Raw genomic sequence first — 576716 nt, 5'->3', positions numbered from 1 at the left:
CAGTGTGGTGCTGATTTTCTTGACTAGTGCCACATAACATAGGGTGTAGTCTAGTGTTATGGTTTAGTGAGGTTTCTTGAGGCCCACTATGGGTCCGTATTACTTAGTTTTGTACCACACTGTTTAGTCTGGTGCCATATTGACCGTGTTGCGCCATCGGGGTATCCAGAGTAGTGCCATTTTGTCTAGTGTGGTGTCATGTTGCTAAGCTGGTGTCATATCATCCATTGGTGGGCCATTGCATTTTGTGTGGTGACATTTTATCTATTGTGGTGTCCTTCTCTCTAGTGTGATGCTGTGCTGTTCATTGTGATGCCATGTTATCCAAAGTTGTGCCATGTTGTTTAATATGGTGCCATCACATTTTCCACTGTGGCTTCATACTTTCTAGTGTAATGTCCATGTTGTGTTGTGCGTTGTGGCTCCATGTTTTAAGTTGTCCAAAGCAATGCTATAATGTGGATCTCTGGTGCTGACCTTTGTGGTATGCTGCCATGTTGTCTAGTGTTGTGTTGTGTTGTCCTGTGGTCTAGTTATTTGCCAACTGTGTCCACTGGCAGAATCGGAGTGGAGTAGGTCCATGCGATAAGTCGTGAGGGGGTGACACCATGAGTTACCCGCACCGGGTGACACCAACCCTAGTGGCCCCACTGGTCTGAAGTACCTTCTAGCATTTCAGTGTTTGCAAATGCGGTAGTTTTCTCTAAATCAGACATCATGTTATTAACAGTTTCAGAGTCCCAATCATCGGAAAGTGTACTGGAAGTAATAATATCACTCAATACAATTTTAAATACAGGAGAAATTTTTAAAAGTCCAGTAGGACCGAATATATTGAAATCAACATTGTCCCAAATTATACCGTCCGGTATAGGAACTGCTGTAAGTTTCACTGATGACAAGTCTCTTTGTTCACAATGAGGAGATTGATGTGGCTTGAGAATCAAATGTACTTTTTGGGCTGCAGAGCTTTGTCGGAGGTATCGTCCATTAATAAGCATGCTAAAAGTTATAACTAAGCTTAGCCAGAAAAGAAAGAACAATATCCCAGTAATTACCCAGAGTTCTACCCAAGGGGATACCAGGTAAGTCTTTTTGAGAAAGTTCAGAAAATCTTTTTTTTTTAAACTTTATTTTCCATTTTCCAAATAACACAATAATCGCAAATATAGGGTTACTGTCAGGAACATCATTATAAAGTTGTAGTACAGCTGTAGTATTGTTAACAATACGGGGCTAAGGAGTTCATCGATAAGAGTCTAACAGAGTCCACAAATAATGGTATTGCCAATATTTCGTCAGTGCATTGTCATTCCCATGTCCTTCCAGTGGCATTTCCCACCGCCCATCCTCCCGGGTTGCAATAAGCATAAGTGGCCTAACGTGTTCTAAAAAACTGCAGTCTATTTACATTTGAAGTATGTTCCTTATCCCACACCCTCAGGTGTAATAACGTGCTCCAGCTGTGTATTCGTGGATCACCGCAACATCTTGATATATGTTCGATAGGGCCCGCAAATGTCTTGAGTCCGAGAGGAACTAGGCACAATACTAACATACACTTCACTGTTAACATTACAATATGCCATGCTGCGCAGCCAGTCCTGTAACGTAGGAACTGACTTGCGGCCCCACTTTAGAGCTATTTCTCTTTTAGCCAGTAAAAGGCTGATAGACGCAAATGGTCTCCATTTTTGGGGAAAGTTGACAGTGTATCCAAGCAAGGCCACTTCTAGTGTAGGAATGGGAGACATGTATCGTGGTGCCTAATGTAGCGTGTATTTGTTCCCAATATCCCTGCAATTTACGGCATGTCCAGGTTAGGTGTGCAAAGTCTGAGAATGGTGCAGTGCATTTCTGGCAAGTGTGTGGTCTGGACTGAGCAAACCTGTTTGCCTTTGCGGGTGTAAAATATATGCGGTGAAAGAATTTAAAATGGAGGAGCTTATGCCTACTACTAAGAGAAACACTTTTGGTTACCTCGCAGCACTTTGCCCATTGTTCATTCGTGATGAAGTGCCCCAGATCAGCCTCCCAATCGCTGTAGACCTTGTCATCATTTACAGGTTTCAGGCTAGCACATGATTTGCACAATTTAGGTATTAGATGAGCACCCTACTTAGGATCAGTGTTAGGGGCGTGAAGGAGTCTGGTTCCACTAGATATGTAGGCAGGGAGGTGCGAAGAGCCGAACGAATCCGGCCTAACACAAATCTGACCTTGAAGGAGATATCGTGAAAACAGGTATCCTTCGACACCGAGAAAATGTGGCCTTCTGGATAGAGATCACCAGTGGTGGCGATATCATATTTAGTTAAGGTACGTTGAACTAGCTTTTCACCAGTTATAGGTAACCAAGTGGGATTAGGCAGGGGCAGCACAGAGGAATATAGTGTAGTGGTGTGGTGTAACGATGAAGCTTATGCTATGCCCAGCTAGTGGTGTATACTGTTTGTATGTCATTGGGATCTCTGGGCACCCACTTGGGGAGGACCGTGAAAAGGCTTTCCGGCAGGACAAAGTCCGCCTCAAGACGAAGAAATGGGATCCTCATGTCTTGATGGTACCACGCGTAGGCATAGTAGCATTGAGCCACCAGGTAATTTAATTGTAGATCAGGGACCCCATAACCCCGTCTCTCATACAAAAGAGTAAGAACCTGCCACCTGACCCTTGACCCTTTGCCTCCCCATATCAGTCTAATAAGGTGGGTATGCAATGTTAAATAGAAACCATTCCTAAGTGGAATTGGGATGTTATTAAAAAGATACAAAAATGTAGGGAGCACCACCATCTTAAGTATCGCGACTCTTCCCGCAAACGACAACGGTAGACGCAGCCATCGATCTATCTGTGTTTCTAATGTACATAATGAATGCTTGTCCACAATTTAGGCAGATTATCTGGGCAGTTTGTAAATGTATATGAATCCCCAAATATTTAACTGAGTCATTGCACCATTCCCAAAGGAATTCACAGTCCCATTTGGTTGTGCAGGACGTTAACGGAAATATCACAGACTTGTGCCAGTTGATACCAAGGCCAGAGAAACGTCTGAATCTGAGGATGTCCCTAACGAGTGGCTCTAAATTTACCCAGGTGTCTCTAACATATAAAATGGTGTTATCGGCATATGGCGACACTAGCAGGGAGCCGGTGTTAAATTGCAATTCTCTTTGTAAATGCTGTTCTTGGAAATGATGGATTAAGGGATCCTTGGCTAAAATAAATAGAAGAGGAGACAGGTGGTATCTCTGCCTGGTGCCTCTAGAAAGAGAGAAGGGATGAGAGAGTGTGCTGTTTAGGCAAAGTTGTGCCGTGTGGCAACTGTATAACAGTATAGTGCTGGCAATAAAACCCCACAGGCATGCCCATTCGGCGCATTACCGAGATGAAGAAGGGCCACTCCAAGGAGTCAAAGGCCTTTTCGGCATCTAAGAGAATGGCAGCGGCGGGGACTTCAGGATTAATTCTGTGCAGTATAGAGAAGAGTGTTCTGAGGTGGAGCGGTGTGGAACAAAGCCCGATTCGGCTGGAGATATGAAAAACTCCATTAGCTGTGATAGACGGTTGGCGATGCTTTTAGCCAAAATTTTATAATATAGGTTTAATAAGGATAGTGGCCAATAGGAGCTGCACAAAGAAGGTATTTGCCGGGTTTAGGGAAGAGTGTAATGACAGCCTCACAGAGTGTGGGAGGAAGTATTTGTTTTTCAAGGGCTTTGGTGTATACTTCTGTTATTTGTGGTGCTAATAGGTCTTCATAAGCCTTATAAAAGTGCCCAGTGTAACCATCTAGTCCAGGCGCAGATGAGCTGCACAGAGCGTCAATAGCATCGGGGATCTCTGTCTCCTATATAGTTTCTTCCAGAAAATCTTGCATGTATTTTTCAAGATGTACCAATGCAATTTCAGACAGGTATGTTTCCTGAGCCATCGGATCAGTCTCTCCTTAGAGGTGTATAGGGGTGTTAAGTATGGCAAGGAACTCATCCTGAATCTCCGAGGTGTAGGTGATAGTGTTATCTGTGGAGGAGCGCAGTGCAGTGATGTAAACCCTGCTTAATGGGGGGCGGAGCATCTGTGCCAGAACCCTGCTAGGACGCTCTCCCTCTCCATACTGTCTAGCAACGTGATACCCATATATAGAAGCTCGCGTTCAGCTGTCTCTCAAAATTCTACTAAGAGGGCCAATCGTCGACCCGTGGTCACCGTATTAGGGGTGTAGAGCAGTTCGGCATCCACTTATGTCAGTTCCCTTTCAATGCATGCAAGCGTAGACCGCAGATCTTTAAGGACTCAGGCATGTTTTGCTATACAGACTCCTCTGATATAGGGCTTGAAGCCCTCCCATAGTACCGCCCATGTGTCAACCGAGACGGTGTTTAAAGAAAACTAGTCTTTGATGGCCTTGCGTACCTCTGTATTGAAGAGATCATCCAGGAGGGCACGGCTCAGGAATCGCCATTTCCAGTTGAATCCCTCAGGACGAGGGACGTTAAGTTGAAGTTGCACTAGAGAGTGGTCCAAGTATGTCCTCGGTAAGGTCGTGAGAGACTCGAACTAGTTAGCGAGGCCAGGGGAAATCAGTTAATAATCTATTCTAGTCCAGGTATTATGTTGGCCGGAGTATTGAGTGTAATTTCTGTGGGTGGACTTATGCTGGATCCAGATGTCCAATAGCAACATTTGCTCGCAAAGGTCTAGTAGCATGCAACGTGCTGTAGGTTTGGAGTCCGTGGATGCGGTGGTGCTGTCTAAGTTAGGATTTGTTAGAAAGGCGATCACGGGGGAGGCAGAAGATGTCTGACTGACCACCCCTAGGTCCACCTCTCCGTCGGGAAGTAGCCGAGCGTTACCGAGAGGCCTCCTGGGTGAGGGCCCTCTCCTAGGATCGTACAGCAGAGTAACCACAACACTAGAAATGGACACCACACAAGAGGATAAGTTCTTAGGCTTTATCAGGAATAAAGGTTGCTTGTTCTTAGCGATATGTACAGGTAGATCGATGGATCTATAAAGTCTCGGAAAGAAGGGATAGGGTAGCGGGACAGTCTTAGTATGGATGCAGGAAGGGATACCCTGCGCACAGCTCTCAATCCTCGAGCCGGGGGTTCCGAGAGGTTGAGCCGCGGCAGTGCCAGCAGGACTCGACAGGTGGTTTTTACGAAGGGGAGGCCGCGGCAGCGCCAGCAGGCCTCGAGGTGATGTCGGCGAAGATGGGCCGCGGCAGCGCCAGCAGGCTCTCAAGATAGTTCAGCGAAGGTGGGCCGCGGCAGCGCCAGCAGGCTCCCAAGATGGTTCAGCGAAGGTGGGCCGCGGCAGCGCCAGCAGGCTCCCAAGATGGTTCAGAGAAGGTGGGCCGTGGCAGCGCCAGCAGGCTCTCGAGATAGTTCAGCGAAGGTAGGCCGCGGCAGCGCCAGCAGGCTCCCAAGGTAGCTTCCGGTTACAGGCAAATTAGTTCTTCTGGTGTCGGCCGTGACAGCGTCAGCAGGGCTTCCAGTCCAGGATACAACTGCCGTCCTACTCCGGGGCTGGCCCAGATATAGGACTGGAGTCCTTTGATGTCCGGACCCTCGCGCCTGGGGGCCAGAGGGGCCGGGATGATGGTGTCCAGACACCCAGCAGGGGGGTGGAGCCAGCGCCCAGGGCGGCCGGAGGGCGATCGATACCAGGCGTCCGGGGACGGCTGGAGGCCCATCGAAACTTCCCTCCTCTCGGATCTGGTTGAGTGGCCACTCGACCACCTGGGTGGATCTTGGCGACTAGATGTCGGGGCTTTGCTGGGGCCTGGGCCGGGGCCAAGGCCACGTGTTCATGACGTGGTGGCCCAAGATGGAGTCGGACGAGGCCTCGTGCTCAGGACGTGGTTCTTAACGTGATGGGCCCAAGATGGAGTCAGGCCGGTAGTGTGGGTCCGGGATGGTGACCGGACCGGCAGTGCTGGTGTTGGGGTGTGCAGGGTCGGGCAAAAAGGGGTCGCCCGAGGCTTGGCGGAGGCCGATGTCGTTCTGGGCCTGCCATGCGGGAGGGGTAGGGCCACGCCATGAGGCCGTTTCCAACAGGATTTAGGAGTATGTTGAAGTCTCCCCCCGGCAGCAAGAAGCAAGGCTTGAGTTTTGCTAATTGGCCATGTAATGTCTGGGAAAAATCAGGCGAATCAGTGTTTGGGCCGTATACACACACCAGTGCCGAATTGTGCCCCATGAGTGACCCCGTAACAATCATATATCTGCCCTCACTCTCTCTACCAGTGTGTATTTGGGTCTGAAAGGAACCCGTTTATGAATAAGTATGGAAGTGCCCCTGGCATAGTTACTGTAATTAGCAAAATACCTATGCGCTCCCCAGTTAGCAGTAAAAAGGGTGGAGTCCGATTTGGGTGGATACGTTTCCTGTAGATAGGCGATGTCTACATTGTGTCTCAGTAGATAGTGAACCACCTGTTTCCGTTTCCTGTTATCATTGAGGACCCTGACATTCCACGATAATAAGGAGAGGGGCCTGTAACGTAACCTAACCTAGCTATCGGTTGTATGGGTGTCGGAGCCGATCATAGCAAAGCAGCTGTAACTAGAGAATACAGTGACAGTAATCAATGTTGTAAACAAATAGAAACAATGAAACAATGAAAATCAACCCCCCCTCCACCACCCGGCCGACCTCACTCCTCTCTAAGCGAGGCAGAACCATATCAGTAATTAGGCCGTGTAGCACCGATATCCTTCACACTGAACTAAATGTGCCTAATAACAGTACAATCATAGTAACCAGTACAATTCCAAAAGTGTACATCGTTGGGGGTGGCAACACCAAACAGCCAGCTATATGACACATTACAGATGTAGGTATGGCATAATCCCCGAGTAGACATGTATTCAACAAATAAGAACCGCTACAGCAAAATTAACCAGTGCCGGAACTAGAAAAGAGTTCAGTGCTAGTATCGGAGCCGCTGTGGGTGGTGAGACGGCTCTCCCCATGGTGCCACAGACCCACTGTTATTTTGTTTGTATGCATGACGGAATTCTTGCACATCACTAGGATTTTAAAAAACTCATACTCGCCCCCAACATCCACCCACAGTCTGGCAGGATACAACATTCCATACTTCGAACCCAGATTACGGAGGGTGGCTTTGACTCCGTTGTACTTCCGGCGAGCATCCTGTACCATTATTGTAAAATCCGGGTAAAAGGAAAGTTTAGAATCCTGCAATGTGATGTCCCCATGCTCTCTAGCAAGGCGCAAGGCAGAGTCACGGTGCCGGAAGTTCATGATGGGTGTAATTATAGGTCTAGGGGGGCAGCCCGGATTTGGTCTGGGACCCAAGGAACGATGGGCCCGTTCTATCACAAACACAGAGGTGAATGACTCTCGCCCGAATAGATCACCCAAAAGAGACGTGGAAAAAGGCACATGCACCCAGTAGCTGGGCTTTCCGGGACACCTAAAAGGCGAATGTTATTACGCCTACTGCGTGCCTCAAGGTCTTCGTTTTTGAGCGCCACTTCTTTGAGGATGCGTTTGACACATTCCAGTCTTTTCAGAGACGGAGCGGTCCCGTCTTCGATGTCAGAGATGCGGGCTTCTGCCCCATCTAAGCGCCGGTCATGTGCTTTGATTTTAGAACCCAAATCTGCCAAGTTCTTGTCCAGTGCATCAAATCGGCCTTCAAGAGTCTTGAAACCAGCTCTCATCTCCTGCAGTTCAATGCCCTGAGTACCTTCTGCCATGTCAGAGCTGTTCCCCGGGGCCACATCCACAATCTTTCCAAAGGGTAGGGTCTTTTGCTTAGTATCTTTACGACCCATGCCGCGGGCCGCTTTGCCAGAGCAATTGCAGAGAGACATGGGTTCACAAATCTGTGCAAGGGTGGCAAATCTATCTAGTTTAGTAATCAAACAGTCTCGGGGCAATGGGTAGGTTAGTGGATCACAGAGCAATCGGTACAATAGTCCCACAGTAGCAAGGATTAGTGGGTGGTATGCCCCAGAAGTGTGTTACTAATGTCCCAGGTGAGGTTAGCTGTAGCAAAAGGGGTAAATATATCCCACGATTCATAGTAGCAGTATCGCCGGTTCAGGGGGGAAGACGGGTGATCAAAAGCACTAGGCCGCAAACTCTGCAAAGGCCGGTAAGTTGGCCCCACGGCTGCAGGATCGGAAGAACGGCAGCCCAGAGCCCACGGAGAGGAGCAAGAGATATGGCGCTTATTTGTAACAGCATACGGGACTCTCCCCACAGCGGCTCCGACGCTAGCACTGAACTCTTTCTAGTTCTGGCACTGGTTAAATTTACTGTAGTGGTCCTTATTTGTTGAATACATGTCTACTCAGGTATAATGCCATAACTACATCTGTAATGCGTCATATAGCTCGCTGTCTGGCATTGCCACCCCAATCGTGTACACCTTTGGAATTGTATGTGTCACTACGATTGTACTGTTATTAGGCACCTTTAGTTCAGTGTGAAGGATATCGGTGTTACACAACCTAATTACTGATATGGTTCTGCTTCACTTAGAGGGGAGTGAGGTAGGGAGGGTGATGGAGGGGGGTGGATTTTCATTGCTTCTATTTGTTTATAGCATTAGTTACTGTAACTGTATTCACTATTTACAGCTGCTTTGCTATAATGGGCTCCGACACCCAAACAACCGATGGCTAGGTTAGGTAATGTTACAGGCCCCCCTGGCCTTTCCTTATTATCGTGAAATGTCAGGGGCCTCAATGATAACAGGAAAAGGAAACAGGTGGTTCACTATCTACTGAGAAACAATGTAGACATCGCCTATCTACAGGAAACGTATCCACCCGAATCGGACTCTACCCTTTTTACTGCTAACTGGGGAGTGCATAGGTATTTTGCTAATTACAGTAAGTAAGACAGGGGCACTGCCATACCTATTTATAAACAGGTTCCTTCCAGCCCGAAATACACACTGGGAAAGATGAGGGCAGATACATGATTGTTACAGGCTCACTGAAGGGGGAACAATACGGCATTGGTGTGTGTATACAGCCCAAACACTGATTCGCCTGATTTTTTCCACGCATTACATGCCCAATTAGCAAAACTCGAGCCTTGTTTCCTGCTGCTGGGGGGAGACTTCAACCTACTAATAAATCCCAGCTTAGACATCACCACCGCATCCACGAACTCCAAACCTAGAGCACGTTGCATGCTACTAGACCTTTGCGAGCAAATGTCGCTATTGGACATTTGGCGCCAGCGTAATCCCATCCACACAAATTACACTCATTACTCCGGCCAACATAATACCTGGACTTGAATAGATTATGGCTGATTTCCCCTGGCCTCGCTAACTGGTTCAGGTCTCTCACGAGTCACCTTACCAAGGACATACTCAAACCACTCTCCAGTGCAACTTCAACTCCACGTCCTCCAAACCTAGAGCACGTCGCACGCTACTAGACCTTTGCGAGCAAATGTCGCTATTGGACATCTGGCGCCAGCGTAATCCCATCCATACAAAATACACTAATTACTCCGGCCAACATAATACCTGGACTTGAATAGATTATTGGCTGATTTCCCCTGGCCTCGCTAACTGGTTCAGGTCTCTCACGACCATACCAAGGACATACGCAAACAACTATCCAGTGCAACTTCAACTCCACGTCCTTCGTCCTTAGGGATTCGAGCGGAAATGGCAATTCTTGAGCCATGCCCTCCTGGATGATCTCTTCAATGCGGAGGTATGCGAGGCCATCAAGGACTACTTTTCTTTAAACACCAGCTCGGTTGATACATGGAGGTACTATGGGAGGGCTTCAAGGCCTATATCAGAGGAGTCTGTATAGCAAAACATGCCGGAGTCCTTAAGGATTTGCGGTCTACACTCGAATGCATTCAAAGTGAACCGACCTAAGTGGATGCCGAACTTCTCCACGCCCCTAATACGGCGACCACAGGTCGACGATTGGCCCTCTTAGTAGAATTTCAAGAGACCGCTGAACGCGAGCTTCTATATATATGGGTAAATATCACGTTGCTAGACAGTATGGAGAGGAAAGGCATCCTGGCAGGATTCTGGCACAGGTGCTCCACCCCCATACTGCAGAACTTACATCACTGCACTGCGCTCCTCCACAGATCAAACTCTCAGCTCCACCTCAGAGATTAGGGATGAGTTCCTTGCCTACTTAACAACCCTATACACCTCTAAGGCGGTGACTGATCAGATGGCCCAGGAAGCATCACTGTCTGAAATTGCATTGGTATATCTTGAAAAATACATGCAAGAATTTCTGATGGAACCTATATCGGAGGCAGATGTCCCCAATGCTATTAACGCCCTGCGCAGCTCTTCTGCGCCTGGACTAGATGCTATCACAGCTAATGGAATTCATCATATCCCCAGCCCAATCGGGCTTTGTTCCGCAATGCTCCACCTCTTTAAATCTCAGAACACGCTTCTCTATACTGCACAGAAATAATCCTGAAGTCCCCGCCGCTGCCATTCTCTTAGATGCCGAAAAGGCCTTTGACTCCTTGGAGTGGCCCTTCTTCATCTCGGTAATGCGCCGAATGGGAATGCCTGTGGGTTTTATTGCCAGCACTATACTGTTATACAGTTGCCACACGGCACGACTTTGCCTAAACAGCACACTCTCTCATCCCTTCTCTCTTTCTAGAGGCACCAGGCAGAGATACCACCTGTCTCCTCTTTTATTTATTTTAGCCATGGATCCCTTAATTCATCATTTCCAAGAACAGCATTTACAAAGAGAATTGCAATTTAACACCGGCCCCCTGCCAGTTTCGCTATATGCTGATGACATCATTTTATATGCTAGCGACATTTGGGTAAATTTAGAGCCACTCATTAGGGACATCCTCAGATTCAGACGTTTCTCTGGCCTTGGTATCAACTGGGACAAGTCTGTGATATTTCCGTTAACGTCCTGCACAGCAAAATAGGACTGTAAATTCCCTTTGTAATGGTGCAATGACTCAGTTAAATATTTGGGGATTCATATACAATTAGAAACTGCCCGGATAATCTGCCTGAATTGTGGACAAGCATTATGTACATTAGAAACACAGATAGATTGATGGCTGCGTCTACCGTTGTCGATTGCAGGAAGAGTCGCAATACTGAAGATGGTGGTGCTCCCTAAATTTTTGTATCTTTTTAATAACATCCCAATTCCACGTAGGAATGGTTTCTATTTAACATTGCATACCCACCTTATTAGACTGATATGGGGAGTCAAAGGTTCAAGGGTCAGATGGCAGGTTCTTACTCTTCTGTATGAGAGACGGGGTTATGGGGTCCCTGATCTACAAATAAATTACCTGGTGGCTCAATGCTACTAGGCCTACGCGTGGTAACATCAAGATGCGTGGATCCCATTTCTTCATTCTAAGGTGGACTTTGTCCTGCCGGAACGACTTTTCAGGGTCCTCCCCAAAGGGGTGCCTAGATCCCAACGACATACAGACAGTATACACCACTAGCTGGGCATGGCATGAGGTTCAACGTTACACCGGCACCACTACACTAGATTCCTCTGCGCTGCAAATGCCTAATCCCACTTGGTTACCTATAAATGGTGAAAAGCTAGTTCAACGTACCTTAACTAAATTTGATATTTCCACCACTGGTGCTCTCTATCCAGAAGGCCACATTTTCCCGGTGTCAGGGTAAACCCGGTTTCAGAATATCTCCATCATGGACAGATTTGTGTTAGGCCGGATTTGTTCGGCTCTTCGCTCCTCCCTGTCTACAAATCCAGTGGAACCGGACTCCTTCACGAACCTTACACTGATCATTGCGTATGAGTCGGGTGCTCATCTAATATCTAAATTGTACAAAGCATGTGCTAGCCTGAAATCTGTAAATAATGACAAGGTCCACAGCGATTGGGACGCTGATCTGGGCCACTCCATCACGGATGAACAATGGGCAAAGTGCTGCGAGATATCCAAGAGTGTCTCTCTTAATAGTAGGCATAAGCTCCTCCATTTTAAATTCTTATGGCGCATATATTTTACACCCGCAAAGGCACACAGGTTGGCTCAGTCCAGGCCACACACTTGCCAGAAATGCGCTAGACCATTTCCAGCCTGGACATGCCCTAAATTGCAGGGATATTGGGAACACCATACTGAGCTCTCTATGTTGATAGAAGAGCTTAATCCAGAGGTTCTCTTCTTGACAGAGACCTGGCTTCAGTTAGGAAGTGATCCGACTACTGTGTGGGCGATTCCCCAGGGCTATACTTTCAAACGATTAGATCGTCAGTCAGGTAGAGGTGGTGGTCTGGCTATTGTTTATAGAGACACGTATAAATGCAGCATCACCTCTTCCACTATACCAGGTTGTGAGATCCTATATTTTATTTTAGAATTTTCTCCCACCATCACTTTTTCGGGCATGTTAGCCTATCGACCTCCTGGTGCCCCTAGCTACTTTGTTTCTAATTTGACAGATATTGTCACCAATGTCTTACTTACCTCGGCAAATTTTACTCTGTTGGGCGATTTTAATATACATCTGGACGACCCTTGTGACGCACCAGCCAACAACCTCCGATCTAATCTTCAGGCCATTGATTTACGTCAAAAGGGCTTTCTTGCAACACATAACAAGGGACACCTTTTGGACCACATTTATAGTAATCTAGATAATTTAAAGGTTGAGACCCCTATTTTACTACCTTGGACTGATCATCTTTTAATACCTTTTTCTTGCTCCATAAGTCCTCTCTCCACACCTCACAATCTCAATAAACACAAAGGAAGGAAATGGTCCTCACTTTCGCTCCCTGACTGGGAAAGGGCCCTCACTAAACACCCACCCCAGAGGTCCACTAATCCCAATACTGCCACGACTAATTTTGATAATTGGATCTGTTGTACTCTCGACCAAGTCCTCCCTATGATTCCCTTGAAATCAATAATAAGATCCAAAGTTGCTCCATGGTATACACCCGATCTCAGAACTATGAAGCTAACCTGCCGCAAATTGGAGAGAGCTTGGAGGCAGAACCGCTCACAACAGAGGAAGGCTGAATACAGAGCTGCCATAAAGCTCTATAAAAATGAAATAAAAATTACACAATCTCATTTCTACGAGTCAAAAATTAATTTGGCCGCTAACGCCCCTAAGGAAATTTTTAAAATAGCAAAGTCTTTAATTTCTCCCCCCTCTGAGCGTCCATCACCAGACGGTGCACAGACCCGCTGTAATAATCTAGCCACTTTCTTTTCTCAGAAAATTCAGGCCATTTACTCTTTATTTACCATCAATAGCAATGTTACAGAACCCGTCTCCCCTACTGTTGCTAACCATCCTTGTCTGCTTAACAAATTTTCACTCCTCGACCTCTCTACATTAGATAGGTTGATCCCTAAGATCACCTCGGGATCCCCCAATGATCAAGCACCCCCTCAGACTCTTATTAAGGTCATGAACATCATCCGTCCGGTCATTCTGGATGTCCTTAATGCTTCCATCACCTCCAGAACTGTTCCTCCTCCTTGGAAGTGTGCGATGGTCAGAGCTTTACTGAAAAAGCCTACACTGGACCAGAACAACTTGGCCAACTATCGCCCCATCTCCTTACTTCCTTGGATGAGTAAACTGCTTGAGAGGCACGTCAATAACATCTTAGTGGACTATTTAGAAGCCAACAGTCTGCTTCGTGCCTCTCAGACAGGGTTCCGTCCTCAGCACGGAACTGAAACTGCTCTTGTGGCGGTGACTGAAGAGGCCAGAGCCGTGCTGGACCAGGGAGGAAAGGCCGCCATCATACTACTGGATCTCAGCGCCGCATTCGACACGGTCAATCATGCCATATTATTACAACGCCTGAGCGGTTTGGGTGTGTCGGGTGCGGCCCTGGAATGGCTTACCTCCTTCCTGGACAATAGATTCTTTCAGGTGTTTGAGGGCGAGACAGTTTCCCCTAAGCATTCACTTAGTTGTGGGGTGCCTCATGGCTCTTCCCTGAGCCCCACCCTTTTTAATGCCTACATGGAACCTCTAGAAAGGATAGTCCATCCCTTTGGTGTGCGTATTGTTACCTACGCAGACGACACCCAACTGGTGGTCTCTCTTGACCACTCCGAGGGGTCGTCTTCCACCTTAGGTCCCTGTCTAGAGGCGGTCGCCAGATGGATGCAATCTTCCTGTCGTAAGCTTAACGGGGAGAAAACAGATATTATGCTGTTGGGCAACCCTTCTCCATCTGCCCTAGCATCCATCTGGCCCACATGTCTTGGCTTGCCCCCCCCTCCCAAATCTCAGATTAAGAGCCTGGGAATTTGGTTAGACAAGGCGCTTGATTTCTCAGCCCAAGCTATTAAAACTGCTTCCACCTGCATTGGGCTGATGAAAATGCTCCGCAAGGTGCTCCCTCTGCTCCCATTCCAGGCTAGGAGAGTCATGGTCCAGGCCCTGATTCTCTCTCGCCTGGATTATGGGAACGCTCTTTACATAGGAGCCCCCGGTAGCAGTTATCCACAGGCTTCAAGTTACACAAAACTGTGCTGCTCGGCTATTGTACAACATCCCCCGCTGGCAGTCAGCTAAGAAAGCTCTGAAAGAGCTTCACTGGCTCCCAGTGGCGGCCAGAGTACAGTTTAAGGCCATGTGCATTGTGCACAAATCATTCCATCGCACTGGCCCGGCAATTCTTCACCCTGTGGTTACGCCTTACGTACCGTCTAGAGCTTTACACTCTAGCTCTCTTCAGCTTGTAACCACAACTAAAATTAACAAGGCCCGCTGGGGCGGCCGCTCCTTCTCTCACGTCGCGGCCAAACTTTTGAATTCCCTCCCCCTCGCCCTTCGAGAGAACAAAAATCGTATGTCCTTCAGAAAGGTTTTAAAAACGCACTTGTACGCAAATACGTGTTGATCTACCCGGTGCCCGCCACAAAAAATTCAGTCTAAAGCGCTGCGAGGCCTCCGGGTAGTTACGCGCTATATAAGTGCAATTTTTCATTTAATTTAATTTCAAATACACCCTACGTTAGGCTCCACGATGCACACCTCTCATCCTACACCAGAAGTGGCCTTGCTTGGATACACCGTCAACTTTACCAAAAAATGCAGATGATTTGCGTCTATCAGCCTTTTACTGGCTAAAAGAGAAATAGCTCTAAAGTGGGGCCGCAAGTCAGTTCCTACGTTACAGGACTGGCTGCGCAGCATGGCATATTGTAATGTTAACAGTGAAGTGTATGTTAGTATTGTGCCTAGTTCCTCTCGGACTAAAGACATTTGCGAGCCCTATTGAACATATATCGAGACGTTACGGCGCTCCATGAATACACAGCTGGAGCACGTTATTACACCTGAGGGTATGGGATAAGGAACATACTTCAAATGTAAATAGACTGCAGTTTTTTAGAACACGTTAGGCCACTTATGCTTATTGCAACCCGGGAGGATGGGCGGTGGGAAATGCCACTGGAAGGACATGGGAATGACAATGCACTGACGAAATATTGGCAATACCATTATTTGTGGACTGTGTTAGACTCTTATCGATGAACTCCTTAGCCCCGTATTGTTAACAATACTACAGCTGTACTACAACTTTATAATGATGTTCCTGATAGTAACCCTATATTTGCGATTATTGTGTTATTTGGAAAACGGAAAATAGTTTTAAAAAAATGATTTTCTGAACTTTCTCAAAAAGACTTACCTGGTATCCCCTTGGGTAGAACTCTGGGTAATTACTGGGATATTGTTCTTTCTTTTCTGGCTAAGCTTAGTTATAACTTTTAGCATGCTTATTAATGGACGATACCTCCGACAAAGCTCTGCAGCCCAAAAAGTAAATTTGATTCTGAAGCCACATCAATCTCCTCATCGTGAACAAAGAGACTTGTCATCAGTGACCATTACAGCAGTTCCTATACCGGACGGTATAGTTTGGGACAAAGTTGATATCGATATATTCGGTCCTACTGAACTTTTAAAAATTTCTCCTGTATTTAAAATTGTATTGAGTGATATCATTACCTCCAGTACACTTTCTGATGATTGGGATTCTGAAACTGTTAATGACATAATGTCTGATTTAGAGAAAACTGCCGTATTTCCAAACACTGAAATTCCTAGAAGGTACTTCAGACCAGTGGCGTCACTAGGGTTGGTGTCACCCGGTGCGGGTAACTCATGGTGTCACCCCCCCGCATGGACCTACTCCACTTCGAGTACGCCAGTGGACACAGTTGGCAAATAACGGGACCGCAGGACAACACAACACTGGGAGAAACATCCTTTTCAACGCAACTTTTACCACGCAGTGCCTTTACGACGCAACTATTACAACGCATGTCATTACAACGCATAGCGCTGGGGGGCGCTCTAGGATAGGGAATAGATTTAATTTACTATCCAAAACCTTCCCTACTATCCACGGGGACTGGAGTAGGAATAGTAAATTAAACTATCCAGCACCCCTTAACGCTATGCGTTGTAACAGCATGCGTTGTAAAAACTGCGATGTAAAGGCATGCGCGGTAAAAGCATGTGTTGTAATGTCGTACATCCCAACACTGGTCAATATGGCACCAGACTAAACAGTGTGGTACAAAACTAAGTAATACGGACCCACAGTTGGCCTGAAGAACCCTCACTAAACCATAACACTAGACTGCACCCCATGTTATGTGGCACTAGTCAAGAAAAACAGCACAACACTGCACAGGCAGGCGCAAGACTAGACTGAAAGACACTGCACTGAACAAAATGGCAGCAACACACTTGACAATATGATGACACAGTCTGGCTTGACAACACGGCACACTCTGGGTGAAACTAACTGCCACGTTAAAATGTTGAAAAAGCTCCTAATACAGTACCTCGAGACTGACAAAGCAAATAGGTACGTAGCTGTTCTTAGTACAGCAGGTGCAGTGGCACCGGGGCTCCTGGGTGTAAAGTGGCCAATCTCACGTCAATTGTCACTATTTTCTGCTCTCGCACAGAAAGATGGTGGTCACATTTCCTCCTGCTTGCACTAGGGCCCATAGTGCCCCACGGAAAGCAACAAAAAAAACAGTAAATAGCCAGAGGAAAAAAGTCCAGATTTTCAAAGCGCAGCCCTTCCTGCGGGCAGAACACACACTTGGCAACCGCTGTTTGTGGAAACCAATATCCATCTAAAACTGTTTCTTTTCTAATCACTCTTCTAATAGTCTAATCGCACCGCGTGCTGCAAAAAACTGCATGTTAATGGGTGCCCTGTCTGAGTTTATTTGCGCCCAGAAAAAAAACACACACATCACGGAGGGCAAGGGGGGACCCAGGGAGAGCCATGCGCGAGCTGGTCTCTCCCTGGGCGTGTTCGCGCGAGAATCAGTAAGCAGGTGGGGTTGATTGGGGGGAGGTATTAAAGGGAAGTCAGGCTGGCGGTTGGGCACGGCGTTAGAGGGAGGCAAGGGAAGGGAGGTTCTTTTTGCCCCGCCCGCTTACTGTTCTCCGTCAGGGGGGCCATGGAGGAGGCGGCGGAGGTCGGGCGGGCTGTCCGGGCGCTTTACGACGCCGGGTGCTAGGACCTCAGGTTGCCTGGGAGTGCCGGCGGTAGGCGTGGGTTGGTTCGGCCGGCCCCTTTCCCCCCCCCCCTCTCGCAAGGCTGCTGAGGGCGGGCCGCGGGCGGCGGCTGCTGGTGTCGCTTGACACGGACGACGAAGGCGGCGGAGGGGCCGCCATGCCGGCGGCTTTCCAGATGCCGGCCCAGGTTCCTGCGGACTCGGGGACCCCGCCGGCGACCCGGGCGCCCGCCAGCAGGTAGGCCTTTGCCTTTGTGAGTTGCTGAATTGTGTGGGGCGCCCGGGGGGTGGGCGGGGTCGCTCCGTGGGCCGGCAGGCCCCGCGTATGTTTGGGTCCCCTCCTGTCAGGACCAGGAAGTCTCCTGTTTTTGCTGGGGGCCCGGCGAGGGCGGATTTTTCGACCCTACGTGCCTCACCGGGACACATGTTCATGCTCCTCTCGCCGGGGGCCCCTCACCCTTCAGTGCCTGGTTTGTCAGGCGGGGCTTCGCCCCATTTGGGTGATTGGGCAGCGCTACCCGCCGCCTCGCTCCACCCCTGTGCTTAGGCCAAGCCCTCCTGCATTTTCCCCAGCACTTTGGCCCAGGGCTGCCCAGAATTGCCCCCACCCCCTTGTTTTGCTGTACTGCTCTTTCTCCCCCCCCCCCCCTCGGCCCCCCCCTGGCTCATGGTTTCTGGTTCCGCTGCCCCCCCCCTTGTTTCCCTCCAGCCTCTGGCCATGGTGGGCGTCCTCTGTCACCAGCCCGGTGTTGTTCCCGGCTTGCCGCGGGATGCCTGCCGCCCCCCGGGGTGGGTTCGGCGCCCGGGTTGGGTGGTGCTCCTGGGTTGGCGCCGGTTGCTGGGTCCTCTTGGGGTGTTTCCCTTGCCTCTGTGGGGTGGAGGTAGTTTTTGCGGATTTTTTCGGTCTGGTTTGAGCGGCCGCAGTTTTCGAGCTGTTCCTCCGGCTGAGCGGCTGAGGACTGTTTCCAGTGGTGGGATCACGGGAGAGGGATCTGGAGCGGATCTTTCATGATGTTGACTGGCAGTTTTCTGATGGGGGAATTGTTGATGGGGCGCTGCCAAGTGGCAGGGCACAAGTTTTCATTTTTTCTGGGAAGATTTCTATTTGGATGTACAAGATGATGAATTGGTAGGTGGGGGAGTTTGCGGGGTAAGGGAATTGGGCTTTTGGCAGCACGGGCCCAGAGGGGTGGGCTGGGGCAACCCCCTGTTTATCGTATTTTTGCAGGAGTCATGTGGGACCACGCGGCGGTAAGTGACACAGGGGGAGTGGGCTAGCTAACTGGATGGTTCAGCGGAAGTCGGCACAGTTGCCGGGAGGTAAGATGGTCCGTGTGGAACCCTAGGGAGAGTCTCCCTGTTACGAGTACCACATCGTTTGGTACAGGGGATGGGGTTCTTGGTGAGCGAGTCGCTCTGGCAACGGGGCTTGAGCGGCCTGTGCGTTTTTGAATGTTTCTGATGTGCAATCTACAAGGGATGTTTCTACAGTTGGGGATGGGGTGGCTGTAAAAAAAAAAAAAAAAAAACTTGTCACGCAGCAAGGGAGAGTCTCCCTGTTAAGAGTATAAGATTAATTGGTGCGGGGGATGGGATTGTTGGTGAGCGAGTCGCTCTGACACTGCGGCTTGAGCGGCCGTGGTTTGAATGTTTCTACTATGCAACCTACGGGGGATGATTTTCTACAGTTTGGGGATGGCGTGGCTGTTCCACACATGGTTACGGAGGATAGTATCCTGCCAAAACGATTGCCACGAGTGTGTGCAGTGTGGGGGGGGGGGCGGCATGCTCTCACACAGTGTTTTCACGGACTGCGGGTTGCAGGACGGGGGAGGGGTTCAGGGGGTAGGTGACAACCTCCGCACTTTGCACATGAGGGCTCCTACTCCTATTGAGCAGCACATTCTGATTCTGCGGTTGGTGGACTATCCTGACTTTGAGGCTGCTGCGATTTTGTTCTGGGTTTTTTCAGGGTTGGGTTTCGGTTTGGTTATCAGGGTCTCCGGGTGGGGTGGTGGTCTGACATTCTGCGGTCGGTGAGGGAGTGCTCTCAGGTTTGTGCAGCAGAAGTTGGATGCTGAGGGATCGGTTTGCAGGTCCTTTTTCTGAGTTGTCCTCTCTCTGATTGGATCGTCTCTCCACTGGGGGGCGGTCCCCAAAAGGCGATGGGGGAGTTTTCACCTCCTCCATCGTCGGTCCTGGCCTGAGGGTGCATCCGTCACCGAATTCATTGACCCAGCTGCCTCAACCGTGCCCTATGCTTCAGGGGATGACGCCTTACGGCTCGTTCGCGGGGCAGGCGTTGGGGGTTTTTTGCTGGCAAAGAGTGTCCTCAGTCGGCTTTCCGGCTCCTTCCTATCCCTCAGTGGTTTTTGTTGGGTTTCTTTGGTATGCATTTTGGGGGATGTTTTATGTTCATAAAGTATTACCCATGGGCTGCTCGGTGTCATGTTCCCTCTTTGAGACCCTCAGTACCCTTCTGCAGTGGCGCTTCAATTTTTGTCAGCGGCTGCTTCTTGGTCTGCCATTACCTTGATTAATTTCTTTTACAGGGGGGGGTGGGGGGTCAGTCCGGGCAGTATCAGGCGGCTTTGGTAATCTTTCAGGCTATGACCGGGGTTTGGGCTTTCCTCTGGCGCCGGTTACGGCCGAAGGTCCCTGTACATCTCTGACTTTCTTCGGGATTGCGATTGATACCGCGACTATGCTGCTGCGCTTGCCTGCTGCTACCGTGCGGGAGATGACTGATTTCATACGCTTGGTGTTGGGAGTCCACAAAGTGGGCTGCGGAACGTACGGAAACTTTTGGGGTGCCTCAATTTTGCTTGTTGGGTCGTTCGGGCGGGTAGGACGTTTTTGTCGACATCTGGGCCTCTCGATGTCAGGCGCCGGCATTCCTCATCATTCGTGTGCGCCTTACAACTGCTGTCCGTGCTGATTTGAATATCTGGTTGCGTTTCCTGCACGATGTCAGTGGCGTGTCCTTGTTTTTTGCGGACGAGGACATGGTGTGGCAGGTGGCAGCTTTTTCACGGATGCATAAGGAGCTCATGGCTTCGGCATATTGGGAAGGTCGTTGGTGCGCGGCTGGCTGGCCAGTGCGCGGGAAAGGATACGGTCGCAGCATTGCGTTTTTTGGAACTCTTCCCGTTGTGGGTTGCTCTGTGTATCTGGGGGGGGGGGGATTCAGATTCGCGCCGTATTGTTTCATGTGGCCAATATAGCGGTAGTTGACCTTGTTCACCAACAAAGAGCCCGCGATTTGCGTGTGCTACAGCTCATGTGCGGCTTCGTGTTGCGGTGTTTCTCAACTGCATATTGCCTTAGGGCTCAGCATGCTCCGGGAGCCATTAGTTGTGTCGCTGATTCTTTATCTCGCTTTCAAGGGTCCGTATTCAGCGAGTGGGCTCCCGGGGCGGATCTGGCACTAACGGCAATTCCACGGTACGTATGGGACTTTGGGAATTGAGGGTCCGCCATTTTGGTAGCACATTCCGTAGCTGCCTCTGCACGGCGGAGTTCTTTGAAGGCCTGGCCTGAGTTTTTTGCAGTTTGGTGGGGATGGCAGGTACGGTCAGGGCTGGGTTAGCTGATGCACAATTTTTATTGCGGTTTGTTTTTACGTTTAGCGAACTAAGGCCTTTCCCTCTCGATGATTTCCGGTTGGCAGGGGTGTCTTTTTATGGTCAGCTTTGGTGGGGGAGGGTTTTTCGGTTGGGGGGGGGTATTGTTTCGTACAGTTCTGAAAGGGTGGGTAGGCTCCGGGCTGGTGGTTGGAAGCTACGGCGGCCGGTGCCCCTTGGATTTGCTTCATTTGCTTTTATCGCACTGGGAGGTGTGCTGCTATGATGCTTTGGAGTGCCACAGCAATTTCGTTTGTGCTTTGTGTGGGTATTCTTCAGGGCATTTCGGGCCTCTGATCTGCTGGGTTTGAGGGGTTGAGTGGGGGAGGGTCAACGGCGAGGTGGTGGGGGGACCATGTCAGGGTACGCCTGTGGCCGAGGATGTCCAACATTGATCAGATGGGGAGGGGCAGGTGGGGTGTTTCTGGGTGCAGCGGTGTGTATGCATGCTGCCCTGTGGGGGACTGGGAGGTTTTTTGTGTCTTCTCCTCGCCGTATCTCAGGGGACAACGTTTTTGTCATACTGATGGCGGTCCCATCCTTGTTTCTCAGTGTTAGCTGTCCTCCGCAAGGTTTTGTTGGAGGAAGTAGTCCGCCTTTGCTTTGCCGGACCTCTCTTTTTCCCCTAGGTCTTTGGCCCCAGTCGCTGGATAAATAAGGGGGTGTGGATCCTGGGCGCTCTTTTGTTAAACTGGCTGCTATAGTCGCTGCGCGTCAGCTTTGTGGGAGATCTCTTGGTTTCAGCAGTCTGACACATGAATTCTCCTGGCATGGCGCAGGGGGCATGCGTTTGGGCGGTATTTTCCTGCTTTGGCTTCTATGGTTTCAAAGGGTTGGGGGGGGCCCTTCGGGTCTACTGGTGCTGCATGTTGGTGAATTTGCCTTAGTTTCTCTATCAGGTTTGACCTTGCTAAAGTTTATGTATCATGATCTCGTAGTCCTCAAGAGCACATGGGTGAGCACCATGGTGATGTGGACGGAGTTCGTGCCTCGATTGCGATGGACTGGGGCAAGGAGCTATTCCGCCATGGAGAAGGCAGGACGCAATGTGAAGAGAACAATACGACGTTTTGTCATCATTTATGTATATACAGTTGGCTCATCATAATTGGAATATTTCAGGGAAGTATGTATTCTGTGTGGACGGGGTCCATCTATCTGCATTAGGCAGTTCTTTTTCCTTCTGGAGCTTAGAGATTTAATTGCCACAGTTCTTCAGGTGCAGTTGTGGGGTGCTCCTTCCCTTCCTTCTTTGGGTGGGGCAGGAAAACGCTAAAGGTTTTCCTGGGTGGCGGTTTTGGCTAGTGGGGTGGGCAGCCTGGAGCGGGTTGGCCATCCTGAAGGGTAGCTCGTTGGGTAATCCTGGGGGTATTAGTCAAGAGTTAGTTTCGGGTTCTGTTAGGTAGGGAGTTTAGGCATAATGTGTAGATTGGAATTTTATGATATAAATAAATAATGAATGTGTTCAAGAAATGTATTATGCACCTGTCTTAAAATAAAGTGGCCTTTCTTGCTCCTTGAAGAAGTGTGGACAGTGATTTCTTGCGCGAGGGGGGACCCAGGGAGAGCCAGGCGCGAGCTGGTCTCTCCCTGGGCGTGTTCGCGCGAGAATCAGTAAGCAGGTGGGGTTGATTGGGGGGAGGTATTAAAGGGAAGTCAGGCTGGCGGTTGGGCACGGCGTTAGAGGGAGGCAAGGGAAGGGAGGTTCTTTTTGCCCCACCCTCCCTCCCTTTATTCCTTAGTTAGGTTTTTACTTGACGGTGCTCTGGGCGCTGCTCTGGTCTTCGGGCCTTGCCACTTTTAGGACAGGTGTCTTTGTTCTTTTAGGAGGCGGTTTTGGCTAGTGGGGTGGGCAGCCTGGAGCGGGTTGGCCATCCTGAAGGGTAGCTCGTTGGGTAATCCTGGGGGTATTAGTCAAGAGTTAGTTTCGGGTTCTGTTAGGTAGGGAGTTTAGGCATAATGTGTAGATTGGAATTTTATGATATAAATAAATAATGAATGTGTTCAAGAAATGTATTATGCACCTGTCTTAAAATAAAGTGGCCTTTCTTGCTCCTTGAAGAAGTGTGGACAGTGATTTCTTGCGCGAAGAGAGAGAGTGGGGTGGGGAGGCTCAGAGGGCTCGAGCCACCAGCATCCTGAAAGGAGCCCAGGCTGCCCCCCTCCCCCACTTCAACGAACCCAACTGCGCCACATGACAGAAACTGGGAGGCAGGGCGGGGATACCGTGCGCAAATAAAAAACATCTAGACAGATGTCGTGTGCAAGAGGGGACTCAGGGGAGGAATCTTATTGCCCCATGTATGTGCACCATACTATTATTAGCTGAGAGAAAACATTATCTGGCAGATGCATCAAAGAAAATACCGGGAGCAAACGGGCAGATTCTCAGAATCTGGCCGTTTGCTCCCGGTATTTTTGCATTTGGGATGCATCATCCCAAATGCAGAAATCGCAATTTAAGGAATCTCTAAATAGCGATTCCTTAAATTGCTCTTGCATTTAAGGAATCCCAAAATGAGATTAATTAAATGCAATGCATGAAACCCAAAAAAATAGCAAATTCGCTAATAGGGGGAGCAAATTACCATGAAGTTGAACTTCGTGGTAATTTGCTAAAACTTTGAAAAATGCACTTTTGTGCATTTTTCAAAGTTACATGTTGCGCACACACATGCCCTTAGGGCATGTGTGTGTGTAACATTTGTGCACAGGTCCATTTCAGGGGTGCAACAGGGTGTCCTTTGGACACCCTGGCACCCTTGAAATAGTGGAACATTAGCGATTCGGTAATAGCTAATCGCTAATAAGGAATGGCTTTCCCATTCATTCCTATGGGCCTTTATGCCCATAGGAATGAATGGGAAAGCCTTTCCTTATTAGCGATTAGCTATTACCGAATCGCTAATAAGGAATCTTTAGGAATCGCTAATAACATTGCGATTCTTACATGCATCCCGTTTTGCGAGTCTTTAATACCGATTCCTTAAAATTCGCTATTAAGGACTCGCAAAACATTGATGCATATGTTTATACAAAATAAATTAGGACAAAAACGAGGAGTCCAGTTCAAGAGTATCAATCTACATCACGTAGGCATTTTTTCAGTCATGCAACCTGCCATTCTGAAATGGCGGTACTATCCTATGAAAGGCACCAAAGTCCGATAAATTACCATCCACATGGTATACATATCGCTGTAGAAAAGTTTTAAGGACTGTGCCAAAACTCTTGCTCAACTCACAGTGACATCTTACCTTTTCTTTAGACTCCACTGTGGTGGTGGCTGGGCCCCTACCGTAGGGGTTCTGCAATTCGCCCAGCAGCACTCCACTGCCGAGACTGTCTCCCCTCAGTCTAAGCACGTGGTGGTGGTGCACGTCAGAGGAGCACAGCGCGGGGGCTGGCCCAGGGCCGTCATTGGTAGCGCTATAAGATTGATGGCCCTGGGACCCACAAACTGGGTACACCGCCGCCGTGCATCGCACCATCACCACTATGCTAGTAGGTGGTGCGTGTGTGGCGTGCACTGCAATATTTGTTGTAAGCAGGTGCGCTTGCACAGTGCACTAATAACTGCACGTAATGTGTGCACTGCGCCGCAGCCGCCCCCATAATAGTGCGGCACTGCCGCCTGGGGCAGACCGCCCCCACCGCCGCCCCCCCCTACCTACGCCGCTGGGGTTAAAGGTAACCAGTAAGCTGCATTTCATGCTCATTATTTTAGCATCTTCCTATACGATTAAGCTAGAAGCAACATTTTTATGGAAATCTGGGAATTGTGCAATATAGAAGGAGATTTAGCCAGCAAGTGAGGCAACTCCCAGCAGTCATGGAATTGCACAATTCCAGTGGCCCTGCTTATAGGCACTAGTGAAAGTTTTGACTGGTTATTTTCTCTGTTTGATGCTTGTAGACCAGTGCAACAACAGCAGTAGCCCTAAGCTTTCTACCCGAGACTTTGTACGCCAGTTTTCCTGTTGCACCTATATTATTATCTCATTTTAGGACACTGGCCTGTAGGAAACCCTTTGATACAGACATCAAGGTCTTCCCTAGAATTGGAAACAAAGCCATGTTGACTCTCCATTGCATTGTTTTTCTCTGAGCTAAACTATGTCTGAATACAGCGCATTCTTTATCATATCGTACTACATACACAAACCCTTGGGAACCTATGTTGTCAAGACAGTGAAGCACAGACGAGGGACAGTTGAAGCCAGTGTTGCCTGAGCCCTAGGGCAAGGAAGACGATTGGCCCTCTGGCCACTGACTGAACTGTGAAATGCAGGGATAGTCGTGGTTCAGTTGGCTCCACAGGCCTCTGTGCTCCGGTGTCACTGCACCTGCTGCACCAATGGAATCTACGCCCCTGTCTAGGGGCAGAAAGACACACTCAAGGGATGGAGGCTAAGGGTCATATGGCCTAGATCCCGATGGGCACAATTTCTTCTTTGGGACAATACATCACTAGGCTATTGCAATCCAAACGGTCAGTGTGTAGCTACTGATAGTGCATCAGGTGTCGTGACACCGGGGATCGGGGCATTGGGGAGCTCACGACACTCCAATTGCATATTTTATTATACCAAGCCACGGGATGGGTGCCCTATTCCTTTGGCTTTATTTGGAACACTTACTAATCCCTTGCAAACAACGACAATGTGCCATTGGAAATAGTAGTCTGTTACTATGACCCAGTGGGGCTCATTTTATCCAACCTGATGAAAGACTGAGCCAGCACTGGTGGGATTTCAACTCAGAAATTTCACAAAGAACCTTGTAGCAGGCGTGCCGGGCCACTGAGCTACAAAACCACCCACTTGCGAACTGACCTCAGTCCAAACCTGCGTAGGATGTAGTCTGTGGCCATTTGCCAGTCCAGGAATGCCATTTACAAACGAGCTCAAGCAGATCATGAAACGTTACAATTTACACATCTTCGCGGCGTCGGCCTTGAGGTGGAAATCCCAGTTCCGGGGCAGCCCGAGGGACATCTTCAGGAGACCCTTAGGGAGGATCGTATCCGACATGGGGCAGCAAACACCAGGATCCGTCTTGCTACAGTGCTCCTCATGCATGGGCAGCACCAAAACAGGAGGCTCACCCATGCACAGTCCCTAGCGCTGTATGAAGCGCATTAAACATCCAATGTAGTCCCCGATAGACTGCTCCCTTGCATGCTTAGACCTCTGCTTCCTCACCCGTACATCTGCGGGCCCTGCCGGGAGCTCCTATAGGGACCCAGAAAGGTGCTATCACCCCACCGGAGGAGCTTGCCTCAAAGCCCGCCCTCACCTCAGCAGGAGGCAGCCTTCCCCTCAGCACTCTTACTCTTCCGTGCTTCAGCAAGGAAATTGGTGTCGATAAAACAATGCTTTCGGCTGTCACGTGTCGCAGCTTTTGTTGCTGAGACAAGACTGGTTCCAGGGGGGATTTCCCAGCCAAGTACAGAACCTCGCCAGAGGAACCTGTAAGGAGACTCGACTGTGTAATTTGCGAGTCACATTGTGGAGTCCTGGCAGGGCTGACTCAGCCTTTCATCCTTCTGAGGGTCAATAAAGTACCGGTGGCTTTGGTAATTACAGTAACATTTGTTATTGGCAGCCCTTGGAAGTCTGAGTGCGATGTATGCTTTATATAAAGCATAGTTATTATGATTATACCATGTGTGCAGGAGCATCGACGCAAGAACACGAACATTCAGTAAAGTCAATTTTTACTGAACAGCTGCAGTCGGGTTCCTCCTGATTATAAAGCAGAGCAGAGGCGAAGCTGCAGAGCTGTGTTACACAGCGTAATCAGATTGGTGTCACCCTATGTGATGGTGTCACCCGGTGCGGTCCGCACCCCCCGCACCTCCCTAGTGACGCCACTGCTTCAGACAATGACACTTTGTAATGGACCATCATTATGGTCATCATTTCTTGCACAAATGTATAACACCTAGAAATGTTTTTGAGTACCATCTGTGGGAACATTGTCCTACACCACCAAAAAGTAGTTTGCAAACATTTGCACAGAAATTTTCATATTTTTCAGAGTTTAACACTTTACTATAAAGTTGCATCCACATCAGCATTGAAAATTATGTTGACAAACACCAAACAGATTTACTCTGCTTCCTTAATCACCCAAATTTCTGAACAGGGTTTTGACCTATGGAAGGACACAATAGACTTAAAATCAGTCTGTGGTTCTAGGACCTGGCAAGTCCAGTGAACAGAAGTGCTATTCAGAGCATGCCTCATTCAATAGCAGATGATGTTTCTGAATTACACCGTGCAACAGACATCCTGTCTTGGATCAGCCAAGAACAAAGACATGTACACACCTTGGTTTCCAACAACATCACGGATGGAGGGGTGGCAAAATTCAACTTCACAGGAAGGGGCAACAGCAGATGACATTTTACAGTGCAATAGATCAGACCCCAATTGGAAGGAATGGTTTGTTTGGCCCTTAGACACAAACATTTGTCAGAAAAGATTATGGGGTATCACTGAAGGGTTCAATATCCATACGACAGACCCACGGTACTTAGTAGTTGGCCTAACGGATAGGGCGCTCGACCTCGGACCTGGGGATCTCGGTACGAGTCTCGGTAACGACGACAAAACCTCCTGTGATTCTGGGCAAATCACTTAATCTCCCCGTGCCTAAAATGAAAGTGTGTCCTCATGTAACGTAACTGGAAAATATGTAAAGAGCTCTGATACCTGATTTGGTTCGGGTCTAGTTCGCGCTATATAAAACTCTGCAAAAAAAAAACACAAAAAAAACCAAAGAGAACATCCAGGGGTAGTGACATCCTACAGTGTTGGGAAGTTGTGCCTTGATTGGCTAGAAACCTCAACACTCACAGAGGTGAAACAGCACTTATCCTTACTCACACAAGACATGGATCTTAGGGATTTTTCACTAAGTCCCAGAAAACCCCTTCAGAAACGTTTCATATATGCTGGCATTGATGCTGCCTATAATGAAATTTGGAAAATATCCCAACAAGTGACTGCAGAGAGAATACTGGAAATAGACCGTTTTATCTTAGAAAAGGCATTAGCTGTAGTGGACAATGGGTTAACAAGTTTAACCTCCTGGGTTTATATCCTTAGGCAACATTGTATCTTCTGCGATAGACATACTGGAACAAGATTTGGCTATATTACAACACGTGCAATCTCAGTTACGTTCTATTATGTTGTCAAGTTGGACGCTGCAATATTTGCGTGCAGGATAAGTGCCTTGGCATTTTATCAACAGTACGTCTCTGTTTTTCGGAATAAAATCTAACAGATAAACAGATAGAAATGGTACAAAGGGGATCAAAATATACAATTCTGCGTATTGAAAAACTGTATAGATTAGCATTTACCGTGGCAGAATCACCATCAACAGAATGGCTAATCCATGGCCACATAACTCTACTGGTCACTACAGTTTCAATATTGCCTTGAGCAAAAGCAGGCAGGCAGATATGAAAAAATGGCTTAGGAATACATTAATGAATCAAGATTTCAATTCCGTAGTGAGGATTGAGAAGTGTTTCTAAGCAGAACAAACTGCTAGAACGCTTTAAGTGGTTCTCACATGTGCCAGGATATTTCACTACAAGGAGCTTGTAATGGTTCAGTAGCAAACTTGTCTTGCTACAGGAAAGGGACTCCAGCGGCTGTGATTACTCCGGTATTGAAGCTGCTCTCGAATGGGAATTACTTAATGCTGAACAATCAAGGTTGCTGTGGGATGCTTCCGGGTATTGCCTATCTGGTCACTGAGTACTCCAGGGTTATTTGCTATATGCAAGTATTGTATCCCCCAATGAATACAGTCAGGGAGGCGCCGTTATGGCCTTCATTGAATGTTTCCTTTATACAGTTTGATACTTTGAGCAGACTGAAAGCCATGCTTTTCCTGCAAACCGTACCCTTAACCTCCGCCCGAGAGACCTTTGATCTTCAAATCACAAGGACCTCGATTGAGATGCAGGCACTTACAAGTACTTACTGCACCTTTCATTTCACAGAAATGATGGGTCGTATCTTTAATATGTCTGATACGAGTGGTTGTGCACCTATTTAAGACTGTAGGGTCAGGATTTCTAAGCACCTTTCAGACAGTCCTCGGAGTTATTCCAAATTTTATACACTCCGTATTGGGAAGCATTTTTGGAGATCTTCTGCTGATCCTGCTCTCAAGAGCAGGAATCCTGATTGTTATTTTTCTGTTACTAAATGGATGGCCCAATCACCAACGAGATGGCAAAAGCACTCCTGGAGCGCAAATACCGTGAATGTGTGATAAAACAACTGGGCATACCTCGCCTACGGTAACTGAGCACCTTTTGGTTCCTATCCTTTAGACCAGTCTGGATGGACTTCATCTTACCTGTTATTTGATGCCTGTTTTGTGGAGAAGAATGCATGTTGAATCTCTGTCTGACATTTCAATCAGACACGCCTACGGACTTGAATACCAGGCTGGTACCCGTGACGTCCCATGCTCGGCAATGTCCCCAGCGTATTCCTGGAAGAGGAGTGGTGCAGCAGCCAGGGCGACTGACGCCGGACGCTGTGGATCACGGTTCGATCCCCGGCACCGGTGGTTGGGGTCTGCCCAGCACCATGTGACTCTGGGCAATAGCTTGCTTAATCTTCCCAGCGCCGGGAAACCTATGGGTAGCTGAGCGCTTTACTAATACAGGATTATTATTATTATTATTATTATTATTATTCCTATATTGATCGCTGCATGCCTCGAGAACCCGCAGGTGCCTTTTGCTACAACTGGGTTGAGCATCAGCTCTTCCACTAACACTGAGCTATCAACTACAGCACCAGCTGCCTCTGCACCAGCTATTGGCAGCTCTGAGTATCATCTGTGCTCCATTGATGTACTCTGCGAGGTGTTATCGGGACCGTCCTCTGCAGCGGCGAGCAAAGACATTGTTGTGTCTCCCAGCCAGGACACTTAATCTATAATTGGCTCATTGTGTGCTGGGAATGAATTCAGCCTTTTTCCTTTTTGTTTCAAAACTCAACTAAATTTGAAACATTTCTTAAAATTGACACTTTCACTGGAAAAGCATGGCCTTCTGACGCTTAAAGTGGTCCGGCCTATATAAACAAACTCAACTAGGACTTTGGCTTAAGTGACAATTCCAATACTAACTTTCCACAAAAATGTTTTCCCCCTCTTAGACTATTTTTAAATAGTTTTAAAGACAATGTTTTTATGAGGCTCACTGATAGTTTTATGCACTTCTACCTAGTAAAAAGAGTAGTTTGCGAGCATTTTATTATTGTTGACTATTCGGAAGAGGAGAGGGTGTTCTGTTCCATATAGGTACTCTAATATAGGCCCTGGTAATATCATACACCTTCACCTACATTACCTCCCGTACACTACACATTAACAAGCCTCTAGGATTGAACCTTTACCTAGTTCTAGTCCTGGGCACAGAAGGATGGTTTTTCCCTGAACAATAGTGTCCTATAACTTCATCAGTAGACTCACACAGAGTATGAATGAATATTCATAAGGGTTCTTGGAACCCAGTCAGAGGCCACACCACCTGCATAATATCTACCTACAAGGTTCATCCCATGAGTCGTCCTCAAATCCAACAATGGCTAATACAAGAAACAAGGGACAAAGGAACCCTAGATACTTTCTGTATAAATACAGCACATCTTACTAGGGTTAAATAGAGGAGATGAGACTTCCCAGCGGACACACTGACCAGAGACGCTGAGGCTCCTGCATGCAGACGCTCCAGCTGACAGTGGTCTAACACATCCCTCGTGGGGTGTCCAACTGGAGAGCAGGACGGCTTCCCAAACTCTAACTGGGGTTAGACTAAATCCTAGAGGGATTCTTGGCTTCACGCCTACTCACATGCGAGGTACACTTAGGCAGATCTAGACAGGCATCGTAGGAGTATGTGCACTCTTTTTTATGCATTTTATATTCATGTATGTATTTCTGATTATTGCAAGATGGTAGAATTGTATTATCTTTTCATTTACATTTTACTGCTAATCCTATATATCTGCTACTGTCTAACGGTTGTTGCAGCACATATTTTACAGTAGAAGAACAACGGTGCCATAAATTCCTATTGTAACGTGCCCGACTGTTTCTTCTGTGTAAACTCTCTGAGACCGAATAAGTGAGCACGAGTGACTGAGCGAAAGGTAGTACATTGTTTGCACGATTCTGAGGGATCAGGGTTGTCATGTTCTGAGGTTACTAGAAACTATTTTCTCCCCTATAGGAGGAGATTCTAGTGGCACTGTGAGCTAGCTGATACAGACAGGTTAACATTCTCGGTGGGGGTGCTTGGAACCAGTCTCCCACCAAACCCACAGTTTATGTTATCCGAACATGCAGACCCTGTATGGGTAATATGTTATAGGAACTACACAACAGATGTCTTCCAGACACGTTTGTCATCTTTCGCCTTTTACTGTAAACCACTCAACTTCACTGATCACTTGTGATAATGATTAATACTAAAATTGTTCGTCTGGGCAAACAAGACAGACACGAGATAGTGAGAATAATCGTTATTTAATTTACAAAACGCTGACACCTAAAGCACCCCAGAGAAAGATTGTTCTTCCTAAGTGGAGTTTTATGATTTCTTAAGGGATGCATTTAACATAGGCTTTGTTTTTTTTTAAGCATTACTTGGTATAGATTTCTGAAATGTCTGACACTTATGCTGTTTATTTAGTCCAAAATGTACCTGGAGGACAAAAATGTTTGTACACTCCTGTTCTCATAAAAAAAAGTCTCCCGGTTTTTGAAGCTTTTTAAAATGTCTGTTAGAATAATCATTTTTATTGGATTTATACTAATGAACATCACTGCTATGGCGAGTGTATAGCCTGGGAAGAGATCATTCACTTTAATCTGCAGTAGAAGGTGTACGTTCCTCAAGTGGGAGAGGTGTGGCGCCGTGGCCAGGGCGACTGACGCTGGAATCTGGGGACCACGGTTCGATCCCCGGCTCCGGCAGCAGGTTAGCCCAGCACCATGTGACTCTGGGCAATAGCTCGCTTAATCTTCCCGACGGCGCCTAGAGACCCTTACGGGTGATTGTGCGCTTTACAAATGTGGACTTTACTTTTACTTACTCAAGATCAACTGCAACAAGCATTTGCAATGCAATAGGTCTCGCATTTATGCAAGCTTAAGCTATTGGAAATGTAAATGACAATGTCTTTTATTTATGTTTTAAAAACCAAAACAAAAATATATACAATGTCAATAGCTCAAACTTTTTAGCTCTTGTTTCATCTCTGTTACATGTTTGGCATTCTCTCTGCCTGCCCTCTGTTTTCTAGAGGTCCTTATTTTATATATCTGTGTGCTGCATGGCAAAATACTTATAAGGTCTCAAAGGGAAGAGCTATTGGCTATGCCCATGCTTGTTAATCTAGGATCCAAACCTGCTTGTATTGTTAGCTTTTGTCCAGGAGGGATGCTTTTGGACACCTGTCTTCTGCAAAAAAAATGGGCCTAGTAATTTTTAACTAATGCTGCCAGCATGAGTGATGCCCGAAGAATCCCACATTTAGACCTGATTCCCCTTAGAAAGAAACTTAGAAATGAAGAATTATAGCCCCATCATTAACTAAAGACAGCTGACTGACGGATGTATGATGTTACAACGCATGCTTTTACCACGCATGCTGTTACAACGCAAGTATTTCAACGCAAACCTTTACAACGCATTACACTTGGGGGTGCTGGATAGTGAATAGTTTAATTTACTATTCCAACTCCAGTCTCCGTGGATAGTAGGGAAGGTGTTGGATAGTAAATTAAAACTATTCCCTATCCTAGAGCGCCCCCAGTGTAATACGTTGTAAAGGTTTTCATTGTAATACTTGCGTTGTAACAGCACTGCGTGGTAAAAGTTTCGTTGTAAAGGTTGTTTCCCTGACTGACAGGAATGGGAGCTCCTTGCGATACTGCGCAGTCTCGTTAGTAGATACCGGCTTAGGGAAACACCATGTCGGCCCACCCCGCATGAAGACATTGACAGGAGACATTCATTTATTAATGATGGACTTCAGCCAGATCTATAGAAAGTGTCACAAACTCAACTTCCCACATGAAATGCTCATCTCGCTACCAAGGGCACAGTCTTATTCCAGGGCGGTCTCAGTGGTCTGTAGTGATTTCTGTGACTTTGAGATACAGAGCTTCCTCTTCACACTTTAGTTTTTGGTCCACAGCTGACAAATTTCACACATGTGGCTCTTGGACCTCGAGATCTTCGGGACAGTGAATAGTAGCTTCTGCTCTAAGAGGGCCAGGACCTGCTTACTATGTGCAGTGGGAAGGAAACAAGCATTTGCAATGCATGAGGTCTCAAATTTGAGCTATTGCGTTGTGAATGAGAGTGGCTTTTATTTATGTTTTTTGAAAACCAACACGCGATGCTTAAACACACACTTTGCACTTATAGTAGTTGCTTACGAGAAGGAAAGCGGTAGATAACAGCGTCTTTTTTAATGGCAGCCTTGCTTCTAGTAAAGAAGGACGATAAGTACAACGTGTGTGTTTACACACTGCTTGCAGGTTTTCAAAACACATAAATAAAAGGCATTGCCATTTACAATGCTAATTGCTCAAACTCTCCCAAATGCGAGACCTATTGCATTGCAAATGCTTGTTGTTCGCTGCAGCCCCATGGCTGAAAGTGCAGCAGGGCCATCAGATGTACTCCAGTGCACCACAAAAGGTAAGAATTGAAAGAATCCAGTGTGCACTTGACTTGTGGAGGAATTCATGACTGAATCTGAGCCTGATTCATGCACTTACCTAATGATTGGTGGTGGGGAGGGCATCAAGGGATCACCTGGGTGGGATTAGCTCAATGCAACTGAGCAGGTGCAGTGCCATAAGTGAGAAACATACCCAGGGTCACTGCCCTGCACACTAAGATGGATTGTGTTGTTTTTAGCACTGCTGTGCTATTAAAAAGTCCTATCTTTTTTGTTAAAAGACAAGCACTGGGCTGTACATTGAAGTTATTGTGTCTGTTGATTGTTAGGTACTGAGTTTGCTGTCAGATCTGGTATGACTAACCTGTGAGTCCGGCCCGGCAGGAATGATGGACAAAGACAGTCCTTTCACTCCCCTGATGGTTGACCGAGAGAACGATAGAACCACTCCCCCAGGTAAGTCCCAGAGGGGAATGGATAAAACATCAAAAGAGAGATAATATTTCTTGAATACTGTTTTTTTATATCTATGTAGAAGATACAGTGTGTGCCGCCATACAGTCACTCTATCCAGTTACTGATAAGTCACCAAGTAAAGTTCACATGTTACATTTACTTGCATTCACATGGCCGTCTAATCATCAATCTCTTCGTTGGCTACTTGTAGATGTACGTTGATGCAAGAGCACACGTCACCTAATTTGCCTTTAGTCTCTTTAGTAAAACTTCCTAGGTGTTTTAGTCACAGGTTTGGGAAATGGGTGCTTTCCCTGGAACGCTTACTTCAGCATGAAAATATCTACTGTTTGTGTCTAACTTGTAGCCTTGGGATTGTCTTAGATCCCTTTCATTTGCTTTCCTGTGCGCACGCATGCGAGGCTTGATTCCAAGGTACTTGTACCATTGAGTTGGGTAACAATAAACATCTGTTGTTCCACGCCAAGATGCCTCCGGGGGAACGTGCGCTTTACAAATACACAACTTATGCTATCTTGGTTTTCTTTCTTGGTGAATAGATGTCCCACTCCAGAAGAGGCAAGAAGCCGCTACCACTAGCCAGGAGGGACCGGATGAATGAACCGCGGTGCTCTGCAGTTCCTCGGATAAGTACTTCACAGAGAGAAGGACCGTCTTCTCCAGGTAGGCAGATTGCCTGGCAGGGGTGTTGTCCAAAGGGAGCAGTATTTATACCTTCCTGGACGTGAGATAGCCGCCAATGTGCTGGAAAGGTCTGGAAGGTTCCAGACAGTTCCGGAAAGTTCCAGAGAGTTCCACAATGCAAATGGTCAATTAAACAAGACCAAAACGCCTAGTAACAGGTGGGGCTCACTGTAAATATATACATTGCATTATCAACATGGGCTACATTAATGTCAACATTGCAAGAATAACTTGGGCCATATTGTATTGTAATTGCATTTGTATAGCGCTTACTACCCCTGACGAGACGTGATCATACCAACTCTTGGAAACCAGCTCGTAGGAGCTTGAGCCATCATTTGTGTATCTGGGTAGTCCACCCTACATTCCTAGTAGGAATACGGGATTTAGTAGGTTCAGGAGGGGACACGTGGCCTGTATTTAGGATGATGATGACACTTGGGTGCCCCAAAGTCTCTCTCTGCAAAGCCTGTGAATGCTCGCTGGCCTGGGAGACAAGTTGGAAAGAGTTCTACTTGGCCCAGAGCCACAGTCGGATGAGTGCTAGCGAGGTCACCAGTGACAGATGATCTCAACCACCACGGTTGGGGCTCGGTGGCCCTTGTATGCCCTCTGACCCCTCCTCCCTCATGCCGGGTCTGACAAATGTTTAAATGCAGTCAACCAATCCTGAACCCAGCAGAACTCCCAGGCCGGCAGAAACCATGCCTTCACTGGTTCTTCCTTCAGACACCCTTCCTGGAGTAGATACATTGTATGCTCTCTCCAGGCCCATGCGCAACACTCCCCCTTCCTCATGGTGTAGTGGCCTTGAGTCCTATGAATCCTGTACAGCAGTTACTGCCTCTGCCACACCGGCTACTCAGACGCGGACTCCGAGAAACTGCTCCAGATCTAGAAAAATGGATGCACATGAATCAAACTGTAAACTCTATATACTATAGCATTATGGCAGCTGGAGGAGTGAAATCGTAATGTAAAGGAACACTGCATTTCCTATGCAGAAAAGATCTTGGTGTGATAAAATGTTTCTTCTGGAAGTTTTTTCCCAAAGAAATGATAAATTGTAGCTTTGCAGGTGCAAAAAAAAAATTCATCGTTTCACAATATTTTGATTAATGGAACCTTAGATGAAGCCTTTGTGCACAATGTTGACCCCCACCCTGATTTTAAAAGACACTCTTGTGTCTCAAGTGTTTGTGTGAACATTCATTAGCAAAAACCTTTTGGGAGGAATTTTATATGCAAGATATGTCATGCAAAGTTGAAAAACTTTTAATCATACAAGCAGTGCAAAGTTTGAAAACTTTGCAGATGAAAATTGTAACTTTGCCCAACTCCAGTTCTATAGACAGCAGAATAGCACAAAAATGTTACAGAGAACATCCTGAACAAGAAGTGAGATATTTGTAGCATCTTACCCAGCCCAGGAGTATGCAAATCAATACACCACACACAGATGTTATGTCTTTACTCCTCAGCATTCCATCTCACTCTGGTATCCGATGATGTCATAACCGTTAATAACCACACCTAATACCTCCCAACGAGTTACGTAATTCCTCTTGTGCCACAACGATCCTAGGACCTATAGTCTTGCGACACTACAGGTTTGTAAAGCTTTGCTTGATTGTCAACAAGTGCAAAAAGAACAATTGATGGACAGAATGCAGAACAATGACATATATTCACCCCAGTTCAGAGATCTGGGCCTAAATCCATTGCTTTTTTGCTCACCATGCCATTCCAGTTTGGACACAGCCATTTGCAAATTAGGCTTGACCCTGAGCCCAATGGGAACAGTCCAGCCTGAACTGCCAGGCCAGGTCCTCCCTGGACTGGAAACAAGCAATCCTAGGACCGGTTTCGGGCTTTCAGCCCTCATCAGCCAAGATAGCTTAACTCCAGTGGCAGTCCATAATTTGTTTGTGTAGCACTTTTCACCCTAAGTGGGATGGGTATGCCCAGACGTGGGTCCCTTGCTCACTGTGCCATTGGAATCAGGCTGGTCTGGCTGATGAATTGTGACATACCCAGAAACCGGTCCTCGGAAGCTTGTTTCTGGTCCAGGGAGGACCTGGCTTGGCAGTTCGGTCTGGACTGTTCCCATGAGACAAAGGGTCAAGACTGATTTGCATATGGCTGGGTCCTCCTTCGTTCGCCCAGAGAGTTTGCGCTGTTCTCAGTGGCCGATTGGAGGCCTCTGGAACGCGGGACTAGGCAGTACCCAAATCATTTTAGGCGCCATATTGAGCGTTCCGCTGGCTCAGCGGGCTAGTGTTTAGGGCGATTAGGCCCTTCACTACATATAGAGCTGGAAACCTCCCGATAGCGTTGATAGCATTAGACTCTTGAGGCGGAAGCCGGGAGTCAGGAATAGCATTTCGTAACTCTGATGTAATTTTAGTCTTCTCTGCACCATTTAGTCGATCGTAAATCTAGTGGGTGACAAGCTAATTTTCGTTTCTCCTTACCCAGTTTGCACTGCCAATAGATCGTAAAACTAAATTAGTGTGTCACTTTTTTCGCGCTGTTCTCAGTGGCCGATTGAAGGCCTCTGGAACACGGGGCTAGGCAGGACCCAAATCATTTTAGGCGCCATATTGGGCGTACCGCTGGCCCAGCGGGCTAGTGTTTAGGGCGATTAGGCCCTTCACTACTTAATGCACCTCCCACCTCGACCGTGCAGCGGACGAGCGCAGTGGGCGTGACAATGGCGCGCCGGAGGTGCGCCAGAGGTAAGCCTGTCTGCGCTCGTCCGCGCTAGGCAGAGCTCAGAGCCAAGCACAATAGAAAATCTTCATCTGCCTACACTCAGATACTCGCGAGAAGCGCTGGTACACATGAAACGAGACATAACAACTCCCTGCCTACATTCTATGTCTGGGGACAATCCCTCTAACCACTGCCATCATTGCCCATACAAGTTTAATGTGAATGAGCCCACGCAAACCACTTACACCCTAATGCGCATGGGCTTAGTCAACTGTAGATCGCTTCCAAAACACTCAGCAGAAATTTATCTTACCTTAGAAAATCTCCAGCTGGATATCCTTTTTCTGACAGAGACTTGGCTGGGACCTGACTCAGATTCCGACATTATTAAGTCCCTTCCACCTGGCTTTCTTATCCAACATGTAGACCGCTCAAAAGGGAAGGGAGGGGGAATTGCCATCATTTATAGGGATCATCTTTCCTGCCGTCTCCAAGGCAGCCCCCTCTCGGACTGTGAAAATTTCCTATTTTCGATCCAAATCTCCCCATGTAGATCTCTCTCTGGACTTCTCATCTACCGCCCACCAGGCCCAACAGGACAGTTCTGTAATTCACTTATGGAACACTCAGGAATACTGGCTGCCACTCACTCTACCTTTATGATCCTTGGGGACCTCAATATCCATTTCGACAAGGGTGAAGACAAACTAGCCTCTGACTTAATATCAGACCTGGAAACCCTCCAGCTTAGGCTGCAAAGCAGGCACCCCACCCACGCTTTGTGTCACTTCTTGGACCCCATTTTTTCCAACATCCCTGATCTTACAACGTTAGGTCCTACCCCGTTACCATGGTCAGACCACTTTCTAATATCGCTGAATTGGTGGCTCCCCACCATCGCTCGCCCCAAAGCTCCAGCTAGCAAACCTACACGCCCTTGGGCCACATTGGACCTAGAAAAATGGAAGTATAATTTAGAGCGCTCCGCCCCATTACTAATCTCGGATCCTGAGTCAGCCGACTCCGAGTTCTCTAAATGGATCGGAGAGTCATTGGATAAGACCTTGCCAAAAAAATCTACTTGCAAACCTCGGGGGAAAATTACCTCGCCATGGCTCACACAGGAAATACGCCTCTTAAAAAAGATCTGCAAAAAAACTGAAAGAGAGTGGAGAAAAAACTTCGACCCTACTAAAAAACTAGAATATAGACTCACGATTCTGAATTATAAAAAGGCCCTTAAAATTACTCAGTCCAAATTTTTTGAAGAAAAATTAAGATATCCACCAATTCATCTAGGGAGACCTTTCAAATTGCTAATAAACTTCTCAAAACCACGGACCCCCCCCCCCTTGAATCCTCGGCCATCCGGTGCAATGAATTAGCTGAATTCTTTGACTCCAAGATCAAGAACATCCTTGACTCTCTCCCCTCACAAATACCAGACACATCCTCCCTTCCTAACCTGCCCAGCTCCACCCCACAAGCAGCAGAACCTCAGCTTACTCGGTTCGCTCCTATGACAATAGACACTCTTTCCCCTATACTTCCCTCAATTAAAAGTGGATCCCCATTGGACCCGGCACCCTTCAACATCTTAAAATTAGTTGCCCCTACTATTCTTCCTTACATGGCAACTCTGATTAACATCTCGCTTGTCCATGGTATCGTCCCACCTAACGAAAAAAGCAATCATCAAAGCCCTAATTAAAAAAACGCACTTAGATCCCCTAAAGTTAAGCAATTTTCGGCCGATCTTCTTGCTTCCAGGTATAAGCAAGATCGCAGAAAAATGTGTAAATCGTCAACTCTCCAACTACCTCGAAACCAATGACCTCCTTAAACCCTCACAGACGGGCTTTAGGCCTGGCCAGAGCACAGAGACCGCGATGTTGGCAGTTGTCGAAGAGGCAAGAAAGATCATTGACTCAGGAGGATCAGTGGCAGTGATCCTCCTGGATCTAAGCGCGGCCTTCGACACCGTCAACCACTCAATACTGGTCCATAGGCTCAGGGACCTTGGTATTACAGGGCCAGCCCTGTCCTGGCTGAAATCTTTCCTGAATGACCGGTCATTCCAGGTAGCAGATGGCATTTTCACCTCCAGGCCAACTGCTATACATTGCGGGGTCCCTCAGGGCTCATCCCTGAGCCCGACCCTTTTTAACGTGTACATGTCCCCCCTTGAGAAAATTGTCGCCCCATTTGGAATTAAACTTTTAACCTATGCTGATGACACCCAGTTAGTGGTTTCTCTTAGTCAGCATAACGAACCCCCCACCGATCTTTATACATGTCTTAGCGACATCACCAAATGGATGGACATGTCCCATCTCAAGCTCAATAGTGAAAAAACGGAGATCATGGTCCTGGGCAACCAGTTACACTTTTGCCCCGAATCTCTATGGCCTCCTTGTATGGGCATACCACCCAAGCCTAAACATGAGATCAAGAGCTTAGGGATTTGGCTGGATGAGGATCTTAACTTCTCTACCCAAGCAAGGAAAACGGCCGGCGTTTGCTACGGACTTCTAGGAACTGCCAGAAAAATTCTTCCCTTACTCCCGGCACAATCCCAAAAACTTCTGACTCAGGGCCTTGTGATGTCCCGTTTGGAATATGGCAATGCCCTGTATTTGGGGGCCACCAAAAAGGTATTGACAAAATTCCAGACGGTACAAAATACTGCCTCCCGCCTTCTTACAGGGACACACCACCGCTGCACAGCCAAACCAGCCCTTAAAGCCCTGCACTGGCTGCCCATCCAGGAAAGAGTGCATTTTAAGGCTCTTTGCACTACCCATAAAATCTTGCAGGGAAAGGCCCCACCCATTTTTAAGGATCTTGTCACCCCCCATAGGACTAACAGAGCTCTTCGTTCTTCACATTGCAACCTGGCATCCGTACCCAGGATCAGGAAGGCCCGCTCTGGAGGCCGACTATTTGCATACAATGCTTCCAAGTTATGGAACTCACTACCCCCTGATATTCTGGCTCAACCCAATCTTTTTCCCTCGGTACGGCCACGACGACGGACATGATCTGACTCCCATTACAACAAGGCGTCTTGCTGACTTAAAGACTACCAGCGCTTTCGGTCTATATATTAACAAAACCGAGCATCCTGATTACAAATGTCGTTTTTGGTAGTTAAGTTATCCATAGATCGGGTGAGGTTTGGAACCCTTCAGTTACCTATCAAGTTTTACCTTCATTTATAATAGTTGTCAATATTATATCAATCATTGGACATAATAGTCGCTGTAGACTCCAGCAAAGTGTAATCCTCACTCTTTATAGAGATCGCATAATATCAAGCTGCAACTAACCAAAGATAAGCGCCCAGCTTCTATTTATCAACGTCGATTTGTCAGCAAGCCTCCCAAGAAACGTATAAATAATAATCACAAGATAATAAGTAATGGAAATGATAACCCCTAACTGAACAGTCTAGTTCGAATATCACCACGAAAATAGTGTGCCTTCACATTTCTATTGTTGTGTCTAAATGTCCCACTGCAAATGACGGACTCCTGAAGAAGGCAAATGCCGAAACGCGCGTAGAGTTTCCATCCACCGCTTTGCTAACTCCACTAGCCCCATTTAACATCGGAGTCATTTGTGTTGTTCCCTTTTCATTTCTCTATTTTTTATTTTTGAAAACAAATATGTTTATCACAGACTTTTAAACCAATATATGTATATTTATATAGAAAATATGTTCAACAAAAATGATAAATAAGATTGAAATAAAACAAAAAAATCAATTTATACTATAACAATAAGTGCTGTTTTTATTAGTTCTCATTACATGTCACAATAATTATGTAGTTAGTTAGAGATTGTCCTTGGGTTGATTGGCATATTAATATAGCTCACTACATACTGTTTTGCAAAAAAGTTCTTATATGTTTCCCTACAAGTAGTGAATGCATCATTAGTAGGGGTCCCCCTTCTTTACAAACTGTCAACCCAATCTTTTTCCATTTCGTAAGGCACTTAAGACCTGGCTGTTTCCATAATACTTCTTCCTCAATTCTTGTCATATCTATCACTAGTGCTGGGACGCTCACGGGCAGCAATGCGCTTTACAAATCTGTAAAATGAATAAATAAATAAATAAACTGGGGTGGCATGGTGATCAAAAGAACGATGGATTTAACCCAGATCTCGTGACTGGGGGGGTGAATGTATTCAGCATTACATCCATCATATGTTTCCGTAGCACATGATTGTCAACAAGGGCAAGCAGTCCAATGGGAACTTCAAATCGACCCTTCATTTAAAGGGAGTCAAGAATTGACTTTTTTAGAACAATTTTTATTTTCCATAATGAATTATTTCTAAAAGTAAGATTCCAGAGTATTAATAAAATATTAAATACAGTAGCTGTCTTGTCAAAAAAGTATTTATTCACCAAATAATTGGTCTCAGAATTAAAAGAAGAATTCTCCACTTAGATCTTGTAATTCAGGCTCGGCATGGGTTTGGATTAATGATGTCACGAGCACTGTTGAAATGAATGTTTAGCTCTTGCAGTGAGTTTTATAATTCATCATTTCTCCAAGTTTGGTTCCTCCTAAACACTCTTCAAACTTTGCATCCATCTCCCGGCTTTGAGCTTCAGAGAAATAGTTTTTCCAGTCTCCGACATCACCTGTGCGGGGAAAAAACAATGAATATTATCTATTGACAAGTAAAGTTCCATCATTTAAGCAGACATGTGATACACATAGTATTGTTACCACCCTTTCACTGTGGCTTACAGTTTACTCTAATATTCTAGGGTTTGAGCTTTCTCTCCTCATAAACAACTACTCAGAATATTAATGATATAACGGTGTTACTATCTATATGTATAATATATATATTAGATATTAAAAAAATGTTAATCGATGACAAGCGCATAAGACCTTAACTCATTTGAGAAAATAAAATGCAGAATCTCAACCTTATGGGCAACAGATAAGTGAAACTCTATTTTGATAATCTTCCAAAATGAGGAAACGACTTTCCTTCTAAAACTTGAGGAAAGTCGACAAAAACACCCGAATAATGGGACATGGAGAAAAATAAAATGGCACAAGAAAGGAGCAAAAGGGACATTATTAACAAAGATGTAGTTACCAGGATAAAGAGACAGGGTATAGCTAGAAGAAGATATTCTAGGGATGGGTAATACACTACGATGCAGGTACTAGAGCTAGAGGTATTAAGGTATAGGGTTCTGTTGAGGTAGCAGGGCACATGTAGAGGGACTCAACTATACATGTAGGAGTATAGGTAGTAAACTATAGTCAAGGGAAGAGGTACTAGGGTGTAAGTAACTTGAAAGTTACTAGGTTGCAGGTAAAGTTACTGTGTTACTGGAGCAGGAGTAGAGGTACAATGGTAAATAGATTTAATAGGGTATGGACAGAGGAAGGGGTACCGCAGGCAGAGGTTTCCTGGTGTAGAAGCAGGGTTGGAGATAGAAGGGTGCTGGCAGAGTTACTGGGGTACAGGCAAGGGTAGAGATACTAGGATATATGAGCTGGGGTAAAGATACTAAAGCGTAGTCCTAGGCTATAGGTACTAGGATAGATGTGTAAGGCTAGAGGTACAAGGGTTGGTAGGTTTTGTAGGATGTGTGTAGAGGTATGATGGTTCAGGGAGCGGTGCAGGTACTAAGGTATCAGCGGGTATGTTCAAGGTGTGAGATATTAGGAATTTTGAGGGGAGATAATTCAACAAACGGCTGGTGTTCTATCATTTCCAGGTGACGGGGATTCATCTCCTATGAGATATCCGGAGGCCCAATGACAGGAGTGTCCTATTGGACCTGAAAGATGCATAACTTATGACACCTGTCTACCCGCTACATCGTAGGTCCCTGCAAATCAGGTGGGGTCTCAAGACGTTCAAATTCATGACCCTCACGTTCGGACTCTCCTCTGCACCTCGGTGTTCCATGAACGTCTTGCACCCGGCAAACATCTCAGATCCTTGGGCAAGAGCAAATAGCCTACCTGGATGACATTCCTAATGGAGCAATCCTTGAGGAAACTGCCAGAACAGTTCCAATGATTGTCGACCTCCTAGAGAGTGTCTGGTTCATTATCAACCACCAGAAATCAGTGTTAGCTGCAACTGAAGAGGTCATGCTCCTGTGGTTCATGATGGATTCCACCCGGTCGATCCTAAATCTTCCTTCGTGAAAGATGGTGAAGATCAGACAAGAGCTACACAGGACGCTCACCAGACCCAATACATGATTGCTCCTGATTGCAGGATTAATGGACTTTCTCTCATCGCCCACACAGCAATCTTCTGAAGCCAACTACCACTGGGCCTACCACGACTGAAAACATTCCACCGTTGTAAGGGACTGGCATACCCACAGGAGGTCCCCATCTTAGAGGAGGCCAAGAGAGAAGATGGTGACATGCCACATGGAGCCCGGGAATGGGAAGCGCTATTTGTCCCCCAACCAGATCTTGGATTTGAATAGGATGCCATTAGATGCGGCTGGGAGGGTCAGATGAGCGGTGATATTCACAGGAGGTGTCAGAGCACACTGGATGCGTACACTGACAGGCTAATACTGCTGGAGTACAGCAGCACGAACAAAACGGGAACTTCAATTCCCAGCAGTACTTTTGTTCGTGATGTCAGATGCACCCTTGTGCACGATGTCAGGAATCCCGTATATTGTCGGGACGAAGCCAGACGGAGCTGCCAATTATTCGTATCTCCAATGTTTGGTGGCATTTTCCTGATCTGGTAAGGGTACTGAATGCACTGAATCATTTCCAATTTACTTAATTTGAAAATCTGTTCAAACTTGGATGCACGCTGAATATTGACTTTTCTGATCCGATCGCGGAGTATCTCCCTTCATTGGCGAGTCAGTTTTCTTGAAGGACTCGTGCGAGGGAGTAAGTGATTTGGCATGACAATTATGACTAGCGTGATTTTACTCCACATACTATCTTGTATTTTCTCTTGGGAGATCGATTATTCTTGTCTTCCCTGTTGGCGAGTCCATTTCAGTCATGTCAGGAGGCAAACGGAGTGTGATGGCAACACTCTAAGTACTACTCCATCTCCTATTTGTGTGAACTACAACCATATTATTTTGTGCAGTACTGTTTGGGAAAAAGGGGTGCTCATATTGTTTGAATTGTTGAAAACAGTGATCACGGAAAGCTACCCTTGAATTTACTTTGAAGATACTTTGATGTTTGCGGAAGTGGTCAGTAGTGGGTGACTGGATTTCGGAACCTCATACTCTTATTGGTTCCTCTCAACCTGATATGGAGGGTAGGTGTGCTGGGTACTGTTCTCTCTCTAGGGGGTATATTGCACTTTCATAAGAAGGAGATATGTATGTTCTTTCTTGTTCCCCCCTTTACAGTATTGGTGTTGAGAATTCAAGATCACCCGCTCATCTCCCCTGTTATGGGGTTACATCTTTTTTCTTTTACAGCTCGTTAAATAGGTGGTTATCACCTCTATTATGGATCATTACAGCTGTCTTGCTTATCAAAGAGTGTATTACAAACATCTCTTTCTATATTCACAGGTCTCCCTCCCTGCAGTCCCCTTCCTTTCCTTCCCCTGCTTGACCATCCTAAAGTCTGCGTATAAATATATATATGTTCATCACAAATGCCCTTGAGCTCACAGAGATCACACAATGCAGCTCCTACCATCCGGTCTGGACACCTCGAGGCTGCTTGCAATTATTTGCATCCATTTAATTTTTCGATTCCTTACTCGATTCCCGACGCGTTTCGAGGCAGAACGCCTCTTCCTCTTGGGCTGCTACACAGGGAAAATTAATGGCTCACCAGTGTTGTTTCCATGATTACTTTATTGAAAACACCACCTACAATGGGCGTGGCACTCAAGAGTTGCCCGATGAGATGCTGGTCCATGTGGTCCCAAAGGTGAGTATTGTATTAAAAACCTTGAGTAGGTTCATTGTCTCTGTGTTCATATTAGAAGCATTTTAAATCCTTTAGTAGGTTGGATTGCAAAACTGCAGGCTTCGTTTTGCTGTGGAGCTGCATGCTACACGGAAAGAAAGGGTTTCTCTCCAAGCCTTTCCAAGTCTCAGTTCATAGGAAATGGTGCTCCTCTGCCACGGCCAAGGCTGCTGTGTATTTAATGTTCATCCCAAATGCCCTTGAGCTCACAGAGGTCACACAATGCAGCTCCTACCATCCGGTCTGGACACCTCGAGGCTGCTTGCCCATATATATATACATTTCCAGATGTGGTGCTGTTGAGAGGTGGACCCCTCTGAGCATCGGTTTGACCCTGAGGATACGCTTGGTACAGGACAGGAGGAGAATGGTCCTCTTACGAGCAACATAACATCACACATCATACATAAACATTAACTGCCTTGAACTGCTTGTGGGATCCTTTGAAGTGCAACGCTGGATGAAGAAAAAGAGCTAATGTGGTGACCTTTTGCAAATGAACAACATCGCGGCAGAGCTAGATATCAATCCCCTAGGGGGATGAGATCTTGGATCCTCTTGGATTTGGCAAGGAATTTCTATGACATTTTGCCTAGAATCCCAAATCTCAGTGATAACAGAGTACCTTCTGGGGTCAGACTGGCATTCGCGACGCATGCAGGACATGAGCATCTGGAAACTAGATCAGAGGGTGTTCAATCAGATCTTATCCAGATGACACTGGCCCACAACATACTTATTTGACTCTGGGCTGGTTAACCAGCTAGTCAGATACTTCAGCAGGAGACCTGACCCAGTGACCCACTGTGTGCATTGCTTTGCAAGGCTTTGTGTCACCTGGCATTGGTTCCGATGCGGCTGTGCATGCAGCGAGGCTTTGCCGGGCTCTGCATCAGGTTTGATGTAACCTTCAGTTAGGCAAGGAGGTTATCTCAGATACCAGCCAAGGGTCTAGGGCCGAGGTCTTCAAACTGTGGGGCGCGACCCTCATGGGGGCCGTGAAGCCCTGGTAAGGGGGTCGCGCATTCCCAGGCCTCACTTCTTGGACTCTTAAAAAAAAACGGCCTGGAAAGTTCATTATGAAATTAAAGTACTTAAAGCTGTAATACCATTCAAGAAGTGTTCACTAGTGCTGTGTTGCATATGGCCATGTCTGAACTGGGGTGGCTGAGTGGGCTAAAGACCGGTGATGGATTAAACCCAGATCAGTTGACTGGGGGTGAGTGTTTGATTTGTTCAAACGCTCCGTCCGTCATCCCCTTTTGTATCGCCGTGAAACCGGAGCAGATCAGAATGCTAAACAATGAGTTCCTTCCAGGATGCTTGCCTGAAATTTATGAAAATATACGCTATGAGTTAATCTAAAAATGCAAAGGGCAATTTGCAGCTGTAAAGAATGATTGGGAGCCGGTACTGGCTTTCAGTGATTGAATCACTGGAAGCTTTGTGATGAGCTGTGAAGTGCTTCTAATTGTAAATACATGTACATAGTGCTTGCTATCCCAGAGGAGGTGTTGAAGGCCAGTTAGGAGCAAGAAAAACTAGCATTTGCAATGCAATAGGTCTCTCATTTTAGAAACGTTGACCTATTGGTATTGTAAATGACAGTGCTTTTTATTATTGCAGGTGTTTTTTCAAACACATAAATAAATGGCATTGTCAATACCAATAGGTTAAAGTTTCTAAAATGCGAGATCTATTGCATTGCAAATCCTTGTTCTGCCAGAGACTGAGTTCACACTATATAAAACTACAAAACAATTAACGATTCTGGAATATGGGTCACTTTTTTTGGGAGTCCCCCGGCCTAATTATGATCCAGATCCCACGCTGATGGCCCATGGTGGCCACATACATTAATATTTGGGGACTATTTTTCATCAGGTTCTGACCCAGAAAAAGAAAAAAAGAAAGGGGAAGACAATAGAAAGTGGTGACAAATGGAGGAAATAAGCGTGAAAATAAACCAGCAAAAGTGAGTTAAAGAGACACGGGAAGAAGGGTGGTGGTAAAAAAAACCTGGTGGAATCAAGACTAGGATCCCTGGTGATCAGTAAGCACAGCATTCGGTATAGCACTAGCTATGGGTTCCTAAGAAAAAATGTGGGCCGCTACTCTTATGTTTATTACAATTTAAGAGCTGACCCAGTGTCCTAAACACAACAAATATGAGACAACAGACTGTGACTCTAAGTTGGCCATTGATTCCTGAGAGCCAAACATGTTTAGCATCAGTGCTCAATTTGAACCGGTGGTTACAGGTGGGGAACATAGGCACTTATTTTTGGATACCAGCACTTATTTTTCTGTACCAGATATTTACAAGTAAGAGGGAAAAGACATGGGGCTCATCACGATGGCAGGCGGAGCTATCGTTGCGGTGCTGGGAACACCCACCAGACATGCAGCGGTCCCACCACTGCAATTAGGATGCGCCCGCCAGTACTTTTGACATTGCAGCACCGCACACAATGTCAAAAGTGCATGCACACTATTTCACTGCACTACGTGGCAGGAACCACGCAGTGCCTGCCACTTGGTGCATGGAAATGAGGGGGAGTGCCATGGGTACCCCCCAGTGCAGCAACACCACCCCCCCAAAGGGGGCCTGCAACGGGCTCTCAAACCCAATCCCTGCCAGCCTTTCCATGGCGGCATCACCGCCATGGAAATGCCTTTTGTTTACACAGATCCTGATTTAGCGAATTGTGCCTGCAAGGCACCGCCACCATTTCAGGCACCCTGCACCCTCCACCAGGCAATAGAGAGGAATACCTTTGGCGATGAAGCAGTGAACAGATTTTACCTCCGCCACAGTACCCACTGCCATCCTAATTTGGCGGTGGGTAATGCGCGGTCCTTCCGCCATTATATTGGCCTCCATAGATTGGGAAGACAGAGGGAAAAACCGGCAAGCAGTCACAAACAGAAAACACGAACCCGCACGTCCGGTCCAGAAAAAAGGGGCAGGGAGTGTCTGCAGTTGCAGGTATTCGGTGCACAAACATTTAATTGTTTTGCCATGGGAATTGGGGACGTTTATGGTTAACGAGGATGAGGAGTACCAGATTCTAGAATTGTTTGTCAGGAGGGGTACTTACGCCTAAACGTGTTTGACAGGGGGTCTTAGCATCAAAAAGGTTGAAAACCTCTTGTCTAGGGCCTGGGTAAGCACATCTCGGAGATCAACAACTTGCTGTGGAGATCAGGGGCTCGCTCCAGAAGAGGCCAGCAAGGTTCAGGCAGGTCCATTGCAGCAGGGTTGACCTCTGAGGAAGAATGTAGTCCTGTAGCAGCAGGGCATTCCTCTGTAGAACAAGGCAGCCCTTCTGTAATGTCACACAGGTTTTGGAGTGTCCTGAAGAGTGATTCAGGAGGCCAAATATTTATACCTGATGCCAGCCTTTGAAGTGGGAGGATTCCCTATATTACCCCCCACACCTAGTTCTGGAAAGATCTCCTATACACCTATCAAGGCTACAAGAAGTCTGGGGTGACAAAAGACTAGTGTCAAGTTCCTTTGTGTGTGCTGGAGGCACACCCTCTGAAATGTAAATGGAGCAGAGAACAGTTCTGCCCCCAAAACATTCTGACAGGATGCCCCACACCCTCAGCTACATCAAGGCCCTATTTTTCACTGCCTGGGCCGAGTAAGCATTGCTGACAGAGGAGCAGTTAATAGGCCTAGACATCTGAAAACTCCTAGAGGCCTTAGAAACAATTAGGAATTAAACTACTAACTTTCTACAACTATAAAAAAAAGTGATGAATGGAATGCTTGAGTTAAATTCAGCCATTGGAAATTTCTTGGTGCCTCATGCCAGTTCATCGTTATTGTGTACACCATGCCACCTCAGTTTGGACCCAACTGTGTGAAAATCAGTCCAGCCTAAACATCCAAGCCAGGTCCATCCTGAACCGGAACACAAGCAACCCAGGACTGGTTTCGCACTTGTTATGGGCTCATTAGGCAGGTATAGATTGGTTCCAGTGATACAGTGTCATCGGACCCAAGTCAGGGCATGCCTTAGTGGCTAAGATTAATTCAAGCTTTCCATCCATCACTTTTTGTATACTTTAACTTTTACGTTTTTAAAAGTGTCATTTTCAAAAATGCAATCTAAAACCATTTAAAATAATTTCAAATTACAATTTTGTTGAGCCTAAACAACATATCTGTACTCGATACCAATCAAAAGTTAGCACTTACTAAATGTAATAAGGTAACCCAATGTTAACTTATGGTACAGGTAGGCTCTGCATAGTGAAAAATGTATGTAGGAGTTTTTCACCACCAGGACATGTAAAACTTACAAACGCATATCCTACTTTTTTAATAAAATGCGCTCTGCACTATGTGCTGTTAAGGGCCTACCACAGGGGTGACTTATATGTATTAGAAAGGAAGATTTAGACCTGACAAAAGATGTATTTTGACAGGTGGAATTTGCAGGTTAAAATTGCACACAGCCTGCTATTGCAGGTTTGAGATATGCTTTAAACTCCTACTTTAGTTGGTGGCACCATGAGTGCTGCAGGTACACTAGTAGAATTTAATTTACAGGCCCTGGGTATATGTAGTACCATAGACAAGGAAATTATAAGTAAATTAAATGTACCAATCAGATGTAGACCCCTCATCAGACAGGCTAGCTTGAATTCAGTGGCACAGTGAGGTTCAAACACTTTTCGCCCAAAGTGGGATGGGTATTCCTAGTCATGGGTCCCTTGCTCACAGCTTGGCTGATATGGGGTAATACCCCAAAACGGTCCTAGGATGCTTGTTTCTAGTTCAGGGAGGACCTGGCTGGACTGTTCCCATGAGGAGCAGGGTCAAGACTGATTTGCAAATGGCTGGGTCCAAACTGGGGTGATGTAGTGAGCGAAGGAATGATGGATATAACCCAGATCTCTTGACTGGAGGTGAATGTATGATTTATTCAGCATTCCATCCATCATTTGTTTGCATAGGACAACACCAGCACAACTGGGAAATTGGCTTGGCACAAACCCACTGGCCTGATGGCGATGGAGTACTATTACCCAGCAATGCAGTCTGCTGTGTCAACAGAGGTACACCACTTATGCGACAGTAAACAGTCTGTCGATGCGGACAGTGGTTCAGCTAGTCCATATCTAAATACGGCGGGCGGGACTTTTAACTGCCGCCACGGAGGGATGATGGGAGGCCCATCAAGATCTAAATCAGGCTCTTAGTCTCTGAAATGGAAGTCGGAAATCTCCAGTAGGACGAAGCAGAGGGCTATAGCTGAAGACCGGTCCACGAGGCCGGCTACCCCTTTGGAGAAGGAACACTGAAATGGATTTGCTGCTATGGAGAACAACATACTGGGAGAAGCTGCAAAGTCAATCCGACTTGCGATACACTTCGGGCGGATAGATTAACAGCTTGGTCCCGGTCTCCTCCTGGTTCTCTTTGCAGTTTTTAGCCCAAAATTGTCAAAGCCACCACTTTTGAATTTTGCCTATATGGGCACCACTTCCAATGGTCGAGGCCTGGAGCGGCACCACTTGGAGGGTCAGGACTCATTCAGGCTGGGTCCAGGTGCGGATTCAACATGGAGGAAGCCTTTTGTGTCCCAGTGGCTCTGAACAGGAGGCCAGAAAACTAGCTCTTGTGAGTCACTCTGGAGGTCCAGGTACAGTAAAAGTCCAGACCTTGCCTCCAGGCAAAACATAGCAGAGCAACAGGACAGCAGGATAGCAATCCAGAAGGGGAGTGGTCCTTCGGAACAGCAGTTTAGCAGAGTGGCAGTCCTTCCAGTAGCACAGCACTCCTTCTTCCTGGCAGAGTATCCACAGGTCCAGAAGTGTGCTGAAGAGTGGGTCTGTAGGTTTTATTTTCATATTCTGGTGATCATCAGGAAAATTGGAAGATGCTTCTAGATAGTCGCTTTGAAGTTCAGGGAATTCCCTACCTCCTCTGCCCTGGCTAGAATCTGGCTACAGTGACAACGTGAGGTTGTTGGCCTCTTTTTTGTGAAGGCAGGGCATAGTCTATTCAGTTGCAAGCGGGACTGTGCTCAGCTCTGCCCCCCACCCTGGTAGCAGAATGCCCATTGAGGCAAACCTAATCCCTCTATTGTGTGACTGTCTGGGAGGAATTCACAAAGGCTAGCTACACCCAGTCATGCGACTCTAGAGAGGCTACAGTCTCAAAACGGCCAATGGCAGAAAATGGCAACTTTCTAAAAGTGGCATTTTCAAAATTACAATGAAAAATTTGACTCTACCATTAAAAAGGCTTTATCATTACAATTTTATAGATCTCAAATGTAACATAGCTACATAAAACTCCCAATTGGCGATTACAGCTTATTAAATGTAATAAGGAATCCCCAATGTTGTCCTATGGGAGGGGTAGGCTCACAGTCGTAGAAAAAATATGTTTTTTTTACTACCTGGACATGTAAATCTTAGTTGTACATGAACAATCGTTTAACTATTACACATCACCCTGCCCTATGGGCTACTTAAGTCCTAACATAAGGGTGATTTATGCACTAAAAGGGGAGTTTAAGGGTTGGCAAGGGCAGGTCAGGGACATTTTTTAAGGTGCTACTTAAGTGGCTGGCACAATAAGTGCTGCAGGCCCATTAGTAGCACTTAATTTAGAGGCCCTTAGTATATGGTATACCACTCCACAATGGATGTATAAGTACACTAAGTATGCCAATTGGGTATACGCTAATTTAACAATGTGTTAGGATGAAAGCACAAGCACTTTAGCACTAGTTTGGCAGTGGGAAAGTGCACAAAGTCCTGAGGCCAACACAAATGAATTCTGCAAAAGTGGAGAATATAGGCAAAACGTTTGGGGTGACCCTGCAGAGAAGGCTAGGTCCAACGATGCTGTTGATATCCGATAGTATTAATGTTTTGAATGATATCACACAGTGATCAGTTAGTAACTGACATACTTTTTAAACAGGGAATGAGACATAAAAACAGAAATGAACCGGGCACAGGGATGGGCTACTGTCAAATAAAAAAAAGAAGACAGGAGCATGACAGGCAACACAGGACTATGAGGAGCAGCCTGCAATATGATTGGTTATGACTTTGTTTGTTCTTTTTCTGAATGTATATGGAAAAGGAAAAGGAGTGTTGTTGATGTTTCAATATGGCTGCTGGGAAATAAAAGTGAAGGAAGTAAACCATAATCCTCGCCTCTGTGTCCTTAATAGAATATAAATTTTCTGTTACAATAGCTAGGAAATTTTTCATTGTACTTAATGCACATAATTTTGTTGATCGTCTCCCATTCCCCGAAGTAAAGTCCAGTGCTCTGTGGCTTCTGAGCTAGGTTCACGATACATAAATACCAATATGTACAACTACATCTAGGGTGGAACAGGCTGCACTTGCAGTTAGTCCTGTGGCCTCTGACAGGTCCTCAGGCTGTGGCCTCCTGCCTCTATCGGTCTTGGAATATCTCTCAATGATTTGCAATAAATGTACCTGCCCAGCGGGGGGTGCTGTATCTGTACTGAGGATGCACTTTGACGTAAGATGCCAAGCATGAAGAATGACATTAGGGGTGGTGCAACTGCCAGGAAACCTCACCGGAAAGTATTAACCGAGACAAAAAGAGGCCACAAGGGAGTAATTCATTTATTTTAAAAATATATGTGTGACTTGAAGGTTTTTCTCCATTTTTTTCCCGCTCGCTCTTCCTTTGCTATCAGCTTTTCTCTCTCTCTTCTCAACATATCATCTCTATGCCCTCCTCATCCTTGATCTCGTTCCTACTTTTTTCTGTTCCCTTCTCCTTAATGTCTCTCTTGCATTCCCACCTTTTTCTCACTTTCACGGTCTTCCTTCCCACTCGCCATCTTTTTTCTCACCTCTCACTTCCCTCTCTAATTTCCTATCCTCTGTAACCTTCTGCTCATCTTTCCATCTCTCTTCCTCATCACTGCGCCTACTACCCCCTTTTTCTTGCTATCCTTTCTACTTATCCTCCAATTCCTTCCTTCATATCCCTCTTTTCACCCTTTCTCAGTCTGCCTCCTCTTCTCTCCCACCTAGTAATAATGATAGAGCTCCTGCCTTTGAGGACCGTCCTTGAGTAAGGAAGGGTAAAGAAGAGACCGTGTAGAACCTGAGAGTATTGAGGAGGCTGGAAATCGATGCGCTTGGTGGCCCAGACAGAAGGGGCAATGCTACTGGAAGAACCCAAAGAATTGTGTGGTAAATTTCTCATTCAGGGTGGGATAAGATATCTCAATCAATTTAGCATAGCGCCCCATGGTGATGCCCTCTGTAGGCATGACACGAGCATTACTGGCGATCTGCGCTACATCACATCATGTGATGTCATTTCCTGTAATGTCATGGTTGGGTTTAAAACCATGTGATGTCATCTTTTTACTAGTTAGCATGCTTGAAACCTTTTGGTCATTGAAAGTTTGTAAGATTGAACTTCCTGGTACAACGTAAAGGTTTCCTAGAAGATATGGCCAGGACTTCTGGTTACCTCAATAATCTGTTCAGCTCTGATCATTGTGAGCTTGAAAGTGGAACACTCACACCCTCCTGGGGGCATCAAAGCAATCCCCGTGAGTCAGGACTAACCATCATTTACCTGCTCCATGCAGAAGAGTCATGTGAGACTCATGTGACGCCCCACCGTCCCCCCACCCAAACTCACCTCTCACCACGGCCACCATACCTCAGAAGATCTTAAACTGAGGAACCTCAGGTCAGTGTTACAAGAACAATCTTCACCTGAATTTGGGCCTCCTCCAGCTGAGGGGCCCTCTGGTTTCCATGAGCCTTGGGGAGGTACTGCTCATAGTTGGACATTTGCACGCCTTCCTCTCTTCAAAGCTACATGGCGTGAGGCTTGTAAAAGAAAGGTCCATCCCAGGCTCCCGACGCAGACTGCTTTTGAAAATACTCTTTGGACACCCATTAAGCCACATTTTACCTTCTACAACAGAGACCACAGGACAAAGTATTACATAATCCATTGTTCAATGCAGACAACCTTGATGGGTCTTCACCAGCCATACACACTCAGGGGCAACTGAGTGGCCCTGCAGCGGGGTCAAGGAGAGTTCACCGGCCACAGTCAGGCATCCCAGCAGCTGAATAATGGTACAAAAGCAGTGGAAAAGCACCTACCCAACCTGGTCGCCATGATACAACTGGCAAAGACAGAAAAATATGTAAACACAGTGTGGCATCGAAGAACATGCAGGCTCCTTGCAGGAAGCCAAAGTCCTTCCACCACCCTGCTGATGTGCCGCAGTACAGAACACGTGCTGTGGAGAAACATCGTCTGGGGGTGGAGGCGAGGGTGGGAGCACAGTGGAGACTATTGAAGGTCTTCTAAATGAGATATGCATGCCCATCTCTTGGCTCTCCTGAAAGGAGAGGTCAGGTCCTCCTTCCAAAGGCAGGCTGAAGGTGCAATGGTGCAAAGCCAAGCAACACAGTGAGAGCCGCAGTGCCTGGCTCTGAACCCAAGCACTATGAAGCCTTTGGAGGTGGTGTAAGGTCTGCATAGACCATTCTTGGCCAAACAGAATTTTACAAACGTACCTTTTCGAAAAATGGTGGAGCCTACGGATCCGTGCGTCTCTGAGGATCTTTCTTTCATAGCTTTGAAGCCGCCTCGTTCGGTGATTAATAGAATCTGCTCTTCGGTCAGATGTACCCCAAAAAACACAGATATCTTCTTTACTGCTGCCTCCAGATCCTAAAAGGAGAAAAGGGTCAGTTAAATCTTAATATAAAATATAAGGCGTATTTTTCCCGTTGAATACACCAGATCTCTTCGGAGTTTCATTTGCTCTCTGCTATAATCAGCTTTTAGCTATCTGTTGTCAGAGACCTGCTGTGTACAGTACAAATACTTGGAGTGTGCTTTGGGTCAACCCATTGCTTATCATTAGTTGGTTTTCTTCTCAATCCAACTTGCTTGCTTATCATTCGATGGCTTCCATTCCTCTTCTTGTGTGTGTCCCTCACCTCACATCAGGAAATTACAATGTTTTCCTTATTCTTTGAGCTCTGAGAGACAGTATATGTTTTTAGCTCTCATCCATGTGCTGCTTTCTCTACTCTTAGTCACTCTGCGGAGGGCATCCGACGGGTCATGCAAGCCAAACTCATTCCTATGCTGAGCTACGGTCACCCTGTTATCCTGGGTCAACTAACTGAAAAACAGGAGCGACTACATATAATGGACTACCGAAAGGTATTCAACCTTCCCTACTCCACCAGGCGCACATTTATCCGGTTGGAGCATAATATTAAACTGCACTACAGGGTGACCAAGGAGAGCCTGACACTATCAGGGAAGCACTAAAAGTAGTCTTCCTGCTGGACAACAACAGCCCCTGGGCTGGGTTACTTCCTAAAGGCCAATGAGACACTGGGCTAGTCCCCAGGGACCGTAATCGATACACCCCTCACAAAGGCCAGCCTGAAAAGCCTGCCAAAGAAACAGGGCAAATGCATCTCAAGCTACAAGACCTCGAACGAATCATTCACATCCCTGGCGTTGAGGGTCTCGTCCATTCACATGAAACCGCAGCAAGTCAACCCTATTTGAAAGCAGGGCTGGGGAGGACAGCCCTACAAAACATACTGAGAACGAGGCTCCTCACATTGCCAATTCGGGACTTCAGGACACTCTGGAAACACAGAGTGCCTGGAAACAAGGGATGTCGCCTGTGTCATTATCACACAGAATCAACTGCACACCTCATTTGCTGCCGCCCAGTGTTGCCGGGACAAAGCGCCTATATCTGAGAACTCTGCTCTTGCAAAGTGGTGTGAGAACATGCAAAGAGGCCCTAATGCTTATTTATTCCATCACGGAGCTGATGGCCCCCATACGAATCGGAAGATTCCACACAGAAGCAGCAAGGATCTTAAGAACTACCCAAGCAATGGAGACATAAACCAGGATCTTAAGAAATACCCCAGCAACGGAGACATACACCAGGATCTTTAGAACTACGCAAGCAATTGAGACATAGCCAGGATCTTAAGAACTACCCAAGCAATGGAGACATAGCCAGGATCGTAAGCACTACCCAAGCAATGGAGACATAAACCAGGATCTTAAGAAATACCCCAGTAACGGAGACATACGCCAGGATCTTTAGAACTACGCAAGCAATGGAGACATAGCCAGGATCTTAAGAACTACCCAAGCAATGGAGACATAGCCAGGATCGTAAGCACTACCCAAGCAATGGAGGCATAAACCAGGATCTTAAGAACTACCCAAGCAACAGAGACATAAGCCAGGATCTTAAGAACTACCCAAGCAATGGAGACATAGCCAGGATCGTAAGCACTACCCAAGCAATGGAGGCATAAACCAGGATCTTAAGAACTACTCAAGCAACAGAGACATAAGCCAGGATCTTTGGAACTACTCAAGCAACGGAGACATAAGCCAGGATCTTTAGAACTACTCAAGCAACGGAGACATAAGCCAGGATCTTTAGAACTACTCAAGCAACGGAGACATAAGCCAGGATCTTTAGAACTACTCAAGCAACGGAGACATCAGCCAGGATCTTTAGAACTACGCAAGCAACGGAGACATAAGCCATGATCTTAAGAACTACCCAAGCAATTGAGGCATAAACCAGGATCTTAAGAACTCCCCAAGCAACAGAGACATAAGCCAGGATCTTAAGAACTCCCCAAGCAATTGAGGCATAAGCCAGGATCTTAAGAACTACCCAAGCAACAGAGACATAAGCCAGGATCTTAAGAACTACCCAAGCAACAGAGACATAAGCCAGGATCTTAAGAACTACCCAAGCAACGGAGACATAAGCCAGGATCTTAAGAACTCCCCAAGCAACAGAGACATAAGCCAGGATCTTAAGAACTACCCAAGCAACAGAGACATAAGCCAGGATCTTAAGAACTACTCTAGCAACGGAGACATAAGCCAGGATCTTTAGAACTACCCAAGCAACAGAGACATAAGCCAAGATCTTAAGAACCACCAAAGCAACGGAGACATAAGCCAGGATTTTAAGAACTACCCAAGCAACAGAGACATAAGCCAGGATCTTAAGAACTACCCAAGTAAGGAGATATAAGCCAGGATCTTTAGAACTACTCAAGCAACGGAGACATAAGCCAGGATCTTTAGAACTACTCAAGCAATGGAGACATAAGCCAGGATCTTAAGAACTAACGAAGCAACGGAGACATAAGCCAGCAACTTTACAGGTTGATGCCCATCAAGAGCCATAATACCCCAATTGGAGGAGTTTCTTACATGAACTGGCTACAATGATCTCACTCATGCACTAGGCATTTCTGATTTCCAGTGCGCACACTGGCATGCAAGGAGGGTGGATCACTCGAAGGGTCCGCATAAGGTTCTGACTTTTCATCAAGCTCCTCACATAATCTCTTGGCCAGGCCCTTTTTCACTTCCACACCTTGTAGAGCATCAGGCGCACACTGGCGCGGACGAAGGTCGTACCACTTTAGGGGCCCACATACGGTTCTGTTTTCCCATCTAGCATCCTACACAATCTCTTGGTGGGGCCCTTTGCACTACCATGCGCCCAACAGACCGATACTTCACTGATCACGCAAATGGCAATTAGAATATTAGATTTCTATCAACCCGGGCGGAGTATCGTTTATTATTTGTCGCATTAACCTGACACTCGCCCTGTATAACTTAACCCCATGCATGATTTCACGCCACAACTATGCACACCCGTGCACTCCATAGTTATGGCTTTGCATAGTATCGTCTCACCCTGTACTCGCTATACAAACCACTTTGACTGCACACCTCTGGTGGCTGTTAATTTTTCTTGGTGACAAATGCTACAACACCTCTAAATTTCAATATGGCATAATTTCATGGCATAACGTATGCTGTCCATTACATTTTTATACTCACTTTTTATGATATTGCTTTTGTAAAAGATTTTAAGTAATCATACAATAAAGAAAGATTCAGACTGGACTACTGAGCAGACTTGATTATTGCCAAATAAAGGAAGCATTCATGCTACAGGGGCAGCCATTGTTTGCGGCTGAGGCTGTACCTATAGTGACGGGAAAGAGGTCTCTTCTCCCTGATGCTCATAAGTCTGGTTCCCCAGGCTGCTGCAGAGCACCAAATGTCTGGAGGATTTGTTCCAGTTCCTAGTCATGCAGAATGTACCTGGCAAGCATTTTCCTTTAAATCCTGGTAATTCCATAGACAGCTGTTATATTTTATCAGGTTCTTGCACTTAGTCCTCTGTGTTATTTTTAATATGGGTCATGGGTAATATGCTTTTTAGATTTTGTTCTGAGTTTCCCGCATGAAATTTGAAAAATATAACTTTCCATTGAATAAAAATCGAAAATATTTTATTCAATGTTCAGTTTCACGATATGTGTTCACTTTTCCTGCAGATTTTTGCATTGTTTTCTTTGACTTTTTATAACAATGCTTTACCAACTAGCAATGGCAAAGTGAAGAATCACAGTGACCATCATTGCAATTGTATTAGTGCTTACTACCCCAACGAGGCATTAAAGCACAGTATGCTACTAGATGTCAAGGTTAGTGGTTGATCCGGTGGTTATTGTTAATTATTGTGATAGAAGTGAAATCGTGCATTCAGTGGCTTCAGCTTACATCACAGAAATTGATGTCACATGATATTTTACAGTGACAGCATTATTAAAAGTGACATTGGACAGCTCGCGGGCTTGTTGACATCAACAGGAGTGGATAAATCCTAATTTCTTAGTGAAAATATACAGAACAAGTGGTTGCTCAGGCTGAGTATGCATTGCATTTCAAACCAGCTGCATCATTTACAGAGCCATCATGACCAGCACCACCAGTTATCTTGCAGACAAGCTCACCTTCTCTGGGGGATCCTGGCACACCCGCAGACAAAACACCATCAAACTGGAGACTAAGAAGTGTTATAAAAGAAGAAAACTAGACTGCAGGCCTTTTCCATCTATGCATCCGGGATCTGGAACAGCATGCGAACATAGCCATCTCGACCGCCACAACTCTGGCCTACTTTAGGAAAGAGATGTAGATTCACTTCTTTAAAGGACACTCCATCACAATGCAGTACTAGTACACAACTCAGCTTTATCTACCATCACTTGTTGACTTTAATGGTTGTCGTTGATCCTGCACAAACCTCTGCAGCCATTTTAGCTACGTAAGCGCTGTGCACATACTACTTATGCACATGGCATAGAGATTTTTTAGGGCAAAAGGTAGTTGAACTAATAATGCCAGTGGGGGCGCTAGGTGGCGCCAAACCAAGATGGCCACACGAGTGTAAGGCTCCAGCCAGACCGAGTGCAAATTCACGATCCTTCATTATCCTCCATTGCACTTAAGGCCTGAATTACACCTCATCTGGTGACCGAAGCTGTGACGAACCCAGCGGTGCTTGGATTGTCAGAAACGGACATCGGGAATGGGTGCCCCGGAGCAGTTCCTCCCTGGCCGGTCGCGGACGCTGGAGCGGAACCTCGCCGACGCCGGATCGGGTGACCAGAAATGTCCGAGGCTATCGGGCCTAATCACGGAGGCCGGAAATTATCTCATGCCCTGAAACCTTGCATGTGCCCCGGCGCCTGTATGCTGCCTTCGAGAGTGAGCTCCGGATGGCGAGAGAGGTACATTTTACCCTGCTGCCCCCACCATATGGCGTGAGAGACCCCGACTGCCGGCGGAGCCACCGCACACTGTGTCCCCGGGGCCTTCATAGACGGCTTGATCCCTGCGAGCGAGGGGGCTCGGAGAAGGCCCGTACCACGCCAGCCACGGCGAGCCGCCCCCCCCTCTTGAAATCGCTTGAGGCGACGGTGTAGACCCCGTCCCGGGACACCCGAGCAGACTGCACTTAAGGCCGCGACCGGCGGCCTACCATTCCAAGACCGGGTGGACCCGCCTGCACACCGGGGCTTCCTCGGGGCTTCCACGAGGCCCACGTCGGCGAGGCCCGCACCATCAGATTACGCCTCGGCTGTCACCCTGCGAGCCCGCTCCCACAAGCTCGCCATTAACCTCAGGGGGCTGGGAGGACCATCTGGCCTACTGGTTCACGATCAAGGCTTCCACCTCGGACGACTGCGACGCCCTTACCAGGTCACCATACTCCACCCCGCACTCACGGGCCCAGTCCGGATTATACCACGGGTCACCGGAGCCGGGAGCGGTCGTGGATGCACTGACGGCCGTCTCGCGCTTGCCCCGTACCCCGAGGGGGACTGGATGTTCGTGACCCCGACCAGCCTAACTCCCCCGAAGCCTGAAGTGCGTACGGATTGAGGGCTCCTCCACACCAGTCGCTCCCCCAGCTCCAGCTTGCCCTACCACTGCCCGCTTCCTGCGCCCTGGCTTCCTCCACCGCCGCGACAGCGCCGACTCCTCGGCGCGAAATGGGCCGCAATGATGCCAGACAGTCCAAAATCCCCTTCGAATCAAAGAAGGCGACCAAGACGCCGTCGGAAAGGGAGGGTAGCCCCACTACCTCAGCTCCCCAGGCAGAGGACTGGAAATCACTCCTATTGGACATGAGACAGAGCCTCTCCACAATTGATGCCAAGATGGACACCATCAATTCACGCATGGACAGCGTCGTGGCGAAACTTGAACATCATGACACGCGTCTCAAAGAGGCAGAGGACAGGATCTCGGGGCTGGAGGATGGCGCTACTACCACTGGCAGGCAAGTCACTCGGATGGACAGGCTACTGAAAATAATAGCGGACAAGAACGAGGATTTAGAAGCTAGGTCCAGGCGCAACAACGTCCGAGTCCTTGGCCTTGCAGAATCCACCAACACTGGAAAGATGGAGATCTTTATTGAAAACCTTCTTGTGGAATTGTTTGGAAAGGAATCCTTCTCTCCGCACCTCATAGTGGAAAGAGCCCACAGGTCTCTTGCTGCCAGACCTCCCCCTGGTGCCCAACCGCGACCCACTATCGCCCGCTTCCTCAATTACAGAGACAGAGATGCGGTGTTGCGCCGGGCGAGGGAGGTCGGAACAGTTACTTATGGCAATACAACGCTCTCCTTTTTCCCGGACTTCACTCCCTCAGTCCAAGAAGCCAGACGGAAATTCGCTGGGGTGAAGAAGAAACTCCAATCTCAAGAAATTCCTTATGCCATGCTATATCCGGCCAAACTAAAGATAACACACCGGGGCTCACAGCATTTTTCAAAATCCGCAACAGGTGGAGGACTTCCTAAAACTCCACAAAAAAGACCGCGTCAGGGAGGAGGCAGAGGCGCGATGCTCTAGGTCGCCATCCCCGATGTCTCAACCGGAGTGACGAACTGGGGTACCACCTGGACCACGCTGATACAGAACTTTGGACATGGAAGGACTGGTCCCTGCATTTCACGGTGAGGTACATTTACTGCTTTAAGCCTAACTGGCCTGTGATTGCTATTGCGCTCGGTCGCCCACCTCCGTCCCGCGCAAGACAGCTAGGTTCTGACCTGGCGTCTGGCGGGTGAAAGTGAGGAGGTGGATGGCAGGTCTGGCGCCCCTAGATCACCGTCCCCGATGGGTGATCCCCTACAAACTTTTGTTCTCTTCTTAGTTTTGGGGTGGTTAACAGTTGGGTGGAGGGTGGGAGACTTGGATGCCCGGCCAGTTGGGGATGCCGGTGTGGGTGGGACTACTTTCCGATTGAACACTGAGGCAGCGATTGCTCTTGCCACACTGTATAGGCATAACGAATCTCATGCTGCTACTGTACTGTATTACCGGCCTGTTGGGGTTGCCGGCTGTGTTGAACATATCAACTGTTATAGTCCCGTCAGCGTAGCCGCTGCGGGCTTCACGGGGACAAAGAGGAATTCTGTGAATAATGTGCTATGTGAAACTCTTGGTGTTGCTGATGTGTGCTGTTTGGAGCCAACTGCTGCATGCCTGTGCAGGGATCTTCTTATGCTGTTGGGATGGGTGACGTGAGCGATTCGCAACCAGCCCTGCAATTTCGCCTGTTAGCATGGAATGTTCGTGGGTTGAATGACCCGAGGAAGAAACGGCAAATTCTGGGGTACTTGGATAGACATGGAGTGTCAGTGGCAATGTTACAAGAAACTCACCTGGTGCCGAATGCGTCCCCGTTGTTTGCTTCCCGTTGGGCCTCATGCAGGGTGTTTTCATCGTATTCAAGTTACTCTAGAGGTGTCACGATCCTTGTCAAGAAAGGATTGGGATTTACCCCATTTGGTACTGAAACGGACCCCAATGGCAGATACTGCATGGTTTGGGGGAGGTTACACTCTCACACAGTCCTACTCGCTTGCTACTATGGTCCCAACATAGATGATCCGGCTACACTCCTCACCCTATGGGGCAAGATACAAACTCTTGGCATATCCCATGTAATCCTAGGTGGGGACTTCAACACTGCACTGCACCCTACAGTGGACAGATCACACCCCAATTCTACCCATTACACCCGCACACAACGCACCTTACTGAGCATTGTCGAAGATCAACACCTGACTGACTCATGGAGGCACTCCCACCCATCAATTAGACAGGGCACACACTTCTCCGCTGTCCACTCCACCTGGGCGTGCATTGACTATGTCTTTCTCACTGCTGGTCTTACCCCTTGGCTAATCAAGACACAACACCTAGCCCGCACCTTCTCAGACCACTCACCTGTCCTTCTGAACCTACGTATTCCCCTTGCTGTTTCCCCTTACCTAAGCTGGAGCCTTAATCCTGCTCACCTAACTGATTCAGCCTTTAAAGCGGACCTAGAGCAAGACATAACAGAATTTTTTGACCGCAATGTCAATTAAGTCTCCAGTCTCACTACGGTCTGGGAAGCGTTTAAGGTTACCGTTTGTGGCTGGTGCATCTCCAAAGGGGGAGGGGTCCTCAAATCTCTACGAGGCGACCTGCGAAAACTTGAAGGAGAAATAGGCGAACTTGAGAACGAAATATCTCTAGGACAGGGAGGGCACACAGCCAAGGCGCATATACGGGAAAAAATTGCTGCCGACAAAGAATGCAAATTTCTGGGGAAGCCCTTTACAGCGCGTACATATGGGGAGGGAGACAGACAGGGCAGAGCGCTCGCAACTGCGGTTATGTTATGTTATGTTATGTTAAAAGAATTTATTGAGCACAGCTAACACCATTAGGTTTCTTGGCGCTTATGTTGAGGGAGCGGAAAGGGAGACGTGGAACAGAATCTGAGAATAGGACTCAGTGAAAAAAGAGGGTTTATTGAGGGAACGGGAAAGGGAACGTGAGACAGCATCTAAGGATAGGACTCAGTGAAAAGGAGGGTTTTGAGGAGTGATCTGAACCCGGAGTATGATGGTGACAGCCTAAGAGGAGAGGGAAGGGAATTCCAGAAATGAAAAGCTGAGGCCACCATGTTTCTTCCTCTTGAATCTGGGAACTGATAGCAGGGCCATCTGAGATGACCGAAGATTGCGAGAAGGAACGTACGGGTGGAGGAGAGAAGAGATAAAGAGGGGGCCTTGGCCTGCAAGAGATTTGGAAATAATGCAGCCGAGCTTGAACTTGCAGCGAGCAGGTACCGGAAGCCAGTGGAGACTTTTTAGGAGAGGACAGACATGTTGATCTCTAGGTTGGTGGTAGATCAGGCGAGCAGCCTGATTTTGGATCAACTGAAGTCTCTTCAGTTGATAGTCAGGAATGCCTACGTACAGTGCGTTTGCGTAGTCAAGCCGCGACATGACTAACGCAAGCAGAGCCAAAGTAAGGGCTTCAGTGGTAAGTAGGCGAGAGATTTTTCGGATTTTCCTGAGTTGGAAATGGCTGGCGGACACTACTGAGCTGATCTGGGGTGTCATAGAGAGATCGTTGCTGATGACAACACCCAAGCTTTTGGCACAGTTAACTGGGGAGGGAGAGCTACCCAGACTAGCAGGCCAAAAGGACGGCTGCCAAGGATTGGAGGATCCCCCGACAAGAATCAGTTCGGTCTTGTCGGGGTTGAGCTTCAGATGGTTTGAGCTCATCCAATTGCTAATGAAGCCAAGCGTGTTTTGGAAGGTCATGATGGAATCATCAGAAGAGTCTATGGTAAAAACCAGTTGTATGTCGTCCGCGTAATTAAACGCGGCGACCTTAAACCCACGGAGGGAGCGAAGTAGAGGAACCAGGTACAAATTAAAAAGAAGAGGGGACAAAGAAGAGCCCTGCGGGACACCACAGGTCAGCGCGACCTGGGTAGCAGAGAACTGGGACAATCTGACGGCTTGTTGCGTTCAGTCAGAAAGGACTGAACCCAGGCCAGGGCGGTGCCCTGGATACCAGCCTCTCTGACACGGCCGACCAAAATACCATGGTCGACCGTGTCAAAGGCGGCCGATAAATCCAGGAGGACCAGGGCCTGACGGATGTTGGCGTCGGCCCCTCTGCGCAATTCATCCATCACGGAGAGGAAGACTGCCTCCGTGGAGTGCGCAGGTCTAAATCCGGCCTGCTGGGGGTCCAAGACACGTGAATCTTCAACAAAGGTGCTGAGTGTGTGAGTGACATGCGACTCCAAGACTTTGCTGAGGAAGGGGCGAAGAGATATGGGGCGATAGTTGCTCATGATGGAGGGGTCTGCCTGAGGTTTTTTTAAGATAGCGACCACCTCAGCCTGTTTAAAAGAGCAGGGGACCTCCCCGATGGCCAAAGAGTTGTTTAAGAGGGCCAAGGGGGGTTCAGGGCAGGAAGTGAAAGCTACCCGAAGGGCCGAGGGGGGGCAACAATCGCGTGGAGAGCCAGAAGAAACTTTGTGCAAAAGGGAAAGAAAGTTAGTTGTCAAGATAGGGGGGATCTGGGTTAGGATGTGAGGGTTGAAAAAGTTGGTAGGGGCATTGGGCGGAGAAGGGGGTGACGGGGCTTGGACAGAGATACTAGTTTTGATTTTAATGATTTTATCAACAAAAAATTGATTCAAAGAATCACACAAGGATTGGGAGGGGGAAGGCGTGATGGTTACTCTCGCCGGGTTAGAGAGTTCCTCCACAATTGAGAATATATCTTTAGATTTATTGGAGGAGCCTAAGATTCTGTTAGAGAAATAGAGGGATTTGGCCGATGCTATAGCTAATTTGTATTTTTGGAGCAGGGAAGAGAATATCGCCTTGGTCTCGGGGGAATACCCCCGGCGCCAGCGCCGTTCTGCCTGGCGGAGACCAAGTTTTTGGGCTCTCAGGTCCTCGGTGAACCACCTCTGGGCGTCGTGGCATCGTCTCGCTCTGACTAGTTTTAAAGGTGCTACCACATCAGCAGCAGAGGTGAGCCAATGAGTAAGGCTCAATGTCTAGGAGTCGATGGAGACAGATGGACCGGTGGTAGGAGGGACAGATGAGCTAAGAAGTGATGTAAATTCATTTAAGTCTGCCCTGTTCCAATTGCGGGCCAGAAAGTTGGTATCTCGGGTCTTAGTGGCAGGAGAGGGCATCGCTAGGGTAAAAGTAATTAAAAAGTGGTCTGACCACAGACAGGGGAGAACAAGGGGAGCAGAGATGTTAAGGCAGGATGTCCAAACCTGGTCTAAGGTGTGACCCTTGGTGTGCGTGGGTGAGTGGATGTGTTGGGTGCAATTTAGACCCAACATGAGGTCTGAAAAGGCCAGAGAGCCTGGGGTTTCATGGGCGTCCGACGGCCAGTAATTAAAGTCTCCCAGGACCAAGACATTGGTGTTATTAATAGTGAGCTGGGAAATAAGATCGCCAAATTGGGCTGGAAAATTGGGCATAGGTCGAGGGGGGCGATAGACCAGGGTGCATACGAGGGATGACCCAGGCTGTTCTAGTCTAAGTACCAGGCAGTCGGTCATAGGGATGCTAATGGTAGGCACAATGGAAAAACGAATCGGGTGCTTAATGATGGCCGCAACCCCCCCTCCAGCTTTGCCAGAGGCACGGTTGGCTTGTAGTATGTAGTATCCAGGGGGAATAGCCGCCAGGATATCGGGGGATGAATCGTCTGTTAACCAGGTCTCGGTCAGGAACAGGATGTCCGGCTGTTCCGACCCCAGAAGGTAAAAAATGTCTGACTGGTGGCTGACCAGGGACCGGGTGTTGAGGTAAGTCAGTGACAGAGAGGATTTTGAGGCTCTTACCGATGGAGAGGTAGAGGTCCTGGACCCCGAGGCTGGAGGCCTGGCAATGGGTGGGGAGTGGGTGGGTTAGACCACCTAGACACAATAATTATGTCACCACACTCCTCGATAGTCGAGGTAAACCCCAGAGAGACCTCCCTGGACAGCTTCGGGTCCTGACCGACCACTACGCTGAGCTCTACACCTCCCATAGACGAGTTGAGCTTGACCTACCCACCTATCTTGATGACACCGCGATAGCCTGGCTCAGCCGGACCCAACAGAAGTTCCTCCACTTGGAATTGGAGGTGGACGAAATTAAGGCCGCGATTATGTCCATGAAATCGGGCAAGGCCCCAGGCTCGGATGGCCTACCGATAGATTTCTATAAAACCTTTATACACCTTCTTGCCCCGATTCTAAAAAATGTATACTATTCGGCCCTTGAAGACGGCATTTTACCGCCCAGTATGCGGGAAGCCCTAATTGCCTCCCTGTTAAAACCAGGTAAACCGCCGGAACACTGCGATTCGTACAGGCCCCTTTCATTATTAAATACGGACGTCAAAATACTAGCGAAAGTCTTGGTGACCCGTCTGAACCTGTTGATGGAACGTCTGGTCCTTCCGGATCAGGCGGGCTTCGTCCCGAACCGCGCCACCTCCCACAACCTCCGCACCCTTCAGGCAGTACTACAGGATATAGACCCCGGATGCGAGGCAGCCGCGGTCTTTCTTGACGCCACAAAGGCTTTTGACTCCCTTGAATGGGACTATTTACTGGTACTTCTGGAACGCATGGGCACCCCCTTCAGCTTCATTGATTGGATCCGCCTGCTATATCATAAACCACAGGCTGCAGTCCTTTTAAATGGGGCCCATTCAAAACCATTTGAGATTCGCAGAGGTACTAGACAGGGGTGTCCTCTCTCCCCTGTCCTTTTTGCAATAGCGATTGAGCCTCTAGCGGCCAAACTCCGGCAGCACCACAATCACCGCTCCCTCATCTGCCCGGAAAGGCAATTACTCATATCACTGTACGCCGATGATATGACCCTATATATCAATAAACCACAAGAAAATTTGAATCCGATCTTACGTGAGATCACTAAATTTGGCGCCATCGCGGGAATACAGATTCACTGGGCAAAGTCGGCCCTGTTCCCCCTTACGGACAAGACCCAGCAGTTCCCTCTTGACTACCCGCTTCTGTGGGAAAGCGAAGAACTAAAATATTTAGGGATCAATATCACTAGGAATCGGGAAACTCTTATACGTGCTAATTACGGTACTGTCATGGATAAACTGATTGATAGCGTCACTAAATGGATCCACCTTCCTCTATCTATGGTGGGGCGTATCTCCTTAATTAAGATGGTGGTGCTCCCAAAGTTGCTATACCTCTTTACCAATATACCTTACAGCCCAGGTGCACATTTCTTTCAGGCCCTAGACTCCCAAATGTCCAGACTTATATGGGGTGGGAAGCAGGCTAGAGTCGGACTCAAAACTCTCATGCTCCCCTACCATCAGGGTGGATTTGATGTACCGAATTTCTGCCTCTACTATAACTGTGCGCAGGGACATTTCGCAGCGTACTGGCTCCACCCTCCTCCCTTTATGGCTCATCTTGCTGTGGAAGACGGATACATGCGGCCCGAAAAGCCTTCGGGATATCTTTATACGTCCTCCCGAGTGATTGATCGCGACCCCACAACGGTGGACTGCACCGTGCGGGCTTGGCGCCGGATAATGACGCGCATGGGCGTTACTATTCTATACTCCCCCCGCATGATATTGGCACATGACCCTAGACTAAGCGTTACCCGCAAAGAGATCGGTCGCAAACTGCTCACTAAATTGGCTATACGCACGTGGGGCGATCTGTACATACAGGGCCGATTTTGTTCGGCCGCACAATTCTTCGGGGCGCATGCACCCTCAATCATGGACACATTCCTATACACGAGATTACGGCAGAATGTCCGTGCGGTCACCCCTGACTTCCCGGACGAACCAGAAATCGTGGCCCCATTGCATGGTCTTCTACTCACTGTTACCCCGATGCATGTAGTCTCTATGCTGTACAAGCAGGCTTGTGCGGCCCTCAACCCCCCGCCTCTCAGAGCTAGGCGAGATTGGGATGCGGACCTCGATGCCCCCCTCTCGGACGAGCAATGGGAGGAGAGTTGCTCGCACACGAATGCTGTGACTGGCAATGCCCGTCTTAGGCTGGTTCATTTTAAGTTCCTGCTCCGGCTTTATCATACTCCCGCCAAATTGTGCCGTTTCGGTTTACGAACAGATGACCGGTGCCTTCGATGCAAGAAGGCTGGAGCTGACTTTATTCACCTAGCCTGGACATGCCTGGGCGTGGCATCGTACTGGAAGGAGGTGTTTCAGGTTATGTCTGAGATGGTGGGAGTGGCGATCGCCCCCTGCCCCAAAATAGCCCTACTGGGGCATTCCTACTCAGCGCTCAAGACGCACCGGAAATTCTTCGCGCTGGGATTCTTACTGGCTAAACGACACCTGGCCTGCAGATGGGGGCGAGGACGCGCCCCCAAATTCAAGACTTGGCTGTCTACTATGTCCACTTGGCAAGACCAACTTCACAATTACGCTGACTTGTTACCCCAAAAAATGCGTCCCAAGGACTTATGGGGCCCCCTTACCGCTTATCTTCTCCGGACTCAGGAGGAGAACCCGGAAGGTCTGAGCCAACAAGTGTCTCCGGCCTGATCTGACCCCCCGAACGTACACGATCACGGGCCCGACCCCCGTTGAATCACCCCTATTGAGCCTCCCTTTCCTCCCCCCCCCTCCCCTATCCCCACTCCCTTGGCCTATTCACCACAACGCTGCCAATATGCAGGGGTAATTGGGACCTGTCGGGAGGTGGGTGGCACAGTCCCAGTGGCAAACTCCGAGGATAGCTCCTGATCTCCCCTCCGACACAGAATGTGTGGGGGCTCGCTGGCCGTCCTCCCACCCCCTCTTGGAGGGGTATCCCACGAGCTCAGGCACGACAGATGCACGATATAGGTACAAGTAGCACACCTTTCAGCTAGCACATACGCTTCCAGACTACACTCCCCCATCCCCGCACCAGTTCCAAGTGGCTATAGGGTTGCAGAGCAGGCCGGATCCTCTACCGACCCACCATAATGGAGGGAAACTACACTCTAATGCTCTGCCCTGTAAATCCCTCTGCTTTGCATGCTGTATGTGGTGCCCACGGTGCTGGATGGGACGGGACACATTGATTTTCACCAGGAATCACTCTCAGAGTTGGGGGGGAGGGGGAGGGAGGGAGGGAGTTACACGGAAAATGACCTCAGCTGTTTAATGCTTATTCTGAAAACTTGCAAGGGAAGCTTGATACAGGATGACGATTTATGATGTGGAGTTTCTCACATTACAACGCGGCCGGCCCGGATGGGTTGTAGGCGACACGCTGTGCTAATTAATTGCACCTCTCCACATCGTAACCGCAATATTGACACCACCTGTTGTTGCTGCCGGCCTGTCATACAAGGTTGTAGGCATGAAGCTGTGTATTAACCACTTGCACCGAATAAAGGTCTTTAAAAAAAATAAAAAAATAAAAAAAACGAATAATGCCAGTGGAGATGACTGCTTCACAGGCACAGATGCCTACTCTATGCTGTCATTCATCACATGATTATGACGTCATACGCTTCACCCATGTTCAACACATCCACAATGTTCGATTATAAAACTAGACTGCTAACAGAGCTCTAAAAGTGTGCCACCTCTGGGCGCCATGATGGCGGACAGCTTAACAGCTTAAGCCTTCATCTTCCTTGGCAGCAGCTCAGTTGGGAAGGATGTGGCGCTTGCCTGTGCTGACACTACAGGCACAAGTTGTGGATGACTTGGGAAATATTTCAACTGTTTTTAGGTCTCTTAAAAATAAATGGAGCAACCCAGTAGGGTTTCCCAGGTGTTTTTGATTGACAGGTTTGAATTTGGTGTGTTTCTTTTAGAGTACACAGAGAGAGCAAGAAGTTGAACTTTCAAGAAAATTTGTATTTATTTTAGATAGCAATATTTGCACCTTTGGGTATGCACAGTTTACAAATTGGTATGTGGTAGCATGTAAACATACGTGACAGGTGCACTTGTTATGTTATCAAACCCGAAAAGATCTATGTAACAGCCAAAGTGAAAACAGCCTGCAGTATTGGCTGTTCTTCAGAACAGAACTGAACCAAGAACAAAAACCCCTTCATGAGATAAAAATGTAATTTAAAGTTTTGAAGTGTAACAAACAGCTCCACAAGAGATACAGTACTACAAAATGAAGACGCAATAGATTGGTGTTCCTTATTGTCACATCTCCGAGGTAGTGTAGTGACCCTCGCATGCAACAAAGGCTTTTGAAGCTTGTCCAAGTGCATTACTACACAAAAGAGAGGATGTAAAGAAAAAGGAAATACTTTCAAATGACAGCTCATTTGGAGGCACCACCACCTCCTTAAGCAGAAAGCAGGGCTTTCTCATCATGTCACATTTACACAAACAACTACCGAAGGCTGTAAAAAAGGAAACCGCATCCAATGCTTTATAACAGAAGTTATAACACAAGGCTGAGAGTGACGCAGTTTAAGGCACACCATGATGGAACTTGGGTTTGAGACACTAAGTTGGTTAGTTGCAGCAAAGGTCTGGAAATCAAAAAGTTCAGAAAAGTTTCTATATCCCACTGCTCTGGAGGAAACTTTTTCTAACTTTCTACTGGTGCCCAAATGATCATAGGAGTACATTTCTAATGCCTTCTATGACCTCTGGGGATCTCAGAAACTCACAGGGTGTCAGGCAGAGGCAAAAACAAGGGTCTAGTCCATTTCCAGATCCAGTGGCCACTGGTCAGTTGGATACTTGCAAGAAAAGACCTCTTGCAGTTTGTTGTTGTCTTCCAGTGGTAACGCAGGAGGTCAGCCAACTGACTCTTGGAGTCTACTTGCCTATTCCTAGGTACAAGAGGGAGAAGGTCCAGTCCTTCAGAGAGCCTATCAGGTCACAGGCAGCAGGTCCAGTCCTTCAAAGAGCCTATCAGGTCGCAGGCAGCAGGTCCAGTCCTTCAGAGCACCTATCAGGTCACAGGCAGCAAGTTTGGACCTTCAAAGCGCCTATCCGGTCTCAGGCAGCAGGTCCGGTCCTTCAGAGCACTTTTCAGGTCACAGGCAGCAGGTCCAGTCCTTCAGAGAGCCTATCAGGTCACCAGCTGCAGGTCCAGTCCTTCAGAGCACCTATCAGGTCACAGGCAGCAGGTCCAGTCCTTTAGAGAGCCTATCAGGTCACAGGCAGCAGGTCCAGTCCTTCAGAGAGCCTATCAGGTCACAGGCAGCAAGTCCAGTCTTTCAGAGAGCCTATCAGGTCACAGGCAGCAGGTCCAGTCCTTCAGAGAGCCTATCAGGTCAAAGGCAGCAAATCCAGTCTTTCAGAGAGCCTATCAGGTCACAGGCAGCAGGTCCAGTCCTTCAGAGAGCCTATCAGGTCACAGGCAGCAGTTCCAGTCCTTCAGAGAGCCTATCAGGTCACAGGCAGCAGGTCCAGTCCTTCAGAGAGCCTATCAGGTCACAGGCAGCAGGTTCAGTCCTTCAGAGAGCCTATCAGGTCACAGGCAGCAGCAGGTCCAGTCCTCTTCTGATTTTCCACATGTCTAGAACGTGCTCTGAAGAGTGTGCCTTTGAGATTCCACCCTTATGACTGCAGGAGTCTCCAATAAATATCGCTAGAGCTACTGGTAGCTCACCAACACCCTCTAAGGGTCTTGAAATGAGCAGAGCTGCCTTCTTGAATATGCATAGACCCTCTGAATAAGGTACTGGGCTTGGCTTCATCTCCGAAAGCTACTCCATGAGCGATTGTGCGGCTACCAGTAGCTCTCAAGCTACGTGTTTGAAACCCCTGGGCTATTCACTGGCGGACTGCAATTGGACAGCGAATAGAAATTAGCTTCCAAAAGGTTTAGGCAGGGAAGAGTTGACTTTTCGCAAGTTACTTTTTTTTAAATAATTGTTAAAAATCCAACTTCAACATTGAATTGGATTTTACTAACTATTCAAAATAATTGTTTTATTTTTCTACATACTCCCTTTCCCGATTGGCAGCTTTGGTATTTTAATCCACACTCTGATTTTCTACATTTAACAGCTAAGCCTGCCACAGTGAAAATAGCTTTGTGGGTGAAGTTGCTGTAAAGCCATTGTAATGTTAATTTTCAACATGCCCCACTTTAAAATACCATGCACCCTGCCTTGAGCGCTACAAGGTTTATATAAGGATGAGTTTCTAATGTTTTAAAGGGAGGGTACCTGTTAAAAAGGGTTATTTCACAGGTTGCACTGCAGCAGTCAGGTTACATAGGAGTGGCCTGTAGCTATTTTGACACTGCCACTATATGGGATGGCACTATAGGTGTTGCAGGTCAAAAGTGGCCTTTAATCCCCAGGCCCTGGGCGCAGGTTCTACGCTAAGGATTTACAGGCAAGTTAAATGTGCCAATCAGGAATAAACCCAATTAACCATGTTTACAAGGGGTGGCACATACACTTTACTACTAGTTAGCTGGGGTAAAGTGCACAGAGTTCTAAACACAGCAAAACTAGGCTGCAGAAAAGGTGAAAAATCCAGAAAAGGTGAAAAATCCAGGACAACCAGGCAGATTTCCTACATGTATTAAGTCTAAGGCTGTGTAAAGAAGGCTCTGGATCACCACAGCCTGAAAACGGTGGACGACAGTGGAGTCGTCTCAATACTTGTAAAGATCAATTAGATGTATTCTTTTAACAAAGTTTCACAAACAATTTGCATGTATAAGCTTGTTCTTTTATGTAAACATTTTAAATAAACAACTCAACACATATGTCTTATATGCTGTAATCACAAAACAATTGCATGTCAATTTTGTGCTGTCATAAATACTTGTTACACAAAAACATTACAATCAATATCCAAAAAGTTGAAATTAGAACAGAAATAATAATAAAGGAAAATCCCAATGCATTTCGGGTTCTAACATATGAACCCTTCTTCAGGATGTTGTTAAGTCTAAGGCTGTAATGAACATGGTGTGTGCGAAGAGGACAGCGGTACTCTCAACATATTACATGCGGAGGGCACACAAATCATGTATATGCTAGGAGGACAGCAGTACCCTCAACATATTTCAAGCCAAGGGGACACAAGTCAAGTATATGTTAAGAGGACAGCAGTACCCTCAACATATTACATGTAAAGGGCACACAAGTCAAGTATATGTTTAGAGGACAGCGGTAACCTCAACATATTACATGTAAAGGGTACACAAGTCAAGTATATGTTAAGAGGACAGCGGTAACCTCAACATATTACATGTAAAGGGCACACAAGTCAAGTATATGTTAAGAGGACAGCGGTAACCTCAACATATTACATGTAAAGGGCACACAAGTCAAGTATATGTTAAGAGGACAGCGGTAACCTCAACATATTACATGTAAAGGGCACACAAGTCAAGTATATGTTAAGAGGACAGCGGTAACCTCAACATATTACATGTAAAGGGCACACAAGTCAAGTATATGTAAAGAGGACAGCGGTAACCTCAACATATTACATGTAAAGGGCACACAAGTCAAGTATATGTTTAGAGGACAGCGGTAACCTCAACATATTACATGTAAAGGGCACACAAGTCAAGTATATGTTAAGAGGACAGCGGTAACCTCAACATATTACATGTAAATGGCACACAAGTCAAGTATATGTTAGGAGGACAGCGGTAACCTCAACATATTACATGTAAAGGGCACACAAGTCAAGTATATTTAAAGAGGACAGCGGTAACCTCAACATATTACATGTAAAGGGCACACAAGTCAAGTATATGTTAAGAGGACAGCGGTAACCTCAACATATTACATGTAAAGGGCACACAAGTCAAGTATATGTAAAGAGGACAGCGGTAACCTCAACATATTACATGTAAAGGGCACACAAGTCAAGTATATGTAAAGAGGACAGCGGTAACCTCAACATATTACATGTAAAGGGCACACAAGTCAAGTATATGTTAAGAGGACAGCGGTAACCTCAACATATTACATGTAAAGGGCACACAAGTCAAGTATATGTAAAGAGGACAGCGGTAACCTCAACATATTACATGTAAAGGGCACACAAGTCAAGTATATGTAAAGAGGACAGCGGTAACCTCAACATATTACATGTAAAGGGCTCACAAGTCAAGTATATGTTAAGAGGACAGCGGTAACCTCAACATATTACATGTAAAGGGCACACAAGTCAAGTATATGTTAAGAGGACAGCGGTAACCTCAACATATTACATGTAAATGGCACACAAGTCAAGTATATGTTAAGAGGACAGCGGTAACCTCAACATATTACATGTAAAGGGCACACAAGTCAAGTATATTTAAAGAGGACAGCGGTAACCTCAACATATTACATGTAAAGGGCACACAAGTCAAGTATATGTTAAGAGGACAGCGGTAACCTCAACATATTACATGTAAAGGGCACACAAGTCAAGTATATGTAAAGAGGACAGCGGTAACCTCAACATATTACATGTAAAGGGCACACAAGTCAAGTATATGTAAAGAGGACAGCGGTAACCTCAACATATTACATGTAAAGGGCACACAAGTCAAGTATATGTTAAGAGGACAGCGGTAACCTCAACATATTACATGTAAAGGGCACACAAGTCAAGTATATGTAAAGAGGACAGCGGTAACCTCAACATATTACATGTAAAGGGCACACAAGTCAAGTATATGTAAAGAGGACAGCGGTAACCTCAACATATTACATGTAAAGGGCTCACAAGTCAAGTATATGTTAAGAGGACAGCGGTAACCTCAACATATTACATGTAAAGGGCACACAAGTCAAGTATATGTAAAGAGGACAGCGGTAACCTCACAAAATCACGTGCCAAAGGTGCACAAGTAAACATAATGAATATATTATATGTGAGGAGGGCGACTGTACCCTCAACATATTACACGACAAAGACACACAGGCTTACAGCGGTTAACACTTCTTACCACTTTCATTTCTTCGAACATCAGGACCATCACATTTTCATCGTCTATATGTTCATTCCAGGCGATGGCATATTCAAACCATGAACTGTAGATCACTGAAACAGAAAGGCATGTCGGTGAACGCAGTTATTTCAAGAAAACGTAAGACCTCTACATGCCACCATTTCTGCCACGCTCTGCCAACCCTCTGGATTAAAGCCAAGAGCTGCTGTTAAATGTTAATGGTGGATCTTACAATATGATACGAGTATACTGGAGAAATAACATGGGTCTAGGGAGGTTTAAAGACGCTGAACAAGGGACTTTGGAAATTCAGCTTCCGGCCATCAGCTACCTCAACTTTCATGAATGGTTGGTCGAACGCATTCGGCATCATCATCAGCCCACAATGATCCCTCAGAAAAAAACATCACCACCAAAGAGCTCTAGCGCCTCAAAGCCACTGACACGGCATTGGTGCCCATTAGAAGGAATAAGCGGGTCCTACCAACAGACATTGATACAACCACCAGCTGCAAATCCACGGAGCAGACATCAGAAACGGAAACATTAATATCCCACTGGCCTCTCGTCTACACCAGGCCCAGCTTGGAAGGGGTCAGAGTCATTCCATGTGGAGTGGTGTGGCTCACTGGTTAGAGGCGGCAGACCCGGAAGCAGAGAACGGCCCGGGACCAGGGTTCATTTCCAGACGCGGCATAGTCGTGGACCAGGGTCAGCGGACTCGACAATTCTCGCCTCGGTGCCTACTCTAACCAGGGAACACACTCGGCAACTCTGGGCATTAAGCTTGCCTCATCTCTACAACGGCCCCCCACAAACGCCGGGGATGCCTGGTTTCACCTTGGAGATACCCAGAAGGGCCCATCTCACAGGGAAAGCCAGGACGGATTCCCCAGCGGTCTCCAGCGCCGGGACGCTTACGGGCAGCCGTTCACTTTACTAATCCAACACATTTACATTTACATTCCAGAATTCAAGAACCCAAGGGCTTCCTCAGCTTTCATCTTCGCGAGAGGATTCTAATCCTCTCTCTCGAATACATTCCGGTTCCACTGCCTCTTTCTTTCTGGGATAAGACCAAAGACCTGCACTCTCTACTGTGCTCCAAGAAGCATCGGGCAACCAACACTCAACCAGGCCTGCACTGGCCCACTCCAGAAGAAAGCACCCCAAGGCTCCCTCTCCTGGTCTTCACAACCCTAGAAAGATCTAAGATCAAACAGCAGAAGATCTGGATCCCAGATGACCCCTGACCCCTTGACAATTTCAAGGAAATCCTGTATAGAAAACCCATTGCAGAAGCTGCACAGATGATAATCAATGACTTTCTCTCCTGCTGTGATACAAAAAAAAGCTCCATTCATTACATCTCTTTACAAAATTCCTATCCCTTACTAACATAACCATGCTATTTACAGATCTATAACAAATGTACAATGCATGCGTGGTAATGCATGCTTTGTAATGTGACCGATCCTGCTTCCTGCAGACGAGGTCGCTCCCCACATCGTAGCGCTAGACTGCCTTAACTGTTTTGCATTTTAACTTATTTGGACATCGTAGCGCTAGACTGCCTTGACTGATTTATCCTTGTATCCACTGAGACTTCGTAGCGCTAGATTGTCAGAGTGCGCTGTTAATAACGTTACATTTGCCTGCTTGTTAATTTAAAGGGGCACCTGTCTGTACCGGAGCCACTACCATTTGCTTCGCATTGGCTTAGTATCTCGTCTCTAGGCTGCCTGCCATTTTGTTTTTGTTGTTGTTGTTGTGTGACTCCCTGCCCGGGTCTCCGCCCCGCTCCCACCTCCCAGCTGCCCCTCCCTCGCCCCTCCCCTCCCACTACCCGTATATGACAGACACCTTTGCGTGCAGCGTTCACGCGCAGCGGACGCGCCCCATGCGCACCAAAGGTGCGCCAAAGGTAAGCCCGTCTACGCCCGTCCGCGCCCAGCGCCAAACCCCCTGGTCCTCGCAGTACACTCTCCTCCCGCATAACGTACAACGCCGCTTCCCTCCTGACCCTCAGCCCCAGACGCATACCACAATGCTGCATAGCCACCCCAGGATACACCCATGGGCCGTTCACCTGCAACTCCTGCAAGTTCTCATGCATCAGAACACTCACCAATTCCACTTCCCCCAAAGACAGCACCGACTCTCACCACCTGAAGTGCATCCTGCTGAACACCCGCTCGGTGCACAGACACGGCATTGAACTCTGGGATCTACTCGACACTACATCACCGGACGTCGCCTTCCTTACTGAAACATGGATGAACGCCTCATCAGCACCCGACATCGCCATAGCCATCCCGGACAACTACAAGATCATCCGAAAAGACCGCACCGTCCAAACAGGAGGAGGCTTCGCCATCGTCCATAAGAACACCATCCGAATTACGACCAGCTCCGACGACAACCTCGCAACCGCTGAACACCTTCACTACCAGATCCACACCGACCCCAAGACCACACTTAGAGGCACCCCCATCTACAGACCACCAGGAACCCGCACACAATTCAACGAAGACATCACTGACTTCATCAGCCCACATTCCCTCACCTCCGAGAACTACATCTTACTGGGAGACCTCAACTTCCACCTGGAAAAGAAAAATGACTGCAACACCACCACCCTTCTGGACAACCTGGCCAATCTCAGACTCAAACAACTTGTCGACACCCTCACCCACTTAGCCGGTCACACGCTCGACCCTATCTTCACCTCCAGCAAACACATCTCCTTCGATCACACCTCAGCTCTTCATTGGACGGACCACAGCTGCGTCCACTTCAGCTACAAGAAGACCCCGACTCACAACCCCCCACAACTTATCCCTCGAAGAAACTGGAATAAAATCACCACCGACCAACTCACCACATCGCTTAACCAAAACCCTCCCGCCATTTCCTCAGACCCAAACTAAGCCGCCACCAAACTCACACAATGGATCACCCTCTGCGCTGACGAACTAGCACCCTTGAAAATCCACCAGATCAAACAAGGTAACAAAAAGGCCCCCTGGTTCAACGATAACCTCAAACAATCAAAGAAGTTGTGTCGCACCCACGAGAAAACGTGGAGAAAAAACCCATCCACTGACAACCTAACCACATTCAAGGACGCCACCCGCAAACACCACCAATTGATCCGATCCACCAAGAAATCAGCTCTCAAGGATCGACTCGACAACAACGCCCACAACAGCAAGGATCTTTTCAACATCGTCAAAGAATTTACCAACCCCACCGCCAACTCCAACGACATTACTCCCTCCCAAGACCTCTGCAACTCTCTATCCTCTTTCTTCCACAACAAAATCGCCGACATACATAACAGCTTTGAAAACCAATCCGAAGAACAGCCCACTCCACCCACATCCGAACCAAAACAGCACTCTCACAACCTTTGCACCTGGAACCCAATCACCACTGAAGACACCATCCGCCTGATGAACTCCATCCACTTAGGCTCTCCAACCGACCCATGTCCCCACCACATCTTCAACAAAGCAGAATCCATCATTGCACCCCATCTCCGCGATGTTATCAACTGCTCCTTCAACTCCGCTACCTTCCTGGAAAGCTGGAAACATGCCGAACTCAGCGCCCTTCTGAAGAAACCCACAGCAGACCCCTCTGAACTTAAGAATTACCGCCCCATTTCACTCCTCCCATTCCCCGCAAAAGTCATTGAGAAAGCCGTCAACAGTCAGCTCCCCGCCTTCCTCGAATCCAACAACTCCCTCGACCCCTCACAGTCAGGCTTCAGAGCCAAACACAGCACGGAAACTGCCCTCATCGCAGCTACAGATGACATCTGAACGCTACTGGACAACGGGGAAACAGTTGCCCTTATCCTACTTGACCTCTCCGCCGCCTTCGACACAGTCTGCCATGGCACCCTCATACAACGCCTCAGCAACATCGGAATACAAGGAAAAGCTCTGGACTGGATCATCTCATTCCTCTCCGGAAGAACCCAGAGAGTCCGCCTCCCCCCATTCAAATCAGAGGCCACCGAAGTCATCTGCGGCGTACCACAAGGATCTTCCCTCAGTCCCACCCTCTTCAATGTATACATGTGTCCCCTTGCATCCATCGCACGACAACACAACCTCAACATCATCTCCTACGCAGATGACACACAGCTGATCCTCTCCCTCACCAAAGACCCAAACACCGCCAAAACCAATCTACACGAAGGAATGAAAGATGTAGCTGAATGGATGAAGAATAGCCGATTAAAACTAAACTCAGACAAAACGGAAGTCCTCATCTTAGGATCATCCCCCTCTGCCTGGGAAGACTCTTGGTGGCCACCGACCTTGGGCAACGCACCCATACCTACAGACCACGCACGTAACCTGGGCTTCATCCTAGACTCCTCCCTCTCAATGACCAGACAAGTCAATGGCGTCTCATCGTCATGCTTCAACATCCTTCGTATGCTCAAAAAAATCTTCCGCTGGATCCCCACCGAAACAAGAAAGACAGTCACCCACGCACTACTCACCAGCCGATTGGACTATGGAAATACCCTTTACGCCGGTACCACAGCCAAATTACAGAATAAACTCCAACGCATCCAAAACGCCTCAGCCAGACTCATACTGGACATCCCCCGTCAAGCTCACATTTCCGGTCACCTGAAGGAACTCCACTGGCTCCCCGTTAACAAGAGAATAACGTTCCGTCTCCTCACCCACTCACACAAAGCCTTATACGACCTAGGACCCGAATGCCTCAACACACGACTATCCTTCTACAAACCCACCCGCCAACTACGATCATCCAATCAAGCCCTCGCTGCAATTCCGCGCATCCATAGAGCCACCATGGGAGGAAGATCCTTCTCCTACTTAGCGGCCAAAACCTGGAACTCCCTCCCCACCCACCTCCGCCTTACCCAGAACCACCCCTCCTTCAGAAAGCAGCTAAAAACCTGGTTATTCGATAAATAACGCACCCACCATCCCTCAAGCGCCTTGAGACCCTCTGGGTGAGTAGTGCGCTATACAAATCTCAGAACTTGAACTTGAACTTGAACTTAATGGTATCATGAAGTAAAAAACTGATTGAAATGGCTGTTTACCATAACAAACAGGTGTAAGGCAGCCGGCACTCAGATATTGGAATTTATTGTAAAAAGTAATAGCGTCTCTCATTCAACGATCAATTTCTGCCCCAGAAATGGAACAGAATTTATCCTGGTCTCAATCACGTAATAACGAAGAACTCTGGATGAGTAAAGGTGGCATTCAACAATCTCAGCTGACCCCCACAAACCACTGACCAGACACCGCAACAAGAGTAGACAGGGTAAACCATGGGTTGGGTAGGCTCTTTCCAGGACAATCCTACACACATCCTCTCTCTACTCCCACATTTCTGAACTTTAAATGTTCCTTAACGCTCAACCATCTCCTCCATCCTTTCCAAAACCACCTTAGCGCTCAGCATGGACTGGCACAATCTTTTGGTCTCACTTGTTGGGTATGACCAAACCATTGGGGCTTCGCACCAACCCTGCGATGATTCTTTGACCAGGCATGCAGGTTTTGTATCGCAATTTATTATCTAGTTCAGTAGTTTTGAACGAGACACTAGAGTAACAGAGTCCATCTAAAAAGAAATGGGCATTACGTTACTATTTTTTGGGGTACAATAACCCCAGTTTAGCATTCTATTGATAGAATTTGACATTTTGGGGGTATCATTGTGATTCTAAACCAATGGGAAAGGGGAGGCCAGTGGGGCTAAGAAGGGAATACAGGATTGTGATGGGGAATGTGCGTCTATGTCATGGGAAGCCTGACCACCCTATGAGCCCATATAGATCTGAGCTTGTGCCATGCTGTGGTCCTCCTGCTTGGAGACTGCCCCACTGTTAGATGCTGTGAGAAACACCACTTTACACGAAGACTGTGTCTGGAGATTAACCCAACAAGGACACTTGAAAGAAAACCATTTTCTGAAGTATGAGACAGTAAATCTACATCCCCTGTCTATGGAATGTGTATAAAAGGCAGATCCAAGCCCTTTCAATGTATTCAGGCTCCACGTTCTTGTTAACCAAGAAAGGAAGTGCAATGCAAAGTACTCAAAGAGCTGCTGTGTAACCAGGGGTGGTGTCGAGCTGCCAGCCAGTCTCCCAGAGGTGAGGGGAGATCACCTGAAGCCTGCACGTTTTGCTGGATGAGTCCAGGGTCTTCCTAGTGGCTGGAAGTCTGCCTCCCAGCTGAGTAGGCGAAGGGGTATGCCTGGCCCTGTAGAAGGAGAGACTGTCTGGGAAGAGAAGCTAGAACGTTCCTGGCATGGGGACACTCGGAGAAAGTGGACAGATTTGGTGGGCAAAGCCAAGAGTGACACAGTGTGTGAGGGTCTCCTGACCTCAGTATACGAGTCTGGCTAAAAACTGCCAACAAAGGCTTGGTCAACTCGAGGTTGTCCATGTCCGCTGAGAACTGGTGCTGGCTCTGAGCTGGTTCTGCCATTTCCAGTTGCAAAGAAGTTGTGCCACCACTGATTGGATCCTTGTTAGCCTGAGGGGCTTTAATTACACCTCACTTTTGAAGAAGCCAGTCTGTCTCAGAGGCCACAACTGCTGGAGAATTTGTGATGACCCACCAACTGAAGGATCTCCCAAATTTCACCCAGAAAGCTTGAACATACACACACCAACTATTCCAAAATTCCCATTCTAAATAGTCCAACCCAATCAAGACGCCACATATGTTATGTAATAAACAAGGAATCAGGCTGTGATGCACCTGCACAGTGCTCTTAAAAATGGCGGCTCACTAGAGCGGCCATTGAAGATAAGCAGTTTTCAAACAGTCGTCGGCCATTTTGAACAAAAAGAAAAATACCTTTTCCGGTCATGAAGTACTCAAAAAACTCATCCCAGGAGCTGTAGTTGGGAAGTAGAGCCAGACTATTATAGAAGTGGAACAGCGACACTGCCGTATCTTTGGGATTTCGAAACACCACCAGAGTCTGTTGGGAAGAAACAAAGAGTGTAGGCAAGAGCTCCAATGCTGTAAAAATGTTGAATCCCATCACAAACTAATTTGGAAACCCAATCATAGTCACAGGACCTTGGTGTAGTATAGTATGAAAAACAGTTGGTCCTAGACCTATTGTGTAAGAACACAAAGTCAAACAAAAATTTTAATGAGTGCTGGCCAAATAATCAACAGCTAGTAATCAATACAGTATAGATCACAAAGTAATCAATGGTTAGTACCCTGAAAGAGAAAAGGAGAAAACACACCCACATTTGGTTTTTCAAATTGTATTCACTTTTTAATTTTCATAACCATGGGAAAAGTTGGTAAAGACATTACCACATATGTTTAAGGATTGAGTAGGCTGCTCAAAGGAAAGGGGTGTAAGGAGAAGAAAGTGCTTGTGCTTGAAATAAAAAAGGGGTAGATTACAGGCTGTAGAGAGTCAAAGTAATATCCATTTGAAGTTGATACTGATTATTTAATGCAACAAAAACCAGTATAACGAGACTTGTCCATAGTATAATTCATACATCAAACCAATCCTCAGTGATGATTGGGGTTACTGCAGCTTCTGCCGCCATGATTGTACAGTGCACAATTTCTTCCACTGTCCTATTCATACCTGGAAACCAAACTTTCGACCGTAGCCATGCTTGGTCTTAGCTGCCCTTGATGTCCTTGATGGGCCAGTTTCACGGCACGTCTCCAGAAACTCCTCTGTACTACAATGTGTTGCCCTTCAGTAGGAGTCCTTCCGAGCTGTCACTCAGTTAATCAGACATCGCAATCGCTCAATTGAATTTCTCTTTCCTCATTGACAAGCCTGCTCACCCCTTTCAAGAAATCCTTCCACTGATGAGCCTTTAGCGCCTCTTTCACCCTACTTATGCAGCTGTCTTCTTGAGTTGCTTCCACCAGCTCCGCTATGGACATGGCTCGAGGGAAGGCGTTCTCAGTTACAACATGTGTGAAGTCTTCTGCCCCTCCATCCATTTCTTTCTGCATCATTGGATCTTCGGCCAATGGGTGTCTTGAAAGATAATCGGCTGGATTGCTCACCCCTGGCCGATAAGCAATATTGACGTTGTATTGTTGCAGTTGTATTGCCCATATTTCAATTCGGGTGGTCCATTCCTGGCTAAACACCTGAACAACGGTACTATGGATTTGTGATCAGTTATCACATCAAACTGGTGCCTGTAGGATAGACATGAAAGTGCTGACATGCCCACCTGATGGCAAGAGCCTCTTTTTTGATCTGGGCATACCTGTTTTCCACTGCCGTCAGTGCTCTGCTGGTGTGAGTGATGGGCATCCACTCTCCTCCTTCATTTTTCTTTAAAAGGACAGCCCTCATATCCACTGGACTGGTGTCTACGATGAGTTCCAGTTTGAAGTAAGCTACAGTAGCTCCTTGAGCAGCGCTCCCATCACTACCTTGGATGCCTTGTCAGTATTACTCATCCACTTCCACAGTGTGTCTTTCTTGGTCAATGCATGCAGTGGCTCTGAAAGTGTTGCCTACTGGGAAATTAACCTTCCACAGTAGTTGGCCCTTCCTAAGAAATTGCGCATTTCCGTGGGGTTCTGGGGAATCACAGCTTTCCGAATGGCTTCAACCTTGGCCGGGTCGACCTGAAGGCCCTCCTTCAAAAATTGATATGCAAAGCATTCTACCACATTGGTGCAGAATGAGCAATTTCTCATGTGGAGCGTGAGCCCATGGTCAACGAGTTGCTGTAATGTGGCCCTCAACCTGGCATGATGCTCCTCCAAGATGCCTGAAAAGATTAGCAGGTCATCACTGACATTGATTACTCCCACAAGTCCTAACAGCGCTTCTCTTATCGGGTCCTGAATACCTCCACTATGGAGTACACCCCAAAGCTAAGCCTCTTGAACCTCATCAATCCCACATGCTTAGAAAATGTGGTTATGTATTGACTGGCCTAGTCTAGGAGCAATTGATAGTGCCCCGAGGTGAGGTCTACCTTTGAAAACCACTTGGCCCCGTTGATGTCCGTCACAATCTCAGCAATTGTCGGGTGATGTGTCTCTCTCTTCTTATCGCCTTGTTCGGCAGCCGCATGTCCACACACAACCTTATGGCCCCTGGTGTTGTAATTTGGCAGCGATCGGGGTTAGCATCTAGCTGAAGCCATCTTGGATTTGGCAGCCATTTTGTGGTGCTCACCATGTGCTCTGTCCTACCTTTCTGTTGTCTACCCTTGTATTTTGCCTAGTGACAGGTTATATTTAGCCTCTTCTGCTTTGCATATGCTCAGTCCAGGGCTTTTCACACCGGAGCTGCTGTCGCCCCAGGAGGGGCTCACCGTCATGGGCTGTGCTGCCAAGATCTGTTGTGGGGGCATTTTGAGCACGGCGCACGGGACTCCAGCGACCAGGAGTCCGGGCGTCCCACCACCTGTGCTGCAGCCCGCCCACACGCCCACACGCCCACAAGAATAGAAATACCTCTTGCGGAACCCGCTGGCGCGGGTCCCGCTTCGCTGTCCAGGGCTTTTCACACCGGAGCTGCTGTCGCCCCAGGAGGGGCTCACCGTCATGGGCTGTGCTGCCAAGATCTGTTGTGGGGGCATTTTGAGCACAGCGCACGGGACTCCAGCGACCAGGAGTCCGTGCGTCCCACCACCTGTGCTGCAGCCCGCCCACACGCCCACACCCCCACACGCCCACAAGAATAGAAATACCTCTCGCCGGAACCCGCTGGCGCGGGTCCCGCTTTGCTGTCCAGGGCTTTTCACACCGGAGCTGCTGTCTCCCCAGGAGTGGCTCACCGTCAAGGGCCGTGCTGCCAAGATCTGTTGTGGGGGCATTTTGAGCACAACGCACGGGACTCCAGTGACCAGGAGTCCGTGCGTCCCACCACCTGTGCTGCAGCCCGCCCACACGCCCATAATCCTTATTTAACACCATCACTTCCCGCTGCGCGGGACGTGCCGGGTGAAGCCCGGGCAAAGGGCGGGCCGTCTGTGGCCGTCCTGGGCTGGGCGAGGCAGGGCAGGGCCCCCCCCCCCTAAGCTCTGACCAAAGATACCATATCTACTGGGAACAAGGTACTGTGGGGCTTTGAAGGGGGAAGCGGGGTCAAAGACATTGTTTGTCGGTGTCATATCACTGCAGTTACAATTTGTTGAGTAGTGACTACCATCTGTAGTGATAAATGGGAAAGAGGAAGGCTACTGAGGGGGGCCTTTCCCAAGTGCAGGCAAAAAAGGGTAAAAAATCTAAAAAAAATCAGCTCTTGCTGCCACTATTGTGCTCTTGATAGAATTTAAAGCATTGTTAGGGACTGTGAGGAGGTTCTGACTGGGGGCCCAAATACGAATCTTGCTGGACCACTTGACCCTCTCTCTGAAGCCTTACTTTTACATCGTAAAAAAGTGATCCCTGCCACCTTCAATAAAAAAGCTCCCTACATACCTCCGATTTGTGAAGTTCATAATCCCCTTGAAGGGCCATCAAACCTCCCGGCCCCTCAACCCAGCGAGAAAACATTACAAGAGCTTGGCCCTGAAGGGGAGGAGGATGAGTTATCTCACAGCCTGGGTATCGACTGTTCTAACAGATTTGCAGTCCTGGAAGGACTTTAGGGCGACCACGTTAAAGCCCCAACGGTTGGTACTAAGGCTTTGGAGTTAACTTTTGCTGGGGGGGGGGGGGGGGGGGGGTTGTGCGAACTGTTCCTATTTAAACAGGTTATTAATGAAGAAACTAGAGAAATTAGAGAATGATGTGGATTTTATTAAAAACACCTTAAAGGGGGTTGTCGACACCCAGAAACGGGCCACGATTAATGATTCGCAAGCTAAAGCATCCTTACTTCCAACTAGGATTATTAAAAAGGGGTTAACTGCTCCCACTACACAACCACAAAAAGGGGAGGGCAGAGTGGGCGGGAGTCTAGTACAGAAACATTCTAATGAAAATAGGGCAATAGGGCAACCCAAATCGAGTACCTATGCGGGAATGGTGAAATCCAGATCGGGAGAAGACATGGGCAGGGGTTCCAATTTAATCAAAGAAAGTACTACAGGAGGAATGAACGTAGGAACCAGGCAGGTCATTCTGCCTATCCATTATCCTCCTTTTAGATTCAACCCTTTAGTTGTCTATATGACGAAAGTTCCAAAGCTAGGTGCAAGTGTTATCAAAGAGGATAGGGAGGCGGTTCACAACAAAGCTATACACTGGCTGCGTCACTTGAGGGGGTGTCGTTCTATCATCAGAGAAGATATGGCCATGGTGGAAAGAATGACCCTCCCTAGTTCTTTGACTGATTGTATTAAAATTGAGTTATACAATAGGGAAATTGCGGAGAATTTGCTGGCCCTTGAGTTCCGGTCTTGCCCTCCCAAACACTCAAATATTCAAATCAGACACATGCCACTCTGGTCTCTTATTGGGGAACAGGTCGACTCTGTGCTTAATAGCGTGGATTGACTACCTAGTAATAGCGTCGTTGTTCCGCCCCCTTTATAGAATCACCTGCACCTGAGAGGAAAGAGACCTTGCCACCTATAGTGCAGTTGACCCAAGGTTCCCTGGGTGATGCATCCTATGAACAAGCTATCCGGGCACCTCTTTTGTGGAGAGTGAGACTGTTAAAGTAATCAAGCTCCTTTCCTGGAATATTGCAGGCCTTGAGAAAAAGATGGTAATCCCGAAATGGAATGGTTTCATCTCCAAACCGACGTTTGCATGTTTCAGGAAACATGGAGCTTGACCCCCTTATACAAGTCAGGGTACACTACTTTTTTTATCTGAGCGACAAGCTCAGGTAAAGGCCGGCCAGCAGGTGGCCTTATTATTTGGGTTAATGTGGCACTGAATAGGTCCATTAAAATGAATGAGTCCGGTTCAGTAGACATTCTACATTTATCAATTAAAGGGCCCCAGAATAATTTTAAGGTGGAGTTTTTAATGTGTATGCCCGAGGTACGCCGGGGGCCCAAATATCGGGCACTATCTCACTCCTAGACTCAGCCCTTGCAGGTATCCTCCCATGGGCTAAAGTGTTGGTGGTAGGAGACCTAAACACTACTTTTGAGCCCCTGAGTGAGGATGATTTTTTGGGAACCAGTGAGGAGGATGCAAAATATTCTATACCCCTGCTGTCCCTGCCCCCAATAAAAAAGTGGTCACCCAGGGCGATCCAAATTAACGCCCTTACTACTGAATATAATCTTCGTGCTCTAAATGGAAGAGGCTAATACCTACAATAGAATTGGTTGACCATCGCAGATTGATTACTTACTACTGGATATGCTCTAATGGGGGGACCTTGTGGATATGGAGATTAAACAGTCACAGAATAGTGACTATAATCCTTTATGTATGGAAATTAGATGGGGAGCTACTGGAGATGCTCCTAAAGCCCCATTTTTGTCATCAAAAGAAGTAGTCCCTTCTAACTGCAATCGTAGACTTAAATGGAACAGGATTGCAAACCAAAAAGACATACTAGATTGCATTAAAGAAACGTTAGATCGAGGAAATATAGATCTTGACATTCTTAATACCTCCCTGGACATTAAACAGAGCTCCCAGGCAAGCAATCTTTACAGGGAAATGGTGGAGAAGTTGGGGTTGTTTTTCTCCGCAAATGGCTCAAAAAGTAAAAATAATAAAGGCTCCAAGCAGGGGAACCTATGGTATACCCCCGCATGTAGGACAAAGAGACAGGCAATATCCCTAGCACTACGGACAAAAAATATGGAAGGAGTAAGAGAGGCTAGGAAGGACTACAACAGTATCTTGAGGGTGGCAAAACGGGAATGGGAGGAAGACCATTGGCAAAATTTAAAAGTTGCAGCTCAAGCAAGAGACTCTTACAAGTTTTGGGTCCTAATTAACATCTCCAGTAGGAAAGGCTCGGATCGCATTGCAAACCACATCACCGCTCAACAATGGTATGTTCATTTTTTGAACTTATACTGTGATGATGGGGTTTTTGAGTTGGACCCTGAGCCTATAGCTGTGCCCTACCAAGAATCTAGCTTGGGAAGCCTCCATGACCCAGACCCCTTCTCCCCTAAAGAGGTTGAGCGAGCCATTAAAATAATGGCCTCAGGCAAGGCTGCCGGCCCGGATGGCCTGCCTGGTGACCTACTCTTACACGACCCAGTGACCTGGGCAGCATACATAAGTCTCTTGTTGAACTTAATTGCTCAGGGCCAGGATGTCCCGGAGTCATGGCAGATGGCCGAGGTGGTGACAATATATAAGAAGGGGGATAGAGAGGACCCTGCCAACTACAGGCCGATTAGTTTAATCGACGTGGTGCAGAAGGTAGTTGGCAGGGTCATTGTCTCCAGAATGGGATCATGGCTGGAGGAAGGAAGTATTCTGTCACACTTCCAGGCAGGTTTTATGCGGGGGGTGGGTACGATAGACCAGGTTTTCAGATTCTTTGCGGTTTTCTGGAAATCTGTGTCCATCGGGAGGGGTTCCCTTTACCTGGCCTTTATTGACCTGAAAACCGCATTTGACCTGGTGCCCCGTAATAAATTATGGCAAGTGCTGCACGACATGGGTTTCCCGATCTACCTCCTGGAATTAATAAAGAGACTTCACAAAGGCAATTATGCCACGCTTAGATGGGGGAGCCAGGGAGACCTGACAGAGAGAGTGACTGTGAATAGAGGGGTGCGCCAGGGCTGTGTGATGGCGCAGACCCTGTTCTTTGTGAATGGGGTGGTGGACCATTTGAGGGAGGACCCGGCAGACGCCCTAGTCCTGGCGGGAGAAAAACACCCACCCTTCTTTTCACAGATGAAACCCTCCGGATTTCAAAGACACCAATGGGCCTCCAGAAACTTCTGGATAAATTCAGCTTGTTTTGTGTAGAGCGTGGCTTAACCATCAACACCTCCAAAACAAAGCTGATGGCGTTGTCCTCATCCTCATCCAAAAAAGTAAAAAGGTTAAACATCTCACTTAATGGGGCGCCTCTAGAGGTTGTCGAGGCTTTCGACTATTTGGGCATAAGAATTAATAATAAAATGACTTGGAACTCCCATGTCTCGAAAATGCTCCTGAACCTCAAGAGACTGGCAGGAGCTATTGCACGAGACCATCGAGGCTCGACCAGCAGACCTATAGCCCCGGCCCTGGCAGTCTATGAAGGGAAGGCGCTGGCCTCAGCAGTCTATGGGTCCGAACCTTGGGGGTTTGAGAACATCAAGGAACTGGTTAGGGCAGAGAACACGTTTTTTCGAGATTTGGTCTCGCTCCCAGCTTCAACTCCTCTAAAACCACTTTTCCTTGATTTGGGCAGACGCTCAATCAAGGATATAGTCCGCTTGCACCCTTTGTTGTTCTGGGTGCGCTTGCGAAGATCAACGGATCTAGTTAATTACGCTGCAGCATTTGATGAACTCATCAGCTTGGGCGGCTGTGGTAAGATACGATGGCTGAGTAAGCTGAAGGAGTTGGTCACGTGGTTAGGATTGGGTGAGCTTTGGCTGACTCAGCCCCGCCCCCCACCAAAAAGTGTTGTTAAGAAATTGTATTGGGACTGGGTTCTGAAAGAGGAACTAGAGGGACATAGGTGGGGACATTTGACCGATCAATTTCTGAACAATAAGTCTGCCAGGAATTTCGAACCATTTCTGGATTTTATCCAATCACCTGGCGACAGAACACTTTTCCTAAAATTCAGATAAGGAAGCCTACCATTAAATTCATTTACTGGAAAGTGGAGACCTTCCCTCCCTGACCATACCTCATGTCCATGTTGCCCATGCCCCAAAGAGTCCTTAGCACATTTTATATTTGCCTGTAGAGCCTATAGGGGTGTAAGAAGACGGTGGCTTAGGCCAATTTGTAGGGAGCTTGGCTTCAGGCAGCACCTTAATGCCCTGCGCATTCTTACAACAGATGTTTCATCATTGGCTTTGGTGTGTGGGGTCGCGAAATATTTGGGAAGAGCGTGGCAGATAAGATCTAAGCAGCTAAAGATGATTTCAATTGGGGGTGCTAAATGATATCTCAGGTTAACTGTGTCTGACTATGCTGCTATTCTATTTCTAACAGTTTTACTGGTTCACCCATTTTTAACTGTATATATGTTTTTAATGTACATAAAATTTGTATCCTGTTTTGCATGAATTTTAAGGGTTGTTGGTACTTGAAATTGGTTTTTACTTTTATGATAAAAAAATGTATCGAATAAAGTACTACAACAACGACATATGCTCGTTGAGCTTGCAGCTGTCAATGCAGCTGTCATTAGTTAGTAACTGTCAGGATGTGTTTACTAGAATTAGCAACTGCTAGCTCCTCCCACTTGTTGATTGTGCTTTTTCTGTATGACCTTATATGTACCTAAACCTTCTTTCTGTACCTATACCGCCTTCTTTTGAGTCCCTGTGTGGGTATAAAAGGTCCATGTTCCTACTGTTCGGTGTACTACTTCATACACTACCGAAGGGTGTTGTGTGAATGTAGTTCCACCTCTTGAGGTTAATAAAGCGCATTGTTTTGTATTGCAGTTTCAGTGCCAACTTCTTCGTATTGGTGCAGAGAAGGGTGAACCCCTAGCACTGGTAGACCTAGCTGAGGCTCACCACGACACTGGCTGCTTGGGTTTTGGTGCTATTACCAAGGGAGAGACCCAAGGGGTCGGTCCCAAAACCTTTTCAATCACTACGGCTCTCTAGTCGTACAGCTCTGCCTCGACCAGAGGCCGCAGATGAAACGGCACCCGTCAAAGTCCTAATGAAACTGATCTGACTGTTTTTATCAACATGTAACTTCACTTTCACATCCCTTGAAACATCCTAATCCTTCAAATAACTGCAGGAATTCTTCCATGATGTCTTCCGCATGAGACCGGTGTACTTGTTTGGCAAATAACACTAACCCTAAGTCCTCAGCTTTGTGACAACCTATCAAAGTGCCTGCACTCTCCTGCGTGACGCAGATTCTTGTTCCCAGCCCTTTTGTTCCATGACTTACTTGTACCTCTATGACTCTTTAGAGAGGTATAGGAGTAGCACCTCCCTAGTTGTATATCTTTGCTTGGGTATTTACCAACAGTAGGTGCGGTTCCAGCCGCAGATACTGCTCAGCGCCTAAGATGTGCACTGACGCCCCTGTGTTAATAAGACTTGTCGTTGGTACACCACCCACGCTCACTCTACACATGGGTGGGGTTGCCTCTTTTGGTTGTGGTGTTCTGTGAAAGATACAGTGAATTCTTCACCCTTGTAGTCCTCGTCAAGATTTGGCAGTTGTTTGCTCACCATGGCCTTCACGCCCTGCTCTTCCTCCACGTCCAAGATACATTTTATTTTTCCGAATTTCTTGAATTTCCCCCCACTACTATTTTGTCTCAAATCTCCTGGGCATACTTCTGCAAAATGGCCTGGCTTCCCACACTGCAGGCAAATGTTTCCCTTTGCAGGACAATTCGTATAGGGGGATGACATGAGAACCCGCAGCTCCCGCGTACTTTTTGTGTAGCTCTGGCCAGGTACTTTCCTCTACCTCGCCCAGCTCCCTTTCGGATGGCATCCACCCGTTCATCTTTAACTTTCTCAGGGGCTGAGTGCAACGGCGTCACTGCGCTGAGCTGTGGCCCAGGGCCGTTTCCATTTCTTCAGCCCTCACGTCAGCTGGTTCATGATATCTGCACAGTATCAGGATTTCATCAAGTGATATGCCCGGATGGCGGAGGATCAGTTTTCTTAGATTGGGGGACTGACATTCTTGAATCAGTTGGGCCCTTATCTCTACCTGCTTGTCGGTGCCAGTGCACGTGCTGGTCAATTTTCATAAGCGCGCAAAAAACATATCTACCGACTGCCCTTCTTGCTGGCGAGCTTGTCTTAATTTAAAGAGTTCATAATCCAGATTCAATTGCGGAACAAAATATCTTCTCCACCCTCCCAATCCACTTTTTTCCATCTCTGCGCATCAGTTGCTGGGTCAGCTCATTGACTGAAAGCTAGTGATGACCGAGAACAACATTCATGCGGGTGCTCATGATCTCTATGGTCCTGCACCAACATTTTATTGCCAATTCAGAGTTGCTGTCTTTCTGCTGGTGTGTCCCTGTTGTATTAGATTGGTAACTTTAGTTCTGATTAGTATATGTCGCTACGTTTCTTCTTTCTTTTTGGTTTCCAGGGACACTTTTTCTGTTGCTGCTCTTTTTTTTTCTTTTATTCACGGGCCTTCCCCCATGGTGGCCTTCTACCAAAAGCGAGCCTTTGCAGGGCACGTGGGGTCTCTTTTTTCCCCCTCCTGCGCTGCGTGCTGCTCGCAGCCTCTTCTCACTCACTGTTGCTTGTGCTCAGGTCTTCAGCCACGCCTCTTCGCCTTCTGATCCCGGGGCCGGAAGTACCTTCTCGTGCTGCCACTCTGCTCATGCAGCCAATGCGTGACCTTGCTCTCTGACCGGCAGCTGCCGCAGCCTCTCACTTCTTGTGCCTTTGCCGTCAGCCACGCCCCTCGGCCACCTCAACGATGGTTTGCCGGAGCCGCACAACGCGGCTGCTCCGTTCCTCTCCAGCGCATGCATGGGCCGATTCACAGAACTAATTTGAGACAAAATCCCAAACTAACTACTTTTGGTATTCACAGAAGGCGTTTAGTTGCAGTAAAGTTAGTATTTTGTCTTAAGTTAGTATTTTGTCTTAAGTTAACATTTTGTCTTAAGTTAGTATTTTGTCTTAAGTTAGGATTTTGTCTTAAATTAGTAGTTTGTCTTAAGTTAGTATTTTGTCTTAAGTTAGGATTTTGTCTTAAATTTGGATGTTGTCTTAAATCTTGGTAATAAGACAAAATCATAACTTAAGACAAACTACTAACTTAAGACAAAATACTAACTTTACTACTACTAAATGCCTTCTGTGAATATCATAAGTAGTAAGTTTAGGATTTTGTCTCAGATTAGTTCTGTGAATTGGTCCCTCTGTGACTTGCTCCGCCTTGTCTTTGCCGTCCGTCTCGCCCCGTGACAGGCTTCATCACGCCATCACGGAGCCTGGTCACACCGCTTATGGCTCTCCTGCCACAGCGTAACTACCCCCTCATTGCAAGTGTGGAGGTGGGGAACCTCTGCATATGCCGCTAGTCAATAGGGCACGGGTTACGCACACACTATGAGATACAATGGCAGTTCCATGCTGGAATCCTGAGTGCAGCTTCATTTATCCCCTCGGAGCCACGCCCGGCCCCTGGGGTCTGTGTTAATACAATGTATGGTAGTGGCCGGCTGGCTCACTACAATAAGTAGGGGTTGTGTGGAGGGTGGTGGGGGTGGGTGGGAGTAGGACATGCACTTTTGTTTCAGTTTGAGGAGTGTGGAAGACATATGTAAAGGGGGGTCTGGTTTTAATAAAAAAAAAGATTTAGATATGGTCAGGGTAAGCAATTTTCAGAGGGTGGTGAGGTGAGTGTCATGGGGCCAGCAGGAAAGGTTACATTTGGCTCTGTCGCGACTCCCCTGCACCTGGGTATATGTTGGAGCATGGGGAGATAATTCGGGTGGGGCAGGCCCTACACAATGTAAAGTTCTAGAAAGTTAAAATGTGAATAAGGGGATGTATTTCACCCCGGGTCTAGAATTCCACCAGATACCTTAGGCTTTGCTCTTCCTTCCTATTTGATGTCCCTCGCAATCCCTCAATGGGAAACATCTCTGTCGTTCATCTATAAAACCTGTATGTTCACCTCCTACCATAGTATTGTCATCAGTGGTGGGTTCAACACTACAATGCTGCAAAATTCAATAAATGCATTTATTAATAGCGCAGAGGTTGAGACTCACCCATCTGAGAGCAGCGCTTACCTTCACTTTGTTCACCTCCATGGACCTGGGGATCTTGTCTCGGTGCAGATGTGTTGTTAGGACTCTTCGAGGAGGGATCTGGTTCAAACTCTGGAAGAGAAGACGCGACCAATGACATGTCTGACGTTACAGCTGCAGGTCACATGGCAAGCACATGAGCTAAGCTGGCAAGATGGCTCAATGAGCTGAATGCTTCACGTTCAATCTTAACTAGAACAACTCAGCCTAGGTTGATAACATGACTATCATTAAAATGGTGATACAACCTTCTACTTATAACACTTCGACACTGGAGAAGATTGGCATGAAGCTCTATCGATAAACAAGTTATTACATTTGTCACTGCAATGTAACCAAGGGTCAGAGCATGAGGGTGGCCATAGCATCTGAATAAGTTATTCAGTCTTAGGTCGCACATTCAAGACATCTTGTATATACTTTAGTATATACCTATATGTGTATGTACTTTGTGGGCTCTGGAGATCAACCCTAGGACGTGTCTGCTTCCGCTTAAGGACTTTTTTTCTGTTCAACTGCCTCTATTTAACTTTCTTGATAGAAAACGACAAGAAGAGAGCAGTAAAATACCAGAATCATTTTAGCATTCTCTAGATTCCAGTCCATAGAAAGTGTCTTCCAGGAACATCCGTAGACAATATTGTTTTTCAAATCTTGTATTTTCAGTGATATGACCACCAAAGGCCCTGGTTTTATATTAAAAACAAAACTTTGTACTGTACCATTTCCCGCTGAAAGGAAATAATTCTTTCCATGTGTTCCGATACCTGGTGTGTCACGCAGTTTAGTGCTTACTTTCCCTCCATGTTAAAGAACAGTAGATGTTTCAGCACCCGGGCTAATGTGCTGCATAGCTAAATACATAGAAGGTCCCAAAGGTGAAACCGATTGCATTGCAAATGCTTGATTTAATAAGAATGTAACAATAGAAAAGACCAATCAAAAGTCATGTCAAAAGAACAGAATTGACTTATGCAGCAATGTCAGTCTATGTAGAACTGAGAAACAAAGTCACAGAAAAGGAAAAAAAAAAGTTATATACATACCACATAAGCAACTTCAAATTCATTTGTGACTGCAACCCCCCCTTGAAGCCAAGCTCCTGATACCGAACCTTGCAAAGAGGGCATGGGGGGTACATCTGAAATATACCACACATTAGTGATTAAGGCCTCCGACTGCCTCACGTCCCACAGGCGAAGATGGGTGGGTGGGTGGATTCCTCGAAGGATACCCATATCGTCTACCGAGAACGGGCCCTATCCCACTACCTCTGGCTGATGAAGTCAAAGTATTTACATACAAAGGACCTCAACCCATTTGCCTATGACACACTGACCAGACCTCGAGCCCCATGTTTAAGCTGTGATACATGTTCAGGCTAGGCCCTTGTATAGAGGGGTACCAGCGCTAGACAGGCAGCGCCCTCTCCCAGGTTCTGTCTTGCATTATAACTGGTCGGGGGGGCCGCGCCTGTTGGTTGGTTTGGGAGCGAGAGACCGGTGGGCTCGCTTAATTGCGAACCATGGAGAAAATGAGCCCTCGGGGACCCACGATCTTAACCACTTCTCCAGGAAATCTGCTGTGTGACCCCGTCCCGCACCGCCCGTGAAGCCCACCAGGCGGAGATTGTTACGCCAGGACCTGTTTTCTGCTTCCTCCGCCCGGCAATGCAGTTCTTGCGTACTTGACTGGAGACTGGCCATCTGCCCCTTGTGTTGTTGGCATCATCCTTGACAGTGGAGATCCGGCTCTCAGTTTACTTCTTCCGAGCTGGGGCGTTCCGGAGGTCCTGCCGGATGAGGGTCACATCCACACACACCATCGCAATCTTGCCTTCAACCGAGGTTTGTGAGGCCTGGATGGCCTGTAGAATAGTGGACAAGTCTGCGGCTGAAGGAGGCTCCTGTTCTGCGGCTCCCCAGGTCGCCTCCCCCCCTCCCCTCGGAGGTGGTGAAATTATCCATTTTTGTCTGGGTGACAGGTGTCTTTGCTGATCTAGCCATTCTGCCCATGCTGGCACCCGGGGAGCCAGAGGTGGATCTCACAGCAGGGGACCAGCAGATTTAATCAGGTAGGCCAGGTTTAGGCAGGTGAAGCCACCAGTGCGCAGATAAGGTCCAAACCAGTTTGCCGCTGCCCGATATGTGCAGCCGAGCCCTCCGCTACGGATGAGACAGCCCCGCAAGAGCAAGTGATGGGAAGCAGGAGGGGAGAAAGAACAGAGTCCAGCACCAGAGCCGCAAGTGGGCCCCTGCCCGCAAAGGCCCCTGCGCCCCCGGCAGGGCCACACCTTGGTGAGTCAGCAGAAGGCCTCACTCCATCAAGGCCAACAATGCAGCAGGCAAAGGCACAGGCTGGGGTCGGGTGACCGTCCCAAGCCCCAGCCCAATGGGAGAGACGGGGGAACCCCCGGCAGAGGTCCTCAAACACCATCGGGCGCTGCTCGATGCACGCGGCTGACAGCCCCAGGTGTCGAATCGCCGGATATTGGTGCGGCCATGGGGGGGGAGCCAGGATGAGTACTGAACTCAGGAGGAAATCCCATTCATCCCCGCCCAGTACAATCCGCAAAGACTGGTCGGACCAGGGGGAGGGAGGTGCCCACACAAGGCCCCCCGGCGCTCGATAAATGCAACTGAGGATCTCCTCCAGTGCAGTCCAGCCCTGGGAGCGCTGTGCGGCCCCAGCGCCTCCCTCCACTACTGGCAGTGTCAAGGGGGGGCCGGTCGAGGCTTCTCCCATTCAGGCAGGATCACAAACACAGTACAGGGACACACGAGGCCGGCTTCACCTCTATCAGCCTTCCGAGCTTGCAGGGGGGGCCCCGTAGCCACCGTCCCGGGCCCGTGCCACTGCCGCCGGTACTCACTCGCACCGCAGCCCTCTGCTCAGCGACCCCAGTACTCTCGCAGGCCCCACCAGCACCAAAGCGATAGCAGCCTCAGTCCACCTCCTCCGCTGCCCGATGCTGCAGCGAATGTCATGACCACACATTTGGAAGCATCTGAGGGGCACGATTCAAGGCCAGGCCGCTCGGATGCCACACACTCAGCCCGCCTCTGCCAGCACCGATTGGGTGGGGGGAGAACCAGGAGGCAGGGAGAGGAGGCACTCAGGGGGGCCCCCAGCAACCGTCCCGGACCCCCACCGTTGCCAGGATTCACCCGCTCCACAGCCTTCCGAACAGCAACCTCCGGATCCTCCGATGACCTCCCGGCATCGATGGGAGTGCAGCCTCCTTCCCCTGCCCTTGCTGCCCGATGCAGCAGCTGAAGCCGCAGCAGCGCCGTCAGGAGGGCCCCCGGCCGCAAGCCAAATCTGGGCAGCCGAGGATCCTCACACTCCAGGCCCACCTTTTCCAGCACCGACGGGGATGGTCAGATGGCGAGGGGAAGAGTCTTTCGGGCCGGCAGCCGCTCCCCGTCAGGATGTGTGGCCGTGGCACCTCACGCACACACAACGGAGCACATGCAGAGCCGGGAAGGGAACCATGGGGGCAGCTCACGCCACAGTCACCAGAGAGGGGCCGCCATTTTGCCGGCGAGGTGTGATGTTTCGGCTCGCAGCGGCAGGATGGCTCAGAGAAAGCCCAGGAGTCCCAGGGGCACAGCCAGGGCTACCACACCACACACAAAGCAGAATTCAAGGCAGGATGGCTCCTTGCAGGTAAGGATTACGGGCTGATGGCGGAGGGGTCGCGGAGCACTCTAAAATTGCGTCCACAATCTTGGCTCGGCAACTGATAGACATTTATTCAGCACATAACTGGGTAAAAGGTCAGTGCTAGAATCATTATGCAGAGCAATGTAGGACAAATATAGGTGAAAGGTCGTTTGCTACTTAGGTCTAGTTTGGAGTACATAACAATATATGTATTTGTAAAACGCATGCTTCACCCAGAAGGGTATTCTTGGTGCTGAGTAACAGATGTTTATTGTTACCCAACTCAATGGTACACAGGCACCTACAGTGGTCGCATTAATCTACTAAGCCACCAGACCCAACAGACTGACATGCTCATCGCCAGCTTTACCATGATCACTGTTTAAGCTGGGGACTACAATGAACTGGCTTGGGACCTGGTTATGATGCAAGCATGTGCTATGCCACCTGTTAGAAGAGAGAATGACTGAGCACATCAACATGCATGTGATCTTACAACAGAACGGAATAGATTTTACTGGTACAATATATAACGCCGCTGTTCCTCTGCACCAACCTCAAATTTGTCCGGTGATCCGAACTCAAGCATGGCCATGAGGGGCGGCGGCTCCTTGCCATGGACGGTGTAGATCATGTCATGCAGAATCTGGACGGTCCAGTTAGTACCTGAAACACAGAAATGCGACTATTGAGAGACGGAGAAGGGAAGGTTACACTCATTGCATTGGCATTAATATTACAAGTTCAGAGGTCATATTATTGCATTTGGTTCACCTTTGCAAACAGCCGTCTCTCTGTCATCGCTTCAGAGGGAGTCGATATATTTTATGATGATTCTACAAGGCCTCAGTAATCATTAGAAATTGGATTATTATTTGGGGTGGGTGACTGGCGGCCTGAGTGAATACTCACAACTCTTTTCAGAGTGAATCCTTAAAGTTACTAAATTCATCTCAGCTCAACCCCCTGGTGGCTATGGCACACAGCAGACAGGTTTACCTTGGGGCAATGTGTAAAGTATTCATGCAGAACTAAATCAGTCATTAAGTCAAAATTGAAATCAATTGAAAATCCAAACTGAACCAGAAAAATAGAGTAAAATTTAAAATTTAGAGAAAATGACAAAACTATATTAGGGGAATGTAGGAGAGTAGGATCTGCTTATTATGGTTTCACTGTTTTTCGACTTTAGTTGGGCTGGGGACCTACTATCCAGTCCTTCAGGGCACATCCCAGTTCACAGACAGCAGCTCCAGTCCTTCAGGGCTCCTCTCCGGTGAAAGACAGATGGCCCAGTCCTCAGGGCTCCTGTCAAGTCACAGACAGCAGGTGCAGTCCTTCAGGGCTCCTTTCAGGTTGCAGAAAGCAGTTCAATTTCTTCAGGGCTCCTCTCAGGTCCCAGACAGGATGTCCAGTCCTCAGGGCTCCTGTCAGGTCACAGAGGGCAGGTCCAGTCCTGAGGACTCATCTTAGGTCACAGAGAGAAGGTCCAGTCCTTCAGGGCTCCTCTCGGGTCACAGATTGCAGGTTCAGTCCTTCAGGGATCCTCTCAGGTCACAGACAGCAAGCACAGTCCTCTACTGATCTTCCACAGGCCTGGAGAGTGTTCTATTCAGGTGTCATGAGGTGACAAATTTAAATGTGGCACCAGCTAGTGGGTGGGGGTCACTCCCAGGCACTCCCTATCCAATGGGGTAAATGTTCCCAGGCCCAATCCTACCCACTTTTTCAACAGTTCTATTTGTCTTACTTCAAACAGGCACAAAATGACATCTGTCCGGGTTTGAAGATGGAGAAGTATTCAGCCGCACTAAACTTGCACTCTGAGACATGGGGTGTAAGTGTGGATTGCACTATGACAGCCCTAGTGTCCTCCCACATCTAACACTAAAATCTAGATTCAAGCAGGCACCGTATCTACAGCAAACCCAGAGACAGACGTCTGGCAGGACAAAAGCAGGATTCTTCAGCAACCAGACAGTGGATCCACAAGAACTGTCTTTGCGTCCTGTCCTCTCCCTTTCAAGTGCAACCCAAGTGTTACGTGTTGCTCAACAGACCTGTCAAACAGGACTTGACAGGGTGAGGCCACAGGATACCCACTGCCCCACTCTGAATATTCTGTTGAGCCAGAGGTGTCATCTCTGCCCAGTCAGATCAGCCCGGCGGCATTTCACACAACTCATTCACACCTATCCAAGGCTTGAGCACTGGCTGAGAGCTGGCAGAGCCTTATACTAATTAGCCTTCAAACAATCCTGGAGTCGTATTATGCATTAGGGCGCATTTTCCCTGTTTGCGCCAGGGAGTGAGTGTCTGAAAGGTTTCAGCAATCCGTCCATCATCTCCTTGTGTTTGCTTTGTACGCTCTAAGTTGGCAGGGTATGCCCAGACGTGGGTCCCTTGCTCACTTTGGCACTGGATTTATCTAACCTGGCTGATGAGCGCTGATAGCCTGAAACCGGTCCCAGGATGCTTGTTTCCGGTCCAGTGAAGACAAGGCTTGGCAGTTCGGGCTGGACTGTTCCCATGAGGCAAAGGGTCAAGACTGATTTGCATATAGCTGTGTCTGAACTGGGGTGGTGAAGTAAGCTAAAGAACGATGATGGATTCAACCCAGATCTGTGACTGGGGTTGAGTGAAAGGTTTCAGCACTCCGTCCATCATCTCCTTGTGTTTGCTTTGCTCGCCCGAAGTTGGCAGGGTATGCCCAGACGTGGGTCCCTTGCTCACTTTGCCACTGGATTCAACCTAGCCTGGCTGAAGAGGGCTGTTAGCCCGAAACTGGTCCCAGGATGCTTGTTTCCGGTCCAGTGAAGATATGGCTTGGCAGTTCGGGCTGGACTGTTCCCATGAGGCACAGGGTCAGACTGATTTGCATATGGCCATGTCTGAACTGGGGTGGCAGAGTGGGCTAAAGAACGGTGATGGATTAAACTCAGATCTTTTGACTGGGTGTGAGTGTCTGAAAAGTTTCAGTGCTCTGTCCATCATCTCCTTGTGTTTGCTTTGTTTGCCATAAGTTGGCAGGGTATGCCCAGACGTGGGTCCCTTGCTCATTTTGCTACTGGATTCAACCTAGCCTGGCTGAAGAGGGCTGTTAGCCCGAAACTGGTCCCAGGATGCTTGTTTCTGGTCCAGTGAAGACATGGCTTGGCAGTTCGGGCTTGACTGTTCCCATGAGGTACAGGGTCAAGACTGATTTGCATACAGCTATGTCTGAACTGAGGTGGCGGAGTGAGCTAAAGAATGATGATGGATTAAACCCAGATCTGTGACTGGGGGTGAGTATCTGATAAGTTGCAGCACTCTGTCCATTCTCTCCTTGTGTTTGCATAGAATGTGCTGCCCTTAGGGCAGCCGCGAACTCGTGTTGCCCTGGAGGCAGCGCATTCAAGTGAAATACGGAGTGGCTTTGAAGCAGCCGCTCTGTGGTTCACTGTGCAGGCGGAAACCTCCCTGCACTTTGAAGGTGGATTAGAGCTCCCCTTGCACAGGTGGGTACAGTCAGTGACTTCACCCTCCTCCTAGGAGATGTCTGGGGGGTCCATAGGACCCCCTTCACCCCCTGCAGAGGGCAGCTCTCAGGGGGAGCACTGACATTGCTTCACCTACCAACAGACCATCACCATGTTACACGCCCAGGTCATATTCATAAATGAAGCCACCTCTGCTCCACCTTCTGCACATGGTGCTGATCTTATTAAGAATATTTTATTGAGTCGCTGTGTAGTAAGGCGGGTACAATGTAAATAATAGAAGTGTGATAACTCAAGCCTTGCAATGCTGGCCATAGTCTGAACCAACGTGCAGTCCACTGACTTATGGGCAGACTAAATATGCCAATAAGTGTGAGAAGTTGGCCTGGCATATGCTGTCCACTATTCTAGTGGGCACATTGCACCAGTCCAAACGACCCTTATTGATGGTAGGTTTAGACAACCTTAATAGAAAGCTATTCTAGTGGTAGCTGTGGAGAGCAGCCTTCAGGTTAAGTCTTGAAGGAATGTAAAGCAGCTTGTTTTACCAGTCTATAATCTCTTGAATGATCAAATGAAAGGAGAACCACACCAGGTATATATATAAAATATATGTATTTATTCTAAAACACATCCCTCTAGTCTCTTTATGAGGCTAGCGGCCAAAGTGCACACATTAAACTTATTAGCACACAGTGAATTAGCACAATATACGTTGAGCCCTAGGGGCGTACCAAACCATATATTAAGAAAGTGGTATAAGAACCACACCTTGTCTAGACACAAGGCCTAGAGCCTTTAGAACCACTGGGGCCACTAGGAACCACCCAAGGTAGTGACACAGGGGACCCACGAGGGACGTGTGCAGTGTGAGAACACAAATGTGAATCACCATTAGCTTCTATGGGGAAAGTCGCGGTTGGAAATTTAAAGAAAAGGGACACTTCGAGGAGGACTTGGGGCAGTCCACTTTAGGCTTAAGGGGTTCTAGAGCCAACACCCATGGGAGCACCGGAGTACTTGAGTTACCTCACCCAGGGAAGCTGGGTGCATAGGTGTCTTTTGGTGTCGGGAATCGTCGTTGTTTCCAATGGCGATCTGCTTCAAAGTGCTACTGCCGTCGAAGAGAAAAGTGTCCGGGGGGATCCAAGCCTGGATCAAAGATGAGAAGAACCTGAAAGCAGCGGGGACAGAGTCTGGGTCACTAGTCAGTGACCAGGAGCACGATAGGCGGATGCCCACCGATGTCAGGTGAAGAAGGTGAAGCTTGACTCTTCAGCCGCGAGGACCAGGAGGCATCGACTACAACCAGGATCTGGATTCGTGCTGTCCCACAAAGGATGTCAAGTGCTCCAGTGTCGGTGCCCGGATTGGACCCAACAAGCCTTGGAAACAGCAACAAACGCAGGAATCAAAGAAATGCTTCGGTGCAGACCAGCAAGGTCTGAGGGACTCACCACATGGTGGGGAAGTCATGACACGTTCGGAGCAACCAGGGAAGCCCAAGGGAAAGTAGAGTTGACTTCACAGGGACCCACCAGTCAACCGACCAGGGATCGGAAAGGAGCCTCGAGCGGAAATGCAAGAAGCAGGCTCACAGAACACTCATGGAGTGTAGGCCCAAAATCTTTGGTGCAGATAGTGCTCAGGGCTTGGGCTACAAGTAACCCAAAGCACAACTTCAAAGAATGTCGAGAAGGTAATGCACTAGCAAATGTGCACGGTGTCCAGGAGTTAAGGTTCCATGTCACTAGTGAAGGCTGCGGGTCTCAGCTTTGCTGGGGACTCGGGTCGGCCTTCAAGAAGTCTGGAAATCCTCTTCCTGGGCTGCAATCACTTCGGAGTCCGGCGGGAGCTTCGGAGATGCAGACTGGCAAATGCTTCATTGGTGTCTGCTTGAACAGGGGAGTCACTCCTTGACCCCAAGGGAGATTCTTCTGTCCTCTAGTCTTTAGTAGAGCACCGAGGTTCCAGGATTCAGTTTCAGAGTTTCGTCCAGGTGTAATCTAAAGTCCTGTTGCCAGGGGTGCCTTACTTTTACTAAAGAAAGGGGTTGGACATACTCTGGGGACCTACCTATGGGAGGGTTTGGAAAGAGGAGTGGATACACCCATTTCCTTTGTCCAATTTCGCACCGGAGCCGGGGTTGAGTGTCTCTGCAACCGGTTTGAACTGGACTATGCATAGGGACACCAAATGTGCCCCAAGTACAGACATCAAGGCACTCTCGGAGTGCACCCACCCAGCCCCACTACATTAAAGCCAGTCTGGGAGGTAGTTACACCTCCCTGTGACAGGAAACTTATTGTGCAGGCCTCCCCTGCCGGAGTTCGGGTCAACAGCAGGAGGCCAGACTCGTGTCTGTGACTGCAACATACATTTTGTGTTGCCAGGGCTCTTTCAAACTATTACCGGGTAGACCAGTGTGTACATGTCTCTCCCTTTAGAAGGGTGGAATTCTACCCCCGCCACCAGGACTGGTGGGGGGTATCATTCCAAAGTGTTTGACACCAAACACAACATGTTTCCATGCAGCCATTCCATATTTAGCATTTACCTCGAGGTTACAATGTTCTTAAGAGTATATGGTCTGGCTGCATCATAGGCCAGCCTCAGAGAATAGATTCCGAAAGCTGCAGAGGGGTCTTGCTCATGCATGGGCACCCTCTCACATGAAACCAAACACCCTAACTCAGGATTGATAAGGCCTGCCATAGGGCTGACTGATAGGTTTCTGAAATGAGGCGTAGCAGAGACTGGAAGTGTTATCTTAAGAAGACGTTTATTTGGAGATGTGTATAGCCGTCCCAGCAGGTAGACCAAAGTACAGATTGTAACTGCCTCTCAGAGAACACTCCTAGAGATGCATTCTCAATGACATAACAAGGTTCCAATGACATAACAAGGTTCCAAGTGATGTAAAACTACATGTCACCACACCTCCCCGCTTTTAATATAAAAAAAACAACAAACAATAAAACGAAGAAATGCAAAACATAAGGTGAAACAGATTGATTAATGATTAAACATAATAATGATTAAACATAATCTTGTAATTTGCTTGGTCTGACAGACACTCTGGTACTTTTCCTGACCCTATCCCCTTCTGAAACATTGTTGAAATTCACATTTCCTGGAGAAGAAGAAGGATCTTTGGCAACTTGTGAAGAGCACCACCAATTTCCATTAGACAATTTTACAGCATTTCTACGAATATCTACTACTTGTTGAGAATCTAGGAATTTTGAAAAGCCTTTTTTTACTGAAACAGGGTTTTTTACTTTAATCCAATCTCCTATTTGAATATTGTGGAAATCTTTTTTCCCAGGTTTAACATTCTTAAAACTAGCATCACAAGATTTTTTGTTTGCATTTTCCCACATGTTTCTTATATCACCACCTTGATGAAAACTTTTTACCATCCAGAAGGGATATACTCGTGAACAAGCTTTTCTCCCTCTCATGAGCTCAAATGGAGTATAATTAGTAGTAATATGAGGAGAAGTGCCATATGACCACACTTAGGGGCATATTAACAACGATTAGCGATATTTATCGCTAACTAGGCTTAGCAACTAATTTTTTATCGCTAATCATCGCCGGAAATTATCGCTGAGATAACGTGCTATTAGCAACATTTATCTCCAAAGCGATAAATATTCCGGCGATAACGTGAATATTGCTGAGAATACAGCGATATTCACACATTAGCAACAAAATGCTCTTAGCCATGTTATCCACCTCCCATTGGATAACATGGCTAAGAACTGGTCAGAGCAGGCGTTAGTTTTTGGCGATAGCGGGAATATTTCCATCGCTACGCCTGCCTTGCTAATAGGCGATAGCGACATTAGCCACTGCTTTCAGTCGGTAACAGGTTGGGTACGCCCACTTTGCATGTCATTAGCGATAAATATCGCTGACATGCAAAGCGGGACCCAAACCGCTCGCTATCGCCTAAAGCTGTCGCTAACTGCTGTTAGCGACAGCTTGCTAATAGAGCAATAGAAATATCGCCGTCTAGCGGCCGAAAACGGCCGCTAAAGCGGCGATAATTGCCTATCGCCCTGCTTGGTAATATGCCCCTAAATCTTTAACTGCTTCAAAAACACAATTTCTGGATTTGAAAGCTGCTTGAACACACTCTACAACAACTCTGTTAAATCTTTCCATCTCACCATTACTTTGTGGATGATATAGGGGAGTTCTAGTGTGTTTAATACCACATGACTTCAAAAAATAATTCATTTCGTGTGAAACGAATTGGACTCCATTGTCCGTTAAAATTTCCTCTGGATACCCTTCTCTCAGAAATTTTTTTATTCAGACAATCAATGACACTTTTTGAATTGGGTACACTGATAGGTTCAACTTCTACCCATCTTGACAAGTGGTCAATGAGAACCAGAAAATATTTTGAGTTGTTGGGGAGAACATGAAATGGTCCTAGAAAATCCATTCCTAACTTTTACCAAGCTCTACCAGGAGTGGATACCTGCGATTCTACAACACCTTCTAAAACTAGTACCTTTTCACTAGCACTGCAACGTGGACATTGTTTAACAAGTTCATCCACCTGAGGATCCATTTTGGGCCACCAAAAATCAGACCTTACTTTTCTTTTGGTAATAGTAGCACCAAGATGACCTGAATGAGCATCTAAAATGATTCTTTCTCTGTAGCACAATCGAGGAACTAATTTATCACCTCTGACAATTTTTCCATTCTCAATTGAAAGTTCATTACTAACCTTCCAAAACATTTGAAGGTCAAGAGAAAGACATTTCTCTTTCGGCCATCCTTTTCTTATAAGTGAAGAAACTTTCTTGAGTACAACATCATTGTCAAGTTCTCTAATCCAATCATCCTCTACAAAAGACTCTTGACTAACATTTGCCACAAAACATTCCTCTACTTTAGTCTCCCAATCTTGTTCAATATTATCAGAAATAGGAAGTCTAGAGAGACAATCTGCCCTGCTGTTTCTTCCTCCCGGAATATATTCTACACTAAAAGTGTATTCAAGTAATTTTGTGGACAATCATGCTAAACGAGCAGTTGTACGTTTGACATTTTTCCCTTTTAAAATATCAACTAATGGTCGGTGGTCAGTTTTGAGGACAAATGACCTACCCCATAAATACGGCTTGAATTTCTTTATACTCCAGGTACAAGCTACGAGTTCCTTTTCAATAACGGAATATTTCCGTTCAACAGGACGAAGAGTCCTAGAAGCAAATCCTACCGGGTACTCCTTTCCTTGAGAATATTGTGAAAGAACAGCTCCAAATCCATACTCAAAAGCGCCAACTGTGACAATGGTTTGTTTACCTTCAACAAACGCTTGTAATGCTGGAGCTGAAATTATGTGACCTTTGATTATTTGAAAACCTTTCTTACATTCTTCTGTCCAATTAAACATAGACCCTTTCTTCAGCAAAGACCTGAAAATTCAGTAGTTTTTGCAAAATCTTTCATAAATTTAGCATAGAACTCACACAAGCCAAGGAAAGACATGAGTTGCTCTCTATTTTGAGGAGCAGGTGCTTCTAAAATACTTTTGACTAATCCTGGTCTAGGTTTTGTACCTTTTTCAGAAATAACATGTCCTAGGTATTCAATTTCTTTGGCTTTAAAAGTACATTTACTCTTTTGTAGTGTTAGACCTCTATTCTCTAGTACCTTAAAAACTTTATCAATTGCTAGATTATGCTCATTTTCTGTTTTTGTGAAGATAAGAATGTCATCTTGAGAGACAACCACGTTAGGATTGTGATAAAACATTTCTGACATGAGTCTTTGAAAGACCGCGGCTGCCGATGCCAGCCCAAAAGGATGACGACAAAACTGAAAAACACCATCAGGGGTGACAAAAGCAGTAAGATGTCGGGATTGAGGGTGTAATTCAACCTGGTGATAAGCGGCTGTAAGATCAAGTTTTGTAAACCACGATGATGACCCCACTTTGGCAATGAGATCTTCCATTCGTGCTAAAGGAAACCCATCAACCCAAATGGCTTCATTGAGGTTGTGCAAGTCAACACACATCCTGAAATCGCCTGACTTTTTTCTTGCTAAAACAGTGGGGGAAAGCCAAAGAGTGGATTCAACTTTCTCAATAATTCCTTGATTACATAGTGTTTTCAAATGTTTTGAAAGATCAGTTCTGATACTTAAAGGAACATTACGTAACTTGTGTTTGATAGTAATGGCATTGTCTTTAACCTTGATAAAATGTTGAAAATTGGTGATTTTCCAAGGTGATCTTCAAAAATGTTGCTGAACTTTTGTTCCCAATCACCATTGACATGGGTAAAAGATAAAGAGTCGGTCACGGATGTTATAGGAAGATCTTGTTTGAGTTGTTTGTCAATGAAGACCGGATTAGGTAATCCAGGTTTAATAGTCATACCTATTTCAGCTTGGTGGAGAAGACCAAGAACATTAATCCCTCGTCTGGCTACATACACTTTCCCTTTAATAATTTCTCCTAAGACATTAATGTTAGCCCAGAAATATCCGAGTAAATCAATTCTACTTAACTTCAAAAGCTTCTGTAAGCACATCTGGAGGCAATAAACTTTTCGCTGACCAAAATTTGCTGTACTTATCTTATGACACAATAGTGATGCGTGCTCCTGTGTCTACAAGCAGTCGGACGTGATCTCTTTCAATAATGACATCCACCTCAGGATCAGAAATATGTTGAAGACTTTCTTTATCATCACAATATTTTACTACAACAACATATTCCTGACTCATGACATCCTCATGTGAAAGATCACCTTCATTAACTTCATTATAGAGATTGTCATTATCATTGACAACTCATCTTACACTTCCTCTTACATTTCCTCTTCTACCTCTTATACAAATTTTGGCAAAATGGCCCATCTAACCACACTGACCACATTGTTGATTGATGGCAGGACAATTCTTAAAAGAAGATACATGAAAAGATGAGCCACATCTATAACAAAACATCTTAGAAACAAACTGTCTGCTTTGTGCGAAAAACCTTCCGCCCCTAGATAAGTAAGGTCTTCTGAAATTGTTACGTGGAACAAAAGGGGGTTTAACAGCAGGTGTACTAGAAACAGCACCAGAAACAGTGGTATTAGATATGGCTGTTTCAAGTTGTTTCACGTCTTCCATTGAAGTTTCTATACTTTTAGCAATATCTATTGCTTTATCTAAAGTAGGATCTTTGCTTTAAATTTCTTTACAATAGCATCGTGCAACAAGTTAATCTCTAATAAGTTGAGATGTAAAATTATCAAACTCACAACTTGCGGCCAACATTTTTAGAACAGTTATAAATGAATCAATACTCTCATCACTTTTTTGCGTCCTCGTGAAAAATGTATACCTGTGTACTACTACATTTTTAGTTTCAGTAAAGTACTTTTCTAATTTTGCTAAAGCTATTTCAAAGTCATCTGGATCCTCGCCATCAGGAGGATCATATGGAGGTAAATGGTCAAAGACATTTTGGCCTTCAACCACCAAATGATAATACATAAGATTTTTTTTCCTTTCTGGTCCATACCTTTGGCCATCAATTGCACCTAAATATGTAATGAATGATCTAATCCAAAGTTTCCATTCTAATGGAGGATAACCAGGTACTTGTAGAAAAGGTGCAGGTGGGGTAACACTTTGCACGTTGTGATATGAAAATGTTTTGTATGACTGTTAATTTGCTTGAAGATCTTGTGTGTGTATCACAGTAGAAACACACAGATGAAAAGCTGAAAGAAGAAAATGTCATGTAAAACTCAAAAATGACCACTAGATGGCAGACTAGGATTTAGTGAAGTGTTAAAACCCCATGGAGAAAATTTGTAGATGTAAAACGAACACTGTTTGAAATAAAAAAAATATATATATATATGACACGCAATGTAACTGAACCTATCAGTGTAATGCCGAAAAATGAATTGATTAGCTTTTAAATCCACTGAGCGTAAAGATTGCTGCTGACACACAGTTGCTGAGAATATCAGTGCATTGTTTTAAAGATGAAGCTGCGTGTATCAGCGTAATCCTTGGAATGCAGTAAAACGTAAAGCATTAACACGCATGTGCCTTTAGCATGGTAGACACAGAAGCTGCCGGTGTTAGACTTACTACAAAGCGATAACAACTGTGAAGTCCGATGACATCTGACAACTCCCACGCAGTCGCGGCCCGATCAACATGCACCTGACTACGGAGTTGCTATGGAAACATTAACAATGCCAGGTTAGAAAATGGCTTCCTGAAGTAACGTCAATGAGCAATGCCATATAGGAAGACTACAATTGGCTGGGGATTACACCGCTTTGCGTAGGTTCTGCGACGTCATCATTTGCGAGGACACAGCACCAGAGAAGGGTCTGTCCGAAGACCAACGATAAGGCGAAACTCAACTAGAATTGGCAATCTGCAATCAGTAGCATACTAGGTAAAAAGTCTTTGTGCTGGTATAAGTTAATGCCAAGGAATTCTTTGAAGAAAATCTCTCGATATAGATTTCTTCCGACTATTCCTTCTTTCTTTTTTTTCCATTAGGGAACAAAAGCGTAGAATATTTCTACTGCTGCTGAAGGGGGGGCACGGCTCTCCACTCGAACGATTGAGTAAATGAGCTCTTGAAATATATATTAAAATGTACTCACAGTTGTGCCAAAAAAAAAAAAAACGCTGAAAAATGTCGGGCGGCGAAGATCAGCACACGTCAAGTAGAGCAGGCTCGCATCCGATCCTCAGTCTCCAGTGAAATGAGGCGTAGCAGAGACTGGAAGTGTTATCTTAAGAAGACGTTTATTTGGAGATGCGGAGAACCGTCCCAGCAGGTAGACCAAAGTACAGATTGTAACTGCCTCTTAGAGAACACTCCTAGAGATGCATTCTCAATGACATAACAAGGTTCCAATGACATAACAAGGTTCCAAGTGATGTAAAACAACATGTCACCACAGTTTCTTTGTGCAGTGATTTAAGGTAGATATAGGTTACCTATATCTTAGTAAGGGGTGCATGCACCACCTTACCCAGGCTGCAGTAGCAGTCCTCTGGTGTCATTTTGGAAGGCTTCCCAGGGTTGGCATAATACATGCTGCAGCCCCTGGTAGGCCTCTGGGGTACCTATGCCCTTAGTAACTAAGGTACCTACCATATAGTAGGGACTCACAAGGGTACCCCAGTAACCAAACTGGAGTTTACCTAAAGTACATGCAATCAATTTAGAGAGGAAGAGGATAGGCTAGGGTCCTGGATAGCAAGGCCCAAGCCAGACTAAAGTCTAAGAACAGTACACCAGCAAAAAGTGGGGGTAACCATAGTAAGCAGATCCTACTCTCCTACAATAAGGGAATATCCAATGTAGCCATTGTTAAAGGGATAGCACATTCACTTTACTACTGGTTAGGAGGGGTAAGTCAACAGTATTCTAAAGCTAGCAAAGATAGCGTCCAGAGAAAGGCAAACAAATCAATGCCAAAAAAAACAGATTTCCTACACACCTGCTTGAGGAGGGAGGCCTTCATTAGGAGAGGTTGTGGCAATGCACAAAAGAAAAATTGCGTTTGCCTGACCCACAGAGACCTGAAGTGTCACTCATTTCGAGTAAGACTCATTCACTTTGAGGTCAGGTATGTCTCCATATGCTAAATGTTATACATGGTGAGAAGATATCAAACTTGAAACCTTTATGTGGCTCTATTCAGAGCTCTATTGTATGCAGGGGAGGCCGTATCCCAGCATGGTGAACCACAACCTTTGGCTTCTACAGTGGATTGGACACACAAGAGTGCTTTTGAGCTAGTGCTGTATGCCAGGAGTCTACTCTAGTGAGGATTTGGTGTTAAAATACTGAGTTTACATTTAAATAACATTATTCATCTTTTCACATCGATGATGTAACATTTCGTGTTATCAATGATGGCAAAGGTCATGTAACATCACTTCCTGTGATGCCACCAAATATGGTAATTGTTTCTCACTCATAAGAAGTTTCAAAATCTCAGAGCTATGGTTCCAAGCTCCATGTTACTGAATATGGGATCTATCACAAGCATACTGTACAACACTTCCTGTATGCGGATAGGAAAAGGCAGGAAGTGAAGGAAGGAAACAAAACACATTCTCATCCAGGATAGCACAGGGACAGCAGGGGTGGAGACAAGCTACCCCTAGAAAAACAGGAACCAATGGGACAGAGAGAGCCCCTGAAAGTATAGGTCAGTAAGGTGAAAGTGTGATAATGTACCTGTTGTTCCTGATGACAGAACAGAAAGGGCATGTACCATATGGATCTTGGTAAGAAACATTGCTGAGGTGGGTTGACTTTGGCACCAGGACTACATATCCCAGCATGCAGGGCCCCAGGAGATGGTCCCTGCTCCAGCTGCATCCCATCAGTGGTGCTAAATAGCGCAAGAAGCTCTCCCGCAGCGCGGGATGTGCGTGGGCCAAGCCCGGGCCAAGGGCGGGCCCGTCCCACTCCCTTTGGCCTTGCCTGTAGTGCCTGTCTAGGGTCTTTTGGCCAATGGTTTCCGGCATTCCTGGATCATGGGAAAAAGAAAGAATAAGGTGAGCTCTACGGCTGGGGACAACATAACTACTCTGGATTATTTTCTGGTACGTGCAGCAGGGGTATTGACAAAAGAAATAGAACTTACAGAGAGGCGTCTATCATTGGAGGTGGCCAGGAATAATTTTTCCTCAAAATGTAAGTGGGACGATCAACGGGTAAGAACTGAGTCGGAGGATTCTGTCCAGCATCAGGGTCTCTGGGCGATGCTGGCCCAACACAAGCTGATATTCCCTCGCTAACTGCCCGCAACTAATTAACCCTCATGACCGTGAGTTGGAGGGGGGGGGTAAGCCATTAATGGGGTGGGGGGGTCTGTGTCTTCACAAGTTTCTGTTTCAGAGGCCCCTAAAGTTCCTAAGCCCCCACTCTTTATGTGCCCAGATTTGCTCAAAATCAAGCAATTGACCACCCCACCCCTGAGCAAGGAAATCCCAGTAAGCTGATAAATCAACCCGTCAAAAAGGGCCTTGGGCATTCTACCGTGCTCCAGGGGATTGTAGTATCGTGGGATACGTTCTAGTGTTCCAGCATGTTGTATCACACACTGGACACCCACCCACCACAGGCGTCATCAGCCAGATGACCCTGCAAATAAAAGGGGCTGAGCGCACGTGCTCATGGCCAGTTATCCAACTACCACCTCTGTGTCTGTGTCACCTCATTTACATAGTATGAGGGCCTAGGGCCCAAATATCACAGGGATCACTCACGGGGGATTACCAGCCCTCCATCAACCCTTGGCTCCGGAGTCTCAACATGTGTACCTTATGGAAGGGATGGTGAGTGCACGGATCTCCTTAGGAAAGAGCGAGGGGTGAGGCAGGGCTGTGTACTCGCCCCCTTCCTCTTCTCTCTGTACATGAACAGAATCAAATCAGTTCTTACCGCGAGATCTAGAGACACTCCCCATGTGGGAACTCGTCCCCGGCCGATCCTCCTATATGCGGATAATGCTGTTTTAATTGCAAGAACAGGGAGGGCGTTGCAGGATTATATTAGTTTCTTGAGGGGCTTTGATCTAAAAGTTAATGAAAGTAAAACGTTCAATATGACGTGTGGGAGGAGACCTAAGACAGACCTTCTTTTCCCATTAATAACATTAGAGGGGCTGAGACCGAGTCCTTCTCCTGTTTAGGTGTCCTCTAACACTCAATACGAGTAGAGCCCAATGGTATCTAGTAGACTCGCCAAGCTTGAAAAGACGCTAGTAGGGACACAGAGTTTCTGTAAGAAGTTGGCCACCAAACCTGTGAAGGGGCTGCTGACTATTTGTTGAGCAAAGTCAGTCTCGACTGCCACATATGGGGGATACCACGGCTGAGAACTCTTTCCTCAAAAAACTCCTAGCAGTTCTGCGTGGCTGTCCTAATTCAATGTGCCACGATGAGCTTGGTATCCCTCACAGAGGACAAAATTAAGTGCACCCCACTTTTATTGGGGGTATCTATCTTGGTCAAGGATTCTGTCCCACTAACTTGATTCATGATTGAGGATTGTTTAATACTCCACGGAGCCCTTGAGATACCCTGGCAGTCGCACATTAAAACTAGGGGTGGGTGTAATTTGCGTAGTCGCGCCAGGCAAAGCTCCGCGAAACGGTAAAAAATCCACAAACACGCCAAATTGCTTGTTCTGCCCATTCGCAATGCTTTTTTCCTGTTCGCGAATGCTGTTTTTGTGCTTGGGGGAAATATCTCACAAACACACATTTGGAAAGCGCGAGCAAGCAAAAAATTCTGCGAAGCCGCGGATTGCGGAATTTTTGGCAAATCTGCGTTCACCGCGGAACGCAAAATTACCCGAATTCCGCAAATCCCGCGGAATTTACCACCCAGGCCTAGTTAAAACCGCTCTGGAGCAGATCGGCCTATCAGAGCTATTCACCTCTCCCTCAGCTTGCGGGGGTTGCCCAAAGGTCATGCTGATAAAAAGGCTTTTGGCCAAGGCTATGTCAAATAGAGTAGCCGCTGATAGACACAAGAATAGCGCGCCCTTCTATAAGTTGGTTCCCACACAGGAAGGCATCCAGTTTTATTTATCTTCCTTTCAGAACCAACAGCATCGTTTTGTATTAACAAGATTCGGTTTTAATTACCTCCCCCTCAAACTGCTATTCGATAGCCGGGCTTCACCCCTGCCCTTGTGATGGTAAATCCATCCAATCCAATTTGCATCTCCTTTTTTTCCTGTCATTTTTATAAAATTCCATAGAAAAAGGTGATTTTAACACTTTTTAAATCCTTCAAAGTTCATCAACAGCTGCCCTGCCCTCTGGTGTGGTATGCTAGGGCGTCTTTTATACGGCAGATATTAAATATCAAAAGGAATGCTGATTGTGGCCAGGTAACTGGGTCAGTGTTGCACTGGTTTATGGATTTTATTGGGTTGTTAACTTTTTATGAGCTGGCAGCTGTATGGACACAAGGAAGGGGTGGTTAATCTTGGTTGAACATGCTCTGTTTGTCCTCATATCTAACCCTTTGCACTATTCGTCTGTACGACGAAACTATGTGCTAGGAAGTTATATTGGGTGTATTTTTATGTTTTTTATTATGATCTCATGTTTGTGATGGTCATGGAATGCAGTTTATTTTCTTCTTTTTTACTCTCAGCTATGCTTTTTGTTATGCTGCAGAAGTGCAGCAAATAAAGATATTTGACGGTTTGATACCTTGTAAATTTGCATAAGTTATATCAAACTTTGTAAGATTTGTGAAGCACAAACATTTTGAAATTTGTTTAAAAATAGTAGGAGGTCATTGTACAAAGCTGGGTTTTTGTTGCAATAACCCCATCTCCCCCACTTATTGCCAGACTTCTGATGCACTTTGACTCGATGAGCCCTGGGTCCCTGCCAATAAGGTTCCCAGGACCTGTGTTCTTTCCCAAAACTGTACCTTGTACCCTCAGTTGGCACCTCTCTGGCCACATGTCAGTCCCTTGTAAAAGATACCATAGGTGCCAAGGGCACTGTGACCAGGGAGAGCCTCTAAGGGCTGCACCACATATTGTGCCACCCCAGGAGGCCCTGCACCTTTACACGCTCACACACTGCCACTGCAGGCTGTGTGTTTTGGTGCAGAATAAAGTGAAGAGTTGACATGGCACACATCCCTGTGTGCCATGCCTACAACCCTCTGCCCTGGCATAAGTCAGTCACCCCTCTAGCTGGGTGCACTCTGCCCGTGGTGGGGGTACAGGAGCATGAGCCCTGTACCCCTACAGTTTCTAGACCAATTCTTAGATACTGTAAGTGCAGTGTTGCCATTCAGAGTATATGGTGCTGAGAGTTTGTCATTACACAGAGCAGAGGAGATTGCAGAGAACAACTTACTTGGCCCCAGCTCTATCGGCCCGTCTGCAGTTTCCAGGGAGCCTGTGCCAAAAGTCGCCTTGTCCTGCAGCCAGTGACCTCCAGAACCCCTGGGAGGACTGACTGCCTTCAACAAAGACTGGACCTCCTGTGAGCAACAGCTCTGTTCAAAAGAAAGTCCCAAGACTGACTTTGAGCCTGCTGAGGTAAAGAAACCCGACTCCTGGAAGAAGCACTGCACCCGACACCTACAGCCTGAAACCGGGTGGCCCACTGGTCCCAGCGAGGTCCCAGAGTGCTTCAGAGTACAAGTCCACCAGGGGTTGACCCCTCCAGGACTCCCTGATGTCACCTGCAGCCTCTGCAAAGAGACCCCCCAACCGAAAGTGGCACGTAAGGTGAAATGCGACCTCAAAAGACACCCCTGCATCCATACACCCGCGCCCTGGAGAAGAGAAACCAAGGTGCACCTATGTCCCCGTGCCCTCTAACTTATCTGCCCAGCTGATGGTTCCCCCCGGCAGTCTTTCTGGACCAAGCCTGCTGCCAAAATCCAAAACCAACAACACCCCTTGAAAACAACAGGGCACCCAATGCCAAAACAGCTCCCTGCACCAAGCCAACCTTGTGCTGCTACGAACGCACCTTGTGTGCTAACTCGAAACGCTTTTTGCCTTGAGCCTAACACCAGGAGCTTTGGGGCATATTACCAACAACTAGCGATAATTTTTGTCTCTAACTTGTTTAGAGACAAAAATTATCGCCGCAAATCGGCGATTTTTATCGCAGATAAACCTTGCTATTAGCAAGGTTTATCGCAAATGCGATAAAAAACGGCCGCAATGCATGAATATCGCTGAAAAGTCAGCGATATTCATGCATTATCGAGCAAATGCTCTTAGCGATGTTATCCACCTCCCATTGGATAACATGGCTAAGAACTGCTCAGGGCAGGTGTTAGCTTTGGAGATATTTGCGCTTAGCGCGAATATCTCCAAAAGTTGGTAATAGGAGATAGCGATGTTAGCGACTGTTTCCAGTCGCTAACATCTTGGCACACCCACTTTGCATGTCATTAGTGATAAATATCACTGACATGCAAAGTGGGGCCCATGATGGTCGCTATCTCCTATTAGCTGTCGCTAACTGGTGTTAGCGACAGCTTGGTAATAGGGAGATAATTTTATCTCTGCTTTCTTGGCTTTTAAAGCCAAAAAAGCGGAGATAAAACCCCTTGATAATATGCCCCTTTGTTTCCACAACCTTGTGGCCGGCTCGTGAGCAGCCACCAACCGGAGGCCCCCTATCCCCCATTGGGCATTAGCACTCTGCACTCAGCCACCCTAGTGCAGCTGAGGGGGTTCTGAGAGTGCATACTCGACCCTGGAGGAACCAAGGTTCTAACCCCAGAATACCAACTCCCACAAATAAGTACTTACCTGCAAAATGTTTACTTAATTCCTTCCCATAGGATTGCCTTGACCTCTTTTCCTTGAAAATTCTTCTGTGTGGAGTTGGTTTGTATGAAATATTGAAAAACTGCAAATGTACTAAAAGTGACTTACTTACCTTTTGTCTAAGAAATGTCCCAGTGTGATATCTAGGCATATCACACTGATTAGCAAAAACTAAATCAAAAAGTAATCTAAAAAGTAACGTGCACAGTAATCTGTAAAGTAACTGAAAAGTAATTTCAAACTGTTGACTTACCTGTAATTCAACCAATTGCATTTAAACCTGCATTAAACTGTAAATCACTGCATAAGATTTTGCAAAGTATTATTTCACTTACCTGCACCAGTCTTGGTTCTAGAAATAAAATAAATAAATCATATTTTTGATTCAAACAAATTGGTTTGAGTTCAGTCTTTGAGTGTGTGATATCATTCCTTGCCTGAGTGTGTACAACAAATGCTTAACACTACCCTATTATAAAGCCTTATTGCTCACCCACACTACCACAAATAGAGAGTGCGGTGCTATCTAACTTTACCTCTGCCTACCTTTGGGGTTCCACTGGACTCCGTGCACACTATACCTCACTTTGGTATAGTATACACAGAGCCAGCTCCCTACAATCTTCAGCAGCCTTTCTGCCAGAGGAAATAATTTGGAACATAAGCCTTTGGTGACTCCCTATTCTGGAGTCTGCCTTTTATCTGAAAGATAATTGAGCAAAGTTGACACCTACTCCTGTAAGACCCTCCTGCGTTGAGTGGAGGCACCCGAGTGCCTGTCCGAGCGATGGAGGCGCCTATGGTGGTCTTCACAGCATTCGGCCATGCACAGAGAAGGGGCACATCATGGTACAGGAGACCTCCACCTGAGATACACAGGATCCGTGCCCCGCAGGCCGAGGCTCCCGGCCAGCACCAGTTCTAAGGCGGGGTCCAAAAGCGCGAATAGTCAAACCTGGAAACAAAGCAAAGGCGGATGCTCCACCTTACTTGAGTAGTTAGCATTCCAAAAATCAGAATATTGAGATTTGAATATCGATCAACCAAAATACTGAGGCCAAAATGTAGTCTACCAGTATGTTATGAAGGTAAGTATATGTAGGTAAATATAGGTTTACTAAACTTCACATCCATGTCCCTCATGACCTATGTATCTTCAACATGCACAGACACAGGACTACAGAAAGTCAATCACCACCAGCTCCTGTTCACTTGTTTTCCTGATGTTCTGGAAGACAATATTATTGTCCTTGACGGTCTGACATTTAACCAGTTATTTACCCTTTGTATGTCTATTGTAGTATGTTCAGTTTGACCATTATTGATGTTACTTACAATGTTTGCTGGGACTACACTTCTGCCCCCAACACCCCCGGTGGTATCTTTGGGCAGTGGCTGATTTGATGCCTTCATGCGCTGAATATTAGGTTCAAGTCCCTCTTTTACTGCGTGTCTCACCCTTAGGGGAGTCTTACCCATTTTCCTTTGGTTCTCGTCCCTCCCTGGAGTTGAAATGGGTCAACCTAGATCTTCCATTCCCGTTAATGGTTCAAAACTATTACAAAGTGGGATATTCTTACCTCCTACATATCCCGTGTGGGGGTCCCTTATGGATTTTCTGACATAGGGGCCCAAAACAGATAGTATTCCGTCGGGCCTATATGGACGCAGGTATGGTGGATAAAAAGCTCCTAATGGCAATACATTGATTGCGTCATTCATAAAGAAAACATTTCCTAACTTGTTTAGGATTGCATGCACTAACCTAGGGTCACTAAACGTCAGGACTACACAATCTCCCTGAAGCTCTTTTCTTTTTTTACCCACCCATGCAACCCGCCTTGCCATTTTGAAAGGTTTCAATAACACAACCGTAATAAGGCCACTATGCCTTCCCAACCAGTAGGGAGACTTATTATGGAATCCTATCCAAATTTCTGATTCAGGTGTCTTCGGTGCTGGGGCATTAGCCAAGATTACCACATATGGTGTGGCTTCCGGTGGCAAATCAAGGTGAGTGTGTGTTTGAGACTCTTTGGTTGGCCTTAATTCCATGCAACTTGTCCCTGGTCCATTAGTATATCTGTTCTTCTCCCCCACCAGCCTATATACCTCAATGAGGTCATGTTGTTCACACATATCTACATTGTGTCCACAAGTTGGGGGTCCAGAAGTGATTTCCCTAATTACTGGGTTTGGGGTAACTGTATGGGTCGCACTTGTCGGCCCACATATACGAGTCTTTAACTGGGCATGTGTCGAACTACCCTCATAGTTTGTGCAAATTTTTCCCATTAGGTTCCCCTTCAAATTTGCCACTCTGTCTGTCACTTTACCAAGGGCGCTCTCTATATAGCTATGCAATGCCTCTATGCTTTTAGATATGTTTTACAGTGCCAGTGATGGGCCCTCTAACTGGGCATGCATAGTAGGTTTTCCTGTGCCCGCAGAACTTTTACGAGAAATTGTTTTTGAGATGGCAGTTTACCCTGAGTTGCCCTTTTCTTGCCTTGGGAGCTCTTTTTACACCTCCCCGAACCTTGCCCTCTGGGTTTCTGAATAGGTATACCCTCCGGGCTTCCGGGTTTTTGGCTTCGCTTCAGGGGCGGTTGTATATCCTCCACCAGGTCACTCCGATCAATCTGGACCATGTGACCCGAGATATCTTGTATAGAGCCATTTCGTGGGCCCTGTGCAGGGTTATTCCCACTTAGGGGTGTTAGGTTGTTAGAGCTGAAACCTCCCTCCTCCCTTGCTGGGCCGCGCCTTCCTTTCGATTAAGACTCGTCCACAGTACTAATTTGCTCTTCAATGGCCGCCTTAGCCCCAGTAAGATAAGACAATAATGATGTTTGACCCACCACCTTTGCCTCTGCATTTACAGCAACAGCTGCATGACTCATCTTCCTTTTAGGCATGGTTCAATATTTAACGAAGAGGACACAATAAGAATTAACAGCAAAAACACTCTAACAGGCTTACTTCTGCAGGTAGCAGTCCTTAGTCCAACAGAGTGTCCATTGTGAGGGCTTGGGGGGGTGGCCCAGCCAGGCCTCTGTCAGTCCCTGATGGGCACAGACGGGCCCGCTCTTGGACTGGGCTTCGCCTGGGCACGCCCGCGCGTGTCCCGCGGTGTGGGAGGGCTGCTCGATATTTCATTACCTCCTGCGCTGAGGTGACGCGATCAGCAAGCGTCACCCAGTGCCTGCTGGGATTTGGAGTTTTCTTTGCGGGCCGTTCCCCTCACGGCATGGCCCGATGGCAAATGGACCACTAAGCCGTTCCCCTCGCGGCTGGGATGGCAGCAAGGGCAAGAGTGTTGCAGGGTAAAGCCGTTCCCCTCACGGCTGTCAAGGCAGACTGGTGAGCATGTCCTATGTTAGGATTGTAACTTCTGAACTGCAAGTAACATAAGAATCTCTGTAACAAAGGCAGTAACCCACTGAGCTATCCACATAAAATACAGATAATCTGCATTTCAAAACTACCAACAGGCAAAGGATTGCTCTTCAGCAGGACCATTAATCACCAGTTATCCGGACATTTTTATTGTTGTCTTGCATCCAAGGCCATGATAATGATAAACATTATTTAAATGAAGCATACTCAAAGAATGTGCCTTGCTGTGCCTGTGCAGATTTTAACAAATAGTAACACATTCTCGTACCTACCAGGTTAGTCAAACTTTGGGTCACAGCCTGATCTGATAAGCAGCTGCAGGGGTCAGAAAAGGTAAATCAATCAATCAAAACATTTATAGAGCGCGCTACTCACCCGTGAGGGTCTCAAGGCGCTGAAGGGAGGGGTGGGGGTGCTGCTACTGCTCGAATAGCCAGGTCTTGAGGTGCCTCCTGAAGGTGAGATGGTCCTGGATCAGTCGTAGGTGTGCGGGGAGGGAGTTCCATGTCTTGGCCACCAGGTAGGAGAATGATCTTCCTCCGGCGGTGGTTCTGCAGATCCGTGGGACGGTGGCGAGGGCGAGGCTGGCGGAGCGGAGTTTGCGTGTTGGAGTGTAGAACGTGAGCCGGTTGTTGAGGTATTCGGGGCCCATGTCGTGGAGAGCCTTGTGTGCGTGGGTGAGGAGCCTGAATGTGATCCTCGTGTTGACGGGGAGCCAGTGCAGGTCTCTCAGGTGGGCGGATATGTGGCTATGGCGAGGGATGTCGAGGATGAGTCATGCGGAGGCGTTCTGCATGTGTTGTAGTCATTTCTGAAGTTTGGCGGTGGTTCCTGCGTGTAGGGTATTTCCATAGTCCAGTCGGTTGGTGACGAGGGCCTGGGTGACCGTCTTTCTGGTTTCGGTGGGGATCCACCGGAATATTTTTCGGAGCATGCGCAGGGTGTTGGCTTGCTTGGTCATCGTGAGGGTGGAGTCCAGGATGAATTCCAGGTTGCGTGCGTGGTCCGTGGGTGTCGGCGCGGTGCCCAATGCTGAGGGCCACCAGGAGTAGTCCCAGGCGGAGGGGGATTGTCCAAGGATGAGGACCTCCGTCTTGTCGGAGTTCAGCTTCAGGCGGCTGAGCTTCATCGATTCTGCGACGTCTTTAATTCCTTCATTAAATCAGAATAAACAAACTTCTTTTCTCCAGCGCAGAGTAGAAAAGGAAATATCCCCGCAGCAGAACGGGAGGCAAAAGTTACTCTGAGCCAAATAAAGAATTTGTCCCATTCGCCATTCGACCTGCACGGCACAGCCCACCTTTCTAAAAGGAAAATGCGTGAATGGGGGTGCCTGTGTGAAAGAGCTCAGGCCCAATCACACAACTCCCAGAACAGGAAGGAAGACAAAGTTTGGAGGAACGCATTAAATTAAAGTGCCCATTTTCTATTGCCATTTGCGCCGTCACTGCGAGGGCCAACGGTCATGTTTGGGTGGGCCTTGCCCACCGCTAGAACAGGGCCTGGAGAGAGCACAAGCACTTTAGCACTGGTTAACAGAGGTAAAGTGCACAGAGTCCTAATGCCAGCAAACACGGTTTCAGGAAACAGGAGGGATGAAGGGAACAAGCTTGTGGGTGACCCCACGGAGATGGCCAGTCCAAGGCTGGAGCTCCGGGTCTGTTTGTGGCTCACCTGTCCTTGGTATGAGAACCTTTAGAGATCCCGCGGTCACCTGTCCAAGAGGATAAAGGTCCTCAGTTAGCTGGATGTTTTTCCAATGTGTGCATTGTGTGTCACATGTTCTTTTATACTTGTATGGCGGTGTGACGTATAGTTGTATAGTTTCAGTTCATGGAGGCCGTGGCCAGAAGCGCATTCGCCTCTTAAAATATTTGTATCTGTTTGCAGTGATTTAAAGTGATCGCACAATACATTTATAACAACAATAGAATGTTTATGTTGTGCGCGTAGAGCAGCTTGTAAGTTACTGCAGTGAGCAGCAAAGGTGGGAACAGCAGTGTGCAGTCTGGCAGAAGTGATGTCAGTGGCAGAGGCCTGGAGGTTGCGTCATCACGCATCTCATGGTCGCATGGGGCAAACTAGCCCAGGCGTATTATGACAATATGTCATAAACAACAAGAGAGTGAGGAAAGGAGAAATGGAGCTATGTCCTCTTCCCCAGATTAATAGAATAAACAATGTGGACACGCCCACAAAGAAATATGGTGACTTCAGGTGACTCAGTAACCTTTACTGGAGCACAGACATCCAGTAGATGTGTAAGAAGACCCCTCACCCACCAACCTGGTTGGTGGCATGCTTTATCATTGGGTCCCAGCTGGGCTGCCGAATGCAATCTAACTGTGCCACAACGCCTGATTACAGCGGAGCGGGTTTTGTGAGGTGAGTGCTCTGTGTGATGTGAAGAAATGTTAAAAATGTCTCTAAGAAATACCCTTCTGAAAAACTTTAATAAAAGGGTCTTAGGACATGATTAAAAACTCTGGCGGGATATGATGAAGGTACAATTTGTGCTTCGATATCCCTGAAATACAGGTCAACTAGTTTCAGCCTTCTACGTGGATCGTGAGGCTTTCATCAGGACCATCGTGAAGTGGCTAAGAAAGTAGAAGTAGCCACGGGAGTGCAATATCAGCACACATGCTAAGGTGTGCTGTGAGTGTGGTGGGCACGATGCACTTACGGACCCATTGAAGGTAGGTACTTTCACCCTTAGTCTATCGGACACACTGATCCTGCCAGGGGGAACCTCCTGTGCCAGGATACTCTGTTAGTAATAGAGCACGTTATAAAACAGCTAAAATAAAAATAAAATAAATAGTCACACATTCATCAAGGAATGGTTCCCTCCTATCAAATCATCCTGACCAAGCACAATGCAGGAGGGAACCATTCCTTGACGAATGTGTGACTGCAGGAGGTTCCCCCTGGCAGGATCAGATGTCTTGGAGTAGCTCGCGGCCTGTCTTGGAGCAGCGCGCAGCCTGTCTTGGAGCAGCTTACGACCTGTCTTGGAGTAGCTCATTGCCTGCCTTGGAGTAGGGTGCAGCCTGTCTTGGAGTATCACACAGACTGTCTAGGAGGAGCTGGCAGTCAGTATTGGAGTAGTTTGCAGCTTGTCTTGGAGCAGCACGCAGCCTGTCTTGGAGCAGCGCACAGATTGTCTTGGAGTAGAGTGCAGCCACTCTTGGAGTAGGTCGCAGCCTGGCAAGGAGCAACTCGAAGCCTATCTTGGAATAGTATGCAGTTTTTCTTGGTGTAGCGTGCAGCCTCTCTTGAGGTAGCTCGCAACCTGGCAAGGAGTAGCTCACAGCTTTCTTGGAGTAGCTCGCAACCTGGCAAGGAGTAGCTCGCAGCCTGCCTTGGAGCAGCATGCAGCCTGTCTTGGAGCAGTGCACAGCTTCTCTTGGAGTAACTCACAGCCTCTCTTGGGGTAGGTCGCAGCTTCTCTTGGAGTAGCTCACATCCTCTCTTGGGGTAGCTCACAGCCTCTCTTGGAGTAGCTCACATCCTCTCTTGGGGTAGCTCACACCCTCTCTTGGAGTAGCTCACATCCTCTCTTGGGGTAGCTCGCAGCTTCTCTTGGAGTAGCTCACATCCTCTCTTGGGGTAGCTTGCAGCTTCTCTTGGAGTAGCGCGCAGCTTCTCGTGTAATAGCTCACAGCCTCTCTTGGAGTAACTCACAGCCTCTCTTGGAGTATCTCGTAGCCTGGCAAGGAATAGTGCACAGCCTGTCTCGTAGCAGCACACAACTTGTCTTGGAGCAGCTCGCAGGCTCTATTGGAGTAGCGCAAAGTCTCTCTTGGATCAGCTTGCAGTCTCTCTTGGATCAGCTCACAGTCTGTCTTGGAGTAGCTCACAGCCTGTATTGGAGCAACGCGTACCCTGTCTTGGAGGAGCTCGCAGCCTCTCTTGGAGCAGCGCAAACCCTGCCTGCATCCTGTCTTGGAGCAGCGCACATCCTGTCTTGGAGCAGCGCACAGCCTGTCTTGGAGCAGCGCACAGCCTGTCTTGGAGCAGCGCACAGCCTGTCTTGGAGCAACGCACAGCCTGTCTTGGAGCAGCGCGCAGCCTGTCTTGGAGCAGCGCGCAGCCTGTCTTGGAGCAGCTCTTAGCCTGTCTTGGAGCAGCGCGCAGCCTGTCTTGGAGCAGCGCGCAGCCTGTCTTGGAGCAGCGCATAGCTTGTCTTGGAGCAGAGCACAGCCTGTCTTGGAGCAGCGCGCAGCCTGTCTTGGAGCAGCTCGCAGCCTGTCTTGGAGCAGCGCGCAGCCTGTCTTGGAGCAGCGCACAGCTTGTCTTGGAGCAGAGCGCAGCCTGTCTTGGAGCAGCGCGCAGCCTGTCTTGGAGCAGCTCGCAGCCTGTCTTGGAGCAGCGCGCAGCCTGTCTTGGAGCAGCGCACAGCCTGTCTTGGAGCAGCGCACAGCCTGTCTTGGAGCAGCGCACAGCCTGTCTTGGAGTAGCTCTCAGCTTGTCTTGGTGAAGCTTGTTGCTTGTCATTTCATTTCAGGAAATTCAGCTTTGAGGCCAGAAAGGTGACTCTGCAAGAGCAATATGCAGCCTTCTTTCTTCTTAAACAAGCATTGGCATAGCCAATAGGTCTCGCTTTTGGGACTTTATAAGTGTTTAGCCATGCAACAGTTGATGTTGTTGCACCAAGGATATTGTGCTGCATAACTAAATACTTATAAGGTCCCAAAAGGGAGACATATTGGCTATGCCAATGCTTGTTTGCAGGGGTGGATGATTGTGTAGCCAGGACCTGACACTACGAAGGTTGCTGATTTTACAAGATGCCTGGGTTCACAGTTAGCACCAATTCATCCCAAGACTGGAACAAAGATCAAGGAGGAGGAATTATTCCAAATTCTCACATTCCCGTGGCAGGAAGGAACATTGAATATTGATTGTAGGCATACATTTGTGCCAGAACAGAAGCTGGAATGAAGGAAAAAAACGACAATAGATTTAAAGTGGCCCTTAAAAATGTCAAACTCGTTCAGAGCACAGTATGTGCTGAAATGTGACCACGTAAAAAAAGGATGTGTTCCAACAGCCGCAATGGATGTCACCTGATAACAGACCGTCAGACCTTTCAATAAAATCCCAAAATCTAGTCTGTGAAAGGCAAAGCCAGTATGAAAAGCAGCCGCTGGCTACTATGGCAACATATAAGCTCCACTGCATGTATTTGAAAGCCTCGTGAGAAGAAACATATCGGACGTTGCTCTTTTGTGGCGCCGAGTGCTGGCTCTCAGGCTGTGCAGGCGCTTTTTAAAAGCTGCATTTTGTTCGGAACAACGTGAAAGAAAGATTCATTATTGCGATGTATTCACAAGGCCTGCACCTGATTGGAGGGGAATTCAGGTAACTCAGATAACAAGTTACCCTGGTCAAAGACGTGCTCTGTGGTGAGGGAGGGGGAGGGAGTTGAAGCGCGGGTGGGCTGAAAGTGAAAATACATGCGATCTTGCGGTGAGGGAGTGGGGTGGGGTTGAAGCACGGCCGGGCTGCTGGCTCCTATGGCAGCATATAGGCCGGACGTTCCACTGCATGTATTTGAAAGCCTCGTGAGAAGAAACATATCGGACATTGCTCTTTTAAAAAGTGAAAATGCATGCCATCTTGCGGTGAGGGAGGGGGGGTCGCTCTGTGGTGAGGGAGGGGGAGGGAGTTAAAGCGCGGGCGGGCTGAAATTGAAAATGCACGCGATCTTGCGGTGAGGGAGGGAGTGGAGTTGAAGCGCGACCGGGCTGCTGGTTACTATGGCAACATATAGGCTGCGATCAAAGAAGCCAAATGCCAGCTGGTGGCAGGCAAGGTAGCACTTTTAAAATCAGCTACTAAGGGGCCGATTCCGATCCTGGAAAAACGCTGTACAAATCGTGGTAGGGAGGGTTTTCCCCTTACAACTCGTACTTGTAAGGAGGCCCCTACAACCTAGGAAGTACGATCTGTACAAATAGACGCACTCCATACAAATTGTAAAAAAGACCATACAACTCGTATATACAAGCGATTCCGATTGCTCTGTACGCAACGTTCCCATGTATTCCCGGCAGCAGTTTACAACCTGGCAAGTACGATTCGTACAAACGGCACTCCGTACGGCTCTTTTTTTACAAGAGCCAAAAAGTGCCCGAAAAACCTTGTACGCCCAGAAAACAGTACGAGACAGCCCCCCTCATGTACACGTCGTACACCCCATGAATACAGGGGTACGGTGCGTATGTATGGTGTGTACGGATGACACGGAAAGTGGGGTACGGTGCGTACATACGTGATGAAGGGGTACTGGTCGTGTACGCACCGTACAAGCACTGTACCCCAAAATCGCATATGTACGCACCGTACCCCAAAATCGCGTACGTACGCACCGTACCCCAAAATTGCGTACGTACGGTGCGTACATGTGCGATGTTGGGGTATGCACCATACACATGCCTCGCATGTGGGGGGACCCCTGTACGCCTCGTACCCCTATACGACCCGTACCCGGGTATGAGTCGTACCCCCAGTACGAGTCATACCGGGGTACGAGGCGTATAGGGGTTCGCTTCGTTGCCCGGTACGAGTCATTCCCCGTATACAGGCCATTTTTCATACAAATCGTTTGCTGACAACCCGGTACAAATCGTACTTGACGGGTTGGACAGCCTTTTTACAAATTGTATGGTCTTTTTTACAAGTCCATGTCGTACAGCTTTACCCGATCTGATTTGTAAGGATCGGGCCAATCTGTATGTACTTTTCCCGTACGAATCGTACTACATGGGTTGGAAAATAAAAATCCAGGATCAGAATCGGCCCCTAAATTTCTTGCCAGAAAAGCGCATACGCAGGCTCAGGCGAGACCTAATCAAAATACATGAGCTGGTGAGAAGCCTCACATAAATCACTAATGCCTGCTTCCCATCAGAATGCACTTTTTAAAAACAATCGCGGGGAGTATTGATAGACTCCGTGATGACAAGTCTCAATGGGATATATTTCCTCAAAGTCACAAGAAGTAAAATGATTGGAGAGTCGCGCTGTATTTACAGTTTCTTTCTAACCTTTTCTTTCTTGCTCCTTCTGTTTTTTTCATTCCTTTTTATTTTTCATTCTTTTTTTCTCTTTTTTTTTATCATTTTTTTATTTCATTCTTTTTCCACTCCTATTTTCTTCTTATTTGTTCTTTTATTCATTCCCTGTGTCCTATATTGTGATTCCTATGTTCCTATCTTTCTACTGTGCCTTTCTTTCCCCTTTCTTCTTTTCTCTCCTTCTTTGCTCTGCTTTCTTGATTCCTTCTTTTTACAATCCCTCGTTTCTTCTGCTCCTTCCTTTCCGCCCCCTTTTTCTGTCTCTTTATTCTCCATTCCTCCTTCTAGTCTTTCCTTAACTTCTTCCGTCATCTTTTTTTCAAAAAGTCCCCTTTATTTCTTTCTCAATCTCCTCGTTTCTTTCCCGCCTTTTCTCCTTTGTAGGTCCTCTGGGTGGTTTGTCACGGATCACGAGAAGCTCTCACTATTGAACAGATTGGGGGGCCCTGGTCTAGAGCAATGCCGGTCACAGGCCACTCACTGCCTTGTGCTAAGCAGGGTGCACCAGGGTATTTTATTAATTATTACACATGAACACAACAAGCTCAAAAAGACGAATTACTATTAAAAAAGTGCCTTTTACTCACCGCATTTAGGGTAAGAAACCAAGAGCAGGTCGTCAGCCCTGAGCTGGAAAGCGTCTAGCGCCTGGAAGGTCTCCGGGCTGCACAGCATACTGGGGTACAGCACCCCCTTGTGGGTGAACACCAGCTCCTCCGGGGTCTTGTCCTTCGCTGCAGCCGAGAGCTTTTCGTTTATTTCCACCAGACGCTTCAAGTTTGACATCTCGGTGCAGACTGTGCGAGGCGCTATGCCGAGAAGGGGAGGGCTGCGAGGCGCTGTGCCAAGGAGTGGAGGGCTGCGAGGCGCTGTGCCAAGGAGTGGAGGGCTGCGAGGCGCTGTGCGGAGGAGAGGACAGGAGGGCTGCGAGGCGCTGTGCGGAGGAGAGGAGGGTTGCGAGGCGCTGTGCGGAGGAGTGGAGGGCTGCGAGGCGCTGTGCGGAGGAGAGGGGGGCTGCGAGGCGCTGTGTCAGATTAGGGCTGCGAGGCGCTGTGTCAGATGAGGGCTGCGAGGCGCTGTGTCAGATGAGGACTGCGAGGCGCTGTGTCAGATGAGGACTGCGAGGCGCTGTGCACAGGAAGGATGCGAGCCTGTGAGTGCCGAGAGGGTGGCCTGAGGACACACAGCCTCTTCTGTCCTTCACATAAAAGGTGCCAGCATCGATTGTGTGACAGTCACGTGAGCAGTGCCAGGGTGTGTCTGTGCCCTCAGGAGAGGGTGTGCGGGGCTGGACAGCGCCAGCGGTCACAGCTGCCTGGAGCAGACACCAGACAAGGCTTGTTTTTACACCCTCAGCCCGGTGCATCCTGGGGCTTGTAGTTTGAACTGCATGCAAAGGGCTGTAGGCTGCGATACCGGGGCTGGTTAACCCCCCCCCCTGGCAGCTCTGGGGCTCAGCGGGGGTTGTGTTGTATTTACAAAGAGCCTTCCTCCCCCTTGAAGCCCAGGCTCGAGCTGAGCTGGTATTTAAGTCCTGTCTCCTGGCTTCCATCATCTGCAACATACCCTGGAATACAGCGGTATATACGGGCCCCTGTGTGCCGTGTGTGGCCCCTGTGTGCCACGTGTGGCCCCTGTGTGCCGTGTGTGGCCCCTGTGTGCCGTGTGTGGCCCCTGTGTGCCATGTGTGGCCTGTGAGCCGTGTTTGGCCCCTGTGTGCCGTGTGTGGCCCCTGTATGGCCCCTGTGTGCCGTGTGTGCCCCCTGTGTGGCCCCTATGTGCCGGGTGTGGCCCCTGTGAGCTGTGTGTGGCCCCTGTGTGCCGTGTGTGGCCCCTGTGAGCTGTGTGTGGCCCCTGTGAGCCGTGTGTGGCCCCTGTGTGGCCCCTGTTTGCCCTTTGTGGCACCTATGTGCCGTGTGTGGCCCCCTGTGTGCCGTGTGTGGCCCCTGTGAGCAGTGTGTGGCCCCTGTGGGCCGTGTGTGGCCCCTGTGAGCCATGTGTGTCCCCTGTGTGATGTGTGTGGCCCCTGTGTGCCGTGTGTGGCCCCTGTGAGCAGTGTGTGGCCGCTGTGTGCCGGGTGTGGCCCCTGTGAGCCGTGTGTGGTCCCTGTGAGCCGTGTGTGGCCCCTGTGAGCCGTATTTGGCCCCTGTGTGCCGTGTGCGGCCCCTGTATGGCCCCTGTGTGCCGTGTGTGGCCCCTGTGTGGCCCCTATGTGCCGTGTGTGGCCCCCTGTGTGCCGTGTGTGGCCCCTGTGAGCCGTGTGTGGCTCCTGTGTGCCGGGTGTGGCCCCTGTGAGCTGTGTGTGGCCCCCGTGTGCCGTGTGTGGCCCCTGTGAGCCGTATGTGGCCCCTGTGTGGCCCCTATGTGCCGTGTGTGGCCCCCTGTGTGCTGTGTGTGGCCCTGTGAGCCGTTTGTGGCCCCTGTGTGCCGCGTGTGGCCCCTATGTGCAGCGTGTGGCCCCTGTGAGCCGTGTGTGGCCCCTGTGTGACGTGTGTGGCCCCTGTGTGGCCCCTGTGTGCCGTGTGTGACCCCCTGTGAGCTGTGTGTGGCCCCTGTGAGCCGTGTGCGGCCTGTGTGTGGCCCCTCTGTGCCGTGTGTCCCCTGTGTGCCGTGTGTGGCCCATGTGAGCCGTCTGTGGCCCCTGTGTGCCATTTGTGGCCCTGTGTGCCGTGTGTGGACCCTGTGAGCCATGTGTGACCCCTGTGTGCCGTGTGTGGCCCCTGTGATCCGTGTGTGGCCCCTGTGTGTCGTGTGTGGCCCCTGTGTGCCGTGTGTGGCCCCTGTGAGCCATGTGTGCCCCCTGTGTGTCATGTGGGGCCCCTGCTGACAGCCCTGGCACTGTATCCAAAAGCGCATTGCATACTGGGACGTGCAGCTCCACTTTCATGAACAGTCTTAAAAAATCAGGCATGCACATGCCTACTGCATATGAAGCCAGGACTTGTGACCTTGGGCTGAGCATCACGTGGTCTCAGGCTTAGCGTCAGGTGACCCAAGGCTCGTTCACATGCCTTTGGTTCAGCTTCACATCCATCAGGCTCTGCTTCACGTGACCTCAAGTCCAGCATCATGTGTCCCAAGGCTCTGCTTCACATGACCTCAGGTCCAGCCACATGTGTCCCAAGGCTCTGCTTCACGTGACCTCAGTTCATCATCACGTGTCCCAAGGCTCTGCTTTACGTGACCTCAGGTCCAGCATCATGTGTCCCAAGGCTCTGCTTCACGTGACCTCAGGTCCAGCATCATGTGTCCCAAGGCTCTCCTTCATGTGACCTCAGGTCCAGCATCACTTGTCCCAAGGCTCTCCTTCACGTGACCTCAGTTTAGCATCACGTGTCCCAAGGCTCTGCTTCACATGACGTAAGGTTCAACATCACGTGTCCCAAGGCTCTGCTTCACATGACCTCAAGTCCAGCACCACTTGTCCCTAGGCTCTCCTTCACGTGATCTCAGTTCAGCATCATGTGTCCCAAGGCTCTGCTTCACGTGACTTCAGGTTCAGCATCATGTGTCCTACAGCTCTGATTCACATAACATCAGTTTCAGCTTCACATGAAGTCGGGTTTGGCTTCACATGACCTCAAGTTCAGCATCATGTGTCCCCAGGCTGTCCTTCACATGACCTCGGGTTCATGAGTCTCCAACAGGTCAACCGTGAGCTACCAGTAGCCTGTCTTGGAGTAGCGTGCAGCCTGTCATGGAGTAGCGTGCAGCCTGTCATGGAGTAGCGCGCAGCCTGTCATGGAGTAGCTCGCAGCATGTCATCGAGTAGCGTGCAGCCTGTCATGGAGTAGCTCGCAGCCTGTCATGGAGTAGCGTGCATCCTGTCATGGAGCAGCTTGCAGCCTGTCTTGAAGTAGTGCGCAGCCTGTCATGGAGTAGCTCGCAGCATGTCATTGGAGTAGCGTGCAGCCTGTCATGGAGTAGCGTGCAGCCTGTCATGGAGTAGCAATCAGCCTGTCATGGAGTAGCTCACAGCCTGTCATGGAGTAGCATGCAGCCTGTCATGAAGTAGCTCGCAGCCTGTCATGGAGTAGCGTGCAGCCTGTCATGGAGTAGCTTGCAGCCTGTCATGGAGTAGCGTGCGGCCTGTCTTGGTGTAGAGCGCGGCCTGACTTGGAGTGGCATGCAGCCTGTCTTAGAGCAGATAGCTGCCTGTCTTGGGGCAGCTCACAGCCTGTCACAGAGTAGCTTGTTGCATGTCTTGGAGTAGCATGCAGCCTGTCATGGAGTAGCGTGCAGCCTGTCATGGAGTAGCTCGCAGCCTGTCATGGAGTAGCGTGCAGCCTGTCATGGAGTAGCAATCAGCCTGTCATGGAGTAGCGTGCAGCCTGTCTTGGTATAGAGCGCAGCCTGTCTTGGAGTGGCATGCAGCCTGTCTTAGAGCAGATAGCGGCCTGTCTTGGGGCAGCTCACAGCCTGTCATGGAGTAGCATGCAGCCTGTATTGGAGTAGTGAAAGAAGTGACCGATTAGAGCCAGCGGGTCACCAGCGACCACCTCTCAGCCTTCCAAACAAATGAAGAGTAGGTCAGACAGTAGGGAATACAAACCAAGTTATTTATTAGTATTCACTCGAGCGGAGTCCTGTATGACTAGCCTCCTAAGATGCTACTGAGGGGACTGACCCTCACCAACATTACATCAGGTGTTATACATTTCCAATGCCCAGCAAGACCCACCTAAAACTGTAAAATTCCAGTTGGAGCAGGTTAACAAAGGTGTTAGTCCTGGCACCATTGGCGTGGGTCTCCCTTCCATTTTTGCTGTTTGCCTCATGTATTTTTGCTGGTGTTTAAATGCTTTGGGCACTGTGCCACTGCTATTCAGTGACACAGTGCAAGTGCTCCCTTCTGTAAATTGATATACTAATCAGTGGTTCCATGTTTGGCTATTTGGTTTACTTGTCAGACCCTAGTCTAGTGCACTGAGTGTGCACAGGGCGTGTAAATCCAAATGCTGCTGGTGGGCCTGCAGCACTGGTTGTGCCACCCACAGAAGCAGCCTTGTAAAATGAGTCTATGGTCTGCCATTGCAGAGCCTGCGTGCAGTCTGGTACTGTCATGCTGACTGGGCAAGTGCACCCACTTCCCAGTCCCTAAACCTTCCCTTTTCTTCATATTAGTCACCCCTATAGTAGGCCCAAGGGCAGAGTGCATTGTAAGTATAAGGTAGGACAAGCCCTGTTGTGTGTGTGGCATGTCCTAATAGTGAATTACAGTCATTTTCGTTTTTCACTATTGCAAGGCTACCTGTTGTCCATAGGCCAGAATGGGCTGTTAGAATTGTTACAGTTTATAATCCTAACAGGCTCAGAGAACATGGTAGAAATTCGAGTTTAGTATGCCTAAACTCAGAATAATAAAATACATCTTTTAGTAAAGTTAATTTTTAAATTCTGTGTCTGCAAATACCACTTTTAGAAAGTAGGTATTTGCTTGTCTAACCATTCAAACCTGCCTCTGCTAGTTTGTGTATTCCCATGTCTGGTTTTGTGAGTGACAGGGCTGGGGAATTCCTGGAGACAGGCTGAGTCACCCAGTGGTGAATAGAGAGATCTGCATCTAGATGGGAGGGAGGAGTGCACCTGAACTCTGAATAGGGCTGTGCCTGCCTTCCACAATGCTGACTCCACCCCCGGGGGAGCGGCTGATGTCTCTGCCCTACACACTGAAAGAAGAGAAGGAGTCCTGTAAACAGAGTGCTCCAGGACTGTGCTTGACTTCCACAATGCTGGCTCCACCCCCTGTGGGGTGTCTGATGTGCATGCCCTGCACTGTGAAAGGAAAGGAGAAGTCTGGTAAACAGAGGGCTTCAGAACTGGTTTGGACTGGGAAAAGCCCCTCTCCCCTCAGAGAACAAAGGTTTTCTGGGTATACATTTTGGGACCCTGATCCCATGAAATTAGATCACTTTGGACTACAAGAAGAAACCTTACTGAGGAGAGAAACCTGAAGAAACTGAGGAGAGACTATTCCCAAGCAGAAGTGCTGCTTGGGGGATTCGCCTGCAGTGGTTGCCTTACTGCCAAAGGAAGGAGAGAGGAACTTTGTAACTTTGCTTTCAACTTGTGAAGGATCTCCAAGGGCTTGGAAAAGAGCTTGCCTCCTGCTGAAGTCTCAGGGACAACAGATTTCACCCCCAGCTCCCCAGAGTTCTTGTGGAAGTGCCTGCTGCTGTTTTGGGCCTTCTGAGGAACTGCATGTCGCAAGGAGCTGGAAGAGCGACTCAACGAGAAGAAGCATGTTGCCGTCGCTGTGCCTGCCGTCGCAACTCTGGACAAAGGATGGTGTCGCCGCTGGAACTGTCGCACTGCACCGCATCGGAGAGAAGCGTGCCGCAACGAAGAGGAAGCGTGTCGCCGTCGCTGCTGCTGCCGTCGCAACTCCGAAGAAGAAGGGTGTCGCCGCTGTGGTTGTCGCACTGCACCGCATCAGGGGAAGAATCTCACAACGAGGTCGGAGCGTGTCGCCGTCGCTGTGCCTGCCGTCGCAACTCTGAAGAAGGAGGGTGTCGCCCCTGGAACTGTCGTATTGCACCGCATTGACCAAGAGCAACTCGCATTCCCGAGAAGCGCGCCGCCGCCGGAGCTGCTGCAGTCGCATCTTGAATGTTGCCGCTGTAGTTGTTGCATCGAGGGGAAGCTTCAGGCATCGTGGAGAAGAGCGTCGCCGCTGGAGCTGTTGCCGTCGCATCGTAAGGGTGTCGCCGCTGCAGTCCATGCATCGAACCGAGTGCTTCTCGCATCCCCGAGAAGTGCGCCGCATCTGGAAGATCTTCAAGTCTTTATTTCTTTGTATCTGAACTTTGCCGCATTTCCCATCGCTGCGACATTCCTTGTCGTGGAAGCGCAACGCAACTTAAGGTACATTGACGCAGAGTGTCGCATCTAAGAACTGAACTGAACTAAGCTTAAATCTACCATCTTAAAGTAATCATAGTGTGTATTTTTGTCGTTTATGGTCTTGTGGTAACTCTATATAAAGTCTACTTATTTTTTATATAAAACCTGTGTAGTGTCCATTTGTAGTGTTGTCACCGGGTTACTGTATGTGGTCACAACTGCTTAACTTACAACACCTCTGAAATAAGCCTTGACTGCTCGCGCCACGCAACCTAGAAGGTGAGCAGGGGTTATTTTAGGTGTGTAATCCCCTTGTCCTGACTAGAGGAGAGGGTCCCTGCTTGTCACAAGTACCTACCTGTGCCAACCAGAGACCCCCAAATCTAACAAAAGGAGACACAGAAGATGAGTTACGCTCCTGGGATCGTGTACATGTTATCTCTACCTCAAGGTTATGAGGAAAAGTGTCCTTCTTGTCGGCCTTTATTTTGTGTCAGGACTCCATTATTTTTGCATTGCCATTTCGTGTCAAACACCTCTTTACGGCCCTCCTGGTCGTTTCTGCTGATGTCTTATGAAACTCTAAACTTTCACGACCACCCTACCCTTCCTGCTCCTTGTGGTTGAGCCAATTTTGAAAAAGGGAACAAAGAATTGGCCCCACCACCCTCAGACTGAACTCCTGCACACATCCCCCCTGTTTTGCAAGACTTGGCCACGCCACCATCCCAAAACTTGTTTCTTTCACATATCCTGTTGTTCAAGATTTGTCTGTTCTCTCATGTACATATCCTGTTTTGCAAGACCTGTCCGTAATCTTTTGTACCATCTGTTGCAGCACCGTTCTGCCCGAACAAAGAATGGTGTAACTGCATTTTGACTCGGGAGCGCCAGGCCCCCACCCAAACTGGTTTCTTAAGGTGGGAAATGTGTATATAAGGCCTGTAAGCTGCGGAGTGAAGCAGCAGCCTCCTCTGTCTTGTCTCAGACGAGCTTGGGACTCTGTTCCATAGCTTGGGCTATTCAAATAAAACTTGGTTCCTCCTGCAGATGAAGGCTCCTGTGTCTCCTTTTTCTATATAAGGAGGGTATGGAAGACTTGGGCGGATCCCCCGCCGCCGAGACCCAGTAAGTGGGTATAAATGGTTCTTCAAATGGCGCCTGAACAGGTACTCCATGAGCACGAAGGTCAGGCCAGGTGGATGTGAGGAGGTGCACGGAGAGACTCCGATAGAGGTACCCTACCTGAGGGATTCTTGCAGTCCGGTAGCCGAACGACTCGCCCGCTGTTCCTCCCCATCCGGTCTGGGCCACATGACTGCATCCTCGCTGGAGTCCCCTAATAAAGTTATTTCTTGAACAGGACACAGCCCTACGTCTGCAGAAGAGAACTACCCCTGTCAGGTAGGGGTGGACTGATCACCCACCGAGAGCTGTATGATTCTGCTATTATTGACTTTTGCAAAAGCCAAGCCAGCGAGGTGAGTTTTTTGGAGTAGTGTGGCTCACTGGTTAGAGGCGGCAGACCCGGGAGCAGAAGTTGGCCCGGGACCAGGGTTCAATTCCCGACGCGGCAGGGTCATGGACTTGGGTCAGCGGACTCGATAATTCTCGCTTCGGTGCTTCCTCTAATCAGGGGTCCCACTCGGCAACTCTGGGCATTAGCTTGCCTAATCTCCACAACGGCCCCATCAATTCCGGGGATGCCTTGCTCCAACTTGGGGACTCCCAGCAGGGACCATCCCACAGGGAAAGCCAGGGTGGGTTCCCCAGAGTTATACAGCGCCAGGAAACCTACGGACGGGTAGCAGTGCGCTTTACAAGCTCAAATACATACATACATACATACATACAACCCGCTGTTGTCTGTTATCTGTTTACAAGCACGCCGGCCAGTAGTAAGTTTAAGGAATTATGTTGTTGTATGTGTGCGCAGGACTCCCAGCTGTAGGTGGCCTGTCCGCTTCCTCCAGAGGGTACCCCTAGCCACACCATGTATACTAAACATGGTCCTTCTGCTATAATGTTTTCCCCTTTTTGGACCAAATACACTAAACAAAGTAACTCAGAATTACAATGGCAAATCTAGAGGAACAGCTATTTAAACTGAAGATTCGTCCCTCAATGTTTGAGTCTGTCAGGTTGGGGAGAAAGGAAATTGAGCAGAGAGCAAAGAAGGAAAAGGCACTAGAAAGGAAGCAGGAGCGGATGTCAATTGCTCTGCGGTCAGCTTTTCGTCCCTTCAAGAAGATGACCTGCAAAAGCAACAGTGTGAATGTTGGATAAATAGCGGGAATATTTATCCATTTAAAGAAATATGGTCCACCTTTTCCAAATGGATGTTTATGGAACAGACCACCTGGGCTGAATACATGTGTACCTTGGTTATGCAGAGATTCGAGAATTCATTTATGCAGATACCCGCGGGATTAGTGGACCTCAGGTCACAAATAAAAAGAGCCGTTGTGCAGGGAGAGGGGATGTTTGGCGCCATGTCTGCTTTGATAGCTTACCGTGATATGACCGCCTTCCCCAAACCCCCCTCTAGAGACAGCTATGCCAATGAGAGAGGCGTCCCCTGTCTTTGTTAACGCACTCACCAATGCCCAAAATAATGGCCACGGGCCTGTCAAAGCCCACTGACGTAGGCTAATGGGTTCATGTACCTTGGAAAAGGTCAGAGGTAATGCAGTTGAAAGGGTAGTTACCAGATCCTCGAAAAAATCCGGCGGCCTTTTACAAAGAAGTAGGCCAGATAATATCTGCTGGTACACTTATTATTGAAGACATCGACTTGCTCTTTGGTACAGTCGTTCCTATTGAAATTTGGGATAAAATTCGACATACTGACCATGAAGTAGACCTGGAAGGTAAATGGGCTAATCTGGAAGCTATGGAAGACGCAAGGGCAGGGGGGACTAAGCCAGAAGCTGCCATCCTGACTTTGCCCGGTAAGATAATAACACTTATGAAAACATTTTTGCCAGAAACAGTCATTAAGTGGGATAAGATAAATGCCTGTAGGCAACGAAAAGATGAAAGTGTGTCTGACTTCTTTACTTGTTTTGAAACAGAATACAAGGGACATAGTAACTTGGATCCCCGGATCCCAGGCTCTAGCCCAGTGGTCTGCCCAGGCTATGACTGGTATCTTGGCTATGGCACAGTATCACGAGAATAGGGAGAATGAAGATAGAGAAAGGGAAAGTAAGAGGGCTAGGGATCTTCTACAGTAGGCTTACCCTCCCCAAGGTCCCGATGCCCGCGGGAATTTCAGACCACAGCCCAAACCCCCTCCGAGGGCTCGCCAGTCTGCCCCCTCAGGCCCTCAATGCACGGGACCCCTCCAAACAGATCAGTGTGCTTATTGTAAAGGCTACGGCCCTTGGATAGATGAGTGTCCCGTATTAGCGGAAAACATCCGAACAGGGAAGACTCGGCCTCGTGCTCCTTGGGAGGGGAGGCCAACCAGGGACCATGGCCCGCCCCATCCGCAGGATAAAGAGCATAGTTCCAGGGATGACGCCCCTATCCAGCAACGCCCGGCCAATAGGTTTGATGGATACGAAGCAACAAACACTTATTACAATGATGATTATGATGAAGTTGATGAGACAGGGTTCTATCAAGCATAGGACAGCCAGGAAAAAGGTATTACTAGAGGGCAAATTCCAGTGGATCAAAGGGGCCCGTATGTTCAAATGTCAGTTATGCGGAACAATCAGAATTTTCTTCTGGATACTGGGGCCACCAGGTCTTCTATTGCACGTCTGTCAGTCCCGGAGGCACCCCTTTCTGGCAACATGAATGTCTCCGTGGGTTTTGCAGGAACACCCATGACCAGCCCTGTCTCTGAACCCCTCCAGCTCGAAATTGGCCCGCACATGTTGACGCTCCCTTGGTCCTCACTACAGGTTGCAGTGAAATCTTAGTAGGCCTGGATTTACTGAAAGCTCCTTATGCGACCATATCATGTATTCCCCAAGGTGTATCTTTAACAATTTCCCCCACCACAGCCTCTTATATGTATCTGTCTGGGCCCCACCCACCAGAGTTGCAGTCTTTACCTTCCTCCCTCTGGGCATCATCAGACACTGATGTCGGCTGTCTCAATATACCCCCTCATGTAAACACATGCTTTAGATAAGTTTTAGTGCTTAAATGTTGTAATGTCGAACATAATAAAGTGGAGTGGATGTTGTATAGCATTTTAGGACCCTAGTGTAATTTTCCCAATTCATTCCCTTAAATAGGTATAAATCACCTTGTCCTTATATAGGCATAGAAATCATAACCATATTTAGACATAGCCCATGCAGTCCAAATACGGCATGGCTACTTCCACTAGTTCCAAAAAGCCACAACGATTTCCTGGAAAACTCGGCTTCAGCAGTCAGGGACTTCCCCTTGCTTGAATATTGATTTGTCCAAGTGCTCATGGGGTTTTCAAAGAACTGAGACTCTTTGATGACATTATTATGTCCACCTTTACGTCAAACTCGGCACCTTCAAGGTATAAATATGCCCACACTTGCCCAAGCAAACACACGGTGGTTTGGAGCAGTTCGATTATCTACTTGCCCGATGCATCTCGCTACAGTAAGTGCCGAAGGAAGCCGACCCTCCAGCTGATGCACTGAGAGAGACGCTGTCTTTTCTCTTGCCCGAAATCCAGCTCCAGTGTTTCCAAGCTCCCCTTGCGGGGTGTTGGGAAATTGAGTCCCGAGACAGAGAGATACTAGACCTCCTTCATTCTAAACCAAGGTACGGAGCTGATTAGACCCTAAGAGAAATCTTGATAGGTTCTTGGCAAAAGAATACTAAACTTATGCTACACCACACTTACTTCTTCCCTCGTAGTAGACTTAGGTTAGGTACATCGGGGTAGGCGTATTTGTGAAGCACCAGTTAAGTACTTTTAGTCCTTTTTAGGGCTCGCCTGCTGATGCGCTTCTGCGCATAGCTGGCGAAGCTCTATTGCGGCTTATCCAGATTTTAACCACCACTGGCGATTCTACTGGCGATTCCTTAAAGTGCATGTGCTTTTTAGGTCATTGCGCAAGCGCAAGCCCTAAAAAGCGCGTGCACAATGCCACCAGCCGCCTGCCTGCCTGCCTCGCATTACCACATCAAAGGCAGCCCTCCCAGCGCATTTCTCACCCACTTAATTATTCACGTCCGCTTGGCTGTGTCTCTCCCTCATCGCCGTTCTCCCCCCCCCACAGCAATGCCCTCCGTCTTGTTTTATTGTAGCTTGTTACCAAATGGTCACTCCCACAGCCTTTTGCTTGCAGGGGCGTGCAGGCTGGCAGTTGCATTCCTCTCCTCGTGGGTCAGGTTACACGCACAGCACCGTGAGGAATTTCCGTGCCTTGTGGGGCTCTTGTATTCACTGCACTGGGTGATTTATGAACTTTCCGGAGTAATGTTGCAAGGACTGTAACTTAAAAACTTGAAGCAACAAAAGAAGTGTGCTTTGCAGCAGGGACATTAACCCTCTGTGCTACGTTATAATGAGTCAAACCTTTGATTAGACAAAACATAGATGTCTGCATTGGGTACATTAACCAACAGATTTATTTTGTCATTATTAGTAATCTTTCTTCTCAGGCTGGGCATCAGGCCAGACGTGTGACATGAAAGCGCAGAAGAGGAGACTTTCTCTTTCAGTCCCAGTCGCAGCCAGGCTTGACTCTCGTTTTAGCACCATTCACCCCGCTCACTGGAGCACGTGCACACACTGGGCATGCGGGGCAATTCCCTACAAACGGGGCCATCATTGGCAGCTGAATTAGAATGACAGCCTCGCGACCGAACACCACCGGAGGATGCTGTCCCCAGTGACACAAGTAGTAACATTTAGGCGCACAGATTGCCATCGCGCCTTAATGTAACTCCTTCTGTCATGACTGTGTGTGTGCCCGTGTTAGCCTGCTACTGCCTCAGAGCATGGGATGGGAGAGGGGGGGCTACAGCCTGCCTACGGTAGGCACTCACAATGAGCATAGCAGCAATTGGTTATCCTCAGGAGAGAGTGCACCATACAATCAGACATTCATAAGGCACCAAACAACACGCACACAGAGCACAAACCAGCCCAAACATCTCTCCCTTGCGAGGTGTTTTTTTTTCTCGCACAAATGGGAAAAATGGCACCCATCTGTGTGGGAAATAGCCCAACCTGGCAACCCTGGGAGCTGCTTTCCTTCTTAGATGGCATCACGTCAGCAGCTATTCCGGGTCCCTGCCACTCCGGGTCCCAGTTCAGGCCTTTCTTTTGAACGTCATTGTTTTCGGGCAAATTGGTCCAATTTTCAAAAGGGTAGGGGGTGCGGGGGCACACTGCAGGTCAGCATTACATACCGCAAATCATTATGGCAGATGCAGTTCCTGTTGTTAGATGTGTTTTAACATATGTGTTTGCACAGCCAATGCTTGCTTTTCAGGTATCTGTGGTGACCTCCGTTGGTGTGTGCGTTCGTGTTTTTGTTTAGGATGTGATATGTGACTTTAAGTGTGTTTGAGGTCTTCTTTTGCTTGTTTCGACTTGTTGGTAGAGTCAATTAGTAATTTGTAGAGCGAGGAGACGAGCTCCTCCCCGAATGTCTGCCTTTCAATTGAAATGACGTCAGCCCGAGTTAAAATGCAGTCTGGCACTTTGAAATGCCCTCAGTGAAACCTGGATTCTGCTGAGGCTGTTCCTCTGAGCTCTGTGTACAGAAACCAGGTCGGCCCAGCTGCCCACGTGGGTGTCTGTTTTACCAGACATCTAAGTTCACGGTCACTCAGCACATACTAGCTACCACACCAATGTCTTTCTTTCTTTCTTTCTTTCTTCCTTTCTGTCTTCCTTTTTCTTTCTTCCTTACATTTCCTTCCTTCCTTCCTTTCTTTCTTTTTCTTTCTTTCTATTTGTTTGTTTCTTTCTTTCTTTCTGTCTTTCCCTTTCTCTCTGTTTTTCTTCCTTTTTCTTTCTTTCTTTCTTTCTTTCTCTCTTTCTCTTTCTCTCCCTTTCTCTTTCTCTTTCTCTTTCTTTCCCTTTCTTTCTCTTTCTCTTTCTTTATTCCTCTCTTTCTCTCTTTGTTTCTCTCTTTCCCCTATTTCTTTCTTACTTTCTCTCTTCTTTCTCTTTCTTTCTCTCTTTCTTAGTTTCTCTTTCCCTATGTCTTTCTTTTTATTTCTTTCTCTTTCTTTCTCTTTCTCTATCTTTATTTCCCTTTCCTTCTCTCTTTTTTCCTTTCCCTTTCTCTCTTTCTTTCCCTTTCCCTTTCTTTCTTTCCCTTTCTCTCTTTCTTTCTTTCTCTTGAGTCAATGGGTTTAAAGAGTAGATAAGAGGGTGGGCAGGTGGGATAGAAGTGGTGTCACCACACTGTAAGACATACTGACGCATGTTTCTATTCCACCAGCTAAATACAGGGTCTTTCCTGCGTTCCAGTCATGCACTAGTGGGGTTCAAGCGAAGTTCAGAAAAGTGACACCCACTCTATCTATTGCCCTCACTCTATCTGTCTATCTATCTATCGCCCTCACCTTATCTACCTATATCGCACTCACTCTATCTATTGCCCTCCCTCTATCTATCTATTGCCCTCCCTCTATCTATCTATCGCCCTCACTCTATCTATCTGTCTAGCTATCGCCCTCACTCTATCTATCTGTCTATCTATCTATCTATCTATCTATCTATCTATCTATCTATCTATCTATCTATCTATCTATCTATCTATCTATCGCCCTCCCTCTATCTATCTATCGCTCTCCCTCTATCTATCGCCCTCACTATCTATCGCATCACAACAGCATCACTCAGCAGCATCACTCAGGGGCACCTCAACATCACTATGCGCTACTACAGCATCACTGAACGCTACAGCATCACTCGTCGCCACCACAACATCACTCCGCGCCACCACACCATCAATCTGTGCAACCATTCAACAACAGCTGGTTCAAATATGTTCTCTCAATGTTTCAAGCTTTATTACAAATGTCACAAAAAGATGTTACTATTTCACTTCTGTTATTGGATTTTCGTCGCAATATTATGCACTGAACATAATCTTTACAAAAGTTATTTACAAAAGTTTAAGCTATTGCCATTATAAATTACAATAACTTTTATTTAACCCCTTTGACGCTCATGACAAGCTCAGCCCGTCATGAGTTACGCCTGTCGTACCGCGGGATTTAAAAAAAGTCAGCGCACAGCGGGAAAATGTGTAGCGCGCATGGGGTTAAGTATTAATTATTTAAAAAAAATTAAAAGCCATTGTTATTTGTAATATCAATACATCTAAGTCACGTAAATGCAACACATATTGCATTACAAATGCGATAGGTGTCACATTTGCAAAAGTTATAACTATTGGCATTGTAAATGACAAAGCTATTAATTTAGCTATTTTCAAAAATAACACATAAATAAAAAAAAATTAATTTATAAGACCAATAGCTCAAACTTTCCTAATGCGAGCCCTATTGCATTTCCAATGCTTGTTTATTTATGTATGTATTTTATGGCTTAGAAACCATGCCATGCGTTTACAGTATTTAATACTCTTCCTGCTGTACGCATTATACTTTACAGCCAGTATTACGATTGTAGCAGTTCATTTCTTCTGCATGAGAAAGAAGACTGTTCAATAAATACTTTTATTGAAAACGCCCGTCTCTCTATTTCTCTTCACCTCTGATGAAACGAAGCATGCACGATTGACTGAGTGAAATATCTATCTATTGTTTCCACGACTCTGAAGATACGTTTTATCTTAGGGAAACAAAGTTGTCATGTTTATGCGGTTGTCAGAAACAAATCCCTTCTTGTTCATTCGAGAACGTTTCTAGTGACCTCTGAGCTAGCTGGCACTCACAATTAAGTTTAATATATTTGATAGCGACCTAGTAGACATAAGTCCTACGTCACATTTATAGGATATATTATTCCAATGCCTCAGAGCCTATTGGGAATATAGGAACTACACTACAGTAGCGTGCAACCTGTCTTGGAGTAGTCTGCAGCCTGTCTTGGAGTAGTCTGCAGCCTGTCATGGAGTAGTCTGCAGCCTGTCTTGGAGTAGTCTGCAGCCTGTCATGGAGTTGCTTGCTGCTTGCCATGCCTGTCGTTTCATTTCAGGAAATGCAGCTTTGAGGCAGAAAGGTGACCCTGCAAGAGCAATATGCAGCCTTCTCTTTTCTTATATTAAAGATATGTATCTGGTGAGAAGCCTCACATAAATCACTAATGCCTGCTTTCCATCAGAATGCACTGTTTAAAAACAATCACGGGGAGAAATGATAGACTCCGTGATGACAAGTCTCAATGGGATTTATTACCTCAAAGTCACAGTTAAATGAGTGGAGAGTCGCGCTGTATTTAAATTTTCTTTCTAACCTTCTCTTTCTTGTTCCTTCAGTTATTTTCATTCTTTTTTCTTGAGTTTTTCCTTTCATTTTTCTTTTTCATTCTTTTTCCACTCCTATTTAGATCGCACCTACACAGCACTTGCATTGCAGGCGATCTGTTGTCTATACTTTATGGGGTCTGACTCCTCTCTCACTTAGGATTGGCTTTTGTGTTTGTCCTTTAAAAAGTGTAGCCTGCAAATGGCCAATAGTGAGTGCATGCCCCACCTTCTCTGGCATGTTCACGCCTATGGAGTATTACCCCGGGAGCGAGCAGGGACGTGCACTCTGCTTGTGTGCGGCCTCCCCCCTCCCTTCTATTTGTTTGGCAGCGTGTTTCTGTTCTGTCCCTGGGAGCCGCGCTAAACTTTCAGCATTAACAACACGGGCGCCATGCTTAATATTTTAGCCGCTTATTTCTGAGAAGTGCCGGCACTCTCCAATTAAAAGTATAGCATTTCTCTTGAGAAGTGCCGGTACTCTGTAACGGAGTACCTGCTTGTTTCTGAGAAGTGCCAGTACTCTCCAATTAAAAGTATAGCATTTCTCTTGAGAAGTGCTGGTACTCTGTAATGGAGTACCTGCCTGTTTCTGAGAAGTGCCGGTACTCTCCAATTAAAAGTATAGCATTTCTCTTGAGGAGTGCCAGTACTATGTAACAGAGTACCTGCTTGTTTTTGAGAAGTGCTGGTACTCTCCAATTAAAAGTAGAGCATTTCTCTTGAGAAGTGCCGGTACTCTGTAGCGGAGTACCTGCTTGTTTCTGAGAAGTGCCGGCACTCTCCAATTAAAAGTATAGCATCTCTCTTCAGGAGTGCCGGTACTCTGTAACGGAGTACCTGCTTGTTTCTGAGAAGTGCCGGTACTCTCCAATTAAAAGTATAGCATTTCTCTTGAGAAGTGCTGGTACTCTGTAATGGAGTAACTGCCTGTTTCTGAGAAGTGCCGGTACTCTCCAATTAAAAGTATAGCATTTCTCTTGAGAAGTGCTGGTACTCTGTAATGGAGTACCTGCCTGTTTCTGAGAAGTGCCGGTACTCTCCAATTAAAAGTATAGCATTTCTCTTCAGGAGTGCCGGTACTCTGTAACAGAGTACCTGCTTGTTTCTGAGAAGTTCCGGTACTCTCCAATTAAAAGTATAGCATTTCTCTTGAGAAGTGCCGGTACTCTCCCTCTCAAAATAGAAAAGTGCTGGTATTCCGAACCGGACAGTACCGACCCATTTAAAGCATTGGGGTAAGGGATGGGGTAAAAGATTTATTCTGAAAAAGAATTTGCATTCAGGAGTGACGAGGCAAACACACTGACAAAATGTAGAAAATCTGTGGACATGGCTTATGCGGGAAATCCAGTGTATCTAAAAGAACAGACTAAGCTAGGTGTTAATAAGCCGGCAGTGAGCACTCAAAAGGTACATTCCGTCCCCCACTGGTGTGAAATCTTGAGGCACTAACTCTGATCCTGCCCTGAGATGGAAACCTTGGAACTGTCTAGAAAGGCACCTGAGTGTCATTGTCTTGTCTTAAAGTGCATGCACTTAGCGGTATAACAGCTTGGGTTGTTATCGGAAGTTGGTAAGTCCCAAAGCGGTGCAGAGAAGACGCTGCACAACTTGTGATAATACAACAGAGACACCTACGCTACTGGGTTTTTCAACCCCCACTCTTCCATTAGGAGTCCCTGTACCTGAGCTCTGGCCACAGACTGGCCATCAGACGAAAGGAACCTTACAGAGCCCATATTCCTCGCGCTCCCACACATGTGAAACACTTCTGTCTGTAATTCGGCATTAACCCCATCCACGTGGAGCTAATTCTCCCATGGTTTGGGGGAGAGGGGGGCCGCGCGCAGCTCCGCGGTGCTCGTGACGAGCTCAGCTCGTCATGCTGCACAGTGGAGGTGTGCTCATAATGAGCTGAGCTTGTCACGACTCCGCCCACTCCTGTAGAACGCCCGTGCAGGAGGGGAACTAGCCTTGTGTGGGCGTTCCGCTGCAGTTAGCTCGTCATGAGCACAGCTCCACTGTGCCTCACGACGAGCTGAGCTCGTCATGAGCGTCGAAGGAGTTAAAACACGTAAGTGCGCCGGGAAATTGACGGAGAGCACATGAAGGGGACACCCATGGAAACCACTCCCTGCATAAGTTGTGCTTTCCACAACAGCGCAAATGCTGGAACTATTCTGCATGTCCATATATGCTGTTCTTTATCAACAGAAAGGGTAAGTGCATGCCCTCATCACCGCCACAGACGATATCAGGCGCCAACTAGACAACGGTGAAACTTCTGCCCTCATCCTCCTGGACCTCTCAGCAGCCTTCGACACGGTATGCCATCACACCCTGAAGACACGCCTCCAAGAAGCCGGAATTCAGGAAAAAGCCCTAGACTGGACCACATTCTTCCTCTCCGGCAGAACCCAGAGCGTCTGCCTACCACCCTTTCGCTCAGAAGCCACCAACATCCTCTGTGGCGTTCCCCAGGGCTCTTCCCTCAGCCCGACGCTGTTCAACGTCTACATGGCCCCCCTCGCACAAGTGGCCCCCCACCACGACCTCAACATCATCTCCTACGCCGACGACACCCAGCTCATCCTCTCCCTCACCAAGGACCCCCACACAGCCAAACCAACCTCCACAAGGGAATGAAGGCCGTCGCAGACTGGATGAGGAGCAGCTGTCTGAAACTGAACTCTGACAAGACGGAGGTTCTCATCCTCGGACCTTACCCTCAGCCTGGGACGACTCCTGGTGGCCTACCACACTGGGAACAGCACCGACACCCACGAACCATGCACGCAACCTGGGATTCATCCTCGACTCTTCCCTCTCCATGTCCAAGCAAATCAATGATGTCTTCTCCTCCTGCTACAACACCCTCCGCACTCTCCGCAGGATCTACAAGTGGATCCCGACCGAAACCAGAAGAACAGTGACACAGGCCCTCATCAGCAGCAGACTGGACTACGGCAACACACTCTACGCAGGAATCCCAGCCAAGCACCTACGACGACTACAACGCATCCAAAATGCCTCCGCCCGACTGATCGTCAACGCCCCCCGCCGCAGCCACATCACCCCCCATTTGAGAGACCTACACTGGCTCCTTGTTGACAAGAGGATCACCTTCAAGCTCCTCACCCACGCACACAAAGCACTCCACAATGCCGGACCAGCCTACCTTAACAGCAGACTCAACTTTTACACCCCCACCCGCCAGCTCCGCTCCGCCAGTCTCCCTCTCGCCACTGTCCCCCACATCCAACGAAACACCTCCGGCGGCAGATCCTTCTCCTACCTCGCCACCAAAACCTGGAACACCCTCCACACCCACCTGTGACAGACCCAAGACCTGCTCACTTTCAGAAGACTCCTCAAGACCTGGCTCTTCGAGCAGTAGCAGCCCCCCTCCCCATAGCGCCTTGAGACCCTTGCGGGTAAGTAGCGTGCTTTACAAATCCTATGATTGATTGATTGATTGATTGATTGGTAAGGGGTAAGTGCATACCTGGTAAGGGGTAAGTGCATGCCTGGTAGGGGTAAGTGTGTGCCTGGTGCAGGCCTTTCCCGTGCACGTGAATTCACTGGTGCTTTGTTGTGCTGCCTTGGTCTAAAAACGAACCGCTCAGAATTAATAGAGTATTTAATTGCAGTGTTTCTGTAAAGCGCTTCTTCACCTAGATACATTAAAGCGCTGTTCATTATAACAATAAGTGCATTTTGAGTACGAGAATATGAATAGAGAAAAGATGTCACACAGATAACTAACCAGAGAGTTGTTAGGTAAGTGGGTAATGAGAGTGGTACGAGAGATTAGGTTTAAAACACATCAATACAATTATTAAATATTTTACATCCAGAATATTAATGGTCAGCACCTCTACCTTTAGTGCGTTCTGTGGCTGCGGCGCACGCCTTGTAATTATGAATTTACCCAATTTTCCCCATAGTTTGTCACTCAATTTGCAGTATTTTCCCAAAAATATTTTGTTTAGCTCAAATGGATGAAATGAATTCTGCCAGAACGTGCTGCATAATTTCGTGTCAGATTATTTAGATACATTTGCCACATAGTTCCAGACGCCCTGGCAATGGTTAAGCCGTACAGAGTGGTTTGTGGGCTGTCGTTATTCTGATGTATCCGTATTTTATAGGGAAACAGCGGGTGAGGAACAGCTCACAACTTCCCTTTACTAATCCATATCAATGAATCGATCCCTTTCAAAGCCACTACACTAGAAACCGGCCATCTCAAGAGCTCAAACTTACCTCAACTAACTCACAAGATAAACAAAAGAACATATTACAAATTGTGCTGCCTATTTAACTCCAACCTTACCTTCCAGAGTAGCCAGCGTCCTGCTGCAAAGTTCCTCCAGGCTACATCAGGGGTAATAAGCGCTACATAAATGCAGTTTACAATCCCTCATATTTTTCATATTTCACAGCTCTTTATGGAATGCGGCGGGACACTCTTCGCAGTAGCCGCGCGCGCTATAAATGCATATAACAATAACAATACCACCTTAATTTTGTGCAGTAAAACAGCCATTTGTGTGTGTACCATGCACATATAGAGAGATAAAAGGTGGGCAGACATTCTTTTGCAGTTCATTTAACCCCTTCGCCGCAGGGCTAATTCCCCCGCGGTGAGGAGGGGAGGGGGGGCGAGTGCAGAACCGCGTCCTTGTGCATGCAGCACGTTGGCGCTGAGCTCGTCATGACCACGCCCGCTTAATGGAACGCCCAGCACAGCAGGGGAATTATCCCCGCGTGCAGTTATGACGAGCTCTGCTCGTCACGAGCGCCGAAGGTGTTAAATGTTAAACAACGCTGTAAATGTAGGGCTCTTTGCCTGGCCTACAAGGCGCTACATGGACTATGGCCGGATCATTTTAGAGAGTGACTCAAATGGTACATTCCAGCCAGGACACTGCGATCTGGCTCCGCAGTGAGTTTGATCGTTCCCCCCTTTACGAGAACCAACTGGGGAGGAAAGAGCTTCTTCAGGACCACAGCAGTGCTCTGGGACAGCCTTCCAATGGCACCGAAAGTTGCGCGCTCTCTCCTCACGCTCAGAAAGGCCCTAAAGACCTGGCTGTTCCCCCAGGAGACTTAAGGCCGCCCGGCCCAAGCTAAACATGATGAGGTCATCTAATGCAGCAACTTTTTCAGGTCCTATAGCGCCAAGACGCCTAACGGCATGAGTTGTGCTTTACAAATTATATAAATAAATAAATAAATAAATACTACAAGATGTTTTTCAGCCCTCTCTTTGTCTGCATAGTACAGTGTAGACGGGGCAGAATGCCGGTTGTCATGTGTCTGTCTGCCTCCTCCCAGCAACCACCCCCAGCACCCCCTCTCCACAAGATGGATGGCACAAGGCAAGTTCTCTGTGAATGCCAAGATCACAGGATTGTCCAGCTCCCACGGGGTATTGCATAGAGCAAGTGCGCATGGGCGTGGGGTGGAGAAGAATCGCAGGATTGCACTGAGCAGCGCCGCCTGCCAGCGCGTTCCTCATGTGCAACTGCTAAAGGCAGGCTTTTTTTCACTTATCTCTGGAAACAACGTAACAAAAACCAACATCTGAAGAATGCGGAGCTGTTCAACCGTTTGGATTTCAAGGAGCAGTGAAGAATTTCAAATAAACCAAGGGATGTCTATTCTCTGTTGATTCTCCCCTAGGGTCCGTCCACTGCGCCTGTGGTCGTTCAGGTACCATTTCCCAACCTCCACCCTCCCGTTGTTTATGCCCCCCATAACAAAGAAAAAGCTAAAACAAACAAGCATTAGAACAGGCAGGATGACGTTGCCAGCACTGAAAGGACAAAAAACAAGTAGACATTTTTTATGTTAATTCATTTTTCAATCAGTTCGTTCAGTTGTTTAGAATGTCTTCTTGGTTATATACATAGCTTAAAGACATTAGCTTAAAGACATTAGCAAAGCCAATAGCTCTGGCTAAACACTTATAAGGTACCAAAGGCGAGACCTGTTGGCTATGCCAATGCTTGTTATCTTTCCTTTTACTTTTGTTTCTTTGTTTCTCTTTCGTTACGTCTTCCATTTTTCTTTCTGACCTTTTCTTTATTCCTACTCTCATTTTCTTCTCTCCTTTCTTCCTTTTTAGGTCTCGCCTGACGTTGCAGCGCACAAGCGCTGCTAGTTTGCGAGGTATACAGTATACACTATAGCGAGGAAGCTTGGTTTAAGCTCCACCCACTCTCCGCCCATCTTTTGAATTGGCTTACATCCTAAATGATACCTTCTGATTGGTTTTTGGCTTGTTAGTCCCTCCTCCTGATGGCCATGTTGTGATTTGTAACCTTCCCTGGCTATTGGTTCCTTTACTCCAACACTATTTTCTGCCTTGTGTTCCCCCCACCCCCTCCAGCAGTCCGTGACTTTTTGCCCACCCCCCTCACCACCCCACTCCCGTTTGTGCCTTCCTGGACACCCGCCCTCCCGTTTCCAATGCAATAAGTCTCCCGTAAATACGAGTCCTATTGCATTAGAAATGCTTGTTTGTCGTAGGTTTGGCTCGGTGATCGCACTCTTTTTTGGTCGCATGGGCTGCTGACGGCTATCTTAAGCATGCGCACTGAACACCTCTCCTCCCTCAGCTGTTTTTCCTTTCCTCCCGGGCCAGGTTTCAGAACGAGGCGAGAGACTCAAGCAACTTGCAGTTAAACGCGGAAATGAGAAGGGCTGTCAGAAGAAAACATGCATGTCGGTCGTGTACATTCCCTATCATAGCGGCCATCTTTAAGTGCAAACTTTTCTTATAAGATGGTACTAATAGGGTCCTGTTGTAATTATTTGAAGCGTGTGCAGGCGCATTTAAAGCACCGGTTCACGCTATATAAAAAACATGCATAATGCTTTGATAAAATGGCGCTTTGGGGCAGTGCGCTTCCTAACCAGCCCTGATTCATTCATAAAGCCAACTTTAACTTGGCGCTATTGTCATGCCGGGCAATAACTGACTTATAACTACCAGTCAATTTGTAAGTAGTAGAGAGTCAGGGCTGATTGAGGCAATGGGCCCTCTTTGAGGCAGTGCAGTCAAAGCCAGGCAGTAACACGCATTAGGTTGGGCAGCGAATCTATCGGCTGTTAATCCGTACCGCTTCTCTCCCCCAAGGCACCAGGCCCCCCAGGACAGGTAGGAGAGAGGCAGCCGGAGGGGGCAGAGCTGGCATGTAACCGGCTTTTGAAGGTTCACTGCTGGGAGGAAAATGTGAGATACCATGGTGAGGCGTAGCTCAAGGAGGACAGACAGGGAGCCAAGGAAAAGTCATTTCGCAGATTTGACAGTGTCACAATTAATCAGCCCATTGTTCATTGTCGCCACAAAGCATGACTATTCATAATTGGTGCGAGAGTAAGCAGTTTGCTAATGACCCAATCAGGGGCCTTTCCATCCAGCCGTGCCACGGGATAGTACCCATAATATTTTATTACTGCGGCTCTGCATGTTTTTATACAGCCTGTAGGGTGTTTAACAGCCATGCAAAGCAAAGACATTCTCCCATTCGTTATTGTGGGATGCAAGATAATTAACCCTGTTAGCAGTTAAAGTCAACACGTGCCAAATATACTGCTACACTTATAATCACTGCCACATAGTTCATTACGTCCAAGATTTTTTGGACTGAATTAATCAGTGAAGAATCATTAGTTACACAATTTTTGAGCATGAACATTGATCTGCTCTATACATTAATGCAAATATTCAATACAATAATAAGGGCATAAAACAAGCAACAGTATCAACACAGAGCAATATTTTTAATCCATTGTCTCCTGGTCACATAAATACCATAATTTATAGCTGCAAAACATTACAGATCATAGTGGTTGCCCCAAGCGGAGCGTGCAACATAGCAAAAAGAGGTGCAGAAAGGATGTGTAAAGTGATTGGAAAGGAAAAAATTCAAAAGGTAGTGGCATAAAATATTCAAATTGATTAGCGACACAGTGACGGATCCACATTCATCCTGTCCTGCAGAAACCTGACCACTGAGTTATTTGAGTGAAACTTATTTTCTCTGTTTCAAGGATAAATATATCATACATTTTGCACATCAATACAACGAGCAACAGGGTCCAGGTTTGTTTATATGTACAGCGTCGACGTTTCGACTCGTCCTAGGGCCATACGGTCATTTATGCCTGGGCCATGTGAGTCTTCATCAAGACAATAAAAAGAAGTGTGGGGCAACCAAGGGACTATAGATGACCCCACAAAAAAGAGAAGATGGATATTTATTTAAACTGTTGCGAGACCTTAGTGTCTCTGAGAGTATGCCCATTTTAAATTTACTTACCCTTAACGGTATAAAGTGGTGATAATTCCCACGCGAAACAGGTAGTTTTCAGTCCTATAAAAATGAACAGTGGAATTTTGTCAGGAACCAGTTTTGGGTTCAAATAGTTGTCGATGGTAACTGGAAAAGGACTAATCATATATACCTTATAATCTCCAGTTAAAGTATGGGCGTCAATGTCCATTTCCTAGTCGATGCGTTTCTGAAAAAGTATCAACAGGAAATTATATCAATTGGAGCCAACAGGTCCCCATAAACACCACACAGTGAGCTAGATATAGTTAGTGGACCTCTGAGGAGCTGGTTACCTGTTAATAAGTCCAACCATATTCAAAACATGTCCTCCTCTTCTATTATCAACCGAGCCAAATGGAGGATATTAGTGTACTCCAAATTCCCAAAGGTATTCAAGCAGCTGAAAAAGGGGGAAACATGGCTGTTTATGAAAAACCGCTAGGATTATACGGAGGACGTAGTGGAACTGGGGTGGTGCTTCTCAGCGCTTACCGTATGCGTCTGCTTGCAACAGTTCAATCACTGTAGTGGAGGCATCAAGCACGCATAGGAGAGGCAGTTGTTACTAAGTAAACCGCCGGAGAGGTAACAATGTCGAAAACGGAGCCAATCTACCCCATCGGGTCTGTGTTTTTCGATGATCGGAAACTTTCATATAATTCAAGACCTGTGATAACAATTCAGTTATTATTCGGCCGTTATCTTATTTAACAAAAAAGGGTTGGCGGGGTGGGTGAGGGGGGGGGGATGATTTCAAAGAATAAGTTCATTAAATTGAGGACGCGGCTCTCGGTAGTGCGGTGTCAGCCATCTTGGTTTGGGTAAATAGTTTAATCTAACTGAGGCTAGATATTCGGGTATAATTATTATTCAAACTCAAATTCCACAGTAAAACATATTAACCAGGTCAACGGGCATAATTAGAAGGGAGACATATTTGTCAGAGATTACACCGCTATATTCCCTTATTTACAGTGGCTATCTTGGATCGGTCACACCCTGTATAACTGTATCCACAGATATATTAGCGCATCGAAAAAATATCGAAAAAATTGAAAAAATAATGATGGTCCAACTGTGATTTTTTCACACGCCAATGATGGTTATGTGCAGTGTAAACTATCGTACCATCAATCATCAATAATCACATCTCAGTTATTGGCACATTGCTCATAGTCCAACTGTTTATGCAAGGCTGTGATTGTTGTGTGCAGTACCATCAGCCATCAAATTATCAGATCACAGCCATTGGAACAACTGTACCAGCACATGTTCACTTAATTTATTCAGGGACACCATCGTTTTTCTAGAGTTGCTGGCATCCCATTGAGACAAACATAAGGCATCAGATTTTTGCTTACCCAGAATTACTGACATCCCATTGAAACAATCAAACGGTATCAGATTCAATCACCATACTCACTCATTAATGAGTACCAAAGAAGTAAGCAATCAGAGATGCAATCCACCTCTGAATTAAAAACAAATTATATACATATATACATTCCACGTATTATTAGCAGATTATTGATGGACAACAGCAACACCTACTAGTTGTCTATTTTACATTCCAATTAGAACACATTGAAAGGAGCATATCAGACAGTATACTCAACTTATACGGGCTGATGTTCTATCCCACCCAATCCAGAATTCATAAGAGTGACACCTGTCTGTTGATTTCCTCCAATTCATTGAGACCCCTATTGACCGTATCAACGAGGTGTATCCATTTGCATTCTCTTCTACTAAGGGTACTATTGAGGTCTCCACCTCTTGCATTCGCTCTCACCTTTTCAATAATCCACCACTTAATGCTGTTTGGTTCGTGTTCAAAAGTGGTGAAATGTTCCACTAACGGGGCTCCTACTGTTTTGCAGCGTATGCAGCTAGTATGCTGAAGAATACGGCATTTAGCTTTTTGGATAGTCTGCCCAACATACATGAAACCACAGGGGCCCACGATGGCATAGATCACCCCTGTGGTGTTGCAGTTGCTATGTTCTTTCAATGTGTATGTCTGGTTGTTGTAGGTGAATGTAGTACATTCCATAGTGAGGGAGCACGCTTTACATGAACCGCATTTTTTATGGCCTCACACTGGGGGGAGGCCCCATAGCGTTGTTTGGGTAAGTTTAACCAATGTCGGTAGGAGAGATTTTATCAGATGATCTCGGATGTTTTTCCCTTTCCGGAATGCATGTAGTGGGGGCGGAAGACTCCCTACAACTTCTTTTACCAAATGCCAATGGCGATTTATCACTTTTTTGATGGCATTGCTTTTTGTGTTAAAGGTGGTTACACACACTAATCTCTCCTCCTGTGGACCCTTGTCTTGTACAGTTAACAGATGTTCCCGGTGATTATGCCATGCATGTTTTCGTGCCTTTTTTAGCAGGCGCACAGGGTATCCTCGTTCACTCAATCTTGCAATCAGGAGAGAGGATTCATCAAAGAAATCCTCTTTCTTAGTGCAGTTACTCCGGAACCTCAGAAATTGACTAAAGGGTAAGTTATCTCTGAGGTTGCGGGGATGATGACTCGAGTATCTAAGAAGAGTATTTCGTTCACTGCTCTTTCTATATAAACTAGTGAACAAACAGCCTGATTCAACCTTTATTTGAATGTCCAAAAAGTTAATTGTAACATTGTCAGATTCAACGGTGAATTGAATGTCTTCACTACAGAGATTTAACCACTCGTGAAATTTTATCAGAGTCTCTTTACTCCCTTCCCAAATCAATAGGACATCATCGATGTACCTGGCCCACATCGAGATATGGTCATAATATGGATTGTTGTTATTCAAAACATATTTATGCTCATACTCGCTCATAAAGATTATCGCCAGGTTTGGAGCAAAGCTTGCGCCCATTGCTACACCCTTTGTTTGCACATAGAATTTCTCTTGGAACAAAAAAAAGTTTTGTGTCATGGCTATGTTCAGAAGTTTAATAATGAGCTCAGTCGGGACCCTGTGTGGAGACTGCCTACGATTGAGAACAATTTCTATGCAGTCTAGGGCTGCCTGCTGGGGGATGTTCGTATAAAGGGTAATAATGCCCATAGTAGCTAGTAAACATTTGTGTTGATCATGTAAACGTCCATCTACCAACTGTATCGTAGCAGTAGTGTCACGTAGATAGGTAGGTGTTGTAATTGCTATAGGTTTCAAGAACACATCAATATATTTACAAAGCGGTTCAAGCAAGGAACCGCACCCCGATATAATAGGTCTTCCCGGGGGGGGTCCTCAAGCCGTTTTTGCACTTTGGGTAGGGTATATATTGTGGGTATCCGTGGATGTTTGTTATTCAGAAAATCATACTCGTGTTTAATAATGAATCCATCCAGCAAGGCTTGACTGGTTATTACACTAATCGTATGACTAATGGTCTTGGTGGGATCACTTTTCATTAACCTATAGTTCCCTTCGACTTCCAACTGTGACAAAATCTCAGCTCTGTAATTATCAATACTTTGAACAACAATAGCCCCACCCTTATCGGCGGGCTTGATTACAATATTGGGGTTGCTCTTTAGAGAAAGGAGGGCTGCTTTTTCTTGTTTGCTTATATTATACGGGACATATTGCCTCGTTGACAATGCCTGGTTCACATCCCGCAATACCACTTGTTCAAAAGTTAAGATTCGGTTATCAACCAAATGGGAGGGAGGATTAAACTTCGATGGGGGTCTCAAACCACTAGCTGAAAAGGAAGGGTTGTAGGGTATCTTGTGGAAATAGTGCTTAAGGCGCACTTTTCTAAAGAACTGCTGTAGTCCAATTTTCAGATTGAACTCATTCGGCATGGAAGTGGGAACAAAAGAAAGCCTCTTTGATAGGACACTTTGTTCATCAGATATTAGCTGATAAGTCGATAAATTGATGATTGGATTATCCGGCTTATGTACTACCATCTGTAGTGCTGGCGGCTTGTCTTGATTTCGCCATGGGAGTCTTGTTGGAATTGTGGTTGTTTCTTCCCCCTGCCTGTTCCTTGATTCCAAGTTACCCCACCATTGGTCCTCGCCTAAAAAAGATTCTTGTCCTTGGTAGTTCTGGGCCTGAATATTAGCAACGGAACCTGTGCTAGTACCAGGGAGTTCCGAATCGCTATCAGAGCTACTACCAAATGAGGAGCCTGAAAAGGTGTTATATCTCTGATAGCCCCCTCGTCCAGTACCTTTCGGGTTACCCCATTATCTTAATAGTTACCTTTGAGCAGTTTTAATAATGGCACCACATGATAATGACGCCTCAGAAGAAAACGCGTCATTATCATGTGGTGCCATTATTAATTCCATCGCCTCTACATTGCTTCGAGGCTTCAATACAGAAATTTCGCTATCAGACATGTGCTGTGTTTAATTTTATCATTACCGTGACTCAGGAACATGATGATATGAACTACTGTATGTTATCACTCGAACCTTGTCCAATGGGAGCCTCAATTGCTCGTACTTACTGAAAATACCTGAAACGGTTTTGGAGTTTATATATATTATTTCCTGAATACGAGTGGTTAAGTCCTTTCTGTGTTACAGTTCATATTTATACTTTGGATCAACCTAGTGGACAAGTTGGACCTTTGTTCTCTACTTTGATTCCTGAGTCCAACGACCACTACTGTCATTTCTATATGACATTAGGTAACACGCGCCGTGATATTTCTATCTCATAGCCTTGAAAAAGTCTGAGTACTGATTGTTAGTACTGACGAAACACGTGTCGGCTGGTTCTATCAACTTTGTACAAAAAATAAAATATATATTCTTTTTGGGATCATCAAATAAAGAACAACGAAAAAATGAACATGAATTTCATCTGCTCCTTTATTTTGTCCTGAAATTGAAAGTACACGATATATATAGTTTAGATATTGTGGACATTATATGATTTATTAGTTTTTATTCACACATGCCTCAGGATTGTGCTCTCCTTGACCTCTTCTCTTTGGCTGCATATTTGTCACTCTCTTGATTGACATTGATCCCTCTTGGTAGTGGGGGATAGTGGTCTATGTAGCACTCCGTTCTCAAAATTACTAAAAAGATTTTCTGTAACTGTTTCTTTTTTGATATTGTGTCCATTTTACTTTTGTTGGTGTATGTGCGGGTCTATCCAATTTTTGGATACACTACTACCATTTCTCTCATGCTTAGCAATCAAGCAGTAGGCTGTGGTGGAGGATTATCCTCAGTTGTGAAGGTAGGTAGAGATTGGTGAGACTGTTTTGACCATAGTACCTTGTGCACCTAGTTGAGAAATATATAACTGGTAGAATTATAAGAAGGCGGCCTGGAGGTGGCTTTCTCCCATTTAACTTTGTGAGACTTCTTTGAGAATTTATTATAAGGCAGAGGATGTCGCTGAAGCCTTATTTGTCATCTAATCTGGATTTCCTGTTCTCACAGTGTGCAATGATTTTGGAGCGGGGGAGCCAGAATAAATTGATTAGGAGTTAACAAAAGAAATTGCCCTAGATAACTGTCACACTTGGCAGACCAAATTAATTTAATTTAGAGGTTGCTTTGGTGTAATGATATTCTGATTTTCTTTGAAGGAGGCTAGATAATCCGAGTTAAACTGTGCCACTCGTAATGCATCCAATTTTGAAAGGGTGTGTCAATATTAACTTATTATAGAGTTGCTTCGAATGATTCATGATGAGGGCAGCTCTAGTAATAAAGGTTATGGTGCGGGGCACCCACCGGACTCACCTTGGTCGATGCAATTACGGAGAGCTTGAGAATCCTTTAGACCTCTTTCAATTTCAGTCTGATTGTAGAGGGCTTCTGGTATAGAAGTCTCTTTTTTATGTCCATGAGCAAATTGGGCAAGAACCGAGAGTGCGGGCATTCCGAGGGAGTCCGATTAAGCAGATTGTGGCATATAAAACTTTGGGTAATACAAAACAAATAGATGATGAGTTAGCAGTCAGCCTTTTGGCTTTGTCAGTGGTTGTTTTGTTTTCTCGTGGTTTTTGCAAAGCATTATTGTCGGGGAATCTGCCTGGCTCGCATCAGACTTTAAAAAAAAGAAAAAAAGCATTGGCATAGCCCAATATGTCTCGGCATTCCGTACTAAGACCCTCACCCCCCCAAAACCCTCTTTTGACGGTCGGGCTCGCTCGCCATTGTCATCAGCCACCACTGCCAAGAACCTGACCTTTGAGACATGTAAGTATGCATGTCCAGGTAATGTGTGTATTTTGTAGTAGAACGGATAGGCCGAGATGAGAAGTTAGCCGAGCAGAGTGAAGGGACATGTTGAGGAATATTGTAATGTAAAAATGATTTGTACAGCGCACGGACACCAAGCGGTTTCATGGCACTAGGAGCGGGAGGGCGATGATGGGAGGCAGTGTGCAGTTGTTATTCATAGACTTGACAATACAGGTGAGTTTTCAAGGATTTCCTGAATAGCGTATAACTGGAAGTTGACCTAAGTTCATGTGGGATGAGATTCCATAGCCTGGGTGCCAGAAATGAGAACCTAAGGCCCCCATGTTTTTTCGGTTTGAAAGAGGGAACGGAAAGAAGGTTATGGTGGGAAGAGCGAAGGTTTCGGGAGGGAACATACCGATGAATCCTGGAAGTGATAAAGGCAGGGCCCATACCAGATAGTGACTTAAAGATGGTGCAGTCAAGTTTGAAAATACAGCGTTTGGTCACCGGGAGTCAATGAAGGTTCTTCAGCAAGGGGGAGACATGTTGATGTTTAGGTTGGTGGAAAATCAGTCTCGCTGCTTGGTTCTGAACCAGTTGTAATTGGTGGAGCTGATATGCCGGGATGCCAACGTAAAGAACGTTGGCATAGTCGAGGCGAGAGGTGACCAGGGCCATGATGACAAGTGTAAGGGCCTCAGTGGTCAGGAACGTGCAGATTTTCCGGATTCTCCGAAGATGGAAAAAACATGAGGAAGTTACTGCGTTAAGTGAGGAGAGCCCCAGGAAGATGGCCAAAAACTGGGTTTCCAAGGAATGAGGGGCCCTCCAGTTAAAACAAGCTCTGTTTTGTCAGGGTTAAGCTTCAATTGGCTTTGACACATCCATTCGCCGATAGAGAGCATGATCGATTGAAAATTGGTGATGGATGCAGGGGTGGAATCGAGATTAAAAACCAGTTGAAGGTCATCAGCGTAGTTGAAAATGGTGACCGGGCTATTGCGTAGAGAGCAGATCAAAGGTTGCATGTAAAGATTAAATAGAAGAGGCGATAGGGCGGAGCCCTGGGGGACCCCTCAGGTCAATTTCATTGGAGTAGCTGAGAAGGTGGACAAGTGGACAGCCTAGGAGCGACATTGTAAAAAAGATCTAATCCACTTGAGAGCCAAACCTTGGATGCCAGCATTGTTGACACGGTCGATCAAGAGATCATGATCGACCGTGTCAAAGGCCGGCGATAGATCCAACAGCACCAGTGCCTGGGTGATGTTATTATTGGCTCCCCTCCTAAGCTCATCCATCACAGCCACAATGACCGATTCATTAGAATGTGCCGGCCTGAAACCTGCCTGCTGAGGGTCCAAAAATTGGGAAAGCTCTATAAATGAGCAAAGACAATTAGTCACATGAGCCTCTAAGATTTTACTGAGGTAAGGGAGCAGAGAGATGGGACGAAAATTGCTCAGCACCAAGGGGTCAGCATTAGGTTTTTTCAGGATAGGCACTACTGCGGCACATTTAAAGGTGTCCGGGACGATGCCTGTAGCTAGAGAGTTGTTGAGGAGTGAAAGTGGGGGATCAGGGCAAGCGATGAAAGCTTCTTTCAAGTGATTCGGAAAGAACTTCAGTTATCATCCTGGCAGTAGGTTCCAACCAGGCGAGTATCAGATGCATGAAGGAAGCAGCTTTATTATGGCTTCTAACATTGTCTCTATTTCACCTAACATCACATCTGCATTCTTCTGCAACCTCCTTTTTGTTTCCCCGTGGACATGAACCTGACCTTTCTAACAGTTCCTTTGAGGCATGGAAGTGTGCAGGTCCGGTCAGAGTGTGCAGGTCCGGTCAGAGTGTGCAGGTCCGGTCAGAGTGTGCAGCTCCGGTCAGAGTGTGCAGCTCCGGTCAGAGGATGTAGGTCCGGTCAGAGTGTGCAGGTCCGGTCAGAGGGTGCAGGTCCGGTCAGAGTGTGCAGGTCCGGTCATAGGGTGCAGGTCCGGTCAGAGTGTGCAGGTCCGGTGAGAGTGTGCAGGTCCGGTGAGAGTGTGCAGGTCCGGTGAGAGTGTGCAGGTCCGGTGAGAGTGTGCAGGTCCGGTGAGAATGTGCAGGTCCGGTCAGAGTGTGCAGGTCCGGTCAGAGTGTGCAGGTCTGGTCAGAGTGTGCAGGTCCGGTCAGAGTGTGCAGGTCCGGTCAGAGTGTGCAGGTCCGGTCAGAGTGTGTAGGTCCAGTCAGAGTGTGCAGGTCCGGTCAGAGGATGTAGGTCCGGTCAGAGTGTGCAGGTCCGGTCAGAGGGTGCAGGTCCGGTCAGAGGGTGCAGGTCCGGTCAGAGGGTGCAGGTCCGGTCAGAGTGTGCAGGTCGGTGAGAGTGTGCAGCTCCGGTCAGAGTGTGCAGCTCCGGTCAGAGGATGTAGGTCCGGTCAGAGTGTGCAGGTCCGGTCAGAGGGTGCAGGTCTGGTCAGAGGGTGCAGGTCTGGTCAGAGGGTGCAGGTCCGGTCAGAGTGTGCAGGTCCAGTCAGAGTGTGCAGGTTCGGTCAGAGGGTGCAGGTCCGGTCAGAGTGTGCAGGTCCGGTCAGAGTGTGCAGGTCCGGTCAGAGGGTGCAGGTCCGGTTAGAGGGTGCAGGTCCGGTCAGAGGGTGCAGGTCCGGTCAGAGGGTGCAGGTCCGGTCAGAGGGTGCAGGTCCGCTCAGAGGGTGCAGGTCCGGTCAGAGTGTGTATTTTGCAGTCAAACGGATAGGTCAGGATGGGAAGGAAGCCGAGCAGAGTGAACTGAAGCTGATGTGAGAGCAGGAACCTCAGCTTAAGTGGCAGTAAGCCCTGTAATGTGAGTGCTGCCAGCCCCCACAGATCCATTCTACATTCAGCCACACTCATGGCTAGTTGTGTGGATATTCTATATTTTCGTTAAACCTTTAACTGCTGCTGGTTTTTGGGGAGCATGGTGCTTGCATACTCAATAGGATCAGAGTTGGGTGTCTCACTACATTGCTACCCACTGTAGATAGACCCTGTGACTGGTCTGGATGGCCACCCTAGTCAGGCAAGCTCACGCAGGGAGAAAGATAGTACTTTAAAAGCTGACTTCGAGCAAGCTTGGGTCCTAAACCATACCCTTGGCTATGTGCTTCCCTAGACTTTGGCTACCCATGTTTTTTGAATGGTGTGGACTTTGTGCGAGGCACACTTGCTGGTTTAACACTTTTCCCACAGTTATTACCTTCTGGGTGGGAGTCTGCCACTCTAGGATTCCATCTACTCCAGTGATCTCTGTTGGATCAAATCCCCTCTCCTTGGGGTTGGTGTCCAGTAGGACCTTTCTGAACCATGCCGCATTGCATGCGTCACCTTTGCCATTTGCCAGGGCGACACTATGTTCCCTTGTACCTTTTCAACAGTGGAAGGTTCAGTCTTGAATAATGTGCTAAATTTCCATCGTGTGTGCCGATCCCTGATCAGCACCAGATCACCCCCCTGAATATCAGGGGCCGGAGCCCTCCTGGCTCGGCTGGCTTGGTCATTATTGTCCCAGAGATGGCACTGCACCTGGCCCACATTTAGAAGTGTCAGGCACGAGTCATGTGCCGCAGGGGTACTCTCTCCGGTGGGCTTCATGAACGTTAGGGCCATGGGCGAGCTCTGGGTGGTGCTGTGAGGAGTGTTTGGGGTTAGCCTCTGGAGGTTGTGCAGGTCCCACTCTCAGTCCTCTCTTTGCCCAACCCCCTGCCTGAGTGCCTTGTTCAGAGTCCTCATGACTTATGGTCACTGTGGGATTACTTTTCAGTGTCCTACCCCCATCTGACTCAGATAGTCCTTTAATTAAGCCCCAAGAAACAGAGGTCTTTTATCTCTCTCTACCTCCACCAGCAATCAAAGGATGCAGACTTCTGTCCTTTTCCATCATCCTTGAGAATGTCATGGACGCTGTTACTTCCAGTATCAGGAGTTTTGAGTGGCTGTCCTTCAAAGCACAGTTATTCTTTCTTCTAGAATGTCGACAAAGTTCATACTTCTGTTTGCCTGTGGGCTTTAGCATGGATCTTCTGCCATCAATCCGGCAGGTTAGGTTGCTTCCCTCACCATCTGGCAGGCTGAAGAGGTGCTTATCTTCTACCTTCTGTGTCTTATTGGTATCCTTGGGATGGTGTTAGATCCCTTTCATTTGCTTTCCTATGCGCGCGCATGTGAGGCTTGATTCTAAGGTACTTAACTTTATCTTGGCTTTCTTTCTTGGTGAATAGATGCCCCACTCCAGAAGAGGTACAAAAGGGGGTGGTGATGGACGGAGCATCTGAACCAATCAAACACTCACACCCAGTCAACAGATCTGGGTTTAATCCATCACCGTTCTTTAGCCCACTCTGCCACCCCAGTTCAGACATGGCTGTATGCAAATCAGTCTGACCCAGTGCCTCATGGGAACAGTCCAGCCCGAATTGCCAGAAGAGGCAAGAAGCCGCTACCGCTAGCCCAGAGGGACCGGATGGATGAACCGCGATGCTCTGCAGTTCCTTGGATAAGTACTTCAAAGAGAGAAGGACCGTCTTCTCCAGGTAGGCATATTGCTTGGCAGGGGTGTTGTCCCAAGGGAGCAGAATTTTTTTTTTAAATTTAATTTATTTATATCATTTTGCACACAATAATAACAGTACAGATTCATACATCGTGATGAAAAGCCATTACATAGCATATAGACTGGATTTATAGGCGTTCAATATCAATCATTAATTTCATCTTCAACATTTTGAGTCCCATTAAACCATATCTCAGAGAGGGCTGTTCAGCATCTAAGAAGGTGTCCCAGGAGTCCGGTCAGTGGAATCACAAAGTGATCACATATAGCAAAGCCGTAATCACGTCATCAGGTGGCATGTCCCTTCCACCCCATTGCATAACACAGAAGTGAAGCAAAAAACAAACTACATCAGCAGTAATCAGGTACAGAATTCCTGTCAGGATTATGCTTGTTGACTACGATATCAGAACGAAACATTTAAGTCCTCAGTCCCAAGTTCACCTTGCATTGCAGGATCAACAGAGCCAACCCCGTCATAGCTTAGTAAATATGTCTGCAATGGTCCCCAAATATCATTCGTCCGAGAAGCCTTCGGTAACAATTCTGCATATATAGAAGCTTGTTCCTGACAGTATACGGAATCTCGTAACCATTCTTTAAATTTTGGAGCCCTCCCCGTCTCCATTGGCAAGCCACCCTACGTTTTGCCAATAATAGAGCAATGTCTAAAAAGTTTCTACTTTGTTTGGGTATGTGTGCTGTGTATCCCAGTAGCATCATCAAAGGGTCCTTTTCCAGTGTAATGCCCAACATTTGTTCCAAAGCCTCATGTATCTGCGTCCAGTACTCACAGATAACTGGACATTCCCACGCTAGACAAAGGAAGCCTGCCCCATCCCTCTGACACCTGTCACATCTGACATTGTCCGAGAGATGAAAGCGATATTTTTTGGTGGGAGTGTAATACACACGTTGCAAGAATTTGTAATGTATAACCTTAAATCTACAACTAGAGGACACATTTTCTGTAACGCTACAACAATACTACCATTGCTCATCCGATATCTCTTGGTACAAGTCTTCCATCCAGTGAGTACGAGCTGAGCTGTTGTACGGTATAATCCCAATACTAGGTGTTTCCCGTCGGGGGAGCTAAGAATGAGATGCAAGGGATCAAGGGTTTCCGGCTCACAAGGAAAGTCCGGGAGTAACGCCCTCATTCCCTGTCGTAATCGGAGATATAAAAAAATCTCTAATGGTGTTGAGTGGGTATCCTGAAAGAATTGTTCCAGTGATCCAAACTTCCCACCACAAAACAAATCCCCCATGTAGCGACCTGCAGACGCTTACACATAACGCGGAAGCCCATTTCCTGTAGGAGGGCAATTTCTGGGTGGTACGTGAGCGGGAGCTTTGGCGAATATAAGAGATGTATTCCCAGAAGACGTGCAATGCGCCTCCAGGCATCTATCGTGCAGGTAACTGTAGTAAAGGGCGTATCAACAGCAGTGAGAGGCCCATGAATAACGCCACTGAGGAGGATAGGTCGAGCCACCCAGTCTTCGACAGCTATCTGGGGCATGAATGGCGTAGGGGCCATCCAATGATAAGCATAGTGTGCCTGGGCGCTAAGATAATAAAGCTCAAAATCAGGGACATCAAAGACCCCTTTATCATATGGCTGTGTAAGAACTGCCCATGTTAGTCCAGGCTGTCTACCACCCCACACTAATTTGATCAATTCAGCGCGTAACGTTTAAAAAAAAAGGCACCAAGGTAATATGGAATATTGAGAAATAAATATAAAAGTTGGGGGAGCACCACCATCTTCACAAGAGATGCTCGTCCTGCCAAAGACAGCGGCAAAGATATCCACCGGGTAATCTTAGTCGCCAGCTTTATTATTGCAATGCCATAATTCAATCGGAGCGTTTCCTCCCTATCCCGAGATATCTGTACACCCAAGTAGCGCAGATCTGAGACACACCATTCTATAGGATAGTCTAAGGGGAATTTAGAAACAGCAGGCGTAAGCGGGAAAAACTGAGATTTTACCCAGTTAATATTACCACCTGAGATCTGTCCAAACACCAGAAATTCCCTCAAGAGGGGGTTAAGATTTTTCTCAGGGTCCCTGATATATAACGTGATGTCATCTGCGTAGAGTGATATCAAAAGTTGTCACTGATAACACTGAAATGCTCTATCGCGATGAATTTGAGACGCTAAGGGTTCAACTGTTATTGCAAACAGCAATGGTTAGAGCGGGCAGCCCTGACGCGTATCCCTCGAGATATCTATGGGAGAAGACATATGCCCATTCATTAAAACCTTAGCAGAAGGTCGACACATACAGCAATTTGATGCAGGATACAAATAGTGGTGGGATGCCCATACGCTGCAAGACTTTGAACAGATAGCTCCACTCCACAGAATCAAATGCCGTAGAGGCACCTAAAAAAACAGCCGCTACCGGAAATGCTGGCGCCACTGTTTGAATCAAGGAAAACAATGTGCGTAAATTATGCGTGGTGGCCCTGCCCAGTATAAAACCCGATTGGTCAGGGAGAATTATCTTATCCATAATTAATGTGAGTCGGGTAGCTAGTACCTTTGCCAATATTTTAGTGTTGCAGTTGATTAGCGACAAGGGTCGATAGGAATCAGGCTTCCGGGGAGGCTCATCAGGTTTTAGCAAAGAGGTGATAACCACTTCTCGCATCGGAGAGGGCAGGACTCCAAATTCCAAGGATTCCTCAAATATTTCTCTCAGGACTGGCGCCATAATATCAACATAACACTAAAATTCAGCGGGCAGACCATCCAATCCCGGTGCTTTCCCATTCTTCAATGACATAATGGCCTCCCTGATCTCAGCAGTCTCTAATGGAGCACTTAGGAACTGTCTATGGACATCACTTAGCTGACAGATTGCCACGTCACCTAAAAAATCATTCAGGTCCACCTCGTCTGTTCTTTGCGTTGAGTACAGAGCTGCATAGTGTGCCTTATAGGTGTCTAAGATGCCTTCCGTATCATGGCGTAGTGTTTCCTCCTGTGTTTCTATCTCCAGGACTGTATTGTTGAATCTTGGGCATCGGATAATCTCCTCTAAAGCCCTCCCCGGGCGTTCCCCTTCTCCATACCTACACGCCACCCAATGTAGCCCTCTAAATTTGACTTCCCTGTCAGCTTCTTCCTCAAATGCAGATAGCTTGTCCCTGAACTCCTTCTGCACCCTCCCAGTCTCCCCCTCTACCATTCGGTCTTCTAGACGCTTCATATCCTGTTCCAAAGTACAGATCCCTTATTTCTTATGAAAAAATATTTTATTTCTTCCCCCAACTCTGTCCTAAATACTAAATCCAGTAGGGCTTTCGGTTGCATCCTCCACATAGGCCTCGGCCTATCATACCCAGGTAGATTGATTGTAATGCTTAATGGGCAATGGTCGGAGTATGAACGCGGGAGATGCACAGCTTGCCTAAGACTTATGCCCAATCCTCTGGACAGTAAACAATAATCTAGTCTCGCCCACGTCCCAGTGTATGAGGTGAAATGCGTCCCTTCCTTCCCCTTCGGGTGTAGTCGCCACCATCCATCCACCAAGTTCCCATCCTCCATTATGCTAATCAGCATTTCCCGCGACTTATTATGATAGAGCATCGTACCATCCGCCCTATCTAGTGCAGGGTCCAAAGCAACATTAAAATCCCCTCCCCATATGATATGCATAGATCCTATGTTCACTATGTGTCCCCATAAAGTGGCAAAAAAATCTGGTGTATCCACATTGAGAGCATAGAAATTTGCAAAAGTCACTGTGTCCCTACCCAGCCTCCGCCATACAAGAACATAACGCCCCTGAGGATCAGTTATGGAACCCACCATCACAAAGGGAACTTGTTGTTTAATTAATATACAAGTCCCTCTTGCATACGAAGAGTAAGAAAAGAACACCTTGAATGACGCCCATTTATTAGCGAATGTGTTATGTGCCTTTGGATGTGTATGTGTCTCCTGCAGCATTGCTACCTGAATCTGCTGTCTGTTCAAATACACCAGCACTTGCCTACATTTACGGGCATTGTTTAGACCCCGGACATTCCAGGACAGAATATTCAGATCCGAGCTATTACCCTTCCTCGCCATACCGTCCGTTGCCTCTATATCGATATTCCAGCCCCGTGATGTGAATCATCACGTATTGAATCCGTACATTCAACTCCATCACTTCAGAACACCCCAACTTGCCATCAACATTACAACCCCCCTCCCTCACCCATCCCCCCACCCACTGAAGCATCCCAATCATGCCAGTATCCCCCCAGCCCCCAACATCAAAGTAACTGAACTTGGTAGGGGCACTCCCATTTGGGGAAACCCTCCAGGTGGCTCACGTGTTCCTCGCTCTGGTACAGAAGACTGTAAGCTTTCATGCTGTCTCCCTTCAGGCAGCGAGGTTGTCCGGCGTGTTTCTTCCACAATGTCCTGCTCAATCATAGATCTAATATATGTCCACACCTTGTATGAAACAATATGTGGAAAGACTTTGTCTAATCTCCCGGTGTTGCAAATGACCATTCTCCGTGTATCAGACCAATCTTTTGTAGTGCAGGAGGAGCATCATTCTACATCAGAAAAATGTGCTTCGCAGGTGTCATCTTGCTCCAAAGTCATTTCCTCCCGTCGTTTAAGTTTTCGTAGGAAGTCTTCCACTTGTTGCGGTTTTGTATATATCATTTGTGTACCTTGGTATTTGATTCAGAGGCGCACTGGGTACAGCAGGGCATATTCCACTTGTGCTTCTCACAATTTTTGCTTTACAGCATTAAACTTTCATCTCTCTTCCTGCACAAGTGGGGTAAAGTCAGGGTAGATGGTAAAGGCCACTCCATCGTAGTTCAGTTGGCGTTTCTCCCTGGCAACCCGAAGTACCGTATCCCTATCCCTATAATTAAGGAGGCATGCTATAATGGGCCTAGGCGTACAGTCGGGCGGAGGCCTAGGACCAAGGGATCTGTGTGTCCGTTCAACCACAAATTGCGGGGATAGAGCGTCCTTGCCAAGTACCGTTTCCAGCATCTTCTCGACATAGCCTCCAGTCTACCAGTGTTTGTGCTTTCCGGCACACCCAAAATTCGAATATTATTTCTCCGGCTGCGGGCTTCAATATCCTCATTTTTAGCATTTATAACTTTCATCAGTTTGTCCATCTGGGACACTGCAGTTTTCAGTTGTTTAGTGATATCCCCGTGTCAGAAATCCTTTGCTCCGCTTCTTTTAATCGCGTGTCATGTCCGTCCAACTTGCGTGCAATAGCGTCCATACGCGTCATGATAGTATCCATTTTGTCCGCCATTGTCGCGAACCCTTGGCGCATCTCAGAGAGGAGCGTGCGCATATCACCAGTTGCGTCAGCATCTGTCTCGGTGGTGGATTCCTCTACAGTTTGTTCTGATTCTGTAGTTGGTGGGCGCGTGCTCTTTTTGGAGTCAAACGTGAGGCGCGGCTGGCGCGCATCTGTCCGCCCCATCGCGCAGCTCTTAGTTGTTCTGACCTTCTGTGCAAGCCCTTTAGGCAACAACTACTTCTGTGGTATCAGGTGCAGCCTCCGTCACGTGTAGCAAGCACCAGGTCAGTCACAGCACACATCGGCCATTGACAGAAATCACAGCATCAGGACGGTTATTGCACCAATTAAGGCTCCAAGGTCTCTAATAGGAGCTCTCAACCAAGTTAACTGGCCTCCTAAATGTCCATGTAATTCTCCCTAGGCACCATATTGTTGCAGGTAGGGCTCCTCCTACAATGCCTTTATCCGCGCCAGCCAACAGTCGGGCAAATGGAGTTAGACGGGCTCTAAGCCTGACTCAGTGTCCCGGCCCGTGGCACTGCGGCCCCTTATACTTGGCTCCAACCTTACTCCCAGGCTAGTTCCGCTGTAGGCTATTTGCCCTGCGCCTAGCTCATCAGTAGGTGAACATTCAGTTTATCTGTGAAGGCTAGAAGCGTGTGCACCTGATAGAGCGCGCAGGTCACCCGGCCAACAATTTTACCATATATGTATCGGGCCCATAAACTTCACTTTATCATATATTAATCGGGTGACCTAACACTCTACTACCAGTATCCCAGCTGCCTTCCTATTTTCATTTCCAGTGTACCCGACTTACCATTCCACCGCTACGGGTACCTAATGACCACAATGGATCAGGGAGCTAGCTGTTAAAGAAAGGCAGACACCAAATACTTATACTTTATATATTCTATTTGTACTTTTATAATAACCACAAACTCAGGAAGTTTTGAAAACCTTTATCTAATATTCTTCGATCTCGGAAAGCATGAGGTTTACAATGAACAAACAGTCGATAACCAAATCATAAAGAGCACATATCCATAAAGGAAATAGATCAGGCCAACCATTTAAGAGTCTACAGTAAGGTAAGAATAAGGAATATGCTAGGCAGTAATTTCAGACTAAAGGACGGGGAAGAATAAAGAGCATACTAGAAACATCACATTGAAATATTTCCCCATGAATAGGAACTACAGGTAAGGTGCAAATAGACCGTACTAATAAAGCGGTGCAATTACTTGAATCAACTAAAAGATGGGTAAAACAAAGAACATCTGTATATCATGACCTGAAAAGGAAATGTACTCAAAGGATGGGGAAAAAGTGGAACATGCTAGAATAACGACAATTTTAGGTATGACTTGTTCATTCAGAGATGCGAAAAAGCATGAAAAATCAATTTTGCAAGAGTATGACTTTATTAAAGCAAAAGAAAGGAAAATATAGGAGGTGCAGAATAGACTTTCAGCACTATATTTACCTAAAGTGGTGTGAAGACCAACCCTGGCCACGGGTCAGTTAAGGGCAGGAGGAACCCCAAGGAAGGACAGTCGCCAATAGGACAGCAGGTGCAGAATGGACACCCCAGGACAGGACAGGAAACCCAGATTAGAATCAGGACAGGACCACCAAGGCACGACCAGCACCCGCAGTTCGGAAGCAACGCCTGCGCTCCACCCTCTCTGCAGCTATCAGCCAGAACCCCGATTGGGTTATCGATCTCCCCAGCAAAGTGCTCCGCCAACACTTAAGGTTTCTTTAACAAAACCCTTGAGTCTATGGAAATTTCGGACAGAGTGCTCCGCAGCCCTCTGTATCAAGTCACCTATTGAGTGCGTTGGGTCAGTGACAGGTCAGCTATTCGGACAAGTCGGACGATTTCTCTAGCTAAACCTAGGCTAGTTATACTGTTTTCGGGTCAGTGTACCACCCCCCAAATGTTGCAAGTGTCAGAATCCCCAATTTCGATTGGTCCTCAAGTAGGATAGGTCAACACACCAATCACATTTCAATTCTACAAGCCTATATTAGCATATTCTGGGACCGCCTATTGATTTTGGGGTTCCCATGACATACTCTACAGAATACAATGAATAAAATAAATGTGTTGCATTTGCGGGACAGTTTAGCTTCTTCTGCTAGGTGAGGGTGCATCTTCCCAGGCACATCTTGGCTGAGACCTCTGGTTGGCAGGGATTCAATGCCGCCGGCAGAAGACTGTCATGCGCAGAAAGGTTGTTCAAGATGGATTCACGAGTGTCTCTCAGACCCTCAAGAATGCGGTACATGAAAAATAAGCGAAAACAAATTAAAACACAGAAATAAATGATTACACTGTATAGCATGAATTGCTACTCTATACCCCTTATTTTATATTAACTATAGCATTAGGATTAGAGGCATACAAACAGTAGCGCAAAAGCAGCAGCGCAAGCATCGGCATGTGAGAACACAAAGCAGCCATCTTAATGCTAGTGCGCAAGTGCAAAAGATTCCCACCAGAACTGCGAGTACGTCACATCACGTGATTGTGACCGACGCATGCGCAGAAGAAAACCCCGCCAAGCAGTGGCCATTTTTAATGACAAGCGTTGTTAAGGTTAATACATACATAAGCAAGCATCTCTCCGATACCCCAAATGTCAGAATAAAAGGGAAATTAGTAAGACAAACAGGTTGAATTAATATATTATAGTTATTCGAGGTTCATGAGTACGAGCAAGTCGCATAAGGTGCGAAATCTTGCTCCATCACACCATCCCAATCCCGCCCTTCCTGTGATATTCACTACTAGCTCTATATGGCCATCAGCTGTAGCAGCATGTCATGCGCCGTCAGCCTTCCAATACAGTCGTTTATGCAGTCACCCTGCAGCCAGCAGTCCTGTGTCACTTCGAGAGAGGCTGCCCTCACCACACGTCAATGATCTGCCATTTTGTGCCAGCAGTGCAGCATATTACTCCCACCAGTCCAAGTATGCTGCAACTATTCTGGGAGCGCCGTTACTCACAGTTCTGCCCCGCAATCACCGCCCGTGCCTCCGTATGCCAGCCTTCAATCAGCCCCCTTACTGCAGGAAGCCTCCAGGCGCCGTCCAGACGTCAGTCTCTGCCGTGCGGCCCATCCACCACGTGGCCGCCGCGGCACTCGCGTCGCCGTTCTATCCCAGGCACAGTTCCAGGGCTGTCGCAGGGTCGCACCGCTCAGCTGGTTGTAGCTGTCGGAATTCCACCGCCTCTGCTCTACGGAACACGGGAGCCGCACCAGCGGAACCACGACTGCTTCAGAAATCCTCTGCAGGTGCCCTTATCTCTGTAGCAAGCAGGAATGTAGGATAATTAAAGGATAAAGGCGCCGGACTTCGGGAGCCTCACAGATGTGTGGCCATTCCATACCTGCGCCACCTAGCGCCCCCAAAGGGAGCAGTATTTATACCTTCCAGGACGTAAGATAGCCACCAATGTGCTGGAAAGGTCTGGAAGGTTCAAGACAGTTCTGAAAAGTTCCAGAGAGTTCCACAATGCCAATATTCAATTAAACAAGGGCAAAATGCCTAGTAACAGGTGGGGCTCCCTGTAAATATCTACATTGCATTATCAACATGGGCCACATTAATATCAACATTGCAACATTAACTTGGGCCATATGATAATACCAACTCTTGGAAACCAGCTCGTAGGAGCTTGAGCCGTCATTTGTGTATCTGGGAAGTCCACTCCACATTCCTAGTAGGAAAACAAGATTTGGTAGGTTCGGGACGGGACATGTGGCCTGTATTTAGGATGCTCATGACACTTGGGCACCCCAAAGTCCCTCTCTGAAAAGCCTGTGAATGCTCACTGGCCTGAGAGTCAAGTTGGAAAGAGTTCTACTTGGCCCAACTTGGCCCAGTTTGCAGAGCCACAGTCGGATGAGTGCTAGCGAGGTCACAAGTGACAGATGATCTCAACCACCACGGTTGGGGCTCTGTGGCCCTTGTATGCCCTCTGACCCCTCCTCCCTCATGCCGGGTCTGACAAATGTTTAAATGCAGTCAACCAATCCTGAACATAGCAGAACTCCCAGGCCGGCAGAAACCATGCCTTCACTGGTTCTACCTTCAGACACCCTTCCTGGAGTAGATACATTGTATGCTCTCTCCAGGCCCATGCGCAACACTCCCCTTTCATCATGGTGTAGAGGCCTTGAATCCTATGAATCCTGTACAGCAGTTACTCCTTCTCCCACACTAGCTACTCAGACACAGACCCCGACAAACTGCTCTAGATCTGGAAAAACTGAAGTACATGAATCAAACTGTAAACTCAATGTAGCATCATGGCCGCTGGAGGAGTGAAATCGTAATGTAAAGGAACACTGCATTTCCTATGCAGAAAAGATCTAGGTGTGACAACATTTTTCTTCCGGAAGTTTTTTCCGAAAGAAATGGTAAATTGTAGCTTTGCAGGTGCAAAAAAACCTTTAAAAATTCACAGTTTCATAATATTTTGATTAAGTCATCGTGAACAATGTTGATCCCCGCCCTGATATTAATAGACACTCTGCAAAAAAGTGTTTGTGTGAACATTCTTCAGCAAAAATGTTTTGGGAGGTTTTTTTTATATATGCAAGATATGTCATGCAAAGTTGGCAAACGTTTAAAGTTGGAAGCAGTGCAAAGTTTTAAATCTTTTCAGGTGAACATTTAAACTTTGCCCAACTCCAGTTGTATAGACAGCAGAATAGCACAAAAATGTTACAGAGAACGTCCTTAACAAGAAGTGAGGTTTATGTAGTGTCTTACCCAGCCCGTGAGCATGCAAATCAATACACCACACACAGATGTTATGTCTTTAATTCTCAGCATTCCATCTCACTCTGTTCTCCGATAATGTCATAACCGTTAATAACCACACCTTAATACCTCCCAACCAGATACATAATTCCTCTTGTGAGTCCACCCAGAACCACAACGGTCCTAGCACTCATTGTCTCGCAACACTACAAGTTTGTAAAGTGAATCTAAGGCCATCATGCGTTAGTAGTATTTAGAGATACTTTCACATCAACTCCGGCCTTAAATTTGACAGGTCTGGCCGCAAACTGCTGGCAGAAAATGTGACAGGTCTGGTTTTAAATTTGACATGTCTGGTCTTAAACTCTAGCCTTAAATTTTGACAGGTCTGGCCTTAAACTCTGGCCTTAAATTTGACAGGTCTGGTCGCAGACTGCTGGCCACAAACACTCTGGTTTTAAAATGGGTGACATGTAGGGTTAGTCCCAAAAGTGAGAGGTTTGGCTGCAAAACATGGGGTAGTTGTGTATGTTTTTAAAAAGTGCATAGAAAAAGTGTGTGTGCATGTAGTAGGGAAATGTCTGGGCATGTTTAAAACTGGGGGGGGGGGTTACATACAGCTGTTGTTTGAACAGTTGCTGAGCAGTCCTGAGTCCCCATCCCAGGACCTGGGAGGTGTTTTTATTTTTGAAAAAAGGGTCTTTCTTAAGAAGCAGCTGATGGTGAAAGGGGAGCTTTAAAATGTGGTTGGTGGGAAACCCATAGTATGTTTTAAAAGCACAACCAGGGTCAGTTTCCCAGGAAGGCTTGGGCATGTTATAAAATAATAAACCACAGCCACCCCTGAGCTTTGAGATGCGAAAAAAGACAGGTGGTCTGTAGAGCCAAAGCTTCCCATGAGACCCCTGAAACAGGGTGACAGCGGTTAGGATGTAATAAACACATCGCAAAGCCCAGGGTTCCCAAAATTGACAGGCCTGGCAAGACAATTGACAGGCTAGTCCCAAAATTGACATGCCTGGCAGGAAAATCGACAGGCTAGTCCCAAAATTGACATGCCTGGCAGGAAAATTGACAGGCTAGTCCCAAAATTGACAGGGCTGGCAGGAAAAGTGACGGGATGGCAGGAAAATTGACAGGTCTGGTCTTAAACTGGTGGCCTTAAACAAAATGACAGGTGGTGGGGTTTGGGACTGGAGATAGAGCCTGTTCCCAGGATAAGGTGACAGGCCTGGCAGGAAAATTGACAGGCTAGTCCCAAAATTGACTGGGCTGGTAGGAAAAGTGACAGGATGGCAGGAATATTAACAGGTCTAGTCTTAAAATGCCGAAAAAGTGCCTTTGACAATCTGACATATTCTGTTTTAAGAACCGCACAGATAAGGATCAGATATAATAGAGATTCTGATTTCGCTCCACAGAGACAACAGCGACATTTTGTAACTGTCCCACTCTTCCAAACTGCCCCTTGTAAGCTACTAATGACAATAACAATCTAAACCTCATGAATTATGAATTTCTATCCTGTAGGTACCTATGCAGCATTTGTTACATGTACCTGAGGAAAGAGGCTATATGTTTCTTGCACCAAATATGCTCTTTTACGAGTACTGCATTTCTCCAACTCCCTTCAAAAGAAGCAATTTTAATGTTGTTCTTCACCGCTTTCTCTAACATGCATATGAAATAGTGCCCTAGCACCCATATCTTTTCATAATTCGCTTTTGACAGACAGTTCACCTCTGCACATGTTCTGAGTTTGTAATTAACTTAGATCACTCTAAGTTCTTCAGAGTGTTGCTAGTGACCCTATGAAGAGCATGGCAATATTTAATGAATGAAGCATCTACTAGCACTCAATTTTCATTAATCCCAACTCGACTCTCAAATGCCTCCGTAAGTAAGACCTAAGTCAACAGAAAATATAAAGTTTTACCAGTCCTGTTCTCATCTGTTCCCAAATTGTCAAGGAACCATATAAAAACAATGGTACCAGATCCATAACAGGCTGGACAATGTCGTTGTGTGATACAGATTGAAATGTAATAAAGGGTGTGGTACAGGAATGCTGTCTTAAACTTTGCTGCATGTAGTTGAGATTTAAAGCTTGCGGTTCTTTCCTGTCACATCTCCAAATAATTATAGTTTATCAACCTGATCAAGCCTGGTTGACCATATTCTCCAGTAAAATGCATGTTCTCTCTTCCATAATTTTTGCTGCACCTATTAAATTGATAGCTTCATTCTAGCCATTGATCATTCCCATGCTACATTTAATTCCATCAGAGTAGTATGCTTTATAACTGTGTCTTCAGCATATTGAAACATGGAAATATTCTGGCCACCCACTTTAGTTGGAAAGTGCCTAAACCATTTTTGACTGAGTCCCATATTAACAGTATATGGATTAAAGTACGAAGGGGCCCTACTTCTACCCTTATTTGATTAGCATTCATTGTTGACCATAGAGACATCGCCAATCTTACACAATATTCACATTTTCCAATGGGGGAGATGTATTGTCTGAACTTTTTAATTTGTTCCATAAAATCTTCTGAATTATGGTCGAAAACATATGAATACAATTATGTTATCAAAGGTTGCTGATCCTTTTTGAAACCTAGTTCGTATTGGTAGAAATGTTATGTTCTAACCATACTTTTAATGATCCAGCAACATTTTTTTTTTAGAAAGCTTTTTCTTACTATGTAATAATTCAATCCTCCTTTTGATGTGGATTTTGTTGACCCCCCTTTTTAAATAAAGGGTGCAATGCTAAGCCTTTCTTGGAATCACATATGGCTTGTGATTCTACAGTAGCTAAAACCATTAGGTGTCCTCCTTCAATACCCCCAAGCTGCGCCATCCTCAAGCGGGCTCGGTGCTTATTTTTAAAACGGGGGCCTCAGGCCCCACACCGACACCACGACCTCTGGAGCCCACCCAAATACCCCAGAGCAGCGCCATCCTCAAGCGTGCTCAGGGCTTATTTTTAAAACGGGGGCCTCATGCCCCACACCACAACCTCTGGAGCCCACCCAAATACCCCCAAGCAGCGCCATCCTCAAGCGGGCTCTGGGTTTATTTTTAAAACGGGGGCCCCAGGCCCCACACCGACACCACGACCTCTGGAGCCCACCCAAATACCCCAGAGCAGCGCCATCCTCAAGCGTGCTCAGGGCTTATTTTTAAAACGGGGCCTCACATCACAGGCCACACGGTCCAGAGCCCTCCAGGGGACCCAGAGGGCTCAGGGGTCATTTTTATTTATAAATAAAGGGGTTGCAAGCCACATACAGACCCAGACAACCATGGTCACACTACAGCCTGGCCATACATACTGGAGGAACATCCTGCAGGATCTCCTACAAGGACAACGTACCACTGCTTCTGACACGCCCATAACAGAGGCTTGGTGAGTACAGACCTGTATTATTTATTTTGACATGTATGCATTGTATATTATATAGGGTACTCGCTCACTCTTACACTACTCCCACCATCTGTTTCACAGACGTAACAACCCTTTACACCTTTTTAAATACATCTACATTGCAAATTGTGCCTTTTAAAAACAACTTCATTGACAATATTATTCACGTTAAACATATCACATCACCTTAAAGATTAATTAAAACAGCGTACATACCAGCCTACATAGTACTATTTAGCATTTTTTTAAACTACAGCTTTCTTAACCCTGAATGTACACCCCTAATGCTTTAAATAACACCCATAAACATACAGCATTGCGCCATCCCATATTTACCTCCATTACACTGTAGCAGGCGGCGTCAATCTGGGATAAGTGGCTCAGGTCCATTCTTGCCTTAGGTTCCTGGGGTGGCTCTGTGCAGCAAAACAATCCAGGCAAGTCGCTCCCCAAGGTCTTTTGAATGGGTGTTTGTGCAGGAATCCTTACTAATGGGCCTCAGGTGTTAAAGCTGTTTGGCCCTTATCCTGGGAACAGGCTCTATCTCCAGTCCCAAACCCCACCACCGGTCATTTTGTTTAAGGCCACCAGTTTAAGACCAGGCCTGTCAATTTTCCTGCCATCCTGTCAATTTTCCTGCCAGCCCTGTCAATTCTGGGACTAGCCTGTCACTTTTCCCGCCAGGCATGTCAATGTTGGGACTAGTCTGTCAATTTTCCTGCCGGACCTGTCAATTTTGGGAACCCTGGGCTTTGCGATGTGTTTATTACATCCTAACAGCTGTCACCCTGTTTCAGGGGTCTCATGGGAAGCTTTGGCTCTACAGACCACCTGTCTTTTTTCGCATCTCAAAGCTCAGGGGTGGCTGTGGTTTATTATTTTATAACATGCCCAAGCCTTCCTGGGAAACTGACCCTGGTTGTGCTTTTAAAACATACTATGGGTTTCCCACCAACCACATTTTAAAGCTCCCCTTTTACCATCAGCTGCTTCTTAAGAAAGACCCTTTTTTCAAAAATGAAAACACCTCCCAGGCCCTGGGATGGGGACTCAGGACTGCTCAGCAACTGTTCAAACAACAGCTGTCTGTAAACCCCCCCCAGTTTTAAACATGCCCAGACATTTCCCTACTACATGCACACACACTTTTTCTATGCACTTTTAAACACATACACAACTACCCCATGTTTTGCAGCCAAACCTGTCACTTTTGGGACTAACCCTACATGTCACCCATTTTAAAACCAGAGTGTTTGTGGCCAGCAGTCTGCGACCAGACCTGTCAAATTTAAGGCCAGAGTTTAATGCCAGACCTGTCAAATTTAAGGCCAGAGTTTAAGACCAGACATGTCAAATTTAAAACCAGACCTGTCACATTTCCTGCCAGCAGTTTGCAGCCAGACCTGTCAAATTTAAGGCCAGAGTTGATGTGAAGGTATCCCTATATACTACTTGCGTTGCTCTATTGACAACAAGGACAAGCAGTCCAATGGAAACTTCAAAGCGACCCTTCACTGTAAGAGAGTCAGGAATTTACTTTTTTTAGAACAATTTTTATTTTCCATAATGAATTATTTCTAAAAGTAAGATTACAGAGTATTCATACAATAATAAATACAGTAGCTGTATTTCCAAAAAGGTATTTATTCACCAACTAAATGGTCTAAGAATTAAAAAAAATATTCTCCACTTAGATCTTGTAATTAAGGCTGGGTGTAGTTTCTGACTAATGACGTCACGGGCAGTGTTAAAACGAATGTTTAGCTCTTGCAGTGGACTCAGTAATTCATCCTTTCTCCAAGTTTGGTTCCTCCTAAACACTCTTCAAACTTTGCATCCATCTCCCGGCTTTGAGCTTCAGAGAAATAGCTTTTCCAGTCTCCGACATCACCTGTGCAGGAAAAGCAATAAATCAATATTATCTATTGATAAGTGAAGTCAAATCACTTGCTAACAGCAGCCATGTGATACATGTGATACACCCAATATTGTTACCACCGCAGACACCAACAATCTCAGCGCCGTGATATCCTGCTTAGGATGTATGCTGCGCTTTAGAAGTAACATAACATAACATAACATAAATGTAGGAGCAAAGGTAGTTAAGTATAGTCAAGGGTAGCGGTCCTACAGTGTTACTAGAGCAGGAGTAGATGTACAAGAGTAAGCAGATTTAATAGGGTATGGACAGAGGTAGGGGTACCCCAGGGCAGAGGTATCATTGTCTAGAAGCAGGGTGGGAGATAGAAGGGTGCTGGCAGAGATACTGGGGTACAGGCAAGGGTAGAAATACTAGGATATATGGTCTGGGGTAAAGAAACTAAAGTCTAGTCCTAGGGTATAGGTACTAGGTTAGAGGAGTAAGGCTAGAGGTACAAGGGTAGGTTGGTTTTGTATGATGTGCTTGGAGGTATGAGGGTTCAGGGAGAGGTGTAGGTACCACGGCATTAGCGGAGGTACTAGGGTATGTGCAAGGAGCAAGGGATAATTCAACAAATGACTGGTGTTCTATCATTTCCAGGTGACGGGGATTCATCTCATTGGAGATATCCAGAGGCCCAATGACAGGATGGTCCTATCGGACCTGAAAGATGCATAACTAAGGACACCTGCCTGCCTGCTACATCGAAGGTTCTTGTGATTCAGGGGGGGTCTCCAGACTTTCAAATGCATGACCCTCACGTTTTGACTGTCCTCTGTACCTCAGTGTTTCATGAACGTCTTGCACCCGGCAAACATCTCAGATCCTTGGGCATGCACCAATAGCCGTCCTGGATGACATTCCTAATGGAGCAATCATTGAGGAAACTGGCAGAACCGTTCCAATGATTGTCGACCTCCTAGAGAGTCTCTGGTTCATTATCAACCACCAGGAATCAGGGTTGGCTGCAACTGAAGAGATCTTGCTCCTGGGGTTCATGGTGGATTCCACCTGGTCGATGCCATATCATCTGTCACGAAAGATCAGACAACAGCTACACAGGACGCTCACCAGACTCAATACATGATTTCTCCAGATCACAGAATTAATGAACTTTCTCTCATCATCCACACAAGCCATATTATGAGACCAACTACCACTGGGACTACCATGTCTGAAAATTTTCCACCATTGGAAGGGACTGACATACTTACAGGAGGTCCCCCTCTTAGAGGAAGGACAAGGCAAAGAGAAGATGGTGACATGCCACATGGAGCCCGGGAATGGGAAGCGCTATCCGTCCCACAACTAGATCTTGCATTAGAATTGGATGCCAGGAAAAGTGGCTGGGAGGATCAGATGGGGGGAGTTACTCACAGGAGGAGAATGGTCCTCTCATGAGCAACAGTTAAACATCAACTGCCTAGAACTGCTTGTGGGATCCTTTGCAATGCAATGCTGGATCAAGGAAAAGAGCTAATGTGGTGACCTTTTGCAAATGGACACCATCACAGTAGAGCTAGATATCAATCCCCTAGGGGGATGAGATCTTGGATCCCCTTGGATTTGGAAAGGAATTTCTATGATTATTGCCTAGAATCCCAAATATCTGTGACAACAGAGTACCTTCTGGGTTCGACGAACCAGGGGTCAGACTGGCATTCGCGACCCATGCAGGACATGAGCATCTGGAAACTGGATCAGAGGGTGTTCAATCAGATCTTATCCAGATAGCACAGGCCCACAACATACTTATTTGCCTCCAGGCTGGATAACCAGCTAGTCAGATACTTCAGCAGGAGACCTGACCCAGGGACCCACTGTGTGGCATTGCTTTGCAAGGCTTTGTGTCACCGGGCATCGGTCCAGATGCGGCTGTGCAGCGAGGCTTTGCTGGACTCCGCTTCAGATTTGATCTAACCTTCAGTTGGGCAAAGAGGAGTTCTGTCTGATACCAGCCAAGGGACCAGGAACTGGGGAAGCACATCTTGGAGATCAGGAACTTGCTGGGGAGCAAAGGGGCTCACTCCAGAAGAGGCCAGCAAGGCTCCGGGAGGTCCATTACAGCAGTCAGTTGGGCAGTTGGAGGGTGGCCTCTGGTGCTTGTTGTGTCCTTGTAGCTTAGAACAAAAGGTCAGTCATCTGACCCTTGCATTCAGTCAGGTTAGCTTGGGATGATATGCAGCAGGACAGTCCTCTGTGGGGACCACAGCAAGCCGCAAGCAGGAGGACAATTTTCTGATTGCAGCGGAGCTGTCCTCTGGGAAAGAAGGCAGTCCTCTAGCAGCAGGACATTCATGTGTGGAACAAGGAAGCCCTTCTGTAATGTCCACAGGTTTTGGAGTGTCCTGAAGAGTGACTCAGGAGGCCCAATATTTATAACTGATGACAGCCTTTGAAGTGGGAGGGTTCCCCATATTACCCCTGTCAAGGCTCCAAGAAGTCTGTGGTGACAAAAGACTAGTGTCAAGTTCCCTTGTGTGTGCTGGAGGCGCACCCTCTGGACTGTAAATGGGGCAGAGAACAGTTCTGCCCGGAACCATTCTGACAGGATTGCCCCGCCCCCAGCTATATCAAGTTCCTATTGTTCACTGTCTGGGCCCAATAAGCATTGCTGACAGAGGAGAATAAGCCTAGACATCTGAAAACTCTTAGAGGCCTTAGGAACCATTAGGAAGGAAATTACCAACTTTCTACAACTATGCAAAAAAGTGCTGAATGGAAAAAAAATTCAGCCATTGGTAATTAATTGGGGCCGCATCAGAGTCTATCATTATTTTGCACACCATGCCAACTCAGATTAGACCCAGCTATATGAAAATGGGTCTTGACCCTGCTTCAATAGGAACAGTCCAGCCTAAACATTCAAGCCAGGTCCACCCTGAACCGGAACACAAGCAACCCAGGTTGGCTTTGTCCTTGTTATGGGCTCATTAGCCAGGTATAGCTTGGTTCCAGTGATACAGTGTTCATGGGACCCACATCATGGCCTACCTGTTCCGCTTAGGGCGACATACCACATTATAGAAAAAGGAAGACTTGACTGTTACCATTGAAGAAGGGTCATCATTGAGGTGACATGATGTGTAAAATAACGATGGACTGGGATGCGGCCACAAGAGGTTACTAGTGGCTCAGATTAATTCAAGCATTCCATCCATTACTTTTTGTATACTTTAAATTTAGAGTTTTTAAAAGTCTCATTTTCAAAAATGAAATCCAAAATCTGACTTTACCATAAAAATCTATTTCAAATTACAGTTCGGTTGAGCCTAAACAACATATCTGTACTTGTTGCAGAAACCACCACTCTAGTCAGGGCAAGGAAGTCACCCGCCAAAGATAACCCCTGCTCACCCCCTTGGTAGCTTGTCACGGGCAGTCAGGCTTATCTCGGAGGCAATGTGTAAAGCGTTTGCGCAGGCACCCAGCAACAACACCCAAGGCCCACCACAAAGGCAACTCCACACAAGGTTATAGGTAAAAATAGCCTTTGTATTATACCAAACACATTAGATAATAAACACACAATTTACACTGTGCCACTGGCACGGGCGGAATTTACAGGGGATTATGTACACAGGACAGGGCCACAAGGACCACTGTCAGGAATAAGCACTTTTAGAACTAGCATTTGGAAGAAATAGCACTTTTTAGGAATAGCACTTTGTAGGAATAGCACTTAGAACATAGAATAATTGTAGCACCAAATAGCAAATGTAGCACACAACCAGTAACCATTGGTAAAAGGTAAGTACACCATACGCAATCCTAATCACTTTAAGGGAACCATGAACTCACTAGCGAAACCTATATTAGGTAAAACAACCTCCTAGGCAGGAAAACACATGTAGAGGTATAGGCATAAAGCATTGCATAAATCACATTAGGCAAGTATCACATTTGCACCAAAAAGTACACAGAACTGACCCCAGGCCAACTTGGCCACTCAGGGGCTTGCAGGCCCAATGTCCAGAATGTCTGGGCTGGCTGCGCAGGTAGCCAAAGATGATTCAAAAAGGGCCTAAACGAAGCAGCTGCCCACTAAGTGCTGGGCAGCTGGAGAACTGAGCCTGGCACCAGCGTGCCTCCTGGCTCTCTTCTGGGGCTTTTGAAATAAGCAGTAGTGCCCAAAAACAACGTGTGAGCCTTGTGGGCTCTAGAAGGCAAATGCCCCCTTTGAGCCTCGAGGGCTCGAGAAACAGATATGGCCCCCTTGGAGCCTCGTGGGCTCGACGAAAATGCTGCCCACTGGGGGAGCGGCCCGCTGCCAACCGAGGCCGCTCTACCCTCAGAAATGCCCCCAAACTGGTGGAGCTTCTCGGGCTCGAACAACAATGCCGCCCTTTACTTTGGACCCACGGGGCTCTGAACAACTACCCCCTTCGTTGGAGTCCCGCTCGGGGGGACTTGAAATACCAAAATGGCCCCCGTGCAGGTGGAGCCTCGTGGGCTCTAACTAACCAAATGTCCCCACACGTTGGGGCGAGCCCCTGCCTCGAGACGCCCGCACTCACCGGTCTCGCGGGACTCCTCTGGTGGTCCTCTGGACGGGTCTTTCTCCTTTGAGCAGCGTGGGGCTTTCCTTTGCCAGTGCTGCTCACCATGTGCCAGGTGGGGCTTTCCCATTCCTCAGGGGAGCCCTGCTTGAGCCGGCACTGGCGTCCTCCTTTCTCTTCTCTCTCGCAACGGAGCGCGGGGTGGGCTCCCGTCAACTTCCGGGTTTGGAACAGTATTTCTGGGTCGCGGTAGGCAGCGGCCCAGAGGTAATTCTTCCCGCAGCTCGGGCCGCGGCGGTTCCACCTGGGGTAGGCACCCGGTTTAAAACAGAGAGTCCCTATATAAAAAACACACGGGAACAAGGTCCCTGGCGAGGTGGGCACCCGCTAGGACCATAAATCGGCAAAATTGCGGGGCAAAATGCAGGGTGGGCACCTGCTTCGAAAATCAGCAAAGGGGGATCCCCATGCTGGGGAATCCCTCAGGGCTGGAATCGCAGCTCCGTGCTGCTGTTCAAAAGAGGGAAGCACTGCTCAGGGAAGCACAGCGCTCCCCAGGACCATAACCAAGCGCTCCCAGGCGCTAGATGCTCAAACGTCCTGGGCAGTCCTTTAGAAAGGCAGGGGGGGCAAAGGGGCCAGCTCACAGGGCCCTCCAGGCAGGGAGGCAGTCCCCAGTGGTGGTCCTCCTGGCGCCCAACAACAGCAGGCCCCCCTCAAGCTTGGATCAGGAACAGAACATTTTGCAAGGGGTCTCAGCCCCTTTTTATACTCATAAATCTTTTGTCTAGGGTGCAGGGTTAAGGGAAAAACCAGACGCAGCTGGTTTTGGAGCACTCTGTTGTGCTCAGCCCCTCTCCCCAGTCACTGGCCAGGCTAGGGTCATTAGTCGCACCACAGGGGGCAGAGCCAGCATTGTGTGGGGAAAGCCCAGCCCTATTCAGGTCCCAGGTGCACTCCTCCCACCCATCTGGCTGTCAATCTCTCTATTCACCACCGGGGCAGACCCATCCTGACTCCTGGAGCCAGGCTCACCAGCCAGCTCCAGCCAATCACAAGCCAGACAGTCATTTCACCTTTATTACACATATATGCCAACTTCTAGAAGTGGCACTTCCACACTAGCCACATTAAAGGCACACATCATCGCGCAGCATTTACTCTCACGAGTTCGCACATACCAAACTTAACCCTGCACTCCACATGCATCAGGAACTACCATGGACACACACATTCCCCATGCATTCCTATGGGAGGGCAGGCCTATCTCACAACCTGCACTCAGAGTGTGAACACACTTTACACTGGGACACAGTGTTAAAGTGCACAGAAGCCAAAAATAACTAACACCAAGCCCCTAGCCCAACAGGGCTCATATCTAACACCAGTTTGGTGGGGAGACCTGGTTGGAAGTATGCCACTGTCATTCCCTGCAGCAGTGCTTTTGCGGCCTCACTTGTCCACTGCAATTTTACTTCCTTCTTGGTGAGTCCCGTCAAGGGTTCCGATATCGTAGCCAGTGTGGTACTGAAAATTTTGGACCTGTGTCATAAACATATTCGTATCACAACGATTTTGACATCAGAAGACCGAGAATGGCTAGTACACTATGCACAAGCATTTTCACCATATTCGAGTGACGATTTCACCTTGAAATCGAAGTTTTCGTCCTGAACCCTCGGGTTCCATTTTGTGTACGTCAGCCATTTTGTGAATTGCCATCACATAGGCCAATGATTAAGGCCAAACACGATCCTGAAGGACACGTACACCTTTCCTGACTTCTCTGCGACCCGGGCAAGCTGACTCCACTGCCCAAGGCCAAACCTGTTCGGTCAGTTCCTCTCCCAGTGGCCGAACGAGATAGTATCAAGGCACAACGTGCCATAAAACCTTTCACCGCACACAAACCACGCCTAATCTTGCACACATCTGTCCCTGTTTCCTACTTTACGACCTGCTTTACGAGGAGGAGGTGCCCGTTTTTATTGGGGGTCCGTCGATATCTGATGAAAATACTGGACCTTGCCGGATAATTGATTGTGGGCTGAACAAACTGAAATGTGGGATTGTCATCATGACTCTGCTTTTCCTTTGTAGTGAAAATATGTGAATGGTCAACTATAAACTAAAGAATGTTTGCCTGAAGCATAATATTTTGTATAAAAAGAGAAGACTCGCCTTGTAAGATTGAGCAGTCTCCTGAGAATATACACCGTGTTGTACTTCTAGGATACATGTTACTTGGTTGCAGCCAATAAATTCGATCTTTGACTTCACCTAGAAGACTCTGTGTTTCTGTAATCTGAAACAGGAAGGACCCGAAGTCGTAGGGTGTGCCCCTGGCACCGCTGGGTTACCGGTTCAGTACCGGTTACGAAAAACCCAGTACTTCACCAGGTGGGGAATTAACTGGCCACAATAATTTGCCATTCCCAAGAAACTCCTCAGCTCCGTCTGATTTTGGGGAATCGCTGCCACTCGAATTGTGTCAACCTTCGCCGAGTCCACCTGTAACTCATTTTTAAAAAAAAGTAGCTAAAGAACTCTACTTTGTTGCCATAGAAATTTACCTATTTTTTTTGTCCAGAGTTAGTCATTGGTCAACCAGCCTTTGAAGTGTTGCTTGCAGGCGCTCATGGTGCTCTTTGAGGAACTTTGAAAAGATCAGCACATTATCACTAACAATTATCACCCCTATCAGCCCAGAGAAAGCTCCTCAAATGACGTCTTGAAACACTTCCGCCGCTGACGACACCCCAAAGCTGAGCCTCTTGAACCTTCTCAATCCTATGTGGGTGGAAAATGTAGTGAAGTAGCAGCTAGACTCATCCAGCAGCAGCGTGTGGTATCCAGAATTAAGATCAACCTTGGAGAACCACTGTGCTCTGTTGATGTCAGCCACTATCTCGTCTTTGTAGGGGTGAGGTGTCTTTCTCTTTTGACGGCGTTGTTCGGCAAGCGCATATCCACACACAACCTTATGGCTCCTGTTTGTTTTGGCTTCAGCGCGATTACGAGCGGGGACACCTGTACGGTTGGTCCAGATACCTTCTCGATCACCCCTACCTTCTCCAGCTTCTACAACTCCACCTTGACAAATGGCCACAGGTGAAATGGCCCTCTTTGGTGTCTCAGAGCCACTGGCTTGATGGTTTTGTCTATGTGTAGCTTTACTTTTACCCCCTTGAGGCACCCTAATCCTTCAAATAGACTGGGAAACTCTTCCATGATCTTGTCCGCATGGAACTGATGTATTTGTCGTGCAAACATTACGAGCCCTAAGCCTTCCGCAGAGTGGCAACCCAGCAAGGTTCCAGCGCTGTCCCTTGTCAAGTGAAATCCGGTCGTAGATGATTGGTCTCTATGAGTGACCTCTACTTCGATCATTCCTTGCAATGGAATGGGGGTGTCTCCTCCATATGTGAAAATACTCGCCTTTGTGGTTTGGAGCAGAGGTCTGGGATTGAGCTCCTCGTATTGCATGGCGTCTAAGATATTCACTGATGCCCCTGTGTCAATCAGCGCCGTGAATTTATTGTCCCCTATGCAGATTTGACACATTGGCTGCGGTCTCTTTCGGGAGATTTTTCTCCCTGTGTATGATGTGACAAACACTTTGCCTTCATCGTCATCCTCTGTTATCGTCATCTTTTGGAGTCCGCTTTCCACCTTCTCCGCGACATCCGCCGCATGGATTGTCTGCTTGTGAGACCCAAATTTCTTTGTTTTGCTGCCCAGGGCCGGCACCCTTGCTGCACTCCTGCATACCTTTGCAAAATGTCCGAACCTTTCGCACTTCAGACACGGTTTCCCTTGTACAGGACACCCTCGGCGCAGGTGGCTGTCCTGACCGCAGTTTCCACCTCCACGGCTACTTGTGTGTCCCCTGGCACCTCCGCTTCCTCTGATTGACCCTCTCTGGATTGCATCCACCTTCTCCTCCTTGACCACTGCTGTGAGTCCCTGTGCGCTTCCGGTTGATCTTCGCACCAGTGCTGACTCCATTTCCCCAGCACGTGTATAAGCCAATTCATGAGACCTTCCTAGGACTAAGATGTTATCAAGGGATATTCCTGGCTGTCACCAAATGAGCTTCTGTAGGTCTGATGACTTGCAGCCCTGAAATCTAATGGCTTGTTGATGCCTGTGCATGAACTTGCCAACTTGTGCAGGCGCACAAAGAACATGTCCACGGACTCCTCCCCTCTTTGTTTCGCCTGTCCCAATTTAAAATGCTCAAAGTCAGGATTGACTTGCGGATCAAAGTAATGATCCAGGGCGCTTACTGCTCAGCCATAGTCATTGCAGTTGCCTGTGTCTGGCAAGTCTTGGAACAGTTTGAAAAGTTCATCCCCTCCCATGTGAAGCATGGTTGACCTCTTTACAGCACCATTTGTTTCTCTCAAGGCTATAAAGTAGTTTTCTAGTTGTCCTATTCAATTGCGTCATCTCGGCACCGCTGTGGCTGGATCCGCCAGTTGACTGAATGGTGGAAGTGCGTTTAACGTGGTGCGCAGGCTTTGTTCCGCCGCCCCTAGGCCACCTCCCTCTGCCTGCGTTGACATATTGTTTGCCTGGTCGTGTCCCTTGCAGTGCTGTTCCTACCACCCGGGTCTCCTGACTCCCTGGATGTGAATGTGTGATTGCTCTCAGCAGACCACCCTCTGTTGTGCTCTTTCCTTATTTTTCCTCCACAGCGTGTATCTCCTTCCCTCTCTGCTGCCCTGCTCCAGCCTCTGGGGCTCTTGCACTCACTTGTGGCCTCACCCGAGGCTGTGCCCTTCCTGATGTCCTTTCAGTTAACTCCTGTGACGGTGGGTGTCAATGTGCACACTTCAACTCTAATGCCTGAGGGCCAGTGAAGCTACCTCCTCCCACCTGTGTGCTCGTGGGGGCAGTCTTCTCCGCCCTGACTGCAGCCCACCTTCGATGAGCGAAGTGCTGGTCTGTGCCCCCTGGTGTCCTCTGTACCTGTCGTGCTAGTGCACGTGTTCACCTGACCTCCTCCTGGTGGCGGCCTCACCAGGGGACACGATCATGACCCGCTGACCGGCCCACAGATGCCCCTCTTGCCCTCCACGTGGTGCGCACAGGACTGCACTCCGTTCGGACCACATCCCGCACCTCGCTGCAAGGAAACCGCACACCAGAGACACGGTATGCACGGCTCCTCGCACATCGGCGGCCCGCCCCGTGTCATCAGTGTAGTGGGGGGGTGGGGTAACAGTGGTCCTAAGGCCTACAATTATGAGCCACGCAATGACGGGACAACCACACAGGGAAACGGTCCATGCTGTCACCCACGAGCGCTGACATCCCCCTTTATTTATACCTCCTGGTCCGCGCCCATCCCAGGAGGGTGCAAGTGCTACAAAGTAAAGTATGAGCCGGGTGGCTCACTACACATGGTGTGATTTTTGGCCAAACAGAATTTTAATAAATTTACCTTTCCGAAAATAGGAGTTGCCCACAGACCCATGCGTCTCTGAGGATCTTTCTTTCATGGCTTTGAAGATGCCTCGTTTGGTGATTAATAGAATTTGCTCTTCGGTCAGGTGTACCCCAAAAAAATCAGCTATTTTCTTTACTGCTCTCTCCAGATCCTAAAATGAGAAAAGGATCAGTTAAATCTTAATATAAAGTACAAGCCGTATTTTTCTCACCACTAGAATACTTGATCACTTTGGAGTGTCTTTTGGTCTCAGCTATAACCAGCTTTGAGTTGTCTGTTGTTGAAGACCTACTGTGTACAGTACAAATACTTAGTGTGGGCCAGATTCATAGAACTAACTTAAGACAAAATCCTAAACTTACTACCATTTTGATATTCACAGAAGGCACTTACTAATTTTGGTATTCACAGAAGGCACTTACTCATTTCGGTATTCACAGAAGTTAGGAGTCCTAACTTTAGGACTCCTAAATGCCTTCTGTGAATACCGAAAGTCTTAAAGTTAGGATTTTTCTTAGTTTAGGAGTAGTAAATTTAGGACTCTTGACTTTAGGACTCCTAAATGCCTTCTGTGAATACCGAAAGTCTTAAAGTTAGGATTTTTCTCAGTTTAGGAGAAGTAAAGTTAGGACTCCTAACTTTTGTGAATACCGAATTGAGTAAGTGCCTTCTGTGAATACCAAAATGAGTAAGTGCCCTCTGTGAATACCAAAATAGTAGTAAGTTTAGGATTTTGTCTTAAGTTAGTTCTGTGAATCGGGCCCAGTGTGTTTGGGTCAACCCATTGCTTATCATTAATTGGTTTTCTTCTCAATCCAACTTGCTTGCTAATGATTCGATAGCTTGCATTCCTCTTCTTGTGTTTGTCCCTCACCTCACATCAGGAAATTATTCTTTTTCTTTTTCTATGAGCTCTGAGAGACAGTATATGCGTTTAGCTCTCGCCCATGTGCTGCTTTCCCTCCTCTTAGCCTCCCTGGCACTCTGTGTTGCTTCCCACCCCACTCAGATCATGCTTAAAAGCTAAGCAACATGTATATTTTTAGCAGGTTTGTCTACTGAGCAGACTTGATTATTGCCAAATAAAGGAAGCATTCATGCTACAGGGGCAGCCTGTGTTTGCGGCTGAGGCTGTACCTATAGTGGCTGGAAAGAGGTCTCTTCTCCCTGATGCTCATAAGTCTGGTTCCCCAGGCTGCTGCAGAGCAACAAATGTCTGGAGGATTTGTTCCAGTTCCTAGTAATGCAGAAAGTACCTGGCAAGCATTTTTCTTTAAATCCTGGTACTTTCAAAGACAGTTGTTATATTCTTTCAGGTTATTGCACTTAATTCTCTGTGTTATTTTAAACATGGATCCTGGGTAATATGATTTTTAAATTCTGTTCTGAATTTCCTGCATGAAATTTGAGAAGCATACCTTGCCATATGTAAAAACGAAAAATGTTATTCAATGTTCTGTTTCAAGATATGTGTTTGCTTTTCCGGCAGTATTTTGCATTTTTTTCTTTAACTTTTTTTTAACAATGCTTTACCAACTAGCAATGGCAAAGTGAAAAATCAGCAATTATCATTGCAATTGTATTAATATAGTGCTTACCACCCCCGACAAGGTGTTGAAGGACTGTACGGAGAGTAGAATGCTACTCCAGATGCCAAGGTTAGTGATTGATCTTGTGGTTATTTTGATAGAAGTGAAATCGTGCATTCAGTGGCTTCCAGATAACATCACAGAAAGTGATGTCACATGATTTTTTACAGTGACAGCATTATTTAAAGTGACATTGGACAAAATGTGGGCAAGCTGACATCAACAGAAGTGGATAAATCCTAGTTTCTTAGTGAAAACATACAGAACAAGTATGTAGTAAGTACAGAAGCCACACGATGAGAATTAGCTCTGGTAACTTTGGGCCCGATTCACAGAACTAACTTAAGACAAAATCCTAAACTTACTACTTTTGGTATTCACAGAAGGCATTAAGTAGTCCTAAGTTAGGATTTTGTCTTAAGTTAAACTTAAGTTTAACTTATGTTTGTCTTAAGTTCAACTTAAGACAAAATCCTAATTAAGGACAACATCTTAATTTAGGACTAAATCCTAACTTAGGACAAAATCCTAACTTAGGACAAAATCCTAACTTAAGACAAAATCCTAACTTAAGACAGAATCCTAATTTAAGAAAAAATCCTAACCTAAGACAAAATCCTAATTTAGGACAAAATCCTAATTTAAGACAAAATCCTAATTTAAGACTACTAAATGCCTTCGGTGAATACCAAAAGTAGTACGTTTAGGATTTTGTCGTAAGTTAGTTCTGTGAATCGGCCCCTTTATTGTTGACAGGTGACTGTGCAGCACAAGGCACACAAGAGGCACAAAACAGTAACTGACAAGAATTCAAACACGAGAACACCGAGTTCTCAGGTGGAATGCTCACCTCAGGAATAGCCATGACGTGAGCATTCCAAGCAAATACAATGACAAAGAGTGAAACCACTACATTATCCTTCCCCTCTTAAAAAATACAAAAGCAGAAAAAAAGAGGAGAGAAACCAGAAAGAAAAGAGAACAGAGAAATAGAGAACCAAAAGGAGAAAAGAAAAAGAGAGAAAATTAACTAAATCTACTGGGAACAAAACGTTGTCTCTTGATCCTGCACAAATATACAGGCGAAGGAGCATTGGAGAGGAAATAGTCAGTATCAACAGAAGATCTGAAATGTAAATTTTCATTGTTAACATACCCAGACAACTTGACAACTCTGGAAACATTTCACCCATGTTTGTTGTTCACCCTGACAGCATTGCCACATATTTTATCCAAAACCATGGGTTCAGAGAATTTCAAATCTCCCTTCTTACTATGTATAGGGATTTTTATACGTACAGTGTCACCAACATCAAACGTATGAGTTACAGTTCTTTTTCTGGCATCAAAGTAAGATTTTTGTTGTGACTGTGATTGAGAGACTGTAAGAAACTGGCTCTATAGATACTGCACCAAAGTCAGGTACAGTGTGTATAGAGTCCAAGGGTCTCCAGAGGTTTGGCAGAGGTTAAAGTTAGATAGAACTTTACTCTCTAAAGTGGTAGCTTGGTCGAGCAGTAAGGCAGTATCAGAGGACAGTGTTAAGCATTTGATGTACACACTCAGTAAGCAAATGAATTTACACACTTAAGAAACTGAACTCTAGGCCAATTGTTTTTGTATACAAAATATACTGTTGTTTTATTTCTAGAACCAAGCAAGCCTGGCACAGGGAAGCCTAAATATACTTTGCAGTAGTAAATTGCTTGTATGAACACAGTTAAAAATTGCAGTATAACTTGTACTGGTTTTGGTTACAGTTTTAAGTAAGCAGTTTGCAACACTTAGCAGGTATAGTACATTCGAATGAATGTATTTTAAAGTAAAATGCAGTTAATTACTTTTTAGATTACTTTTGCTAACACAGTGTTGAATCCTAGATTCAGCACTGGGACATTTCCTGAAAACAGTTGAGTAAATGTGTTTTAGTTAGAGATATGATTTTTAAGGAATATTATTGCATTTCAAAAGTTGACACTTGAAAACTTTTTTACATAGAATCACCAATGTTATCCTATGGGAGGAAATTCATTTAGCAGGTAAGTAATGTTATCAATACTTTTTCTAACTCAGTGCTGGTTACCTAGATTCAGCACTGGGACATTTCCTGAAAACAGTTGAAAAAATGCAATTTATTTATTCGGCTGATTTTTAAGGAACATTTTTAGTTTTCAAAAGTTGACAAACTTTTTGGGAGAAAAGTGTCAATGTTATTCTATGAGGAAAACAAGGTTATCGGTTTCCAGGTAGGTAATCAAGCTTTGGAGTTAGGGTCCTGGGGTGAGACTCAGGAGTCCCACAGGGTCAGTGATGCACTATTGTTGCACCCTCAGTGGCAGTAGGTAGGCCTGGTGCAGAGTGTTGAGGCCCAATGTTATCCTATAGAGGATAGGGGAACTCCGGTTGGTGGCTGCTGGCAAGCAGGCCACAGGGTTGTGAGAGCAAAGCTCCTAGGGTTCAGCTCAGAGCAAGTTGGGGACCAAGTTAGCACAAAATGGGGACCCTCAGCGGCACTAGGGAGGCCGGGTTTAGGGTGCTGTTTTGAGGTCGGGTGCCCTGTTGATTTCAATGGAGATTCTCCGGGACAAAAGAAACACTGCAGGTTCAGGGACGAGGATCTTTCAGGAGTGACCACAACTTCGAAGGGTAAGTTGGGATGTAGAGGGATGGTTAGGCACCGCTGGGTTGAGCACACAAGGCCGTGGGGCGTCCGGTGCAGGGGTGCCTTTGGACATTGGATTTTCTTACACGCTCTGGTCGCGGTAGGGGGTCCTCTGGATTGAGACTGCAGGCGTCGTCTGGAGGATTGGGCAGGTCAGGGGTAACCGGATCTCGGGTCAGGACGCCGGGGGACCTCCTCGTGGTATTTTTCCACTCAAACTCATGCCGGGCTCGGCGGGTGCAGAGTGGGCTGGATTCGCGGTTTCTGTCTGGCACCAGAAGCTGCAGTTCAAACACGTCCAGTGTTCACGGGAGAAACAGCTTGGAAAGTGAATGCGGGCAGGTCCTCCGGGGTTTTTGAGGTTGCTGGTCGCTGCACACACCAGGGTTTTACAGGAGCAGGTTCGAGGGGAGACAGGCCTGTAGGGCTGGGGACAAGTCAGTGGGCTTCATCCTCTTAGCTCTGCACAGCTTCTCGTCCTTCTTCTTCTCTTCTTTTTCTTGTTGTTGCTGGATCTGAGGAAGGAAGGTTCAGGGTGCCCATACATACTAAATGTAGGGGCTTTACAGGAAGGCAGAGGGCAGGGACCAACGGGTCCCTTCCCTGAGGTGGGTACACCCCCTATTCTGCCATTCTCCAGTGGGAGGGGGGCAGGAGCCGGTCCCTGGTTGGCTGGGTCCCCCCATTCTCAAGATGGGGGGACTCAAGGTTGTGCTTCAACTTGCCTCCCCACCTTAGGGGTGGAGATGGCAGAGGTGGGCACACCTCTGTTCCTCACTTTGTGTTTCCCGCCTGGTCTTCCGCCCAAAGTGTGGGGTAGAACCAGTGGGGACCTGTTGCTGAAAGCAGCAAATGGTCTGGAGAGGCTCAAAGGCGGCATGCCTTTGAAGCTTCTCCTTCATGAACCATGCCCATGGCATCTCGTCTATGGGTCCAGAAACATGTCTGGTGGTGGCAGCCTAGGCAGTCACTCAGTCAGGTCACTGGGAGTTGGTCCAGTTTCAGGGGTCATCTCTAAGATGCCCTCTGTCGTGCATTTTACATTAAATCCCACACTGGCATCAGCCTATTCAGGTGAAAGTGAAAGACTACCACCATCCAAATGCAGATCAGCTCTATTCAGCCCAGCGATGAGTTATCCAGGCAAGGCAGGATGCTGAATACACAAACAGCTGGAGGCACACAGAATGGTAAAGCAAGAAAATTGCCAATTTCTAAAAGTGGAATTTTCAAACACGGAATTTAAAAACCACCTTCACCAAAAGGTGTGTTAATAAATTCTGAGTTCAGAGAGCCTAAACTCAATTTTTCTATTTTGTCCCTTTTGGAAGTTACACATGTAGAAAGGTTACAGTGTAGCCCCAATGAAACGCCTATGTGACAGATAGCCTTTCAATAGTGAACAATGAAATACACTGTATTTCACTATCAGGACATGTCACAAACACACATACATGTCCTACTTTAACATACACTGCATACTGCCCATAGGGGTACCTTGGGCCACCTTCGGGTGCCTTACATGTAAGGAAAGGGAAGGTTTGGAACTGGCAAGTGGGTGCACTTCCCAGGGTAACATGGCAGTTTACAACTGCGTGCGCAGACACTACATTGCTAAGTCTGGGAAACATTTACAGGGCTACTCATGTGGGTGGCACAACCGGTGCTGCAATCCCACTAGTAGCATTTGATTTACAGGCCCTGGCACACACCATGCACTTTACTAGAGACTTATCAATAAATCAAATATGCCAATTATGGATAACCAGTCATATTCCATTTTATACAGAGAACATATGCACTTTAGCACTGATCAGCAGTGGTAAAGTGCCTAGAATCCTATAGCCAAGAAAAACAGGGTTGAAAAAATAGGAGGCAAAAGGTTTGGGATAAACCTGTCAAAAAGGCCAGGTCTAACATTCATAGACCCTCTGAATAAGGTACTGGGCTTGGCTTCATATCTGACAGCTACTGCGAGGGTGATTGCGCAGCTACTAGTCGCTCCCAAGCCTTGTTGGAGGCCCCTGGGCAATTCACTTGCGGGCTACAATTGTACAGCAAATGGAAATTAGCATCCAAGAGCTTCAGGCAGAGAAAAGTAGACATTTTACAAGTTACTTTTCTTTAGTATTTATAAAAAAAAATCCAACTTTAACATTGAGCTGGATTTTAGTAGCTCAATGTTAAAGCAAGATGGCCGCGGGTCAGACACAGGAGTAGGTCACTCCTACCTCCCTCTCCCGTTGTGAGAGAAAGGAGAACAAACGCATTGGGAGAAATGATGAATAAAGAATGACGAGAAAAGAATGGCTTAAGAACACCCTATGTAGTGTGCTACCGTTGATGAGGACGAAGATACTCAGCAAGATTTTTCACAGTACGCTTGTCGATTTTAAGGACAGTGTGATTCGCCCAATAGCTGAGACCTTGAGAGTAAGTTGGAGCGTCAGGAAGCCACCGCGAGTAAAGACTAAAGACTCCAGGGATTGCGCAAGCGAGGTGGATACCAGTATTCCGTCGGATACTCACACCATTACGCGAATGCAGGCAGCCAAAATGAGCAGCGCCATCACTGATACAGCCCCCCAAGCTACTAAAGCGAAAGAAAAGCAGAAAACAAAAGACAAAGTTAGAGACCCTGAGATGAAAGCGGAGCTAAGAGCTGAAAGGGCTGAGAGGAAAGCGGCTGCCGCCACGAAAGGAAAACAGTTGAAAGCAACCCCAAAATCTACAGAAAATAAAACTCTAGCATGCGGCAACCTACCCTACAGGAAGCCTTCACAGCATCTGTGACATCTGCAGCTGGTGATGGAGTAGGAGCCGGAGCCGGAGATCTCGTGGTCCATGGCGGCGATACGGAGAGGCTGCATAGCGAAACTACGGAGTCATCTCTCCCCGCTGCGGAGGTGCGTGCGCAGGGAGTACCGCGCAGGTCCCACTCGGATGTGCCGACCTCAGAACAAGACGAGCAGGCTCCAGGAAAGTTAGCGACTCCTGGAAACGGGAGTATTGCAAAAAATGATGCCGGAGAGACTGGAAAAGCGCCGGGAGGGTTAGAAGATGTAGAGCTATTAGAGGTAAGCCGCACAAAGGGCACAACGCAAATAACTGAGACTCCAAATACGTCTCTAGATGCTCAAAGCAAACATTTGGCTGAGACTCTGTTGGAAAGGGGATAGTAATGGTACAAATGCAGTTAATGGTGCTTTCAGTATAGACCCCACTGGGCCTCCCCTGATTAGGGATACGGAGGAAGGAGCTCAAGGCGACCCGGCAATCCATACTGCGCCAGTAAATGCAGAGGGGGGGCAGCAGGCCCCAGGGACCCCAAATGAGGAATGTATTTTTTTCAGTAAACGACGAGACAGGCGCCTCAGAAACGTCAGAAGGGGCTATAACTGGAAGCGAGTCAGGGAGTGAGTCTGCTGAAAGCTCTGATGCAAGCCAATCTATAAGGAAAGACTCAGAACTGGAGTCATCGGGCTCAGGGTCAGAGGAATCGATCCAGCAGGTCTCCATAACGCAAAAAAAGAAACAGCAGCAGAGGAGTCGACAACGTCATAAGAGACATGTGCCCGTTAGTCCAACACAAACACAAACTGAGGTGACAAAGAAGCTAGTATGGGACTACTCGGCTACCTCGAGCTTGTATCAGGAAGATGACCTGGCTCAGGGGGGTTCTAGAGGCCAGCATAGGAATCAGCACAGTGACGCCCCCACAATGAACTTGCTATACTCTACCCTGAAGCAGATGCAGGGAGAAGCGAGGGCGGAAAGCAAGAGGACAAAGCAAGTGAACAAGAAAATTCAGAGCTCGCTCAGTAAGACGTATAAGCTATACGCTGAGATGGCAGGCAGGGTCACAGAGGTGGAGGAAAGAACCGGGAAATTGGAGGATGAGGTTTCTAGGTGGCAGGAGTTCAAGGAGGCACAAGTTAAGGTTACTGAGGATATGCACTGGAAACTTGAGGACTTTGAAAACAGACAGAGGAGAAACAACATCAGACTTTTGGGAATTCCAGAGGGAGCAGAAGAGCAAGATCCTTTGTAGTCATGCTTTTCAAGGGGGCATTCCCCGAGATGGAGAGATGGAACTGGGATATGGAGGTGCAGAGGGCTCATAGGTTCCCTTTAACACAAAAGAAAACATATAGCGGCTCTCAGAAAGATAAACCAAGAGCCATGCTGGTGTTCATGGGGAATTTCTTGGCTAGGCAAGAAATTATCGACAGAGCTAAACCACAGGATCGTTGTATGTTTAAGGGAATAACCTGTTTAGCACACCCAGACTTCTGTCACGTCACCGTCGAAAGGAGGTGGCGGTTACGCCAGATGATCGATCCATTTCAAAAACTAGGATGTGAGACGTATTTGCTGTTCCCGGCAAGACTCAAAATAATAGTAGACGGGCAGACAAGGATGTTCTTCTCTGAGATTAAGGCACAGGCCTTTCTGGATGAACTGAAGGAGAAAAAGAGACGCAGAGATTTCTGAACTCGGATACTAAGTTGGACACAAAGGGACACAAACTAGAATTGATCAGATGGGGTGAGGGTGGTTCTTTTTGCTGATTCTGGGATTATTGTGTAGGTAGGAAAGGCACACTCTAAAAATGCGGTAAGGCTTTGTAAATAGGAGGGGGAGGGATGCGACACTCTGAGGGTCTAGGAAGCAGCCACGCATAGGTCAGGACTGACCTATTTGCCTGTAGAGGGGGGGAGGAAGGGTTGGGAGTCAGGGGAACACAGGACGAGGGACAGGGGTAGGTTTAATCTGGGGCAAGCGGATGCATATGATTGTCATGTGGAACTCCAATAGTGCAGTGAAGGTTGCTTCAGGAGCAGGAAGGAAAGTTATGACCGGTGTGATTATATCTAGCTGGAATGTGCACTAATACTAATGCTAAGGTCAATATTAAGATATTGACACTCAATGTGTGCGGCCTCAATGATAAGGGCAAAACGCAGAAAGTCGCACTGATGCTTAAGGATACGCGGGCAGATTACATTTGTTTGCAGGAGACTCATATAGAGGGGAACAAGCCGTTTTTGCTCCAACAGTTAGGGTTCCATGTGTTAGCCTACTCCAAGCAGGGCGCAAAGAATAGGGGGGTGGCCATTTTAACTAAGAGGTTTGACACATTGACAAGGAAAAAGCTAGAAGACCAATGGGGAAGATGGGCTCTGATAGAATCCTGGATTGGGGAGGAATGGGTCACACTAGGTTCAGTATATGGCTCTACACAGGATGATCCAGAAGTAATAGACTTTCTGGATATAGAGCTAGCAACTTGGGCCCCAAAAATAATCTTAGCCGGTGACTTTAACATAAATGGAGCTGTGGGGCTAGGACTGGATATGAACGGACAGTATCTAGTCAGGAAAAAAAGAGTTTGCCGGGCAATTCAGAGGATGGCCAGTAACAATTCCTTAAGTGATGTATGGGGGAAGTTAAAGCCATTGGAACCAGGATATACCTATTACTCAGCGCCACATAAGATCTGTGTCAGGTTAGATTATTATTTCACATCTGGTGTCCATCTTTCTAAACTGCATATAGAGAGACTTCCACGTATAGTATCGGACCATAACCCACTTATCCTGACAGTTAGCGGAGAAGGCTTTAGGAGACAAGAAAGGGCCTGGACATTTGAAAAGGAGCTCTTGGTAGATTCAACTTATTTAAATCACATGAATAAATGGATAAAAGAATTCTGGGACAATAATAGGGGTAGTACCACGTCAGGAAATGCTTGGGACGCGTTCAAGGCAGGGGTCCGTGGTGAGACACTGAGCTATAGCTTGGCTAAGCAGAAAAAGGAAAGGGATCTATCAGAACAGTTAAAGAGAGCAGTGGTAGAGGCAGAGCGGGAGCTCGAGCAAGCTACTATGGATAGACTAGACATAGAGCAACAGGTCTTAAGGGTTATGGTAGTAAAGATGGCGGCAGAAGAAAGAATAGCAAAAAAGGCTGCTAAAATATTTGATACAAGACGGGAGAACTGCTATGAATATAATGAAAAGGTGGGCCATACTTTTGCAGTAAGAACTAGACAGAGAGTAGCTAGGGGAGTAATTAGGGAAATACGGGATACAGGGGGCAATATTGTTTCGGATGAGCAGGAGATTTTGGAGGTCTTTAGACAGTTTTATCATAAATTATACACAGCGGACCAGGACATACTACCGGAGGGAATAAACAGATATCTTCAGGATATATCAATCAAAGAAATAGCTGAGGAAGATAGGGATGAGTTGGGGACACCGCTGAGCGAAGATGAAGTTCAGGAGGCCATGCTGAGTCATGATACCAGGAGAATTCTACAAAGTGTTCTTTAAGACAATGATATCTGATTTAATAAATACAATACATGAGGCACAGAAAGGTGCATCAGTCCCAGCAAGTTGGGCGGGCCTGATATAATAGTAATTCTTAAGAAGGGTAAGCCACCGACCGAACCGGGTTCATATCGACCAATAACCCTAATAAACTCGGATGTTAAAATATTCTCTAAATCCTTAGCGACTAGACTTTCTGGGGTAATCCGAGGATTGGTCAGCAAGAACCAACATGGGTTTATTCCAAACAGGGGCACTTGACAACATAACAGAAAAGTAATTACTTTATTTGATGTCCAGGGGATGGCACAGGGGGAGGGTGGGGAGGGGGGGCAGGGGGTCCCATGGCAGTTCTCCTTTTAGATGCCGAGAAGGCTTTCGACCGCGTGGCTTGGGAGTTCTTATGGGCGGTATTGAGGAAATCAGGGTGCGGGGAAAGTTTTGTGAAAGCAATACAATCATTATACAGGGCTCCAACTGCACGCATAAGGGTAAACGCGGGACGCTCAAGCCCAATTGAAATTTCACGTGGTACAAGGCAGGGCTGTCCGTGTTCACCTTTATTGTTTGCAATGTATATAGATCCGCTAATCTCTAAATTAGAACAAAATGAGCATATACAGCCAATAATAACAAAGATGGGACCGTGCAAAGTCTTAGCGTACGCAGATGACGTGGCAGTTATCTCACCCACACCCACGAAGGCTATAAGAGGAAACCACATTTAAAACAGTTGAGGCAGCCTACAAGATCTGGAGGGCCTTCAAGAAGAGTTTTGGCTTGGGTAGATTTAATGCTCACACCAGATTGGCTAATAATCCCACAATACCGCAGGATATCTTCGGGGATGCAATTTTTGGGGAGTGGGAAAGATTGGGGGTTAAGAAGGTGGGGGATCTCATAGGGCCAGAGGGTATACGTCAATTCTCTGCACTCCAAGAGGTATTTGGAATGAACTCAAGAAGCTTTTTTAAATATCTACAGGCAAGAAGTTTCTTGTCGGGCAAGACAGGGGGGCAGGTGGATTTGTATTCAACACGATATTGCAGGTCATTGAGGAGGGGCAAGGCTGCACAATCAGAAGGTTGTATGCGGAGCTAATTAAGAACAGAGAAGATGATCTAGAAAAGGTTGAATTGAAATGGATGTACAGAATAGGGATACCACGGGGCATATTCGGGTGATCATTACAGCTGGGTCATGAAATCCTCTGCTCATCAGCTTAGCAAGCACAGCATTTTAAAACCTTGTACACATTGTATTATACACCTGCTAAAATAGCTCAATGGGGGGGAACACAGGGGATAACGTGTCCTAGATGTGACAGCACGGAGGGCGATACAACCCATATGTTTGCTACTTGCCCAGATTTGCGGCCCCTCTTAGAAGCCATGGAGGTATTTATGGACAGGTCTTTAAATGTGAAAGTTAAGCTAACACCAGAGCTGATTATGCTGGGGGTCTTAAGTGAGATCTCTTGCTGCAATCAGGAATACTTTCTATTTGGCAGTATTTCGTCTGTGTATTGCTACGGCCTGAAAGGATAGAACACCCACTACGATGCAACAATGGTTAGCCAGGTTGTTACTCAGCTGTAATTTAGAAAACTCGATTTATGCTAGGAGGGGGAAAAAGGGTAGAGTAAAGGGGCAGCAAATGTGGTCTCCGATAAATAAATGGAGGGAAAGGGTGGGGTAGTGTCTACAATACATATATGATTTATTCTTACTTGTCTCTCTCTTCCTGCTCATTAACGACATAAACGTCTATCTTCTTTTTCTTTTTTCCCTACTATTTCTGGGTTTCTTTGCAAAATGCATTGGGAATGTAATGAAATGTGTATTGCTTACTCCTGATCTGAGTTTAAATGGATTTGTTCTGTGGGGGAGGGAAGTGGGGGGGGGGGGGGGTTAAAAAAATTGTTGTAAAAACTTCAATAAAAATATTTTTTTTTTTTAAAGGAGCTGGATTTTAGTAACTATTAAAAACAATTGTTTAATTTTTCAACCTACTACCTTTCCCGATTGGCAGCATTAGTATTTTAATCAGCGCTCTGATTTTTTACATTTGACAGCCAGGCCTGCCACAGTGAAAATAGCTTTATGGGCATAGTCGTTGTTAAGCCATGGTAATATTCATTTTCTATATGTCTCACTTTAAAATACCATGCACCCTACCTGGCCTGCATCACATTTACCTTGGGCACCATTTACACCCTACCTTGTGGGCTGCAAAGTTTACATAGGGGTAAGTTACAAAGTTTAACAATGCAATGCAATCGGTCTCGCCTTTGGGACCTTTTATGTATTTAGCTATGCAGCACATTAGCCTGGGTGCTGAAGCATCTACTGTGGTTTAACATGGAGGGAAAGTAAGAACCAAACTGCGTGACACGGCAGGTATGGGAACACATGGAGAGAAATATTGCCTTTCAACGGGAAATGGTACAGTCCAAAGTTCTGTTTTTAATATAAAATCAGGGCCTTCGGTGGTCATATCACTGTAAATACAAGATTTGAAAAAAATATAGTCTATGGGTGCTCGTGGAAGACAATTTCTAGGGAGTGGAATCTAGAGAAAGCTAAAGTGATTCTGGTATTTTACTGACCTCTGCTGGTCGTTTTCTATCAAGACAGTTAAATAGAAGCAGTTGAACAGAAAACAAAGTCCCTAAGCAGAAACAGACAAGTCCTAGGGCTGATCTCCAGAGCCCACAACGTACATACACATATAAGGATAAAATAAGTATAGTAAAGTATAAAGGGGTCATGAATGCTAGACCTGCAAAGGACAAAAGCCTATCACAGACATAATAGTGGAAAACAGAGTTTATGTTATCTAGTCCAAGATGCTTGAGAGTCTGTTTTCAATTTTAAACTCGCTGCCTCAGTGCTCCTCTGTAGCCATCTTCCTGCTCATCCTAACCATGCATGAAAGTTATGTTCACCTATCACATGCAATGCCTCATTTCCATGCCAGGCACATGAAGCGAGAACGTTCAGTAGCTTGCTCAGCAACGACAGCTTACAATTCTTTTCCTACCTGAATGTATTTGAATCCCATGAACCTACATAGGAGCCATGTACATAACTGAGTCTTAGCTCTGCCTGTGCATCGTATGCTCATTCGGGGTGTTGCCTGTCTTTGTGATTCACATATATATATTTTTTTTAACAAACACTCTGCTGATTTCGAATTGGCATCTGGGTAGATTTTCTTTAACACCCTCCAATCACCTGACAGCCAAAGATAACATTGAAGACCCTTACAGGTTGATATGCCACTCAGAAATTCAGATTTCTTTTAATACTTCTTTGCTTACACCTAGAGATGGGTGCACTCCTAACCTAGCATGCATCCTGAGTTTCATTATTGCAAAGGAGTACAGAGTGGTACTTCACTTTTATTACATCATTACAAGGATGCTGTCTTTCCTTTTGCATTCATCTTTATGCTATTGAAGGTGCAGGCCCATGCTAACAAGAATACTGCTGCACCCTTTACTACGATAAAGGTACAACTGGATAGAAAGATAAGCTGAGGGTCTGGCGCAGAGGAGGAGGCCCCAGGAGGGGAAGAACGGCCGAGGGAATGAAAAGTGGGCAGAAGCAATAATTCAGTGTTTCAGAATGAGGGGAAAATGAAGTAATATGAGCACAAGAAGGGTTGGGCTGTACAGAGTTGGATGAGGGGGAGAGAATAACCTGTGGCGAAAGTGACGAGGGCCAGAGAATGTTTGGAATGGAAGAGAGTGAGGAGATAAGGAATTAAGAGGCCGCAAAGGAAGGGGGCCTTGAGGGCCGGTGCCATAACGGCCGCCTGAGCCCCTGGGGAACGAATCCGGTTGGCGCGGGTTTGCGTTGCTCGGCGAAAAGCGCAGAGGCCTGTTCCCTTCCCCCTTCCAAGGACAAAAGGAAGAGAGGAAGGGGGAACGGGATATAAGATGACCCCCAGCTCCCCAGGCTGCGGTTGAAGATGAAAAGGCTTTTGCTGCCGAAAGCAGTGGCAGGATAAGGACTCAAGGATGAAGGAGTGGCGGCGTTTCAGGCCGGTCACCCTGCGAGTTATCATCGTCCTGCTCTCACTGTCTTAGCAGTAGAATTATGTGCGAGATATGAGAAAGTAAATCATAGTAGCAACAATGGTTGCGGATGCTGGAAACCCAGCAGCGGGCTGAGAGCGGGACTAATGCATCAGAAAGCCAGCACCGGTGGGTGCCCTACCTCCATTTACCCTGTAACAAACCCTCCTTAGCGTCTATGCTTAGAGGGTATGTCGTTGTCGTGTTGTGCTGGTCACTGGCAGCGCATGGAACACAGGACACCAGGTTTGTGGTTATGCCTTCTTTATTTGTTGGGTGGGAGCGTGTCGCCGCACGTCTGTCCTCTTCGTCGTCTGTGGGTTTACTGTCCACTTCCTGTCCCTACAGGATGTGGTGTCCAGTGACCTGGTCACTGCCCTGCGACCCACAGGGTCCTAATGCCCTACGTCTGTGGTCACCCTACTGTCAAGCTATTACAATCGTGAAAGCCTGCACCATGATAATCAGTCCTAACGGTGATGGATCAAGCCCTGATCTTTGGACTGGGTAAGAGTGGTCTGCTTAATTCAGACACTCTGTTCATCACCACCCCCTTTTCTGAATCGTTTTTGGCCACTATAGGTGTGGCAGGGTATACTCAGACATGAGTCCCTTTCTCACTGCTCCATCAGGATTCAAGCAAGCCGGGCCGACGACGCCTGAAATGGCAGAAACCGGTCCCCGGAAGCTTGTCTCCTTTCTGGTGAAGAATTGGCTTGGTAGTTTGGTCTGCCCTGTTCCCATGATGCACTGGGCCAGGGACAGACAAATTTGCATATAGCCAGGTTCTGAGCTGGGATGGGGCAGTGAGCTAAATAACGGTGATGGATCAAGCCCTGATCTTTGGACTGGGTAAGAGTGGTCTGCTTAATTCAGACACTCTGTTCATCACCATCCCCTTTTCTGAATCCTTTCCCGGGCCATAGTCATAAGCATGGCGGCCCAGCAGCAAACCTGGTCCCTGTTCGTCTGCTGTTTCATTTACCAGATGTGTGTGTTTGCATCATTATACGGCAGTGGTTCCCAATCTGTGCACCCTGTTGTGCCCTCCAAAGTAGCCAGGGGGGCCACGCTTCAAAGGTTTCAGATTTTCCAATTCGTCATAAATTGCCAGTAACATCTTTGAAATGTGCAGTTATTTAGTAAAAAAGCATAAAACCTCTGTCCACCAGATGGCAGCAGAGCATTTGTTATTGAGAGGTCAGAACCTAATGGATTTCTCGCATTTCCTGCTTAAGAAGCCAGCAACAAAATGCGTGGGAAAAACGAGTGGAAAGATTATGGTGAGCGGAAACCTGGCGTGAACGGGGGAGAATGGGACAGGATAAGGAGAGAGAAAAGGGAGGAAGGTGGGAAGCGAATTTTGGGAGAGTGTCTAAAGCACAAAGAGAAACAAGCATTGGCATAGCAGCCAATAGGTCTCGCTTTTGTGACCTTATAAGTGAATAGCCATGCGACACTTCTCCAAATCAATAAAGCCACTGAAAATGCTGCAACCAAATCAGACCTGTTAACATCGCTTCCTTCACCCGGTCCAGGGTCTCCCAATACTTGATACACTGTTCAACAGCAGCTCAGCGGGTGGGCTGTTGCAGATGTCTACCCCGGCTTACTGCGAGGGCTCAGAGGAGGGGTGCTGGCACTGCACATCACTCATGCATGCTCTGTGAAGCCTCAGTTTATGGTCCCCTGCGGCAAGGTTGGGTGAGGGTGAGAGGGTGTGTGAGGGTGAGAGGGTGGGTGAGGGTGTGTGAAGGTGAGGGTGTGTGAGGGGGTGTGAGGGGGAGGGGGTGTGAGGTTGAGGGGGTGTGAGAGTGAGGGGGTGTGAGGGGTGTGTTATGGTGAGGGCGTGAGGGTGTGTGAGGGTGTGAGGGTTTGAGGGAGAGGGGTTGTAAGGGTGGGTGTGTGTGAGGGTGAGGGGGTGTGAGGGTGAGGGGCTGTGAGGGTGAGGGGCTGTGAGGGTGAGGGGCTGTGAGGGTGAGGGGGATTGAGGGTGAGAGGGTGTGCGAGGGTGAGACGGTGGGTGAGGGTGAGAGGGTGGGTGAGGGTGGGTGTGGGTGTGAGGGTGAGGGGGTGTGAGGGGGTGTGAGGGTGGGGGTGTGTGAGGGTGAGGGTGTGGGGGTGTGAGGGTGTGGTTGTGTGAGGGTGAGAGGGTGTGTGAGGGTGAGAGGGTGGGTGAGGGTGTGTGAGGGTGTTTGAGGGGGGGTGAGGGTGAGGGTGTGTGAGGGTGAGGGGGTGTGAGAGTGAGAGGGGTGTGAGGGGTGTGTGATGGTGAGGGTGTGAGGGTGTGTGGGGGTGTGAGGGGGTGTGGGGGTTGTAAGGGTGGGGGGAGTGTGAGGGTGAGGGGCTGTGAGGGTGAGGGGGTGTGTGAGAGTGAGGGTGAGAGGGTGTGTGAGGGTAAAAGGGTGGGTGAGGGTGAGAGGGTGGGTGAGGGTGAGTCGGGTGGGTGAGGGTGAGTCGGGTGGGTGAGGGTGGGTGAGAGGGTGAGTGAGGGTGAAGGGGTCTAAGCGGGTGTGAGGGTGAAGGGGTGTGTGGGGAGGTGAGGGGGGGGTGAGGGTGAGGGTGAGGGGGTATGAGGGTGAGGGGGTGTGTGAGGGTGAGGGTGTGAGGGTGTGTGAGGGTGAGGGTGTGTGAGGGTGAGGGGTGTAAGGGTGAGGGTGGGTGAGAGGGTGTGTGAGGGTGAGATGGTGTGCGAGGTTGAGAGGGTGGGTGAGGGTGAGAGGGTGGGTGAGGGTGGGTGAGAGGGTGAGGGGGTGTGAGGGTGAGGGGGTGTGAGGGTGTGGGGGTGTGAGGGTGAGGGTGTGTGAGGGTGAGAGGGTTTGTGAGGGTAAGAGGGTGGCTGAGGGTGTGTGAGGGTGAGGATGTGAGAGGGTGAGAGGGTGTGTGAGGGTGAGAGGGTGGGTGAGGGTGTTTGAGGGTGAGGGTGTGTGAGGGGGTCTGAGGGTGAGGGGGCGTGAGGGTGAGGGGGTGTGAGAGTGAGAGGGTGTGCGAGGGTGAGAGGGAGGGTGAGAGGGTGGGTGAGGGTGGGTGAGAGGGTGAGTGAGGGTGAGGGAGTGTGAGGGGGTGTGAGAGTGTGTGAGGGTGAAGGGGTGTGTGGGGTGTGAGGGTGAGGGTGAGGGGGTATGAGGGTGAGGGGTTGTGTGAGGGTGAGGGTGTGAGCGTGTGTCAGGGTGAGGGTGTGTGAGGGTGAGGGGTGTGAGAGTGAGGGTGGGTGAGAGGATGTGTGTGGGTGAGAGGGTGTGCGAGGGTGAGAGGGTGGGTGAGGGTGAGAGGGTGGGTGAGGGTGGGTGAGGGTGAGAGGGTGGGTGAGGGTGGGTGAGAGTGTGAGGGGGTGTGAGGGTGAGGGGGTGTGAGGGTGAGGGGGTGAGGGAGGGTGAGGTGATTTGAGGGTGATGGGATGTGAGGGTGATGGGATGTGAGAGTGAGGGGGTTTGAGGGGGAGTGAGAGGGTGTGATGGTGAGGGTGTGTGAGGATGTGTGGGGGTCTGAGGGGGTGAGGGGTTGTAAGGGTGAGGGTGTGTGAGGGTGAGGGGGTGTGAGGGTGAGGGGCTGTGAGGGTGAGGGGGTGTGAGGGTGAGGGTGGGTGAGAGTAAGTGAGAGGGTGTGTGAGGGTGAAAGGGTGGGTGAGGGTGAGAGGGTGGGTGAGGGTGAGAGAGTGGGTGAGGGTGGGTGAGAGGTTGAGTGAGGGTGAGGGAGTGTGAGGGGGTGTGAGGGGGTGTGAGGGTGAAGGGGTGTGTGGGGTGTGAGGGTGAGGGTGAGGGGGTATGAGGGTGAGGGGTTGTGTGAGGGTGAGGGTGTGAGCGTGTGTCTGGGTGAGGGTGTGTGAGGGTGAGGGGTGTGAGAGTGAGGGTGGGTGAGAGGGTGTGAGAGGGTGTGCGAGGGTGAGAGGGTTGGTGAGGGTGAGAGGGTGGGTGAGGGTGAGAGGGTGGGTGAGGGTGGATGAGTGAGGGTGAGGGAGTGTGAGGGGGTGTGAGGGGGTGTGAGGGTGAAGGGGTGTGTGGGGTGTAAGGGTGAGGGTGAGGGGGTATGAGGGTGAGGGGTTGTGTGATAGTGAGGGTGTGAGCGTGTGTCAGGGTGAGGGTGTGTGAGGGTGAGGGGTGTGAGAGTGAGGGTGGGTGAGGGTGAGAGGGTGGGTGAGGGTGATTGAGGGTGAGATGTTGGGTGAGGGTGGGTGAGAGTGTGAGGGGGTGTGAGGGGGTGTGAGGGTGAGGGGGTGTGAGGGTGAGGGTGTGAGGGAGGGTGAGGGGATTTGAGGGTGAGGGGATTTGAGGGTGAGGGGATGTGAGGGTGAGTGGATGTGAGGGTGAGGGGGTTTGAGGGTGAGAGGGGGTGAGAGGGTGAGTGAGGGTGAGAGAGTAAGTGAGGGTGAGGGTGTGTGGGGGTGAGGGTGTGTGAGGGTGAGAATGAGGGGGTGTGAGGGTGATGGGGTGTGAGAGTGAGGGGGTGTGAGGGTGAGGAGGTGTATGGGGGTGAGGGTGAGGGTGTGTGAGGGTGAGGGGGGGTGAGGGGGTGTGAGGGTGAGGGGGGTGAGAGTGAGGGGGTTTGATTGGGTGTGTGAGGGTGAGGGTGAGAGGTTGAAGGTGTGAGGGGGTGTGGGGTGTGAGGGAGTGTGGGGGTGTGAGGGGGTGAGGGTGAGGGGGGGTGAGGGTGAGGGGGTGTGAGGGTGAGGGGGTGTGAGGGTGTGAGGGTGTGTGATGGTGAGGGGGTGTGAGAGTGAGGATGAGGGGGTGTGAGGGTGATGGGGGAGAGTCAGGGGGTGTGAGTGTGAGGAGGTGTTTGAGGGTGAGAGGGTGAGGGTGTGTGAGGGTGAGGGTATGTGGGGGTATGAGGGTGAGAGGGTTGTGAGGGTGAGGGTGTGAGGGTTAGGGAGTGAGGGTGAGTGAGGGTTTGTGAGGGTGGGTGAGGGTGAGTGAGGGTGTGTGAGGGTGAGTGAGGATGTGTGAGGGTGAGAGGGTGTGAGGGTGTGTGAGGGAGAGGTGGGGTGAGGTTGTGTGAGGGTCCAAAGTAAATGGTGGCAGGGCAGACATCATAAGACAGAGAGAAGAGACTGCATGGTGACTGCGTTCGTCAGTTTCAGAATCAGGAGGGGCAGAGTCAGCACAGTCTGCGAGGGATCAACATGTCTAGAGGCAAAGCATAGCGGATGTAGCCTTGCAGCTAGCAAGTCGAGTATTTTCAAGCTGAGTGTCCCTACAGAGACGGCAACACAGCAACAGCATTTTAGGAGCAAGGCTACTATAAATAAGCACGGTAGGCTTTCACTTTCGTCCAGAAAAAAACATAGAAAGGTGTAGAGAACGCCAAACAAATACGGCTTCCCCGCGAAATGGATGCAAAAAAAACCAAGCTCTCGGCATTGCTGTGGCGGGGGGGCGGGGCAGCGGGAGCGCATTCCTTTTATGTCTGAAGCCAAGGCTCAGACAAACTGTGGTGTGCGATGTGCACGCGGGGGCGGGCGAGCGGCAGCCTTTGAAGTCTGATGCAGAGGCACAGACAAATGGTAGTGTGTCTTGTGGCTGGCTCTGTGCACACGCATAGCTCACTTGAACTGTACGCGATCCGCAGGCTAGGTAGACTTTTCTTTTCCCCTTACCATAATCTCACCTATATATCCCTGTGGGATATAATAGGCGAGACCTAAAAATGGAAGTGTTGGCACTGGGAGCGCGACAGGGTGGTATTCTTTCTTCCATTGAAGTTTAGCTCTAAATCAGGCCTTAGGCCTGCCTACATCCAGGAGCAAAACAAGCCCATTTATTTTCGAGGCTCGCCTTTGAAAGCATTTGGAGCTTAAGGTACTCATAAAGAGAGACCCCAAGCCACGGCTAGTGCAGGAGAATGGTGCCCACCCGCACATGCCAGGACCCATCACAGCAGCCAATCATTCCTGCCGATCTGTATGTGTATTGTGGGAAGGGTGTGACTGTCATTCAACACGTTCATTCCCAGTCTAAAATCTTTCACCAGCAGAGGGGTACATAGTAGGAAGGAAGAACACGCTCCCACAATAGCTGCTATGGGCATCGAGCATGCTAAAAAGGCATTAGCTAGTGACCGGGCAGAGGCCCTTCAGGAGCGCTGTAGAGTTTCTAAGGCGTCTCTAGACCATCACAGTGATCTAGACACTTTCTTAGTAAAACTGGCTAAATATAATTAAATTAACATAATTAACATAATAACTTACTAAGGCAGTGTCTAGATCACTGTGATGGTCTAGAGATGCCTTAGAAACTCTGCAGCGCTCTTGAAGGGCCTCTGCCCGGTCACTAAAAAATGTCACATAATAATAGGGAGCCGAGGCCAATGATCAATAAGCCAAGGAAGCCATGGGTTGAAAAAGTTTGGGAATCACTGTTATACGGGACCTGCGCCAACGTTTGAGGATTCTTTTCAGGCCATCTATGTCCCTTGGGTGGGAAGGATGGTGCGATTTACTCATCTCTTACCATAATTGTTGCTTTCTTCCGCTTCTGTGTGTTACCCACCTAAGCTTTTCAGTTCTTCCGCTTGGAGCTGCCACTGTTCTGCTCGGTCTTTCCAAGGTCTGTTACGAGCAGAGGTGGTGGGCATCTGCAGTGCAGGTCAGTGCTGAGCAGTGGGGCCGGTGAAAAGGGAACTGGCCACAGCTAGCATCATAATGTGACTCCAAAGGCTGGAAATGTTAGCACACCAATCCGAAAGCCCGGTCACCAGCCTTACTCCCTTCACTCTAAAAGGCAGTCTTCTTTCAGGAGAGCTGCAGGGGGCTGCACCAGCAGTGTTGGAGGTCAGTCCATGAAAGAGGATTGTCTGCCAACTGTGCGCGCATATTTTGCTGAGGTGTAATGGCATTGGTGCTCATGTGAAGCGCTCCAATACCCTCAGGTCGAAAACCTGCAAACAAGCACTGGCGTTGCCAATAGGTTTCGCATTTGGAAAGTTGGAGCTATTGGTTTTGTAAATGACATTTTATATTTATATATTGTTATTGACAATGCCAATAACGATATATAAATACAAGCATTTGCAATGCAATAGGTTTCGCATTCGTAAATGTTGGGGCTATTCGCGTTGCAAATGACACTGTTTTTTAATTATGTTTTTTGTTTGCAGTGGAGGGATAATTTGACCTATATATGCAATTACACCACTGCACGAGACAATCAGAAGAGCACATATGGGTGACTTACCTGAATATTGTATGCATGCCCAGATTGAGACCAATATGTGTAAAAAAGGAAGTAATATTCACCCCCAGAGTATGGATCCATGCTCGGGACACACACGCGATGTAGGGAACGACGAGGAAGCTTCTTCAAACCTTAGACATCATGTAAATACCAAAATCATTGATATGGAAAGAGAATTTGAAGTTAAAAGTCACGTTAGGATCGGCCATCAATGGTGGCCATATTTGAAAAATATATAAGCTCACGATTTGTGGTTAGAAATACAAATGTGCACATTAATGTGGCCAGCAGATTCCTGCAATTATGGATTTTTTGCCCAAATTCAAAGTAGTGCTATATTATGTATAACCTACATTTAAAAATAAGAAAATAAAAATCGTATGTAGAGGGCAGTATTGTAAAATAATAAAGGCTCAACCTCAAAACGATAATATAAAGTGTGCTTGTTGCTCTCTAAAACAATGTATTAATGGTGCACCTGAAGCACCAGCTGATGCAATTCAAAGGTTTGAGAACATCTCTAAATATTGTGACAACGTCTCACCACTTATATAACGTCACTTATGGTATTCCCGTGCAGCAGCGAAATGATGTGCCTGGAAATTGTGACAGATTGCCTACAGCATGCTCAAGTTTGCAGGACAGCTTGTGATTGGCTGCAAGTATACCTGTATAGGGATGTGGCGCAACAAAGAGAGCTGCCTACTTTGAGCCTGGGGAACAGGGTTCGCGTCGCAGCGCTATAAAAAAAAATGCAGATGTTAACAATTAAATGTAAATGCATCCAGGCTCCAGTGAACAGACATTCTGGAGCATTAGAAGAGAAAGAAATGCAAATGCTGTTCGAAAGCCAAAGCGGGAGGGAGAAGTGCATGGAACAGATGCCCTCATACTGCTCTGATGAAAGGTAAAAAGAAATACAAATGCCCCTTTAAAGCCAAAGCAGGAGGGGGAAGTGCACTGAACAGACGCCCTGGGACCGTGCCTGATTAGCAGCACCATGGGACCACGTCTGATAAGGACACAGAGAAATGCAAATGCTGTGTGTGTGAGCTCAAAATGGGAAGAGCCTACCCAAAAAACAGTGCCCACGAGGTAGGGTAAATAACATGAACGCGTAACAGCACGTGTAAGAGAGGCAGTCCTCATGGGAGATTACAAAAGTAAAACATTGTCAAGCTGTGGGCGGGGGAGAGCTCCTGGCAAATGGCCTCGCAATGCTGGCAAATGGCCGGAGGGAAGCCGGATGGGGGCGGGAGAGCCTGGGGGGGGGCGGGAATGCGAGCGAGGGGAGGAGAAGTGTGGCAGGTGGATTAGGGAGATGCACGGAGGGAAGCCGGATGGGGGCGGGTGAGCCTGGTGGGGGGGCGGGAATGCGAGCGAGGGGAGGAGAAGTGCGGCAGGCGGATTAGGGAGATGCGCGTGCTTGTGTGGTCATGTGACCCGCTTTTGTGGTCACGTGACTCACATGCACTGTGGAAAAACCGCAGTGGTTTGACGAGTCGATGGAGCACTTGAATTCTCGCCTATTACATTCGAAAGCGAATGAGAATAGGCGAAACCTAAAAATGAGTAAATAAACCCACAGTTCTTATGGTTTGCTACCATACACTAGAGGTGACCCTTTGCACGAGGCACAATATCATTAAAAAGTGAAAGTTTTAAACATGAACATGGAAGCATTCATGTCTTCCGCCCTGACGGCCAGGTCACTATACACAAGGTGGGCAATCGAATTCACCCATCTAATTGCCTTTATGGAAGATTGATTCAAGCGGGTGCATACATATATCGAGGATGTGGTCCGTCTGCTTGACTGCCAACATTGGGGCTGTCAACCCGGGTTCAAGCCCGGGTTCGCATCCACCTCCTGTGATTCTGGGGAAAACACTTAGGGGCAGATTTATGATAACTGGCGCATCCCCAGGGATGCGCCAGTTATCTTGCGCCGCTTCTCTGCCACCCATGGTGCGCCGCATTGTAAATTCGGCGCACCATGGGGCAAAAACGACACAGATGCGTGACGCATCTGTGCCTTAAAGGTGGCGCATTGCTGGAGTTGCGTCGCAAGCGTGACGCAGCTCCAGCAAGGCTCGGGCGTGCCCCATCTTCACAATGCTGCGTCAAGACCTACGCCTGCTTCAAGCAGGCGCAGAGTTTTGACGCAGCATTGTCCTGAAAGTGACTGAGTGAAATCTTATAGATTTCACTCAGCCACTTTTAGGAGACGTTCCTGCGCAGGAACGGCCCCCCCTGCGCAGGAACGCCTCCTTATGGCGCAGGGCTTTACAACGTGACGCATCTCCTAGATGCGTCACGTTGTAAATAGGGCGCATTGTTTGCGCTGCCGTTGCGTCAAATAAAGTGATGCAATTGCGGCGCAAGGGCCTCATAAATCTGCCCCTTAATCTCCCCGTGCCTGAATGTGTAGTGTAAAAACGGTGCTCAGGTAAAGCGCTCCAATACCTCGGGTCGAGTTTGCGCTATATAAATATGCAAGAAGGAAATATAAATTTTAAATCACGGCCGGGAACGCCTGACCCTGTTTTTCAATTTGTTTTCGAGCCCAGCGGGTGTCAGCGAGCAGCAATATGCTCTTTGCATTCATTCCAATGGTGTTGACTGGGTGTAAATAAATATTGTTAAAGTACAAAGTTATGCTTCATCAATAATTGCCGGGGGCACTGCTGCACACTGAATTACCGAACTATTGTGTGAACGTGAGCAAGCAGCATATACACTCTTCACATTTACTCCAATGTTGTTGACTGGGTGTAAATGAAGGTCTGCTATGTACAAAGTTATGCTCCATAAGAAGTGGCAGGGGAACACTGTTGTACGACCGAATTGTTGTGCACGCGGTATTTTGAGCCCAGCTAGTGTGCTTCAGCCTTCACTGTGGTGTGCTGAGCCGATGTGACGCATCACAACAGCTGCAGCATCTGCACTATAGTATGAAATGAAGCGTCATAAATAGTTGCCGGGGAGCACTGTAGTACACGTAATTGTTGTGCAATTGGTATTTGAGCTCCACATTTCTATCAAGAGTCCGGATAATTAAAAAAAAAGAAAAAATCAGAGCAGGAGTATAGGGGCCATTAGTAAAGGTCCCTCGCTTGCCGCAGTAACATTCTGTCCTGCATGTTCCGAAAGGGATAATTTCCCCTTGGAGATATTGGCTACTCCATAAATGAAAGGCAGTGATGCCCCTGTCTATCGCGGCATAGCCTCGCAAGTTTAGTCACAGTACTTTAGTGGGGAAAAAGGCGGTGTCGCTAAAGCAGATTATTGTGAGTAATGCATTACACTCCAGGTGTAACAGTGCTGTGGTCTATACTCAGAGGATTAGTTGGATATTAAATTACGCAGGGGTGAGCGGTGACCTAGCGGTACATCAGAAGTCAGCTGAGTTAAGACTAAAGAGTATAAAATCTTCGAGCGACGACTGAATCAAACCGGACCACTGAAACTTGCGATTCGCAGTGAGGACCCTCAAACCAACCAGTTGTTAAAGTAAACCTAAGTTGCGGAGCGTGGGAGAGGTTGGGGGCAGCGGCCAAAGCTTCCTGACCCCGGACTAAGGGATTCACGGTTTGAGCCCTGGTGTGGAAACTAGCTGCAATGGCTGTTAGCATCAGCTGCAGCCATTTTGTTTTTGGCAGCCATTTTAGTGAGCCATGTGGTCGCCATGTGCTTCTCCCTCTTCACTATTGCCTGCCCTTGTATTCTGCTTAAGTCATCAGTTACAGTTAACTCCTTCAGTACTGAGCCAGAGCACTGCACATGCTCAGAAAGGCCTAGCTGGTAGAATGCACCTGCTCTTAGAATAACTGTCAGGCCATTTTAACTGATGTCTGCAACTCTGTTACTCAACCTACTTTGCTGACTAAGTATTTTCTGTTAGTCCTTATATGTGTAATAGCTAGTTGTGTGTACACTTGTACTGCCTCTTTTTGAGTCTTCATGCTAACTCAGCAATAAACTGGGCATAAAAGACCCAGGGTTTCTGTACTCATTGGACTGCCTCCTACAGTGGCCTGAGGGTACCGTATTGACGCAGTATCCCTCATGTGAGGTTAATAAATGTAATCTTTTGATATTACAGCTCCCGTGCCAATCTCTTCTTTGTTGGTTTAAGGACCAGGTGCATCAGTAAACCCCTAAAAAGGCTTTTTATTCTATAAATTGGCGCCCTTTGTAGGGCTCATCGGAGACCCGGCCATCCAAGAGTGCGGTCGTGATGGAAGGCAGGAATCTACTGAGGAAGGTACCTCTGCATGAGGAGAACCTTTGTCTTTGCAGACCGACGTGTTCTCTGGTTTTCCTGATCTGACCCTCTAGGTGATGGGCAGTCCCGACTGAGAACTTCTTTGGTGTGAGTATTTCAAAACGACCATTAGGTCACACAGAACTTGGCAGTTAGAAGCTGGAGGCTTTGGTTTGGTATGGTTACTGTAGCAACACTTTTGTTTTGGAATGACTTGGCCAAGATTCTAGTTTGTTTGTTTATTTGCTGCAGCAAATGAAGGCAGGTAATGAGGAGATTTTTCTCTAATTTTTGAATTCTTGAACGGAACAGTTTAAGTTAAGTACCACTTTGTTATAATTAAGTATTTGCGGATTTTCCGCAATTTTGCGATCCGCGAATCTCGCGAAATTGCCGCAAAATTAGCAAATTTGCTCGCGGGCGGATATATATATTTTTTTATGGCCAGCTCACTCAAGGGACCAAAGTTACAGGCACACACGGTCACTGGAGGCAAATCTTCTGGCCCTTTACGCAGCTGCAGTGTAGGAAAAGCACTATACATTTACCCAATGAGGTAATAGCACTTACTGATTGATTAGCCAGTAGAAAGTACTCCAGTTGAGTAGAGGTATTGCACAAAATGGTGGCATCTTCGTGGATAACTATGCAGGGCAGGATTCATTCTGGCACGAGGCTCCTGTCACAAAAATTAAACTTCAACAGGAAGCACTTACAGATGTAAATAAAGCAGGTGCCTGATTTGAAGCTCAAATTCAGTAATGTTTTAATCAGCCCAAAACATTAGTGAGCACGGTCGAGGCTGGGCAAGTGTGCTTTAACCCCATATCTGCAGTCGAAAATTAGCTGTAATACTCAAGGGAGGTCTTTGAATCCATGAGTTTCTCGAGCGCAATCCCGTGTAGTACCTGTGACCAGAGGCTGCTTTCTCCTCACCTGCTGCCCTGCTTGCTCTCTGACCCTTTATACACAAGAGGCATGTTGCCACGCATAGAAGCCCCGCTCGTTTGGCCCTGCACCACACACTACCAGTATCAAACATCTTCCCGCCCTTTCCCAACTATAATGGACGGCTCACTCAAGGGACCTCGGCGCCTTTTGGGGCGGTGGCAAAGTTACAGGCACACACGGTCACTGGAGGCAAATTTTCTGGCCCTTTACACAGCTGCAGTGTAGGAAAAGTACTATACATTTACCCAACAAGGTAGCACTTACTGGATTAGCCAGTAGAAAGTACTACAGTGCAAATTGCAAAAATATCCGCGAGTTCGCGGGAAAATCTGCGAATTCGCTGATTTTTTGCGATTTCGCGTGAATTTGCCGACTGCAGATCCACAAAATTCGCCCATACTTAGTTATAATATTGTATATGCTATAATATTTTGGCATGCCTGCTCCTAGCACACTTCGTAGAAAGTGTTGCTGTCTTGGAGATACCAATATGGATTTAGAAAGTACTCAGATGATTCCCCTAGAGAGGATACCTAAATAGGTTTAGGTATATTAAAAATGGTATTTCTTCCATGATGACTAGTACACCATGGAACAAATATATTACCTACTGGCGGTCGCCAGTAGGTATATATAGTTAGGATTTTTTCTCTATGGGATTTTTGAAAATTCTATGTCTAATAACTTTGGCGTTTGTGGACGGAATTGGCTGAAATTTTCAGGAAAATGGCACATTTTGTTTCTGAGCAGCCCTTGAAAATTTGGGGGGGGTTCGTCAAGGGGGGGCCGAGAAAAAAGGGGGGTCCCAAAACGTGTTTTTAACATTGAGTTTTCCATAGGGCGGTTGGCCTCACTTTTAGCCCGAACGGCTGAATGGATTTGCACGAAACTTGGCAAAATTGTAGGGACTGGTAGCCCGATGTGCCTTTTGTAGGTCTCAATATATGTGCTACAGTGGATTTTGAGAAATTAACGTTTAAAAAAAGATATATATCTGTAACAGCGGACCGGGCAGCGCTCCAGTACGCGTACTTTTCGCGCAACGGAGCTTTGTGAAGCGAAGCTGATTGGTTCTCCGGCGTCTGTAAACATTCCAAACAGTCCGTAGCGGCCGCCATCTTGTCTCTCGGTAGGATCGAGAGAGAAGAGGAGGCCAAAGCGAAGGGGAAAATGACCATAAGGGGGCATAGTAGATCCTCGCTAACCCCCTAGGTTTGATGTGGAGGTTTTAAAAGGGCCCCGCGGGGCAAAAAATAATAATAATAATAATAATCGAACGGCTGAATGGATTTGCACGAAACTTGGTAAAATATTAGGGACTAGTAGCCCGATGTGCCTTTGCTAGGTCTCAATATATGTGCTCCAGTGGATTTTGAGAAATTAACGTTCAAAAAAAGATATATATCTGTAACAGCGCTCCGCTTCGTGTACTTTTCGCGTTACGGAGGTTTGCGAAGCTGATTGGTTCTTCGGCGTCTGTAAACATTCCAAACAGTCCGTAGCGGACGCCATCTTGTCTCTCGGTAGGATCGAGAGACAAGAGGAGGCCAAAGCGAAGGGGCAAATGACCATAAGGGGGCATAGTAGATCGTCCCTGACCCCCTAGGTTTGATGTGGAGGCTTTGAAAGGGTCTCGCAGGGCAAAAAAAAAATATACCGTTTTTTTAGTTTTTTTGCGTGGAGTGCGCCCGGTTCGCGAACCGGGAAGCGTTCTGGGGAGCGTACTTTCTTGAAAATTAGTGAAAAAAGTTAGAGTAAAATAATAATTGTGAGTGATCAGATGTAGGGTAGCTCTGAGAAGAGCTTTTGGGTTTATGGTACATTTAGGTACTTATAAGTAGGTACCAATGCACAGTCTTAAATTCAGAGTGAAAATTCTGTTGCCCTCATCTGAGAAGTGAACTCCATCTCCTCTGTAGATATCTTGCATGTAGTAACGCAAGTTATTGTTGTACAGGGAGCCCATTCCATGGTCTCTCATGTAAGCTGAAACAGATTTGTTTACATGCTTCCTCGATTTCTCAATTTGTGGACAAAATTGGTTCGACCACCTCCATTTTTGTCTTTGGCATATATTTGAATATACCAAGGCAGTCTGAGGAAAAAGTGCCATCAATTGCTCAAAGGTGTCCTTTAAAAGCATTTCCAGACCTACCCCAGTCAAAGTGCCCAAATCATTACCTCCACAGTGCACAATTAACAGGTCAGGTTTTGGCAAATGCATAAAGGTTTTCACCAATGGTATCAATTGGTGACATTTTAATCCTCTGTGGCCAAACCACTTAATTTCCACATCTTGTAAATTGAGGTTAGGTAAATTCCTGTTTTCAGCGTACCTTTGAGCCCAATAGATATAACTATGTCCAACAATCCAGACAGAAAACATGGCGAGAGAAGGTTCTCCTGCAGTCAGATGAAGTGTGGCAATGAAATGGCAGTTGAAAAAATGAGAGTGTAAAATGAAAAAAACTGAGGAGTTTCTGTGTTAATGAAGCAGTAAGAGTGATTGGTGGATTTTGATTGCTGAAAACAGAAAGTTAGTGTGCATGGATGAGTTCGTTGAAAGATGTATTTTGAGTGGCGAAGAAAAAATCATTAAATGAAAGAATGCTCTGGATATGCAGGTGCACTGAGAGTTCAGAGTTCAATTGCAACATTGTTGTGTGAACTTGGAAACACCAGAGGTCTTGCAAGAGGTGGTTGCTATGCAGAAAAAGCAGAGAGGGGGCAGGGTTTTGCTTTGAAAAAAAGTGAGGGAAGAGTTTTGATTGGTGTGACATGAGAGATATGTGTGAGGAATTACAGCATTTCTGTGCTTTTGATAGCTGCAGACTCTGGAGTGCATACCTTTTGCTCTGCTGAAGACAAATTGGTGTGTTTCTGAGACTGTTTTGAAACTCAAAGTATGAATATATAAAAAAAAGAAAATCGTTTTTGAGGTAAAGGAATGTTTTCAAAATTTATGTGCGCCATATGCCCCCAAATTTCTTTTTCGGGGGTGCAGCAGGGTGTTCTTGAGACACCCCTGCACCCTCGGAAAAATTCGTAATTTGCGATGAGGTAATTGCTAATCACAAATTGCACCTTCATTCCTATGGGCCTCCTGCTGCATGGAAATGAATGGGTAATTTGTAATTAGCAAATAGGTCATCGCAAACTAGGAATGGTAAAGAATCGCTATTTATTCCTTAAAGTTCGCTATTTAGGAAATGCAAAAAACTTTGATGATACATATGGCGGTTCATCTCTAACAAGATAAGAAGCATAGGGATAGATTTATGATGACTGGCGCATCACCAGGGATGTGTTAGTCATTCTGTGCCGCTGTTCCGTCACCTATGGTGTGCTGCATTTACAATGCGGCGCATCATGGGGCAAAAACAGCACAGATGCGTGACGTATCTGTGCCGTAAAGGTGGCGCATTGCTGGAGTTGTATCGCAAGTGTGATGAAGCTCCAGCAAGGCTCAGGGGTGCCCCTGTCGCAGGGTTTCTGTTCTCACACAGAACTGTGGACAGAGGATTGGAACCTCGGCGAATTAGGGTGTCCCAAAACTCACCTTAGTAATCAAAACCCCTTAGCAAGCTAGGTACAGTGTCACATTGGATATAACAAACTCTCAATGTTTAGACAATCCAGAATATGAACTTATAGTACCTCAGGATACGTGGAACTCATGAACAGTCGGTCGTTATATATTTCTTAGAAACCAGAACATGGAGTTAAGAAGAACACATGTGTATTTGAAATGTTTATTTACTAATGCCGTCTTCTCAGGCGTAGTATGTTAGATAATACAAGTACACATATTATCAGTAGCAAAATTACCAGCATAGTTACTAGTACATAAAAAGCGAATGGTGACAGTATGTTAACATGCTGTAAATGAATAAGAGTTAGCAACACTTATAAGCAGCCGCGGGCCGTGGAGGGAGTTACGGTGGGGCAGGGAGGCGGGGAGGGGGAGGGGCAGGGTGGAGAGGGAGGGGGAGGGGCAGGGTGGAGAGGGCTCCACCCTGCCCCTCCCCCTCCCCGCCTCCCTGCCCCACCGTAACTCCCTCCACGGCCCGCGGCTGCTTATATCTCACCCTCCCTAATACACATATTATATTATTTGCTAAGAAGGTCTCTTTGTGTTGGTTTAGGGCGTGCCCATACTTTAGTGTCTTAGATTTGAAGGAATCACATCAGCATACACCAGCTCTCTCTTCATGTGAACCGCATCAACTGTTGTGTATGTGTGTTCGGCAAAGCAATATAAAACCCGCCTCATGCCCAGAATTGGCAGAAGTTGCACTTATGTTATGAGTATGAAGTCGTGGAGATCAGACCTCATAACAATTCTATATCGTGTTGTTCTTGAAACTTCAGCACTCGCTGTACAGATATAGTTTAACAAGCAAAGCAGATAGTAGAGCAAGAACATATTATTCTCATGTAAACCACGATGAACTACTAGGTTGAAAGCTAAAGCAACAACTAAGTGTCGTGTGCAGAAGTTGCAAAAAAGGAAAAATGGCGTTTAAACCGGTAATGAGCCCATGCTAACTTAACACGGTGTAAAGATATCCAGGACCTAGATGACACCTCCCCATGATCCGGAAACGAACTGAATAAGATAATAGAAGTGCCATCTCATGAGAGCAGATTGCAAGTTTATATGTGGACGGTCCGCAAGGTAAAGCATTAAAAACTAGGAAAATTTAATGCTAAAGAAAAATAAAACAGCCAAGTACTTTATCGAGTCTTAAGCCAATAGGCAAGCTAAATAATAAAAACTTGACAAATAAGTCAATGAATTGTCAATGAAATGCTAGTACTCAGCATATCAAACATGAAAAAGGTCTATGACATAACTGTGTATGCAAAATAAGCTGCAACAGCCTCCAATAGGAAGTCACCGTCTTCATCCGAAAAGAGTTCAGCCATCCAATTTAAAAGCGGAAAAGAACATACGTGCTCTCCCAGCACCGGATCCTCTATCACCATCAGAGGACAGCTCGGTGGGTTTTCAAGAAAGCTCTGTTCCAAGAAAGACTGTGTTGCCGCCAGTAAATTCCAGGGACCAATTAGTCCATGCATCAATGCCACAGCCATAATCCTTTCGCCAGGACAAACCAACTCGTGAGTAATGATAGGAGTCATCAGCTGATTAAAGTCGACGTCAGGAGAAACCGGTCCGCAGAGACACAAATCAATGGCCCAATCGAAATCACAGGTCAGGCAGTGAAATACAGGCTGGACACAGGTGAAGTAGGAGAATCGAAAAGATAATCCATATGCCGTGCTTAATATCGCCAACGGCATTGTGCCATAATATTCTAGCATGCGATTGCGGAACAGTGTCAGCAGCTGCAGGGCGGGAGCTTGCACAGGAGGGACATCCATATTTAAAAATGTAAAAAAGCACAAGAGCGTCCGCTGGTAATGCAAGTAAAAATGGGAATCCACGAAGCAGAGTGGAAAAAATAGAATGAAAGAAAGCAGGGATGACTCCAAAGATTTTCTCAAATGAAGTCACGAGACCACTGGTAACAACTTTAAAAAAGTGCGCCAGGGCCTTTGTGGAGGACGCGTTAAAGATAGTCCGAACCATCTTGCTGAAATGGAAAGGCAAATCTGTATTGAAAAGGGTCTGCACCTCTGTACGGGTGTTCGCTATGTGAAGCACGAAAGTTTCACGGGCCGAACTCAAGGCCACCTCTCTCTGAGACAAAAGAGCTCTTATTCTTGCCATGCCGTTGAAATCTGCTCCCAAGGTTGGTATTTGTGGCGAGATTGAAAACTCCCTATGTTCATGTGTGGGAGGAAATAGAACATTTCTGCAGCAAATAACCCGTTCACTTACTGTTACGATAAAAGGAATACTTTTAATTAACCCAGAACAATCTTCATTATTGAGCATCAAATAACTACCATTTTCCAACAACTTGAACGTGGGGATGATAGCAGGAACTGGCGTGCCTTGCAACACGCAAGCCATATTTGGTCGGTGTTTGTTGCATGAACCGTGTAACTGTATGTGCCTACACATTAGTGAATGATGTGGCGTCTCAGTGCATTCCTCTCCATTCAGATAAACTTCTTGATCATCTTTGAAACATCTGTATGTGTATGGAAGCGACCAGACCTCATGAAGAAAAGCACTACCTAAAGGTTCATAACGACCTATTGGTATATATTTCATACAATTTGAAAACTTATATAAAGCAAAAGGCAGCGTTATTAAACCGTGGATAAGGCACGTTGCCAAAAAACCCGCAATCCTCTGCTGATGATGTCACTGAGCATGTCATGAATGATGTAATATGTGACATCATCAGCAGTGGATTACGGGTAATAGTATCTCTAGTTTACTCCCTTATAGCTGTCTTTCTTTTAACATAAGTGTCTGTTTCCTTCCCTTATACTTACTGTTCTTTTTTTTTAAAAAAATTTTTGGTTCACTTCCGGTTCGCGTACCGGCGAGCGAACTGGGAAGCGAACTACGAGAAATAGAGGTTGGCACAGTTCCAAATATTGTACCAATTTTTTAATAACGGGGAGGTAGTTCTGAAAAGAACTTTTTTTTTTATTGTTTTTGTTGTTTTATATTTTTTTTATTATTTTTCGGAACATTTTTTTACTTTTTTTGAATTTTTCTGAACAGTTTTATATTTTTTTGGGTTTTTCTTGGAGGGGGCAATGAAAACGATTCATTGTAAAGGGCTCAACAGGAGCAACAAAACAAAAAAAAAGTATTTATTATTTTGGGCGTTTCGTACAAACTTGCATATGATAGTCAATAGCTCTGTTGATCAGAGTGATGCTTCTTTCTCCGTAGCAAATGAATCCATCGCAATGTACGCAGACGTGTTTTACTTCACCAAATCTCATTTGTATATTTGGCACCACCTCCCTGCCCTCTGGTCCCGTTACTTCCGGTACAACAGATCTTCTGGCCATAATAGGGAGATTATCTAGGTCGTTCCGAAACTGTGCAGCACTGTAGTTGTTAGGATGCCACCTAGTCATATGGCGATGCATTGTGTAGTTTCCGAAACTGTATTTTTTTCGGTCCCTCTGGACAGTCTATCTTGACATATAAGGCAAGTTACGTATCTTGCATTTACTTTTTTCTGACCTTTGGGAATTTTAAAAAATTGCCAAATGAAGTTTTCTTTCCGGTGAGACGTCCTGGGCTCCTCAGGCAAAAACTGCCTCTCTTCGTGCTCGTCGTCCTGTTCCTCTTCTTCCTCTTCTTGTTGAATTATAACTTGAGCAGGTGGTCCACTCTTCCTTGGATGTGGTGGAGGTGGTGGGGAAGCACCAGCTGAAGCTACTAAAGAAGCCATTGCTCACTGGTAACAAAGGGTCTTTCTCTCACAATGATGAAAGTCAGAGTGAGGAAAGAAGGAGGGATTTTCATCATTTGGGAAAAACAAGAGTTCTCAACCAATGAAAAGTGTTCATTTTAGATTATATGACCTAGTCTTACATCATTAGGAAACCAAAAGTGAAATGAACCAATGAAAAGTGTTATTACCAAGTCACATGACCTGCTGTGTTTACGTTAAGCGCTTTGCAGGGCCTCCCGGTTTGCTTCCAGAAACCTGCGCTTTGCGACTCGCTTCGCGTACCAGTTCGCTAACGTAGCACGTCATATGACGTATCACGCGACAACGTGAAACGTCATGCGGACGGGAGGCGTCACGATGTTGTTTTCTAACGCGGCAGTTGCGGTAAAGAAACGTTTACCGGCTCGCGGTCTATTTCGCGGCATCAAGGTCAGCTAACGGGAAGCTTCCCGATTCGCGAAGCGGGAACGAAGAAAAAAAAATATTTAAAAAAAAAATTATTCATAAACATATAAAATATATTTTGGGATTTAAAGAAGAATACATTTTACAGCTACAGATATTAGCTGTTAAAAAACCAATGAAATTCACTGAAAAAACCATAGGTTATAGACCATATATAGTTAGGAATTAGCATTTACAAAACCTTGAAAATTCACTGAAAAAACCATAGGTTATAGACCATATATAGTTAGGAATTAGCATTTACAAAACCTTATTTTACTCACACAAAACCATTGAAATTCCATATATAGTTAGTTGCACTAACTATATATCGCGCACCCGCAATCCACTGCTGATGATGTCACATATTACATCATTCATGACATGGTCAGTGACATCACTGATGACATCACTGATGACATCTCAAATGACATCACTGATGACATCTCATTTGACATCAATGACCACATCACTGATGATATCATTCATGTGACAATACAATGCATCTCCTCACATTTTAATATAACCTCTGTTTCACCCAGTGTTAAATACAGAGTATAATTTTTGAAACCATTGACACACCAATACTAGTTACTACATACGCACTCACTGATTCCTATGTCTACACACACATTCACTCATTCACCCATACAATCATTCATACATACAATCACTCATCTTTACAACACTATCATATGCACTCATACACCTATACAGACACTCACAGTCTGCCACTCATCCATGGAGTTACTCACACACCTAGTCAGTCCTGTAAAGAATCCATGACACTTCCATTTTCTTGTCTATACAGTTAAACATAGAGCACCTTACATTTTCAAACATATACTAACACATACTTACCTTCTTATACAATCATTGATACAAGTACACATTGATCTGCACAGAGTCACACACCTCCCAGCCAGCCACACACACACTCAGTCTCCCATACAAATACTTGGACAATCAATCAGTAACCCATATAGTTAATCATATAGCTACTGATCAACACATGCAGCAGTTTACAGAACAACAGACATAATGATGCACAAATTAAGACAGTTTAGTCACTAACCCATGCACTCAGTGAGACACATTTAATCACTCACTCATACATTCAGTCATGCACCTACTAAATCCTTTGTCCACACACTTATACTTCCACTCATTCTTCAATATGTAAGACACATTTTAACTTTACAGAAACATACAGTCACTGGATGTTGTCATCAGTGATGTCATCAGTGATGTCATTTGAGATGTCATCAGTGATGTCATCAGTGATGTCACTGACCATGTCATGAATGATGTAATATGTGACATCATCAGCAGTGGATTGCGGGTGCGCGATATATAGTTAGTGCAACTAACTATATATGGAATTTCAATGGTTTTGTGTGAGTAAAATAAGGTTTTGTAAATGCTAATTCCTAACTATATATGGTCTATAACCTATGGTTTTTTCAGTGAATATATATATATATAAAGGATCGTGATCTGCACACTCAGTAAAATTCATAAGTGGTGCTTTTGAGTGTTCTATTAGCCAAACTGATAATTTGGTGTATTTTGGCTTCTTGAACATGTAAAGGTCTTTGGGCTGTTTTGGTGCAGTCTTTGGACTACTTTTGAGAGCTCTTTTTGTAAATATGACTTACAATTGGTATTTACAAATGGTTTGGTTTGAGTACAGACTGTTGGCTGTCTCTTACTTTGTCCTAAGTGTTGATTTGTGGGTTAATTGTTTTTTTGAGTCTCTATGTGGTTGTGGATTGACACCGGTGGTGATGCTTGAAAGTACTTGTTTCAGTAAGAAGTGACTATGTTTTTTGTGTAAGAATGGCTTGCCTTAACTAGCAGTGTTGTGGGTTCTGAGTGTATGGCCCCCTTCTTGAAAATGTCTGGAATGAGCTCAATTTGGTTTGTTGTCGCTATTGTGTTCTGCAAATGTCATTGAAAGAATTACATTTTAAAATTCAAGGAATGAATTATATAACATATACTAAATAGCTGCACACTACCATTAGAAGTAAAACAGTAACAAAGTATAGATGTGTAAATATTGCCACAATGGTAAATAAATTAGAATTAACGCTCAATAGGAAAAAAATAGGCCTCATTGAAAGAAAACAAAAAAACAAATTTGTGTGCTTTGCATAACTAGGACTCAATATAAAATGTTACAGCACTATCCTTAGATATTAATATTAAAAGGCAGTCACATAATCTGAGTAACTGGTTGCTGCTGAAATAAACGCACCTTTTTTTTCCACATTACATGACGATAGATTTGTGCTGGCTTGGAATGCCTGTGTTTTAAAAAGACTAAGCTGTGCTCATTCCCAGCGCTAAAAAAAATAGAGCTTTAACAGCTGTTCAAAGTTGTCTGTACCGAAGGAAGCTGTCTGAACGGCAGAGGTTAGAAATGGTTTGCAAACTTTTCAGGACACTGCAATACAGCAAAGGGTTTTTCTCCTGAAAAAGGCATGGAAATTGAGGCCTGCTGGTAGTAAAAGCAAAGCTGAGTAAACAACACATGGCTATGCTGGCCACAAGCTACAGATCACATTGTGGGAACTAGAGCCTGATTCACAGAATTAACTTAAGACAAAATCCTAAACTTACTACTTTTGGTATTCACAGAATGGATTTACGACTACTAACTTTACGTCCACATTTGGGCTAGAGATACTGGCCCGGAGGTGGAGTTTCTGGCCTGGAGGCAAAGCTTCCGGCCAGGAGGTGGAGCTTCTGGCTTGGAGGCAGAGCTTCCTGCCTGGCGGTGGAGATTTCAGTCATGGCTAAATCTCCACCACCGGCTGGAATCCCCACCTCTGGGCTGAAAGCTCTGCCTCCAAGCCGGAAGCTCCACCCCTGAGCAGGAATCTCCGGCCCGAGTGCAGACATGAAGTTAGTAGTCGTAAATCCATTCTGTGAATACCAAAAGTAGTAAGTTCATTCTGTGAATACCAAAAATAGTAAGTGCATTCTGTGAATATCAAAAGTAGTAAGTTTAGGATTTTGTCTTAAGTTAATTCTGTGAATCAGGCCCACTGTTTTAAATTAGTACAGCATGATATGAAGGCGTCCGTTAAAAGACTGCTGATGTTGAAAGATAGAAATACAGATTCATTATTTTGGATAAAAGAGAAAGGATTCATAGTAGGGACTTTCTTTCTTGTTGCTTTTTACATAAGCACATCTGTGGTTCTGATGTTAAATAATTACTGCCCTTTAAAAGTGGCACAAACTATTTCATGTTTTAGTACAGCTTCTGTGCTTAGTGTTATAAATACATGCATTTAAAAGCAAAAGGAAAGGAATGAGGCTTGCTTTTCATATGTGGAAACATCAAACGAGTTAGTGATCATTATTAAAAGAGAAAAGAGACTACATGAGAAATAAAGTATTAAAAATAATTGCACTAAAATAGTTTTTCTCTTGATTTTTATAATGTCTAATAATCCTACTGTGACAAATATATAAACTCCTAGCATCAAAGTGAAATTTCACTATACCCAGGCGTATAAAAACTTATTTTATAAGGGTGTACCTTATACATTTCTGCCCCCACCCCCGGGATATCTAGAGGAGACCCTGGGGGTCCCTAAAATGCAAAAACATTCTAGGTTATTCATTTTTAAGTGCCCCTACTCGAAAGTCGAGTATGGGCACAATTTAATTTTTAAAAACTGTCCTGGCACCCAAGGGCTGTTTTCAAACTGATCTCAGGCTTCAGAAATGCACACATGCACGTGCAGAACAAGCAGCTGGCCTCTAAACCGCTAGAAAGCAACCCACACACTGCATACGAATAAAAATAGGTATAAAAAACCAGCAGAAGTTAGATCCTACCTTTAAAATTATTAGCACACAGGTACGGGACAGGACTGCCTTTCAGCTGTAATTCTCCAGAGTTACTTTGAATTGAAAAGACCACATGGAATAGCCTTTCTCAGACAGGGGACAACAGGTTTAAGGGTCAGAGGCCAAGTTCTGTATTTAGAACTGACCAACTGAATGTAAAAATGTGATTTCTACATTACACTATGAAAGCTTGTAACCACATTTAAGAAAAGGAAGAATTTACTTAGTTGTTTCAATACACTTGTGGCCCGCAGGTCACGGGGAACATGGCGGCCGGAAGCTAACGGTCGCGGCAGAGAGCTCATGAGATGTGCTGTATGAGGAGGAGGACGCCTGACTTCTGATGCTGCGTTTCCTACTGTTTTTTTTAATGTTTTTGTTTTTTTTACCGATTTGCCCTAAGATGCTGATTTCAGCGTTTTTAGCGTCTTTAGTTTTAGTCCTGTCTCGATAAGGAAAATATCAATTTCCCAGTTCCAGCCCTTTACTTGCTGGCTCTCCCGCCTCCTGTCTTCGCGGACTCATTCCTTGCCCGTCTGCCCGCCCGGTGCGGCTTGCGCTTCTTTCCACATACTGTGGCGCTGCGGTCTGGCGTGGATGGAGGGCGGCTCTCTCTGTTGCCGGGCTGAGGGGGCTGGCTCTGCGCTCCGCGTCCGAGTGCCGGAGTTCTTCTGTCCCGACTCTGCCGCCTGTTTGCTGTGTGTTCCTTGGGCTATCGGGGGCTCGGGTGTGTTCTGGGCAGGGACGACCTGTCCGTTCTGGGGCTTTGGTTGACTCCGGTTTGTCGCCCCCCCATTTACCCGGCTCGCCTTGCTGCCTCCTTGGTGCCTGCCTGGGGTGGGAACTGTGACAGCTGGTATTTCGTTTTTTTTTTTTTTGTATTATCAGCATCGAACTCTGCCCCCACCTCTCCCTCCTTAATCAAGGTGCAGAGTATAGAGATCGCCGATGGTGCAGGTCGGAGAGGAGAGAGCGGTCACGAAGTTCCCAAGGAATCATGTCCTTGGCGCTGCTAGGGAGTGGAGGAGGTGGGCCCTTCTGATACAGCCCGGCTTCTTTTGGGCGCAACGTCGATCTCTTTTTTGCCCTTATTTCGGCAAGTTGCAGTGGATTCATCGGCTTCACAAGACTTTAAATCAGCACGGAATAAGGTAGGAGCCGGATGCGAAGCTTCATGGGGTGTGAATGTGCCAAATAAGGCGACCTTAAGCAGTATATGCTCACCATCGGGAGTTCACAAGGAGGTATTGAACTGCACTCGTCAAAAAAACCTTGTACATCAATTTATTCACCGTATGGAGAAGTGTGTGGGCAGTAAACCTGACAATAACATGTATTTAGTTAAAGAAACCTATGAGCCCTCGGTCTGTTGCTATACGTTGCGTAATAGACCCCCTAGTAGGCTGGCTGTGATTTCTAAACCTGGGGTTGTTTCTCCTCCAGTAGTGGTAGTAAAGGCTAGCACTAGGCAGGCAACAGGCACCTCTGTAACTGAGGGATCTCCCCTAGGTAAGGGAAAAGGTTGAACTACAGTTAAAATTACGCCCTCTTTGAAATCATTCTACAAGGTTATCTCCACTAACACTGTGGTCTGTGGGCAGAATACTAGCACGAAGGATAAGGATAAAGTGGCGGCTCTGAATATGACGACCATTTCTATTCCCCCTGATATTGCCACTACAACCACTACAACTATAACCACTGTCACAGCAGCAAGCCTGGTGGTTAGTGATTTGAGCCCGCAGCACTCCACTGATCCCACTGTTATTGTGAAGAATCTGCCCACACAGGGCCATTTAGCAACTATCCACCCGTCAGTGGAACTATCAAATAGCTTTTCGGCATTGGAGATTCAGAACACAGATCAGGAAGACGCCTCTATTGCAATTTCAGTGAAAGGGCTGGAATTTCAGTCTCGGGCTCAGACGCTTGGAACCCCTGAGCCACTCCAGCAGTCTTTTTTGTTATCATCACCATCCTCGCCATCTGTCCAGTCCGTCATTGGCCGATATCCTGTTAAGTCTGAGAGATGATATCGGTAGGAGGTTCACGGTTTCAGAGGCCAATCAGGCAGCTATTCAGGCCTCCTGTGAGGTGCTTGCTCAGAAAGTGGAGGAGGTTTCAAAAAGAACGGACGTACTCGAGGCAGAACTACCAAGAATTAAGGATGCTTTGAATGTGTCTGTGGCTTCAATAAGTAAAATGGCCAAGCAGAATCAAGACTTGAAAGACGACATAGAGCGGCTGGAAAATCATTCCAGGAAGAATAACCTCAAGATTCTAAATGTTCCGGAAGATCTGGAAGGGAGCGATATTAAGAACTTTGTCGTCTCCCTTCTGAAAGCTACTATTCTTAAGGACTCTGATGATGTAGGCCTGGACTTGAGCATGGACATCCAGAGGGTACACCGTGACCCATTTAGGAGGGTTCAGGGGAGAGAGCGTCCCAGAAAAATCCTGGTGAACTTCCTAACGTATACCATTAAGGAGAGGATCTTGTCTCTCGCTCTGAAAGCTGGTCAGTTAAAGTGCAGCTCTTTTTCTACTGGTTTCTCTTTCTCAATCCATTCAGATGTCTCCCATATCACCGCCACTAAGCAGTGGGAACTGGGGAAGAGAATGACGATACTGAATGCGCTGGTAGCCAAGTCCCAATTGAGATTCCCTGCATCATTGCGCATCATGTGGAATAATCACATGTATAACTTGAGACATATTGATGAGGTTGATTCCTTAATAGAGAAAATTAAAGAGGAATGCGGGGTGGAAGCAGTGGTGGAAGTGGTTGTGTCAGCAAGGTGTAATCAACGGGTATAACCAGTGTAGTGCACGTCCGTCATAGAATATTGAAAAGGAAAAGGATAACATAAGGAGGATAAAACAAAATAGGACGAGTCGAATTGGAATAGTAAGTGGAAGTATGCTGTGCAGGAAAGAAGTCAGTCTACTAAACGTAGCAGTATTGGTTCACAGTCACATCTCGGGTGCTCCAACCCAAGGGCATATGCCCGGGAAAAAAGGGAGGGTTCCCCTTGGGTGTAGATGGTTGAGGGGGGGTCACGGGGGGGAGGGCGGGTGGTTGTTGGGTGGAGCATGGATGGGGCTGCAGGGGGAAAAAATCTACAAAAAATGTCCTCTTTTTCACTATAAGCTTAAGTGTATATGCTTCTCTAGTCTGTCTAATTTTGGAGGGAAACCTGGTATCGAATGACATCCAATAACAATAACATAAAGTTCCTATCTTGGAATGTTAATGGACTGCGATGCTCCCGTAGACAGAGGTTAATTATGAAACATCTGGAGCAATCCTCTGCACAGGTTATCCTGTTACAAGAAACCCACCTGAGCAATTCCGAATCTAGAGTTACTTTTAGTAAATATAAGTGGGTGGAGTGCTTTTGTTGCTCCGACCAAACAATACACGGTAAGGGTGTAGCGGTTCTGTTTAGATATAACCTAGGAAGCACCATAAAGGCTACATTAACTGATCAATCTGGGCGGTGGATCTTGGTGCAGGCAGTGATAGGGGGCGGAACTCGCCATAGTGTCCTACTATGGCCCTAACACTGACGATCCAACATATCTTCTCAGAATACAGGCCAAACTAGCAGAAGTCAGTGTCCCAGTAATAATTGGTAGGGACTTTACTGTCCTCCTTAATCCCTCTAAAGATAGGTCCAACCTTAGCCGGTATGTGTCACCTCAACGTACACGCCGGACAATGATTAACCTGATGCACGAGCTTGGATTAGTAGACCTATGGAGATCGAAGAAGGAGGACGAACCAGGTTTCACTTTTTTTAGTAAAAAGCATGGCCACTCCTCTAGACTAGATTACATTCTTACAGATGGGTCATCTTTAAAGTATTTAGTAGATATCTCTATCCTGCCTTCTATTTTATCCGACCATGCCCCAATAACTGTTTTGTACCAAAGTGGGATTCCGAGAGTTGCCCCGAGGTGGACTTTGAAAAGGGCAATGTTATTAAATGAGGAGTTAATTAGATTCATCAAAATATCTACTGTGGAGTACTTGACCGAGAATTTGGGTTCAACATCCCTTGAGTTTGTTTGGGATGCGTTTAAGGCTTCATAGCTGGATATGCTCCAAAAACAGGGTAGAGATGTCCGAATTTAAGGCAAGAGAAGAGACTAGAGAAGGCAAGATCCAGCTGCTTACCTGACCAATTGCCACAAATTCATACGGATTTGGAGCACCATCGCTTGGCATATAGGGATAAATTAGATCAAAACCTGAGGGCCCAATGGGCAGTTCATAAAATGGAAAATTATGAATATGGAGAAAAGGCAGGAGCCACCCTTGCACGGAAGATCAAAGCCGATAGAGCGAGGAATAACTTCAGGAAGATATGCAGAGGTGCCTTCTGTCCTTATTTTCAAAGCTTTTTAAGGAAGATAAGGCCCCTCCCACAGATTCTATTCATGATTGGCTCAAAACCAAGGCACTATCTAGTTTTTCAAGGGAAGGCTGGGACCTGTTAGAAGCCCCAATTTCTGATGAAGAAATAAAAAGCTGTCATAAGAAGATTAAAAATAATAAGGCGGCAGGGACAGATGCACTTCCGTGGGAGGTGTATAAGATTTTGGAAGATGCGATAGTGCCTAGATTTAGAGAGTTGTTTAATTTTATCTATAGCCCTGAAGGTAGGATCCCCCCCGTCATGGAAGGAAGCAATAATAGTGCTAATTTTGAAACCGGGTAAAGACCCCCTCCGAGCAGACTCGTATAGACCTATATCCCTGCTGAATGCAGATTATAAGATCTTCACTTGCATTCTGGCAGGGAGGCTGGCAAGGGTAGCGCCCCAATTGATTAATGAAGACCAAAAGGGCTTCCTGCCGGGAAGGTACATTCAGGAGCAAACCTTACAGTTAATTGGGTGTATCGATCTGGCGGTGGCACGGTCGGAACCGTTGGCGGTGGCTGCCTATGACGCCGCCAAGGCATTTGATCGTGTTAATTGGTTATTTCTCTGGGAGACCTTAAAAGTAATGGACTTTGGTCCTCTGTTTATCAATACTCTTACTAGATGTTATGTGGGGCCTCCGCTGTTATTCTTCTTAATGGTTTATTGACACCAAGTTTTAGTATTGAAAGGGAAACGCGGCAGGGGTGCCCTATTTCACCCCTGCTGTTTGACATCTATATTGAGCCCTTGGCTCAAGCTTTGAGACTCGATGAACAGATCACCCCATTTCAGATATCTGACTATAATTGTAAGCTGGCCCTATACGCTGATGACCTGCTGGTTTATACCAACTACCCAGCAGAGGTATTTCCCAGGGTGGAGGACACTTTGGGTGAGTTTGGCCTTTACTCTGGATCCTCGGTCATTCCATCTAAGACCGAGATTATGTGTTGGGGCATTGAGGGCTATTCTGGGAGGCACTGCGGGGAGTTTAAGTATTTGGGGATCACTATAACACACGATATCGATGATATCCCCATGACTAACTTGAAGAAAGCGTCTAAGGAAATCGATCATCTCCTCTTGAAATGGCAGAATCTCCCCCTCACTATCTTCGGCAGGGTCAACCTGGTTAAAATGGTTATACTGCCAAAGTTGACGTATCTGTTTGGGGCTGTCCCACTAGACTTTCCCGGAAAATTATTGGGTAAAATCCAAAGTAAGATAGGGAGCTTTATATGGGCCAATAAAAATTCCAGGTTATCTTGGAAGAAGTTAAAACGGAGGCTAGTTAAGGGAGGCCTTGCGCTCCCGGATGTCTTTCTTTATTCTCTGGCTTTTCAGTTTAAAAGCATTTGCTGCCTTCTTTCTAGGCCCCCCGGCTCTAATTGGGGGAAAATCTTGAATACCATGGTCCAACTCGAGGGAGGCAATACAGAGTTTTTATACAAATTTGGTGCTCCCAGATTCTTCAAAAAGGTATGATTAAAAGTATTAAAGTCAGCTCTTGTGTTATGGCAAAACTTGAAGAAGAAGTGGGGAATTAGATATTACTCTGATTTAGCCCCTATTTGTTTATTTATATTTATTTATTTATTACAGACTTGTACCGCGCTGGGAATCGACTCCCGAAGGAGTATCTCCGCGCCCCTGGCGTCATCTTTGAACAGAGCAGGTCCTACAGTGTAGCATTATTTCCCTTTGTCGGATAAACTAGTATTGAAAAAGGAAAGTTTTTAGTTTCTTCCTAAAAGGAAGATGTTCCCTACACTGTCTGATCTCTCTGGGGAGACTGTTCCACAGCTTTGGGCCAGCCACAGACAGGGCCCTACCCCCTTGCCTAGCCTTCTTAATCCTAGGAACACATAGGAGTTCTTGATCTCCCGATCTAAGAGATCGGGAGGGAGCATATGCATTGAATTTTTTTGTCAGATATTCGGGGCCTTTCCCTGTGAGGCACTTATGGATGACACAACATGTCTTAAACAATACCCTCTGTCTCACTGAAAGCCATTGAAGCTTAATTAACAGGGGTTTCGATGGAGTACGTGCCGAGGCATTGAGGACAAGGCGTGCAGCAGTGTTTTGCACAACCTGCAATCTGGAGATGACCCCCTCGTTGGCAGCTAACAGCAATCCATTACAGTAAACAAGCCTGCTCAGCACAAGCGCCTTTACCAAGGTTTATCTAGTGGTATCAGGGAGCAGGGGGAACACTTTTCGGAGAAGCCCAATGATATGGAAACAGGAGCCAACCACTTGGTTTCCATGTTGTTTCAAGGAAAGCTCCTGATCCAGTTTTACTCCAAGATTTTTCACGCACTGTTTAGGTTCAGGGACTGGGCCCAGATCTTGCGGCCACCAGTCAGGAGTCCACAGGCGTTTAGCTTCCCCAAAGAGCATCACCTCCGTTTTGGAAACGTTGCACTGTAAGAAGTTCGAGGCCATCCACTGGGCCACTTCTGTCATACCCCGGGCAAAGGAGTTTCGCACTTCAGATGTCAAAGTTTTAAACGGAAAGAGGAGTTGTGTATCGTCCGCATACGATACCGGAATAAAACCGTGGGATCTCATGATGTTCGACAGGGGGGCCACATAGATGTTAAATAAAGTAGGGCTCAGACATGAGCCCTGTGGCACCCCCTTAGAGATCTCCACCTCCTCCGACCGATACGTCCCCATGATGACACTTTGGGTACGCTTAGTGAGAAAACTCCTTAGCCAGGCCAGCACCCTGCCTTCCAGACCGATGTCAATTAGTCTGGAGGTCATGATGTCATGTGACACCGTGTCAAACGCCGCTGACAAATCTAAAAGCACCAGGATAACGGAAAACCCCCCATCCTGTAGCATAAGAAGATCGTCAGCGAAGGACAACAGGGCAGTCTCAGTGCTGTGCCTAGGCCTAAACCCAGACTGGGAGGGATCCAGCCCCCCTGCACTTTCGATGAAATTTGACAAGTGCCGATTGACAAATTTCTCCGTCAGCTTCCCAAAAAATGGAAGGAGTGAGATAGGTCTTAGATTTGTCAATTCAGTCCAGGGGATGGTGTTGTTTTTCCTCAGTGGTTTCACCAGTGCCCGCTTCCAATCTAGGGGGACTTCCCCTGTGCTCAGGGACAGGTTGATTACATGCTGGATTCCTGTAGCCAAAACATTAGCCACTAACGGCATAATGCGTGCCGGGATGATATCAGAGGGGCACCCGCTTTTTGTCTGGCTAATTAAAGTAATTACCTCCTCCGTTGTTATGAGAGGGAATTCTGCCATCTTGTTAGGGCAATTGATATTCATATGTGCTCCAGTGGCTAGATGAACCATGTTGTCCACTATGGTCTTATTTTTGGTGTTATCTTTGGTAGCTATTATTTTGTCATATATACCCTCGATCTTTTTGGTAAAAAATTGGGAGATGTTGTCACAGAGTTCCTGGGATGCTATCTCGATGGTCTCACAGGCAGCAGGTTTAGTGAAGGTTTGAAGAACTTGATACAAAACCCTTGCATTGTTTCCTGCTGCTGATAGTTGTGCTGCTATGTGTTGTTTTCGTGCAGCCCGGATGGCTTTGTGATAGATGTTTTGAGAGATCTTATAATTCTCCCTATCCTCTGCCTTGTGAGTTCCCCTCCAGAATTTTTCTAACTTTCTTGTGGTTAGTTTTAGCAATCTTAAATCCTCTGTGAACCATACTTCTTGTTTAGAAGCAGATCGGGGTTTAAAAGTTCTCAGAGGTATAGCCTCCTTTATGGCCACTGTCACTGCTTCCTCGAGCTTGCATAACGCAGTAGTCACATTGGCTACACATTCACCACAGCTGGGTTCAATGTATTTCCCCCTAAAACCGTCTGATGTTAATTTGTGCCAGGGTCTCCTGGTATCTGCCATCACCCTCTGTGTGGCTAGCGGTTTGTGGTTAATGCGGGTATGAAATTCAATGATGAAGTGGTCTGTCCATTCCACCTGGATAGGAGGTATGCATATTATAGCATTTGAGTTAGACAACACCAAGTCCAATGTGTGACCTGCCCGGTGTGTTGGTCCCTGATTAATCTTTTTAAGCCCCAAAGTGTCCAGATCTGTCAGTAGGGTCCTAGCCTCAACACAGTTATTTAATTCACTGTGGATGTTGAAATCCCCTACCAAAAGGAAATCTGAGTTCTCCTGTACATGTGGTGCCAGGGCCTCAACCAACTGTATGGAGAAGTTTTCACATGGGCCTGGGGGGCGATAAACTAAAGCTCCCTTTCTAGTTTCCTTTGAGCTAGAATTAAGTCTAAAAATTAGAAGCTCCATCTGGGGAGTGCACACTGTCTCAATGATAATAACGTCTAGCTCCTGTTTAAACACAATGGCTATCCCTCCTCCAGTTTTGATTGGTCGGTCCATCCTCACCATTCTTATAGCCTAATGGAACCCCCAGGGCTGCCCGCCTGCCTGAATGATATCTTGGCTATCCCTATTAGGAGGGCGGGAATTGTTACCTGGTCCGATTTGATATCCTCGGATGGAGTTCATCCATGGGAGGTGTTAAAGGGGAGAATAGGGCAGAATTTTTCCCGCTTTAAATATTTGCAAATATGTTCTTAGTTTGCTGCTGAAAGTGAACTTATAGGTGGAAACTGGGAGATTGAAAACAAACTCCAAAATGTAAACCCCATAAACAAGCATTTGCAATGCAATAGGTCTCGCATTAGGAAAGTTTGAGCTATTGGTCTTGTAAATGACAATTTATGTGTTGGTTTTGAAAATAGCTAAATTAATAGCTTTGTCATTTACAATGCCAATAGTTATAACTTTCACCAATGTGACACCTATAACCTGGGGTTGCGCTGAGTGATGCTGTGGTGGTGCTGAGTGATGCTGTGGTGGTGCTGAGTGGTGCTGTGGTTGTGCTGAGTGATGCTGTGGTGGTGCTGAGGTGGTGCTGAGTGGTGCTGTGGTGGTGCCGAGTGATGCTGTGGTGGTGCTGAGTGGTGCTGTGGCGATGCTGAGTGATGATGTGGTGGTGCTGAGTGGTGCTGTGGTGGTGCTGTGGTGGTGCTGAGTGGTGGTGGGGTGGCGCTGAGTGATGCTGTGGTGGTGCTGAGTGATGCTGAGTGATGCTGTGGTGGTGCTGAGTGATGCTGTGGTGGTGCTGAGTGATGCTGTGGTGGTGCTGAGTGATGCTGTGGTGGTGCTGAGTGGTGCTGTGGTGGTGCTGACCGATGCTGGGGTGGCGCTGAGTAATGCTGGGGTGGCGCTGAGTGATGCGGGGGTGGCGCTGAGTGGTGCTGTGGTGGCGCTGAGTGATGCTGGGGTGGCGCTGAGTGATGCAGGGGTGGTGCTGAGGAGCTGTCCTGGGCAGCACTGAAATAATGAGGACTGGAAGTTAGAACGGGGAGTGTGAATGAAGGGGGGAGTACAATAGTTAAAAAATAAAACAAGGGGCAGTGTGCGAGTGGAACGGTCGGAACCTAAATAGGGTAGTGGGTGAGCAGAGATTGTAAGAGTTTTTAAGCATAGTGGGCAGTATATGTGCATATGTGCATAGGCCAGTGCATGAGTAGAATGGTTAGCATGCACACAGTGTGTGAGCAGCAGGAACAGGGAGTGCAGCGTGGGATCTGAGGCTTTAAGGAGCTATGGGAGCAAGCTGCTGGAAGGAGCATGTGAGCACAAGGGACACGCACACAAAGCAGTCTGAACAAAACAGACAGGGAGCAGAAGAGGCTGAGCGCATGCAGAAGTAACAGGGTGCAGAGGGGACAGGGTGCAGAGGGGGCAGCGTGCAGAGAACGAGCAGAGTGCGGCATGAGGAAGAGGGACAGGGAGCAGAGATGGCAATGTTTGAGTTGAGAAGATAGAACACAGAAGGGTCAAACTGTGTGACAGGCAGGGAGAACAAAGGACGCGGTATAAGCAGAAGTGGCAGAGATCTCTGTGTTTGGGCAGAAGGGGCTAGACGCAGAGAGGGCAGAGTGTAAGCAAGAAGAATGGGCACGAAGCCGAGAGGGGTGTGTGTGAACAGAAGAGTGTGAACAAAGTGAACAGGGTGCAAAGGTAGCAGTGTATGAGTAGAGGAGGCAGGGTGCAGAGGGGGCGTGCATAAGGTGGGAGGCAGGGGCAGTGAATGCGCAGAAGGGACACAGAAGAGGGAGCAGTATGTCAGTTTAAGGGGCAAGGTCTGGCGGCTATGTGAGCGAAGACGGCATTAACTGAATACGAAACGTTATTTTGCCATGGAATTGACGGCACTGCAAATGTTGCAATTAATCAAACTGCATATATCTTTTAGGTTGCGACACTCGGGTCAACTTTGGAGGCAAAGGGCTGTCTTGTCTCCGAAAGTCACAGATCAGGTACATGTGAGCTTGTGTGTATGTATGCATGTATAAAACACCCATATACGCGAAAGTCTGTAAAATGGGGTATACACAACTTTCAGAACCAGCATGGCATTCATGAAACGGGTGCAACGCTGCTGGTAAAAAAAAATACATGACCACGGGGAAGTCTTCCAGGGTGGATGAGGGGTGTGGGGTATTGAAATGCCGTCAGCTGCTCGTTCATTTGCAAACGCAAAACATCTCGAGCTGCCGACTCTGCCGAACTAAGATGGCGTTGGGAAGGAAGCGTGATGCCTGAAAGAAACCCAGTGCACAAAAGAGGTGTTGTGCTTGAATAAATAAAATAAACCAGTTTTTTGTGTTGTCAGTATGTTTAAAAGCAGCTCACCACACAGAAAACAAGCTCTTGGCATTGCTGTGGGGGGGGCGGGATCGCATTGACGGGGAGCAGCAGCCTTTGATGTGCGAGCGCGTGAATGGGAAGAGCGGCCGTGGGAGGTGGGAGGGGAAGTGTGCAGGCGGGGGGTACTTACCATTTCAAATTTCACATTTTTGTAATGTTCACAAATGTTGGGCCCTCTCTACACACTCCCCTAGTTTCTCCTTTCTTCTTCCTAACTTTTGACAAATACCAAAATACATCCCCCTGAATTCCTTTTCTGTTCCTGCACTTGTCTCAAGCCCCCTTAACTGGCTCTTTTACAGAAGCCTGAATTGCTTTGTGATCTGCATGGCCCCTAAAGGCTGCTGCTGAGGAAATGGCATTAAAGAGTTTCATGCATGATGCTAACCTACGGTACTCACAACAAAGTAATTGGCCCTAAGTTGTGCAAGCTACTGTCCGTTACAGAAATACAGAAAATAGAGATAAAGGAGGTGTGCGAAATGTGTGTATTTCGCTTGCAGATGGCTTTGATGTGGACGCGCGTGGCAGGCGGATGGAAAGCGCGTGCAGCAGGGGGCGGAGCGGATCGAAGTGAAGCTGCTGGTGGCAATGATGCGAGGCAGGCGGATGGAAGCACGTGCACGGACACATGCACTCGTTGAAATCCGCCGCCTGGTTTAGCTTTCCTGATCCAACCCTATAATTCTCCCCTATCCATTCCTTGCGGAATGAGATAGGCGAGACCTAAAAAGGAGGTAGGGTTATGGTATAGGTCCTTAATCGATGCAGAGGTTTTAGATCTTCCCCCTCCTTACACAGTATGGAATTCATTAATCCTGGTAAATGCCTAATTGATTTGTTTTTTTCTTCCCTTCACAATGTATATAAATATGATAAGTCAGCCTCTTTAAAGAAAAATCACTTTTTTGTGGTAAGCAGATTATACTATACACCACAGAAGATTGCTAGGTTTGCTCCAAATTCAGTTACGAAGTGCCCGAGGTGTGGTCTGAAGGAGGCCGACGACTTACATATGTATTTGAATGTGTACACCTAAAGGTCTTCTGGGAGAATGTTGAGAGGGCATTGGAGGGAATCTTTACAGTTAAAATCAGTCTTACCTTGTCTTTAGTTGTATTTGGTATTGAAAATAATCCTACAAATCAACTCTCTAATAAATCAATTGGGTTACTCCTCTGCTTGATATTATCGGCCCGTAGAGAGATTTGCAGGTTGTGGAAAGACCCTGAGCCTCCGCTCTATGAGATCTGGCTGAGAGCAGTATTGAGTATGGCAAGACTGGACCAAGGGGAGGGGAACATCTGGGTACCTTTAACTAGCTGGGGTACAGAAATGAGGCTACTTTAACTTTCCTATGGTCCAATGATTACACCAAGCCTCGTACGAAGAAGCTGGCCTGGTCAGCCTAACACCGTATGCAAGAGCATGGAGCCAGGGTACCTAGCTTGGAAGTTGATCCTTATGCGAAAATTGCCGATGCTTAAGGTGAAATGAGGACAAAAAGAAAAAAAAATACACTTGTGGCCCAGATTAAGTCTTCGTGGAACTTCACAGATCTGTTTTAGGTAACATTAGCTAAAGGACATATTGCATATTCTGTTAGGAGCACATGAGATTGTCACTGTTGTCTTGTGCAATAATACAAGTGTAGGAGATATGCATGCAGGGTTTATCCTACTGAATAACATTATCAAGGGATAGCAGCGTCTGTAGGCCATATGTAGAGAATAGCTCTGCCATACATACAGAAATGCTGCTTAAAATTGGTGTGCCAGGGACAGATCAAAAGGCAATGAAATAAAGTTTGCATTAATGTGATATTATGTTACACAGCTCAATGAGTTAAAAAGGAATTGGTAGTTGGTTAAGGATTGATGTCTTCTAGTAAAGTGGTACAGTGCTATGGCCTCTTTGGTGTGGTTTCTCCTAGTTATTTACCTCCTACAAGTTTGTTTGTGCCCAGCTGCCACAAATAGGTGTAGATAGTGTCGACAGAATTTATTTATTTATTTATTTGGACATTTTTAAAGCGCCTGGTGACGCCAGAAGGCGTGTCCCCGCGCTATGGTAAGTGAGCAGTTGCCATCCCCCCCTCCCCGAGGAGCTACCTGCTAAAAAGGTAAGTTTTTAATTTTTTCCTAAACAGGGCCTCTGATGGCTCAAGACGGAGGTCTGGGGGCAAGACATTCCAGCACTTGGGAGCAAGGTATCTGAAAGATCTCCCCCCCATCCGTGCCTTCCTAACTCTGGGCACCACAAGTAGTCCCGTCTGAGAGGACCGTAAATTGCGGGTAGGCTCATAGTGAGACACCAGACTCTGAAGTGGCACAGGGGCTTTGCCGCTCAGAATGCGATGGCACGTTGCGAGGGCCTTAAACTCAACTCTCTTCTCCATCGGAAGCCAATGGAGAGCTTGGAGAGCGGGTTTAGAGGGAGACCTTCTCGGGAGTCTTAGCACAAGCCGTGCTGCGGCATTTTGGAGCACCTGGAGGCGCCCCATGACCTTGCCTGAAGCCCCCAGATAAAGCAGGTTACCATAGTCTAGGCGCGAGGTGACCAGGGCGTGCACCAGCGTCCTACGAGCCGAGATGGGAAGCAGATCTAAAACCTTCCTCAGAGTTCTCAAGACACCGAAACACACCCCCGTCACCCGGCCAACCTGCGGGCCAAAGGCAAGGTCCTTATCAAGCCACATGCCAAGATTCTTGGCCTCCAGGCTGGGAGTGGGGGCCTCACCTAGGCAGGATGGCCACCACGCAGGCGACCACGCAGAAGGCCCGCCCCCCACCACGATCACCTCGGTCTTGTTGCCGTTCAGTTTTAAACAGTGTGCGGACATCCAGGCTGCAAGATCTTGCATGCAGTTCCTGAAGATGTCCGCCGCAAGGCCGGGGGAACGAGATAGGGAGACGACCAACTGCGTGTCGTCGGCGTAGGACACCAGGTGGATACCGTGGCCCTCCGTGATGGCTGCTAACGGGGAGACGTAGATATTGAATAAAGTTGGGCTCAGGGACGAACCCTGTGGTACGCCCTGGCCCAACTCGATCTCCCTCGAATAGCATTCTCCCATCCTGACTTGGAAGCACCTATCAGACAGGAAGGACTTAATCCAACCAAGCGCAGCACCTGTGACCCCTCCTTCACTCAGACACTGTAGCAAGATGGTATGTGCTACAGTGTCGAATGCTGCACTTAAGTCGAGTAGGATCAGAGCCATAGTCTGGCCCTCATCCACACCCTGTCGGAGTGCCTCCACCGCCGCCAGAAGTGCAGATTCCGTTGAGTGACGGGGACGGAAGCCAAATTGTGAGTCGTGGAGTAGCGATGCCTCCTCCACGAACTGCATCAGTTGCGTATTAGCAATTTTCTCCGCTATTTTGGCCATGTAAGGCAGAAGGGAAATGGGGCGGAGATTGTCGAATTTCTCGAAATTCACATTAGCCTTTTTTTGCAGGGGGAGTACAACTGCCCGCTTCCAAGCCTTGGGGACACTCTGGGACAAGAAAGAGGAATCAAGTAGATTGCGAACATAAGGTTCAAGCACCTGCAAGCTGCCCTTAAGCCGACTAGGGGTCGTCGGGTCTCTTGGAGAGCCAGATTTAATTGACCCGCAGATGCGGATTAGCTCTTCTGTGGGCGGGGTGAGGAAGGAGGTAAGCTGTCGTACTCCCGTCTTTTTGACACCCTTCCCCCATATGGGAGCGTTTGTTGCCTGCCGAGGAAAGGAATTGTAGAGGTGAGTGACCTTGTTAGTAAAAAACTCTGCAACACGGTCACAGCCCTCCACCGTGCAGAGTTTCGAGGGGCATACAGCGGCCTTGCCTATGGTGATAGACTTATAGATTGAAAAGAGTTCTTTGGTGGACTGCTCAGCTCCTTCAATCCTAGTGCAGAAGTACGCCGATTTGCCCTTCCGTAGTAATTTATAGTAACTACGCCTACGGTTAGTATACTCTGCTTTAGCGGAGGCGGAATATGCTACTCTCCATTGCCTTTCAGCCCTTTTGCACGCTGCTTTTGCCACCCGCATATCGGCATTAAACCAGAGAGCAGATCTCTTTGCTCGGCCCCCCAATTTAGCCGCACCAAGTGGAGCAACCAGATCCAAGGCCTCTGTAATGCGTTGGTCTAGGTTGGAGTTAATGTCTGCCACACCTATTCCGCCAGGATGGCCTTTGGCCGTTAGAGCCAAATCAAATGCGGGTTGGGAGAATGCTGCCCATCTCCGCCTAGGGTGTTTATCAGCTGGAGGGTCAATCGAAGCAGGTTCTTGGTTCCCTATGGTAAAGGGGACAAGATGGTGGTCTGTCCATGGGATGGGGACCGGTGTGCATGCTTCCACTTGACTCCAATTCGCAAAGATTGGGTCAAGAAGATGACCCAGGTTGTGGGTAGGATGCTGCACCTTCTGCTCAAATTGTAAATTAGCCATTGTGAGACAGAGATCGATAGCTGTCTTATCTGATAGAGTATCCAGATGTAGGTTCAAATCACCTAAGACTAGATACCTATCAGTGCTCAGAGCGGCTTCAGTAACAGCTTCCACTAGTTTCTCAATGAAAGCTGTGGGGGAGCCCGGTGGGCGGTAGATCAGGAAGCCTTTTAAGGTGGACTTGCCATTCAGTGAAATGGAGAAGGCACCCGCTTCACTACCTTCAATAGTGGTGCGTTCCAGCTGGCATTGGTATTCCTGTTTTGCCACTATGGCGATACCCCCACCTCTCCCTCGAAGTCTGTCTAATCTTTGAAGGCAGTAACCCTCTGGGATGGCCTCGATGATTTCTGGCATGGAATCCGAGTCCAGCCAAGTCTCTGTGAGGAAGAGTAAGTCCCATCGCTTTTCAGCAAGGAGATCATGGATGTCAAGACAGTGCTTTCGCAGGGAGCGGACATTTAGCAAACCACACATCAAAGGATGGTGGGCACTGGTTTTGGTTTGCCCTGCGCAAAAGGTGTAGCCGCAATAGTTGCAGTCCACGCTCTTGTCCGCCTCCATGCCATGTGAGCAAGATGTCAGGTGGCCATGGCGGAGGAGGAGTAGTTCCTCTCGGCTCCAGCGAATGTGTGATGCAGGAGGACCAGGGGTTCTGGCCCTGGGCCGCAGTCGGCCGCGGACGGGCGCAGACGGGCTTAACTCAGGCGCAACTCCGGCGCGCCTTCGTCGCGCCCGCTGCGCTCGTCCGCTGCGCTGCCTGCAACACATCCGCCTTATATCCCCCCCAGCGCCCAACAGCTAGAGCGCTGCAGGCAGCTTCCGGAAGTGCTGGCTCGGACCTGTTTCAGGTTACCTACTGTTGCATGGGGGAAGAGATTAGGGAGATTAGCCCCTGGGCAAATAAAGGGTAATTAAAATTAAGTAACACATTTTAATTTTTCTTGATTTATGTGGTCTCTCTCTTTCTCTCTCTCTCTCTCTCTCTTTATCTCACTCTCTCTTGAGGCTGTCTAAGCTGTTTAGGAACGGCCATGAGACGTTTAATTAGCTATTCAGTAATACTGTTTTAAAATTCTTAGAATTAATAAAATGAACAAAAAATACGCCATGTTACTGCCCATCCTGTCTGATGAAATTATGAAAGGATGAATAGTCTAGATTGCTGGTCCCTTATTTGACCTTCAAAGAGGAACTATATGTGAGTAGGTTTTGTACTAAAATTCTCAGGTGAAAACACCATTGTTGTTTATGTTATTCTCATGCTACAAACAGATTTGCAAAGTCATTACTAGTCTCTTAATAGTCTGTGTAATTGAGCCGACAGCCCTTATTTGAGCTGGTGAATAGCTAGAGAAATTCATGTACCCACTATGTTGAGGTTTTGTTAGTTATTTTTGTACTCGCTAATGGATCCAGGACGTTTTTTACTCTCAGATAGATGAAGTGGTTCTTGGGTGCCTTGCTAATGTATAGGGCGCCCCCAAGACTAAAATAGAGTATCTTCTCTGTTGATAGATTATTTGTATGCCTTGTCTAAAGATTTCTTGTTCTGACCACCAATAGATTTCTGCTGCCCTACAACCATTGCCACGGGGTCCGGACATCAGATCCAGGCTGGGGAGTCAGCGCCAGTCCAGCTTGAAGCCAAGGTGAAGGGAACCAGCACAGGCGTTGCTGGCAACTATAACATCAGTGAAGGTAGAAGACTGGAAGAAGTGTGTACCTCTGCTACTGTCTTGGGCAAAAGAAGGGGTCACAAATCAGGATGGAAAATTCTTTGCGTGGATCCAGTTTTAGATGCCCAGCTGAGAGAGTCACAGACTGACAACGACGGTAAGGAGGCTTTGCTTGAGGTGACCCCCTTTGAAACAAGGGTTGCTTCAGATATCCCAGCATCAGGCCTCTGGGGCCTGGCCCTAGTGAAAGCAAGTCTGCACCTCTGTTGATCAAGAGATGCCTGGGCATACTGGGTGCAATCTGTGGCCCCGACAAAAGAGCAGTGCGCCAGCTGAGCAACACAGGAGTTAGGGAAGGACTTGAGTTCATGGTACAGGTGCTGTGCCCTTGGTGCCTGTTAGACTAAAGTGAAGAATACTGGTGCACTGCCTGAGATACTGGACAAGATAGTGGTTTTCTTCTTCAAACTGGGCCGTGATTGTTTTCTTGAGTTGCAAGTTGTGCAGCTCCACCGTTGGAAAATAACTTTTTGACCGATAGGAGCCTGTCTGTGAGACTCAGACGGACACAGCGAGAAGACTCCCCTCTGGCTGGTTGTACAGCGGCTTCTATTTCTTCAAGTACTTTTTAGCAATGTTCCCCTTTGGGCGTCCCAGTTATGAGGAGGAGCAGCCCTTTGCGGCTCCTCGTCCTAATTCCTATGGTCCTGTTTGGTCCACCTGGTCCCCTGGAGTGAAGATTGTTTTTGAAACAATATGTCTAATTGCTTTAATATTTCATTAGGCATATTTATTCTTCAAGAGAAACGTTTTTTTGAACAGTTGACAAATATTACGTTGCCCTCCTCCTGAACTTATTAATTGGTACTCTAGCCCTCATGAAAATAACAGCGGGAAGGTGACTGAAATACATCAGAGCCCTGAAACATAGAATTGGACTGGATGGTTTTGAGATTTGCTTTCTGCTTGGGGTTGGAAAATATTGATAGTTTTGTTTGTAATAATAGTCATTATTTCCTTCTACTATCTGTCTGTTCATTATGACCCAATGCTCTGTTCCCTTTCTGCTCCTGCCGATACCTTATATATACTCGTTCATCGAAATGTTTAGGATGTAATTCCCACCTAGCATTGGATCAGGATATTAATAAATTTATGAAAAGAAATGTGCAAAATATTTCCTGTATTCCTTCTAGATCATAGCGGATGTCTTCAGCTAATGCTAAAACGGCCATCTGTGGAAACTAGCTGCAATGCCTGTTAGCATCAGCTGCAGCCATTTTGCTTTTGGCAGCCATTTTAGTGAGCCATGTGTTCGCCATGTGCTTCTCCCTCTTCACTATTGCCTGCCCTTGTATTCTGCTTAAGTCATCAGTTACAGTTAACTTCTTCAGCACTGAGCCAGAGCACTGCACATGCTCAGAAAGGCCTAGCTGGTAGAATGCACCTGCTCTTAGAATGACTATCCGGCTATTTTAACCCCTTCCATGCTCATGACGGAACGGTTCCGTCATGAGCGTCGGTTGAGCTGTGCTCATGACGGAACCGTTCCGTCATGACTCCGCCCGCACAAGGCGGAGTCAGCATGGGCGGGGAATTCGCGCCGCACGGAAGCGGTTAACTGATGTCAGCAACTCTGTTACTCCTCCTACTTTGCTGACTAAGTATTTTCTGTTAGTCCTTATATGTGTAATAGCTATTCATGTGCACTCTTGTACTGCCTCTTTTTGAGTCTTCATGCTAACTCAGCAATAAACTGGGCATAAAAGGCCCAGGGTTTCTGTACTCCTTGGACTGCCTCTTACAGTGGCCTGAGGGTACCGTATTGACGCAGTCTCCCTCATGTGAGGTTAATAAATGCATTCTTTTGATATTACAGCTTCCGTGCCAATCTCTTATTTGTTGATTTAAGGACCAGGTGCATCAGTGAACCCCTAAAAAGGCTTTTTTATTCTACACTGGTGCCGGCGGCAGGTTAGCCCAGCTCCATGTTACTCAGGGTAATTGCTCATTTAATCTCCCCGACGGCGCACCAAGCCAAAAAAAAAAAACCTATTTGGAGGTGGCTGCGCGCTTTGCAAAAAGGCTGGTATGTCATTTCTGGTATCGGTTTATGTTTTCAATCAGCATCAAAGGACAACCTCGCTATACCACAATGCCAGATAGTGCTAGTGTACTGAATATTGGGCAGGCGGTCACCGTCCTTCAACGGACACTACTAATTTAGAATGGAGAGGGATGCAAGAAACCAGGGTGTGTGCCATCCCGGGAGGTTTGGCCGGGTGCAATGTGCAGTGGTGCTGGCATAGAATCATGTTTCTTGCTCACTGGGATTACCGAGGAGGCGCGTTTCGGGCAGTATAACGCAGGTTATCTTCCTCCCAGTGTAAGAATTAGGCACAGCGGATTGGGTAGTACAGCCGGGCGAATATCAATCAGGCTCACTGATTTTGCAGGAGTGCTCCCCGGGGGGACCCTGCCAGGAGCATGGGCGTAGTAGAGGATGTGATTTAAGTAATGTATGTTGTATCATGCCACCACAAACGGTATCTGATTGTCTCCCAATTTTGTTTTTCATGAATGATCCATGGGTGAGAAGACAGTGCTGTAAGACTCCGTACAGGACACAAGCGTCCCACCGCATAATGACGAGGAAGGACCAGAGCACCATGGCGTTTGTGGGAAGATTGCCGTCAGAGCCTACCGGACGTCAGCTTCCCCGAAACACAGCTAGAGGTTGGTAGCCTAGCGCTTGAATGGGGCAACAGCAAGGGCAGGCTACACCGAGAGCAGCAGCAGGCGCACGGGATGACATAGGGAGGAGGGAGCCGCAAGAAGACGGGAGCCTCCCTGGCGGCGTGTGGGAAACAAAAGGTATTGGTTTAGTTATGGAAACACACCGACAGGGCGGTGTGTAGAAGGAGGGCCACTCACTCTGGGATGCCTTACGGCTGGGTGAGTACGCCTGACAAAAATCAGGGTAGCAAACGGAGATGGCACTCGCAGCCCAGCCCCTGCCAGACGTCAGGGCACAAAAGGAGACCAACAAGGTAGCGAGTTGGGGCCTAACTCCGGGGAAAGGCTACCCCCCACATGCAAAGGTACGTGGAAAACAACAAAGAACAATCTATGAGCTGTCAGGGGGATTTACGACCCAAGGAGATACAAATGAGCAAAAGACAAACCAGTGATTTATGGCCAAACGATGATTTATGGCCCATGATTTATGGTGCCCATGCAGAATGATTTATAACAACAGAATAATGACAGATTGTGACCGGATGATTTATGACCACTATTTATGGCCGATGATTTATAATGATCAGGCAGAGTGATTTATGACAGCGAAATAATGTCAGGTTGCGGCAGGATGATTTATGACACCCGATGATTTATGACCCATGAGTTATGATGTCCAACAACGCCGAGTGATAATTAATTTGTGATGATGTATGATAATGATTTATGACCCCGGCCACCAGAAGGTGTCCAGGGGAATGGACAAATATGATGTATGTAATGAGTAATAAAAACTGCGGTCAACAACCACCCCAAAAAATGCAATGACTGTTGGCTGTGTTCGTAATGCAGATGCATAAGTATGGTACAGTTCCCGGAATGGGCGCAGTGCGGGGGTTATAGCAGAGGCCACCCCCGAAGGATGCCTCGAGGGTCGGTGCCATGGCGGCCGCCTGAGCCCCTAGGGAACTAATCCGGTTGGCGCTGGTTTGTGCCGCTCGGTGAAATGCGCCAAGGCCTGTTCCCTTCCCACTTCAAAGGACAAAGGGAAGAGAGGAAGGGTGAAGGGGATATAAGGCGATGCGCCCTCTGGGCAGCTCACCTTTGCATGAGGGAGCTGGGAGAGCAGCAACGGAGAATTGCGAATTCCCCCTCGCCCAAACTTATGACAGCAGCGTCGCAGGCTAACAAGAACGAAAAGTGCTGACGGGACAATGGTCAGCTATGGAGATACACCGGGTGGTGTCTAGGAGTAGGCCACTCACTTTGGGATGCCTCACATGGCTAAGTAAAGTGGGGCCACTCACTTTGGGATGCCTCACACGGCTAAGTGTAGTGGGGCCACTCACTTTGGGATGCCTCACACGGCTAAGTGAAGTGGGGCCACTCACTTTGGAATGCCTCACACGACTAAGTGAAGTGGTCTAATAAGAGGGGGCAGCAAATGGAGACGTCACTTGCAGCCTAGCCCCCGCCCGAAAGCAGAGCACAAGAGAGTGACCCTCTGGACCTGCGCCAAAGCGGTCGCTCCCCCACGCTCCCTGACTCCAGATTACGATCGTGCTGCTACACCTTTCGCCCTCAGCTGAAGCGTGATGCTAATATCGTTGCTGGAACTGGTATTGTAATTTAACTGTACTTGCTGTGTGTGGTATCGCTGTGTCTGTTATCGTAGCTTTATTTGATCAGTGCTTTCACCCGCATTTAGCGCCTTGCAACACAGAGCCACACTTTCCGCTCTGCCTAACAGCGCGACATTCCTGAGCCTCTGATTCTGCGTGCAGATACATTTGCAGATTTCTCGGTGTTACTAGACATTTGCTGCCTGTGCCCCGGTTTCGCTTTCCCTCTGACCTCCATTTTGTTGTTGGGATTTCCCCTGGCCCGCCTTCTCCTCCCCGCTACTGCCTCCCAGCTGCCCCTCCCACCCACGAATAGAGGGCTCACCACCTCCTCTGACGAATTGTGACCCTCTGGACCTGCGCCAAAGCGGTCGTCCCCCCACGCTCCCTGACTCCAGATTACGATCGTGCTGCTACACCTTTCGCCCTCAGCTGAAGCGCACTGCTAATATCGTTGCTGGAACTGGTATTGTAATTTAACTGTACTTGCTGTGTGTGGTATCGCTGTGCCTGTTATCGTAGCTTTATTTGATCAGCCCTTTCACCCGCATTTAGCGCCTTGCAACACAGAGCCACACTTTCCGCTCTGCCTAACAGCGCGACATTCCTGAGCCTCTGATTCAGCGTGCAGATACATTTGCAGATTTCTCGATGTTACTAGACATTTGCTGCCTGTGCCCCGGTTTCGCTTTCCCTCTGACCTCCATTTTGTTGTTGGGATTTCTCCTGGCCTGCCTTCTCCTCCCCGCTACCGCCTCCCAGCTGCCCCTCCCATGCTCCGCCCCCTCCTACCTCCATTTATGACAGATGGACCTACGCGCAGCGTCCACGCGCAGCGGTCGCGCCGAAGGTGCGCCAAAGGTAAGCCCGTCTAAGCCCGTCCGCGCCTGGACCGCGCCCAGCGCTAGACCCCCTGGCCCCCGCAAATCCCAGCCCACCCGCATTACATACGACGCCGCAACCCTCACTGCCCTCAACCCCGGCCGTCTACCAAACTGTTACCAAGCTGCACCGGGACACATCCATGGACCCTTCACTTGCCTCTCCTGCAAGTTCGACTGCACCAAGACCCACACCAAATCCACTAACACCAAACAGAAATCCGACACTACCCACCTGAAGTGCATCCTGCTCAATACCCGCTCGGTCCACAGACACGCCATCGACCTTCGGAATCTACTAGACACCATTTCTCCGGACGTCGACTTTCTAACAGAAACATGGATGAACGCCTCTTCAGCTCCAGACATCACCATAGCCATCCCGGACGGCTATAAGATCATCCGAAAAGACCGCACCAACCAAATAGGAGGAGGCATCGCTATCGTCCATAAGAACACCATCCGCCTCTCAACCAGCTCAGACGACAACCTTACTATCGCCGAACATCTTCACTTCCAAATCCACTCCGACCCCGAGACCACACTCAGAGGCACCCTCCTCTACAGGCCACCAGGACCCCGTACTCAATTCAGTGAAGACATCACTGACTTCATCACCCCACACGCCCTCCCTTCCGAGGAATACATTCTACTGGGAGACCTCAATTTCCACCTGGAAAAGAGCAACGACAGCAACACCACCATCCTTCTGGACAATCTCGCCAACCTCGGACTCAAACAACTTGTAAACACCCCCACCCACTACGCAGGACACACACTCGACCCTATCTTCACCTCCAGCCAGCACATCTCCTTCAATCACACCACAGCACTTTATTGGACGGACCACAGCTGCGTTCACTTTGACTACAAAAAGACCACAATCCACAACCACCCTCAACCGACTCTGCGAAGAAACTGGAACAAAATCACCATCGACCAGATCTCCACATCGCTTCTTCAAAACCCCCCTGCCTATTCGTCGAATCCTAACCAAGCAGCCATCAACCTCACACAATGGCTAACCCACAGCGCCGACAACCTAGCACCCCTGAAAAAACGTCATATCAAGCTAGGCAGCAAAAACGCCCCCTCGTTCAACGATGACCTTAAGAAATCAAAGAAACTCTGTCGTTCCCTTGAGAAAGCCTGGAAAAAAGATCCAAACACCAGCACCAGAGACGCCTTCAAAAATGCCACCCGTAAACACCACCAACTTATCCGGTCAGCCAAGAAATCCGCATTCAAAGACCGACTAGACAACAACGCCCACAACAGCAAGGAACTATTCAACATCGTCAAAGAGTTTACCAACCCCACTGCCAACTCCAACGACATCACTCCCTCTCAAACTCTTTGCGACTCCCTAGCCTCATTCTTCCACGACAAAATCGCCGACATCCATAACAGCTTCGACAACCAACCCAGAGATCATCCCACACAACCTACCTCCGAACCTAAACCCCCCTGAACATCCTTTATGACTGGAACCCAATCTCCACTGAAGACACCATCCGCCTGATGAACTCCATCCACTCAGGATCCCCCACAGACCCATGTCCCCACCACATCTTCAACAAAGCAGACTCCATCATCGCACCCTACCTCCGAGACTTCATCAACTGCTCCCTCAACTCCGCCACCTTCCCGGAAAGTTGGAAACACGCCGAACTCAGCGCCCTTCTGAAAAAACCCACAGCAGACCCCACCGAACTCAAAAACTACCGCCCCATCTCGCTCCTACCATTCCCGGCCAAAGTCATTGAGAAAGCCGTCAACAACCAGCTCGCCGCCTTCCACGAAACCAATAAATCCCTCGACCCCTCACAGTCCGGCTTCCGAGCCAAACACAGCACCGAAACCGCCCTCATCGCAGCTACAGACGACATTCGAACACTACTGGACAACGGAGACACAGTCGCCCTCATCCTCCTTGACCTCTCCGCAGCCTTCAACACAGTCTGTCATAGCACCCTTATACAACGCCTCAACAACATCGGAATTCAAGGAAAAGCTCTGGACTGGATCACCTCGTTCCTTGCCGGAAGAACTCAGAGAGTCCGCCTCCCACCGTTCAAGTCAAAGGCCACCGAAGTCATCTGCGGTGTGCCACAAGGATCATCACTCAGTCCTACCCTCTTCAACGTATACATGAGCCCCCTCGCGGCCATCGCACGCCAACACAACCTCAACATCATCTCCTACGCTGATGACACTCAAATGATCCTCTCACTCACCAAAGACCCAAACACCGCCAAAACTAACCTACATGAAGGGATGCAAGAAGTAGCCGAATGGATGAAGCAAAGCCGTCTAAAACTGAACTCGGACAAGACTGAAGTCCTCATCTTAGGTACTTCCCCTTCCGCCTGGGACGACTCTTGGTGGCCAGCGGCCCTAGGAAAAGCACCCATCCCAACGGACCACGCACGGAACCTGGGCGTCATCCTGGACTCCTCACTCTCGATGACCAGACAAGTCAACGCCGTTTCATCATCTTGCTTCAACATTCTTCGCATGCTCAAAAAAACATTTCGCTGGATCCCCACCGAAACTAGAAAAACGGTCACCCACGCACTGGTTACAAGCCGCCTGGACTACCGAAACACCCTGCACGCCGGTACCACCGCAAAACTTCAGAAAAAACTCCAACGCATCCAAAACGCTTCAGCCAGACTCATACTAGACATCCCGCGCAAAGACCACATTTCCGGTCACCTGAAAGACCTCCACTGGCTCCCCGTCAACAAGAGGACAACGTTCCGCCTCCTCACCCACGCACACAAAGCCCTCTACGAACTTGGACCCGAATGCCTCAACTCGCGACTATCCTTCTACACCCCCTCCCGCCAGCTACGTTCTTCCAACCAAGCCCTCGCTGCTGTCCCACGCATCAACAAAACCACCATGGGAGGAAGATCCTTCTCCTTCCTAGCGGCTAAGACCTGGAACTCCATTCCCATTCACCTCCGCCTTACCCAAAACCACCTAGCCTTCAGAAAACAGCTTAAAACCTGGATATTCGACAAGTAATTCTCCACCCTTCTATAAGCGCCTTGAGACCCTCTGGGTATGTAGTTCGCTATATAAATCAATTGAATTGAATTGAATTGAATAGAGTCCCGCAAGGTAGCGAGCTGTGGCCTAACTCCGGGGAAAGATGCTGCCCACCAAAAAGGGTGGAAACAAAAGGTATTGGTTTAGTTATGGAAACACACAGACAGGGCGGTGTATAGAAGGAGGGCCACTCACTCTGGGATGCCTTACGGCTGGGTGAGTACGCCTGAGAAAAATCAAGGTAGCAAACGGAGACGGCACTCGCAGCCCAACCCCCACCAGACGTCAGGGCACAAAAGGAGTCTAGCAAGGTAGCGAGTTGGGGTGTAACTCCAGGGTAAGGCTACCCCACCCCGCAAAGGGGCGTGGAAAACAACAAAGAACAGTTCACGAGCTGTCAGGGTGATTTATGGCCCAAGGAGATGCAAATGAGCAAAAGACAAACCAGTGACTTATGGCCAAACGATGATTTATGGCCGATGATTTATGATGCCCATGCAGACTGATTTATGGCAACGGAATAATGAAAGATTGTGGCAGGGTGATTTATGACAGTCCGATGATTTATGACCACGATTTATGGCTGATGATTTATGATGCCCATGCAGAGTGATTTATGACAGCAAAATAATGGCTGGTTGCGGCAGAATGATTTATGACACCCGATGATTTATGACCCATGAGTTATGATGTCCAACAACACCGATTGATAACTAATTTGTGATCAATGGTTAGAGCGGCAGACCCTGATGCAGAGGTCTGGCCCGGGACCAGGGTTCAATTCCTGCCTTGGCTGTCTCGGCAGATCTTGGGCTCATAATTCCTCGGACCCGATTTCTCGCCTCGGTGCCTACTCTAAGCATGGGTCCCGCGCTGCAACTCTGGGCAATAGCTTGCTTAATCTCCACAACCGCCCCCTACAGTGCTAGGGATGCCTGGTTGCACCCTGGGGATGTCCAGGAGTGGACATTTCACGGGGAAAAACCAGGAAGGGTTCCCTAGCGGTATGAGTACAGCGCCAGGACACTCAGGAGTATCAGTGCGCTTTACAAGTACGCCTACATTTACATCATGTATGATAATGATTTATGACCCCGGCCACCAGAAGGTGTCCAGGGAAATGTACAAATATGATGTATGTAATGAGTAATAAAAACTGCGGCCAACAACCACCACAAAAAATGCAATGACTGTTGGCTGTGTTCGTAATGCAGATGCACAATTCTGGTACGGTTCCCGGAATGGGCGCAGTGCGGGGGTTATAAGTGGGCGACTACAGTCTGTGGGGATGAGATCAAGAGGAGTGGCTCAGGGGCGGTGGAGGTAAACTGCATTCTGAAAAATTACTCCTGCTGATGTTGAAAATGTGCAACTTTCACAGCTAGAAACCAGTTCCAACAAATTCCGAGAAGAACTAACTGCATAACTCAAGAGGAAAGCAACAGCATATAAATAGTATTTCACGTTTTTATGTCACATTTTGCGCAGCCTGAAATACATTGTACATTTCTTCATACTCCAGTGAGTGCATTCTCAAGAAAAGTAGCCCATCTGAACCACTTTCAAGGCGCAAGTATGATTTTCTGTTGTTGTGTCACTTTCATTCAATTTAATCGACCTGAGAAGGATAAGAGGCTGCAGTCTCTTACACAGCAGCTATTTCATGACTAACAGTGTGTCCTCAACTCGCTAAACCATTGAGAGTTGCTTATCATTCATTCACTGGTAGTTTAACCCTATAAAGGTGGAGCAGTCCCTGGGGCTACAGACTGAGCACCTTATTTAAAGCTCAGCAGAAATGGAGTGAAGGAATAAAAATGCTAATGTTGGCAGCGTTGATCTGCACTGAAGAAATGACCTCTAAATAAAGGCTCTGGGGAGGCACCGCTGTTTAGGGGGATTACGGTACAATGACTTTCCTGATCACAGGAAGATTGTGTCTGGCTGCTGTCAGGTAGGTGAGAGTGACATACTTTTTGTAGTTTGTGCCTTATTTAGAGGAGGGTACCGATATGACACCCACCAAAAAAGGCAGACATTCCCTCCACCCTCCTCTCTGTTCCCCCATCTCGTTTAGTTTGAGAAGGAAAGCATTAGCCAAACGATCACATGGCTGGATGGTTCTACATACACATAAGAAACTAAAACCCCAGCTCTACCTGAATACGGGATTAAAAATTAACATCAATGAAAAATTCCTAAACTTCCGACTGGGGGTAGGTCCCTTTAACCAATTCCTGCCTCCTTGGAAGAGAAAGGAAGGAGCCCAGCAGTGTCGTTTATGCGGCAGCGGTGTTGAGGACGCAATCCATGTTATATGCCTCTGCAACATGTTAAAAGATATAAGGGTTACCTTGTTAAAGCCAGCATTCAAACAGTACGGAGCCAGAACCTGCAGACAAGCCTTAATGATGTGCGTCAAACCCGACCTGGTTCAGCTACATTGTCGGCGAATTAAATTCCTTGCTATAACTGCAAAAAGAACAATACACTGGACTGAGTGGCAAAAAAACTAATTATTACACGAGCCAACTGGAATGTAATAGGAACAGCCATAGTTAAGATAATATTGGTATCGAACATGGCGAACATACAGAGCATTTTAATTATTTGTGCTATTTTAAATACCATTTATTATATTTTTAATACCAACCATGAGAAATGTTATCCTTTGTATGCAATGGTTTTAATTAATCAAGCAAAAATAAATAAACTTCAAATTTCAAACAGCATTGCTTCCTGTGAGGAAACAGCAGAGCCGCAATGGACACTTTGCCATTGAGAGGCCACACAATGTAAGGGAGGCCCTCTGCTGGCATCTCTACTGGGTGTGACCGCCATGCAAACTACTTGGGTCAAAGATAGAAACATCCTATAAATGTCCCCCAACACACACGGTGAGACACCTGTCAGCGGGTAAAGGGCATTCATTTATTTCTGACAAGAGGCGCCCGCCTAGGTATCTAGCTTCAGGGAGCAGAGCTGGTACACTAGGCCAGCATGGCTGTGCAGACCTGCCGCCACACCCTTAGCTCCAGCCAAGAATCATCTTTACGAAAGTTCAACAGAAATCTCAAATCTTAGGTTTGAATAGTTCCAATGGAGTTTATTTTGTATATAGAAGTTCTTACTTCTTGACACATTGTATTTTTCTGGATCACTGTTTAACAAATTATGTCCAATTTTATGATAAATATCCTCTAGACAGGATTCATATGGCGTCAAGAAGCTATAGCGTATGTGGACTGGATGAATAAACAAGCAAAGTACCATGAAAATGGGAACATGTTTGTCAAGAGGGTGCATGGCCTTCCAATAGACAGCTCGGCCGGGGCTAGCGTGGCGGCGGCTCTGCTTGTCTGCACCAACCGTGCAGCGGTCCGGCTCCTACCTCGCAATGAACCCCTGAAACTATTTTCACAATATTTATGGTGAATCACAGAAATGCAATGTGTTACACCGTTTTCTGTGACGTCACTGGATGAGAAAGTCAAGTCAAGTCAGAGAATCTTATATAGCGCGCATTTCACCGGTAGGTCTCATGACGCTTGCGGAGATTCCAGAGACTAGAGGACATATCCAATTTGCGTTATTTCTGGTCAAACAGCCACATTTTCAATTCGTTACCGAAACGCTGGTTGTCCGCAATAGAAAGAAGCAGAAATGGCAGCTTGTTCCAGAGATGGGGGCGAGAAAGGAAAAGGATCGATGATGTCGACGATCAAAAGATGTCGGGAGAAGGCGCTCCCTGTGATGTCACCTACGTTGCATCTATTTATTTCGGACAAGATTCCGGACCCTGCTTGGGGCTCTTCCCCACAGTTCATGTCCAAAGCCTGGGCCTGGACAGCGCTGGTGCCTGAGGGACAGCTCTGCCGCCTAAAGCCGAGCCTGTAATGTGTGGTATTTGAGGATATCCCTGCTATAGGAAGCGGTGTCCGGTAACTTTGTGCAACCTTAGGAGTAACTGTATCTGCTGCATGAAGCCTGGGCCTGCTGCCATCTAGGAACCAACCAAGAAGCAGCTGCCTTTCATTTATTGATTTCTTTGTCTATACTATATAAACAAAACTGTTGGCATAGATTGACCTCCCTTGTGTTTTTGGGTACTCTCACTCATACATTACCCTAACCCTTACTATTGCCATTGTGTTGACCTTTGTACTAGAAATAATTCGGTATCATGTCACAGGAGCCATTGTTTCTTGTTTATCAACTTAATCACCCAAGGCTCCGTTGTGAGTAGGGTTCCCATGTTTCTCTTTTTTCTGACATATTAACCCATTCGCTGCGGGTGTCTGCTGTTCTGTGATGCAGCCAGACCATATGCTCTTATGTGCATTATAACCCCGCGGTAAATGCTAACTCTGCATGGAAACATGTTGTGTTTGGTGTCAAACACTTTGGATACACCCCACACCCTGCCAGTCCTGGCGGTGGGGTAGAATTCCACCCTTCTAGAGGGAGAGACATATACACACCGGTCTACCCGGTAATAGTTTAAAAGAGCCCTGGCATCACTAAATGGATGCTGCAGCCATAGACACGAGTCTGACCTCCTGCTGCTGGCCGAAACTCCGGCAGAGGAGGCCTGGACAATAGGTTTTCTGACACAGGGAGGTGTAACCACTTCCCAGACAGGCCTTAGTGGATTGGGGCTGGGTGGGTGCACTCTGAAAGTGCTTTAAAGTCTGCACTGGGGGCACATTTCCCTGTGCATAGCCCAGTTTAATCAAGGTTGCAGGGGCACTCAGCCCCTGCTCTAGCGTGAAACTGGACAAAGGAAATGGGTGTAGCCACCCCTCTTTCCAGACCCTCCCATAGGTGGGTTCCCAGAGGATGTCCAACCCCTTTCTTAGGTATAAGTAAGGAACCCCTGGCAACAGGACTTTAGATTACACCTGGACAAAACTCTGAAACTGAATCCTGGAACTTCGACGCTCTACTAAAGACTAGAGGACGGAATAACCTCCCTTGGGGTCAAGGAGTGACTCCCCTGCTTGGCAGGCACCAATGAAACATCTGCATTTCCAAAGCTCCCGTCGGACTCAGAAGTATTTGCAACACAGGAAGAGGATATCCAGACTTCTCAGAGGCCAACCCAAGTTCCCAGCAAAGCTGAGACCCACGGCCCTCACGAGTGACGTGGAACCGGAACCCCTGTACACCATGCACATTTGCTAGTGCATTAACTTCTCGACATTCCTTCAAATTGTCCTTTGGGTTACTTGTAGCCCAATTCCCGAGCACCATCTGCACTGAAGATTGTGGGACTACACTCCACGAGTGTTCTGTGAGCTTGCTTCTTGCATTTCCGCTTGAGGCTCCTTCGCGATCCCTGGTCCTTTGACTGGTGGGTCCCTACGAAGGCAACTCTGATTTTCTATGAGCTTCCCTGGCTGCTCCTGACGTGCCCTGACTTCCCACTGCGTGGTGAGTCCCTCGGACCTTACTGGTCCACACTGAAGCATTTCTTTGATTCCTACAAGGGTTGCTGTTGCCAAGGCTTGTTGGGTCCAATCCGGGCACCGACACCGCAGCACTCAACATCATTTGTGGGACAGTTTAATTCCAGATCCTGGTTGTCATCCACGCCTCCTGGTCCTTGTGGCTGAAGAGTCAAGCTTCACCTCTTTTACCTGAAATTACCCATCGGTGGGCATTCGACTATCGTGCCCCTGGTCACTGGCAAGTGATCCAGACTCTGTCCCCTCTGCTTTCAGGTTTTTCCCATCTTCGATCCAGGCTTGAATCACACCAGACACTTTCCACTTGGACGGCAGCAGCACTTTGCAGCAGATTGCTATTGAAAACGACGACGAATCCCGACACCAAAACACACCTATGCACCCAGCTTACCTGGGTGAGGTAACTCGAGTACTCTGCTGCTTCTGTGGATGTTGGCCCTAGAACCCCTTAAGTCTAAAGGGGTTTGCTCAAAGTCCTCTCCTGAGTGTCCTTTATATTAAAATTTCCAACCGCAACTTTCCCCGTAGAAGCTAACGGAGTCTTGCGGCTGTGTTCTTACACTGCACACATCCCCCGTGGGTCCCCTGTGTCACTACCATGGGTGGTTCCTTGTGAACCTGTTATTCTATAGGCTCTAAACCTTGTGTCTAGTCAAATCGTGATTCTTATACCACTTTCTCAATATATGGTTTGGTACGTCCCTAGGGCTCAACGTATATTGTGCTAATTTACTGTGTGTTATTAAGTTTACTGAATGCACTTTTGCATCTAGCCTCATAAAGAGACTAGTGGGATGTGCTTAGAATAAATACATATATTTCATATATATACCTGGTGTGGTTCTCAAGTTTATAGACTGGTAAAACAAGCTGCTTACATTCTTCCAAGACTTAGCCTGAAGGCTGTTTTCTATAGCTACCATTAGGATAGCTTTCACTAATGGTTGTCTTTAACCTATCATCAATAAGTCGTTTGCACTGGTGCAAGGTGCCCACTAGAATCGTGGACAGGATATGCCAGGCCAACTTCTCACATGCAGGAAGTACCTCCTATACTACATTATACCCCCCTAATCTCTCTAAAAAGGCAACAAAAACCTTTAAACATAACATACTGAGAAAAAAACCAGAAACTCTCATTTCTGATTTCTCCTTTAACATAAAAAATCGTGCTATTATTAACAACCTAATATTTTTCGCTAATAAAATGCCAGGTTGGCACAATACTCTGAATAAATAGCTAAACATACAGGAATGGAGAAACATTCCATACGGCACAAATATGTTGATAACACCCTCTCTGAATCTAAGAGCTACACTGGACATAACACGCTATAAAAATAGCCGATACTTACACAAGCAACCTACAAAGATCTAGAACAATTTAACGAATACTTCACTGTTTTAAAACAATGAGTTCTTAACAGCCCTCAATGAAAAACTCAGCAATACAATATCTCACAAGCCATTACCCTACCTAGGAGTCACTCAAAACGCCAGCAAAACAACAACTCACAAGATGTTAGCCCACCCATGAGTCAATCTGCTAAGATAGAATCTTTCATCGCTCAAGAGTCGAAACAGGAATCCAAAATCCGCAAAGCTATAAACAATAGCCCCTAACAGCCCTGAATCACCGAAGCTAGGAACAACAGCCTGCAACACTGTAAAGCAACACTACTTCTCAATAGTCCCCAGGCCCCTATCCCCAGTACTAGCCCCAACTCCAGGCCATGCATTATTTTGGAAAAATACGATAGGACGGAGTCAGCAGCCATTGCCCAGGACAACAAGAGGTGTAAACATATTTTCAATAATAAGAATCTTGAGACAGTTCTAACGAATAGGAGAATATATCTACAGTAAAGACAAAAAGTAGCTACAACATGCCAGGGATAGATTTACCCAGCAAACCTACAGGCGCACTACAACAACCACCCATCTCTCCCCCTTCCCGACTGGAGCTAGAATATCTCAGCTCTCAATCGAACAAGACTTACAAGGCCTTGCAACTCGCTATCAGAGATATGAAGAACATTTTAAACCTATCAGATAAATATCTCTCAAAAAGTTTGTTTTTTCAGAAATCAGTACACGAACCCCATAACAAGCTAAATGTCCTTGACAAACAGACTATACTGACCTCGCAATCAACTTAGATACCTGACAGATACTGAGATACAAATCCTATTGCCACCATATGAGTCATCACCCAATTATCTCCCTAAGGTAGACAAACATAAAATCCAATCAGTCCTAATCAACACAAATAGAACTTCAAAAGCTAACTACAGAAAATCAAACATCAACAACCTGAAAAAAGTGGCTTTCATTGACAAAAATCAAGACTCAATAGGAGTATTCCCACAGAAACCTACTTCATGCCTACTTCTTGACTGTCGTTCAGCAAAGAAATATGCCGCAGATGTAGCAGACCTCATCTTAAACGTAACTATCCTAACAGAATCATGGCTATTGGAATCATCTTCCCCATGCCTTGATGTATTGGTCCCACCGAACTACAGCATTGTGAGACTAGACAGGCTAAAAAAAATGGGTGGATGCATCGCCTGTCTACATAAATCTGACATCAACATCACAAAAGTACATTCGGCCCCCAGGAGTCATGTGAATACCTCGGTCTATCTTTAAGATCCACAGATAACCAACTTTGCAAACTACATGCGTTTTACCACCCCCCAGGCAAAAACACCATGTTCATAGACCAGCTGATAGAAATCATCACAGCAAACTCTGCTCCTCAATCCAACAATATTTTCTTAGGAGACTGTAATCTTCACTGGGAAGATCACAATGATACTCAGGTTAATATGCTCAAAGACTTCCTTGAAGATCAATCTTTGATTCAAGAATGCAAGCTACCAACCCACACAAAAGGCTCTACATTATATTGGATCATCTCCAAAGAAGCTGCTGATGCAATCAAGATCATCCCTTGTGACTGGTCAGATCATCACATTATTACCTCCCAAGTACTAACCCTGAGAGTAGTTTGCATAGTAGCGCTATGCGTACCTACGCGAAGTGTACTTCGCACTACACAAGCTACGCGAACTGCGTAGTGCACTGTGCAAAATGCTGTTCACACTGAGTGCTGGATGCTTGTCTGCACGGTGCAATCAGTGCAAACCGCATCTTGAACAGTGCAATCGGTTGTTTTCTGCCGCTCGAGTAGATTTCTACTCAAGCGGCAGCTTTCTCAACGCGGACTGGTTGTTTCTCATCGATAGCGGTAGCGAGCATACGCGACCACTCGCAATGAGAAACCTGACCTCCCCTCATTGAGAATCTCGCTGGGAGGTTTATTTTCCATACTTGCGATCGGCAACTTGATGTTGCTGATCGCGGACGAGGATACAGTCTCGCCGGGATGTCATTTTGCTCGCTCGCGGTCACCAACTTGACGTTGAGGACCGCGAGCAAACAAAAAAAGACTGCTACACGTGTTTGCACTGTGCTACGTGTAATTCATGGAGTGCGAAGTAGTGCAAACTACGCAAGCATAGCGTAGTACTTCGCCCAGGGTTATCAAGTACCCTACATATAAAGGAAAACATCCTCACAATCAATAAAACCCAGACAATGGGTTTGTGACACAAAGGTCTCAATATGGAGAATCTTGAAGCACGATGTGAGAAAGAACGGCAACCTCCTAATAACCTGGCAGAAGTCAGCAAACTCACGGAATACTACAACACCGCAATGACGAAAATAATTGATGACATAGCCCCTTTAAAACCCAAAAGAATACCAGACAAAGATAAAAAACCTTGGTTTAACGGATCCCTCAATGAAGAAAAATGGTCACTCAGACTAACAGAATGAAAATGGAGATAACACCCATTCTCACCCCATATAAAACTACTAAAACAGGCCAGAAACGCCTACAATAAAAGTATGCTAAAATCAGAAAAAGACTGCTTTAGAAGAAAACTAGATAAGGCAAAAAACAGACCGAAGAAACTCTTCAAAACTGCTAAAAGATCAATCTAACAAAACGGCTAAATCCTCTCTAATAGCAAGAAAATCAAACATCAGCTGTGAATAATTCACTTCCTCTTTTTACAGCCAAAGCCAAGGCCCTGGAGGAGGAGCTCAATGAAAGCCGCAGAGAAATCCCTAAAATCCAAAAGAGCACTACAGCTAAGCTTCAGTCTGAACCCGCTCAGGCAATGCCAAAAATAATACTCTATGGCCAGAATTCAAGTTATATGACCACAAAGAAATTGCAACAACGCTATTGACCATAAACCCGAACAATCATTACAATGACCCTCTCCCCTCAAATTGCTGGTTTACAACAAACCATTTGCTCATTCCCTCGTGAACCAAGATTAGTAATGCTTCGCTATCGCAAGGCTCATTACTGGACTACCTAGAAACAGGGCAAATCATTCCAATCTTAAAGAACCCCTAAGACCCTAACAACTTTCGACCAGGAACAAACATTCCCATGCTAGCCAATGTTTTTGGAAAAATGGGTTCAATAACTGAGCCAACCCATTTCTGAATTCAAACTTCTGAATGACTGCCAATCGGGGTTCAGACCAAACCACAGACTTGGAACAGCAATTCCGCACATAGTGAATGACGCGCTACTTGCGCTAGACTGCAATGAAACCTGTCTCCTAATTCTGCTCAACCTTTCGCCTGCATTCAACACTGCAAACCATGTCAAAATACTAGACCGAATGGAGGAAAAGATGGGATTAGCGGGCACAGTCCTTGAGTGGTTTAAATCCTTCTTAGAGAACAGATCACAAAGATTCATGGTGAGCCAAACACTATCAACATCATCCCCAAATCTTACTGGAGTACCACAGGGCTAAACACTATCCCCTGCTCCACTCAATCTCTATGTAGAACCACAAACATACATTTTACAGCAGGCAAACATCTCCTTCCACATCTATGCAGATGACAAGCAGCTATATATAATGATTACATTATTGGAAGAGATCATCATCATGAACCAGGCTCTAAAGAGGACCATTCATTAGCTAACTAATAATCATTGCAAGCTTAATCCGCATAAAACAGAAATCCTTCTGATTTCCCTCCAGAAAAGCTCTACGTATATAAAGGAATGGACCAAGCTGATCACTGCGCTAAACTATACTCTCTTGGAATTACTCTAGATAAGAACCTGAACATGCAAACCCACGTTAACACATTGGCAAAAAATGCCTGCTTCCATCTGACCTAGCTTAGGAAATTGAAACCTTTCATAGATACATCAGACCTAAAAACGGCACTACAAGCATTAGGCATCTTGAGGATTGAGTACGGATGCACAACTTTATCTGCACTACCCAAGATTTCAACATCCCCGCTAACAGCTAGTCTAAATGCGGCCATGAGACTTATAACAGGCTCCAGAAAGTTTGACCACATCTGAAAGTGCTTAATTGGCTAACCTACGAAGCAAGAATCCAACTACGGATGGCATGTATCACCCACAGAGCGATACATTGCAAAACACTGCTACACCTCGCCCAGAAAGCCACATTATCAGGAGGCAGAAGAGTCTCTCAGACCAATGGAGATCTCTTTCTGAAACCGGCCCCCTTTCTAAAGAAGACAACTTATGACAGCATTTTCTGGTGGGGCACCAAGAATCTGGAACTCACTCCCCCGAGCATTCAAAGAATATTGACCACTTCAGCTGTCAAAAAAGAAGCCAAGACTATTCTTATGAGCAAATTCCTCCCATAATAACAGTAGGCGTGATACTGTTAGGATACTTTCCTAATCATATACTATGTAATACAAAGCAATCTCTAGTAGTTGTTGCGTCATGTATATATGTTTTTATAAGCACAAATGTCTCTCTCTCAAATTGATTTTTGCTCGTTACTTTTGCTTAAAGGTCGTTATAAACCTGCTGTCGAAAAAGTAAGGCTATGTAAATGTGAAGCGCTCTGATATCCTAACCGGGTCATGTCTGCGCTATATAAAACAATGAATAAATAAATAAATACAGTTAAGAGGGCAGCCGTTCCCGCAACATATTACGTGCCAAAGGTGCACAAGTAACCATGATGAACATAGTATACGTGTGCAGGGCGACTGTACCCTCAACATACTACATGACAAAGACATACATGCTTACAACGGTTAACACTTCTTACCGCTTTCATTTCTTCGAACATCAGAACCATCACATTTTCATCATCTATGTGTTCATTCCAGGCGATGGCATGTTCAAAATACGAACTATGGCCCACTGAAACAAAGAAATGTCAGTGAACACAGTTACACTGCTGGCATATTTCAAGAAAGTGTAAGACCTCTACGTGCCACCACTTCGGCAAAGCTTTGGCAACCCTCTGTATTAAAGCCAAGAGCTGCTGTTAAGTGTTAATGGTGGATCTTCTAATATGGTATGAGCGTACTGGAAAAATAACATAGGTTTGGAGAGGTTTAAAGACTGCTGTACAAGGGCCTTTGGGAATTTTCATTCATGCGAAAAAATATAGGCAAATGGTCCACACTAGGGCAAATTGGAGCAATTACTGCAGTACAATATGAGGAAGGAAAGAGCAATTTGTATCTCTTTATACCCTGAGCCTTTCAGCTTCCGGCCATCACCTAGCCGCAACTTTCGTGAATGGTTGTCAAACGCATTCGGCAACATCATTCCACAACGATACCCCAGAAAATACATCAACACCAAAGAGCTCTTGTGCCTCAATGGCACTAACAGGACATTGGTGTGCATTAGAAGGAATAAGCTGCTCCTACCAACAGACATTGATACAACCACCAGCTGCAAATCTACAGAGCAGACATCAGAAACGGAAAAGGCTATATTATTCCTCTGGCCTCTCGTTTGCACCAGGCCCATCTTAGAAGGGGGCTGAGTCATTTCAGAATTCAAGAACCCGAGGGCTTCCTCGGCTTTCATCTCTGCGAGATGATTCTAAACCTCTCTCGCAATACATTCTGGTTCAACGGTCTCTTTCTGGGAAAAGGCCAAAGCCAGTTCACCTCCCAGCTGTCCAGCCCTCCCTGAACCCTACTTAATGGCGGCTGCAGTAGGGGATAGGCGAGCAAGACCACTGACTCATTCTCAGTGAAATTGCTCTCCCACCCTCGCAGCTCCACCATTAAGTGAGGCCTCCCCTGCACTCTAGAGTGTCGGTGTTGGAGGCCCTCCTCCACCCGCAGGTTATACCTGCACCTCATCCCTGGTGGCCCAATGGACCTCTGTCTCCTTCTCTCGCTCCGCTTTTCCTCTCCTGCTCCATTTTACTCGTTTTTTACCCTCATTCTTATCTCTTCCTTTCACTCTCCTTTCTATCTCCTTCCTCCACTTTTCTTGTACTTTTCTTTTTATTCCACTTTATTCCACTCTTTTTTGCCTGTTTTTCCTGCCCCTGCTGGCCCTGCGGTCCCTCCCCCAGCACAACCAAAGCAACCGCCCAAGCCAGTTCCCCTCCCAGCTACCGCCTCCCAGCTGTCCAGCTTACCCGACCTCTACTTAATGGCGGCTGTGTGCAGCAGGTGCACTGCTGACATGCCAAAGGCGCGCCAAAGGCAAGCCCGTCTGCGTCCGTCCATGACCCAACCATGATCGGCGCCAGGAACCCTGGACTTCCGTATAGCCAATGCCATGCCCCAGCAGCACTCAACGCACTCAACCCAGGCCGCAACAACAACTGCAAGCTTGCATCACCAGGCGACACCCACGGACCCTTCAGTTGTCACCGCTGCTGGCACACCTGCAGCACCTTATAAGCAAAAGAGTACTGAGTTCCCCGCCAGGAACACGGACCCAGCACAACCCACCAGCAAGAAAAAGCCCGAACCGAAGACCCTACAATGCATCCTCCTCAACGTCAGATCACTCCACAAACACGCCACAGAAATCTGGGACCTCCTTGACAGCACCACCACAGACGTAGCATTCTTCACAGAAACCTGGACCAACAACACTTTGGGAACAGACATCGCCATCGCCATTCCCCAGGGATACAAGATCTCTCGGAATGACCACCCCACCCGCCCAGGAGGAGAAATCGCCAACATCCACAAATCCACCCTCCGCCTGAGCACACTCCCTGACGATCCCACAGACCTGATGGAACACCTGCACATCAAAATACTGGCGAGCCCTACCACCACCCTTCCTGGAACCCTCATCTACTGGCCACCTGGACCCCGAGGACCATTCGCCAAATCCATCACAGATTTCATCTCCCTGCAACCCATCACATCCACCAACTACACCCTGCTGGGAGACCTTGACTTCCACCTCGACAACCAACAGGACACTTACACCACATCCCTCCTGGACAACCTCCACAACATTGGACTCCGCCAGATCGTGACCGAACCCACTCACTCAGCAGGCACACTCTCGATCCCCTCTTCACAACAGGAAACTCCATCACTTTCAGCCACACCACCGAACTCCCATGGACAGACCATCAATGCATCCAATTCACCTTCAGAACATCCACCATCAAGAGACACCAGCACATGCTCCCACGAAGGAACTGGAAAACAATTACTGACAACCAGTTCACTTCCTCAATCAGCAACTCCACCATGAACACCATGGAAGACGACAGCCCCAACACTACCGCCCGAACCCTACACAGATGGATCACCAACAGCATCAACACCATAGCATCCATCAAGAAGAACACCAACGCACATGCCAAGAAGGCCAGATGGTTTACCCCCGAACCCCGAGAGTCCAGGCGCACCTGCCGCCGCCTCGAGAAGCCCTAGAGGAACACCAAATCCATAGAAGCCCACAAGAACTTCAAAGCCGCCACCACCGCCCACCACCAGTTCATCAGAAACACAAGGGAAACTGCAATTGAAGGCAGTATCTCCACACACACACAGCAGCAAAGAACTCTTCAACATCATCATTGAGTTTGCCCAACCCACCAGCGAGTGGACTGACATTCCCCCCTCACAAGACCTCTGCAACAAACTCAGCACCTTCTTCCACCGCAAAATCAAGAACATCTACGACAACTTCGACGAAGACAACCAGCACACCAAACCCCCACCAGCCACGCCCGACAACCTGAAGCCAACTATTGACAGCTGGACAACCCTCACCACCAAAGACACACTGACACCATCGCACCCATACTTCGCCACACCATCAACCGCTCCCTGGCGAACGCCTCCTTCCCCGACGACTGGAAACACGCCGGGATCAACCCCCTCCTGAAGAAGCCCTCGGCGGACCCCACCGACCTCAAAAACTACAGACCCATCTCCCTGGTCCCGTTTCCAGCGAAAGTCATTGAGAAAACCCTCAACAGCCAACTTGCCACCTTCATCGAAGAGCACAACATCCTCGACCTGCCACAATCCACATTCAGAAAAAACACAGCACAGAAAGCACCCTCCTCGCAGCAACAGACGACATCCGCTCCCTACTGGAAAAAGGAGAAATAGTAGCCCTCTTCCTCCTCGACCTCTCAGCGGCTTTCGACATGGTAACCCACCGCACCCTAATACACACACTCCATGACACAGGTATCCGGGACAAGACCCTCAACTGGATCTACACTTTCCTTTCCGGCAGAACGCAGCGGGTCAGACTGCCCCCTTTCCTCTCGGAACATACATCAACCACCTGCGGAGTCCCACAGGGGTCCTCCCTCAGCCCAACGCTCTTCAACGTCTTCATGGCTCCTTTTTCCCCCATCGGCAGAACCTACGGAGGCAACATTATTTCATACGCAGACAACACCCAACTCATCCTCTCCCTATCCAGCAAAGCCAACGCAGCCAAACACAACTTCCAAGAAGGCATGGAAGCTGTCACCAAATGGATGAAAAGAAGCTGCCTACAACTCAACACAGACAAAACAGAAGTACTCGTCATGGGCCCACACCCCGACGCCTGCAACAACACCTAGTGGCCCCCACCCTCTGTAGCCCACCCAGCCCCACGGACCAAACACGCAACTTTGGAATCATCCTAGACTCCAAGCTCAAAATGGACCGCCAGATCAACTCCGTCACATCCTCCTGCTTTCACATCCTCCTCCTCCTAAGCAAGACCTTTATATGGATCCCCCTCGAACACAGAAAAACCATCACCCACGCCCTTGTCACCAGCAGACTCAACTAGGGCAACACACCCTATGCTGGAATAAACAAAAACCTCACCCGCAAGCTACAAAACATCCAGAACACTGCAGCAAGACTGATCCTCAATCGACCACGACACTGCCACATCTCCCGACACCTGCACACACTCCACTGGCTCCCCATCGAGGCTAGAATCACCTTCAAGATCCTCACCCACGCACACAAAGCCCTCCACAACACCGGACCAGTGTGCCACAACAGCCGAATCAACTTCCACGCACCCCAAAAAACCCTATGATCAGCCCAGTTCTCTTACACCATGGTTCCTCGCGCCAGAAAGTCCATGGTTCCTCGCTGCCAGAGCATGGAACGTCCTACTGCTCCACCTCAGGCAGACAGCATCACTTCCCATCTTCACAAGAAACATCAAGACGTGGCTCTTCTACAGACCCCCTCCTTGATGGACTGGAGCCTGCATCTCCCCTTCTCCTCAGCGCCTTGAGACCCTAATGGGTGAGTAGTCGCGCTTAAAAAAATCCATGATTGATTGATTGACGTACACTCTACTGTGCTCGAAGAACCATTGGGCAACCAACACTCTTAACCAAACCTGCACCGTTCCACACCAGAAGCTAGCACCCCAAAGCCCCCCTCTCCTGGTCTACACAACCCTAGAAAGATCTAAGATCAAACAGCAGAAGATCTGGATCCCAGATGACCCCTGACCCCTTGACAATTTCAAGGAAAACCTGGATAGAAAACCCATTGCAGAAGCTGCACAGATGATAATCAATTACTCTATCTCTCTTGCAATGATACAAAATAAAAAAGCTCTATTCATTACATTTCTTTAAAAAAATCCTAGCCATCACTAAAAGAAACATGCCAATTACACATCTATAACAAACAGGTGTAATGCAGCCGGCACTCAGATGTAGGAATTCATAGTAAAAAGTAATAGCGTCTCTGATGCAACGATCAATTTCCTTAACGCTCAACCATCTCTTCCCTCTTCAAAATCCACCTTAGCATTCTGCAAGGATTGGAGCAACCTTTTGGTCTCACTTGTGTAACACTAAAACAATGGGGCGGCACACCAACTGTGATGATTCTTGGACCAGACGTGCAGATTTTGTATAGCAATGAATGATCTGGCTTAGTAGTTTTCAACAAGATACTTGAGTAACGGCATCCATCTAAGACAACATTGTCATTACTTTAACATTTTTGTGGTACAATAACCCCAGTTTAGTATTCCATTGACAGAATTTGAAAGCTTTGATGTGTCATTGTTAGAAATGGGAATTTCTGGCTGTCTGAGGCTTGTGCCAAAGCAAGGCAAAAACCACCACTCTAGTCAGGGCAAGGAAGTTACCCGAACAGTCTTGGCAGGCTGCGCAGGCAGCCAAAGGAAGATTGCACAGAAGAACCAGGCCTAAACGTGGCAGCTTCCCACTAAGTGCTAGGCAGCTGGGAACTCGAGCCTGGCACCAGCGTGCCTCCTGGCTCTCCAGTGGCTCAACTAACAATGTGGGCTCAACAACACAATGGTGTCCCCAAAAATCACGTAGGGGCCTGGGAGCCTCTGGGCTCTGAAATACAAATGTACCCCCTGAGCCCTCGTGGGCTCTAAACACAAAATGGCCCCAACGTTGGAGGGTAAGAGCCTCTCAGGGCTCGAACAAAGAATGCAGGGACTAAGAAAAAGACGACGGGTGAGCCTCGCGGGCTCTGATTCTCACAATGCCCCCGGGAGCCTCGTGGCTCCAAACAAGAATGCCTCCAGACATGGGAGCCTCTCAGGCTCAACTTAACAAAATGCCCCCGAGCCGCGCAGGCTCTATTACAGCACCGGCAAAGGGCAGGAGGGGAGGGGCGGGCACCGGCAATGTGCCCCGACGCCCCCCTCTTCAACCAACAACCCTGGGCCCCACTCACCGGTTTCTCTCCTTCCGGCGGGACCCGGGGCTTGCGGGGACGTCCTGGGAGGCGGGGTAGGCTCCCGTCCTCCCTCTTCCAATGCGGCTGTCAGCGGGGCTCTTCTCTGGCGCTGCTTCCTGGGGTGGTGCTTCTCTTGGGATGCGGGGCTCTCCCTTCTGCACAGGAGCCCCTCCAGCCACTCTAGCACACCGTCTCTCTCGCGGCGGTCCTCGGGAGCTTCTCCTCTCCAGGGGACGCTCCGGCTGCCCTGCTCTTCCTGTTTCTGAGTCAGGCCCCGCCTCTGTCTCGAGGAGTCACAAGGGAAAAAACAAGGGAACCCTACTCGCAACGGAACCAGGGCGCTTAGTTTATCAAGGGAAAACAATGGTTCCTGCGGTATAGTATTTGTATGTTGCAAAGTCAATACAAAGCATAATAGCAATTTTCAAAAAACATTAGGGGGTTTAACAAGGGATGGCAAAGAGAGAAGCAAGGCACAACTCATAATACATGTAGTTTATATCAAGGTTTTTGTATTTCAAAACATTGATTCCATCAATAATATACAATTTATACACATAGTAAAGTGAAGAAAGTGCAATGTGTCCCAAGTGTTTTTGGTGAGAACCAAATAGTAATTAAGTGACAATAAGTGAGTGTTCTACAGGTTTCTACTGGGTATATATACAGACAAGGGAATTTGACCAAAAGCAGTAATACACTAATTATCTAGTACAGTGGCTATCTATGTTTCTAGGCACTGTCTTGCGTGGTTCATTCCCACTTGCGTCTTTGCCATCCCTTGTTAAACCCCCTAATGTTTTTTGAAAATTGCTATTATGCTTTGTATTGACTTTGCAACATACAAATACTATACCGCAGGAACCATTGTTCTGTCTCGAGGAGGGCTGCCTGACTTCCGGTTTTGGCTCCTCACTGGGTCGCGGCGCTGATTCCCTTCTCTGGCATTGAGAGGGGTAGGCTCCCTCGATTACGATGCACCAGAATACACAGGCACAAGGTCCCTGGCGGGGTGGACACCCGCTAGGGACATAAACCGGCAAAATTACTGGGTAGGCTCCCATGCCGATTATAAGCACAAAGGGGCAGAAGACCGCTTCAAATGCGGGCGAAATGCAGGGTGGGCACCTGCTCTGCAGTACCAAAAAATCGGCAAATATGCGACGTGGGCAGCCGCTTTCCCCTAGAACAAAAAGGGGCAAATCAAGTGCTCCCAGGCGCTATTGGCACCAAAGTCCAGGGACCAGCACAGCACAAAGTCCTTCAGGAGGTGGGGGGCAAGGCTGGGCCTGCCAGGGCCTGCTCACAGGGTCCTCCTAGGCAGGGAGGCAATCCCCAGTGGCGGTCCTCCTGGCGCCCAGCAGCAGCCCCCCTCAGCAACAGGATCCAAGAAGAGAACATTTTGCAAGGGGACACAGCCCCTTTTTATACATTAAATCCCTTTGGCTCAGGGTGCAGGGTGGGGGAAAACCAGTCGCAGCTGGTTTTGGAGTACTTTGTTTTCCTCAGCCACCATTTCCTTTCACTAGGCAGGCTAGGGTCATTAGACGCACCACAGGGGGCGGAGCCAGCATTGTGTGGGGAAAGCCCAGCCCTATTCAGGTCCCAGGTGCACCACTCCCTCACATCACACATGCTAATCTCAACACTCACCACCGGGGCAGACCCATCATGACTCAGGGAGCCTGGCACCCCAGCCAGCTCCAGCCAATCACAAGCCAGCACATTCACTGCACAGACAGGCACACTTCTAGAAGTGTTGAGTGCGCTACGGAGGTGTAGGCGCATCCCTGTGGTGGGCACACTTATGTGGAACTGTGTGTGGTGAGACAACACAGTGGTTTCCAGGTAATTGTAATCAATAAAGTTCCATAGTTGAATGTAGCAGGTAAGTTTTTAATCCAATTTTGCAATAAATCATATTGAGTTCATATGAATTAGCAGACCATCCATTCATTCATAACGACTGAAATTGTACATGGCTCCGATGCATTTCGGACAATGTTGTCCTTTCTCAAGGAGCTCTAAAACAAAAAGGATATATGGCCTCATCAATATCATTTAGAAAAGATATACAAACATGTAATACACTTCAAAGTTGATTCAACATGCATCAAAACGTGAGGCAAGCAGGCTATAAACGTAATAACGAAATGATGGTGTGAGGAGCCTGAGTAGGGGAACGTGAAACCAAAAAAAAAAAAAGGAGGTATGATAAGACAGTGGGTAATGCTGGCTTAGTAAAATAGGTTTAATAACGAGGACGGCAGAATGCTCGAGTTTTAACACGAGAGCAGGTATTGATTGGTAACAAGGTTCGCGAGCAGCGGGAAAGCGGCTCAATCAGCTAACAGTCCCCCGTGGGGTAAATGGAGCGCTAAATCACTACTGAGTAGCGCGGTTCGCTGGTTGTAAGGAAAATAGGATTAATCCAACTCACCGGGTCAGTCTTATCAGCGGGACCGGTAAATGCGGTCTGTGTGGCTGAAACTCCGCGGAGTGAATGCGGAGTTGTAGGGAGGGTGTGTAAAAACAAAAAACAGACTGGGTAATGAAGTGAATGAGTTTGGGTGTGGGAAACGAGGGTGGCCATCTTGGAAAGGGGATTGGGAACGAGTCTTCCTATTTCAATGAAGTGGCACAAACATAATGACGATATCTAGCGTGGCAGCAGGACAATGTTACGATGCATCAACAAATGCCCAAGGGCGGCATTATAAATAGCAGCTTAATTCGGTCCGGTCATTAAGACCAAAAGGTTTCTGTGATTGTAGCCTGTACATCCAGGCTGTTTCTCTCTGCAGTAGTATCTTGTTGTTGTCTTTACCTTCTCTTGGTTGGACGATTTCAAGAACCAAATATTTGAGTTGGGATATATTGTGATTCGCTTCGTTAAAGTGAAGTGCAATGTTAGATTTCGAATTCTTGGTCCTGATATTGGACTTGTGTTCGTTCAGTCTTGTTTTTATTTTCCTACTTGTCTTTCCCACATATGTTTTGCCGCATGGGCACTTCAGAAGGTAAATTAAATTTGTCGAGTCGCATGTGGCATCAACAGACAATTTGATGTTAAACCCTCTCATGGGGTGGCAGATCGTGTTACCTTTAATCACATTGTTGCAATTACTGCAATGATAACATGGTCGAGTTCCAGTATGGATGGTGGATGTGTTTGCATCAGCGGGCTTGGATAGGATTTCCTTGAAGTTCATTGGCCTAGTGTAGGCAAAGATCGGGGGATCGTGAAAGAGATTACCAAAATCCGGTTCTGATGACAATATTCGCCAGTGTTTCATGATGATCTGTTTATACTGGTTGCTTGAGGTTGAATACCTTGAAACCAATACCATTCTCTGGCTTTCTTTTTTGGGTTTGCTGGTTAAGGCCTCAGTTCTTGAAATATTGGATACACGGTCCATAGCGTCTTTAAGGATAGTTTCAGGATATCCTCTCCGTTGGAATCTGGATGACATGTCAATGATTTGGTTCCTTCTGATGGTGGGATCAGAAACGATCCTGGTTACTCTTAGCATCTGGCTATAAGGTAGATGTTTCTTAAGGGAGTCACGATGAAAGCTGCTGTACAGTAACGCATTGTTACGATCTGTGGATTTCCTGTAGAGATCCGTCTGTATGCCTTGTGGGGTTATTTGAATAAGCACATCCAAGAAGGCAATTTCTTGGTGGTTAATGTTCCAGGTGAAATCTATTCGGTCGTCCTTAGTGTTAAGGTCCGTTAAGGCCCGTTCTAGACTTTCTTGGGAGCCTTTCCAAATGAAAAGTAGGTCGTCGATGTAGCGTGTGTAGAGTTTGAGGTTGTCCATCCATGTTCTGTTCTGATAAATGTGGCTATGTTCAAAGTTACCCATGTACAGGTTCGCATAGGTAGGAGCCGCACAATTCCCCATAGCCATTCCGGACATTTGTAAGTACCAGGTTTGGTCGTGTTCAAAGTAACTATGGTACAAGGTGTATACCATCAGTTCGAGGATGAAAGGTTTCATGGAATCACTAATTCCTGATGAAAGCAAGGCTTGTTCCACCGCGTTAATGCCTCCTTCATGTGGGATGGAGGTATACAAGCTTCTAACATCTGCGGTGCAAAGTATCAATTTCTCATTCTCAACAAAGTTCAGTTGCAGTAATTTGTTGAGCAGTTGTGTGGTGTCCTTAATGTAACTGGGTAAAGATTGAACCATTGGTTGCAGATATCGATCGATGAATTTGCCAGTGGGCTCATGAATTGAGCCTCTGGTGGACACGATTGGGCGAAATGGTGGATCCAGCAGGTTTTTATGTATCTTCGGGAGCATGGTGATTGACGGGCTCCGTGGATGTTCGACAATTAAGTATCTTTTTGTTCTTTCTTCAATCACTCCATCAATGGTGGCTTTGTCAACGATATACACTAATTCCTTTTTATACTCGTGCGTGGGATTACCGTCTAAAGGTAAGTAGATGTTCCTATCCATCACGTGTTCTGTGATTCTCTGTCTGTAGAGATCCGTATTGAGGATGACAAGAGCGCCTCCTTTGTCAGCTTTCACACATTTTATCGCCGGATTTTTAGCAATATTTCTGAGTGTGTCCATGTCTTTAGTCGTGATATTTTTGTGAGTTCTTTTACGAAAGTTAATTTTGGAGATGTCTTGTTTCACTAAAGTTTCGAACGTGTCGATACTCTTGTGGCTGACTGGTGGTATGAACGTGCTAGAGGGTCGTAGGCCCAGAAGTTCATCAGGTTTTGGATTGATGGCAGGGTCTAAAACTTTTTCAAAGAAATGTTTGAGACGAAGTTTCCTTGTAAGTTTGAATGTACTGACATCCAATTCAAGGAGGTTGGTGTCACTGGTGGGAACGAAAGTCATGCCTTTTTGCAGAATCTTGGTTTCATATTCAGTCAGGATAGTGTTCGAGATATTGATCACTAGCGGTGCTTCCTGGTTTTTTTGTTGGGCTTCTGAGGTTGTTGAGTTTCTCCGTTGCCTTTTTCCAGCTCTCTTCCCCCGTCGGGGTCTGCGATTTTGTCTGTGCCTTCCCCTAAAAAAGACTCAGTGGAGGTTAGGTCGAGGTTTTGAGTTGTAGGTGTTTCACTAGATGCTTGTGCAGACGTAGTTGGTCCTGCAGGTGTTCTTCTTGGTGGTCTGTTGGTGTTGTCACTCCCTGAGGATGAGGTATCTGTGTTGGGATTAAAAGGTTTGTTTCTCCGGCGTTGCGCATAAACGTCAGCCCATGTATATACCTCCCCTAGCTTGTAATCCAGGGTGTCCCGTCGAAATTTGCGTATCTTCCTCTCATTTATCTCTCTTGTATGTCTGTCCAGTTGAGCAGAAATTTCTTCTAGTGTAGTTTTCAGTTCTTCGGGGGTACTCAGTTCTTTTAATTCACTTTCAAGAGTTGTGATCTCCTGGGTGAGATCAGTTAATATGCCAGATAATTCCTCCACTATTAGCAAAATCAAGTCAAGGCTGCACTTATTGAGAATTGCATTCCATCTCTCTATGAATTGTTTGGAGTTTTTACAGAGTGACGGTTTCAATGCGATCCGTAGGCCACGGGGAATGCGGAGTACCTTATGGTATTTTATCAAGGTGTTTGCGTGTAGTTTCTGGTTAATTTGGCGTCTTGAAAGATAAAGCAGTTGCTTGACGCATTGTTCCTTCGTTCTGCTGGTCGCAGTTTGTGTTAGATCATCACTAATCAAGGCGTATATCCTCTCTGTGGCATCTGTGTCAAAAGCTAGGGTTTCTGCCCGTGCTTCAGTGGATTTGGATATCTCTTCGTACTGCATGCTGTAGAGTGCGTGCTGCCCGCCCAGCGAACAGTGGGGGAAAGTATACCAAGTGAAATGGGCGTGGCGCACAGCTATATATTAAAGTTTGTTTGAGGAAGGTGAACAAAGTATCAAGGTTAAGGTGCTCCTACAGGCGGCGTAACTGTTCAGGTACGTCCTGGAATAATTGAAGAGTTGAGTGCGCTACGGAGGTGTAGGCGCATCCCTGTGGTGGGCACACTTATGTGGAACTGTGTGTGGTGAGACAACACAGTGGTTTCCAGGTAATTGTAATCAATAAAGTTCCATAGTCCATCTGCAACCAATGGTTCAATCTTTACCCAGTTACATTAAGGACACCACACAACTGCTCAACAAATTACTGCAACTGAACTTTGTTGAGAATGAGAAATTGATACTTTGCACCGCAGATGTTAGAAGCTTGTATACCTCCATCCCACATGAAGGAGGCATTAACGCGGTGGAACAAGCCTTGCTTTCATCAGGAATTAGTGATTCCATGAAACCTTTCATCCTCGAACTGATGGTATACACCTTGTACCATAGTTACTTTGAACACGACCAAACCTGGTACTTACAAATGTCCGGAATGGCTATGGGGAATTGTGCGGCTCCTACCTATGCGAACCTGTACATGGGTAACTTTGAACATAGCCACATTTATCAGAACAGAACATGGATGGACAACCTCAAACTCTACACACGCTACATCGACGACCTACTTTTCATTTGGAAAGGCTCCCAAGAAAGTCTAGAACGGGCCTTAACGGACCTTAACACTAAGGACGACCGAATAGATTTCACCTGGAACATTAACCACCAAGAAATTGCCTTCTTGGATGTGCTTATTCAAATAACCCCACAAGGCATACAGACGGATCTCTACAGGAAATCCACAGATCGTAACAATGCGTTACTGTACAGCAGCTTTCATCGTGACTCCCTTAAGAAACATCTACCTTATAGCCAGATGCTAAGAGTAACCAGGATCGTTTCTGATCCCACCATCAAAAGGAACCAAATCATTGACATGTCATCCAGATTCCAACGGAGAGGATATCCTGAAACTATCCTTAAAGACGCTATGGACCGTGTATCCAATATTTCAAGAACTGAGGCCTTAACCAGCAAACCCAAAAAAGAAAGCCAGAGAATGGTATTGGTTTCAAGGTATTCAACCTCAAGCAACCAGTATAAACAGATCATCATGAAACACTGGCGAATATTGTCATCAGAACCGGATTTTGGTAATCTCTTTCACGATCCCCCGATCTTTGCCTACACTAGGCCAATGAACTTCAAGGAAATCCTATCCAAGCCCGCTGATGCAAACACATCCACCATCCATACTGGAACTCGACCATGTTATCATTGCAGTAATTGCAACAATGTGATTAATGGTAACACGATCTGCCACCCCATGAGAGGGTTTAACATCAAATTGTCTGTTGATGCCACATGCGACTCGACAAATTTAATTTACCTTCTGAAGTGCCCATGCGGCAAAACATATGTGGGAAAGACAAGTAGGAAAATAAAAACAAGACTGAACGAACACAAGTCCAATATCAGGACCAAGAATTCGAAATCTAACATTGCACTTCACTTTAACGAAGCGAATCACAATATATCCCAACTCAAATATTTGGTTCTTGAAATCGTCCAACCAAGAGAAGGTAAAGACAACAACAAGATACTACTGCAGAGAGAAACAGCCTGGATGTACAGGCTACAATCACAGAAACCTTTTGGTCTTAATGACCGGACCGAATTAAGCTGCTATTTATAATGCCGCCCTTGGGCATTTGTTGATGCATCGTAACATTGTCCTGCTGCCACGCTAGATATCGTCATTATGTTTGTGCCACTTCATTGAAATAGGAAGATTCGTTCCCAATCCCCTTTCCAAGATGGCCACCCTCGTTTCCCACACCCAAACTCATTCACTTCATTACCCAGTCTGTTTTTTGTTTTTACACACCCTCCCTACAACTCCGCATTCACTCCGCGGAGTTTCAGCCACACAGACCGCATTTACCGGTCCCGCTGATAAGACTGACCCGGTGAGTTGGATTAATCCTATTTTCCTTACAACCAGCGAACCGCGCTACTCAGTAGTGATTTAGCGCTCCATTTACCCCACGGGGGACTGTTAGCTGATTGAGCCGCTTTCCCGCTGCTCGTGAACCTTGTTACCAATCAATACCTGCTCTCGTGTTAAAACTCGAGCATTCTGCCGTCCTCGTTATTAAACCTATTTTACTAAGCCAGCATTACCCACTGTCTTATCATACCTCCTTTTTTTTTTTTTTTTTTTTTGGTTTCACGTTCCCCCACTCAGGCTCCTCACACCATCATTTCGTTATTACGTTTATAGCCTGCTTGCCTCACGTTTTGATGCATGTTGAATCAACTTTGAAGTGTATTACATGTTTGTATATCTTTTCTAAATGATATTGATGAGGCCATATATCCTTTTTTTTTTAGAGCTCCTTGAGAAAGGACAACATTGTCCGAAATGCATCGGAGCCATGTACAATTTCAGTCGTTATGAATGAATGGATGGTCTGCTAATTCATATGAACTCAATATGATTTATTGCAAAATTGGATTAAAAACTTACCTGCTACATTCAACTATGGAACTTTATTGATTACAATTACCTGGAAACCACTGTGTTGTCTCACCACACACAGTTCCACATAAGTGTGCCCACCACAGGGATGCGCCTACACCTCCGTAGCGCACTCAACTCTTCAATTATTCCAGGACGTACCTGAACAGTTACGCCGCCTGTAGGAGCACCTTAACCTTGATACTTTGTTCACCTTCCTCAAACAAACTTTAATATATAGCTGTGCACCACGCCCATTTCACTTGGTACACTTCTAGAAGTGGCACTTCCATATTAGACACATTCATGCCACACACATCATTGCGCTGCATTCAATCTTACGAGTCCACACATACCAAACTCGAGCCTGCACTCCCCACACATCAGGAACTAACATGGTCACATACATTCCCCATGCATTCCTATGGGAGGGCAGGCCAACCTCACTACACGCACGCACTTTACCCTGGGACACAGGGAAAAAGTGCACCAAGCCAGAAATCACGAACGCCAGGTCGCCATCAAAAGCAAAAAAGTTCAGGGGTGAACCAGCCAAAAAGGCCCGGGTCCAACACAACCCCCTTCCAGCCAAAACGCAGGGTAGACCGATCATCACCGTGATGGGATTCCCTGCTTTGGGCGATAGAACATGGACACGGGCCCGCCATTGCCAGGACACCCTCCTGTTCTACACCACTGTGAACCCCTGGGATTCCTTCTAAAACCACCATCTGGAACAACTGGGCTACCCCACTGGTACTCCCAAGCTGTCCGCGGCCAGGACCAGGCCCTGGGCCACCCAGGTGCCACCGGTCCTTGCCTATTCACAGAGTGGGGCGTAGTAACCCCTGGTACATAGTAGCCACTCTCCACTCTTCCTGTCTGCAGGACAAGGCAAGACTGCCACTGGTTCTCCAGCCTAGGGTCTACACCCATAGGCGGACCAAAAGTCACCAGGGAGGCTCTCCTCCCTCTACCTCTCCTTCTAGGGTTCCTCCACCTCCTGCGAGAGGTACCCTTAGAACACCACTCTCCCAACCTAGGGTTTAACCCCTCAGGTCGCACCAGGGTCAGAGGCGGGCTCTCCCACCCTCTGTACCCCCTTCCAGAGTTCTGCACCCTCCCAACTGGAGTGGCACACCTGGAAGATGAACTGGTCAGGACGCTGGTTACAGACGTCCTACCCTTCAGGTCAGGCGGATCCTGAACCTGGCATCCCAACCTCTGGTCTAAAACCTTTCGGGGAATAATTGCCTGGCACTCCAGGACTTCTGGGGACTCACACACCGTCCCCCTGAGGGTAACACATGACTCAGGTGCTGTGTGACTGTCTGTCTGGCGCAGATCTTCCGTCCCCTGTCCACCTGACAGTGCGGAAAGATCCCCCAGAACTGAAGTGGTGTCATCATGGTCACTACACGGGAACTTCCCCCAACTGGGTAGTCCCTGACCCACTGGTTCTCCCACTGGGGAGCACATCCCCCATTCACTGCTCACTTCGGAATTCTGTGCCCTCCCAACTGGAGTGATACTGCCGGACACTAGAACCACTGGACCTCTATTTACAGATGCTCCAGGTTCTCTAGACACTAGGAGATCCCCCTCAAGGGGTCTAACAGGACAGCCTAGGTCCCCAACCTGGTGTTCCCTCAAGAAAGCATCCAGGTTCTGAGACTGGGTTTCGGGCACCTGGGAACACTCAGTCCCCCACTCACTCTTACTCCGCTGAGACAAGACGTGAGCCCCTACACCTCTCTTGCTACACTGGGACCTAGCTGGGCTACTCTGAGCCTCTTCCACCACGCTGGGCTGGAAGATACCTGAACCACAGTAGTAATGTACGGACGTTCCTACAGTGGCCTGATAATTCAATTCCGCAATTCTGTCTATAAATTTCCAAAACAGGTGACACAAAACAGATAATGTACCAAAATTATTCAAAACATATAAAAGTTTATTTTTTTCTCTTTTTTACTTTTAGTTCTAGTTCATATAGATCCTGTTATCAATCAGAAATCATGATAAAGACATTGTTCAATTCATATCAAAAATACAGGACAAATACAGATAAGTCATAAATATCTACAGCAGCAATGAACAATACAAAATTATTAAATAATACCCCTTGGTAACAACTATATCTCTCACCATACTCTCGTGCTAACAATCATACCACACTCAACCTACAAACTAAGATGGAGAAAGGAACTGAATTAGTGATTAGCAAGATGACAATGCTAAACACGTGGGCCAAGATGTAACTTTGGGCTCCCGCAGCAGGTCTACACGCGTTTCGGCAGCTTTAAGCCGCCTTCATCAGGACCTTTTTCATCGTGACTGTACAAATACCAGGGGATCAGTTACATCAAGCAGCAGTGGAATCACCAAGAGCGTCTTCAGTGTGTATCAAGGAGCAGGGCGTCCTATGTTGCCAATAGGTAGCTTTTTTACGTTAAGAGACGCGTTGAAATGCTTGTGAAGAACACGATTAAACAGCTTGTTCGCAGATGATTATGATCAGAAGGAGGCTAGGGCTGCGACAGTCAGCGGACATGATTTACACCATAGTCAGTTGCATCAAGCAGTAGTATAGTCACTAAAAAGCGTCTTCAGTGCATATCAGGGGGCATGGCGTCCTATGTTGCCAGTAGATAACTTTTTTTACGTTATGAGACGTGATGGACTACTTGTAACGACCACGATTTCACAGCTTGTTCACAGAGAATAACGGTCGAAAAGAGGCTAAGGACTGCGACGGTCAGCGGGCATGATTTACACCATAGTTTCAATTTGCGAGGGGGGTCCTTTATCTACGTAAAAACTGCTCCACAGTCAGTAACCCTCGTCAGACCCGCAATGAGGGCCGTGTATCCGCACCGCACAACGCCTCCTCCGCCAGAAGTGGCGTTGTGCGGTGCGGATACACGGCCCTCATTGCGGGTCTGACGAGGGTTACTGACTGTGGAGCAGTTTTTCGTAGATAAAGGACCCCCCTCGCAAATTGAAACTATGGTGTAAATCATGCCCGCTGACCGTCGCAGTCCTTAGCCTCTTTTCGACCGTTATTCTCTGTGAACAAGCTGTGAAATCGTGGTCGTTACAAGTAGTCCATCACGTCTCATAACGTAAAAAAGTTATCTACTGGCAACATAGGACGCCATGCACCCTGATATGCACTGAAGACGCTTTTTAGTGACTATACTACTGCTTGATGCAACTGACTATGGTGTAAATCATGTCCGCTGACTGTCGCAGCCCTAGCCTCCTTCTGATCATAATCATCTGCGAACAAGCTGTTTAATCGTGTTCTTCACAAGCATTTCAACGCGTCTCTTAACGTAAAAAAGCTACCTATTGGCAACATAGGACGCCCTGCTCCTTGATACACACTGAAGACGCTCTTGGTGATTCCACTGCTGCTTGATGTAACTGATCCCCTGGTATTTGTACAGTCACGATGAAAAAGGTCCTGATGAAGGCGGCTTAAAGCTGCCGAAACGCGCGTAGACCTGCTGCGGGAGCCCAAAGTTACATCTTGGCCCACGTGTTTAGCATTGTCATCTTGCTAATCACTAATTCAGTTCCTTTCTCCATCTTAGTTTGTAGGTTGAGTGTGGTATGATTGTTAGCACGAGAGTATGGTGAGAGATATAGTTGTTACCAAGGGGTATTATTTAATAATTTTGTATTGTTCATTGCTGCTGTAGATATTTATGACTTATCTGTATTTGTCCTGTATTTTTGATATGAATTGAACAATGTCTTTATCATGATTTCTGATTGATAACAGGATCTATATGAACTAGAACTAAAAGTAAAAAAGAGAAAAAAATAAACTTTTATATGTTTTGAATAATTTTGGTACATTATCTGTTTTGTGTCACCTGTTTTGGAAATTTATAGACAGAATTGCGGAATTGAATTATCAGGCCACTGTAGGAACGTCCGTACATTACTATTGTTCTTGTTCCCCTCTGTTCCTTGGCCACAACTAACCTTTTTGAGGGGGTCCCTTCGTACATGTTGCAGATACCTGAACCACTACTTTCGGGATCACTCACCAATGACGTATCAGAACCTCTGGCATTTTCCCAGCGGTCTGCTTCCTTTGCAATGTCCCATGGACTAACGTAGTCATACCTCGACAGGTGTCGGCGCAACTTTGGCGCAAAACAATTGAGCAGCTGCTCTCCGATAACTAGGTTGAACAGTCCATCAAACTCAGATTCCCCGTGAACCTCTAACCAATCAATCAGTGCATCATGACAATCATCCGCATAATCCCCCCAATCCTGGTGAGGCAGTCTCCTACTGCCCCTGAACTTCAACCGGTACACGTCCTCTTGGGAACAAAGTACTATTCTTTGGAAACAGGAACTGGGACCTCCTGCACTGGACTCTCTATTGCTGCCACCACTGGATCCAACCCTCCCTGGGGAATCCAGAAAGCTATAAATGCGGTCAGGGGATAACCTACCCTCTAGGGCTATCTTATCCCTGGCCAAGGCCCTCTCAGCCTCTGCAATCCTCTCCTGCACATCCAGCTGCGTTATCTCATTGGCATGCTCTAACCTGAGCTTCTCCAAAGCCAGCTGGTTCTCCCTCTCTTCTCTCCTATCCAACCACTCATCTGGGGACAGGGAAAGGAATGGGGTGCTGCATCTGACACTGGACCCAGCAAGGGACTCCCTATCTATGGGGTCTTCACTATCTGCTGGTGCCCATTCACTGTCGTCCTCATCCTCCTCTCCAGTCTCTCCGGAGGCGTGGGTTCGAATCCCACCGCTGCCACCAATGTTAGAAATGGGAATTTCTGGCTGGCTGAGGCTTGCGTCAAAGCCAGGCAAAAACCACCACTCTCGTCAGGGCAAGGAAGTTACCCGCCAAGATAACCTCTGCTCACCCCCTTGGTAGCTTGGCACAAACAGTCAGGCTTATCTCAGAGGCGATGTGTAAAGCGTTTGAGCGCGCACCCAGCAACAACACCCAAGCCCCACCACAAAGGAAACTCCACACAAGGGTGTATATATAAAAAATAGTCTTTGTATTAAACCACAAACATAAGATAATAAACATGTACTTTACAAGGTGCCATGGGCACGGACAGAATTTACAGGGGATATATGTACAGGACAGGGCCACATGGACCACTGTCAGGAATAATCACTTTTAGAATTAGCACATAGAACATAATCATACTGTAGTACCAAAACTAGCACAAGTAGCACACAACCAGTACTCACTGCTAACAGCTAAACACTACCCACGCAATCCTAAAACACTCTAGGTAAATATCACGCAGGGCACCATGACCTCACTAGCATCACTCTTCTAGGGCAATCAACCTCATAGGCATAAAAAAACATATTTAGAGGCATGGGCAAAAGCATTGCATCAATCACATTAGGCAGGAAATCACATCTGCGCAAAACACATAGGGCCAAACATGTACCCCCCGCAAGGGCACAACACAAGAACTGTCCCCCAATCCAACTGGCCTCTCTGGGGCTGAAACGCCCTGTGTCCCAAACAGTCAGGGCAGGCTGCGCAGGCACCCAAAGGAAGATTGCGCAGAAGAACCAGGCCTAAACGTGGCAGCTGCCCACTAAGTACTGGGCAGCTGGGAACTCGAGCCTGGCACCAGCGTGCCTCCTGGCTCTCCTGTGGCTCAACCAACAATGTGGGCCCAACAACACAACGGTGTCCCCAAAATCACGTGGGAGCCTGGGAGCCTCTGAAATACAAATGTACCCCCTGAGCCCTCGTGGGCTCTAAACACAAAATCGCCCCAACGTTGGAGGGTAAGAGCCTCTCAGGGCTCGAACAAAGAATGCAGGGACTTAGAAAAAGACCACGGGTGAGCCTCGCGGGCTCTGATTCTCACAATGCCCCCGGGAGCCTCGTGGCTCCAAACAAGAAGGCCTCCAGACATGGGAGCCTCTCAGGCTCAACTTAACAAAATGCCCCCGAGCGGCGCAGGCTCTTTTACAGCACCGGCAAAGGGCAGGAGGGGAGGGGCGGGCACCGGCAATGTTCCCCTATGCCCCCCACTTCAACCAACAACCCCGGGCCCCATTCACCGGTTCCTCTCCTTCCGGCGGGACTCGGGCTTGCGGGGACGTCCTGGGAGGCGGGGTAGGCTCCCGTCCTCCCTCTTTCAATGCGGCCGTCAGCGGGGCTCTTCTCTGGAGCTTCTTCCTGGGGTGGTGCTTCTCTTGGGCTGCGGGGCTCTCCCTTCTGCACAGGAGCCCGGCCAGCCACTCTAGCACACCGTCTCCCTCGCGGCGGTCCTCGGGAGCTTCTCCTCTCCCAGGAAAGCTCCGGCTGCCCTGCCCTTTCTGTTTCCGGGTGAGGCTCCGCCTCTGTCTCGAGGAGGGCTGCCTGACTTCCGGTTTCGGCTCCTCACTGGGTCACGGCGATGATTCCCTTCTCTGGCAATGAGAGGGGTAGGCTCCCTCGATTACAATGCACCAGAATACACAGGCACAAGGTCCCTGGCGGGGTGGACACCCGCTAGGGACATAAACCGGCAAAATTACGGGGTAGGCTCCCGCGCCGATTATAAACACAAAGGGGCAGAAGTCGGCTCCAAATGCGGGCGAAATGCAGGGTGGGCACCTGCTCTGAAGTACCAAAAAATCGTCAAATATGCGGCATGGGCAGCCGCTTTCCCCTAGAACAAAAAGGGGCAAATCAAGCGTTCCCAGGTGCTAGTGGCACCAAAGTCCTGGGACCAGCACAGCACAAAGTCCTTCAGGAGGTGGGGGGCAAGGCTGGGCCTGCCAGGGCCAGCTCACAGGGTCCTCCTAGGTAGGGAGGCAATCCCCAGTGGCGGTCCTCCTGGCGCCCAGCAGCAGCCCCCCTCAGCAACAGGATCCAAGAAGAGAACATTTTGCAAGGGGACATAGCCCCTTTTTATACATTAAATCATCCCTTTGTCTCAGGGTGCAGGGTGGGGGAAAACCAGTCGCAGCTGATTTTGGAGTACTTTGTTTTCCTCAGCCACCCTTTCCATTCACTAGGCAGGCTAGGGTCATTAGACGCACCACAGGGGGCGGAGCCAGCATTGTGTGAGGAAAGCCCAGCCCTATTCAGGTCCCAGGTGCACCACTCCCTCACATCACACATGCTAATCTCAACACTCACCACCGGGGCAGACCCATCATGACTCAGGGAGCCTGGCACCCGAGCCAGCTCCAGCCAATCACAAGCCAGCACATTCACTGCACAGACAGGCACACTTCTAGAAGTGGCACTTCCATACTAGACACATTAAGGCCGCACACATCTTTGCGCAGCATTCAATCTCACGAGTCCGCACATACCAAACTAGAGCCTGCACTCCCCACACATCAGGAACTAACATGGTCACATACATTCCCCATGCATTCCTATGAGTGGGCAGGCCAACCTCACTACACGCACACACTTTACCCTGGGACACAGGGAAAAAGTTCGCCAAGCCAGAAATCACGAACGCCAGGTCGCCATCAAAAGCAAAAAAGTTCAGGGGTGAACCAGCCAAAAAGGCCCAGGTCCAACAGTCATCATAGTGATTATAATCAAATGGGAAAGGGGAGGCCAGTGGGGCAAGGAAGTGAATACGGGATTGTGATGTGGAATGTGTCTATATGCCATGGGAAGCCTGACTGTCTTATGAGCCCATATAGATCTGAGCTTGTGCCTTCTTGTGGGTCCTCCTGCTGTGGAGACTGACACACTGTTAGATGCTGTGAGAAGCACCACTTTACACAAAGGCTGTGTATGGAGATTAACCCGACAAGGACACTTGAGAGAAAACCAACCCAAACTGGTTCAGAGGTTTGAGACAATAAATACACATCTCCTGTCTATGGAATGTGTATAAAAGCAGATCCAAGCCCTTTCAATGTATTACAGCCCCATGTACTGGCTACCTTGGCACAGAAGTGCTATGCAAAGTACTCAAAGAGCTGCTGTGTACCCAGGGCTGGGTCTAGCTGATAGCCAGTCTCCCAGAGGTGAGGGGAGATGACCTGATGCCTGCATGTTTTGCTGGATAAACCCAGTGGCTAGAAGTCTGTCTGCCACCTGAAAAAGGGAAGGAGTATGGCTGGCCCTGTAGAAGGAGAGACTGTCTGGGAAGAGAAGCTAGAACGTTGCCGGCATGAGGACACTCGAAGAAAGTGGACAGATTTGACGAGCAAACCCAAGAGTGACACAGTGTAAGAGGGTCTCCTGACCTCAGCATACGCATCTGGCTAAAAAATGCCCCCAAAGACTCTGTCAACTCAAAGTTGTCCACGTCCGCTGAGAACTGGTGCTGGCCCTGAGCTGGTTCTGCTGTGTCCAGTTGCAAAGAAGTTGTTCCATCCCTGACTGGATCCTGGTTAGCCTGGGAAGCTTCAATTACTCCCCACTTTTGAAGAAGCCAGTCTGTCTCAGAGGCCACAACTGCTGGAGAATTTGTGATGACCCCTCGCCCTTCTGTGTAGTGATCATCCAACAAAGCTGACGTGTTGCTACTGAGTCGAGCCAGACCACCAGAGAGGGTACAATTGCTGATGGAGCCATGCTAGGACAGCAGGACCTGCAGCACTGCAATCATTGATCAAGGCAGTTGCCGAGATGATGTAGCCACCAGACCGAAGGCGAAGACTTCGCAATAAGTGCCTCTTACCTGCAAGATCATCATTTAGAGAAAGCAGCCAATTCTACGCCAGCAATGTGAACTGGACACACACTGAGAGAGGACCTGATTTACAACAACCCTGGTCCAGTGTGCCTTGAAAATAAGTATGGGCTGCTCGATCTGCTGCAGCGATGGCTATTTAGCCTAGGCGAGGTAGAGCGAGAATTCTGCTTCAGGTGATCCCTTAATTTGAAGGCATTGCAGGGAGTCAAATTTACTACAGCTTGTGCCCTGGTGGATATGTGCATATATATAAATTAGCCTGATGGCCAGACTTACAGGTACTTTGGTCTTTCTAGTCCTGATGAGGCCTGTGAACCAAGTTGGGTCAAAAGGCGTCAACAATATCAACAGTCGGAGTTGCTTGTAAAATATAAAGTACAATGGAATTATATGGACTTAAAAATATAGATAGGGCATGCATGCCTAAAAATGTGATTTTTGAGGATTACCTCCATGGAGTTTGCACAGTGTATGAATTGTTCAACCACATTGTTTTAAAATACAAGGAAGGAAGAAGATATCCTTAAAAGAATTTAAGATTTGGTTTAGTTTTGTGATATTTATGCTGAAAGGTGATGGGTTTGATAACATTTATGTATCTGGTTTTACACTTTTCTCCAGGGACTTGTTTATTAAGCGGAAACAGTATATAGAGAATCAAATAAAAATAATCAAATACACTCTATGATCTGATTGATTCTAAAGACCCAGTGTTAAATTGAACTATTTCACTGCGGCAAAAGTGAATTCTGTGATTTATTCCGGCGGGATACCATGTTGCTGTTTTGAATGTTTGCAGCCCAGATATTGTGGGGATCATTGGGCACAACCCCATAAGTTTTTACATGACATCACAACGTGGAAAGAATTGGAAGGCTGTGCCCCATCTAGTGACATTCTTCAAGACCAAGTCTTTACGAACAGAAAAGAAGTGAGACCGGACGCAGTGTATGTGGGAGTGAAATAGTTCTGAATTTAAAGTTCAAATTCAAGTTCAAATTGTCGTCTCCTGACATCCTGGCACAGCTTATTCTGCCCTATGTTCCCTCCCGCCATCTTCGTTCCCAGGGCCAACATCTGGTAGTTGTCCTCCGAACACAGAGAGCCCGTGCTGGCGGCCGTTACTTCCGCCACAGAGCCGCCCTTCTTTGGAATTCACTTCCATCTCAGATCCGGGGCCTGAACAGCCACCTGGAGTTTAGGAAGGCCATTAAAACCTATCTGTTTCCTAAACCATAGTCCCTCCCTCTCGCCTTTCCGTCCTGTCAGTAGTGTTGCTGCTAGCACCAGGATGCCCCTTTGCTGGGGCAGCTGTTTTGCGCTTTACAAGTATTGCTAACATAACATAACATAACATAACAAATAGATGCAATATATAAACTGATGCTAGACCAGAAGTCACAGCAAACAAACATACCTGTCTTGGAACAATGGATAACACATCTGAAGCCAATGACAGATTTAACATTCTAAAGTTGGATCTTGTGCCCGAGTGCAATGCGGTCTAAGAGAGGAGTCTCACAGTATACCGTGAGTCAAAGCTTCTTCGAAGAAAAACAACCTGTGATGGCCGAGCCAAACACTAGATTGTAAGAGTATGCAAAGCATGTGTATCTACAACCGCACATGGTACAAACAATTGTGTTACAATTGAATTAGAACAAAAGATGTGACTCCACGTCTTCTGTTCATTTTGGTTTTTTAGGATGAGTAACAACAGCAAAGGAGCATTGTATTACAAGAGCAAGATCAGAGCGGAACGCAAGCTTTCGCCAATCGCGCACACCAATATTCCTATTCCAAAATTCCCATTTTTTTTCTAAACAGTCTAATGCAATCAAGACGCCACATATTTTATGTAATAGACAAAGAAGGAGGCTGTGATGCACCTGCGCAGTGCTCTTAAAAATGGCGACTCACTAGAGCGGCCATTGAAGATAAGTGGTTTTCGAACAGTCGTCTGCCATTTTGGACAAAAAGAACAATACCTTTTCCGGTCATGAAGTGCTCAAAAAACTCATTCCAGGAGCTGTAGTTGGGAAGTAGAGGCAGACTATTATAGAAGTGGAACAGCGACACTGCCGCATCTTTGGGATTTCGAAACACCACCAAAGTCTGTTGGGAAGAAACAAAGAGTGCAGGCAAGAGCTTCAATGCAGTAAAAATGTTGAAAGGCAGACAAGCAAAAAAAAACAATAATGCAAATGAAAAGATCACACTACCAGGTGTGAAAAATGTTTGCATGTTTCCATTGAGATCTGGAGCAGTATGGGTACATTCAAGTAGAACATTGTCTCAGGCTCGGTTTAGATCTTGGCACATGGGTTACTCCGTGACAACGGTGACGGGTATCCCGTCCACTGAAACATAAATTCTTTAATATCCTGAAGGCATTTGTATCCCAGCAGACTGGATATCTGTCATAGTTGTGGCACAGTAACCCATGTCTAATTCAGGCCCTTGGTCTCCTTAACAAACATAGACCAATTTAGTTTCCACCACCACAAATGCACCCCACCTAAGGCACCCAACCACACACGTAGCTTAGCAAACCCCCACCCCCATCTTTGAATTAGTGACGCAAAGGTCTCTATTTGCCAGTCCTGTGTGTGGCTTCCATAGGAAGAATCTACTGGATTGAAATTGATTATTGACGTCAGAGACCTCCTACATATGGGGAAACAGGGTAGTCATAAGTGTAGAGGTGGGGAACTCTGCATAGGCCGCTAGTCATTAGGGCACAGGACACACACACACAATGAGACACTATGGCAGTTCTGTGCTGGGATCCCGAGCAATTCCACGCACCTTTATTCATCCCCTCGGAGTCACGCATGGCCCCTGGGATGTGTGTTAATACAATGTATACTAGTGGCCGGCTGGCCCGCTCATACCTCATAACCTTGAGGGGAAAGAATTGCAAAGTCTCAAAACAAAATTTGAAAATGAAATGCCAATAAACAAGACTAACAGTTTGCATAGTTCTTCATTTTGGATATTCTTTTTGTACTTTGGCTCCGTTAGCAGACAAAGTCTCATAGCCTTTGGTTTGGTCTCGGAATTTGTCTCAGACAGTAAGGATGACCCTGATGGATTCCAGGAGCCTCCTTATGGCGCAACAAGCTTCCAGGAGTAGTTCTCTCTTCCCGACCAGATGCCGGCCGAAGACTCCGCTCACATTTGTGTTCCCCCCGGCCATTGGCCTACAGTTCTTGATTCACCACGCTTGAACTTTCCGATCTCATCTATTGCCCCAGGACATCACCTGACTCCGGAGCTCTCGTGGCCTTCTCGAACCATGAGGCATTTCATGATATCATTACTTTACTCCTCTTGGCCGGGATCATGGTTACTTTCATTCTGACAACCTCACATGTTTCTCTTTCAAACGGAGTCCTCAATTTCCATCCAGGATGTCAGTCTTTTATCACTACTTCATCTCCAAGTTATATCTCAGAATCCTTGGCATTCCTTCTTTTACTGGCCCACTCATTGGTTGCCTTTCTTTTGCTCTGCGCTGCGTCCTGGTTGAGAGTCGCAGGTACCCACTCGGAGCTAACTGGCACTAAGTCCCTCACCGGTCTCTTCTTGATTAGTTCACTCGGTGCACATCCTGTAGTGGAATGTGGCGTTTGTCAATAAACTCCCAGAAATTGTTGTAGGCACACGCCAAATCCGCTCCTTGATCCACACCTATTCCCAAGGCTTTGTTCAGTGTCCTCATAAATCTTTCCACTTCCCCATTTGCCTGGGGCCACAGGGATGTGATTTTTCTGTGTTAAATGTTGAGGTGATGTAGATATTACTTGAATTCAAAACCCTGAAATGGCAGCCCATTATCAGTTTTCACCTCGCCTGGCAGTCCCAGCATAACAAATATCTTTTCTAAAGCAGGCTTTACAAACTCAAATGCCGTGGACCGGATGAGCTCAACTCCCTGAAACTTGGTGGTGCTATCTGTTACTGCCAGAGTTAATCTTCCATCTGGAAAACTCCCGAAGTCCATGTTTACCTTGTACCAAGGCTCATCACAAGGCTCCTCAGTGATGATTGGGGTTACTGCAGCTTCTGCCGCCATGATTGTACAGGAGTGGCATCCCGTATGATTTCTTCCACTGTTCTGTTCATACCTGGAAACTAAACTTTTGACCATAGCCTTGCTCGGTCTTAGCTGCCCCTCATGTCCTTGATGGGCCAGTTCCACGACTCCCCTGTACTACAATATGCGGCCCCCTCAGTAGGAGTCCTTCAGAGCTCTGCCACAGGCTTGTTCGAATTTCTCACTCCTCATCGACCAGCCTGTCCACCCCTTTTAAGAAATCCTTCCACTGATGAGCCTTTAATGCCTCTTTCACCCTACTTATGCAGCTGTCTTCTTGAGTTGCTTCCACCAGCTCCGCTATGGACAGGGCTCGAGGGCAGGCATTCTCAGTTACAAGATGTATGAAGTCTTCTGCCCCTCCATCTGTTCCTCTCTGCATCCTTGGCTCTTCGGCCAACGGGTGTCTTGAAAGGTAATTGACTGGATTGTTTACCCCTGGCCGATAAGCAATCTTGAAGTTGTATTGTTGCAGTTGTATTGCCCATCTTTCATTTCGGGTGGCCCATTCCTGGCTGATCCACTGAAAAATGGTACTAGGGATTTGTGATCAGTGATCACATTAAACTGGTGTCTGCACAGATAGATATGAAAGGGCTGACATGCCAACCTGATGTCGAGAGCTTCCTTTTCGATCTGGGCATACCGGGTTTCCACCACAATCAGTGCTGGGCTGGTGTATGCGATGGGCATTGCTATTGTTATTGTTAACTACAGCTTGTATGCTCCCATCACTACCTTGAATGCCTGGGCAATATCACTCATCCACTTCCACGGTGTATCTTTCTTGGTCAACGCCTGCAGTGGCTTTGAAAGTGTTGCCTACTGGAAATTAACCTTCCACAGTAGTTGACCATTCCTAAGAAACTGCGTATTTCCGTGGAGTTCTGGGGAATCGCAGCTGCCCAAATGGCTTCAACTTTGGCAGGGTCAACCTGAAGGCCCTCTTTCAAAAATCGATATTCGAAGCATTCTACCATGTTTGTGCAGAATGAGCATTTGCTCTTGTGGAGCGTGAGCCCATGGTCAACGAGTTGCTGTAATGCGGACCTCAACCTGGCATGATGCTCCTCCAAGATGCCCGAAAAGATGAGCACGGTATCACTCACATTGATTACTCCCACAAGTCCTAACAGCACTTCTCTTATCGGATCCTGAATACCTCTGCTGTGGAGGACACCCCAAAGCTGAGCATCTTGAACCTCCTCAATCCCACATGCATAGAAAATGTGGTTGTGCATTGACTGGCCTAGTCTAGGAGCAGTTGATAGTACCCTGAGGTGAGGTCCACCTTTGAAAACCACTTGCCTCGTTGATGTCTGTCACAATTTCATCAATTGTCGGGGTGATGTGTCTCTCTCTTTTTATTGCCTTGTTCGGCAGGTGCATGTCCACACACAACCTTATAGCCCCTGGCTGCTTGGGTTTTGGTGCTATTACCAAGGGAGAGACCCAAAGGATCGGTCCCAATAACTTTTCAATCACTCTGGCTCTCTCTAGTCAGTCCAGCTCTGCCTCGACCAGAGGCCGCAGAGGAAACATCACCCGTCAATGTCCCAGTGCCACCAGTCTGACTGTTTTTATCATTATGTAACTCACTTTGACCCCACTTCAAACATCCTGATCCTTCAAATAGGGGTGGGAAATCTTCAGTGATGTCTTCTTCATTAGACAGGTGTACTTGCTTAGCGAATAACACTAACCCTAAGTCCTCAGCTGTGTGACAAGCTATCAGGGTTCCTGCACTCTCCAGCGTGACGCAGAATCTTGTTCGCTGCTATATTGTTTCATGACTTACTTCCACCTCTATTACTCCTTGGAGAGGTATAGGAGTAGCACCTCCATAGTTGTATGTCTTTGCTTTGGTATTTACCAACGGCAGACGCGGTTCCAGTCGCAGATACTGCTCAGTGTCTAAGATGTGCACTGACACCCCATAGTCAATAAGAGCTGTTATTGGTACACCACTCACGCTCACTCTACACATGGGTGCGTGTCTCCTCTTTTGGTTGTGGTGTTCTGTGAAGGATGCAGTGAATACTTCACCCATGTAGTCCTCTTCAAGATTCTGCATTTGTTTGCTCACCATGGCGCTGCACCCTGCTCTTCCTCCACATCAGAGCCAAATTTACTTTTCTGAATTTCTTGAACTTTTCCACACTACTATTCTGTCTCAAATCTCCTGGGCATACTTTTGCAAAATGGTCTGGTTTCCCACACTGCAGGCAAATGTTTCCCTTTGCAGGACAATTCTTCAGTGTATGACATGAGAACCCACAGCTCCTGCACACTTTTTGTGTAGCTTTGGCCAGGTACTTTCCTCCACCTCAGCTAGTCGCCTTTCGGAAGGCCTCCGCTGTTCATTTTTAACTTTCACAGGGACCGAGTGCAACGGTGTAACTGCGCTGTGCTGTGGGTCAAGGCCAATTCCATTTCTTTAGCCCTCACGTTGGCTAGTTCGTGAGATCTGCACAGTATCAGGATGTCATCAAGTGATATGCCCGGATGGCGGAGGATCAGTTTTCTTAGATTGGCGGACCGACATCCTTGGATCAGTTGTGCCCTTGTCTCTACCTGCTTGTCGTTGAAGGTGCACGTGCTGGCCAATTTTCGTAAGCACGAAAAAACCATATCTACCGACTGCCCTTCTTGCTGGCGAGCTTGTCTTAATTTAAAGTGTTCATAATCCGGATTCATTTGCGGAACAAAATATCTGTTGAGTGCTTCTACCGCCGTGTAATAGTCATTATCATCGCCAGTATTCAGTAGATCAAGGAAGAGGTCGTACAGTTTATCCCCACCCATGGGTATCAAGGAAGACCTTTTCACTGCACCGTCCATTTTGCGTTCCTTGCGAAAGTAGTTCTCCAGCCACCCAATACACTTTTTCCATCTTGTCGCAGCAGTTGTCTGGGTCAGCTAGTTGACTGAAAGGGGGTAGTGCAGCTAGTGATAACGGAGAATAATGTTCTCACGGGTGCTCTTGATCTCCATGGTCCTGCACCAACATTTTAGCGCCCATTCAGAGTTGCTGTCTTTCTGCTGGTGTGTCCCTGTTGTACTAGATAGGTAACTTTAGTTCTGATCGCTATGTTTCTTCTTTATTTTTTGTTTCCAGGGACTCTTTTCTGTTGCTGCTCTTCTTTTATTTTCTATTTACGGGCCTTCCCCCACATTGGCCTTCTACCCAGGTGAGCCTTTGCTGGCCACGTGGGGTCTCTTTTTTCCCCCTCCTGCGCTGCGTGCTGCTCGCGGCCTCTTCACTCACTGCCACTTGTGCTCAGGTCTTCAGCCACGGCCCTTCGCCTTCCAATCCCGGGGCCCGCAGTACCTTCTCGTGCTGCCAATCTGCTCACTGCAGCCAGTGTGTTACCTTGCTCTCTCACCAGCTGCTGCCGCAGCCTCTCACTACTTGTGCCTTCGCCCTCAGCCATGCCCGCTGCCACCTCAACGATGGTTCGCCGGAGCTGCACCACGCGGCTGCTCCGTTCCTCTCCGGTGCAAGCAGGGGCCGATTCACAGAACTAATCTGAGACAAAATCCTAAATTTACTACTTTTGGTGTTCACAGAAGCATTTAGTAGTAGTAAAGTTAGTATTTTGTCTTACGTTAGTATTTTGTCTTAAGTCAGCATTTTGTCTTAAGTTAGGATTTTGACTTAAGTTAGGATTTTGTCTTAAGTTAGTATTTTTTCTTAACTTAGGAATTTGTCTTAAATTTTGGTCCTAAGACAAAATCATCATTTAAGACAAAATACTAACTTAAGACAAAATACTAACTTTAGTACTACTAAATGCCTTCTGTGAATATCAAAAGAAGTAAGTTTAGGATTTTGTCTCAGATTAGTTCTGTGAATCGGCCCTTCTGTGACTTGCTCCCCCTTGTCTTCGCCGTCCGTCTCGCCCGTGACCAACTTCATCATGCCATCATGGAGCCTGTTTTTTACAACAAGGGGTGGTGATGGACAGAGTCTCTGAATTAAGCAGAATACTCTCACCCAGTCAAGAGATCAGGGCTAGATCCAACACCGTTCTTTAGCTCATTGCACCATCCCAGTTTCAGAACCTGGCTGTATGCAAATTAGTCTGTCCCTGGCCCAGTGCATCATGGGAATAGGGCAGACCAGACTACAAAAGCCAATTCTTACACTGGGAAGGAAACAAGCTTCCGGGGACCGGTTTCTGGCATTTCAGCCGTCTTCGGCCCGGCTTGCTTGAATCCTGATGGTGCAATGAGCAAGGGACTCACATCTGAGTATACCCTTCCACGCTTAGGGTGGACAAAATTATTTACAACAAGGGGTGGTGATGGACAGAGTCTCTGAATTAAGCAGAATACTCTCACCCAGTCAAGAGATCAGGGCTAGATCCAACACCGTTCTTTAGCTCATTGCACCATCCCAGTTTCAGAACCTGGCTGTATGCAAATTAGTCTGTCCCTGGCCCAGTGCATCATGGGAACAGGGCAGACCAGACTACAAAAGCCAATTCTTACACTGGGAAGGAACCAAGCTTCCGGGGACCGGTTTCTGGCATTTCAGCCGTCTTCGGCCCGGCTTGCTTGAATCCTGAAGGTGCAATGAGCAAGGGACTCACATCTGAGTATACCCTTCCACGCTTAGGGTGGACAAAATTATTTACAACAAGGGGTGGTGATGGACAGAGTCTCTGAATTAAGCAGAATACTCTCACCCAGTCAAGAGATCAGGGCTAGATCCAACACCGTTCTTTAGCTCATTGCACCATCCCAGTTTCAGAACCTGGCTGTATGCAAATTAGTCTGTCCCTGGCCCAGTGCATCATGGGCACAGGGCAGACCAGACTACAAAAGCCAATTCTTACACTGGGAAGGAAACAAGCTTCCGGAGACCGGTTTCTGGCATTTCAGCCGTCTTCGGCCCGGCTTGCTTGAATCCTGATGGTGCAATGAGCAAGGGACTCACATCTGAGTATACCCTTCCACGCTTAGGGTGGACAAAATTATTTACAACAAGGGGTGGTGATGGACAGAGTCTCTGAATTAAGCAGAATACTCTCACCCAGTCAAGAGATCAGGGCTAGATCCAACACCGTTCTTTAGCTCATTGCACCATCCCAGTTTCAGAACCTGGCTGTATGCAAATTAGTCTGTCCCTGGCCCAGTGCATCATGGGAACAGGGCAGACCAGACTACAAAAGCCAATTCTTACACTGGGAAGGAAACAAGCTTCCGGGGACCGGTTTCTGGCATTTCAGCCGTCTTCGGCCCGGCTTGCTTGAATCCTGATGGTGCAATGAGCAAGGGACTCACATCTGAGTATACCCTTCCACGCTTAGGGTGGACAAAATTATTTACAACAAGGGGTGGTGATGGACAGAGTCTCTGAATTAAGCAGAATACTCTCACCCAGTCAAGAGATCAGGGCTAGATCCAACACCGTTCTTTAGCTCATTGCACCATCCCAGTTTCAGAACCTGGCTGTATGCAAATTAGTCTGTCCCTGGCCAAGTGCATCATGGGAACAGGGCAGACCAGACTACAAAAGCCAATTCTTACACTGGGAAGGAACCAAGCTTCCGGGGACCGGTTTCTGGCATTTCAGCCGTCTTCGGCCCGGCTTGCTTGAATCCTGATGGTGCAATGAGCAAGGGACTCACATCTGAGTATACCCTTCCACGCTTAGGGTGGACAAAATTATTTACAACAAGGGGTGGTGATGGACAGAGTCTCTGAATTAAGCAGAATACTCTCACCCAGTCAAGAGATCAGGGCTAGATCCAACACCGTTCTTTAGCTCATTGCACCATCCCAGTTTCAGAACCTGGCTGTAAGAGTATTCTGCTTAATTCAGAGACTCTGTCCCTCACCACCCCTTGTTGTAAATAATCATGGAGCCTGGTCACACCTCCTCACGGATGTGGGAGAGACTCTTTGTCACCCCCATGCTGTCCGCCCACATCACGGTACGGCTCTCCTGCCACAGGGTAACTACCCCCTTGTTGCAAGTGTGGAGGTGGGGAACCTCTGCATAGGCCGCTAGTCATTAGGGCACGGGGCACACACCCAATGAGACACAATGGCAGTTCCATGTTGGAATCCCAAGTGCCCCTTTATTTATCCCTTCGGAGCCGCGCCCGGCCCCTGGGGTGTGTGTTAATACAATGTATAGTCAGGGCTTGAGTCAGGGGTACACGCAGGTACACGGCGTCCCCCACTCTTTTCACAGGGTGGACACCGTCCCCCCTGCCAAGAAGCTGAGCTCCACAGAAATAAGCTGAATGTGTCTGGGACACGTTCAGCTCGTGACGTCATGAAGTCATTTGCATATTGTCAATCCCCCCAATTCTTTTTATTTTTATTTATTGTGCCCTGTGTATAGTAGTGGCCGGCTGGCTCACGACAATAAGTAGGGGTTGTGTAGAGGGTGGTGGGGGTGGGTGGGAGTAGGACATGCACTTTTGTTTCAGTTTGGGGAGTGCAGAAGACACATGTAAAGGAGGTCGGGTTTAAAAAAAAAAGATTTGGATGTGGTCAGGGTAAGAAATTTTCAGAGGGTGGTGAGGTGAGTGTCATGGGGCCAGCAGGAACAGTTACATTTGGCTCTGTCACGACTCCCCTGCACCTGGGTATATGTTGGAGCAGGGGGAGATAATTTGGGTGAGGCCATACACAACATAAAGTTAGAGAAAGCTAAAATGTGAATGATGGGATGTATTTCACCGCTGGGTTTGGAATGACGTCAGACACCTTAGGCTTTGCTCTCCCTTCCTATCTGACGTCACTCACAATACCTCAATGGGAAACATCTCTGCCGTTCATCCATAAAACCTGTGTGTTCACCTTCTAGCATAGTATAGTTGTCAGAGGTGGGTTCAACACTATAATTCTGTAACATTTATTGATAGCGCAGAGGTTGAGACTCACCCATCTGAGAGCAGCGCTTACCTTCACTTTGTTCACCTCCATGGACCTGGGGATGTTGTCGCGGTGCAGATGCGTCGTTAGGACTCTTCGAGGAGGGATCTGGTCCAAACTCTGGAATAGAAGAAGTGGCCAATGACAAGTCTGACGTGGCCGAGGGCTGGACCTCAGAGGCCCCTCTTTACCAGCTCGTCACAGCTGCAGGTCACATGGCAAGCACACAAGGAGCTAAACTGGCAACATGGCTCAGTGACCTGAATGATTCACTTTCAACCTTGACTAGAACAACTCAGCCTGCTATCCTACTAAGGTTGATAACTTGACTATCATTAAAATGGTGATACAACCTTCTATTTATAGCAATGAGACACTGGAGAAGATTGGCATGAAGCTCTATCGATAAACATGTTATTACATTTGTCACTGCAATGCAACCAAGGGTCAGAGCATGAGGATGGCCATAGCATCTGAATAAGTTATTCAGTTCAAAGCTTTATTCGATTTGTAAAACAAACCATACAAGCAGAACAAAATTACCTGTGTAACATACATTGCTAAAAATACATCAAGGTCACTAAATTTAAAAACAATCTAAAAACCATCGTAGACATAATAATAAAAATGTTCTAAAAAACATGATTTGACCGGAAAAAATGGGTTTGGACAATACATATTCTGTTGCCTAATAAAACTAAATTCATTTATAATACATTATACATACACAAACAAATATACAGACAGGAAGCCAAAGTTAAAACAAACACAGTCAGATGTATCAAATGACTATGGCTTTCCTGGCAGCTGTACATTTTAATATATATGATGCTACGAAAAAGCAGGTATCCATATCCTTTAAGGAGCATAGTAGCTGTAAAGCATTCTTCGTAGAACGAACATTGTTTTTTAAAAAGACGGGTTTTAAGTATATTACCCCATTGTGATTATGGCACAGCCTTAAACAACTTAATAGCGAAATTAGATCTAGAACTCTTAACTGCACCAAGAGAAGGGGAAATATTAAATGCCCAACTTTCACAGGCAGGAATGCCAATACTAATATTGACCACATCCTGATCTCCTGTAATATCGATTATTCCAATTTATGGATTACGGAACAGGCCGTAAGCAATCACAACAGTATTTTAATATAGCTGTTATGCTGGGGAAACAAACAACCCATTAATAGTTCCCGCATTACCAATATTGCCGCTATAAGACCTAACGGCATGAGGATTAAATGGGCTGGTGTTGATCCACAGAAGATGCAAAGGGATGTGGTAAAAAAATGTAGCAAAGAAATAGATTACTGCCTAAGTGATGAGGCTAACTCAAACACATTGCTTTCTAGTTTTTTAAGATAAATACAATTATAGAAGGTCTATTAACCAAAAGCAATAGTATAACTGAGCAGGCGCATATAGGCTAGTTCGATAGAAATTGCACCCAAGCCTTACACAACCTGAAACAGGCCCTATATATTAAACCACGAAATATAACACATATTCAAGCTCAACGTTATAAATATAAAGTAACTATAGAGGCCCGAAAAAGAGAACTCCAGGCGGAGGCCTGGAATAAACTAAGCCTAGCAGCAGACACAAACAATAGTAAATTATTTTGGGAGACCATAAACAGTCCCTTTCTAAAGAATGATTGTGTACCTGAACTAACTTCGCATGTAAATTGCAATGCATGGATCGAACATTTTACAAATATTTTTAACCCGGATAGGTTGGTTTTAGATTTATCATTGTGCAATGACTCTATATGGTCAACACTACCCCTGCTAATAAGTCTAGATGAAGTGTACGGAGGGCTAGCTAATAGTAAAGGAGGTAAAGCTCCTGGTCAGGATGGGGTGCCAGTGTACTTATACAAAAGTGACATGAATTTATGGGAACTGATTTTAGCAAGGATTTTTAATGTTGCGGCAGTAGGCCATTTCCCGTTGTCCTGGGGCCAGTCATTCATTATCCCCATTTTTTAAAAAGGTTCAAAATCAGAAGCATGTAACTATCGTCCAATTTCATTGTTGGATTAATCTATTAAAATTATGAGTATGATTTTGTTAAAAAGGCTGGAAACCTGGGCATTAGAAAACGATATTTTATCACAAGCACCATATGGGTTTAGAAAAGGCTTAGGAGCCCTGGAGAAGTGCGTTAATCTTGACCTTCTCATTAATAAATATACATCTGTGAAAGAGGGCAATTTGTTTTTATGTTTTGCAGATTTGAGCAGCGCTTTTGATCTAGTAGACCATTCTATTTTGTGGTCTACACTACTCGGTTCTGGTGCCCCCAAGGAAATTGTATATATTTCTTAGCAAGATTATATGAGAGGTTATCCAGTAAAGTGCGTTATGGACCTGCTGGCGAGTGTATCCCTCATTTTAATGTAAAAAGAGGGTTGCGTTTTGGCTCCACTTTTATTTTCATTATTTATTAACCAAGTCAACGCAATACTAAGACAGATACCCGCAGACGCCCCAATAATAGACGGAAAAGCGGTTCCAATTTTGTTAGATGCAGATTGTTGGACAGGCCACATGAAGGGCTCGCTCCCTCCCCGCAGGACAGGGCCCGGGCCACCGTCAGCACCATTGCCCGGCCCAGCCGCCATCTTGGACACGGCACCACGCGGCCGCGCGGCCTCAGCCCGACCCCAACCCTGGGCCTGGCCAGGCCCCGACATCCCGGCACCACCCTCCACCCAGGAGGTGAACGGCCCACTTGGCAGGTCAATGGGAGTACGAAGTGTCGATGGCTCTCCCCCGCCAGGTGCCGAGCACCCCCAGCCTCCTTGGGCGCTGGCTCCGCCCCCCTGCTGGGTGTCTGGACTCCCTCATCCCAGACCTCCCGACCTCCAAGAGCGAGGGTCCGGACATCAAAGGGCGCCAGACCTATAACTGAGGCAGCCCCAGGACAGGAAGGCAGTTGTATCCTGGAGTCGAGAGACACCGCGACGAACTCATCCTTGACGGACTGTTGGCGCTGCCACAGCCCTGCCTTGTGAACTATTGTCCTGCCTGCTGGTGCTGCCGCGGCCCTCTGTAACCTTCATCCTCGTGGGACCTGCTGGCGCTGCCGCGGCCCGTTGCAACCTGCATTCTCGTGGGACCTGCTGGCGCTGCCGCGGCCCGTTGTAACCTTCATCCTCGTTGGGACCTGCTGGCGCTGCCGCGGCCCGTTGCAACCTGCATTCTCGTGGGACCTGCTGGCGCTGCCGCGGCCCGTTGTAACCTTCATCCTCGTTGGGACCTGCTGGCGCTGCCGCGGCCCGTTGCCACCTACGACCTCTTCGGGACCTGCCGGCGCTGCCGCGGTCTGACCCATCCGAACACCGAGCTCGAGGATTGTGAGCTATCACCGTTACACACCCGTACCCGTGGGTACCAAGACTGTCCCGCTACCCCCTTCCCTTACTAGAGACTAGAATTGAGAGGATCATCGTGTCCTGATCGCCTTGTATCGTGCCACCCTACTACCCGAAGTGCCTATAAAAGGTGTTACCCTAATCTTTGTGTGGTGTCCATCTGTGGGGGGGAAGTTACCTGTCTGTGCGATCACTGTGCTCGGCCGACCCTCCAGGTCTCCGTCTAACATTGGTGGCAGCGGTGGGATCCGAACCAACGCGTACCGTACAGACAGTAACTCACCCTACGACTAAAACCACAATGACGACCAAAGAGAGCGGATCGGCGGAGAAGTTCCAGATGGAAAAGCTGGAAGAATACAACCACCGAGAGCTCAAACAATTTTGCATGGACTTAGGCATTGCTACCACCGGGCTAAGCACAAAAGAAGACTTCAAAAACGCCCTAGAGGCCTGGACAGAGACAAATACCGCAACCCCCCGGGACCCCGCAGCCCCGGAAGTCAACACCACCCGGACGGAGGAACGGAGAACAGGCCCCTCCCATGAAGAGATCCAAGAGCGGGAAAAAAATAGATTACACGAGTTAGACTTGGCACGACTCAGATTAGACGGAGAATTGAAACTGGCGGAACAAAAAATAAACTTAGAACACTTACGGCTCAGAGAAGAGCGAGAGGAAAAACAGAGACAGAGAGACCTCGAAGAAAAAAGACTGGCATACGAGCACGAGTGCAAACTAGCGGAGATAGAAATACGCAAACTGAACAAAAACCTAGGGGTGCCCGAGCAACCGCACTCCCCGGGTCCTACCGAGCAGAAGGTCCACATCCCCAAGGATGTGGTCCGAGAATATCACCGGAACGACGACATACAGCAGTGGTTCAAGGCCTATGAGATTGCCATGACCGCCCACCGGGTCGCTCGAAGTGACTGGGGAGCCGGTCTATGGGGGAGATTCGTCAACGAGGGTCGTGATGCCCTGCTGCAACTTCCGGACCATCAAATGACGTCCTATGACCACATGAAGGCCGCCCTCCTCAGTCGATATGGACTTACACCCGAAATGTACCGCCAGAGGTTCCGCAACTGCACCCGGATCCCAGGTACGACGTGGTTGGAATACGTGAACTATTTCAGCCGAGCCTTCGAGGGGTGGATCAAGGGTAACAACGTAACCACTTACGAACAACTCTTCAATCTCATTGTGTGGGAGCACCTCTCCAACAACTGCTTTGTCGAGCTCAGGCAGCACCTCCTCGACAGTAAATTGACTGAACCCCGGCAGCTCGCCACCGAGGCTGACCGGTGGGAGAGCACCTGAGTGGCCCGGAGTGGGCCGAATGAGCAGAACAGAACCAACCAAGGTCACCATCGTCCCCGAGGAGGAGGAGGAGGCCCGGGCCGGGGCAGAGACGCCGCCCCGGCCGCACCCACTAACGCCACCCCGGCCCCAGCAGGCCGGGGAAACCCCCCGATGCGCCCGGGGTTCCGAGCTAACGTGACGTGTCATCGATGCCAGCGAGTCGGCCACTATGCCAGTGACCCGACCTGCCCGAAGAACCAGGCCCCCGGGCCCCGCCAAATGGCGGCCGCCGCCCTGGGAGAAGAACAAGTCTCCGAAGACACGGAGACCTATGAGTCGGAGCAGTTCGAGTGGGAACCCGCCGCCATGACCCTGGCATGCCTAGGAGGAAGAGACATGGTCCCGCGGACTCCCCTGCCCGCCAACACTCGGAAGTACAGCCAATGGGTGAGCATCAATGGGCGCAAGGCCGAGGCCCTGCGTGACACCGGGGCCAGTGTGACGGCCGTCCGCTGTCACCTGGTAACCCCGGAACAAATCCTACCAAACGTACTTTGCCCCGTCCGATCGGCAGATAACTCAGAGAGCCTGTGTCGGATGGCCTGCGTCCCCTTCGAATGGGGAGGAGTGTCCGGCATGCTGAAAGTAACTGTCCGTGACGATGCCCCCGTAGACTGCCTCCTGGGGAACGATCTCGAGAGCTCCCCGTGGGCCGCTGTGGAAAGAAGAGAGCATCTGGGGATGTTGGGTCTCCCGGACTGGGCGTGCGTAACCACCCGGTCCATGGCCACCCGCACCATCCCTAGACCAGAAGAACCAGAATGGGCAGCACCTCCGCCCTCGATCACTCCAGAAGAAGACTTCCTCCAGACCGACCACCCGGACCCCACCCCAGAGGGGTCCACACAGCCCCCCGAGCTTCCCGACCTGGCTCAGTGGCGTCAAGAAGGGGGGCCCACCCAGGAACAATTCCGGCAGGAGCAAAAAAGACCTGCCCCTCCCTCGAGGGATTGCGACAGCAAGCGCTCGCCCAGAGCCAAGGAGACACCACCGGGGCCCACTGGGTTTATTGGGACAATGATCTCTTGTACAGCGAACAGAAAATCGGAGAACTGGGGGCCGGGCGAGTGCTGGTGGTGCCCCTCCACTTCAGAGACTTCCTGTTGAACCTAGCCCATGATGTCCCCCTGGCCGGGCACCTGGGCCAAGACAAGACCTACCACCGCCTGGTGACTCACTTTTTTTGGCCCAAAATGAGAAATGACGTATCCAACCATTGCCGGTCCTGCCCGACCTGCCAGGCCAGTGGGAAGAGCGGCCGCAAACTCAAGGCACCCCTACAACCATTCCCCGTGGTGACCACCCCGTTCGAAAGGGTGGGAATAGACATTGTGGGGCCCCTGGACCCCCGAACAGCACAGGGACATCGCTTCATCCTGGTCCTGGTGGATCACGCTACCCGCTATCCTGAGGCGGTCCCCCTTCGTACGATAACAGCCCCAGTGGTGGGTCGAGCCTTGATGGGGATCTTCTCTCGAGTGGGCTTCCCCCGGGAAGTCGTCAGCGACAGGGGTACGAACTTTATTTCAAAGTATATGAAATCCCTCTGGCAGCAGTGCGGAGTCACTTACCGTTTCACCACCCCCTATCACCCCCAGGGGAACGGACTGGTCGAGCGGTTCAACCGCACCCTCAAGGGGATGATCATGGGGCTGGAAGAACCCCTACGCCGCCAGTGGGACGTGCTACTACCGTGCCTCCTCTTCGCCTACCGAGAAGTCCCCCAGAAGTCCCTCGGCTTCAGCCCCTTCGAACTCCTGTACGGACACCCCGTTCGCGGGCCTCTCAGCCTAGTGAAGGAGGAATGGGAAATGGCCCCCCTAAAGACCCCTCCGGACGTCTACAAATACCTCCTGACCCTCCGTAATCAGACCCGGAAATTCAGGGAGATCGCTAAAGCCAATCTGGAGGCCAGTCAAGAGGACATGAAGAAGTGGTACGACCAACATGCCTCCTCCATCGAGTTTGAACCGGGTCAGCAGGTATGGGTGATGTCCCCCATCGAACCATGTGCCTTGCAGGACAAATGGACGGGGCCCTTCAAGGTGATCGAGCGCAGGAGCCCCGTCACCTATCTCATCGACCTGGAGTCCCCCCGGAACCCCCTCCGGGTCCTCCACGCCAACCGACTCAAACCCCACTTCGTGCGCTCAGAGCTCAGCCTGCTGATGGCTACCGACAGTGGCGCAGAAGGAGACTCCGAGCCCCTCCCTGACCTACTGAGGACCCGGGAAAGAGATGGTTCGGTGGACGGGGTCCGACTCTCTGAGGCCCTGACCCCAGAGCAGCGTCAAGATTGCCGGGCCCTCCTGCTGCCGTTCGCAAACCTGTTCTCTCTCGCACCCGGAGTCACCTCCTGGTGCCTGCACGACGTGGACACGGGGGACAGTCCTCCTGTTCGACACCGGGCGTACCGAGTACCGGATCGGGTACGTACATGCATCCAAGAAGAAGTCTCCAAGATGCTCGCCCTCGGAGTCATCGAACCTTCGGACAGTCCCTGGGCCAGCCCGGTCGTCCTGGTCCCCAAGGCCGCGGCCCCGGGCACCACCCCTGAACTCCGGTTCTGCATTGACTATCGGGGTCTGAACGCGGTCACCCAAACCGACGCTCACCCTATCCCCCGAGCAGATGAACTAGTCGACCGCATGGGGGCAGCCCGCTACCTAAGCATCTTCGACCTGACAGCGGGCTACTGGCAGATCGGCCTCACCCCCAGAGCCCAAGAACGTTCCGCTTTCTCCACCCCGGATGGGCACTACCATTTCAGAGTGATGCCCTTCGGCATGAAAAACGCTCCAGCCACTTTTCAAAGACTGGTGAACCAGGTATTGGCGGGCCTCGAAGAATTCAGCGCCGCCTACCTGGACGACATCGCGGTATACAGCCGCCACTGGGCGGATCACCTCCACCACCTCAGAGAGGTCCTGCAGGCCCTCCAACAGGCCGGCCTCACCATAAAGGCCAGCGTCCGTACAGAGAGACGGCGACCGGGAACCACAGGAGGAGGGATTCCAGAACACAGCGCACCGCCTGTTGAGAGACGCACCCGTCTCCAGCGAGTCCTAAGTAAGACGGATCCCCTCCCGGCTACCTCCTGATACACCAGGAGCCAGAGTGAACAAACACAAAGATGTGTGACATTCAATAGGCAGACTGCCACTGTTTAAGCACTTTCTACGTGACTATCTTAAAGGAACAGACCGTTTCTGTGTAGTCACATTTGAATTGTGTCTCTCTCCGACAAGTAACGTCCAATACATGGATAGTAGCCCAGACCTAACAACAAGCACCACAAACATACCAATTTTCAAGCCCTGAAGAGTCGTGTTGACTCAACTGTACACGACGAAACACGTGTCGGCTTTGCATTACATTTCTTGAATCTGGAGAGAATAAACCAACTTCTTGCTGTATCAAGAACACACCAAAGAATCTGCTTCTGTCTCCTTGAATACTCATCAGTCATTGTACTGTTTGTAATACTTTTTTGTAGTAGCGAGAGCACAATTGTATATATCTGTATAGTCCCTTGACTTTTTAGACGGTTAAGGGTGTTTTTCCGCCTGCTCTTCACGCACTACATTGCTACCTGTCAATCTACACTCTGTAACGTTTAACCGAGGTAGTGCGCCTGAGTGATCTGAATTTCTAAAAACCCCACTGAAGTGTTTCTGAAGTGCCAAATCGGCCAGGGGTCCGTGACCTACCTCGGACACCAAGTGGGGAGCGGTCTGGTGGCCCCCCTCCAACTCAAGGTAGCTGCCATTCAGTCCTGGCAACCCCCCGAGACACAAACCGAGGTCCGAGCCTTCCTGGGGCTCACCGGATACTACCTGCGGTTTGTAAGGGACTATGGCAGCATTGTGGGGCCCCTCACGGAGCTCAAGTCTAGGAACCACCCAAAAAGAGTCAACTGGACTCCCGACTGTCAAGCAGCCTTCGAGACGCTGAAGGCCGCCATGTGCACCGCTCCTGTGCTCCAGGCCCCCGACTACAGCCGCGAGTTCATCGTGCAGACCGATGCCTCCGACCATGGTATTGGGGCCATCCTCTCCCAACTGAACCCCGAAGGAGTGGACCAACCAGTGGCCTTCATCAGCAGACGCCTACTGCCCCGAGAACAGCGCTGGAGCACCATTGGGCGAGAGGCCTTCGCGGTGGTATGGGCCCTCAAGAAGCTCCGGCCATACCTCTTCGGAACCCATTTCCGGGTACAGACGGACCATCGGCCCCTGCAATGGCTCATGCAGATGCGGGGGGAGAACCCCAAACTATTGCGATGGTCCATCTCCCTGCAGGGGATGGACTTCACTGTGGAACATCGCCCTGGCCAAGACCACGCCAACGCGGATGGCCTGTCCCGCTTTTTCCGCCTCGACGAGGAAAGTCCCCAAGAAGATGGGTGACTCTCCCCGCCTTCAGCTGGGGGGGACGCATGTTGGACAGGCCACATGAAGGGCTCGCTCCCTCCCTGCAGGACAGGGCCCGGGCCACCGTCAGCACCATTGCCCGGCCCAGCCGCCATCTTGGACACGGCACCACGCGGCCGCGCGGCCTCAGCCCGACCCCAACACTGGGCCTGGCCAGGCCCCGACATCCCGGCACCACCCTCCACCCAGGAGGTGAACGGCCCACTTGGCAGGTCAATGGGAGTACGAAGTGTCGATGGCTCTCCCCCGCCAGGTGCCGAGCACCCCCAGCCTCCTTGGGCGCTGGCTCCGCCCCCCTGCTGGGTGTCTGGACTCCCTCATCCCAGACCTCCCGACCTCCAAGAGCGAGGGTCCGGACATCAAAGGGCGCCAGACCTATAACTGAGGCAGCCCCAGGACAGGAAGGCAGTTGTATCCTGGAGTCGAGAGACACCGCGACGAACTCATCCTTGACGGACTGTTGGCGCTGCCACAGCCCTGCCTTGTGAACTATTGTCCTGCCTGCTGGCGCTGCCGCGGCCCTCTGTAACCTTCATCCTCGTGGGACCTGCTGGCGCTGCCGCGGCCCGTTGCACCTGCATTCTCGTGGGACCTGCTGGCGCTGCCGCGGCCCGTTGTAACCTTCATCCTCGTTGGGACCTGCTGGCGCTGCCGCGGCCCGTTGCAACCTGCATTCTCGTGGGACCTGCTGGCGCTGCCGCGGCCCGTTGTAACCTTCATCCTCGTTGGGACCTGCTGGCGCTGCCGCGGCCCGTTGCCACCTACGACCTCTTCGGGACCTGCCGGCGCTGCCGCGGTCTGACCCATCCGAACACCGAGCTCGAGGATTGTGAGCTATCACCGTTACACACCCGTACCCGTGGGTACCAAGACTGTCCCGCTACCCCCTTCCCTTACTAGAGACTAGAATTGAGAGGATCATCGTGTCCTGATCGCCTTGTATCGTGCCACCCTACTACCCGAAGTGCCTATAAAAGGTGTTACCCTAATCTTTGTGTGGTGTCCATCTGTGGGGGGGAAGTTACCTGTCTGTGCGATCACTGTGCTCGGCCGACCCTCCAGGTCTCCGTCTAACACAGATGATGCTGTTTTATTATCACGCACTCAAATTGGCCTTCAGCGACTTATTGATAATTTTGCTCATAATAGGGAGGCCAGGGAGAGATTGACTGGAAAGCAACCTACTTTTGGATTTTATCAGCAATTAAACCTTAGAAATGACTTTCAGACATAGTTCAAGTTCAAGTTCTAGCATTTGTAAAGCGCACTACTCACCCAGAGGGTCTCAAGGCGCTAACTTACTTAACTGAAGTGACAAGAAATTCCCATCGCTTTGTATTGGCGCACCTTAGTTTAGGAATTGTTCACCATCTTGTGGCCTTCCCGCTTATGAAAAAAAGCACTAACTCTGCATGTCCATGTGATAATATTTCGAAACAAAGCTATTTTTTAATGTTTTGTAAATTTTATTCTTTTATAAGAAAGTTTTCTCTGAAACCTATCTTTTTAAAATATAATGTTCGATCCCCTAAAAATGAAATGAAGTTAATGGCCTCTTTGGAAAGCACAGATATCTGTTTTTATGTCGCTTCATATATTTTAAAATGTATAGCTGCTAGGAAATCATCCTTTGAGCACATATATTTTTTTTATCTATATGGCAAAATGGTAGTTTTACTGATATTCTGGTACTCAGTAACAGTAGCACAAGGCACCTTTAGCAAGATTTACACAATATGTATGTTGTTGGCATGTGGTACTTTATTGCGAAATTTGCACATGATGCATTAATTGCTGCCACTTGGCACTTTGTGAAATGCTTACTACCTCTATATGGTACTGTACTGCTTTTTTTGCACATTGTGTACTATAGGAAGCACATGGCACTTTCATGCGGTTTTGCACTTATTTGCACAGGATGTTTTAGAAACACTTGTTGTAAGAAGGGGCGATCCCCGAGGGTCAGGTGGTGCTCACCCGACCACACCAGGGCCCACCTCTCCCACAGAACTTGCCGAGTCTTGATTGTGAGGTCCTCACCGGGGAGGACTTCGGGTCTAGGATCGTACACACTGAGCTCACACCACACTACGAACAGACACCACACCGGTGGGTTTTAGTAACAATATCTTCATATAAGCAAATAACGAAGGAAGCACTCTTATATACACAGTGGTCAAGGGACCACAAAGTCTTGGAGGATTCGGGAAGGGGGAAGCGGGACAGTCTTTTAGTCTCTGGGTTAGTACGAGCCGTACCCTACGCACAGCTCTCAATCCTCGAGCCGGGGGGTACGAGATGATAGTCGTACTGGTTGCCTCACCTCCGTCGAGTCGGCTCGGTCGTGACGGTGCTCTCGATGGTCCAGCCGGACCAGAGTATTCCTCGAGCCGCGACGAGGTCAGCAGGGCTCGGTCTGGAGAGGTTCGGGGGAGCCGCGACAGCGTCAGCAGGGCTCCGATGGTTCAGTTCAGCTTGAGCCGCGACAGCGTCAGCAGGGCTCCGAGGTTCAGTTCAGCTTGAGCCGCGACAGCGTCAGCAGGGCTCCGATGGTTCAGTTCAGCTTGAGGCGCGACAGCGTCAGCAGGGCTCCGAGGGTTCAGTTCAGCTTGAGCCGCGACAGCGTCAGCAGGGCTCCGATGGTTCAGTTCAGCTTGAGCCGCGACAGCGTCAGCAGGGCTCCGATGGTTCAGTTCAGCTTGAGCCGCGACAGCGTCAGCAGGGCTCCGAGGTTCCAGATGAGTTCTTCTTAGGGTCAGCCGCGATCAGATCAGCAGGGCTTCAGGTCCAAGATACAACTGCCCTCTAGTTGTCGGGCGGGCCCAGTTATAGTCCTTCTGCTCTTTGATCTCCGGACCCTCGCAGGCGGAGGTCTCAAGCCCTGGGGGCTGGTCGTTGGCGAGGTCCGGCGGTTGGCTCTTTGATCCCTTTGAAGGATGGGTCCGAGAATTCCCAGACGCCCAGCGGGTCTGGAGCCAGCCCCCGGGGAGGCCAGAGGGGTGATCGAAACTGGGCCACAGGGGAGGCCCAAAGGTGTGACAGATACCGGTCTCTCAGGGGAGGCCGGAGGTGCCATCGAAACTCCCTGGCTTATCTCACTCGGGAGCCCTTTACCCCCCGGCTGGGACTGGCGCGCCTTTGGAGTCTGGGTTTCGCTGGGGCCGGGGTCACGCTAGGCCCAGGGAGACAGGGATGTCGGAGAGGGAAGATGGCGTCCGGGCCTTGTGGGGCATGCCAGGTCTAGGCGCTCGGAGCCGGGAGTGGGACGGGGACATGCGGCCTGGTCGTGGGTTTACGGGGGTTCGGGCTCATCGGGGTGAGACGACCAGGCGGCTGGGTGCAGGCTATTCTTACGGGGACGCTGCGCAGGGGCTCAGGGTACAGGCCTACGCTCGCAGGGTTATGAGGGACAGAGACGGGCCACGCCACGAGGCCGGGTCCAACACTTGTGTAATACTGCGAAATTTGCATGGAGTGCATACTATTGGCACATGACACTTTATTGTGAAATTTACACATAATGTATTAATTTCCTGCACTTTAGAAACCTTTTTTGCTGGGGATTTGTATGTAATGTTTATAAGGTATTGTAATGTGATATTTGTACATTTTGTAATATAGAGGGCACTTTGGCACTTATCTGTGATTTTTGTATGAATTCTATTTAGGTTGTGTGGTGTATATGCATTATATCTCAGTGCACTTATTTTACATAGAATTGTTGGAATATTACTTTGTACTTGTCAAGGTATTCCACGTATTACTTATTTAGAATGTTAGGGCCAGGGACTGGAATTGCTTCCCAGGCAGTTGGAGCTCCCACCTTGAGCCCTCTACACTTGTAAACCTGTGTATCCTGTTGCCTGCAATAAATCTTCTCAAAGAGTGAAGACTCCTGGCCTATTTGAATTGCTGTACAACTTTATTGAAGAGAGCACACTTCAATTTTGGCGACAAGCTTGGGATGAACATTTTTTTTTCAAAAGAATAAAAAGAGGGACTTTCTGCTTTCCTGCTTTAAGAAGGTACTGTAACCTCTTTTGCCCACATGCATCAAAGTCAATTGCATTCGCAAACGGTGCGAATCGCAATTTTCGGCCGTTTGCGAATGCAATTGACTAATTTGGAATTCATCATGCATTTTGCAATTTTAGGAATCGCAACCATGTTGCGATTTCTAAAATTGCGATTGCATTTAAGAAATCGCAATTTCAGATTTTTTAAATGCAATGCGTGATCATTTTTTTATTGCGAATTTGCAATTTGGAAGTGGTAAAATAGCATGAAGTTGACCTTCATGCTAATTTACCGAAAACGTTCAAATATGTACACTTTGCATTTTTGAAAGTATTAATTTACACACACACATGCCCTTTGGGCATGTGTGTGTGTAAATTGCATTTGAAGTTACATTTCAGGGGTGCATAGAGGGGTTCTTTGGACCCCCCCCTGCACCCTTGAAATTGCATTCACATTTTGCGAATCGCAATTTGAAATTTGCAAAATGTGAATGCCTTCCCATTCATTCCTATGGGCCTTTTGGCCCATAGGAATCAATGGGAAGGGTTTTCCTTAATTGCGATTCGCAAATTGTGAATCGCAATTAAGGAAAAATACCGAATCGCAAAAAAAATGCGAATTTTTCATGCATTGCAGTTTGCGATTTCTAAATTGCGATTCCTTAATTTTCGCAATTTAGGAATCGCTAACGGGTGCAATGATGCATGTGGCCGTTTGTTACTTCTGAGGGCTCAAGGACTTACAGCTAGATTCATCAAACACCCGTTTTGCGAGTCTTTAATAGCGATTCATAAGGAATCGCTATTAAGGACTTGCAAAACGGGATTCATGTAGGAATTGCAAAAAACATTGCGATTCCTACATCTTCCTTATTTGCGATTAGCAAATTGCTAATCGCAATCGCAAATAAGGATGCGATTTCAAGGGTGTCAGGGGTGTCCAAAGGACACCCTGTAGCACCCCATAAATGCAAATTTACACAGGTGTTGCGCACACACATGTCCAAAGGACATGTGTGTGTGTAACATGCAACTGAGAAAAATGCACTAAAGTGCTTTTTTCTATTTTTTCGCTATTTACCACGAAGTCAGACTTCGTGGTAAATAGCGACCAAAAATTGCGAATTCGCAATTTAAACTTGGTTACTGAATTGCATTTAAGGAATCTCAAATAGAGATTCCTTAAATACCATTCCTCGCAAATATGCGATTTCGCAAATAGCGATTTTTGCATTTGGGATGATGAATCCCAAATGCAAAAATTGCGCTTGCAAAGGGCCAGATTCTGAGAATCTGGCCCTTTGCGAGTCGATTTTTGAATGATTAATCTAGCTGTCATTTTCTACCAATTCGCACCCCTGTGACATTTCACTGTCACTTATTCACAGTTAATGGGCTGCGCAAGGACTAATTCCAGTTGAGTGACAAGAATTTCAGCTAATAAGCGTGTGAAGTCAAGTTTCAGTCATTTAAAATATTCATCACCTGCTGTGCGTTTTAAAGTGAATACCTGCAGTGCTTGTATAAAGCCCTGCAAAGGAAGCCCATTAAACTGTGAAGAAAGGCTGGAAAATAAACAATGCCTGCTCATCCGATACAATGGAGTGTGGCTGTGAGGAGGAGAACAATAAACATAGCGCAAATTAAGCTGCTGGTCCTTCTTTGAAAAGCAAACAGTCTAATTTAAAAGTAAACATTTCCAGCTCGTGTGACAGAGTGAAAGAATCCGAACGGTTGATTGAAAAATAAACATCAGCCCGTGATCTTTAACTCCTGCGGCGGCACGTGCAGTGAAGTTCAAAAGTAAACAAACACTTTAACTTTACTGTGCTCAGTCAAGCTTGAAGGGAAAGCTCTTATCTCTTCCATGAATCATTCCCTTCAGCTCTCCAAGCACTAAGCAGTTTCATCTTTGTTTGAAAATAAACTCGGCTCCCCGCAATGTTTTTTTTTTCCATTAAGCTAATGAGAACATGAAATAAGAAAATAAACACGGCCTCCAGCTACAGGAACTTTTATTTTCAAACTGACAATTTTAACGCGAAGTGTTTTCACTCATTATTGAAATAAATACAGGGGCATATTATCAAGGGGGTTTATCTCCGCTTTTTTGGCTTTAAAAGCCAAGAAAGCGGTGATAAAATTATCTCCCTATTACCTAGCTGTCGCTAACACCAGTTAGCGACAGCTAGTAGGAGATAGCGACCATCTTGGGCCCCGCTTTGCATGTCAGCGATATTTATCACTAATGACATGCTAAGTGGGCGTGCCAAGATGTTAGCGACTGGAAACAGTCGCTAACATCGCTATCTCCTATTACCAACTTTTGGAGATATTTGCGCTAAGCGCGAATATCTCCAAAAGCTAACACCTGCCCTGAGCAGTTCTTAGCCATGTTATCCAATGGGAGGTGGATAACATGGCTAAGAGCATTAGCTCGGTAACGAATGAATATCGCTGACTTTTCAGCGATATTCATGCATTTCGGCCGATTTTTATCGCTTAGGAGATAAAAATATCGCCGCTAAACCAACATTGCGATAATTATCGCTAGTTGTTGGTAATATGCCCCACAGTTTTGATAGAGCGCGTGAGGTCACCCAGCCAATGATTTCGCCGTTTCCGGCTTCAGGGCCCATATACTTTCGATTCACACTATTCATTGACCAGGCGACTTCACGGGCTGCTACCAATTGTGTGTGTGTTCCCTACTGTTATTACTTAGTGTACCCGACTTACCATCCACCGACACGGGTACCTATGACTTCAATGGATCAGGAGCCTAGCTGTAAAAGGAAAGGCAGCAAAATGCAATTTCAAAATAACATTCAATACTGTTGTAAAATGACCACGGACAACTGGAAGTTTTAAAATGTTTATCTAAAGTTCGTTTTCTGAAAGCATGAGATTTACAAGAATAAGGCAATCGATAATCAAGATAATGAAAAGTACATAACTATAGAGAAATAAAGTCAGGGTAATCATTAAAATGCAATAATGAGATGCGAAGGAAATATGCTATGCATTCAAGGCAGGAATTCTTTAGAAAATCTAAGTAAGGTCGTTCTAGACCATATCAGAAAATGACAAACTGCAATGCAAAATATGATCTCTAAAAGATAGGGTAACATGAGAACATATCAAGAAAATTATGCAAATGACTTTACGTTTTAATAGTTTGCGGCAAAAGCATGGAAAAATCAATGTATGCAAGATGTCTTTTATTAAAGCAAAAAGACTGAAATATAGAAAGGTGCAAGTTTTAAGGAACTTAGAACAGTATTTACCTAGACTGGTGTGGAAACCAAACCCTGGCCACGGGTCAGTTAAGGACAGGAAACCCTCAAGGAAGGATACCCCTCAAAGGACAGCAGGTGCAGAATGGACACCCCGGACAGGACAGGATACCCTCAGATTAGGAATCAGGACAGGACCTCAGGACAGGACAGCAAACCCTCAGGATAGGACCGCTCGGGACAGGACCGCACCCGCAGTTTGGAAGCAACGCCTGCGTTCCACCCTCTCTGCAGCTATCGATCAAGACCCCGATTGGGTCAGCGAACTCCCAGCAAAAGTGCTTTGCCAGCACTTTAAGGTTCAGTAAAACCTTAGTCTATGGTCAATTTTGGACAGAGTGCTCCGCAGCGCTCTGTATCTTCAGTCACCTATTGAGTACGATGGGTCAGTGACAGGTCAGCTAAACCAGACAAGTCGGACAATTCCCTAGGTGAACCCAGGGTAGTTATACTCTTTGGGTCAGTGTACCACCCCCAAATGTTGCAAAGTGTCAGAATCCCTCAATTTGGATTGGTCCTAAGGTAGGATTTGGGTAACACACCAATCAGAACATGCTATTTAGATGCTTCATTATCATATTTGGGTACCGCCTAGCAAGATTGGGGTTCCCATGAGAAACTGTGCAGAAATATGAGTGACAATATACATTGTTGCCGAGCTAGGACAATTGTCTCTGTTTCCTGGGTTTTTCAGGTCCGTTCTCAGGAGCATCTTGCCCATCACTGCCAGCTGGCTAAGTTCCATCAGCCAAAGTTGTCAGGTCCCTGGAAAAGTGATCATGCGCAGAAGGGGCCTCCAAGATGGCTCATCGGTACAAACAGACCCCCATTCCCCGCGGTACATGAAAAGTAAGCGAAAACAAATTAATACATAGAAATAACGTTATGAAAACACATCATTTGGGTTTGAACTTTCAACTTATCACTACAAAATATACTTATGCAGTCTAAATGTTAGCTACACATAACATACACAAGAGCAGTGGCACGAGCAGTACCACGTTATAGGCAAAGCTATGAATTACGCATGCGCATACATTTCCCTCCACTTCTGCAGACCCGTCAGGACACGTGAGTGTGGCTGACGCATGCGCAGTAACTAAATACAAGCGGCGGCCATTTTACAGACACGGATTAAAGTAGTTAGGAATACACATAGGCAAGCTTCTTAACCCTTATCCAAACTTAATATAAACGTTAGTAAGACGTACACTTATTACCTTGTTACACATAAACGAGGTTCATGACTTCGGCAAGGTCGCAAAATATGCGAAGCTTTGCTTCATCAGTTTCTGGCAACACAAGTTCAAGCATTTTACTCGCTATTCTATGCAGTGTTTTCCAGACTGATATCGTTGTTCAGGAAACAAAGTGTACAGCAAACTTTGACGTTTTTATTTCCATTACCTTGTTTTACTTCATGAAAGCTCACCTTTCATCCACTTCATCCAAATTTCTCCGAGGATTATAACCATAGATGTGTTCAACAGACTTTTCAAAGGAAGTGCTCTCCAACAAGAACCTTTCCATATCTTGTTTATCGTATTCATTCTGTCACAGCGCCACCTATTGGAATTACAGGTCATTTTTCTTCATCAGCGATTAACTCGCTAGATATATATATATATATATATATATATATATATATATATTACCTACTGTCGCTCGCCATTACGTATTTATAGTTAGGACCTAGGGCCATATGTATCAAGCAAATTAGCATTCGCAAAGGCCAAAATTCGCAGAATTTCGGCCTTTGCGAATGCTAATTTGCTAAATGGTAGGTATGAAACATTTTTGCTGCAAAATAAGGAATCGCAAAATTTGCTATTCCTTATTTTGCGATTGCACTGAAGGAATCGCAAATTTTGCGATTCCTTAAATGCAATGTATCAAAGTAAAAATTATCAAAAATGCCCATAAGGATTTGCAAATTACCACCAACTTCTACTTGGTGGTAAGTTGCGAATTCTTTTAAAAAATTCATTTAAAAAAAAACCAAAGGTGCCATATGACGCTCAAACATGCCCTCAGGGCATGTATGTGCGCCACAGGCCCCCACATGTCATTTTCAGGGGTGCAGCAGGGTGTTCTTGAGACACCCCTGCACCCTTGAAAATATTCCTAATTTGCGATTAGCAAATTGTTAATCGCAAATTTCCCCTCCATTCCTATGGGCCTCCTGGCCCATAGAAATGAATGGGTAATTTGCGATTAGCAATTTGCTAATCGCAAATTAGGAATGTTAAGGAATCGCAAAAAAAAAGCGATTTTGTACATGCATACCGTTTTGCGAATTTTAAATAGCGATTCCTTAGAAATCGTTATTTAGGATTCGCAAAACGGAACTTTGATACATATGGCCCCTAGTTTCCATAGGAAATCCGCAACATTCTATTGGGAATAACTTTGGTGCCAGTTAATGAATCTTCGCGAATTTCTCAAAGAAGATGGCCCGCTCCGCTCAGCTCCTTCCCTGAAAGTCTTGGGAAGATTCGTCAAGTGGGGACCGAGAAAAAAGAGGAGTCCCAAAACGTGTTTTCCCCATGTTAATTTCCATAGGACAATTAGACACAGCTACAGCCTGAACCGCTGAACGGAATTACACCAAATTTAAGAAAATGGTAGGGTCTGGTACGCGGATCACCCTTTTGGTTAAATGGTGTAAATCCCTCCAGTAGTTCCTGAGAAAATCAAAAGAAAAAATATATATATATCTGGGCGGAGCCTAACCACACATCTCATCGTGAGATCTGATTGGCTGTCAGCACTTCATCTAAGAAGTGTTGGCAGCCATCTTGGGACCAATGTACATGAAGGCACCTCATTAAAAAAGCATTGCAGTTAATAGAAGGTTTTAGGACTTTAGTTACATTATAAATCATTTGTTGATGGTACAATACTCATTTTAGGAATTGTGGTGTGTTCTAAGGTGATTTTACCATGTGAAAAAGCCTTCTGCTGGGATATCATGAATCATGTTTGAAAGAAAACTATTATCTCATGCTTTTCCCACAGTGGTTTGGAAGGGGATCTATAAGCTAAACTGAAAGCATATTTTCTGTAAATTCACATTATCTTTCGCAGTCATGTGAGAATGAAGTCTGACATTCTCAGTAAAACATGTACATCCAACAAGGACAAAGACTGTCAGTTGATTCCTTTGTGTTCTACTGCAGCTTCCCAGAGTGTTCTAAAGAACAACTAGAGCGCTAACAGTCCTACATTTTACAAAGGTATGGCACACCTGAAGCCATCTTGATTGGAATAAAGTGGTAACTCTTAAAACATTTAATTTAAAAAGGAACAACATGAGGGGGTATATTTTGCCATAGAAAGTACGATTAGTGCTGCAGAAAGAAAAATTAGGGCACATTTTGAGTGACTTCTCAAATCCTCTTCTATTTCATTAAAAAATTCTGACATGCAGTCTCCCAAGATGGCCACCAGAGACAAAAGAGCCCAAATGTAGCCCAAATATCACCCAGATGTAGCCCAAGTATAGCCCAATGACAGAATCTCCCAGAGTGTTCTAAAGAAGTGTTCGGAATATCGGCGTTTGGGCAGATATAACCCACGGACACGGTTTATGACTTTTCTTGAGAAACATTTGGATTTGGATTATCATGTTCTATACTTTGGAATTTTTGAAAGACTGACTTTGAGGATGCTATACATTACTCAAGTCCATGGATGCTGCTGGGAACGCCCCCAGCAACACCCATTGCACGCCCTTTTAACGCTGGACATTGCGTTAAAGGGACTGATATTTATCAGGCAGGATTACGCCACAAAAAGTGGCTTAGTCCTGCCTGAAGAATATCACTCAGTCTTCCGCGCCACCGGAACGTCACAAAAAGTGACGTTCCGGAGCCGCAAGGGGCTCGTAAATAAGGCCCCATAGGTTTCACACTCGTTATAGTTAGGAATTAGCATTTAAAAAACCTATGAAATTCACTGAAAAAACCATAGGTTTCACACCAGTTATAGTTAGCTGGACATTTTACTCATACAAAACCATTGAACTTCCCCCGTTATAGTTAGTTGTACTCACTATAACTCGCGCACCCGCAATCCACTGCTGATGATGTCACATATTACATCATACATGACATGGTCAGTGACATCACTGATGACATCACTGATGACATCTCAAATGACATCACTGATGACATCATCCAGTGAATGTGGTTTGCTTTGATATTTAAATATGTATTATAAATACACTACTTTGCATTGAAGAATGAGTGTATATATAAATATAAATGTGTGGATGGTGGATTTAGTAACAGTGTCATTGATTGTTTCCTTGACTAATTTGTAGAGTCTCACTATATATAATGTGTAGTTACTAAACTGTGTGAAAGTCTTTATTGCTTTGTCTTAATTGCTATGTTAAAGACTATATTTATTATTGGTTTCTTAACTGAGTATTTGTATGGGTAAATGAACGTCTATGTGGTTTGGTGGGGGGTGTGTGATTGCCCAAAAATGTGTGAATAGTTCATTCAGTAGGTATATGAGGTTAAGACTACATGTTATAACAGTTGTTTCAGTGAGTGTATATGTTTATGGGTGTGGTGGTGATGAAATATTTCTCTCAATGGTACATCTCCATTAAACATGAAAAAAGGCAGTGTATGTGACAGTTATATCTAATTAAGTGTGCCTAAGACTTAGTGATTGTATGAGTCACTATATGGATAACTGTATACTTGTAATAGTGATTTTATAACACACTAAGTGTGAGTTACTATCTATATAAATAGATGATGTGGTGTTTGTATAAGTGTGTAGGTGAGTAAATGTGAGTATAATCAATTGTTTGCATAAGTCAGAAGGATGTCTTTATAAGTGAATACAATGTGGGCTGGTGTGTAATGTTGAAATAGGCGTATAAGTATATTTGATAGTGTTCTGTTGATTATTCACTGCATTTAACACTGAATCTATAGGTAAGTGATTAGATGTGTGTATAGTTCTATGAATAACAGAGTGGGTGTTTAGAAATTTCTATTGGTGTGTCAATGGTTTCAAATATGGCACTTTCTATTTTACAGTGAGTGATGAAAGATTATACTAGTGTGTGATGAGGTGTATTTGATTGTCACATGGATGATGTCATCAGTGATGTCATTTGAGATGTCATCAGTGATGTCACTGACCATGTCATGAATTATGTAATATGTGACCTCATCAGCAGTGGATTGCGGGTGCGCGGATTATAGTGAGTACAACTAACTATAACGGGAGAATTTCAATGGTTTTGTATGAGTAAAATGTCCAGCTAACTATAACTGGTGTGAAACCTATGGTTTTTTCAGTGAATATATATATATATATATATATATATATATATATATATATATATATATATATATATATATATATATATATATATATATATATATATATATATATATACATATATATATATATAATATATATATATATATATATATATATATATATATATATATATATATATATATATATATATATATAATTACCTACTGGCGGTCGCCAGTAGGTATATATAGTTAGGATTTTTTCTCTATGGGATTTTTGAAAATTCAATGTCTAATAACTTTGGCGTTTGTGGACGGAATTGGCTGAAATTTTCAGGAAAATGGCACATTTTGTTTCTGAGCAGCCCCTGAAAATTTTGGGGGGGTTCGTCAAGGGGGGGCCGAGAAAAAAGGGGGGTCCCAAAACGCGTTTTTCCCATGTTAAATTCCATAGGGCGGTTGGCCTCACTTTTAGCCCGAACGGCTGAATGGATTTGCACGAAACTTGGCAAAATTGTAGGGACTGGTAGCCCGATGTGCCTTTTGTAGGTCTCAATATATGTGCTCCAGTGGATTTTGAGAAATTAACGTTTAAAAAATGATATATATCTGTAACAGCGGACTGGGCAGCGGCCCAGGACGCGGACTTTTCGCGCAACGGAGCTTTGTGAAGCGAAGCTGATTGGTTCTCCGGCGTCTGTCAACATTCCAAACAGTCCGTAGCGGCCGCCATCTTGTCTCTCGGTAGGATCGAGAGACAAGAGGAGGTCAAAACAAAGGGGGAAATAACTATAAGGGGGCATAGTAGATCCTCGCTGACCCCCTAGGTTTGATGTGGAGGTTTTAAAAGGGCCCCGCGGGGCAAAAAAAAAAAATAATAATAATAATCGAACGGCTGAATGGATTTGCACGAAACTTGGCAAAATATTAGGGACTGGTAGCCCGATGTGCCTTTGCTAGGTCTCAATATATGTGCTCCAGTGGATTTTGAGAAATTAACGTTCAAAAAAAGATATATATCTGTAACAGCGCTCCGCTTCGCGTAACGGAGGTTTGCGAAGCTGATTGGTCATTCTGTCACTGGGCTATAGTTGGGCTACATCTGGCTGATATTTGGGCTACATTTGTTTTTTTGTGTGTCTGGCGGCCATCTTTGGGCTACATTGGGCTACATTGGGCTTCATTGGGCTACATTCGGCTAATTAGCAAATAGCTCATCGCAAACTAGGAATGGTAAAGAATCGCTATTTATTCCTTAAAGTTCGCTATTTAGGAAATGCAAAAAACTTTGATGATACATATGGCGGTTCATCTCTAACAAGATAAGAAGCATAGGGATACATTTATGATGACTGGCGCATCACCAGGGATGTGTTAGTCATTCTGTGCCGCTGTTCCGTCACCTATGGTGTGCTGCATTTACAATGCGGCGCATCATGGGGCAAAAACAGCACAGATGCGTGATGTATCTGTGCCGTAAAGGTGGCGCATTGCTGGAGTTGTATCGCAAGTGTGATGAAGCTCCAGCAAGGGTCGGGGGTGCCCCTGTCGCAGGGTTTCTGTTCTCACACAGAACTGTGGACAGAGGATTGGAACCTCGGCGAATGCATTGCTGGAGTTGTATCGCAAGTGTGATGAAGCTCCAGCAAGGGTCGGGGGTGCCCCTGTCGCAGGGTTTCTGTTCTCACACAGAACTGTGGACAGAGGATTGGAACCTCGGCGAATTAGGGTGTCCCAAAACTCACGTTAGTAATCAAAAACTCCTTAGCAAGCTAGGTACAGTGTCACATTGGATATAACAAACTCTCAATGTTTAGACAATCCAGAATATGAACTTATAGTACCTCAGGATACGTGGAACTCATGAACAGTCGGTCGTTATAGATTTCTTAGAAACCAGAACATGGAGTTAAGAAGAACAGATGTGTATTTGAAATGTTTATTTACTAATGCCGTCTTCTCAGGCGTAGTACCTTAGATAATAAAAGTACACATATTATCAGTAGCAAAATTACCAGCATAGTTACTAGTACATAAAAAGTGAATGGTGATAGTATGTTAACATGCTGTAAATGAATAAGAGTTAGCAACACTTATAAGCAGCCGCGGGCCGTGGAGGGAGTTACGGTGAGGCAGGGAGGCGGGGAGGGGGAGAAGCAGGGTGGAGAATACAAGTACACATATTATCAGTAGCAAAATTACCAGCATAGTTACTAGTACATAAAAAGCGAATGGTGACAGTATGTTAACATGCTGTAAATAAATAAGAGTTAGCAACACTTATAAGCAGCCGCGGGCCGTGGAGGGAGTTACGGTGGGGCAGGGAGGCGGGGAGGGGGAGGGGCAAGGTAGAGAGGGCTCCACCCTGCTTCTCCCCCTCCCCGCCTCCCTGCCCCATCGTAACTCCCTCCACGGCCCGCGGCTGCTTATATCTCACCCTCCCTAATACACATGTTATATTATTTGCTAAGAAGGTCTCTTTGTGTTGGTTTAGGGCGTGCCCATACTTTAGTGTCTTAGATTTGAAGGAATCACATCAGCATACACCAGCTCTCTCTTCATGTGAACCGCATCAACTGTTGTGTATGTGTGTTCGGCAAAGCAATATAAAACCCGCCTCATGCCCAGAATTGGCAGAAGTTGCACTTATGTTATGAGTATGAAGTCGTGGAGATCAGACCTCATAACAATTCTGTATCGTGTTGTTCTTGAAACTTTAGCACTCGCTGTACAGATATAGTTTAACAAGTAAAGCAGATAGTAGACCAATAACATATTATTCTCATGTAAACCACGATGAACTACTAGGTGGAAAGCTAAAGCAACAACTAAGTGTCTTGTGCAGAAGTTGCAAAAAAGGAAAAATGGCGTTTAAACCGGTAATGAGCCCATGCTAACTTAACACGGTGTAAAGATATCCAGGACCTAGATGACACCTCCCCATGATCCGGAAACAAACTGAATAAGATAATAGAAGAGCCATCTCATGAGAGCAGATTGCAAGTTTATATGTGGACGGTCCGCAAGGTAAAGCATTAAAAACTAGGAAAATTTAATGCTAAAGAAAAATAAAACAGCCAAGTACTTTATCGAGTCTTAAGCCAATAGGCAAGGTAAATAATAAAAACTTGACAAATAAGTCAATGAATTGTCAATGAAATGCTAGTACTCAGCATATCAAACATGAAAAAGGTCTATGACATAACTGTGTATGCAAAATAAGCTGCAACAGCCTCCAATAGGAAGTCACCGTCTTCATCCGAAAACAGTTCAGCCATCCAATTTAAAAGCGGAAAAGAACATACGTGCTCTCCCAGCACCGGATCCTCTATCACCATCAGAGGACAGCTCGGTGGGTTTTCAAGAAAGCTCTGTTCCAAGAAAGACTGTGCTGCCGCCAGTAAATTCCAGGGACCAAGTAGTCCATGCATCAATGCCACAGCCATAATCCTTTCGCCAGGACAAACCAACTCGTGAGTAATGATAGGAGTCATCAGCTGATTAAAGTCGACGTCAGGAGAAACCGGTCCGCAGAGACACAAATCAATGGCCCAATCGAAATCACAGGTCAGGCAGTGAAATACAGGCTGGACACAGGTGAAGTAGGAGAATCGAAAAGATAATCCATATGCCGTGCTTAATATCGCCAACGGCATTGTGCCATAATATTCTAGCATGCGATTGCGGAACAGTGTCAGCAGCTGCAGGGTGGGAGGTTGCATAGGAGGGACATCCATATTTAAAAATGTAAAAAAGCACAAGAGCGTCCGCTGGTAATGCAAGTAAAAATGCCAATCCACGAACCAGAGTGGAGAAAATGGAATGAAAGGAAGCAGGGATGACTCCAAAGATTTTCTCAAATGAAGTCACGAGACCACTGGTAACAACTTTAAAAAAGTGCGCCAGGGACTTTGTGGAGGATGCGTTAAAGATAGTCGGAAACATGTTGCTGAAATTGAAAGGCAAATCTTAATTGAAAAGGGTGTGCACCTCTGTACGGGTGTTCGCTATGTGAAGTACGAAAGTTTCACGGGCCGAACTCAAGGCCACCTCTCTCTGAGACAAAAGAGCTCTTATTCTTGCCATGCCGTTGAAACGTGTCCCAAGGTTGGTATTTGTGGCCAGATTGAAAACTCCCTATGTTCATGTGTGGGAGGAAATAGAACATTTCTGCAGCAAATAACCCGTTCACTTACTGTTACGATAAAAGGAATACTTTTAATTAACTCAGAACAATCTTCATTATTGAGCATCAAATAACTACCATTTTCCAACAACTTGAACGTGGGGATGATAGCAGGAACTGGCGTGCCTTGCAACACGCAAGCCATATTTGGTCGGTGTTTGTTGCATGAACCGTGTAACTGTATGTGCCTACACATTAGTGAATGATCTGGCATCTCAGTGCATTCCTCTCCATTCAGATAAACTTCTTGATCATCTTTGAAACATCTGTATGTGTATGGAAGCGACCAGACCTCATGAAGAAAAGCACTACCTAAAGGTTCATAACGACCTATTGGTATTTATTTCATACAATTTGAAAACTTATATAAAGCAAAAGGCAGCGTTATTAAACCGTGGATAAGGCATGTTGCCAAAAAACCCGCAATCCTCTGCTGATGATGTCACTGAGCATGTCATGAATGATGTAATATGTGACATCATCAGCAGTGGATTACGGGTAATAGTATCTCTAGTTTACTCCCCTATAGCTGTCTTTCTTTTAACATAAGTGTCTGTTTCCTTCCCTTATACTTACTGTTTTTGGTTCGCTTCCGGTTCGCGTACCGGCGAGCGAACTGGGAAGCGAACTAAGAGAAATAGAGGTTGGCACAGTTCCAAATATTGTACCAATTTTTTAATAACGGGGAGGTAGTTCTGAAAAGAACTTTTCTTTTTTTTTTTTCTGAACATTTTTTTACTGTTTTTGAATTTTTCGGAACAGTTTTATATTTTTTTGGGTTTTTCTTGGAGGGGGCAATGAAAACGATTCATTGTAAAGGGCTCAACAGGAGCAACAAAACAAATAAAAGAAGTATTTATTATTTTGGGCGTTTCGTACAAACTTGCATATGATAGTCAATAGCTCTGTTGATCAGAGTGATGCTTTTTTCTCCGTAGGAAATGAATCCATCGCAAAATACGCAGATGTGTTTTACATCACCAAATCTCATTTGTATATTTGGCACCATCTCCCTGCCCTCTGGTCCCATTACTTCCGGTACAACAGATCTTCTGGCCATAATAGGGAGATTATCTAGGTCGTTCCGAAACTGTGCAGCACTGTAGTTGTTAGGATGCCACCTAGTCATATGGCGATGCATTGTGTAGTTTCCGAAACTGTATTTTTTGTCGGTCCCTCTGGACAGTCTATCTTGACATATAAGGCAAGTTACGTATCTTGCATTTACTTTTTTCTGACCTTTGGGAATTTAAAAAAATTACCAAATGAAGTTTTCTTTCCGGTGAGACGTCCTGGGCTGCTCAGGCAAAAACTGCCTCTCTTCGTGCTCGTCCTCCTGTTCCTCTTCTTCTTCTTCTTGTTGAATTATAACTTGAGCAGGTGGTCCACTCTTCCTTGGATGTGGTGGAGGTGGTGGGGAAGCACCAGCTGAAGCTACTAAAGAAGCCATTGCTCAGTGATCACAAAGGGTCTTTCTCTCACAATGATGAAAGTCAGAGTGAGGAAAGAAGGAGGGATTTTCATCATTTGGGAAAAACAAGAGTTCTCAACCAATCAAAAGTGTTCATTTTAGATTATATGACCTAGTCTTACATCATTAGGAAACCAAAAGTGAAATGAACCAATGAAAAGTGTTATTACCAAGTCACATGACTTGCTGTGTTTACGTTAAGCGCTTTGCAGGGCCTCCCGGTTTGCTTCCAGAAACCTGCGCTTTGCGACTCGCTTCGCGTACCAGTTCGCTAACGTAGTACGTCATATGACGTATCACGCGACAACGTGAAACGTCATGCGGACGGGAGGCGTCACGATGTTGTTTTGTAACGCGGCACTTGCGGTAAAGAAACGTTTACCGGCTCGCGGTCTATTTCGCGGCATCAAGGTCAGCTAACGGGAAGCTTCCCGATTTGCGAAGCGGGAACGAAGAAAAAAAAATATTTAAAAAAAAAATTATTCATAAACATATAAAATATATTTTTGGATTTAAAGAAGAATACATTTTACAGCTACAGATATTAGCTGTTAAAAAACCAATGAAATTCACAGAAAAAACCATAGGTTATGGACCATATATAGTTAGGAATTAGCATTTACAAAACCTTGAAAATTCACTGAAAAAACCATAGGTTATAGACCATATATAGTTAGGAATTAGCATTTACAAAACCTTGAAAATTCACTGAAAAAACCATAGGTTATAGACCATATATAGTTAGGAATTAGCATTTAAAAAACCTTATTTTACTCACACAAAACCATTGAAATTCCATATATAGTTAGTTGCACTAACTATATATCGCGCACCCGCAATCCACTGCTGATCATGTCACATATTACATCATTCATGACATGGTCAGTGACATCACTGATGACATCACTGATGACATCTCAAATGACATCACTGATGAGATCACTGATGACATCTCAAATGACATCACTGATGACATCACTGATGACATCTCAAATGACATCACTGATGACATCACTGATGACATCTCATTTGACATTACTGATCACATCACTGATGACATCATTCATGTGATAATACGATAAACCTCTTCAGACTCTAATATAACCTTAGATACACTCAGTGTAAACAGACACTCATAGACTGTCACTCATCCATGGAGTTACTCAGACACTTAGTCAGTCATGCAAAGAATCAATCACACCTCCATTTCCTCAACTATACAGTTATACACACCTTACTTATTCAAACATATACTAAAACATATTTACTCACTTATACAATCCTGGATACAAGTTCACAATGATCCATACAGCCACTCACACATTCACTGGCTCTTATGCACAGTTATTTATATATGGTAACTCTCACATGTACTGTGTTTTACATATGTACTTACTTTGACATGTAGCACTGAGATATCCATTCACTCACCAATACACTCATGCACACAGTCAACCGCCCATACAGCTGTTTCCACATGCACTTTTGAACCCATACATCCAGTCAATCAACTGCTCACACATCTATGCAGAGAGTCATACACCTCCCAGCCACCCACACACACACTCAGTCTCCCATACAAATGCTTGGGCAACCAATCAATAACCCATACAGTTAATCATATAGCTAATGATCAACACATGCAGCAGTTTACAGAACAACAGACATAATGATGCACAAATTAAGACAGTTTAGTCACTAACCCATGCACTCAGTGAGACACATTTAATCAGTCACTCATACAGTCAGCCATGCCCCTACTAAATCCTTCATCAAGACACTTATACATCCATTCATTCTTCAATATGTAAGACATATTTTAACTTTACAGAATTATACAGTCACTGGATGACGTCATCAGTGATCTCATCAGTGATGTCATTTGAGATGTCATCAGTGATGTCATCAGTGATGTCACTGACCATGTCATGAATGATGTAATATGTGACATGATCAGCAGTGGATTGCGGGTGCGCGATATATAGTTAGTGCAACTAACTATATATGGAATTTCAATGGTTTTGTGTGAGTAAAATAAGGTTTTTTAAATGCTAATTCCTAACTATATATGGTCTATAACCTATGGTTTTTTCAGTGAATTTTCAAGGTTTTGTAAATGCTAATTCCTAACTATATATGGTCTATAACCTATGGTTTTTTCAGTGAATATATATATATATATATATATATATATATATATATATATATATATATATATATATATTCTCATGTGTTAATGCAACATTATTTTTTTTTGCTTTGTTCTGTTTCAAGAATAATCTCCAACAACAAACTTTATTTCAATTTCAATGTTTATTTCTATTATTGACATTTAGTTAATATTTTCATTTCCAGGTACTGCTGCATTATTTCATTGTCCTCACTGCTAGTGTATTTTCAACATTATTTTCTTACTTTTCTGTTCACATTATGCAAACTGTTACTCCTCCTGCCCTGTTTCTACAGGATCCTGGGGAACCACCGTTAAAATGGCATCTTTGGTTTAGATCTTTTGAAGCTTATATTGGTGCCATTGATGGTTTAAAATTCAAACCAGAAAGAAAACGCAGTCTTTTGTATTAGTATTTAGGTGTTGAAGGGCAAAATGTTTTTGACCACTTACCTGTATATTTGGGCCAATATTTAGGTGACCTTGATGAATATCAACTTGCAGTTAAAAAATTAACTATTTATTTTGAGGGAAAAGTCAATTTAGTGGTACACCGTCACAAATTCTTTACTCGCAACCAGGGTCCCAATGAGTCTATTGACATTTATATTACAGCACTAAAAGTTATGGCTAGTTATTGCGATTTTGATCACTTCACTTCACATAATTACAGATCAACTAGTTTCTAGATGTTATTCGAAGAAAATTCAACAAAGACTTTTATCTTGTAAGAATCCCTCATTGGATGAAGCTATATATTGTGAAAAGCATTGAAACTTCTGAAAGTGATTCTAAAATTTAACAAACTCAACCTTCGCCTACAACCACACTTGGTGCGCTTTCAACAAAGCCGACACACACAACTGATAATGTAGCAAACAAACCCAGAGGTCCTTTTTCCAATTTCAGAAGTTTCAGAGCTACATCTTTTGGTCGCGGTAAAATACAATGTTTTAGGTGTGGTTTGAATTCTCATGTATCAAGTTTTAAAAATTGTCCAGCTGTTGCACAAGAGTGCTGGAAATGCAAGAAAATGGGTCATTTTGGCAATGTTTGTAGAGGAGGCAATCGTCATCCTGTTAGATTTGTTCAAGACTCTGATGTTGATACTGATGTTGTAGAAAACAAACTTGAAGAATTAATGTTAGCTGTAGATTGTATTGACATTAACAATGTACATTCTGATAACACAATTTTAGATCCCTTGGTTCAGATTTTTATTGATAATGTCAACATTCCGCTACTCATAGATTCTGGGGCAAGAATCACTATCATTTCTATTGACAAGTATAAACAAAGCTAGGCACATAAGGTATTATTGCCCCCTGATGCTATCACTACAGTATTTGAAGGCAGCAGAATTGATTTAGCCGGATATTTTTGTGGTAATATCACTTTTGAAACTAAGACCATTCATGGTAAGATTTATGTGGCGTACAAAGGTATTAATGTACTAGGTTGGTGGCATCAAGCAGAATTTGGGATGATCATCAAACCTGGTCATAAACATCCGGTTTCTCTTACCAATTCAGTATCTGACCATACAGCCTGGAAAGAGAAATTTAAAAATGTATTCTCAGACAAAATTGGTTTGATTAAAAATGTTCGCCACACAATTAAGGTTAAAGAAGGTGTGCAATCAGTCAAGCATAGGCTACGCAATGTACCTCACTGTGTTAGAAATGAACTTTCTTCTGTGTTAAATAACATGCAGACAGATGGTATCATAGAGAAAGTTAATGCTACTCTGTGGCTTTCTCCAATTGTTTTGGCCAAAGAGAAAAATGGCGAACTTCGCTTATGTATTAACTTGCGCACCATCAACAACGCAATTTGGGTGGAAAATTTTCCTTTACCCCGTATTGAGGACCTTATCACTGCAGTTGGCCAATCCAGGTGGTTTTCCAAGCTGGACTTACGATCTGCGTATCATCAGGTGGAACTGGACGAGTCTTCAAGGCATTTCACAGCTTTTGTTACACCTGATGGTACATTCCAGTTCCGCAGGATGCCATTTGGTTTGGCGTCAGCTGCATCTGTTTTTCAGAAAGTTACGACCAATATCTTTAAAGATATTTCTAACGTAGTTGTATTTGAAGATGATATCTTGGTGCACACTGTTTCAAAAGAGGAACACAATGTCGTACTTGTAAATGTACTTACCGTATTACAAGACAATTATGTTACAGTCAGAGAAGACAAATGCATCTTTTCAGTAAATGAAATTGAGTATTTCGGACACGTTCTTTCCAAAGATGGTTTCAAACCTAAACCTAGTATTGTGGATGGCATTGTCAATGCGTCTCACCCAATTGACAAAGATCAGCTTTGTTCGTTCATTGGGCTTTGTGAATTCGATTCCAAGTTCATAAAGAATTATGCAAATCTCACTGAATGTTTCAGAAGTCTTTTAAAGAAAAATTCAGATTTTATATGGACAGCCACTTGTCAAGACCATTTTCAATGCATCAAAGAGAGTATTCTTTCTGGGCGAGATACATTTGTTACTGTGGATGCCAGCTCTTATGGCATGGGTGCTGTGTTATCACAAATGGCAGGCAATAATGAGCTCACAATTAGTTTTGCATCAAGACGAATGAAAGACGTTGAACTGAGATACTCAGTTATTGAGAAAGAGTTGCTTGCTTATGTATGGGGAATTGAGAAATTCAAACCATACTTGTGGGGAAGAAAATGTTGTTTGAGGACCGATCACAAGCCATTAGTTGATATACTCTCTGGCAACAAAATCAAAAAGGCAACAGCTAGGTTAGCTAGGTTATCCACCAAGCTTTTAGAATTCTATTTTACTGTACAATACATAGCTGGAGGAAAGAATATCAAAGCTGACTTCTTGTCCAGACATCCTGTGCACAAGGATACGTCTAATGAATCTGAAGAAGATATTGAAGAATGTATCATTGCTAGCATTGATGACACCGTAATTTGTCCTGACATGGTAGAACGGTGTAAAGCATTGGAAAGTGATTCACTACTTAAACAAGTTGTGGAGTTTGTGGTTAAAGGTTGGCCTAAGGAAAGATCTATTGAACCTGAGTTGCAACCATTTTGTAAGGTTGCAAATGAGTTATCTCTTGAAGGCAAACTTTTAGTCAGAGAAGGCAAATTGATTCCTCCATTTTGTTTTCGACAAAGAAGTTTAGAAACTGGGCATTCAGGTCATTTGGGTATGACTGCCACCAAGCGCAGAGTACGTAATGATTTTTGGTGGCCGTCTGTTGATCGAGATGTGGAAGCACTTGTTAATAATTGTACACAATGTTTATACAGTGACAAGCATTTAGTTACATATTCTCCATCTCCCAAACCTTCAATTTCTCCCAACAGAGTATGGCAAATGGTTGCAGTAGATTTTCTTGGACCATTTAATGTATTACCCAATTGTATGAAATATTTCATAGTTCTAATTGATCACTTATCCAGGTGGGTGGAGGTCAGAGGTTTTTCTGAGCCAAATACCAAATCTGTTATTCGATTTCTTCAAGATGTATTCAGCAGCGGGCACACCTGAGGAATTACTTACAGATAATGGAGTTCAATTTACTTCATAACTCATGCAAGATTTTTTGACAAAGATGGGTATCAAACATTTACGCACTCTTTTGTATTTATACTCAGGGAAACGGCAAAGTTGAAAGATTCAACAGGGTTCTTGTTGAATGTATTCAGAGTGCCATCAAAGCAAAAGTAGATTGTGAGTTTGCTATCAGAGATGTGGTATGGGCATATAGGACCACTCCTCACTCTGTATCTGGTTGTGTTCCTTTTGAATTGATGAGAGGGAGGAAAGTGGTATCTACGCTCAATCCGTTTTGGAAATTGAATTGCCTGGATAATAAATGTGATGTCACAAAGAATTCTTTCATTGCTAAAAATCGTAGTGATGAAGCCAGTCTTAGCAGATGTAATAAACTCATCATGCCTGTTTCCAAGAAAGAAGTCAAATTTGTTGTTGGTGATCTGGTTCGTATCAAGGATCCTCTTATGCTACAAAAAGGTAAATCAAAATTCAGGGATCCTGTATGTATAGTCACAATTAAAGGTAACAGTGCAAAATTAGAGAATGGTGAGTGGTGGAATTTTGGTCGCTTGACCAGAATCAATTCTGTTGATAATCCAGTTGTAAATATTGGGCAGCATTTTCCTGATGTCAGAAGGAGTTCAAGAGTTAGGAGGATTCCTAGTAGGTACGTTCAGTAAGCATCTTGTTCTCTGTTTTGTTAAATGTGCAACTTTCCATTTTTGTTAAAAAGAGGGAGATATGTGGTGTCTATGCATTATATCTCAGAGCACTTATTTTACATACAATTGTTGGAATGTTACTTTGTACTTGTCAAGGTATTCCACGTATTACTTATTTAGAATGTTAGGGCCAGGGACTGGAATTGCTTCACAGGCAGTTGGAGCTCCCACCTTGAGCCCTCTACACTTGTAAACCTGTGTATCCTGTTGCCTGCAATAAATCTTCTCAAAGAGTGAAGACTCCTGGCCTATTTCAATTGCTGTACAACTTTATTGAAGAGAGCACACTTCAGGTTGTTATGTAACTTTTGTGAACCTACTATGAACAGATTACAATAGTATTGTATTTTAATGACTGCTTATATGGTTGTAATTTACAAACCGAATAAAGCATTGAAACTGGGCAGATGGTAGTTTAGGTGTATGGATACTCCAAATTGTCTGGCAGATGGAAGTTCAGGTGTGTGGATACTCCAGTTGTCAGGAAGATGGTAGTTTAGGTGCATGGATACTCAAGCTGTCAATCAGATGGCAGTTTAGGTGTATGGATACTCAAGTGGTCAGGTAGGTGGTAGTTTAGGTGTATGGATACTCCAGTTGTTGGGAAGATGGTAGTTTAGGTGCATGGATACTCCAAATTGTCAGGCAGATGGTAGTTCAGGTGTATGGATACTCCAGTTGTCGGCAGATGGTACTTCAGGTGTATAGATACTCTAGTGGTCGGGCAGATTGTAGTTTAGGTGTATGGAAACTCCAGTTGTTGGGCAGATGGTAGTTCAGGTGTATGGATACTCCACTTGTCTAGCAGATGGTAGTTTAGGTGCATGGATACTCCAAATTGTCAGGCAGATGGCAGTTTAGGTGTATGGATACTCCAGTTGTTGGGCAGATGGTAGGTTAGGTATATGGATACTCCAGTTGTCTAGCAGATGGTAGTTTAGGTGCATGGATACTCCACATTGTCAGGCAGATGGTAGTTTAGGTGTATGAATACTCGAGTTGTCGATCCTGATTGAGGTTTGGATACTCCAAATTGTCTGGCAGATGGTAGTTCAGGTGTATGGATACTCCAGTTGTCTAGCAGATGGTAGTTTAGGTGCATGGATACTCTAAATTGTCAGGCAGATGGTAGTTTAGGTTTATGGATAGTCCAGTTGTTGGGCAGATGATAGTTTAGGTGTAAGGATACTCCAGGGTCGGCATATGGTAGTTTAGGTGTATGGATACTCCAAATTGTCTAGCAGATGGTAGTTCAGGTAGATGGATACTCCAGTTGTTGGGCATATTGTAGTTTAGGTGTATGGATAATCCAGTTGTCGGCAGATGGTAGTGTAGGAGTATGGATGCTCCAGTTGTTGGGCAGATGGTAGTTTAGGTGTATGGATACTCCAAATTGTCTGGCAGATGGTAGTTCAGATGTATGGATACTCCAGTTGTCACTTGTCAGGCAGATAGTAGTTTAGGTGTATGGATAATTAAGCTGTCAGGCAGATGATAGTTCAGGTGTATGTATACTCTAGTTGTCAGGCAGATGGTAGATTAGGTGTATGGATACTCCACTTGATGGGCAGATGGTAGTTTAGGTGTATGGATAGTGCAAATTGCCTGGCAGATGGTTGCTCAGGTGTAAATATACTCCAGTTGTCGGGCAGATGGTAGTTCAGGTGTATGTATACTCTAGTTGTCAGGCAGATGGTAGTTTAGGTGTATTTATATTCCAGTTGTCAGGCAGATGGTAGTTTAGGTGTATTGATACTCACGCTGTCAGGCAGATGGTAGTTCAGGTGTATGTATACTCTAGTTGTCAGGCAGATGGTAGTTTAGGTGTATTGATACTCACGCTGTCAGGCAGATGGTAGTTCAGGTGTATGTATACTCAAGCTGTCAGGCAGATGGTAGTTTAGGTGTATGGATAATTAAGCTGTCAGGCAGATGATAGTTCAGGTGTATGTATACTCTAGTTGTCAGGCAGATGGTAGATTAGGTGTATGGATACTCCACTTGATGGGCAGATGGTAGTTTAGGTGTATGGATACTGCAAATTGCCTGGCAGATGGTTGCTCAGGTGTAAATATACTCCAGTTGTCGGGCAGATGGTAGTTCAGGTGTCTGTATACTCTAGTTGTCAGGCAGATGGTAGTTTAGGTGTATTTATATTCCAGTTGTCAGGCAGATGGTAGTTTAGGTGTATTGATACTCACGCTGTCAGGCAGATGGTAGTTCAGGTGTATGTATACTCTAGTTGTCAGGCAGATGGTAGTTTAGGTGTATTTATATTCCAGTTGTCAGGCAGATGGTAGTTTGGGTGTATGGAAACTCAAGCTGTCAGGCAGATGGTAGTTTATTTTGTATAGATACTCCAAATTGTCAGGCAGATGGTAGGTTAGGTGTATGGATACTCCAGTTGTTGAGGAGATGGTAGTTTAGGTGCATGGATACTCCAAATTGTCTGGCAGATGGTAGTTCAGGTGTACGGATACTCCAGTAACTGGGTGGATGGGAGTCTAGTTGTATGAATACTCCAGTTGTTGGGTAGATGGTAGTTTAGGTGTATGGATACCCCAGTTGTCTAGGAGATGGTCGTTTAGGTGCATGGATACTCCAAATTGTCTGGCAGATGGTAGTTTAGGTGTATGGATACACCAGTTGTTGGACAGATGGTAGTTCAGGTGTATGGATACTCCAGTTGTTGGGCAGATGGTAGTTTAGGTGTATGGATACTTCAGTTGTCGGGCAGATGGTAGTTCAGGTGTATGGATACTCCAAATTGTCTAGCAGATGGTAGTTCAGGTGTATGGATACTCCACTTATTGGGAAGATGGTATTTTAGGTGTCTGGATAATCCAGTTGTCGGCAGATGATAGTTTAGTTGTATTGATACTCCAGTTGTTGGGCAGATGGTAGTTTAGGTGTATGGATACTCCAAATTGTCTGGCAGATGTAAGTTCAGGTGTATGGATACTCCAGTTGTTGGGCAGATGGTAGTTTAGGTGTATGGATACTGCAGTTGTTATATGGGTACTCTAGTTGTCTTGCAGATGGAAGTGTAGTTGTATGGATACTCCAGTTGTCAAGCAGATGGTAGTTTAGGTGTATGGATACCCCTTTTGTCCGACAGATGGTAGTTCAGGTGTTTGATACTCCAGTTGTTGGGTAGATGGTAGCTTAGGTGTATGGATGCTACAGTTGTTGGGCAGTTCTTAATTTACTTGTCAGGTCGTTTGTAGCAAGCCTCAAACCATTACATGTGGGATAGATTTTCTTAGTTGAAAACAGCTTAATGATGTTCTTTAGTCTGACAAGTAGTTTATTGGTAGCCTCTACTTTCCTGATTTGAATGAAAAGACATCCATGCAATTTTTAGTTTGTAGATGATGTGTATTCCATATGATGTAGATCTGGATTGCAGAGCGCACATTATGTAGTAATGAAGCACAGAGCTATACAGGTATTTTTGGGCTTATTGTGGTGCTTAGCCAGTAGTATTTCTACCACAATGGACCCTTACTGCTCCATTTACGGTCTGGTGTGTAATCTACAAAATTCTGAAAGTAGATCTTGCAACAGGGAGCCTGTGAAGGGCCTTCAGAACCGCAAACATGTGGATTCATTGTGTTACTGCAGAAGTTGTCTCACTCACTGCTGTGTTGTGAAAACTTCGGAGCTGTCACATGATTACAATTCCTTGGCACTAGCTATTGACTGGAATAGTCCAGTCATTATAAGGCGATTGAGGTAGTTGCCTGGATCTTCGCTGAGAATTTCCAGTGTATGAGACCAGGGCATGCCATGCCAAATTTGTGTGGCAAGAGTTGGAATCCGATTGTGGCATACATGGTCACTGGGGTAGTAGGTAGCAGGCACTGACTGTTTACCTAGTGGTTTCTGCACATTCACTACTGCTGTGTAAAGGGCTGCCTGGGGAAAGTGAGGGGGCTATGAAGAAGAGAGAAAGGCGCCTCTTTCTGACTAGGTCTAAAGGAAGGCAGAGCTCTTTTAATCAGCTGTGTTTGGAACAAGTCAGAGAGAGGAGGCACATGACTAACAGAAGTGTTCATTGACTCTGTCCTGCTGCAGACCAGGCATACACAGAGAAATGTGGTGGGGATGTTGATAGACTCGAAGACAGGAGTATTCGTCAAGGATACAAATATCTAAAGTTAACCCAAATGAAACTCATTCACAAGAACTCGACAAAGGATGCGTGTATCTAAAATAAAATCAAATTAAACTGATTCGCAAGAGCTCTACAAAGGATATGTGTGTCTAAAATGAACACAAACTAAACTCATTCGCAAGATCCCCACAAAGGATACATGTACCTTAAGTCCCCCAAAATGTAACTAATTTGCAAGATATCTACAAATAATGCATGTATTTGCAAACGGTATTCATACCTAAAATTAACCCAAAAGAAACTCATTCACAACATTTCTACAAAGGATACAGTGATCTAAAATTAACCCAAAAGAAACTCAATCACAAGATTGCTACAAAGCATACATGTATCTGCAAAGTATACACACACCTAAAATTAAACCAAATGAAACTCATTTGCAAGATCTCTACAAAGAATACACAGATTTAAAATTAAGACAAATTAAACTAATTTGCAAGATCTCTACAAAAAATACACGTATCTAATATAAACCCAAATAAAACTAATTTGCAAGATCTCGACAAAGGACAGACACATTTAAAATAAACACAAATAAATTTCATTCACAGGAGCGCTACATAGGGTACAACAATCTAAAATTAACCCAAATTAAACTCATTCACGAGATATCTACAAAGGAAACATATATCCAAAAAGGAATCAAAATGAAACCCATTTGCAAGATTCCTACAGAGATTACACATATCTAGAATGGATTCAAATGAAAGTCATTCGCAATATACATTTATCTAAAATGAAACTCATTTACAAGAACTCCACAAAGGATACATTTATCTAGAGCTTTTCACAAACTGCATTCTCATTAACTGCAGATCTGCCTCAATGCATGCAACTGAACTAGCAGAAGCCATCCTCTCGTAGGACATAGACATTGCGTTCATCACGGAGACTTGGCTCAATGATCTCTCCACTCCATGCTTTGATATGCTTGTGTCCCCGGGTTTTACCATTATTAACAAAGGCAGCAAAGATCAATGAGGGGGAGGTGTAGCTATCATTCATAAGGACAACATCGCCATCATGGAAATGGATGCTTGTAAGTACAGCTCCTTTGAATGTCTTACCGTCAATATCAAAACTAAGGATAATGGATCATTACTCTGCCACCTTCTCTATCACCCACCAGGGAACACCACCGCATTCGGGGAACACTTGGCTGACCTGATTGCCCACTGCACACTAAGGGACACTCACAATCTAATTCTTGGCGACCTATGTTGGAATGAAACAGACAACCCATTAATTCAAATGCTATCCAACCTTCTCCATGACAACAACTTATCCCAACACTGCTCAGGGGCATCGCACTATAAAGGAGCAACCTTAGATGCCATTATTGCTCAACAAGACTCAATTACAATCAACCACATTCTCCCCGTGGACTGGTCGGACCATCACTTGATCCTACTCCACATTAACCAAAAAATTCTTTCTCAGCCACCCACGCAAGACCCTCCCAAATGGGCCCAAAACCTCTCCCAGATTCCCATGGCCGCTACAGAAGAAAGGATAAGCTCGCTCCTTCCCAGCGCCAACGACCACCTCACCACAACGGAACTCACCTCACTCTACAACTCAAATTTGGAGACCATGCTTGACCAAGTAGCCACCCTGAAGCTAAAAAAAGCAGAGCCATTCCGTCCAGATCTTGGTTTAACAATGACATCAACTCCGAAAGGAGAGAACTAAGAGCCACAGAAAGAGATTGGAGGAACAATCCTACAAACACTCTCCGAGAACAACTCAGAACAGCTCGCAGGAAGAATAACAACCATGTCAAGAACAAAGAATCCTCATTCTTTCGTGCCGCGCTGGATACCGCAAAAAACAGGCCCAAAGAGCTATACAACATCATCAGGCAACAAACCTCCAACCCAGCTACTTCTTCAATACAGGCATCCAAAGAACTTTACAACAACTTCGCCAACTTCTTTAACAACAAGATCACTAAGATTGAACTCTCACTAGACAACATCACCCCCCTCACAAAGAACAGCTTGTCCGAGGTAGATGACTTTGCCCCCACTCCCTCTACCACACCCTGACTAATCTTCTGCTCCATGCAGGAAATCAGGATAATCAATCTCATCTCCACCCCCAAACCCTCATCTCATATCCTAGACCCCATCCCAACCCAACTGACCAAAAAGCTGAAGCTCTCACTTGCACCGCTCTGGTGCATGATCATAAACAGCTCCATGAAAAATGGAGTTGTACCAGATTCCCTTAAAGTTGGGCAATACACGCCTCTGTTGAAAAAACCCAGCCTTGACACAGAGGATCTAAATAACTTTAGACCAGTCCCTTAACCTCTCTCTTCTGTCCAAAACCCTAGAAAGATGCGTACTCCAACAACTAACCCAACACTTGGACAATATCGAACTCCTCGACGTCCATCAGTCTGGCTTCAGAAAAGGCTGCAGCACGGAAACCGCGATCCTCAACATCATCGACGACATCCACAATTTACTCAACTCTGGCCAATGCTACCTTCTCATTCTCCTTGACCTATTGGCAGCATTCGACATGGTAGGCCACAAACTATTCATTAGAACTCTCCAAGAAAGAGCCGGTTTTGGTGAGGTGGTCCTCCAATGGTTCTCCTCTTTCCTACACAACTGCACCCAAAAAATCAAAATCAAGAACTTTACGTCCGACCTGCATCCAGTCAATAAGGGTGTCTCCCAACGCTCAGTGCCCTCTCCGTAACTTTTCAACATCTACATGGAACCCCTCACCAAACTACTTAAAAAAGCCAACATTCGCGTCCATCTTTATGCAGATGATACTCAGATCTACTTAGAAACCGCCTCCATAAGGGAAATTCAACGACTCAATGACGTACTGAGAGATTTCCAACAGTGGCTGTCAAGTAACCACCTTAAACTAAATCCTGACAAAACTGAAGTACTCCTCATCTTGAACAAAGGGGAGAACCCCCAAATTGTTGAATGGCTACAAGCTATTGATGCGCTCAAAGGCAACCTCACCCTGGCCGGCTCAGTCAAATCTCTAGGCATCACGCTAGACCCAAAACTCAACATGACCATACACATCAAGAACTCAGCTAAAAGCGCCTGCCTTAACCTAAAACTACTGAACAAAATAAAACCTTTCATCCGGCCCAATGATCTCAAACAGGCCACCAAAACATCGGTATTATCAAGACTGGACTACGGAAATGCAGTCCTCTCAGGAATAGCAAAATCACATCTTGCTCCACTCAAAACAACGCTCAATGCGGCAGCCAAAATGATCACCAGAATCAAGAAATTCAACCACATCTCTCCTGCACTCAGAGAACTCATGTGGCTCCCAGTGGCAATGAGGGCTAGTTTCAGAACAGCCTGTCTCACTCACAAAGCCTTGCACACGGGCTAACCCGAATATTTGGCGGCTAAACTAAAAAAAGCTGGTCAGGCCAGAAACCTCAGAAGCTCGAACTCTCTTCTACTCATCCCACTGAAGACTCGAAAACAAAAAACTGCAGCTCGATCCTTTGCAGGGCGTGCGCTCAAAATCTGGAACTCCATTCCCCCCCACATCAGAACTATCCCCTCCTTTGTAAAATTCAAGAGTCAACTCAAAGCCTTGTTCCTCGGGAACCATTACGAGCAGTCGGAGACCGGAAACAGGTCCTATGTCTGCAAGACATCGAAGCAGATCTCTCCGCCGCCGACCTCACTATTATTGATCTATGTGATTATCTGCATTGTATCTTATGTAAAGTGCTCCGATACCCCCGGGTCAGGCCAGCGCTATATAAAACTTCGTAAATAAATAAATACAAAATAAAATGAACCCAAGTGAAACTCGTTCACAAGATCTCCATGGAGGATATACGGATCTATAATGAACCCAAATAAAAAAACTCATTCACAAGATCCGTACAAAAGATAAACTTTTCTACAATGAACACAGAATAAACTCATTCACAATATCTCTACAAAGGATTCACATACCTAAAATTAACCCAAATTAAACTCATTTACAAGTTCTCTACAAAGGGTACACATATCTAAACTTAATTCAAATGAAAGTCATTTGCGAGATACATGTATCTAAGTACGAACTTATTTACAAGAACTCCACAAAGGATACACTTCTCTAAAACTAATCCAAGTAAAACTCATTCGCAAGTACTCTTTAAAAGATATACAGATCCAAATTGAACACAAATGAAACTCATTTGAAAAATCTCTACAAAGGCTACACAGATCAAAAATTAACACAAATGAAACTCATTCGCAAGATCTCTACAAAGGATACACAGATCTAAAATGAAGGAAAATTAAACTCATTCACAAGAAGTCTACAAAGTAAACACATACCTAAAATAAATCCAATTGAAACTCATTCGCAAGATCTCCACAATGGATACACGTATCTAACGTCATCCCAAAAAAAACTCATTCACAAGAAGTCTACAAAGTAAACACATATCTAAAATGAATCTAATTGAAACTCATTCGCAAGATCTCCACAAAGGATACACGTTTCTAAAGTCATCCCAAATGAAACTCATTCACAAGAAGTCTACAAAGTAAACACATACCTAAAATGAATCCAATTAAAACTCATTTGCATGTTCTCCACAAAGGATACATGTATCTACAAAGAATACATATATCTCAATTTAACCCAAATGAAACTCATTTGCAAGGTCTCTACAAGGATACATCTATCTAAAATTAACCCAAATGAAACTCATTCACAAGACCTCTACAAAGTATACACATATCTAGAATTAACCCACATGAAACTCATTCACAAGATCTCTACAAGGATACATTCATCCAAAATGAACCCAAAATAAAATAAATTTCCAAGAACTCTACAAAGGATACACAGATCTAAAATAACACAAATGATACTCATTCGCAATATCTCTACAAAGGACCCCGGAGCGCTGGAGTGCTGAGGTACTTATTTTGCTCAAACCTTTGGTTCCACCTGCTCCTGTTCAGCACGCAGCAGAACTGCGGGCGGGCGAAATGCTACACGCTGACCTTCGCTGACCCTCGCTGCAGAGTAGAGCCTCATTACCGACACCCCCTCCCCCTCTTTTGGAACTTTTGGGGCCTCGGAGTTGTTTGGGGCAGGGTTCTCATACAAAGGGGAGGGCAGAGCGACGGACAGAGGTAAAACGGCCTGAGGCTCAGAAGATTAAGATCTTCCCTTTAATTATGGCAGGGAGAACAAAGGCCAAGCAGGCTAAGCCGGAATTGGGAAGGGAGTTATTGAAATCTCCAGCGGTAATTAGATCTCCACCGGCGGCCAAGGGAGAGAGAAAAAATAGAAGGAAAACACAATAAGAAATGCCCTGAAAAAAAACCCAAATGAAACTGCTGCTGAGTCATGCAGAAAAAATAAATATAATGTCTTGAGAAAGCAAGTTGAAGAAGATCTCGATATCGATGACGACTTGGAGGAGGGCGCGGAGGATGGGGGCAGAGAGAGTTTTTCTATGTCGGAACTATCAGCAGAATAAAGTATGCTGGCTGTTGGTGAGAAGGGAGAGGCAGTCAGGAAGGACAAGGGAGTGGAGACAGGCCAAGTGGATAAAGTGGTGGACAAAGGGGTCAAGGCTGATAAAACACCTATAACTAAGGGCTCTGAGAGTCAATCAACCCCTAAGCAATACCCTCTATTTTCTAAACCCCTTCTCCAACAGGGGCAATTGTCGAGTACCCCCGCGCCGGATGAGACCAACCAAGAGGGGGGAAATGGCATGCCGGAACGAGATGTCTCTAACACCGGAGGGAATATAAATAGCCTCATAACGCCTGAGACCCAGCGACAGTGCAAGGGGCGGCAGTAGGCTCAGAAGATGCAATTCCAGCTGCACAATCTACATCAACCATGGCCCCCCTCTGTGCCGCCCTCTCTCAGTCCCTCCCTCAACCACAACCACCTGCTTAGCTGATCACTAGCCCGAGCCACAACCAAACAACGAAAGCTTCCGGACAAGACCTTAGTCTACAAGCATCTCAGGTCTCCCAAGAGGACGGTTTGTTCTCCCTTCCGAATGCCACAAAAGTGAATGGTATTGAAGACATGCTTGGAACCATTCTTCAGGAGCTAAGAGATTTTAAGAACTCCCAGGCTCAGGAAATATCCCAGCTGCATAGTAGGCTCGCGAAAATGGAGGAGTGCCTCTGCAGTCTTCCCTTGAGAGTCTCCGAAGCTGAAGCTCGGATTTCGACTTTAGAGGACTCCTTAATGGCAATGCAGAAAGTTCTTTCAGAGTCTAACAAAGAGAAAGCTCAACTAGCGGAAAAAATGGAGGACCTTGAAAACTACAATAGGAGGTCCAACCTATGGCTAGTAGGCATACCCGAGGGGCTGGAAGAGAAGGACGTATTTAAATGGTCAGAGTCCCTCTTGAAAAAAGCCATACCTGAGCTCCAGGGCGATCTAACGATCACAAGAGCGCACAGAGTCCCTGCGTATAAACCTAAGAACTTGAAATATCCCCGTAAAAGTTTGCTCAATTTTTCAGACTTTAGGGTGAAAGAGAAAATTCTAAATACTGCATTTTCCAAGAGATCATTCAATCATTCAACGTGGAGGGGGTGCATAACTTTCGGATTTTCTCTGATATGTCGGCGGCATCTGCCCATAGTCCATAAATTCGCAGCTGAGTTTTCAACTTCTTGAATGGCGGACACACGGTGGAGACAGGAAGCACACAAGGATGCAATGAAATGGCATCCCAAAAGAAGAAATATCAGAGAAGGACGGAAGTGGGACACGGGGGGTTACCGTCCACTCTAGGGGGGGAGGGAAGGGAGGTAAAGGGGGTGTCGCAGGGGGGAAAAAGAGAGTTCATATATTGAAGATTTATTTGTTTCAACACAGCGATGGTACGGACAATGTTATACTTAACGGGGCTTTTAATTTCATTATTCTGCACTTGTCACTTTAAAGACCAAGTTATATGCTTTCACTCTTCTCTTCTTTGCTTTGCTGCTATTATTCAATTGCGCTGCTTATTTGTATATTTGCACAAGGTGAGGCTTAGAACTACATGTGTTGCTGCAATTGCACTACTGCGCTGGTTACGTACTCGTCTGCCCTTTCGCATAAAAATGCTGCTGCTGTTTTTCATTGACAATTTGCTGCTTTCATATACCTATGCTGCTTAACATACATCTGCACATGATGAGGTTTAACATTGTTTATCTGCGTATTTGCACAAGGGGAGGTTCAGTCCAACATCTTTCGCTGCTAGTGCACATTTGCGTATTTGCACAAAGAGAGGTTCAGAATATTGTAATGTTGATCTTTTTGGGGCTTTCTTACCTCTACTTTAGACTTGTGCTGCTCTTCTGCGTATTTTGCACAGGGAGAGATCCAGAACAAATAATGTGCTGTAGCTCTTTTTTGATTAAATACGATTATGTATGATCAATTGCTGCCAGTTTATGTATATGCTGCTTATTGCTTCTTGCTTTTTTTGCACATGCTGAGGTTTAAGACTTCCGTGAATATATTGATTTATTACTGGTTGTTCTTGATAGATGCTTTTAATACTTTAAAGAACAAATAGTATGTTGAAGTTTATTTCTTTCAATGCAAATGGTCTTAACAATGTTCGAAAAAAAAATGCTATTGAGTGTTGGCTAAAAAATCTTACTCCAGACGTTATCTATTTACAAGAGACTCACCATAGAGTTCAGGCTGAGTCAGATAAAATTTTCAAGAGCTGGGTTGGCCACAAGATATCGTCAACAGCTGGACTGGCACAGCGAGGAGTTTGTATTTTAATTGGACGACATGTAGGCTTTAGTCTGGAAGGGACACTAACAGACCCCAGAGGTAGATGGGCAGTTGCACATGGTAAATTAAGAAACGCAAACATAATCTTTGCAACAATCTATGCACCTATTCTTGACGACCCACTACCAATTTTACAGTTAAAGAATGCTATAACAGGACTTCCTGGGCCTATAATATGGGGGGGAGATTTTAATCTTCTACAAAACCCTTTATTGGACTCTTCCAAAAAAGATCGCCGCCAAAACAAACCTCAAGTCGCTATGGCCATTCAAAGCTGTACATTCGACCTCGATGTTATTGATTATTGGCGTGTCTCCAATCCCCTCAAACGAGAATATTCATGTTATTCAGCTAAGTACAATTCTGCATCTAGACTAGATTTTTTTTAAGTTCCCATGTTTTAGAGCCACATTATTATGTCCACCTACCAAATGCTTTCTCGGATCACGCGGCACTCTATATGGAGGTAAAATTGAGATTACAAGATGCAAGGCCTTTAAGAAGATGGTTTTTTAATAAATTGAACCTCCTAGACCAACAATGGTGTATAGATGTTGAAGGAAATATTGAGCAGTTCTTTGTGCAGAATAGAGGTACTGCCCCATTAAACACGACTTGGGATGCATTTAAGGCTACCCTGCGAGGGCTAATTACATATAAAGAAATGCCAAAGCAGAAGGCAAGAAAGGAGGAGAAAGCCAATCTACAAATCGAACTCACTGAGGCAACCCAAGAACATTACAGGGTTAGATCTACGCTTTCTGGGCAAAAGTTGACTGAGGCAAAGTCCAGGATGAAGGACTTCTACTATAATTTAGGCGAGACTACTAGCAATCTGTATGCCCAAAGGATATATGAGGAGAGTGAATACACAGGGAAGCTCTTGGCCTGGCAAGCCAAAGAAAAGCAGGTCCAAATAGGATAGATCAACTGATTGACCCTATCACTAAATTACATGCTAAGACCACCACCTCCATTGGTGAGCTGTTTTTGAAACATTATGAGGGAGTTTACCAATCAACTGAAGGGGCTACATCTGATTCCATTGGGGAGTTTTTAGAGCTACTTGCAATACCTAAATTAGATGATGGGGGCAAGAAATTCCTCACAGAGGACTTAACAATGTTAGAATTAGATGAGGTGATTGCCTCCCTCCCCAACAGTAAGGCTAATGGTGAGGATGGTCTTCCTATTGAATTTTTAAAAAAATTTGAGGAACCCTGCGTAAAGAAATACTGCTTTTAGTTAACCATTTACTTAAAGGAGGGCCCCCTCTGGACTCTTTTCACTCAGCTGTGGTGGTCAGCATTTTAAAAAAAGGAAAGGACAAGGAAAACATAAATTCTTATAGACCCATAAGTCTCTTCAATACGGATTATAAAATGTTTACAAAACTTTTAGCAAACCGATTGAACAAAATAGTAGGATCTCTAGTAGCCCATGATCATTGTGGTTTTATTGCAGGTAGGCATCTTGATTCAAATACCAAATTTTTATTGGAGGCACTAGATTAACAAGATGCACTAGATTAACAAGATGAAGGCTCAAATTTGGCTTTTAGATGCAGAAAAAGCCTTCAATCTAGTGTCATGGGACTGCCTTTTTGCTATTTTGCACAGTTTTAATTTCCCAATTGTTTTAATTTCTCTTTTAAAACAACTTTATATGAATTCTAGGGCACAGATTATCATTAATAATACTAACATTGGGATGTATCGGGTCACTAGAGGCACCCGTCAAGGATGCCCCCTGTCGCCAATTTTATTTGCGTTATTTATTGAACCTTTGGCAATCGTGATCAGGGACATAAGGTCCGACACAGCCCCAGTAGCTAGTATGACAAATATAAAATTGTATGCGGATGATATTGCCCTTTTTTTATATTCTAAACCCGCAAGTCAATTGAAAATAAAAAAAAAAAATCTGACTTCCAAAGATTAGGGGGCTACAAGATTAATGTTAACAAAACAGAAATTATTTTAGCCAACTGCACCATGGACACTTTAATTCAAGAATTTAGGCAGATATACAACACATCCCCAAAGAGATACCTGGGAATATTCATATCGGATAATTTGGAAGATCTGTATTCATTGAACTACTTACCTCTATTAAAGAAGGTGGTGTCTCTTTTAGATCGCTGGAATTTATTACCCTTCTCTTTAATGGGATGGGCAGCCTTAGTACGTATGTCGGTTCTGCCTCTTTTTAATTTGCTTTTCAGCGCCGCATCCTGTGCTATTCAGGTCTCCTTTTTTAAAACAGTAGACGCTTTGATCTCCTCTTTCCTTTGGGCTAAAAAATCTCCTAGGCTCGCACTTAGAACTTTATATCTTCCATCCGCACAAGGAGGGCTATCTCTTCCGAATATTAGAGAATATTACTTTGTGTCTTTTGCACACCACAGTTTTAGTTTTTTTTTTCAGAAACTCACGAGGCAGACAATTTTTTTATGAAGAGGATGTTGTCAAAATCTAAAATCACCGACCCAGTTAGAATCACGAAAGATCCAAAGAAAGTCCGTTATAAGTCCCTTCAGTGGAGTTTTAAACAGAAATCTCAGTTTCTGAAATTTTATTGTATCCCTATCATAGGGAATACAACGGATTTAATCAAACTTAGCTTAGTAGAAGAGGGCTGTATGGACAATAATACAATAAATCTCTGGAAGGAGAATGGCTTCGTGAAAATCGAAGACTTCCTTATGGGGAACAGGTGGAAGTCTTGGGATGAAATTTATAGACAGATACAACACTCCCACAGAATTCTAAATGGGTCTTTTCTCATGCTCATTTCAAAACTTAGAGAGCTTGATATAGGAAATCTATTTCAAAAAAAAAATGTCTCCAATACAGAAGAAGTTGAGCAGTTGGATTATAGTTCTAAAGGAAAACAAAGGGCAGGAATCCTCCAATAAGATCATCGAGAGGTGGAAAAAGAGGGAAGATATTGAAATTAGCCCGCAGTTATGGGATAAGACAAATAAATTTAATAAAACCATCTTCCGCGGTGCTAATTTTAAACGCATGCAATTTTACAATAAATGGCTAATTTATAGAACTCCCTCTTTCCTTCACAATATCTTTCCCCAAATTGCCGACAAATGCTTTCGGTGCGAAGAAAAAGGTACCTGTAAGCATATTGTCTGGGAGTGCTCAAAAATTCAGCCATTCTGGAAGGAAATTGAAAAATACCTCTCTATCGAGCTCAAAGACTCTATAGTATTTGAGGATTTAATTCCTATCCTAGGCTGTTCCTCAATCCACACTCCACACGACGAGCCCCTCTTCATAGCTTCTCTAATAGCTAAATCCCTTATTTTGCAGTCCTGGAAAACAGATCTAGTACCAACATTTCAGGCATGGAAGGCAAAATTACTACGAATCCAGGGCAGGGAAAGAAAATATGCATTGCGATCAGGGGCTGTTAAAAAATACGAAAAATTCTGGAGTGTATTTGAATCCTAGTTTGTTCTCTGACAATATCCAATCTGAATCACATCTTCTTAATACTAGTCTGCTAGATTGTTTTTACCTATGCACATTGCACTTTAAAATTAAGATCTGAACTGATGAAATTTTAACATGTTTCTGTATTTATGTGTTCATTACTGTATGATCTTTTTTTATCAATGTGTTTTGAAATGTTGATTCTGTCTTCATGAACTCTCAATAAAAAATTAAAAAAAAAAAAAGATCTCTACAAAGGATACGTGGATCTGAAATTAACCCAAATGAAACTCATTCGCAAGATGTCTACAAGGATACATGCATCCAAAATGAACCCAAAATAAAATTAATTTGCAAGAACTCTACAAAGGGTACACAGATCTAAAATAACACAAATGATACTCAATCACAAGATCTCTACAAAGGATACACGTAGATCTAAAACAAATCCAAATCAAGCTCATTAGCAAAATTTCTACAAAGAATACACATATCCACAAAGGATACACATTTCTGAAATTAATTCAACTGAAACACGTATGTGAGATACATATATCTAAAACGAAATTCATTTACGATAACTCATTCACAAGTTCTCTACAAAGGATACACTGATCTAAAATTAACCTAAATGAAACCTAGTCACACGATTTCTACAAGGTGTAGTGTAGTTCCTATATTCACAATAGGCTCTGCGCATTGGAATAGTGTATCCTGTAGTTTAGACGTAGGACTGAAGTCACCTAGGTCTCTACCGAATATACTAAACTTAATTGTGTGTGTGCCAGCTAGCTCAGAGGTCACTAGAAACGTTCTCGAATAAACAAGAAGTGATTAGTTTCTGACAACCGCTTAAAAATGACAACTTTGTTCCCCAAGAATAAAAAATATATCTCTAGAGTCGCGGAAACAATAGATAGTTATTTCACTCAGTCAACCGTGCATGCTTCGTTTCACCAGAGTTGCAGAGAAATAGAGAGACGGGCGTTTTCAATAAACCGGTATTTATTGAACAGTCTTCTTTCTCAAGCATAAGAAATGTACTGCTGCAATCGTAATACTTGCTGTAAAGTACAGACCATACAATACGAAGAGTATTATAAAATAATACTGTAAAAGCACGATATGGTTTCTAAGCCATAAGATACCTAAAATGCATAAAATACATACAGTGATAAATAATGACTAAAAGTACTCAACTGGTGCTTCTAAAATACGCCTACCCCGGTGTACCTAACCTAGGTCTAGTACAAGGGAAGAAGTAAGTGAGGTGTAGCCTAGCTTTAGTATTAGTAGCCAAGAATCTATTACAAGAATTCTCTTAAGGTCTAATCAGTTCCGTACCTTGGTTTTAGAATGTAGGAGGTCTTGTATCTCTCTCTCAGGACTCGATTTCCCAGCAACTCACAAGGGTAGCCTGGAAACACTGGAGCTGAATTTCTCGACAAGAGAAAAAACAGCGTCTCTCAGTGCGTCAGCTGGAGGGTCGGCTTCCTTCGACGCTTGCTGCAGGGCGCGTCGGGCAAGTAGATATTCAAACTGCTCCAAACCACAGTGTGTTTGTTTGGACAAGTGTGGGCATATTTATACCTTGAAGGTGCCGAGTTTGACGTAAGATTGGACATAAGAACGTCATCAGAGACTTACAGCTAGATTCATCAAGCTTAATTGCGCTCGCAAAGGGCCAGATTCTGAGAATCTGGCCCTTTGCGAGTGCAATTTTTGCATTTGGGATTCATCATCCCAAATGCAAAATTCGCTAATAAAGAATTCGCACATTTGCGAGGAATTGCATTTAAGGAATCTCTATTTGAGATTCCTTAAATGCAATTCATGAATCATTTTGAAATTGCAAAATCACAATTTAGGACCGCTATTTACCACGAAGTCAAACCTCGTGGTAAATAGCTAAAACTTAGAAAAATGCATTTAAATGCATTTTTCTAAGTTGCATGTTACACACACACATGTCCTTTGGACATGTGTGTGCACAACATCAGTGTAAATTCACATTTCAGGGGTACCACAGGGTGTCCTTTGGACACCCCTGCACCCTTGAAATCGCATCCTTATTTGCGATTAGCAAATTGCTAATCGCAAATAAGGAATAACTCCTCATTCATTCCTATGGGCCTTTAGACTTACATGGGGAGTTATTCCTTATTTGCGATTAGCAATTTGCTAATCGCAAATAAGGATGCGATTTCAAGGGTGCAGGGGTGTCCAAAGGTAGCTCAGAGGTCACTAGAAACTTTCCTATGGCCTTTAGGCCCATAGGAATGAATGGGGAGTTATCCCTTATTTGCGATTAGCAATTTGCTAATCGCAAATAAGGAATGTGTAGGAATCACAATTTATTTAGCAATTCCTACATGAATCCCGTTTTGCAAGTCCTTAGTAGCGATTCCTTATGAATCGCTATTAAAGACTCGCAAAACGGCCCTTTCATGAATCTAGCTGTTAATTCTCTGAAAACTCCATGATTTCTTGGATAACTTAATATTCATGCAGGGGGAAGTCCCTCACTGCTGAAGGCGGGTTTTTCCAAGAAATCGTTGTAGATTTTCAGAACTGGTGGAAGTAGCCAAGCTGTATTAGGACTACTTGAGCTTTGTCTTAATATGGTTATGATTTCTATGCCTATATAAGGATGCAGTATTTTATACCTATATAAGGGCATGAATCGGGAAAATTACACTAGGGTCCTAAAACGCTATACAACAAAGGGATACACGGATCTAAAACTAACACAAATGAAACTCATGCACAAGTTGTTTACAAAGGATACACTAATCTAAAATTCACCCAAATGAAATTCATTCACAAGATCTCTACAAATGATACACATATCTAATCTTAACCCAAATGAAATTCATTCACAAGATCTCTACAAAGAATACACATATCTAAAATTAACCCAATGAAACCCATTCACACGATTTCTACAAGGGATACAAAGATCTAAAATTAACCCAAATGAAATTCATTCACAAGATCTCTATAAAGAAAACATGTATCTAATCTTAACCCAAATGAAATTAATTCACAAGATCTCTACAAAGAATACACGTATCTAATCTTAACCCAAATGAAATTCATTCACAAGATCTCTACAAAGAATACACATATCTAAAATTAACCCAATGAAACCCATTCACACAATTTCTGCAAGGGATACACATATCTAGAATTGACCCACATGAAATTCATTCGCAAGTTCTCTGCAAAGGATACATGTATCCAAAATGAACCCAAAATAAAAGTAATTTTCAAGATCTCTACAGAAAATACAGGTATGCAAAAACAAACACAAATAAAACTCTTTTGCAAAATTTCCACAAAGAATACACATATCTACAAAGGATACACGTTTCTGAAATGAATTTAAATGAAACACGTTTGTGAGATACATGTATCCAAAACAAAACTCATTAACAAGAACTCATTCACAAGTTCTCTACAAAGGATACACGTTTCTAAAATTAACTCAAATGAAACCCATTCACACGATTTCTAAAAGGAATACACCGATCTAAAACTAACCCAAATGAAACCCATGCACAAGTTCTCTACAAAGGATACACTGATCTAAAATTAACCCAAATGAAATTTATTCACAAGATCTCTACAAAGAGTACACATATCTAAAATGAACCCAAATGAAATTCATTCGCAAGATCTCTACAAAGAATACACATATCTAAAATTAACCCAAATGAAACCCATTCATATGATTTCTACAAGGGATACATGGATCTACAATTAACCCAAATGAAATTCATTTACAAGGTCGCTACAAAGGATACATGTATCTAAAATTATCCTGACTGAAAGTGATTCGCAAGATCTCGACAAAGAATACACGTATCTAAACAATATCCCAAATTAAACCCATTCACTCAATTTCTACAAGGGATACACAGATCTAAAACTATCCCAAATGAAACTCACTCACAAGATCTCCACAAAGGATACACAGATGAGTGTGAGGTAACAAGTCTACTGCCCTTCAATGAGAGCTGTAAAGAACCTGCCATCATGCTCTTCGGCTAAGATTGTGCCACACCCAGTTGCCAACCGCCGCGGTGGAGAGCTCAGAGTGATGTCAGGGAGCTCCTTGTGGATTCCAGCTGGAAGCCACAGGTGTTGGCAAGGTCACAGGATCATGGGCGGGCACCAGAATATAACCAGCTGAGGTTGTATTCTTGCCCCCACCATCGCTCCTGAGTTTCTATTTTGAGATCGAGCTGAGGTGCCACACTGAGTAACGAAAGCACAGGCCAGGCACTGGCTATCCAGTCATGGAAGCCCCGAAACATCTGTTTTGTTTGTGAATCTTCCTAATCCTACATCTGCACCTACTGCTCATGCAGGGCAGTGAGATGCTGCTGAAGTGGAGAACCATCGAGGAATAGGGGGAAGCAGTTGTCGTGCAGTCCAGCGATGCAATTGTGGATACTCAGACTGTCTTGAGCCGGGCTGTGGAGTAAGCAGGAGCTTACGGTCTTAAAAGCTCTGACTGTAAGGTAGGAGGCGGGGCTTTTGGGGGTTTTCTGGGCTGTTTTTCTTTTTTTAGGTGTACTGCTCAGACCTTGTCTGGGAGTGCCTTACGCCTCTAGCCAGGGTGGCGAGCCAGCCTGGTAGTGGAGGTATCCCTCCTAGGTGTTAGGTGCGGCTCGTTGCCACTTGGCTCACATTCTCCCCTCCCCCGCCATCCACCTATAGCGCTTCAAGATTTTTCTAAGAGCTTTCATAGATAAAACAGAAAAGAAATTGCTTCTGGTTGACCGGATCACAAGTAGGAATCATGAGGCAGTTGCTTGCACAAGATGGGACTGTGAAAGCCGGCACCCCTGCCAAGAATTGAAGATCAAATAAAGTGCTAAAAACTTGGGGGAACCAAAAACAGATCGAATCACTGAGCCCTGAGAACCATGGAGAAAATACTGGGGACAGCAACGAAAGTCTAAACTTGATTAGTTCACTTACGGACCATTGGTCTCAACCGAATTGGGAGAAGCAATGTGCTTGCTGAGCCAGGGCAATGAGCTCCTAAAGTTTCAGAAAAGACCTTTGTTGGAGGAGGTAGCAGCTCTAGGCAATATACAGCCCGCTGAAGCACCAGCGACTTTACAAGCTGACAGTCTTGGGCCTGAAACCTCATATCTTTGTTTGGGCTGAAGAGGGTTAAGTCAACAGTACAGATAGTGCTTGGCCCTCTGGAGGTGGTCCCAGATACAGACAGCAGAATTCTTCCCATCAGCAAGTCCATTGCCCGAGGAAAGCAACTCTTCCATTATTGAGATTAGGACACTTCTAAAGGGCAGTCAGTAAGTCAAAACGTCGCCCCCCAAAAAAAAACAAAAAAAAACAACAAAAAAAAATCTCACAGAGTGAAGGAACATTGCAACCGGAGTTCTGGATGAATAAAGAATTTTTAACAGAGGAAGCTGTGCATAATTTCCAATCACAAGTTAACTTGAGCGAAATTTTGCAGGAAATAAGACAATTAGGAAATCCACAGAAAAAAACCTACACAGAAGTGAAGAGCAAGCTAGAAAGGATTAACGAAAACCTTTTGCAGCTAAATCAAAGACTAGCCCTTGCAGAGCAGCGGATCACTGATATTGAGGATGTCCCGTAAAGATATGAATATTTTCAATCTAAATATAATAGAGCGCTGGAGGAATCGCAGATCAAGCTCGAAGAGTTTGAAAATAGGTCGAGGAGGTCAAATCAATTTTTTTGTGAACATCCCAGAAAGGCAGGAAACTTGGCAAGATCCAATCAAATATATTTCAGATCTCTTTCAAAAGTATGAGATACCAGGTGAGCTGTCCAACAGGGACTGTAACTCGATCATGAGAGCTCATCGTGTTCCATTCCATCAGCCGGCTAATGCAAAATATCCATGCACGTTCCTTTTTAATTTTTGTGACCATCACATAAAGGAGTCAATTTTAGCCGCTGCCATCAAACTAAAGAGCTTCCAAACAGAAAACAAGTCTTGGATCAACATCTTCTCTGACATGTCAGGAGCAGCCGCAGAAAGTCATCGTGAATTTAGATCAATGCTGAAGGAATTTAAGAATCAAGGATTTCAGGTATCCATAGTCAAACAGTCAAAACTAAACATACACATCAAAGGACAGTTTCAGATTCTACTGTTATGTATCTTTTATGAACCTATTGTAATATTCCCGATTCATGCCCTTATATAGGTATAAATCACATTGGGACATATGTAGGTAATTCACATTTTGCAATTCTCAAATAGCGATTTTTAAGGAATTGCTATTTGAGAATTGCAAAATGGAATGTAGGTGAAAAATCGCAATTTTTTTGCGAATCTCAAAAATTCCTTAGTTGCGATTAGCAAATTGCGAATTGCAATTAAGGAATGAGTGTCCAATTCATTCCTATGGGCCAAGAGGCCCATAGGAATGAATGGGGATACATTCTGAAATTGCGATTTTCTATGAGAAAATCGCAAGTTGAGAATCGCAATTCCAAGGGTGCCAGGGTGTCCAAAGGACACCTGTTGCACCCCTGGAATGTGCCTGTAAGTACATGTGGTGCACATACATGCCCTAAGGGCATGTCTATGCGCCACATGGCACTTTGAATTAAAAAAAAAATTTAATTTTGAAAGAAAATCGCAAAATACCATTTACTTGGAGTAGGTGGTATTTTGCGATTCCTTAAGACATATTTGCAATGTCAAAGGCACTCCTACATAGCATTTAAAGAATCGCAAAATTGCAATTCCTTAAATGCTTGAGCAAAATGAGGAATCGCAATTTTTGCAATTCCTTATTTTGATATGTGGCACCTACATACCAAAAGGCCGTTTGCGATTCGCAAACGCCGGAATTCTGTGAATTGAGGCGTTTACGAATCGCAAACGCCTACCTACATATGCCCCCATATCCTTATATAGGCATAGAAATCATAACCATATTTAGGCATAGCTCATGCAGTCCAAATACGGCAGGGCTACTTCCACTAGTTCCAAAAATCCACAACGATTTCTTGGAAAACTCAGCTTCAGCAGCTAGGGACTTCCCCTTGCTTGAATATTGATTTGTCCAAGAACTCATGGAGTTTTCAAAGAACTGAGACTCTTTGATGACGTTCTTATGTCCAATTGTACGTCAAACTCGGCACCTTCAAGGTATAAATATGCCCACACTTGCCATAGCAAGCACACGGTAGTTTGGAGCAGTTCGACTATCTACTTGCCCGACGCGTCCTGCTACCGCAAGTGCCGAAGGAAGCCGACCCTCCAGCAGACGCACTGAGCGAGACGCTGTCTTTTCTCTTGCCGAGAAATCCAGCTCCAGTGTTTCCAAGCTACCCTTGTGGGTTGTTGGGAAATCGAGTCCCGAGACTGACCTTCTTCACTCTAAACTAAGGTACGGAGCTGATTAGACCCTAAGAGAAATCTTGGACAGATTCTTGGCAAAAGAATACTACATTTATGCTACACCTCACTTACTTCTTCCCTCGTACTAAGCTTTGGTTAGGTACATCAGGGTAGGCGTATTTTAGAAGCACCAGTTGAGTACTTTTAGCCTCTGTTATTTATGTATGTATTTATCTATGGTTTAGGATACGATGCTCTTACAGTATTATTTTATTCTACTATTTATACTGTCTGCATTATATTTTACAACCACTTTTACGATTGTAGTAGTTCATTTCTTATGCTTGAGAAAGAAGACTCTTCAATAAATCCTTTTATTGAAAATGCCCGTCTATCTATTTCTCTGCACCTCTGGTGAAACGAAACATGCTCGATTGACTGAGTGAAATAACTATCTATTGTTTCCACGACTCTGATCAGTTTTATCTTGGGTAAATAAAGTTGTCATGTTTATGCGGTTGTCAGAAACTAATCCCTTCTTGTTTATTCGAGAAAGTTTCTTGTGACCTCTGAGCTAGCTGGCACTCACAATTAAGTCTAGTATATTAGATAGAGACCTAGTAGACCTCAGTCCTACGTCTAATCTATAGGATATATTATTCCAATGCGCAGAGCCTATTGAGAATATAGGAACTACACTACATGGCGCCCAACGTTTGGTAAGGCACTAATTTAACGCTAGATACTAGAGTAACTCAGTCGTGCTTTTCACAGAGACCCTTTTTTCCCGAAAATAAATCTCCATTAGAAGTTTGTAGTGGGTTAAATTATAAAATATCCGCCTTCAACTGAGTAGGATGTATTAGTTTTTTGGTTTGTTCAACGTTGAAGGGTACAGTGTTCCAAAATATTGCGCACCTTATCTGTATTTCCTTGAAACTTGCTCTGCAAACTTTCATTAAACAAAAATGAATAACGACAACACCAAGGCCGGTGGATCTGGAAATCCTCGACCAGGTTTTGAAACGTCAGGGTTTAATGAAGATGACGTGTATGCTATAATCATCCTGGAAAACATAAGGAAAGCCATAGCTATGAAGCTTATAGACAATGGCCTATCAGCAAGAGGTGGTTAGAGTCCTTTTTGTCATAGAGGCACATTAATATCAGCAGACAGAGGTATTCTATTTATGGATTGTTTTTCCACAAGCAAATCCAACAACACATCTGTTCCACTTCTAAAGCATAGAGGAACATCCAGCTGAATACGTTCCTTTCGAGGACATTGAAATTCCACTAACTTACCAAGAGCATCAGCTCTGGTTTAAAGGCGCCCTACAACATCAAAATCACATTACCAGTGTTGGTGCACTAGGTAGACCAGGAGCAACATGGTCGGTACTAGCCAGCTATACACCACATCCTGAAATTGAAAGAATGTCAGATGTAGAACTGTTAGCTCAGCTAAAACAATTAATTAAAATACATAGACAATTGGTACAATATGTCATGCGGACTCTAACAGTCCAACCTGCTATTAGAATTCCACAGCACACCCCTCATGAGGGGAATACAAACAAAATCACACAACAGACTATACAGTCAGTAATCGGTAAGTTGCCCGCAAAAAGAGAACAAATTCCATTCTGGTTAGCCCAGAAAATTACTCAAATAGAGGCAGTATTTTCCGATAGTACACCTCATGAGAAACACAGGATTCTAACAATCTGTTTACCAATGGAGATTGCACCACACATGGAGGACTGTGACACTTAGGGTACAGTCTTTGCTCCAATATACACAAAAACATATTATGTCCGGTCTATGGCAGTAATACCAGACGTTCTGAGACAGATTCAAAATGAATACGGTCCAGAACCAGCCTTGAATCTTGGTATGAAATTACTGAAAGGTTTCCAACAGGTCTCAGCTATCTTATTAGCTAACATTAAAGGTGAAGCAGCATCAGTGGCAATCCGCCAAAAATTAAAAGAACTTGATATTACTGAGCAACCGTATGAGCTTGCCAGAATGATTGAAAAACTCCTATGAAGAACTAGGAAGAGATGGTTTGGCAGGGAAACCTGTAAAGCCTGAACTAACAGAAAATCCTGAAAAAGTTTTAATAAAAAATAATCTTACTACTCCTAAATAGAAATGGGAAAATAGTAGACAGTCACTTCCTAAAAAGAAGCGCTTTTAGTCCAGAGGTAGATCTCCTCAAAAGGAGCACTCTGAAAAGAGATATAACCTTAGAAATAGGGATAATATAAGAAAACCTGATAGATATCAAGATACTGATACACGTTCCTCTCGTACCTTTCAGAGTTCCTCACAGAAATCCAAAAGAAGAGGACGATCAGAAGACACAGAAGAACGCGTGAAGTCCAAAGACGATCAGCACGTTCCAAAAAATATGAAAACTCAATTCACCAAAAAGAAGGTAGGAAGTCTTAAAATCAGACATGCTGAGGATCTTGAGGACACAACTCAAGAACGGGGAGTGGGCCCAGTCAATACTGGACAGCACAGCAGAGGTCACCATATCCCTTTCAGGGATAAAAGGCACTGGGAACTCAGCCACGTTGTGGTGAGTGGGCGGTGGCAGCGCCCTGGAACTACTACGTATGGCGCCTGGTTATAAATCTGCATTGAGAAATTTTAAAATAAGCTCTTAGCGCGTTTAGCACAATTTGTGTGTGTCAGCTCCATTTTTTTAACATTGTTTTTTTAACAATCTAAGCTTACCTGTTCGGGGGGCTGTTCACTCTGACCAGAGGCCTGTGCTCGATTTCCTCCTTCCCGCCCCGGTCCGACGCGGTGATTAGCACCGTTGCGGGGAGGGCGAGGAAGGGTAGAGACAGGCACTTCCGGTTGGCTGGGGGGCCGGTTAGTGGTCTGGTGCTCTTTCCCTGCAGAGCCTTTCAGGGATAAAACGCGCATGCTTAAACAGCCACGCAGCAGACGCGCGCAGCAGCGTGCCAAAGGCGTGCAAAAGGCAAGCCCGTCTGCGCCCGTCCGCGGCCGGACAGGGACCGGGGCCAGAACCCCTGGTGGGACAGCAGCGGTAAGAACAAAATATAATGCGGCAGAACTACGCAAACTGAGCCCTCTTATAGCTAGGGATTGCAGGCACAATATGATGTTCAATAAAGATGGCGCCTGCAGACGCTGAGCGTTTAGGTGGAACATAGACTATATAAGGCAGCTAGAGAGTGTTGAACTCTGTGGTGGGCTACTGAATTGTAGATCCCTAAGTAAACACAGAATTGAAATCTTTGATTTGCTCTCAGACAGGAAACTTGATCTCCTGTTTCTCTTGGATACTTGGCAAGACACGGATTCTGAGCCAGACATTCTTAAGGCACTCCCCCCAGGCTATACGATAGACAGAATAGATAGGACGACAGGTAGAGGAGGTGGGATAGCGGCCATTATTAAAAACCCCCTGGAGTGCTCCCTTGAACCATTTATGATATGTGAGATTGAGACGGGTCTTTTTACACTTAAAATCAACCCCAACCTCACGGTGAGAGGGCTCCTGGTCTATAGACCCCCTGGCCCTCCTACACGTTTTCTGCCCGGTTTTGTTGAGGGCATTGCCCATCAAGCTTTAATATACGATAAACTCTTAGTATTAGGTGACTTGAATCTTCATCTGGAGGATCCTATGAAAAAAGAGGCCTATGACCTACGCCAGGATCTTATGGCTCTTCATCTGAACCTGAAATCATGTGCCCCTACACAGCATGGGCACTTACTCGATCCTGTGTTTTCCAGCTGGGAGTATGTAGAAGTTACCTCCCCCATCCCCGTTCCCTGGTCAGATCATTTTCTGGTTCCCTTTGTAGTGAGGATACCAGAGACGGGAGTGCAGGAAAAAGCTACCTGCAAGCACCCACGCAGGAAATGGAAAAATTTTGTGTGGGATGACTTTAACAGGACACTGGTGCAGGGGGGGCCTCAGGTGGCACAGATAGCGAAACTGCCTTCCTGAATTTGGAAAGGCGGATAGTTAACACTCTCAATAAGGTGGCCCCACTGCTCCCCAATAAACCATTGGGGAGGGCACATAAATCTGCACCCTGGTTTACCACAGCTTTGCATACTGCAAAAGCTGAATGTAAACGTTTGGAGAGGCAGTGGAGGAAAGGATTCTCATGCCAAGATAGATCGAAGTATAAGGTAGAATGGAAAAATTACTATGGTCTCAATAGGCGGGCAAAGGCCACCTATTATCAGGCAAGAATTGGGACAGCGGAAAACTCTACTAAAGAGCTCTTTCAAGTCTATAAGGAGATCTCCTCCCTTGCAGCCATGGCTACCCCAATAGTTGGCTCGGTTGAGTCCTGCAACCGGGTTGTGAACTATTTCTCGGAAAAGGTGGAGAAAATCTACTCCTCCTTTCCTGGGATAGTAAGGAGGGGCATGGGATTTGAGGAAATGGCCGGCGAAGCTGAGGCAGGGTGGAGACTGAGTAATTTTACTATTCCTCCCCCGGAGCTGCTCAGTAAAATTTGTCTCAGCATCAAATCTGGGTCACCAAGAGACCCCGCCTCACCTAAGTTGCTGGGCGAGAGCATGGAGACTCTTGAACCGTACATTAGGCATGTGTTGGAGGTCTTGTTTGAATTGTATACGGTGCCTGGGAGATGGAAAAGAGTGGTTGTTCTACCACTCCGGAAGAAGCCAAATATGAGTCAGGATATATTAGAAAATCTAAGACCTATCTCGCTGTTGCCATACTTAGCGAAGGTAGCAGAGAAGGTGTTTAACCAACAGCTCAAGACCTATATTGAAGACTCTAGCCTTCTACATCCGTCTCAATCTGGCTTCCGGGCTTGTCATGCTACAGAGACAGCACTACTGCTTGCCACTGAATCCATCAGGAAGGGGGCCGATGCTGGACATACCATGGCCTTTATTATGCTGGACCTGAGTGCCGCCTTCGACACTGTAGCTCACTACACCTTGCTACAGTGCCTGAATAAGGGCGGTGTATCAGGCCCGGCCCTGAAATGGCTGAAGTCCTTCCTTGTTGAGCGTAGTTTTCAGGTTAGACAGGGAGCACACTACTCCAGGGATTTTAAACTGGAGCAGGGTGTACCTCAGGGCTCGGCCCTCAGCCCGACCCTGATCAACCTGTACGTTACTCCGCTGGCGGAGATAGCACAGGGTTTTGGTGTGGGGGTCGTCTCTTACACCGACGATACCCAGTTGGTGATCTCCCTGTCTCAGGCACCGGACGTGGCAGCCTCAGCTTTCAGGGCATGCATGCAGGAGCTTGCCTCCTGGATGGCTAAGAACTGCCTGAACCTCAATGGCACAAGACAGAGGTGCTTGTGGTAGGGGGTGATCCGGCAGGTTGGACGTCGGCTTGGTGGCCTCCGAGCCAGGCGAAAAATCTTGGGGTTTGGTTGGACCCCACTCTTTCCTATGAAGTACACACAAGACGCGTAGTGGGGAAATGTTTTGGAGTTCTAAAAAACCTAGGCAAAACGTTGGATCTACTTCTGAAAGAGGCAAGAAAGACGTTGGTCCACACCCTTATAACATCTTGCCTAGATTATGGCAACATACTTTATCTGGGTGCCACTGCTAAATGTCTTGGTAGATCGCAGGTTATGCAGAATGCCGCCGCACATCTGGTTCTTATGCAGCCTAGGAGGGCTGCCTCCAAAAGAGCCCTGGATACCTTACATTGGCTCCCAGTAAGGAAAAGAGTAATGTTTAAGGCACTCTGTACTTGCCATCACATCACCAAGGGTACTGGTCCCTCTTATTTGAGGGATCTTGTTACCAGCTACATGCCGGGAAGGTCCCTGAGATCGAGCGGGACTGGCCTGTTGAAGATCCCGAAGGTGAAGAGGGCCAGAATGGGAGGTAGATCCTTCCGGTTCTTGGCAGGTCAGAACTGGAATAAACTCCCGCTAAAACTCCGGATGGAGCCCTCTGAAGTTAAATTCAGAGCAGCGCTTAAAGCCTATCTGTTCTTAAGTTAATCCCGCAGTTGCCTTGTAAACGTAGCACGGGCTGCTTCTTCTGTTCTCACCTTAGCGCGGTGACACGCCGAGATGGCGTAATCATGTGCTTTACAAATTCCTTTATTATTATTTTATTATTATTAGGATCCTGAAAAATCATCTGGGGACAGTGGATCTGAATGAATGAATTCAGGTAGAAACTGCCGACACCAGGGTTAGTGTACCCCATAAGATATATGAAGTAACACTCCGTATAGAGGGGGACGTAACTAGAAAAATAAAAGCACTCTTTTGGGAAAAACTATCTAAGGGTTATGACATCCTTTTGGCTGAAAAAGACTGGCCACCTGAATTTGTCAGGGAGTGCCCACATGGCGAATAAATCATTATACAATAAACAAATGGAGAGAGTAAAGGGATTTAATCCACCAAAGTGGACGGACAAGTACTCCTGGTCCCCTAGGCTAGGTATTTGTATAACAAAAAGGAGGAGTACCACCTAAAAAAATGCTCGAAGAGCGATTTTGGTGGGATGATTTTCTAATGCAACACAAGGAAGAGAGTCCTTCTTTGGTTTTTAATAAACCCCTCACTCACCGACCTGGTCGGTGACATGCTTCATCATCGGGGCCACCTTGACAGCCGAGTGCCATCAAGGTGTGCTGCGACACCTGAAATACAGTGGAGCTGGTATATGAGTGATGAGGGCAAGAACAAAAGTAGGTGTGTTAAAAATTGTCCTGGTATGGCTTATAGGTGACATTTTTTTTTATTCTTAAGACTACTGGACAATATTAAAAGGTATGTGTCGATACAGTAGTAGGTTTAATTATGACCAGGTGTATCTGTAATGTAAGTGGATGGTCTATATGTTTCAAACCGTAATGGGAATTACCGGTTTTTCTTCAGGACCAAGAAAGGAAATGGGTGGTCAGGGTACACTAACACCCTGCCATACCGTCATTCCTTTGTTCCCCAGCAACAAAATAGTGTTACAGGGCAAAAACCAAGTGTAACCCCGTAGTTAAGGGTCATTAGGCTGCACGGGGTTAGAGGGAGGGGAGGCCACTGTTTGAAAACATATTAGTTTTCGTGTGGTATAGTCAGCCGGTAAACCTAGTATGCCCCTCCATGCGCCCGCTCTCACAAATACGCGACAATGTACGCAACCTTGTAATCCGAATCATTCCAGGGAGATGCGGATTCACATACCTAACCTTTAACGAAAGTGAAAAGGTACCAATAGCTTACAAGTCACACTTGTACACACAAGCTGAAATGAAATTCACTTCAACAGAAAAAATTCTGACAGCGGTTCAGGCTGTTGTAGCAAAGGAGAGAGCACTTGCACAGGGTAAACACATTAAAGTTGTTACACCTGTACCTGCCTTAGAGGCAGTGACAAAGGCAAGCATTCCTTATGCATAAGCTCTACATCAAAGATGGATTCAATGGGTTAATTCTCTTGCTGCAACAGACGTTGAAAACGTTTTTGACCCTTACTTGAAGACACAAGAATTTCTCCAATACGAACAAGAATGTCCTCTGCCAACTGAAATTCTACCTCTAGAACATTACAGCTGTATAATATATACAGACGGATCAGCACAGCACACGATTGGGATAAAAAAGCTATAGTGCAGCGTGCGCAATTGTCAAAGGTCGCTGGCGCGATGGTAAATTCAGACCTATGGTAACAAAAACTCAATCACTAGGAGACTGTACAGCTCAGCGAGCTGAACTTCAGGCTTTCAAGATGGTGCTTGAAAATACCGATCGCGAATTCCCCACACTCATAGTGTGCGATTCGTATTACTGCATCCAGTCTTACAATGAATATCTGCAGAACAGGGTTCAAAATGGATTTAAGGACGCAAAAGGTGGCAAAATCAAGCATAAAAAACTTTGGGAACAAGTAGTTCTTTTGCAGAAAGAACTACAAAAGACTCACGTGATCCATACACTGAGTCATCAGCGTGATGGCGTTCACGTTGAAGGGAATTCATTGGCTGATGAAGCCGCGAAGGCAGCTGTGCAAACGGTTTCCATAGCTATAATCAATCGTTCAAAAACAACAATAGACGGTGAAACCATGCTCGCTGTCAATGCCACGAGCAAAGACAGTGGAGCCGCGTTACCTCTAAATTATCCACTCGAGTATAGATACATAATTGGTGAAACTCTGTTCCTTTTGCTCAAACGTCTGGAGTGGGGGATAGGGTAATTCCAAACAGGAACCGAGGAGGTGCTCTCATTTTCAAAGCACATATGGGAGAGGGTCTGATACATCAAGGGATCTCTAAATCTCTATTAGATTTAGAAGGGATGTACTGGTGGCCAGGGATGAAAGCTCACATAAACAAATTAGGAATTAATTGCGATGACTGTTACAAATACCACAGCTTTGAACACCACCAGATTTCTGACTACAATGTAGCCAGCTCAGTACAGACACCACTGTTAGACAGTATAAGGCTATCTACATGCGGACGTCCAAATGGACTGATACAGTCCCACAAATATTAAGACCAGATTCATTTTGATGTGGCCTCAGCGCTCGGCTAACGCCCGAACTGTTATAAAAGATTTGCGAGTCTTTATCGGCACATACGCAATCGGCACGCTACATTCTAACCAGGCTCTTGCGTTTAGCTCTAGGGCTACAAGGAGGCCATGGCCAGTTTGGGCGTTGCATTGCAGTTTTCGAGTCCATCCCATCCGGAGGGAAATTCGGTTGTGGAGAGAAAAAAACGTGACATAAAGCAATCTATAACAGCTAGGGTATTAGGTTCGGGTGATGGGTGGGTCAAACATCTAATAAATGTCCAACGTAGTCTTAATAACCTGCCAAGAAATTCTCTGGGTGGAATCACTCCATATGAAATCCTTTTTGGTACTAGAATGTTGGTTGAAGACCTCGATTGTCACCCTTCAGTGGTGAAACAAAAACTATTTGATATCAGAGATCGTTTGGCTGTTTTACAGGACTTAAATGAAACAAAAAGAAGTCTAAGCAATACCAGCGAAAAGCCAACAACCACTGAAGAAATACCACCGGTCCCAGCAAGACCTGTATGGATTCCAAAGATTGGGGATCCGGTCAGGGAGAAAATAGCGGATAAGAAGGAATTTGGGCCTTCTTACAGAAAACCAGTACCTGTACGGATCAAGAACAGTGCTACTGCCGCCCCTTGCGGTCTGTATCAATTGACCTGGTAAAACCACACCATGTGGCTGATAATAAGTAGTAGGCGCAGTGGACTCCCAAGATGTAGCAGAAGACCAAATCTTGCTACTATCCAATAGGTTCATCACATTTGAAAATTCTAAAGTGAGAAAAGAAGGACTATGCAATAAAGCCATGGAACTTGTGCCTCTTGAAACCCAAATAACAGTTTGTCAAGAAACTCCCGTCTACAATGGTGTAGTATCAGACTATGCAAACATGTCAAGGGAACAAGCAGCTCCAGCGATTTCACAGAATCCGGATGCAATACCAACTATTGACAGAACTGCCTCTGGCTATTTTTTCAATTTTGATAACTTTTCTGAGGATCCCAGTGAACCGGAAACTACGCCAGAAAACACATCTTTCAAGGAAAAAGTAAAGGAACTTGGTCAAGAGCTTGCAAATACATATCTGGTTTCACCATGGGTTGAACTTTGGATTGTGTTAGGTGTACTTTATCTCCTGCTATGGCTCATTCTTGTTTTAAGTTTGGCAAAGCTGATAGATGGAAAACACATTAAAATGGACACAGCAAGTAAAAACATCAACTTGCTCCTGAAGCCACACAAATCATCTCATTGTGAACAACGAGACCTGTCATCAGTAAACATCACAGCGGTCCCACTACCTGGTGGAATTGCTTGGGATGCAACTGATTATGACATTTATGGCCCTGTCGAGCTGCTGAAGATTCCACACCAATTTAAGGTTTCCTTGAGTGATTTTGTTTCACCCAGCACATTTTGGATGATTGGGACTTTGAGACTGCTAATAACATGATGGCAGACTTAGAAATGTCAGCAAAATTTACAAAATATTAATACTTCGAAGGTTCATCAAATTATGAAGAAATGTATTGTTTTAATCATTTTGGCCATCATTACTTGCATAAGTCTGCAAACCCTAGAAATGTTTTAACTTATAATCAATGGGAACATTGTCCAACACCTCCAAAAGGTAGTTCTAAAACATTTCTTAGAAAACTTCCATATTTTACAGGTTTTAATGTTATAAACCCAGAAAGTTTTTACTTTAAACATGTGAATAAGACAGGCATGAAAAGTATGTTGACAAATACTAAACACATTTTTTCTGCTGCCTTTTATGCTCAATTGTCCACCTTAGGCTTTGACTTTTGGAAAGACAACATTGAGACAAAAACTGTTTAGGGCACAAAAGACTGGCAGGTACAAGGTTTAGAAACATTGTTCAGAGCCTGCATCATCCCAGAACAAATGATGTTTTTAAATGACACTGTTCAACAGACATCTTGTCTTGGCATTGCTAAGATAAAAGAATTAAACAAACCATCCATACCTAAGGCCACACCTGATAGTAATTCAACTTCAAGTGAGGAGGTAGACATAAATTATATTTTACAACAGAACAGAACGAATCCTGAATGGTAAAAATGGTTAATCTGGCCCACAGACACGAATAACTGTCAAGATAGATTCCTGAACAAGACACAAGGGTTTACAGTAACTCGGCCAGATCCAAGATATGTCCAGAGACAACATCCAGTGATAATAACAGCTTAAAGTGTAGGGAAACTATGCCTTGAATGGCTGCAGAAATCCACACCTCCAGAAATAAAACAACACTTATCTTTGCTTAAAGATGGCGTTGATTTACGAGAATTCTTACTGGGACCTCATAATCCACATCATAAACGTTTCATATACGCCGATATATACGCTGCTTACAGTGAAACATGGAAAGTCACGCAAATGGAAACAGCTGAAAGAATACGAGAAATTGATCGTATTAATTTAGAGAAATCACTCTCTGTAGTTGACAATGGGTTAACAACTCTGTCGTCCAGAATATATTCTTTGGACAGCATTGTATCCTCTGCCTTACACATAATGGAACAGGACTTGCTAATGTTACAACATGGCCAGTCTCAATTACATTCTATAATGCTTTTAGGCTGGACGTTGCAAAACCTTCGTTCTGGCTATGTGCCTTGACGTCTAATCAACACTATGTCACTGTTTACTGTATTTAACCTTACAAATCTCGTTGGCACAGAGGGGAGCAGACTATACAGTGCTGAGCATAGAAAAATTGGAGAGATTACCATTGACCGTTTCTGAGAAACAATCAGTTGAATGGATAATACATGGCTCCATCACGATACCAGTGACGACTTTCCAATTTCAGTATTGCTTAAAACATATACCAGCAGGCCTGTATGAAAGGTTGGGTAAAGAATACATTAAGTCAACCTGGGATTTACCATACACACACAAATGTTGGAGTGGGGGAAAGGAAGTATTTCTTAGTGGTAAAAATTGTGAAAACTCACTTAGCGGTACACTATTGTGTCATGGTATTAATTTACACAGAGCCTGCGAGTGTTCTTCCAATAACCTTTCTTGCCACCTGCAGGGTTCGCCCATAGCGGTGATAGATCCAATTTTCAGGCAGCTTTCCAATGGTAACTACATTATGTTAAATGATCACAGCTGTTGTGGAATGATGCCAGGAGTAAGCTATCTCGTTACTGTGTCAGCCAGGGTCACTTGTTGTATGCAAGTATTTTTTCCTAAAACCAAGACAGGCGGGGAGTCGCCACTATGGCCTTCACTGAACATCTCTTCTATAACAATTCATACTTTAAGCAGAATGAAAGCCATTCTTTTACAAAAAACTGTGCCACTGACCTCGTCCAGAGAGACGTATGATCTGTAAGTTGCAAGGTCCTCTGCAGAGATACATGCATTATTATCAACAAACTGCCCAGTACATTTCGCAGAAATGTTAGGTTGTATTTTTAACATGTTTGATACTGGCAGTATTGCACATGTATTTAAGACAATTTTTCGGGACTGTTAGCACCCTTTCAAGCAATCCTGGGCATCTTTCCATCCTTCGTACACTCTGTGTTCGGCGGCCTGCCTCTCATTTTGGGACTCATAGCAGGGATCTTATTTGTATTCCTCCTGCTCCATTATGGCAAATCCAGCTACCAACGACACCCAAGTCAGCAAGGAAAATGCGCTCCATGCTATGAGGTTTCATGAGAGAATAACACAGAGCCTTGGCTTGGCTCGTTTGAGAGATCTGAATACCACATGGTTCCTGTCATTCAGACCAATCTGGCAAGATTGCATCTTACCTGTTCTACGATGCCTGCTTTGTTGAGATGAATGCGTGTTAGATGTCTGTCTAACACTACCATCGGCTGACGCTGACGGCGATGCTTCACATCCGTGCACAATTGACCTTCTTAATGAAGTAGTCGAACTTTCATCTACTGTGGTAGATGATTTCTTTGCCAGCCTTGATGACTTGTTTTCTCCTGACACCAAGAATAACTTTTAAAATTAGCACACAGCGTTCTTTCGAACTCTGAAATTCGTCCTTCACTTTTTTCAAAACAAAAACTTCCAAGTTTAGAACTCTATTTTCACAACAGATTTATTTGACTTTTTTTTCTAAAAACAAACTGATCTTTGGCATAAAAAATAATCTGCTTAAAGTAGAACTATTCTTAGAGGGCAAGAATTCTTTGAACACTTCCAAGATACAATATTAGCCTAATCCACAAACCAAAAAAGTTTGTATATTCTGCTATGGGATGGTCTCGACCCTTTTCTTCTCTAACTAAGAGCCATTTCATAAATGTAAAGTTTGTGATTAATTCGGTTAGCATTGCTAATATCCTATCATATGCTTACAATGAAATCATTGCCTTTAAATGTGTACTGTACAAAATGCTCATTTTTCCATGTGCAACCATTTCAAATGCATTTTATATGATTTTTTAGGGGTTGTAAACGCATGCTCTAGATTATATGTTTTAGTGCTTGAACTTAGATGACATGATAACGTGGAGTGGGTGTTATGCATCTTTTAGGACCCTATTGTAATTTTCCTGATTCATGCCCTTATATAGGTATAAATCACCATATCCTTATATAGCCATAGAAATCATAACCATATTTAGGCATAGCTCATGCAGTCCAAATACGGCAGGGCTACTTCCACTAGTTCTGAAAATCCACAACGATTTCTTGGAAAACTCAGCTTCAGCAGCTAGGGACTTCCCCTTGCTTTAATATTGATTTGTCCAAGAACTCATGGAGTTTTCAAAGAACTGAGACTCTTTGATGACGTGATTTTGTCCAACTGTACGTCAAACTCGGCACCTTCAAGGTATAAATATGACCACACTTGCCATAGCAAGAACACGGTGGTTTGGAGCAGTTCGACTATCTACTTGCCCGACGCACCCTGCTGCAGCAAGTGCCGAAGGAAGCTGACCCTCCAGCAGATGCACTGAGAGAGACGCTGTCTTTTCTCCTGCTGAGAAATCCAGCTCCAGTGTTTCCAAGCTACCCTTGTGGGTTGTTGGGAACTCGAGTCCCGAGACTGACCTTCTTCATTCAAAACTAAGGTACGGAGATGATTAGACCCTAAGAGAAATCTTGGACAGATTCTTGGCAAAAGAATACTACATTTATGCTACACCTCACTTACTTCTTCCCTCGTACTAAGCTTAGGTTAGGTACGTCGGGGTAGGCGTATTTTAGAAGCACCAGTTGAGTACTTTTAGCCTCTGTTATTTATGTATGTATTTATCTATGGTATAGGAACCATACAATGCTCTTACAGTATTATTTTATTCTACTATTTATACTGTATGCATTATATTTTACAACCAGTTTTACGATTGTAGCAGTTCATTTTTTATGCTTGAGAAAGAAGACTGTTCAATAAATCCTTTAATTAAAAACACCCGACTATCTATTTCTCTGCACCTCTGGTGAAACGAAGCATGCACAATTGATTGAGTAAAATATCTATCTATTATTTCCACGACTCTGAAGATCAGTTTTATTCTTGGGGAAACAAAGTTGTCATGTTTATGCGGTTGTCAGAAACTAATCCCTTCTTGTTTATTCGAGAAAGTTTCTAGCGACCTCTGAGCTAGCTGGCATTCACAATTAAGTCTAGTATATTCGATAGAGACCTAGTAGACCTTAGACCTATGTCTAATCTGTAGGATATATTATTCCAATGTGCAGAGCCTATTGGGAATATAGTAACTACACTACACTACACTACACTCGGTGCAACAGGCAAAATAAATCTTGCCGTAGAAAGATTCAGACAGTAATTGCATGGGATCTGGCTATAATGATTATAAATGGACAGCAAACTATGTGTTTTTGCTTTTATAGATCTAGTTTATGGTGGTTACCACTGATGTGATGACCTAAGGGCCATACCAAGGCACATTATTCTTAATACCACAAGCAAGGGAGTGAGACGGGGTCTCCTTTGCCCATTCAGGGTCTTTTTGGGGTGCACAGAGGTTCTTAAGGGGTGCAGCCAGGGTGGAGTGGGGAGCAAATTTTAGCTGGAAAAATAAGCAGAGGTAATGAGTACAGAAAACAACTACCAAATGAAATTCATCTGCAAGATCTCTACAAAGGATACATGCATCTAAAATTATCCTGAATGAAACTCATTCACAAGATCTCTACAAAGGATACCAAAGTCTCTACAAAGGATACATGCATCTAAAATTATCCTGAATGAAACTCATTCACAAGGTCTCTACAAAGGATACATGGGTCTAAAATTAACTTGAATGAAACTCATTCACTAGATCTCTACAAAGGATACACGCATCTAAAATTATCCTGAATGAAACTCATTCACTAGATCTCTACAAAGGATACATGTATATAAAATTATCCAGAATCAAACTCATTCACAAGGTCTCTACAAAGGATACATGTATCTAAAATTATCCTGAATGAAACTCATTCACAAGGTCTCTACAAATGATACATGCATCTAAAATTATCCTGAATGAAACTCATTCACTAGATCTCTACAAAGGATACATGTATCTAAAATTATCCTGAATTAAACTCATTCACAAGGTCTTTACAAAGGATACATGTATCTAAAATAATCCTGAATGAAACTCATTCACAAGGTCCCTACAAAGGATACACCTATCTACCTATCTAAAATTATCCTGGATTAAACTCATTCACTAGATCTCTACAAAAAATTCATGTATCTAAAATAATCCTGAATGAAACTCATACACAAGGTTTCTACAAAGGATACGTGTATCTAAAAGTATCCTGAATGAAACTCATTCACAAGGTCTCTACAAAGGATACACCTATCTACCTATCTAGAATTATCCTGAATTAAACTCATTCACTAGATCTCTACAAAGAATACATGTATCTAAAAGTATCCTGAATTAAACTCATTCACTAGATCTCTACAAAGGATACATGTGTCTAAAAGTATCCTGAATTTTATGTTATGTTATGTTATCTTAACTTATACCGCGCTCAGCTGCCCCAGCAAAGGGGCGTCCCGGCGCAATGCAAGGCACCCAAAACACAACACTGTTAAAAAGCTAAAGAAAATGGATCAACGAAAGAATCAGATAGAAAAGAACTTAGACAAATAAAATAGTCTTGATAGCCCGTCTAAACAGCAAGAGATCTCCAAGGGCCCGGATGTGAGGGGGGAGAGCATTCCAGTACTTCGCCGCGAACACCCGGAAAGAGCGACCGCCGACTCTGCTCAGTCTGAAGCAAGGAGCCGCTGCCAGATTTTGGCCCAGGGATCTATGGGTCCGTGAGGGTACATATGGCCTCAACAAATTCTCCAATATTTGGGGAGATGAACCCTTAAGGATTTTAAAGGCAAGCCATAACACCTTGAATTTGATCCTCTGGTTCACCGGAAGCCAGTGAAGAGAGCGCAACGCATTAGAGACCGAACAGTACCTTGGCAAGCCAATCACCACTCTGGCTGCAGTGTTTTGAACTCGCTGCAGCCGGGTGAGTTCCGACTGATTAATCCCCACCAAAAGCGAGCTAGCATAATCCAGCCGGGACAGCACTGACGCTTGGACCACTAGCTGCCTAGTGGGGGCGTCGAAAAATTTCATGATAGGTCTTAGGCCTCTGATGATACCGTAACAGGTAGCCGCCACCTTCCTAGTATGGCCAATGAAACTGAGCGTCGGATCCAGCCAACCCCCAAGATTCTTTATCTCCGATGCTGGAGAAGGGGTCTCACCCAGTTCAGGAGGCCACCACCTGTCCCCCCAAACTCATTCACAATTTCTCTACAAAGGATATATGTATCTAAAAGTATCCTGAATTAAACTCATTCGCTAGATCTCTAAAAAGGATACATGCATCTAAAAATTATCCTGAATGAAACTCATTCACAAGGTCTCTACAAAGGATACACGCATCTAAAATTATCCTGAATGAAACTCACTCACAAGGTCTCTACAAAGGATACATCTATCTAAAATTATCCTGAATGAAACTCATTCACAAGACCTCTACAAAGGATATATGTCTGTAAAAGTATCCTGAATTAAACTCATTCACTACATCTCTACAAAGGATACATGCATCTACAATTATCCTAAATGAAACTCATTCACAAGGTCTCAACAAACGATACACTCACCTCAAATTATCCTGAATGAAACTCATTCACAAGGTCTCCTCAAAGGATACACACACCTAAAATGATCCTGAATGAAACTCATTCACAAGGTCTCTACAAAGGATACACATACCTAAAATTATCCTGAATGAAACTCATTCACAAAACCTCTACAAAGGATATATGTATCTACAATTATCCTGAATGAAACTCATTCACAAAACCTCTACAAAGGATATATGTATCTACAATTATCCTGAATGAAACTCATTCACAATTTCTCTACAAAGGATATATGTATCTAAAAGTATCCTGAATTAAACTCATTCACAAGGTCTCTACAAAGGATACATGCATCTAAAATTATCCCGAATGAAACTCATTCACAAGTTCTCTACAAAGGATACACGCACCTAAAATTATCCTGAATGAAACTCATTCACAAGATCTCTACAAAGGATATATGTATCTATAATTATCCTGAATGAAACTCATTCACAATTTCTCTACAAAGGATATATGTATCTAAAAGTATCCTGAATTAAACTCATTCGCTAGATATCTACAAAGGATACATGTATCTAAAATTATCCTGAATGAAACTCATTCACAAGGTCTCTACAAAGGATACATGTATCTAAAATTATCCTGAATGAAACTCATTCACAAGGTCTCTACAAAGGATACACCTATCTAAAATTATCCTGAATAAAACTCATTCACAAGGACTCTACAAAGGATACAGCTATCTACCTGTCTAAAATTATCCTGAATTAAACTCATTCACTAGATCTCTACCAAGAATACATGTATCTCTCAACAAAGGATACATGTATCTAAAAGTATCCTGAATGAAACTCATTCACAAGGTCTCAACAAAGGATACACACATCTAAAATGATCCTGAATGAAACTCATTCACAAGGTCTCTACAAAGGATACACCTATCTAAAATTATCCTGAATAAAACTCATTCACAAGGTCTCTACAAAGGATATATGTATCTAAAAGTATCCTTAATTAAACTCATTCACTAGATCTCTACAAAGGATACACCTATCTAAAATGATCCTGAATGAAACTCATTCACAAGGACTCTACAAAGGATACAGCTATCTACCTGTCTAAAATTATCCTGAATTAAACTAATTCACTAGATCTCTACCAAGAATACATGTATCTCTCTACAAAGGATACATGTATCTAAAAGTATCCTGAATGAAACTCATTCACAAGGTCTCAACAAAGGATACACACATCTAAAATTATCCTGAATGAAACTCATTCACAAGGTCTCTACAAAGGATACACCTATCTAAAATTATCCTGAATGAAACTCATTCACAAGGTCTCTACAAAGGATATATGTATCTAAAAGTATCCTGAATTAAACTCATTCACTAGATCTCTACAAAGGATACACCTATCTAAAATTATCCTGAATGAAACTCATTCACAAGGTCTCTACAAAGGATACATGCATCAAAAATTGTCCTGAATGAAACTCATTCACAAGGTCTCTACAAAGCATTCACGCACCTAAAATTATCCTGAATGAAACTCATTCACAAGGTCTCTACAAAGGATACACGGGAAACATCCTTTACAACGCAACTTTTACCACGCAGTGCTATTACAACGCAGGTTTTACAACGAAACCATTACAACGCATTTCGCTGGGGGGCGCTCTAGGATAGGAAATAGATTTCATTTATTATCCAACACCTTCCCTAGTGTCCACGGGGACTGGAGTTGGAATAGTAAATTAAACTATTCACTATCCAGCACCCCAAAGCGCTTTGCATTGTAATGGTATGCGTTGTAAAAACTGCGTTGTAACAGCATGCGTGGTAAAAGCATGCGTTGTAACGTCATACATCCAGGATACACGCACCTAAAATTATCCTGAATGAAACTCATTCACAAGGTCTCTACAAAGGATACACGCACCTAAAATGATCCTGAATGAAACTCATTCACAAGGTCTCTACAAAGGATACACGCACCTAAAATGATCCTGAATGAAACTCATTCACATGGTCTCTACAAAGGATACATGCATCTAAAATTATCCTGAATGGAACTCATTCACTAGATCTCTACAAAGGATACATGTGTCTAAAATTATCCTGAATGAAACAGATTCACAAGATCACTACAAAGGATATATGTATCTAAAAGTATCCTGAATTAAACTCATTTGCTAGATCTCTACAAAGGATACATGTATCTAAAATTATGCTGAATGAAACTCATTCACAAGGTCTCTACAAAGGATACACTTTCTAAAATTATCCTGAAAGAAACTCATTCACAAGGTCTCTACAAAGGATACACCTTTCTAAAATTATCCTGAAAGAAACTCATTCACAAGTTCTCTACAAAGAATACACCTTTATATAATTATCCTGAATGAAACTCATTCGTACGTTCTCTACAAAGGATATATGTTTCTAAAATGATCCTGAATTAAACTCATTCACAAAGTCTCTACAAAGGATACATGTGTTTAACATTATCCTGAATGAAACTCATACACAAGGTCTCTAAAAAGGATATGTGTATCTAAAATTATCCTGAATGAAACTCATTCACAAGGTCTCTACAAAGGATACATGCATCTAAAATTATCCTGAATTAAACTCATTCACAAGATCTCTACAAAGGATACACCTTTCTAATATTATCCTTAAAGAAACTCATTCACAAGATCTCTACAAAGGATATGTGTATCTAAAAGTATCATGAATTAAACTCATTCACAAGGTCTCTACAAAGGATACATGAATCTAAAATTATACTGAATGAAACTTATTCACAATGTCTCTACAAAGGATACACCTTTCTAAAATTATCCTGAAAGAAACTCATTCACAAGGTCTCTACAAAGGATACACCTTTCTAAAATGATCCTGAATTAAACTCATTCACAAGATCCCTACAAAAGGTATATGTAACTAAAATTATCCTGAATTAAACTCATTCACAAAGTCTCTACAAAGGATACATGTGTCTAAAATTATCCTGAATGAAACTCATACACTAGATCTCTACAAAGGATACATGTGTCTAAAATTATCCTGAATGAAACTCATTCACAATTTCTCTACAAAGGATACATATATCTAAAAGTATCCTGAATTAAACTCATTCGCTAGATCTCTACAAAGGATACATGTATCTAAAATTATCCTGACTGAAACTCATTCACAAGGTCTCTACAATGGATACATGTATCTAAAATTATCCTGAATGAAACTCATTCACATGGTCTCTACAAATGATACATGCAACTAAAATTATCCTGAATGAAACTCATTCACTAGATCTCTGCAAAGGACACACGCATCTAAAATGATCCTGAATGAAACTCATTCACAAGGTCTCTACAAAGGATACATGCATCTAAAATTATCCTAAATGAAACTCATTCACAAAATCTATACAAAGGATATATGTATCTACAATTATCCTGAATTAAACTCATTCACAAGGTCTCTACAAAGGATACATGCATCTAAAATTATCCTGAGTTAAACTCATTCACAAGGTCCCTACAAAGTATACATGCATCTAAAATGATCCTGAAGGAAACTCATTCACAAGGTCTCCACAAAGGATACACGCACCTAAAATCATACTGAATGGAACTCATTCACAAGGTCTCTACAAAGGATACACGCACCTAAAATTATCCTGAATTAAACTCATTTACAAGGTCTCTACAAAGGATACACGCACCTAAAATTATCCTGAATGAAACTCCTTTACAAGGTCTCTACAAAGGATACACGCATCTAAAAGGATCTTGAATTAAACTCATTCACAAGGTCTCTACAAAGGATACACGCATCTAAAAGGATCTTGAATTAAACTCATTCACAAGGTCTCTACAAAGGATACACACACCTAAAATGATCCTGAATGAAACTCATTCACAGGGTCTCTACAAAGGATACACGCATCTAAAAGGATCCTGAATGAAACAGATTCACAAGATCACTACAAAGGATATATGTATCTAAAAGTATCCTGAATTAAACTCATTCGCTAGATCTCTACAAAGGATACATGCATCTAAAATTATCCTGAATGAAACTCATTCACAAGGTCTCTACAAAGGATACACACACCTAAAATTATCCTGAATGAAACTCATTTACAAGGTCTCTACAAAGGATACACGCACCTAAAATTATCCTGAATGAAACTCATTCACAAGGTCTCTACAAAGGATACACGCATCTAAAAGGATCTTGAATTAAACTCATTCACAAGGTCTCTACAAAGGATATATGCATCTAAAATTATCCTGAATTAAACTCATTCACAAGATCTCTACAAAGGATACATGCATCTAAAATTATCCTGAATGAAACTCATTCACTATATCTCTACAAAGGATACACGCATCTAAAATTATCCTGAATGATACTCATTCACAAGGTCTCTACAAAGGATACACCTTTCTGAAATTATCCTGAATGACACTTATTCACAAGGTCTCTACAAAGGATACATACATCTAAAATTATCCTGAATGAAACTCATTCACTAGATCTCTACAAAGGATACATGCATCTAAAATTATCCTGAATTAAACTCATTCACAAGGTCTCTACAAAGGATACATGTATCTAAAATTATCCTGAATGAAACTCATTCACAAGGTCTCTGCAAAGGATACATGTGTCTAAAATTATCCTGAATGAAACTCATTCACAAGGTCTCTACAAAGGATACATGCATCTAAAATTATCCTGAATTAAACTCATTCACAAGGTCTCTACAAAAGATACATGCATCTAAAATTATCCTGAATTAAACTCATTCACAAGGTCTCTACAAAAGATACATGTATCTAAAATTATCCTGAATAAAACTCATTCACAAGGTCTCTACAAAGGATACATGCATCTAAAATTATCCTGAATGAAACTCATTCACAAGGTCTCTACAAAAGATACATGTATCTAAAATTATCCTGAATAAAACTCATTCACAAGATCTCTACAAAGGATACATGCATCTAAAATGATCCTGAATTAAACTCATTCAATAGATCTCTACAAAGGATACATGTATCTAAAATTATCCTGAATGAAACTCATTCACAAGGTCTCTGCAAAGGATACATGTATCTAAAATTATCCTGAATGAAACTCATTCACAAGGTCTCTGCAAAGGATACATGTATCTAAAATTATCCTGAATGAAACTCATTCACAAGGTCTCTACAAAGGATAATTGGTTCTAAAATTATCCTGAATGAAACTTATTTACAAGGTCTCTAAAATTATCCTGAGTGAAACTCATTCACAAGTTCTCTACAAAGGATACATGTGTCTAAAATTATCCTGAATTAAACTTATTCACGAGATCTCTACAAAGGATACATGTGTCTATAATTATCCTGAATGAAACTCATTCACAAGATCTCTACAAAGGATACATGCATCTAAAATTATCCTAAATAAAACTCATTCACAAGGTCTTTACAAATGATACATGCGTCTAAAATTATCCTGAATTAAACTAATTCACAAGGTCTCTACAAAGGATACATGCATCTAAAATTATCCTGAATGAAACTCATTCACAAGGTCTCTACAAAGGATACATGCATCTAAAATTATCCTGAATTAAACTCATTCACAAGGTCTCTACAAAAGATACATGTATCTAAAATTATCCTGAATAAAACTCATTCACAAGGTCTCTACAAAAGATACATGTATCTAAAATTATCCTGAATAAAACTCATTCACAAGGTCTCTACAAAGGATACATGCATCTAAAATTATCCTGAATGAAACTCATTCACAAGGTCTCTACAAAGGATACATGCATCTAAAATGATCCTAAATGAAACTCATTCACAAGGTCTCTACAAATGATAAAGATATCTAAAATACATTCAAATGAAACTCAACCACAAGTGTAATGATACAGGCAGTTATACAGTGTGAGATCATGTATTCACCATTGAATCCATTTTGTTAATAGAACACCAGTGCACAGAGGTCCGTAATGAACACCGTCCCTGCAATCCCGCCGGATTGCAGGGACGGTGTTCATTACAGACCTCTGTTAACGCTGAGGTTATTTGGGAACTTATCATGGCTCCACACTAATATTGTTACTGTGAAGATTGATTCGCTACACTACATGTCTGAAGTGAATAAAGGGATCATGCAATAATATAACAATTGTTCAGACTAAGATTAGCTGGATAAAGAAATAAAAGTAGATTTTACAAATCTCACATTGATACAGGAATTGAGATTTGAGATGATACCATAAAAAGCCTTGAGAAAGCCCGAAGGGGGCGAAACGCGCCTCGGCTGTGGATCATAACGTTTGAAAAGTAAAAGCTTGAATTTTCTACACCGTCTGGTTTTTGGAAGTGGCTTCTGATCAAGGATATGGACTATCAGTTAAACGCTATAACAGCGAAGGGATTAAAGTGACTATTTTGGAGGTGCACTGGTGTTCTATTAACTTTGTGTTGACCTACAGCCTGAATTGAGGTTTGGGCAGGTGGTGACTTTTTGAAGCCCTAGGTGGATGTGCATCCAACGCCAAAGTAGCACTCCGTACTGCTCAGTGTGTGTAAAATTGAATTGATTTTTGACTAATGAGAACTAATGTTGATGTGCGGGTCAAAATAGCAAATCCACCATTCTTTTGTACTAGATTGAATCCATTTTGCTTTAACAGTTTGCTTTTACTACATTTTGTGAGCACAGTTTGATCTAGTGTCTGTCTGACCCTGCCTTTCAGCTTTGAATGTAGCAGGCCCAGGTTACTGGCGCACACAGTTTGTTTATGTTTCGCACTTCACTGAGCAAGAGAGATACGCTGCTAGAACAGAAGGTGTGGGATGCGTATGATGCCCAAGGATGAGAGTGTGAAGAAATCTGCCTCAGCTCTCACCGGAGCCTGGCCAGCTCTGTTGAGTGACCTCAATGCAGATAGTGTAGCCAGCACTTACAGTGCAGATGAAGTTAGGTGAAGCTTCTAGAATTCTCTCTCCATGTTAGTAAAGTGTATAAAGGCAGAGACCTCTTGGCGCTTTGACAGGAATTCTTCTGGGAGCGATGGGCTGCCCAGAGCTTTTGTGCTCGGTTGAGACCTCCTGCCTGAGATAGTCAATGGGTTCCCCAGTCGTGCTGGCAAGGATGATGTTAATCAGACAGCCAGTGAAGAATTCCAATTTTCAATTACTTATTCTTGTGTTCATGCAGTTATCTTTCTATACATGTATTCTTGTGCAGATACATGCAGTAAATGCATTTATTTTACATGTGCATTATTGCGATTTGATGATTGTGAACTTACTGCAATAAATATTCCCCTTTACTTGGCAAATGAGTGTTGAGCTTTGTTTCTGGAGTATTCTGGTATTCTGGTGTGTATAGTCCTATTTTGAAGAGTGTTCACATTGTCTCCTGGTTTTTTTAAGTCTTGTTCAGATATTCTGAAGAAAAAGCAAGATGGCGAGATACATGTATCGAAAATGAAACTCATTCACATGAACTCCACAAAGGATGCACGTATCTAAAACTAACCCAAGTGAAACTCACTCACAACATCGCTGCAAATATAGTTTTTGCTGCTCTTCAGACTAAATAAAATAAATCACTCAGAAAAAAAGTTATGTATACTAGTTAACTATTTTCTGTGAAATGTTTTATATTAGGTTCTAGTGACTCTAAGCTTTAGACTCTGCGCTACTGGGACAGCTTGCGTCCATGACTAACATCCATTGAACATGCCCTTGCATGCTGGGACTTGCATTTTTCCTTAATCTCAGAAAATTAAAAACATTGATTTGTGATAGGAAAGCCAAGGTCTAAAAACTCTGTGCCCCGGGGACATGGATGGATCCTAAAGTGATGTGTGAACAAAGCCCCATCTTTATTTTCCCTTGCTTAATACTCTGTTGCTTGCCCAGTATTTCAATCATACCTTGTGCTGGCAATGAAATTCAAGCCAGAGTTCATGGGGTCTGACATTGACAGCACATCTCCGACTTATGTAAGAGCATCTTCATCTAGGACTGAATGCCTCTGGGTCGGCATCTCAAATGATGCGGTTAGAGGTGGGAGCGATAAGGTATATGAGCACCACATTGATGCTGTTTCTAGGAGCTATAAAGAACAGATGTTACTATTACCCAACTTATGGTCCTCAAAGCACCCACCTCAAAAGGAAGGAGTAGTGAATAGGCAGGGTGTGACTTCCAGCTCATGACTTCCTGAGCACCACCTCGAATTTTCAGTGGGATGAGACACCCTGCCTTATAGCAGCACATGCGTTTCTTCTGACCTTTTGTCTTTATATGCGTAAGGGGGGCTTATCACAACCACCTTTACAGGCTTCTGATGCAGAGGGTACAGTGCAAGGCAGTGTGGAAACTGTGAGGTATGACACAAAGGCATGCTGTTAGCGAGGGTGATGACAACGGGGCGAGGGGGTGGTGTGGCTAGACACAGCTCTGAACCTAAGTAGTCACCGGCCAATAACTGGAGCATTAAAACAAACACTTCAGGTACCAGAGAGTAAAGTGCTTTTACCAGCTCTGTGGAGTTTTCTCTTTAGTTGCACACTTTGGGCTGTTTTCTTCTGCCTCTTTTGGAGTGCTTGCATTGCAAAGCATGAGGGACAGTTCTAGCCGGCCACCACCCTTTCCCACGCTTGCTAATCACCATCGCTTGCTATGCTCCTCCCTACCAGCCCCCTTGTGTGTTGCCATAGGTCCCAGCACCTTCTCACAGCTGCCATGGAGCATGGAAGGCGGCCTAAATCAAAGGCTCCCTTCCCTTTAATGCAGTCCTATAGAGGGATCTCAGGAGCTGTGTGACAAGATCTCCACTTTCTTCCACACAAAAATGGGGGACATTTATACTCCTCTTGAGTCTATCAACCGCGACCTGGGTGCTCCATCTTTTCCTGCACCTCCCACTTCCGAACGTCAGGTGCATGAACCTTGTAGCAGTTCCCTCAACGTCCCTCTTCTCACCTCCGAACAGTAAAATCTGCTACTTGATAAAACAAAATTAGGATCTCCTTTGGATCCCTGTCCTCTTAAGATCTTCAAGGACTGCAGGGAGGTAGTGTTGCCTCCTCTCTTAGAGGTGATGAATTCAGCAATTACGGAAGGTATCTTCCCCGCCTCTTGGAAAATGGCGGTTGTCAAGCCCCTTTTAAAAAAGGCCACATTGGACCCCGGGGTTTTGAAAATCTTTCGGCCTATATCTCTGCTACCTGACCCAGCAAAAATGCTTGAGGCTCATCTTAATCAACATCTGAGCGTCTTCTTGGATGACTCTAGCCTGTTGGATCCTTCTCAACATGGCTTTCGAAGAGCCCATAGTACTGAGTCTGCCCTTACGGTGGTCATCAATAACATCCGCTCGAAAGTCAACAGGGGCCAGACTACTCTTCTGGTTCTGCTCGACTTGACAGCTGCCTTCGATACCCTGTCCCCCTCTGTCTTGGTAACACGTTTGAGGGAGATGGGAGTCGAGGGCCCAGCACTGAGCCTCCTTACCTCCTTTCTTAGCCAACGAGAACAGAGTGTTCAGTTGGGTGAATTTCTGTCTCCCGTTAAATCTGTGCAGTGTGGGGTCCCACAGGGTTCTTCCTTGAGCCCTTACCCTCTTCAATATCTATGTGACTCCACTTGCCAGGCTAGTAAGATCCTTTGGCCTGGAAGTGTTGTCATATACTGACGACACCCAAATCATGGTCTCCCTCTCCCAATTAGTGAATATCTCTGCTCTTAACTTCAGGAACTGCATGGAGGCAGTTTCTCAGTGGATGATTCAGAACTTCCTGAAGCTAAACGGAGAGAAAACCGAGGTTCTGATTTTTGGAGGTAAACAGGACATCTGGTTAAGTGACCTCCCTCCCTTGGAGCGTGCCCCCTGCCCTCTCCGTCCGCCCGGAATCTGGGGGTGCTGATAGACACCACGCTCTCCTTTGACCGTCAGGTCAGCCGGACTGTTTCAACCTGCTGTGGTGTCATCAGGATTTTGAGAAAGATCGCACATTACCTCTCTCCAGAAGCCCGCAAGCAGGTTACTGTTACTCTCGTTGCCTCGAGACTAGATTATTGTAATGTGCTTTATTCAGGCATCAATAAAAAGCTCGTTCAGCGCCTTCAGATGGTGCAGATTGCGGCGGCTAGGCTCGTTCTTGACGTCCCTAGACTTTCCTCAGCCTCTCTTGCCAGGAGAAAATTCAATTCAATTCAACAAAGCTTTATTCGGTTGTGAAAAAACAGCCATAAAAGCACAATATGTTAACAGATACATAAAAAATGCGATTAAAAAGATGTAGCCAGCATGATAAAATATCATAAGGATAACAAATTCAAAATTAGCACCATACAGTTCTCTTGAGCTTCCATCATTTGAAGAGCAGACAAATAGTTTTCTTAGGGTATGACTCCTAGCAAGAGAGCTACAATGTAAAATGTATAAAGTGCTAATTGCGTACACAGAAAAATGACATTGTTCTTAAAAAACAGGAAATTAAAAACAAGATAAAAGTTCAGTACACCAGTGTTAGTGGAAAACACAACCAGGACTCGTGTTTATCAGTTACAAAGAATCTCAAGATAGAAAAGGAGCAGCCCATACTCCTTGTAAGTTACTCAACGTTCTGTCTATGTTTAACAACCAGCTTCAGGAATTTTGCTATCTGTTTGGCAAAAGGTTCAGCGTCTAGAAATTAAAGCGCAAGGAATGCCGGGCGGCACCTGCGTAGGCCAAAGACTTTTAAAAGCGGTATTAACCACTGTTTCCTCAGATCCTGATAACATTTACAAAATATGGATTGTCGTTTGAGGAGAAACTTCATCACAAGGACAAAGTTAAAACGGTTTTTGCCAGGTGTTAATTTTTGGAAAAGTGACCAGGTGATGAAAGATGTTTAGTCTGAACCTAGTTAGCAAGAATCTATCGTAACCCGATAGATTGTAAGTTGTTTGAATTTGTAGCGAGTGTTGCACTGTAACTTTGCAGACCTCGCTAGACAGTCTGAGAGATTCTAAGTGAGCCAGGCAGATCTTTTTAAACTGTTTTCTCGGTATTACTGTGATTAAGGTAGGTGAATGATAATATTGTAACATGCCAAGGTCGCCAAGGAATTTCTTAATATAAGCGATCCAGGCAATCTTTTGGGCCTTATCTAGGGAAATACAATCCTCTATGAACCCCTGACGCAGAGTAGTTTCGCTAGACGACCAAATGCGATGCCATAAGAGAAGGGGTTGGATCCTGATCAAGTCTGTTATGTAAGGCAAACCCACTTCCAGATGACATGCATAGGTCGAAGTACCCCGCGGGAGTGCCAATAGAAATCTCAGAAAGATGTTTTCTATCCTTTGCACCTCCTCGACCTTGGCGTATCCCCAAACGCCAGCCCCGTACGTCACACTGGATATACATTTTTCCCTGTAGATTTCCAAAAGTTCTAGCGTAGGACGTCTACCTAATTTATTAGCAAAGTTAGCTAAGGCAGCTGTTGTCCTCGTAAATGTAAGTTTTCTGGATTCGATGGCATACTTCCAGGAACATTTATGGTCAAATACAATGCCTAAATAAGGATACGTGCTTGTTCTCTCTAATTTTTGGTTTTCGATGTACATGGCCTTAATGTTCTTACTTTTGATCCTCGAACCAGCGGACATAACAAACGATTTTTAATGTTAATCTTCAGGTCGAGGTTGGCCATGAAGGTATTGTATTTCACGAGAGCACGCTGTAGTTCCATGGGCGTACGGGCTAGGATTACAGCGTCGTCCGCATAGAGTAAAACCGGTATAGGGCGATTGTTTATCTTGGGCAGATCCTGAGACCCTTTTATCATGGCTTTTTCCAGGCCGTTAGTATATAGATTGAATAGAAAAGGGGCCAGGACACAGCCCTGCCTTACCCCACGCTCCACTCTGGACGACTTTTAAGCTCCCCCCCCCCCCAGGCCGTATCTGACTCTAGCTGTGGCGTCTGAGTAGAGTTCACGTAAGAAAGTTATAAGTGACTTCTCTATTCCCATGTCCGCTAAGATTCTCCACAGCTTGTTGTGGTTGACGCAGTCAAAAGCTGCTGAGAGATCGACGTATGCCATATACAGTGCCCCCCCTTTAGCGTTTACATATTTGCCTATAATTAGGGATAAATTAAGGGCTAGCTCTGTTGTTCCAAAGCCCTCACGAAACCCAAATTGCAGATCGGATAGAACTTTGTTGTCTAATGCCCACTCTTGGAGGTGCTCTAAAATAACGCGGCCATCCACTTTCCCCAGTGAATCCAACAGGGAACTAGGCCGGTAGCAAGATGGTGATTGGCTGTCCCCTTTTTTAACGATGGGCACAAGTATTGATTGGGACCACGAGTGATTAAGACCCAGGGCACAGGACGCTTGAAGGACCCTAGTTAGAATTGGCGACCATAGATCCTTGTTAAATGTGAAAAGATCGATTGGAACCCCCTCGGGTCCTGGCGCTTTACAATTTTCACTGGCCATCAGGGCAAGCTCCACATCCTCATGGGAAATATGAATAGACAACAGAAAAGGTGTTGAATTTAACCCAGCTGCAGTTGACTGTGTTGCGGTTGGTGGAAGGCTGAATATCCGCTCAAAATAGTCAGCCCAGAGCTGTTCATCAATCGCAACGTCAATCCTGGGATTAACATTTGTATCTGATAAAAATGGGGACTTCACAACCTTCCAGAAGGCGGCGCTGTCCCTTAGGGTACATGATCCATGCACTTGGTCCCAGAGGTCTTTTTTCAGAGCGTTCTTCCTACATTTTAAGGCCTGATTATAGTTCTTCCTGAGAGCTGCAATTTCCTTAGTATCTCTGTCCTTTTTGTTTAAGGCTACTTTAAGGTTCTGATAGGCTTTGGTGCAAGAGCTATCAAACCAGCCCTTAGTTCTAGCTTTGCCAATTTTTGTTTTAACGAATAGGATTTCCCTCATTGCTACCAACAATTTAGAAAAATTTTCCAAAATACCCTCGTTGGTGGTGACTGGGTCAAGGCATTTATCGATCGCTGGTCTTAGATTTGAGATCAGTCTTGCTGTGATGCTTAGCGGATCCACTTTTTCCCACCTTAATGAGTAGCCATTTAATCTGTCTAGTGTTAGGTTGTTTTGGCCGAGGGTCGTCTTGATGTTAAACCTCTCACGTTTCTTAATGGTTTTTAGGGTGATACTGTTTGGGTAGTGGTCGCTGATAGTGATGTCATGGGTTTTACAATTAAGTAGTTCTTTTCCCGCTATCACAGAGATGAAAATGAATTCAATTGCACTTGGCCTGCCTCTACCATAAAAAGTAGGTGTAACGGGTATAGGAGGGTACAGCAAATCATTAACAAGGGCAAGATCTAGGCCACACATGGTTTGGTTCAGGCAAAGCCCGATAAAAGTATGGGGAAAGTGGGTAACCGGGTCGCCGTTTTCATCAGCGATGCCACAGACTGTATTTGTGCTCTGTGTACAAAGAGTTTGGTTAAAAACCCCACCCCATTGTTGAAATCTAGATTGCGGCATAAACATTATCGGCGCCATCTTGTCCCTTTTTAGGCTCATATGTGCGCGTAAGTAGCAGCCATTTTGAATTCCATGGCCTCTCTGCCCACTGCCGATAGCCAGCGCGTCTCTCTCTCCCTCTCTGACCTCGCAAGCACCCCCCCCGCGCACTGACAGCCCCCGCTCTCACATGCTTGGGCCATAAACCACCCCTTCAGCACGGCCCTGCCTCGGAGCCACATCCCGTACCCGGCTAACACCTCCCTCCATCTCTTTCATGATCACTCATCCTTTGATGAACCTACTTCCTCTGTGCCCGACTGTCCGGCCCGATCCCAGGCCATCACCTGGCCCTGCTGATGCAATTTATTGCCCCATACAGTAGGAATCTGTCCCTCTTCAAAGGATCTCCGACTGATCAAAGCCCCCACCCCATGAGATCCGATCAGCCGCACACATTCCGGGAATCGGCGGAATATCCAGCTGCGCGATAGTCATTACCTACTGAGATCGGGGTGGGAACTTCTACTGTAAATGTGTGTGGGAACGGGCTTGAAGCGGGGATTCCGAGGATGTCTTTCCGTACTTCAAAGTATTGACAAGAACATGTTTCATGCAATAAAGCCATAAACCTGTGTATAAGAGGCCAGGCCTCAGAGATGCGATCAGAGAGCACCTCGAGAAGATACCCTGTTGTCTGATTTGACGTGTTCTGCTCCGTCGGAATAAACTTCTGTTTCCTGCCTTCCAGTCTCCAGTGCCCGCCTCGTTGTTTGATAATTTCGAGTGGTATGAGAGGCGACTAAAGCCGGGCAATACTTAAAGGTTATCGGTTGAAATCTGCCTACCCTTTTATAATTGGCGTCCCAAACGTGGGGCCCATCAGCGACACGTGGATCCAGTGGGAGAGGTCCTGACGACAGAGTGAACGACTGCAACGATCGGGAAGTGCACCTGCCCGATAGACCCTCGTCTGGCAGCCGATCATCCGAACTTCACCGGTTCCGAGCAGAGCTCTCTCGAGTGATCTACGGTCCTGACTGGGAACCATCAGGAGTGCCGGAGCAATTACGGAGAATAGAGGACGATCGGGCGCTGGAAGCGGAAGATGAGAAACTGTCCTTGCGGTCCGGATAAGGTCGTGTAACACGACGAATTGCGAAACGATTGTTTGATTGTTTGATAATACTAGTATTACTCATTGATTGTCTTTTTGAGATATTCTCTGCCTGCAAACGGGGAAGAATAGAAATATTCCCTCTTCCTTTGCAGATAGTGAAGGATAGGTAACGCGGACCTTTGTCCCCCTTTGTAATCTGTCGTGCCTATTTTTCTCCCCACCGATTGATTGATTGTCCGAACATTGACTGTTCGAAGTTGGTTCTTTTTGAGGTATTCTCTGTTTGCAAATAACGTAGAATAGAAATATTCTCTCTAGTCTTTGCAAGTAGTGAAAAGATAGGTAGTGTGGACCTTTGTCCCCCTTTGTAATCTGTCATGCCTATCTTCTCCCCACTGATTGGTAGTTGGTTCAGCCCGGACCGCTTATTAGAGATAAACCATCCAGCTCCACTGGAAGGCACCCCTAATAAGGACATGTTCACTAAATATGGACTAGTCGCCGTAGCTTATAGTAAACTATGGCATAAATATACAAGAAAGGATCAGGAAAGTCAGTGGCCACTGATAGGATCCTTTGATGACGATAAAATAAACGTGCTGGAAACAGCCCTTCGTAACAATAAGACAACGCCTACTATGCTTGATAGTTTCGGCATGTGGCGCAAAGAAGCAGAGCAACGGAAAAAGAGAAACGAAGTCAGATTAGAGAAAGAGCTACGAAGAGCAGCTCACCTAGCTGCTAAAAAGTTAGAGCAAGAGATAAAAGAGAGAGAGGAAGCCAAACAGAAGCAAGAGTCCGAAATATCGGGCCAGTGTCCCGTTAGAACACCCTCTACGCTCTACCCTGAGTTACCCTTGAAACAACGAGCGAACGATGATTTACTACTACCGGTAGGTCCCCCAATCATCTACATGCCTCCTCCATAGGCCCCTTCCCAACCCTTAGTACAACACCCGCAACCCCTAAGAACAGGCGAGAATAGTGCCAAGACCTCGGTCCTCACTGCCTCCGCGCCGGCCGAGCCCCTTGTACTCAATGCAGCGCAAACAGTAACACTAGATGACCCTGAAACTAGAAGGAAAGACCCCACGAGAATGAACCGATTAAGCAAAGATGAACGAGCAGGGATCGATAAGATAGTGAAGACACTGGTGGAATGAAAGGAAAGTGAGGAATATGTAACGGATATGTACAAATCATATGCCAATAGCCACAGACGACACTTTGTTGTGCGATTATGCTACCACACCCTCAATGCCTATGAGGATCGATACCAAGATAAAGGTCCTGAGAGCCTAACGACTCTATATAGGAGAGTTGATATTGGGGATGAAAGTGAGTGTGATGTGACGGACCTCTTCTCGCGCACGCTTGAAGTTTTCCGCCACCTCACTGAACAAAGGCCAAAGACTAACGCTACAACTCCTGTAGCTAACGAACCTCGAACAGAAAAAACTGACACAATGATGCCTATAAAGGAGGCCGCTCCCTACTGGGTCCCCCCAAGAGGACAGGGAACACACGATGACATCAACCACCAAGATGCAAGAGGGAGAGTAGTTTATAACTGGGTCTACCAACCATGGGATCGGCAAGACATCCTGACTTTCCGAAAATCCTTGCCTGATTTACGAAAGAACCCCACTGCCTATTATACTGAATTAGACACGGCCTTGGGTTCGACAATTATGACCCTAGCGGACATAGATTTGTTTTTCGGGCTATGTCTGCCGGCTGATGTGTGGAAGCAAATCCGGAAAGTTGACCACCTTGAGCTGTTCGGACATACCTGGTCACAACTCGATGGTATAGATAGGCAACGAGAGCCCGGACAGAAACCTTTAAAATCCATTCTAGACCTCCCAGACAAGATCGTCCAGAAATTGAAAACCCTGATCCCAGAGAAGAAGGTGGACTGGTCGATGGTAACGGCCTGCCGCCAGAAACCTCAGGAAGAGGTATCAGAATACTTCTCCCGGTTTGAGACGGTGTTCTCCGATTACAGCGGCCAGGACATGACCACTGCAACCGGACATCATCTGTTTGTCCAGAATTATGTCAAGGGTCTGTCGCAGGAAGTCTCGCAGAAACTACAGACTAGCGAGAGTAGTTGGGCGGCCTCCAAACCTGCGGCTATCCTTCAGATGGCCCAGTACTACGAACATCAAAAGAATGAGAACGATAGGGCGACTGAGAAAAAGAAAAAGGACCTAAAGGAAAGGGTAATGATTGCACAGTTGCAAGGGGTGACAATAGGAAGGGAACAGTACAAAGGTAGTTACCAATCGAATGCTCCTAGAAATCCACCCCCTAGAGACCGCACATCCCCACCCAACGCTCCACGAAAAGACATCGATGAAAACCAGTGTGCGTTTTGCAAAGGATTTGGTCATTGGAAATCCCAGTGCCCGGTTTTGCAAGAAGCAAACAAAAATAGGGACACAAGAGACGTAACGAGTGGGCCAAGAAATAGAGGACAGGGACGAGGGTACACGAACAACACCAACAACGACAGACCAGGGAGACCGAACACGTTTGACCGTCCCTGACAGAACCAGTACCAACAGTCTGACTGCGACGACGCCCGCGACTTCGCATAGGACCGCCAAGGGCAAGGGAGGGATCCAGTCGAGCTCCATGTTGACCAGCAAGGTCCTTATGTCACCGCTAAGGTCCTGGGTACGAAGTCTCCATTTTTGGGAGACACTGGCGCAACACGTAGTGCGTTATCTAAACGACTGATTCCAAGGGCACCCTTGTCTGGCTCACATGTAACATCAATAGGTTTTGATGGAACGCCCTCCACTAATCCCTTGTCCACACTAATCTCCTTTGACTTAGAAAATAACACCACTGACACGATGTTTTTGCTCTCATCCAATACCCCCGATGCCATTATGGGACTTGACTTATTGAAACATTTCCGAGCTACTATTAGGTGTTCACAAGACGGAGTTCGGGTCCTTCTGTACGACAACCCGACTTTGCTCAGATCCTGTCCCACACGACGTATGTTTTCCATCACTGATGCTGACTTGTCCCTACTTGACACTCTACCTCTGTACCTATGGGCCAAAACTGACTCGGACGTAGGACGCATGATGATTGACCCTGTGCATATAACTGTTCGACAGGACGCAGTACTCCCAAAACTTCCACAGTATCGGGTATCACCCGAAGGCGAGAAGGCATTGGTAAAGATCATCCAGTCCCTGATAGATGCAGGAGTGGTAGAAGAAGTAGTTGGCAATGTTTGCAACAACCCTATTCTACCCATTGTAAAGAAGCAGGGGGAGGGAGATGAGAAAGCGTACCGCTTCATCATCGACCTACGAGAGGTCAATAAAGTAGTTGTACCTCAGTACCCCATAGTCTCAGACATCACCACCATTCTGACTCTGATTCCTTCCACTGCCACCACCTTCACGGTAATCGACCTCAAAAACGCATTCTTCTCCATCCCCATCCACCCAGACAGCCGGTACCTTTTTGGCTTCACCTTAAAAGCCCGCTCGTATAGATTTTGTAGAGCTCCCCAAGGCTATACTGAGAGTCCCAGCATCTATAGCCAGGCCCTCAAGAGACAGCTGGACGCAGTCCAGTTACCGGATGGAGTGGTGTTGATACAGTACGTCGATGATATCCTTTTAGCGGCCGACACCACTCCACTTGCAGTCACAACCACCATCCAACTCCTACACTTCCTCGCGGAAAATGGCCATAAGGTCTCCAAGAAGAAGTTGCAATTCTGCCAACCCCAGGTCACTTACCTAGGCCATCTCTTGTCCAAAGACGGGAGGAAACTTACACCCGATCGGATTCAGACCATCCTAGAAACCCCTGTCCCTAAGACACAGAAACAAGTTCGCCCCCTGGTAGGCCTCACCTCTTTCTGTCGACAGTGGTTGCCAAATTTCAGCCTCATTGTGAAGCCACTACTTTCCCTGCTGGCTAAAGATGTCCCCTTCCCACTCCCTTGGACCCCTGAATGCCAATCCTCCTTCAAAGAACTGCGAGACGCCCTTTGTTCTGCACCAGTCCTAGGAACCCCCGATTACACAAAGCCCTTCTCCCTCTACACTCATGAAAGGGAGGGGTGCGCTTTGTCCGTCCTGACTCAGTCCATTGGTCCCAAGCAATGCCCATGTGCCTACTTCTCTGCCACTCTTGACCCCGTAGCCAGAGCTTTGCCTGCCTGCCTTCGAGCTGTAGCTGCCGCTGCTATCTCTATACGACAGAGTGAAGGGATCGTGCTCTCGAACCCCCTTATGGTGTTAGTACCCCATGCGGTCGACACCCTTCTAAACCAGACTAAGACGCAGCATCTGACTAGTACACGACTGACTGGGTACGAACTGACTCTGCTTCCACCGCACATCACACTGAAAAGATGCACCACGCTGGACCCAGCCACCTTGTTGCCCCTACCTGAGAACGACCCCAATGTGTCCCCTATACATGACTGTGTGACCCTCACGGACGAACAGACTAGGAGTAGAGTTGACCTCCGAGACACTGCTTTTCCAGATCCGGACGGAGAACTATGGGTGGATGGCTCTTGTATCAAACTCCCCGATGGTACCACCTCAGCTGCTTATGCAGTTACCACAGCCCGAACTGTAGTTGAGACCGCCCGCATCACACAACGATCTGCACAAGCAGCGGAACTGATTGCCCTCACACGAGCGTGCATCTTAGCAGCAGGGATAACAGCAAATATTTACATGGACAGCCAGTATGCCTTCGGGGTGGTTCATCATTTCGGGCTCTTGTGGAAGGAGAGGGGATTCCTGACCTCACACGGCACACCCATCCTACACGGAGAGCTAGTCTCCGCTCTGACTGAAGCGGTACTCCTTCCCAAGCAACTCGCTGTAATCAAATGCCAGGCACACAAAAAGGTGACGGACATCATTGGGCAGGGGAATGCACTGGCCGACATCACTGCCCGAACCACAGCCGAGAATAGGACAACGACACGCATGTACGTGACCAGGTCACAAACAGAGAAATGGAAGGACGCTAGGGAAACTATTAGGGACATCCAGATGGCCAGCTCACCACACAAACTAACTGAATGGGCACGTGTGGGATTGAAGGACGATGAAGGCTGCTGGCGGACAAAAGACACGAACAAATGGTTGTTACCCAACTCGTACCTGATCCCCATACTGACCATGGCACACTCCCCTGCACACATAGGATCTGCCCCTATGACCGAACTTGTCTCCAAAGTTTGGCACAACGACAAGATCGCAGACTCTGCTAAACGTCTGGTCCAGCAATGTCTGATATGCCTGCAACACAACCCTGGGAAAGTAACTGTTGTACCCCGGGGAGGGTTTGGGGTCCCCAACCACCCATTTGAATTCCTACAGATGGACTACATCCAACTAGAAAGATGCCAAGGTCTGAAGTATGTACTGTGTGCGCATTTAGCAAGTGGGTGGAAGCCTACCCAACTCGCGACAACACTGCCATGGCTACTGCTAAAGTATTACTGAAGGAATTCTTCCCTCGCTACGGCCTTTGTCGAATTTTGTGGAGCAACAATGGCCCCCACTTCGTAGCCGAAGTTATCCAACTCATCTTGAAAGGGTTGGGTGTAAAACAAAAATTCCACGCAGTCTTCCACCCCCAATCTGCTGGACTAGTTGAGCGACATAATGCCACACTGAAGCTCAGACTCGCTAAGATAGTGGCTACCACAGGACTGAAATGGCCAGACGCCCTCCCACTGGCATTGCTATCAATGCGTTCCACCCCCACCAAGCACCATCTGACTCCTTATGAGGTCGTTTTCGGCCGACCCATGAGCGTTTGGTCTGCACCGCTACCGACATCCATTCACGACGTCCCGGACGTCCTAATGTCTGACTATTTGTACAATCTGACTAAAACATTGTCTATCATCCATCAACAGGTGCTGCAGGCCATCCCCGATGCTTCCAGGGGCCCCGGACACGACCTCCAACCTGGTGACTATGTCTTAGTCCGAAATTTCCAGCGTGCAAAGAGTCTGGATCCTCGGAGAAGAGAGGCAGGGAGAGTAGTGGGACACTCTTATACCCCAGTATGAATCAAATAAACAAAACAAGAGTGTTCCAAGGTAGTAACGAACCACCGGTTTGGAGCAAATAAACGACTTCACCTAAGGCGTTAAGGAAAGCCCTCACTCACCACCTAGTGAGGACATGCTTCATCATCGGGCCCCACAAAAGAGACCTAGCATCTCTTTCGTGTGCTTCAACGCCAGATCTACTGCGGAGCGGGTTGGTGATATAAGGCAGTGTTGTGCAAAGAAAATTAAGTGGGTGGTGAGAGGTTAAAAAGAAGTCAGTAGTTTATCAAAATGAACTTTATTATTATGATCACTAAGGACTTAAAGATAAAAATTATGTGTAGGAAATTCGTCCACATTTAATTAAGTGGTAGTTTCCTAAGTCAGTCGACATGTTTCAGCCATGAAACGGTATGAATTTATCTGGCATTCATCAGGACTCAGTGTGAAATAAAACCCTGGCGGTATGGGCTCTCTAAGGCCCACCCTTACCTAGAGGCTTGAATGTGAAAATTAATTAGTGAAAAAGTGCAAAAAAATTAGGAACAAAAATTGTCTTCCTAATTACTCCTGGTTTAGGAGGCTTCCGACTTTTGCGGTTTCTGCACCTGTGGGAAAAAGAGTTACACGGACAAATATAAAGGACAGAACAAACAATGAGCTACGATGCTGGTCACTTAATGTCAGTCCATTGTGCTCCAGTTGGTGGTTTCAAAGGCATCGTGTGGCAGAGTAACAGTATAGTTAACACCACCTAGGTCCCCAAGTTTATAGAGCGCTATAGATGGGTAGTGATGTGTACTATACGTGCTATATACAGACAGTGCTATTTACAAAGGGGTTTTGTGCTTGAAAACGCTATCAAACTAAAATGTCGGCGCGATCACGATCGTGCTAACAAATTAAAAAATTCCTCACTTTTAAGGTGTAAAATGTTCACACCATGGGTCACAGGGGGGGGTGGAAGCGTAATTGGCACACTCTGCAAGTGTAAAGAACAAAACAAAACAAAGGGGATTGACACAGGGTCAGTCCCTCGGCTTGGAATGGTACTTAGCTTCGTAAAGTAGACAGTAGAGAGGTTACTCCTTTTGTACTCACGCCCTCGACGCTCGGCACCCGTAGTGTACCTGTAGCGACCCTCCGCTGGACCCCGAAGATGTGAGCGCGGGGCAGCGGGAGCGTTAAGTAATCGCTTTGCGGTACTTTGCTTCCGGGTGGGCGTGGTTGCACCAGGTCGAGGCATGGGTGTGGGCCAATCGGTGTTTGATGATGAAAATGACGCGTAGGTCACAGAGCAAGAGCGAGGTATTCCGGTCGTTGTTATGAGCAACCAGCAAAACAAGTCGGGTGAATCCTTCTCACTCGGTTGGTTGTAGAGAAGGCGATTAAAGGATTCAGCAATTCTGGTTTTTACTCATGATCGAGGATAATAGTGCGGAGATAGCCAGTACAAGATGTGGCTGGAAATGTAGCGTGACGATAAATCGTCATGTCGTTCACATTGGCCAGTCGGGAATGATCAGGACGTGGTTATGGACGACACAGTCTGACGCTAAGAAGGAGTAAGAAGTCAATTAACCACTAAGCAGCACAAAAATTGCTAACCATTGGCGATCAGTAGTTAACACTGGTCATATTACATTCACCGAGTACCACGCAGCAGAGGTGTGCGGGTATATACAAAGTTGGTTCCCAGATGGTGACAAATATTGTTAATAGCAGTGATTGTGGTTTAGTGGAAACTGAGTTTGTGACTAGAGGGTGTATGGTTTCCTTTACTTAAAGACAGAGTTCCATTAAATGTCGTCGTTTAGCCCGAGAATGTGGGTCCCAAGTCTGTAGACCCACCTCTGTTCCTTCTCAAAAAGGCGGTGGTTGATGTTGCTGCCACTTCAAATGTGTTCTATTACCGTCCAGTGCATGTCATTAGTGGTATGGTTGAATTCCAGAAAATGTTTGCTCATTTTGGTGGTGGATTTTTTACATCTGACGTTGGACCGATGTTCACAAATTCTCTGCTTGACCTTTCTACTGGTCATACCTACATAATGTAGATCACAGGGACACGTGATGAGATAGACTACGTTCTGTGTATTGCAGTTTGTATGATCTCGTTGTGTCCATGTCCTGCCTGGTTCTAGTGCTAGCAATTTTGAGTGTGTTGTTAGGTGGCAGACGCTACAATTGGAACAAGGGTAGTGGCCCACCACCTTTGGAAGACCCCAGGTGTCGGTTACTGATCTCGGTGCTTCTTTGATTTTGGGTCTCGGTCGTGTGTGGACCAATGCATCTTTTATGCTTCTACCTTTCTTAAAGGAGAAGAGAGGTTTTTCCCAAGTCCTATTGGTGCTGGACAAAATTCGCCAATTTTTATTTATTGATTTTTTCATTATGTTTGACAGTGTGCTATATGTTGTAACACAAGTTAGAGGGATGTCCTTTTGGTTGTGCTCCCTTTCTTCCAGGAGAGCCTCCCTTGGCTGGTTGCGAGCTCTTTTATTGCCTTTGGTCAGGATTGCGGTAGGGTATCCCCTGGCCTTGAGTTTGGTTGATAATTCCGCAGATTGTGCCTTAAAGTCCTGTAAATCAGAACAGTTACGTCTCAGCCGTAGGTACTGGCCGTAGGGAAGATTCCCTCTCAAGGGACGAGGATGAAAGCTGGTATATTCTAGAAGATTGTTTTTGGCAGTTGGTTTGTGATAAGTCTTGGTGGTGAGTTTAGTTCCAGAGATGCACGCCACTGCAAGAAAATCTCCTCAACTCTGACGACAACCGAAGACGTGACCACCCAAGAAGAGCTCCTGAACAAAGATCGACCATCCCTGAGCTGCTACCCTGACACAGAGACACTTGAACTGGCAGAATTTCCCGATCCCACTGTGCCATCCAGAGAAGGGTATAACCTGCGACGAAAGGAGGGAGCTTCGGCTAAGCAGACCACTGACTAAGTCACAATTCTCAGAGCGGTGGCCTAACACTACTAAGGCTGCCAGGAGAGAAACCAAATGAAGTCTGTGGTTCTGCCTGCTACCGAGCCCCTTGAAAATGATGGAAGCGCCCGATATGAAGGTGATGGAAGCAACCGGGCATCCGAAGACCCACTACAGAAACCCAAAGACTGACAGGTTACACAGCTCAAAGACTATTGCCCTCTTTATCGCCCTTCTCTTTTGCCTCCTCCTCATGACTACCCTCTGGATCGTGGAGGAGAGCACACCAGCTCACAAGATATTTCTAACTACTGTACAGCCTACCACCATGAAAGAACACTACTTGGTCTCTCTTTCACCTCAACTCCGAGAAAGACGTAAGGAGTTCTGGAACAACTCCTTCGTGCAGTTGCTGCACCAACACAACCTTGCCGCCAATGCCACCAATTGCTGGATCTGTGGTGATACCACACGCCACCGGACATTCCATCCCCTTCATCCCTTCACCTTTCTCTGTCCATGGTTCCTGCCTTGCTTGGCAGATCCTCGTGCAAGAGAGTTACAGGGATAATGCCACTTCCAGCAAAACTATGTCGCACTTTTATCATGGGGTCTGGCTGAACAAAACAGGAAGAACTGCTGCTCCCTTTTGCCCTCTGACATCCAATGCCTCTGTTCACATGGACATCCCTGCCAAAGAACGGATTGAAATGCAGGTGTTCAACAACCCAGCCAGACCCACCTTCTCTTACCTCTAAAAACGAGCAGCTGCCACCCTGACTGTAGCCCTGTCTGTCGTCAACATCTCGGGCCTTGTATGCATCGAAGGCCTTGGGACACAGTTGGTGGGCCACAGCACTTGCCGCATCCCCAGAACTTTGGACTCAGCTGATCCGCCCTCTTTTGTCACCTCTCAGAACATGTACTTTGTCTGTGGTACGAAAGCCTACACCTGGCTCCCAAAGGGCTGGGGAGGTACCTGCTACATTGCCTTCATCCTTCCCCCAACCTATGTGGCCCCAGCAAACCATCACCGACAAAAATGAGCGAGAGACATTGAACAAGCCGACGCCACCGGAGCACAGTTCCTAGACACAATGAAGGGACTTGTTCCACTCTGGGGTCCGATGGCGAACAGCCGTGCCATCCGACATTTGACCCAGGCAGTCGAAACAACAATGAACATTACAGCTGGCATCCTCACAAACAATACAGCTGAGCTTCAGGCAGTCCGCCTGGTGGCCCTTCAGAACCGTCTTGTTCTAGACGTCGTTCTAGCAGATCGTGGAGGAGCATGCCGTATCATTGGGTATAGCTGCTGCACCTACTTACCAGACAAATCGCCCTCATTCTACAAAGCCATTGAACACCTCCACAGACTTTCCTCAGAAGTTCATCAGGAACAAGAAGAATGGTCGCTTGGGAGTTGGTTCTGGAATGCTGTAAAGGACTGGGGGTGGAGGTTGTTTATGATTATATTGATACCAATTGTCGTAATATGTGGATTCTGCCTGGGTGTTCAATGCTTGCCGCCCCTGTGCTCACTTTTTGCTAACTGTATCTGCCCTAAGACTCTGGACTTCGAAGCCGAACGCATGAAAGCTTTGTATGAAGTGGAAATCCGTAATATGATGGGAATAGATATAGATTGACAAGCTGGCTAGATATGTTAAAAAGGGAGGACTGTTGAAATCTAGATTGCGGCATAAACATTATCGGCGCCATCTTGTCCCTTTTTAGGCTCATATGTGCGCGTAAGTAGCAGCCATTTTGAATGCCATGGCCTCTCTGCCCACTGCCGATAGCCAGCGCGTCTCTCTCTCCCTCTCTGACCTCGCAAGCATCCCCCCCGCGCACTGACAGCCCCCGCTCTCACATGCTTGGGCCATAAACCACCCCTTCAGCACGGCCCTGCCTCGGAGCCACATCCCGTACCCGGCTAACACCTCCCTCCATCTCTTTCATGATCACTCATCCTTTGATGAACCCCCTTCCTCTGTGCCCGACTGTCCGGCCCGATCCCAGGCCATCACTTGGCCCTGCGGATGCAATTTATTGCCCCATACAGTAGGAAGCTGTCCCTCTTCAAAGGATCTGCGACTAATCAAAGCCCCCACCCCATGAGATCCGATCAGCCGCACACATTCCGGGAATCGGCGGAATATCCAGCTGCGCGATAGTCATCACCTACTGAGATCGGGGTGGGAACTTCTACTGTAAATGTGTGTGGGAACGGGCTTGAAGCGGGGATTCCGAGGATGTCTTTCCGTGCTTCAAAGTATTGACAAGAACATGTTTCATGCAATAAAGCCATAAACCTGTGTATAAGAGGCCAGGCCTCAGAGATGCGATCAGAGAGCACCTCGAGAAGATACCCTGTTGTCTGATTTGACGTGTTCTGCTCCGTCGGAATAAACTTCTGTTTCTTGCCTTCCAGTCTCCAGTGCCCGCCTCTTTGTTTGATAATTTCGAGTGGTATGAGAGGCGACTAACGCCGGGCAATACTTAAAGGTTATCGGTTGAAATCTGCCTACCCTTTTACACCATAGCCAACTCTTTGTGTACCTTATTAGATACGTCCTGGACGCAGGAATATATTTCCTTTATAACTTTTATTAGATCGTCCACAGGGATGTTATTATAAAAATTCACAATTACTAGGGCATTAGTGTTATTCTGATGGGGAATAAGTATTTGGAAATTTAAATCCAATCTAATGGGAACTATGCTTGTAAATTGAAGGATATTAGATACAAAAATGTTAAGTCCTCTTTTTGCTCTGCCAGAGATAGAAGGTAGTGCAAGAGAGTAATACGTCTTGTAACCCTCAATGTGTAATTCGGATGGCGCCCATGTTTCCTGTAGGCATAAAATACTAAAGTTGTGAACGAAATCCAACCAGGTGTCATTCACAACCTTTGCACGAAGACCAGCAACATTCCAGAATAGTATTTTCAGGGATTGGTCGTCCTTGTTTATTACAGGTTCGAGATCCATTCCCATAATTTCCTTATGATGGCTGATCTGGGTGATATTAATGGGATCTTCGTTATTAGCAGCACCAAGTTTATCCGAATTCTCTAGGCGTACACAGGGGGTAGATATGGTGGTCGTGGTATTAGAAAACAGACCCTCCGACTGAAGTCAGTCCACCCTTTCCAGTTTGGAGAGCTTATCAAAATAATTAAAAGTTGGTATGTTGTATCTAATTCTAGTCCCTTCCATCAATTCCGCGTTTGCTGAACCCCTGTAGCGGATGTTAGTCGGCAAAGGGATGGATTGGGGATAAAAATAACTCAGATCCCTAGTGCGGATTTCGCTTCCACCAAACTGGGCAGGCCAGTTACATATGTGTTGGACCACCCGCCTGTCCCTAAATTTGATAACAATACAGTCTCCAGGGAAATCCTTTCTTCTATGGCCCAGCCAGCTTAACCTTCTAGCAAAAAGTATTTCCCCTAGTGTATCAAAACGGAGGGGCATATTCTTGTTTAGCCAGTATGCGGTTTTGTTTCTTAGCTCAAGGTAGGATTCCGATTTTTCTTGGGGCAACTCCGGGACACCAACTAGGACTACGGTGTATGGTGCTGATTGTGGGGGTAAGTCAATGTGTGGAAATAACCTCTTTGGTTTAGTAGTCAGGGAAGAGTCCTTGGCTACACAGATGTTAATATTCGGCATTCCCGGAGAATCTGCGACATTGTGCTGTGGTGCCTCCCCTATTTCCAAGTCTTTAACTTCAGCCGCCCTCGGAGCACCCTGTAAAGGCCTGCCCGTGCTTTCAGTGTTCCTAGTTGTTTGAACAGCTAGGGGCCTACGATCAGGTGTTGGCTGGATAGTTTTATTAGTACTAGTTGTTTGGGCTCTAGGGTGCGACTGAGGATCCGTAGCCTTTAAATGCGTGCTATTTGTTTGTTGCCCTGGGGTAATAGGGCTGTTTTTTATTACTTGCTCCAGACCATCTATTTTTTCGCCTATGCGCTTTACCCTTTCCAGAAGTGGGGCCATGTGGGGAAGGGGTTCGGGCGGACGGGAATAACAGGCGAGGAGGCCGGATGAAGTGTGCAATGATTCACAGTATTTATTGTCTTGGACACAAAGGTTACGAAATGCAAGGAGCAAAGGTCAGTAGGTTGGTTCGAAGTCTTCCCCCGGAGGGACGTCGTCAGAAGGAGTTCCCGGCAGGATGAGGGTGCTCAGGTCCTGTGTTGTCCCCTGGTGTCCCTCGGAGGCATGAAAGAGAGAGAAAGTACAGGGCCCTTAGTCCTTGAGCTTAGGACGGTTGAAGATCTGCCACCGACACCGGGAATGTGTATGACCGGAAAACGGACTGTGAGGGTAGGACGGAGGGGAAAGATGTGAGAGAGAGAATCAGAAAAGGGGGAGGGAAGTGGGTGATACTGTGAGGACGGGCACAGGGGTCTTTCTACAGCGAACGGTGCAATTATATACAGTGAGGCGGTGATATCTCAGGTGCTTTAACATTTACACTATTTACAACAACGTACAGAGGGGACACGGAGACGATGTAACTGTGTACTCACGTGCCCCGCCGTAACTCTCCTGTGAGTTACGGTCGCTCTCCAGCCACCTCCTGAGGACGCCACCAGTCTTCAGACCAGACTTCGTCTTCCTCGTCCTCGCCACGAATCTTCTCCTTGTCTTCGCTCTCGGTCTCGGGTTCTTCGCTTGCTTCCTCCTGCCACGGGTCTGCTGCTCGGAACGTCTTCTCTTCCTGTTTGCCGTCTTTTCTGTCTTCCAGGGATGCGCTTCCGGGGTCAAGGGGAACTGCTTCCGGTCCTGCGCACTCCGTCTCTGGTTCCTGTAGAGGGAGAGAGAGGGGAGGAGTCCGGGATGACAGGGACGCGCCATGGCTGGGTTCGTGACCTAAGGATGTGGGGCTGGCACGCCGCCCTGCCGAGGTAAGGGCCGCTTCCTTTCTACATCCCCTTTCCCTAGCAGTCTTTCTTGTAGGGGTGGAGGGATGTGGATAATGGGAGAGATAGTCCGCGTTACCCTGTTCTGTCCCTTTCCGATGGAGTGTCTTGAATCAATAGGGTTGCAGGGACAGGAACCAACGTAGCACTCGGTCGTTGTGGCCCCTGTTGTGGGCCATCCATTCCAGTGGGGCATGGTCGGTGTACAGGATGAATTCCCGCCCTTCAAGATAATACCTAAGACTCTCTACTGCCCACTTGATTGCTAGGGCCTCTTTCTCAACAACTGCGTAATTCATCTCACGGGGAAAGAGCTTTCGGCTGAGGTAGAGGATGGGTCGTTCTGCCCCTTTTGGGTCCTTCTGTGAAAGGACTGCACCCAAACCCTGATCTGAGGCATCCGTCTGTAGGATGAAGGGCTGTGTGAAGTCAGGGCTCAGGAGTACAGGTTCGGAGATTAAGGAGTGTTTGAGCCGGTGAAACGCCTTTTGCAACAGGGAAGAGGGATGTTGTAGAGACTCTTCGGTTCTGGTGGTTTTTTTCAACAGGTCAGTCAACGGGGCGGCAGTCTGGGACATCTCTGCTACCTGCCCCAGCAAAAATGCTTGAGGCTCATCTTAATCAACATCTGAGCGCCTTCTTGGATGACTCTAGCCTGTTGGATCCTTCTCAACATGGCTTTCGAAGAGCCCATAGTACTGAGTCTGCCCTTACGGTGGTCATCAATAACATCCGCTCGAAAGTCGACAGAGGCCAGACTACTCTTCTGGTTCTGCTCGACTTGACAGCTGCCTTCGATACCCTGTCCCCCTCTGTCTTGGTAACACGTTTGAGGGAGATGGGAGTCGAGGGCCCAGCACTGAGCCTCCTTACCTCCTTTCTTAGCCAACGAGAACAGAGTGTTCAGTTGGGTGAATTTCTGTCTCCCGTTAAATCTGTGCAGTGTGGGGTCCCACAGGGTTCGTCCTTGAGCCCTTACCCTCTTCAATATCTATGTGGCTCCACTTGCCAGGCTAGTAAGATCCTTTGGCCTGGTAGTGTTGTCATATACTGACGACACCCAAATCATGGTCTCCCTCTCCCAATTAGTGAATATCTCTGCTCTTAACTTCAGGAACTGCATGGAGGCAGTTTCTCAGTGGATGATTCAGAACTTCCTGAAGCTAAATGGAGAGAAAACCGAGGTTCTGATTTTTGGGGGTAAACAGGACATCTGGTTAAGTGACCTCCCTCCCTTGGAGCGTGCCCCCTGCCCTCTTCATCCGCCCGGAATCTGGGGGTGCTGATAGACACCACGCTCTCCTTTGACCGTCAGGTCAGCCGGACTGTTTCAACCTGCTGTGGTGTCATCAGGCTTTTGAGAAAGATCGCACATTACCTCTCTCCAGAAGCCCGCAAGCAGGTTACTGTTACTCTTGTTGCCTCGAGACTAGATTATTGTAATGTGCTTTATTCAGGCATCAATAAAAAGCTCGTTCAGCGCCTTCAGATGGTGCAGAACGCGGCGGCTAGGCTCGTTCTTGATGTCCCTAGACTTTCCTCAGCCTCTCTTGCCAGGAGAAAATTCAATTCAATTCAACAAACCTTTATTCGGTTGTGAAAAAACAGCCATAAAAGCACAATATGTTAACAGATACATAAAAAATGTGATTAAAAAGATGTAGCCAGCATGATAAAATATCATAAGGATAACAAATTCAAAATTAACACCATACAGTTCTCTTGAGCTTCCATCATTTGAAGAGCAGACAAATAGTTTTCTTAGGGTATGACTCCTAGCAAGAGAGCTACAATGTAAAATGTATAAAGTGCTAATTGCGTACACAGAAAAATGACATTGTTCTTAAAAAACAGGAAATTAAAAACAAGATAAAAGTTCAGTACACCAGTGTTAGTGGAAAACACAACCAGGACTCGTGTTTATCAGTTACAAAGAATCTCAAGATAGAAAAGGAGCAGCCCATACTACTTGTAAGTTACTCAACGTTCTGTCTATGTTTAACAACCAGCTTCAGGAATTTTGCTATCTGTTTGGCAAAAGGTTCAGCGTCTAGAAATTAAAGGGCAAGGAATGCCGGGCGGCACCTGCATAGGCCAAAGACTTTTAAAAGCGGTATTAACCACTGTTTCCTCAGATCCTCATAAAATTTACAAAATATGGATCGTCGTTTGAGGAGAAACTTCGTCACAAGGACAAAGTTTTAACGGTTTTTCCCAGGTGTTAATTTTTGGAAAAGTGACCAGGTGATGAAAGATGCTTAGTCTGAACCTAGTTAGCAAGAATCTATCGTAACCCGATAGATTGTAAGTTGTTTGAATTTGTAGCGAGTGTTGCACTGTAACTTTGCAGACCTCGCTAGACAGTCTGAGAGATTCTAAGTGAGCCAGGCAGATCTTTTTAAACTGTTTTCTCGTTATTACTGTGATTAAGGTAGGTGAATGATAATATTGTAACATGCCAAGGTCGCCAAGGAATTTCTTAATATAAGCGATCCAGGCAATCTTTTGGGCCTTATCTAGGGAAATACAATCCTCTATGAACCCCTGACGCAGAGTAGTTTCGCTAGACGACCAAATGCGATGCCATAAGAGAAGGGGTTGGATCCTGATCAAGTCTGTTATGTAAGGCAAACCCACTTCCAGATGACATGCATAGGTCGAAGTACCCCGCGGGAGTGCCAATAGAAATCTCAGAAAGATGTTTTCTATCCTTTGCACCTCCTCGACCTTGGCGTATCCCCAAACGCCAGCCCCGTACGTCACACTGGATATACATTTTTCCCTGTAGATTTCCAAAAGTTCTAGCGTAGGACGTCTACCAAATTTATTAGCAAAGTTAGCTAAGGCAGCTGTTGTCCTCGTAAATGTAAGTTTTCTGGATTCGATGGCATACTTCCAGGAACATTTATGGTCAAATACAATGCCTAAATAAGGATACGTGCTTGTTCTCTCTAATTTTTGGTTTTCGATGTACATGGCCTTAATGTTCTTACTTTTGATCCTCGAACCAGCGGACATAACAAACGTTTTTTTAATGTTAATCTTCAGGTCGAGGTTGGCCATGAAGGTATTGTATTTCACGAGAGCATGCTGTAGTTCCATGGGCGTACGGGCTAGGATTACAGCGTCGTCCGCATAGAGTAAAACCGGTATAGGGCGATTGTTTATCTTGGGCAGATCCTGAGACCCTTTTATCATGGCTTTTTCCAGGCCGTTAGTATATAGATTGAATAGAAAAGGGGCCAGGACACAGCCCTGCCTTACCCCACGCTCCACTCTGCACGACTTTTAAGCTCCCCCCCCCCCAGGCCGAATCTGACTCTAGCTGTGGCGTCTGAGTAGAGTTCACGTAAGAAAGTTATAAGTGACTTCTCTATTCCCATGTCCGCTAAGATTCTCCACAGCTTGTTGTGGTTGACGCAGTCAAAAGCTGCTGAGAGATCGACGTATGCCATATACAGTGCCCCCCCTTTAGCGTTTACATATTTGCCTATAATTAGGGATAAATTAAGGGCTAGCTCTGTTGTTCCAAAGCCCTCACGAAACCCAAATTGCAGATCGGATAGAACTTTGTTGTCTAATGCCCACTCTTGGAGGTGCTCTAAAATAACGCGGCCATCCACTTTCCCCAGAGAATCCAACAGGGAACTAGGCCGGTAGCAAGATGGTGATTGGCTGTCCCCTTTTTTAAAGATGGGCACAAGTATTGATTGGGACCACGAGTGATTAAGACCCAGGGCACAGGACGCTTGAAGGACCCTAGTTAGAATTGGCGGCCATAGATCCTTGTTAAATGTGAAAAGTTCGATTGGAACCCCCTCGGGTCCTGGCGCTTTACAATTTTCACTGGCCATCAGGGCAAGCTCCACATCCTCATGGGAAATATGAATAGACAACAGAAAAGGTGTTGAATTTAACCCAGCTGCAATTGACTGTGTTGCGGTTGGTGGAAGGCTGAATATCCACTCAAAATAGTCAGCCCAGAGCTGTTCATCAATCGCAACGTCAATCCTGGGATTAACATTTGTATCTGATAAAAATGGGGACTTCACAACCTTCCAGAAGGCGGCGCTGTCCCTTAGGGTACATGATCTATGCACTTGGTCCCAGAGGTCTTTTTTCAGAGCGTTCTTCCTACATTTTAAGGCCTGATTATAGTTCTTCCTGAGAGCTGCAATTTCCTTAGTATCTCTGTCCTTTTTGTTTAAGGCTACTTTTAGGTTCTGATAGGCTTTGGTGCAAGAGCTATCAAACCAGCCCTTAGTTCTAGCTTTGCCAATTTTTGTTTTAACGAATAGGATTTCCCTCATTGCTACCAACAATTTAGAAAAAATTTCCAAAATACCCTCGTTGGTGGTGACTGGGTCAAGGCATTTATCGATCGCTGGTCTTAGATTTGAGATCAGTCTTGCTGTGATGCTTAGCGGATCCACTTTTTCCCACCTTAATGAGTAGCCATTTAATCTGTCTAGTGTTAGGTTGTTTTGGCCGAGGGTCGTCTTGATGTTAAACCTCTCACGTTTCTTAATGGTTTTTAGGGTGATACTGTTTGGGTAGTGGTCGCTGATAGTGATGTCATGGGTTTTACAATTAAGTAGTTCTTTTCCCGCTATCACAGAGATGAAAATGAATTCGATTGCACTTGGCCTGCCTCTACCATAAAAAGTAGGTGTAACGGGTATAGGAGGGTACAGCAAATCATTAACAAGGGCAAGATCTAGGCCACACATGGTTTGGTTCAGGCAAAGCCCGATAAAAGTATGGGGAAAGTGGGTAACCGGGTCGCCGTTTTCATCAGCGATGCCACAGACTGTATTTGTGCTCTGTGTACAAAGAGTTTGGTTAAAAACCCCACCCCATTGTTGAAATCTAGATTGCGGCATAAACATTATCGGCGCAATCTTGTCCCTTTTTAGGCTAATATGTGCGCGTAATTAGCAGCCATTTTGAATTCCATGGCCTCTCTGCCCACTGCCGATAGCCAGCGCGTCTCTCTCTCCCTCTCTGACCTCGCAAGCACCCCCCCCCGCGCACTGACAGCCCCCGCTCTCACATGCTTGGGCCATAAACCACCCCTTCAGCACGGCCCTGCCTCGGAGCCACATCCCGTACCCGGCTAACACCTCCCTCCAACTCTTTCATGATCACTCATCCTTTGATGAACCCCCTTCCTCTGTGCCCGACTGTCCGGCCCGATACCAGGCCATCACCTGGCCCTGCTGATGCAATTTATTGCCCCATACAGTAGGAATCTGTCCCTCTTCAAAGGATCTCCGACTGATCAAAGCCCCCACCCCATGAGATCCGATCAGCCGCACACATTCCGGGAATCGGCGGAATATCCAGCTGCGCGATAGTCATTACCTACTGAGATCGGGGTGGGAACTTCTACTGTAAATGTGTGTGGGAATGGGCTTGAAGCGGGGATTCCGAGGATGTCTTTCCGTACTTCAAAGTATTGACAAGAACATGTTTCATGCAATAAAGCCATAAGCCTGTGTATAAGAGGCCAGGCCTCAGAGATGCGATCAGAGAGCACCTCGAGAAGATACCCTGTTGTCTGATTTGACGTGTTCTGCTCCGTCGGAATAAACTTCTGTTTCCTGCCTTCCAGTCTCCAGTGCCCGCCTCTTTGTTTGATAATTTCGAGTGGTATGAGAGGCGACTAACGCCAGGCAATACTTAAAGGTTATCGGTTGAAATCTGCCTACCCTTTTACAATTGGCGTCCCAAACGTGGGGCCCATCAGCGACACGTGGATCCAGTGGGAGAGGTCCTGACGACAGAGTGAACGACTGCAACGATCGGGAAGTGCACCTGCCCGATAGACCCTCGTCTGGCAGCCGATCATCCGAACTTCACCGGTTCCGAGCAGACCTCTCTCGAGTGATCTACGGTCCTGACTGGGAACCATCAGGAGTGCCGCAGCAATTACGGAGAATAGAGGACGATCGGGCGCTGGAAGCGGAAGACGAGAAACTGTCCTTGCGGTCCGGATAAGGTCGTGTAACACGACGAATTGCGAAACGATTGTTTTGATTGTTTGATAATACTAGTATTACTCATTGATTGTCTTTTTGAGATATTCTCTGCCTGCAAACGGGGAAGAATAGAAATATTCCCTCTTCCTTTGCAGATAGTGAAGGATAGGTAACGCGGACCTTTGTCCCCCTTTGTAATCTGTCGTGCCTATTTTTCTCCCCACCGATTGATTGATTGTCCGAACATTGACTGTTCGAAGTTGGTTCTTTTTGAGGTATTCTCTGTTTGCAAATAACGTAGAATAGAAATATTCTCTCTAGTCTTTGCAAGTAGTGAAAAGATAGGTAGTGCAGACCTTTGTCCCCCTTTGTAATCTGTCATGCCTATCTTCTCCCCACTGATTGGTAGTTGGTTCAGCCCGGACCGCTTATTAGAGATAAACCATCCAGCTCCACTGGAAGGCACCCCTAATAAGGACATGTTCACTAAATATGGACTAGTCGCCGTAGCTTATAGTAAACTATGGCATAAATATACAAGAAAGGATCAGGAAAGTCAGTGGCCACTGATAGGATCCTTTGATGACGATAAAATAAATGTGCTGGAAACAGCTCTTCGTAACAATAAGACAACGCCTACTATGCTTGATAGTTTTGGCATGTGGCGCAAAGAAGCAGAGCAACGGAAAAAGAGAAACGAAGTCAGATTAGAGAAAGAGCTACGAAGAGCAGCTCACCTAGCTGCTAAAAAGTTAGAGGAAGAGATAAAAGAGAGAGAGGAAGCCAAACAGAAGCAAGAGTCCGAAATATCGGGCCAGTGTCCCGTTAGAACACCCTCTACGCTCTACCCTGAGTTACCCTTGAAACAACGAGCGAACGATGATTTACTACTACCGGTAGGTCCCCCAATCATCTACATGCCTCCTCCATAGGCCCCTTCCCAACCCTTAGTACAACACCCGCAACCCCTAAGAACAGGCGAGAATAGTGCCAAGACCTCGGTCCTCACTGCCTCCGCGCCGGCCGAGCCCCTTGTACTCAATGCAGCGCAAACAGTAACACTAGATGACCCTGAAACTAGAAGGAAAGACCCCACGAGAATGAACCGATTAAGCAAAGATGAACGAGCAGGGATCAATAAGATAGTGAAGACACTGGTGGAATGAAAGGAAAGTGAGGAATATGTAACGGATATGTACAAATCATATGCCAATAGCCACAGACGACACTTTGTTGTGCTATTATGCTACCACACCCTCAATGCCTATGAGGATCGATACCAAGATAAAGGTCCTGAGAGCCTAACGACTCTATATAGGAGAGTTGATATTGGGGATGAAAGTGAGTGTGATGTGACGGACCTCTTCTCGCGCACGCTTGAAGTTTTCCGCCACCTCACTGAACAAAGGCCAAAGACTAACGCTACAACTCCTGTAGCTAACGAACCTCGAACAGAAAAAAACTGACACAATGATGCCTATAAAGGAGGCTGCTCCCTACTGGGTCCCCCCAAGAGGACAGGGAACACACGATGACATCAACCACCAAGATGCAAGAGGGAGAGTAGTTTATAACTGGGTCTACCAACCATGGGATCGGCAAGACATCCTGACTTTCCGAAAATCCTTGCCTGATTTACGAAAGAACCCCACTGCCTTTTATACTGAATTAGACACGGCCTTGGGTTTGACAATTATGACCCTAGCGGACATAGATTTGTTTTTCGGGCTATGTCTGCCGGCTGATGTGTGGAAGCAAATCCGGAAAGTCGACCACCTTGAGCTGTTCGGACATACCTGGTCACAACTCGATGGTATAGATAGGCAACGAGAGCCCGGACAGAAACCTTTAAAATCCATTCTAGACTCCCAGACAAGATCGTCCAGAAATTGAAAACCCTGATCCCAGAGAAGAAGGTGGACTGGTCGATGGTAACGGCCTGCCACCAGAAACCTCAGGAAGAGGTATCAGAATACTTCTCCCGGTTTGAGACGGTGTTCTCCGATTACAGCGGCCAGGACATGACCACTGCAACCGGACATCATCTGTTTGTCCAGAATTATGTCAAGGGTCTGTCGCAGGAAGTCTCGCAGAAACTACAGACTAGCGAGAGTAGTTGGGCGGCCTCCAAACCTGCGGCTATCCTTCAGATGGCCCAGTACTACGAACATCAAAAGAATGAGAACGATAGGGCGACTGAGAAAAAGAAAAAGGACCTAAAGGAAAGGGTAATGATTGCACAGTTGCAAGGGGTGACAATAGGAAGGGAACAGTACAAAGGTAGTTACCAATCGAATGCTCCTAGAAATCCACCCCCTAGAGACCGCACATCCCCACCCAACGCTCCACGAAAAGACATCGATGAAAACCAGTGTGCGTTTTGCAAAGGATTTGGTCATTGGAAATCCCAGTGCCCGGTTTTGCAAGAAGCAAACAAAAATAGGGACACAAGAGACGTAACGAGTGGGCCAAGAAATAGAGGACAGGGACGAGGGTACACGAACAACACCAACAACGACAGACCAGGGAGACCGAACATGTTTGACCGTCCCCGACAGAACCAGTACCAACAGTCTGACTGCGACGACGCCCGCGACTTTGCATAGGACCGCCAAGGGCAAGGGAGGGATCCAGTCGAGCTCCATGTTGACCAGCAAGGTCCTTATGTCACCGCTAAGGTCCTGGGTACGAAGTCTCCATTTTTGGGAGACACTGGCGCAACACGTAGTGCGTTATCTAAACGACTGATTCCAAGGGCACCCTTGTCTGGCTCACATGTAACATCAATAGGTTTTGATGGAACGCCCTCCACTAATCCCTTGTCCACACTAATCTCCTTTGACTTAGAAAATAACACCACTGACACAACGTTTTTGCTCTCATCCAATACCCCCGATGCCATTATGGGACTTGACTTATTGAAACATTTCCGAGCTACTATTAGGTTTTCACAAGAAGGAGTTCGGGTCCTTCTGTACGACAACCCGACTTTGCTCAGATCCTGTCCCACACGACGTATGTTTTCCATCACTGATGCTGACTTGTCCCTACTCGACACTCTACCTCTGTACCTATGGGCCAAAACTGACTCGGACGTAGGACGCATGATGATTGACCCTGTGCATATAACTGTTCGACAGGACGCAGTACTCCCAAAACTTCCACAGTATCGGGTATCACCCGAAGGCGAGAAGGCATTGGTAAAGATCATCCAGTCCCTGATAGATGCAGGAGTGGTAGAAGAAGTAGTTAGCAATGTTTGCAACAGCCCTATCCTACCCATTGTAAAGAGGGAGATGAGAAAGCGTACCGCTTCATCATCGACCTACGAGAGGTCAATAAAGTAGTTGTACCTCAGTACCCCGTAGTCTCAGACATCACCACCATTCTGACTCTGATTCCTTCCACTGCCACCACCTTCACGGTAATCGACCTCAAAAACGCATTCTTCTCCATCCCCATCCACCCAGACAGCCGGTACCTTTTTGGCTTCACCTTAAAAGCCCGCTTGTATAGATTTTGTAGAGCTCCCCAAGGCTATACTGAGAGTCCCAGCATCTATAGCCAGGCCCTCAAGAGACAGCTGGACGCAGTCCAGTTACCGGATGGAGTGGTGTTGATACAGTACGTCGATGATATCCTTTTAGCGGCCGACACCACTCCACTTGCAGTCACAACCACCATCCAACTCCTACACTTCCTCGCGGAAAATGGCCATAAGGTCTCCAAGAAGAAGTTGCAATTCTGCCAACCCCAGGTCACTTACCTAGGCCATCTCTTGTCCAAAGACGGGAGGAAACTTACACCCGATCGGATTCAGACCATCCTAGAAACCCCTGTCCCTAAGACACAGAAACAAGTCCGCCCCCTGGTAGGCCTCACCTCTTTCTGTCGACAGTGGTTGCCAAATTTCAGCCTCATTGTGAAGCCACTACTTTCCCTGCTGGCTAAAGATGTCCCCTTCCCACTACCTTGGACCCCTGAATGCCAATCCTCCTTCAAAGAACTGCGAGACGCCCTTTGTTCTGCACCAGTCCTAGGAACCCTCGATTACACAAAGCCCTTCTCCCTCTATACTCATGAAAGGGAGGGGTGCGCTTTGTCCGTCCTGACTCAGTCCATTGGTCCCAAGCAATGCCCATGTGCCTACTTCTCTGCCACTCTTGACCCCGTAGCCAGAGCTTTGCCTGCCTGCCTTCGAGCTGTAGCTGCCGCTGCTATCTCTATACGACAGAGTGAAGGGATCGTGCTCTCGAACCCCCTTATGGTGTTAGTACCCCATGCGGTCGACACCCTTCTAAACCAGACTAAGACGCAGCATCTGACTAGTACACGACTGACTGGGTACGAACTGACTCTGCTTCCACCGCACATCACACTGAAAAGATGCACCACGCTGGACCCAGCCACCTTGTTGCCCCTACCTGAGAACGACCCCAATGTGTCCCCTATACATGACTGTGTGACCCTCACGGACGAACAGACTAGGAGTAGAGTTGACCTCCGAGACACTGCTTTTCCAGATCCCGACGGAGAACTATGGGTGGATGGCTCTTGTATCAAACTCCCCGATGGTACCACCTCAGCTGCTTATGCAGTTACCACAGCCCGAACTGTAGTTGAGACCGCCCGCATCACACAACGATCTGCACAAGCAGCGGAACTGATTGCCCTCACACGAGCGTGCATCTTAGCAGCAGGGATAACAGCAAATATTTACACGGACAGCCAGTATGCCTTCGGGGTGGTTCATCATTTCGGGCTCTTGTGGAAGGAGAGGGGATTCCTGACCTCACACGGCACACCCATCCTACACGGAGAGCTAGTCTCCGCTCTGACTGAAGCGGTACTCCTTCCCAAGCAACTCGCTGTAATCAAATGCCAGGCACACAAAAAGGTGACGGACATCATTGGGCAGGGGAATGCACTGGCCGACATCACTGCCCGAACCACAGCCGCGAATAGGACAACGACACGCATGTACGTGACCAGGTCACAAACAGAGAAATGGAAGGACGCTAGGGAAACTATTAGGGACATCCAGATGGCCAGCTCACCACACAAACTAACTGAATGGGCACGTGTGGGATTGAAGGACGATGAAGGCTGCTGGCGGACAAAAGACACGAACAAATGGTTGTTACCCAACTCGTACCTGATCCCCATACTGACCATGGCACACTCCCCTGCACACATAGGATCTGCCCCTATGACCGAACTTGTCTCCAACGTTTGGCACAACGACAAGATCACAGACTCTGCTAAATGTCTGGTCCAGCAATGTCTGATATGCCTGCAACACAACCCTGGGAAAGTAACTGTTGTACCCCGGGAGGGTTTGGGGTCCCCAACCACCCATTTGAATTCCTACAGATGGACTACATCCAACTAGAAAGATGCCAAGGTCTGAAGTATGTACTTGTTGTCGTGTGCGCATTTAGCAAGTGGGTGGAAGCCTACCCAACTCGCGACAACACTGCCATGGCTACTGCTAAAGTATTACTGAAGGAATTCTTCCCTCGCTACGGCCTTTGTCGAATTTTGTGGAGCAACAATGGCCCCCACTTCGTAGCCGAAGTTATCCAACTCATCTTGAAAGGGTTGGGTGTAAAACAAAAATTCCACGCAGTCTTCCACCCCCAATCTGCTGGACTAGTTGAGCGACATAATGCCACACTGAAGCTCAAACTCGCTAAGATAGTGGCTACCACAGGACTGAAATGGCCAGACGCCCTCCCACTGGCATTGCTATCAATGCGTTCCACCCCCACCAAGCACCATCTGACTCGTTATGAGGTCGTTTTCGGCCGACCCATGAGCGTTTGGTCTGCACCGAAACCGACATCCATTCACGACGTCCCGGACGTCCTAATGTCTGACTATTTGTACAATCTGACTAAAACATTGTCTATCATCCATCAACAGGTGCTGCAGGCCATCCCCGATGCTTCCAGGGGCCCCGGACACGACCTCCAACCTGGTCACTATGTCTTAGTCCGAAATTTCCAGCGTGCAAAGAGTCTGGAACCTCGGAGAAGAGAGGCAGGGAGAGTAGTGGGACACTCTTATACCCCAGTATGAATCAAATAAACAAAACAAGAGTGTTCCAAGGTAGTAACGAACCACCGGTTTGGAGCAAATAAACGACTTCACCTAAGGCGTTAAGGAAAGTCCTCACTCACCACCTAGTGAGGACATGCTTCATCATCGGGCCCCACAAAAGAGACCTAGCATCTCTTTCGTGTGCTTCAACGCCAGATCTACTGCGGAGCGGGTTGGTGATATAAGGCAGTGTTGTGCAAAGAAAATTAAGTGGGTGGTGAGAGGTTAAAAAGAAATCAGTAGTTTATCAAAATGAACTTTATTATTATGATCACTAAGGACTTAAAGATAAAAATTATGTGTAGGAAATTCGTCCACATTTAATTAAGTGGTAGTTTCCTAAGTCAGTCGACATGTTTCAGCCATGAAACGGTATGAATTTACCTGGCATTCATCAGGACTCAGTGTGAAATAAAACCCTGGCGGTATGGGCTCTCTAAGGCCCACCCTTACCTAGGGGCGTGAAAGTGAAAATTAATTAGTGAAAAAGTGCAAAAAACATTAGGAACAAAAATTGTCTTCCTAATTACTCCTGGTTTAGGAGGCTTCCGACTTTTGCGGTTTCTGCACCTGTGGGAAAAAGAGTTACACGGACAAACATAAAGGACAGAACAAACAATGATCTACGATGCTGGTCACTTAATGTCAGTCCATTGTGCTCCAGTTGGTGGTTTCAAAGGCATCGTGTGGCAGAGTAACAGTATAGTTAACACCACCTAGGTCCCCAAGTTTATAGAGCGCTATAGATGGGTAGTGATGTGTACTATACGTGCTATATACAGACAGTGCTATTTACAAAGGGGTTTGTGCTTGAAAACGCTATCAAACTAAAATGTCGGCGCGATCACGATCGTGCTAACAAATTAAAAAATTCCTCACTTTTAAGGTGTAAAATGTTCACACCATGGGTCACAGGGGGGGGTGGAAGCGTAATTGGCACACCCTGCAAGCGTAAAGAACAAAACAAAACAAAGGGGATTGACACAGGGTCATTCCCTCGGCTTGGAATGGTACTTAGCTTCGTAAAGTAGACAGTAGAGAGGTTACTCCTTTTGTACTCACGCCCTCGACGCTCGGCACCCGTAGTGTACCTGTAGCGACCCTCCGCTGGACCCCGAAGATGTGAGCGCGGGGCAGCGGGAGCGTTAAGTAATCGCTTTGCGGTACTTTGCTTCCGGGTGGGCGTGGTTGCACCAGGTCGAGGCATGGGTGTGGGCCAATCGGTGTTTGATGATGAAAATGACGCGTAGGTCACAGAGCAAGAGCGAGGTATTCCGGTCGTTGTTATGAGCAACCAGCAAAACAAGTCGGGTGAATCCTTCTCACTCGGTTGGTTGTAGAGAAGGCGATTAAAGGATTCAGCAATTCTGGTTTTTACTCATGATCGAGGATAATAGTGCGGAGATAGCCAGTACAAGATGTGGCTGGAAATGTAGCGTGACGATAAATGGTCATGTCGTTCACATTGGCCAGTCGGGAATGATCAGGACGTGGTTATGGACGACACAGTCTGACGCTAAGAAGGAGTAAGAAGTCAATTAACCACTAAGCAGCACAAAAATTGCTAACCATTGGCGATCAGAAGTTAACACTGGTCATATTACATTCACCGAGTACCACGCAGCAGAGGTGTGCGGGTATATACAAAGTTGGTTCCCAGATGGTGACAAATATTGTTAATAGCAGTGATTGTGGTTTAGTGGAAACTGAGTTCGTGACTAGAGGGTGTATGGTTTCCTTTACTTAAAGACAGAGTTCCATTAAATGTCGTCGTTTAGCCCGAGAATGTGGGTCCCAAGTCTGTAGACCCACCTCTGTTCCTTCTCAAAAAGGCGGTGGTTGATGTTGCTGCCACTTCAAATGTGTTCTATTACCGTCCAGTGCATGTCATTAGTGGTATGGTTGAATTCCAGAAAATGTTTGCTCATTTTGGTGGTGGATTTTTTACATCTGACGTTGGACCGATGTTCACAAATTCTCTGCTTGACCTTTCTACTGGTCTTACCTACATAACGTAGATCACAGGGACACGTGATGAGATAGACTACGTTCTGTGTAATGCAGTTTATATGATCTCTTTGTGTCCATGTCCTGCCTGGTTCTAGTGCTAGCAATTTTGAGTGTGTTGTTAGGTGGCAGACGCTACAATTGGAACAAGGGTAGTGGCCCACCACCTTTGGAAGACCCCAGGTGTCGGTTACTGATCTCGGTGCTTCTTTGATTTTGGGTCTCGGTCGTGTGTGGACCAATGCATCTTTTATGCTTCTACCTTTCTTAAAGGAGAAGAGAGGTTTTTCCCAAGTCCTATTGGTGCTGGACAAAATTCGCCAATTTTTATTTATTGATTTTTTCATTATGTTTGACAGTGTGCTATATGTTGTAACACAAGTTAGAGGGATGTCCTTTTGGTTGTGCTCCCTTTCTTCCAGGAGAGCCTCCCTTGGCTGGTTGTGAGCTCTTTTATAGCCTTTGGTCAGGATTGAGTTAGGGTATCCCCTGGCCTTGAGTTTGGTTGATAATTCCGCAGATTGTGCCTTAAAGTCCTGTAAATCAGAACAGTTACGTCTCAGCCGTAGGTACTGGCCGTAGGGAAGATTCTCTCTCAAGGGACGAGGATGAAAGCTGGTATATTCTAGAAGATTGTTTTTGGCAGTTGGTTTGTGATAAGTCTTGGTGGTGAGTTTAGTTCCAGAGATGCACGCCACTGCAAGAAAATCTCCTCAACTCTGACGACAACCGAAGACGTGACCACCCAAGAAGAGCTCCTGAACAAAGATCGACCATCCCTGAGCTGCTACCCTGACACAGAGACACTTGAACTGGCAGAATTTCCCGATCCCACTGTGCCATCCAGAGAAGGGTATAACCTGCGACGAAAGGAGGGAGCTTCGGCTAAGCAGACCACTGACTAAGTCACAATTCTCAGAGCGGTGGCCTAACACTACTAAGGCTGCCAGGAGAGAAACCAAATGAAGTCTGTGGTTCTGCCTGCTACCGAGCCCCTTGAAAATGATGGAAGCGCCCGATATGAAGGTGATGGAAGCAACCGGGCATCCGAAGACCCACTACAGAAACCCAAAGACTGACAGGTTACACAGCTCAAAGACTATTGCCCTCTTTATCGCCCTTCTCTTTTGCCTCCTCCTCATGACTACCCTCTGGATCGTGGAGGAGAGCACACCAGCTCACAAGATATTTCTAACTACTGTACAGCCTACCACCATGAAAGAACACTACTTGGTCTCTCTTTCACCTCAACTCCGAGAAAGACGTAAGGAGTTCTGGAACAACTCCTTCGTGCTGTTGCTGCACCAACACAACCTTGCCGCCAATGCCACCAATTGCTGGATCTGTGGTGATACCACACGCCACCGGACATTCCATCCCCTTCATCCCTTCACCTTTCTCTGTCCATGGTTCCTGCCTTGCTTGGCAGATCCTCGTGCAAGAGAGTTACAGGGATAATGCCACTTCCAGCAAAACTATGTCGCACTTTTATCATGGGGTCTGGCTGAACAAAACAGGAAGAACTGCTGCTCCCTTTTGCCCTCTGACATCCAATGCCTCTGTTCACATGGACATCCCTGCCAAAGAACGGATTGAAATGCAGGTGTTCAACAACCCAGCCAGACCCACCTTCTCTTACCTCCAAAAACGAGCAGCTGCCACCCTGACTGTAGCCCTGTCTGTCGTCAACATCTCGGGCCTTGTATGCATCGAAGGCCTTGGGACACAGTTGGTGGGCCACAGCACTTGCCGCATCCCCAGAACTTTGGACTCAGCTGATCCGCCCTCTTTTGTCACCTCTCAGAACATGTACTTTGTCTGTGGTACGAAAGCCTACACCTGGCTCCCAAAGGGCTGGGGAGGTACCTGCTACATTGCCTTCATCCTTCCCCCAACCTATGTGGCCCCAGCAAACCATCACCGACAAAAATGAGCGAGAGACATTGAACAAGCCGACGCCACTGGAGCACAGTTCCTAGACACAATGAAGGGACTTGTTCCACTCTGGGGTCCGATGGCGAACAGCCGTGACATCCGACATTTGACACAGGCAGTCGAAACAACAATGAACATTACAGCTGGCATCCTCACAAACAATACAGCTGAGCTTCAGGCAGTCCGCCTGGTGGCCCTTCAGAACCGTCTTGTTCTAGACGTCGTTCTAGCAGATCGTGGAGGAGCATGCCGTATCATTGGGTCCAGCTGCTGCACCTACTTACCAGACAAATCGCCCTCAGTCTACAAAGCCATTGAACACCTCCACAGACTTTCCTCAGAAGTTCATCAGGAACAAGAAGAATGGTCGCTTGGGAGTTGGTTCTGGAATGCTGTAAAGGACTGGGGGTGGAGGTTGTTTATGATTATATTGATACCAATTGTCGTAATATGTGGATTCTGCCTGGGTGTTCAATGCTTGCCGCCCCTGTGCTCACTTTTTGCTAACTGATCTGCCCTAAGACTCTGGACTTCGAAGCCGAACGCATGAAAGCTTTGTATGAAGTGGAAATCCGTAATATGATGGGAATAGATATAGATTGACAAGCTGGCTAGATATGTTAAAAAGGGAGGACTGTTGAAATCTAGATTGCGGCATAAACATTATCGGCGCCATCTTGTCCCTTTTTAGGCTCATATGTGCGCGTAAGTAGCAGCCATTTTGAATGCCAAGGCCTCTCTGCCCACTGCCGATAGGCAGCGCGTCTCTCTCTCCCTCTCTGACCTCGCAAGCATCCCCCCCGCGCACTGACAGCCCCCGCTCTCACATGCTTGGGCCATAAACCACCCCTTCAGCACGGCCCTGCCTCGGAGCCACATCCCGTACCCGGCTAACACCTCCCTCCATCTCTTTCATGATCACTCATCCTTTGATGAACCCCCTTCCTCTGTGCCCGACTGTCCGGCCCGATCCCAGGCCATCACCTGGCCCTGCGGATGCAATTTATTGCCCCATACAGTAGGAAGCTGTCCCTCTTCAAAGGATCTGCGACTGATCAAAGCCCCCACCCCATGAGATCCGATCAGCCGCACACATTCCGGGAATCGGCGGAATATCCAGCTGCGCGATAGTCATCACCTACTGAGATCGGGGTGGGAACTTCTACTGTAAATGTGTGTGGGAACGGGCTTGAAGCGGGGATTCCGAGGATGTCTTTCCGTGCTTCAAAGTATTGACAAGAACATGTTTCATGCAATAAAGCCATAAACCTGTGTATAAGAGGCCAGGCCTCAGAGATGCGATCAGAGAGCACCTCGAGAAGATACCCTGTTGTCTGATTTGACGTGTTCTGCTCCGTCGGAATAAACCTCTGTTTCTTGCCTTCCAGTCTCCAGTGCCCGCCTCTTTGTTTGATAATTTCGAGTGGTATGAGAGGCGACTAACGCCGGGCAATACTTAAAGGTTATCGGTTGAAATCTGCCTACCCTTTTACACCATAGCCAACTCTTTGTGTACCTTATTAGATACGTCCTGGACGCAGGAATATATTTCCTTTATAACTTTTATTAGATCGTCCACAGGGATGTTATTATAAAAATTCACAATTACTAGGGCATTAGTGTTATTCTGATGGGGAATAAGTATTTGGAAATTTAAATCCAATCTAATGGGAACTATGCTTGTAAATTGAAGGATATTAGATACAAAAATGTTAAGTCCTCTTTTTGCTCTGCCAGAGATAGAAGGTAGTGCAAGAGAGAAATACGTCTTGTAACCCTCAATGTGTAATTCGGATGGCGCCCATGTTTCCTGTAGGCATAAAATACTAAAGTTGTGAACGAAATCCAACCAGGTGTCATTCACAACCTTTGCACGAAGACCAGCAACATTCCAGAATAGTATTTTCAGGGATTGGTCGTCCTTGTTTATTACAGGTTCGAGATCCATTCCCATAATTTCCTTATGATGGCTGATCTGGGTGATATTAACGGGATCTTCGTTATTAGCAGCACCAAGTTTATCCGAATTCTCTAGGCGTACACAGGGGGTAGATATGGTGGTCGTGGTATTAGAAAACAGACCCTCCGACTGAAGTCAGTCCACCCTTTCCAGTTTGGAGACCTTATCAAAATAATTAAAAGTTGGTATGTTGTATCTAATTCTAGTCCCTTCCATCAATTCCGCGTTTGCTGAACCCCTGTAGCGGATGTTAGTCGGCAAAGGGATGGATTGGGGATAAAAATAACTCAGATCCCTACTGCGGATTTCGCTTCCACCAAACTGGGCAGGCCAGTTACATATGTGTTGGACCACCCGCCTGTCCCTAAATTTGATAACAATACAGTCTCCAGGGAAATCCTTTCTTCTATGGCCCAGCCAGCTTAACCTTCTAGCAAAAAGTATTTCCCCTAGTGTATCAAAACGGAGGGGCATATTCTTGTTTAGCCAGTATGCGGTTTTGTTTCTTAGCTCAAGGTAGGATTCCGATTTTTCTTGGGGCAACTCCGGGACACCAACTAGGACTACGGTGTAGGGTGCTGATTGTGGGGGTAAGTCAATGTGTGGAAATAACCTCTTTGGTTTAGTAGTCAGGGAAGAGTCCTTGGCTACACAGATGTTAATATTCGGCAATCCCGGAGAATCTGCGACATTGTGCTGGGGTGCCTCCCCTATTTCCAAGTCTTTAACTTCAGCCGCCCTCGGAGCACCCTGTAAAGGCCTGCCCGTGCTTTCAGTGTTCCTAGTTGTTTTAACAGCTAGGGGCCTACGATCAGGTGTTGGCTGGATAGTTTTATTAGTACTAGTTGTTTGGGCTCTAGGGTGCGACTGAGGATCCGGAGCCTTTAAATGCGTGCTATTTGTTTGTTGCCCTGGGGTAATAGGGCAGTTTTTTATTACTTGCTCCAGACCATCTATTTTTTCGCCTATGCGCTTTACCCTTTCCAGAAGTGGGGCCATGTGGGGAAGGGGTTCGGGCGGACGGGAATAACAGGCGAGGAGGCCGGATGAAGTGTGCAATGATTCACAGTATTTATTGTCTTGGACACAAAGGTTACGAAATGCAAGGAGCAAAGGTCAGTAGGTTGGTTCGAAGTCTTCCCCCGGAGGGACGTCGTCAGAAGGAGTTCCCGGCAGGATGAGGGTGCTCAGGTCCTGTGTTGTCCCCTGGTGTCCCTCGGAGGTATGAAAGAGAGAGAAAGTACAGGGCCCTTAGTCCTTGAGCTTAGGACGGTTGAAGATCTGCCACCGACACCGGGAATGTGTATGACCGGAAAACGGACTGTGAGGGTAGGACGGAGGGGAAAGATGTGAGAGAGAGAATCAGAAAAGGGGGAGGGAAGTGGGTGATACTGTGAGGACGGGCACAGGGGTCTTTCTACAGCGAACGGTGCAATTATATACAGTGAGGCGGTGATATCTCAGGTGCTTTAACATTTACACTATTTACAACAACGTACAGAGGGGACACGGAGACGATGTAACTGTGTACTCACGTGCCCCGCCGTAACTCTCCTGTGAGTTACGGTCGCTCTCCAGCCACCTCCTGAGGACTCCACCAGTCTTCAGACCAGACTTCGTCTTCCTCGCCCTCGCCACGAATCTTCTCCTTGTCTTCGCTCTCGGTCTCGGGTTCTTCGCTTGCTTCCTCCTGCCACGGGTCTGCTGCTCGGAAGGTCTTCTCTTCCTGTTTGCCGTCTTTTCTGTCTTCCAGGGATGCGCTTCTGGGGTCAAGGGGAACTGCTTCCGGTCCTGCGCACTCCGTCTCTGGTTCCTGTAGAGGGAGAGATAGGGGAGGAGTCCGGGATGACAGGGACGCGCCATGGCTGGGTTCGTGACCTAAGGATGTGGGGCTGGCACGCCGCCCTGCCGAGGTAAGGGCCGCTTCCTTTCTACATCCCCTTTCCCTAGCAGTCTTTCTTGTAGGGGTGGAGGGATGTGGATAACGGGAGAGATAGTCCGCGTTACCCTGTTCTGTCCCTTTCCGATGGAGTGTCTTGAATCAATAGGGTTGCAGGGACAGGAACCAACGTAGCACTCGGTCGTTGTGGCCCCTGTTGCGGGCCATCCATTCCAGTGGGGCATGGTCGGTGTACAGGATGAATTCCCGCCCTTCAAGATAATACCTAAGACTCTCTACTGCCCACTTGATTGCTAGGGCCTCTTTCTAAACAACTGCGTAATTCATCTCACGGGGAAAGAGCTTTCGGCTGAGGTAGAGGATGGGTCGTTCTGCCCCTTTTGGGTCCTTCTGTGAAAGGACTGCACCCAAACCCTGATCTGAGGCATCCGTCTGTAGGATGAAGGGCTGTGTGAAGTCAGGGCTCAGGAGTACAGGTTCGGAGATTAAGGAGTGTTTGAGCCGGTGAAACGCCTTTTGCAACAGGGAAGAGGGATGTTGTAGAGACTCTTCGGTTCTGGTGGTTTTTTTCAACAGGTCAGTCAACAGGGCGGCAGTCTGGGATATCTCTGCTACCTGCCCCAGCAAAAATGCTTGAGGCTCATCTTAATCAACATCTGAGCGCCTTCTTGGATGACTCTAGCCTGTTGGATCCTTCTCAACATGGCTTTCGAAGAGCCCATAGTACTGAGTCTGCCCTTACGGTGGTCATCAATAACATCCGCTCGAAAGTCGACAGAGGCCAGACTACTCTTCTGGTTCTGCTCGACTTGACAGCTGCCTTCGATACCCTGTCCCCCTCTGTCTTGGTAACACGTTTGAGGGAGATGGGAGTCGAGGGCCCAGCACTGAGCCTCCTTACCTCCTTTCTTAGCCAACGAGAACAGAGTGTTCAGTTGGGTGAATTTCTGTCTCCCGTTAAATCTGTGCAGTGTGGGGTCCCACAGGGTTCGTCCTTGAGCCCTTACCCTCTTCAATATCTATGTGGCTCCACTTGCCAGGCTAGTAAGATCCTTTGGCCTGGTAGTGTTGTCATATACTGACGACACCCAAATCATGGTCTCCCTCTCCCAATTGGTGAATATCTCTGCTCTTAACTTCAGGAACTACATGGAGGCAGTTTCTCAGTGGATGATTCAGAACTTCCTGAAGCTAAATGGAGAGAAAACCGAGGTTCTGATTTTTGGGGGTAAACAGGACATCTGGTTAAGTGACCTCCCTCCCTTGGAGCGTGCCCCCTGCCCTCTTCATCCGCCCGGAATCTGGGGGTGCTGATAGACACCACGCTCTCCTTTGACCGTCAGGTCAGCCGGACTGTTTCAACCTGCTGTGGTGTCATCAGGATTTTGAGAAAGATCGCACATTACCTCTCTCCAGAAGCCCGCAAGCAGGTTACTGTTACTCTTGTTGCCTCGAGACTAGATTATTGTAATGTGCTTTATTCAGGCATCAATGAAAAGCTCGTTCAGCGCCTTCAGATGGTGCAGAACGCGGCGGCTAGGCTCGTTCTTGACGTCCCTAGACTTTGCTCAGCCTCTCTTGCTAGGAGGAACTTCAATTCAATTCAACAAAGCTTTATTCGGTTGTGAAAAAACAGCCATAAAAGCACAATATGTTAACAGATACATAAAAAATGTGATGAAAAAGATGTAGTCAGCATGATAAAATATCATAAGGATAACAAATTCAAAATTAGCACCATACAGTTCTCTTGAGCTTCCATCATTTGAAGAGCAGACAAATAGTTTTCTTAGTGTATGACTCCTAGCAAGAGAGCTACAATGTAAAATGTATAAAGTGCTAATTGCGTACACAGAAAAATGACATTGTTCTTAAAAAACAGGAAATTAAAAACAAGATAAAAGTTCAGTACACCAGTGTTAGTGGAAAACACAACCAGGACTCGTGTTTATCAGTTACAAAGAATCTCAAGATAGAAAAGGAGCAGCCCATACTACTTGTTAGTTACTCAACGTTCTGTCTATGTTTAACAACCAGCTTCAGGAATTTTGCTATCTGTTTGGCAAAAGGTTCAGCGTCTAGAAATTGAAGGGCAAGGAATGCCGGGCGGCACCTGCGTAGGCCACAGACTTTTAAAAGCGGTATTAACCACTGTTTCCTCAGATCTTGATAAAATTTACAAAATATGGATCGTCGTTTGAGGAGAAACTTCATCACAAGGACAAAGTTTTAACGGTTTTTCCCAGGTGTTAATTTTTGGAAAAGTGACCAGGTGATGAAAGATGTTTAGTCTGAACCTAGTTAGCAAAATCTATCGTAACCCGATAGATTGTAAGTTTGATAGGGCTGAACCGCCAAAGTTGTTTGAATTTGTAGCGAGTGTTGCACTGTAACTTTGCAGACCTCGCTAGACAGTCTGAGAGATTCTAAGTGAGCCAGGCAGATCTTTTTAAACTGTTTTCTCTGTATTACGGTGATTAAGGTAGAGGAATGATAATATTGTAACATGCCAAGGTCGCCAAGGAATTTCTTAATATAAGCGATCCATGCAATCTTTTGGGCCTTATCTAGGGAAATGCAATCCTCTATGAACCCCTGACACAGAGTAGTTTCGCTAGACGACCAAATGCGATGCCATAAGAGAAGGGGTTGGATCCTGATCAAGTCTGTTATGTAAGGCAAACCCACTTCCAGATGACATGCATAGGTCGAAATACCCCGCAGGAGTGCCAATAGAAATCTCAGAAAGATGTTTTCTATCCTTTGCACCTCCTCGACCTTGGCGTATCCCCAAACGCCAGCCCCGTACGTCACACTGGATATACATTTTGCCCTGTAGATTTCCAAAAGTTCTAGCGTAGGACGTCTACCCAATTTATTAGCAAAGTTAGCTAAGGCAGCTGTTGTCCTCGTAAATGTACGTTTTCTGGATTCAATGGCATACTTCCAGGAACATTTATGGTCAAATACAATGCCTAAATAAGGATACGTGGTTGTGCTCTCTAATTTTTGGTTTTCGATGTACATGGCCTTAATGTTCTTACTTTTGATCCTCGAACCAGCGGACATAACAAACGTTTTTTTAATGTTAATCTTCAGGTCGAGGTTGGCCATTAAGGTATAGTATTTCACGAGAGCACGCTGTAGTTCCATGGGCGTACGGGCTAGGATTACAGCGTCGTCCGCATAGAGTAAAACCGGTATAGGGCGATTGTTTATCTTGGGCAGGTCCTGAGACCCTTTTATCATGGCTTTTTCCAGGCCGTTAGTATATAGATTGAATAGAAAAGGGGCCAGGACACAGCCCTGCCTTACCCCACGCTCCACTCTGAACGACTTTTAAGCTCCCCCCAGGCCGTATCTGACTCTAGCTGTGGCGTCTGAGTCGAGTTCACGTAAGAAAGTTATAAGTGACTTCTCTATTCCCATCTCTGCTAAGATTCTCCACAGCTTGTTGTGGTTGACGCAGTCAAAAGCTGCTGAGAGATCGACGTATGCCATATACAGTGCCCCCCCTTTAGCGTTTACATATTTGCCTATAATTAGGGATAAATTAAGGGCTAGCTCTGTTGTTCCAAAGCCCTCACGAAACCCAAATTGCAGATCAGATAGAACTTTATTGTCTAATGCCCACTCTTGGAGGCGCTCTAAAATAACGCGGCCATCCACTTTCCCCAGTGAATCCAACAGGGAACTAGGCCGGTAGCAAGATGGTGATTGGCGGTCCCCTTTTTTAAAGATGGGCACAAGAATTGATTGGGACCACGAGTGATTAAGACCCAGGGCACAGGACGCTTGAAGGACCCTAGTTAGAATTGGCGACCATAGATCCTTGTTAAATGTGAAAAGATCGATTGGAACCCCCTCGGGTCCTGGCGCTTTACCATTTTTACTGGCCATCAGGGCAAGCTCCACATCCTCATGGGAAATATGAATAGACAACAGAAAAGGTGTTGAATTTAACCCAGCTGCAATTGACTGTGTTGTGGTTGGTGGAAGGCTGAATATCCGCTCAAAATAGTCAGCCCAGAGCTGTTCATCAATCGCAACGTCAATCCTGGGATTAACATTTGTATCTGATAAAAATGGGGACTTCACAACCTTCCAGAAGGCGGCGCTGTCCCTCAGGGTACATGATCTATGCACTTGGTCCCAGAGGTCTTTTTTCAGAGCGTTCTTCCTACATTTTAAGGCCTGATTATAGTTCTTCCTGAGAGCTGCAATTTCCTTAGTATCTCTGTCCTTTTTGTTTAAGGCTACTTTTAGGTTCTGATAGGCTTTGGTGCAAGAGCTATCAAACCAGCCCTTAGTTCTAGCTTTGCCAATTTTTGTTTTAACGAATAGGATTTCCTTCATTGCTACCAACAATGTAGAAATTTTTTCCAAAATACTCTCGTTGGTGGTGACTGGGTCAAGGCATTTATCGATCGCTGGTCTTAGATTTGAGATCAGTCTTGCTGTGATGCTTAGCAGATCCACTTTTTCCCACCTTAATGAGTAGCCATTTAATCTGTCTAGTGTTAGGTTGATTTGGCCGAGGGTCGTCTTGATGTTAAACCTCTCACGTTTCTTAATGGATTTTAGGGTGATACTATTTGGGTAGTGGTCGCTGATAGTGATGTCATGGGTTTTACAATTAAGTAGTTCTTTTCCCGCTATCACAGAGATGAAAATGAAATTGATTGCACTTGGCCTGCCTCTACCATTAAAAGTAGGTGTAACAGGTATAGGAGGGTACAGCAAATCATTAACAAGGGAAAGATCTAGGCCACACATGGTTTCGTTCAGGCAAAGCCCGATAGAAGTATGGGGAAAGTGGGTAACCGGGTCGCCGTTTTCATCAGCGATGCCACAGACTGTATTTGTGCTCTGTGTACAAAGAGTTTGGTTAAAAACCCCACCCCATAGCCAACTCTTTGTGTACCTTATTAGATACGTCCTGGACGCAGGAATATATTTCCTTTATAACTTTTATTAGATCGTCCACAGGGATGTTATTATAAAAATTCACAATTACTAGGGCATTAGTGTTATTCTGATGGGGAATAAGTATTTGCAAATTTAAATCCAATATAATGGGAACTATGCTTGTAAATTGAAGGATATTAGATACAAAAATGTTAAGTCCTCCTTTTACTCTGCCAGAGATAGAAGGTAGTGCAAGAGAGAAATACGTCTTGTAACCCTCAATGTGTAATTCGGATGGCGCCCATGTTTCCTGTAGACATAAAATACTAAAGTTGTGAACGAAATCCAACCAGATGTCATTCACAACCTTTGCACGAAGACCAGCAACATTCCAGAATAGTATTTTCAGGGATCGGTCGTCCTTGTTTATTACAGGTTCGAGATCCATTCCCATAATTTCCTTATGATGGCTGATCTGGGTGATATTAACGGGATCTTCATTATTAGCAGCACCAAGTTTATCTGAATTCTCTAGGCGTACACAGGGGGTAGATATGGTGGTCGTGGTATTAGAAAACAGACCCTCCGACTGAAGTCAGTCCACCCTTTCCAGTTTGGAGAGCTTATCAAAATAATTAAAAGTTGGTATGTTGTATCTAATTCTAGTCCCTTCCATCAATTCCGCATTTGCTGAACCCCTGTAGCGGATGTTAGTCGGCAAAGGGATGGATTGGGGATAAAAATAACTCAGATCCCTAGTGCGGATTTCGCTTCCACCAAACTGGGCAGGCCAGTTACATATGTGTTGGACCAACCGCCTGTCCCTAAATTTGATAACAATACAGTCTCCAGGGAAATCCTTTCTTCTATGGCCCAGCCAGCTTAACCTTCTAGCAAAAAGTATTTCCCCTAGTGTATCAAAACGGAGGGGCCTATTCTTGTTTAGCCAGTATGTGGCTTTGTTTCTTAGCTCAAGGTAGGATTCCGATTTTTCTTGGGGCAACTCCGGGACACCAACTAGGACTACGGTGTATGGTGCTGATTGTGAGGGTAAGTCAATGTGTGGAAATAACCTCTTTGGTTTAGTAGACAGGGAAGAGTCCTTGGCTACATAGATGTTAATATTCTGCAATCCCGGAGAATCTGCGACATTGTGCTGGGGTGCCTCCCCTATTTTCCAAGTCTTTAACTTCAGCCGCCCTCGGAGCACCCTGTAAAGGCCTGCCCGTGCTTTCAGTGTTCCTAGTTGTTTGAACAGCTAGGGGCCTACGATCAGGTGTTGGCTGGATAGTTTTATTAGTACTAGTTGTTTGGGCTCTAGGGTGCGACTGAGGATCCGTAGCCTTTAAATGCGTGCTATTTGTTTGTTGCCCTGGGGTAATAGGGCTGTTTTTTATTACTTGCTCCAGACCATCTATTTTTTCGCCTATGCGCTTTACCCTTTCCAGAAGTGGGGCCATGTGGGGAAGGGGTTCGGGCGGACCGGAATAACAGGCGAGGAGGCCGGATGAAGTGTGCAATGATTCACAGTATTTATTGTCTTGGACACAAAGGTTACAAAATGCAAGGAGCAAAGGTCAGTAGGTTGGTTTGAAGTCTTCCCCCGGAGGGACGTCATCAGAAGGAGTTCCCGGCAGGATGAGGGTGCTCAGGTCCTGTGTTGTCCCCTGGTGTCCCTCGGAGGTATGAAAGAGAGAGAAAGTGCAGGGTCGTTAGTCCTTGAGCTTAGGACGGTTGAAGATCTGCCACCGACACCGGGAATGTGTATGACCGGAAAACGGACTGTGAGGGTAGGACGGAGGGGAGGGATGTGAGGGAGAGAATCAGAAAAGGGGGAGGGAAGTGGGTCTTTCTACAGCGAACGGTGCAATTATATACAGTGAGGCGGTGATATCTCAGGTGCTTTAATATTTACACTATTTACAACAACGTACAGAGGGGACACGGATACGATATAACTGTGTACTCACGTGCCCCGCCGTAACTCTCTTGTGAGTTACGGCCGCTCTCCAGCCACCTCCTGAGGACTCCACCAGTCTTCAGACCAGACGTCGTCTTCCTCGTCCTCGCCACGAATCTTCTCCTTGTCTTCGCTCTCGGTCTCGGGTTCTTCGCTTGCTTCCTCCTGCCACGGGTCTGCTGCTCGGAACGTCTTCTCTTCCTGTTTGCCGTCTTTTCTGTCTTCCAGGGATGCGCTTCCGGGGTCAAGGGGAACTGCTTCTGGTCCTGCGCACTCCGTCGCTGGTTCCTATAGAGGGAGAGAGAGGGGAGGAGTCCGGGATGACAGGGACGCGCCATGGCTGGGTTCGTGACCTAAGGATGTGGGGCTGGCACGCGGCCCTGCCGAGGTAAGGGCCGCTTCCTTTCTACATCCCCTTTCCCTAGCAGTCTTTCTTGTAGGGGTGGAGGGATGTGGATAACGGGAGAGATAGTCCGCGTTACCCTGTTTTGTCCCTTTCCGATGGAGTGTCTTGAATCGATAGGGTTGCAGGGACAGGAACCAACGTAGCACTCGGTCGTTGTGGCCCCTGTTGTGGGCCATCCATTCCAGTGGGGCATGGTCGGTGTACAGGATGAATTCCCACCCTTCAAGATAATACCTAAGACTCTCTACTGCCCACTTGATTGCTAGGGCCTCTTTCTCAACAACTGCGTAATTCATCTCACGGGGAAAGAGCTTTCGGCTGAGGTAGAGGATGGGTCGTTCTGCCCCTTTTGGGTCCTTCTGTGAAAGGACTGCACCCAAACCCTGATCTGAGGCATCCGTCTGTAGGATGAAGGGCTGTGTGAAGTCAGGGCTCAGGAGTACAGGTTCGGAGATTAAGGAATGTTTGAGCCGGTGAAATGCCTTTTGCAACAGGGAAGAGGGATGTTGTAGAGACTCTTCGGTTCTGGTGGTTTTTTTCAACAGGTCAGTCAACGGGGCTGCAGCCTGGGAAAAATTGGGGATAAATCTCCTATAATAGCCCAACAGGCCGAGGAAGGCACGGAGTTCTTTCTTTGTGTGAGGAAAGGCTATGGCCTGGATGGCTTTTATCTTGTTGTCCTGGGGTCTGATAACCCCTTCTCCCAACAGGTATCCCAGATATTTCACGCTTTGGGCAGCTAGGGTAGTCTTAGTGGGGTTAATGGTGAATCCATGGTTCTTAAGCGACGATATGACAGCCTGCAAATGGTCTAGATGCTGTCCCCAATTATCACTGTAGATGATGATGTCATCTAGGTAGGCGCCGGCATAATGGAAATGGGGCCGTAGAACCAGGTTCATTGCCCTCTGAAATGTAGCCGGGGCTCCGTGGAGCCCGAAGGGCATAACCTTGAACTGGAACAGGCCTTCAGGGGTAGAAAACGCGGTTTTCTTTTTATCATCCTTTTTCAGTGGGATTTGCCAATAACCCTTGCATAAGTCAAGGGTGCTTATGTATTTGGCCTTGCCTATGCGCTCGACCATCTCATCTACTCGGGGTAGGGGATAGGTGTCGAAGCTAGAGACCTTATTCACCTCCCTGAAGTCTATACAGAACCTGGTTGAGCCATCGGGTTTGGGAACCAGGACGATTGGCGAATTCCAGCTGCTGATGGACGGTTCTATGATGCCCATCCATAACATCATATCCGTCTCTTCTTTGATGACAAGTCGGCGAGCTTCAGGGATCCGATAGGGCCTTTGTCTCACTGTTTTGCCTGGCTCCGTGGGTATGGCATGTTCAACGATGGTGGTGTGACCTGGGAGAGAGGAGAAACTCGCTTGTAGGGAGCTTAAGGACAGTCTGAGGTCCTCTTTTTTTTTTTTTTTTGCAGAGTTTTATATAGCGCGAACTAGAACCGAACCGAATCAGTTATCAGAGCGCTTTACATAGCACCAGTTACGTTACATGAGGACACACTTTCATTTTTAGGCACGGGGAGATTAAGTGATTTGCCCAGAATCACAGGGGGTTTTTGTTTTTTTCCGGTAAATCTGAGTTGATGCAAACATCAAATGAGAGGGGTTTTTGTGTTTGTGTCATCGAGAGGACGGGACGGGGTCCCTCCCATTTGTTTAGGAGGTTCACGTGGTATATCTGGGTTAGAGCTTGAGTAGCGTCGGTTTCGATCTAATACGTGACAGGGGTCACTTGTCTTAAGACGGAAAATGGGCCCTGCCACTGCCCTAGTAGTTTGTGGTCGGAAGATGGTATAAGTAGCAGCACTAGGTCCCCGGGGACAAAGGAACGGGCTTTGGATCTTTTGTCATACTGGAGTTTTTGGGTGGTTTGGGCGATTACCATATTCTGCCTCACTATCTCACATATCTGCCCTAAGTGGGTCTTTAGGTTGTCCACGTATTCGGGCAAGGGCCTAGTTCGGTCTGGTTCTGCGTCCCACGCCTCCCGAGCCATGTCCAACAGTGTGTGTGGTGACCGCCCATACAGGAGCTCATAAGGGGAGTACCCGGTGCTGCTTTGGACTTTACACCGAATCGCAAACAGCGCAAGGGGAAGCATCTCTTCCCATCTCTTACTCTCTAGACCCAACAGTTTCTTGAGGGTGGTTTTCAGGGTGGCGTTGTAGCGTTCCACTAGCCCGTCGGTTTGGGGGTGGTAGGCTGAGGTTCTTATTTGTTTAATACCTAGATGGGAACAGACTTGCCGCATGAGAGAGGAAACAAAAGGGGTCCCCTGATCCGTTAGGATCTCCCGGGGAAATCCTACCCGGGAAAAAATGGAAATAAGGGCTTTAGCGATGTTCTGCATGGTGGGTTGGCGTAGTGGGACTGCTTCAGGGAAGCGGGTGGCGTAGTCCACCAAGACCAGAGCATACCTATGTCCACCTCTAGAGGGAAGCAGGGGTCCTATGAGGTCCATACCTACTCTACTAAAGGGTATGTCGATAAGAGGAAGTGGTTGTAAAGGAACTCTAGGAGGTCGATAACGACTGTTCTTCTGGCACACCGGGCACTCCCGGCAATATCGTTTTATTTGTCCGTACACCCCAGGCCAATAGAACCTCTCCAGGATTGTTTGTCCCGTTTTTTTGTCACTAAAATGACCACCCAGTAAGTGACTGTGAGCTAGGAACAGTACCTTGTCCCGGAAAAGGCCGGGAATGATCAATTGGGGTTTTTGCTGGGGCCCTCCCTTCCTGTATAGTAGCCCATTCCTTTTGAAGAAATAAGGACCTACTTGTAGAGGGTCCTCGTTATCCAAGGCGCGCCCCCAGGCGTCCTGTAATATAGGGTCCTCTTGCTGGGCTGCACGGAACTCTCTATCGGTTTCCAAGAATGAGTGTCCACTTGAACAGGATAGGCCATGGCATAGTCCCTTTTATCTTTCTTCCTTTGGCTCTTGGTTTTAGGGGCTTTAGGAGGTGGCCCAAACGCGGAAGGGTTTTGGGAAAAAGGGGCTTCGGCCCACCACTTTTACAGGGAGTCAGTGGTTTCCTGAAGAAGGCGGGGAAGACCACTATAGTCACTGCCCAGGATGACTTGTTCTGGCAGATTGGGCACTAGGCCGACTGTTAGCGAACTTCCTTCATTGGCGGGATCTTGTACTCGCACTCTAACTGTTGGATAACTCTTCGTATCGCCATGCTCACATTTAATGGCCACCGTGCCGGTCACGGGGCCGACAGGGGTGGGTAATTCCTGGGGCCGTAAGACGCTCTGTCGACATCCAGAATCAGCCAGGGCCATCACTTGGTGTCCGTCTATTCTCACCGGACACCTGTAAGGGGGAGGAGCAGCTTCGTTGGTGAGACACACATAGTTCCGGACATATCCAATGTCCATGGGTTCCTCCTTCTGTGGGCATGTGCGGGCTATATGTCCGTACCCACCACAATGGTAGCACTGAGGTCCTGGATGGATCGGTCGATGGGGTACTGGATAATGTACCAATGGAACAGGATCTGGCTTCTTGGGTAAGGAAGGTCTTTGGGGCCGGAGGTGACTACCAGGTGTTGCCCGGGAAGGGTGTTCCTCCTTACTTCTGTTGAAGTCTTGTGCCCTGCTGTGGGCGCTGGCTATCTTGACGGCACTCTCCAGTGTTAGACGGGCGTGCTGTCGTACCCATTTTTGGGTAGCCGGGTGAAGAGAGGTTAAGAACTGCTCTATGTAGATTTTCGAGAGGATATCCTCCTTCGAGGCCGTTGCAGGCTTCAGCCACCTATTTGTTAAGTCCTGAATACGGAACGATAAAGCCCGGGGTGTCTCCTGGGGTCCTTCCCGTACTTGTCTTAGACGAACCCTGTATGCTTCGTCGTCTATCCCCAGACGCTCCAGGATGCATGTTTTTATGTCCTGATAAGGGGTTTGCCCCTGTACGTTCGCCTGTTGATAAGCTGCTTGTAGTTCCCCGGTTAACAGCGGACCCAAATAATGGCCCCAACGATCTGCAGGCCAGGCGGCAGCTTGAGCTAGGCGTTCGAAGTTCGTAAAAAAGAAATCAGGGTCTTCGCCCGGCACGTACTTCTGCAATACGACGGAGGGCAGCGAGGTAACTGGTCTTTGTTGTCCCATGACATCGGTGAGACGTCCGATGGCTTGATCCTGAGCTGTGCCCTGGCCCTTTAGGACGTTGTGTAGCTGTCCGCGATCATCCTCAGCTGTCTTCAGGAACTGCTCCATCATTTTTCCTAGGACCTCTTGGCTTTCCGCCAGTTTCTTAACAGCCTCCTCCATGCCTCCGGATGATCCCACTTCTGACACCAAACTGTGGGGAAGGGGTTCGGGCGGACCGGAATAACAGGCGAGGAGGCCGGATGAAGTGTGCAATGATTCACAGTATTTATTGTCTTGGACACAAAGGTTATGAAATGCAAGGAGCAAAGGTCAGTAGGTTGGTTTGAAGTCTTCCCCCGGAGGGACGTCGTCAGAAGGAGTTCCCGGCAGGATGAGGGTGCTCAGGTCCTGTGTTGTCCCCTGGTGTCCCTCGGAGGTATGAAAGAGAGAGAAAGTACAGAGCCGTTAGTCCTTGAGCTTAGGACGGTTGAAGATCTGCCACCGACACCGGGAATGTGTATGACCGGAACACGGACTGTGAGGGTAGGACGGAGGGGAGGGATGTGAGGGAGAGAATCAGAAAAGGGGGAGGGAAGTGGGTGATACTGTGAGGACGGGCACAGGGGTATTTCTACAGCGAACGGTGCAATTATATACAGTGAGGCGGTGATATCTCAGGTGCTTTAACATTTACACTATTTACAACAACGTACAGAGGGGACACGGAGACGATATAACTGTGTACTCACGTGCCCCGCCGTAACTCTCCTGTGAGTTACGGCCGCTCTCCAGCCACCTCCAGAGGACTCCACCAGTCTTCAGACCAGATGTCGTCTTCCTCGTCCTCGCCACAAATCTTCTCCTTGTCTTCGCTCTCGGTCTCGGGTTCTTCGCTTGCTTCCTCCTGCCACGGGTCTGCTGCTCGGAACGTCTTCTCTTCCTGTTTGCCGTCTTTTCTGTCTTCCAGGGATGCGCTTCCGGGGTCAAGGGGAACTGCTTCCGGTCCTGCGCACTCCGTCTCTGGTTCCTGTAGAGGGAGAGAGAGGGGAGGAGTCCGGGATGACAGGGACGCGCCATGGCTGGGTTCGTGACCTAAGGATGTGGGGCTGGCACGCCGCCCTGCCGAGGTAAGGGCCGCTTCCTTTCTACAGGCCATTAAGGATTTCATAAGAATTTCGATTTTATCCAGGAGTCCCTCATTGGGTAAGGAGTAGGGTGGGAAAGTAACTGGCTTTTCTATGATTGAAACATAGGGACCCCTGTCAGTGGTTGATGTAGATGCAGTGTCAGGAACGTTGTTATTAGCATTTTTCCCTTTTGTTACATTATGTTTAGTAGTAACTTTCTTCTGCTTGTTGGCACCTGCGTTCCCCTTAACCTTTGTTACAGTTAAACTTTCACTGTTTATGTGGTTTAAGTTTCACCTAGCCTTCCGTCCTCTAGTTGTTACCCGCGAGCCATCATTATTCATACTCGGGGATGAGGCAGAAAGCGAGATTAAACTTAATGGCGTGTCACAGGATCCGATACCTATCGGGTCCTCTGCCTGGAGAGGTGAATCAGGAGAAGTCTCGTTTAGGAAAGGAGTGGGAGTCATGGATAGCCTTGTTGGTAGGGGCCTGGACCCAGGTGACACATTGACCATTGTAGGGGCGGTATCCTGGGTTATTGAAGTGTGGTGAGTCCTTGGGAGAGCAACAAAAGATGGCGCCAATATCGAGTCCTGAGAGTTAATAGTGAACATCGATATATTAGTAGATGGCAAAGGTGGAAGGGAACCAGCAGGGAGCGAAAGGCGGCGTTCTGTATTTTCAATGACGTTAGCTACCACCACGATGGTTTTCTGCAGCATACGATCTATTGCTGTCAGACTGGGTAGCGGAGGGTTTGGGACTGGTTTTTGCTTTGGGACAGGGACAGGTAACACAGGATTAATCTTCCCCATTTTTTACCACTACGTATACGGGAGTTAGTATTGTTGGCGCACGTGCTGTGGTGTATATAAGGGCTAGCAAATACAACTCTCTGAAAAATTACTCAATAAAAAGTACTAGAAGATAGAACTCATTTTCCAATATACGACGATAGTTATATGTGTTAAATAACTCCTTTTACACTGATTACTAGGTCACAGAGAACCTGCCAAAAGTAACAAGCGTAACAGACTATAGAAGCACCAGTTCACAAAACTTAGAGGGGTGGCCCGACCCAACCTCTCCCGGCCACTAACGTCCACAAACGGTCCCGCCCTTGTCCCGGGCTTCTCCCGGCGCGTCCTGTCCGCTTCCTCGCGGGGCGAGGGACCTGACGAGTCTTTATGCGCCTCCTGGCGCGGTCACTGGTCACGTTGGCGTGCCCCAAGAGATACTGGGGCTTGTAGGCAGGAGGTGGACCGGCGGAGCAAAGCCCGGCCGGTCGTTCGGTGTGCAGGGGGGGCGGAGCCAAGCCCGGCCACAGGGAAGGAACAGCGGACACAACAAGTGGCGGAAGGCAAGGAGCAGCCCCAAGAGTAGCGTCTAACAAACACCGGGGTACTCGGCCCCTGACGAGTCTTTATGCGCCTCCTGGCGTGGTCACTGGTCACGTCGGCGTGCCCCAAGGGATCCTGGGGCTTGTAGGCAGGAGGTGGACCGGCGGAACAAAGCCCGGCAGGTCGTTCGGTGTGCAGGGAGCAGCCCCAAGAGTAGCGTCTAGCAAAACCACCGCGTGCTATGCTCCTCCCTACCAGCCCCCTTGTGTACTGCCATGGGTCCCAGCACCTTCTCACAGCTGCCATGGAGCATGGAAGGCGGCCTAAATCAAAGGCTCCCTTCCCTTTAATGCAGTCCTATAGAGGGATCTCAGGAGCTGTGTGACAAGATCTCCACTTTCTTCCACACAAAAATAGGGGACATTTATACTGCTCTTGAGTCTCTCAACCGCGACCTGGGTGCTCCATCTTTTCCGGCACCTCCCACTTCCGAACGTCAGGTGCGTGAACCTTGTAGCAGTTCCCTCAACTTCCCTCTTCTCACCTCCGAACAGTAAAATCCGCTACTTGATAAAACAAAATCAGGATCTCCTTTAGATCCCTGTCCTCTTAAGATCTTCAAGGACTGCAGGGAGGTAGTGTTGCCTCCTCTCTTAGAGGTGATGAATTCAGCAATTACGGAAGGTATCTTCCCCGCCTCTTGGAAAATGGCGGTTGTCAAGCCCCTTTTAAAAAAGGCCACATTGGACCCCGGGGTTTTGAAAAACTTTCGGCCTATATCTCTGCTACCTGACCCAGCAAAAATGCTTGAGGCTCATCTTAATCAACATCTGAGCGTCTTCTTGGATGACTCTAGCCTGTTGGATCCTTCTCAACATGGCTTTCGAAGAGCCCATAGTACTGAGTCTGCCCTTACAGTAGTCATCAATAACATCCGCTCGAAAGTCAACAGGGGCCAGACTACTCTTCTGGTTCTGCTCGACTTGACAGCTGCCTTCGATACCCTGTCCCCCTCTGTCTTGGTAACACGTTTAAGGGAGATGGGAGTCGAGGGCCCAGCACTGAGCCTCCTTACCTCCTTTCTTAACCAACGAGAACAGAGGGTTAAGTTTGGTGAATTTCTGTCTCCCGTTAAATCTGTGCAGTGTGGGGTCCCACAGGGTTCGTCCTTTAGCCCCACACTCTTTAATATCTATGTGGCTCCACTTGCCAGGCTAGTAAGATCTTTTGGCCTGGAAGTGTTGTCATATGCTGACGACACCCAAATCATAGTCTCCCTCTCCCAATCGGTGAATATCTCCGCTCTTAACTTCAGGAACTGCATGGAGGCAGTTTCTCAGTGGATGATTCAGAACTTCCTGAAGCTAAATAGAGAGAAAACCGAGGTTCTGATTTTTGGGGGTAAACAGGACATCTGGTCAAGTGACTGGTGGCCTCCCTTCCTTTCGAGCGTGCCCCCTGCCCTCTCAGTCTGCCCGGAATCTGGGGGTGCTGATAGACACCACACTCTCCTTTGACCGTCAGGTCAGCCGGACTGTTTCAACCTGCTGTGGTGTCATCAGGATTTTGAGAAAGATCGCACATTACCTCTCTCCAGAAGCCCGCAAGCAGGTTACTGTTACTCTCGTTGCCTCGAGACTAGATTATTGTAATGTGCTTTATTCAGGCATCAATAAAAAGCTCGTTCTGCGCCTTCAGATGGTGCTGAACGCGGCGGCTAGGCTCGTTCTTGACGTCCCTAGACTTTCCTCAGCCTCTCTTGCCAGGAGGAACTTACATTGGCTTCCTATTCAATCTAGGATCAACTTTAAGATCCTGTGCCTTACTCACGGGGCCTTGTATGGGGCAAGTCCAGAAGGTATAACGTCCCTTCTACTACCCTACTTGCCTAGTAGAGCTCTCCGCTCTTCTAATAAAAACCTCTTGTCTGTCCCCCGGGTCCTTAATGCCAGGTGGGGAGGAAGGGCCTTCGCCTCCCTGGCCCCGAGGCTGTGGAACGTGCTTCCCCCTGAATTAAAAGGGCAACCATCTATCATGCTTTTCCGTAAAGCACTAAAGACATGGCTCTTTGTAGAGGCCTATCTGTAGTCCTGCATCGTCTCATATCTCACGCTGTACCATCACTTAGGCGTCTTGATGCCCTTGGGTTAAGTTGCGCATTACAAGACCTCATTCATTTATTCATTTATTCATTTCCTCATGATGTTGCTGTATTTGGGATGGGGAGTGTTGCTGATATTGGCACTATGATCCAGAGTAACTGGGGAGGTGGCAGAGATGCTCCCCCAAGCACATGTATGTGTATCAACATACGACTGGTCAAACATGTAGACTCACCGGAACAAGGGGGATTGCTAACAAAGCCCACTGCCGGGCACAAAGGGGGGGCAGCCACATGCAGTACTCGCGCTCCTTGGACAATGTCTGCATCAGAAGCAGAGTGCCTAAAAGGGGGCGTGGCCTTCTGCCCTGGGCCCTTTCCCTGTCTAGGCCCAAATATGACAGGAATTCACGAGGCATCCGCCCCAGCATGCTCCCAACCTCAATTATTATTATTAGGTTTTTTTACAGTTATTAGGAACAGATTTGCATGCATGATAAGTATGGGAACGCTGTTCCCACCAGTTCCTACCCACTTCGACCTCTGCTTTTATGCGATGGCCAGCTGAGCACCTGCTGCTACACAGACCTCCAAAGCCCACGTGCCTTTAATGAAGATTGGAAATCAGGACCTTTGTTTCTACAGATCACAGGTGTGCCCTATTCACACTTTAACAGGGTTCACTTCGTGTTTTATCCTTATTGCCAGGGAAAGGGCTTTCATGAGACAGGTGGCACTCTCTGCTGGGTACAGACTCAACTCCTTTCAGAGACTGTCTCACAAACACTCTCTGAGCAGAGGCAGAGAGACTGCCTAACAGTCCACCAGGGTAAACCTGACCAGCAAATGCAAAGCGAATGTTTGCAATTCAAATAGTGGCGGGCCCTTAACCCAGAATTATGTTTACTATACCTTCACCTTTTGTATTAGTGGTTCACTCGGGCACAGAATCACACATAGCATTTATGTATTTGTGAAGCTCACACATCACACAAAAGGGTATCTTAGCGCTGAATAACAGATGTTTATTGTTACCCAACTAAATGGTACTCATTTTATCGACCTCAGAAGGATGTAAGGCTGAGTGTGAGCACCAGGATTTGGATCTGTGACCATGTGGTCAAACACAGGCAGGGCAGGACTGGGAACTAAAACCGGCCCAGGCAAAGTGCTCGGCCGCCCCCGATCCGGGGGTTGTGGGTGCCGCCGAGCTCTTTGCTGGGGCCGGTTTTCGGCCGATTTTGTCACAGGGACGATTTTGCAGCTATACTGCAAAAACGGCTCTGTAACAAAACCGGCCCCCAGGGGCCCAAAACTGGCCTCCCACCTGTGCGGCACACCGGGGGATTGCCTGGTGCCCGCTACGGCCAGTCCGGGCCTGAACTCAGGCCCCTACAGTGGGCGCATTAGTCTACTAAGCCACCAGACCCAACAGGCGGGGGTGCTCACCGCCAACTCTACCATTAACCTGGGGACTGCAATGAACTGGTCTGGGACCTGGTTATGATGCACGCACATGCCATGCCACCAGTTAACAGAGACCGGGCACTCTCTACATGGATGTGATCTTACAACAGAACAGAATAGGTTTTACTGGTACAATATATATTGCCGCTGTTCCTCGGCACCAACCTCAAATTTGTCGGGTGATCCAAACTCAAGCATGGCCATGAGGGGCGGCGGCTCCTTGCCATGGACGCTGTAGATCATGTCATGCAGAATCTGGACGGTCCAGTTGTTGCCTGAAACACAGAAATGTGACCATTGAGAGACAGAGAAGGGAAGGTTGCACTCATTGCATTGGCATAAATACTACAAGGTCAGAGGTCACATTATTGCATTTGGTTCACCTTCGCAAACAGCCGTCTCTCCGTCGTCGCTTCAGAGGGAGACAATATATTTTAAGATGATTCTACGAGGCCTCAGTAATCATTAGAAATTGGATTATTATTTGGGGTGGGTGACTGCCCACCTGAACGAATACTCACAACTCTTTTCAGAGTGAATCCTTAAAGTTACTAAATTAACCTGAGCTCAACCCCTGGTAGCTATGGCACACAGCAGACAGGTTTAACTTGGGGCAATGTGTAAAATATTCATGCAGAACTAAGGGCTCGATTAGGATCGCGGTTTTCCCGCATCCTCCGGGCTGGCGGAAGCCACCACCGGCCCGGAGGATGCGGGAAAACCGCTGGGGAGGTACAAAAGACCCCCCGCCAAATTAGGAGGGCGGTGGGTCTCAAAATCCGTCCGCAGCTTTACCGCCGCGGTCGCCTTCCGACCGCGGCAGAAAAGCTTTAACATGGCTGGCGGTGTCTATCAGACACCGCCAGCCATATTAGGATGGCGGAAATCATATGTTTTTCTACGGCGGCTTTTCCGCCGTGGAAAAGCATACGGACATTGACTTTGGGGGCCCGTTGCGGGCCCCCTTGGTGAAGGGGGGTTCGGGGGGTGCACATGGGGGGTACCTATGGTACCCCGCTGCATTTGTATGCAGCAATCGGCAGGCACCGCACGGTGCCTGCCGCTTTCTGCACACAAATGCAATGTATGCATTTTTTACCAATGCGGCGGGTGCAGCTTGAAGCCGCACCTGCCGCAATGGTAAAAATAGAGGATGTGACCGCCAGGGTGGCGGTCACATCCTAATTGCACAGGAGGGAACTTCGTAGGCAATGCGGAGGTTCCCTCCTACTCTATGGTGGCGGACGGACTCAGGTCCATCCGCCATCATAATCGGCCCCATAATCAGTAATTAAGTCAAAATTGAAAGCTATTGAAAACCCAAACTGAACCAGAAAAATAGAGTAACATTTTAAATTTACAGAAAATGACAAAACTATATTAGGGGAACCGAAGATGTGATTTTTTAAAGTTAAAAATTGCCATGAAAAAGTGAAGAGCCAGTGATAGTCAATAGTCGTGGTAGACGGGACCAAGAGAAGTTTGGGGGCGAGTGCGATAGAGCCTGGTCAGATATACTAACTAGCTTGGGCCAGGTGAAAGTCTGGAAATCTCAAAGTTCTAAAACGCTCCACTGGTCTGGAGCAAACTTTTCCACGCTTGCTTCTAGTGCCCTGACAACCATGGGAATGCACTTCTCAGGCAGATGCCACAAGTAGGGTCCAGTCAAGAGCTAGCTGCCACTGGGCAGCCCACTGCTTCCAGCAAAAGGCATCTTGCAGCTTGCTCCCTCCCTGTAACCAGACATGAGGTCAGCCAACTGACCCTTGGTGTGCACTTGTTCGTCCTGGGTACAAGAGGGAGCAGGCACAGTTCTTCAGGGCTCCTCTCATGTCACAGACAGCAGGCACAGTCCTTCAAGGCTCCTTTAAGGTCACAGATGGCAGGTCTAGTCCCCGGGGCTCCTCTCAGGTCCCAGACAGCAGGCACAGTCCTTCAGGACTCCTTTAAGGTCACAGACGGCAGGTCTAGTCCCCAGGGCTCCTCTCAGGTCCCAGACAGCAGGTGCGGTCCTTCAGGGGTCCTCTCAGATCACAGACAGCAGGTCTAGTCCCCAGGGCTCCTCTCAGGTCACAGACGGCAGGTCCAGTCCTTCAGGGCTCCTTTCAGGGATCGGAGAGCAGGCTCAGTCCTTCAGGGCTCCTCTCATGTCACAGACGGCAGGTCTAGTCCCCAGGGCTCCTCTCAGGTCAAAGACGGCAGGTCCAGTCCTTCAGGGCTCCTTTAAGGTCACAGACGGCAGGTCCACTCCTTCAGGGCTCCTCTCAGGTCACAGACGGCAGGTCCAGTCCTTCAGGGCTCCTTAGGTCATATACAGCCAGTCCAGTCCTTCAGGGCTCCTCTCATGTCACAGACGGCAGGCCCAGTCCTTCAGAGCTCCTTTAAGTTCACAAACAGCAGGCACAGTCCCCAGGGATCCTCTCATGTCACAGGCACAGTCCTTCAGGGCTTCTCTCAGGTCACAGACAGCAGGCACAGTTCTTCAGGGTTCCTTTCAGGGATCGGAGAGCAGGCTCAGTCCTTCAGGGCTCCTCTCATGTCACAGACGGCAGGTCTAGTCCCCAGGGCTCCTCTCAGGTCACAGACGGCAGGTCCAGTCCTTCAGGGCTCCTTTAAGGTCACAGACGGCAGGTCCACTCCTTCAGGGCTCCTCTCAGGTCACAGACGGCAGGTCCAGTCCTTCAGGGGTCCTTAGGTCATGGACAGCAAGTCCAGTCCTTCAGGGCTCCTCTCATGTCACAGATGGCAGGTCCAGTCCTTCAGGGCTCCTTTAAGTTCAACAAATAGCAGGCACAGTCCCCAGGGCTCCTCTCATGTCACAGGCACAGTCCTTCAGGGCTTCTCTCAGGTCACAGACAGCAGGCACAGTCCTTCAGGGCTCCTTTCAGTGATCGAAGAGCAGGCTCAGTCCTTCAGGGCTCCTCTCAGGTAACAGATGGCAGGTCCAGTCCTTCAGGCCCCCCAGGTCACAGAGGGTAGGTCCAGTCCTCAGGACTCATCTTAGGTCACAGAGAGAAGGTCCAGTTCCTCAGGGCTCCTCTCGAGTCACAGACGGCAGGTCCAGTTCTTCAGGGATCCTCTCATGTCACAGACAGCAGGTCCAGTCCTTCAAGGCTCCTCCCAGGTCACAGAGAGCAAGTGCGATTGGACGGTGTTGGCAAGCAGTGCCATGTAGACTTTAAAAAGGATTGGGCTGAGGAATGATTCTTGGGGTACGCTGCAGGTGAACTTGGTGGCTTCTGAATGGGGGGCGGGGTACTCTCTGGGTTTTGCCGGTGAGGAAGGAGGTGATCCAGTCCAGGGTTTTGTTGCGGACCCCTGCGTCGTGGAGGCATTGGCGTAGGATGTGGTGGCAGGCGGTGTTGAAGACGGCCGAGAGGTCCAGGAGAATGAGGGCCGTGGTTTCACCATTGTCCAGCAAGGCCCTGATGTCGTCAGTGGCAGTTTCTGTGCTGTGGTTGTTGCGGAATCCAGATTGGGACAAGCCCAGGATGTTTTTCTCCTCAAGGAAGCAGGTCAGTTGCCTGTTGACAGTCTTCTAGATGACTTTCGCCGGGAACGGGAGCACGGAGATGGGCATGAAGTTCTTGAGGTCCTTTGGGTCCGCCTTGGGTTTCTTGAGTAGGGCGTTGATGTTGGCGTGTTTCCAGCTCTCCAGGAAAGTGGAGGTTTCGAAGGAGCTGTTGATGATGTTCCGGAGTTGGGGTGCGAAGATAGAGCTCGCTTTATTGAAGATGTGGTGAGGGCAGGGGTCAGATGGTGAGCCAGAATGGATAGTGTTCACGCTTTTGGTGGTGTTATCATCGTTAATGTGGTTCCAGGAGAGCAGAAGGCAGGTGTAATTGGGGGCGGTGAGTCTGAAGTGTTTGCGGCTCTCGGGGGGTCTGGGTGTTGAAGCTGTTCTGGATGTCTGCGATCTTGCAGTAGAAGACGGTGGCTAGGGAGTCGCAGAGGTCTTGAGACGGTGGGATGTCTTTGAAGTTGGAGCTGGGGTTGGCGAGTTCTTTCACGATGTTGAAGAGCTCTCTGCTGTTGTGCATGTTGTTGTTGATACGTTCCATGAAGAAAGTACTTTTGGCAGTTCGAATGAGTTGGTGGTGCTTGCAGCTGGTGTTCTTGAGGGCTGCGTTGTTGTCCGGTGTCCGTTCGTGGCACCACAACTTCTTCTCGAGTCTTTGTCAAGTCTGCTTGGCTGCCTGGAGGTCGGTGGTGAACCAGATGGCTCTCCTGTCGGTGCATCTGTTTGAAGGTTTCCTGATCAGGGCAAGAGTGTTGGTGCAGTTGTTGATCCATTGCCTGAAGTTGCAGGGGGCTGTGTCGGTGTCGGTGGGGTTGGTTGGCAGATGTCCATTGGCGCTTTCCATGCCATGGCTATTTTACATTGGTCGAGGCCCAGAGCTAGATCTAGCAATTTGCTCAGGCCTTTCCGAGAAGAGCTGCGTTTTGTAACGCCCAATAAGAAATGAAGAGGCTTTGCCTCCACCTGTGTGTATGCTGCCTCTGTGAGTGTGGTTGCTATATCAGTCCAGAATGCCTAGATGCTGGTACAGGTCTATATTATGTGTGCGAATATGGCTCCCGGATCCCGACCCATGGGGCATATGTCAACAGTAGTGGGGTACATGCATGCCAAGCTATGGGGTGTGAGATACTAATCATGTAAGTAATTGAATTGGCTATACTTCAGTCTGGTGTTGGTCAAGATAGTTTTCGGGTGATTGAGAGATTGCATCCATTGCTTATCAGAGAGGGTGGTGGACAGCTCGGCATCCCAGTACTCATGGAGTGTTGTCAGTGCTGGTGGATCGCCCAGTCTAAAAGAGGTGTAAATGGTCGTTACGGCATGTCTGCCCCATCCGTGCGTGATCAGCGTTTACAGAAGGTGTGATGTCGGAGGTTCGGAGTGGTCGTTATCCCACGCTCGTAGGGAATGGAGAGTAAGCAGGGCGTGTAGTAGGAAGGAGCCCTGCTGTACCTCGTAGGCGTCTACTAGCTCCTTGAATGTTTGTAGTTGTGAGTCCATATATATGTCTCTCCATGAGTCTGACCCCCTTACCTTTAAGGGCCCCAGTTCCGGGCGTCCAAGGCAGTACCTCTAGAAGCAGACCAGGGTCCTAAGGGTTGGCCCGGTCCTAGGGCAGCACGTATCTGGACCAGCACCACCTGGTCGCTGCCATTAGAATGTTACCCTGGTGTTTCTGGGTCAAAGTTAATGTGCCTGACATCCGTTCCAGTAATGCCGGGAGATCCCAGGACAGGGCCACGTGGCCAATTCGGTATTCTTAGCAGGCCATCTCATTGGCCATTGCAGTTGTGCTGCAGCAGAGTATCGCTCATAGTTTGGGGCACCTAAGCCGCCATCCGATGGTGGCAGGTATAGTATGTGAAGAGCCACCCTGGCCCTAGAATTCCCCCATATCAGGGAGACTAAGAAGGATTCCAGTGCCTTGAAACTTTTTTTAGGGCAGGCAGTGGGGAAGTGTGTAAAAGAAGTACAATAGGCGTGGGAGGACTAGCAGCTTGGAAATAGCCATCCTGCCCATGGGAGACAAGGGGAGGCCTAGCCAAAATGGGAGAGTTGAGCGGGCCATGGTGATGGTCCGACATAGGAAACAGTCTATAGTATCTGCCCCTGAGTGATAGACTTGGACCCCTAAGTATTTAAAAGTATCAAACGACCATGCCAACGGTGTGTTTGTGCCGCCTGTCTCTGGGCTGGCGAAATAGACGTCATCGGAAACACCATAGATTTAGACCAGTTGACTAGGAGTCCGGAGACCCGTGCATGTTTTACCAGTCTATAATCTCTTGAATGATCACAACCCCTCTAGTCTCTTTATGAGGCTAGAGGCAAAAGTACAACACAAGAACTTCAAATAGCACACAGTAAATAGCACAGTATATGTTATGCCCTAGGGGCCTCACAAACCATATACTAAAATAGTGGTTTAAGAACCACGTGAGGGATAGAAGTGAGGCCTAGGGCCTGTAGAACCACTGGGGCAACCAGGAACCACCCAAGGTAGGAGTGCAGGAGACCCACGATGGACGTGTGCAGTGTCTAAACACAGCCGCGAATCACCATTGACTTCTATGGAGGAAAAGCAAGTTACAATTTTAAAGATTAAGGACACTTCAGAGTGAACTACGATGGAACCCCTTTAGACTAGGACACTTCGAGAGTCAAGACCCATGGGAGCACCAGAGTTCTCGTGTGACCTCACCCAGGGAAGCCGGGTGCATAGGTGTCTTTTCTTGTCGGGTTTGTTCGTCGATTCCAATGGAGAGCTGCGAAGAAGTGTTGCAGGCGACCAGAGGAAAAGTGTACGGGTGGATCCAAGGGTGGATCGAAGATCTGAAGAACCTGAAAGCACAGGGGACAGAGTCTGGGTCACTAGCCAGTGACCAGGATGGGGACAAGAAGATGCCAGCTGATGTCGGCTGCTTTAACCGCTTCAGCGCGGCGCGAATTTTCGCGCTGTGCTGAGCGTTCTAAGAAACGGGTGTGGTCGTGATGGAACGGTTCCATCATGAGCACAGCTCAACCGTCGCTCATGACGGAACCGTTCCGTCATGAGCATCGAAGGGGTTAAGGTGAAGTAGGTGAAGATTGACTCTTCAGCCACGAGGACCAGGAGGCGTCAACGATGACCAGGAGGTGGGTTCCAGCTGTCCTACAAAGGGTGTCGAGTGCTGCAGCATCAGAATCCGGATTGGACCCAACAAGCCTTGGCAACAGCAACCCATGCAATATGCAAAGATTGGCTTCGGTGCAGACCAGCAAGGTATGAGGGACTCACCCATGGTAGGGGAGGCAGAGCACGTCTGAAGCAACCAGGAAAGCTCAAGAAACAAAGGATTGTCCTTCGTGGGGACCCACTAGCCAATGGACTAGGGATCGCGAAGGGGCCTCGAGCAGCGTTGAAGAAAGTGGGCTTACGGTGTAGAGGTGAGCCTCAGCAAGGCCTACCAGTGCTAGGGGTTCTCCCTTCTCTGCACAGAGTCGTCAGACCAAGAGAAAGAAGTTGGCACAGAAGCTGGAATAGAAAAGACAGAGTTTATTAAACCTCATGAGGTGGAACTACGGTCACACAACACCCTTCGGCAATGTATGAAGCAGCACACTGAATGGAAGGAGCTTGGTCCTTTTATACCCACACAGGGGCTGAAATGAAGGCGGTACAAAGTACAGAATGCTGGTTTCAAATACATCTAAAGTCATACAGAGAGTGTGCTGGCAACAAGTGGGAGGGGCTGACAGTTAGCTAATTCTGGTGGACACATCCTGACAGTTACAAGTTGAGGACAACTGTAGGCTCAACTGAGCATGTGTAAGCAGAAGAGGCTAAATATATCTTGTCTCTAGGCAGATTTCAAGAGCAGTTAACAGGAAGGTAGGACAGAGCACATTGCAAACAAAATAGCCGATAGAAATACAAAATGGATTCCGTAAAACTGACAAGATAGTCTCTAAATACAAGATGTCTTCCGCTAATGCTTAACCTAATCGCTGCTAAATTACAACAGACGACCCTTTCAGCATTAGCTGAAGACATTCGTGTATCTAGGGTTATCTAAATATGCATCTTGTACATTGATATTTATCATCTCAGTAATTTCATTCTTTAACATTTGCTGTGCTTTTACATCTGCAATATGTATTTTGGCAGGTGTACAAGCAGTGATGCACATGGAGCAGAGCATAGGACCACATTGTATACAAGTACAGCATGTAAATAGTATCACCAATAGTATAGATAGAATAGTCAGTAGCTTCCAGTCCCAAGTAGCAAAGAGTGTCCATATCCAGTCTGAAAATGTCTATGTACCAGTCTGTGGGTGAATTTCTGCAGCAATCTTATGCAGTTTAGAGATTGCATCATATACTGATGGTGAGTGGTCGTGTATAAAAACACAGCAACTGCTACCGATGATGCGACATGCACCACCTCGATCAGCCAAAATCACATCAAGTACCATCCTATTTTGGAGTGCTACAATTCTTGCAATTTATAGTTCCTCTGTAATTTTTCCAAGTGCCATGGCTGTCTGATTGGTGACAGCCTCCACAACACGAGTCAATCGTCTGATCTTTCTGCTATTCAATGCAGCACCCACAAAAAAGAACAAACCCAAATTTAAATCGACATATTGTTGCAAAGTGGTATCTGTCTCGTCAACTTCATTTGTACTTATTGTTCTTTTAAATCTATTCTTGGAAATGTCATTGTACAACTTTAAATTCAGGTGATGTGATGGAGGGGCCAAGAACACAGGGGGTAACAAAAATTATATGTAACATACCCCGGGCCACCCAACAGGCAATTGATAGTATTCTTTATTGCCACAAACAAAATACGAATTGTGTGAAGACGTAAAACTACTATTGATAGCTCCTTCAATAATCAATGTCAAAATACATTCACTCTGTCCTACTGGAATTCTCCCAACACTACTTATACATAGTTCTGCTTTAGCTCTGGTCACAGAAATTACAAAAGGTCCATTGTCTTTAATGTTCCGCATATTCGTGAAGACATATGGTGTCGAAATATTGTCCGGTTGATACTCTTCCCATTCCCATTTAGTCCCTTTAGCTTGAGGATAACCATCTTTATCTTGATAGCATACTTTATTCAACCGAAAAATGATTCCACCTACTGAGGGCTTTCCGGAAGCAAACAAATGGGCATACCAAGCTTGACATGAACCATTATGGGAAAACCGTAAAGGAATAAAAGGTGTTCCTCCTTTCTTTGGTGTGCAGGTATCATTCCACACACCCAACAGTTGGTAGCATTCGTAGCCTTGTGTGTATGATGGAACATCTGGATGAATGTGTTATTTAGGTAGGATTGTCGATGCTTCTGCTCATGGTCGGGAAGCGTAAAACAATTATGTTCCACTGAAGCTGGAGTAGTGGCAACAAGAAGCTGTCGAGCATGAGCCACTTTCTCAACACACCAGGTGATTATCGCCAGAACCACCAGAGCAGCAACAAACTCTACAGCACAAATTATTCTTTTGTTATTCATTTCAGCAACAGTGATCAATCAATCACAATCACAAGAATTTGTATAGCGCGCTACTCACCCTTAAGGGTCTCAAGCGCTGAGGGGGGGGGGGGTCGCTATTGCTCAAACAGCCAGGTCTTGAGTTGTTTCCTGAAGGAGAGGTGATCCAGTTTCAGCCGTAGGTGAGTGGGGAGGGAGTTCCATGTCTTGGCTGCCAGGTAGGAGAAGGATCTTCCTCTGACGGTGGACTTCCGAATTCGTGGGGCGGAGGCGAGTTCGAGGCTGGCGGATCGGAGCTGGCGGTTGGGTGTGTAGAAAGAGAGACGGCTGTTGAGGTACTTCGGGCCCATGTCGTGGAGAGCCTTGTGTGCGTGGGTGAGGAGTCTGAACATGATCCTCTTGTTGACGGGGAGCCAGTGCAGGTCTTTCAGGTGGGCCGAGATGTGGCTGCGGCGAGGGATGTCCAGGATGAGTCGTGCTGAGGCGTTCTGAATGCACTGGAGTCTTTTCTGGAGTTTGGCTGTGGTTCCAGCGTAGAGGGTGTTCCCGTAGTCCAGACGGCTGGTGACGAGGGCCTGGGTGACCGTCTTCCTGGTTTCTGTGGGGATCCATCGGAAGATCTTTCGGAGCATGCGCAGGGTGTTGAAGCAGGATGATGAGACTGCGTTCACTTGCTTGGTCATCATGAGGGAGGAGTCCAGGATGAGGACCAGGTTGCGTGCGTGGTCCGTTGGTTTGGGTGCGCTGCCCAAGGCAGGGGGCCACCAGGAGTCGTTCCACGCGGAGGGAGATGGTCCGAGGATGAGGACTTCCGTCTTGTCTGAGTTCAGTTTCAGACGGCTGATCTTCATCCATTCTGCGACGTCACTCATTCCTTCCTGGAGGTTGGCTTTGGTGGTGGGGTCATTGGTGAGGGAGGTAGGAGATGATGTTGAGGTTGTGTCGGCGGGCGATGGCTGCGAGAGGGCTCATGTAGACGTTGAAGAGGGTTGGGCTGAGTGAGGATCCTTGCGGGATGCCGCAGATGACTTCGGTGGTCGCAGATCGGAATGGGGGGAGGCGGACTCACTGGGTTCTTCCGGCGAGGAATGAGATGATCCACTCCAGGACCGCTCCCTGGATTCCTGTGATGCTAAGGCGCTGTATCAGGGTGCGGTGGCAGACGGTGTCGAAGGCTGCTGAGAGGTCCAGGAGGATGAGGGCAGCCGTTTCCCCGTTGTCGAGCAGGGACCTGATGTCGTCGGTGGCTGCGATGAGGGCGGTCTCGGTGCTGTGGTTTGCTCGGAAGCCAGACTGTGAGGGGTCGAGGGATCCATTGGTCTCGAGGAAGGCGGAGAATTGTCTGTTGACTGTCTTCTTGATGACTTTGGCTGGAAAGGGGAGGAGCGAGATGGGGCGGAAGTTCTTCAGGTCCGTGGGGTCCACGGTGGGTTTCTTGAGGAGGGCGCTCAGCTCTGCATGTTTCCAGCTCTCCGGGAAGGTGGCGGATGCGAAGGAGTTGTTGATGATGTTCCGGAGTTGGGGTGCGATGATGGAGTCAGCTTTGTTGAAGATGTGGTGTGGGCAGGGGTCGGTGGGGGAGCCGAAGTGGATGGTGTTCATCACGTGGGTGGTGTCTTCGGTGTTGACAGGGGTCTAGGTGCAGAGGGTGGTGGTTGGGGGCGCTGGTTCGGCGGTAGGGTGCGTGGTTTGTGCGTCGAAGCTGTTGTGAATGTCGGCGATCTTGCGGTGGAAGAACGAGGCGAGAGTGTCGCAGAGGTCTTGCGAGGGAGTGATATCGGTGTTGCAGGCACTGGGATTGGAGAGCTCTTTGACGATGCTGAAGAGCTCCTTGCTGTTGTGGGTGTTGCTGTCCAGTCTTTCTTTGCATGCTGTCTTCTTGGTGGTGCGGATCAGCTGATGGTGTTTGCGGGTGGCGTTCTTGAGGGCTGTCATGTTTTCTGTTGTCTGATCGTGGCGCCAGGCTTTCTCGAGGGTGCGGCAGGTTTTCTTGGAGTTTTTGAGGTCGGTGGTAAACCACGAGGCTTTCCTGCTGCCGGGTCTGCTGGGAGGGTTCTTCAGTGGTGCGAGTTCATTGGCGTAGTTGGTGAGCCACAGTGTGATGTTGCGGGCTGCTTCGTCGGGTCCGTCGTGTTGGTGGGCGGGTTCTGGCTGAGGGTGGTGGTGAGCTGGTCGGCGGTGATCTTGCTCCAGCTTCTGCGGGGAACTTGTTGCAGGTGGTGGTGGGTCGTGGTTCTCCTGAAGTTGAAGTGGACGCAGCTGTGGTCTGTCCAGTGTAGTCTGGTGGAGTGGCTGAAGGAGATGTGGTTGCTAGAGGAGAAGACTGGGTCGAGCATGTGGCCGGCATAGTGGGTGGGGGTGTTCACCAGTTGCTTGAGTCCGAGGTTGGCGAGGTTGTCCAGCAGGGCGGCGGTGTTGCAGTCCTTGTTGTTCTCCAGGTGGAAGTTGAGGTCCCCTAGGAGGATGTAGTCTGAGGAGGTGAGGGAGTGCAGGCTGACGAAGTCTGCAATGGCTTTGCTGAATTGTGTGCGTGGTCCCGGGGGTCTGTAGATGAGAGTGCCTCTGAGGGTGGTCTTGGGGTCGGTGTGGATCTGGAAGTGAAGGTGTTCGGCGGCGTTGAGGGTGTCGTCGGAGCTGGTCGTGATGCGGATGGTGTTTCTGTGGACGATGGCGATGCCTCCTCCGGTTTGGTTGACGTGGTCCCTCCGGGTGATCTTGTAGCTGTCCGGGATGGCTATGGCGATGTCGGGGGCTGAGGAGGCATTCATCCAGGTTTCCGTGAGGAAGGCGACGTCTGGTGAGGTTGTGTCGAGGAGGTTCCAGAGTTCCACGGCGTGCCTGTGGACGGAGCTTGTGTTGAGCAGGATGCACTTGAGGTGGTTGTTGCTGGTGCTTGGCTTGGCGGGTCCGGTGCCGGTTCGGAGGCAGGTGAAGCGGCAGGTTTGGCAGGTGAAGGGTCCGTGTTTGCACCTCAGGGTGGCTTGGTAGCAGGCGGCGTTTTGGCCGGCGTTGAGTGCGTGAAGGGTTGCTGCGTCGTAGGTCCGTCGGGTGCGCTGGCATCGTCGAGGACCAGGGGTCCTGGTGCTGGGCGCAGCCCAATCGCGGACGGGCGCAGACGGGCTTGCCTTTGGCACGCCTTCAGCGCACAATCGGCACGCCCACTGCACGTGAACACTGCGCGTATGCGCGGGCTCCATTTAAGGCGAAGTGGGAGGGAGGAGCAGCTGGGAGGCGGGAGCAGGGCGGCCAATGGGGGAACAGAAAGGAAAAGGGGACGGGGCCGCGAGGGAGCAGCGGCGGGAAGCGGGGAGCGGAGGGGGGTCACACCAGGGGTATAGTAACAAAAGAAGCGCAACAAAACCTAATTATAGAAGAAAAGCACTAATACAGTAAATACAATACAAGAACGAAGGCACAGAAGGGAAAAACGGGCAAAACGGGTGAAAAAGAGCGAGCAGCAGCAAGGGGGCACCGAGGTCAGGGACGGACACTCCTCCAGCTGGTGGGCCGTGCGGCATGGGGGTGTCCCGGGGTCAGTGATAACTGATCTTTATAAAAAAAACTCATTGAAAACCATTGTTGGAGGTCTTATCCCTTGGGCAGCCGTTGATTTCTTCACCACTGGCCAAGACGGGTGTCACTACACTAATGCAGGGCTGATCCCCCCCTTGCCACATTGGCTCTCCATTTCGCTAACCCAGGGCGGTAGCTCAACCAGTCTGGGTCAACACTGCAGATTCTTTCCTCGGTCTCAAATGGTATCGCGATGCTCCAGGAATCGTGTGGTCCGGAAAGACTTCTGCAGATTCGTCAGGTGAGATAGTTTGACCTTTCTCTGTCTCCAGAATCTCTCGATGGTCGGTCAGCACAGCAGGTTCCACCAAGGCAGGCGACACATGCTTACAGTGCGTGCTGTGGAACCAGTTCTTCTTGTTCGTCACTCGAACGGCTGTCCTTGTCGCAAGGAGCACCTGCTCCGGACCTTGCCACCTCGGTTCCAAGCTGTTCGATCTGTCGAAGACCTTGACCATCACATAGTCGCCAGGACGTAGTTCGTGGGCCTCACCTGTAGATCTGTCCGGAAGCGCTTCTCAAACCTGTTGATGAATAGAAACCAAACTGTCCGTTAACTGTGCCAAATAATCATTCATCAGAACACAAGGAACATCATGTATGGGGCGTGGCTTAGGAACTCCCCAAATATTCATCGGCCTCCCAAATACCACCTCATATGGTGTAAGGCCTGATCGTGAGTGTGGCACCGATCTTATGGATTATAATGCCAAAGGTAGTGCATCTGGCCACTTTAAGGACGTGGTAGCCAGTATTTTTGCCAGCTTCAATTTTAAAGTAGCATTGTATCTTTCCACTAATCCTGCTGCTTGCGGGTGGAAGACTGTATGGAAATTCTGTTTGATCCCTAACCCTTTCAGGACATACTCAACAACTTGCCCAATAAAATGACCGCTTTGGTCGCCATAAGTTGGCAGGGTATGCTCAGACGTGAGTCCCTTGCTCACTTTGCCATTGGATTCAAGCAAGCCTGGCGGAAGACGGCTGTAATGCCAGAAACCGGTCCTAGGAAGCTTGATTCTGGTCCAGGGAAGGCATGGCTTGGCAGTTCGGGCTGGACTGTTCCCATGAGGAACAGGGTCAGACTGATTTGCATATGGCCATGTCTGAACTGGGGTGGAAGAGTGGGCTAAAGAACGGTGATGGATTAAACCCAGGTCTGTTGACTGGGTGTGAGGGTTTGATTAGTTCCGATGCTCCGTCCATCACCACCCCCTTTTGTACCGCTTTGTTCACCCTAAGTTGGCAGGGGATGCTCAGACGTGAGTCCCTTGCTCACTTTGCCACTGGATTCAAGCAAGCCTGGCTGAAGACGGCTGTAATGCCAGAAACCGGTCCTAGGAAGCTTGATTCTGGTCCAGGGAAGGCGTGGCTTGGCAGTTCAGGCTGGACTGTTCCCATGAGGCACAGGGTCAGACTGATTTGCATATGGCCATGTCTGAACTGGGGTGGCAGAGTGGGCTAAAGAACGGTGATGGATTAAACCCAGATCTGTTGACTGGGTGTGAAAGTTTGATTGGTTCAGATTCTCCGTCCATCACCACCCCCTTTTGTTCCACAATAAAATGAGATCCGTTGTCACTCCACAAAAGCTTGCACACACCATATCTAGGGAACTACTCCTTCAGAAGCACCGTTGCTGTAGTGAGGGCAGTATTATGTGTGGGTGTACTTGTAAAGCGCACTACGACTCCAAGGAGTATCTAGGCGCTGAAGACCGCAGGGGAACCCGTCCTGGTTTTCCCTGTGAGATGGTCCCTTTCTGGGTATCTCCAGTGTGAAACCAGGCATCCCCGGCGTCTGTGGGGGGCCGTTGTAGAGATGAGGCAAGCTTAATGCCCAGAGTTGCCGAGTGTGTTCCCTGGTTAGAGTAGGCACCGAGGCGAGAATTATCGAGTCCGTTTTGACCCTGGTCCACAACCCTGCCGCGTCGGGAATTGAACCCTGGTCCCGGGCCGTTCTCTGCTTACAGGTCTGCCGCCTCTAACCAGTGAGCCACACCACTCCACCATTATCCTTCGTAGGGTATACCTCTATCCATTTACTAAAAGCACATACCACCACTGGGACATATTTTAGATTATTACAGCGTTCAAGTTGGATGTAATCCATCTGCAAGACTTCAAAAGGTGCGGTTGGTGTAGCAAACCCTCCTCTCGGAGTCCGTGTCCCTTTTCCAGGATTATACTGCCAACAAATCAGACAGGACTGTACCACTTTTTTAGCTGTGCTGGCAATTTCAGGATGCTCCCAAACTTGCGTAAGCAATTTAGTTATTGCTAGAGCTCCAACATGTGGCAGCCCATGTGCCATTAGAACCATAGGTTGTAAATAGACTGCAGGCAATTTCCATTTATTCATTTCTTTGTTGTGCCAAAAACCCTCATCGTCTAACATTCCTTCTTTAGACCATTTCTCAAGCTCTTCCACAGAGGCAGATCTCTGTATATCCAATACTTCCTCTCTAGCGTCATGCCAATGTTCAGCTTGTGATTTCACTACGTACATAGATGTAGGGCTGCGTTGCATCGCAGTTTCACAAGCTACGCGATCTGCAAAAGCATTGCCTTGTCCTATTTTGTCAATGATTTTCTTGTGTGCGCTACACTTCATAATAGCAACTTTCTTTGGGTATGTAAGTGCAGTCAAGAGGCTATGTACTAATTCTATGTGCATTATCTGCATCCCGTGGGATTTAAGAAAGCCTCTTTCCTTCCAGAGTAGAGCCAAAATCATGAACCACTCCAAAAGCATAGCGGCTATCCGTGTAAATGTTCACACACAAGTCAGTGCTAAGCTCACATGCTCGTGTCAAAGCTATTAGTTCAGCTGCTTGAGCCGACTTCTGTGGTATGCGAACTGTTTCCACTACTGTCTGAAGTGTGGTGATTGTATATGCAGCTGAGGTTGTGCCATCTAGTAACTTCAAACAGGACCCATCAACCCACAGTTCCCCATCTACATCTGGAAGGGGTGTATCTTGCAAATCGACACGACCCTTTGTCTGCTCCTCAGTAAGGAATATACAATCGTGAGGCTCCTTTGACTGGGACTAAGTCACAGGATATGGCAACAAAGTGGCTGGGTTGAGTGTCGCGCACCTCTTCAAGGTAATATGAGGTGCTAACAGAGTCAGTTCGTATCCTGTCAAATGAGCACTAGTTAAGTGATGTGTCTTAGTCTGATTCAAAAGGGCATCTACTGCATGGGGTACTAGCACCAACAGTTTGTGTGACAAAACTATCCCTTCACTCTGACGTATGGACGCTGCTGTCACTGCCACTGAACGGAAACATCCATGGAACGCATAAGCAGCAGGATCAAGAACTGCAGAAAAATATGCACAGGGATACTGCTTATCACCGTGTGTCTGTACTAAAACTGACAATGCACATCCATCTTTCTCGTGTACATAGAGTGTAAAGGCCTACGTGTAATCTGGTGTGCCTAACACTGGTGCAGAGCAAAGAGCTTATCTTAACTTGCAAAAAGCATTTTGACATTCATCTGTCCATGGAAGGGGGAACGGAGTGTTCTTAGTCAAAAGTGCTAGCAGGGGTTTAACAATGTGTGAAAAACCCAATATCCATTGCCTACAAAACGAAGTCAAACCAATAAATGCACGGACATCTTTCTGTGTGGAAGGTACTGGGGTGTCTACGATTGCTTGAATGCAAACTGGTGTCAGTGCACGGCCCTCCTTACACAGAAGGTGTCCTAAATAGGTCACCTTCGGTCTACAATATTGCAATTTCTTTCGTGACACTTTATGATGGTGCATAGCCAGAAAAGAAAGCAAAGACAAGGTACATTTTTCACACTGCTCACGTGTATCAGCTGCCAACAAGATGTCATCGACATATTGTACGAGAGCCATTCCTTCAGACAAAGTAAAGGAATCGAGTTGTCATTTTAAGGCTTGACTATAAATACTCGGACTCTCAGTGTACCCTTGAGGAACTCTACAAAATCTGTATGATTTATTATTCAAAGTGAAACCTAACACTTTTCAGCTATCAGGATGAATAGTAATCAAGAAGAAAGCATTCTTCAGGTCAATTACAGAGAATGTAGTTGCTGTTGGAGAGACCAGGGTAAGCAATGTCGTTATGTCAGATACTACAGGGTACTGCGGTACTACAATCTTGTTGATTTCTCTCAAATCGATGATAAATCTATAAATCCTAGTGTCAGTATCTTTTTTCAAAATGGGAAGAATCAGACTATTGCAAACATTGTAAGGAACTTCTTCCACAACCCCCACCTTAATCAAATCCTGTACAATACGAGTGAGTGCTTCTTCTCCTTCTTGAGAAATGTTATACTGAGGCGCAGCGCTATCGAGGCTTGAGCTGGTAATTCTGAAGCACCGTGGGACATCGTAGGTGCTGAGAGGCACCTCGGGAGGCATTGTGAACTGCGGAGGATTTGTGTGCGGGGAAAGACTTTGACCACCATCGCCAGTGGGACTCGAAGTTCCAGGAGTTTTCTGGTTTCACCCACACCTGCCTCCCCTTGTGAATCCCGCCCACAACCGGCCGGCTCCTCTTAACGCCTCGCCGCACCCGCTTCGTGGGTGCCGCAGCGCTATCGAGGCTTCCGCTGGTAATTCTGAAGCACCGTGGGACATCGTAGGTGCTGAGAGGCACCTCGGGAGGCATTGTGAACTGCGGAGGATTTGTGTGCAGGGAAAGACTTTGACCATCATCGCCAGCGGGACTCAACGTTCCAGGAGTCCGCTGGTTTCACCCACACCTGCCTCCCCTTGTGAATCCCGCCCACAACCAGCCGGCTCCTCTTAACGCCTCGCTGCACCCACTTCGCGGGTGTCTCAGCGCTATCGAGGCTTGAGCTGGTAATTCTGAAGCACCGTGGGACATCGTAGGTGCTGAGAGGCACCTTGGGAGGTGTTGTGAACTGCGGAGGATTTGTGTGTGGGGAAAGACTTTGACCACCATCGCCAGCGAGACTCGAAGTTCCAGGAGTCCGCTGGTTTTACCCACACCTGCCTCCCCTTGTGAATCCCACCCACAACCGGCTGACTCCTCTTAACCAACCACCACACCCGCTGCGCGGGGCGCGCCAGGAGCAAGCCGGGAGAAGCGCGGGACAAGGGCGGGACGGTCTGTGACCGTCCGGGGCCGACCGCGGCCGGGCTGGGCCACCCCCCTAAGATCTCTCATTCATTCCGTTACTGACTGGTATTTAACAAGACTTGATCTTTCCTGTTGGCATACACCCCAAATGTTTTTATACTAAGTAGTAGTCATAGTTGACCTTTTAATGAGTAGGCATAGTAAGGGGGTTTCTCTCTAATTGGTGCTAATTATCATTGTGCACAATTTCTGATTTTTAACAAATGTGTAGTTTAATTCGTTCTTAACGGTAACTTGTGTTTAGTCATCAATGGAGCGCACACCGCTAGCCCCTCCTCCGGATCGCCCCTCCGGACTCTGGTACTTGTCGTTCTTTAGTGGATCACCCAGGTGGGTGCAAGTCGGTACTTATTGGACTGATGACTCTCTAGACCCGATACATGTCCCGGGTTTCAGGATATCGCCCGAGACATGTCTCAGGTTTCGGGATAACTTCCCTCATCAGTAGAGAAAGATCGTTAGGGGTGGAAGAGAAGGCCGCCACACAACAGTCAAAGGCCTCGATGCCAGAACCGGCACGCAGGTGCGTCGTCCAAGAGCCCGTCGGCCCAAAGCTCAAGGGAGCCATATTGTGTTTAGTCATCAATGGAGCGCACAGCATTCGGACATACTATTTATACAGGCTCCCTTGAGCCGGTGGAGGTGACGACCTCGAGATAACGCACCTGCGCGCCTTAAGAGGTATCTGGACCTACAAATATTTTCGGCAGCCCACGCAGCAACCCCGTGCACACGCCTAATCCCTGCTGATGAGCGTTAATGAACGCGAAACACATGTCCAGGGATGGCAAGCAGACCAGTGAACACCCTCAAGATTCAACACTCGGGTAGAAGCGCACCCGCTTATACCGACTACATCGACTATCATGCTCCGGGGTCACACCCTGATGGGACGAGCAGACATATTAACGGTAACTTGTACCTCAGCTAGGCTTTTTAACATTATCCTCTCTTTTTCTACCTTACCATTTTTTAATTCTATTTGTTTTAACTACCGTTGAACAACATGGGTCAAAGAAACAACGGGCCCACTTCACGTCCAGTGACTAGATAGTTAGCAGCCTCGAGCCAGTCGCTACCCACCCTCACTGCAATAAATAATATGTTACAAAAAAAGATTTGAGTTGTCTCAACTGCAATTGAAAATACTGAGAGACGATTTTCACTCACATCAGCGATAATTCCTCCCCAGCCTGAAGGGGATTCCCGTGAAACTACAGTCAACCCCTTTGAATCCACTTCCCTTCTTATGTAAGCATGGGCGGATTTAGCGAATCTGGCGTACGCGAACTTGCGTATTTAGAGATTCGCAATCCGCAAAATCCGCGAACTCTCGCGAATTTGCGGTTTTTGTGTTTTTTTGTGTTCGCAAGCGTTTCTGCCAGTTCGCGAGGTTTGTTTACCAGTTCGCAATTGCGAACTTACTTTTTGGCTCGCAACGGCCGCGACTATGTTGTTTCTACGTCTGGTTCATCATCACAGGTTCACAGCACCCTCTGTTTCACCACTGCCACCCTCTGGTACACCCATGCCACCCTCTGGTACATCCTCACTGCCACCCTCTGGTTGGTTTATCACTGTAGATTATGGGGGTGAAAAAAAGCAAGCACACCTGCCCTGTTTCAACTGCCATGAATTAATTTGGGGTTGATTAATGTGTCACTGATTTTTAAACTTCCAGTCTGGCTGGCACCTGCTTCCTTCCTTATCTGTAATTTGCTTTCTGTTGCAGTGCATTTTTTTTCACAGAACCTTTATGGCCTACTTGTAGCTATTCTATGAGCCTGCTGTGAGGGTCAGAGCAGAGTCATAGAATAGTTGCAAATAGGCAACTGAACTCTGGAGGGGCCCCTCAGGAAGCACTAGAGTGAATGGTTACTAATGTTAAGATTGAACTTTTGCACCTGCTGATTGCTTTCAGTTTTGCAAAAATCTTTTTTCTGCAATGTCGCGCAATTTGCGGGGCGCGAATCCGTGCGAGATCGTTTTCGGAAGCCGCGAATTCGTGCGAATACACGATTTGTGTTTTGCTGCGTGTTTGTTCGCGTGATTTTTTGCATGTTCGCAAGCCGCTTGTAGCGCAACGTTTGCGAAGTTACCCTAGCGGTCGAACATGGGCGCGGCCATCTTGTTTGCGTGACGTAATTCCGTTTCGGGGCGCTATGTGTAATCTCGCAAAGTGTGCGGCTCGCTCGTACATGTTCGCGTGTGATCGCGAGGAAAATCTCGTGCAAACTTACCCACGCGGTCGTGAACGGGCGCGGCCATCTTGTTTCTCATTCATTGCTATGGTTCTGGGCATGCTCTCTGTATCCTTTCTTAATCTCTGCCATCCTTTGCTTGTTTGAAGTTTATTTTGATCTATTTTACTCATTATCTATCCCTCTATTTTTCTAGCTCTATATTTTTGTGTTTTCTGCTACTTTTTTGTTCATTTTAAACTACTTTTTTTAATGCTTTTCTTTTCTTCTTCCCTGTTCTATTTGTTATTTCTTATTTTGCTTCCTTTCTGCCCAGACCATGGCAAAGGGAGCCGGGAAGAAGCCCGCAAAGGGGAAGGGTCCCGCACCCCGTGCCCGTCTCCCGTGCGGGCGTTTGAGGGGGGAGACAGTTGTAGCTCGGGAGATTTTTAGTGCGGAGGAGGTGGCCACACTAGTCTTTCACGTCCAGCGCCGCCTCCCCAAGACCATCATGGGAGGTGGCAGGATCGCTACCGGCTACGGGATCCGGGAGCGCCGGAAGCGGTGGGAGAAGGTGTGCCGGGCCATGTTTGAACACTTTGGGGTCCGGCGCACCTATAACCAGGCCACCCACCGCTGGACGGATCTCATGGACCGGGAACGCGACTTGCTGGACGTGCTCGGCGTAGAGATCCCCGGGCTTGGTGAGTAGTAGTAGCTATTTCTATCTATTTCATCACTACTCTGTTTTATCCCGCTCTGTGTGTTATTATATTGCAAATTTTTGTTTTTTACCAAGAGCAATAATGCTGCCGATTACATTGTAGGTAAATTATATTTCAAAATCTTCTATGCATTTCAGGTGCACTGCTCTCCTTCTCAGTAGCCTTGCTACTATGCTTATTTGTTTTCTATTTTGTGTTCATTTCATTGGCCTGATAAATTATGTATGAGTGTAGTGTAAAGAACTGCATAATGCTAGACACTAAGGTTCAGATTTTCAATTACCGGCGCATCCCTGCAAAGTAGCAGGGATGCGCCAGTAATTGTGCGCCATGCCACCACCACCCATGGTGCGCCGTATTTACAATGTGGCGCACCATGGGCCCAAAACGTCACAGAAGCCTTACGCATCTGTGCCATAAAGGCGGCGCATTGCTGGAGTTGCGTGCCAACGATGGCGCAGCTCCAGCAATGCTCTGGGGTGCCCTATCTCCCCAATGCTGCATCAAGCCGTACGTCGGCTTCAAGCAGGCGCAGGGTTTGACACACGCATCATTGTCCTAAAAGTGACTGATTGACATCTTGTAGATTTCCCTCGGCCACTTTTAGGATTCGTTCCTGCGCAGGAACGTCCTCCCTTGCGCCGGAACGCCCCCTGATGGCGCAGGGCTTTACAACGTGATGCATCTCCCATATGCGTCACTTTGTTAATATACGCCGCACCATGGCGCCTCTTTTGTTCTGCCGCTGCGTCACAAAAGTCACGCAACAATGGAGCAAAAGAACTGCAAGGGGCTTCAAAATCAGCCCCTACAGACTCAAGTCCAGTCCTTCCTTTAGACACATGGCTATAAGAAGAAATAGTGGTGGTGGTCGGTGTATTGCTAGTTTGAGTATTCACTGATCTGCAAGCACGATGGACTTTGTCTGTCACTTCGCGTGCTGCGGACTGCTGCCTGCCAGGCCTAGGCAAACCTTTTAGTAGTTTGTTTAGTGAGTTACATAGGAACTTTCCAAGTCAACGGTCCGCAAATCAATAACGTAGTAGACCACATGAGATCGGTCAATATATCCTGTGGAATAGTTGTCTATTTGCTATTTCGCCAAAATATTTTGTTATTGTGAAGCGTGGCTCAGTGGTTAGAGGCGGCAGGCCCGGAAGCTGAGATCGACCGTGGACCAGGGTTCAATTCCCCGCCTCGGCGGGTCTCGGGCTCAAAATTCCACGGACTCGACAATTCTCGCTCTGGTGCCTACTCAACTCACGGGGTCACACTCTGCGACTCTGGGCAATAGCTTGCTTAATCTCCACAACGGCCCCTCGCGGCGGGATGCCTGGCTTTCACCTTGTGGACACCCTGCCGGGGTTTCTCACAGGGGAATACCAGGACGGGTTCCCTAAGCAAGCGCCGGGACGCTTACGGGCAGCTGTGCGCTTTACAAGTCCAACACATTTACACATTTACATTTACATTGTTCTTTTGAAATGTTTGATTTGGTTGACAAATATCATCCATGTTTTCTGGTCTTTCTTTCTTTCATGTTGTACATCAGCTCACCCCAGGGGAAAGAGGACACAGGAGGAGGAGGAGGGTGTTGTTCAGGATGCAGGCCAGGAGCGATCAGGCGAGGGCTTCTTTGCTGGCCCCAGTAAGTTTTAATTTTAATATAGAGTGCCTATTTTTTCCTAGCGTTCCTCATTCGATTTTTTCTAAATCGTCTTTGATCTTCTTGTAGACTTTTGGTTTGGCTAGTAGGACAATCCATTCTACTACTGTTGCAGGGACAAATCTGCACAAACAGAACTATGGACACTAAATAATGCATTGCTTAGCTTATCAATTATAATAGGTGCTGTTAGACTTTCCACATACCTCAGTGATAACAGACTTTGTAGTTGAACCCCCAATCTCCTTACTGACTAGATAGTGTGGCAGAGTCATTTAGCTCCCAAAGTCACCGATGATTGATCCCCAATGATGATTAGATTATCCAACGCAGGAAAAGAGTACGGAGTCAGAGTCAAGAAGTGTCAGCGGCACGGACTCATGCTTGCAAAAATTCCACAACCTTTAGCTCATCCACTCTAGTCTGGAGGACCAAAAACCACAGAGTCTATTTAAGTTTAAAAGCTTTATTAAAACTAAACACATTTCTAAAAATCAACTTTGTCATAAAACTAAACGTTTAACTGAAAATGGAAAAGTGCTTAGTGCTGACGATTAATTGGACACATTTCTTGTGGTCGAGCCGAGCTCTCACCTGGTTTGAACTTGATCCTGCTCGTGTTCTTAGAAGTCAAGCTTCAGTCTGTTTGGAGAAAAAGTGGTGCGTGTTAAAAATAAAAAGCAAGCATTCATCAGTTGTGCCAAAAAGTGCAGCAAGACAACAGCCTTCCCTGGAAAAAGGGACATTTTTACTTTAGAGTAGACAGACACAAATTATTACATTGTATTCTGTTTTTTTCACATTTCTTTATTCCTCCTAGACCAAATATTATATAGTAGTGAGTAGGTGGAACATCTGGTGGCGGGGTCAGCGCGGAGGTGGTGGTATTGGACGAGGGGGACAGCTCTGGGGAGGAGGCGGTGCAAGTGCCGGCCGTGCCTGTGAGGGTTCACACGGTGGTGGCGGACAGAGGTAAGCTATATATTCCTTACTTATTGAGATTGAAGACTGCATAGTGTGCTTTCTGCATGGGTGTATTATAAATCAACCAGGTAGTAGCCTCCTCTAAATGTACTTCGACGTAGCTGTGAAGTTTTTGGCGAGAAGAATCCCAATAAGATCTGAGATGAAATTGATGGATGGGATGAACGAAAAGCGAAAGAAGGGTGTAAGTAAGTGTGGAAGGACGAGAAATTTAATGATGACTGGCAAAGGAGAATGATATGTGTTTGCTTGGCCCCGAGGTGGCTGGGAAGGAAAGAATATGGTATGGTGCATGGCTGGGTGAATGATGAAGCAAGGAAGGGTGGAAGGAGAACAGCCTGGGTGGGTGAAACAGAAACTGTATGTGTGCATATACTTTGAATGGATGGATGCCTGGATCATGGTATTATCGGACTCTTAGATAGCATATGTGTATCTAGAGAGAGTAGACGGTCACTGGATGAACTAAGTGTTACTTTGAAGAGCATGTAACACCGCAACCGCACGTCCGTTCCAGTGTAGGAAAGGCAAGGAAAAGAAGTTGTAATTTTCTCCAAATACTACCATGAATAGTAGCAGTAGTTTGTATTGCAACTGCCAGCACAGCATATATCTGGTTATTACGGTGGACACTCCCTACCTCTCTTAATAACTTTAGTTTAGTAGTAGTACGTCATTCATGTGTGGGCACACTGTTCACACAATAATAAGCAAAGCACCTAAAGTCATCCCATATGTCATCAAATTCATCCCATGTGAAGTGATAGATAATCAGATTTAGCTTCTTCATTTTCCTTTTCTAGTACTCATTTGCACTGTAGGGTGAAAGCTAAATTAATTAAGCAGTAGCCCTTTTACCAGAGTATTCTCAGTGCCACCTGTAATAGAAAAGTAAGAGCTTCACCACCTGCATGTACTAGACCGGTACAGTAACGCAAGTCTGTCTCACTCATCATGTTGTGCGTCAGTTTTTCTCGGGTGCAAGTTCACTGCGCTGGCATTATGCCGGCTTGCATAAGATAACGTACCAATTTTCCTAAACAAGAGAGAAGAAGAAGAATAACTGGTGTACTGTCATAGTCGACTGTAATGGAAGTCCATAGTGCTCGTAGAATTTGTTCCTTAAACTCCCACTAATGTTAGAGCAAGGATGAAGAAGTGGGAGGTTAGATAGATAGTGTCCTCAATAGTTATGTACTGTGCTTTCAATTTGCTACTTGTACTGTGACACAACTTTCTGCTCAATCATTTTGTGTTAATCTTAAGGAGCTTTGGTTACAGAGTGACTATGTCTTTCTTTCTTCATATAGTTGCTCCTTCCAAATCAACCAGAAGACCATCAAGGAGGGAGCTGGCTCAAATGGCCCGGCAACGGAGGCTGGATGCCATTGTCGCCGAATATCGGCGGCTGGTGGCCCTGGAGGAGGAGGAGACGCAGTCTACCGGTACAACATCCACTGGTACAGCTGCATCCTCCTCCGTGCACCCACGGGCTGCCAGCCAGCGCAGTGCTCCAGCGGTACTGAGCCGGGCTACCAAAGCCACCGCCGAGCAGCAAAGACATCAGCTGCCCCCCACAGGAGTTGCAAGGCACGCCAGCGCCGCTTATCCCTAAGAGTGTCCTACCTGGAGCAGGAGGTCCATACCTACAAGAACTTGGTGGAGGGCCTCCGCTTCGACCATGCCACCCTCCTCAAGGAGTATGATGCCCTGGCCGCTAAAGTCAACAGCACCCTCCCGTAGTGTAGTGTCCCTTGCCCCTTTTTTAGAGACTTTTGGGGGGTGGGAATTGGGAGTTGGGTTGTGGGACTTTTGAAGGACAATCGTTGGGGTTAGGGAGGGTCTTGCAGGAGATTATTTTGTTAGGGCTACAAAAATATACTTTTTGAAACTTTATCTGACCATACCTGTTTTTTACTGCTTTTGAGTCTGGTGGGTGGGGGTTTAACAGTAAGTTTGTTTTCCTGAAGAGTCCTAGGACTTTAGTAGTACTACCGTCAATCTCTCGTCTATTCCTAATACTCCATTATACTACCTCCAACCAAACGCTTATCTTACCTGTAATTTGTGTTTGAAAGTAGGGCTAGGCCCAGGACTGGCTCCACGGGAAATGGCGATTAAGGTTGGCAATCCTGGGCGGATGAAATGTCCTCATTGCGGTGGTACTAGTGGTGTGACACAGTGGCAGTTGCATGCCTATGGAAAAAAAGAAAATGAAACCTGGTTTGTCCTTACTGTAGCATTACAACGGTACGATAGAGAATATAGCAGGTGACCGTGCACTAGAACAGTGCCACACAGAGCCTAACAAATGGTAAAGTATTGGAAGTATAACTAGTACTTGCGTTGAATTTCTTTGACATTGGCTACTACTACAAGAAATAGTACTGAAGCTGAGTAAGTCTAGAATATATCCTCGGATTCCTTCACCAGCCTGTTGCTTTGACCTTATCCTCCCCCAGCAAGTGTGTGGAATTATTGATGTCATTTAGTCACACATCAAGCAAAACCACACAGCCCGGGGGAAGAGGGTTAGGGTTTGGAAAATGGATGGGAATGGGGGTTTCTTTTGGGTAGGTTTTGTTGAGAGAAAAAAAAAAGCACAGCATGGACAAACAATAATTCAAGATAAAGAAATCTTTGGGTACAAAGCTAACCATAAATCTTTTTAAGTGACATAAAGGAAGTGCATGCCCTACTGCATGCATTGTTACTGAAAAGTAAGTAGTACTAGAATGCGACAGTACAGGGCTGCAGCGTTTTCACTTGCCTATCTCTGCACTCAGAGAAACACTTCTTATTCTTACATTAAATTAGGTTTAAAAAGTAGCCGAAGTAAAACCTATAGAATGGCTGTAGGGATCAATTTAGAAGCAGAGAGAGATCCAAGAAATGGGGTCACACTCATAGAAGAAAACAATGGATACTGTATCTGTATGTTGTTGTAGTTGTCCTGTTGAATTTGGTAAGTAAGTTGCATGCAGCAAACAATTCCTCTTATTAGCGGCACTCCTCCATTCCAGCTGACGCTTCGTCCATCAATGTTGGTGACCAGAAGACACCCTGTCCACTGCTTGCCTGGCGGATGCTGAATTGCGGCTCGCTAATGTGAAGCCTGACTCACTCCATCCTTTTTTCCCCATTGCACAGACTGAAACCCGGCCTGTAATTATTGAACGAAAAATAGGAAGTGCTATTAAAACACCACTGATAAATAAATACAAGGTGTGTACGCTGTGTAGTGCAAAAAGTCACACTTTGATTTTCCAAATAGACAGTACAATATTTTTGAAAGTGCGTACTCTGTCTGAGTCACCTTTTGAAGGATAAATAAGTATGGGCAAATTAATTTAGCGGATCTTTCCCCTCAAGCTAGGTGTACTGTAAACTGTGTTTTAGAACAAAATTAGACCTTCCCAGCAGTGCTCCCGCCTCCCACCCAGACCCTTACTAAAGCCAGTCGCAAAAATGTAGAAGACCCCCAATCAGATCTCAAAAAAAGAGGCCTAGCAGAAAACTGGTGACAAAACGTACTTTGAAAGTAAAAGTAGGCTCAAATACCCCCTTACCCACCGTGGATTGTATTTCCAAACCACTTGCAAGCAAGCAAAAGTATCCATAGCCAGCATCGCTCCAAGACTCGAAGGCCCCTCCACCCAAACACATGCAATAGAAATACTGCTAACCCTAACGAGCCCTAAGTTAAGAATAGTGGCAAACTGGCAAAGGCTTTCTTTAACTATGCCAAATCCCCCCTTTCCCACCATACTACTGGTTTAGAGTCTGGTGGGTGGTGGTTTAACAGTAAGTTAGTTTTCCTGAAACTTAAGTCTGTGTCATTTTCTTCCTTTAAGTGTAAATGGCTAAATGTTTTCAACAGTAAGTGCCTCTCACCGAGTAAGTGATCCCCCCTTTCCCACCATGGATTTTCTTCAAATCGCTTGCAACAAAAATTACACATTCCCACGAGTGCTCTAAAACCCCAGAACTCAGTTGCAAAAATCAAGAACACCCAAACACAGGCAATCCTGCTGCTAGGGCTAACCCTAACGAACCCTAAGTTACAAAAAGTGCCAAAACCTTTTTCCTCATGGATGTTGTTTAAACCAGTTTTATCCGGTATTAGACCTTCCCAGCAATGGCCCCAGAGCGTCAACCCAGGCGAAAACAAGTAGAAGACCCCCAAACAGCCAAAAAGCAAAAGTACAAAAATGTGGACTTTGTCACTTTTGTGAAAATTTCCAAAATCACTCAGCGCGCGCTCTGCAGCTAGGCCCTAACTCCCCTCTGCCTCCATGGATTTCCTTCAAACCTCTTGCCATCTACACTATCCATACCCAGTAGTGCTCCCAGACCGCGAAACCCACCCACAAACACCAGGAAGCCCCCCAAACAGGCCCCTGAAAACGCTACATTGAGCAAAAAGTCAGAAAAGGCAAAACCTTTTTTCCTCATGGATGTTGTTTAAACCAGTTTTATCCGGTATTAGACCTTTCCAGCAATGGTCCCAGAGCCGTCAACCCAGGCGAAAAGAAGTAGAAGACCCCCAAACAGCCAAAAAGCAAAAGTACAAAAATGTGGACTTTGTCACTTATTGTGAAAATTTCCAAAATCACTCAGTGCGCGCTCTGCAGCTAGGCCCTAACTCCCCTCTGCCTCCATGGATTTCCTTCAAATCTCTTGCCATCTAAACTATCCATACCCAGTAGTGCTCCCAGACCCCGAAACCCACCCACAAACACCAGGAAGCCCCCCAAACAGGCCCCTTAAAACGCTACATTGAGCGAAAAGTCAGAAAAGGCAAAACCTTTTTTCCTCATGGATGTTGTTTAAACCAGTTTTATCCGGTATTAGACCTTCCCAGCAATGGCCCCAAAGCCGTCAACCCAGGCGAAAACAAGTAGAAGACTCCCAAACAGCCAAAAAGCAAAAGTACAAAAATGTGGACTTCGTCACTTTTGTGAAAATTTCCAAAAACACTCAGCGCGCGCTCTGCAGCTAGGCCCTATCTCCCCTCTGCCTCCATGGATTTCCTTCAAACCTCTTGCCATCTAAACTATCCATACCCAGTAGTGCTCCCAGACCTCGAAACCCACCCACAAACACCAGGAAGCCCCCCAAACAGGCCCCTGAAAACGCTACATTGAGCAAAAAGTCAGAAAAGGCAAAACCTTTTTTCCTCATGGATGTTGTTTAAACCAGTTTTTTCCGGTATTAGACCTTCCCAGCAATGGCCCCAGAGCCGTCAACCCAGGCGAAAACAAGTAGAAGACCCCCAAACAGCCAAAAAGCAAAAGTACAAAAATGTGGACTTTGTCACTTTTGTGAAAATTTCCAAAAACACTCAGCGCGCGCTCTGCAGCTAGGCCCTATCTCCCCTCTGCCTCCATGGATTTCCTTCAAACCTCTTGCCATCTAAACTATCCATACCCAGTAGTGCTCCCAGACCTCGAAACCCACCCACAAACACCAGGAAGCCCCCCAAACAGGCCCCTGAAAACGCTACATTGAGCGAAAAGTCAGAAAAGGCAAAACCTTTTTTCCTCATGGATGTTGTTTAAACCAGTTTTATCCGGTATTAGACCTTCCCAGCAATGGCCCCAAAGCCGTCAACCCAGGCGAAAACAAGTAGAAGACTCCCAAACAGCCAAAAAGCAAAAGTACAAAAATGTGGACTTTGTCACTTTTGTGAAAATTTCCAAAAACACTCAGCGCGCGCTCTGCAGCTAGGCCCTATCTCCCCTCTGCCTCCATGGATTTCCTTCAAACCTCTTGCCATCTAAACTATCCATACCCAGTAGTGCTCCCAGACCTCGAAACCCACCCACAAACACCAGGAAGCCCCCCAAACAGGCCCCTGAAAACGCTACATTGAGCAAAAAGTCAGAAAAGGCAAAACCTTTTTTCCTCATGGATGTTGTTTAAACCAGTTTTTTCCGGTATTAGACCTTCCCAGCAATGGCCCCAGAGCCGTCAACCCAGGCGAAAACAAGTAGAAGACCCCCAAACAGCCAAAAAGCAAAAGTACAGGTGATTAAAGTTTTAATTATATTAACTTGTGCAAAACAAAGAAAGACAGAAACACAGGAATAAAAGTCAATAAGTACGAAAAAGAAAATGTCTGAATTCATTGGCTCATTTTCAGGCCTCGGTGTCAGGGAAGAAGAGTTCATCCTCATACTCTGCGAAATCATCAGGCAGGAGTAGGTCAGTGTCACCTAACACAGAAGAAATTCCCTCATCTAAGTTGTCTTCTTCCAACGTGCGATCTGGTACTTTGAAATCTGGTGGTATGAGGTGCTCATTCATCTTGATCATTGTCAATATCTCCACATTTTTGGGCGAGAGGCGGGTCCGTTTGCAAGTTACAATGCCACCAGCAGCACTGAAAACACGTTCAGAAGACACACTTGCGAGTGGGCAAGACAAGTAATGTATAGCCAGGCGGGAGATCTCTGGCCACAATTCTTTTTTCCCATGCCAATACGCCAATGGGTCAGCATTAACATAGACCTCTGTTGAGTCATTCAGATAGTCCTGCACCATCGACTCAAAGTTCTCCACGTTTCCTCCACTTTGCTGAATTTTCGCTCGGACCTTTTCAGAACCATAACCAATCTCAGCTAGCCAATCCTCTTCATCACCCGATATGTCTGTTGTGTCTGGTGCAGATAATGCAGTTGCCGGTGTCTTTAACGGCTGAGAGGTCACTTCTGCCACAGCCACAGGTGCAGAAGTGGAGTCTTCTGACTGGGGATGGCCTGCTGATGCTGATGTACTGCCTTTTCCTTCAATTTGCTTCCGTTCTCTTTCAAACCTGATGGCTGATCAGGCTACCCAACGTTTGTACTTTGTAGCAACTTCATCACTAAAAGGAAATAATGCAGAGCCTGCCATCGCCTTTTTGTAGCGTGGATGCAGAATAGTAGCACAAATGTAATGCTGTTCTGAGTGGATCTTTTGAAGACGTTCATCGCCACGTAGACTAATAATTTCTCCGCCAAAAGAAAAGCTTGTTGCTTTTCTTCATCATTTTGAAACTTTGAAGACACCGCCTTCAGTTTGTGCTCCAGCATGCGCAACAATGGGATAGCTTTTCCCAAATTACAGTCCTCCCTGCTGACTGCACGCGTGAAGAACTCAAAAGGAAGAAGCATGTCTGTCAGGCTTTTAACTAGCTCCCATTGCGCCGCATTTAACCTCAGGTCCTCCTTCACAGCTGTACCCATTGTTAAGAAATACTGATCGAGTACCGTAAACTGCTCATACAGATGCTCAAGCATATAGAACGTTGAGTTCCAACGTGTTGGCACCTCCTGGATGAGTGCTTTCACTGGCATTCGACGTTCATGTAGCAGGCTCCTCAGATGCTTCCGGGCCTTAAAAGAATGGCTGAAATGGTTGCACATTTTTTGGCAGGTGACCACTAACTGGCATGCTGGACTTTCTTTCTCCAAGAATTTTTTAACAACCAGGTTTATACAGTGCGCCAAACACGGCACTCTGAAATAGTCACCCAGTTCCATGGCCTTAACTACATTGGCGCCATTATCCGTGGAAACATAACCAATGCCGCGTTTTTTGGGAGACAGCCAGTGAAAGACCTTTGTGTTGAACTCATTCAAAATGTTTTCTGCTGTATGACGTTTCTCCAAGCCAAACATGGCTAGTGTTGCATGTTTCCGAGCAGCTTTAAAAACTTGGTCCAGGTCAGCACCTGCGTTTAGCTTTGCTTTAACCCCTGAAAAAGAGACCCAGTGTGCAGTGATGCACATGTAATCAGTGCCTGCGCCACTGGTCCACATGTCTGTTGTGAGATGTATAGTGTGAACAGCACTCTTCTGCAAAGCTGCCCCAATCACCTCCAGCACATCTTCATGTAATGCTGGAACCGCAACTCGGGCAAAATAGTACCGGCTAGGAACCTTCCATTTAGGGCAGAGCGCTGCCACTAATTCGAGAAAACCAACCCCTTCTACAAAAGAAAAAAAGGTAGAAGATCCAGCGCTAGCATTTTAGCCAGCTTAGTGTTATACAGACGCACCATTGGGTGGTTGCGGTCATATGGCGCGTCTGAAAACAACATTGTTTTAATGTTGCCCTGGACCATTTTACGGGATGATGATAATGACTTCTTCGACCAAGTTACGCTCGCTGATGAACTTTTTCGCATTGGTGTCTCACTCTGTCCCACACTCTTAGTGTGGCTCCCAGGGGTACTGAGTGTAAGTGAAGTGTGTGACACTTCTTCCTCCTCGTCATCATCAGATGGAACATCAACGTTTTCTCGACTTGCAATTCAGGCTTCCTTGATCTGCTTTAGGTGCTCCAACCATTGGACAGTGTGCTGTCTCTTAAGATGACATCTCTGGCCTCCAGTCCCATAGTTGGTACCAAGCTTACCACGACTAACTGCAAGCTTACAAATGCTACAAATGGCTATGTTTTCCCTTTTTGTGGAAACACTAAAGAAGTCCCAAACTGCGGACTTGAAATGTCTGTGGGGGCCGGAGGAGGCGATACTGGTGGTGGCCGTGTTGCTAATGCCAGATGAAGTGGAGGATGTGTATTGCTGAACTTTACTATGTTGTGCACTTTCACCACCACTAATTGAGGTCGAGGTGGATGGAGGTCCCTTCTGGCGAGTAAGAAATATGGAAGCGGCACGTTGTGGTGTACTAGTTAACATCAATGATTCTGGTGTTCCCATTGCCTCCTCGTCGACTTCATCATCACGCTCAGAAGCTTGTCGGGCTAGGGTCAAAATGTCTGTTTGCTGCATGCCCGCTGGGGCTTCAGTGACGTTAGTGATGATGACTGCGTCGTCGTCGTGAGAGTCTTCAGCAGCAGGAGTATACGGCACTTCTTGTTGAGCGTCATCACACTCCATAACTTTGAGAGTTTCGACGACCTTCCTTTTACGCTTTGCTACCTTTGTCAGATCATGGTGTGCCTCCTCAACCTCACTCTCAGACGGCAGTGGTGCTGGTTCCCAAGTAAGATCCATATCATCAGAAGGAGGTGGGCTTGAAGAAGATGTAGACACCAACACCCTTGATCTTTTCCTTGCTCGGGATGTGGACGACAAATGAATGATCATCAGGAGGAGTGGCTTCCTCGAATGATACCTCGGCTTGATTGTCGATTTCCAGATGTGCCCCTACTTCTGGAGGAACAACTATTGTGGCCACTTGTTGTGCCCCTCCATGCACCTCTGCTTGCTCCTCTCCGTGCGCCGCCTCCTCTCCTTCCACATGTACTTGGGCTTGTACTACTTTCACATGTGATTGTTGTTGCGGCTGTGGTTGTTCAACACTCGTCAGATGAGTTATAACAACCTGTGTTGATTCTTGAGGGACATTGCTGCTACTTTCTTGCGATGAGCCAACATCACTGGTCGATGGTGATTGAACAACTATACTGGCTGCCTCTGCAGCACTCAAGGGCTTGGACCTAAGTTGGCGTGGTGGTGGTGGCACTGAGCCCAATGGAGCGGAGGTGCTGCTCCCAGCTTGGTCCCCAGCAGACCCCGCTGCTGCAGCAGGCGTACTTTTTGTTTTCCCAAAAAATGTGGCGGTCGTCATCACACCAGTCTCCTTGGCAAGTGGCGCCACTTGCTTCTTCTGCTCCTTACTGGCAACTTTCTTGCTAGAGGAGCTACGGGCAACTTTTTTTGGGGCCATCTTCTTCAGATGTCACTCTGAACAGCAGGCCGCAGTTGCACAAGTTGCAGAGTTGTCTGTGGCCACACGTGACGTTGTGCTGCACACACCGCAGCAGGACTTCTTCCTGGCACTGGTGGTTCTCTTGTGCACCTACAAGCAATGGAAGACAGAGGAACATCAGTTATACACCCCAAAAAGTCGAAAAAACACACAAAAATCAGCACAATCCCAGCCCATCCATGGCCTCAATGGTGTTTAAATTCAAGAAGACAACCCACAGAAAGACTAGGCCCATGCACCACTCACTACCCCTGGGCATAATGGATGAAAGCTAGGCAAAATAAGTGCAGGCCTCAGACACTGCCTCTCTTCAAAATGGCCCCTTGCACCCCAAGCACATATTGCCTGTACCAGCACTCAAGATGGCCACCACCCACATGGCCAGTCCAAATCAACAGTAGCACCCCAAAAAAAACGAAAAACACACAAAAATCAGCACAATCCAATGCCATCCAGGATGTTTACATTAAAGAGAGTGAGACCACCACACAGGCAGACTCAGTCCATGCACCACCCACTACCCCTGGGCAAAAGGCCCCACCAGCAGCCCCAGAAAAACGACAAAAAACACAAAATTCAGCACAATCCCAGCCCATCCATGGCCTCAATGGTGTTTAAATCCAAGAAGACACCCCACAGAAAGACTAGGCCCATGCACCACTCACTACCCCTGGGCATAATGGATGAAAGCTAGGCAAAATAAGTGCGGGCCTCAGACACTGCCTCTCTTCAAAATGGCCCCTTGCACCCCAAGCACATGTTGCCTGTACCAGCACTCAAGATGGCCACCACCACCACCCACATGGCCAGTCCAAATCAACAGTAGCACCCCAAAAAAAACGAAAAACACACAAAAATCACCACAATCCAATGCCATCCAGGATGTTTACATTAAAGAGAGTGAGACTACCACACAGGCAGACTCAGTCCATGCACCACCCACTACCCCTGGGCAAAAGGCCCCACCAGCAGCCCCAAAAAAGCGACATAAAACACAAAATCCAGCACAATCCCAGCCCATCCATGGCCTCAATGGTGTTTAAATCCAAGAAGACACCCCACAGAAAGACTAGGCCCATGCACCACTCACTACCCCTGGGCATAATGGATGAAAGCTAGGCAAAATAAGTGCAGGCCTCAGACACTGCCTCTCTTCAAAATGGCCCCTTACACCCCAAGCACATGTTGCCTGTACCAGCACTCAAGATGGCCACCACCACCACCCACATGGCCAGTCCAAATCAACAGTAGCACCCCCAAAAAAACGAAAAACACACAAAAATCACCACAATCCAATGCCATCCAGGATGTTTACATTAAAGAGAGTGAGCCCCCACAGGCAGACTCAGTCCATGCACCACTCACTACCCCTTGCCAAAAGGCCCCAACAGCAGCCCCACAAAAACGACAAAAAACACAAAATTCAGCACAATCCCAGCCCATCCATGGCCTCAATGGTGTTTAAATCCAAGAAGACACCCCACAGAAAGACTAGGCCCATGCACCACTCACTACCCCTGGGCATAATGGATGAAAGCTAGGCGAAATAAGTGCAGGCCTCAGACACTGCCTCTCTTCAAAATGGCCCCCTGCACCCCAAGAACATGTTGCCTGTACCAGCACTCAAGATGGCCACCACCACCACCCACATGGCCAGTCCAAATCAACAGTAGCACCCCCAAAAAAACGAAAAACACACAAAAATCACCACAATCCAATGCCATCCAGGATGTTTACATAAAAGAGAGTGAGACCCCACAATCAGACTCAGTCCATGCACCACTCACTACCCCTGGACAAAAGGCTCCAACAGCAGCCCCAAAAAAATCGACAAAAAACACAAAATTAAGCACAATCCCAGCCCATCCATGGCCTCAATGATGTTTAAATTCAACAAAACAGTTGTATAATGCATGCACCCATAACCAACCCTGGTCCTACTGGATACTGTGGCTACCCACAATATATTTTATTTAATGTTCTGAAAAAGTTCCAAAATTGTAGTTGCAGCAACTGTAATGCCCCAACAAACTTACTTGTGAAAGTTGATTTCTAATCCAAAGGTGATCCAAAGAAAGTCAAAAAGGCCTCAAATCCAAATATCCAGCAGCACCCACAAAAAGTATTCCTTCCAGGTCAAGGTCCAAATGAAAGTGACCAGCACATGAAGAAAGCACTGGGAGGAGCCTGCTGGACAGGAACAGGAAGTTGGAGACTGTGGGGCACTTCCTTCCTCTCCCCCCCCCCAAAAAAATGGACTCCTTGCAACAAAAAAGTGCAGGCAAATGTCAACCTGAGGAGTGATTCCGATAAAAATCATCATTTTCTGAAGGTTTATGCTGTTTGCTGGTGGATTTCTTGTGCAGAATTGCAAAATCTCTATTTCGCGAGTGCGAGATTGTTCCTGCCCGCCGCGCCTACGTGTTCACAATTGCGAACTCTCGCGATTCGTGCTGTGCAAGGTAAGGTGGTAAGCCGCGATGACGTATTCGCGGGCGCCAACTCCCGCGGGATCCCGCAGCAAGATCCAATATGGCGCAGCACTCGCAAAATATCGAGAAAAAGAACTCGGCAAACGCTGAATGACGGAAAGTGAACGCCGTGCGCCACGCCGCGCGCCGCAATATTGTATCACCAAGCAAAAAAATCCGCCGCGTGCGAATCGACGGATTTTCGGCAAATTCGCTAGAGTTCGCGGATTGCGAATTTACCGAAAATCCGCAAATTCCGCGAGCGGAACGGATTTTACGCCCATGCTTATTCTTATGTCCTTCTCAGAGCTACCCTGCGCACAACAGGTACCTGGAGCTTTAGCTTCTGAAGTAGATCCCCCGCAATATTACCCACCCCTAGATACAAAGGCCCCTAAACCTCGCCCTAAACGCAGGAAGACGAAACCCTTTCGCAAACCTGTGAATAACACAAACACAACACACGTTCCCATACAGTTGGATCCCGGCCCTCACCTACCCCCCACTGGACCCCCACTGTGGACAACACACTTATTTATTTATTTATTTATTTATTTATTTTATGCAATTTTTAGAGCGCGCAAATACCCCCAGGGGTGTCTCGGCGCTATACTGACAGAACTCTCATAAATTAAAAAGATTCAGTTTGAGAATAACCATGTTTTGAGCTTTTTCCTGAAGTTGATCAGGGTAGGGGCTGTTTTTATTTCAAGAGGAAGAGTATTCCAAAGCTTGGCAGTGGCGGTGGTAAAACATCTGTCTCCCCAGTTAGCTTTCCTTGTCCGTGGAACCTTTAGAAGATGCGCAGTGGAGGAGCGCAAGGTTCTTGAGTATTCAGGTGGGCTGAATGCTGTTTTTAGGTATAGTGGTCCCAGATTATTGATAGCTTTGTAAGCAATGCACAGAGCTTTGAATTTGGTCCGATTTCTTACTGGGAGCCAATGAAGCTGTCTGACAGACGAGGAGATGGATGAAAACTTGGGGATGTTCAGTAAGGTTCGGGCTGCGGCGTTTTGAACCGTCTGCAGTTTGTTGATGACCTTTTCTTGGGCGTTTAGAAGGAGGGCGTTGCAATAGTCTGTTCTCGAAAAGACCAGAGTACTGACGAGGGTTTTTCCCACGGAGGAAGGAAGGTATGGAATTAATTTTTTTATCCTCTTTAGGGTGTGGAGAGATGAAGAAACCACAGAGTTGGCGTGTTGTTGGAATGTCAATCTGTCGTCGAATATGACGCCCAAATTGCGCACCTTAGACACTGGCTGAGGGGGTGGTCCCATCTCAGGTGGCCACCATTGGGGGGACCAGGTGGGCTCTAGTTTCCCGAATGTCATCACTTCCGTCTTATCGGAATTCAGTTTGAGACAGTTTTATGACATCCAGGAACCTATCGCCCTCATTCCCTCTTGGAGGTTGGCGGCGACCTTTGTACCATCGTTATGCACCGATAGCACCAATTGAGTGTCGTCCGCGTAGGTTGTGAGGGCTATTCCATAGGATTTTATGACCCTCGCTAAGTCCGACACATATATATTGAAAAGTGTCGGACTCAGCGAGGAGCCCTGGGGTACTCCGCATGGAAGAGAGAAAGTCTGGGAGGTGTAATTTCCCATCTTCACTGTCTGAGGGCGGTCTGCCAAAAATGAGGCAAGCAGTGTTTTAGCTTGTTTTTTTATTCCTATAGCTGAGACACGGTCGATCAAAGTGACATGATCGACCGTGTCAAAAGCTGCTGAGAGGTCCAGAAGTATTAATATTGCAGCTCCTCCCTTGTCCATTGCAGCTCTTATCTCATCGGCTGCTTTTAAAAGAGCTGTCTCTGTGCCATGACCCTGTCTGAACCCGAACTGGGTATCGTCAAGCAAATTATTTTGGTTTATGAATTTAGAAATTTGTGAGTTCATAATTTTTTCAAAACTTTTGGCAGGGAAAGGGAGACAGGCAATTGGTCTGTAACTGGCCGGAAGGGAAGGATCTAAAGTGGGTTTTTTCAGAAGAGGTTTGATTATGGCCTCCTTCCAAACAGATGGGTAAACGCCAGATGAAAACATTGCATTGCAGATGGAGGTAAGAGCGGGAGAGATGGCTTCCGGGACAAGATTAAGAACAGCAGCGGGGCAGGGATCGGCTGGTGACCCTGATTTGGTCCGGGCGACCAAAAGTTCGATGTTTTCCTGCGAAGTAGCTTCAAAGATTGAAAAGGTAGGTGCCTGGATGGGGGAAATTTTCTTGGGCGAGACGGAGGAAGGGGAGTGGGTAAAAGTGGTGAAGATGGCTCTGACTTTGTCTTCAAAGTAAGTGGCTATTGAGTCTGAGAGCAACTGTGATCCATCAGTTGGTGGTGCAGGCGGCTCCGACAAACGAGTAACTGTCTGGAATAATTCTCTTGTGGAGTTTTTGGCTTTATTGATTTGAGATGTGTAGAAATTAGTTTTTTCCGCGATAATAAGCTTTTTATAATTTGAAAGAGAGCATTTGTAAGCAATCTTATCGGTAGGAGAGTAATGTCGGCGCCATTGCCTCTCTAGGTTTCTGCAGTGTTGTCTTAGCAGTCTTAGGGATTCGGTGAACCAGGGGGCTGAAGGAGACTTTCTAATGCGGTGGATGGTTTTTGTGGGGGCCAGTTTGTTGCATGCGGTGGTTAAGTTACTCAAGTAGTTGGTAGACGCTAATGTCGGGTCTTGTTCATTAGGAGTGGTGCTTTTAAGCATCAGTTCAGCGAGAAGGTTGGTATTTATATTTAGCTGATCTACAGGTTCACATAGACCAGGTCATATCTTCTCACTTTAAAACACTGACATCTAGGATAGATAGATTGGCATCCTTTATCAACCCAAAAAGTCTGGGGAAAGTCCTGGCAGTTGACGCAGTGGGGAATACCGCTCCTAGAATAAGTCCTGGACCCACAGCGTCCACTTATCATGACATTGGACGGTGCCCTCTTTCCTATAAATCACACACAACCTCTGGCACCCGCAGCTGTGAGGAAACCTCCCACACCAGCGGATACCACTGGTCCCTGTAGGAATACTACTCTTACTGTACCAGGTGGGATTGCTCCTGGTGTGCAACCCCAATTGTCCTCCTCAGTGCACCAGCAGCCAACCGGGAGTAAACCTAATCCTCTTCCCCTTCCCAAACGCAAACCTCCACCATCATCCAAACACCTGGAAACCAAACACACGAAGCGGCCACCTAATCCCCAGCTCCCCCCAGAAGTGGCCCCATATGTAGTGGTGCTTACGGGTGTGCCACCATTGAATGACCCGAGGGTTTAAACCTATCCCGAGCTTAAGAACAAGGTCATTCATTGGTTAAGTAGGCATTGAACCCTTATGGGCAGAGGACAGGGGGAGATTTTGTTTGCCCGCAGGGTTGACTGGCTGGGCACTAAAAGAAAAGATGTGAGGGCGATTGCATCATCGTCAACTTCAGGGATCCTGTAACAGTCAAGTAATTGCTAAGGAGCAGTAGCCCAGTTTTCCCAGGCTCTATTAATACCTGTCATCTGGGGTACTTCTACAGTCGGAACCAGGCCATGCCCACACTGGAACAACCCCTGCCTCCCCTTAGTAACATCCTCCCTGAGTTTACAATCCCAGTAGCTAATTGATTCAGGGCTTTGAGCAGTTTGAGCAGTGTGGATTGACAATCGCTAGGTGCCCGTAATGAAGTTCCTTTCCCAGTGGCACCCCCTGAGGTCGGAGGCCAAAGCAAGGAAGTAGGGCCCCAAACACAGGCGCCCAACTTAGGGAGTGATGGCCTGTTACCACTACCCGACACCCATGAAGGATCTTCGGATGGATGGGACTTGGTCTCTCAAATACCGGCAATATCGACCCCCAATGGCCTAGTACACCCCACTGTGGCTCTCCCTGGACCACTGGCCTCTCGTCCCACTCTGATTGCCTCCTGGAACGTGGCCGAGTTGGGGACAAAGCTACAAAACCCTGAGTGGGGGGAGCTGGTGGATGGGTATGACCTTTGCTTATTTCAAGAGACCTGGTTGGCATCTGTCCCCGCGAGGGTAGGCTTTGCGTCATACTTTAGAGCAGTGGTTCAGGGACCTAGGGGAAGGCCCTCTGGAGGGCTGAGCATCTGGGTGGCAGTCCACCTGGGGTGCATAGTCAAGGTAATCGACACCAATTGTCAGGACATCCTGTGTATCACACTAACATTTAAGGGGGGTTTGGTTCTGGTAGTGATTAACATTTACCTTTGTCCCTTTCCCCAACCACAAGGTCTATCTATTCTGGATGCCCCGGAGGCTATCCTTTCTTCCTTTCCCCCCACGCACCATAAAATCATTGGGGCTGACTTCAACTGCCAATTTGAGCCTCTCTCAGGGATTCCCCCAGTTACTTCTGAGGAGGACGAGTTGTGGCACATCCCTGAATGTTCCACGTATCCAGTAAACCGTCTGACGCCATTGGCACTTGCCATTAATAAACTGCTCGTAGCTTTTTCCCTAAGGGCCTGCAACGGCAGGCTCCTCCCAGATATACCAGGCGCACGCACTGATAACCGACTGGGGAAAAGCATGACAATAGATTATATTTTGACCAACGTGGAATTCTGGGCCCAATTAAAATCGTTCGCTGTATTGCCAAGAATCGACAGCGACCATAACCTACTGTCAGTTGAGTTACTCAGTCACCTGGGGAACTTGACTACTCAGGATGCACCTGGGACTCCCACCAATCGGCATCTACTCTTATCAGGGGGAGGTAGGCGGGCCAGGTGGGAGAGGGTGGCTCAGGCACCGGATAAGTTGGCAGAAATCTACAACAAGGTAGCAGGGGCCTTAGTTGAGGTCAGTGACCTGAGGAATGGGATTTCTGGGCTTTCGTATCTCCCGGCCATCCAGTCCATCCATAATGAGCTCTTCACCTCCTTGGCTGACCTTTTTAAAGCTCCCGAGCCCGGTAGGGGGAGACCCTATAAGAGTGAGAATTGGTTAAAAAAAAATGTAGGGAGGCAAAAGCAACCCTCAAAAAGGAGGTGAAATCGGGAACCCAGATGTCGATTAGAAATGCATGACAAATTTATACTAGCATGACCCAAGCCGCCAAAGCGGAGTGGGAAAGTCGACAGATGGAAGAAAACTAAAGCAGCCCTAGACGCCCGTGACTTTAGGGCTTTTTGGAACCTGGTTCGGGGAGGGCCGGCCTCGGGGACGCATGCAGTTGTTCCCAACCTTTGTGAAGAGGTTTGGCTTTCACATTTCAAGCCCCTCTATTACCTCGACCCTGAGCGACCCCTAGTGGAATCATCGGAAGTAGATAGTCTGTCTGACCCAACCTGCATTGAGGGAGGTGCCTCAGACAGCAATCCCTGCACGATCTTGGAAGTCAAGGCGGCCATAAGGAGTTTGATTCCGGGGAAGGCATTGATAGGATCCCTGGGGAACTTTATCGGTCTGAACTAGGGGTGTGGGCACCTTATATCTGAACCTTCTTCAATGCCATGATGCAGGGTTTGGTTATCCCCTCGAGCTGGTTGGGAGCTGTAATCATACCCATCCATAAGAAGGCTTCTCCCCTGGACCCGGCCAACTACCGCCCCATAAGCTTGATTGACGTCCTCCAGAAACTCTTCGCCCGAGTCCTACTAACCAGGTTGCAGTGTTGGATGGAAGACAACCACATCCTAACCTCCCTGCAGGCGGGGCTTCGGGCGGGGGTTTCTACAATCGACCAGCTGTTCAGGCTACAGCTTGTGTATTGGAAGACGGTCACTTTGGGAGCGGGTAGCCTGTATTTAATATTCGTGGACCTCCGATCCGCATTTGACCTGGTCCAGAGGGACAAGCTTTGGGCTATCCTAAAGGGGATGGGAGTGCCGGCCTATCTGTGTGACCTCTTCAAACGGATGCACAAGGGCACGTACGCTAGGGTGAGGTACAGGAGGAAAGGCGCTCTTTCAACCTCATTCCCGGTGGAAGGCGGAGTAAGGCAGGGGTGCATCCTAGCAACCACACTTTTCTCCCTATTCCTCAACGGTTTGATCGCCTTTCTCTTGGGAGCAAAAAATCTAGACTCACCAATCCTAGCGGGACGGAAAATACCAGCACTAATGTTCGCCGATGATACCCTCCTATTGTCAAAATCATCGGGGGCATCCAGCGCACATTGGAGGCCTTTGCCAGGTTCTGCAAGGAGAGGAACCTGGAAATCAATTTCACCAAAACATGGTATTTAATCTGAAACGCCCCAATTGCCCTCATCCGCATTTGGATGGCCTGGCTCTAGATCGTGTGTCGATCTTTGAGTACATGGAGGTCACCTTAACTGATAGGATGGATTGGGGGCCGCAGATTGCTAAAGTCAACCTAAGGCTTGCCCAATCATCGGGTGGCATTTTAAAAGTTTTTAATGAATCTCCTCTTAAACAGGTGGGACCCCCGTTGAAGTATACAGAGCTCAGGCGAGAGGGGGCGCACTTTATGGTGCGGACTTGTGGGGACACGTAAGTGCGGCGCCCCTCTCCATTACTGAGAACAGTTTTATGAGGCGTATCCTGAGGTTACCCCAGAGCTCACCCCTCATACCTCTAAGGCTGGACCTAGGTTTGGTTCCTATACAGGACGTCGCCACAAATCGTCCATTGTTATTCTGGAGACGACTTTGGGCCACCCCTGAATTGGAGACCTGTAGGGAGGACCTACGGGACCTGTTAACTAGCAGGAGCGCAGGGAAAATATCCTGGCTAAGGCACATTCGGTGCCTCTCCAAGGCGTTAGGTAGGGAGGACTTATGGTCCTCTCCTGAGGTGACCTGTGCCGCTTTACCCAGAAAAAGTCTGAGCAAAGCTTTGAGAGAGCATGGCTTGGCCCTTTTAGCTTCTTATTCGTCCCAGGGCAGGTTGACTCTTTCCTGGAAATTAAGGCACTCCCTGTCTTTGAGAGATTCCTAGATGATATCCAGCCCCCCTGGCCAGGAAACTGTATATCCAGCTCAGACATGGCTCACTCCCTTTCAGGGACGTTACAGAAAAGTGGAAGAAATTTACACCCCCAGCGGGCACTTGTCCTGGATGCCGGGGAAGCAGAGAGACAGATCTGCACGTTCTGCTCTTCTGCCCCTCGTATTCTAGGCCTAGAGCAAAATGTATAATCCCTTTCTGTAAGTCCAGGGGTCTTAGAGACTTTAGGGAGACCTATAGAATTCTCAAAACTGATACTGCATTTATGACAGTATATGCAACATCTAAATTTTTGTTGTCCATGTGGTCTACTAGGTGTGCTATACTAAAAAAAGGCACTCCACACTAAATACCTTCCCTGGGCATTTGATGCAAAAAAATGGGGAGGTCCCCCTTTTGATACTGCAACTTGATACAGCACTTATGGGACTCGTTATAGCATTTTTGAGATTTTTATTCTTGTACCTTCCCTTTTTTTAACTTGGAAATTTTGTATGGTGATTCTATGATGCTTTTTAACGTTTTTTATAACCATGTATAAATAGCACTGCATGTAATATGCCTTTTTATGGTTTCTAACAAAATAAAAGTGTTTGACTGACTGACTGACTATTACAAACATTGTAAGGAACTTCTTCCACAACCCCCACCTTAATCAAATCCTGTACAATACGAGTGAGTGCTTCTTATCCTTCTCGAGAAATTTTATACTGAGGCAGTTTTGGCAATCAAGCACCCTCCTTGACACTAATATGCAGTGGTGGAATAACCATTTGTCCTACATCGGTGTCTGAAGTAGCCCACAAGGTACTATGGAGTGAAGCTAATGCAATGTCCTCTCTCAATCACAGGTTAGTTGTCATTCAAAATAACCCGCACTCTTTCCGGAGAACATCGTATCATAGCCCTGAAATATTTGAGCATGTCAAGACCCACAATATTGTCTGGTGTGTTTGGAGAAAACAAAAACGGACATGGAGCAGTAAACTTATCAACATGGAATGCGAGTGGTTGTGACAATGGGCAGAAATACAAAATTCCACACAACGGACAAGATAGTCTCTAAATACAAGATGTCTTCTGCTAATGCTTAACCTAATCGCTGCTAAATTACAACAGATGACCCTTTCAGTATTAGCTGAAGACATTTGTTTATCTGTGGTAATCTAGATATGCATCCTGTACATTGATGTTCATCATCTCAGTAATTACATTATTTAACATTTGTTGTGCTTTTATGTTTGCAGTATTTCCTTTGGCAGGTGTACAAGCAGTGATGCACATGGAGCAAAGCATAGGACCACATTGTATACAAGTACAACATGTAAATAGTATCACCAGTAGTATACATAGAATAGTCAGTAGCTTCCAGCCCCAAGTAGCAAAGAGTGTCCATATCCAGTTTGAAAATGTCCATGTACCAATCTCTGTAGCAATCTTATGCAGTTTTGAGATTGCATCATATACTGAAGGTGAGTGATCTGGTATAAATACACAACTGCTACCGATGATGTGACATGCACCACCTCGATCAGCCAAAATCATGTCTAGCACCATCCTATTTTGGAGTACCACAATCCTCGCAATTTGTAGTTCCTCTGTAATGTTCCCAAGTGCCATAGCTGTCTTATTGGTGACAGCTTCCACAACACGAGTTAATCGCCTTATCTTTCTGCTATTCAATGCAACATCCACAAAGAAGAACAAACCCAAATTGAAATCAACATATTGTTGCAAAGTGGTATCTGTCTAGTCAACTTCATCTGCACTTATTGTTTATATCTATTCTTGGAAATGTCATTATATAACTTTAAATTCAGGTGATATGATGGAGGGGCCAAGAACACAGGTGGTAACAAATATGATATGTAACATACCCCGGACCACCCAATAGGCAATTGATAGTATCCTTTATTACCACACGCGAAGTATGTATTGTGCAACGATGTAAAGCTACTGTTATTGGCACCTTCAATAGTTAATGTTGAAATACATTCACTCCGTCCTACGGGAATTCTCCCAGCACTGCCAATTAAGCATGGGCGGATCTAGCGGATCTCGCGTACGCGAATTTGCGGATTTACGGATTCGCAATCCGCAAAATCCGCGAACTCTCGCGGATTAGCGGATTTTTCCGTTTTTTTGTTGGCGAGCGTTCGCGAGGATTTGTGGACCATTTCGCAATTGCGAACTTACTTTTCGGCTCTCAACGGCCGCGACTATGTCGTTTCTACGTCTGGTTTATCATCACAGGTTCACAGCACCCTCTGTTTCACCACTGCCACCCTATGGTACACCCATGCCACCCTCTGGTACATCCTGACTGCCACCCATTAGGTTTGTTTATCACTGTAGATTATGGGGGTGAAAAAAAGCAAGCACACCGCCCTGCTTCAACTGCCATGAATTAATTTGGGGTTGATTAATGTGTCACTTATTTTTAAACTTCCAGTCTGGCTGGCACCTGCTTCCTTCCTTATCTGTAATTTGTTTCTGTTGCAGTGAAAGCAAGCACACCTGCCCTTCTTCAACTGCCATGAATTAATTAGGGGGGGATTAATGTGTCAGTAATTTTGAAACTTCCAGTCTGGCTGGCACCTGCTTCCTTCCTTATCTGTAATTTGCTTTCTGTTGCAGTGCAATTTTTTTTCACAGGACCTTTATGGTCTACTTGTAGCTATTCTATGAGCCTGCTGTTTGGGTCATAGCAGGGTCATGGAATAGTTGCAAATAGGCAACTGAACTCTGGAGGGGCCCCTCAGGAAGCACTAGAGTGAATGGTTACTAATGTTAAGTTTGAACTTTTGCACCTGATGATTGCTTTCAGTTTAGCAAAAATCGTTTTTCTGCAATTTCGCGTCATTTGCGGGGCGCGAATCCGTGCGAGATCGATTTTGGAAGCCGCGAATGCGAGCGAATACACTTTATTTTTTTGCGGCGTGTATGTTCGCGTGATTTTTTTCGTGTTCGCAAGGCGCTTGTAGCTATACGTTTGCGAAGTTACCCTAGCGGTCGTACACGGGCGCAGCCATCTTGTTTGCGTGACGTAATTCCGTTTCCGGCCACTATGTGTAATCTCACAAAGTGTGCTGCTCGCTAGTACAATTTCACACGTGCTCGCGAGAAAAATCTCGCGCGAACTTACCCACGCGGTCGTGAATGGGCGCGGCCATCTTGTTTCTCATTCATTGCTATGGTTCTGGGCATGCTTTCTGTATCCTCTCTGAATCTCTGCCATCCTTTGCTTTTTTTGAAGTTTATTTGATCTATTTTACTTATTATCTATCCCTCTATTTTTCTAGCTCTATATTTTTGTGTTTTCTGCTACTTTTTGTTCATTTTAAACTACTTTTTTAAACTCTTTTATTTTCTTCTTCCCTATTCTATTTCTTCTTTATTATTTAACTCATTTCTGCCCAGTGAGAAGGGGAAGGGTCCCGCACCCCGTGCCCGGCTCCCGTGCGGGCGTTTGAGGGGGGAGCAAGTGATGCCACGGGAGATCTTTAGCGCGGAGGAGGTGGCCGCACTCATCTTCCACGTCCAGCACCGCCTCCCCAAGACGATCCTGGGAGGCGGCAAGATCGCAACCGGCTATGGCATCCGGGAGCGCTGGAAGCGGTGGGAGAAGGTGTGCCGGGCCATGTTTAAGCTCTCTGGGGTCCGGCGCACCTATAACCAGGCCACCCACCGCTGGACGGATGTCATGGACCGGGAACGGGACTTGCTGGACGCGCTCGGCGTAGAGGTCCCCGGGCTTGGTGAGTAGTAGTAGCCATTTCTAGCTATTTCATCACTAATCTGTTTTATCCGGCTCTGTTATTTGCAAATGTTTGTTCTTTACCAAGAGCAATAATGCTGCCGATTACATTAGGTAAATTATATTTCAAAATCTTCTATGCATTTCAGGTGCACTGCTCTCCTTCTCAGTAGCCTTGCTTGCTACTATGCCTATTTGTTTTGTATTTTGTGTTCATTTCATTGGCCTGAGAAATTATGTATGAGTGTAGTGTAAAGAACTGCGTAATGCTAGACACTAAGGGTCATATTTTCAATTACCGGCGCATCCCTGCAAAGTAGCAGGGATGCGGCAGTAATTGTGCGCCATGCCACCACCACCCATTGGCCCAAAACGTCACAGAAGCCTTACGCATCTGTGGCGTAAAGGCGGCGCATTGCTGGAGTTGCGTGCCAACGATGGCGCAGCTCCAGCAATGCTCTGGGGTGCCCTATCTCCCCAATGCTGCATCAAGGCGTACGTCGGCTTCAAGCAGGCGCAGGGTTTGAGTCACGCATCATTGTCCTAAAAGTGACTGATTGACATCTTGTACATTTCCCTCACCCACTTCTAGGATTCGTTCCTGCGCAGGAACGCCCTCCCTTGCGCCGGAACGCCCCCTGATGGTGCAGGGCTTTACAACGTGATGCATCTCCCATATGCGTTTTTTTTAATATATACGTCGCACCATGGCGACTCTTTTGTTCTGCCGCTGCGTCACAAAAGTCACGCAACAATGGAGGAAAATGAGCCGCAAGGGACTTCTAAATCAGCCCCAACAGACTGAAGTCCAGTCCTTCCTTTAGACACATGGCTATAAGAAGAAATAGTGGTGGTGGTTGGTGGATTGATAGTTTGAGTATTCACTGATCTGCAAGCAGGATGGACTTTGTCTGTCACTTTGCGTGCTGCGGACTGCTGCCTGTCAGGCCTAGGCAAACCTTTTTAGTAGTCTGTTTATTGAGTTACATAGGAACTTTGAAAGTCAACAGTCCGCAAATCAGGCAATACGATTAACGTAGTATAGCACATGAGATAGTGGAGTAGTGTGGCTCACTGGTTAGAGGCAGCAGGCCTGAGAGCAGATGTCAGCCCGGGACCAGGGTTCAATTCCCGACGCGGCAGGGTCGTGGACCTTGGTCAGCGGACTCGATAATTCTCGCTTCGGTGCTTACTCTAATCAGGGGTTCCACTCGGCAACTCTGGGCATTAGCTTGCCTAATCTTCACAACGGCCCCACCAATTCCGGGGATGCCTGGCTCCACCTTGGGGATTCCCAGCAAGGGACCATCCCACAGGGAAAGCCAGGACGGGTTCCCCAGAGTTATACAGCGCCGGGACGCCCCGTTGCTGGGGCAGCTGTGCGCTTTACAAGTAAACTACATTTACATTTACATTTACAACTATTCCATGGGATATATTGACCTATCTATTTGCTATTTCTCAAAAATATTTTGTTATAGTTCTTTTGAAATGTTTGATTTGGTTGACAAATCTCATCCATGTTTTCTGGTCTTTCTTTCTTTCATGTTGTACATCAGCTCCCCCCAAGGGCAAGAGGACACAGGAGGAGGGTGCTGTTCAGGAGAATGCAGGCCAGGATCGGGCAGGCGAGGGCTCCTTTGCTGGCCCCAGTAAGTTTTAATTTTAATAAAGAGTACCTATTTTTTCCTAGCGTTCCTCATTCGATTTTTTCTAAATCGTCTTTGATCTTCTTGTAGACTGGATCTAAATTCTTATCCTGCCTCGACTATGACTCCCTGTGGTATTACTAGATTATTCTTATTAGTCTGTGTGTGTAGCTAACTAAGATTGCACATTTGGCAATTCCATTGGACTCCCATTCTAGTCAGCAATAGCTCTATGCACTGAGTGCAGTCCTCTGGGATTGTCCATAATGTCTTTTCAAGTCTTCTAAATGTTTATGCTTTGACAATTGCCAACAATAAAAAGGTGAATGACCACCAAGAAAGAATAAGATACTACTTTACTTTTGTTTTGGATAGGAGGACAATCCATTCTACTACTGTTGCAGGGACAAATCTGCACAAACCAAACTATGAACACTAAATAGTGCATTGTTTATCAATTATAATAGGCGCAGGTAGACTTTCTTTCCACATACCTCAGTGATATCAGACTTTGAAGAACCCCAAATCTCCTTACTGACTAGATAGTGTGGCAGAGTCATTTAGCTCCCTAAGTCACCGATGATTGATCCCCAATGATCATTAGATTATCCTACGCAGGGCAAGAGTACGGAGTCACAGTCAAGAAGTGTCAGAGGCACTCATGCTTGCAAAAATTCCAAAACCTTTAGCTCATCCACTCTAGTCTGGAGGACCAAAAACCACAGAGTCTATTTAAGTTTAAAAGCTTTATTAAAACTAAACACATTTATTAAAATCAACTTTGTCATAAAAGTAACCGTTTAACTGAAAATGGAAAAGTGCTTAGTTCTAACGATTAATTGGACACATTTCTTGTGGTCGAGCTGAGCTCTCACCTGGTTTGAACTTGAGCTTGACCCTGATCGTGTTCTTAGAAGTCAAGCTTCTGTTAGGAGAAAAAGTGTTGTGTGTTAAAAATAAAAATCAAGCATTCATCAGTTGTGCCAAAAAGTGCAGCAAGACAACAGCCTTCCCTTGAAAAAGGGACATTTTTACTGTAGAGTATACAGTTACAAATTATTACATTGTATTTTGTTTTTTTTAACTTTCTTTATTCCTCCTAGACCAAATATTATACAGTAGTGAGTAGTGTATTCTAACATTCTAAAAATGTACTTTGTAGGTGGAACATCTGGTGGCGGGGCCAGCGCGGAGGTGGTGGATGAGGAGGACAACACTTCTGGGGAGGAGGCGGTGCGAGTGCCGGATGACACCGATGTGCCTGTGAGGGTTGACACGGTGGTGGCGGGCACAGGTAAGCTATATATTCGAAAAGCGAAAGAAGGGTGTAAGTAAGTGTGGAAGGACGAGAAATTTTATGATGGCTGGCAAAGAAGAATGATATGTGTTTGCTTGGCCCCCGAGGTCGCTGGGAAGGAAAGAATATGGTATGGTGCATGGCTGGGTCAATGATGAAGCAAGGATGGGTGGAAGGACAACAGCCTGGGTGGGGGAAACATACACTGTATGTGTGCATATACTTTGAATGGATGGATGCCTGGAGCATGGTATTATCTGACTCTTAGATAGCACATGTGTATCTAGAGAGAGTAGATTGTCACTGGATGAACTAAGTGTTACCTTGAAGAACATGTAACACCGCACCCGCACGTCCGTTCCAGTGTAGGGAAGGCAAGGAAAAGAAATTGTAAATTTGTCCAATACTACCATGAATAGTAGCAATAGTTTGTATTGCAACTGCAAGCACAGCATATATCCGGTTATTACGGTGGACACTCCGTAACTCTCTTAATAACTTTAGTTTAGTAGTAGTACGTCATTCATGTGTGGGTGTATCACTGTTCACTCAATAATAAGCAAAGCACCTAAAGTCATCCCATATGTCATCAAATACATCCCATGTGAAGTGATAGATAATCTAATTATTTAGCTTCTTCATTTTCCTTTTCTAGTACTCATTTGCACTGTAGGGTGAAAGGTAAATTAATTAAGCAGTAGCCCTTGTAACCGAGTATTCTCAGTGCCACCCGTAATAGAAAAGTAATAGCTTCACCACCTGCATGTACTGGACCGGTACAGTAACGCAAGTCTGTCTCATTCATCATGGTGTGCGTCTGTTTTTCTCGGGTGCAAGTTCACTGCGCTGGCATTCTGCCGGCTTGCATAAGATAACGTACCAATTTTCCGAAACAAGAGAGAAGAAGAAGAATAAGACTGGTGTACTGTCATAGTCGACTGTAATGGAAGTCCATAGTGGTCGTAGAATTTGTTCATTAAACTACCACTAATGTTAGAGCAAGGATGCAGAAGTGGGAGGTTAGATAGATACTGTCCTCAATAGTTATGTAATGTGCTTTCAATTTGCTACTTGTACTGTGACACAACTTTCGGCTCAATCACTTTGTGTTATTAATGTTAAGGAGCATTGGTTACAGACTAGGTCTTTCTTTCTTCATATAGTTGCTCCTTCCAAATCGACATCACGGAGGAAGCAGGCTCGAATGGCCCAGCAACGGAGGCTGGATGCCACTGTCGCGGAATATCAGCGGTTGGTGGCCCTGGAGGAGTCGGAGGACACGCAGTCGACCGGTGCAACCACAACATCCTCAACTGGGACAGCTGCATCCTCCTCCGTGACCCCACGGGCTGCCAGCCAGCGCAGTGCTCCAGCGGTACGGAGCCGTGCTAACAAAGCCAACCGCCACCGCCAAGCAGCAAAAAGACCAGCTGCCCCCCACAGGAGCTGCAAGGCACGCCAGCGCCGCCTAGGAGTGAGAATGTCCTACCTGGAGCAGGAGGTCCATAGGTACAAGAACTTGGTGGAGGGCCTCCGCTTCGAGCATGCCACCCTCCGCAAGGAGTATGATGCCCTGGCCGCAAAATTCACCAGCACCCTCCAGCGGTGGAGTGTCCCTTGCCCTTTTTTTAGAGACTTTTGGGGGGTGGGATTTGGGAGTTGGGTGCTTTTTGGGACTTTTCAAAGACAATAGTTGGGGTTAGGGAGGGTCTTGAGGGAGATTATTTTGTTAGGGCTACATAAATATACTTTTTTAAACTTTATCTGACCATACCTATTTTTTACTGCTTTTCAGTCTGGTGGGTGGGGGTGTAACAGTAAGTTTGTTTTCCTGAAGAGTCCTAGGACTTTAGTAGTACTACCGTCAATCTCTCGTCTAGTCCTAATACTCCATTATACTACATCCCACCAAACGCTTATCTTACCTGTAATTTGTGTTAGAAATTAGGGCTAGGCCCAGGGCTGGCTCCAGGTGAAATGGGGATTAAGGTTGGCAATCCTGGGTGGATGAAATGTCCTCATTGCGGTGGTACTAGAGGTGTGACACAGTGGCAGTTGCATGCCTATGGAAAAAAAGAAAACGAAACCTGGTTTGTCCTTACTGTAGCATTACAACGGTTACGGTACGCTCGAGAATATAGCAGGTGACAGTACACTAGAACAGTGCCACAATGTAGCCTAACAAATGGTAAAGTATTGCAAGTATAACTAGTACTTGCGTTGAATTTATTTGACATTGGCTCCTACTACTACAAGAAATAGTACTGAAGCTGAGTAAGTCTAGAATATATCCTCGTATTCCTTCACCAGCCTGTTGCTATGACCTTATCCTCCCCAGCAAGTGTGTGGAATTATTGATGTCATTTAGTCAGACATCAAGCAAAACCACACAGCCCGGGGGAAGAGGGTTAGGGTTTGGAAAATGGATGGGAATGGGGGTTTCTTTTTGGGTAGGTTTTGTTGAGAGAAGAAAACAAGCATTGGAAATGCAATAGGTCTCGCAGCATTAGAGTTAGTGCTTTTAGAATTGTTTATGGGTTTTTTTTGTAAATCTTTAGCATTTTTGTTTCCTGTAGCCAATGCTAAAGAATTACAAATAAAAAAAGCCATAAACAATTCTAAAAGCTCTAACTCAAATGCTCCGAGACCTATTGCACTGTGTGAGGGTGAGGGGTTGAGGGTGAGGGGTTGAGGGTGGGTGAGGGTGAGTGAGGGTGGGTGAGGGTGAGTAAGGGTGAGTGAGGGGTTGAGGGTGAGTGAGGGGTTGAGGGTGAGTGAGGGGTTGAGGGTGAGTGAGGGGTTGAGGGTGAGTGAGGGGTTGAGGGTGAGTGAGGGTGAGGGTGAGTGAGTGTGAGTGTGAGTTAGGGTGAGGGGTTGAGGGTGGGTGAGGGTGAGGGGTTGAGGGTGAGTGAGGATGAGTGAGGGTGAGTGAGGGGTTGAGGGTGAGTGAGGGTGAGTGAGGGTGAGTGAGGGTGGGTGAGGGTGGGTGAGTGAGGGTGAGTGAGGGGTTGAGGGGTTGAGGGTGAGGGGTTGAGGGTGAGGGGTTGAGGGTGAGGGGTTGAGGGTGAGGGGTTGAGGGTGAGTGAGGGTGAGGGGTTGAGGGTGAGGGGTTGAGGGTGAGTGAGTGAGGGTGAGGGGTTGAGGGTGAGTGAGGGGTTGAGGGTGAGGGGTTGAGGGTGAGGGGGTGAGGGGTTGAGGGTGAGGGGTTGAGGGTGAGGGCGAGTGAGGGTGAGGGGGTGAGGGGTTGAGGGGGTGAGGGGTTGAGGGTGAGTGAGTGAGGGTGAGTGAGGGTGAGTGAGGGTGAGGGTGGTGGCCCGATGGGAGAGAGCAGCCAGGATGGGAGAGAGTGTGAGAGAAATGGCAGGATGAGAGAGAGATGGCAGGATGGGAGAGAGAGATGTCAGGAAGGGAGAGAGATGTCAGGAAGGGAGAGAGATGGCAGGATGGGAGAGAGAGATGGCCGGATGGGAGAGAGTGTGAGAGAAATGTCAGGATGTGAGAGAGATGTGAGAGAGATGGCAGGATAGGAGGATAGGCGAGAGGGCGTCAGGCAGACAGAGAGAGAGAGTGGGAGGAGCAGTGACTCTGTTACAGACAGATCGAGGTAAGTAGGGAGAGAGGTGAGGGGAGGGAGAAACGGCGGCCGCGATTACTGACACTTCAGGAGAGAAGGCGCGTGAGGAGAGCTGAGAGTGACAATGTCAACAAAGGACGGGAGGGCATGAAGAAAGGAGACCCCCTTGCAGAGGTGACGGGCAGAGAAGAAGAGACAGCGACTGGTGAAGGGTCATAGACAGAGGGCAATGGGAGAGAAAGGCGACATTGGCAGGGAGAGAGAGCAGTGATGGAAACACAGTTCATTAGACAGGAAGCGTAAAGGGTGTGAGGCTGGAGGGGGTACCAGGTGCGGCCCCCGCTCGGGGAAACGAGGTGGAAACAGAGAGAAGCGCTCCACAGCCAGAGGCAAAAGACGGGGTCCGGGCACAGGCGAGGAACGAGGGCACATTGGGTACAGGCAGCATTCATAACAGGGCGCGCTGGTGAGCGCCAAGCCTTCCTGCCCCCCAGGCCTGGAGAACAGACAGCAAGGCCCAGCTGCAGCCGCCCTGGCCTCCCGCCAGCCCCAGGAGATCAGCCACCTGCAGGAGGAGTGATTCACCGCGGCGGCACAACGGAGCCTGTGTGCAGCGGCAGCGGCGGGCCGAGGGCCTGCTTGTTTTGGAACAGACGTATTGCATTGAAAAAATAAAGTTTACGAGGGCTTGAACCGGAGCTCAGCGACCGCTGCTCTATTTTAAGAAGCGTCTCGCGCTGTCACATAGACGCAGGCAGCGCGAGGCGCGTCTTTGCTCGCTGAAATGGTTTGTGAGATGTTTGTCACGAGCAAATGTAGCGCCTTGAAATAATAACGGGACACTGCGCAGAAATATTGTGTAAATCCGTGTGCATAAAAAAGGTGGCGTTCTGAATTGAAAATGTACATACTGGCTGGTTTGTCACTCCTTGATTCTGGTGGTGAAAACCCTAACAAGACGAAGAGAGCGAGAGTGAGCTGGCCCTGGAAACGCCTCCCCTCCCTGCTGTTTGTTTCAACAGAAAGAGGAGAGGAAGCAGCGCTGCTTGCCAGCACAGCCGCCCATAGGCAACAAGACGGAGGGAAGAGAGGGGAGGGGGGAGGAGAAATGCGACACGGCGGGAAGGGGAGGGGGCGGAGCGGGTAAAATAAACAAGACGGAGGGAAGAGAGGGGAGGGGGGAGGAGAAATGCGAGGGGGCGGAGCGGGTAAAATAAACAAGACGGAGGGAAGAGAGGGGAGGGGGGAGGAGAAATGCGACACGGCGGGAAGGGGAGGGGGCGGAGCGGGTAAACAAAGACGGACGTGCACGCGCTTTTAAGCTCAATGCGCATGCGCATTGAGCTTAAAAGTCACGGGCACTGCAAGGAATCGCCACGATTCCTTGCAGTGTGGATAAAGAGTGGATAAGTCCCAATACTCTCGCCTTGCTCGATGCGCATGCGCATCGACAGGCGAGACCTAAAAAAAGCACAGCATGGACAAACAATAATTGAAGATAAAGAAATCTTTGGGTGCAAACTAAAGCTAACCACATGCAGTCACACTCATAGAAGAAAACAATGGATACTGTATCTGTATACTGTATGTTGTTGGAGTTGTCCTGTTGAATTTGGTAAGTAAGTTGCATGCAGCAAACAATTCCTCTTATTAGCGGCACTCCTCCATTCCAGCTGACGTTTCGCCCATCAATGTTGGTGACCACTGACAGAAGACACCCTGTCCACTGCCTGCCTGGCGGATGTTGACTGAAACCCGGCCTGTAATTATTGAACGGAAAACAGGAAGTGCTATTACAATACCACTGATAAATAAATATAAGGTATGTACGCTGTGTGGTGCCAAAAGTCACACTTTGATTTCCCTAATAGACAGTACAATATTTTTGAAATTGCGTACTCTGTCTGAGTCACCTTTTTAAGGATAAATAAGTATGGCCAAAATATTATAGCGGATCTTTCCCCTCAAGGTAGGTGTACTGTAAACTGTGTTTTAGAACAAAATTTGACCTTCCCAGCAATGCTCCCACCAAGACCCTTACTAAAGCCAGTCGCAAATGTAGAAGACCCCCAATCAGATCTCAAAAAACGAGGCCTAGCAGAAAAATGGTGACAAAACGTACTTTAAAAGTAAAAGTAGGCCCAAATACACCCTTACCCACCGTGGATTGTATTCAAACCACTTGCAAGCAAGCAAAAGTATCCATAGCCAGCATTGCTCCAAGAGTGCTCTAAAACCCCAGAACTGAGTTGCAATAGAACACCCCGAAACACATGCAATCCTGCTGCTAGGGCTAACCCTAACGAACCCTAAGTTACAAAAAGTGCCAAAAGGTTTTGCCTTATGGATTTTGTCCAAAACACTTCTATCCGGTATTAGACCTTCCCAGGAATGCCCCAAGACCCGCCAACCCACCCGCAAAAAAGCACGCGACAACACCCCCAGACAGCCAAAAAGCAAAATCTCATACTTACAATATCTCTCGGCCTTCGGTCCAAACGCGCTGTGCAGCTAGGTCTTCATCATCATAACTCCTGTTTTCCACCACGGATTTCCTGAAAAGGAAATGCAATCAAGATTAGACTGTCGCAGCAGTGCTTCGACAGAGACCCCGCAACCCACCCACAAACACCAGGAAGCCCCCCAAAACGCTACATTGAGCAAGATGTCAGAAGAAATAGCAAAAAAAAGGCTTTTCCTTATGGATTTTGTCCAAACCACTTCTATCCGGTATTAGACCTTCACAGGAATGCCCCAAGAGACCCGCCAACCCACCCGCAAAAAAGCACGCGACAACACCCCCAAACAGCCAAAAAGCAAAATCTCATACTTACAATATCTCTCGGCCTTCGGTCCAAACGCGCTGTGCAGCTAGGTCATCATCATCATAACTCCTGTTTTCCACCACGGATTTCCTGAAAAGCAAATGCAATCAAGATTAGACTGTCGCAGCAGTGCTTCGACAGAGACCCCGCAACCCACCCACAAACACCAGGAAGCCCCCCAAAACGCTACATTGAGCAAGATGTCAGAAGAAATAGCAAAAAAAAGGCTTTTCCTTATGGATTTTATCCAAAACACTTCTATCCGGTATTAGACCTTCCCAGGAATGCCCCAAGACCCGCCAACCCACCCGCAAAAAAGCACGCGACAACACCCCCAAACAGCCAAAAAGCAAAATCTCATACTTACAATATCTCTCGGCCTTCGGTCCAAACGCGCTGTGCAGCTAGGTCATCATCATCATAACTCCTGTTTTCCACCACGGATTTCCTGAAAAGCAAATGCAATCAAGATTAGACTGTCGCAGCAGTGCTCCCAGACCCCAAAACTCACCCACAAACACCCGGAACCCCGCCAAAGAGCACCTCAAAGGCAAGCAAGTCAGCAAAAACGGCAAGAAATTTCCGCCTCATATTTGGTCCTAAACACTTTTATCCGTTATTAGAGCTTCACAGCAATGGGCCCAGAGCCGTCAACTCACCCGCAAAGAAGTAGAACACCCCCACAAGTGCTGAGTCTTTCTTCATTGGGCGTAATCCAGCCCTCTGCTTTGAGGGAAATAGGAGGAGGATGATAGAGGAGCATGTTCTTCTGAACTTGTGAACCTGAGGAATGTAGACTGCGGCACCTTCAAATCAATAAGCAAACAAGTGAAGACAGTTCTGCTGATGGGCTTGTTTTTGGGATTAGGTGATTAAAGTTTGAATTAAATTAACTGTGCAAAACAAAGAAAGACAGACACACAGGAATAAAAGTGAATAAGGACGAAAAAGAAAGTTATTGATTCATTGTCTCATTTTCAGGGCTCGGTGTCAGGGAATAAGAAGAAGATTTCGTCATCATACTCTGCGAATTCAGGCAGGATGAGGTCAGTGTCTCCGAACAGAGAACAAATCCCCTCATCTACGTTGCCGTCCTCCTCGTCTTCATGCGGCGTGCTTTCTCGTACTTTGTAATCTGGTGGTATGAGGTGCTGATTCACCTTGATCATTGTCAGCCGCTCCACATTTTTGGGCGAGAGGCGGCTCCGTTTGGGAGTTACAATGCCACCAGCAGCACTGAAAACATATTCAGAAGACACACTTGCGAGTGGGCAAGACAAATAGTTTATAGCCAGGTTGGAGAGCTGTGGCCACAATTGTTTTTTCCCATGCCAATACTGCAATGGCTCATCATTAAGAAAGACCTCTGTTGAGTCATTCAGATAGTCCTGCACCATCGACTCAAGGTCCCCAACGGTTCCTCCACTTTGCTTACTTTTTGCTGTGCCTGTGACATTTGTTCGAGAACCATACCCAAGCAAAGTTAGCCAATCCTCTACAGCAGCCACTGTTACTGTTGTGTGTGGTGCAGATGATCCGGTTGCCGGTGTCTTTAACGGCTGAGAGGTCACTTGTGCCACAGCCACAGGTGCAGAAGTGGATTCTTTTGACTGGGGATGGCCTGCTGATGCTGATGCTGATGTACTGCCTTCTCCTTCAATATCCTGCTGTTCTTTTTCAAACCTCTTGGCTGACCAGCCTAGCCAACGTTTGTACTTTTTAACATCTTCATCAGCAAAAGGAAAGAATGCTTGGCCTGCCAGCGCCTTTTTGTAGCGTGGATCCAGAATAGTAGCACAAATGTAATGCTGTTCTGAGTTGATCTTTTTAAGACGTTCATCACCACGTAGGCGCTCTAATAATTTCTCCGACAAAAGAAAAGGGTCTTTGTTTTTTTCATCTTTTTCTAACTCAGAAGACACCGCCTTCAGTTGGTGCTCCAGCATGCACAACAATGGGATAGCTTGTCCCAAATTACAGTCCTCCTGGCTGACTGCACGCGTGAAGAACTCAAAAGGACGAAGCATGTCTGTCAGGCTTTTAACTATGTCCCATTGCGCCGCACCCATCCGCAGGTCCTTCTGAGCTGTACCCTCTGTTAAGAAATAGTGATCGAGTACCGTATACTGCTCATACAGACGCTCAAGCATGTAGAAGGTTGAGTTCCAACGTGTTGCCACCTCCTGGATGAGTGCTTTCACTGGCATTCGACGTTCAAGTAGCAGCCTCCTCAGATGATTCCGGGCCTTAAAAGAATGGCTGAAATGGTTGCACATTTTGCGGCAGGTGGCCATTACCTCGAACGCTGTACTGTCTCTATCACTCAAGAATTTTTGAACTACCAGGTTGATACAGTGCGCCAAACACGGCACTCTGAAATATGCACCCATCGCCATGGCCTTAACTACATTGGCGCCATTATCCGTGGAAACATAACCAATCTGGCGTTTTTTTGGGGACAGCCAGTGAAAGACCTTTTTGTTAAACTCGTCCAAAATGTTTTCTGCTGTGTGACTTTTCTCCAAGCCAAACATGGCTAGTGTTGCATGTTTCTGAGCAGCTTTAAAAACTTGGTCCGGGTCAACACCTGCGTTTAGCTTTGCTTTAACACCTGAAAAAGAGACCCAGTGTGCAGTGATGCACATGTAATCAGCGCCTGCGCCACTGGTCCACATGTCTGTTGTCAGATGTATAGTGTGAACAGCACTCTTCTGCAAAGCTGCCCCAATCGCCTCCAGCACATCTTCATGTAGTGCTGGAACCGCAACTCTGGCAAAATAGAACCGGCTAGGAACCTTCCATTTAGGGCAGAGCGTTGCCACTAATTCTAGAAAACCTACCGCTTCTACAAAAGAAAAAGGGAGAAGGTCCACAGCTAGCATTTTAGCCAGCTTAGTGTTATACAGACGCGTCAGTGGGTGGTTGCGTTCATATGGCGCGTCTGAAGAAAACATGGTTCTAATGTTGCCCTGGACCAAGCATTTACGGGATGATAATGACTTCGTTGACCCAATTATGCTCGCTGGTGAACTTTTGCGCGTTGGTGTCTCACTCGCTCCAACACTCTTAGTGTGCCTCACACGGGGTGTGCTGCTGACAGAGGTACTGGGTGTAAGTGAAGTGTTTGACACGTCTTCTTCCTCCTCGTCATCATCAGATGCAACATCAACGTTTTCTTGACTTCCAATTCGGGCTTCCTTGATCGCATCTAGGTGCACAAACCATTGGATAGTGTGCTGTCTCTCAAGATGACCTCTCTGGCCTCCGGTACAATAGTTGGTACCTGAATTACCACGACTAACTGCAAGCTTACAAAGGGTACAAATGGCGAACTTTTCCCTTTTTGGGCAAACAGTAAAGAAGTCCCAAACTGGGGACTTGAAGTGTCTGTGGGGCCTGGAGGAGGCGGCGATACTGGTGGTGGTGGTCATGCTGCTAATGCCAGATGAAGTGGAGGATCTGGATTGCCCAACTTTTGTACGTTGTGCACTTTCACCGCCACTAATTAAGGTCGAGGTGGATGGAGGTCCCTTCTTGTGAGAAAGAAATATGGAAGCGGTACGAGTTGGTGTACTTAACTCCAATGATTGTGGTGTTTCCACTGCCTCCTCGTCGACAACATCATCATCATCACGCTCAGCAGCTTTTCGGGCTAGGGTCAAAATGTCTGTTTGCTGCATGCCCGCAGGGGCTGCAGTGACCTTTATGATGACTGGGTCGTCGTTGTCAGAGTCTTCATCAGCAGCAGTATCCGCCACTTCTTGTTGAGCCTCATCCTCACACTCCATAACTCTGAGACTTTGGACGAGCTTCCTTTTACGCTTAACTACCTTTGTCAGATCATGTGCCTCACTCTCAGACGGCAGTGGTGCTGGTTCCCAATTTTGATCCGTATCATCAGAAGGAGGTGTGCTTGAAGAAGATGTAGACACCACCCTTGATCTCTTCCTTGCTAGGGGTGTGGAAGACAATGAACGATCATCAGGAGGAGTGTCTTCCTCAAATGATACCTCGCCTTGATTGTCGATTTCCTGATGTGCCCCTACTTCGGGAGGAACAACTATTGTGGGCACTTGTGACCCTCCATGCACCTCTGCTTGCGCATCTCCTTGCGCTGCCTCTCCTTCCACATGTACTTGGGCTTGTACTTGCACATGTGGTTTTTGTTGCGGCTGTGGTTGTTCAACACTCGTCAGATGAGTTACAACAACCTGTGTTGATTGAGGGACATTGCTGCTACTTTCTTGCGATGAGCCAACATCACAGGTCGATGGTGATTGAACAACTAGACTAAGTGCCTCTGCAGCACTGAAGGGCTTGGACTTAAGTTGGCGTGGTGGTGGTGGCACTGAGCCCAATGGAGCGGGGGTGCTGCTCCCAGCTTGGTCCCCAGCAGATCCCGCTGCTGCTGCAGGCATACTTTTTTTTTTACTCCCAAAAAAAGGGGCGGCCGGCACACCAGTCTCCTTGGTAACTTGCTTCTTCTGCTCCTTACTGGCAACTTTCTTGCTAGAGGAGCTACGGGTAACTTTTTTTGGGGCCATCTTCTTCAGAACAGCAGGCAGCAGTTGCACGAGTTGCAGAGTTGTCTGTGTCCAGACGTGACGTCGCGTGACGTTATGCTGCACACACACACCGCTGCAGGACTTCTTCCTGGCACTGGTGGTTCTCTAGAGTCTTGTGCACCTAAAAGCAATGGAAGACAGAGGAACATCAGTTCAGTTATACACCCCAAAAAATGGAAAAACACAGAAAAATAAGCACAATCCCACGCCATCCATGATGTTTACATTCAAGACACCACACAGAAAGACTAGGCCCATGCAACACTGAGTCACTACCCCTGGGGATAATGGATGAAAAGTAGGCTAAATAAGTGCAGGCCTCAGACACTGCCTCTCTTCAAAATGGCCCCTTGCACCCCAAGCACATGTTTCCTGTACCAGCCAGCACTCAAGATGGCCACCACCACCACCCACATGGCCAGTCCACATCAACAGTACACCCCAAAAAAACAGAAAAACACCCAAAAATCACCAAAATCCAATGCCATCCAGGATGTTTACATTAAAGAGAGTGAGACCCCACAGGCACACTCAGTCCATGCACCACTACCCCTGGGCAAAAGGCCAAACCAGCAGCCCCAAAAAAAAAACAAAAACCACAAAAAACAGCACAATCCCAGCCCATCCATGGCCTCAATGGTGTTTAAATTCAAGAAGACACCCCACAGAAAGACTAGGCCCATGCAACACTCACTACCCCTGGGCATAATGGATGAAAAGTAGGCAAAATAAGTGCAGGCCTCAGACACTGCCTCTCTTCAAAATGGCCCCCCCTTACACCCCAAGCCAGTCCACATCAACAGTACACCCCAAAAAAACTGAAAAACACCCACAAATCACCACAATCCAATGCCATCCAGGATGTTTACATTAAAGAGAGTGAGACCACACTACAGGCACACTCAGTCCATGCACCACTACCCCTGGGCAAAAGGCCACACCAGCAGCCCCCCAAAAAAGACAAAAACCACAAAAAACAGCACAATCCCAGCCCATCCATGGCCTCAATGGTGTTTAAATTCAAGAGGACACCCCACAGAAAGACTAGGCCCATGCAACACTCACCACCCCTGGGCAAAGGGCCCCACCAGCAGCCCCAAAAAAACGACAAAAAACAGTAAAATCAGCACAATCCCAGCCCATCCATGGCCTCAATGGTGTTTATATTCAAGAAGACACCCCACAGAAAGACTAGGCCCATGCAACACTCACTACCCCTGGGCATAATGGATGAAAAGTAGGCAAAATAAGTGCAGGCCTCGGACACTGCCTCTCTTCAAAATGGCCCCCCCTTACACCCCAAGCCAGTCCACATCAACAGTACACCCCAAAAAAACAGAAAAACACCCACAAATCACCACAATCCAATGCCATCCAGGATGTTTACATTATAGAGAGTGAGACCACACTACAGGCACACTCAGTCCATGCACCACTACCCCTGGGCAAAAGGCCACACCAGCAGCCCCAAAAAACCGACAAAAACCACAAAAAACAGCACAATCCCAGCCCATCCATGGCCTCAATGGTGTTTAAATTCAAGAGGACACCCCACAGAAAGACTAGGCCCATGCAACACTCACCACCCCTGGGCAAAGGGCCCCACCAGCAGCCCCAAAAAAACGACAAAAAACAGTAATATCAGCACAATCCCAGCCCATCCATGGCCTCAATGGTGTTTAAATTCAAGAAGACACCCCACAGAAAGACTAGGCCCATGCAACACTCACTACCCCTGGGCATAATGGATGAAAAGTAGGCAAAATAAGTGCAGGCCTCAGACACTGCCTCTCTTCAAAATGGCCCCCCCTTACACCCCAAGCCAGTCCACATCAACAGTACACCCCAAAAAAACAGAAAAACACCCACAAATCACCACAATCCAATGCCATCCAGGATGTTTACATTATAGAGAGTGAGACCACACTACAGGCACACTCAGTCCATGCACCACTACCCCTGGGCAAAAGGCCACACCAGCAGCCCCAAAAAACCGACAAAAACCACAAAAAACAGCACAATCCCAGCCCATCCATGGCCTCAATGCTGTTTAAATTCAAGAGGACACCCCACAGAAAGACTAGGCCCATGCAACACTCACCACCCCTGGGCAAAGGGCCCCACCAGCAGCCCCAAAAAAACGACAAAAAACAATAAAATCAGCACAATCCCAGCCCATCCATGGCCTCAATGGTGTTTAAATTCAAGAAGACACCCCTCAGAAAGACTAGGCCCATGCAACACTCACTCCCCTCAGAAAGACTAGGCCCATGCAACACTCACTACCCCTGGGCATAATGGATGAAAAGTAGGCAAAATAAGTGCAGGCCTCAGACACTGCCTCTCTTCAAAATGGCCCCTTGCACCCCAAGCACATGTTGCCTGTACCAGCCAGCACTCAAGATGGCCACCACCACCACCCACATGGCCAGTCCACATCAACAGTACACCCCCAAAAAACAGAAAAACAGCCAAAAATCACCACAATCCAATGCCATCCATGATATTTACATTAAAGAGAGTGAGATCACACCACAGGCACACTCAGTCCGTGCACCACCACCCCTGGGCAAAAGGCCCCACCAGCAGCCCCAAAAAAACGACAAAAACAACAAAAATAAGCACAATCCCAGCCCATCCATGGCCTAAATGGTGTTTAAATTCAACAAAACAGTTGTATCATGCACCCATAACCAACCCTGGTCCTACTGGATACTGTGGCTACCCACAATATAATTTATTTAATGTTCTGAAAAAGTTCCAAAATTGTAGTTGCAGCAACTGTAATGCCCCAAACAAACTTACTTGTGAAAGTTGATTTCTAATCCAAAAGTGATCCAAAGAAAGTCAAAAAGGCCTCAAATCCAAATATCCAGCAGCACCCACAAAAAGTAATCCTTCCAGCTCCAGATCCAAATGAAAGTGACCAGGAGATGGACAAAGCACTGGGAGGAGCCTGCTGGACAGGAACAGGAAGTTGGAGACTGTGGGGCACTTCCTTCCCTCCCCCCCCAAAAATGGACTCCTTGCAAAAAAAAGGACATGCAAATGTCAACCTGAGGAGTGATTCTGATAAAAATCATCATTTTCTGAAGGTTTATCCTGTTTGCTGGTGGATTTCTTGTGCAGAAATGCAAAATCTCTATTTCGCGAGTGCGAGATTGTTCCTTTCCGCCGCAACTACGTGTTCGCAATTGCGAACTCTCGCGAGGTGTGCTGTGCAAGGTGGCAAGCCGCGATTACGTATTCGCGGGCGCCAAACTGCCGCGGGATCACGCAGCAAGATCCAAAATGGCGAAGCACTCGCAAAATATGATCGAGAAAAACAACTCGGCAAGCGCTTAATGACGGAAAGTGAACGCCGTGCACCACGCCGCGCGCCGCAAACAAGCAAAAAATCCGCCGCGAGCGGATTCACGGATTTTCGACAAATTCGCGAGAGTTCGCAGATTGCGAATTTGCCGAAAATCCTAAAAAATCCGCGAGCGGAGCGGATTTTACGCCCATGCTTACTGCCAATACACAGTTCTGTTTTAGCTCTGGTCACAGAAAAAACAAACGGTATAGTGTTTTTGATTGTTCTCACATTTGTGAAGACATGTGGTGTCGAAATGTTGTCCGGTTAGTACTCTTCCCATTCCCATTTAGTCCCTTTGGCTTGAGGATAACCATCTTCATCTTGGTAGCTGTTAGAAACGGGACCCTGGCCGGCCAAGACCCGCGTCGAGGTCAGTCAGGGATCACTATTTCCAAGGTCAGGGCTAGGGAGTCACACACCAAGATAACCCCCGCTCACCCTCTAGGTAACGTGGCGCGAGCAGCAAGGCTAATCTCGGAGGCGATGTGTAAAGCGTTTGCGCGCGCACCCCAGCGACAACACCCTAGGCCCACCACAAAGGAAACTCCACACAAGGTTATATAAAAATAGCCTTTGTATTATAGTAAAAACACATTAGATAACACACACACTTTACAATGTGCCCACAGGCACGGGCAAGATTTACAAGGGATTATGTACAGGACAGGGCCACCTGGACCACTGTCAGGGGTATGCACTTGTTAGAAATAATACTTGTAGGTATAACACTCTAGCACATAAACATACAATGACTGTAACACAGAAATAGAAAATGTAGCATACAACCAGTAACTACTGGTAAAGGGAAAATACCTCCTACGCCACCCTAGTCTCTGTAGGGAAATCACGCAGGGAGCTAGGACCTATGGAAGGAAAACCTATCACCTACTACGCCACCCTAGTCTCTGTAGGGAAATCACGCAGGGAGCTAGGACCTTATCATCAGGACCTATGGAAGGAAAACCTATCACCTCCTACGCCACCCTAGTCTCTGTAGGGAAATCACGCAGGGAGAAGGAAACCTATGGAAGGAAAACCTATCACCTCCTACGCCACCCTAGTCTCTGTAGGGAAATCACGCAGGGGGAAGGAAACCTAAAATAATCACCTAGGCAAGTAACATTTAGCAAAGGCAATCAAACATCAACATTCCTCTAAGCAGGTTACTTTTAGCAAAGGGGAATAAAAGAACAAGGCATTACCTAAGCAGGTCACTTTTAGCAAAGGTAATGACACCAACAATCCTCTAAGCAGGTCACTTTTAGCAAAGGGGATAAACACATAAAGAATTACCTAAGCAGGTCACTTTTAGCAAAGGTAATAATAAACAAGAATTGCACATGTAACATTAAAACACATTCAGAGGTGCAGGTTAGAACTTTTGCGCAAGAATCATATAGCAAAGAAATCACAATGCGCAGGGTGCATGTAGCACAACACTCAAAATGTCCCTCAGGCCAACTGGCCTCGAAAGGGGCGGAATGCCCTGAGTCTCAGTGTCAGGGAGGTCTGCGCAGGCAGCACAGACACAAAAGCCTAAACGTAGCAACTGTCCACTAAGTGCTGGACAGTTGTGAATATGCACTGGGCAAACGTTGGAGCCAGGAGGGCTCAAGGACCAAATGGGCAAGGAGCCTCTCAGGGGCTCACCAAGCAAAATGTGCCAATAGAGCTCAGCGCTCTAAATAATGAATATGCCCCCAGAGCCTCTCAGGGCTCTCACTACGATGTGGGCAATGAGCCTCGCTGGGCTCGCGGAATGAATCTGGCTTGTGAGCCTCTTGGGGCTCGCACATGGGCACTAAAGAGCTCAGCGCTCTAAAACAATGATGGGGGCGATGCCTCTCAGGGCTCAGAACAATGAATGCCCCCTCGAGCCTCTGGACTCACTAACAACTATGGCCGTCGTTGGAGCCTCGCTGGGCTCGATGAACAGATTGCCCCCAGGAGCCTCTGCGGCTCCGAACAACAAATGCGGGGCTGAGAGCCTCTCGGGGCTCTGCAAGGAAATGCGGCAGGCGTTGGAGCGGCCCTCTGCCAACCGGGGCCGCTCGAAGGATTAGGAGGACCCGCCCCCGCACTCACCGGGACTTCACTGGTGCTGCGGGGGGCGGGAAGCACGGCTGGCTCACCTCTATTGCCGCGCAGGGCTCCTCTCCTCACGGGAGCCTCCTGGACACGGCCGGCGGCTTCTCTCCTCGCTGCAAGGGCGGGACTTCCGATCGGCCTCGAGGGGCCGCGCTGTGATTGGCCGGTCGGCCAGATACTTCCGGGTCGCCGCGGGCAGCGCGGCGGCCCGTTCCAGGTAGGCAGGCGGGCTCCCAGTACCCGAGGAGTGGGCTCCCTCGAGGTATTTACACAATCCAACAACGGGGCAATGCCGGGTGGGCACCGGCGCTCAGAATAAAAAGTAAAGCGAGGTGGCACTCGCTAATGCCAAAAAGCGGCAAAAAGCGCTCCACAGCGCTATAATAGAAATAAAGCGCACCCAGCGCTTGGGGGCTAAAGGAAAGCGCTCCTAGCGCTACAAATATCAGCAAAGCGCTATTGAGCGCTGGGGCACCAGGAAAGCGCGCCTAGCGCTATAAATCAAATAAGAGCGCCTCCAGGCACTCTAAGTCAAAGCAAAAGCTCCAGCAGGGGCTGGAGGCAGGCAGAGGGGCAGGGCAGGGCCAGAGCCAGCACACTGGGTCTCCAGGCAGGGAGACAGTCCAAGTGGCGGTCCTCCTGGCCCCAGCAGCAACAGCCCCCTCTGGCAAGGATCCACAAGTAGAACCCTTTCTGTGGGGACACAGCCCCATATTTATACAGAGAAATCCTTTGTTAGGAGGTGCAGGGTGGGGGGAAACCAGTTGCAGCTGGCTTGGGAGTACCCTTGATGGCCCAACCACCCCTTTCATTCACTGGGGAGGCTTGGGTCATTAGACAAACCACAGGGGGGCGGAGCCAGCATTGTGTGGGGAAAACCCCAGCCCATCCAGGACCCAGGTGCACTCCTCCCACACATTACTCATGCTGATCTCACACTCACCACCGGGCAGACCCATCCAGACTTCCTGGAGCCTGGCATGCCAGCCAGCTCCAGCCAATCACGCTCCAGTATACTCACTGCACACATACATCAATGTCCAGAAGTAGCACTTCCCTTCTAGACACATACAAGCCGCACATACCATTGCGCAGCATTCATTCTCACGAGTTTATACATACTAAACTCGAGCCGGCACTCCCCACACATCAGGAACTACCAGGGCACACACATTCCCCATGCATTCCTATGGGAGGGCAGGCCAGCCATACTACACGCACGCACTTTCACTCTGGGACACAGGGAAAAAGTGCGCCAAGACCCAAAAATCACTACACAGGGTCACAAATAAAGGCAAAAAGATTAGGGGTGAACCTGCCCTAAGGCCCAAGTCTAACACGACCCCCTTCCAGCCAAAACGCAGGGCAGGCCGATCACCACCGTGATGGGCTTCCCTGCTTGGGGCGATAAAACAAGGACGCGGGCCCACAACTGCAGGGACACCCTCCTGTTTTACGCCACGGTGAACCCCTAGGGTTCCTTCTAAAACTACTGTAGGGACTAACTGGGGTACCCCACTGATACTCTCCAGCTGCCCTCGGCCAGGACCAGGCCCTAGGCCACCCAGGTACCACTGGATCCTGTATACTCACAAAGTGGGGGGTAGTAACCCCTGGCACATAATAGCCATGCTCCACTCTTCCTGTCTGTAAGACAGGGCTAGACTGCCACTGGTTCTCCAGCCTAGGGTCTACAACCTTAGGTGGACCAGGAGTCTCAGGGAAGGCTCTCCTCCCCTTACCTCTTCTCCTAGGGTTCCTCCTCCTCCTGCGAGGGGTCCCCTCTAAACAACATTCTCCCAACCTAGGGTTTAACCCCTCAGGTGGTAACGGGGTCAGAGGTGGGCTTTCCCACCCTCTGCACCCCCTTCCAGAGTCCTGCTCCCTCCCAACCGGGGCGGTACCTCTGGAGAAAGAACTGGTTAGGACACTGTTTACAGTATTCCCACCCTTCAGGTCAGGCGAATCCTGAACCTGGACCTCCAACCTCCGGTCTAGAACCTTTGGTGGAATCACTGCCTGGCACTCCAGGACTTCTGGGGATTCACACACCATCCCCCTGAGGCTAGCAAATGACACATATGTTGTGTGACTGTCTGCCTGGCGCAGATCTCCCGCCTCCTGTCCACCTGACAGTGCGCAAAGGTCCCCCAGCACAGAAGTGGTGTCACCATGGTCACTACACGGGATCCTAGCCCCACTGGGTAGTCCCTGACCCACTGGTTCTTCCACTGGGGAACTCCCCCAATCACTCCTCACGCTGGACTCCGGTACTCTCCCTACTGGAGCAGTACTGCCAGACTCTATAACCATGGAAGCTCCGCTTACAGATGCTCCAGGTTCTCTACCCACTAGGAGATCTCCCTCAAGTGAACTAACAGGCAAGTCTAGGTTCCCTTCCTGGTGTTCCCTAAAGGAACCATCCAGGCTCTGTGACAAGGCTTCGGGCGTCTGGGGACTCTCGGTCACACACTCACTCCCGCTCCACTGAGACAGGCAGTCAGCCCCTACACCCTCCTCACTAACCAAGGACCTAGCTGGGCTACTCTCACCCTCCTCCACCACACTGGGCTGGAAGACACCTGACCCACTATTGTTGGAATCACTCACTAGTGACTCAGAAGAACCTCTCGCACTGTCCCATCGCTCTGCTTCCGCTGCCAGCTCACATGCGCCAGACAATCCACACCCCAACAGGTGTGTGCGCAACCCTGGTGAACAACAACTGAGCAGGTGCTCTTTGACAATCAAATCAAAAAAGATGTCAAAATCATCTTCCGTGTGAACCTTTACCCAATCAAACAGTGTCCCACAACATTCGTCCTCAAAATCTTCCCAAGACTGGTGAGGCAGTTTTCTAAGATTCCTGAATCTCAACCTTAACTCCTCTTCTGGAAAAACAGGCACCATACTCGGGGAACTGAGAGTGGGACTGTCTACACTTATATTTAAAAAGCTGCCACCACTGGACTCCACCCTCTCTGGGGAATCCAGACAATTACAACTGTGCGCAGGGGAGAGTCTATCCTCTAGGGCTGCTCTCTCACGGATGATGGCCCTTCTCTCCACCTCTATCCTCTCCTGCGCTAAGAGTCTCTCGATCTCTAGCTGCGCCATAGCCTGGGCATGCTCTAACATGAGCTGTTCCATCGCTAACTGGTGCTCCCTTTCTTTCTCCCTATCTTCCCACTCTTCTGGGGACAGGACAAGGGATGGGGCGCTGGTACTGACACTGGGCCCAGCAAGGGACTCCCTACCTATGGGGTCCTCACTATCTGCTGGGGCCCAACCACTGTCATCATCCAACTCACATTCTTCATCAGAATCTTCAGGGCTCCCCACAGACTCACCACCCTCATGGCATGTGGCCTGGTCCCTTTCCTCGCTGCGCTCAAGATCCCTTTGATCCTTATACCATTGGATCAGGTGGTTCCTAAGTTGGTTCTCAGTATCTGACTCATCCACCCCTATGTCTCTCTCTCTACAGAACCTTTCCAACTCCTGCATACTGTACCAAACTAGATCACTGAGATCAAAAACAGGCTCCATTTTGGCAGACGTTCTAGAGACGAGATCACACAGGGAACCTGGGGGTCTGAGCTAAACAGGAGTACACAATTAACACAATTCAGCAAGATTCCTATCTCAGAACTTGCACTCCACTGTCCAGCGTAACACACACTTATTCACACACAACCCTCCCCTCGGACTGGTAAGGCAGTTTCTACCACCCCTGATTATCTCAACCTGACCACTAGCGACACAGGTACCAAACTCTGGGAGCAGGGCGGGGAACAAGGTACTGGACAAAATACAAATGACACCTTTCAGGAGAAGCAAAACTGAACTTCCCTAAAAAACAATAATCCCCAAAATGTGGTTATCTAAAATTGCAGAGTTTTGAAGTGTGGCCTGTCGCCACTGTGGTACAACGCAAACGCAAGTCCAATCCGCACCGCTAGCCACCAATGTTAGAAACGGGACCCTGGCCGGCCAAGACCCGCGTCGAGGTCAGTCAGGGATCACTATTTCCAAGGTCAGGGCTAGGGAGTCACACACCAAGATAACCCCCGCTCACCCTCTAGGTAACGTGGCGCGAGCAGCAAGGCTAATCTCGGAGGCGATGTGTAAAGCGTTTGCGCGCGCACCCCAGCGACAACACCCTAGGCCCACCACAAAGGAAACTCCACACAAGGTTATATAAAAATAGCCTTTGTATTATAGTAAAAACACATTAGATAACACACACACTTTACAATGTGCCCACAGGCACGGGCAAGATTTACAAGGGATTATGTACAGGACAGGGCCACCTGGACCACTGTCAGGGGTATGCACTTGTTAGAAATAATACTTGTAGGTATAACACTCTAGCACATAAACATACAATGACTGTAACACAGAAATAGAAAATGTAGCATACAACCAGTAACTACTGGTAAAGGGAAAATACCTCCTACGCCACCCTAGTCTCTGTAGGGAAATCACGCAGGGAGCTAGGACCTATGGAAGGAAAACCTATCACCTACTACGCCACCCTAGTCTCTGTAGGGAGTCACGCAGGGAGCTAGGACCTTATCATCAGGACCTATGGAAGGAAAACCTATCACCTCCTACGCCACCCTAGTCTCTGTAGGGAAATCACGCAGGGAGAAGGAAACCTATGGAAGGAAAACCTATCACCTCCTACGCCACCCTAGTCTCTGTAGGGAAATCACGCAGGGGGAAGGAAACCTAAAATAATCACCTAGGCAAGTAACATTTAGCAAAGGCAATCAAACATCAACATTCCTCTAAGCAGGTTACTTTTAGCAAAGGGGAATAAAAGAACAAGGCATTACCTAAGCAGGTCACTTTTAGCAAAGGTAATGACACCAACAATCCTCTAAGCAGGTCACTTTTAGCAAAGGGGATAAACACATAAAGAATTACCTAAGCAGGTCACTTTTAGCAAAGGTAATAATAAACAAGAATTGCACATGTAACATTAAAACACATTCAGAGGTGCAGGTTAGAACTTTTGCGCAAGAATCATATAGCAAAGAAATCACAATGCGCAGGGTGCATGTAGCACAACACTCAAAATGTCCCTCAGGCCAACTGGCCTCGAAAGGGGCGGAATGCCCTGAGTCTCAGTGTCAGGGAGGTCTGCGCAGGCAGCACAGACACAAAAGCCTAAACGTAGCAACTGTCCACTAAGTGCTGGACAGTTGTGAATATGCACTGGGCAAACGTTGGAGCCAGGAGGGCTCAAGGACCAAATGGGCAAGGAGCCTCTCAGGGGCTCACCAAGCAAAATGTGCCAATAGAGCTCAGCGCTCTAAATAATGAATATGCCCCCAGAGCCTCTCAGGGCTCTCACTACGATGTGGGCAATGAGCCTCGCTGGGCTCGCGGAATGAATCTGGCTTGTGAGCCTCTTGGGGCTCGCACATGGGCACTAAAGAGCTCAGCGCTCTAAAACAATGATGGGGGCGATGCCTCTCAGGGCTCAGAACAATGAATGCCCCCTCGAGCCTCTGGACTCACTAACAACTATGGCCGTCGTTGGAGCCTCGCTGGGCTCGATGAACAGATTGCCCCCAGGAGCCTCTGCGGCTCCGAACAACAAATGCGGGGCTGAGAGCCTCTCGGGGCTCTGCAAGGAAATGCGGCAGGCGTTGGAGCGGCCCTCTGCCAACCGGGGCCGCTCGAAGGATTAGGAGGACCCGCCCCCGCACTCACCGGGACTTCACTGGTGCTGCGGGGGGCGGGAAGCACGGCTGGCTCACCTCTATTGCCGCGCAGGGCTCCTCTCCTCACGGGAGCCTCCTGGACACGGCCGGCGGCTTCTCTCCTCGCTGCAAGGGCGGGACTTCCGATCGGCCTCGAGGGGCCGCGCTGTGATTGGCCGGTCGGCCAGATACTTCCGGGTCGCCGCGGGCAGCGCGGCGGCCCGTTCCAGGTAGGCAGGCGGGCTCCCAGTACCCGAGGAGTGGGCTCCCTCGAGGTATTTACACAATCCAACAACGGGGCAATGCCGGGTGGGCACCGGCGCTCAGAATAAAAAGTAAAGCGAGGTGGCACTCGCTAATGCCAAAAAGCGGCAAAAAGCGCTCCACAGCGCTATAATAGAAATAAAGCGCACCCAGCGCTTGGGGGCTAAAGGAAAGCGCTCCTAGCGCTACAAATATCAGCAAAGCGCTATTGAGCGCTGGGGCACCAGGAAAGCGCGCCTAGCGCTATAAATCAAATAAGAGCGCCTCCAGGCACTCTAAGTCAAAGCAAAAGCTCCAGCAGGGGCTGGAGGCAGGCAGAGGGGCAGGGCAGGGCCAGAGCCAGCACACTGGGTCTCCAGGCAGGGAGACAGTCCAAGTGGCGGTCCTCCTGGCCCCAGCAGCAACAGCCCCCTCTGGCAAGGATCCACAAGTAGAACCCTTTCTGTGGGGACACAGCCCCATATTTATACAGAGAAATCCTTTGTTAGGAGGTGCAGGGTGGGGGGAAACCAGTTGCAGCTGGCTTGGGAGTACCCTTGATGGCCCAACCACCCCTTTCATTCACTGGGGAGGCTTGGGTCATTAGACAAACCACAGGGGGGCGGAGCCAGCATTGTGTGGGGAAAACCCCAGCCCATCCAGGACCCAGGTGCACTCCTCCCACACATTACTCATGCTGATCTCACACTCACCACCGGGCAGACCCATCCAGACTTCCTGGAGCCTGGCATGCCAGCCAGCTCCAGCCAATCACGCTCCAGTATACTCACTGCACACATACATCAATGTCCAGAAGTAGCACTTCCCTTCTAGACACATACAAGCCGCACATACCATTGCGCAGCATTCATTCTCACGAGTTTATACATACTAAACTCGAGCCTGCACTCCCCACACATCAGGAACTACCAGGGCACACACATTCCCCATGCATTCCTATGGGAGGGCAGGCCAGCCATACTACACGCACGCACTTTCACTCTGGGACACAGGGAAAAAGTGCGCCAAGAACCAAAAATCACTACACAGGGTCACAAATAAAGGCAAAAAGATTAGGGGTGAACCTGCCCTAAGGCCCAAGTCTAACAGTAGCATTCTTTATTCAACCGAAAAATGATCCCACCTACTGAGGGCTTTCCGAAAGCAAACAAAAGGGCATACCAAGCTTGACAAGAACCATTATGGGAAAACGGTAGAGGAATAAAAGGCGTTCCTGCTTTCTTTTGGTGTGCAGGTATCATTTCACACACCCAACAGTTGGTAGCATTCGTAGCATTGTGTGTATGATGCAACATCTGGAAAAATGTGTTATTTAGGTAGGATTGTCGATGCTTCTGCTCATGATAGGGAAGCGTATAGTAATGGTATTCCACTGGAGCTGGAGTAGTGGCAACAAAAAGCTGTCGAGCGGGAGCCACTTTCTCAACAAACCAGGTGATTATTGCCATAACCACCAGAGCAACAACAAACCCTACAGCACAAATGATTATTTCGTTATTTATTTCAGCAACAGCGATAATTGATCTTTCTAAAAACTTGTTGAAAACAATCGTTGGAGCTCTTCCCTTGGGCAGCCGCTGATTTCTTCACCACGGGCAAAGACATGTGTCACTACACTATCGCAGGGCTGATCCCCTCCCCTTGCCACATCGGCTCTCCGTTTCGCTAACCCAGGGCGGTAGCCCAACCAGTCTTTTTCAACACTGCAGATTCTTTCCTCGGTCTCAAATGGTATCGCGATGCTTCAGTGATCGTGTGGTCCGAGAAGACTTCCGCAGATCCGTCAGGTGAGATAGCTTGACCTTTCTCCGTCTCCAGAATCTCTCGATGGTTGGTCACCACAGCAGGTTCCACCAAGGCAGGGGACACACGCTTGCAATGCATGCTGTGGAGCCAGTTCTTTTTGTTCGTCACTCGAACTGCTGTCGAGCTCCGGCTCCAAGCTGTTCGATCTGTCGAAGACCTTGAGCATCACGTAGTCGCCGGGACAGAGTTCGTGGGCCTCACCTATAGATCTGTCCAGAAGCGCTTCTCTAACCTGTTCATGAATAGAAACCAAACTGTTGGTTAACTGTGCCAAATAATCGTTTATCAAAACACAAGGAACATCATGTCTGGGGTGTGGCTTAGGAGCTCCCCAAATATTCATCGGTCTCCCAAAGACCACTTCGTACGGGGTGAGACCAGATCGTGAATGTGGCACCGATCTTATGGACAACAATGCCAAGGGTAATGCATCTGGCCACTTTAAATTTGTGGAAGCCAGTATTTTCGCCAAATTTAAAGTAGCATTGTATCTTTCCACTTGTCGCAGGGATCCTGCTCTCACACAGAACTGTGCATAGAGATTTGGAACGTCAGTGAATTAGGGTGGGCCAAAACTCACCTTAGTACCCAAAATCCCCTACCAGACTAGCAATCAGTGTCTCATTGGTTCTTTCTCATTGGTTCATACTAACTACCAATGTTTAGACAACCCAGAACATGGACTTAGAACACCTCAGGTAACATGGAACACATGAACACTCTTTTGTTATATCAACATATCAATCCAGAACGAGGAGTAAATGAAGACATGTGCAGGTTTGAAATGTTTATTTCTAATGCAGTGTTCTCAAGCGCAGTATCTTAGCTAATGCAAGCAAACATATTATAAGAAACAACGTTGTCAGCATAGTTACTCGGCCATAAAATCCAAAGGGAGAAAGCATGTTAAAATGCTAGAGGGAAGAAGGCTAAATGGCACCTAAGTCTTACCCTCCCTTGCTAGTATATTATATTATATCTAAAGAAGGTCTCTTTGAGCTTTAGAAGTGCGGCCCCATACATCTGATCCTAGTGGAAAGGGATCACATCATCTTCCACCAGCTCTCTGCATGCGAAGAAGCATCAAGTGTGTTTGCATGCTCTGCGCAGTGCAATATCAAACGCGCCTAAAGCCAGAGTTGGCCGCAGCTGCATATATGTTATGTCTAGAACGTGCGGAGATCAGACCTCACAACAACCACTGTGTTGAAATAACCTGAAGGCCTCGGCACTCACTGTTCAGACATAGCTTACCAAGCAAAGCTGATACAATAGCAAAACATATTATTCTCGTGTGAAGCAAAATATTCTACTAGGCTCAAAGCTCTAATAACAATATGTGCCGTGTGCAGAAGCAGCAGAAAAGTAAAATGGCGTTTAAGCTTCTAATAAGCTCATGCTAACTTAATACAGTGTGAAGGCAAAGCATATCTATATGACACCCTCCCTTGATCCGAGCACGGATAAGATAAGATAAGATAAGATAAGGGGCAACATTTTTTGGGTGGAATGCAGAGTTCAAGAACGACAGTCAGCTCAAATTTGCGCAATTGAAAAAAATAAAAATTTGCACCCAAAAACAAAATCTCACAATCAAGAAAAGTTAGTCATTGGCTTTAGCAAAGTCAATAGGCCTGGGGCAGAGAAAATTTTCATATGCTAGAAAAAAATAATAATAAAAAATGTTCAATGTCCAATAAACGGTGATGACATACTTTATCCTAACATTGAATATGCAAAATATGCAGCAACAGCTTCCAATAGGAAGTCACTGTTCCCATCCAAAAATAGTTCCGCTATCCAATTTAATAGCGGGAAAGAACATACATGCTCTTCAATTATCGGAGCTTCTAGCACCATCAGAGGGCAACTCAGTGGGTTCTCAATGAAGCTGTGTGCCAAGAAATCTTGCGCCGCTGCGAATACATTCCAACGACCCAGTATTCCATGCAGCGCTGCAAAGGCCATAATCCCTCCGTCAGAACAAAGCAATTCATGACCAACTAAGGGGCTCATGAGCTGGTTATATTCCACATCAGGAGACACCGTATTTCAGAGACACAAATCCAGGGCCCAGTCGAAATCGCAACTCAGGCAATGAAAGACAGGCTGGGCACATGTAAAATAGGAAAATCAAAACGATAATCCATAAGCTGCACTTAAGGTGGCAAGTGGCAGCGCTCCATAGTACTCAAGCATTCTGTTGCAAAACAGCACCAGACGTGACAGTTCGTCTTGAAACACAGTGTCAGGTCCTTGAATCCTCAGAATTGTACGATGCTTAAATGTGTTCCACCTCCTGACAGCCCCAAGGTCTGAGTAAAACAACAGACACTAAGGAATGATCAGGCGAGGGAGGGAAGCATGGAACAGCAGGGAGGGAGACCTGTAACGAGAACAAGGCATTATGAGACAAAAACATACACTACAGCTATCACAGACATTCTTCGCTATACATAGATACATAGATATCTTGCAGTGTAGGAATTAGCAATACCTGTAACAGAAAAGAACGTAACATTGCCTGGCAACCAAGAATTCCGAAGAATGCAGCCAATAGTAACCAAAAGGGTTTGATAAGATCTCTTCAAAAGGGGGGGTTTTGAACTGAGCTTGTCAGGCGGAAGCTCAATCAACCCCTGCTGCGTGATATAAATAAATATGGATAGTTATAATTTCGTCAGTGCCACAGCATATACTTCAGACCTCCTGGTTCCTTTTCACCATGGAGAATCTCTTCATAAAGAACACAAGTTGTGCTCCTAACCAAATGCTGTGCAGTTATAACGGAATGCAAACAACAAGCCTTGGAATACTTTTCCCCGTGTATGATTTCCTCAGCAATCAGGAAAAGTAAAAGTGCGTAAATAGCAAAAGATCACGGAATATCACCCTAGTGTTCGCTAGTAGCAAAGTCTCACTCGGGATATGTTCCAATAACTCTGATAACCTTCTTCCACCTCAGAAGGTTTAATAGCAGTCTTTGAGCCCAAAGCTGCCAACTGGTAATAAGTTTAAATAATATCCAGCAGTACCGCAAGAACCAAGAAGGTGGTACCGGCAACAGGACTACGTAAACTTCAGTAATTATAAACAGCAGTCCCGCAAGAATCTACGAGAGATTCCACCAAGGGACTGCCACTTCAACAGCCTGAACAAGGGTTACACTAACAGCAGTCCCGCAAGAACCTACGTGAGGTTCACCCAACGGAACTGCCACTTCAACGGCTTGAACAAAGATAATAACGTAAACACAATGGGGAGATGCTGGAAACATCTAACCTCCTAGGAAAGAGAAATGGTGGTGTGAACACCCCTACCAGTCCTCACTCGACGGCGAACACAGAATCAATGGCACCGCGCTGAATTCCGGCAACAGACTTGAATAGGGGCGCGCTGACGTCACACACGCCTCTGACCATTGCTCCAAGGGAAGTGTAGTTTCTTATTTTGCGCACATAGCACCCGATTCATGGCTCAGGGCAGTGTTCTGGGCTGGCCTCCGCCATAGGATGCAACACACAGAACGTGCATCCATTTTAAATTAAACAAAACAGCAAAAGAACGCCTGCAGCCAGTGCCAGTAGAATTGGAAATCCATCAAATAGGCCGGAAAAGATCGAATGAAAGAAAGCAGGAAAGACAACGAATATGGTTTGAAATGAAGTCACAAGGCCGCAGCTTACCACTTTAAAAAAGTGCGCCAGCCCAGTTGTGGAGGGTGCATTAAAGATTGTGTGAATTAATTCACCGAAATGCAAGGGCAAGACAGTATTGAATAAAGCATGTACCTCTGTGCGGGTGTTAGCCACGTGAAGGACAAATGTTTCACGAGGAGATTTGAGGGCAACTTCTTTTTGGGACAATAGAGCTCTTATGCGACTCATCTTATTGAACTCTGCTTTCAAGGTCAGAATCTTGGGCCAGATGGAAACATCCAGTTTCCCATTGCGGGGGTGGATATATTACATTCTTACAACAAACCACGCGCTCACTGACGGTAACGATATAAGCAATCCCTTTTATTAATCCACAGCAATCCTCATTGTTTAATAGTAAATAACTCCCATTTGCTAGTAAAGTGAATGTGGGAACGATAGCAGGCACGGGGGTACCTTTCAAAATACAGGTTAAATTTGGCTCGTTCTGATTACAGGAGCCATGTAATTGGATATGTCTACACATTAATAACTGATACAGTGTTTCAGTGCATTCGTAACCATTCAAATAACTTTCCTTGCCCTCCCTAAGGCATCTATAAGTAAAAGGAAGCGACCAAGCTTCATGGAGATAAGAACTTGCAAGAGGCTCGTATCTACCTATGGCAAAGTACTTCGTACAGTTTTTAAACTCGAACAGAAGAAACGGGAGTGTTATCAATCCGTGGATGAGCCACGTTTCAGTAGTGACCTCTGCCATAGAAAACGGTAAAGACTCTAACCGCTCAAAGTGTAACATGGAAAAAGAGGCATCATTCATTGAGAGTAAATGCTGCTTGTCAGTCAAATTAAACGGGGCAAACAGGGAAGAGGTATTCATATAATGCCATGGCACTTTTCTGGCCTTAAGCGTCTGCAGGGTCCAAGCAAACTGCATAAGGCGGCACTGGCAGAATCTCATGGTGCCCAGATTGTTTCGTATGCTGATGACACCCAGCTCCTCTTTTCTTGCAAGAAGGGCTCTGACTTCAAGGCTGAGAGTATCAGAGGTTGCCTTGAGGCAGTGTTTGAGTGGTTCCAGCAGAACAGCCTCAAGTGCAATTCGGACAAATCTGAGATGCTCCTCTTCGGTTGTCCCTCCGACCCCAAGTGGCAGTCTTGGTGGCCTGCGGCTATGTTCCCTCCCTCTGCTGCATCGGACACGGCCAAGAATCTGGGAGTGAAGATTGATAACAGTTTTACCTTGAAGCCTCAGATTTTCGGCCTAGTAGGTAAATGTTTCGGCCTCCTCAAAATGTTAAGAAAATTTCTTCCTCTGCTTTCTCAGGCTCACAGGAAAATCACCGTGCAGGCATTAATTGGCTCTCGTCTGGACTATGCCAACGTGCTCTATCTCGGACTCCCAGAGTATCTTCTATCACGTTTACAAGTAGTCCAAAATTCAGCTGCGCGAGCCATTTTCGGCTTCCATCGGAGAACCAGTGCAAGCACCCTTCTGAGAACTCTTCACTGGCTACTCATCCGTAAGCGCATTGTTTTCAAGACGCTCACCTTGGCCTTCAAGGCTCTCCATGACTCAGGCACCAAGTACATCAGAAAACGGCTGGCCTTCTACCATCCATCGAGATCGCTCAGGTCATCTTCGCTGGCTTTGGCTACTGTTCCTATTATAAGGCGCGCCCGCATTGGAGGCCGCTCTTTCAGACGCCTGGCGCCTCAGTTGTGGAACACATTGCCGGTCTCTCTGAGAAAGATCGGCAATTTGTTGGCCTTTAGAAAGGATCTCAAGTCCTGGCTTTTTGTTCAGTAGTCTGCGGCATCTCCAGCCTGCTCTCGGTCTGTATTGGGTTCGAAGCACCGGGACACTCCTCGGAGTAGCTGAGCGCTATATAAAACACTTTATAACATAACATAACATAACAGAACGCAATTGATTTTGACCATGGTACAATACAGACACTTCATCTTTCACAATATCAACAACAGATGACACAATATTATCCAACGTGTAAATGCGGGAAGAAAGCGTGTTAATGCTATTATCTACAACTGCTAGCACTTTTTCTAAATTTGCTTGATCTATAGCCCTAAGGCGGGTAGCCACCTCAATCTGGGATGTTTTCCAGAATTCGTTATAAACAGCATATATCCACCTTTTAGATTTACCTTTAGCTGGGACTTTTATGAAATCATTCAGATCAACATCGTCAGTCAGTCTAGACAAATGCTGTTTAACTGACGCCAAGGTAGAATGTTTGAGCCAATTCTGACATAATTTGCCTACAGAATAGGTAGTCAGAGAATGGTCACTTTCAAAACGGGGATCCACCCTGACCTGTGTAAAGCCTTGAGCCAAACCCAGAAAACGATGCTGGCACGAGTCAGCACTTTTGTGCCGAAGCAACCAGCCATTGGGATCCAAACTGGATATCTTAAAAGAAGAATTTAGCAACAGAGTTTGCAACTCTCTGATCGAAAATTTCGTAGTATTACCCCAACCTGAATATTCTTCTAAATCAGGGAAGGAAGGAGGGTTTCATTTTTTAGAGGTAGCCAATCCAAAGCAAGTTGTCTGTGACATTGTAGAATTCAAAAACAACATATGATTCGGGATGAGACCTGCACGGTGCAAAGCCTCAGTGCCTTGCACTTGCCAACTTTTAGAACCCCAAACCGATTTAAGGTCAACTGTTTCCTTCCACAACTCGTAGCCTCCAACAGTCAACTGGTCTTGAAAGGACTTCGAGTACAATAATTTAGTATCGGTAAGTCTAACTTTGGATGTGGACTTTTCGGTCATTTTAAAATAAAATGCATTGGGATTTGACTGATTACAATCAGTAAAATAAGTGAACCTTTTCATAAAGGAAGCAGACCAGCCTTCTTTAGGAGCTGAACAATGCTCCCATTGTGTATAATTTACAGTGTTCCTCCTGGTATTAGTTTTATGCAGGTAGTGATTGCCATAATATTGGTAACAACATAAATCACCGTAATTAGCAGATTCTAAATACAAATCTTCAGCTTCAAAGGCAGCATAATATTTCAAATAAAAAAACAAGGCTTCTACGGCCTGAACATCCCAATCATCAGAATGTATATTTTGTTTAACTACATCCCCCATGTTAATTCTAAGCACATTAGGGACATTTATAACCTCAGTGGGGCCATGGATTTGAAATTTAACAGCATCCTATACAATCCCCTCTAGGATAGGCCAAGCAGTGATGTTGTCGTGTATTTCTATAGGTTCTGAATCGATCCCCCTATTCCTGACCATATTCTGGTTAACCTACCTAGCTAGTTAACTAACAGTCAGCCCATGAGGCAAGAAATCCCCCATGATGCAGATACCGTTATCTGACGCAGTCACACTACGGCACAGGAACGTGTTATCTGATTAGGTCATAACGCTTGAGATCTAATTAGACAAGCGACATTCCTCCAGCCCCTGATAAGGCATACGACGTTCTCATAACAAATCAAACCTATGACAACCTGGATAATCCGTGCGGCCATTGTTTTGATTTCACAGAGAACTTTAGTAAAGAATGTGCTAACGAGCAAGTCGTATGACATCTTTATTGACGTACCTATGTCCATCCTTACGTCAATCCCGGCACCTTTAAGGTATAAATATTGCCGACCTTGCCCTATGCAAACACACGCGTGGTGACAAGACGGAGCAGCCATACTTGCCGAAGCCGAGAGCAGAAGCAGACCCCGCAGGCAACAGCCCCGCCTTCCTGACGCGCTGAGAGACGCGCTGCTATCTCAAGCCGAGAGACCCAGCACCGGCGCTTCTGGGCAGCCCTCGCAGGCAGCCTGGAATATCGAGAGCAGAGAAAGAGATACCATTCCTCATTCATCCTAAATTCCAGGTACAGAACTGAATAACCCCTCCTAGAGAATTCTTTAGTTATTCACTTGGCAAAAACAAACTTAACTTAAACTGTAACTTTCTATTCCCGCCCACGTATTAGACTTAGGTCAGGTACACGGGGTAGGCGTATTTAGAAACACCAGTTGAGTACGTTTAGTCAAATGTATATGTGTATGTAAATATATTTTAATCATTTTAAACATCATATGGCTCAGAAACCATATCAATGTTTTTACAGTATTATTTTATACTATTGCTTTTAATGTATGCACTTTACTTAACTATAAGTATTGCAATAATATCGATCCATTTCTCTTGTACGAGAAAAGAGACTGATCAATAAATAACATCTTTTATTGAACACGCCCGTCTCCTCCTTTTCTCTACATTCTGATGAGACTAAGAATGCACGTACTGACTGAGTAAAATAATTGCCTTGTGCTCACACGACTCTTGAGATTGACTCTTGATTAGGGGAGAGCAAAGTTGTCATGTTCTATGGTTGTCAGAAACTAAATCCCTTCTTGTCTAATCAGGGGAGTTAATCCTTCCTTGAACATTCGAGAAAGTTTCTAGCGAACTCTGAGCTTAGCTGGCAAACCCAAAAATTAAGTCTAGTATCGACAGTAGTAGACCTAGTTAACGTCTGGCCTAGGCCTTTACTGCTGTAGGTACTATTCCAATGCGCAGAGCCTATTGGGAAAATAGGAGCTACACTACATGGCGCCCAACGCGTTTGGAAAGGGCGATAAAACTAACGTAAGACATTTAGAGTAACTCAGTCGTGCTTTCTCACTCAGACCCCTTTTCCCAAATACTCCAAAGACGTCTGGAGTGGGTGAAAGGTTATAATATCCTCCAAAACCTCGCAGGAGGGAACTCCTATGTATGGTTCTTGGTCTAGTCAACGTTGAAGGATAAACAGTGTTCCAAAATATTGTGCATCTAATCTCTGTTTCCATAAAGAAACCTGATCTGCAAATAAACATAATACCATCCTGTCAGCAAAATGGACAGCGATGAAGAACGAGAGGTTACTAGATTAGCTACTGAAATAGCAGATGCTGATGCTACCATGCAAGCAGCAGACGCGGATATAATACTCATTCCGGTCGCCAAAAGGAGATCTATAACCTTAAAACTTATAGAAAATGGACTGACACCTAGAGGTGGCACAGTCATATTCGTAATCGAGGCACACGAATATCGGCAGACAGAGGTATACTATACATGGATACATTTTCCAGCAGCTAATACTATAACAAAGTACTTCCACTATTACAAAGTAGAGGAACCTCCTAATGAGTACACTCCTTTCGAGGAGGTGGAAGTACCACTCAAATTCCAAGAGCATTTGCTCTTATTTGATGGCGCCCTAAAACATAATAATCACATTACAAGGCTCGGTCCTTTAGGAAGACCAGGAGCAACGTGGCCGGTCTTAGCCGGATACACACCATATCCAGACATCGAAAGAATGCCTGCAGCAGAGCTGCTAATACAGCTAAAACAACTACTAAAAATTCACAGACAATTAGTTCAGTATGTAATGCGGACTTCAACAATTCAGCCAGCGATTAAACTTCCACAGCTGACCCCTCACCAGGGGAACACAAATAAAATTACACCACAGAACATCCAATCCTGCCTAGGTAAAGTTCCAGCTAAACGGGAACAAATACCATTCTGGTTGGCACAGAAAATTACCCAAATAGAGGCGGTGTTTCCTGACACCACCCCATTAGAAAAACACAGGATTCTGACTATATGTCTCCCAATGGGAATCGCACCACACATTGAGGACTGTGACACTTGGGGTACAGTCTTTGCTTCCATCTACACAAAAACGCACGGTGTTCCATCCATTTCGGTAATACCAGATGTGCTAAAACAAATTCAAGATGAATACGGTCCAGAACCTGCTTTAACTCTTGGTATGAAATTACTAAAAGACTTCAAGCAGGTATCGGCTATATTACTAGCCAACATAAAGGGTGAAGCAGCAAACGTGGCGATCCGCCAGAGGTTAAAAGAGACAGATATAGCAGACCAACCAGCTGAAATTGCCAGAATCATAGAAAAATCCTATGAAGAACTAGGCAGAGATAGTCTAGGTGAAATACCAGTAAAACCGCAACTGACTACAAGTCCAGAAAAAATGTTTTTTAATAATAATAATAATTCACCAAAAAAGAACTGGGATGGGAACAAACAATCCAATCCAAAAGAAAAGAAATTCCAGTCCAGAGGAAGGTCTCCTAGGCGAAGAGAGAAATCTCCAAACCCGAGACAAAGGTCACCTCAGAGTGAACCCTCTGGGAATAGATATAACCTTAGAAATAGGGATAATATTAAAAAACCTGATAGATATCAAGACATTGATACACGTCCCTCTCAATCTTTTCAGAATTCCTCGCAGAAATCGGAAAGAAGAGGACGATCAGAAGAGCACGCCAAGTCCAAAGACAAGGAACCTGCTCAACTGAAAAAGAAATCACAATTTCCAAAAAAGAAGGTAGCCAGTATCAAGGTAGTTAACAATGCCGAGAATACTGAGGACACAACTGAAAAACGGAGAGTGGGCTCAGACAATGCTAGACAGCGCAGCAGAGGTGAGCATAGCTCGCAAAGTCCTTATGGATCATCTGGAGACAGTGGACACGAATGAATACCTTCAAGTGGAAACTGCAGATACCAGAGTTAGCAAGCCCCACAAAATATACGAGATAACATTACGTATAGAGGGAGATAAGACTAGGAAAATAAGGGGACTATTTTGGGATAACCTCTCAAAGGGTTATGACATACTTCTAGCTGAAAAAGACTGGCCACCAGAGTTTGTCAGGGAGTGCCCTCATGGCGAAGAAGTAATTATGCCTGCCTTCTCGAATCAAATCCCGATTCATAAAAAATACACACTTGCTAGAAAGTGGGCAGTGGCCTTAGCACCTGCTTTATATAAAAATCATGTAGGATGGGATGAGGATTCTCCTCCTCACAAAATCCAGTTAAAATCACAACCAACTGCACAAAGGCAGTACCCAATTAAGCAAGAAGCTAAAAAACAAGTAAATGAAATACTAGATCAGCTAGAATACCAGGGGGTGATTGAAACTTGCACCTCACAAATGAACAATCCTTTGTTTCCGGTCTCCAAACCAGACAATTCATACCGTCTAGTTTTGGATTACCGACACCTTAACACATGTTGCAAAACTTTTGCAGTGCAAAACTCACACAGTGCTGCACTAATGAATAACATAGTGCGCAAAAAATACAAAACTACCTTGGACATCTCCAACGGATTCTTTTGTCAAAACATAGCACCAGAGAGCAGATATTTAACAGCTTTCTCAGTAAATGGCACTCAAAAACAATTCTGTCGGTTAGCCCAGGGGTACAAGAATAGCCCGGGGGTATTCTCAGCGAGAGTAACAGAATTACTACAACAATATGATGATGAAGCATTATCTTATGTCGATGACATTTACTTAACAGATGATGACTTGGAAACTCACTTGAAAAGAGTGAACACCATAATACTTGGTTTCGCTGCAGAGGGTTACAAATTCAACTTCAAAAAATCCAGAATTGCCCATCTGACAGTCCTATTCTTAGGATATGAGTTATCAAGTGAAGGCAAAAGCCTGGCAGACAATTTCCTAGAGAAATGTGCCGTAATCCAAGCTCCTAAAACACTAAAAAACCTACAGTCAATTCTAGGCTTCCTAAATTTCGGAAGAACTTACATTGCAAATTACGCAGAAAGGGTCAAACCCCTTTACGATCTAATTAAACCAGACTTTAAAAGATCCAGTTGGACTCAAACACACACAGAAATTTTGAGATCCTTACAAACAGACATGCTAATTAAAACAAAATTAGAAACCCGTGATAATACACGCAACCTTGTGATCCGAGTCATCCCAGGGAGATGCGGATTCACATACCTGACCTCTAATGAGGGAGAAAAGGTACCAATTGTATTCAGATCACATTTGTACACAAAAGCTGAACAGAGATTCAGCAACAAAGGAAAAATTGTTCAAGCAGTTCAAACCGCAATAGCTAGAGAAAAAGACATAGCTGACGGTAGACATATCACAGTCAGAACAGCTGAATCAGCCTTTGAAGCATTAACAACACCGTGTAATTTACCAACAACAACATTGGATCCAGAATGGTTACAATGGGTAAATTCAATGACAACGGACAAAGTATACTACTTCTTTGATCCAGAACTAGAAGAATTAAAAAATCTAAAAAATGAAAAAACGTATCCTCTGCCAATCGACATTCTGCCTCTACGACATTACGCCTGTGTAATCTATACAGACGGACATGCTCAACCCTCCGTTTGGGGAAAACATGCATACAATCCCACATGTGAGATCACAAAAGAAGTGTGGCGCGGAGGTAAACTAAGACCTCTATTAACAAAATCACACTCAGTAGAAACAAATTCAGAAATGCAAACTGAAATAATAGCTTTGAAAATGGCGCTAGATAATGCGGATCGCGAATTCCCGACACTTATAGTGTCAGATTCATATTTCTGCGTCAAAGCATATACCAAGGATTTGCAGACATGGATTCAGAACGGTTACAAAGATGACACAGGTGCACCAATAAAGCAGAGACTTCTCTGGGAACAAGTAGCTCTTTTGAAGAAAGAACTACCAAAGACTCACGTGACTCACTCACTGAGTCATCAACGTGATGGCGTTCACGTTGTGGGGAATTCATTGGCTGAGACAGCCGCAGCGGCAGCCACTAAATCGGCTCCCGTAGATCGAAAAAAGCATACATTAAAATACATTGACGGTGAAACATTGCTGGCGGTGAAAACGTCATCAAAAGGCGACTGCTCAGCGTTACCGATCAACTATCCACTCAATTATACATACATAATCGATGCAAACTCCGTCCCTTTTGCTCGAATCCCTGGAGTGGGGGATAGAGTGATTCCAAACAAGGACAGGAGAAACTTGTTAATCGCAGACGCACACATGGGCGAGGGTCACAGACACCTTAAATTAAAAGATTCTCTGGAAGATTTACAATCACGGTACTGGTGGCCAGGCATGAGCCTCCATCTTACCATCTTTGTAAAAAACTGCCCAAACTGCAACAGAGATCGCAGTGGGGAGAGAAGCAGTTTAATACCTCGTCGTATCAAGGCAGATAATGTTACCAGCAAAAAGAATGGCTTGCGATTAACATATACAGGCTAGTTCCCACTTATAATGTAGATCCACAGCACTCAGCTGACGTCCGGACTGTTATACAAGATTTGCGAGTCTAAATGGCATATACGCTAAGAGCATGCTACGTTCGACCATTTTTTTTCTTTTTCTCAGGCAATCCAGCCTGGGGGGGAAAAGAATGACCAAATGAGCACAGCCCAGCGGGAATCTTCTCACTTCCTTCCTGAGGGTATGGGATGGTGTAAAGAAAAAACCAAGACAGAAAGCAATCTATAATAGAAAGGATATTAGGTTCGGGAGCTGGGTGGGTCAAACATCTAATAAGTGTCCAACGTAGTCTAAATAACTTGCCAAGAAATTCTCTGAAGGGATTCAGTCCGTACGAATTATTATTCGGAACTAGGATGTTGATCTCTGACCTTGATAGTCAGACTTCAGTGGTAACAGAAAAAAGCTTTGATGTCAAAGACCGTTTGGCTATTTTGCAGGACTTAAACAAAACAAGAAAAGACCTGAGCAACATACAGTTGAAACAACAGCCAACAACCACTGAAGAATCACCACCTGTCCCAGCAAGACCTGTCTGGATTCCAAAAGTCGGGGATCTAGTCAGGGAGAAGATCGCGGTAAAGAAGGAATTTGGGCCTTCTTACAGAAAAGCAGTTCCTGTCTTGTCTGTCAACGGGACAAGATCAGTTGTACTACCGCCACTTGCTGGAAAAAAGGAGAACCGAGTTGTATCCATCGACCTGGTAAAACCACAACATGTGGCCAATAACAAACAGTAGGCCAAGTGGACTCCCAATAAGTAGCAGAACACCAAGGTTTGCTACCAGTACAGAGGTCCTAACAAAGAGGCTCATCACATTCGAAACGCCTACAGAAGAACAACAAGGACTATGCAACAATGCAATAGAACTTAGACCTCTGAAAACCCAAATAAAGACATTTAGCAGAGACACACCAATCTATACTGAAGTACCAAGTGAAAATGCAAAAAACAAAAATCCTGAACCAATTGGAACAATTGACAGAACTGCATCCGGTTACTTCATCAACTTCGATGATTCCTCTGAAGGCTTCAGCGAACAAAAGACACAGCCATCATCAAAATCCTTTAAAGACAAAGCGAAGGAACTTTTGAAACAACTAAAAGAAACATATCTGATTTCTCCATGGATTGAATTTTGGGTGGGTTTTGGTGCATTTATCCTCATACTTTGGCTCATCATGGTATTTACTTTGGGACGCTTCATTGAGGGAAAATATGCTAAAATGGACACAGCAAGTCAGAACATCAACTTGGTCCTCAAACCACACACATCTTCACACGTCGAGAAACGAGAACTTTCTTCAGAACTTTCTTCAGCCAACTTCACAGCAATTCCAATACCTGGTGGGGTAGCCTGGGACAACACTGACTATGAAATTTATGGTCCGGTCGAGATCCTGAAATATCCACACCAAATTAAGATCTCTTTGAGTGACTTTGCAAAACCAAACTCATTTGCTGATGATTGGGACTTTGAAAGTATAAACAATATGATGTCTGACTTAGTAATGTCTGCTAAATTTACAAAACATGATTATTTGCAAGGTTCTACAAATTATGATAGTATGTATTGCTATAACCACTATGGTAACCATTTCTTGCATAAATCTGCACAACCTAGAAATGTTTTAAATTTTAATCAATGGGAACATTGTGCTACACCTCCAAAAGGGAGCTCTTGAACCGTTTATGACAAATATTCATACTTTCAAGGTTTTAACACTAGTAATGCTGAAACATTTTATTATAAATTGTCAAACAAGACAGGGACCAAAACCATGATAACCAACACAAAATTGATTTATTCTGATTCATTCTTTGAAAAAATGAATACTTTTGGATTCGATTATTGGGACAAAAATGTTGATTTGAAAAGTGTTTGGGGCACAAAAGAATGGCAAGTACAGGGTATAGAAGCTTTGTTTAGAGCCTGCATGATCCCAGAACAAATGATATTTTTAAATGACACTGTTCAACAAACCACCTGTCTTGGCTTAGCCAAAATCAAAGATTTAAATAACCCGTCTATTCCAAAGCCAACAATGTTTAGCAATAACTCTGATACAGATGAAGAAATAGACATAAACCATATACTTAACCAAAACAGAACACATCCTGATTGGAAACAATGGTTGATCTGGCCCACAGATACAAATAACTGTCAAGATAGATTCCTGAATAAAACACAGGGTTTCAAAATGACCAGGCCAGACCCTAGATATCCCCAAAGACATCACCCAGGGATAATAACAACCTACAGTGTGGGCAAATTATGCCTTCAATGGCTACAAACTTCCACACTGCCTGAAATTAAGCAACACCTAACTTTACTTACTGATGGTGCTGACTTGCGTGATTTCATAATGGGACCACGCAAACAGCGTCAAAAGCGTTTCATAGCAGCCTCTGTATATGCAGCATACAATGAGGCCTGGAAGGTTACTCAAATTGAGACAGCAGAAAGAATACGGGAAATTGACCGTATTAATTTGGAAAAATCACTTTCTGTAGTGGACAATGGGTTAATGACTCTGTCCTCCAGAATTTTTTCATTGGACAGCATTGTGTCTTCAGCAATCGATATATTATCGCAAGACTTACTGTTATTACAACATGGTCAGTCACAATTGCGTTCTATCGTACAGCTTGGCTGGACGTTACAAAATCTGCGTTCAGGCTATGTGCCTTGGCGTTTAATCAACACTACGTCACTATTCCAAATCTTTAACCTTACTGATAGACAAATCGGTATGGCGCAGAAGGGTGCTGATTATACAATCTTGAGCATTGAAAAACTAGAAAGATTACCGTTGACAATGTCAGAACGACCTGTCAGTGAATGAATAATCCACGGAATCATAAATATTCCAATCTCAACCTTCAGGTTTCAATACTGCCAAAAATATATACAGGCTGGCATGTACGAGAAATTGGGAAAGGGGTACCTTAAAACAACTTGGAACCTGCCCTATTCACATGCATGTGTCAGTAACAAAGGACAGAAAGTGTTTCTTAGTGGCAACAATTGTGCTATGTCACTAAGCGGCACGCTTCTGTGTAACGGTATTAGTTTGCACGGAGCCTGTGAAGGGAATTCATACAACCTTTCATGTCACCAGCAAGGCGCACCTGCAACTGAAATAGAACCATTCTTTCAAAGACTCTATAATGGGAGTTACATTCTTATTGTAGACCGCAGATGTTGTAGTCTTATGCCCGGGACTCCTTATCTCGTCACTATGACGGCGAAGGTCAAGTGCTGTGGACGTTCTTTGTTCCCCAGCTCCTTTCCAGACAGGGAGGCGAGGGCATGGCCCAGTTTGAAAATTACTTCTATTCGAATAGACACTTTAAGCAGAATGAAAACAGTGCTTCTTCAGACGCCTACAAGGCTCACGTCATCAAAAGAAACGTATGATCTACAAGTCGCAAGGACGACTGCAGAGATACATACATTATTATCAACCAATTCCCCCGTACATTTCGCGGAAATCCTGAGCGAAATCTTAAATATTTCTGATACCACAGGGGTCTCAAAGGTATTTAAGACAGTATTTTCGATGGCATTAACACCATTCAAAGCCATACTGGGTATTTTTCCAGATTTCGTCCATTCGATTTTTGGCGGACTTCCCCTAATCCTAGGACTAATTGCAGGAATCCTATTCCTAGTCCTTATTTTTCGATATGGCAACCCATGTCACAGATCAAACTCTCGCGACAATGGAAGATACGATCCTAGCCATTGGATACCGGGACCGGATATCAAAAATCCTGGGACTCTCCCGGCTTAGAGACCTGAACATGACTTGGTTTCTATCATTTCGACCAATGTGGCAAAGGTGTGTTTTACCTGTACTAAGGTGTCTGCTATGTGGAGAAGAATGCGTGTTAGACACCTGTCTGACGCTACAATCGGATGCGCCGGTGGATGCAGATACACTGTTGGTTCCTACCAAGGTTCACGCACTGTGCTGCCCTCAAAGGCTGCCAATTCTGATGACGGCATTCCTGGAATCTTCACCACTGCGATTGAAGAGTAGTGAAGTACGAGATGAAAGCAGCATCGAACAGGTACGACCTTCTGTCAGCAATGCAAATCAGAATGTCAATGCAGACAATCATGCGCATGAATGCATGGTTACCCCTATTTCCGACTTAGTGGAACTTTCCCATGAAGCTGTTGACAGTTTTTTCGAAAGCCTGAATGATATGATGTTCTCTCCGGAACAGAAATAGAGACTTTTGAGTAAACTCGCACACGGCGTTCCCTGAATCCGGCCTTCAACTTAAAAAATAAAGTCACATGAACAATTACAATCCAGTTCACGGACAGCAACTTTTTTCAGCAAGCCCTTAAAATATTTTTCAATATATTTTTCCCCGGGACACTGACCTTCTGCTTAAAGTAAGAAACTATTCCTAGAGAACTAGGATTTCTATTTTTTTAGATACTTTATAGACTTTATATAGACTTTAGCTGCCCGCTGGTATGTTCACAATATATTTTATGTGATGAAATGGTTTCGACTTTTTTTCTGTATAGCCATATTAAGAGCCATTTCATGTGTATTTCTCATATACCAACAAGCAATAATGCATAACAATGCGTGTTTACTTTTGCATTTAATTCATAGCTTAAGTGCATACAATATATATGACTGCAATTTTTCAGTATATTTGAAAATTTCAAAATGCATTTATGTATTTTGGGGTGGTAAGGTATACACTATACTCTATAGTATGTTGTACTATGTTATACTATGCATAGATTAGTAGATATGACCATAGTTAGCGTGGAGTGGGTGTCGTGTATTTCTATAGGTTCTGAATCGATCCCCCTATTCCTGACCATATTCTGGTTAACCTACCTAGCTAGTTAACTAACAGTCAGCCCATGAGGCAAGAAATCCCCCATGATGCAGATACCGTTATCTGACGCAGTCACACTACGGCACAGGAACGTGTTATCTGATTAGGTCATAACGCTTGAGATCTAATTAGACAAGCGACATTCCTCCAGCCCCTGATAAGGCATACGACGTTCTCATAACAAATCAAACCTATGACAACCTGGATAATCCGTGCGGCCATTGTTTTGATTTCACAGAGAACTTTAGTAAAGAATGTGCTAACGAGCAAGTCGTATGACATCTTTATTGACGTACCTATGTCCATCCTTACGTCAATCCCGGCACCTTTAAGGTATAAATATTGCCGACCTTGCCCTATGCAAACACACGCGTGGTGACAAGACGGAGCAGCCATACTTGCCGAAGCCGAGAGCAGAAGCAGACCCCGCAGGCAACAGCCCCGCCTTCCTGACGCGCTGAGAGACGCGCTGCTATCTCAAGCCGAGAGACCCAGCACCGGCGCTTCTGGGCAGCCCTCGCAGGCAGCCTGGAATATCGAGAGCAGAGAAAGAGATACCATTCCTCATTCATCCTAAATTCCAGGTACAGAACTGAATAACCCCTCCTAGAGAATTCTTTAGTTATTCACTTGGCAAAAACAAACTTAACTTAAACTGTAACTTTCTATTCCCGCCCACGTATTAGACTTAGGTCAGGTACACGGGGTAGGCGTATTTAGAAACACCAGTTGAGTACGTTTAGTCAAATGTATATGTGTATGTAAATATATTTTAATCATTTTAAACATCATATGGCTCAGAAACCATATCAATGTTTTTACAGTATTATTTTATACTATTGCTTTTAATGTATGCACTTTACTTAACTATAAGTATTGCAATAATATCGATCCATTTCTCTTGTACGAGAAAAGAGACTGATCAATAAATAACATCTTTTATTGAACACGCCCGTCTCCTCCTTTTCTCTACATTCTGATGAGACTAAGAATGCACGTACTGACTGAGTAAAATAATTGCCTTGTGCTCACACGACTCTTGAGATTGACTCTTGATTAGGGGAGAGCAAAGTTGTCATGTTCTATGGTTGTCAGAAACTAAATCCCTTCTTGTCTAATCAGGGGAGTTAATCCTTCCTTGAACATTCGAGAAAGTTTCTAGCGAACTCTGAGCTTAGCTGGCAAACCCAAAAATTAAGTCTAGTATCGACAGTAGTAGACCTAGTTAACGTCTGGCCTAGGCCTTTACTGCTGTAGGTACTATTCCAATGCGCAGAGCCTATTGGGAAAATAGGAGCTACACTACAATGTTAACAAAAGTCAAGTCTCTCTTCAATCTGTGTGATGAGGAATGGGGTGCCAATGTTCCATTGATATGTCGAATGCATGTTCTCTCCTCGACATAGTGTCTGTTGACAAGACGAAAAAAATATACTACAAAGCCAATTGACATAAAAAGGTAAATTGAAAAAAGTACCAACCAAATGTAGGTCCAAGGGGAAATCAAAAAAAAATTCTTAAAAAATGTTGCCCAAAAATGTATCCTTGAGGGTTTCTTTGATGTTTGAGAATCAGTATCAAATGAAAATCTGGATTCTGTAGCCAAATGAGTTTGCAAATCAGGCATCAATACGTCAGTTGGGTAAGTGCAGTCAGTTTCATCAAGTTGGGTACCAGGCAGTGTACTTAATAATGGACTAGAAATTGCAAGCATCTCTAGGGCAACACCAGGCACTGGATTAGAAGCCGGTGTTAAAACAGAATGTCTCACTATCGAAGGACATGAGACTGCCGGTGTCATACTAAGAAGAATCGGCCACTCTGTGTATCTTGACATTGTCAATGGAGATATATCTGTTTTCCTTACGACCTGGAAATGGTGGTAAAATGACTATTCTTGTGCCCTTCCGTCCAAGCACCGGAACCGGAGCTCGATAAGAGGGACCAAACTCTTTCTTATTTCTTCCCTCGAACCAGTTCTCCGACTTGTGGTAGCCAGCCAACCACCGGAATCTGCAACGCAGCATCAGATGTGCAGGGCAAATGTTCCTTTGCAAGACTGTCTCTCGTCTCTTGTAGATTCTGTAAAACATTGCAATGTTCATCTACGTCAAAGGTGGCAGCCACAGCCGCCGAGTCTAGACCGTCATGGTCCGGGACATACATCTTGATACCAAAGAGCATTTCGTATGGGGTCCGCCCACCCAGAGACCTTCTAGGGAGATTATTTAGAGCACGCTGCACGCTATTGAGGTGGGCCAGCCAGTTCCTGCCAGTGCCTATAACTCTAGCTGTCAAAGACTGCTTTAAATCTCGGTACATCTGTTCCACAACACTATTACCCTCAGGTCTGTATGGAGACGAATACTTGACTTGGACCCCAACAAAGTCATGGTATCCTTATACGCCTTAAAGGCGAAAGCCGGACCATGATCCGAATGGAAGGTGCCACAGGCTAAAATCCCTACAAAGAAACGCAAGTCTCTTATGACAGTTTGTGAATCAGCGCTGCGGTGAGGCCACACCCACACAAAGCGTGTGCATGAATCAACTGCTACTAAGATGTACTTAGACGCAGTATCAGAAGAAAAAGGACCGCAATGATCTAAGTAAACACAACCTAGTGGTTTATTAGATATGTACAACTGTGTCTGGGGCGGATGCGCAGCATATTGAAAATAGAATTGACAAACGTGAACATCACCGGCGCCATCTTGCCTAACAAGAAGCCATAGCCCACACGTAAACGGCATCCATTTTAGGTGCCACGGCCATCTCGCACTTTGCAAGTCACCCATGATTCACCCTGACCCTGCAACCATCCCTGATGCCCTGATTCAGCATGACCAAATGCACTAAGGTCATAAAACCATGTCAGCCTGAAATAGCCCCGGAGCCACTTCCCACCCTAAAACACATTCGACCTTTCATCCTCCCCGCTCGAGCAGGCCTTTCTGATAACCCCCAACTGCACCTGGCCACTTGATCCGGTCCCAGGCTGTAAACCAAGCCTTACGGACGTACTTTATTGTCCCCACGCAGCAAGACATTGTGGCACAAACAGAAATGTGTGATCCTATCACTTGCATAACCTTTAGATCTGATCGATCCCACACACTTTTATGTCCTGCTGGAATGTCCAGCTGCAAGATGGCAATCATCTGTTAGATTTGGGAGGGGGAACGACAGCTGGTGGGTCTGTGTGGGAACCGGCTGGATGCAGGAAATCCTAGGATGTTTGACCACCAATAAACTGACTGAAATGTGTATAAAAGACTGAGCAGTGGAGAAGTTGTTAGAACACCTCCTGAAGACATTGACTTGTGTCAGGCCTGTTGTGTTCTCCTCTTGAGTGAATAAACCTGTTCTTTGCCGTCCAATTCCCAGCGCCTGTCTCTTCATTTTGGTAACTATTGATATTGGGAATTAGAGGTGTCATGCGCTAAACAGTCTTGTTATTCGTTAAAGATTGGCTGTGTTGGACAGGCCACATGAAGGGCTCGCTCCCTCCCCGCAGGACAGGGCCCGGGCCACCGTCAGCACCATTGCCCGGCCCAGCCGCCATCTTGGACACGGCACCACGCGGCCGTGCGGCCTCAGCCCGACCCCAACCCTGGGCCTGGCCAGGCCCCGACATCCCGGCACCACCCTCCACCCAGGAGGTGAACGGCCCACTTGGCAGGTCAATGGGAGTACGAAGTGTCGATGGCTCTCCCCCGCCAGGTGCCGAGCACCCCCCAGCCTCCTCGGGCGCTGGCTCCACCCCCCTGCTGGGTGTCTGGACTCCCTCATCCCAGACCTCCCGACCTCCAAGAGCGAGGGTCCGGACATCAAAGGGCGCCAGACCTATAACTGAGGCAGCCCCAGGACAGGAAGGCAGTTGTATCCTGGAGTCGAGAGACACCGCGACGAACTCATCCTTGACGGACTGCTGGCGCTGCCACAGCCCTGCCTTGTGAACTATTGTCCTGCCTGCTGGCGCTGCCGCGGCCCTCTGCAACCTTCATCCTCGTGGGACCTGCTGGCGCTGCCGCGGCCCGTTGTAACCTTCATCCTCGTGGGACCTGCTGGCGCTGCCGCGGCCCGTTGTAACCTTCATCCTCGTGGGACCTGCTGGCGTTGCCGCGGCCCGTTGCAACCTGCATTCTCGTGGGACCTGCTGGCGCTGCCGCGGCCCGTTGTAACCTTCATCCTCGTTGGGACCTGCTGGCGCTGCCGCGGCCCGTTGCCACCTACGACCTCTTCGGGACCTGCCGGCGCTGCCGCGGTCTGACCCCTCCGAACACCGAGCTCGAGGATTGTGAGCCATCACCACTACACCCCCGTACCCGTGGGTACCCAGACTGTCCCGCTACCCCCTTCCCCTACTAGAGACTAGAATTGAGAGGATCATCGTGTCCTGATTGCCTTGTATCGTACCACTCTACTCCCAGAAGTGCCTATAAAAGGTGTTACCCTGAACTTTGTGTGGTGTCCATCTGTGGGGGGGAAGTTACCTGTCTGTGCGATCACTGTGCTCGGCCGACCCTCCAGGTCCCCGTCTAACATTGGTGGCTAGCGGCGCGATCCGAACCAACGCGTACCGTACAGACAGTAACTCACCCTACGACTAAAACCACCATGACGACCAAAGAGAGCGGATCGGCGGAGAAGTTCCAGATGGAAAAGCTGGAAGAATACAACCACCGAGAGCTCAAACAATTTTGCATGGACTTAGGCATTGCTACCACCGGGCTAAGCACAAAAGAAGACTTCAAAAACGCCCTAGAGGCCTGGACAGAGACAAATACCGCAACCCCCCGGGACCCCGCAGCCCCGGAAGTCAACACCACCCGGACGGAGGAACGGAGAACAGGCCCCTCCCATGAAGAGATCCAAGAGCGGGAAAAAAATAGATTACACGAGTTAGACTTGGCACGACTCAGATTAGACGGAGAATTGAAACTGGCGGAACAAAAAATAAACTTAGAACACTTACGACTCAGAGAAGAGCGAGAGGAAAAACAGAGACAGAGAGACCTCGAAGAAAAAAGACTGGCATACGAGCACGAGTGCAAACTAGCGGAGATAGAAATGCGCAAACTGAACAAAAACCTAGGGGTGCCCGAGCAACCGCACTCCCCGGGTCCTACCGAGCAGAAGGTCCACATCCCCAAGGATGTGGTCCGAGAATATCACCGGAACGACGACATACAGCAGTGGTTCAAGGCCTATGAGATTGCCATGACCGCCCACCGGGTCGCTCGAAGTGACTGGGGAGCCGGTCTATGGGGGAGATTCGTCAACGAGGGTCGTGATGCCCTGCTGCAGCTTCCGGACCATCAAATGACGTCCTATGACCACATGAAGGCCGCCCTCCTCAGTCGATATGGACTTACACCCGAAATGTACCGCCAGAGGTTCCGCAACTGCACCAGGATCCCAGGTACGACGTGGTTGGAATACGTGAACTATTTCAGCCGAGCCTTCGAGGGGTGGATCAAGGGTAACAACGTAACCACTTACGAACAACTCTTCAATCTCATTGTGTGGGAGCACCTCTCCAACAACTGCTTTGTCGAGCTCAGGCAGCACCTCCTCGACAGTAAATTGACTGAACCCCGGCAGCTCGCCACCGAGGCTGACCGGTGGGAGAGCACCCGAGTGGCCCGGAGTGGGCCGAATGAGCAGAACAGAACCAACCAAGGTCACCATCGTCCCCGAGGAGGAGGAGGAGGCCCGGGCCGGGGCAGAGACGCCGCCCCGGCCGCACTCACTAACGCCACCCCGGCCCCAGCAGGCCGGGGAAACCCCCCGATGCGCCCGGGGTTCCGAGCTAACGTGACGTGTCATCGATGCCAGCGGGTCGGCCACTATGCCAGTGACCCGACCTGCCCGAAGAACCAGGCCCCCGGGCCCCGCCAGATGGCGGCCGCCGCCCTGGGAGAAGAACAAGTCGCCGAAGACACGGAGACCTATGAGTCGGAGCAGTTCGAGTGGGAACCCGCCGCCATGACCCTGGCATGCCTAGGAGGAAGAGACATGGTCCCGCGGACTCCCCTGCCCGCCAACACTCGGAAGTACAGCCAATGGGTGAGCATCAATGGGCGCAAGGCCGAGGCCCTGCGTGACACCGGGGCCAGTGTGACGGCCGTCCGCTGTCACCTGGTGACCCCAGAACAAATCCTACCAAACGTACTTTGCCCCGTCCGATCGGCAGATAACTCGGAGAGCCTGTGTCGGATGGCCTGCGTCCCCTTCGAATGGGGAGGAGTGTCCGGCATGCTGAAAGTAACTGTCCGTGACGATGCCCCCGTAGACTGCCTCCTGGGGAACGATCTCGAGAGCTCCCCGTGGGCCGCTGTGGAAAGAAGAGAGCATCTGGGGATGTTGGGTCTCCCGGACTGGGCGTGCGTAACCACCCGGTCCATGGCCACCCGCACCATCCATAGACCAGAAGAACCAGAATGGGCAGCACCTCCGCCCTCGATCACTCCAGAAGAAGACTTCCTCCAGACCGACCACCCGGACCCCACCCCAGAGGGGTCCACACAGCCCCCCGAGCTTCCCGACCTGGCTCAGTGGCGTCAAGAAGGGGGGCCCACCCAGGAACAATTCCGGCAGGAGCAAAAGACCTGCCCCTCCCTCGAGGGATTGCGACAGCAAGCGCTCGCCCAGAGCCAAGGAGACCCCACCGGGGCCCACTGGGTTTATTGGGACAATGATCTCTTGTACAGCGAACAGAAAATCGCAGAACTGGGGGCCGGGCGAGTGCTGGTGGTGCCCCTCCACTTCAGAGACTTCCTGTTGAACCTAGCCCATGATGTCCCCCTGGCCGGGCACCTGGGCCAAGACAAGACCTACCACCGCCTGGTGACTCACTTTTTTTGGCCCAAAATGAGAAATGACGTATCCAACCATTGCCGGTCCTGCCCGACCTGCCAGGCCAGTGGGAAGAGCGGCCGCAAACTCAAGGCACCCCTACAACCATTCCCCGTGGTGACCACCCCGTTCGAAAGGGTGGGAATAGACATTGTGGGGCCCCTGGACCCCCGAACAGCACAGGGACATCGCTTCATCCTGGTCCTGGTGGATCACGCTACCCGCTATCCTGAGGCGGTCCCCCTTCGTACGATAACAGCCCCAGTAGTGGGTCGAGCCTTGATGGGGATCTTCTCTCGAGTGGGCTTCCCCCGGGAAGTCGTCAGCGACAGGGGTACGAACTTTATCTCAAAATACATGAAGTCCCTCTGGCAACAGTGTGGGGTCACCTACCGATTCACGACCCCCTATCACCCTCAAGGGAACGGACTGGTTGAGCGGTTCAACCGCACGCTCAAAGGGATGATTGGGGGGTTGGAAGAGCCCCTCCGTCGCCAGTGGGATGTGCTACTACCGTGCCTTCTCTTTGCCTACCGAGAAGTCCCCCAGAAGTCCCTCGGCTTCAGCCCTTTCGAACTCTTGTATGGACACCCGGTGCGAGGCCCGCTCAGCCTCGTCAAAGAAGGCTGGGAAATGCCCCCTCTAAAGAACCCTCCAGATGTTTTCAAGTACCTCCTAACCCTCCGCAACCAGACCAGAAGGTTCAGAGAGATGGCAAAAGCAAACCTGGAGGCCAGTCAGGAGGACATGAAAAGGTGGTACGATCAAAATGCATCCTCCATCGAATTTGAACCCGGCCAACAAGTGTGGGTAATGTCTCCCACCGAACCATGCGCCCTGCAAGACAAATGGACGGGGCCCTTCAAAGTAATCGAGCGCAAGAGCCCTGTCACCTATCTCATCGATATGGAATCTTCCCGAAACCCTCTCCGGGTCCTCCACGCTAATAGACTGAAACCCCACTTTGTACGCTCCGAACTCAGTCTCCTGATGGCAACCGACAATGGAACCGAGGAGGACTCCGAACCCCTTCCTGACCTCCTACGGTCACGGGAGAAGGACGGCTCCGTGGACGGGGTCCGACTCTCGGAGGCCCTCACCCTGGAACAGCGCCAAGACTGCCGAGTCCTCCTGCTCCAGTTCTCCACCCTGTTCTCCCTCACCCCAGGGGTCACCCCCTGGTGCTTACACGACGTGGACACTGGAGACAGTCCCCCTATCCGCCATCGGGCCTACCGCGTACCAGATCGGGTACGGGCCTGCATCCAAGAGGAGGTGGCCAAGATGCTCACACTCGGGATCATCGAGCCCTCAGACAGCCCCTGGGCCAGCCCAGTGGTACTGGTCCCCAAAGCGGCCGCCCCCGGCGCCACGCCGGAGCTCCGGTTCTGCGTCGACTACCGGGGCTTGAATGCGGTCACCAGAACAGACGCACACCCCATCCCCCGAGCAGATGAACTGATCGACCGCCTGGGAGCTGCCCGCTACCTCAGCATCTTCGACCTGACAGCGGGCTACTGGCAGATCGGTCTCACACCCCGGGCCCAAGAACGATCTGCATTCTCTACCCCGGAAGGCCACTATCACTTCAAGGTCATGCCATTCGGCATGAAGAATGCCCCAGCAACCTTTCAGCGGCTAGTAAACCAGGTCCTGGCAGGTCTCGAAGGATTCAGCGCCGCCTACCTGGACGATATCGCTGTGTACAGCCACCACTGGTCCGACCACCTCCACCACCTCCGAGAGGTGCTACAGGCCCTCCAACGAGCTGGCCTCACGATCAAGGCCAGCAAATGCCAAATTGGCCAGGGGTCCGTGACCTATCTCGGGCACCAGGTGGGAAGCGGTCTGGTGGCCCCTCTGCAACTCAAGATCGCTGCCATCCAGTCGTGGCAGTCCCCCATCACCCAGACCGAGGTCCGCGCCTTCTTGGGACTCACAGGCTACTACCGACGGTTCGTGAGGGACTATGGCAGCATCGTAGGGCCCCTCACGGAACTCACCTCCAAAAACCAACCAAAGAAGGTCAACTGGACCCCAGACTGTCAAGCGGCCTTCGAGAAGCTGAAGGCCGCCATGTGCTCCGCCCCGGTGCTCCAGGCCCCTGACTACAGCCGGGAATTTATCGTCCAAACAGATGCCTCCGACCATGGCGTTGGGGCAGTCCTTTCCCAGCTGAACCCCGAAGGACTTGACCAGCCAGTGGCTTTCATCAGCAGACGGCTCCTGGCCCGAGAACGACGCTGGAGCACCATCGAGAGGGAGGCCTTCGCCGTGGTGTGGGCCCTCAAAAAGCTCCGGTCTTATCTCTTCGGCACCCACTTCCGGGTCCAGACCGATCATCGACCCCTGCAATGGCTCATGCAGATGCGGGGGGAAAACCCGAAACTACTACGTTGGTCCATCTCCCTGCAGGGGATGGACTTCACTGTGGAACATCGACCCGGCCAAGACCACGCCAACGCGGATGGCCTGTCCCGCTTTTTCCGCCTCGACGAGGAAAGTCCCCAAGAAGATGGGTGACTCTCCCCGCCTTCAGCTGGGGGGGAAACATGTTGGACAGGCCACATGAAGGGCTCGCTCCCTCCCCGCAGGACAGGGCCCGGGCCACCGTCAGCACCATTGCCCGGCCCAGCCGCCATCTTGGACACGGCACCACGCGGCCGTGCGGCCTCAGCCCGACCCCAACCCTGGGCCTGGCCAGGCCCCGACATCCCGGCACCACCCTCCACCCAGGAGGTGAACGGCCCACTTGGCAGGTCAATGGGAGTACGAAGTGTCGATGGCTCTCCCCCGCCAGGTGCCGAGCACCCCCCAGCCTCCTCGGGCGCTGGCTCCACCCCCCTGCTGGGTGTCTGGACTCCCTCATCCCAGACCTCCCGACCTCCAAGAGCGAGGGTCCGGACATCAAAGGGCGCCAGACCTATAACTGAGGCAGCCCCAGGACAGGAAGGCAGTTGTATCCTGGAGTCGAGAGACACCGCGACGAACTCATCCTTGACGGACTGCTGGCGCTGCCACAGCCCTGCCTTGTGAACTATTGTCCTGCCTGCTGGCGCTGCCGCGGCCCTCTGCAACCTTCATCCTCGTGGGACCTGCTGGCGCTGCCGCGGCCCGTTGTAACCTTCATCCTCGTGGGACCTGCTGGCGCTGCCGCGGCCCGTTGTAACCTTCATCCTCGTGGGACCTGCTGGCGCTGCCGCGGCCCGTTGCAACCTGCATTCTCGTGGGACCTGCTGGCGCTGCCGCGGCCCGTTGTAACCTTCATCCTCGTTGGGACCTGCTGGCGCTGCCGCGGCCCGTTGCCACCTACGACCTCTTCGGGACCTGCCGGCGCTGCCGCGGTCTGACCCCTCCGAACACCGAGCTCGAGGATTGTGAGCCATCACCACTACACCCCCGTACCCGTGGGTACCCAGACTGTCCCGCTACCCCCTTCCCCTACTAGAGACTAGAATTGAGAGGATCATCGTGTCCTGATTGCCTTGTATCGTACCACTCTACTCCCAGAAGTGCCTATAAAAGGTGTTACCCTGAACTTTGTGTGGTGTCCATCTGTGGGGGGGAAGTTACCTGTCTGTGCGATCACTGTGCTCGGCCGACCCTCCAGGTCCCCGTCTAACAGGCTGTTTTTCCACAAGCAGTTGAAGGCTTAATCTGCTGGCAAATGTCACATTGAAGAACATAATCACACGTCTATTTGTACAGTCCCCGCCACCAGAAAACGCTGTTGTAACTGAGCCACAGTAGCCGAAACGCCCGCATGCGCAGACGCAACTCCTTCATGGGCCGCTGTGAACAATGTGTGTTTGTGATCTGCGTTGGGAATCAACCTCTCATCAACGTCAGGTATTTTCACATAAGGAACTTTATCAGGACTAAAGTGGTATGAATACTTTGAAGGGAACCCCTTAGGATATTTACTTCCCTTCTCAGTCGCAACAACAGCTGCCAAGATATTATCATTGTTAGAACTGGGGGTCTCTAGTTGGCAGAGGTAGGTACCACTGTCCAACTAGGGACCCTTGCTTCTAGTCAGGGCAAGGAGATAACCCTCTGAGATAACCCCTGCTCACCCTCTAGATAGCTTGGCACGAGCAGTCTAGGCTAACCAGAGGCAATGCGTAAAGTATTTGTACCAACACTCACAGTAACACAGTGAAAACACCACAAACTGACTCCACAACAGTTTAGGAAAATAAAGGTATTTTAATCTAAACTACACAAGACCAAAATGACAACAATCCAACATACACAGTTCAAGAATATGGTTTCAAATAGAGTTCTTAAGGTTGCGTTAAAATTCTTTACGTTGCGATAGAATTCTCTACGTTGCGATAGAATTCTCTACTGATGCGTGAAAAGTTCACAGTTGCATCACGTTTACTCACAGTACCTTTTAGTTGCAACAATGTTCCAAAAGCAGAAGCTGGTGCGGTGGAAAACAAGCGATGCGTTGCTCCTGAGACCCTGGGGAGGTGTTTGCGACAGCCCCGCTGTAGCAGCGGGCGTGTTGCGACGAATCCGGTCTGTATGGGGAGGAAGGCCACTTGTATGGATTCCGGTGTGTAGGTTCCGTAGGAAGTCTGTTCTTGCAAAGGCATGATGCGAAGATCTCATAGGGGCTGCGACGATCTCCGGGGCAACGATGCGCGGTCCAGCGGTGATCCTCTCTCTCGCAGCTCCTCGATGCGATAGTTCTGAGACGATGCTCGCAGCGGTGTGATGCGGTCCGCAAGCAAGCGGTGCGGCGATCTCACCCAGCGACGACAGGCTCTGCGACGATACTCGCAGCGATGTTAGATTCTCCCGTACCGGTCCGGTGCGTCCCGCAAACGAAGGATGCGATGTCTCTGGCAGCGGCGTCAGGTGCTGCGACGATCTCGACCTCCGTAGCGGCGGGAAACTTCTCGCACTGTCGGGGATGCGCTCCGCCAGCGAGCGATGCAACACTTTTCAGTTTCAAAAGTCTCTCACGCTTGGTTTCAAGCTCCCCAGCACAGGTACAACTTCCAGAGGCCCCACAACTGGATCAAGCACTCTAGGAAGGACAGAACTCTCTCAGCAGAGTTCAGGGAAGCTGGGGGTGAAGTCTTTTTGATCCTGGGACTTCAGAACAGGGAGCCAGCTCTACTCAGGCCCTTGGAGATTCCTTCAAGACAGGGGACACAGCTCAGCAGCAAAGTCCTTCCCCTCTCCTTGGCAGCAAAGCAACAGGTCAGTCCAGCAGAGCAACAGCAGGACAGTCTTCCTTCTTCAGTTTCAGCTTTCTCCTTGGCAGAGGTTCCTTCTTGATTCCAGGATGATCTAATTTTCTGTTGTCAGGGGTCCTGTACTTATACCCCTAAAGTCTTTGTTCTCTTGGTGCATGTGGGCCCTGAGCCCGGTCTAAACCAGTTCTGGGTGGATCCTGAGCACTTTGTTTTGCCGGCTGCATCTTTCCTTTCAGAGTGAGGGGCAGGGTCCTCAGCCGCCCAGCAGGGGGGTGGAGCCAGCATTGTGGAAGGCAGGCACAGCCCTATTCAGCCCAGGTGCTAACTCCTCCCACCACTTCAGTTGCAAATGCAGTCATTCAGCCTAGTGCTGACTCATCCAGCCTCCTGGGGAATCCCCAGCCCCTGTCACTCCCAAACCAGACAGTCAATACACAAACAGGCCCAGGCACACAGAAGGGTCAGACAAGAGAACAGCAGCTTTCTAAAAGTGCTGTTCTCAAACACAGGATTTAAAAACAACCTTTCCTAAAAGATGTGTTATTAAATTCTGAGTTCAGGGATACTAGATACTTATGTCCTATCTTGTTCCTATGGGACGAAATGCTGTTAACCACTGTAGCCAGCATCCCCCCTGTTAACCTATGGAGCAAGATAGCCTTACAGTAGTGAAAAACGAAAATGGCTGCCATTCACTACCAGAGCATGTCACCTGCACTAGTACATGCTCTACCTTTCACATATACTGCACCCTGCCCAGGGTGCAGCTCCAGTGCTGAACGTTCGAAAAACGGGTGGGGCAGCGTCGGCTAACGGACGTGCGCAGCACTACCAAGGTAGTGCACGCGACGACCGTTGGCCGACGGCAGCAGCCAACGGGTTAAATCCCTAAAGCAGTTTCGTGTATATCAATTTTAAAGCCAGATTTGGGGTTTCAGAGTTGTGTGATATTCAGGTGCTCTCTGCCCTCCTGCTGTGGCCCCATCAGTAAAATAAACAAACACAGCAGTAAAAGTGGCCCGCAGCAGCTAATGACAGAGAAGGAATGTAACAGTGGTGAGCTGGTGAGCTGGTGAGCTAACAGATGAGCACACTGCAGGCTCTCTGCCATCTCTGGCCTCAATATTAATCATTTTATTGTACAGTTCATTAAAACTAACCCTGGGCGTAGTTTGTCTAGTAGCGCTACGCGTAGCTACACAAAGTGCACTTCGCACTACGAGAGCTACGCGTAGCAACGCGGACTGCGTAGTGCGGTAGGGAAAATGGTGTTTGCACAGATTGAACAGTGCAGATTTGTACTCGAGTGGCAGCTTTCTCAACGCGGACTGGTAGTTTCTCATCGCGAGTGATCGCAAGCATGCACGACCACTCGCAATGAGAAACCTGACAACCCGGCGTTGAGAATCTCGCCGGGAGGTTTATTTTCCACTCTCGCAATCGGCAAATTGATGTTGCTGATCGCGAACGAGAAAAAAGTCTTGCCGGGATAGTGATTTTGCTCGCTCGCGGTCGCCAACTTGATGTTGAGGACCGCAAACAAGCAAAAAATGCCCGCTATGCGTTTTTGTACTGTGCTACGTGCAATTTGTGTAGTGCGTAGTTGCGCAAAGTACGCACGCTCCATGAGTGTAGCATAGTCCTACGCCCAGGGTTAATTAAAACTCACAATATAAAAAACAATCTGTGATAAAATTATGTTCGACGTCATCTTGTACTTTTACATTTAAAAAGTACAATACAAAATATATAAAGAAACTGAGATTGATACATCTTTTATTTGAGAGTTAAAGTTTTAAATGTAAAAGTACAAGATAACGTCGAACATAATTTTATCGCAGAATGTTTTTATATTGTGAGTTTTAATTAATTGTACAATAAAATTATTATTATCACTGCCAATCTCTGGCATCAGGCTCTGTGAGGTCACAGGTTAGCGCTGTAGTGACGTCACTAGCTAAGTACAGGGAGCTGAGACCACAACCAGCCTGCACCCCTGAGCCTAGTGTGCACAGGCTTTAGACTAAAGTGCACAGGCTTTAGACTAGTGTGAATGGGCTTTAGACTAGACTAGTGTGCACGGGCTTTAGACTAGTGTGCAGGGGCTTTAGACTATGTGCACGGGCTTTAGACTAGTGTGCATGGGCTTTAGACTAGTGTGCACGAGCTTTAGACTAGTGTGCACGGGCTTTAGACTAGTGTGCACGGGCTTTAGACTAGTGTGCATGGGCTTTAGACTAGTGTGCACGGGCTTTAGACTAGTGTGCACAGGCTTTAGACTAGTGTGCACAGGCTTTAGACTAAAGTGCACGGGCTTTAGACTAGTGTGAATGGGCTTTAGACTAGACTAGTGTGCACGGGCTTTAGACTAGTGTGCATGGGCTTTAGACTAGTGTGCACGGGCTTTAGACTAGTGTGCAGGGGCTTTAGACTAGTGTCACGGGCTTTAGACTAGTGTGCACGGGCTTTAGAATAGTGTGCAGGGACTTTAGACTAGACTAGTGTGCATGGGCTTTAGACTAGACAAGTGTGCACGGGCTTTAGACTACTGTGCATGGGCTTTAGACTAGACTAGTGTGCATGGGCTTTAGACTAGTGTGCACTGGCTTTAGACTAGTGTGCATGAGCTTTAGACTAGTGTGCATGAGCTTTAGACTAGTGTGCATGGGCTTTAGACTAGACTACTGTGTACGGGCTTTAGACTAGTGTGCACGGGATTTACACTAGTGTGCATGGGCTTTAGACTAGACTAGTGTGCACAGGCTTTAGACTAGTGTGCACGGGCTTTAGACTAGTGTGCACTAGCTTTAGACTAGTGTGCACAGGCTTTAGACTAGTGTGCACGGGCTTTAGACTAGTGTGCATGGGCTTTAGACTAGTGTGCACGGGCTTTAGACTAGTGTGCAGGGGCTTTAGACTAGTGTGCACAGGCTTTAGACTAGTGTGCATGGGCTTTAGACTAGTGTGCACAGGCTTTAGACTAGTGTGCATGGGCTTTAGACTAGTGTGTACAGGCTTTAGACTAGTGTGCACGGGCTTTAGACTAGTGTGCACGGGCTTAAGACTAGTGTGCACGGGCTTTAGACTAGTGTGCATGGGCTTTAGACTAGTGAGCACGGGCTTTAGACTAGTGTGCAAAGGCTTTAGACTAAAGTGCACGGGCTTTAGACTTGTGTGAATGGGCTTTAGACTAGAATAGTGTGCACAGGCTTTAGACTAGTGTGCATGGGCTTTAGACTAGTGTGCACGGGCTTTAGACTAGTGTGCACGGGCTTTAGACTAGTGTGCATGAGCTTTAGACTAGTGTGCATGGGCTTTAGACTAGTGTGCATGGGCTTTAGACTAGACTAGTGTGTACGGGCTTTAGACTATTGTGCACGGGCTTTACACTAGTGTGCATGGGCTTTAGACTAGATTAGTGTGCACAGGCTTTAGACTAGTGTGCACGGGCTTTAGACTAGTGTGCACTAGCTTTAGACTAGTGTGCACAGGCTTTAGACTAGACTAGTGTGCACAGGCTTTAGACTAGTGTGCACGGGCTTTAGACTAGTGTGCACGGGCTTTAGACTAGTGTGCACGGGCTTTAGACTAGTGTGCATGGGCTTTAGACTAGTGTGCATGGGCTTTAGACTAGACTAGCATGCATGGGCTTTAGACTAGTGTGCACTAGCTTTAGACAGGTGCTCCATAATCGTGGCTGGGGCCCGTCAGCCAATGTTACTTTTAAAGCCTAGGAGCGTTGCATTCTGGGCCTGGTAGTGTCACTTGCACGTTGATAGTGTGAGATGAAAAATCCCACCCTATAAAATGTGGGCCACGCCCAGAGACTGCTCTTTCTGGAAAAAAAGAATTACTGTAAAAAAGTAAATGTACTCACCGCATTTAAGGTAAGAAACCAAGAGCAGGTCGTCTGCCCTGAGCTGGAACGCGTCTAGCGCCTGGAAGGTCTCCGGGCTGCACAGCATACTGGGGTACACCACCCCCTTGTAGGTGAACAGCAGCTCCTCATGGGCCTTGTCTTTCGATGAGGCTAAGAGCTTTTCGTTTGTTTCCACCAAGCTCTTCAAGTTTGCCATCTTGATGCAGACTGTACGAGGCGCTATGACGAGAAGGGGAGGGCCCCGAGGCGCTGTGCGGGGGAGGGAAGGGCTACGAGGCGCTATGTCAAGGAGGGCAGCGAGGCGCTGTGTCAAGGAGGGCTGCGAGGCGCTGTCCGAGGAGGGCTTCGAGGCGCTGTCCGAGGAGGGCTGTGAGGCGCTGTCCGAGGAGGGCTGCGAGGCGCTGTGCCAAGGAGGAGGGCTGCGAGGCGCTGTCCGAGGAGGGCTGCGAGGCGCTGTGCGGAGGAGGGAGGGCTGCGAGGCGCTGTGCCAAGGAGAGGAGGTCTGCAAGGCGCTGTGCCAAGGAGGGCTTCAAGGCGCTGTGCCGGAGAGGGCTGCGAGGCGCTGTGCCGAGAAAGGAAGCAAAGTGCTGTGTCACGGAGGGCTTCGAGGAGCCCAGGAAGGATGCGAGCCTGTGAGTGCCGAGAGGGTGGATGGAGGAGACACACAGCCCCTTCTGTCCTTCACATAAAAGTTGCCAGCATCATTTGTGTGACAGTCACGTGAGCAGTGACAGGGAGGGTGTCTCTGTCCCTTAGGGTGGGGTGTGCGGGGCTGGACGGCGGTCAGAGCTGCCTGGAGCAGAGCCAGCTGTTACGACACCAGACAAGGCTTGTTTTTACACCCTCAGCCCGGTGCATCCTGGGGCTTGTAGTTTGGACTGCATGCAAAGGGCTGTAGGCAGTGATACCGGGGCTGGTTAAAAGCCCCCCCCCCCCCCCCCCCCCCGGCAGCTCCGGGGCTCAGCGGGGGTTGTGTTGGTTTATAAAGAGCTTTCCTCCCCCTTGAAGCCCAGGCTCGAGCTGAGCTGGTATTTAAGTCCCGTCTCCTGGCTTCACCATCTACAACATACCCTGGAATGCAACGGAATATCCGGGCCCCTGTGAGCCGTGTGTGGCCCCTGTGAGCCATCTGTGGCCCCTGTGTGGCCCCTGTGTGGCCCCTGTGAGCCGTGCGTGGCCCCTGTATGGCCCCTGTGTGCCGTGTGTGGCCCCTGTGTGGCCCCTATGTGCCGTGTGTGGCCCCCTGTGTGCCGTGTGTGGCCCCTGTGAGCCCTGTGAGCCGTGTGTGGCCCCTGTGAGCCGTGTGTGGCCCCTGTGAGCCGTGTGTGGCCCATGTGAGCCGTGTGTGGCCCCTGTGTGCCATGTGTGGCCCCTGTGTGCCATGTGTGGCCCCTGTGAGCCACATGTGGCTCCTGTGTGCTGTGTGTGGCCCCTGTGTGGCCCCTGTGAGCCGTGCGTGGCCCCTGTATGCTGTGTGTGGCCCCGGTGTGCCGTGTGTGGCCCCTGTGTGCCGTGTGTGGCCTCTGTATGGCCCCTGTGTGCCAAGTGTGGCCCATGTGGCCCCTGTGTGGCCCCTATGTGCCATGTGTGGCCCCTGTGTGCCGTGTATGGCCCTGTGAGCCGTGTGTGGCTCCTGTGTTTGCCGTGTGTGGCCCCTGTGAGCCGCGTGTGGCCCCTGTGAGCCGTGTGTGGCCCCTGTGAGCCCTGTGTGGCCCATGTGAGCCGTGTGTGGCTCCTGTGAGCCGTGTTTGGCCCCTGTGTGCCGTGTGTGCCCCCTGTTTGGCCCCCTGTGAGCAGTGTGTGGCCCCTGTGAGCTGTGTGTGGCCCCTGTGAGCCTTGTGTGGCTCCTTTGCGCCGCGTGTGGCCCCTGTGAGCCGTGTGTGGCCCCTGTGAGCCCTGTGTGGCCCATGTGAGCCGTGTGTGGCTCCTGTGAGCCGTGTTTGGCCCCTGTGTGCCGTGTGTGCCCCCTGTTTGGCCCCCTGTGAGCAGTGTGTGGCCCCTGTGAGCTGTGCGTGGCCCCTGTGAGCCGTGTGTGGCTCCTTTGTGCCGCGTGTGGCCCCTGTGAGCCGTGTGTGGCCCCTGTGAGCCCTGTGTGGCCCATGTGAGCCGTGTGTGGCTCCTGTGAGCTGTGTGTGGCCCCTGTGTGCCGTGTGTGCCCCCTGTTTGGCCCCCTGTGAGCCATGTGTGGCCCCTGTAAGCCGTGTGTGGCTCCTTTGTGCCGTGTGTGGCCCCTGTGTGCTTTGTGTGGCCCCTGTGTGCCGGGTCTGGCCCCTGTGAGCCATGTGTGGCCCCTGTGAGCCGTGTGTGGCCCCTGTGTGCCGTGTGTGGCCCCTGTGTGCCGTGTATGGCCCCTGTGTGCCGTGTGTGGCCTCTGTGAGCCATGTGTGGCCCCTGTGAGCTGTGTGTGGCCCCTGTGTGCCGTGTGTGCCCCCTGTTTGGCCCCCTGTGAGCAGTGTGTGGCCCCTGTGAGCTGTGCGTGGCCCCTGTGAGCCGTGTGTGGCTCCTTTGTGCCGCGTGTGGCCCCTGTGAGCCGTGTGTGGCCCCTGTGAGCCCTGTGTGGCCCATGTGAGCCGTGTGTGGCTCCTGTGAGCTGTGTGTGGCCCCTGTGTGCCGTGTGTGCCCCCTGTTTGGCCCCCTGTGAGCCATGTGTGGCCCCTGTAAGCCGTGTGTGGCTCCTTTGTGCCGTGTGTGGCCCCTGTGTGCTTTGTGTGGCCCCTGTGTGCCGGGTCTGGCCCCTGTGAGCCATGTGTGGCCCCTGTGAGCCGTGTGTGGCCCCTGTGTGCCGTGTGTGGCCCCTGTGTGCCGTGTATGGCCCCTGTGTGCCGTGTGTGGCCTCTGTGAGCCATGTGTGGCCCCTGTGAGCTGTGTGTGGCCCCTGTGTGCCGTGTGTGGACACTGCAGACAGCCCTGGCACTGTATCCAACAGCGCATTGCATTCTGGAACGTGCAGCTCCACTTTCATGAACAGTCTTAAAAATCCGGCATGCACATGTCTATTGCATATAAAGCCAGGACTTGTGACCTTGGGATGAACATCACGTGGTCTCAGGCTTAGCGTCAGGTGACCCAAGGCTCAGCATCATGGTGCCCCAGGCTGTCCTTCACATGCCTTTGGATCAGCTTCACATACATCAGGTTCAGCTTCACGTGACCTCAGTTCAGCATCATGTGTCCCAAGGCTCTGCTTCACGTGACCTCAGCTCCAGCATCATGTGTCCCAAAGCTCTGCTTCACGTGACCTCAGTTTCAGCATCATGTGTCCCAAAGCTCTGCTTCACGTGACCTCAGGTTCAGCATCAAATGTCCCAAGGCTCTGCTTCACGTGACCTCAGTTCAGCATCATGTGTCCCACGGCTCTGCTTCACGTGACCTCAGTTCAGCATTGTTAGACGGGGACCTGGAGGGTCGGCCGAGCACAAGGGGAGAGGCCTCCGGTGAGGGCCGTCTCCAGCGATCGTACAGACGAGTAACTTCCCCCCCACAGATGGACACCACACGAAGGTCAGCTTAACACCTTTTATAGGCAATTCCTTGAGTAAGGTGGTACGATACAAGGAGATTAGGACACGATGATCCTCTCAATTCTAGTCTCTATTAGGGAAAGGGGGTAGCGGGACAGTCTTGGTACCTACAGGCACTGAGGTGAAACGGTGGTAGCTCACAATCCTCGAGCTCGGCGTTCGGACGGATCAGACCGCGGCAGCGCCAGCAGGTCCCGAAGACCTCGTAGGTGGCAATGGGCCGCAGCAGCGCCAGCAGGTCCCAACGAGGATGATGGTTACAACGGGCCGCGGCAGCGCCAGCAGGTCCCAACGAGGATGATGGTTACAACGGGCCGCGGCAGCGCCAGCAGGTCCCACGAGGATGAAGGTTGCAGAAGGCCGCGGCAGCGCCAGCAGGCAGGACAAAAGTTCACAAGGCAGGGCTGCGGCAGCGCCAGCAGTCCGTCAAGGATGAGTTCTTCTCGGGGTCTCTCGACTCCAGGATACAACTGCCTTCCTGCTCTGGGGCTGCCTCAGTTATAGGTCTGGCGCCCTTTGATGTCCGGACCCTCGCACTGGGAGGTCGGGAGGTCCGGGATGAGGGAGTCCAGACACCCAGCAGGGGGGTGGAGCCAGCACCCGGGGAGGCTGGGGGCGATCGGCACCTGGCGGGGGAGAGCCATCGACACTTCTTTCTCCCATCAGCCTGCCAAGTGGTCCGTTCACCTCCTGGATGGATGGTGGTGCCGGGATGTCTGGGCCCGGCCAGGCCCAGGGTTGGGGTCGAGCTGAGGCCACGCGGCCGCGTGGTGCAGTGTCCAAGATGGCGGCTGGGCCGGCCAATGGGGCTGCCGGGGGCCCGGGCCCGTGACACAGAGATATCCGGGAGCAGGCGTCCCGGAGGGGACGGGTTGGGGGTTGCTTCTGCGGGTAGGCCCCGGAGAGCCGGTGTCTGGGCCCTGTCATGCGGGGAGGGAGCGAGCCCTTCGTGGGGCCTGTCCAACATGCGTCCCCCCCAGCTGAAGGCGGGGAGAGTCACCCATCCTCTTGGGGACTCTCCTCGTCGAGGCAGAAAAAGCGGGACAGGCCATCAGCGTTGGCGTGGTCTTGGCCAGGGCGATGCTCCACAGTGAAGTCCATCCCCTGCAGGGAGATGGACCATCGCAATAGTTTGGGGTTCTCCCCCCGCATTTGCATTAGCCATTGCAGGGGCCGATGATCTGTTTGTACCCGGAAGTGGGTTCCGAAGAGGTAAGGCCGGAGCTTCTTGAGGGCCCATACTACTGCGAAGGCCTCTCGCTCAATGGTGCTCCAGCGCTGTTCTCGGGGCAGGAGGCGTCTGCTGATGAAGGCCACTGGTTTGTCGACTCCCTCGGGGTTCAGTTGGGAGAGGACGGCCCCGATGCCATGGTCTGAGGCATCAGTCTGGACGATGAACTCACGGCTGTAGTCGGGGGCCTGGAGCACAGGAGCGGTGCACATGGCGGCCTTCAGCCTCTCGAAGGCCGCTTGACAGTCGGGAGTCCAGTTGACTGTTTTTGGGTTGGTCTTGGATGTGAGTTCCGTGAGGGGCCCCACAATGCTGCCATAGTCCTTTACGAACCGCCGATAGTATCTGGTGAGCCCCAAGAAGGCTCGGACCTCGGTTTGGGTTACGGGGGGGCGCCAGGACTGGATGGCAGCGATCTTGAGCTGGAGGGGGGCCACCAGACCGCTCCCTACTTGGTGTCCGAGGTAGGTCACGGACCCCTGGCCGATTTGGCACTTGCTGGCCTTGATTGTGAGGCCGGCCCGTTGGAGGGCCTGCAGGACCCCTCGGAGGTGGCGGAGGTGGTCTGACCAGTGTCGGCTATACACCGCGATGTCGTCCAGGTATGCGGCGCTGAACTCTTCGAGGCCCGCCAATACCTGGTTCACAAGTCGTTGAAACGTGGCTGGAGCGTTTTTCATGCCGAATGGCATCTCTCTGAAATGGTAGTGTCCCTCTGGGGTGGAGAAAGCGGATCGTTCTTGTGCCCTGGGGGTGAGGCCGATCTGCCAGTAGCCCGCCGTCAGGTCGAAGATGCTTAGGTAGCGGGCCGCCCCCATGCGGTCAACTAGTTCGTCGGCTCGGGGGATGGGGTGAGCGTCGGTTCGGGTGACAGCGTTCAGACCGCGATAGTCGACGCAGAACCGGAGCTCGGGTGTGGTGCCCGGGGCCGCAGCTTTGGGGACCAGTACAACCGGGCTGGCCCAGGGGCTGTCCGAGGGTTCGATGACTCCGAGGGCGAGCATCTTGGAGACTTCTTCTGGGATGCAGGTGCGTACCCGATCTGGTACTCGGTACGGCCGGTGTCGGATAGGAGGACTGTCGCCAGTGTCCACGTCGTGCAGGCACCAGGGGGTGACCCCGGGTGTGAGGGAGAATAGGCGTGCAAATTGCAGCAGGAGGGCCCGACAGTCTTGGCGCTGCTCCGGGGTCAGAGCCTCGGAGAGTTGGACCCCGTCCACTGAACCATCTTTTTCCCCGGCCCCCAGTAGGTCAGGGAGGGGCTCGGAGTCCTCTTCCACCCCACTGTCTGTAGCCATCAGCAGGCTGAGCTCCGAACGCACGAAGTGGGGTTTGAGTCTGTTGGCGTGGAGAACCCGGAGGGGGTTCCGGGGGGATTCCATGTCGATGAGGTAGGTGACGGGGCTCCTACGCTCGATCACCTTGAAGGGCCCCGTCCATTTGTCCTGTAAGGCACAAGGTTCGATGGGGGACATCACCCATACCTGCTGGCCAGGCTCGAATTCGAGGGAGGAGGCATGTTGATCGTACCACTTCTTCATGTCCTCCTGACTGGCTTCAAGATTGGCTTTGGCGAGCTCTCTGAATCGCCGGGTCTGATTACGGAGGGTCAGGAGGTACTTGTACACGTCTGGAGGGGTCTTCAGGGGGGCCATTTCCCACTCTTCTTTAACGAGGCTGAGAGGCCCGCGAACAGGGTGTCCGTACAGGAGTTCAAAAGGGCTGAAGCCGAGGGACTTCTGGGGGACTTCTCGGTAGGCGAAGAGGAGGCACGGTAGTAGCACGTCCCACTGGCGGCGTAGGGGTTCTTCCAGCCCCATGATCATCCCCTTGAGAGTGCGGTTGAATCGCTCGACCAGTCCGTTTCCTTGCGGGTGATAGGGGGTCGTGAATTGGTAGGTGACTCCGCACTGTTGCCATAGGGATTTCATATATTTTGAAATAAAGTTCGTGCCCCTGTCACTGACGACCTCCCTGGGGAAGCCCACTCGAGAGAAGATCCCCATTAAGGCTCGACCTACCACTGGTGCTGTTACAGTTCGAAGGGGAACCGCCTCAGGCTAGCGGGTGGCGTGGTCCACCAGGACCAGGATGAATCGATGCCCTTGTGCTGTTCGGGGGTCCAGGGGCCCCACAATGTCTATTCCCACCCTTTCGAACGGGGTGGTCACAACGGGGAATGGTTGCAGAGGTGCCTTGAGTTTGCGGCCGCTCTTCCCGCTGGCCTGGCAGGTGGAGACGTCATTTCTCATTTTTGGCCAGTAAAAGTGAGTCACCAGGCGGTTGTATGTTTTGTCTTGCCCCAAGTGTCCAGCCAGGGGGACATCATGGGCCAAGTTCAGGAGGAAGTCTCTGAAACGGAGGGGCACCACCAGCACTCGACTGGCCCCCAGCTCCGCTATTCTTTGTTCGCTGTACAGTAGGTCATTGTCCCAATAGATCCAGTGGGCCCCTGCGGTGTCTCCTGCGCTCTGGGCGAGCGCTTGCTGTCGCAGTCCCTCGAGGGAGGGACATGTCTTTTGCTCTTGCCGGAATTGTTCTTGGGTGGGCCCCCCTTCCTGACGCCACTGAGCCAGGCCCGGAAGGTCTTGGGGCTGAGCGGGCTCTTCTTGGGATGGGTCCGGGTTGCCGGTAGGGATGGAGTCTCCCTCCGGAGCGATCGGGGGAGGAGGTGCTGGCCATGCGGGTTCTTCAGATCTAGGGATGGTGTCGGCGGCCATGGACCGGGTTGTTACGCACGCCCAGCCCGGGAGGCCTAACATCCCCAGGTGCTCTCTTCTTTCAACGGCTGCCCACGGGGAACTCTCGAGATCGTTCCCCAGGAGGCAGTCCACGGGGGCATCGTTGCGGACAGTCACTTTTAGCATCCCGGACACTCCTCCCCATTCGAAGGGGACGCAGGCCATCCGACACAGGCTCTCCGAATTGTCGGCCGATCGGACGGGGCAAAGAACATTTGGCAGGATTTGTTCTGGGGTCACCAGGTGACAACGGACGGCCGTCACACTGGCCCCTGTGTCATGCAGGGCTTCGGCCTTACGCCCATTTATGTTCACCCACTGGCTGTACTTCCTGGTGTTGGCTGGTAGGGGAGCCCGCGGGATCAGGTCTCTCCCCCCTAGGCAGGCCAGGGTCATGGCGGCAGGTTCCCACTCGGGCTGCTCCTGCTCGTACTCTTCAGATCCTTCGGAGATTTGTTCTTCTCCTAGGGCGGCGGCAGCCACCTGGCGGGGCCCGGGGGTCTGGTTCTTTGGGCAGGTCGGGTCACTGGCATAGTGGCCGACTCGCTGGCATCGATGACACGTAACGTTGGCTCGGAATCCCGGGCGCATCGGGGGGTTGCCCCGGCCGGCCGGGGGCGGGGTGTAGTTTGCGGGAGCGGCTGGGACGGCGTCTCTCCCCCGGCCCGGGCCTCCTCCTCCTCCTCGGGGACGATGATGACCTTGGTTGGTTCTGTTCTGCTCGTTGGGCCCACTTCGGGCCACTCGGGTGCTCTCCAATCGGTCAGCCTCGGCGGCGAGCTGCCGGGGGTCAGTCAATTTACTGTCGAGGAGGTGCTGCCTGAGCTCGACGAAGCAGTTGTTGGAGAGGTGCTCCCACACAATGAGGTTAAAGAGCTGTTCATAGGTTGTTACGTTGCTACCCTTGATCCATCCCTCGAAGGCTCGGCTGAAATAGTTCACATATTCTATCCAGGTTGTACCCGGGATGCGGGTGCAGTTGCGGAACCTCTGGCGGTACATCTCGGGCGTCAGCCCATATCGACTGAGGAGGGCGGCCTTCATGTGGTCATAGGACGTCATTTGATGGTCCGGAAGCTGCAGCAGGGCATCACGGCCTTCATTGACGAATCTCCCCCATAGACCGGCTCCCCAGTCACTTCGAGCGATCCGGTGGGCAGTCATGGCGATCTCGTAGGCCTTGAACCACTGCTGTATGTCGTCGTTCCGAAAATATTCCCGGACCACATCTTTGGGGATGTGGACCTTCTGTTCGGTAGTACCTGGGGGGCGCGGTTGTTCGGGCACCCCTAGGTCTTTGTTCTGTTTGCGCATCTCTATCTCCGCTAGCTTGCACTCGTGTTCGTATGCCAGTCTTTTTTCTTCGAGTTCTCTCTGTCTCTGCTTCTCCTCTCGTTCTTCTTGGAGCCGTAAGTGTTCTAAGTTCATTTTTTTTTCTGCCAGTTTCAATTCTCCGTCTAATTTGAGCCGTACCAGCTCTAACTCGTGAAGTCTATTTTTCTCTCGTTCTCGGATCTCTTCCCGGGAGAGATCCGTTCTCCTTTCTTCTGTCAGAGTGGTGTTTGGTTCCGGGGCTTCGGCGGTATTCGTCTCTGCCCAGGATTCAAGGGTGTGTTTGAAGTCCTCTTTCGTGCTCAGACCGGTGGTAGCAATGCCTAGTTCTATGCAAAATTGTTTTAGCTCTCGGTGGTTGTACTCTTCCAGTTTTTCCATCTGGAATTTCTCTGCAGATCCGCTCTCTCTGGTCGTCATTGTGGATTAGTCGTAGGGTGAGTTACTCTCTGTACGGTTACGCGTTGGTTCGGATCGCGCCGCTGGCCACCAATGTTAGATGGGGACCTGGAGGGTCGGCCGAGCACAAGGGGAGAGGCCTCCGGTGAGGGCCGTCTCCAGCGATCGTACAGACGAGTAACTTCCCCCCCACAGATGGACACCACACGAAGGTCAGCTTAACACCTTTTATAGGCAATTCCTTGAGTAAGGTGGTACGATACAAGGAGATTAGGACACGATGATCCTCTCAATTCTAGTCTCTATTAGGGAAAGGGGGTAGCGGGACAGTCTTGGTACCTACAGGCACTGAGGTGAAACGGTGGTAGCTCACAATCCTCGAGCTCGGCGTTCGGACGGATCAGACCGCGGCAGCGCCAGCAGGTCCCGAAGAGGTCGTAGGTGGCAACGGGCCGCGGCAGCGCCAGCAGGTCCCAACGAGGATGATGGTTACAACGGGCCGCGGCAGCGCCAGCAGGTCCCAACGAGGATGATGGTTACAACGGGCCGCGGCAGCACCAGCAGGTCCCACGAGGATGAAGGTTGCAGAAGGCCGCGGCAGCGCCAGCAGGCAGGACAAAAGTTCACAAGGCAGGGCTGCGGCAGCGCCAGCAGTCCGTCAAGGATGAGTTCTTCTCGGGGTCTCTCGACTCCAGGATACAACTGCCTTCCTGCTCTGGGGCTGCCTCAGTTATAGGTCTGGCGCCCTTTGATGTCCGGACCCTCGCACTGGGAGGTCGGGAGGTCCGGGATGAGGGAGTCCAGACACCCAGCAGGGGGGTGGAGCCAGCACCCGGGGAGGCTGGGGGCGATCGGCACCTGGCGGGGGAGAGCCATCGACACTTCTTTCTCCCATCAGCCTGCCAAGTGGTCCGTTCACCTCCTGGATGGATGGTGGTGCCGGGATGTCTGGGCCCGGCCAGGCCCAGGGTTGGGGTCGAGCTGAGGCCACGCGGCCGCGTGGTGCAGTGTCCAAGATGGCGGCTGGGCCGGCCAATGGGGCTGCCGGGGGCCCGGGCCCGTGACACAGAGATATCCGGGAGCAGGCGTCCCGGAGGGGACGGGTTGGGGGTTGCTTCTGCGGGTAGGCCCCGGAGAGCCGGTGTCTGGGCCCTGTCATGCGGGGAGGGAGCGAGCCCTTCGTGGGGCCTGTCCAACAAGCATCATGTGTCCCAAGGCTCTGCTTCACGTGACCTCAGTTCAGCATCATGTGTCACAAGGCTCTGCTTCACGTGACCTCAGTTCAGCATCATGTGTCCCAAGGCTCTGCTTCATGTGACCTCAGTTCAGCATCAAATGTCCCAAGGCTCTGCTTCACGTGACCTCAGTTCAGCATCATGTGTCCCAAGGCTCTGCTTCAAGTGACCTCAGTTCAGCATCATGTGTCCCAAGGCTCTGCTTCACGTGACCTCAGTTCAGCATCATGTGTCACAAGGCTCTGCTTCACGTGACCTCAGTTCAGCATCATGTGTCCCAAGGCTCTGCTTCACGTGACCTCAGTTCAGCATCATGTGTTCCAAGGCTCTGCTTCACATGGTCTCAGACCCGGCTCCATGTGGCCCCACTCTCAGTTTAACACGGTCATGCATTTTTCTGGTCATGTTCCTGCAACGCCCCGTCTCCCACTCTTGCTTGCGCGGCCCCTTCTGTAATACTAATAGCCCTGGTGGGCATTTAACGCCAGCGCTATCATGACAGGGCGTTCCACATTTGCATAGAGGGTGTGGCCCCATGCAAATGAGGGAATCTTTTTGCCACCTGACCCGTGCCCTCCTATAGCTGGAGTGTAGACACAAACAGGCCCTTATATGGGGCACTCTCAGTGCAGTAAACCAACAGTAAGTAGCAAAGGAGTCAGGAACAAAAATCTTACTAAGTATGAGTCATAGAGGGGATAATATTTTGTGCTGATACTGTCACAAATGGGGTATCCATTCAATGTAAACAGATTCCCATCAGTCGCCACACCGAATCCGCCCTACGTCATCTGGGATCTCATTATACCAATGAGGTAGAGTGGAAAACCCACAAATGATTGACAGATCACTACAAGTTGACCTATCATGGGGGAACCAGAATGATTGTCATATGGGGTGTCTGACTGATGCAGCAGTGCAAAAAGAGTGTGAAAAAAAGTGAGTGAAACAGTGAGTTTTTCAAAATGATAAAATTGGATAGTCAAGAAGATAAAGCATTATTGTGTCCTCTTGTGCTCCCAATATAATAAAAAGTGCGAAGTGGATCTAACAAATAACCACTAAAAAAGATGGAAGGTCGACATGTTTCTGCAGATTTACAAGGATCCAAATGTATCCTACTGCTTCTTCAGGACCATTACGCTACTGCTATTTAAGATTTAAAAAGGTAAAAGGATACCTGATGTGGTAATTATTTCATCCTCCTCCTTAGGTTACAAAGACAGATACATAGAAAGAAAGACACACAACAAATAGTCATGGTTAGATTGCTGAATTCAATACATGTTGAGGCAATCATCATCAGGAGAACCCATTATACGTTTATCTTCATGTCTATGATAGATATCCATATAGGACTCAAATACATTTAAGATGTATACTCACTTACCTAAGTGGTAGGAGGGAAAAGCTCCACCTCACCTGGCTACAGCGCAGGTAAATGGAGCACCGCTCTAGAGGACAAATATAAACAAAGGGGACACAGTGACACACGAACATATAGCTACTAACATCACACAGCTATCAGAAGTAGAACCAATTCATTGCTTTATCTCAGAATGTCTCACTTCCCTTGAAGACTACAATCGTATAGCAATATTGTACCATTTAGGGTAGAGAAAACATTTAATTGATGGTCTGCAAAAATGACTTTATCAGATCAGTACTTGTCAAAAGGAATAGTCTGTACCTATTCTCAGTGAAGAGGAACAGAGTTAAATAACACCAGGTGAGGTTCCACCAACGTTGTTAAAACATGTGGATCTCAGAAACAAAAAAGGTGCATACAAATAATCGCCTTATACATTCTAATTGTTACCACCATTTTGTTCCTTCTCTCGATTTTATAAATGCAATGATCTTGTCCTTTGCAGAAGTTTTTAAATTAAGATTACCATTCTCTGTGTATATAGTCGAATTACATCAGCTATCAGTATGTGTAGTCAGCTGATTTTGCCTTGCTCTGCTCCGTGAGGTATCGACCCAACTATTTTAATCAGAGCAGTGTTTGGACATAACGTGCAAATAAGACACACAGGTTTTCAGAACCCTTCGCTCGATCACACGGCCGACAGAAAATACAGTTAGAAACGTCACTCTCTGTGCCACTGACCTGTCCGGCGATTCTCCGGACTTCCCTCTGGGCTGTTCGGGGAGGTATCCGAGCAGCACTCTGCTTGATGTTTTGATACCGTTTCCTGGCGCAGCTCGTCCCTCCTATTGCGTCATACATCCGCGACGGCAAAGGCTGATGGAAAATGTAGTTCCCGCGGAATGCGTGATTCAAAATACATCTTTTCTTCATAACGTGTATTCTGAAATCCTCATAGTGGGTTAATGCTTTGATCATGTTGGACCTAGCGCGTCACATTACTTATATTGAGACATAAGCGCTGATCATAATAGTCGATCTCAACACAGGACAAAAGCGGTGCATAACATCAGCATATTTTTCTTTTTTTGTATTTTTTACAAAACGCATTTCTAGGTGTTATTACTAGATGTCCAATATACACAAACCTTAGACAACACGTATAGGGGTAGAGTAGCTAGAAGGCAATATCTCAGTAGATCAAAATATGAATCAGAAATGAAATGTGGTAAATTAATCTGCATATCCACATTCTATCATATTTCGGATGTACCACAGGTGTTTATAGGGACATCCACGGTATATTCTCATTTAATCCACTTTTATCTGAGTTCAGTTTATATACCCACTTTTGCTCCTTCCTGAACAGGAAGTTGCTGGTATCAGTCACATGGGAAGGAATCACCGGTTGTTCAATCACCGTCCATCTTAGATCGGTGGGCAAATGTCCCACTCCGATGAAGTGATTAGTTAGTCTTGTCGCCTGTTTTGTGCATCTGATGGAGCTCTTGTGTTCCGAAATACGCACTTTTATTTTGTGCGTCATCATCTCTACATATTTCATGTTGCAGGGACATGTAATTAAATAAATTAGGTTCTCACTATTACAGTTTGTGAACCGTCGTTGTTGCCATGGACGCGTTGTGCCAATATCAATATGGGTCGAGGCTACCGTCTGGGGACATGCGGCGCAATTGCCACAGGGATAATGGCCTGTGACCGCAGGCATGTCCCACAGAGTTCCTATTGCTCGGGGAATGTTGGTTTTCGGTCTTGTGTGGACCAATTGATCTTTCAAATTTTGTTCCCGTTTGAATGCAAATAGAGGCGGTGGCAACCCTTCTGTATCTGTACCTGTATTTAGAATTTTCCAATGCCTTTTGACAATTTTCTGTATTTGGTTTGACTGTGTTGTAAAGGTGTTGACACAAGTGATTCGCTCCTGTCTAGGTTTGGAAGGCAACAATTCAAGAAGGCTCTCCCTGTTGTTATTAGAGGCTCTCTTTTTGGAATACCGGATAAGCCTCTTAGGGTATTTTTTCTCAGTCAAATATGTTGCTAGAATCTTAGCATGACTCTCAAAAGCAGATTTATTGGAACAATTCCTTTGTATTCTGAGGAACTGCCCATAGGGCAGGTTGTCACGTAAAGCTTTAGGGTGACAACTCTCGTAACTCAATAAAGAGTTCCTGGCCATGGGTTTCCGATAAATCTCTGTTTGTAAGCCAGTAGCTGTGGGAGTAATTAGCAAATCTAAGAATGCAAGCTTCTCTTTGCTATATTCAATAGTGAATTTTAAGAAATGGTTTCTCCCATTCAGCCATTCATGAAAATTCCTCAGTTCTTCAACTGGTCCTCGCCACACCACCAACACGTCGTCTATGTAGCGCTTCCATAGACGCAAACAGCTCAGGAAAGGATTGATGTTGTTGAGGACATGTTCTTGTTCAAAACTGTGTACGTACAGATTAGCAAGACTAGGGGCAAAAACGCTGCCCATACTGGTCCCGCTAATCTGCAAGTAGACAGAGTCCTCAAACTTAAAAAAGTTTTCTGTCATGGCCACAGTGGCCAAGGTCATAATCAGTCGCATGGGTGTGATTGACTGTAAATCCCTGGCCTCTAGTAGACTTTCCACAACCTCCAGAGTTTCAGTCTGGGGTATGGAGGTGTACAAGCTTTCTACGTCAAAGGACACTAGATAGTCTTGTTCCTTATCAAAATCAATGTCAGGTAACATCCTCAAGACATCCTTCGTGTCCTTTAAAAAGGTTGGCATTTCCCATACCATGGGTTTCAAGAAACTGTCAACGAAAGTGGACAGAGGTTCCAGCAGTGAACCTATGCCCGATATAATGGGGCGTCCAGGGGGTGGCCTTTGGGGTTTATGTACCTTGGGCAGTACGTAGAAGTATGGCATCACAGGGTTGACCGCACATAGATACTGTGCCTCTTTGGTCGTGATCCATCCTTCTGCCAGGGCCTCATCTACTATAGTCCCGATTACAGTAGTTAATCTCTTCGTAGGATCTGTTGACAACCTTCGATAGGCCTTTGTGTCATTCAATTGTCGTAGGCATTCATTGCGGTAGGACTCAGAATCCAGGAGTACTATAGCCCCACCCTTGTCTGCGGGTTTAATTGTCACAGATGTATTGTTTGCCAAACCCTTTAAAGCCTCTTGTTCTTTTTTGCTCAGATTTATAAAAGGTCTTTGATGTTGCTTAAATAGCGTTTGAAGGTCATGGTCAACGGCTTCTTAAAAGGCTGTCACCTTTGCAGGTAGTCCTGCTGTCGTGGGATTAAAGGTTGACGGTCTTTTAAGGCCTGTATTTGCGTCATTGTTTGCTACCTGTCCTTCTTTGTTAGAAAACAAGTAATGCAACCGGATTTTGCGGAAAAATTTGCTCATCTCTATCTGAGTAAGGAAAGGATCTGCTGTGTTAGTTTTAACAAACCCAAGCCCTCTATTCAGAACTTGTTCTTCAATGCTCGTCAAAGTGTGAGAGCTCAAATTTATCACGAGGCTGGTGCACCTCATTTAGGCAGACTTCTGGAGGAGGAAATAAGGTGCCCCCACCTCTGTAAGGTGCTATGTCTGGATGTGTTTCAGATCAAAGCATTGGATGTGACACAGCCGTGGTTCTGCTGCCTGCTGCTTGCTTTTGAGGCTCGGACACGGCCCCTTTGAGGTGGCAGGAGGCTCTGCGTGGTCGGTCAGCCACTGAGACCTGACTTAAGAGGTCCCGAGGGGCAAAGGTGAGCTGGAAGTCTGAGACGACAGACAGACCGACCCACGCAGGTGTGCGTAATGCAGGGTTTGAAGGCGTAGAGAGACTACTGAGTGATGGTGGAAGGACTGCACTGGCCCCTGAGAAGGAACGGGGTCTACACGAAGGACTGCACTGGCCCCTGAGAACAAAAGGGTCTAATTCAAGGACTGAACCGGCCCCTGAGAAGGAACGGGGTCTACACCAAGGACTGCACTGGCCCCTGAGAAGGAACAGGGTCTACACAAGGACTCCACTGGCCCCTTAGAAGGAGCAGGGTCTACACCAAGGACTGCACTGGCCCCTGAGAAGGAACGGGGTCTACACCAAGGACTGCACTGGCCCCTGAGAAGGAACGGGGTCTACACCAAGGACTGCACTGGCCCCTGAGAAGGAACGAGGTCTGCAACAAGGACTGCACTGGTCCCTGAGAAGGACCGGGGTCTACACCAAGGACTCCACTGGCCCCTTAGAAGGAGCGGGGTCTACACCAAGGACTGCACTGGCCCCTGAGAAGGAACGGGGTCTACACCAAGGACTGCACTGGCCCCTGAGAAGGAACGGGGTCTACACCAAGGACTGCACTGGCAGCAGAGAAGGAACGGGGTCTACACCAAGGACTGCACTGGCCCCTGAGAACAAACGGGTCTAATTCAAGGACTGCACTGGTCCCCGAGAAGGAACAGGGTGTACACCGAGGACTGCACTGGCCCTGAGAAGGAACAGGGTCTACACCAAGGACTGCACTGGCTCCTGAGAAGGAACGGGGTCTACACCAAGGACTGCACTGGCCCCTGAGAAGGAACGGGGTCTACACCAAGGAATGCACTGGCCCCTGAGAAGGAACGGGGTCTACACCAAGGACTGCGCTGGCCCCTGAGAAGGAACAGGGTCTACACCAAGGATTGCACTGGTCCCTGAGAAGGAACGGGGTCTACACAAAGGACTGCACTGGCCCCTGAGAAGGAACGGGGTCTACACCAAGGACTGCACCGGTCCCTGAGAAGGAACGGGGTCTACACCAAGGACTGCACTGGTCCCTGAGAAGGAACGGAGTCTACACTAAGGACTGCACTGGTCCCTGAGAAGGAACGGGGTCTACACCAAGGACTGCACTGGTCCCTGAGAAGGAACAGGGTCTACACCAAGGACTACACTGGCACCTGAGAAGGAACGGGGTCTACACCAAGGACTGCACTGGCCCCTGAGAAGGAGCGGGGTCTACACCAAGAACTGCACTTGCCCCTGAGAAGAAACGGGTCTAATTCAAGGACTGCATTGGTCTCCGAGAAGGAACGGGGTCTACACCAAGGACTGCACTGGCCCCTGAGAAGGAACGGGGTCTACACCAAGGACTGCACTGGCCTTTGAGAAGGAAAGGGGTCTAGATCAAGGAATGCACTGGCCCCTGAGAAGGAACGGGGTCTACAGCCAGGACTGTATTGGTCCCTGAGAAGGAACGGGGTCTACACCAAGGACTGCACTGGCCCCTGAGAAGGAACGGGGTCTACACCAAGGACTGCACTGGCCCCTGAGAAGGAACAGGGTCTACACCGAGGACTGCGCTGGCCCCAGAGGAGGAACGGGGTCTACACCAAGGACTGCGCTGGCCCCTGAGAAGGAACGGGGTCTACACCAAGGACTGCACTGGCCCCGGAGAAGGAAAGGGTTCTGCCCCAAGGACTGCACTGGCCCCTGAAAGGGAGCGGGGTCTACACCAAGGACTGCACCGGCCCCTGAGAAGGAACAGGGTCTACACCAAAGACTCCATTGGCCCCTGAGAAGGAACGGGGTCTACCCCAAGGACTGCACCGGCCCCTGAGAAGGAACGGGGTCTACACCAAGGAATGCACTGGCCCCTGAGAAGGAACGGGGTCTACACCAAAGACTCCATTGGCCCCTGAGAAGGAACGGGGTCTACCCCAAGGACTGCACCGGCCCCTGAGAAGGAACGGGGTCTACACCAAGGACTGCGCTGGCCCCTGAGAAGGAACAGGGTCTACACCAAGGTTTACACTGGTCCCTGAGAAGGAACGGGGTCTACACCAAGGACTGCACTGGTCCCTGAGAAGGAACGGGGTCTACACAAAGGACTGCACTGGTCCCTGAGAAGGAACAGGGTCTACACCCAGGTCTGCACTGGCCCCTGAGACGGAACGGGGTCTACATCAAGGACTGCACTGGCCCCTGAGAAGGAACGGGGTCTACACCAAGAACTGCACTTGCCCCTGAGAAGGAACAGGGTCTACACAAAGGACTGCACTGACCCCTGAGAAGGAACGGGGTCTACACCAAGGACTGCACTGGCCCCTGAGAAGGAAATGAGTGTACACCAAGAACTGCACTGGCCCCTGAATAGGAACGGGGTCTACACCGAGGACTGCACTGGCCCCTGAGATGTAACTGGTCTACATCAACGACTGCACTGGCCTTTGAGAAGGAAAGGGGTCTAGACCAAGGAATGCACTGGCCCCTGAGAAGGAACGGGGTCTACAGCCAGGACTGTATTGGTCCCTGAGAAGGAACGGGGTCTACACCAAGGACTGCACTGGCCCCTGAGAAGGAACAGGAACTACACCAAGGACTGCAGTGGCCCCTGAGGAGGAACGGGGTCTACACCAAGGACTGCACCGGCCCCTGAGAAGGAACGGGGTCTACACCAAAGACTCCATTGGCCCCTGAGAAGGAACGGGGTCTAATCCAAGGACTGTACTGGCCCCTGAGAAGGAACGGAGTCTACACTAAGGACTGCACTGGCCCCTGAGAAGGAACGGGGTCTACACCAAGGACTCCACTGGCCCCTGAGAAGGAACGGGGTCTACACCAAGGACTGCACCGGCCCCTGAGAAGGAACGGGGTCTACACCAAGGACTGCACTGGCCCCTGAGAAGGAACGGGGTCTACAACAAGGACTGCAGTGGCCCCTGAGAAGAAACAGGGTCTACACCAAGGACTGCACTGGCCCCTGAGAAGGAACGGGGTCCACACCAAGGACTGCACCGGCCCCTGAGAAGGTATGGGGTCTAATCCAAGGACTGCACTGGCCCCTGAGAAGGAACGGGGTCTACACTAAGGACTGCACTGGCCCCTGAGAAGGAACGGGGTCTACACCAACTACCGCACTGGCCCCTGAGAAGGAAAGGGGTCTGCCCCAAGGACTGCACTGGCCCCTGAGAAGAAACAGGGTCTACACCGAGGACTGCACTGGCCCCTGAGAAGGAACAGGGTCTACACCGAGGACTGCGCTGGCCCCTGAGAAGGAACAGGGTCTACACCAAGGACTGCACTGGCCCCTGAGAAGGAACAGGATCTACACCAAGGACTGCAGTGGCCCCTGAGAAGGAACGGGGTCTACACCAAGGACTGCACTGGCCCCTGAGAAGGAAAGGAGTCTGCCCCAAGGACTGCACTGGCCCCAGAAAGGGAGCGGGGTCTACACCAAGGACTGCACTGGCCCCTGAGAAGGAACAGAGTCTACACTAAGGATTGCACTGGCCCCTGAGAAGGAACGGGGTCTACACCAAGGACTGCACCGGCCCCTGAGAAGGAACGGGGTCTACACCAAGGAGTGCAGTGGTCCCTGAGAAGGAACAGGGTCTACACCAAGGACTGCACTGGCCCCTGATAAGGAACGGGGTCTACACCAAGGACTGCACTGGGCCCTGAGAAGGAACGAGGCCCACACCAAGAACTGCACTGGTCCCTGAGAAGGAACGGGGTCTACACCAAGGAGTGCAGTGGTCCCTGAGAAGGAACAGGGTCTACACCAAGGACTCCACTGGCCCCTTAGAAGGAGCAGGGTCTACACCAAGGACTGCACTGGCCCCTGAGAAGAAACGGGGTCTACACCAAGGACTGCACTGGCCCCTGAGAAGGAACGGGGTCTACACCAAGGACTGCACTGGCCCCTGAGAAGGAACGGGGTCTGCAACAAGGACTGCACTGGTCCCTGAGAAGGACCGGGGTCTACACCAAGGACTCCACTGGCCCCTTAGAAGGAGCGGGGTCTACACCAAGGACTGCACTGGCCCCTGAGAAGGAACGGGGTCTACACCAAGGACTGCACTGGCCCCTGAGAAGGAACGGGGTCTACACCAAGGACTGCACTGGCAGCAGAGAAGGAACGGGGTCTACACCAAGGACTGCACTGGCCCCTGAGAACAAACGGGTCTAATTCAAGGACTGCACTGGTCCCCGAGAAGGAACAGGGTCTACACCAAGGACTGCACTGGCCCTGAGAAGGAACAGGGTCTACACCAAGGACTGCACTGGCTCCTGAGAAGGAACGGGGTCTACACCAAGGACTGCACTGGCCCCTGAGAAGGAACGGGGTCTACACCAAGGAATGCACTGGCCCCTGAGAAGGAACGGGGTCTACACCAAGGACTGCGCTGGCCCCTGAGAAGGAACAGGGTCTACACCAAGGATTGCACTGGTCCCTGAGAAGGAACGGGGTCTACACCAAGGACTGCACTGGTCCCTGAGAAGGAACGGGGTCTACACAAAGGACTGCACTGGCCCCTGAGAAGGAACGGGGTCTACACCAAGGACTGCACCGGTCCCTGAGAAGGAACGGGGTCTACACCAAGGACTGCACTGGTCCCTGAGAAGGAACGGAGTCTACACTAAGGACTGCACTGGTCCCTGAGAAGGAACGGGGTCTACACCAAGGACTGCACTGGTCCCTGAGAAGGAACGGGGTCTACACCAAGGACTACACTGGCACCTGAGAAGGAACGGGGTCTACACAAAGGACTGCACTGGCCCCTGAGAAGGAACGGGGTCTACACCAAGGACTGCACCGGTCCCTGAGAAGGAACGGGGTCTACACCAAGGACTACACTGGTCCCTGAGAAGGAACGGAGTTTACACTAAGGACTGCACTGGTCCCTGAGAAGGAACGGGGTCTACACCAAGGACTGCACTGGTCCCTGAGAAGGAACGGGGTCTACACCAAGGACTACACTGGCACCTGAGAAGGAACGGGGTCTACACCAAGGACTGCACTGGCCCCTGAGAAGGAGCGGGGTCTACACCAAGAACTGCACTTGCCCCTGAGAAGAAACGGGTCTAATTCAAGGACTGCATTGGTCCCCGAGAAGGAACGGGGTCTACACCAAGGACTGCACTGGCCCCTGAGAAGGAACGGGGTCTACACCAAGGACTGCACTGGCCTTTGAGAAGGAAAGGGGTCTAGATCAAGGAATGCACTGGCCCCTGAGAAGGAACGGGGTCTACAGCCAGGACTGTATTGGTCCCTGAGAAGGAATGGGGTCTACACCAAGGACTGCACTGGCCCCTGAGAAGGAACGGGGTCTACACCAAGGACTGCACTGGCCCCTGAGAAGGAACAGGGTCTACACCGAGGACTGCGCTGGCCCCTGAGGAGGAACGGGGTCTACACCAAGGACTGCACTGGCCCCTGAGAAGGAAAAGGATCTACACCAAGGACTGCAGTGGCCCCTGAGAAGGAACGGGGTCTACACCAAGGACTGCACTGGCCCCGGAGAAGGAAAGGGTTCTGCCCCAAGGACTGCACTGGCCCCTGAAAGGGAGCGGGGTCTACACCAAGGACTGCACCGGCCCCTGAGAAGGAACGGGGTCTACACCAAAGACTCCATTGGCCCCTGAGAAGGAACGGGGTCTACCCCAAGGACTGCACCGTCCCCTGAGAAGGAACGGGGTCTACACCAAGGACTGCGCTGGCCCCTGAGAAGGAACAGGGTCTACACCAAGGATTGCACTGGTCCCTGAGAAGGAACGGGGTCTACACCAAGGACTGCACTGGTCCCTGAGAAGGAACGGGGTCTACACAAAGGACTGCACTGGTCCCTGAGAAGGAACAGGGTCTACACCCAGGTCTGCACTGGCCCCTGAGACGGAACGGGGTCTACATCAAGGACTGCACTGGCCCCTGAGATGGAACGGGGTCTACACCAAGAACTGCACTTGCCCCTGAGAAGGAACAGGGTCTACACAAAGGACTGCACTGGCCCCTGAGAAGGAACGGGGTCTACACCAAGGACTGCACTGGCCCCTGAGAAGGAAATGAGTGTACACCAAGAACTGCACTGGCCCCTGAATAGGAACGGGGTCTACACCGAGGACTGCACTGGCCCCTGAGATGTAACTGGTCTACATCAACGACTGCACTGGCCTTTGAGAAGGAAAGGGGTCTAGACCAAGGAATGCACTGGCCCCTGAGAAGGAACGGGGTCTACAGCCAGGACTGTATTGGTCCCTGAGAAGGAACGGGGTCTACACCAAGGACTGCACTGGCCCCTGAGAAGGAACAGGATCTACACCAAGGACTGCAGTGGCCCCTGAGGAGGAACGGGGTCTACACCAAGGACTGCACCGGCCCCTGAGAAGGAACAAGGTCTACACCAAAGACTCCATTGGCCCCTGAGAAGGAACGGGGTCTAATCCAAGGACTGTACTGGCCCCTGAGAAGGAACGGAGTCTACACTAAGGACTGCACTGGCCCCTGAGAAGGAACGGGGTCTACACCAAGGACTCCACTGGCCCCTGAGAAGGAACGGGGTCTACACCAAGGACTGCACCGGCCCCTGAGAAGGAACGGGGTCTACACCAAGGACTGCACTGGCCCCTGAGAAGGAACGGGGTCTACAACAAGGACTGCAGTGGCCCCTGAGAAGAAACAGGGTCTACACCAAGGACTGCACTTGCCCCTGAGAAGAAACGGGTCTAATTCAAGGACTGCATTGGTCCCCGAGAAGGAACGGGGTCTACACCAAGGACTGCACTGGCCCCTGAGAAGGAACGGGGTCTACACCAAGGACTGCACTGGCCTTTGAGAAGGAAAGGGGTCTAGATCAAGGAATGCACTGGCCCCTGAGAAGGAACGGGGTCTACAGCCAGGACTGTATTGGTCCCTGAGAAGGAACGGGGTCTACACCAAGGACTGCACTGGCCCCTGAGAAGGAACGGGGTCTACACCAAGGACTGCACTGGCCCCTGAGAATGAACAGGGTCTACACCGAGGACTGCGCTGGCCCCTGAGGAGGAACGGGGTCTACACCAAGGACTGCACTGGCCCCTGAGAAGGAACAGGATCTACACCAAGGACTGCAGTGGCCCCTGAGAAGGAACGGGGTCTACACCAAGGACTGCACTGGCCCCGGAGAAGGAAAGGGTTCTGCCCCAAGGACTGCACTGGCCACTGAAAGGGAGCGGGGTCTACACCAAGGACTGCACCGGCCCCTGAGAAGGAACGGGGTCTACACCAAAGACTCCATTGGCCCCTGAGAAGGAACGGGGTCTACCCCAAGGACTGCACAGGCCCCTGAGAAGGAACGGGGTCTACACCAAGGACTGCGCTGGCCCCTGAGAAGGAACTGGGTCTACACCAAGGATTGCACTGGTCCCTGAGAAGGAACGGGGTCTACACCAAGGACTGCACTGGTCCCTGAGAAGGAACGGGGTCTACACAAAGGACTGCACTGGTCCCTGAGAAGGAACAGGGTCTACACCCAGGTCTGCACTGGCCCCTGAGACGGAACGGGGTCTACATCAAGGACTGCACTGGCCCCTGAGATGGAACGGGGTCTACACCAAGAACTGCACTTGCCCCTGAGAAGGAACAGGGTCTACACAAAGGACTGCACTGGCCCCTGAGAAGGAACGGGGTCTACACCAAGGACTGCACTGGCCCCTGAGAAGTAAATGAGTGTACACCAAGAACTGCACTGGCCCCTGAATAGGAACGGGGTCTACACCGAGGACTGCACTGGCCCCTGAGATGTAACTGGTCTACATCAACGACTGCACTGGCCTTTGAGAAGGAAAGGGGTCTAGACCAAGGAATGCACTGGCCCCTGAGAAGGAACGGGGTCTACAGCCAGGACTGTATTGGTCCCTGAGAAGGAACGGGGTCTACACCAAGGACTGCACTGGCCCCTGAGAAGGAACAGGATCTACACCAAGGACTGCAGTGGCCCCTGAGGAGGAACGGGGTCTACACCAAGGACTGCACCGGCCCCTGAGAAGGAACAAGGTCTACACCAAAGACTCCATTGGCCCCTGAGAAGGAACGGGGTCTAATCCAAGGACTATACTGGCCCCTGAGAAGGAACGGAGTCTACACTAAGGACTGCACTGGCCCCTGAGAAGGAACGGGGTCTACACCAAGGACTCCACTGGCCCCTGAGAAGGAACGGGGTCTACACCAAGGACTGCACCGGCCCCTGAGAAGGAACGGGGTCTACACCAAGGACTGCACTGGCCCCTGAGAAGGAACGGGGTCTACAACAAGGACTGCAGTGGCCCCTGAGAAGAAACAGGGTCTACACCAAGGACTGCACTGGCCCCTGAGAAGGAACGGGGTCCACACCAAGGACTGCACCGGCCCCTGAGAAGGTATGGGGTCTAATCCAAGGACTGCACTGGCCCCTGAGAAGGAATGGGGTCTACACTAAGGACTGCACTGGCCCCTGAGAAGGAACGGGGTCTACATCAACGACCGCACTGGCCCCTGAGAAGGAAAGGGGTCTGCCCCAAGGACTGCACTGGCCCCTGAGAAGAAACAGGGTCTACACCGAGGACTGCACTGGCCCCTGAGAAGGAACAGGGTCTACACCGAGGACTGCGCTGGCCCCTGAGAAGGAACAGGGTCTACACCAAGGACTGCACTGGCCCCTGAGAAGGAACAGGATCTACACCAAGGACTGCAGTGGCCCCTGAGAAGGAACGGGGTCTACACCAAGGACTGCACTGGCCCCTGAGAAGGAAAGGAGTCTGCCCCAAGGACTGCACTGGCCCCAGAAAGGGAGCGGGGTCTACACCAAGGACTGTACTGGCCCCTCAGTAGGAACAGAGTCTACACTAAGGATTGCACTGGCCCCTGAGAAGGAAGGGGGTCTACACCAAGGACTGCACCGGCCCCTGAGAAGGAACGGGGTCTACACCAAGGAGTGCAGTGGTCCCTGAGAAGGAACAGGGTCTACACCAAGGACTGCACTGGCCCCTGATAAGGAACGGGGTCTACACCAAGGACTGCACTGGCCCCTGAGAAGGAACGAGGCCCACACCAAGAACTGCACTGGTCCCTGAGACGGAACGGGGTCTACACCAAGGACTGCACTGGCCCCTGAGAAGGAACGGGGTCTACACCAAGGAGTGCAGTGGTCCCTAAGAAGGAACAGGGTCTACACCAAGGACTGCACTGGCCCCTGATAAGGAACGGGGTCTACACCAAGGACTGCACAGGCCCCTGAGAACAAACAATACTAATCCAAGGACTGTACTGGCCCCTGAGAAGGTATGGGGTCTAAACCAAGGACTGCAATGGTCCCTGAGGAGGAACGGGGTCTACACCAAGGACTGCACTGGCCCCTGAGAAGGAACAGGGTCTACACCAAGGACTGCACTGGCCCCTGAGAAGGAGCCGGGTCTACACCAAGGACTGCACTGGCCCCTGAGAAGGAACAGGGTCTACACCAAGGACTGCACTGGCCCCTGAGAAGGAGCCGGGTCTACACCAAGGACTGCACTGGCCCCTGAGAAGGAACAGGGTCTACACCAAGGACTGCAGTGGTCCCTGAGAAGGGACGGGGTCTACACCAAGGACTGCAGTGGCCCCTGAGGAGGAACGGGGTCTACACCAAGGAATGCACTGGCCTCTGAGAAGGAACGGGGTCTACACCAAGGACTGCACTGGCCCCTGAGAAGGAACCGGGTCAACACCAAGGACTGCACTGGCCCCTGAGAAGGAACTGGGTCTACACCAAGGACTGCACTGGTCCCTGAGAGGGAACGGGGTCTACACCAAGGACTGCACTGGTCCCTGAGGAGGAACGGGGTCTACACCAAGGAATGCATTGGTCCCTGAGAAGGAACGGGGTCTACACCAAGGACTGCGCTGGCCCCAGGGAAGGAACGGCATCTACACCAAGGACTGCACTGGTCCCTGAGAAGGAACGGGGTCTACATCAAGGACTGCACTGGCCCCTGAGAAGGAACAGGGTCTACACTATGGACTGCACTGGCCCCCGAGAAGGAACAGGGTCTACACCAAGGACTGCACTGGCCCCTGAGAAGGAACAGGGTCTACACCAAGGACTGCAGTGGTCCCTGAGAAGGGACGGGGTCTACACCAAGGACTGAACTGGCCCCTGAGAAGGAGCGGGGTCTGGACCAAGGACTGCAGTGGCCCCTGAGGAGGAACGGGGTCTGCACCAAGGACTGCACTGGCCCCTGAGATGGAAGGAACGGGGTCTACACCAAGGACTGCACTGGTCCCTGAGGAGGAACGGGGTCTACACCAAGGACTGCATTGGTCCCTGAGAAGGAACGGGGTCTACACCAAGGACTGCGCTGGCCCCTGAGAAGGAACGGGGTCTACACCAAGGACTGCGCTGGCCCCTGAGAAGGAGCTGGGTCTACACCAAGGACTGCACAGGCCCCTGAGAACAAACAATACTAATCCAAGGACTGTACTGGCCACTGAGAAGGAACGGGGTCTACACTAAGGACTGCACCGGCCCCTGAGAAGGAGCGGGGTCTACACCAAGGACCGCACTGGCCCCTGAGAAGGAAAGGGGTCTACACCAAGGACTGCACTGGCCCCTGAAAGGGAGCGGGGTCTACACCAAGGACTGCACTGGTCCCTGAGAAGGAACAGGGTCTACACCAAGGACTGTACTGGCTCCTGAGAAGGAACGGGGTCTACACCAAGGACTGCACTGGCCCCTGAGAAGAAACGGGGTCTACACTAAGGACTGCACTGGTCCCTGAGAAGGAACAAGGTCTACACCAAGGACTGCACTGGCCCCTGAGGAGGAACGGGGTCTACACCAAGGACTGCACTGGCCCCTGAGAAGCAACGGGGTCTACACCAAGGACAGCACTGGTCCCTGAGAAGGAACGAGGTCCACACCAAGGCCTGCTCGGGCCCCTGAGAAGGAACAGGGTGTACACCAAGGACTGCACTGGTCCCTGAGAAGGAACGGGGTCTACACCAAGGACTGCACTGGCCCCTGAGAAGGAAAGGGGTCTGCCCCAAGGACTGCATTGGCCCCTGAAAGGGAGCGGGGTCTAAACCAAGGACTGCACTGGTCCCTGGGAAGGAACGGGGGTCTACACCAAGGACTGCACTGGGCCCTGAGAAGGAGCGGGGTCTACACCAAGGACCGCACTCGTCCCTGAGAAGGAACAGGGTCTTCACCAAGGACAGCATTGGCCCCTGAGAAGGAACGGGGTCTACACCAAGGACTGCACTCGCCCCTGAGAAGGAACGGGGTCTATACCAAGGACTGCACTGGCCCCTGAGGAGGAACGGGGTCTAAACCAAGGACTGCACTGGTCCCAGAGAAGGAACAGGGTCTACACCAAGGACTGCACTGGCCCCTGAGAAGGAAGGAGGTCTACAGGAAGGACTGCACTGGCCCCTGAGAAGGATCAGGTGTGAGAAGTTGGCCTGGCACATGCTGACCACTATTCTAGTGGGCACGTTGCACCAGTCCAAAGGACCCTTATTGGTGATAGGTTAAAGACAACCTTAATAGAAAGCTATCCTAGTGGTAGTTGTGGAGAGCAGTCTTCAGTCTAAGTCTTGGAGGAATGTAAAGCAGCTTGTTTTACCATTCTATAATCATATGAATTACCAAATAAAAGGAGAACCACACCAGGTATCTATATAAAATATATGTATTTATTCTATACACATTCCAGTCTCTTTAGGAGGCTAGAGGCAAAAGTACATTCAGACAACTCAATAGCACACACGAAAATTAGTACAATATAAGTTCAGGCCTAGGGGCGTACCAAACCGTATATTAAGAAAGTGGTATAAGAACCACAACTTGACTAGACACAAGGCCTAGAGCCTGTAGAAATGCTGGGGCCACAAGGAACCACCCATAGTAGTGACACAGGGGACCCACAGTGGAGGCGCGCAGTGTCTAAATACAGCCGCGGATCACCCTTAACTTCTATTGTGAAAGTCGCAGTTGGAAAAGAAAAGATAAAGGACACTTAGAGGAAAACTTTGAGTAAACCCCCTTAGGCTTAAGGGGTTCTAGGGCCATCATCCATGGGAGCACCGAAGTACTCGAGTTACCTCACCCAAGGAAACCGGGTGCATAGGTGTCTTTTGGTGTCATCGTTTTCAATTGCGATCTGCTTCAAAGTGCTGCTGCTGAAGAAGTGGAAAGTGTCTGGTGTGATCCAAGCCTGGATCGAAGATGAGAAGAACCTGAAAGCAGAGGGGACAGAGTCTGGGTCACTAGCCAGTGACCAGGGGCATGATAGTCGAATGCCCACAGATGTCGGGTGATTTCAGGTGAAAGAGGTGAAGCTTGACGCTTCAGCCACACGGACTAGGAGGCTTCAACTATGACCAGGAGCTGTATTTGAGCTGTGCCACGAAGGATGTCTAGTGCTGCGGTGTCAAGTTCCTGAATTGGACCCAAAAAGCCTTAGCAACAGCAACCATGCAGGAATCAAAGAAATGCTTCGGTGCAGACCAGCAAGGTCTGAAGGACTCACTACTCAGTGGGGAGTCAGGGCACGTCTGGAGAAACCAGGGAAGCCCAAGGAAAATTAGAGTTGCCTTCACAGGGACCCACCAGTTGACGGACCAGGGATTGTGAAGGAGCCTCAAGCAAAAAAGCAAGTAGCAAGCTCACGGCACACTCGTGAAGTTTAGGCCCACAATCTTCGGTGCAGATGGTGCTCGGGGCTTGGGCTACAAGCATCACAAAGCACAATTTCAGGAGACGTAGAGAAGTTAATGCCCAACAAATGTGCACGTGTCCAGGAGATCTGGTTCCACGTCACTCACAAGGGCTGTGGGTCTCAGCTTTGCTGGGGACTCGGGTCGGCCTCTGAGAAGTCTGGAAATTCTCTTCCGGTGTTGCAAATACTTCGGAGTCCAGGGGGAGCTTTGGAAATGCACACCGGCAAGATGCTTCTTTGGTGCCTACCAAGCAGGGGAGTCCCTCCTTGACCCCAAGGGAGATTCTTCTGTCCTCTAGTCTTTAGTAGAGCATTGAAGTTCCACGGTTCCGTTTTAGAGTTTCATCCAGGTGTAATCTAAAGTCCTGTTGCCAGGGGTTCCTTTCTTACACTAAAGAAAGGGGTTGGACATACTCTGGGGACCCACCTACGGGAGGGTCTGGAAAGAGGGGTGGCTACACCCATTTCCTTTGTCCAGTTTCACACCAGAGCAGGGGCTGGTAGCCCTTGCAACTGGTTTGAACTGGACTATGCACATGGACACCAAATGACCCCCTAGTGCAGACTTCATAGCACTCTGAGTGCACCCACCCAGCCCCAAAACACTAAAGCCTGTCTGGGAAGTGGTTACACCTCCCTGTGACAGGAAACCGATTGTCCAGGTCTCCCCTGCTGGAGTTTTGGTCAGCAGCAGGAGGCCAGACTTGTGTCTGTGGCTGCAGCATCCATTTTGTGATGCCAGGGCTCTTTTAAACTATTACCGGTTAGACCAGTGTGTACATGTCTTTCCCTCTAGAAGGGTGGAATTCTACCCCTGCCACCAGGACTGGCGGGGGGGAGGGGAGGTAGGATTCCAAAGTGTTTGACATCAAACACAACATGTTTCCATGCAGCCACTCCAAAGTTAGCATTTACCACGAGGTTATAATGCACGTAAGAGTATATGGTCTGGCTGCATCACAGAACAGCCCGAGAGAATAGATTGCGAAGGCTGCAGAGGGGTCCTGCTCATGCATGGGCACCCTCTCACATGAAACCCAGCACCCTGCCTTCAGGAATTGAAAAGGCCTGCAATAGGGGTGACTGATAGGTTTCTATGTTCTGTGATTTAAAGGTAGATAAGGGTAACCTATATCTTAGTAAGGGGTGCATGCACCACCTTCACCAGGCTGCAGTAGCAGTCCTGTGGTGTCATTTCGGAAGGCTTCCCACGGGTGGAATAAAACATGCTTCAGCCCCTGGTAGGCCTCTGGGGTACCTATGCCCTTCGTACCTAAGGTACTATATACTAGTGACTCATAAGGGTACCCCAGTAACCAAACTGGAGTGTACCTAAAGTACTTGGAATCAATTTAGAGAGTAAAGCAGATAGGCTGGGGCCCTAAATAGCAGGATCCCAGCCAAACTAAGTCAGAAACGATCAAAACATCAGGAAAAAGTGGGGGCAACCATGTAGTCAGATTCCACCAACCTACATAACCCCCCCCAACCAAAAGGTAATGAGGCTCACCGTTTCCAGGTGAGCCTTTATTGACAAAGTAGCCATATAAGGAAGTACCTGCACTAGCATGGTTATCCCCTGTCTCATGGTCCACTGAGCAATCCCTCACTCTAAGGGTATGAGAGGGTCTCCACCATGGGGACTCACTACCTGTGTTGTTTTTGGTAAGGTAAACGGCTGGTGAGGCGTTTGAGTAGGTAAGTGAGGCCCTAATAAAGTTGATCTCAGATTCCTCAGAACACTAGTCACCATGGAGACCTTACTTTTCATGACTGAGTTGCATCTTGCTCTAAGGGTCAACCTTTGGCTACCTACAGCTGGGGTTGGGTCCCTTTGGTTGGAACACTGGAGGGACATGGTAGGTTTGGGCCCTTCTAGTCCCAGGTTTGCCTTTGCCCAACAGAGTCCAGTTGGAGTGGTCCCTATTTAATGTCAAAAGGGATCCCTCAGGGGGTTGAGGAATTTTCACCTGGGTAGGGCTACTAGACTGGGCGCCCCTAATATGCTGATGGGGGTTCCTCTGGACAGGGAGACCTGTGGGGTCCACTGACCTCTCTGACCTCTGCAGCCCTGGGCTGACTGAGGCAGGGTAGAGAGGGGCAGGTTACCTGCTTCAGACTGTGTACCACCTTTGTAGGGTCCCCTGCCATCAGAGATGTTGCCAGGACAGGCTTGACTACCTCTGGGGCAGTTCCTTCACTAGGGGTAGGATCAGTTCCCTGAGGAGGCTGACCCTTACCTACAGTCTGGGAGGAAGAAGACTGTTCTACATTCCTTGTGTTCTCTTGTGGAGGAGAGTGGACCAATCTTTCAGGCTCCATCACTCCAAAATGTCCCAGGGGTTGGGCTGTGGCCCTCACAGCCCCACTAACTTTCTCAGGGATGCCCAGCATTCTCAGATGGGCTTGGTGTTTAACTTCAGCCCTGGCTGAAATCTCCAGATCATTGGCCAGTAGGCAATCTACAGGGAAGTTTGGGGACACTGCCACGCTTTTGAGCCTGTGAACCCTCCCCAGCTGAGCTTGACTATATCCATGGGGTGATCTGTTCTGACACCATCAATGTTGGTCACCTGGTACTTAAATTCAGGTAAAAGCTGTTGAGGGGGGGACTCATTTCCCTGTCACCATTGTGACACTAGCCCCTGTGTCACAACTTTCTGACCATTGATTATGGGCTCCTGTCTGTTCTTACCCAAAGCATTGGGACCCATGGTAAAAGTGTCAAATCCCATGCCACCATCACACTAAGGAGGCTTGTGAGGAGGACCTGTCTAAACTAGGGCCCACCTCTGTTCCCCATGAGAATGCACCTAATTTTTTGGGTGCAACACTACCGCCTGGCGGATTACTACTAGTAGTACCAGGAGGAGTGATAGTGTTAGTTGGAGGAACATTTTCTTTATCGCCAAATCTAGGGCAACTGGGATCCGTTTTCCAGTGGCCAGGCTTTTTACAAACATGGCAACATGGTTTCTTTTCAGGAGAGGAAGGAGTTTGGGACCCACCCCCATTGAGTGGATTTTTGAGGCCCTGTAGGGGACTTGTCTTTTGATTTATCCCTGCCTTTCTCTTGGGACTTGGTAGCATCTTTCTTCTGGCCACCACCTTGATTTGTAGGCCTCACCCTGGTTCTGACCCATTTGTCTGCCTTCTTTCCCAATTCTTTGGGAGAGGTCAGATCAGAGTCGACCAGGCACTGGTGTAAAAGCTTGGTTTGACAGTTACTAAGGATCTGCTCCCTCATAATTAAGTTGAACAATCCTTTGAAATCACACATCTTACTGCCATGTATCCACCCTTCCAGAGCCTTGGTAGCACAAGCTACAAAGTCAACCCAGTCCTGAGTCTGAGCCTTTTGGGTATCTCTAAACTTTATCCTTATTGTTCAGTGGTTAGGCCAAACCCTTCAATCCGAGCACTCTTCAGGACTGTATAATCATCAGCATCCTCTTCTCTAACAGTGAGGAGATTATCTCTACCTTTGTCTGCAAAGGAGAGCCACTCAATTGCTGCCCACTGCTCTTGGGGGACCTTCTGAACCTTACAAGCCCTTTCCAGTGCAGTAATCTATTTGTGGATGTCATCCCCACTCTGATAGGGAGGGACAATCTTGTTTAAATTCCTATGACCATGAGACCTATCTCTACCACTGGGAAAGTTTCTGCCACCATGGACCTCTAATGCCATCTTATTTCTAGCTCTTTCAAGCTCCACAAGCTCCAGGGACTCCCTTTCTAAGGCTACCTGCTGCCTGCTAATTCTCAACTGGTGTCACTCAAACCTCATCTGCCTTTCTCTCTTCTCCTGGTTGGAGTCCCTCCTATGAAAAGAGACAGAGGTCCCTACTGAAACACCAGAATGGTCAAATTCCACAGAAGGAGTTCTGGGCCTTCTAGGTATACCCC

The 576716-nt window shown here is 47.3% G+C and overlaps 2 protein-coding genes across 2 annotated transcripts; both read right to left on the bottom strand.

Moving 5' to 3' along the window:
• Positions 1-41550: 41550 nt before the first annotated feature.
• Positions 41551-129057, bottom strand: LOC144770903 (sulfotransferase 6B1-like). Its single transcript, XM_078655694.1, has 7 exons — positions 128361-129057; positions 99018-99127; positions 94778-94867; positions 82816-82942; positions 75938-76032; positions 55324-55480; positions 41551-42440 (listed from the first exon to the last, which is right to left on the bottom strand). The coding sequence occupies exons 1-7, from the start codon at positions 128557-128559 to the stop codon at positions 42310-42312; spliced, it is 909 nt and encodes a 302-aa protein (XP_078511820.1). The 5' UTR covers positions 128560-129057; the 3' UTR covers positions 41551-42309.
• Positions 129058-178247: 49190 nt separating this feature from the next.
• Positions 178248-545160, bottom strand: LOC144770904 (sulfotransferase 6B1-like). The gene is made up of 7 exons (XM_078655695.1): positions 544509-545160; positions 437738-437847; positions 298374-298463; positions 289339-289465; positions 264391-264485; positions 188485-188641; positions 178248-178506 (listed from the first exon to the last, which is right to left on the bottom strand). Exons 1-7 carry the CDS (start codon positions 544705-544707, stop codon positions 178394-178396), a joined length of 891 nt encoding a protein of 296 aa, XP_078511821.1. The 5' UTR covers positions 544708-545160; the 3' UTR covers positions 178248-178393.
• Between the last annotated feature and the right edge of the window lie 31556 nt (positions 545161-576716).

Source organism: Lissotriton helveticus, chromosome 7 (genome assembly GCF_964261635.1).
Source record: "Lissotriton helveticus chromosome 7, aLisHel1.1, whole genome shotgun sequence".
In the NCBI taxonomy this organism is placed as follows: domain Eukaryota; kingdom Metazoa; phylum Chordata; class Amphibia; order Caudata; family Salamandridae; genus Lissotriton; species Lissotriton helveticus.
Note: the sequence above shows the minus strand (reverse complement) of the source record. Positions and strands in the feature narration are given on the sequence as shown.

What these genes read in the sequence shown, in the direction of transcription:
- LOC144770903 (XM_078655694.1), bottom strand. Translation starts at nt 128,559, where the DNA reads ATGTCAAACTTGAAGCGTCTGGTGGAAATAAACGAAAAGCTCTCGGCT. An exon ending in TGTTCGAAGAAATGAAAGTG is followed by an intron (nt 55,481 to 75,937) that starts GTAAGAAGTGTT and finishes TTCTCCTTTTAG; the next exon opens with GATCTGGAGGCAGCAGTAAA. An exon ending in CTCCACCATTTTTCGAAAAG is followed by an intron (nt 42,441 to 55,323) that starts GTACGTTTGTAA and finishes TTCCCCGCACAG; the next exon opens with GTGATGTCGGAGACTGGAAA.
- LOC144770904 (XM_078655695.1), bottom strand. Translation starts at nt 544,707, where the DNA reads ATGGCAAACTTGAAGAGCTTGGTGGAAACAAACGAAAAGCTCTTAGCC. An exon ending in GGTTTCTTACCTTAAATGCG is followed by an intron (nt 437,848 to 544,508) that starts GTGAGTACATTT and finishes TCTGTGTTTCAG; the next exon opens with GCAACAACTGGACCGTCCAG. An exon ending in GCACTTCATGACCGGAAAAG is followed by an intron (nt 264,486 to 289,338) that starts GTATTGTTCTTT and finishes TCTTTGTTTCAG; the next exon opens with TGGGCCATAGTTCGTATTTT.